This window comes from Acinonyx jubatus, chromosome A1, assembly GCF_027475565.1.
Source record: "Acinonyx jubatus isolate Ajub_Pintada_27869175 chromosome A1, VMU_Ajub_asm_v1.0, whole genome shotgun sequence".
In the NCBI taxonomy this organism is placed as follows: domain Eukaryota; kingdom Metazoa; phylum Chordata; class Mammalia; order Carnivora; family Felidae; genus Acinonyx; species Acinonyx jubatus.
Window position 1 is genome coordinate 175,875,746 of NC_069380.1, and position 574,882 is coordinate 176,450,627.

General features: G+C 46.3%; 5 protein-coding genes and 3 long non-coding RNA genes across 14 annotated transcripts; 3 read left to right on the forward strand and 5 right to left on the reverse strand.

Annotated features, from left to right (window-relative positions):
* Positions 1-29,706: 29,706 nt before the first annotated feature.
* Positions 29,707-51,413, reverse strand: GABRP (gamma-aminobutyric acid type A receptor subunit pi). Its single transcript, XM_015070499.3, has 10 exons — positions 51,213-51,413; positions 46,843-46,939; positions 46,052-46,170; positions 41,954-42,021; positions 40,700-40,917; positions 38,600-38,682; positions 35,042-35,179; positions 34,182-34,334; positions 33,472-33,659; positions 29,707-31,785 (listed from the first exon to the last, which is right to left on the reverse strand). Exons 2-10 carry the CDS (start codon positions 46,893-46,895, stop codon positions 31,483-31,485), a joined length of 1,323 nt encoding a protein of 440 aa, XP_014925985.1. The 5' UTR covers positions 46,896-46,939; positions 51,213-51,413; the 3' UTR covers positions 29,707-31,482.
* Positions 51,414-110,909: 59,496 nt separating this feature from the next.
* Positions 110,910-452,768, reverse strand: KCNIP1 (potassium voltage-gated channel interacting protein 1). 4 transcript variants are annotated; one of them, XM_027034196.2, is made up of 9 exons: positions 321,282-322,205; positions 129,927-129,959; positions 124,903-125,027; positions 124,026-124,095; positions 122,471-122,541; positions 121,644-121,751; positions 116,402-116,506; positions 115,440-115,502; positions 110,910-111,769 (listed from the first exon to the last, which is right to left on the reverse strand). In XM_027034196.2, exons 1-9 carry the CDS (start codon positions 321,340-321,342, stop codon positions 111,722-111,724), a joined length of 684 nt encoding a protein of 227 aa, XP_026889997.1. In that variant the 5' UTR covers positions 321,343-322,205; the 3' UTR covers positions 110,910-111,721. The 4 variants fall into 4 exon arrangements, with proteins under 4 accessions (XP_026889997.1, XP_014925990.1, XP_053082559.1 ...); XM_015070504.3 differs by lacking the exons at positions 129,927-129,959; positions 321,282-322,205 and adding an exon at positions 452,467-452,768; XM_053226584.1 differs by lacking the exons at positions 129,927-129,959; positions 321,282-322,205 and adding an exon at positions 452,610-452,754.
* On the forward strand, positions 139,861-149,354 carry LOC113592651 (uncharacterized). Its single transcript, XR_003412573.2, has 3 exons — positions 139,861-140,440; positions 141,766-141,884; positions 147,849-149,354. It is a non-coding gene; the product is annotated as an uncharacterized LOC113592651 (long non-coding RNA).
* On the reverse strand, positions 393,837-402,216 carry LOC128316461 (uncharacterized). Its single transcript, XR_008300403.1, has 2 exons — positions 401,596-402,216; positions 393,837-396,263 (listed from the first exon to the last, which is right to left on the reverse strand). It is a non-coding gene; the product is annotated as an uncharacterized LOC128316461 (long non-coding RNA).
* KCNMB1 (potassium calcium-activated channel subfamily M regulatory beta subunit 1) lies at positions 419,511-429,789 on the forward strand. Of its 2 annotated transcripts, none has more exons than XM_015070509.3 (4): positions 419,511-419,666; positions 422,060-422,217; positions 423,627-423,798; positions 428,704-429,789. In XM_015070509.3, exons 2-4 carry the CDS (start codon positions 422,084-422,086, stop codon positions 428,971-428,973), a joined length of 576 nt encoding a protein of 191 aa, XP_014925995.2. In that variant the 5' UTR covers positions 419,511-419,666; positions 422,060-422,083; the 3' UTR covers positions 428,974-429,789. The 2 variants fall into 2 exon arrangements, with proteins under 2 accessions (XP_014925995.2, XP_014925994.2); XM_015070508.3 differs by lacking the exon at positions 419,511-419,666 and adding an exon at positions 419,735-419,888.
* A 46,980-nt stretch (positions 452,769-499,748) lies between the features above and the next one.
* On the forward strand, positions 499,749-545,627 carry LCP2 (lymphocyte cytosolic protein 2). Its single transcript, XM_053226607.1, has 20 exons — positions 499,749-500,060; positions 504,651-504,713; positions 510,537-510,583; positions 519,537-519,602; positions 520,059-520,090; positions 520,697-520,734; positions 523,592-523,793; positions 526,093-526,190; positions 527,680-527,746; positions 527,852-527,935; positions 531,350-531,375; positions 531,490-531,509; positions 531,606-531,713; positions 533,559-533,602; positions 536,504-536,633; positions 537,414-537,463; positions 540,920-541,014; positions 541,623-541,700; positions 543,203-543,358; positions 544,890-545,627. The coding sequence occupies exons 1-20, from the start codon at positions 499,983-499,985 to the stop codon at positions 545,010-545,012; spliced, it is 1,605 nt and encodes a 534-aa protein (XP_053082582.1). The 5' UTR covers positions 499,749-499,982; the 3' UTR covers positions 545,013-545,627.
* On the reverse strand, positions 523,324-524,642 carry LOC128316468 (uncharacterized). Its single transcript, XR_008300411.1, has 3 exons — positions 524,457-524,642; positions 523,864-523,918; positions 523,324-523,579 (listed from the first exon to the last, which is right to left on the reverse strand). It is a non-coding gene; the product is annotated as an uncharacterized LOC128316468 (long non-coding RNA).
* A 1,399-nt stretch (positions 545,628-547,026) lies between the features above and the next one.
* CA1H5orf58 (chromosome A1 C5orf58 homolog) lies at positions 547,027-555,538 on the reverse strand. 3 transcript variants are annotated; one of them, XM_027034180.2, is made up of 3 exons: positions 555,484-555,538; positions 553,171-553,264; positions 547,027-547,304 (listed from the first exon to the last, which is right to left on the reverse strand). In XM_027034180.2, the coding sequence occupies exons 2-3, from the start codon at positions 553,262-553,264 to the stop codon at positions 547,153-547,155; spliced, it is 246 nt and encodes an 81-aa protein (XP_026889981.1). In that variant the 5' UTR covers positions 555,484-555,538; the 3' UTR covers positions 547,027-547,152. The 3 variants fall into 3 exon arrangements, with proteins under 3 accessions (XP_026889981.1, XP_053082591.1, XP_053082594.1); XM_053226616.1 differs by lacking the exon at positions 555,484-555,538 and adding an exon at positions 553,914-554,041; XM_053226619.1 differs by lacking the exon at positions 555,484-555,538 and adding an exon at positions 553,999-554,020.
* Positions 555,539-574,882: the final 19,344 nt, after the last annotated feature.

Consider the following 574,882-nt stretch of genomic DNA (forward strand, 5'->3'; position numbering starts at 1 on the left):
TGTTTCTAGGAATTTAGCCTTTAATCTTTAAAGATTATCTAACTTATTGACATACAGTTATTCACAGTAGTTTCTTATGATCCTTTTTATTTCTATGCTATCAGTTGAAAGGTCTTCTCTTTTATTTCTGATTTTAATTATTTGGTCTTCTCTCTCTCTCTCTCTCTCTCTCTCTTTCTTAGCTAGTCTAGCTAAATATTTGTTAACTTTGCTTATCTTTTCAAAAAAACTACCTCTCAGTTTCATTGATATTTTCTATTGTTTTTTTAGTCTCTATTTCTCGTCTTTATTATTTCCTTCTTTATACTAACTTTGGGCATAGTTTGTTCTTTTTTTTTAGTTCCTTGAAGTGTAAGATTAGTTTGTTTATTGAGATATTTCTTTTTTCCATAATGTAGGCATTTATTGCTATAAACTTCCATCTTAGAACTCCTTTTGCTACCTGTAAATTTGGGTATGTTGTGTTTCCATTTTCATTTGTCTCAAGATGTTTTTAAATTGTTTTTTCATTTCTTCTTTGACCCATTGGTTGTTCAGGAGTGTGTTATTTAATCTCCATGTATTTGTGAAATTTCCAGTTTTCTTCTTATAATTAATTTCTAGTTTCATAGCATTGTGGTCAGAAAAGATGCCTGATATGATTTCAGTCTTCTCAAATTTATTAAGATGTGTTTTGTGACCTAATGTATAGTATATCCTGGAGAATGTTCCATACGTGCTTAAGAAGAATGTGTATTCTGCTGCTGTTGGATGGAATGTTCTGTATGCGTTGGTTAGGTCCATCCAGTCTAACGTGTAGTTTAAGTCCAATATTTCCTTATTGATTTTCTGTCTGGATGATCTATTCATTATTGAAAGTGGGGTATCCAAGTCCCCTACTATTATTGTATTGCTGCCTTTTTCTTCCAGAATAATTCTTTACAAATTCCAGTCTACAAACATAGAATGAATGCTAGAATTAGAACATCACTATTGTGTAACCCCTAACAAAGAATTGATTCAGGCACTAATCTTCAGTTGGTTGAGATTATTAGTTGAAAGATGATGGAGAGCTTTATCACAGTGGGATCAGGCTTTTGCCTCCTGAAACAATTGACCAGTATTAGCTTTATTGACTATAGGGTGACCAGACCTGGTGTGCCTTCTACTGTGATGCGAGAAGCTGTCCACAGCACCACTCTGGAGGGCTCTTGCCCAAAATGTCGAACCTGAATCTAAATAAGTCTCCAGAGAAAACATCCTCTTATATGAAATACAGAAGAACAGGAAAAAGTTAAATGTCCACCCCCACTCCCAGGGAAGCCCATAGACAAATCCATACACGTAGTATTTTATATAAACAAATCACCTGGTTTCTGCAATAAGCCAATGACATAAAAAATAAGGATGGGTGAGAGTACTTTTCTAGATTAGAGAGATTTGAGAGACCAAATAACCAACTGTAATGTGTAGACTGTGTTTGGAGCCTCATTTTTATTTTTATTTATTTAATTTTTTGGAGCCTAATTTTTAGCAACTAATTATAAAAGGACATTTTTGAAGACATTTGGGGAAATGTGGCTATGGACTGGATGGTAGATGATACCAAAGAAATATCATTAACTTTTTTAGGTATGATAAAGGCACTGTGATTATGTATGAAAGTGTCATATATTCTATAGATTCATACTGGGGTGAAATGACACGAAAGCTGGGATAGCTTTTAGATATTTCAGCAAAGAAAGAAGAAAAATAAAAAAGAGATGGACAAGTCAATGTGGTGAAATGTTGGTAATTATTGAATCTGGGTAATGTGTATATACAGCTTTATTATACTATTCTCCCTACTTTTGATGATGCTAGAAAATTCTTACAATAAAAATCAGTAACCCTTCAATGACTTCATGGCTTATTGTGAGAAATCTCAACACTGTACTCTGAATTTAGGGTCCTTTTATCTAGCCCAATCCTTCTCTTCCAGATTTACCTATTACTACTCCCACTCACTCCCTCTGCACTGTTATAGTGAGTGATTTGCATAACATGATTGTCCCCCCCTGCTTTGCATACAGTGTTTTTTCCACTTAAATGCTCTCTCCACCCATTATTCTGAGAAGAATGCCCTAGAGGTATGGTTTAAAAAGTGATAACTACTATTTATTGACTGCCTACTCTGGGCATGGCAATGCACTAGGTGATTGACATGCATTCATTATTAAACAGTCCTGAGATGTTCCTGAGAAGGTGAGACAACAGGGTCAAAGAGGTGAAGTAATTTGCTCACAGTCTTTTTCATTCTGAAACGTATTATGCTATTTATTTATTTATTTGCTTGTTTAACTATATCAGTGGCTGTCAAACTCTAGGGTAAATTGGGGTCATCTTGAACAATTGTTTTAAAAGGCAGATTTGTGAGGCACACTGCTTATATCCTGGATCCTTTTTGGTTACAGTTGGGTCCTCCAGTTGGTCATTTCACCAGGGTGTCAAGATGATCCTGTGACTGTGATCTCTGAGCCACACTTTGAGAAACACTACATTACCCCTTGCATCGTTTTTCTCTATCACCATGTGCAGACTTCTAAGTCGTATTGATGAGATTATACATGTGAAATGATTTTGTAAATCTAATACCTTGAATATGCAAATTTTTATGTTACCTAACATAACAGTGGAAACATTTTAATATTTCAAACTTAAATTATAAAATGTGATCTGGAAGAAAGAATTCATTAGCACTGTCAACAAATATATTGACTGTGTGGACTGTGCAAATAACTCCCATACCTGCACTGAAATATGCCTATCGCCATCAGGAAGGAACAGTTGTCTCCCTTTTTCTTCCACTATCAATATGGTATTGGATAGGCTGAAACTTTACAACCAAAAGTGTCATTATTTTGAGTGAAGTTCTCTGTATTTTGAGGAGGCAAAGCAAAAACAGAAGCCATAAGAAAAAAATTAAGTGAGAAATTTGTGTCAAAAAATGGCTCCGGTGTGTAAAGAAATTTTTTTTTGTAAATAATTTGTGCATGTATAAATTCAATTGGCACTAATAATTGAGGGCTTTTTTTTTCCTACTCAAATAGTCAGGAGACTTTTACCCAAAATTGCCACAAAATATGCATAGTATTTAAGCAGCATGAAAGGGGAATCCTAGTGACAAAGAAACCTTGCATTATAAACTTATTCAGAGGTGTCTGTCACCTAATTGAATATATGGATTATTTAGGATGGGAAAACATTTTGTTAGAAATTCTAAGAGACTTAGTAAGAATAAAGCTGTGAAGATGCTGTACTAAGTTGGGGGAGAATGCTGAGGTGAAAAAAAAAGGAACCACGTATGTGATAAGGGGCTTGCATCTAGAATATATAAAGAACTATTATGATTCAGTAAGAAAAAGACAAATGACTCAGCTAACAATGGACAAAAGATCTGAGTCGACATTCCCAGGAAGAAGATATACAGATGGCCAGTAAGCACATGAAAAGAGACTCAACATCATGAACCATTAGGAAAGGCAAATGAAAAACATACTGAGACACCATGTCACACACGCTAGGAAAACTATAATTTAAAAAAAAGAAACAGAGCAAAAGATATAACAGAAGTTGGCAATAGTGTAGAGAACTGGAACCATAATACACTGCTGGTGGAGATGTAAAATGGCGCAGATGCGTTGGAAAGTTTAGCAAATGGTTAAACAGAGAGTTACTACATAATACAGCAGTTCTACCTGTAGGCATATACCCAAGAGAAATGAAAACCTGTCTGCACAAAAACTTGTACATACATGTTCATGGTAACATCATTCCTAAAAACCAAAAAGTGGAAACAACCCAAATATCCATCAACTGAAGAATGATAAATAAAACATGGCATATACACACAATGGAATATTATTCCAATAAAAAAGAATAATAAGGAACATACTGGCACATTTTACAGCATTCATGAACTTTGAAAACCTCATGTTAACGGAAGAAGTCAGTCACAATTGACCACATAATGTATGATTCCACTTATAGGAAACATTCAGTATAGGAAAGTCTATAGAGACAGAAAGTAGATTAGTGATTGTCTAGGGCTGGACAACATGGGAGGATTGGAGGGTGATGACTAAGGAGAGTGAGGTTTCTTGTTTAGACTAATGAAAATATAAAATTGATTGTGGTGAATAAAATTGATTGTGGCCATGAATTGTTGCGCAGTTCTGTGAATATATTAAAAACCATTACATTGTATACTTTAAGTGGGTGAATTGTATGGTATGTGAAATAGATCTCAATAAAACTGTTAACCAAAAAATGGACCGGATCAAAAAATATAAAAGCTGTTCCTTGTGACATAAAATAAGGGATAATAATAATAGTCCTTACTCTAGGATCTGATTTTCTCTCGCGGATGGGAGAAAAGGAAACATCTTTGAACGTATGTGTACCAAGCTTTGTTCAATTCTTATTTAATACTACCAAGTGGCAAGGTAGGCATTTTCTTATTTCACAGGTGACTTTAATGAAGTTAAGCACCTTACCCAAGGTCAGTCACATCATTAAGTGGCAGAGCCAAGATTTAAATAAGGTGTGTCTGTCTATGAAGTGAATATTTTCCCCATTACATTTCTGATAATGTTTTCCCATACATCTCATTTTTCCCAATGCACCATAACTAGCTTTATAATTTTATTTCAATAATGGAGCTAAATCTAAAACAGACCCTTTTCCTAGAAATGAAATAGCAACTAAGAATATGGTAAATTCTATTTCAGTGTTATTTTTGCTTAAAAAAAAAACATTAATAAAAAATATCCTAAACTCCTACAAGTTGCTACAGAGGACACTTTTACCTGTTAGAGGATAAAATTCAAACTATATGCATATACACATATTTAATTAATATTTAATTATGTTTACTAAAAGTTCTTTCTGAGAAACAACAGCAGTATCATTGTTGCATAGCTCAGTTTTATCTTAAGTGATACAACATCTCAGAAATTGACTTTGTTATGGCCCAGAGTAAAAAATAAATAAATAAGTAAAGCTACCTTTAAATCTAGCTATCAGAATTTTCTTCCCCACTTATTTAACTCTTTGTTGCAGCCTACATAGCAATTGGTATCAGCTGATATTGTACAATTATTTAATTGTTGATATGGCCCTATAAAGGCAGATAGCATTTATAAAGTTTATATTCCATAGCTTCTATTTCTTAATATTAAGTATTTTTTCATTAGTAGTAATCTCAGGAAATCAGAGTGGGCCATCAGTCAACTTAACATTAAAGTAATTTTTCTTTTTTGTCCCAAGAAAGCAGGAATGCCAATGCCAAGGGCACCAAATAAAAAAGCTAGCAATCACATAAATCCCCCTTTTCTAGGGCAAAGCTACTCTGTGTGGCCCTTGGAAGTATTAAGTTGTGAACATCCAATCAAAAATAAATGGGATAAGAAATAAAACAAAAAGTGGACTGGTGTTAAATTGTTGCTTCTCAACATTAGGGAGTACGTTTTATATCAAGAAACTCATAAAGAATGGATGGTTTAGCTTAGGTCTCCTAACCACCAAATTTTTTTGTCCTATCTTGTGTTAAAAGCTCCTAATATTTGGCAATACTTTTCTTTTTTGTTTTTCCTCTTTGGGGAGTACTTTTTGATTGCTAACAACAGTAACCTTTTCTTGGACTTAAATGAATCAAACCCATTTAGTTTTAACTCTGAATTGCCCACAAATCAATTACTTTATGCTTGACTACAGAAAACTCTGGTATGACTTCATTGTTCACCTAATGTCACATATTAATCGGCAAAGCTGGCACTTTAATTTTCTTGTGTTTTACAAACTTAATATACTCACAATAACCTGTGCTAATATAACTGATGATAAATCTACCTGTCTTCTCTGCAAAAGGTCTCACAGACTTCTGTAGCCCTAGCATGATCAACGTTCAAACTCAATCTATCATATTACCTGCCAAAACCCCAAAGAAAATCATACCCAATGGACTGTTAAACCACATTAGGTTTGTATTATTTAGCATAAGAACATTGAGTCAGAGTTATGTAAAATGCAGCCTTGAAAACATTTTAAAGGATTTTAGCCTGTTGCTGATGTGTATACATCACTATGTTAAAATAACTGCAAATTGTTTCTTACGAATGTAGAAAAATCATAATTATGTTGGCAAATTGGTCATTTTGCAAAGCACATGAATTCAAACCATCATAGGAATGTATTAACATAAATTAACAGAAAAATGGTTAAATATGTTTTTGTAAATGCAGTGAATTTTTAGAGGCTTGTTACAAGATTCTGAAAGAATTCTCCTCTCTGAATTCATTTTCTTACACTTTAACTTAAATGTTTAGTTATTTTTGAGAGAGAGAGGGAGAGTGTGAGCAGGGGAGGGGCAGAGAGAGAGGGAGACAGAATATCCAAAGTAGGCTCTGTGATGACAGCAGAGAGCATGATGTGGGGCTCAAACTCACAAACCATGAGATCAGGACCTAAGCCAAAGTCAGACGTTTAACCGACTAAACCACCCAGGTGCCCCACCTTATACTTTAACTTCAAGTAGCATTATTATCCATGTAGAAATTAGAAATTAGAGTATGGAGGGGGTAGCCAAATAAAAAATGGTAGGATTTTGTATTCCCAAATTGTTGACATCACCAGCTCTTTTATACTTACCTTCTCAGCTCTAGGAACTCACAAATTTCACTGAGAAGTTGTGACTCAATGATACAAATGATTTTGAAGATTTCTGACACTAGTTTTGGTGGCCCTAAAAGTGATTCTAGAAAAGCTACTCTCATTTAAAAATTAAAAACAAAAATAAAAGCAAAAAAAACCCCAGAAGATGGACAATGGAAAGCTTAGTCTTAGAATATTCGTGATAAATATGATAATGATATCAGGATCACTAGACTTTACCTGTCACCATCTTTCTATCACTCTGGAGAAAATGACTGTTGTCCCTCATTTACAACAGAATATATTCACAATAATAGGTTATTACTGATTGGAGAGATTATTTTGAACACACGGGATCTTAGGCAAAAATGTCTTTGCTAAACTATGTAATTCTCCAGGGTTTTGACTTTCAGAACATCCAGTACTGCAATGCTCTGCGAACTGTGTATCTGTATTTGCAATTCTAATACTGTATTAGAATGGGTTGACATTATTAGAGTGGGGACATTGCTGGTGAAGCCTTATTTCATTCTGGGAATCTGCTTCTTGAGATCTTATATTTTTACTTGTTAGAAACAAATGTAGTAGGGTAAATTGCACCTATGGACATTTGAAAACTAAGTGGAATGATCATATTCTGAAACACATGTGTTTAGAATGTGAGCATGTGATAACACACAGTAGGTTCTAGATACGGATATAACTGTTGAACTTGCCCTGTTCTATTAATGGCTATCTCCAGATACTATATTTTGAAGTGTTTAATGAACAATATAGAACTCTAGAGAGCATGCATTAAGGCATTTGAAAATCTATAAGAAATTAGAATGACTCATTTTTGAAGAATGAATTACATTAATATGGGGCTGTAAAACTATCTCTGTGAAAGTTGCTTTATTTTTCTTCATCTTTGCCAATGAGTATAGTAGTTTTATGTTTACATTGGCTTCTTTATCCTGTCAAGAAAAATGCAGCCTTATAAGAACTTTATTTTATCTTGTTATAGCTCTTAAGTGCCCCCAAATAAATGCAAATGACATAGGAAGTCTTTTCTACTTACTTATTAAGTAATGTAGATTTACAATCTATTTCATGTGGTTCTTTCAAATGATTTAAGTTTTGACTCTCACACCAAAATGAAATTTCATACAATTGGTTATGTGCCATATCCACACTTTTAAAAAGGTATTAGTTCCCATACAGATATAATTCATATTTATCAATGTATTGCTTCTTATTATTTTTAATTCCATCTAGATATCACTAAATTAAAATGTAGTTGATTTTACATGATAACTGTAGAAGAGATAAACAGAATTCTGTTAATGTTATGAAATGTAAAAAACATTTACTCAATAACGTTTCCTATTATTCAATAAAATCAGAGTTGAGCCCTAGTACAGTTAATTTTTTTTTTCTTGTATAATTTTATCTATGGAGCACTAAATCAAGTGCTAGACAACAAATTCCTTATACCTGAATTTTTTAGGACTGCTGGAGATCAGATAACCTGGAAATTAAGTCAGATTGTAACCACAAAAAAATATCAGGCTCTTTCATCATTTCAGCACACACAGTCAATGTTAGAAATAGATAACATACAGAGAGACATATATTCTTTATTCTTTTTTAAAAAAAAAGTTTATTGTTGAGAGACAGAGAGCACAAGTGGGGGAGGGCAGAGAGAGTGAGGAGACAGAAGATCCAAAGGGGACTCTATGCTGACAGCAGAAAGCCAACTCATGAACCATGAAATAATGACCTGAGCCAAAGTTGGATGTTTAAATGACTGAGCCACCCAGGTGCTCCCCTATATTTTTATTCTTTAAAATTTCAAGGGAATGGGGGGGGGTGCCTGGGTGGCTCAGTCGGTTAAGTGTCTGACTCTTGATTTCCTCTCAGGTCATGATCTCGTGGTTTGTGGGATCCAGCCTTGCATCAGGCTCCATGCTGACAGCTAGGAGCCTACTTGGGATTCTCTCTTTCTCTCTCTCTCTCTCTCTGCCCCACCCTCACTCGCATGTGCACACACTCTCTCTCTCTCTCAAAATAAATAAATAAACTTAAAAATCAAGTGAATGGTATAGGGATTCTGTATTACCTGATTCATGAGATCTTTTGTGCTTCCTGCTAATATTGGTGCTCTTCTGAGAGTTTAGCGACCTGAACTGGCAGACATTTTTATAGGTCTTTCCTTCAGGCCCATAGACACTTTCTTGGTTCACATAGATGCCTCATGGCTCAGGGGGTTTACCATCCATCAGCTCCTCTGCATCCAGGACACATATCAGGTGGTGCCCACACTGACCACAGAAGTGACTTTTCTGTCCACGTCACAGAGCTTACCTTCCACGTTCCCACATCCTAAGCAGTGGCCATATTGATCTGACACAGTCCCAGACAGGCAGTTTGCAGTCTGGAAGCAGAGTTTTAAATCACATTTTCCTTTGTCATCTCTTCCCCTGAATAATCTCAGCCAGCCCCCATGATGCGAACTGGGGGACTACAAACCATGTTGCAGGGCTGCAAAGATCACTACACTTACCAGAGGCTTCATTCATTCAAAGGCAGTGAACATGAGCCTTGAATATCTGGTTTTGAGCCAAGAATAAAACCAAAGTTACTCATTTCTTCCTTTTATTCTTTTACTCTTTTCCTCCAAAATAGAAACAAAAACAAATCACAAATCTGCCACAAATGATTTCAAGCCAATATTGACATCACATTCCAAGTCTACAGAAGATATACAGGATATTTTAAAATCCACAAATCCTCTTCTGGGCTGCAATTTTATAGGGACAGCTTTTGAGTTTAAAACAAACTATGCTCTTGGCAATAAAAGTATACTTTTTGCCTCCTGTTAGTTCAGGAAGCCAAATCTCAAGGCAATTATTGTATGAGAATAAAATTGTTTTATATCACCTAATAGTGAAGCCCAAGAAATATTAATGAAGAAAACTTATGTAAAGTGTAAAGTTTATTTACTATCATGTATGATTTTTAAACATTTAGCGACTCTCCATTATTTCTTTTTTTTCCTCTTCTTCCTTCCTCTCTCCCTCTTTTTCTTCCTTCTGTTCTAGTCATAAAAGTTAGACTAACAAGGAGGCGCCTGGGCGGCTCAGTCTGTTAAGGGTCCGACTCTTGGTTTCAGCTCAGGTCAGGATCTCACATTTCATGAGGTCGAGCCCTGTGTTGGGCTCTGCACTGGCAGCATGGATCCTGCTTGGGATTCTCTCTCTCCTTCTCTCTCTGCTCCAACTCTGCTCTCTCTCTCTCTCTCTCTCTCTCTCTCTCTCAAAATAAAAAACTTAAATAAAATAAAAAAAAGTTATACTAACATGCTCAGTACACCTAGGTTACTATTTTATGAAATAATAGAATATATCTATGGTGCAACCTAATTGTCCTGTGTTTATTTGAGAGTCAAGTGAGGTTTTAGGCCATTATTTAATACGCTGTGATTCTAAAATCACTGCTAAACAAGAATAAAGCATTGGACTTCTGGTTAAACATGGTAAATGAGTTCTCATGTATATTTCTGTCCCCTCCTCACATCTCGCTAAAATGGTAGTGAGGAGTTTGAACAACACACATTAATGAAGACAAAGAACAGGAGAGAGTATCATAGCAAATGGGGAAATCAACACAATGTTGGAAACTGGAAGCAAATAAGTAGGCAGTTACTGATTTAGCACGGCAGAGAGAGTAGCAACCTAGACACCTGCAGTAGGAGCAGGAGAAGGTGACAGGAAGCCAGCCACATCACACTGCAGAACCCCACAATGTCAAGATATGACAGCAACAGGAACCTCTGGAGACAAAGTTTTGGAGTGGGGCTGAAAAACAGGTTTTGAAAGTTAGCGTATAGAACAGTAAGATCCATTCTCTGGTAGCTGGTTGAAAAACAACAACAACTTGGAGTTCAATTTCTTGCAAGGTTTGCTCAACTGTGGCCAAGGGTAAAGGGCTGGACTAGGAGATTTAGTGAAGTCAGCTTACTGACCTGCTAGACTACATGCCCATTTTCTCTCTGGGCTCCAGGGATGCTGGCAGCCAGGTTTATATCTTCCAGGAAAGAAATTGATGTCCTTGGGAAATATAGTCACTTTGGATAACAGTGAACAAGCTGACCCACCACCTCATCACCCTTTTATCACTCTCTTAAAAGTTCACTAGTTGGATGCTGTGTCCATGAAGAGCTTCCTGTGTTATATTTAAGAGTACCTCAGAGTGATACAGGCAAGAGGAGAGCCTCTAATATGAAAGATGAGAGACAAATAAGCACGTAGAAAAAATCTACTGGAAGAAATAGGAGGATCAGGGAGAAGAAAACTTAAAAAAATAACTATAATTTGACAAATCAAAACCACAATGAGATACCACCTCACACCTGTCAGAATGGCTAAAAACAACAACACAAGAAAAAACAAGTATCAATGAGGATGGGGAGGAAGGGGAACCTTCTTGCACACTGTTGGTGGGAATGCAAACTGGTGCATTCCACTCTGGAAAACAGTATGGAGGTTCTTCAAAAAGTTAAAAATAGAACTGCCTGGGGGTGCCTGGGTGGCTCAGTCAGCAAAGTGTTTGACTCTTGATTTCGGCTCAGGTCATGATCTCGTGGTTCATGAGATCAAGCTCTATGTCGAGCTCTGCACTGACAGCATGGAGGGATTGGGATTCTCTCTCTCTCTCTCTCTCTCTCTCTCTCTCTCTCTCTCTCTCTCCCTCCCTCCATCCCCCACTTGGTCAGTCTCTCTGTCTCTTAAAATAAATAAATAAGCATTCAAAAAAAGAAAAAAAAAAAAAGAACTACCCTATGATCCAGCAATGCACTACCAGGTATTTATCCAAAGGATACAAAAATACAGGTTTGAAGGGGTACATGTACCCCGATATTTATAGCACCATTGTCAACAATAGCCAAAGTATGGAAAGAGCCCAAATTTCCATCAACTGATGAATGGATAAAGAAGATGTGATGTGATGTGTGTGTGTGTGTGTGTATGATGGATGGATATATATATATATATATGATGGAATATTGCTCAGCCATCAAAAGGAATGAAATCTTGCCATTTGCAATGACATGGATGGAGCAAGAGTGTATTATGCTAAGCAAAATAAGTCAGAGAAAGGCAAATGCCATATGATTTCACTCGTATGTGGAGTTTAAGAAACAAAACATGAACATATGGGAAATGGAAAAAAAAGAGAGGGAAACAAACCATAAGAGACTCTTAACTACAGAGAATAAACTGAGGGTTGATGGAGGGAGGTGGGTGGAGGATGGGCTAAATAGGTGATGGGTATTAAGGAGGGCACTTGTCCTGTTGAGCACCAGGTGTTATATGTAAGGGATGAATCACTAAATTCTACTTCTGAAAACAATATTACACTGTATGTTAACTAACTAGAATTTAAAAACAAATTTTGAAGGAAACAAACATACAACCAAAATTATAACTTAAAAAAACCTATAATTAATATCCATATCCTTAGAGAAAAGAAAATATTGCATTCCTGGAACAAGCACAGGATACCATAATAAAGAAACATTCAGAGAAGAGGAAATGACCTTGGAAGCGAAAAATAAAATACTGAATAAATAAACCATTAGTTGGAAGGAAAAGTTGAAGAAATCACCTGAAATCTACACTAAATAGCCAAAAAAGATAGGCAAGAAAAGAAGAAACAGAGGATCTTTTTTAGAAGTCAAACATCTGACTAGTAGGACTTCAGATACAGAGAACAGAGATACTATCAAAAGGAGGGAAATTATCAAAGAAACCACACAGGAAACATGAACGATGTGTATCTATAGGTGGAAAGAGCCAAATAAGAGCCCAACACAATGAATAAAGCAAACTTTGAGCATTCAGTGTGGACTGGTAGTTTAGGGCTGTAGGATGAGTGTTCGGGAAAAACAAAACAAAACATGCACACACTGGAAAACCATAAATCACTTGGTGCATTTGACCATACTGAGAGTTTTATGGTTCTCGTTCTGGCAAAGAGCGGGGGATGAATTAGTAACAGAAACAGAAAATACTAAAGAAGTGGAGTGGTGACACAATTATTAATTCCAAGAAAAACTGTCACATAAGAAAAGTTATCAAACAGTACTACTACTGTTGTTCAGCCGTGAATAACATTTCTATGTCCAAATCAATATAGGCGTTGACTATTGAGTTAAAAATAATTCTTACTCTTTTAGGAGGAGAGAGAAGGGGAATTGTTGGGGGACATGGTGGTTGAGAGTTAAATTTTCATCATTCATAGTAGTAAGTCAATTATAACTCAGAAGTTGAAAAATTAAGAAATAGCAACTAATCATACTTTAAAAGAAATATAAAAGTAGGGGTGCATGGGTGGCTCAGTCAGTTAACCATCCGACTATTGATTTCAGCTCAGGTCATGATTTCATGGTTCGGTTTGTAGGTCTCACTGCACTGACAGTGCAGAGCCTGCTTGGATTCTCTCTACCTCTCTTCTGCCTCTCCCCTGTTCACTTTCCCCTCCTCTCTCTCTCAAAATAAATAAATAAACATTAAAAAAAAGAATAAAAGTAAATAGCAGAAAAAGTTGTCAAAAGAGGTTTCCTCTGGGGAATGGAATGGGAATTACAGGTGGGGAGGGACTGCTGTTATTTGCTCTAAGTCTGGTGGAACTCTATTGTTATATACACATATTTCCTGGGGCTAAACATAAATTTTAAATTAAAACATAACACAATCAGTTAATCACTTATGAGTTGGTTGAATCTTGGCTCTGCCTACCAAGCTGGTCCAGCTTGTGAGTTGGACCAACTTGATCTTAAACTTTTCCTAAAATTGGAAAACCTTTTGCAGAGTCATGATGAGGACAAAATGAGATACACATGTACGTGTTTCTAGGGAATACAGAGGCACTTAATAAATAGCAGCTTTTTTTTTCATTAGTTCATGGCGATCAATAATTATAGTAAAAGTAGGTCCTTTTAGAATAATTAACCTACTCTGGCACAGTAACCTTTGACCGAATATCACTCTAGGCAGAATATTATATTGGCTCGCTTTAGACTCTTGCTAAATAGCCTGGCTGTTGCCTGAGAAACAGTGATTTAAACTAGACATATGGATTTCTAAGTATGATAGATGAGGTAAGATAACAGCTGGAAAGGAGGGAACCTCAAGGAAAGGAGGGGAGGGAATTGATTTTGGTTTCTTTCAAAAGGCTGGTGTCATTTTTCTTAGATTTGTCATCATGTCTTGTTTGATCACTTGAAATCTAGGTGTCAAATACGAGCTACATGCCTCACAAAAGCAGCAGCAGGTTTTATGGAGGAAGCGTGAAAGGTTTGGAGAGAAAAGGAGCAGATACTGTCTCATGCCAGTTGCCATCCTGGAGGACAGCCATGCAGGACAGAGGACATTGAGAGCTGCCTAAACAGGAAGTAGGATTAGAGGGGCAGCTGGATATGAGTTTGAAAGGGACGCACATGAAGTATCCCCTGTGTTCCAAGTCTTGGCTAGTCAGGTTCCTTTGAAACCACACCACCCCAACCTTAACCCAAATAACTAGTTCACGATACAGCTATTTACACCCTCCCCTTTGACAAATGAGAAAATTTAAGCAAAGAGGTTAAAAATTTTGCCCAAGATTGAATATTTACAGAACCAGGATTTGTACCCAGGTGAATCTCCAAAGTCCATCTACTTTTTTCACTTTATCATTCTCTCTCTCCCCAGACGTGAACTTATTTTTATGAAATAAGTGCACGCAAGCCCTTTGTAAGGCATAAAGTATTATATAAATCCAAGACATTTTAGATGTTATTTAACATCTGAAAGGCAAAAGGCATCTGAAAACCAGAGAGGTAGTTATGCTCATGTAATGCTCAACATATTTTAGTTTGTGGAGCTGGTTGAAAAAAGAGAAAGGAATATGAGACTGAAATGGAGATGAAGTGGAGACAGAGATGAAAGGTAGTGAGTTTTAGTGTTTCAAAGAAAAATAAGAATAAACTTATTTCTGAGTAGAAGAAATTTTGATGTTTAAACATTTGTCTCTTACATGAAAAAAATACATAATATGAATGTTCTGGTATAAAATTAAAGAGGTATTATTACAAGGCTGATCCACAGTTTCGGTCTTCGCTACTCAAAGTGTTGGTTGGGACCAACAGCTCACCTGCTTCCCCTGGGAATTTGTAGGAAATGCAGAATCTGAGCCTCACTGAGTCCTGGGCTCCATTTGACCATGACCCCAGGTGATGGGTCTGCACATTGCAGTCTCAGAAGCATTGCTTTCGGCCAAAAGCTAAAGACTGTGAATGAAGAGAAAGGGCATAAATTTGGGCAAGGAGTTTATGCATTATATCTTCTGATGAGAAAAATGAATTTCAGAGAGTATCCTGAGTATTTTGTATAACCAATCTGTATGAACAAATCACTCCAGTGGCCACAGAAGTGATTTGACTGTGGCTGGGGAGTGGGGTGTGGAGGGAAGTTATGTCGTAAATAAGGGTCAATAAACAAACAAAAGGTTTAGGGATTAAAAGGGGTAGGAAAATTTAATTCAGCCTACCTTAATCAATTACATTTTAATTAGCCAAGGAGGACATAAGTGAAATCTTGAAAATTTAGTTTAAGATCTTTCCTCAAATAACATTATATGTTGCATGAAACAAAGGCAAAACTTGGTGGATTTCTCACTTGTCAGAGCAATTCAATATTTTATAAAGAAGTTGAGTTTACTCCTTTAGTGTGCTGAGGTGGAGGGAAAGGATATCTGGGGTATCTGGCACCTTATGAAGAACCAGCAGTGGAGCAGGGAATGGTACCTTTAGGTCTCCTGAGTCCCTGCTAGGGGCTAGGTCAAATCTCCTGTCAGCTTGTCATTACCATTTATGACTGAACTCTCAGTAGAGCATTATACTGGAAGAGATTGGTGAAAGCGTGAGGCAGGGATACAGAGATTCATGGATTCACAACTAAAGCTGTGGGTCTCTGATGTAAAGGAAATTATAATCCCTCCAGTCCTTAAGATTTATACTCTTTCAGATCAATTCATCAATAGATATTTAGTGAGCACATACTTTGTGAACAACTCCGTGCAGTAATACAAAGTGTAAGCTGTAGTTCTTTCTTTTCCAGAATATTTAATCTCCATGCCAGAATTGGCAGAATAATTCATGGAGGAGGGGGTGATGCACATCTGGGTTGGAGGGGTCATTAAAATAATACACTGATTGTATTTAGGACTTGACAGTGACAAAGCGCATTCAGAGTCAGTTTTCACATCTTAGAACTATGCAAACAGGTTTGAAGAGGTCTCATGACCCCCTCAAGGTCATCCCCACTGGTAAACTGGCAGAGCTGAAAATAAAAATCCAGATCTTCCATTGCTTAATTCCATGAGGAAGAAGAATCCAGGTGATGGTGGTGATGATGATGGTGGTTATGATGATAATGGTCATCATGGTGGTGGTGCTGGTGGTAAGAATGGATGTAAGTTCAGAAAGGCAGCACCGCGGACTCCCTCCTTAAGCAAATTACATTCCTGCTACTTCTTCCACCAATGTTATTTGCTCTGGATGAAGGAGAAAAATGAGTGGCTTCAAGACAATGTAGCTGAGGACAAAAAGAGGGACTTGGGCAACCCAGTGTGCTCTTAGTACATATGGAGCTTCCCAGAGTGCCACGGAATAGGTGTAAGCAAATAATCCTCATTGTGACCTACAACTGAGGTTAAAAAAAATCAGAAGCTTCACTAAATGTATCTGGCAAGCATTTCGTCTTCCCTTAAATAAAATAAATTCCCTTAATAAAGCCAATGGAGGCAGGGTTGGTAGCGGGGGTGGGGGTGGGGAGGAGGGTGTGTATGATTTATTATGGAGTAAGGAGAGGGCCTTGATGGCTCTGAACTATCTATTTAGAACTGCTGGCTCTAAAACCAAGTTGTACATGGGTTTCTCTTTTTGTGCCAATCTTACATTTTTTAAAAAATATAACTTTTATGAATATCATCATTAGTGCTATAAGCACAGGGAAGTATAAGTTAATTCTACAGTAAAGTGATTATTAAATCCATTAGTCATATACAGGGAATCCATAATTAACTTATTCTCCAGCATCAAGTAAATGATTCTACTGTGTGCTTTAAGAAAGCAATTGTTCACTAATATGCAAAATACAGCAGAACTATTAGATCATAAAGCTATGCAATCTTATAATTAAATTATAAATTTTACATATTTTAATAATGTGCTTTATATACTTTAATTGTTTTCTACGCAAGATTAAAAGGAGGTGCCACGGTTTTTCTCAGACATATTATATCTTGACCTGAACCGTGCAATACTTAATAATAATTGATGAGTATCTACCAGGGATGACAGCAGTCTTTCAGTAGCATCAGATATTTCTTTGGGTTATTGCTGAGGACAAAAATAAAGATATACATTCGTCTTAAGTGAAGTCGTAGCTCTACCCTTGGGCTTTCTTTTGTTTTCCCCCCTTTTGCTGTTATAACAACCATAGGCATCCATGTTCTCTCTTTCCAGGCCACAAGAATGGGCTGGCCCCCATTCCCACTGCCTTGGCTGTATATGTGGGTAAAGGCAACACACACATTAAATTCTCTGCAGGGGACTTGTGCGCCTACATGAGCAATCTATTGTTGTTATTGTATTTTGGATTAAATAATGATGCCATTCTTTTCCATGTGCACAATTAAATGTGTTTGAAAGACCTGGGAAATACCACGGATCTGTGCCTCAGGGGTTGCCTCTGTAACCTTCTGTTTTTCCAAATCCTGATTGCTGCAGTGGGAACTGTAGTGCTGGTTCCCTTTATTCTGAGAGGGAGCCAACCTTTCTCTCTGATGATTACACTATTCCAGACTGCTCTCCAGTGTTCAGAAGTAATGCTGCATTGATATGCCCTCCACATAAGTGAAATAAGCGGTTCATTCATTCCTTCACTCACTCAGCAAACACTAACTGAGAGGTTACCACATGTCCAGCCCTGAGGTCAACACTGGGGGGGGTGAAAGTTTAAAAAGATGAGGTTTTTTTTGACTTAGGTCCACGAAGCAGGTGTATCACTATGGTTTAGACAGGATGCTAAGTTTGTTGGTTTGCTAGAGCTGCCATAACAAATTTCCATAGACTGGATGGCTTAAACAAGAGAAACTTATTTTCTTGTGGTTCTGGAGACTAGCAGTCCAAGATGGAGGTGACCACAGGCTTGGTTACCTCGAGGAGAGAGAGACCTGTCTCCTTGGCTTGCAGATGGCCACCTTCTCCCTGCGTCTTCACATAGTCTTCTCTGTGTGTATATCTATGTCCCAATCTCCTCTGCTTATAAGGACACCAGCTCTATTGGACTAGGGCCCATGCAAAAGACCTCATTTTAACTTAATTACCTCTTTAAAGACTCCCATACCCAAACACCATCCCATTTTGAAGTACTAGGAGTTTCAACATATAAATTGGGGGTGGAGGACACAATGCAACCTGGAACACTAAAGGATCCCCAAGGGGCAGTACTAAGCCCAGCTTTGGGTGGAGAGGGCTTATTGAAAGGTAACTCTAGTCTGAGTGTTGAAAGATAAATAGGGGCTCTTCAGGTGAAGTGTGGGGAAGGGGGATAGGCAACCTAGGTATATAGGGCGTTATGTGATTATTAGTCTTGAGTATGGTAGAAGTTAAATGTGAAAGGGGTGGGGAAGGGACTAACATGATGTTGAGTCTGGAAGGTGGGCAGAAGGCTAACCTGGGAGGGCATGTGAATCATACCGAGGGTTTGAATTTTATATCCTGAAGGCTGAGAAGAACCACTAAAAGATTCTAGGCTGGAGGATGGTGGAGATAGTTTCTTTTTTTTTTTTTTTTTTTTTTTTACTAAGAAGTTGATATATTTAAGGGCCCAATAGAAAGGCCACCAGTATCCCAAAATATGTGATTTCCTTTGTGATTTGTCATAGCATCTGAAATTCTCATCACCAAAGAAGCATTTCTTTGGGTCATTATCCCATTAGATGCAATCATTTTTATTTTCTTAAGGGCACTAATCAAGATTTATAATTATTGTATTTGTTTACATGTCTATTTCTTTGATGGTACATTCACTGTAAATCCTTTGTATGCACCTAGTGCAGTGCCTAGCACATAGTGAGTGCTCAATATATATTTGTTGAAAGAATAATGAGTCATCTTGGCATGACTTATGACATAGTAAGCTACTACAATCAGTAAATTGACCCAGGGCCCTGGGGAATAAGAAAAGGTCAATTAAGTTTTGATCATGGTAAGCAAGGAAGTGTAGGCCATACCTAGTGAAGTTAGGTAAGACAGGCCAGCAGGAGAAGCCAGCACACTGGCCACTGCCTTACTGGGAGGCTGGGTGGATGGGAAGTAAGGACTACTTGAGACAATTCATATAGAAGTGATTTGCATGCTGAACTTGGAAGCTAGATGGCCTGTTGAAATCATACCTATGCCACTAATTGACTATGTCACTCTGGGTAAGCACCTTACTCTCTGTGGATCTCCATTTCTGGGTCTTCAAATGAGGATAATGATAGTCCCTACCTATTAGGTTGTTATGAGAATTTAACGAGTTAATTTAAGAAAAGCTTTTATGATAGGGTCTGGTATATCGTAAGAATTATGTCAATGTTGGTTATTATTATTATACCATTATTATAATGTGTTCTTTAATTTTAATGAGAGGAGGCACAATTGGTCCCCTTAACTCTGATCTCTGTTTTCTTTTCTCCAGCTTCTAAGCTCCTCCTATTTACTCTCTAAAACCTAAATCATGTTACTTCCCTACTTAAAAATCTTAGACTCAAAGAAATCTTAGGCTAGAAAAAAAGAATCTTGGCTTCAGTTTAGATTACCACATGTATATTATGTGACTGCCATGTTCTAGGCCCTGGAACAGAAGATGTGAAAAGGTTAATGCAGAAGTACATTCTATTGATGGCTTCTTATTGTTTTGAGCAGTGTTTCTCAAAGCTTGGTCCACAGACCTTCCATTAGCATTTCTGGTGCTGATCAAGACTGCGGTAAACTAGATAAATAGGTGCTCAAAGCAGAGTGAGGGCAGAAGTCTAAGGTTAACTGTGTCACAAAGGTATGGAGAAAGTTGTAGAAAAGAAGAGTTAACAAGTGGGACACTGGTAGCTACAGTGTTCTTTCTAAAAAATCAGTCACATCTTTTCTACTACCCAGCAGACAGCTCCTAAGCCTGAGGGTGGTCCAAGCTCTTGGCAAAAGAGAAAGAAGAATTCAGACCTTCCAGACCTCCTTTCTTGGACTACATGGTGACTACCCAAACCACACTTGGCTTCCTAGAATTGGCTGACAGAGCAAGAGCCTGTTTAATTTGTGATATCTGGACACAAAATCATTCTTTGTGGCAGCTCTGATATTGGCAGATGGGAGATTTAGCTCTGTCCTGTTTATATAACAGCAGTTGATAGATAGTGACTTCATAGTTGGATATTTATGAGAGGTTTCATTTCAAATAATATAGTTTTGGCCTGTGGCAATGCTAAGGCTCTTACCCATTATTACTGAGAAGCTAAATCTTTAGGATATTGTAACTATAACTGCAGGCTCTGTTTGATCTACCCGGAAGAACTGGAAAAGTTAATATTTTTCAAAGCAATGAAAGCTTTATTATAAAAAGTCTCATTAGGAAGTTTGTCCCTAAAACATATAGGCTATCAGAAGGTCATATATTAAAGAAATCAGCTTTCCATACTTTTCTTTTACCTTATGACTTCTATCACATAACAGGGTAATTAAAACGAAAAAAAAAAAAAAGTCTGCCTTCCATTACAGAAACCCAACACTTTGCCATCCCCTCCAGCCAGGTCCCAGCTCTGAGGTGAACTGGTGAAGTCCATTCTTCACTATTACAGGACAATGGTCTTTCCTGTGTTAGGTATTGAGCCCTCTGCTGACTTAGTACTCTTCCCAGACCTGCAAACTGTCAACAAATCAACAAATCATGAGTGTTTTCCCTGGTGGGAAAGAATGCTACCTTCATTTTAACACCACCGAGGCATCTCTTCCAGAGTCTGTGGGTTTTAAATTTTTGTGATGTGATTGGAGATCCTTGGCAGCTGAGGAAGCTATCAGGTCTGGCAAAGATGAGTGGGTAGGGTGGTACAAAAACTCTTTAAGGGTGGGCTCTGGGGATCAGCCAGTTAACAGCATGTCTTTACAGCTCTATTCAAAGGGACACTGGAGGGTACAAAAGGGCCCGAGTCACAGAGGCTCTCTTGGCTCGAGGGAGACAGAGTAAGCTAAAATAGTTGGAGAAAAATTGAGTAAGAAACAGGAGTGATAGATAATTTAGCAGAGAGCTTAAACAGTTTTCTTTTTTGTATTTGTACTGCAGGAAATTGAGCAGGGCACATAGTAACCCAGCATCCATCTTTAAAGAGTCTTTAAGGGGCCAGTGAGAGGAGTTATGCCTGTGTTATGGGATGAATTGTGTCTCTGCCCTAAATTCATATGTTGAGGTCCTAATCCCCAGTACCTCAGAGTGGATACAGTTACTTTAAAGAGATGATGAAGTTAAAATGAGGGCATCTGGGTGGCCCCCAATCCAATATGGCTGGTGTCCTTACAAGAAGAGGAGATGAACACAGACACATACAGAGGGAAGACCACATGGGGACTCAGGGAGAAGACACCACCTAAAAGCTGAGAAGACAGGCCTCAGAAGAAGCCAACCCTGAGATCACCTCAATCTTGGGCTTCTAACCTCCAGAACTGTGAGAAAAGAAATGTTGTTTTGTAAGCTATCCAGTCTGTGGCACTTTGTTATGGCAGCCCTAAGCAAACGAATACATCTCCTGAAGTCTCTGGGTGGGGGTGGGGGTAGGGCGGGTAGAGGAGGGGTAGAGGAGAAAAGGGGTAGAGTCTGGTTCCTAACTGCATATCACCATACACACTGTTCTTCTTTTCAAAGCACAAAACTTTAAGTGTGAAGGTCTACCTTTTCCTGTACCTGAACTCTTCTTCAAGATGCATCTGGCAACAGCTGCAGACTCCGTTCTCAGATGCTCCCGGTATCTCTTTTCCTGGTCCAGGTACAATGTTGGGATCTAAAAGTTTAAGGCTACATCTTTTTTCCATGTATGTCTCACTAACCACATTTTAATAAAGAGTTACTTTCTTGTTATCATCAGTATTTATTCAATACCTATAATATTGAAAAATATCCAGTCCCAATTTTGTTTCTTGCTATTTTGCTACTAAGGAGTCTAATTCAGCATTTCCCAAAGTGTGTTCCACAGAGTATCCATGAGATACTCTAATATATTTTACTCACAAAAAGGATTCTGGGTAAATGTTTCAAGGTGTTACCTTTCCAGAGGGACATCTACATTTTTGGTTAGATTAAAGCCATAAGCGAAAAGACTAAGATCTAATAGAAAAGGTTTCCTTGGACAAGAGACCTATCAAGAGATGGTCCTCATTTCAGCTCTGCATGTAACCAGGCTGCTACTTTATTTTCAGGAATCCCTATGTATAACTTTATTATTTTTTTAAGTAAGAGTTTGGGAATGGTGGGAATGAGAACCAAAACTTACATAAGAAATAAGAAAGGATAGGATGTGCATGTCAGGGACTGACATATTAATTACAAATTCTAAAGACTCAAATTTCACACTCTGAGCAGCATCAATTTCCTACTTACACCGGCAGGAGAAATCAAATGGGTGTATTTGGGGCTGCCGACTAGACTTCAGTGTTAGCTGAGCCCAAACAAGAGCATCTGTTCTTGACAGTAGAAACATCCATTGACATCCATTCTTTGTTTTTTAGCCTCTCTTAAATCAAGATGTGTAAAGCTATTAGGTGCCAACAGAAACCAGTTAAACCAGAAACTGTGAGTTGTTGTTTTTTTAAACTAATAATGTGCCTTTATATTTTATACAGCAACCTAACAGCAAAAGTTCCAATAAAAAATAGATAGCATTTATGGAGCATGTAACAATCTGCTAGGTGCTGTGTTAAGTATATCATACATTTCATATTATTCAAGCCTAAGAGGATGTTTTTCCTGTTTTACATAGAGGGAAATAAGACTCAAGGAGGTTAAACGGGGTCAAACAACTAACTAGGAACAGGCAGAGCCAGGGCTCAAACCCAAGCTGACTCAGGTCAAGGCCATAGCTGCTAACCTCTCCTGGGTACTGCTTGGATTTTCCACAGAGTCTGTTTGCTTCTTCCCATCACTCTTGTGAGTTACTGCCTTTGGAGATGGAAAGTTCCGTGGATATTTCTAAAGTAGGAAGGTGAAGGAGAAATGTTCTCATTATCATTTTCATTTGTTTCATCCCTTTTATAGTCTAACTCATATCCAGATCCTAGAGATTTCTAACAACTTGCTATAAGAGGAAGGAAATATAGTTTAGTGGATGAAGCATGGGTCTTGAGACCAAATAGAGCTGGGTTCAAACCTTAGGTCTGCCACTGACCAACTGTAGAACCTTGAGCCAGCCAGTCAATCTCATTAATCATTGTTTTTCTTACCTGCAAAATGGGTTAATAGGATTTATCTTACAGGATTATTGGCAGGATGAGAGCCAGAGTAGGGTTAAATGCTTAGTAAATGATTGACACAATAAATTATACCTATTGACTTGCATTTACACACCATGGACTCCTATCCTTTTATGGGACTCGTAATGGCAAGTCTATCTAAAATACCTGGGAGGAAGCAAAATGAGAAAACCCCTGATGGATTACATTGTGATGATTATTCTTAATATTCCCCCCCAGAAGACTGAATAAAAGTTATTTTATGCCTATGTTCTATTTGGAAAACATTATAAAACTTTGAACAGACAACAGGGCTGCGATAGCACAGTGCTTACCAAAGCACTGTATGCTTTTCTGATAAAGATATAACTTTATTGCCCTTTATGTACTCTCTTGGTTAATACAGTAAGCAAATGGTAGATAATTTGAAATACCTTTACTACCATTTATAGTGTCAGAACATACACCGTACCTTTAAAAATGCAAAAGATTCATTGTAATGGCAGGCATTGCTTATACATACAAATGCGTTTGTAAAACAATTCACAGTGCAGAGAGGATTCATGATCCGAGATCTTTCACCTTTACAGAAATGAAACAGGATTTTCTTGCTAACTGCATTCCAGGAGCAGCTAGCCAGGTCAGCAGTGCATCTTGTGGGCAGGATGTCAGTTTTTGTGATCTCTTCTGCAGGGGCTTTTAGAAGGAAGGGGTGAAAGCTGGGTCCTGTAGGCTAAAAACATTATTTCCAAAGTCCTTCTTGGGGAAAAAATGATCTGACTGGGCAGCAAAGATTCTAGAGATACCTCTGCCTCAAATTTCTGGGGGTGGAACAGTCCTGGGAAGTTGAAGGAGATCTTCAAGACTTCGGCCACAGATAATGCCATTAAATCTTGATGAGGTTTTGTAACTTTTTGTTAGAGATGTTGTAATCTTTCAGTGCTGCTTCTGCACAGACAGAGCATGAAACTGTGTGCACAGAATCATTTGAGAAGATTTTTTTTATTTAAAAATTTTTAAAAATTGTTTTAGTGTTTATTTATTTTTGAGGGAGAGAGAGAGAGCATGAGCAGGAGAGAGGCAGAGAGAGAGACACACACAGAATCCAAAGCTGGCTCCAGGCTCTGAAATCTCAGCACAGAGGCCGACGTGGGGCTCCAACTCACGAGCATGAAATCATGAAGAGTCAAAGTCAGACACTCAACTGACTGAGCCACCCAGGTACCTCGAGAAGATAATGGAATCAGCAAAAAGCAGGCTGCACTTACAAGACACGGCTTCTAGTTCTGGCCATGTCCCATGTTTGATCTCAGATGCACCCTGTCATGCCCTTGACCCTTATCCACTAATATGTCATGTAAGCTGTTTGGACATCATGATGTTCCAGCTACATCCCAGTTCTAATTTTCTAGGGATAGATAGTATGTGTGCAATCATGTATCAAATTAATTAGGACCTGCTTCTATTACACATTTCCAAAATACTTTTACATTTATAATCTCATGTTTCACCCTATCACAAACCTGTGAAGTAGAAAGGACAAATATTTTTGTTTCATTTAACATATTGGTAACTTAGGCAAATAGAGATTAAGTTAATAATGATAGAGCCCAGATCTCTTGACTCTCATTCCTGGGCTCCTACGCTAAATTAAACTGGATTAGTCTTTTGGGATATGTGTGAAAGGGTATGCAGTTGGATTCTTTGTGGAAAAAGATAACTGAATAAGTTATTTAAAGTACTAACAGAGTAGATAAGGCACAGTTCTATTTCCCTTGTTGAGAATTTGCTTTTGATTCCCTCTGTGAAACAGATTAGAATGTTTTGTTATGATTTAAGAAATACACAGACCCAGAAAAGGTACATCTCATATTCTTTTAAATGGATAATTTCTCCTGAGATTACTTTACATTCTGAAAATTCACTTTATTATTACATTCTAAGGTTTGTGGCTTTAAATGCCACGGCATCTTAGTCTAACTTTTATTAGTGATATTTGTAGTTATCACTTTCCACTGTCATCCTCTCCCATTTCCTTTGGTTCCATAGATACAGTTTGATTTATGAATGAAAGCATTTTGATTCTTCAAGATATATCTTGGTGAATTGGTTCAATAACTTGTTATTGAAAAGCAAATCCATCAGGGATGTATTTGCCTACTCCCCCTAAAAAGAAATCTCTTGTTGAGATCAACCATTTATTCATCAGTCATGCCCCACTTCTGTATATTATGAGGAAATATCCCCATTTTTTTCATTTGCTAAATATGCCCATAAAAGTATTCAACCTGAAGATCCAGCTTCAAGACTGCTTCTAAAATTTGGAAATTAAACAAGTATCTTCATCCATGAGATAATCACAATGTAATTCAGATTCTGGCTACACTCGGAAGGCCTTTGGTGTAGATGAAGAATAAGATGGCGGGCCAGACTGAAAGAGACCCAAGAATGAGAAAGGAAATTGAGTTTGCAGATGCTGTTTTATGTCACAGCTTTGATGATCTCCTGCTTCTTAGTCAAGTCCTCTCCCTTTGTCACTCTGAGAGTTCTTAGTGAAAATTTGGGGTAACACCCCTAACCTCCCTGATAGCTACCTACAGGGTGTCATTCAAGCCAGCTGCCCCTGCCTGCTTATTGCAGAAGCCAGGGTGTTTGGTTGCATGTAGTCTAAGTTTTTACTTTCCTATGAAGAGTTTTAGTTCATTTGCATGAGTGTTAAGGTTTACTGTCTTGAAAAGTGCGAGTTGCAGTGAAGAAATGCTGTATCCCCACCCACCTTCAACCACATACTTATCATTGGGTGCCTCGTTGCCGTGTTGTGGCCATGTCAAAAATGGAAGGTCCTGTTCCTTCTTGGCTCTAACAAAGAAGTGTCATGGAAAAATTTTGCTCTCTATCTGCTGTGTAGAATATTCATTTACAGTCATCATAGTGAGTTGAACTCTCCTTCCATGTGGCAGGCACACTGTATTACTTCTTTTTTTTCCTAGAAAATATAGCTTTCATGCAGCTGTGGTATTTTCCACCAAGGCATTTGGCATCTGTCTTCCCTTCTGATTTCATATCAAAAACATCTGGAGAGCTTTGAAAAATACAGATCTTGAGTCAATAGGTCTGGGGCGATTCTGAAATCTGTCGTCTATAAAGTTCCACTGTGAATCTTATACTCAGCCAGGTTCCAAAGCATGTGTGTCAGGAGTCCCCCCAAGACCAAACACAGATTCACTGATTCTCTAGGACTTATGGGACTACTCATAGCTGGGATTTATTATAATCAGCAAAGGGAAAATGTGCATGGGGCAAAATCTGAGAAAAATCAGGCATGAGCTTCTAAGAAACTTCTCCCTATGTAGTCACCCAGGATGTACCCAATTCCTCTGGCATGGAATTGTGGCAAATGTATGGAATGTTCTCTACCAAAAAGCTCATTAGAGACTCAGTGTCCAAGATTTTTATTGGGTACATTGGCAACCTCTGCTTAGCATGATACAAAATTCCAAACTTCCAGAAGGGAAGCAGGGGTTCAGCATAAACCACATGGTTTGTACAGTTTAGGCACAGTGAGCCACCATTACCAATCAGAGAAAAATGGGAACTCTTCCCAAATCCAAATTCCCATATGCCAGCTAAGGACCAACCTTGCAAAAAGACCTTTTTAAAGATAACAGTCTCAGCTCTGGTATGTTAACCTTTCCTATACAATATGTTAGCCAAGTTTCTTTCTTTCTTTCTTTTTTTAAGTTCATTTATTTATTTTGAGAGAGAGCACAAGTGGGGGGAGGGGCAGAGAGAAGGAGAGACAGAATCCCAAGCAAGCTCAGTGCCATCAGTGCAGATGCTAGATGTGGGGCTCGAACTCACAAACTGTGAGACCGTGACCTGAGCTGAGATCAAGAGTCAGATGCTTAACAAACCGTGCCACCCAGGTGCCCCTGTTAGCCAAGTTTCTGTATTGAGTAGGAGGAGTAACTTCCAGATGAAAATGGAGATCCAGGTGATGACGTATGAAATCCTATTCCTTAAGGATTTTAATAAAATTCATGCCATGGGAAGCAGGCCATACATGCAGGATATGAACCACTGGACTCTCCAAGTCCACTTGGCTCTTGGCTCTAGTCTGGCTTAGAGAAGAAGAGATAGAACACAGAGACAATGGGTCAACATGCACCTAGGCACTCACTCACCTTTTCTGTTCTTCCCCCCTTTCCACTTTTCCAAATGGGACTGTTTCTTTAATTTTTGGAAAGATACAATATAAATAATGAGACTGGATAATCAAAAAGCCGTTTTCACATCCAAGTCACCGAAAGCTGTGAGTCATATGCTCCCCCCCTGCCCCCCGCAGATCTCCAAAAAGAAACTGTAATTTTGGAACTCAGCCCCGTGGGCCACCAGGAATATTTGTGGGTCACCCAGGAATATTCTTAGGCATACGTTCTTTGTTAGTAATACGTGATATGACATTTTAATTTTCTGTGGCCAGAGGCATCTCCCTGCATCTACAACCTCCTAAGATTACCTGGCAGAATAGAGCCGTCTGCTTTCAGACCCATTGATGGCAAAATTCAAAGAAAGGAGATGATTGTTTATTCTCATGGGAAACTTCCAGATGGAGACTAGAAGTTTACCTGAGCATTTCATTATTTAACTTGCACACTTTCTTCCTTCTACACAATTAGACTTTCTTTTAAGTTCATTTCTATTTACTTTTTATTCAGTTCTCTTATTAAGGTGAATAGTAGAACAGCATGTACCTTGTACAAAGCCCCTTTTGAACCTAATAATGACAATCATTATTCAGCATTGCTTTTCTTTAAAAAAAAAATTTTTTTTAATTTATTTATTTTTGAGAGACAGAGAGAGATAGAGAGTGAGTGGGGGAGGGGTGGAGAGAGAAGGAGACACAGAATCCAAAGCAGACTTCGGGCTCTTAGCAAGTTGTCAGCACAGAGCCCAAAGCTTGAACCCACGAGCTGTGAGATCATGACTTGAGCCAAAGTCGGACGCTTAACCAACTGAGCCATCCAGGTGCCCCCAGCATTGCTTTTCAAGATGCAAAAGCTCTTTCTTCTTGGACCTGTTTTTTTGTGATTTTAATCACTTCTGCCATTTTTCTTTGACTTTTTCCATTTCTCTACAACCTTTGTAAAGGTATGATGGCCAAATTTTGGCCATCATATACATACACATGTACATGTACGTATATGTACATATACATATATATACACATACACATAAATTTTCTACAAAAGTTATTGGAAATTATACTATATATTTCTAAATTATTCAAAAAAACATGAAACATGTTTTCAAATGTTCTCTCCTTCTTTAAAGTCATTGGTACCACACATAAAGTACAGTGACCATATAATGGCATATAATTCCCTGTATGACTCAACTTAAAAAATGTATACTAAGAAGCAAGGATCGTTGGCAGTAATAAATTATGGACTGATCAAAATTAGCTGTGGGCCAGCAGCTGAGAAGAATGCTCTGTAAGAACATTAATATAATGTAAAGCATGGAGGAAGGACCACATCTCAATCCTGGTTGTCTAACTGTCCCTAACTATAGGTTGTCCCTAAACATTCCTGGCACCAAAAGCCCTACTATACTTTTTCTCCTAATGGTACCCCCCCTGTATTGTCTAATCGTTGTCAGCTTGTACTCTGTTGTAATCTTCAGCTCTTTTGTGCTATGCTCATTTCTCCATCTCTCCTTGTCTTTCATTGGAAATTAACCTTCTGTCATTTGCTATTGAATACCATATACTAACATATATATATTTTATATATTGAGAATATTGATATTCCCCACATCAAGGTAATTAAAAACCATATTTCCATGACTTAGAATTTTCTCATCCTTACATAGTTTCATGTATTTGAAAGTTTGGTATGGTTAGTCTTGGTATTTTCACCCAAGAAATATTTTGAATAAAGTGGGTCTTGGGAGTGATCTGGGTAGGTAGGATACATGGAGCAGATCTAAAATTTTAGGAGTTTTTTTTTTTATGAGAACTCTGATGCTGTAGCCTACATAAGTTTCAGAGTGGTACACAATTCAAGAATTTTCCCCCAAATATATTCTCAAACTTTAAAGATACTATTCAACAGAAAAGGAAAAGTGAATTCCAAAGCCATGAAGAAGGCTTGGAAGGGAATCTGGCATTTTCTGAGAATTGAATCTTTCAGTATCACCAGGCTCAGCTATTTAACTATAAGGCAAGTGTTGTGGTGGAGCGATCTCAAAGAAATATCCACTGTGCCCCCACTGTTTATCTTCCTTGGTAGGAAGTAGTAGGGGTATGTGTATGTGTGTGTGTATACGCACGTGTGAATGTATCTGTGTGCTGTCTGCAGTGGGAGGAACATGAAGATGTTAAGAGTGTGAGCCCACTGAATTTGCACTATGATGTATACCTTTTCCAAAGGGGATTTTACAATACTTATTCTACAGATGACCACTTGATTTGGTGGGTAGCTAATATGGTATGTTTATTTCACAGTTGCACACTTTACAGCTTTTTAAAAATATATATAATGCCTGAACAGGGTTTCAGAGCAGATATTTCCTTTTAAACTTTTTTTTTTTTAAATCACAAATATGATTGGGCCATGCAACCACGTTCCACCTCGTTTAATTCCTTTGCATTAGAACATTATGTTAAAAGCTCACTAGACACTGAATTGTGAGAATTATCAAAAAGAGAAAAAAATGAGAGCCTATGGTACAGGAGGTTATAGAAGAGAGAAGCCATGGTTTCTTTCTGAAAGAAAAGGTAAAGGCATACATTTTCTGAAAGAAAAGGTAAAGGCAAAACAAAAGAAGTTAGAGAATTAAAGATGGCAGGATTCTTTTTATGCAGCTTGAGGCTGAACTCACATCTCAGGGGTGAGCAATGCAAAAAAAACTTTCCATGCTGTTCCACCATCTTGGCGCCTCCCTCATGGCACGATGACAAGTCTCCACTTATAATGCTGTTGGCTGAGCTTGACTAAGGAGCAAGGATGCACATAATGTGCTTCTTGTGTCAGAGTGAGAGTGGCTGGACTGGGGAAAGATAGCTCATCTGCAGCCTGCACGTATATTCTGGAACAAGTCCCATTGTTACTCAGAAAGTTCAGGACTCTAGGCCAACATTCTCCTACTCATGCAGGAAAAGCTACTCAGAGTAGTCCAGCTAGAAGAATTGGGGTTCTGAGCAAGACCAAGCTTGTTGTAAGCCACTTGTTTCTTGGTAATGCAGCTCATTATCTGATAAGCATCCCTCCTAGTCATTAGAGTATAGGGTTAAGAGCTCCTCTTGGAAGGATGCAGGAGATCTGCTGCTTGGAACGTGGTGCTCAGTGTCAGAGTAGCAGATAGAAATGGACTCAATTCTGCATGTATTGTTGGCCGCAGCTCTTAGTAAGACTCCTTAGAGTAAGTTTTTTAAACAATCTTCCATTTCTATCCCTGATGTGGGGAAAGGGCTTCAGCATTGTTGAGGACTGGTGTATGTATAATAGTAAAATGATAAGACATATCAAATGGGAGAATAAAGCCCCAGAGCCCTTTCAGTTTGGATTCAGGGGAATCCATTATATCTTAGAAACAAATTTGCATTTGAGATTGTTGATCTATTAATGTTTTCTTCATTTACATGTGATTTTTTAGTCATAGAACTTATTGGAGTTTGGGGACCGTTCTGCTGTAGTATGAAATCCTGTATTAAAGACTCATCTTGGTATTGAGTTAGTGCAGTGACTTTCAGTGAATTGACTTAGGCCCACATTTCATTTTAATCAAAAACAAAAACTAGAAAGTGTTACTCCCTAAATAGGTAACAATACATTTTATAAACACTGCAGAGATTTAGTAAATAGCACATATGATTAATTTAGAAACAACCCCTGGCACTTGAGGGTTACTCAATACATATAATAGTTTCCTTCTCATTTTTTTATATGAGGTAAATGCAGACCAGGGAGTCACTGAGCAAATAGTCAACCCTGAGTAGGTTTGTAATCTTAGGCTCCATGGGGATGTCTTTGGTAAAGATAAAAAAGGAATGACTTGTTATTTCTATTATAAGACTCTAATGCTAGGACTTCTACACAGCTTAAATAACGGGTAGGGGAATATTCTTTGAGGAGAAATGCTCAGATGCTATCTACTCACTTGTTTAGCACGCACACTTGGCTTCGAAAACTGCTTGCATCATTACTTTGTTCTTTTGAAGAACCATAGCATGCAAACAATTCAGCATACTCTCAAAAATACATGTAGTATGCCCAGTAAAATACATTGGCTAGCATAAAAATCAAAGGAAATAGTAATTTGGAATAGCGATCAACATTACTGGGGTTTTGAATTGTGAAATAATCAACAATCCTGCCCATCTTATCTCGGAAGACAAACTTGAACTTGTCACTGGTTTTCATGGTCAGGTCACTATAGTCAACATTATCACCGGAAATTTCAATGCTGGCAAAGCTGATCTTCCGTTTAAAGCTGGAGATGGAGCTGTTGATAATGTTAGTAATATTGACTTCTTCCACTTCCTTCGCCGTCCCCTAGATCATAGACAACGCGGTCAGCTTGAAAGATTCGACTTAGCAAAATAAATAAGCAGGTATTTATATAATTAGAAGCCTAAGTATTGAATAATTAGGTTTAATAGAAAGTGGCATTGAGTGCCTCAGTAATTGGCTAGTGAGCCGGACTTGGCAGTGCTGTTATCCTGCTTATAGGCACCTCTCCCTAGGTCTTCAGCTTGTATAAGGGGAAGAATAACCATTGCCTTCTAGTGATATGCAGAGCTGTGTGCTGAATGCTCAGCCTTTGAAGTTAGCTGATCTGGGTTCAAATTCCATTCTGCCTCTTGCTACTATGAAATTTCAGTCACCTTAATCCCTTTAAAACTCAGTTTCCTTGCCTACAAAATGGTGATGATATTAATATTAATATTTACCTCATGAGACGGATGGGAAGATGGTATAAATTATGTAAAGCATTTAGTAGGTGTTTGATGAGTCCCATTCTGTCTCAGTGAGGAGGGATTAATTATGAGAGATGACAGAAATCAGCAGTGTCTAAAAGTCTCTGCCACACAAACAGAAATAGTGATGCTGCCTACAATTCCAGGGAATTGTCATTCTCCAACATGCCTGGAACGGCAGAGAGAGTGGAGTTTGGATCCTTGGCCAGGCTACTGACTAGCTGTGAGGTCTTAGATCTCACTTCTCTGAGCAGCAGATTCCTCAACAGTAAATTTGGAATAACAGTGGTGGCCATCTGATAGGCTGTTGGGTGGACTAAATGAGATGTTCAGCACATAGCCACTACTTTGTAGTGAAGCTATTCTTATACACACAGCCAAATAAGGGCTTTCTGGTGTCTTCCATGAAGGATCTTAGTAATTCTCCATATCCCTTTTTGCCAATCTACCAAATTCAGATTTTTGTTGTTTTTGTTGTTATTAACCATTGTTGCCTTAAGGAAGCCTATAGAGAGCAAAATGAGTGAAATCCATATTCTTCTTTGGCTGGCACATAGAATCATTTGCCTTTGGTACTTGGGTAATACGACTGTGTGAAACGTTGCTCACGAGTCAAACATAAGGGAGCAGGCAACTGGGTCTTTGGGCTGTTAGGATTCCTTTCTGATACCCTCCCTGGGTTGTTAGGAGTATTTTAAATGATCTAATATTTGCAAAGGGCTTATGACTGTCTGGCACATGTAAATGTTCAATTGATAATAATGATTGTTATTATTCTGAGAGCTGGACCACAGTGTTTCACTGCTAATTCAGATAATGGCAGTCTTTCCCTGTTAGCAGAAATATAGGCTAATCGAGAAATTTGCCACAATTTAATTTTTTTCATACATTTTCAGTAAACCATTACTTGTATAATTTAAGAAAACAAAAATGTAACAAAATAATTAAATAGTAATTGCATATTAATATGAAACTTGTAAGCAGCTGATCACATTTGGTTTGATATTGGGTTTTTCATGGATGCTTGTGATTTCATGTTGCATACAGATAACAGTGATTTGCTGCTAGAAAATTAAACATGTTAATATCCCATTGTACTTGACAAAAAGAGCAGTCTTTTTCAAAAGGTGTCATGACTTCCAGATGCCTCCACCTGAACAGGGATGAGAATCACTGGGGATAGGAACCAGTCGGGGTCCTCTCTACAGACCAGCACATGGCAAGTGATGAATCATATATACAGAGCCCTCAAAATTCTTACCCTGTCTTTGGCTGCCATCTGCTGTAAAGAGCTGTAGTGGGCAACTGCGTATTCCAATAGGGCCCCAAACACGAAGCTAAAGCAGATTCCCAGGTACACATCGATGGCCTTTATGAAACAGTTGGTGTTAGGAAGAGAAGTGCGGGACCCGATCATCAGTGTTGTCATTGACAGTACGGTGGTCACTCCTGGGAAAACAGGTAGGCAATGTTCCCACATCAGTGGCCAGTGAACCTTTCACCTTTACCTGGCAGACCATCACCATTCAGAACTTGGCAAGGGGGACAGGACTCAGAAATGGAACAGCTCATTTTGAAAAATCTGCAGTCTTCTAGAGCAGGGTTGATTTGTCCATTTTGAATGGATATGAGTGATATGGTTTTCTAAGTGTTGCATCTTCTGTCTTCCCATTAGAGGGGGGTGTTCAGTATGTAAGATAACTGGCAATAGACATCCAATCACAATTCTCCCTTATCACTGTAAAACATGTTTAAAAATGTAGTACCTCACTCTCTGTCTCTGTCTCTGTTTCTGTCTCTGTCTCTCTGTCTCTCTCTTTCTCTCTGTGAAAGAATCTTTCAAGAAACCAACTCCTGGAACTGCCCTGTGAATATCAGTGAAAAAAAAAACCAAACCTGGTAGAAGGTGAAAAGAAACCAAAAAGGACCTGTTAGGCCAGTTCTTAGAAATCTCCTGTTGGAGCTGCTTACCAATACAGGTTCTTGCAGGAACTGAATCAAGGGAAATCCAAAATGAAACCCAGGATAACACCACCAGGAAAGTGGAAGGAACATAGGTTTCCAAAATAAAATACAGCACATTCCTCCGAAGCTCAAATTGCAAGACCAGTCGTGTATAATTTCCTGATAGGGTAAATAAGAGATAGGAAATAATGTCTGCTCACATAGCAGAGTGGTTTCCCTTCGGGATGTTTAACTTAGCTATATTCACATTAAGCTATCTGTTATACACCAAAACCTAATTAAGCATGAACTGTCATTACAGTTTCAATGAAAGAAATTGCTGTTGTATAGAATGGGATTTATAGGGGTACTGGTACTCCCACCCGTGATCCTTTTCTTGTGCCTTTCTCCATCATAGTATTCCTGTAGCATTATACCTGCTGGCTTCTTTGACATCTACCTCACTAGACTGGGAGCCCTTTGGGGGCCATGTCAATACTGGGCATGAAGCAGGTATTAGTGTCCGGCCCAAACCCTATGGCCCTACCACACTGCGGAGGCGTTCCTGGCCACAAAGAGATAATCTAGGGGCGCCTGGGTGGCTCAGTCGGTTAAGCGTCCGACTTCAGCTCAGGTCACGATCTCGCGGTCCGTGAGTTCGAGCCCCGCGTCGGGCTCTGGGCTGATGGCTCAGAGCCTGGAGCCTGCTTCTGATTCTGTGTCTCCCTCTCTCTCTGCCCCTCCCCGTTCATGCTCTGTCTCTCTTTGTCTCAAAAATAATAAATAAACGTTAAAAAAAAAAGAGATAAACTAGAGAAGAAATCGTATTTTTGACTCAAAATGCAACGCAGTTATTTTGCTTTTGTACAAAGTGTCTCCCAAGTTACCTGTTTCCTGCTGTGATCTGGTGACTAAGGTGAAATACCGTTGTATGGTGTACTGAGCAAGACGCAGGTTTTCCAGCCCACGCACCGAGTCGTTCCCTCTCAGCCAGCTGAACTCCACATCGTTCCCATCGTAACCCCCTGGTAAGTCAAACAGTGCAAGTCAATGCAGGGAGGCAGCAGACTGAACTCGTCTGGAAAATGCTACAATATGGGGGCAACAGGAGATCTGCCTCGATGGTGCTAAGTCCAAGGATGATCCCATGCAAAACTTGGCATGATTTCTCATGTGCAGTTGCTGCATCTGCTTAGAATAGGGTGAGCTGCTAGGCTATTTGCCATCAATTGAAAACCGGTTCTATGCTAAGCATTATTTAGACTTGGTGGATGATAGGCCTCTGGAAGTGGCCATCCTCATTATTGAAATGATATTTACTGAGCTCCTGTCTGTGCACACACACAGCTCTATGTTACATGGTGCCCTTCAGGACAATCTAGCAGCTCTGAAAATGTTCTCAGAGACTTCACAATCGGTCTGTTCTTATTTCCATATTGGCTAAAATGCAAAAACAGAAGACAAGAAACCTACCACTAGCCACTTTATTGATGTCTGTTAACATAGGCATTTGGTAAATCTCAAAGCAGTTTTACTAATATAGTCCATAATAGTAATAATAGCTACCTTTTATCAAACATTTATGGTGAGTCTTTTACACCTTTTATCTCTAATATGCTCACAGACTTGCAAGGTAGACATTTATATATTTCTTCAGTAAAAAATTTTTTTTACATTTTTTGAAATTAGGATGGATCTTAGAGTTGATACATACATACATATATATAAAGTAGAGCTTACATTTTTTCCTAAAATGTTATTCAATAAATGCTGTACCTTAGAATCGAGGAATTGTAATGTCTTGCCCATTTTATACATGAAAATTCTCAGATTCAGAGAGATTGCTCAACTTTCTCAGGATAGCAGGGCAAGTTAATAACAAAGCCAGGATTGTACCTCAGGAAAGTCTAAACCCAAAACCCATGGACAATGATGGTGATGATAATATCTATCATTTAGTAAGCAATGGCATTTCTAAGTGCTTTACAATATTATCATCTCATTTAATCCTCAGAATAGCTCTTTGAGAAGACAGATGAGTGGTTAATAAGCACATGAAAAGATGCTCGACATCATTAACCATTAGGGGAAAGCAAATCAAAATCACAGGAAGATACCACTTCACACCCGTAAGAATGGCTGTCATGAAAAAGACAGACAATAACCAATGATGAGAACGCGGAGAAACTGGAACATCCCTGGTGGGACCGTAAAATGGTGCAACCATTTTGGAAAACAGTTTGGCAGCTTCTTGAAAGGTTGAACATAAATTTACTGTTTGATCCAGCATTCCACTCCTAAGCATCTGCCCAAGAGAAATCAAATCATGTCCACAAAAAGCATGTACACAAATGTTCACAGTGGCATTATTCTTAATAACTGCAGGGTGGAACCAAGCCAAAAGGACTTGTATTACTTGTACTCTTTCATATGGAATAACGAGAAATAAAGCAATAGAAAGGAACGACGTACTGATCCATGCTCCAACATGTATGAGCCTCAAAAACACGCTAAGTGAAGGAAGCCAGATGCAAAAGACCACATGGTGCATTGATTCCATTTATATGAAATATCCAGAAAAAGCAAATCCATAGAGACAGAAAGTAGATTAGTGGTTAACTGGGCGTGGGGGTGGGGTGGCGGCAATGGGAGAGACTGCAAATGTGCACAAGGGATCTTTTTGGTTGATGGAAATGTTCTAACAATGAAATGTGTCAGTGGTTGCATAACGGGGCAGATTTGCCCAAAATCTTTGAACTTCACACTTAAAAGGGCTGAATTTTGTGGTATGTACATTTTACCTCAATAAAGCTGTTAAAAAATAACTCTCTAAGTCAGACAGTATTATTTTTCCTTCTTCACAAGTGAGGAAACTGGGGTCAGGAGAGGTTAGTTCTACTCACCCAGAGTCACAGCTAGTGACAGGAAAAACCCAGTGATTTTGGTACCTGCGATCTTAACCATGGAAGTGTATTGCCTTCATTTTCCCAGGCTACTGGGAAGAGGGATGCCAGTGTTGGGACTAACATTTTGTTAAGTCTTAGCTTGTAGTATCCACTGTTGAACAGTGGTTGTCTTCCCTCCATAGGGCAGAGAAGTGGTCATGGGTTCTTAGAGGATTTCCAGGTAAAAATTGTCTGTGGGTTTTCTCTCAGAACCACCCCCAAATGTACTGATGTTAGCTGTGCAAATATGCCTAGAAGCCCAGAGAAATACAAAAATAGCTAAAAAATGTGAGTCATATAAGCTTCTACCTAGACACCGTACTTTTACAAGTATTAAAATGCTCACAATCATGGCATTATCATTGCTCTGGTGGGATGGTAGCAATTCTTTTCTAGGGATGGTGTTCAGGAAAAAACACCCTCAGTGAGGTTTCTGTACCCAAATAACTGCTAAGAAACACTCAGTGAATGCTTCCCCTGTTCACTGGGGATGGTATTTGTGCAAGCAGAGTGCTGGAGTTTCCAGGAGAATCTCACTCCTGGGATTTGAGATGAGCATAGCCATACATGGAGGGCAATTACTTTTTCCATGTGGGGTTGAAAATGAGTTCTCTTTTTGATATCCTCAAGTTTTATTCTGCCCCCAAATAGCTGTATTGCTTTAAGTAGGATTTTCATGTATTTAATCAATAAGGTAATTAATCTGCCTGTCTGAGTCTTTAATTAAATGTCTACTTCTGAAAAATGACTAGTGCCTCATAATGGTTGTGCTTCTTGGATGTTGACCATGTGTGTCCTCATGTAAGACGTGCCTACTGATGTCCAGTGCTTGACTATGGTTTTTCCTCCTGACACAAGCCATCCCTTGATGCCTTGATAACTCCTCTCTGAGCCATTGTTTTCCTAGGACACCGGTCACAGGTACACTTTCCCAAGTTTGGTGGGCATTTCAGAACAATGGATATTACTCAACAATGCCATTTGACACACATCAACTTAGAATAAATGCTCATTCTTCATCATAAATCCCCAGACTGCAGTTTGAATTCCCATTACTGGCATCACTGTATTAAAGTACACACACACACACACTCCAAACAACTTCTCTTCAAAGTTAGAAGCAGATGCAATGAATGCCAATGATTGCTTTGCACGTTACCATTTTTAACCCCTGCTGTGTTCTTTCTGGCTTCTGGTGCCTTCTCAGATTCTGAGTCCCACTCCTCATCCAATTGACCCCCATTTCCTTCACTGTCCTGTCTACTCTTAGGTGGAAATATTTAGTGTTGGTGCACAGCGGCCTTCCCCAAAAGATGTCATATTGGAAGGTTTGTTGCTGAGAGGTCTCTAAATCTCTCTGCCTAAACACTCAGAAGGGCTGAATCAATTGGAATCAACACCGAGAAAAGAAAGGCCATTGTGTATAGGTCTCTCTCCATGAATACACTGATCTAAGTCACCCGGGAAAATCATCTCAGGGGCTGCAGGATATATACTCACAGCTTTCCAGTTGCAACTTGCATGTCTGTGTGTCCATGGGGTATTTAGACAGGTCCATGTTACATGCAACAGTCGTTGTGATTCTAAGAAAGGAAAAAGGGGTTCAAAAGGAGTGTTGTGGGGGAAAGTACACATTCCCTGTTAAGGGCAACTCCAAGAAGACTTTCACCTTGGCCCTTACAGTGAACGTGTGACTTGGAGCCTACACGCAAAACATTCCTGAGCTTTTCTGTGCTAAGTGACATCTTTGAGATGTGGTAAAAGCTGGGGCCCAGGATGGAGGAAGCAAGAATGTTGGCAATGAAGAGGCAAATGTGCAACACATTGCAGAACAGAATCACTCATTGGCTTGAGATGCGTTTGCATCCAGTTTTAAAATGTAATCTTCATGACAAATGCACGAGGAGCTAGAACAGAGATCCCAACACTGCTGTCACCATTTGACAACAGATTCCGGCTTGCCGTGGCTCACACAGCTCTTAGTGGCAGAGCTGGGGCTGGATCCCAGGTCTGCTGGCTGTGCAGTTCTCCAGGACCCTGCCTCCTGGAGGGGATCAGCATTCGCAGAGGAAGTGGAGGATGTTGGAGGGTCCCAGGCACTGTGGCTCTTAGGGACCAACATTCAGGGACATTCAATTAAACCTCAGTAAAGCCCTCACAGTGGAGATTTCAACTGGCCCACCTTTATCTCCCTTTTCCTTCAGTGTCATACATTTTTATTAAGTGCCGTCATTAAGCACTGTGCTGGGTTCTTGGGGAAAGTGAAATGTTGTGTTCATGGTGCCCACCTTGAGGAAGCTCCCTTAAGGGAGACAGAGTAACAACAGTTACTATTTACTGAGCGCTTACCCTGAGCCAATCCCCAGGGAAAGTGCTTCACATGCATTATCCCTTTGAATTTATACAACAGCTTTGCGAGGTAGGAAAAATCATTCTGCTTTTGCTGCTGAGGAAACCGAGGTTCAGAGAGTCTAGCAACTTGCCTAAGGTCACAGAGTAGGGACAGAACAGGGACTCACCCCCAAATATGTCTAATTCTAGAGCGAGGCTGTTAAATGTCATCTATAATTTGTAATCCTTGTACAAAAGAGATTATGTTATGTGCAAAATACAGACAGACACATCCATGCACACACACGTACACACATGGGAAGAGTTAGTGTTGATTGGAGCTGGGTGTCATGGGAGAGGTCTAGTTTAGCTTCTTGAAAGAAGGGTTGGGGTTTGGGCTGGTTTTTGCATAATTCAGTGTGGCTGAGGAATGTCAGATGAGCAATCCAAAAATTCAGTTTATTGGTTAGCTCAGTCTTTGTTTCCTAACAGCAGCCTCTTACTTGGGATTTAAGAGTATTAGGTTCTCAGCCTTCTACCTAAGGACTGTGGGAGCATATGGTTTGCCCGGTCCTTGCACATCCCTTGTGCAAACAGCCCTGAGCCTCTGCCTGTGGGTTGCCTCTTGCAGCACCTAGGGAACACCTTCCCTATTCTAGCCAACCAGCCTCTTGATAAACTTCCACTGGGTGGAAGGAACTTTTGGCCTCAGGGATTTGGAGAAGAGACAAAGGGAGGCCATGGTTGCAGATGACAGAGGCCTTGGGGCACTGCGCTTTGATTCTCTGTACAAAAATGGCTCAGACGAGTAGAGATGCATTCTGCAGCAACTCTAGCTCCACTAAGTCCCATGAAAGGAAAAATTTTTACATTTCCTCCTGCTGTTCCCCGTCTTCTCTTGCTAACTTCCTTTTACTCTTTAAGACTCAGCTCAGAGTTCTGTCTCTAACGTACTCCCCAACTCCCTAGGATTCTGAACTTCCTTTTGTTATTCATCTGTGTCAGGACAATGTCTCACTCAGCTCTGTATTCTCGGTGTCCAGAGTGGGGCCTGGCCCAGAGCAGGCATTCAGTAGCTGCTTATTGAGCCAAACTGAACTGAGGAAGGGCCCTTCAATTGTAGGGACAAGAATCTAAGAAGGTAGGGGCATGACAAGGGTGGGACGTTGGGGTGCTTATCTGACAGCTGGTCAGAACTATCCAGGATTTATTTATGCCTTTTCTCCAGCCATCTCCACTCCAGCCCTGTGGTTGCAGCCACCCAGTCACCTGAGAGCATACAGGACTGTGCCATTGGAGAAGAGGCGGATGAGCCTGTTGCCCACAGTGACTTCATGGAGGAAGGACTTCTTGGACTCCACAATGTAAGTGTCCGGCACCCAGAGGAACTCCACAAGGCGCGCATCCAGAGTGAAGCTCTTGTTGCCTTCAAATACCAGCCGCTGGTCCGTCCAGCGCTGTCTGAGGTATATGGTGGCTGTATAGTCCTGAGGGGGAAGCCAAGTAGTGGAAATGGATTGGGGGGAGAAAGACTTTGAAAACGGAAGGGAAGGGGTCAAGTCTTATTCCCTTCCCCACCTCCACTTAGGTCAAGAGTACGTACTATAATAGACACTGGTGAACAAAGTCTTATTCTTGGGGGAGCAGCCTGTTAGCAATAAGAGAAGAAAGCACCTTATCTGTTCTAGAGAGTAACTCTCACTGCCAAAAGGGAGCCCTGTAGGAGCATGTTTAGCGCCTTAACTTACTTACCTTCTATCACAAAAGCCTCTCCAAACCGTTGAAGGTTTTGGTGAGCTAAGTTCTTAGGTTGTCCAGGATTGTACCCAGACTGCACAGTGGGCCCCTTGGCAACCTGCTTTTTGTGTCAGCTTATCTGTACTGGGTGTTCTTTTTTTTTTTTTTTTTAATTTTTTTAACGTTTATTTATTTTTGAGACAGAGAGAGACAGAGCATGAACAGGGGAGGGTCAGAGAGAGGGAGACACAGAATCTGAAACAGGCTCCAGGCTCTGAGCTGTCAGCACAGAGCCCGATGCGGGGCTTGAACCCACTGACCGCGAGATCATGACCTGAGCCGAAGTCGGCCGCTTAACCGACTGAGCCACCCAGGCGCCCCTGTACTGGGTGTTCTTAAGTGAGAGGATGGTGGAAAGAAGTCATGCGAGTATTGGTTTTCATTAGCTTAGCTTAGCTTCCACCCTGGGAGGGTCCATGTGATATTCAGTCTTCCCCGCTGCCCTTTGAGTCTCTCCCCGGTTTTCATCCCTTACCAAATGCACCCGCTCCCCTCCCTCATTTCTTCCCTCCTGGACTTTGAATCCACTTTCCTTCCTTTTCAGAAGATCTGTTTTATAAGAATCTTCCACTCTCTTGAGTTTTGGGATAGGTTTCCAGCCTCTGCCATTCCAAGAGCATGGGGGCTGTGAGTCTCTGTTCTGTTTTTTGAGTAGCTAGAAGGTGTATCCCCATAAAACACGAGGAGAAGGTCTCCTCAGGTGGAAGATGAAGGGGCCACACTTACCATGTTACTCTCTGAAATACTAGAAATACTTGCAATGTCCAGAGTCAGTGCTATCTGAACTGGTTCTCCTAAGAATGAAGAAAAAACCGGAAGGACTTACATAGAAACACAAACACACTACATTAGCACAATGTTTTAAAAATTATAAAATTACGAAAGCAACATTCACCTATTGGAAAATTTTAACCACTCTAGAAGTATATAAAGCAAAAGGTGGATTTCTACCCACCCCTGTCAGGAGGAACCATTGTGTAGAATGGGAAAAAATGTATGAAAAATGTTTGTATAAAAAATGCACAAATATGTAAAAAGCTTAATGTGTAAGAGAGACCACACTACATTCATTAGTGCAGATTTTAAAGGATGTAGTTGTATTTGCTATTTCTTACTTGGAGGATTTTTCCTGTGGTGCTTTGCAACGGACAGATTATTTAGAAACGTAGTAGGGGATTTGGGATTTTGCACAGAGATCTTCATTTTTTTCCCCCCTCAACTAAGTAAATTTACCACAAGATGGCATTCAAGACTGCTCATGGTTGAGCTGCTCACCTCCTGATGCTTTGCTACTCTTCCTTTACTCTCCCAAAAGCCTAAACTATTTAGAATTCCAGAACCTTCCCCATGAGATCTGGTATATAGATACTGGGCCTCAAGCTGAACTTCTGAGAGCGCCCACCTCAGCTCTGGAGACAGAGGCCTTGGGGCCACCATTCTCAGAAGCCAGGCCAGAGCAGTGTATTCCTCCTCAGACTGGAGATGCAGAAGAAAAGCCCAGGAGTGAGAAAGACGTTGGCTTACAACTGGGAAGAGTTACCGAGTCTTTCGGAACTGCAGACTTCTCACCTACAAGTGGGGATAATGCTAATGACACCATAGGGTCATGGAGAGGGCTAAAGGAGATTCGGCATGTGGCAGCTGCTCTGCAGGATGGTGGCAAGAGGGATACATGTGAAGTGCCTGCCCAGCCAGACGTGTAGGAGGTGCTCACGAATAGTTATCTGTACAAAGCTCCCAGGATTGTGTCTGTCACATAATAACAGAGGCTCAGTAAGTGGCACTTGCCTACCCCTCTTCTCCTCCTTAATCCTAGCTCATTCTGGAAAAAGAACAACTTTACTCACCAGGTTAATAGCTGCAACAACATTCTCTTGTAATAAAGAACTAGGGGTGTGTCAGGGGACTGTGACACTGCATTAACCAGGAAGAGGGGAGGTGAAATTCAAAGGAAGCTTAAAACCATCTAACTGGTAGGAATCAGACAAAGCGACCTACTTATTCACAGAAGGAAACTAAGCCATAGAATATAGGTGGGAATTTGGAAGTGAAGTTTTAGAACCAATGCAATTAAAAGTAACGAAGTAAATGCTTGGTGTTAATACTTGTTGGAAAAGTGGGAGATCTTTGAGGACAGACTGTGGAAGGTGCTGAAGGAGTATGGTGCTAGGTGGCTTTCTGCCCCTCAAGGCAGAAATTGAGAAAAGGAGCTTGGAGCCAGAGTGTTTGAATCCTATGCCCACCACTTCATAGCTGTGTGACCTTGAGCAAATTGCTAAGCTACAATTTCTCACCTATAAAATAGAGCTACTAGTGCCTGGTATTATGGGTTGGGTTGGGAAAGTTACAAGATCTATTTTAAGTGCCTGGAGCAGAGTGGGCAGTGGCTGAGTGTTATTTGCTCTCCCTGAGGAACATGGAGAACAGAAAACACACAAAAGTTCCATCCCACTGTGCTTTCTGTTTACTTTGTATCTAATTAGTCCAGTCTGGGCCTTGCTTCAGTTGGCTTCTTTAGGGACCAGAACTTGCTTTCTTCCCCTTGAGTTATCAAAGTAAGCTGTGCCACCAGAGGGCAGCTTCCTCCTAGGAAAGAGGTCAAAGCCAGTTCCTGGACAGTGTTCTTAGGGCTTGTTTATAAATCTGTGCTCTGTGTACCTTGTTCCCTGAAAAACCCTATGGAGGTCTTTTCTCTTAAGGACCCCAGGGACCTAAAACCTGGGTGGACAGGCAGTACAGAAAACATGACTGCTCCACGGAACTCCCGGCCGCCACGTAAATGTAGTTCCTTTAGGAGACAGATTGCCAAGGTGTTGGGGCTCACCTTCTTTTTGACTAAGGACCGCTTACCCCCTTCTCACCCCAGGTGGATCTGGGCCTCACCCTCCTTGGGTCCACCTCAGGTTCATTGCCCAAGAATCTTGCCTCTTGTTAACCTATGAACAGGCAACAAGAAGGGCAGTATCCTGGCCTATTGTTTGGGGTTTGGGAGGCAGAGGAATTGGATCTAACCAGGGTGTACAGACTCACATGCTTGTCATTAGTGTCCTGCTGGGCCTGGGAAGACTAGGGGAGGTTGAAGCCTTCCTAGGTTTGTTAACCTAAGGACCTCAAATCTTAATTGTGTGGCCATGAAAATGGTCTCTCAGATCTCCAACTGAGGTGGGTGTAATTGGCCCAGCTGCTGTGCTCTGAAATCTATTTGTGCACTTGCTCTGAGGCCATGCTTCCCGAAGGCTGCACCCCACCAGTGACTGAGTGTGGCGGGGATATGAAGGCACACTGTTCCTGGGAGGCAGAGATAGGAGATTCCTCTGATGGCAAATTTGGCTCCAGGATTCTCTGGGCCCCTTCCACACACACATAGAACTGTAGTGTAGTCTATGACACCTCTGCCCAACCTTCCTTCCCTCCCTCTCTGCTTCCCCCGGGGTCAGCTTCCCTCTCTTCCCACCCCACATTCTGTCATAGATATTGCCCCAGTGAATATCTTGCATGGATAATTCCCTTTTGTGTTGGCTCTCCAGTGGACTAACCCACTAATCCTAGATTTGACCAGAGAATTTTGTCATGTGAGGGGAGGAGCAGGAAGGAAAGGGGATTAGAATAGACTGCATCCTGATGATATGGCAGGTGCCATGGTTCTTATTCACACACTTCATTTCAATCAGTCCTCTCTGTGAGGCAGAAGATATATCCCCACTTTATAGAGAGGTGACTTAGAAAGCTAAGGTGCTGGGCAAGCAGTAGAGCCAGGAGCCAAATGGAGGTTTGTTCAACTCCAAACCTCTTTCGACCACTTTATGCTCTGCGTAAGGAGACATTAGAGACACAGAGAGACTGAGACTCTGTGAGGAGGTATATTATTGGTTTCATCCCTCCCTCTTTCCCTCATGCCATCAATAAATACTAATTGACCACTTGCTGTATGCCAAGCACTGAGCTGCTGCTAGGGTTAGTGAGGTAACTTTACTGAGGTAAATAAAGCAAGACTCCCCCAAGAGACTGTAGCCTAAAGCGAGACAGATGTAAAACCAGTGGCAACGATGGTATTGCCAGGTAGTGGCTAGGATTTGGAAGTATGTTCAAAGTAAAGTGTGAAGAATGGGGATAGGGCCAAGAGGAATCGGGGCTGGCTTCTCACAGGAGGAAGCCTTCGATTAGAGCCGTGAAGAAAAATTGGCATTTTGCCAGGGAGGGAATTTGAAAGAAGCTGTTCTCAGCAGATAAACAGTCTCAGCAAAGGCAGGAGACCAGGTAAGCCAAGGAGGTCAGGGAGTGTTTGGGGCACACTCCTGGCAGGGTGTAGCGGGAGGAGTTGGGGCAGACGAGACTGGCAGAGATAGAGGCTGGCCTAGGAAGGCCCTGGTGTGCCATGCAAAGGGCTCTGGACTCTATGCTGAGGATGCTGGGACATAGGCAGGTATTTTGAGCAGGAAAAGGACCCAGGCAGGTCATCTAGGTGGCACCGTTGGGGGTTAGCCTTGAGTGACCAGGCTGGAGGCAGGAAGACTAGGTGGCATGGTCCTTAAATAATGACACTGGAAGTGGGGGTAGAAGGAAGACAGTGTGTAGGAGGTTGTTAGAGGCTCTAGTCACCTCCTCAGCTGGGAAGAGGATTTTTTCATCCCGCAGGTTGAGAAGCAAAGCACGTTCTTCAAAATAGTGTGAAAATCACTTGCTGTCCTCATCCATTATTGCTAATCCTTAACAGGTTGTAGATCAGAAAAAGGAGTCAACTGAAATCTCCTGAAACCCTCCTCTGCATATTGTCTCTGTTCTCCTTCTTTTGAATTGTCGTACTGGACAGAAAGGATGACCTACCACCAAAATTGGGCCTGAGAAATTTATTATATCCTGCTGTGAGATTCTCAAAGCCAGGCAGGGAGAGCTTGTCACTTCTGCTGACCTCAATGTTGAACTGATTCCCCTGGATGCACATCCTGGAAAAGAAGATGAGTGTTGCTTATCTGTGAATAAGCATGTACACACACAAACTTGAGCTTGTGTTTGCATGTATGTCTGTGTGTTGTGCCCATATACCAGTGGTGACTTTCCCAGAGAGAAATCTCTAATTTTAAGCTGCTGAATTAATATGTCATTATCCCATTCCATTTTATTACCCATTTGCCATACCTCAGAATGCTGAGGTAATTTGGGAACCCCTCCAAGTGTCTTTAGAAAAAACACAAGTGGGGGCGCCTGGGTGGGTTAGTTGGTTAAGTGCCCAACTCTTGATGTTGGCTTAGGTCATGATCTCACAGTTCATGGAATCAAGCCCCCACAGTGGGCTCTGCACTAACATCGCAGCACCTGCTTTGGATTCTCTCTCTCTCTTCCTCCTCCATCTCTCATGAGCACATGCTCGCTCTCTCTCTCTCTCTCTCTCAAAGTAAATAAACATTTAAAAAAACCCACCATGGTTCACCCATGTATGACCATTTTGGAAGCTTGAATAAATGTCAGGGAGTTGTGTTGTCTGGGTGTTTCAAGGAGGTGGACAGACTAGGCTTTGTCTTGCCATTAGTTTCTTACTAATGACCTGCCACCCTTCCTACTTCAACCACATACTCAAAGCAATTCAGACCAAGGTCATTATAGGACAGCAAACTCACCTTGGAGTCAAGAGACTCAGACACACAAAGGTCAAATGGAGAATGTATTTCATGTTGACAAGGCGCTCACGCAGAGAGGGGCCAAAGTAGCAATCACCTGGGAAAACAGATGGGCAAGGCAGGAGAGGTGACCCAAAGGGCTCACCTCTGCCAAGCCCAGCTCCGTCCTGTGGGTCATCAGCCGCAGCAGTTTTTCAACATGTGTGGAGAGCAGCCTCTTTCTATACCATTTGGTTATCCCTCCCATTCCCTGCATGCCATCCAGGAATGACTCCATTTTGGAGGATCATCATGTTAAATCCAACCCAACTAAAGGCTGACACCTTGTTTAGAGAGTAGTTCACCAGCCCCAGAAATGCAGCCAGTCCATCCTGGACTGTGTATTTTGGAAACCCCAGGACTGTTCTTACCCTCTCCTTATCTTGACTTTGCCAGGAAGGACATCCCCAACTAGGCACTCACCCCGACCATGCCATTTATCCAAGGGTCTAAGTCTATTAAGCAGGTCATGTAGACAGGAAATGAAAACTTCCCAATAATAAACAAACACACAAGTAGACTTTCCAAGAACCATCCATGTGCAAGGAATACATTAGATACTTTCCCACGAATCTTCTCACTCCATGTCCCAGTGCCGTTGTGAGGTGGGTAGGTTAATCCCAAACTGGGATGAGCAAACAGAGGCTCACAGAAAGGTCACTGTGCTAGTGAATGTCAGAGGAGACTTTGAGTCCAGGGCTGGCAGCCTCACACCAGTGATATCGTCTGCTCTCCCAACCTCCCAGATCTGCTCCCTGGGCACTCTAAAGCCGTTCAGCTGGTTAGGTGAGCATGAGGACCGTCAGGGAAGGCATGGCCCCGGGGCCTGGCCTCCTCAGGCTTGGGAGCTACTGTCAGATGTTCCTCTGAGAGAGTAGCCAGCAGCCAGGCAGGTGAGCCTGTGACCTGTCATGATGGTGACAGCAGAGTGGGGATTCTCGGGTGCGGCTCCGGCCTTGTACCTAGGCAGGCAGTCCCAGAGTGGCTCGTCCCCTTCCTCTGTGGCAACCTGTGGCAACCAGGCTACTTTCAAGAGGCTAACCATTCTGGGGCTTAGGATATGATTCAACAATTAATTAACTAATATAATTTTACCTACAAAATGGATACATGCTCATTGTGGAAGTGAAAAAGAAGACAGAAATGTACAAAGTTGAAAGTAGAAGTCCCAATGATGTGTCCTGTAGGTTCATCAGCTTAACAAATGTACCACTCTGGTGGGGGATGTGATAGTGGGGAAGGTTGTGTGTGGGGTGGGTGGGGGGCACAATTTTATTATGAACCCAAAATTTCTCTAAAAAATAAAGGCTCTTCCTCACTTCCCTCTAGTCTTGTACCTCAGAGACAATCAACTGTCAACAGTTGTTTTATCTATGCATATATACATGTATATAAATATGAAGAAAGCAATTAAAAAGTAAAATTGGTGTTATAGCATGCATTTTTTTGCTACTTACTTGTTTTGCTTAATAATGATAGCAAACATTTATTATATATTTAATGCATGTTTGCACTCTGCTAAGAATCTTGGAAATCCTTGTGACTCATTAAAGTCATGACTACCATTCTCCTCATTTTCCCAAATGAAACAGCTGAGGCTTAGAGAGAATAAGAAGCAGTCCCAAGGTTGTATGGCAAGTGAGGAGCAGACTGAATCCAGGCAAGCTGACCCAATCACTTTTAACCACTACACCATGACACAATGCTCTTTTCCAATGTCAGAGACCTCTCCATATCAGTTCCTACAGATCTGCTTCATTCCTCCTAATGGTTCAAAGTATGTCGTAAGATCAGCATACCAACATTTATATAACACATGTCCTGCTTATGGTACTAAGTTATTTCCACATGTTTTACTGTTACAAAATCAGTAATGAACATCTTTGCATGTGTGTAAGGTTCTAGAACTCTGCACTTCTTCATATTCCTCTACCTCAGCCCTTTCCTTCTCACTCATCTTTTGATAAATCAACATTATCAGTCCACCAATGATCATATTCAAACTTTCTTCCTTTAGTTCATCTTCCCAGTCTCTGTCCATTCACCCGTCCCCAGCATCATTCCCTCCATTCCTTCATTCAATTTTCCAAAGGCTTTACAAGCTCCTTCTGGGAATCAGACATGTATGAGGTATCCACCAGAGCTCCCATCTAGTGAGAGAGAGGGAGTGTAAGCAGTGAAGTGACACAGTGTTCCTGTGGCTGTCCTGTAACAGGGGCTGAGGCAAAGGATTCATGGTGTGCAAAGGAAGTGAGTGATCAGTTCCATTGGTGGAGGGTGGGACAGTACCAGATTGGAAGTCATAGAGAAGGTCATTAGATTCTTGAAGAATGTGTTTGCATTTTTTCCAGGTGAACAAAGAAAGGTGGAGCCCTCCAGATGCTGGGCAAAGATATGGAGGCTTGCCCACCAACACTCTCCTACCCACTTATGCTCAGTCTCTGCCTTCTAGCCCATGGCCATCTGTAACTTCTCCCTAGTCTGGTCTGAATTAGCTTCTTTCTCATTTTGGGATATTCCTAAATTCTTTCTCTTCCTATGTGAAATTGAACTTTATCAGGCAAGTTGGGGAACAATCTAGCTTCAGCTCTAAGACCCCTATTGAATCGTGTTTTCCCCGTGCCCAGCCCTATGTTAGGAAGTGAGAATGTTTGGGCCTTGGGCCTCTGAATCTGCCCCAAGGAATCTCATGTCCTAAAAAGCTTTGCCCACACCAGACCTGGAAATGTGATCCCATTTGTCCCTGCTTATCTTGTCAGGTTGCTGAGCATGTCTCATTTTATTAAGGAGGAAAAGAGAGGGAGAGAAAGCCCTCTAGATGCTCTCAGGTGCTATAGGTGCTATGTTTGGTGCTTAATCGCATTTAATTCTCATGAACATCTGGCCTAGTAGGTGTTAATTTCTGGAGTTGGATCTCAGATTGGTGAAGGGATTTGGCCAAGGCCACGAGTTAAGTGCCATGATTTGAATCTAGGTCTTCTTCCAAAACCCTGTTCTTTGTGCTGCATTTGGGAAGACGACCCCAGCTCCCAAAGTGAACTAGATTACACTTGACTCTGGTCCTTCTTTCACCAAATCCATCTCTGGGGTAGAGTGCTGTATCTCCAGTATGTCCCAAATGGCAACTGCACTGGTGTGTTTTCCTCTCATGTGGCGATAGAGCCAACCATCAAGTGACGATTTGTGTATCCACCCGCCTGAATGAAGGCTCCAGCCACCAGTGCTGATACAGATGATGGGAATGGCATTTAGCAGAGTCACCCACTGAGCCACCAGAGGGCAGTGCCCTGAGGGTTGTCGCCACAGCTACAGGGGACCTGGAGAGTCCAGCTGCATCTACCCTGCGCACCTGCGGGGAACATGGGACTCACGATGTTCCTGGAGGCTCCTGAGTAGGGGCGGCCTATGAACTCTTCCCCTGCTCTGAGGAGCTTTCTGCCAGGATCTCTCCTCTGCTTCTAGAAGAGAGCTTGAGCTTTGGGTTGATACACCTGAGTCATTAAACCTTTCAGAGTCTGGGCTTTCCTATCCGACAAACGGGAAGAGAAAACACTCAATAAATATTAATTTTCATTCTCCTCTCCTTTCTGCCTCTGTGGGGACTTCATTGATCCCACCATGACCATGAGAACCAAAGCTCAATCTCTTTCTATACCCCATGCTGCCACCCACAGTATGAGCTGACTACCGCATCCTCTTGAGGGCACTCATTTTGGCATCACCTCCAGAAGGACGGGGTCACACACAGGACTTCAGGGTCACCTATGTGGCAGATGGCAGCTTTCTCTGGATTGGCTCTGAGAAGCAGAGGTAATTGCAGTACATGCAGGTTTCTGCTCCCATTCCCAGAATCCCCATCACATAGACAGTGAGCCCCAAAAGCGTCATGCCCAGCCTCCTTCTCACACAGGCACAGCTCCCCTGACTTCTGTCACTTCAGCACAGACAGAATCATTTGTTGGGAAGCAGGAGTGGAGCCCAAATTAGGTTGAGGTGAGGAAAGGGATTATTGCCTTGGGCCCTCCCTAAGAAAATCACAGCAGGTGAAGTTGTGTGGTGGGGGCCTGGTCTGCAGCACAGAAAGGAAGGTCAGGGAAGAGGAGCTGTCATCTCGGCTCTGCCACTGACTCGGAGACTATATTACTTCTCCCTGAGGTTTAGTTTCCTCCACTATGAAATGGGAGAGTAATCAATAGTTCTTCAGACAGCAGTGGATAGGTGCTTAGCAAATTCTAGGCGAGGGCCCCTCCCCTCACTCCCAGCACAGCTTGTATCTGAATCTCCTTCCCTCTCCTCCCTCCAAGTACCAGAGGGGCCAGCAATTCTCTTACCAGGCAGCTACTGAGGCCCTGTTAGGGCAGGCCCTTCAGGCTTTCAGGCTGGGCATTCAGGCAGGACATGATCTTCTGGGTCCCCAAGAGTCTCCTCATCCTCAGCCCTGACTCCTTGGATGCAGGCACAGGCCACTCTCTGATGGAGTGGCTCTCTCCATGGGGTAGACAGAGCTGCAGGACCGGCTAGGCAGGCTAGTGGGCGGGGCTTCCCGCAGCTCCTCCCCTGGGTGGAGCTCTGACCTGGTCCTGGGTGTCTGTGGGAATCACTCAGCTCCTGCTATGGCTATTGGCTGCCAGGAGTTTGATTCTGAGTTGGTGTCTCAGCTGAGCTCCTGGACCACAGCCAGCAAAGATCAAAGACCCATGGAAGTCAAATACAGTGGGTGACCGCACCCACCACGCCTGGAAGAGGAGTCCCTTTCAGAGGGAGGTTCTAAATTTTGACGACACCTCTATCCTGGTATCACAGAGCAGGAGTTAGCAGCACATATGACCTTGGACAAGCCACTTTACCTCCTTAGTTCTCAGCCTCCCATTCTGAAGATAGAACTTAATCATTTCTAAAATTCTGATTCCTTGTTGTGCATTTTAAGAGCACCTTTGAAACCATCAGAAAGCCTAGTCTATGTAAAAGGACACTTGCAGATCTAAGAACATCCTGCTTTCCAGGCTGGAAAGTTTCAAAAAGAGATATCGGGGCCAAGGGAATGGAGGACAGAGGCTGAGCTAGCCAACGCAGGAAGAGGTGGGAGGGACTGGCAAGATTTGTCCCTGTCTCCTCTTTCACCATCTCTGTCCCTCACACAGAGGATTCTTCAACTCGCTGTGAAGTCCCTCTAGGAGCATCCGTCCTCCATACTCCATCGAACCTCCTAACAGAATTTCTTCAACAGTGTGCATGCACTCCTGAATTCTCCCTGTCACCATAACCAGTGGCCCCGAAACTCACTCCTGGCTCCAGCCCCATAGGAAGGCACAAGTGATTTCCCGGAGGCTTGGCTTTGCACCCTGAGGGAGCCAGGAGCCAGGAGTCTGTCTGATGGACAGAGCATAGGCTGTGGCAGGAAGCCCTGAGGCCCTCCTGCCCTCCTGACATGGTGGCCAAGCTCCTGCCCTGCCCCAGCTGGTCTTGGAGGTGAGAAGGGGGTGAGACAGGAGAGAGGTAGGAGAGGGAGCAAATGAAGCTGCTAGGAGTAAAAGGAGGTAGGACTGAACGGGTGGGCATCGGCGTGCGGTGCCCCATAGAAGCCTCTGGCTCCAAGTCAGTTTCTTTAGTGCGCCCCAGAGCCTGGCCTGCCTTGTGAACATTTCTGTGCACCTGAAGAGAAAGCTCTTTGGTTTCTCCGGAGAGGCCTTGCTTTCACCTGGGAACCTTGAAGGCGGCTGAAACAGGCCTGGTTGAGGAGGTGGTTTTCAGGTTCTCCTTGAATGGAAAGTGGTTTGTGGCTTTTCTCAGAGTTTCCAAGATGTTCTCACATAAAACAAAGGCTCACAAGTAACAAAGACAATTCAGAGCTGGGGCTGGGGTGGGAGTGGGGTGTCCTATGACTCAGAAACAGTGAGACTTAGATGAAAGAACACGGGCCGGCTGGGTGGCTTTTGGCAGGTTACTTAAGCCTCTTTGGACCTCGGTTTCCTTTTCTGACAAACAGAGATGATGATTTCTTGCAGTGTTGCTGAAGAATTCAGCAATGACAGGGGCTGCTGGGTGGCTCAGTCAGTTGAGTGTCTGACTTCGGCTCAGGTCATGATCTCACGGTTTGCGGGTTTAAGCCCCACGTTGGGCTCTGTGCTGACAGCTCAGAGCCTGGAGTCTGCTTTGGATTCTGTGTCTCCCTCTCTCTCTCTCTGCCCCTCCTGCACTCACACTCTGTCTCTCAAAAATAAATAAATGTTAAAAAAATTAAAAAAAAAAAAAGAATTCAAGGACAGCTGTAGGGCATATCTGAAGCTACCTGGCATGTCACATCTGGCACATTGTAGGTACTCCCTAAATTGTTCTTTTTATTCTGATGTTAGTATCGTTTCATGTTTATACTTCTCTGTCCAATCCTCCATCCAGTATCTGTCTATATCCATCATGAATTTATCATATTTCTCATCACTATCATTAATTTGTCATCTATTATCTATCTATTATCCATTTATCCCGTATTCAATCTTCCCAATCAGATTGTAGTGCTCTCATTGTGTGGGTCTGTACTATCCTTCTGTGTGGGCATCCGGTAAATATGTTAATAGACTGACTATACCTGGGGTCAGGGCAAGGCAAAACTCAAATTACCAAAGTAGGTACGATAGGGGGTTTTATCTCCCAGTTTCAAACAATGCTTGAATCTCGTGCTAGCTTCTTAGATTTCTTTCACAACAACTGAAGGAATAAATGCCCAGAGTAGGGAGTTTCCATGGAAGCCAAGTCCTGCTTCCAGTGGTCTTGGCCTTGCTCCTTGGCTCCAGAACCCCCAGCAGCCTCCATACCATCCAAGCCACCTAGCTTCCAAGTGTGACCTCTAGTCTCAGGATGCCTGAGGTCAGTGGTATTTTAGGATGTTCAGCTATGCAGACACACTGCCCATGGGTTACTCATGCCGGTGGCTGCCTCCTACACCACATAGCTGCACACCCTCCTAGAATGTGTCCCAGAAAAACAAAAGCCGGAGCGAGGGAGTATGCCTTGCCTGGTGCATCAATCACCATGCACACAAGATACTATTAAATCATAATAATGCCCTCCGTTTATATGGTGCTTTGTAGTTTTCAGAGCCTTCACACATGCCTGTGCCTTGTCTTACTTGAGCCGCATTAAAATCCTGTGAAGCAAGCAGGGTTTGTTCCTTCATTTTCATTTTGTGGATGACAAAGCTGTGCCCAGAGTCACACAGCTACTAAGTATGGACTGGAACCCAGGTCTTAGGATTTTGGGTCCGCTGCTTGCCTCACATGTCCATTCAGTGATTTGGGGTGGGGGCTGGGGAGAACAGAGGAATAGAGTTCAAGTGAAGCAGGGGACAGAGCCAGCCTTTGGATCTTCCTCTGGCCTGGGAGGCCATGCTGGAACAAGGCCACCAAGCACCTGTGATCCCAGGAAATGCTGTCTGTCAGAATGAACACCCCACAACCCTGCCAACCCCGCTGGAAACTCTAGACATCCTGGATCTCCTTATTCCCTGCCCCCCCATCAACTGATCCCCACTCCAGATACTGTCTCGTTTATCTCATCTGTATCTCCTCACCTTGGAGACTGAGGTCTCCTAAAAGAGACCTGCAGGCACCAGGCCCTGTGCAAGATGAGCCTCTGAAGTGTGGGCAGAAAATATTAGAATTTCTAGAACTTCAAACAATGGGAAGGACCTTGCATTTTCTAGTATTTACTATGTGATGGGTACTGGCCACTCACTGCTCTGTCAGTCAGGCCATCCGAGGTCATATGCCAAAGTAACATACCAATCAGCCTGGAAACACTGGCCTGGGATAGAGCAGGGGCTCTAAACTTGGAGGGCTTGGCACCCACTCCTTTGCTTTCTGTGTAAGTTGACCTTCTGCAGGGCAGGTGGGCCAAGTTAAATGAATTTATGATTTGTTTTCACTAAATAAACCCTGAAGAAATAGATACATGCTTAAAAATGAGTCCCGCCAGAGGAAACTACTTCGAGAAGATAGCATTAATAATGCAAACAGAGACAAACAGCAAGAAATTGGTAGTGTTGATGTTTGGCCTACCTAATGCCCAGCTTAATTAAACATCTTCCATATGAAGAGTTCGGGTGGTTTTCAAACCTTCTGGTTAAAAATATAAAATACACAAGAACAACTGATGGACATCAAGAAAAAATGGAAATTTGCCAGCTGGATTTAAACAAAAGCCTTTGTATAATTGGTGAGGAAGACTGAAACATTAATATTTTAGTAAGCATAGCCAATGAAGCACTTTTTTCATTTGGATGTCTGTACCTTACTGTGGTATCTTTTTTCAATTCTGAAAGCTATAAGAATCAAGCACCAAAGTAATTTGCACTTAAAACCGGATCTTCTAAATACTGAACTGCAAAATGTTAATATGAAGATGCACAAACATAATAAAACATATCAACCACATAGCACTCACTAAAAACATCAGCATTCGTAATAATTCCTTTCAGTGAAAAGGTTTTTTTTTGTATTATTAACAAAATAAAAGCCTTAAAAGAAGTGTTATTTTATCCTTAGCTCATTCATTTAAATTCTTCTTTCTATGACTTAACTATGGTATTGTGATTTATAATATGAAATACATATTTGGTCTTTGTCCTGCTTACTGGCCTGGAGGTAAAATTCTTGTGATTTTTCCCGGTGATGAGAGTAATAACTATGTCTTTTGTTATGTTAATGCGGTCACTTTTGGAATGCCCCTGGGTCACCTAAGGGTGGGGGCTGGTTGCCAGAGGAGGCCACCAGGTGATTTGAGGATTGGAACTTATAGTCCCACCCGCTATTTCCAGGGAGGGCAGAGGGGGCTGGAGGTTGAATCAACCACCATAGGCTAATGACTCGATCAATTATGTTTAAGTATTGAAGCCTCCATAAAATCTCAACAAGACAGGGTTCAGAAAGCTTCTGCCTTGGTGAACACATGGAGGTACCAGGAAAGTGGTGGGCACGGAGAGGGCATGGGAGCTCTGTGCCCTTCCCCGTATCTTGCCTTGTGCATCACTTGTATCCGGCTGTTCCTGAGCTATATCCCTCATAATAAACCGGTAATCTAGTAAGTAAAATATTTCTGAGTTTTGTGAGCAAATTAATCGAACCCAAGGTCGTTAGAACCAAGGTCACTAGAGCCTCTGATCTACATGCTGGTTGGTCAGAAGCACAGGTGACGGGCCACCTGCACTTGTGATTGGCATCTGAAGTTGAGGGTGGAGCAGTCTGGTGGGACTGAGCCCTTAACCTGTTGGATCTAATGCTTTCTCTGTGTAGATAGTCTCAGAATTGAGTTGGATTATAGGACATCCAGCTGATGTTGGAGAATTGCTTGTTGGTGTGGGGAAAAAACCCACACGTTGGAGGTGGGTACAGAATCATTACTTGCACCCATACTGTATTAGGACATGAGACACGTATGTGATTTCTATGTATATTGAGGGTACAGAGTCAAGAAAATATGGGGAAAGTTGGGCCAGGCCATTGAGGAAGTTCCTGGCTGTTCTTTCTTCTTCCAATTATATTTTGTCTACCACATATCACCAGACTGATTTTCATAAAACCGCACAGGGGACCACATTCCTACTCTGATTTCTGCTTTCTGTTGAACCCCCTCTCCTAGAAAGAGTGGCAGCCCTAAGTGCCTTCTGGGGCTGGGCCGCTGACTTGATGTAAGAAGAGGGTTGAATGTAAGGCATGGTGAAAGCAGCAGCAAGCAGGAACATTCTTTGCCTTAAAATATTCCAATTTAAAAATTCTAAACCTTGGACAGACACGAGAAAACCCTGCCCTGGCCTGGATGGAATTTGTGGGCTGGCTTCTGAAAACCCCTGAGGAGGTCAAGGCTGACCTTGGAAAATGCTCTCCATCTCTTCAGACAGATCTCTCTCTGCTTGCTCCCAAATGGAGTCTACACTGTGGTCATTGCTAATTGGTGCTGATCTTGGCCCTATACTAGTCCGTCTTCCTGGCCAAGTAAGCCCCAGCTGAACAAGTCTGGTTCTAATGCATCCTCCTCTGTGGAGCAACTTGACTTCCCCTTCCCAGAGCTGCCCGAACATGTTGCTCTTACTCTTAGTGGGTTTTACTGTTCTCAACACATCACTGATCTGCCTGCCTCCACTACCAAGCTGGATGCTCCCTGAGGTCAGGGGCCTAGGTCACTGGTGGGTGAGTCTGCTGAGCTAATGAAAGCATGTAAACAATGGCTACCTGTATGCTGGGTAACAGCAGTACATTATTAACTCTAGTGTTTGCTTCTAATTTCTAATAATAATAATAAGCACATGCCTTCTCCTTTCACCCCTCCGCCCTCTCTCTGCAGCTCCCTCAGCTCCAGTGCATGCACTTTTGGACTTTATGTGCTTAACAGACAGGAAGTAAAAGAAATGGCAAGTGGTGAAAGTTTCTTTCTCAGCCATGTCTCTGCAGTGGAGACAAAACCATGCAGCGGGTCTGCCTAGATGTGCCCGTGTCAGCTTCACCAGGAGTACCTATTAAAGATGCACATTCCTGGGGCTCCTGGGTGGCTCAGTTGTTTGAGTGTCCAACTCTTGATTTCGGTTCAGGTCATGATCCCAGGGTTGTGGGATCAAGCCCTGTGTTGGGCTCTGCGCTGCATGTGGAGCCTGCTTGGGATTCTCTCTCTCTCCCTCTCCCTCTGCTCCTCCCCCAATTTGTGCTCTCTATCTCTCTCTAGAAGAAAATTTTTAAAAAATGCACATTCCTGGGCCCCTCTCCTGACCTACTGAATTGGAATCTTAAGAAGTATGGCCTGGGAATCTGAATTTTAATAAGATCCCCAGGTAATTCTTCCTGGTTCTAAAATGTGAGGACTGCTGCTGTAAGGCAGAGCTCGCATTTCATTCACTCAGTGACGCAGTGAATCCGCAGTACTGAATACCTAGCCCTTCCATGCCGGGCACAGTGCTAAGTGCTGGAGGAACACGGCTGGTTCACACCTGGTCCTTCCTTTTTTTTTGAAGCTCTTAGTTTAGAAGTGCAGACAGACAATAAATAAGAAACATATTTAAGTACAACTTGTGATAAGAGCTCTTGGGGCAGCTGGGTAGCTCAGTCGGTTAAGTGTCTGACTTCGGTTCGGGTCATGATCTCATGCATGGTTCATGAGTTAGAGCTGGGGCTCTCTGCTGTCAGCTTGGAGCCTGCTTCAGATCCTCTGTCCCCACCTCTCTCTGTCCCTCAAAACCGTCCCTCTCTCTGCCTCCCCCCCACCCCCCTCAAAAAGAAATAAGTATTTTAAAAAGAGCTCTTAAGGAAACGAACAGACTATCACAACAGGGATTATGGGGAGGGCTGGGCAACTTAGAGTGACCGTAGAATGTCCCTTTGAAACGGGAAATTGAAGCCTATCCCCAGAGGATGAGAGGGAGTTGGCCATGTGTCAGGAAGGCAAGGGAGGTAGGAGGGGGCTGGGGGACACCTGTGGGTGAGCCACCCGGTTTAGGAAAAGGAGTCCTGATGGGGAGAAGAAGCTGAGGGCTGGACTTGTGCCTCTCCAGGAGCTTTCCCCTCTCAAACACGGAGAAACTGTAATGTCTACAGTAACATAAACCCTGGCTTAGGGTTAGTAAGCCAGTAACATAAACCCTGGCTTAGACTTTGACCCTTCACGTCTCCTGGGGTTCAGCCAGACTCCCACAGTCTGTGATCCAAAAGCCAGGGTTCTTTTTCTCTCAACCTCTTCTTTTGAGCTGCTGTCACTGGTACCTTTAGAAGACTGCGAGAGCTGTATTGAAGCATTCAAGACCTCAGAACTCACTCCCAAGCCATAAACACAATCACTGGCACTGTTGGTCATCGGGCAGGTGGAGAAAGGTGGGCTGGACTACAGGGAAGCAATGTTTTATGAGGGCAGACCATTCACACCCCTTCTGTGTACCCTGTGCACCCGTTCTCAGGAAGGTGGCTGTAGGAAAAGATTTGTTGCCATGTCCTATGCCAGCGACAGAGCTTCAGCAAAGCCAGGAGAGGGCAAGCGTCTCACCAAACCTCTGCCATCACTTTCCTATGAAAGATCGTGCTGGGCACATCCAGCCTTACCATACTCCCTGTACTCAAAACACAGAACCCAACCTAAAACAAACCCTTATGTCACTGCCACAGAGTAAGGCTATAGACATTACCTTAATTTGCCAAAATGTTTCACTGGTTAGTTTCCAGGGGTCCTTGAAGGTGGCCTATGCTTCTGAGCCCAGCGTGACCTCTCACTGCTTCAAAGAGGTCCAGCGGAATAAAAATTATTGTGAAGGGAAGGCAACTGAGCTCCTGAAACCTCTTATCTGCCTGAAAGCATTGCTTCATAAGGAATTCAAAATTGTCACGAAGCCCTTCCCCCAGAACAGCTAGGAAATATTGATTCTTACCACCCCAGATAAGCACTTCATACCTAAACAAGCATGGTCACAAAACTGTCATATCTCCCATCTGTTCTCCTCAGGCCTCATTTATGTTTCCTAAAAGTCATTTGTTTTTCTGGTAAGTGTTCTCTCTCCCCTCCCTGCACTTCTAAGGGGCCACTTTTTTTTCTGTAAGTGTCCTTCTCCTCACTCCTTCCCTTATTAAGATGGCATATAAGCCCCAATTCTAACTGCCTCTTTTAGTCACATTTCTTTGTGAACCCCCATATATATGTAAATAAAAACCTGTCTTTTCTCTTGCTAATCTGTCTTTTGTCTGTTTAATTCCCTGGCCCCAAACACCTTCAGAAGAGGATACAGGAAAAGTTATTTCTCCCCAGCAGCTCCTTTTCATTTACCAAGTTGTCCCTGCCCACCTGGGATTCCTGGCATCTTCCTCAGAAGTCAAGAGGAGTTTCTCTGGATGAGAGGGGCTGAGGGTCTGTTTAGCACAGGGAGACACGAGAAGACGCTGGTGAGGCCATCGGAGCCCAGGGTGCTGGGGCTGGTTTGGGATCAGCAATTTCAGTTTACATGCCTGAGCAGAACACAGCAGAAGCATTGGAGTCAAAACTGGGATCTGATACCTTGGCTTTGATAATTCCTACTCTGTGATCTTGGTAAATCACCTAATCATCTTAAACTTCAGCTTTTCATCTGTATAATGGGGATAATAATACCTACTCTGTGGCATCAGCATAGGGAGTATACCTTGCATTATGCCTGACACACAAGTGGTGCTCAATAAATATTTTTTATCTGTGATTTCACACCCAGGGCCTTCAGTGGCTAGTTGCACGCTCCCTGGCATTGTTTTGTGTTATAAGCTGCTGACATGACACCCCGGCGCCAGAAAGCTGCCAGCCCCTAGGCCTCAGGGACAGCTGACACAAAGGGATCTTTGCAGTACCTGGCTGTCAGGGTCTGCAGAGCCATTAGCCTGCCAGGGGAGCTCCAGAGCCCTGGAATACAGACTAGCACAGGTGTGGGTTCACTTCACTGACCTTCAAAGTGGCTCATCATCACTTCAGGGCGAACCCAAGTGTGAGCTGCCTACTGTCACAGCTAAGTTTTCTATTTCGTAGAAAGTTCACAGAGGGGCACCTGGGTGGTTAAGCGTCCGACTCTTGGTTTCGGCTCAGGTCATGATTTCACGGTTTGGGGGTTTGAACCCTGCATCAAGCCCTGCATGGCTGGTGCAGGGCCTGCTTGGGATTCTCTCTCTCTCCGTCTCTCTCTGCCCCTCCCCTGCTCTCTCTGTCTCTCAAAAATAAGTAAACGTAAAAAAAAGTTAGGATAGAATTTGAGAGCCTACCATGTGTCAGGTGCTTTTCTGGGTGTTGGGGACACAGCTGTGAACAAAACAGGCAGAGTTTCTGCTTTCCAGAAATATACATTCTAGTGAGGAGAGACAAACAAAATAAATAAATGCATATCACATAGGTGCTGAGTCAGGTAGAGATAAGCATTATGAAGAACTATAAAGCTAAAGGCATGGGGAATGGTAGGGGTTCTATTTCAGATGGGGTGGTCATGGGAGGCCTGTCTGAGGAGGTGACATTAGAGGGAGGGCCAAAGGAAGGGATATGCTGTCCCATCCTGGCTTCTCTCCTCTAGCCCCATTCCCTGTCAATAGTCGTTCTGAAATTCTCCTCCCATCAGGTGACTTCCCTGCTTAAAGATCCTTCAGTGGCTTTTTTCCTAAGTAAAGCCCTTTGGACATGGCATTCAAAACCTTCAGGGTCTGGCCACAAAGATACTCACCTTCCACCTCTGCTTCACTCTGCAATTATCAATCCACACAGAACCACTTACAGTTCTCCAAGTCTCTCTCTGTCTCTCCCTTTCTCTCTTCTCTACCTCCTCCTCCTCTCTCACCCAGCTTTGCACATGCTGTTCCATGCCAGGAACATCCTTTGTCCTCTTCTTAGTATCCATCGGGCCAGTCTCAACAGGTCCCTTGGAGTCCATCTTGCCCCCACCAGGTTTCCCCACTTCCTCTATGCTGACCGCTACACCATAGCACCTCCAGTCCCAGGGTCCAGTCCACCAGAGACCACAGAGGACGTGGTCTGTATCCTCCCTGCCCCTACACCATGTGATAAGCTCCTAGATAAATTAGTTGCATCCATTTTTAGCACCCAGCATAGAACTGGACACTTTGTAGGCACTGAAGGAATTAATGAATAAGGAAAAGAATCCATTCTATTCATTCTCCACCATTTCAGTGAGCCCTTTCCAGCATGGCATGTTTCATGTAGCATGAAAACTACATCCAGTCTCTTTATCCCAAGAAATGTCCTTTTTCTCCCCACTATCTGCTCAGGAGTCCTTTCCACTGTTGTCCCCGTGTTTTCCTGTTTCATGCTGTCTCCTTTCTTGACTCACCTTTGCAGGCCGGTGTCTCCAGTTGTGGGTCTGGGGCCCAGACCTGCACGTCTGTAGCCATGCTCCACCTCCTCCCAGCTGACCCAGACCTTTTTCCTGATGACCCAGATCTCCTCTGGGATCCCCAGTTTGAGATGGGTTGTGGATCCTGGTTGTCTAGAACCAAGGCCATTTTAAACTAGGAGGCATTTGCTGAACCAGGTGGAGCTGGCCTAGAGGCCACCCCAGGCCTGAAGACAGAGGCAGGCAGTGGAACTGTCCATATCACTATGACCCCAGATCCCCAAAAGTCATCTGCATTGACCACACTGACTAAAGACCATACGTGGCTTTGGGGATTCCTTGGCCACCATCTTAAAAACGTGGCCCTGTTTTACCTTCTAGTAGCTTGAACTTTAGGAACTTAAATACTCTGACCTGATGTTTGCTTAAGTCACTACTTTGCCTTGAACATGGTGATCAGACTGCCTGGTTATTCTCTCAATGAGAGACCATGTACTCATGCACACTTTCAGCCATTTGACACATATTTATTGGGTTGGGCCCTTTGCTAGGCTCTAGATCAGAGTCGGCAAATGTGTTGGTAAAGGGCCAGATGGTGTGTGTTTAAGGCTCTCTGGCCACACTGCAACTACTCGGTCCTGATGGTGTAGAGCAGAGGCAGCCACAGGGAATATGTACCTGAATGGATGAGGCGATGTCTTAATGAAACCTTATTTACAAAGACAGGCATTGGTCAGGATTGGCCCACGGCCTGGAGTTTGCTGACCTCTGCTTTATACTGTTGATGACTCATGAACTAGAGCATGTGTCAAGAGCACTGCCCTTGTGTGGAGATTGGGCCCCTTTGAAATGAAACGTTTGGAAAACTGAACTCATTTCTGTAACTTCCCCCACCAAATCAGCACCTGTTCCCTCATTCTAACTTTTTCTTTAATATAAATTTCCAGGGTTCCTGGGTGGCTCAGTCAGTTAAGTGACAGACTTCAGCTCAGGTCATGGTCTCGTGGTTCTTGAGTTTGAGACCCGGGTCGCGCTCTGTGCTGACAGCTCAGAGCCTGGAGCCTTCTTCGGATTCTGTGTCTCCCTCTCTCTCTGCCCCTCCCCTACTTGCACTCTCTCTTGCTGTCTCTCTCTCTCAAAAAAATTTAAGTTTATTTATTTTTGAGAGAGAGAGAGAGAGAGAGAGAGAGAGAGAGAGAGAGAACAAGTGGGGGAGGGACAGAGAAAGAGGGAGAGAGAGAGAATCCCAAGCAGGCTCTGCACTGACAGTGCAGAGCCCGATGTGGGCCTCAAACTCATTAACCCTGAGATCATGTCCTGAGCTGAAGTCGGACCCTTAACCAACTGAGCCACCCAGGCGCCCTAAAAAAATTTTTTTTAATAAAAAATGAAAATTTCCATTAGACCTGTTCCCTGAGATCTTCCAATCAACCTTCCTTATTTCTTTCCTTTACCATCTGCCTGCCTCCTTGAGGAGGCAGAATGTCAGGTTGTCACTGCCCTATTCCGCGGACAACTCCTTGCAAGGGCCCTCAGGACTTCCTGCTGGAGTTACTGCAGCAGTGGGGTCCTAACCGGGGGCAGCTGGAGCTCACCTCTGGGTTCTCTCAAAGCTGGCCTGCCCAAGGTCCACTGCAAACCCAAACTGGTTTGGGTGGGAGGGAGTTCCCATTCTTCACAGGCCTCAGATTCCAGTGCCTTTCTGAGGCCAGGCAACCACTCTTCACTCAAGAGAGAGGCAGGAGATAGCCCTGGGTTAATCCACGGCCCCCGCCTCCCACAGTAGGTGCCTCCAAATCCTCCTTCCTGAAAACCCACACCCTGTGGCTCCCTTGCTCCACTTGTGTTATGGGACATGTGCACTGTTCATCTGTCAGCACTCATCACTCACCACCGATTCGAAAGTATTTACCAGGCGCCTCTCATGTTCCAGGGAGACTCGGTCCTTGCCCTTACGAGTTTCCAGGCCAGTGAATGCCTTCTGAAAAGGGACACGTAGTAAACATTTCTACCTGTGCGGGCCTCATGGTCTCTCACAACTACTCAACTCTGCTATTGTAATTCAAAGAAGTCTCGGACAATACATAAACACATGCTCCAATAAAACTATTTATAAAAAGGAGGCAGCGGGCAGGATTAGGCCCATAAGACATGGTTTGCCAGCTGTGATTGTTCTACATTTTAGCACTGCTTTATTGCTGTGCTGTCTAAAAACTGCGATTCTGTCAAACACCAGCGCATGAGAACTGAGAAGTACCTAAATCCTTAACAAAACAGTAACACGAGGAGCACCTGGGTGGCTCAGTCGGTTAAGCTTCTGACTTTGGCTCAGGTCATGATCTTGTGGTCTGTGGGTTCGAGCCCCGCGTCGGGCTCTGTGCTGACAGCCCAGCTGCTTTGGGTTCTGTGCCTCCCTCTCTCTGCCCTTCCCCCTGCTCTTGCTCTGTCTCTCAAAAACAAACAAACAAAAAACCCCCAAACCCCACACAGTAACTTGAAACCTTAGGAAAGTATATTTGATGAACAAAACCAAAAATGGTACCCAGTCCAGCCAAAATGGAGATTGGAGTTTGAGTGGTAGAAATGAAGGTAATGGGACATGGGAAAAGTGCTGCTAGATTCCGAGATATGAGGAGTGGGCTTCAGCGAGGGTTATAGAAGAGGTGATACCCCAGCTGAATCTTGAAGGTGAGTGGGTATCAGTGGCAGGAAGGACATTCCGAGTGGAGGGAACAGTGTGAGTGCAAGCAGGGGGGCTGACACAAGGGCTCAGTGTGGCACGGGCAGGGGGGGGACGTAGGCAGGGCACCTTGTGGCCATCCTGGCATGCCATACTCCGGAGTTTGGGCTTCATTTTATGGGAACGGTGAAGCGACATGAGCAAATCTGTATTGTAGAAAAATCACTCTGGCAGCTGTTTGGTGGAAAGGTTGCGGTTGGAGAAACGAAAGGCAATGGGCTCGGCTCAGGAACCAGAGCAGTGGTGCAGGCGAGCACTGATGCAGGCCTCAACTAAAGAGTTTGGCCTGGGCCTGTCTCTTCCCTTCAGATGTAAAAGGATGGGGGTTAAATTAAATGATCTCTAAGGCTTGTTTGCTTTGCCCAGGGTCCCGGGGAGGATTCCTCTTCCCTGGGATGGGGACGGGGGGCTCAAGACACTATGGAGGACAAAAGTGCAGGCCAGCCAGGTTAGAGGAGCACCATGATTCTGGTGGGTAGTACAGAGAAATAAAAATGCCTGGGACAACAGTCAGTCTCCAGGAGGGTTACAGGGTGGCCGGAAGACACTGAACACTTTCCAGAGGGTAGAATGAGGCCCGTGAGACCCACCTCCCATCGCTGAGACACTGAGACAGGCTGGGAGCCTGGTCACCATTCTGAAGGATTGAGAAGCCTCTGAGTGGCAGGCACAGCCATCTCCTGGCGTCATCAGACCCCCACTCCAGCTCTCAGCCACACTGTCTCCTGCTTGGTGCATGCCAAGTTCTGCCTAACTTCTTCCCCCTGGCAGCTGTATTTCATATCATGGTGTTCATCTCCCCAGCCTCTCCATTCCCCCTGCCCTGCTCCTCTCTCTTCTCTATATATTATCTCCTTCTACCACCCTCCATTACCCAGTCGTTTACTATGCTTATTGCTTATTTTCTATTGGTCTCTTCACTACAGAAAGAAAGCTCCCCTAGGCAGGGGCCTTCATCTGTTTTGTTCCCTGGTGGAGTCCAGTGCCTGGCACATTAGCAGAAAGACAGATTTGCTGAATGAGCCCCAGTAACTCAATACTGTTGTCCCTTTAGGATTCCTGTCTTAGGAAACTCAGAGCCAAAGAGTTGGAATGCCTTGCTCAAGGACATGGCCAGCGAGTGGCTGACTGCCAAGTCTGTGTCCCCTCCACCAGGCCTGGCTGAGCCCCAAACTGAAGTGGGCTGTGTGAGATGGTCTCACCTCTGGGCTCACACTGCCCCTTCCTCAACTGGGCTTCCTCAGCCCCATGGACAACTCTCAGGGTCCCGTTCAACATCCCCCTTCTCCTGACTGAAGAAAGATACCTTTTTGCTAAGGAGATCAGCTCTAGTTAAAGCCTGGAACAAGTAGATGCTTTGGGGCCGTGGTAGTGGGTTGTGCTGAATTTTCTCATGCTCAAGGATGTAGATGTTAGAGACACTTGCCTTAGGGTCGTGGGGAGAGTAGAGGCAGGTGGAAGGCAGGGGGTGCAATTTAGCAGAGAGGCTTACAAGGAGCAGCTAATTCTGGAGGTGCCTCAGAGACCAGTCCTCTGAGGTTAGAGGAATCAATCCAGCCCATTTTTGCCACAGGCTCCAGCTTGCTCCCACCCTCTTTCCTTGAATATTTTATATGTGTCACTCCAAGCTCAGCCTGAGAACACAATGTGTTTTTTTAATCCCTCCAACATGTGTTTGTTTTGTAAACACTCATGCAGCCAGTTCAGGTGTGGCCTTGTCAGACCTCTTCCTGGGCCACCCAAGAAATACTACCCTCTTGCTACTGCCATTCCACCAAAAGACTGGGCACCAACCTAGAATGCTAACGAGGTGCCAAGGTGTCCAGGAAGGACCCTCTACTGTGGTACCAAACTGACTCCATCTTTTCCCCTTCTTCCCTTCTCTGTTCTGCTGTCACCATGCCCCAAACATACCACGTTCATTCACGCCTCCCTGTTGTCACACACATTCCCTCTTCCTGGATCACCTGCCCTGCTCTCCCACCCACTGAACTGCTCCTCATTCTTCCAGAGTCAGTGCTGGCCTCTCCGGGAGGTCTTCCTGCTCGCTGACCCTCTACACACACACACACACACACACACATACACACTCTCTCTCAATCTCTCTCTCTCTCTCTTTACGCAGATGCATACATACACACCTTCTGTATACACACACATGCACACACAAAGATACACATGCATACACACCACACACCCTATTCACACATAGACACACACATCTATACCCTTAATAGATACATAGATATCCATAATCTCCTTCCCCTATGTACATACACACCCATATTGTCTTCCAAATACCCCCACTCACGTACACAAACGTACGCCACCTTCCCCACACACATTCACACACTCACAGTGCCCTCTGTGCCATCTCGACACACACAGCAGCCAGCCACTCCTTCTCCATGCTCTGTAGCATGCTGGGCATGGCTCTGTTAGCAGGGCCTGTCCTGAGCTGTGGCTGTTCATTTCCTGTTCCTCACTTCTCAACCAAGAGCCCTGTCTGGCCAGTGGGAAGGTCACTTCAGAAGATACTTTAAGGCAAAAACAGAAGTGCTCAGGCAAAATGATTTACCAGAAATATTCTGGCTCAGCCTTTCCTTAGGCAAAAGGAACACTAAATGAATTTGGATCAATGGGTGAAAACATCTCTTATCCTGAACGGTCATCTTTACAAGGTTGCCAACATGCTCACTAATTCAAATCCCTTCTTCTCTTCCTGTTGGAGTCTTTCAAGAGCTTCCCCCAATTCTCTTGCCTCCGTTTTCTCCCATCTACTACACACTGCCACAGCCCTCTTTCTAAAATGCAATTCTGGTCATGTCACTCTCTGCCTCAAAAACTATCAATGGCTCCCTATTACCTCTAGTAAGTTTCTAAATTTCGTATTAATCCATTTCAGGCCCTCCATGGTCTCTCCCACATGACTTCCCTAGCCTTACTCCCACTACAAGTTCACTTTCAACATGCTGTACCCTGTGTCCCAGCCACACCAAACATGTTCTGCCTTTTCTGCATACCACGTTCTGCTTTTGCTGCCACCTTCACCTGGGATACCCTTCCTTGCCCGTCTCCCCCTCTTGAAAGCTAACTTATCCTTTAAGACCTCAAATGCCTCTTCTTTCCAAGAACCTCCAAGTTGGAGTGAATCTCTCTGTCCCCTAGCACTTGGCCCCTATAAGGTAGCAAAGTGCAAGAGTTGATTGGATGCATGTTTATCTATTGAAAGCTCTTTGAAGTCAGGAACTGTGTGTTATTAGTTGTTGTGGCTCTGTTTTCTACAAGCTCTTTTAGGAACTACTGATGCTGACAGACGAAAGCAGGGCTCTGTGATGGCTGGAAATCCTCTGCAGCCACACGCATGGGGCATGGCAGAGTGGTCAGCAGGGAGAAGACCCAGGGACGACACTGAGGTTTTTGGAGAGCAGCTTCCAATGGCTGGGGAAGCCCATTCCAGCTGAGGCCATTTTATTTTCCCCTTTGTGAGATCCAGGCAGCCTCTTTCCTTCCTAAGCCTCTTCCTCTTCTGTCTGGCTTCCCTCTCTGGCTGTTCTCCAGGGGAAATTTGTATCTGTAATGGTGGAATAATTAGCTCCCAATCCTGGCATGCATTAACCTTGAATTGATGGTGTCAGCTAATGAGAGAGAGGGGGCAGGAGGGCTCAGGCATTAGGGCGCCTGTAACCGAACTCCTTTCTCTAGGGCCTGGCTTGAGCTGAGCCACGGCTAAGTGGCACATGTTTTCACTCCCAAGTAACAGAGATCATTATAGGTTTGCCCACGCTCTTGTGTCCAAAATCGATGTTCTCCATTTCCGTCAAATCTCCCCACCCCCAAACAAGCAAACAGCAAATTAATTAAACAGTGTATTTCTTCCCACAAAGATACCTTTACCTGTGGACTTCGGGTTGTCCTGGCAACAGGGAAACACGAGTCATAACCCTTGCTTAGTGACCGTGTGAACCTGGACAAGTTGCTTGGCTCATTTTGAGTCTGTTATCTATAAAATGGAGATAATTATAGTATCTACGTCATAGGATTGTTGTATGGATTAAATGACCTAATATATGTAGGTGCTCAATTATAGGGCTGCATTCAACAATGTGAGCTGTTATTATTATTTGGTGCAGGTGAGCCCTGTGACCCTGTACCCTCTCTGCACCCCAGATTCCCTTTTTCTATAATAGGGGCTGAGACTTGGTCATCGGTAACTCTCAGGTGGAATGCTAAGACGCGATAGGTCTTAGGTTTCCCCTGCAACCCTGACTATTTATATGCCCGATCCTGCTGCCGTTTCTATCACTTAGAGTCTGCCTTGTTCCCATGTTTCACCGACGTGGAAGATTTCTCTAATAGTTGTCAGAATAGTCCTGGTGACATGATGATGGAGAGAAGTGATTTTCTTAAGAGCTCCAATTAGAGCTGCCTTCTGCAGTTGGGAGAAGTCACCACACTTCACCAGTTGCTTCCTCAAATGGCAGCCAACTGTATCAGTCCGCATAGCAACCCTTAAGTCAGGACAGCATTTTACAGTCTGTGGAGCTTTTCCATCACTGTCACCTCAGTTCTCCCTCCCAATAACCTTCTGGGATAGCTGGACTAAATATTATCAATCCCATTTTATAGATGGCATGTTCACTCATTCGTTTGCTCATTCATTCGATGAACATTGAGGGAGCACATTTTGTGCAAGTGGCCCCAGGTCTGGTGTGTGTGGCTGAGGTGTCAATGCTCTAAGTAGAGTCTCTGAGACAGCATTCCAGGCCATCCTGTGCTGGGTCCAGTGTGCCCTGTATCTCCCCACATCCCTCTCCTGGGCCCACATCCCTCTCTTGGGGTCGGCCCCTGGCCCTACCCCATTTCTGGCACTGAGGCCCTCACTGACAATCACTTCTAAGACAGTGTGTCCACCCAGGCATCCCCCTTGGGTTTGTCTGCTCCACCCTAACCCACCTGATGAATTGTTACCCTCTACACTCCGGCTGCCCTTCTGTGGAAGCTCCCCCTACTCTACCTTTATGGTACTTTGTGGGGTTTTTTTTGTTAATGTTTATTTACTTTGAGACAGAGAGAGAGAGAGAGCAAGTCAGGGAGAGGCAGAGAGAAGAGTGAGACACAGAATATGAAGCAGACTCCAGGCTCCAAGTATCAGCATAGAGCCTGACGCAGGGCTTGAACTCATGAACTGTGAGATCATGATCCGAGCTGAAGTCCGAAGCTTAATTGAGGGAGCCACCCAAGCACCCCTCTTTGTGGTACTTTGCATGCATCCCCATGACCACATTCACCACGTTGCATGTAACAATTTACATACAGTCGGACACTCGGACACGTCTTTCCTGCACCTCCATCCCCTCCACATACATCCCAACCCATGCACAAAGCCACTCATTGGGAAATTTGGGAGATCAGGGGACCCTCCTGTCATCTCTAAATCTCCAGAGTCAAGCCCAACGTCTGGCACAGTTTGTTGAGTGGATGCAGTATTTCTGAGTCATTCCCCTCCCAGAGGAATGTTGGTATCTCACACCCTCTGGGTGTAGTTGAGTGAGGAAGGGGTTAAGAAGCAGAGGTGGAGAGTGCTATTAAAGACTGAAGCAGGATACTGGGCCTGGGCCGAGCACCTCCCTGCTTCCCGGGGGTAGATTGTTTTAATACAAGACACCTCTCGTTGACAGACAAGTCTTTAAAGGCATGTGTGCCCTTCCCCATCTGCTCCTATACTCTTTCCTCCCACGGATCCTGGGTCAGGAAATTAGAAAGACAAAAGCAGCTAGGCTGCTTGCTTACAGAAGATGGAAGGGGATTTGCGCTGAAGGTCTCCCAAGTGCCAGGCTTCCTCATTACTAAGTGATATTGTCCCCACTTCATAGGTGAGTTCACAGTCCCAGTGTTCAAGGAACTTACCCAAGCCGACACAGCAGTTCCCAGGCCAAGGTGAGATTTGACATGAGAATGCCCCAGCCCTCCTCGAAGCCTGGGCTTTTCCCTACCCCATGCTGAGAGAACTTGGAGAAAGATCCAGAGGGAAATGGTCCTGTCAGGTGGTGGGTGGAGTGAGGTAGCTGAAGGTTGTAAATATAGCCAAGAACCCTGTAAATGGCTCCAGGCTCCATCGGGTACCAGGCAGATGGGTCTTGGATAGAAAATAGACAAGTCACGGCACCGGGGTGGCTCAGCTGGTTGAGTGTCCAATTTGGGCTCAGGTCATGATCCCACAGTTTGTGAGTTCAAGCCCCACATTGCAGAGCCTGCCCCAGATCCTCTGTCCCCCTCTCTCTGCTCCTCCTCTGCTAGTGCTCTCTCAAAATAAAGAAAACATTAAAAAAAAATAGACATGTCAGTTGGGAATGGGAAAGGTTTGGAGAAGGTTATGTTGACTCTGGGAAAGGGCTGATGTATCCATAGGTGAACTCTGCTTAGTGTCTATCTGGTATTATTTTACCTGTAAATAGTTACTGAGCTCATGAAAGTAGCCAGGAGGTAGGGACAGTTAGGGTCACTTATCCTAAAGGGACCACCACAGAGGGGCAGATGGGAGCTGGTGGCAATCATCTGGAAGGACTCTGAAGTGAAAGCCCCAAAGCTTCTGTGAAGGAGAGGACTGCTGTGCTGGTGTATGTGTGTGTGTGTGTGTGTGTGTGTGTGTGTGTGTGTGTGTGTATTTTCTCAGGAGTACAGTCTGAGTCTTGTTCAGTGTGGTTCTCTGGGCTGTCATTCCTGCCATCACTAACTGTGTCAGCTGGCTCCATGTGACCATTTGGGGCACATCTGCCTACCCCTCAGGGGCCCTTGTTTGACCAGCTCTTGGGAAAGGCAACTAACTCCATTTTCCATTTACTCAAAAGACATGTTGCCTGGAGTGGCATCTCTGGGTTTTGGGAAAGTGACTGAACTAAGGACTGGCCAAAGGCCATGTGGTAGGGACAGCCACCTGAACGCACACAATGCTGGCACCCTCCCTTACCTTCTCTGCTCAGAAGCCAGGTTGAGGCTCAGGTAGAGCTTAAGGCAATCAAATAACCTCCTGGTCTAGTCCCCTTTCCTGTGCTTCCACTAGGATTGACTCCAACACCATGGATTCTGTAACCAAGACTCTGAGGCTGGGGCTCTGGGAATGAGCCCAGAATTGAAGCAGGTTCCCTGCCCCCACAGAGGTAGTGTTGACATCATCCTACACTTGAACTCTGCCATGACTCTCTTGTCTCTTCTAGCTACTAAGATAATAGTGTGTGTAGGGCTCTTCATAGATTATGAATTGCCTTATCCAGCAGTTAACTGATAGGCTAGGAAAGATGCTATTTGAGTTATATCTGGTTTCTTCATTCTCTGATTCAGCCAATAATTATTAACACCTACTCTGGGCCAAACCCCCTGTTAAGTGCTGAGAAGATAAAGATGTATATGACATGGTCTGTCCCTTCAAGGATTCATACTCAGCTGGAGGAAAGAAAGTTATAAGCAACCTCTGTGCAGGGTGGGAAGTATCATCATAGAGAAAGATGCCCAATGTGCTGGAAGAAGGGAAGATAATGGGTGGAACTATCTGGGAACTCTAGGAAGACTTCACCATGGAGGTAACAGCTGAACTGGTTCTTGAAGGATGGCTAGCAAAGGCCCTTCTGGATGGAGGGAACAGTGGGTACAAGAGGCCAGAGGTTGTGAAGGGGAGAGTGTGTCCCAGGAAAACACCCAGGTGGGGGACAAGAGGAATGTCACATGGTGGGCCTGGTACTTATTTAGAGAAGCTAAGAAGTTTGGACTTTATCAGATGGACAACTGGGAGCCAACAAAGGATTCATCAGAGAGCCATCCACTTGGTGTATATAGCATGGGAATGTGGTCCATGCATTAGAGAAGAGCTCCAGGTCTGGGGTCTCATGGTTGGTTCCAAGCAGCAGTAAGGTTTAGGTGAGGAAACTCTCATTGCTGGGGCTGCAGACTAATCGTGGTTGCCCACCACACTCATCAACTCTGCAGGTCTGGTAAGAAAGTATAAATGACTCAACCAGCTTCCATCCCTATAACTGAAATATAAGGCAGCACTGAACGTACATCTTGTCTCGCGAAGGACAGCATGTAATAACCAACAAGAATAGAGCCTACATTTTCTAGCCAATACAAAAATGCAGACATATATCCATAGAAGTTTGGAGCAGGAGGGTCCTAATACACGTTTTCATTAAATTTTATTTTTCTTGTGGGTTTCAAGACTAAAGATCCCCTCCTTTCCTCCTAGTTTTCTAATGATCAAAGATCATCTTTTGTTTTAAAGGTGGGAAAACTGAGACCCTGAAAATGTAAGTGAATTGCCCCAGATCCCATTTGTGGTCAATGGCAGAGTGAGTGTGGGAACTCTTGAGGACAGGGGTAGGGGAGGAGGCTGGGATTCCTATAGATGAGGATGCGCTGATGCAATTGCTTAGGGAATTTTCTTTTCTGAAACAAGCAACCCCTCCCCCCACCTCCCGCGCCAAGTAACACTATCTTCTACTTGACTTACCTGATTCCCAGGGCCAGAGGCTACTATTTGCCACCCATGTTTTCCCAGCTTCTTCAAGATCAGCCTTCAAGAACCCAGGAAGGAACAGCAGGACGGTGGGAGGAGGGAAGAAAGTATCTTCCTTCTTGTATTGTTGCCCTCGCCACCCAAGGTTCCCAGGCGGGACCCCAAAGGCAGGCTTCTTCATGGAGCATCTTAGCAGGGGTTTCATTGGAGGGCAACATAACAAATAACACTGCCCCTCTCTCTGCTGTCCTTTCATGTCAGAGACGTTTGCAAAACAGGGAGGCAACCATTCTTGCCCCCCATAGCTGGGATTCCCTACTCTGTTGCCTCAGTGCGGAGCATTTGCTACTATTGTGGGGGCATCTCTGCAGCTGTGTTTAATATGTAATTCACTAAGAAGGATGAATGAAAACTTTTCTCTTTTGCTCCTATATAGCATTCCCAGCTTTGGCAAATGAAAATATGGGACATCCATTAAATGTGAATTTCAGCTAAGCAATGAATACTTTTTTGGCATAAGCATGCCCCCAATATTGCATCCGTTGATGCTTTTTCAAAATTTAAATCTAACCTGGTGTCCTGTATTTTATGCGGCAACTCTACTCCCACCATAAGGAAAATGGCCCCATGGTCATTTTCTCTGACCAGAGAGCAATTGCTTACACTTGTTTTTGCCATGATGATCTGTTTTGAACTTGTTAAAATAATTGGTCAAAATGGATGTGTGCCTAGGGAGTTCAGATGTCTGCATTTCCAGAAGAGGGTGGGAAATCGAATCCAAATATTGCTATTTCTGATGATTAATCATTAATGGCGTTTGTGCCTGATGCCAGCTCCCTCTTTCGACTGAACTGCTAGATCAGATTAGTGGGGAAAAGCCAGCCACTCGCATCTACCCGAGCCCAGGTAGCATCTGCGCTTTTCAATGGGTGGTTCTGGTGTTTGGAACTATTGTGGTTATATGTAAGTAGGCCATGGAAAATACCTACTTGAGGCCAAAACAGGTCTCACTCTGTAAACGCTATCTTTATTGATTGAGCAGATAAACTCTCCGTACCTGACAGAGGGGATGCTCCCCTGCCCCTCCCCCCCTCCCCCAGTAATTTAGAAATAAAGTAGCCCCTTGAGAGTTACAGAGCACATTTCACGGAAAATGAATGAAGGAAATCATCTATAGACTTATCCAAGAGGTTGACAGAGTGTTTTTTGAAACCTCGCACTCCAATAGAAGGGACCTGGGCAATGTCTCCTGGAACAGGTCCCACAGTGGAGTTGTAACTGAGGAAGCTGATAGGGTAGCAGTAGGATCACGAGTCTCTGAAGAATATGAGAGTTACCCAGAGGGGAGGGTCAGCCTGGAGCCTTGAAAAAGGGAGCTCACAGACAAAGAGCCTGGCAGTGTTCATCCAGGACCTGCCAAGGGAAAGAGGCTGGAATCTGCCAGAAGTGTTTTCAGGTCACTGGAAAGATTTGTCTCTTGCTGGATAAAGGATAGTTCATGAGGCCTCAGCACAGTGCTGGGTGCCCCTGGTGCCCCCCACACCACCGCCTCATTTCTCGTGGCTTTTCACCAAGAAGTGATGTTCTGTTTATAATTTGGCTTTCCTTTTGAATGTGTTTGCAGAGATACCAGCACTGACCTTGTAGCATAACTATTCTGGCTTCCTCCCCACCCTCCCTCCTTTTCTTCCTTCCTTCTTTTCCTTCTCTCTGTTCCTTCTTCTTCCTCTCCCTGTCCTTCCTCCCCCACTCTCTGTCTTCTTCTTCTTCTTCTTCTTCTTCTTCTTCTTCTTCTTCTTTTCTTGTAACTCTATTTCTCAAAATGGATTCATAAAGTGAAGTGAATTCTAGTTTGTCCCTGAGCCTCTTGTAAGAGTGGGTAGTATAAGCTAGTTCCCTCAGGGTCTCTCAGAGCATTGGCATAGTCAAGTTGCTGGACTGGTAATGATAGGGCCGGGCCCTGGAACCTGGCTGCCCCACCACAGCTACCACATCACGGCCACCACACCATGGCCTCCGCCCCTGGGCCCGGCTCAGCAGCTCACCTGGCAACGTCTCTGAGCTTTTTTGAACTGCAACATCCTTGGGCAAACATGCAGTCGGTTTTGTGCCTTATCACCAATCCTGGTTCTATTTTATTTCTGTAAATACTGCCTGTATTTTTTCCAGAGGCCTTTATCTTATTGTACGAATTCTTAAAAAAATTTTTAATGTTTATTTATTTTTGACAGAGAGAGAGGGAGGCAGATAGAGGGGATTCAGAACATCTGAAGCGGGCTCTGTGCTGAGAGCAGAGAGCCTGATGTGGGGCTAGAACTCAGGAACCGTGAAATCACGACCTGAGCCGAAGTAGGACGTCTGACTGAGCCGCCCAGGCGCCCCTTATTGTATGAATTCTTATAGACAGACACAGGTCTCTTTTGGAGTGAAGGGAGTATAAAGAAATGCACGGTTTAACTGCTAGGGATGTAACAGAAAATATTTAATTAAATACCATTCTTAAAAAAAGGCTAGGGGCACCTGCGCAGCTCAGTCAGTCGAACCTCCGACTTTGGCTCAGGTCATTGATCTCACGGTTGGTGAGTTCGAGCCCCGTATTGGGCTCACTGCTGTCAGTGCGGGGCCTGCTTCTGATCTTCTGTCCCTCACCCCCAGCCCCATTCTGCCCTTCCCCCAATTGTGCGTTCTCTCTCAAAAATAAATAAAAGATTTAAAAAAAAGACTAGTCTTCTTCAGGTGACTTGAGGTGGGGGGAACTGATCAGTATAAAATGCAATGTTCCTGTGTCTAAAGAATCCAAGACCCCTTGAAAAATGGGCCCCAAACCCTTCATTTTAAGTACCTATTCACTGCTGCTTCCTTTGGCAAGACGCCAACTGGCTAACCCTTCTGCCTCGCTGTAGAAAAGGTGAGCAGCTGTTTGCAATTTCAAGTGCAGGTAGAGAAGGTCACTTTCATAATCATCTCTTCCACATCATATATAGTGTGTGATGAAGCTATACACAGAGGCTGGGGCTCTTATGGCAGGTGGGGACTGGGTGTCATGTTAAATGCCATTGTCCTCCTTCCTGGAGATGTGTTTGCCATGTTGACACTGAGCCAAAAGGAATGTCCAGAGTGACATTTCAGGTTCCTCTCCTTTTGGTTATATTTTCGAGTTTTGTTGCTCAGGAGGGTGACTTAAACAATGTAAGAAGGAGGCAATTAATTTAGTTTGAAGGAAGGTTCATGCGTTCATTACATAAATATTAGCAGAGCACCTGCTATGTGCCCAGTGCTATAATCCCCTTTCAGCCTAACAGGAATGAACCTGAGAAACAAGCAGCTTGTTTGCTGGTTCAGTGGTGACAGGCATTGTGTGGTTTGGTGGCCTGGGCCTATGTCTTGTGCATAGAACTACAGGTCATCACTAGGTCATGGAAATGGGAATAGAGCTGAACATAGGACAAATATGCGGGGGGGGAGGGCAGGGAGGGCAGTGCTGATCTGAGAGATAGCTAGACCTGGGCGAGGATCCAGGCTCCCCCCAACATTCAGATCCCAGGCCCTAAGACAGAGTATTTGCATTTTATTATCCGCATTATACGGTTTTATCCAGGCTGGCAAGGTAAGTGGATGAAATGCTGGGTATGGTGTCAGGAGCTAGGAAAGCCATGGGAATGCGAAGGGCAGGGTCTAGTAAGACCATCGGGATGATAGAAGAGAAAAATCTCTCCATCCCTCCACTTACTCATTCATTCACTCATTAATTCATTCAGCACACCTTTATCAGTACCTGTTATCTGAAACACAAAGATATATAAAACATGCCACATACCCTCAAAATTCTTAGGACCTCAGGGGGGAGAAAGCAAGTCAGTCATAATGATTAGAAGTACCAACTGGGGCTTGCTATGTGCAATACATTTTCGTGCCCACCCCTACTTTCCTCAGGGCGACAGAAAGAGGGCCAGGTGTCACTTGCACACACCATGGGTTGCATTATAGGAGAGAAAACCTGAGCTTGGGGAACCTGAATCTTTTATAGCAGACAGTAAGCTTATCTGCCCTTAGCTTTGGAGGGGGACCGTATCTATCCCATGAGGTCATTTGCTTTACAAACATGCTTGAAAAGATTCTCCATAACTAAGACGATGTGCCTGCTCACAAGATGTGCAGAAACATGAGAGACTCTTGGAAAACTGCGTCCCAACAATGATCAGTTTTATGTCTTTGGGATGACAGTTTTTGTGGAAACAGAGAAGGGGATACTGAGGGAGGTCCGTAGCTTTGGTAACAAGGCAGGCTTTCACCCTCCTCTGGCAGGACTCAGTCGTGGGGTGTGGCCACGGTGGAACAGGTCAAAGAGGTTACCAGCAGGAGTGGGGAGGAGGTGGTGGAATCGGGCACCCTCTCCACTGGACAATGATAAAGGCTTTGCTTTGTGGAAAACATGGGGAGTCATCCTATTACCATCTCAGAGCAGGTATCTAAGAAGAAAGGCAACCTTCCCTGGGTCGGCATGAGGGAGCGTGTTGTGTACAATTCCATGTGATGATCTGAAGGAAGGAAATTAAAATCTGCTCAGGACCTACTACGTACCAGGTTCTGTGATCAACATTTCATTTCATTTAATCTCGTACTAAGCTATTTTTTTCTTTTTTCTTGTGGTAACATACACATCACATAAAATTTACCATTGTAACCAGGTAAAAGTATACAATTCAGTGGCATTAAGTTCATTCACAGGGTTCTGCCACCGTCACCACTACCTAGTTCCAGAACATTTTCATCACCCCAACGGAAACCCCTGATCCATGAAAGCAGTCACTCCCCGTTCCTCCCTCCCGCCCCCTGCAGCCACTAATCTGCTTTCTGCCTCTATGGATTTGCCTATTCTATATATTCCTAACAACCATTTGCTATAAGTATTGTTTTCCCCATTTTATAGATGAGGAAGCCATAGCTCAGAGAAGTTCACATCTTGTCCAAGGTCATAGAACTGGTAGGGGATGGATGTGATGGGTTCTCCACTGAGCTCCCCAGGTAGAGAAGAAAGGTCAGTCACTCACATGACCCTCAGGAGCACACCCCTGTCTAGCATGTCCGGAGTGTGGAGCAGGGCAGAGGAGGGCGAGCAAGAGTCCAACGCACCAGGCCTGAATCTGGAGGGAGGCAGGAAGGAGAGGTGCTCCAGGTTGAGGAAGGTCCGAGGTGTTGACGTGGGGCAGCCGGTCAGCCAGTAGAGCCAAGGCCCCCGCAGTGGGAGGCACTGTGTTGCAAAGGTGGTGCCCGGAGCAGGGGCAGCCCCCCTGATTCTGAGGGGACTTGCAGCATAGCAGGCTGTGGCCCCCATACTTCAGACCTAACTGCTTTGTTCATCCGGGTGAGGCCACCAAGAGAACACCCCAGGAAGCCAGCTGACTCAAGTTTCTTTTTCTCCAGGGAAACCCAGACCTGTCTTTGGGTGAAAGTCTCTCTGTGAGCTGCCAACACCCCCAGGCTGTCTGGGGGGCTGAGAGACTGCGCAGAATTCATGAATGGCCTTTAGTCAGAGACAGCTGCCAACTGACGCCTCCTGGGTCACTGTGTGGGCCTTTTGTTCATTTCCTGGGAACCCATGAGAAGCTGGGTGGGGGTGCTGCACACCCACGGCAGCCGGGCCCCTGCGGCTTTTTCCTCCTCCTTCAGCTCTATGGGGTCACTTTTTGGGCCTTCACCCAAGCCTTTGGGACTCAGGAGCCCCTTTTCTTTGGGGTATATGGTAGATGTTTGGGTGTTCCTTCCTTAATTCCTAAAACCTGAGAGGAACATGGTCTCTCCCTTTGGGGAATGTTGGCCTCTCGTCTTCCCCGTACTGCCCACCGCACCCTGTCTTCCTGGGAAGCAGAAGGGCATGGGGGAAAGGGGGGGTTCCTCCAGGGTACACTGACTCATCCTTAGTGGAGGGGACCCTCTTCTCTTAAATATCTCTCTCACGGGGGTATGGCATCCCTTGGCCCTGAGGGTCCTCAGAAGGGTTAAGTGTTCAGCAAAGAGAGCCCTTCCAGATGGGCTGTGCTGTAGCAGCTGTCGTTAGGGCCCCCGAGGGCCTTTGGGATACCATCGTGACGGCATCTGGCTGTGTCTGAGGCCAGTCAGATGAGCTGGGAGGTAAGGCATGTGGCTTCCTCCTGGCAATGATCTGTCTGTCTGTGAATGTGACCCCACAGATGTCTGTCTGTCTGCCTGCCTCACACCGCGCCTCTCTACGAGGAATTTCCAATGGCAGCCCGGGTCCGTGGGTGAGGCTGCTCCTTGCAGTTGGTTAGGGTGATGACCGTACAGTGCCTGGCTGGGGCGAGTGGGAATGAGGGGGACAGGGTAGGCACAGGAGACATGTGGCTGCCAGGAAAGATGGATCCTGGAGCGGGTACCCTATTCCCGCTTGGCAGAGCCGGCATGGAGGCAGAACTGACTGGGTTCACCCAGTGCCACCACGTGTGGCCCTGTGAACTTGCATAAATCCCTCTGCCTCAGGGAACCTTTGCTTCCTCATTTGTGAAAGGGGATAATACCTACCTTATTGAGTTGTTGTGAGGCTTAATGAGAGAGTGCATGAGAGTGTTGCCCAGTGGATGGGCAACAAATGTAAGGTTATTCAAGTCTAGTTATTTGACTTTGCCCCTTTCTGTTAGCACTAATACATTCTAAAAGAAAGATGCATTTGCTCAGGGCCCCCTGTCTCTGGGAGAGCCCTTGACCTGCCCCAGCCTTTTTTAGGATGTTTATGTGATCAGGGCCTCTGGTTTGGGCCTCTGACTCAGGAGGGGACCTGAGGCTTTGACTTTCTGTCCTTTTGGTAGGAGGTAAGGCCCTCCTGCTGTGTGACTCTCCCCTAAAGCCAGCTGCACTTCTCTTCTGTAAGGGAGGAGAGCCAGCTTCCACTCTCCTACTATCTCTTAGGCTCCCACCTTCTCTGCTTACCTGCTTTGCCGGGCATCCGTCAAGCTTGAAGAGGGTCAGCGGTGGACCCTCGGCACAGTTGTCTGGAGGAAGCTGTTCCTGTGAGTAAGGAATCCATGTTTGGGGAGCAGGGGGATTCAGAGGAAGGAGGAGACCGGGGCCCCTCTCCTGGGGAGCCCCTGTGGGGAACACTGATGTCAGGGAATGCCACTGGAAAGAAAACTTCTGGGTTCGGTCCCACATGATCACCCCCAGATTAGGGGGGCTTATTCTGGAGGAGAGAAGGGGAATAGGTGGGACGACCTTCTGTGGAAATGGGGAAGTTTTCCCAGTACCTACTGTATAAATTACAAGGCCACAGTGAGTGGAAGTCGCTTGCCTTATCCGCTCTTTCTGGCCCTCACTCCTCTGTCCGTTGGCTGTTGTCTCCATATGACAAAAAGGGTAGCTGGGCCCAGTGCTGACTGGCCTGGGGGCCTTCACACACTCCCAGGAGACACCTCTCTCAGAACAGAGTGGGTGACAAGAAAAGACATGGCTGATGTCAGGGACTGTGTCTGTGGTGGCATGGGCAGACAGATGTTCTCACTCTAGAACGCTTTGGTTGGTTGGGACCACAGAGATCACCTACACCAATCCTCATTGCCCAAGTTCCAAGAGGGAGAATGGTCAGCCTTAGGTTGGGTTGTCCAACTTGTCGATTCAGCAGTAGGGCCAATGTCTCTTTGGTCAAAAGTGTGAGCTAGTCCTTGAATAAATTCCTACTGACTCCCTGCATATATGTGCGTCTGAGGGAGGTGATTCTGGTAGCCTGGCTGAAACTGGCTTAAGAGGAATGAGAAAGACCATCTTGGACTAAGATTCCATTATTTTCTTCAGGTCTGTAAGGGAACACCACAGCAATCTCTGCATGGAACAGATCTGTGAGTGCATGTCATTTGTAGCAACGGTAATAGCTAACACTTGAGGTGTGCTCACTGTCCTGAACAGTTTGCATGAAGTAATGCATTGCCTCCTCACAGCTCTGTGAGACAGGCACTGTTATTACTGTTTGCGCTACTTCCAGTCCTTCAAGAAGCGTAGGCCAAGATGCGGTTAGCTGAGCCAGAGACTTAGAGGACAGGATACCTGTGAAGCATAGAAGGGGCGGGTTGCTATAGGTCTGAGAGCTGCAAAAAGGAGAGAGGACAGGAGAGGCTGGGCAGCAAGAGACTTAGACAGGAGTGCAGCTCCGAGAAGTGCACAGCAAGGCTGATGGGAGTCTCTGTGCAAAAGTTGCTCCTTAGAAGCATTAGGTGTCCTGCAGGAATGGGCTGGAACTAACATGCCCTCCATGCTCAGACACTGGCTGAGCACAGCCTAGACCAACAGCAGCCATCCCCAGGGCCTCTCTCTCTGGGGGTGGAGTGGGATGGTCACATTAACACTGTTACCTGACTCTCAACCCTTATGCATGAGGTGGTCAAGCAAGTTCTCCTGAAGGAAGTCTGACCAGCACATCTCCAGGGCCACCATACCTCCATTCTACAGGTGAGGAAACTGAGGCACAGAGAGGTTAAGTTTCTTGTCCACGGTCCCATGGCTAATAAGTGGCAGAGCTGGCACCAAAGTTGGCTTGGTTCCAAATGCACCCTCTTAACCACCAGGTCATGCTGTGGGCTGTTAGATTATTTGATGATGTTTAGGGGAAAGTACCGTTGTGTAAACTTTGGAATCAGGCAGACCTGCTTGTAGCTTCTCCCTCTGGCATGCACTAGCTGTGGGAAAATTGGGATTGGAGTGTGTGAAGTACCTGGTACAGTGGCTAGCACATAGTAGCTATTCAGTAAATACCAGTTCTTGTCCTCATTCCACAGGGGAGGCCACCAGATGTCACACAACATAAACAGGGACAGAAAGAAGATGTCCAAAAACAGGGTGGTGGTGTTCTCAGTTGTTTTCTAGAACTGCCCAGAGAATCTGAGAAACAGCTCCCCAGGCTGTCCCCATCATTTTGACCAACACCTTCAGGTCAGGGCTGCTCCGTGCACAAGGGCTAGTTATAAATCAAGCCCCTCCTTGCCTCCTCCCTGATTACCATTTGCATGATCTCAGCCTAGGGCTTTATTTTCATGCAAGAGGTGGGGGTGTCAAGATCCAGCTTTCTGGATTGTTACCAGTAGTCCAAGAGTCCCATAAAGAACCAAGCCTGGGACCTGGGACCATGTCCAGCAGGAAGTGGAAGCAGTCCGGGGTGGTTTAAAAGACCTGCCTCCTGCTGTCCCCCATGTACATGAACTGAAGCCTGGGGGCAGCCTGGCTCTAAGGAAAACCCAGTGGAGGAAGAAAAGGTGTCAGTTCCTGGCCATTCATGTGAACTCAGTAGTAACGTCCAAGGTAGTGCACTTCTCCAAGTTATTAAAACCTCCGTGGTGCTGGCGAGAGATGCGTTCACTTAGCAAAGAATTCCCGAGTGCTTGCTATGTGTAGGCGCTGAAGGAGGCCCTGGATATGTGTGATGTAGACCTTCTCCTCAAGGAGCTTGCAGTCCTGGGGGACGGGGACACGGCAACATGGAGCAGGTGCTCGGATGTGGAATGTGCAGTGAAGGAGAGGTCGGCCACGCTCAGGGCTGGGAAGCCTTCTTGGAAGAGGTGACAGTTACATGGGGCCTTGCAGGATGAGGTGAGGTTTGCCCATGGGCAGGGCGGAAAGGGCATTCTGAGAAGAGGGGCAGTGGGCACAATGGCGTGGACGTAGCAAACGCTGCAAATGAAGCTGCCTATAGCTTGGTCTGGCTGAGTATAAACTCCTGGGAAAGAAGTGTCTGCAGATAGGGGTGGGCAGGAAGAGGGGGCAGGCCGTGAATGGCCTTACAGGCCTTGCTAAGTAGGTGGGATTTTATTAGATACACCGTGTGGCCGCCTTCTTATGGAGCACAACTGAATAGAATCAACAATAAGGATAATTACTGTTACACAGATATAATAATTATTATGATTATTATTCTATTTTTTATAACTGAGTCCTTACTATGTGCCAGATGTTTTTCTAAGGGCTCTCCCCGAGTTAATGTGTTCATTCTTAAATTTAACACCGTGATAGGTGTCATCATCAGCCCCGCTTTACAGGTGAGGAAACTCAGGCATAGGCAGACAGGAAGTGGTTGGATTGAACCCAGGCTATGTGACTCCAGGGTACAAATTTGCTACCCTTTTTGCCTAGTGAAGAAAAGCAGTTGCATGAAGCCCAGAAATGTGACAGAGGCCCTGTTCGTTTCGGCAATCCATAATTCCCATCCTCGCCTCGCTTCTGAGATTTTGTTTTTACTCAGGGTTTGGTGTCAGACCGTTGTGAGAAGGAGTAAGTGAGCATTTCAAAGGTTCTTAGATCTTGAGATATGAGGTTTCGTCTCTCAGATCCAGGTTACAAATAACTCACGGTTTGTCCATTGTTGATGTCGCCTGGTTAATGTCCCACTCTCTCTGAATGTCAACTATTATTCCCAAAAGACGACCTGCTGACAGCGGGAATATTTCTGAGCTGACTATGCTGTGGGCACCAGATTTGCCCGGGGCTCAGGGTGGATGGGTACCGGGGCAGGCGCCAGGCCTGGTCCTGGGGTGTCCTCCCTACTGAAATACAGCAGCAGCTACCCCCAGCCTCCCCTCCTTGTGTCCTGGGGTGATTAACATTATTGACTTGACTATAGGCCAGGCAAGGTGTCTACAGCTTTGTGTCATTTAAGTTCTAAGACCTGAGGTAGGAGGTCTCAACATCTTCCTCTTTCAGATGAGGAAACTGAGGTTGATGGAGGTGAAGGTTCTTGCCCAAGATCACATAGCTAATAAATAGCAGAGCTGGAATCTGAACCCAGTCTGACCTCCTATAAAACCCACTCACTTTCCCCCACACCATGCTAATCTTGTGAGGTAAGTTATTATCATCTTTGCTTTATAAAATGAGGAAACAGAGGCTCAGAGAGGTGGGGTCACTTACCTGAGGTTACACAGCAAGCACATGGCAGCAGTGGGGTTGGAGCCCAAGCCTGTCTGACTCCACAGGCTCCGGGACAACCTCTTATTCTGGTTTAGCCGGGACCTTGAGGAGGGCACAGGCCCTGGACTCAGGAGAATCTTCTGTTCTCCAGCGCCCAATCTCCAACCATAGCACCCACTCCTAGCTTTGTGGGTCTGGCAGATGGAGAAACGAGAGGGTCGTTCTGCCTTTTCTGCTGCATCGTCCCATGGCCTGGGGGCCCTGGTGCTGCGGTACCAGTGTGAACATTGAATCAAAACCCAGAAGGCTGGGCCAAGCCTCTGCGCCACTCTCCTGACAGTGGGCAAGTGTCACTCATTATAAAGTGGGGGTGATGAGTGCCCTCTTGGCTTCTCAGGGAGCTGGGAGGAGAACCCAGCAACGTGAAGGGCCAGAAAAGACTTTAAAACCAGCCTAGGATTGTATGACCACCTGGGCAGCATAAGTATTATCATTTTGTTGTTTTCTTCCTGCCCTCTGCCCTCCTGAAGCCTCCACCAGCAGGGAAGACACTGTGCAGGCCTCTTTCTAGACTCACAGTTGGTCAACTCCCCTCCGGTGCCTGGTCTGGCACGTCAGACTGCATTTCTCACAGTTCTCCCGCCCTCTGCCCTCCAGCCCTCCAAACCTGGGCCTCCCATCCGTCAGAGTATTCCCTAAGGGGGAGATTCCAGAGCGGATAACCCAGCTGCCTTTGTGACAAAAACCAAAAGCAAACAGAAGAATATTTACTGAGTACCTGCAACTTGAAGTATTTAATCCTCCAGCAACCCTGAGAATTTTCTCCTGTTTACTTTTGATGAAAGCAAGGCTCAGAGGGGCCACCTGCTTAGGGCCATGCAGCTGGAGAGAGGGGGAGCCAGGATTCCAGCTCTGGGCTGTCTCATTCACTGGCAAGACAGACCCCTTCCTTCCTGTCATTGTGCGCACACAGCATGCTGATGGGCACGTCCTTCTGATGGCCCAAGGACCATGTCTGTGGCTGTCTTTGCAGGAGGCAGACACCAGGGTTAAACATTTGGACCGGGAGGGCTGACTCTTCCTCCAGGCTGCCCAGGATTTCTCAATCACCAGAAGAAATGGAGACTCTGGGGACAGTTCTGCAAAACCACCCTTAGTCCAGGCCGGTCTCAGCCTCGGAGCACCGAGTAGGCCTGAAGGAGGCTGCCTGGGGAGCAGTGCGCAGAGGACTTTGTCTGGTCTTCTGGCCCAAGCAGGGCCCTGACTGCCCTGGGCAGCTTCCAATGTGGGCAGGAAAGGACGCTGCACTTGGGGGTCACACAAGCCGCTTCCAGCGGGCTCATCAACAACCAGTATGTGATCTTGGACGGGTCTCATCACCTCTCTGAGCCTCAGTTTCTAGGTCTATAAAATGGAACCATATCCTCACCTCCCTGCGGCGTGGGACCGATACATGAGTCAGGATGTGAAAGTGTTGTACGCAGAAAGTTCTGGGTAGGACCTGCTGCATAATATGTTTGCAGGGCCTGGGGCAAAAATGAAAACGCGGCTGCACTTGTTCACACACATTATGAAAGATTTCAAGGTTGTGGTAACAGAACATGACACCAGGCGTTGGGTGGGCCCTTGGAAGCGTGGGGCCCTGGGCCCGCGCAGGTGGCACTTCCCGACGCCGGCCGCGGTTGGGGGTTAGGAGAAGAAGGGTGAGTCCTTCCCCCTCACCCCTGTGGCCCACCTGGGCAAGACGCTTGGCCAAGCGGAGGGTCCCGCGTCACGTTCGGCGGGGCGCCTGCGCCATCTAGCGGCACCACGGCGAGCAGCACCCGCCGCTCGCACCCAGCCCGCACGCCTCGGAGGCCAGGTCGCCCTGCCCAGCGAAGACATGCGGGTGCTTAGGGCCCCACGTGCGGCCAGCGTCTCCATCCCTCAGCTTCAACCCTCCACCGCGTCCTTTACGTCGTGCTCCGGGTCTCTCACATTGCCCCACTCACTCCCCGTGTTTGTTTTTTTCCATGAGTTTCCCCGAGGTCCTCAACCCTCCCTCCCAGAGCTGATCCCCTCAGGCCTCTCTGGAGCCCCTCCCCCCCCCCCCCCCCCCCCGTCCCTCCCTCCATTCCAGCCTGCAGGTCTGTCTTCCCTCCGCATCTCCTCGGAGCCCCGCCGAGGTCTCTGCCACCTCCAGAGAAAGCCCATTTCCTTAGCCTGGCATCGAGGTCGTCCACCCTGGGGCCTGGGCCTGATTCTTCAGTTTCCCTGGCCTGGCCTGCTCCTTGTCCTTCAGACGCACCTGGCTTCCTGACACCCATGCCCGACTTGTCCCCTCCTCCTGCCTGTCTTTCTAGGTCCCACCTCTGAATGAAAGCCTCCCAGGACTACTGAATCCTAATGGCGCCCACACCCACGGCAGTGCAACAGGTGTTGTCAGCGTGAGAGGCAGCCAGGTCAGGGGTGTGCATAGAGTGATTTTTTTTTTTATGAAGATTAAATGAAATGACTTATAGTAGACATTCAGAACGGTAGTGTCTGGTTCATTATAAGCACTGAGTAAATGTTACAATCATTATTATTATAAGTTCTGTATCCCTTAATTATTAATGACCTTGGTCACGTGATTTCACCTCATTGCGCTCTTCCCATCTGCAAAATGGGGTTATTATTTATATTCCTATCTTTTCTGAATAAATGTAATTTCACGACAGCAGCACTTTCTGTTTCGTGGGGGGGGGGGAACTATTAATTATAAGGGAAAGGGAATATATGGAGTTAAACGATTATAGTAAACATAAAGAGGGAAAGAAGTATAGAGAAGAACAAAGAACGGTTAATACATCAAATCAGGTACTCACAGGGTGTCTGAGTGGGTCAGTCCATTAAGTGTCTGACTCTTGGTTTTGGCTCAGGTTATGATCTTGGCTTTATGAGTTCTAGCCCTGTGTCAGGCTCTGTGCTGACAGCACAAAGCCTGCTTGAGATTTTCTCTCTCTCCCTGTCTCTCTGCCCCTTCCCTGTTTGTGCTCTCTCTCTCTCAAATAAAATAAATAAACTTAAAAAAAAAGATTTACCGTACATACTTACAAGGTACAAATAAACAAAAGACCTGATGGAAAAGAGGCAAGGAAACAACAACAACAAAATCGGGTACTCACAACATCCAACCTCCTAGCTGGAGAAGCCCCATGGTGAAGAGCCTGGTTGGAGTCCCAACTAAGGGTCCTGGGTGGAGCATCCAGCACAATCTTAGGAGCCTGGGTGTCTGCAAATTTCTCTTCTCTCCCTCATCCACTCCAGGGGCCAGCCTGGTCTGGCTCAAGGAGGTGAGGCAAGTTAAGCCCTCTTGGTGTCAGGAACTGAAGGGCCAATTCTTTTTTTTTTTTTTTTTAACTTTTAAAAAAATGTTTATTTATTCTTGAGAGAGATAGAGAGACAGAGTGAGAGCAGGGGAGGGGCAGAGAGAAGGAGATACAGAGTCTGAAGCAAGCTCCAGGCTCTGAGCTGTCAGCATAGAGCCCGATGTGGGGCTCAAACTCACAAACCAAGAGATCATGACCCAAGCCGAAGTCAGATGCTTAACTGACTGAGCCACCCAGGTGCCCCCAGAAGGGCCAATTCTGATCCCGAGGCCGGATGTAGAGCACAAGCCAACTTAGCCGCTCACTCCCTGCCATGATTGTGTATGTGTGGCTCTGGGCAGAAACGCATGACAAGTGACACAAGTTCAACATAGAACATTTGGTCCCTGACTTGTCAAGCGTTATATGATCCCAGGCGAACATGTAGAGTCGCTATGAACATGTAGGATGTCTTTGATGAAACCTCCCCAATGTGGACACCAAGTAATATTCCAGGAGAAGTGGTGATTTTGTCAATTTCATGCTGCATATCATCAATGAGATCATTAATAGTTTTGGAATCATCAGTAATATTAAAACAACACATTCAAGGAAATCTCTGACATCCGAAATGGTGCAATTATAACAAATAATCTACGGTTGCCCTATTTTGTTAAGTTTTTTTTTTTGTGGATTATTTCCCTTATGCAGACAGAAGGAGCTCATGTTCAATACATTAGTTGCTAAATGTAACCACAAATTATTTTCCTTTAGAGGGGTTGTGGGGTTGTTATGCACGGTTACTAGAATAGATTCCTGTTTAAATTCAGTGGAGTCCCTTTTCTGCAGTTTAGAACATATGTATTCATCATCATTAGCTAGAGTTGAATCCCTGAGACAAATGGTGAAATTATTGTTGTTGCATTTGGTCTGTCACATTCTGAAAGCATCCAGCATGTTTCTGTGAGAAGGCTTCCAGTCCATTGTGGTACCAGTGTCCTGGTCCTATGGCCAGGGAGCAGTAGGCCCAGCAAGACAAGGTTAATTAATGACTGTCCCGCTGGAATAGAGATTGTCTTGGGCTGTACTTGAAGTACACAGTTAGGGCACATGGTGTAATTTTTCATCACCAGGATACATGACTATTACCGTTGTATCTCCTCCCCGTGCCACAACTTCTGCAGGGGTATGGATTCTGTCTGGGGGTTTAGTTACCCAAACTTTGACTTTCTAAGAGTCCGTAGGTTTAAGTCCTTTGTCTCCTCTCCCTGTCAGTCGAGAGGGAGGTGTTCCGTCTCAGCTCAAGCTGTGATTGTAGGCAATAGGAGTAATTGTCCAATCTGGTCAATGACAATCAGGGTCAATGACTCCCCCTAACACTTGTGTTCCTTTTGAGGCTAACCCTGATCTTCACATGAAGTGTCTGGTGGGCAGCCTGTGGGTATGGTTTGTTGACTTAGTATTTAGTTATATTTATTTTATTTTTAAAATAATTTTTTATTTTATTAAGAATTTTTTCCAATGTTTGTTTGTTTATTTATTTATTTATTTACATTTATTTTTGAGACAGAGAGAGACAGAGCATGAACGAGATAGGGTCAGAAAGAGGGAGACACAGAATCTGAAACAGGCTCCAGGCTCTGAGCTGTCAGCACAGAGCCCAACGCGGGGCTCGAACTCACGGACCGCGAGATCATGACCTGAGCCAAAGTCGGCCGCTTAACCGACTGAGCCACCCAGGTGCCCCAATGTTTATTTATTTTTGAGAGACAGAGAGTGAGTAGGGAAGGGGCAGAGAGAGAGGGAGACACAGAATCCGAAGCTGTCAGCACAGAGCCCGATGTGGGGCTCGAACCCATGAACTGTGAGATCGTGACCTGGCTGAAGTCGGACACCCAACCGACTGAGCCACCCAGGCGCCCCAAAGTAATTTTTTAAATTTTATTTATTTTAGAGAGAGAGAAAGATTGAGAGAAAGGGGAACAGAGGATCCGAAGCAAGCTACGCGCTGACAGCGCAGAGCCTGAGTGGCCGGTGAACTCATGAACGGTGAGATCATGACGAGCAAAGTGGGAGATTTAACAGACTCAGCCACTCAGGCAGCCCTTAGTCTTATTTCTATTAATGAATGCAAGCCTGCACCGACTGATTCAGGTGTGGCCCCTATAGGGGAGTTTGGCTTCATTTGATATTTTCAGCAAAGGGATTCTGGGCCATGGCACTTGTTTACACTGGTCACTAGTAAATTAGGGGTTTTCATTCATCCAATTGGAGTTTTATTTCCACCAATGAGTTGATTGTTTACACTTTTTAATGCTTCTATGAAGTGTTGCTTCCAATTTGTTAAAGAGCCATTACCCAGACTTTTTAGCTGTTGTTTTAACATATCATTCATTTATTCTACTAGTCCAGCCGCTTGTAGATAGTAGGGAATGTGATAAATCCATTCAATGTTACAAGAAGCAGCAAAAACCTTTACCAACCTACCTGTAACATGGGGGCCATTATCACTCTGGATCTGTATTGGGGTGCTGTAATATAATAAAATTATTTCTAATGTTTTGGTAGTATTTTGTTGAGTTGCATGTGCAAAAGGACGTGCCACCATATACCCGGAATAGGTACCAACAGCAATGCAAATATATTGACCTGATTGGGACCATGGTAAAGGCCCATATAATCAATTTGTCAAATTTGCGCTAGGAATTTTCCTCACCGGATTTGTCCTTTATAGTGCTGGGGCACCTCCCGTTTATGCCAAACCTGCCATATGGGACGTTTTGATATAGTTTCTTTAATTGCATCCTGAGTGATAGGAATCCCACGGTCCTCGGCCCATCTGTAAGTAGCCTGCTCTCCCAAATGTCCACATTTTTCATGAGCCCATAATGCCAGTCTGTAGTCAGAGGATGGTTCCAGAATTGTCACTGCAATGTGTGCTAGAGAGTCTGCTACTTTCTTGAAGTTTCATTCTGCAGAAGTAAGCATACTGTGAGGATCTACATGGAAAACAGTGATTTTGGCATTTTGTCCCATTGCAAAATATCTTCCCAGAGAGGGCTTTTCCTACATTTCCTTTCTGGTAGCTGTCCATCTGTGTTTTTTCAAATGGGCCATCCATACTTTCAGCCCATTGGCAACAGACCAAGAGTCAGTAAATAACATTGCCCTCCTTGTTCATATTTTATGGCTTAATAAACAGCCAACTATTCATTCCTTCTCCCTGAGTCTGAAGGTCTTTTTCTGACATGGGTTAATATAGTTATTAGCAAGATTTAGCCCCTTTAACATTGAGAAGTTTTAACTTTAACTAATCAAAGACTAGATAAAGACCAAACATAGAAACTGGTTTTCCGGGACGGATAAAATTTCCTTCCCAAGAGCAAACCAGCAATCCAAGAAACCTTGTCTTTTTAACAGAGAACAAAGCAGAATTTTAATCTTATACCAGTGTACTTTTAAAATCTATTTATTTTAACCTTTGTCTGTCCTGAACATACATAAAATTCCTTTCCAAAAGTTCCCTTCACAAGTCTTCTACAGCTTTTCGTGGCATTCAGATTTTGTCCCAAGCCATTTCTCTCCAACCAGTCCCATTTAAGGACAAAATTACTTTCTTTTACCTTCAACAAAAGTGTATTTTTATTCTTTACAACTTTCTTACCTATCTCCCACTTTTCTATGTACAGAGTTACTTTTCTTCTTCCTGTCAGTCTTAGAAACCTTAGTCTCCAGTGAAAACTAGCTAGTCACCAATTGTGAACGATTACACCAGAATTCTTTGGACAGCAAATGCATGAAAGCACAAAGCATGTTTTTTCCAACAGATTTAAATATCCTTAGTTTTTCTTTGCAATAAGAAGTCAAAAGCACAAACCTATGTTCAGCAATCAATGCTTTAGTATTTTATCCTATCTGGAAAAGACCTAGATGTTCAATGAATTCAATCCCATTTATCATGCAAGCAAAACTTTAAAGTTTCAGGTTACCAGTGACTTTGAAAGCTATCTTAACAATTACCCATGACAACTTGGAGATAGAATTAATTATTACTTTAAGTCATCTTTTTGCTAACAAATTGCAGAGATAACGCGAGCTTATTTGAGCTTCAGCAAACCTAGACAGAATAGAAGTTATATATTTAATGCATAACTCTAAAGACAGGTCCATCTTAATTAAACCAATGAACTTAAATTAGTCTAAATACCAAATTATGTTCCACCTGGGTTCTTTTAAAAGTCAACCAACTTCAAGGCACTGAGGAAGGTATTATAACCAGTCATGCAGGCCACACCCTAACGCCCTTGCAGAAACAGGAGGAGGAGAAGGGGAAGGCAGAGAGGTCAGGTGCCCCCAGGAAGGCTGGAGGCAGATAAAAATCCAGAGGGCAGAGAAAGAGGTCTTCCGGTCCTAAAGCCTGTCATCTCAGACAGATGAGCAGACACAGTGGTTTGGGTTTTTGTCTGCCCCCCCCCCACCGCCCGCCCCGCCCAACAAGTGGAATTAGACAGTCTGAGTCAGTCCAGAGAAGACAGGGAGCTTCCTGAAACAAAGGGAGTTTTGGCAGCTACTTGGGAAGGTTCCTTAAAGTCCCGTAGACTAATCACAGTTAGTTCCAATTATTATAACCATTATCCCAGAGAATGAATGAGAGAGAGGCCCCCACATCTATTAGGAGCAAGAACAGTGTGAGAGAGAGGGTCAGCATTCCCTTCATCAGGAATGGCCTGTTTCCTCCTATAACCTGGGTTGCATCCGGAGGGGAGATTAGACTCTACTCCCTTCCTGATTGTCTTCCTGCCGCTCTAGGCAGCAGCACCGAGAGAATAGGTTTGAGCGGGTGAGTCTGTTTCTCATGTTTATGCTCATTGCTCCAGTCCATTCCTGTTTTATCATCATCCCTGGTATCACCAGGCATCAGGGTCCCAACCCGGTCCAAACGTTGCCAGGGCTAAGTGAACTTTTCTGGTATTAACCTTTCTCTTTCTCCTTCTTTTTAAATATTTACATTTAAATACCTGCATGGCAGCCTTTCTGGCCCCATGGTGATATGTGTGGACTTCGTCCGCCAATATGAATGTTGGGCATTGCAGCATAGCCATTCTGGACTGCAAATCTGCAATCTCCTTCTCTAGTCTTACTTCTTCCTGACACTCAGCCCTACTCCCTGGGGCACAGCGACAGGCTGTCAAGAAGCACCATCCCCCACGCTCCAGGAAAGCCACATGGTCCTTACCAGCAACAGACTGGAGTGCCGCCGTAACCTGCGGAGGTTTAAATGAGTTTAGTTTCGTTCCCCCATTGTTCACATAACCCTGCTCTCTCTAACCATTCTTTCGCTAGAGAACAAAACCGTGGGTCTTCCCAGCTGAGAATTTCCATGTGCCGGTTTGAGTTTCCTTGTGGAAACAGAAATGGCGTCTCGTGCATCCTGCCAACTTTGCCAATTTTGTTCTGAATAAATGTAGTTCCTGATCACTGCAGTTTCTGTTTCATAGAGGAAGGCTTTATTAATTATAAGAGGGAATATAAGGAATTAAGTGATTATAGTAAACACAGAGAAGGAGAGAAGTAGAGAGACGAACAAAGAAGGGTTAATACTGTCGCAGGATTCTTTACCTCAAAACCTGGGGTTCATGTCTCCGCACTTCCAAGAATGAGGAGGTGGACACAGAAAAGAATGAGCAGCAGACAAAAGTTTATTAGAGTAGAAGATCAGAAAGTAAGAATAGTATTGATGGGGTTTTGGAGTGGTGGGGGATCAGAGCTGATGGCCAAGAAAGAATTCTTGAAGACATCTTTGGTGCACAAAAGGTGACTTTATTAAAGCATGGGGACAGGACCAGTGGGCAGAAAGAGCTGCATTAGGGTTGTGAAGAGTGACTGGTTTTATACTATGGAGTTGGGGGAGGTAACGTCAAGAGGAAGTTTCTTAAAGGAATTTCCATATGCTAAAGACTCACAGATTACTGGAGGCCTAGCTATTGTCAAGCTAAGGTTGTTATTCCTGTCTAGCAAAGCATTAACATTAAGACAGTAGGGAGTTCCTGGACATCAGGCTATTGATAAGATTGTCTTTTTCTTGTAATTGTACTAAGATATTTGTAAACTGATGGAGACTCTATCAGTTTAATCACTCGTTTTCTGTCCTTTCTTTTGTTCTTGGGCAGCCAGGAGTGCCTGAGGAATAGCACACATCCCCCCTTGAGTGGGGGGTGTGCCAGCTTGGGCCTGGCCCTCAGCTTGCCTTGTGTTCCCTCATCAGTATGAAAGCTCTCTTTGCTGAGAGGGGGCATTCGAAGGTGAATGCCTGAGACAATAGACAAGGGTCTTGTTTTATAAAGTTCTGCTCGACCCGCTTTGTTCCTTCTCAAGTTCTAGCCTTACTGGCCGGATAACTCTAGGTGCTGGGTTGTCCGTTCCTGATTGGCTCCACTCCATTGTGTGAGGAGTCAGACTATGGTCACATTGTCCCTCTTATGATGTAAGTTTTATGGTTTACTTATTTTAGTTAGGCATTTTGATGGTCAAATTCCTGAGAGGAACCTGAGGGGAGTAGGTGGTGTTTTACATTCTTAAGAGGAGCCCTATGCCTGGGAGGATTTGCCGTGGTCAGAGCTCCCAGCATTGTTCCAAAATATGTGTTTTTCCCACCCAGGGGCCTCAGGTTCTAACTTTTCCCTCCCTGCCTATTTTAACCTATCTTTTCCCTATCATAGTCCCCCTCTGAACACGTGACTCCTAACTGCCATTAGGAACTGGGACGACGACCAATCTTAACTGCTTCCTGCTGAAGGGGGGCGATGACAGGGGAAGGGCAGTCAGGGCAGGTTCAGAGGTCAATCCAGATGTCTAAAATAATGGGAGGGTGTTTGGAACCTCTGGGCTAGCAAAATTTCTTGGATGTCTTATTTTTCTGGCATATGCGACAGCATCTACAAATGACATATAAAAAGACTATCAGACCAACAAGCATCAATATTCCAAATGCAATGCCTCCCAGGGAAGAAGCCACACCATAGGAAAGAAAGATGCATTGTAGCCACCCAAAATATCTCTGGCATGTCTGGTCATATTGTTTTATGAATTTATCAATAGTTTTTCCTCCCTCTTCCATATTTGTTTCGATCTTGTGATATTGTTGATTAGAATAATTAAGCACCCGAATTAGTTCATGGCCCTCAATCCTCAATTCCTCCTTTGGCCATCCAGTTTCCATAGGAACAACTCCATGAGGCATATTTAATTCTATTTCAAGGAAAGATTGATCTTTGATATCCAGATTACTGTAAGTCTTGTTACTCTTTTGTAAATGTATTCGACCAACGGTTCCAGTGTTGCACCATACTCCAGTATGATTTAGTACATGATACATATGCTCACAGGTAAAACTCTCTGTGTCAGTTATTTCCCCTTGTTTACCTTCCCAGCAAAACTTCCCTCTACCCATGTACCAAATGCTATTGGTTATTGGGGTAGAGACGAGGGGCCAGACCTGAGTGAAATCAGGGTTCCATTTTTGTTGAGGGCACAGCCAGATTTTATTTCTCTCTTCACAGTTTGAAAGAGATATGGCAGCCCAAGCTGACTCATTTGGCATTACAGCCCATCGACTCCCCACTGGCAAAATCCTTGTCTGATTTAATATAGTCCCTATGCCTGCAAGCTGAACTATTGGATATGAATTAGCATGGTCCATCCGGGGCACATGTGCCTTTAAAAAGCAACGCCTCAAGTTACAGCTCCCATTAATTATCTTCCATAACTTGGGGCTTCCATACATAGGCCATAATTTTTGAGTTTCCACTTCAGCATTCATTAGAGTAGGCCATCGTCTCATAGCCACCTCAGATTCCATCTGCTTTAACATGGTGAGCAATCCTTTCTGGGTTAGAATACATGCCCTTTCCCAGGTTTGAGTTTGGAAATGTCTTTGTAGGGTTTCTCTGGTCTTATTTATCCACCTTACTATGGCCTCATTTTCTTTTAAAAGAACTTCCCATCCTTTACCTTCTTCTTGAAACAAAGTTCCTTCAACACGCCCTATTTTTGATAAGGAATCCTTTTCTAAATTGTGTTGTTCTTCATTGGCAGCAAATTCCGCCTGCCCCAATATATGTAATCCTGTTCCTAGCCCTCCTATAAGGTCTTTTTTCGTTATCTTTTTGTTTTCTGGCCAGTGTCGTTGTATCCACCATAGGTGTTGTTTCCGTTGTAAATCTAAGGAGTGGGAACAATTGGGATAGTAAGTATCAACCCAAAACCTCTGGGTGTCCCAAGTTAGACTTAACAAAATCCAGGAGACTCCCAGGTAGGCTGAGGTTTGGGTTTGCCACAAAGGTTCCCAAAGCCTTCTGGGTCTAACTGTGATGTTTTCCGTAGGCACTTGGGTCCACCATTGGACCTTTAAGAATAATGTGTTATTAGCCTTCCAGCCGCATTGGCAGGGCAGGAGACTATCGGGACAAGCAGTACTATGGCATGTCACACATCCAGCCGCAATATCTCGGTCTTCATAACCTGGGACCTTTTTAATTTCTTTATCATTTATATCTATGGCAATACAATGTATCTTTTTATTTGAGTTATATAATTCCCTTCCAGTTTCATTATTGGGCAAAATTTCAGCCCAATATTTATGACTTTGGTTTAATTTTATAAATAAGTAACCTGAAAAAGGTTGGCCCTTAGGTAAATTAAGGGTATGGCTATTATCCCAATGCCAAATTGTAAAATTGCCATATTCCAAGTCATATTTTAAAACACGGTCTCCCTCTATAAAAGTTAGGTTAGCTGCCTCAACCAAAGGGGTCCCGTCGTTCAACCCTAATAGTGGTGGGGTCGGTGGAATACAAACAGGATGTGTTTCTGAACCCCATAGGCATATTATTATTATTTTCCAATATATTGCATTACTTATCTTCATTCTGTGGTGTCCTTTTTTTTGAAGATCAATATAAGGCTTTCTCCTGCTTCACAAGTCTACTCGGGCTCTGTGTTGTCCTGTTCTGATGGAAGAAACCACAGCTTAACTCCAGAGTGAAGAATCCAGGATAGCAGTAGGAGTTGCCAAGATTACCATATGTGGCCCCTTCCACACTGGTTCTAGAGATGGGGACAAAGAAAGAAGGGTTTTCATGAATACTTGATTTCCTGGATTATATAGAGGAGACTGGTCATCCTGGAGTTGACATGCAGATAATTCCTGAAGAATCTGTTGGAATTTAGCCAAAGGAATTATATAGTTCCTCAAATCAAATACTTCTTTATCGGCCAGCAAGTCATTAACAAGAAAAGGTCTTCCATAAAGAACTTCAAAAAGGCTTAGGCTTTTTTGTAGGGGTATTTCTAATCTGAAGCAAAGCAATAGGAAATAGAATATCCAGTTCTTAATTGTTTCTTGGGCCAGTTTTCTAAGATGCTTTCATTGGTCTTTTCTACCTTCCCCAAGAACTGTGGCCTCCAGGCACAGTGCAGATGATAATCGATACCCAGAGCCCTAGATACCCCCTCAGTTAGCAAGGATTTAAGGAGGGACCATTATGGCTTTGAAGGGATCTAGGGAGTCCAAACAGGAATAATTTCATTTATTAGTGCCTGAACCACCTCTGAGGCTTTTTCAGTCCTGCAAGGAAAGGCTTTGACCCAATGTGTATGTGTGAAGGTATCTACCCATACCAAAAGATATTTATATCCTTGTGTTTTTGGCATATGTGTGAAATCTATTTGCCAATCCTCCCCGGGATCATTTCCAATTCTTAGAAACCCTATTGGAGCCTGTGGGAGAAAGGGGGTTATTTCTTTGGCAGATTTTGCAGGTTTAATAATATATTCAATAGTCTTATCTAAATTCCTTCCTGTAAAAACTTTTTGAGCCATTTGTAGGGTTTCATCCCTACCTAGATGGAAGGTATAGTGTAGAGTTTCTAAAACCTTCCACTGGTTGGTGGCCGGTAAATGAAGTCTGCCGTCATCTGCCTGTAACCACCCTGTAGGCTGGGGAGTGTAACCCTGTTCTGATGCCTGCTGTTTTCCTTCCGTCAAGTAGTGGGGCTTTTCTTGAGTTGTAGAACCATCCCAGACAAGGGAGGCAACAGTGGGGATAACTTGAGATCTGGCTGCCAATTTTGCTGCGTCATCAGCCAGCGTGTTTCCCCCTGATAGCTCATCCATTCCTTTTTGGTGTCCTTTACAATGTATTACTGCTACCTCTAAGGGCTGGTGAACAGCCTATAAAAGTCTGGTAATTTCCTCATGATACTTGATAGGAGGCCCTGAAGCTGTTAAAAAATGTCTTTCCTTCCTTGACATACCAATGGCATGTAAGACTAAGGAGGCATACTTAGAGTCAGTATAAATGTTAACTCTCTTACCTTTGCTCAACTCTAGGGCTGTAATAAGAGCAACTAAGTTGGCCAGCTGAGCACTCGTTTCTGATGGCAGGGCATCACTTACCAGAGTTTTATGAAGAGTCACCACTACATACCCAGCTTTTCTGGAGCCTTGCGCAACAAAAGAACTCCCATCTGTGTATAGGGTCCATTCTGGGTTTTCTATAGGAGTTTCCCTTCAGTTTTTTCAGGCAGCATAAGTTTGGGGTATGATTTGTTGTATTAGCTCCATACCTTCCTCTGGCAGGAAGGCTGCTGGGTTCAGAGAGGAGCAGGTCTTTATATGCACAGCAGGCCCCTCCAGCAGGAGTGCCTGATACCATAGAAGGCAGCTATCTATGAACTGATGGCTGCTGTCCACCTATTATCCATCCCTGGATATTATGTGGGGCATAGACAGTAAGGTCTTGCCCAAGGGTTAGTTTTGTAGTTTCAGGAATGAAGAGGACAACAGCCACGGCGGCTCTGAGACATACAGACCAGCCACAAGCTACCAGATCAAGTTCTTTGCTAAGATACCCCACTGGTTGCTGTACTGGGCCTCCTTTCTGGGTCAAAATGCCCAAGGTTACCCCCTTTCTCTCTGTAACATATAAATTATAAGAATTTCCAATGGGAAGGCTCAAGGTTGGGGGTGCCCAACAAAGCCAGCTTAAGTTTTCTAACTAAAAGCTTGTTTTGATTCACCTATACCAGCAAGTGAATATTTGCTGCCTGTGTGTTCTTGATTAGTTGGTAAGGAGTGAGCTATCTCTCCATATCCTGATATCCATAAGCGGCAATAACTGGTAATACTTAAAACCCTCTCAGTTGTCTAAGAGTTTTCAGAAGGGAGTATGAGACAATAGACTGAATTCTGTCTTAACCTAGTCTTCTCGTGCTTTCCAAAAGGATTAATCCTAGATATTTAACAGAGGTCTCATACAGTTGGGGCTTTTGTTGGGAGACTTTATAGCCTCTTTCTGCTAGAAAATTTAAGAGGGCCTTGGTACCGGTCTGTATACTTGGTTCAGAAAGGGCACAAAGCAAGAGATCATTCACATATTGCAGCGAAGTGTAATAATCAGATGAAAATTCCAAAAGATCACATGTTAAGGCCTGTCCAAATAGACGTGGACTATTTAGAAAGCCCTGAGGCAACACTGTCCAAGTTAATCGTGAAGCCGGATTGATAGGATCCTCGAAGGCAAGCAAGAATTGAGAATCAGGATGTATTGGACTACAGAAGAAAGCATCTTTTAAATCTAAGACTGTAAACCATTTCATAGCTGGTGGAATCTGGGCCAACAAGGTATAGGGGTTTGGAACCATGCAGACGGGGGGCTGATGGGGACCACTGCTTCATTAATGAAGGGTAGATCTTGCATTAGCCTCCATTCCCCATTAGGCTGTTCCCAATATTGGAGTATTACAGGGGCTGTTACATTTCTTTAAAAGTCTCTGTTTGTTTAGGGTTTCTATAATTTTTATTAGCCCCCTTTCAGCATCTGTTTGAGAAGATACTGCTTCCTGCATGGAAAAGAAGTGGGATCCTTAAGGTGTGTTTGGACAGGTATTGTGGTTAAGGCTTGGCCTGCTTCTCCTTGTATAGCCCATACTCATGAGTCAATATCAACTTCCATCAGCTGTTTATCTCGCCTGGATCCAGTAGCAGTATAGTCCCTAATTCAGTCATAATGTCACTTCCTAGCAAGGGAGGGGGCTCTCTGGCATTATCAAAAAAGAATGTGAAAAAATCAAGTCTCCCCAGAGTGGCTAAAATGAACAGCTCAGGAGACTACAGATGGTGGCGAGGATGTGGAGAAACGGGAACCCTCTTGCACTGTTGGTGGGAATGCAAACTGGTGCAGCTGCTCTGGAAAACAGTGTGGAGGTTCCTCAAAAAACTAAAAATAGAGCTACCCCATGACCCAGCAATAGCACTACTAGGAATTTGCCCAAGGGATACGGGAGTGCTGATGCACAGGAGCACATGTACCCCAATGTTTATAGCAGCACTTCCAACAATAGCCAAATTATGGAAAGAGCCTAAATGTCCATCAACTGACGAATGGATAAAGATGTGGTTTATATACACAATGGAATACTACTTGGCAATGGGAAAGAATGAAATCATGCCATTTGTAGCAACGTGGATGGAACTGGAGAGTGTTATGCTAAGTGAAATAAGTCAGTCAGAGAAGGACAGATATCATATGTTTTCACTCCTATGTGGATCTTGAGAAACTTAACAGAAGACCATGGGGGAGGGGAAGAGGGAAAAATAGTCACAAACAGAGAGGGAGGAAGGCAAACCACAGGGGACTCTTAAATACAGAGAACTGAGGGTAGATGGGGGGTGGGGAAGAGGGGAAAGTGGGTGATGGGCATTGAGGAGGGCACTAGTTGGGATGAGCACTGGGTGTTGATGTAAGTCAATTTGACAATAAATTATATTAAAAAAAATCAAGTCTCCCCATATGCGCCCCAGTGGCTGAGAGAAAAATTTAGTCATAAGGTTTCCAGAGACATCTCTAATCATTACACTGTGTTTGGATAGTTGGCCGGTTTTGGAAAGAAGGACAGAAAAGGTGGCTCCAGTGTCAAGAAAGAAAGAAAACTGGTTTCCCTTCTTTTTCCAGAGTTATCCAAGGCTCTGGGTTTCTGATAGGTAGCTGGTTTGGGGGGAGCCACCCTAATGAGCCCCCACTCCCTCAGTCCCTTTCAGGGACATTGGTTATCTGAGCCCTCACGGTTTGAGGTCCCTGGGGGCATTCAGATCTCCAGTGATTGTCTCCATACAAGGGGCAGAGCTGACAGGGATTCAACTTCGGTTGTCCAGAGCCCTGAAGGGCCACATGAATGGCACTTGGTGCCAGGACCTTGGGAAGTCTGGTCTGACATAGTACCTAAGGCTGCAACTAAGGCCTCAGATTTTTTCTTAAGCCTCCTTTCCTGTTCCATATTCTCCTCTTGATCTTGGTTGTAATATATCCAATTGGCAGTTCTTAAGAGCTCCTCCAGGGTCCCTTCTGGGCCAACAGCCAATTTTTGCATCTTCCTTCAAATATCGGGGACTGATCGAGTGACAAATTTGTCCTTTAGAATCATCTCAGCCTCAGAGGTATTAGGGGAGATAGCCATCTATTTAATGAGAGCTTTTCTTAACCTTTCCAGGGAGGCTACCAGGTTTTAATCCTGTGTAGAATAGTGGCTAATTTAGGGTAATTTAAGGGGCTACCCTTTGTTCTTTTTAATCCTTCGCAAATGCAGGCTTAGAAATGGCAGTGACACCATTCCCCAATGGGATTATCATAGTCCCAATCAGGATCTTGGGATGAGACTGCCTGAACTCCATAGGGGACTGGAAGTTCCCTGTTAGGACCTCCAGTTCCATGATAATTAATGAGTTGCTCATCCCCATATCTCTCAGCTGCTGCCAGAAACCCATGTTTCTCTCTTTCATTATGAGTCTGATTCCACAGAAGCGTTATATCTTTCCAGGTTTATTCAGAAACATACATAATATTCTGAAAAGCCTCTATATACTTACCTGGATCATCAGAAAACTTATGTAGTATCCCCTTTTATCTGTCTTAAATTTTGTAATGAAAAAGGTACTTGTATCTTATCATAGTGGTGCCTCCCTGAGTCCCTCCTTCTGGCACTCCAGCTTCTTGTAGAGGAAACATGCCTGTTACATTACGGGGACGGCCTGGGTAAAGTGGGCAGCAGGGAGCAGAAGTGCATGTTTTTAAGTCTGGATGTATAGATAGAGGACCTGAGGAGGAGGAGGTGGGGGTGGAAGGCTTCCCTTCCTCCATCTGTAGGTCTGCTTTGGGTACTGGCAAGGTGCCCTTGATTATTTCCCCTCCTGATTGCTGGACTTTGGAAAGGGTTGCCAGTAAGTCAGGATTAACCTTACATTGCTTGCACATATCTCTATTTTTTCTTAAGGCACAAAAACACTGAACATAGAATTCTCCCTATTTCCCCTCACGTTTGCACAACAAGTCCAATTGTAAGATAGTATTATATTGATATTTCCCTCTGGTGGCCAGGTTTCCACCTCCAATTTGTATTGGGGCCGAGCCCCAGTGCAAAAGAAGATGAGTCGCTTTTTCTTCGGGATTTGTGGATCAAAATCATTCTAATTTTTCAGAATGCATCCCAAAGGAGTATTGACCTTGGTTGGAGAATTACCCATCTATAGGAAAAAGAGGAAAAGGCATCCCTTATGTCAGTTTCCTACAGCTGGCCAGGAGAAACCTTATCTCCTGACCCCAGATGGCCAAGAGAAACCTCATCTCCTGGCCCTGCATTTTGGCTGGCTATGCGACTGGCAGCCAAAAGCCCTGTCAGTCTCACAAGGTGCTGGGATTGGTCGCTCTTACTCAGGCTTGACCCTACCTCCGAGCGCTGACCTTGTCTTCCCCACTTTCTCCTACCCCTCTGTTTCTGGCCTGTGGGACTTTGGGGGTATCGACTGAGACCAAGTAAGACCCCCCTGGTTGTAAAAGGTAGCACTAATTTTATTTTGGCCCAATGGTAATTTACGTTTTGATCATAATAAAACTGTTCCTCTTTATATTTCAAAAGGCTGGCAAAAACTATTTTTTGTAAGGATAAAATCAGCCATTGAGGGGAGCTAGAAGAGCCAAAGTTGGGGGCTGGTCTCCTGCCTTTTTCAGCAATGCCCACATAAATATGTTCCAGCCATGTGGGTATCCATTTTAAAGTATCTAGGTTGAGGGCATCTGGGTAGCTCAGTTGGTTAAGCACCTGACTCTTGATTTCAGCTCAGGTCATGATCTCACAGTTTGTGACTTTAAGCCCCACATTGGGCTCCATGTTGACAGTGCAGAGCCTGCTTGGGATTCTCTCTCTCTCCCTTTCTCTCTCTGCCCCTCCCCCACACACTTTCTTTCTCTGACTAAATAAATAAAAAAGTTAAAAAAAAATATCTAGATTGGTACAAGTCACATACACTGGGCTAAGTGTAGCACAATGGCTCCCGTGTACCCAGTAAAAGCCCTTCAGATGCCATAGTCCTCTGTCCTTCATATGGCACAGACACCCGTTCCTCCCACCTGGCAGAAACAACACAAATGTGGAGCATCTGGAGGTCAGCAGCGAGGACATCACTGTTGTTTTCCTAGGCTTTGGATCAAAGGAGGGGCAATTTCAACCAGGGCTTGAGCAAAACAACTCAAAAGGGAGTGCTCTCCTGCCCTGTTGGTTAAAATCACAGTTCTTCCCATTTTTCTTTTCCAAGACCATGAAGAACAAGAAGGGGTACTGTATATTCTCTTCTATATTTCCATCAAACACACAGTGAATCCAGGATCCCGCAATTGATGCTAAAACACAAATTAGAGCCAGAAAGAGGAGAATGCCTCCGATTACCCAAATGGGTGGTCAGGGATCAGGTTCTACCGACAGCCTTCAGGCATCCATCGGAGAGTAGACTTGGTCAGGACCCTTCAGTTGCTGTTTGGCCTCCCCTGAGTCTGTGCATCTGGGGTCATTCTTGAAAGAAATAACCATACGTTCCCAACTATGCTGGGGGATCAGCTGGGAGGAGACCCAAGGAGCCCGTCACCTGAGATTTGAGAATGGCAGCCATACTATTTGCTTTTATCTGGCTGACAGGTGCCCATTGTTTGGTTTGAGAGTTGTATTTAGGATAGAAAGAAAAGAGGGGGTGTGGCTGTTCTCTACTTACAGTTAGAAGACGTTGATATCCCTGATGAGCCCCCAAAGTAATGTTGCAGGATTCTTTACCTCAATACCCAGGGTTCGTTGTCTCACTGCTTTGAAGAATGAAGAGGTGGGCACAAAATGAGCAGCAGGCAAAAGTTTAGTAGAGTATAAGCTTAGAAAGTAAGAACAGTATGAAAGCTCTCTTTGCAGAGAGGGGGCATTGAAGGTGAATGACCGAGACAATAGTCAAGGTCTTTGTTTTAGAAGGTTCTGGTCAGCCCCCCTTCCCTTCCTGCTCTTCCTTCTCAGGTCCTACTCTTACTGGCTTGATCACTCCAGGGGCTGGGTTGTCCATTCCTGATAGGCTGGACTCCATTGCGTGAGGATCCTGACTAAGGTCATACTGTGCCTTGTATAACGTAAATTTTTATTGTTTACTTATTTTAGTTAGGTATTTTGATTGTCAAATTCCTGAGGGGAACCTAGAGGGAGTAGGTGGTGTCTGTTACATTCTTAAGAGGAACCTTATGTCTGAGGGGTGGTTTGCTGTGATCAGAGCTCCCAGCATTGTTCCAAAATATGTGTTTTTCCCCACCCAGGGACCTTGGGTTCTAACCTTTCCCTCTGCCTATTTAAACCTTTCTTTCCTCTATCATAATACATCAAATCGGGTACTCACAACATCCAGCCTCCTAGCTGGGGAAGCTCCGCAGTGAAGAGCCTGGTTGGAGTCCCGATTGAGGGTCCTGGGTGAAGCATCCTCCCCTCAGGTGAGGCTTCCAACTAACTATACCCACCAGGGCAATATATACACTACCCATGTGTGATCTATGGTTAGTCATTAAGTTTGCCCCAGTGCAGTCTTGAGCAAGCTGGTTGTTTCTCTGTTTCTCTTACTATATTGCACAATCTTAGGAGCCTGGGTGTCTGCATATTTCTCTTCTCTCCCTGATCCACTCCAGGGGCCAGCCTGGTCTGGCTCAAGGAGGTGAGGCAAATTATTCCCTCTTGGCATCAGGAACAGAGGGGCCAATTCTGATCCCGAGACCAGATGTGAAGCACAAGCCAAGTAAGCACCACCCTGCCCCATGATTGTCTGTGTGCAGCTCTGGGCAGAAATGCATGACAAGTCACACAGACAAGTTCTACACAGAACACTATCCCAGAGGATTGTTACAATACTAAATGAGGCACTGCCCAGAAGATGCTACGCATGTAGGAAGTGATTGAGAGAGGTGGTCCTCTCCTTTCACAGCATGCTCTGGATGCTCATTGGATAGTCCCCTTTCATAGCTCCTTCTTAATTATCCAAAATGATTTAATTCTGATATGCTCTGGAGGCCAAATTCCTTCTTCCCAGGACACTTTAGTCTTTTCCCTTAAGGCCTTCAACTAATTGGATAAGGCCCACCACATAATGGAAAATTATCTGCTTTACCCAAAGTTTACTGAATTAAATGTTAATCACATATAGCAAATACTTTCACAACAACAACTAGAATGGAATTTTACCATGGTACCATGGTCTAGCCAAGTTAACACATAAAATTAATCATCACAGTGAGCTAATATTTATCATGTAAGGACTTCTCTCCTTCATAGAGTCCATGATAATCGTCTTTCTCCAACTCTCCTCAGTCATATACCTATTCTGTGTTGGCATTACCAGTGAGAGGCTTTGGCCTCTTAGCCAGGGAAAGGAGTGGGGGGTTAGGAGATAAGATTGGATACTCTTAGTTCCTAGTCCCCTGCCACAAAATCCTTGCCCCTTGTCAGGCATTCTAGTCTGGATAAGGGGCCTTGACTGGGCTTTGGAGGAGTGCAGAAGGGATGGGACTGGACTTAGCAGCCTTCCTGGTATGAATGGGAGTGATGTGATGTAGCTGAAGAAACTTGGCTGGGAATGAACTGGCCAGAAGAAACACCAGGGAAGGCAGGATGATGAGGCTTATTAATGCGAAGTACTTCTTGTGGGGGTCGGGGGTCTCAGAGTGGTAGATAGCCCATGAAAGGTGTTGGTGGCCCTGGGATACCAGACCAAAAAATTTTTAACAGTTTTAAGTTGACATGGAATCAACTACACACATTTAAAGATTATAATTCTATATATTGGATACATGTATGTACTCATGAAACCATCACACAATCAAGAAAGTAAACACATCCACCACTACCCAAAGTCTCTTCTTTGGTAATCTCTCTTATCCCTTGTCTCTGCACTGACCCTCCCCATCCCCAGGCAACCACTGATCTCCTTCCTGTCCCTGTAGATTTGTTTGCATTTCCCAGAACTTTATATTAACGGAAACATACAGTATGGACCCTTTTTTTTTTTTTTTTTTTTTTTGTCTAGCTTCTGTCATCATCATTATTGGGATTCATTCATGTTGTTCTATGTGTGTCAAGAATTCATTCTTCTTCTTCTTTTTAAAAAATTTTTAAATGTTTACTTATTTTTGAGAGAGAGAGAGAGAGAGAGTGCACGAGTGGAGGAAGGCAGAGAGAGAGGGAGACACAGAATCCCAAGCCGGATCCAGGCTCCGAGCTGTCAGCACAGAGCCTGACGTGGGGCTCCAACTCACAAACCATGAGATCGTGACCTGAGCCAAAGTTGGACACTTAACTGACTGAGCCACCCAGGCGCACCAAGAATTCATTCTTCTTTACAGCTGTATTGTATTGCGTTGTATGGATATACCACAGTTTGTTTATCCATTTACTTGTTGATGGACAGTCGACTAGCCTGATATATTACCACCACTTGCTAGTGGGGAAATGTGATAATAGGGTTTAGTGCGGAGGTTGCAAATTGGTGACCCCTGTGCCAAATGCAGCTCCTACACTTGTTTGGTTTGGTCTGTCTGCTGTCTTTTAAATATTGAACTAATTAATACAAAAGTTGGGGGATTTTACATGCAAATCCAGATTTTCAACTTGGAGAATTGTCAGGTCTAATAACTGGGCCCCCATTCCAGCAATATGACAGCAATCTCTGGAGCTATGACAGATGGCCTCCTTTATACTGGGCATGTATTCTTTGGGTTGCCACTAAATTCTTTAATTCTCTTGGCTCCATAATCTCACTGAACCTGGCAGTTCCTGGCTTGCAGTTAAGTGCAACAGTCAGAAAGTCTTGGGTTCAAATTGCTCTGTCACTTATTAGCTATTTGATCATGGCCAAGTTAACCTCTCTGAGCTCCAGTTTCCTCATCAGTAAATGAGATTAATAACAGAACCAACCTCAGGGTAGTGAGACTTGAATACATGTGAATTATTTAGCATGCAATAAGTGCTCAGTAAATGATATTTAATATTCTTGTCATATTATGGTTGCAAAGTAGATGGCAGGGCAGTATAGTGGATATGACACCAGACTAGATTTCTGGTCCGAGCTCTGCTACCACCCAGCTGTGTAGCTGTGGGCTTTGGTTGCCCCATCTGTTATATAAAGCAGTGGGGGCTCAGTTAGCATGTGCCAAGTCACAAGTTTCGGAAAGTGACTGCTTTCCGAACTGCTTTAAATTCCAAACTGCTTTAAATAATAAAAAATGAATTTATCGATGTATGCAACACAAACCGCTAGAGGTACATGTAGCTTCAGGTGAAGTTTGATCCAGCAGTTCCAAAAAATCATTTGTTTCATCTCTCTGCCTTGATTTCTGTGGTATGATGTTTATCTGTAGATTGGTTTCCCTGTAGGTTGCAAAATGATTGCCTGTATGTGCTAGGGCTATGTGCTTATTCTTTCATGTCCAACAGGGAAGAGTGACTTTGTTTCATTCTTTTCAGCAATAACTCTAAAAGTCATGCAGTTTGCATTGGCTGAGGTCTTAAGCTACCCCTGGACAAGTTGCTATGGCCAGGGGCATGGGAGAAAATGATTGGCTTAGTATAGGTCAAGTGTTCCATTTCTAGAACTGAGAGTGCAGTCAGCTCCGAGGGTTTCATGGGTCCTTGAAAGTCCACTCAGTGGGGCTGGCTGCCCTAAGGTTTCTCCCTGATCTTCAAGATCTGGATTTTTTTGGTCTCCAGGCAGTCACTGGACTTGAGTACAGAGCTTGTGGAGGTCTGGGACCTAGATTGGGCTTTATTTTGATGTGGAGGGACATGCTAATTTCAGCTCTTCTGAGAAACCATATGGGCATCTTTGCACATGTCCTTGGCATTATTCCCTATAGAGGAAGAGTAATTTGGCTTGAATTCATGGACTTGTTTTCATTGCTTTTTACTAATGGATTCATGGCAGCTGCTTTCCAACACCTTCTGGTGTTTGTGTATCATTAGAGCTAGTTTTAGGAATAGGTGGGGAATGGTCTTCATGCTTTCTGAGAAATGGAGCTGGGCATACATTTTGGAGCATGGAATTCTTTAAGCCCATTTTCAGCCATGTAGAGAGGTCCCTCTGTGTCTTGGGCATCATTTCTTCATCTGAAAAGCAGGTGCCTAGAATACCTATCTCACAGAGTTGTTGTGAGATTCAAGTAAGATATCATCCATAGACAACCTGGCACCAAACAGTGGCCATCAGTCTCATCTACACTTCCTCCTAGGAGCCTCTCCAAGTGGCCTCACTGGCCTCTGCTCAGAGGATTTGCTCAGAAATATGATGTTAGAGAACCATAGGGCGGGTTGTGGTGAGATTCTATATTTCCAGACATGATTTCCTTATTGGAACAAGGGATATCCTCTTGAATGCCTGAACAAGAAAAGATAGCAAGCTTAGGCCCAGATTTTCTGTAACTGCTTGGTGATCCTTCCCACCCCTGGTCCACCCAAGACCACATCAAACTCCACTCAGAGGAGCCTTCCCTCCCCACCCTGTCTGGAATAGCCTCCCTTGCCACCCCAGTCACTCTCTACCGTGTCATACTTGTATTCTCTTCATGTCACTTTACTGAAAACATATGATCTATTGTCTATTTACTCCTGCGAGATACAAGATTCATAAGAGCAGGTCACTTATCTGTCCTGTTCATCACTTTAGGTTAGCTTTATTCATCATTTTAGGTTAGAAGCCAACACTGACACATGGATGAGGGGTTCAGTAGTTGATCTGGGAGGGGATCCAAGGAAGCAATGGTAGGGAAGTATAGGGAATGAGAGAGGGGACGGAAGGAGGTTCAGTAAGGGGTCCACTGTTGAGCATATTATTGCTGTGGGCTATTAGGGCTCAATGCTACTGGGGAAGTCTGGGAGACAGTATAGAAGTCACCCTGGAGTACTTCCTATGGAAAGGAGATGGGTCTGGGGTATTTATACACCAACTCTTGTCAGCCATTGGTTAAGGGCTGCTCCAGGGAGGTGTTAACTACCTGGTTCTTCTGGCCTGCCCTGCTCATAGGCAGAGTGCAGACATCCTGGTCAGGGTCTATTTGTGACAGTCACAGTTATAAACAAAAGTCACAAGCATTTCCAGGTGGCACATTTGAATCCAACTGTGAGGTAATGGTGAGTGTCAAGGGTGTCTGGGTAAGACAGCCACGGTACCCGCCACAGGCACAATTGCTGGCAAATGGTGGCAATTTGTTAGACGATTCAGGAGGAGTAGGATCCCTCCAGAAGGACAAGTTGGAGCTGGGTGTTCCAAGCAGAGAACTTTGTTTCTCCAATAGCCCGTTTTGTTTCTGAATATCTCCAGATGCTGATTTTCCTCTTAGAGTTTGGTGCTTAGGACTGAATTGTGTTTCTTGTGCTCTGGCCAGCACAGGGAGAAGAGCACCAGCCCTTCCACTCTTTATTGCATGGGCTCTTGGCCCTAGGTATGCACTGGAATCACCTGGAGAGCTTTTAAAGCAGAGTGATGCTCAGGGCTCTACCTGTAGAGGTTCTTATTCAGTTAATCTGGGACAAGGCCCCCTGCCTTAGCACTTTAAAAACTTCTCCTTCTCTGCTCCCCAAGTGATTCTGATATGCAGCCAGAGTAAAGATAAACTGGCTTGGATATTATATAGGCATCAAACACAGGCATCTGAAAAGATCAGAGGTGTTTCTAGCTTCAGGTCCAGCTTGATCCAGCAGCTCAGTGATCTAATCAAGGTTTCAGTTTCTGGTGTGTTTTGCTTTGTTTAAACATCTCTGCCTTGCTTTCTGTGATTCTGGTTTATCTGCTCCTTGGTTATTGGATAATCCCTCAGAACTCCTAAATCACTACCAAAATGTCCTAAGAGTGCATGCTATCTCATGTATGCCCAGTAGAAGAGAGACCATCTTTGCCCCTTGTTCCCAGCACAAATCTTGTGATTCATGCTGTTTTGGGCTGGCTTAGGTATCAAGCCAATCCCTGCACCAATCATTATGGCTAGGGAGATGGCTCAGATCATGTGCTCCATTCTTAGCACTGAATTTGGTCAGTTCCCCATCTTAGCTCTGGATACACATTGCAATCACCTGAGCAGATTCTAAAGAATCCCGATGCCTAGGCCTCACCTGTAGAGATTCTACTTTAATTGGTCTGAGGTGGTGCCTGGCCCCTGGCATTTTTCAAAGTTCCCCAGGTGATTGTGATATTTAGCCAAAGTGGAGAACCAGGGCCTAGACATTGTATAGCCTCATGATGCAGGTTCAGACCCCTCATGGGTAGGGCCAACAAGTACAGGTCCTCTGCTTGGGCCTAAGTGTATGTATGCCTGGCTAGGGGCTGGCTACATGTCTAGCAGCCCTCGATGACCCCATAGCAGCACCCAGGAAGCCTGGAGAAACAGAGCTGCATCTTCTACAATTTCCAGCCATGAGTGGCAGGAGCCAGTGGCAATCATATTGGGAGTATGTCATGCACGTATGACATGTGGTGGCCTGCTCTCGCTGGTGATCCATGGGCACCTAAAGGCTTTCTCCCCTTTACGGTATCCGTTTCTTCATCTGCTATTTGGATTCAAAGAATACCCATGCCTCTTTGAATGGACTCCAGATGAAAGAGGCATTTGTGTGGTACTTCAGTTCCTTGCAGGGAGCCAGTTTCCCTAGCAGGAAGGCTCTATTACAGAGTGGGAAGAGTTTAATCTCTATGGAGCTGTGCTACCCTAGGTAGGTCCCTTTACCTCTGAGTTTCAGTGTCCAAACCAGTAAAATGAAGACTCTATCTCCCAGAATGCTCTACATGAGCATGAAATGAGGTAACGTATGTGAGCCCCTAGTCAGCACCTGGCACATACTAGGGGTTCAGCAAATTGCCTTCCTTCCAAGAATGCCATGGTTAGCTCTAAATCTTTTTAAAGTGATGTCAAATGGGGAATCTAAGACATGGTGTCCAACATAAGTAATAATTTGTTGCTGATAGGCTGAAGCCACTTCATCAACCCTTGGACTCCGAGCCCCTCAGCAGGCAGTTCCGGCCACCTCTTCACCTCTGTATCCCCCACCGTACCACATGAGATGCCAGACTTTCTACACCAGAGGGTCTTGAGAGTGACAATCTTGTTGGAAGGAAGGTGTTGTGAAGCATGTCATCTCAAAGAGGTATTTGCTTCTAGTCACAGTATTTGCTTTTAAGTGGGATATTTGCTTGGGGTCAGGGGAGGATGGCGCCCTGAGTGGCACTGGGCCTGGCACAAAGCAAGTACTAATACCTGGATGCCAATGAATGGACTAGCCTTCCCTTCTCACAGGTTACCTCTCCTGTCCAATGGAGTCATGAAAGAAATGAAGATTAAGAGTGTAAGAAATAGTTCTGTTTATTGATTAGAACATGGTATAAAATTACAGCAATTTTCAGGCATTCTGGGCTTTCTGGGAGGGGCATGCAGTGCTGGGCTCTAGCAGGAGATGGAGTGAGGGCATGGACCACTGGGCATTGGCTCTCTTCCTGGGCACATTAAGGGACTTGCATTACCAGCACAGATGCCAATGTGAGAGAGAATTATTGGTTCTTTCCTCTGGAAACAAAGGATGTGGGCAATTTGTGTCACCAGACAATGCCATGCTTAAGAATTCAGTTCTAGCCTACATATGTTAGGTGCTGGCTCTCCCAATCTAGTCATATACGGATTCATACTGTTCTGTGTAATGCTCATTCTTCCCACCAAAAGAAGGGAAACAGGCACGTTGGTTTGGGAGGCCATCAGAGGATGGTGTGCATTTGGCTCAGGTCATCTTGCTTCCAGACGCATCAAGGTCTGCTGGAGGCAGTGGGCTGGGGCACGCAAGCAAAAAAGTGTGCACTACTGTAAGCTCAAGCAGAGGGACCTTCCATAGGGCAGCAGTGTGAAGAAATGAGCATGCTTCCAAAACAAACCCAATTTCATCTTGTCTCTCTCAAGAAGACGGAGAAGGAAGAGCTGGCCATCAGAGACTGAGCCATATGATGCTGGGTTCCATAGAAAGTCTCCAGTGGAGAATTCTTTCAAAATGCAAAAGGTGTTTCTGTCCCAAGAGTCGGTGTGTAAAATCAGAACGAGGGCAGAGCAAGGTGTTAAGAAGTGGTTGTTCAGTACAACGTCTCTGAGAGCCAGATGGCTGGGTTCACAGTTACATGACATTTTGGAATAGCTGGAGGGACCTCATGATGTTGTCATCCTGGGAAGGGAGGAAGGGGAAAAGAGAGGACAGTTAGAACTCTCCGAGGATTTTCCCTGAGAAGTTCTGTTACGGTGAGCAAGTCTCCAGCATGGGTTTCTCGTGCAGAAAGAACTCTGCAAGGGAATGAGAAACGGGGGTGGGGGCCCAGAAAGTAAGCAACTCAAGGCAAGAAGCACCTTCTCTGGCCTTAAGAAATTTGTAAGAAATAAATTATCCAGTGAAACAGTGAGTATTGCTTCTTTTTAGAAGCTCTGGGCAACTGCATTTTATCAAATGATTTTTCTCCATCTACTGAGGTGATTGCATTTTAAAAATTCTATTATGTCATTAATTATATTGATGAATTCTTGAATGTTAAACCAATCTAGCATTCCTGTAATAAACCCTATTTATTCTTTTTTTTTTTTAACATATTACAGGATTTGATTTTTTGTACCTGTGTCTAGAGGGAATATATTAGCCTGAAAATTTTCTCACTTTGTAACAGCTTTGTCATGTTTTCTTATTAGGGTTATGATAGCCTCATAAATCAAGTTGAGAATTTTTTCTTCTTCCTCTATTCTCTGAATTTGTATGACATTAACATCCTTTCTTCCTTAGAAAGAGTTTGAAAGAATTTACCAGGTAAGACATCTGTGTTTGCCATTTTCTTTATGGGAAAGTTTTATTTATTTTTTTAAAGCATTTTTTAATGTTTATTTAATTTTGAGAGAAAGAGAGAGAGAGAGAGGGAGAGAGAGAGAGAGAGAGAGAGAGAGAGAGAGAGGAGGAAGAGCAGAGAGAGAGGGAGACACAGAATCTGAATCAGGCTCTAGGCTCTGAGCTGTCAGCAGAGAGCCTGACATGGGACTCGAACTCACAAACCGTGAGATCATGACCTGAGCCTAAGTCAGTTGCTTAACTGACTAAGCCGCTCAGGCGCCCCTATGGGAAGGTTTTAAATTAAGGATTCAATTTCTTTGACACACATAGGACTATTCAGATTTTCTATTTCTTTTGGTGTTAGTTTTGGTAAATTATATTTGTAAGGAGTTTGTAGACTTCGTATGTTGCCAAATGTATTGAATAACTGACTTTTATCTTTACGATGTCTGTAAAACCTGTAGTGTTGTTACCCTTTCCATTCCTGATATTGATAGCTTGAGTGTTCTTTCTTTTTTGTTTGAATCAATCTTGCTAAGCATTTATCAGTTTTATTTATTTTTTCAAAGAGGCAAATTTTGGTTTTATTGATTTTCTTTTTGCATGTCTCTATTATATGTTCTCTATTTTACATTTACATTTTTCTATTGTATATTCCCTAGGAAATAAGTATTGAATGTAGAACATGTTTGGCTATTAAACAACATACTTCTAAGTCCGTGGGTCAGAGAAGAAAATATTTTGAATTAAAATATAATGAAAATATGACATATTATAATCTATGGGATCTAGAGCAGTAGTTAAAAGAAATTTTATCCCTCTGTATGCATGTATTAGAAAAGAATGGTTGAAAATAAATGATCTAAATCTCCATCTCAAAAAGCTAGAAAGAAAACCTAAAAATTAAATTAAAATGAAACAGAAGGAAGAAAATAATTTACAGCACAAATGATAAAGTAGAAAGCATACCTATAATAGAAAAAAAATCAACAAAGAGAAAAGTTGATTCTGGGTGTCTGAAATCTTTTAAAAGTTGCTAGACCTTTTTTTTTTTTAAGTTTATTTATTTATTTTGAGAGAGAGAGCATGAGCAGGGAAGGGGCAGAGAGAGAAGGAGAAAGAATCCCTTTCTCTGCACTGTCAGTACAGAGCCTAATGTGAGACTCAAACTCATAAATGGAGAGATCATGACTTGAGCCAAAATCAAAAGCTGGACGCTTAACTCACCGAACCACTCAGGTGCCCCTAAAAGTTTCTAGAACTTTTAAAAGAAGTCTATGGAGTCAGGCTGTCTAAATTCAAATCGTGGATCTGTCATTTACTAGCTGGGTGACCTTACTCCCTTTGTGCCTCAGTTTCTTTATGTTAGAGTAGCATCATCACCATATATATCTATGGGTGGGTTGTGAGCAAGAAATGAGTGAATTAATGGAGAGCAATAGAGGTTGCTAATGTGAGAAACTAAACAAATTTGAAAATTTCACTCACCTGTTAAGCAAAGTCAAAAAAGCACACTTAAATAGGGCATAGGATTTAAAATTAGAATGAAGTTCAAGGGGATCCTGGGTGGCTCAGTCGGTTAAGCATCTGACTTTGGCTCAGGTCATGACCTCAGAGTTCATGGGTTTGAGCCCCACCGGGGGCCCTGCGCCGACAGCTCAGAGCCTGGAGCCTGCTTTGGATTCTGTGTCTCCCTCTCTCTCTCTGCCCCTCCCCTGCTCGCACTCTGTCTCTCTCTCCCTCTCAAAATAATAAATAAACATTAACGAAAAAAAAAAACAAACCAGAATGATGGAGTTCAAGTTCCATCTCTGTCACCTACTGGGCCTTAGCCACATCTCTCAACTTTGCAATGTCTCAGTTTTCTCTTCTTTAAAATGTGTATGATCAATACTACCGTGCACCCAGTTCATGATGATTAACATGTTGAAATATTTCTAGCCTTGTTGGTAAGTGAGCCTTCCATCCAGCATCTGTGCCTCTGGCTATCTGGTAACTGGCACAGGACCGCTGGAGCACCCAAAGATCCATCAGCTAGTGGGTCGGCAAGCTTAGAAGGATCCCTCTAGGGCACAGCTCCTTGAGCATGAGGTCAAGGTCAGTTAAGAGTGGTTAGTTCTCAGTCCACTCTCATTATAAAACATTTTGAATATCACGACCAAGGCTAAGCTCATACAGTGGCACCACCTCTCAGGATGGTTGTGAGGTTTATGCAAAATACCTGAAATACCTGCTCAGTATGTATTGATAACTTCTCCTCTGCTTTGTGTATCTGCAGTTCTTACTGGGTGAGCTCAGAGTAACTGTACTTTTCTGAAATAAATGGGGGATAGAAATGCATTTTTCTAAAGTAGATAAAAGCAACTGTTTCTAGTTCAATTGCTGGCAGAGGCTCTGGGCTAGTCTATCCTTTTGCAGAATGAAAATGTCTTCCAAGGACCCGCAGGATCAGGATCATCTGAGTGAGTGTTAGAAAAGCAGTGCCTCAAGCCCTGCTCCAGACCTACTGAATTAGAATCTGCATTTTAAGGAGATCCTCAAGGAGGTTGGTTTGCACAGTAAAGTTTTAGCAGCGTTGATCCCCAGGACATTTGTGTTAAAAAAAAGATTTCTAGAGCCTCGCCCCCAATCTAGTGTTCATTTTCAGAATCATCTGGGCAATTTTGGGGAACACCATGGCTTGAGAATTACAGCTTTAGATTTTTTTCCCAGCTACCCCCTCGTAGTCTGAGGAGTGGGTCACTGAGCTGGAAACCTGTTGAAAAAGCAGAGTGTTGTCCATTTGAGAAGCCTATGGTTTCACAGAGACCCCCTTGGCCTTTCACATCCCCCCACAATCCTTCTCAGGCTGTCTGGCTCAGCCTGTGTTTAGCCAAGACCAACCACAGCCCAGCTCTAGGAGGGGATGGAATGGAATTCTACCTGAGGTAGAGAGGGTATCTCAGCTCTCCCTTCTGCAGGGCCCCAGGCCTCAGATTTTCTTTCCTGGATCTAGTATGTTTTGTGCTCTGAGGTCTCTCCTTACCTCCTGACAGGATTCAAGAAATTCATCTAAAGTCACGATGCCATCTTTATTTTTGTCCATTTTCTGGAAGACACAACAGGAAGCACTTTAACGAACCTGGTAATCTGCATTCCAAAACTTGCTCTTTGTTAACCACCTTTGCCCCAAGAATTCAGGTGGTCTTTCACTGGCCAGACAATCCCACCCAACTCCCTGGTTACAGCATTTTGAGCCCCATAAGCTTCCTTAAAATTGAGAGACTTGCTCCAGACTCTCATTGCCTCATCACCAGATTATTCTGCTGATACCCTAACATGTCTTCCCCAGACTCTCCCCCAGCCTGTCCACCTGGCAGAGAGAACACTGCATGTGAGAGGTTCGACTTCTGTCTCTGTCACTTACTGTGTGACCTCGAGTGAGTCTTTAAGCCTCTCTGAGTCTCTGCTTTTCCCATCTGCGAAGTGAGAGGATTAGACTAGAATGAGCTGGGACATTCTTCAATACTCTACCACTCGCTTACTTTCTTACAAAAACACCACTGTGGTCATGCTACTCTTCCACTCATGGAATAACTATAGTCACCCAAGCAAGACTGAACTCTTCAATGCAAGACCTCACACTCCAGCCCCTCCTTGTTTCCAATCTTCTCTCCTACTACTCCCCAGACATAAATGCTTAACACTTACACGAATGTGTTTAATGACGTCTTCTCTGGTTACTCTGCTCCACCAAGGATTTGTATGGAATGTAGAAGCTGTACTGTAGCATTTCTATTTCATAATACACTTCCCTGTTCCATTGTCTAGTATATACTTGCTTGCTTAATGAGATCATCTATTACTTGAGGATGACGCATTTTGTAATTCTTTTCTGTTTTCTACAATGCATAGGACAGAGTTGGACACACACCACTTGCTCAGAGGCTTGTGGGTTGGCTGGTCTAAGTTGGGCTTAAAGCTCGCGCACGACGTGTGTGCACTTACTTGGAAGAAGACATCCACGTGCTGCCTTGGAGTGTCTTCTCTGAGCACGGGATATGTGTATTTCCCCATCATGTCATAGATGGCTTTGACAATGTCCATCATCTCCTGGAGGATATGGAAGCACAGTGTGAGAACATGAGGTCAGTCTCTTTTTATGTGACAGTTTGGGGCTCCTTGTCCCCCTTGTGATTGAAAGTGATTAAAAGGACTCTCTTCAGCTGATGAGAAGGGCTGAAGGGCTATATTCTGAGAGGAGGCAGTGGGACATTCTCTTTGCCTTCAGAAGCTCTTGGATAGGTTACCTTTTCTTAAGCATTATCCTCAGTGAGGGGTTATATGGGGGGTTGGGGTGAACATGTTTGTGTACTGATGGGCCCACACTCCATTTTTGGAAGACCCTCTCCCTACTCCACAATTCCCTTGAATGGTTGGCCTGGGTGGCTGTGTTTGTACTGGGTGACCTGTCTCTGTGACCACTGCTAATTTGGAACAAAGGTGGACGTCTGACTAAAGCTGGGCTACTCTGTTTTTCTCCCTGGAGAAGTTTAGGTGATGAGGCACAGAAACTGTAATCAGGAGTGATAGAACCCTGGGACTCAAAAGTCAAGTGGCGTTGGGGCCAGAGTCAGTGCCACAGGCAAGCCATTTCCAGGTTTTAGCTGAGGTTGAGTGAAAACAGACATCAAAAACTTGTGCAGAAGAGTAGAAGTTCTGTGAAGAGAAGGGAGCAAATACACAGAAAGTAGAGAAGAAGAGAAAAATGCAGGGAGAAAGAGAGGAGAGGAGAGAAAGGAGTAGAGGAAGGAGAAGGGAGGTGGGGGTGGGGGGAGAAACAGACACCTGTTCCCATGAGCACATACATGCATACCTGCACACACACACACACACACACACACACGCACACACTCACACTCTCACTCACATATACTCACACATACATACTGTATACTCACATACACTCAGGCTCTCTGAGAAAAACAGTTGAAGAAGACAGAAACAGTAACAAGGACTCAAGAAGCTGCAGAGAGGCAGTGTCTCAGAACCCTTACTCTATAAACTAAAACCTCCTCTTGCACCTCCCCACCCCTCTGTTGCTAGCAACTTGAACCTGTCATTCTTGCAGAGGAGTGTGGCCATCTTGATCTCAGCAATGCTGGAGGAGGGTGAGGAAACAGAGGGGACAAAAGGGGGTGGAGAGAGAGAGAGGAGACTAACAACCTTCTAGTTTCAATAGAGTTTACACAAGTTCCATCAGACTAACTGTATCTTTATAGGAAATCTCTCAGCTTAAGCTAATTTATTTTGATGATTTTTTAAAAAGCTTATTTCTTTATTTTGAGAGAGAACATGAAAGAGTGGGGGAGGGGCAGAGAGAGAGGGAGAGAGAATCCCAAGCAGGCTCCACACTGTCAGTACAGAGCCGATGTAGGGTTTGAACTCACAAACCGTGAGATCGTGACCTGACCTGAAACCAAGAGTTGGATGCTTAACTGACTGAGCCACCCAGGTGCCCCTATTTTGATGATTTTTTATATTTGTAACCAAAAGACCTCTTTCTACAAACTCATTCTTGTTTGATGAGGCCTGAAAGATGTTACAAATGCTATCATGTTTTCTTTCTAATCTTGCAATGCTTCTGGATACAGAATAAGTGATCATTAAATATTTATTAAAATAGTTAAATTGTTCTTATTATTAGTTTATAGATCTGTTTCCTCAAGACCATGAACTCGTGAGGACATGCTTGCTCCTTCATTGCTAAGGTCTCTGCATGGGCTAGGAGCCCAGTAACTGTTGAGTGGGTCTGTGATGTTCTGATCACACTGACCAGGCGTGGTATTCCATGGCCCCTCCTCCAAATGCAGGAAATAGGGTGCAGGAAGGCAGCCTTGTCTTTGAGATATTTGAAATAGTGTCTACGGAGACCCAGGGGACAGCCTCTATCTTGGGGTCCTTGTCTGCTACTCTTCATTCCAGGTGCTTATTTTATTTGTATGTGTTTTTAACCTATTAATACTTTTAGACTTATAAAAAGCTGTAGGAATAGAACAGAGCATGCACCTATACCTTTGACCCAGGTTCTCCTAATTTTAACTTGCAAAACCACAGCACAAGGAAACTGACAGGAAACTGACCCAGGAAACTGACATTTCTACAACAATGCTACAGTGCTATTAAGGAAACTATCAAGCTTATTCACCTCTCAACAGATTTTCCCCTAGTGTCTTTTTTATGGTTAAGGATCTCTCATCCATCTAACTGTTGTGTCCCCTTAGTCTCCTCTAACCTGTGACCGTTTCTGTTTGTCTTTCAAGAGCAAGGCACTTCTGATATGAAGTGTCAGTTATTATGCTGATCAGTTATTTTGTAGAATGTCTCTGCTCGTGTTAGTTCCAGGTTTTCTGATGATTAGGTTGAAGTTATGCATTTTTGACAAGAATACCAAATCAGTGATATTATATCCTTCTTGGTGCATCCTATCAAAGTGGTTCTTGATATATCGTGTTAATGGTGATGTTAACCTTGATCATTTGATTAAAGGGGGTGCCTATCAAGTTCCTCCCCTGATCTTAGTTTCTTTCAGTGGATCTTGCCTGCAAAAATGATTACTGTGGTGTTTGCCTAATGCTGACTTTGTATTTCCTTTATTCCTTTTTTATTTATTAATTAGAATTCTTCTTTAAGGAAGAATTGTCCCTTATCCCCTATTTATCTATGAATTCAATTATTTATTTGAGTACATATTTATTATTTATTTGAACACATATTATTTGAATACATATAATCTATAATTATATATATAATTTAGTAGGGACTCATGGATGTGTTCTTTATTTTATACCTTATAATCTAATACTAACTTTTTTTTTTTTTTTTTTTTAGAGATAGAGTGTATGTGCAAGCAGAGGAGAGGGGCAGAGAGAGAGGGGCAGAGAGAGAGAGAGAGAGAGAGAGAGAGAGAATCTGAAACAGGCTCCATGCTCAGTGAAGAGCCTGATGCAGGGCTTGATCCCACAACTCTGGGATCGTGACCTGAGCCGACCAGAGTTGGGACTCTCAACTGACTGAGCCACTCTGGCACCCCTAACACTAGCATTATTAGATATATTGCTCAAATTGTTCTGGTTTTGGTGATTAGGAACTCTTTCAGACTTATTCCTGCAGCTTTTTGACATGTCCCAGCCTTCCTCTCTCCCCCGCTCACTACTTCATTCATCCTTCCTTCCTTCCTTCCTTCCTTCCTTCCTTCCTTCCTTCCTCTCTTTTTCTTTTTTCTTTCTTTCTTTCTTTCTTTCTTTCTTTCTTTCTTTTCCTCTTCTTTCTCTTTTTTCAAGCACCCCAGTACTTTCCAGCACTACAAGATACTCCAGGCCCATCTTGCATTTTCTCTGTCCCAGTCCTGGAATCACCCACTTCTTGAAGGAGACTGGTTCCTTTAGCTGGATAATGATATTCAGACACCAAGGTCTGGGTGCGAGGTGTCCTCATTGCTGGAGGGGTGTCATTGTCTTAGACCCTCCCAAGAAACAGAAATAGGAAATAAACGTCTCTACCCATGGGCTTATTTTAAAATGTAGGCTTTGTAAGTCCTTCATATCTGCATTGTTATAGGTTTCTTTCCTGAGTACCTTTTATAAGAGAAAGGATTTAAGACCAATTTTGATTGCTGTCTCAGGATTCTCATTGCCTATAATTTGGATGAGATTATCTCCAAATGATTGTCAGGGGGAAGATCCAGCTATCTTTTCTAGGAAGCTGCTTATCCACACTTTCTTTTTCTTTTAAGGGGTTCTTTATTAATTCTGCCATCAAGAGAGGTCTGATGGGTATAAATGGGAACAATATTGTCTGGTCTACAAACAAGGAAGAGGGAGCTGGAGATAGTGAGATTATTCAAGTGATGGAATTATGGCTGAACCAAGGTTGACAACCGTGTTATAAGTCCCATTTTAGGGTCTTTTCTTTATCTATTTTGTAAAGTAGTATTTGAATATTTTGTCATAGCACATATTTGAGTATGTACAGAAGCATTACATTCTTTGAAAAATTGAGATAATATTATACATACGATTTTAAAAGATGAATTTTTACATCTTAATACTTTTGTATGATCTTAAACGGCCATCTGTTATCCCATTACATGTATTTCTTGGAATCCACTGAACATATCTGTTATTAGTAGATATTAGGGTTTCACATGTGGGGGATCATTCATCACTTGATTTTCAGCACCTACAACACCTAATAAGCCCTCAAATATATGTTGAGCAAATGCACGACTGAATGAATGAAGACTGAATGTCAGAGGGAAATTTGCAGGGCTGGGGTGAGACCTGGAGATGCTATTACTCTAGGCACTGGGCTTGGCACTCAGAAGCTCAGGGAATGGGATGTTACAGGATGCTATGTCCAAGCTTCAGCTGAGATACCAAAATACAGTAGATACCAAAGTGAGTTTTGAGACAGACCTGTGGGTATTTCACTGGCTAGACACCACAGGTGGCTCTAAAAGTGTCAGGCAGTGAAGACTCAGACATTATTTGTGATTTGTTAAGAGATGGCTGCACTTGCCATCGTCCCCTTCTGTGGTTTTATTAGTAGGCAAAATAGATTGTGGCCAGTGTGATCCTATTGCAATCTCCCTTCTCTCTTCTGGATGATGTCTGCAATTCTACCATTCCAACTTTTAGCTTTTTTTTTTTTTTTTAGTGTTTATTTATTTTTGAGACAGAGCGCGAGCTGGGGAGGGGCAGAGAGAAAGGGAAACACAGAATCCGAAACAGGCTCTAGGATCCAAGCTGCCAGCACAGAGCCCGATGTGGGGCTCAATCCCACAAACCATGAGATCATGACCCGAGCCGAAGTCGGACGCTCAACCGACTGAGCCACCCAGGCGCCCCTCCAACTTTTAGCTTTAATTTGTGACTATTAACCTATGAAATGTGAGTTCTCCTAGGAAGAGTAACTCTACACAAAAATCATTTGCATTCCCTTTGGAATGTACACTGAATACATGTGACCCAGTGACAATAAATTAATCTGCTTAATCCTTTCTTGAGTACTTGGGGGCAGGGCAGGGTGGGGCAATGGGGTAGGTCAAAGGTGACCAGGAATCTCTCTGTTAGCCCCAAGGCAGATCCCTCCTCATTCAGACAGTTTCATTCTCCAGACGGGGCTGTTTACTGCTTAATTGGATGCCTTCATTGTGCCTCCTTCGTGACCCTGGCCTCAGCTCACTTACCTCTTTGTTTATGTATCCATCTTTATTGATGTCATACAAATTAAATGTCCACCTTAGCTTCTCATGGACGGTTCCTCTCAGTAAAATCGACAGAGCAGTTACAAAGTCCTGACAAATGAAAGAGGCATTAATGACATTAACCACCAAGCCTTGGGGTGGGAGGAAGCTCTGTCTTTGGGTCAGACTCTATGACTGCTTTTATATAGTGGTATCTCCCATGTCCTCTGTCCCCTGAAGGACATGGCCAAGCTCAGCGAAAGTGCCCCCCTTCCATTCCCTACCCTGCCCCATTTTGGGGGGACAGAGCGTCCTTGAGGAAGAAAGTATGTGCTGACATCTCCAGACACAGGTAAACACAGCCTCCTGTGGCACTGCCCTATCCCACAGCGCAGTTAGCCTCAGAAAGGCAGTATAGTCTACTACCGGAGTTCAAATCCCTCTGTTACCTCTTCCTAGCTATTTGACCTTGGAAAAAACACTCAATCTCTCTTTGCCTCACCGTCCTCTTCTGTAAACTGGTAATAAATAATAGAACACTACCTTGTGGGTTACTATGAGGATTAAATGAGTTAATACATGCAAAGCACTAGTACAGAGTCTGTCTCGTGGTAAGCTCGGTGTGAACGTGAGCTGTTACACTCTTTTCTTTAGTCCCTCTGAGGCCCTGAGTTCCCAGAGGGGTGGGGCAGCTGCTGTTTCTCTATCTTCAGGAAATGTTTGTTAAATGGATGACGGACTGAAGCATCTGAGGACCCGACTGTCCCATCAATAGCACACAGTTTAGAAGAGGAGATGGTGAGGACCCCGGGACTCTGAGACAAGCATACCTCGAACTTCACGGAGCCTGTCTGGGTGGTGTCGAAGGCGTGGAAGAGGTAATGGGCATACATGCTGGCATCTGAAAGGCACAGAAGGAAAGGCAGGTGACGGGAGCCGGGGCTTCACAGAGGGAAGGGAGAATGCTTGGAAACAATAAGGAAGAGAAGAGGGTGCTGCTGGGGTGATGGAAAGGAGGAAAGGCAGTGTGGGCAAGCCCACTGTGTAAACAGGGACCCATGTGGCTGTCCTGGATTTTAGGTGGAAAGTTCTTAGGACAAAGACAAGCCCTTACCCCTACATCTAGCCATCCCCGGAGGAAGACCCTCCTGCTGGTTCACATGGGTAATTCTTGGTGGGTGAGTGACGTGGCAACTGTGGGAAGAAGGCGCCCTTCTGAGTGATGTGCAATGCCATGTAGTGAGTACTCACTAGGGAGCAGACAGACCTGGGCTTGGCTAGCAGCTCTCTCCCTATGTAGCTGTGTGAACAGGCATCTAGCAGAACCTCTCTGAGCTCCTCTTTCCTGTCTCTGTACAAAGGGATGTAGCAAAACCTATCTCTTGGAATTTTTGAAAAAGTATGTTAAACTTTTCACATAGTCACATCATCTTAACCATCACCATTCCTGCCAAATGGTCAAAACTCAATAAACTGTGGCTCAACAGAATTCAACAGCAGTGGTTCTGGGGTCTTCATGGGGTGAAGCTGCTCCCCAACTTGCAGAGGGGCCCTGTACAGGGTCCCACACTTAGGAGGGCCCCATCTGTGCCAAAGAGGCCCATGAGAGACAGAGCTCAAGAAATGTTTGGGACACTTGGATCTCCATTTCCTCAGGACCCAGGGAAGGGATCCTGCAGGAGATAGCTCCTGGGGGCAGGAAGTGAAATGGCACGTGACTCATAGAAGCCTTGGGAAAGAGCCATTGATGTCTTAGGCCCATGGAGGCACAGCAACTTCCTTCAGGAGTCAGGCATGGCAACAGAGTGTCTGTGGGCCTGGCACACTCACTAACCTGGACTTCTATGCACAGCTTTATGTTCCCTACATCTTTTTGGATTCATTTATTTCTACAGTCTCTGGTATTAAAATTATTTTTCAAAGTTTCACCTTGCCCTCAGCTGTTGTAAGGAAAAGAATGGAGAGTGTAGCAAAATGGTGGAACCAACATGGCGGAGCTTTACATCAGACACTTATGGGCTAGAATCCTGCTCTGCTACTTACTGGCTGCATTATCTTGATCTTGATCTTGAGTGAATTGCTAACTTCTCTGAGACGTTGTTGTCCATCTCGGATATGATACAGTACCTGCTTTCTAGAGCTGATATGAGACTTTATGATATTGCTTTATTAATCTCTTCTTCTCTCTTGGAGAGAATCCATTTCAGAGCTCTTTTCTGCTAAAACTTTAGCTAATTCCATATCTTGTAATAAGGGAGGGGAATCTTACTCTGAGTTGTCCCTGCTGTTGAGGAGGAGACACATAACAAGAAACATGAACCTGGAGGAAGAAAGGCTGCTCACCAGAGAAGGAGTTGGGAAGGATCTTTTCAAGATCAGACTCACCTCCATGAGGGAAAAACTGAGCATAGATCTGCTTGAATGTTTCTTCATTGACCACACCGCTGGGACACTCCTGCGTGAAGGGGAGAGAGTCAGTGGGAGGGAGGGCTGCCTGGCCCCGAAGGAGGAGACTGGGTCCAGCCTTGGGGTTTAGGATTCCTCATCATCCCTGATGAACAGGGACTGGGCAAACGCCTGCACACTTCTGTGCCTCCAGGTGAGTGGCCGGGAGATAGCCCTGCCTTAAGAATGAAGCTGCCTTGCAAAATGATGAGACATCATCAGAGAATTGGCACTCTGAGGTAGAAACAGCTTGGGATTTGGGCCTAGGAAGGTCTGGGTTTGGATCCTGGCTCAGCCTCTTCTAGGCTTTGCAACTTTGGGTGAATTAGTGTCTGATCCTCAATGTCCTAACCTGTAAAATGGGGCTAACAGTACCTTCTGACAAGGTTGTCATGAGGTTTAATATATGAAATAATACAGCAAATTAATACATGGGCATTCAGGCTTACACTTCAGTCTTTATGAGCTCAGCACAGACCTAAATCTCGTCAGTTCTGGGGCACCGACAATATTGACAGTGTGAATGGGTCACACTAAGGCTAGAAGCTGGGCCAAGGTGAATTCTCCAAGGATGTGCCTACCATGTTGTGAAGTTCCTGGGCTATTGGCCAGTTTCCCATCTATGGAGATTGCCTCATTCTTGCCTGAAGTCTTTCTTTCTAGCCAGGTGATCTTGCTCTCATGTCTTTATAGAATTGGCCTTCCTTTTACAACCACACACATGGAAAACTCTCTGATGGGCCCTGTTGACATTTGGAAGAGCTTTGCTCCAGATGGGAAATCCTGCCTGGGCCTTCAGGTGCCCTGTGGGCCTTACATTTTTGAAGCCTCGATAAAGAACTTGCAGCTCCCTCTTGGTGAAATTGGTCTGGGCCTCCAGCTGCTCCAGTCCCTCAGGCCGATGGCAAACCATGGTCATCTCCAGCTCATCTTCAATCTTATCTGGAACCAGAGGAGATGGCATTGGAGTGGCTGACCTTAGTGGCCACTTGTCAGACCACAGTCTGGGCTGTCAAAAGAGTAGTGTTATGACCTGGGATAAGGGATTCGGGGCTGGGGTCACACTGCAGATGATTCTTCTGCCTTGACCACCCCCCCACCCCCAACCCAGTCACTTCTGTCTCACACTCAGTCCAGTCATTACCCGAGGGGTGTCAGGCACTACTCAGGGAGGGAGCTTCAGGCTGGAGATGAACACGTTCCAAGTGGAGATGAAGGCAGGAGTGCTAAAAATAAGTCCATGATGAAAACTTTCCCTTTCTTTCAAAATAACTTCTTTGCACATTCAATTTGCTGCCCACTGAACCATGTGAATATTCTAGAGACACAGGTAAGTGAGTGGAATGATTAACAGCTTTCAAACAGCAAAGGGAAACAACTCTATTAAAAATGTAGAGCAAACTCTTACCATTTGGTACGAATAGATGAAGGCTAACCCAATTTGGCAAAAAGTTCCAATTATGGCATGTTAAATATTAATTTAAGAGTACAAGTGTATTTTACAGTGTTGTTTTGTAATGTCTACTAGACATTCTTAAATAATAGGCAAGTGACTTAAATGGGAACTACTTGATATAAATCAAAGCTTCTGAAGCGTTTGAGGGGTTTCAAAAACAGTTGTCTGAAGTAGCAGTTTGTTCCTCCAATAAGAATGACAATGTAATATAATTTTTCACCAGTTATTGAGAAAGGGTCAGTCAAAGCAAGAAATCTGCCCATCTCCTACTGAAGGACCACAAACTGAATAAGCGGAGGTTTCCACACTTTACCATCACAGCAGGATAAATGAGTGTTTTCCTCTGGGTCCTGCCAGACGCTTTCTATAAATTTATTCCAATCAAGAATCAATTGTCGACTAACCTTCGCTGCCCATTGTTGTCGTGCAGACATAAGCAAATCCATATACTGAACGACTGTACATCTGGGCCGGCAAGAATAGTGATGAGATGGGCAAGCTGCTGGGAACGCCACACTCCACATCACATCCCATGACCACGGAGGGTGGGGGGCAGGCTGTGTTTCTGAGAGAACAGGGTGAGCAAGTGCTTTCCACTGAGTATATCTGTCTAGTCAATGCCAAGCTCTTGCTATCAGATTTTCTCTTCAATTGTCACTTTTCCTTTTGAGACTGTGATCTTAATACAAAAGGAAACTCTCCAAGTGAGTTTGCGTCTTGGACATCTTCCCTAAGGAAATGGATGTTTGGGAAGGTGCTAGGGAGAGGCAGAAGAACTTGGTAATAATTCCCAGTGGTTGTCTTTCTTGTGTGCTGGGCAACTGGTATCACCTTATCCTCTTGGGAGTAGGGCAGATTATTTAATATAAATAAGATACTCTGTTTATACAACATAGCTGCAAGTGACTGATTTCTTTTTAATTCTTACAGAGCCTTTAATTATTGTTTTGTTTGTAGCTAACAAGTGGCAATTACCTTAACATTGCAGCATTTCTATGTAAATCAAAGGGCTGATCCACCCCTCCAACGCCCCCCCACCACGTAAATTTAATTCAGAATACTTGCCTATATTTTTAGCTCATTTTAAAATAGAAATAAAATTATTGGTTTGAATCTCCCAGTGTTAGATTTAATAGCAATTTTATTTTGAAAAACACAGATATTTAAAAGTGTGAAGAGAGGTGAACTATTAAAATGGAAACAAGGAAGGCAGAAATGTATTTTTTGGAAGAAATGATGTATTTTTGCATGCATATAGTATACCATTCTCACTTTAACTTATCCGGAAGCTGAAAAGACTTCTTTTGAAAGATTGTCTTGTTTCTATTAATCTTCCTGTGACTGAATTCTTCACAAGATCAGGGAAGTCTGTTTGCAGAAGTCTGTGAGAATCTCTCTGATTCATAAGCTGCACTTACTTACCATCTCCTCTATTATAAATGCACTAAGTAGTTACTGAAATATCAAATATTAAGCCCACTTCATTAAGGGAGAACTAGACTTTATCAATAAATGATTTGTTTGCTGTCTGGGCAGAGGGATCAATTTCCGTATTAGATTCCGTAATATCTGAATATTGGGATGATGATTGCCAAGCTTTGGCTTGGTTTTGCTTCTCATCACCCTCTAATTGTCAGGCTGTGGTAACATCAGTCACTGAAGGAAATTCATGTCTTTGGGGCTCAAGATGCTGGGAAGTAGCCTGCGTGTCTTCAACCAGTGGTTCTCAATTTTTTGTTTTAATGTATTTCATAGTAAGAGCTACAATTAACAGCACATTCCAGGATGCATATACATATAAACAAAGATTTTATGACATATTTTGAAGCAAAAATTCCTTAAACACTTTTCCCTATTGATGTGAGATGTACTCTGTTCTCAATTTTAATCTATTTCTTTGTAAAATTGTGTTAACCTTCATGTGTCATGACCTGTGAATGGAAAACACTGAGTTGTCTACACTTGTGGCAACCTTCTAGAAGGGCCCACATCTCAGCATTCCTCTCCCTCATACCTGCTCTCCCTTCCCCTCCTTCATCTAGTTCCAGCCACTATAAATATATTCTGAAGAAATTTCTGAAGGGGCTGCTGAGGTTTTCACATTCCTCCTGTTGCACTGACCCCCCTCTCTCAGGGAGTCCCTGGGTGCTGCCCAGGTGGTCCCAGTAAAGGAAGGAGGGAGGCCCAGCTCTCGGGTTGGAGGAGGAGGAAACAGAGCTAACAGGTGGGGAGCCTCTTTGACAGTTTCTTCTGTTAAGAGTCTGCAAGGTGAAATGTTGCTTGATATTATTTTTGTTATTAAAAGTAATGGTGAGTCAGTTACTAAGTCAGATTGAGTTTGGATGATAGACATTAAAATTAACCTAGAAATTTAGTACTATGGTGGTAACTACATAACAAGAATTAGAATACCTTCTGTTGGTAAAATACTGTTAATCTGTAAAATGTTTTCATGCCTGTTGTCCCACTACAACCTTGTGTGTGGTGGGGAGCGAGTATTGGAAAGATGGGTGTCTTAACAGACAAGGAGATTGTCTAACCATGAGTATCTTAAACACTGATGAATTGCCTATTACTGTGGGTAAAGCAAGATAGAAAAAATCAACGGGAGGGGATTTACAGCAGGAAATTCCCAGACTGAAGGAGAAGTTGGAGAAGATGATTCAGATTAAGTGGTCTTTATTGTTTTGAGGTCACGGACTCTTCTGAGTGTGGGATAAAAGCTTTAGACTCTCAGAAAAAGAAAATGCACCTAATTATGGCATTTTTCTGTACTTTCAGTTAGGTCTTGGATATTTTAAACACATGGAGACATGTTAAGTGCTTCTAGCACAGGAGATCTCTTCCAAGCTCTATCACTAGATGTTTTTGCCTAAGACAGAATGGGACCTAGAATCGAGCCAGTCCCAGGTCTCTTTTATAGATCTGGCTTCCATGTGCCCCTACAATGGCTTCCCTTTCCCTTAAGCACAAACTGCAAATTGGTTTGTGACCAATGTGACAAAGTTTGCAATATTAGGAGCTATGCTCCTAACAAGCTCTGTACAGGTCATACCCTTAGGTTATGAGTTGTAAGAGGACCCAAGCCTTTAGTCTCCTCCCTGGTGAATCTCCTCTGTTAGTTCTGTGACCATGACCACAGCCAAGGCCAAAAACCATGGCCATGATGACTTCCTTCTCCCTGCACTAGAAAATAGTCTCTTCATCGTGGGGTCTCTGGGTTGGACTTAATAATCACCTATCTGTTTTCAAGGTTACAAAATGGTGTCCCTTGACATAGAATGCAGCCCCCAAATAGGTCTTGTTTCGTTTATAAAATGTGATGGGTTTTGTTTTTGTTTTTGTTTTTGGAATTAACTGCCGCTATTGAAAGATGACAGATCAACAAATTCGGATATTTTATTTCTCTTAGAAAATGGGATTATCTAACAACTTTTAGTCTCAAATTCTCACAAGGAAATAGTTTATGAAAGCTGAGCGGTGGCTGTTCCCTCTGAGCAGCCAGAGCCTCTAGCGCTCCACCTGTACGCCTGTGGCTCACTTCATTCATTTATGCTACCTTCCTGGCCCCACAGGCATTTGACTTTTCCCTTCCTGATCTCTGCCCGCTTACCTCCCACCTAACTACCTTTTTTCTTACCTCACTCACCACCCAGTCAACCACCTTTTCTCTCCTTACTACTTATTTAAACACATTCCACTTTGTTTCACAAAGGGCTTAAAATTGATTATAGGAAATAAATATAATAAATTTAAAAGAGATAAAGTAACAAAAAAAACTGCCTCAGAAAATGTTGATTTGATTAAGAGGTCAAGGCCAAGGGGAAAAAGACAACTTAGAAATACAGGTCATTTATTCCAAGCAGTGACCAAGCTTGAGTCACAGACTGGCTCTGAGCTTTTACATATTATCTTGTTACCCATTAGAGAAAAACATATCCGTTTCTTATTAGGAGCAAACCTCTTCCTATAACTTGTCTCTAAAAGAAAGTTTCCAGCTGTTTCTATGTAGGTGGTGTTTGCTAACAAGGGGCAAAGAAAGTTGGTGAATAAGTAGACTAATTACAAAATCTATTTGATTAAGAAACTTCTTCTTTCGGAGGCACCTGGGTGGCTTAGTCGGTTGGGCGTCCGACTTTGGTTCAGGTCATGATCTCATGGTTCATGGGTTCAAGCCCCTGCGTTGGGCTCTGGGCTGCTGGCTTGGAGCCTGGAGCCTGCTTCGGATTCTGTGTCTCCTTCTTTCTCTGCCCCTCCCCTGCTCACACTGTCTCTCTCTGTCTCTCAAAAAAAAAAAAAAATAATAATAATAAACGTTAAAAAAAGAAGCTCTTCTTTTGAAAGTAATATGACCAAAGTAGTCAAGTTAGTTTAAACTTTTTTACCTCTCTGATACTGGTAATACCACCAGGCGATGTCTAGGAAAAAGTAAGAAAACATTTTACCAAATCCATTCATCGAAAAGACAAAGCATACTTTTATTTTCCATGGAGATTCCACTCGGAGGGTGTCCAGGTCACCATCCAGCTCGACATACGCAAAGAGATCTTGTAGCAGAGCTGGTGCTGACCTTTTCCTTATCCTTTTCCCCAGGTGGGAGCAGGCAAGAGTTAACGGGTCACCTCGCAGTGCCCACGGCTCCCAGCAGGGGGCTCACTGAGCATGCCCGCAGCCATGCAGCCATGCAGCCCGAAGAGAGATGGGATGGCATGGGGCAGAGGATGCACGGATGTGGATGGGTCCTTGAAAATACCTGCATGTTTGGTTGTGAAGTGGCTTATATGATACCCTTCACAACAGAGGCCCCATGGTCCCCCTCTGCTACCTTGTCATTGGAAGCTGCACATTTTGTAGGATTCTATATTCGCTCACTCAACAATCATCAGTGACATACCTACATATTTCAGTGAATGAAACGACTCTGTTCCCTGCTCTCCTGGAGCTTACAGTCTACAAGCCTATGCTTCTCTTTTCCCTTTAGGAGCTTGATAAGTAACACCGATGCAGGGGAAAACAAGGTGGTGGTGGTGGTGGGCTGTGGAAAAAACTAATTAGCACATTAGAACTTGTGAGCAGAGTGGAGGCAGGTGAAGTCCCCTGTTGTGCTGAATACGAAACATAAGACGGATTATCAGACCTGGAAACTCCTTCATGGCACCATAGAGTTGGCTGGGTCCAGGTCCCAGAGAGTAGAAAATGGGGGTCTTGTTGCTCTCCTGCAGGCCTTTGGGGTTGATTTGGGGGGTCAACTTGGTTTACCTCTGTAGGCTATTATTTGAACTTCCTCCTGTCCTTCCATCACTCCTGACCAAGAGTGTGTGAGCCAGTCCAGCTATCACTTTAAGTGTGTTTTGGTCACTCCCCACCCATAACCCCAGACAGCAGGGGCTCATTTTCTGCTGTCCCTAAAAGTGGTGGTATAGGGGCACCTAGGTGGCTCAGTCAGTTAAGCATCCAACTTCAGCTCAGGTCATGATCTCACGGTTCGTGAGTTCGAGCCCTGCATTGGGCTCTGTGCTGACAGCTCGGAGCCTAGAGCCTGCTTTGGCTTCTGTGCCTCCTTCTCTCTCTACCCCTTCCCTGTTCTCTCTCTCTCTCTCTCTCTGTCCCCCTCAGTGCTCTCTCTCTCAAAAATAAAATAAAACATTAAAAAAAATTTAAGTGGTGGTATAGATGGATATCCATCCTCTGGTAAATATTTCTGCTCTTGACCTGGTCCTGATCTGAATCCCATGGGAGAAACTTACTTTGCCAGATTTAGTTGCCCTTTTATCACTCTGATTAATAGCATTTGCACTTATTTACCATTTCTAATAGACTTTATTTTTAAGGCAGTTTTAGGTTGACAGAAAAATTACGTAGAAAATACAGAGTTCACATGCACATCACCTCACGGCTTCCCCTATCATTAACATCTTGCACTAGTATGGTATATATGTTACAACTGATGAACCAAGATTAAAATATTTTTAGCTAAAGTCCATAGTTTACATTAGAGTGCATTCTTTGTGTGGTGCAGTTCTGTGGGTTTTGACAAATGTATAATGTCACGTATCTGCCACTACAGAATCCTCCAGAATAGTTTCACAGCCTTAAAAATACTTACATAGCATTTTTGTAGTGGTATGTCTACAAATAAGGGTTCACCGTCTCTGCCATGCCAGGGATGGGATTGGGAGAGAGACGAAAAGACAGACTGTTCATATGGAGCTCTCCGACTAGTGGTGAGACATGCACAGAGACCAGGATTACAAACTCAAATGCCAGTAGTAGTTGGTAAGTAATTTAAATGAGTCAGGTGCTGGGTGTACAACCTGAGTGGCAGGGACTGAGAACTGGTGAGTCATTACCCCATGAAAGGGAAACAGCTCTTACACAGCTAGTCATTGTTATATAGAATTTAGGTTCACAGAGCCCAGATTTTTAGTTTTTCTTAAGAGCTGCTACAGTTAAGATTGTTTGTGTCCTGACTCTTAGCTGTTATCAATGACTTTAACATTGGAAACATACAGCATGGGCCAAATATGATATTCCCATTTGTAGGATGCTATGGATTGCTGGCCTGGAACTCTTCGCTGGCAAATCATGCCAAGGCCAAGTAGTGGCATGGCAGTGTGGACATGGCTGAGGCATTGGGAGCCAAGAGGAGGAAGCTCTTCATGAATAACCCCTGGATGGCAGGAAATTGAAAGGGGTGGCAGGGATGGCTCCAAGGGGAGCTGGTAATTTATTTGAGTCTTCAAGAAGGAAGGGAAAAAGGGAATATCTATCATATGCAATGATACAGAAGCAAAAAGGCCAGGGTGAGCTCTCCTCTAGTACAGCTGACTTCTTACTGAGAACAACTGGAAAAGGAGTATTAAAGAAATAAACCAATTAAAAAATTTTTAAAAATTACCATGGTAACAGCAACAAAAAGACACCTAAAGACTGGGCAGGGGGTGGGGGAACAGGAAAAATTACCTTAACACATGTGTTTGAAGGCACTGGAGAGCTACCAATTTATCCTATCTTTAGAAGCAATGATTCTGGAGGGAAGAAAAACTCATTAAGGGGAGCCTGACAGTCAGTGCTGCTTTTCATCTCACAGGGTATGCTGATTTATAAGTGGCATGGGTTCTGAGCTTGAGAAACTGAGCAAAAGGGTCTGCTAAGGGAAAAGAATATAAGCAGAACTTTCAGCAATCTGGGAAGACAAAAATGGGATCAGTCCTACGAAGACATTCAGGGCTCGAGGGGCCAAGACCGGAGGGGCCACAGAGGAGGGGAGCACAGACATAATGTTATCAACCTGAGCTATCGTAAGTGACTGAGGTCAATGGAAACTAAGCAAAAACCACAGCCCAAAGGTTGCAGAGCTAAATGGAGCTCTTGGCAGGCTCACAGGGTTATGGGTTAGCGGTTAGATTCAGGGTCTTCTAGGAGGTGGGTTCCTGGTGAACATTCAGGCTTTCAGTTTGACCCCTAAAGGACTGTGTTCTAGGAGCAAGGCATATTAGAAGTAGATCAGGCCTCTCAAAGATTGAAATCCAGCCTCGAAACAACTCAATCCCTATTTGGATTAAGTTTATTTGCTCCTGCTCAGTTACCTTGCAGAAGTTGAAGGTTCAGCCAGATAGTGTTCACATTTTGTATTCTAATGTTCACCACTCATTGCAAATTTGCCAGGCATATTAAGATAGGACCAAGAGAAAAAGACAGAATACAGTAATAGATTCATAGTGATCTAAATATTGGCTTTATCAACTGTGGGCCTTAAAATAATGGTGAATATGCTCCAGAAAATAAATAAAAAGATGGAGATTCCACCAGAGACTTAGAGAACTGGGATATATATATATATATAGTCCTAGAATTAAAAAATATATTATCCAAGATTAACAACTAAATAGATCAATTTAACGGCTGGTTGGGCACAGATGAAGAGAGAATGATTTGGTGGATAGGTCAATAGAAAAATATAAAGACTTATGCAGAGAGAGAGAGAGAAATACGAAAAATACAGAGAAGACCATAAGAGACATATCGGACTTGAAGAAAAGTTCTTTTATATGTATATATATACACGTATATATATATACACATATATATATTTTTTTTTTGAGAGAGAGAGAGGCAGAGTGTGTGCAGAGGAGGGGCAAAGAGAGAGGGAAACACAGAATCCTAAGCAGGCTCGAGGCTCTGAGCTGTTAGCACAGAGCCCGAAGCGGGGCTCAAACTCATGAACCATGAGATATGACCTGGGCTGAAGTCAGATGCTTAACTGACTGAGCCACCCAGGCACCCTTCATAAAAGTTCTAACATATGTGTAACTGGAGTCCCCAATGGGGAGGAGATAAAAAATACTGTTGAGGCAATATCTGAAGTGACAATTGATCATTTAAAAAAACCAATTAAATATATCAAGCCACAGATGTCAAGCCACAGATTCTGGAAGCATAAACCCAAGCAGAGAAACTCATAGGAAACCACACCAAGGCACATCACAATAAAACTGTTGAAATGCAAACCTAAACAGAAAAATTTTAATACAAGAAAGCCATCTTCAGATAAAAACCAAGCCCTAGCTCGATGCTTATTAATTAGGACACAGAAAAAGTAGAAATGAAAGTACAACATGCAAACATGTCAAGAAAAACTGGCTTGGCTATTTTAACACTAGAGGAAGTAGACTTTAAGGCAAGAAGCTTTGCTAGAGAGAAAGGGAGTTTGCATAATGAAGGTGCCATCCACTAGGAAGATAGAACAATTCCAAATTAGTATGCACAAATAATATAGTTTCCAAATACAAAGCAAAGGCTGACAGAGAAAAGAAGAACTAGCAAATTCACAGTCATAATTGGAGATTTCAAAACCCTTCTCTCAGCAACTGATAAAAAAAAATCGATGAGGGTATAGAGGATATGAGCAATGCAATTAACAAATGTGTCTCCATTGATAGGAGTGGAGCTCTTTATCCAACCGCCATAGATACCGCACATTCCTTTCAAGGGCTCAGAGAACATTTACCAAAATTGACCACTTCCTGAGTAATAAAGCCAATCTCAACAAAGTTTGAAGAAATGAAATTGTTCAGAATGTTTTCTATCCATGTGGAATTAAACAAGAAATCAAGAGAAGAAGAAAAAAAGAGGAAATCTCCAAATGTTTGGAAACCAAGCAACATGGTTCGAATTCGTGATAACCCAGTATGGAGGAAGAAACCTCATGGAAATTAGAAAGCATTTGGAATCAAATGATAATGAAAATATAACATATCAAAACTGTGGGACGCTGTGAAAACTGAACCCAGAGGGAAATTTAAAGAGCATGACATACTTGAGCTGCAAATAATTTAGGTGACAGTGTGCATAAAATTGAATGCCTAAAATTGAATGCTGTGCTGCCTCTTGAAATCATATTTCTAGTGCTTCTAGTGGTTCATTTTCAGCGTTGCCTAAACTATGTTGGTTACATTAAAGACTACATTAGAGATGGCATGCTGGCATTTGAAACTGTGATCTTTTCTCTCCCCTTAAACATGGTCGATTGATTTATTCTGGGTGAGATTAACACCATTTTTTTTTGATTGGCAATTTACCCCATTATTATCAACGATGAAGATCCTTGTTGGTGCCTGTATGGACCGGGGTGGGACGCGCAGGGGGCTGGCGGGGGGGACAAGTTCTATCTGGTCCTGAAGTGTAATCCTGGAGGCTGAGGGCTGAGATTCTTACAGCAGGGGCTTGGAGGTGAGTCATAAGCTCACTCAGACACACACAGCACACACAACTCGTCAGCTCTGAATTTTATAAACTTAACGATGAGTCCCAGGAGTGCTGAGCTGAGCTTTGATAAAGATTTTCTGAGTGTTCCAGACATTTTTTTCAGTCTTCTTGCTTCAATAAAACTCAAATCATGTTTTGCTCCAAGCGTTTGTTCTCTTAATCTTGAAACCCTCCTGCCCCTTTTAAGCGAAATTGAATTTATACATTTCTCATTCATTTACACCTTAGTCCTGAAAATCTTCTGAAAAAAAAAAAAAAAAGAGTCCCTCAAAGAAAATCTTTGAGTATTGCTTGTTCCATTTGATGGGAGATTTTCCAGGTCAAATGACTTGAAAATTCTTCCGCATATAGCATATTTCGGTTCTCTGACCTTTCTCCCAAAAGGAGGGTGTTTTTGAACATGGCCTTCAGATCAGCACATTGGGTGGGTGGGTGGGTGTGTGGGAAGGTGAGTGTCAGATGTACCTCGGAAGCTGGTGGTAGTGGAGATTAGGTGTCAGAAATATAATGTAATTATTAAAAGTCCACAAAGCCATTATGCAGACATAAATCACAATTCTGTTGGTTGTGTGACAGCATAACATTTGCACATTTTCCACTGAGACTGAAAAAAACAAAGAAACTTCTGGGAAATAAGTGGGTCATTTAGATCCCAGAGTTGGCAGAAAAGAGCCCTAAGTGGTATTTCAGGACAGGGAGCAAGGCCACATACGTTAGGGACTCTTGTGTCTCCTCGCCTCCAAAGCAACATTTCATTCCAGCTAAGGCTGTGGCCAGGCTGCAGAGTAGAAATGTCAGGGTCACTGCAGTGTCTCAGCTGCAGGTGGAAATCTCTCGATGATGTTTTAAGTGGACCTCTGTGTCTGTAAAAAGTGTCCCAGGATGAAACTGGATGGTGTACTTAGGTGGCACCAGCAGTCCTCACAGCTCTAGGAGCAATTAGTCACACAAGGCCCAAATCCTGCCACCAGCTAGCAGTCAGGAGGCAGTGGGGAACCTCCCGCCATTTCTCCTTTGGTCTCGGGGGACCCTGCCCTGAAGTTCCAGCACGTGGAGATGGCCAGTTCATGAGTGGTGGCTGCCCTGAGTTGGGGGGTGGGGGGCATGTTGCCCAGGATAAGTGAGTCTCGAATATTTCTGCACGAGATAAGAAGAGCACGTTGGTGGGATTTTGTTACTGCTCTTTTCCACGGGGAAAGGGCACTGCTAGTTTTAAGTTGGAAATACGAAGGTGCAGAGAGGGGTCAAAAAAATTACTCAGAGGAAAAGTAAGATTGCTGTGTGACTAGGACTTCTGTTAGGTTGGGCATAGAATCTTCTCATCAGTGGAAATTCCCTGGATCAAGGTCAGGCTAAGGTGTGAAAATCTTGTCTTTCAGCCTGCGTTTTGAAGGGTAGTTCATTGCTATCCAGCTAACTTGACACCTTACCAGGTGATGGTTTCCAGGCAGAGGGCTTGCTCTGGTGGGCTGGTAAGTGTTTAACAACTGGCATTTGGGGATGGGAGAAAAGCCTGATTGATACCATTTTCCAATTTCTTTGGTGTAAATATTCCCATCAGGCTGTCAACCGAAGTCACAGGATGTGGATTTGGGAAGTGCAGTGCACAATCCGTGGGTATGAGCCAGCTCCATCATATTACTGCTGCTATGCTGGCATATGTTTAACTATCCCAAATTAGTGTGCTAAGGGCCTGAAAAACAATGCATAAAGCAGGCTCAGCTCCAGTAGTCTAACCAAATAAACCTTTTCTTTGTTATCGTGAAAATAAGGTTCTGTACCTCATATAGAATAATCACAAGCAGGGAAATAATGGAGATTGGCCTGGTAAGCTTTTGCTGGAATTCAGTATTAATGTATCCTCCTATTAAGTGCTTGTCTTGGTGAGCTCAGAGAGCATGGTAATAGTTTTAGGATTGATCTAATCATCTCACTGTCCCTAGGAGGCATATGGTTATTAGGCTAATTCCAGCTATAATCATACCCACCTTGTAGTTGTGAATCTAAAGGAGATAAGATATGTAAAGGGCTCTATGCACACAGTAGGTCCTCAAAAAATGTTTTTCTCATCTAATAGTGTGTTATGTCTGTGATTTTAAGGATGATTCTCAAAGGCAGAATCCAGTAATCAAGTCTGTAGATACTCTGTAGGCCACAATTGCGCCTTTTCTGATGGATCTAGTTAATTAAGTGTGCTTTTCTTTAATACAGGAAGATTTGTTTGTTCTGTGATTGACTCTGTCAGAAAGGCACTCAGTTGCCAGCTCAGGTTGGACATTTACTGATTAAAGTGAATATTATCATTCTATATTAACCGCAATGGACAGAAGCAAACACAAGACGCTGGCTGAAAGAGCATCGAGCACCTCGGGCTGCAGATTGTCAGGGAACAGGGCAGAGCATCAGTGGGCGGTGGACACCAGAAACACAGGGCCCAGAGTGTAAAGTCTATGGATACAATAACTGACCGTCACGGAGAAGATTTCCTGCCTCTTCTCCCCTAGAGTTACTGCGTGACTCCATGTCCTCTGCCCTTAATAATCCAGACGGTCAAAATGTGTATTGTTTTGGTCCATTTCTTAGCTGGAGAAGGCTATTGGACATTACCCTCGCACATCCACTGCCAGATGCAGGGAGTGCAGCCAGTTCATCGGAGCGCGGATGTCTGCCTGCCCAGAGGCAGGGAGAAGATGGCAAGGTGTCATCTGTGGGACTCAGCTCAGAAGCCTCTTAACTGTGCACTTAATAAATGAAGCCTTGGCAGACATACCTTGAATTATTAATGGTGTTATTCAGCTTTGATTGTTTCCTTCTTTTGGGGAAAGGTTATTCACTCAAATGCCTTTGATTAGACTATACAATACATCACAATTGGGCATATTTTATGTGCGACTTTATGGTGATAATAGTTCTGTCTCATTTAGAAGCAAATCAGACATTATGAACTTCGTGATTTATTAATGTATTGATTTCTATAAATGTCAGCGCATCTCACATCCCGTCAGAGAGCCCGAGAGCAATCAGTGGAGAGCCAATAAAAATGTAAAATGAAACCATCATAAAAAAAAAAAAAAAAGGAAATACGGCCTGTTTCAAAGCCCTGCTGCCTCTCTGAATTGTTTCAGGATCCAGATCATTACCATGAAGGCATCTCCCCCACCCCTGAGGAAACAGCCTACACGAAGCTGTCAGGGGAAGCTGTGGCCTGTTTGTCTGTTCTGTATTGTGTCAAATAAGAAAACAAAAGGCAAAGAGTCGGACCTAGAGGGGCCTCTGGACTCAGTGCCCAGGCTCTTCATCCTGGAGGATGCAGGAGGATAATGGGGTCCCTTTCCATCAGCTTTGCCCCATTACAACCTACCAGCTTCCTCCTGAGGGATCTTCAGGGTAAAGTCTAGATTCCCCAGCACAATTCTGCACAACCACCCTGCATGGGTCTTCTGCAACAGGCGCAGTCCCCTGTCTCTGCCAGAGTGTGTCATCAGCTGATCTCGATCTCAGCCACCCTTTAAACCTGCCTCGAGAGCCATCTCCTCTGGGCAGCTCTCGCAGACCACCGCAGGGAAAGCTCTCTCTGTCCAAACTCCTGAAGCGCCTGCTGTCTCTAACCGTCCTCCAGCAGGTATCAGAATCTACCTTTGGGTGTCGCAGAGGTCAGTTACGGGAGTGAGGTGGGGTAGGATAGGGTAGGGGTGGAGAGACTGTGTCTTGTGCCTGTTTTTGTTCTGTTTTTATTTTTGGTACCTCACTTTTACGATGTCTAGAGCCACTCTGCACATAGTAGGTGCTAAGCGCTCATTATTTGCTCTAAGTGTGTAGCATTACGAGAAACTAAATAGGATATAATGTTGAATCCTGAGAAAGCTGCCAAGAGAGTATCTGGAAAGTATTTGGCTAATTTAGTGGCTAATTCTGTCGTCTGACAGTTTAGTTTAGAAATCCCAATCTGGCAGCCCACGGGGTACAGTTGTTGTTTCACTTCTTTTAAATGTGAGTTTTGACAACATTTATTGCACATAAAATATGGGGTTTTGGCTTCTCTTTAGAAATTGGAATTTATGTCTGTGTGGGCCTGCATTACCACATTATCACATGGCAACAATTGGCTGGAGCTGAGGAGCGGCTGCTTGCTTCAGATACGGCACATGCTCGCTAGTAAACCACAGTCCCCACTAGTCCCTATTACATACCCAGAACTAAGACCGAAGGGCAGTCCTCCATTATCACTCATTCACATTACCTGCCTCTATGAGCCCAGTTTAACCACCCCTTTCCCCTACCCCATATCATATTTTTCCAAGTGACTGTTGTGTATTTTGTGATAATCTAGAAACATGACAATTTCATTTTTTTGGGTCCCAAGCAGCATGGAGCAAAAAGGGATGCCCTGTGATTAGAGAGGACCTCTGTACAGATTCAGGCTGTGTGAACTTCTGGCTCAGTGCATTTCAGCCTTCGATTCTAATAAGCCACTTTTCACATCACACAGCTCCTATGAAGTAAGAGTTATATTGTTCCCATTTTACAGAGGAGAAAACTGAGGTGCAGAGAGGAAAGAGAACATATTAATTTTCCCATTTGAAGAAATGGAATCAAGAGATCTTATGAGACCTCCCTGAAATCACAAAGATGGTGGGCAGAAGAGCAAACACTGATCTCATCATCTGATTAACACTCAGATGCTTTCTGGCCTAAGGGACCATCCCATGGGTCTCCCCTGGCCTCACTCCTGTTTCTTTGTGGTTGTTGCTCTGTCTCAGCAAGACAGGGACCAAATTCCTCTGCCCAAGCTTCTCGCGCTTGTCCGCTTGAGAATTTGCGGAGGCCAGTCCGAGCGAGCGGGCAGGAGGGCAGACACCAAATGGTTTCAAGGGTCCCTCCCCCAGCTCCTCCCTTGCCTCAAGCTCTTTGTCATCCTTTTAGCATTTCCAATCTTGTTTCCCCTTTCTGAGGACGAAAGCAACCTTTGCTCTGGGTGACAGGCTGTGTAAGTCACAGGGCATATAAGTTACAAAGAGATGCTCTTATCCTGCCCTCTGACTTCACAGATATGGCTGCTGGGGCCCAGAGAGCAAAGTGGACTTATCCAAGGTCACACACCGGATTCCTGACAGAGCAGGATTAAACTCAGGTCGGTCTTCTTTTCATAGCACCATTCACTCATTCAACAAATAATCACAGAGCACCTACTGAGGGCGAGCCACTCTTGTAGGCACTGGGGGTCGGTGCATAGAGCAGTGAACAGAGGTGGTGATGTGTCTCCTGTCAATGAAAACAAAGCAGGGTTCCAGGACTAGAGAGAAATGGGTCACGGGGGTCATCATTTTATACACGATGGTTGGGGAAGGTGGCAGCCGAATTCAGCATCAGCGAGGGGAATGATGATGGTGAGCTTTGCAGTCAGAACAGTCAGACTTGAATCCCAGCTCTGCAGCTCAGCAGCTGGTGAGTGTGACCAAGTCATTTCCAGCCTACAGGACTCAGTGCTCTCAGTGGTACAGTGTGCTCAGCAGCACCCACCTCCCCACCTGTTAGGATCAAGGAACCACTTCAGAGTGGGTGCCTGTCATGTTGAAGGCATTCAATAAAGTCCCTCCTCACTCGTTGGGGAGAGCTGGGGCTCAGTTTCCTAATGGGTGTCTCTGTTCAGCCGAGCAGCTTGCAACCTATGGAGAGCCCACAAAATACTCTTAGCAGTCAGGGTGGCCGGCTGGAAGACTTGTATAGTTTTAAGAGGATGAATGAGCCAGGATTAATTATCTGAGTTAGTTTGTGAATGTTAGTGGGTCACAGGGCTCTGAAGCTTTTTAATCTGAGGAGTAGTGGGTGGCAACCACTAAGCCTAGAGTGATGCTTTGCTGGAATTTTCCGGATTGGAGCTCTGGCTTGGAATTCCTAGCTCTTCTAAATTCTTTGCCGAGAGACAGCAGTATTTCTCCTCACATGAATTTCAAAGTGCCTTACCAGAAAGCTTCAGTTGGATCATAGGAATCTTTGAAAATTAAATCTCACATTTAAGAAACCCAAATAGCTTCCAGTCATGCCTCTCTGTGAAGCCTTCCCCGACCTCCCTACCTGCATCTCAAATCCTGAAACACCTTGTCTATAATGATCACTTCTGTAGGATTATGGGATGAGGGAACTGGGCAAGGAGGCATACTTTCCTTTTCACCTTATCGCTCATTACTGCTTGAAATATTTTTAAAGCTGTGTGTACGGATTGTTTTGATAATTTTAATGTTACAATTGAAATCATGATATTTCAGGTGGGATAATGTAAGTAGATGCTATTTGTTTCATTGTGAAGATGGTCCTAGCAAGTCTGGTCTAGTGCATTTGGTGTTCAGTTGTGTGTGTTGTGATTTTTGTGGAATAACACCTTTTTTTCAAACAAAACATAATCATTTGGTGATGACTAGTGCTGTCACCAACTATTTCTGGTTCTCTTCCTTACAGGCACATGTTGGGATGCACTTCCAGCCCCTTTGAAGTTAGGCACGATCATGTGGCTAGTGCTGGCCAATCAGATGAGAACAGGAGTGCTGCTTGTGTCCTTGCCTGTGGGCAGATATCAAGTAAGTACTTTCTGAATTACAGTTGAGGGAAGTGCTATGGAGGGATGCCTTGTGGACTTAAACAGGTAACCACGGGGTTCCTCTGTGGCAGTCCAGATGCTGAGCCAAGAACAAGAAGGGGATGGCCAGGTGCAGTGAGGGAGGGAGCGGTCTCTCCAAGGACTCCCAGATGGGAAGGAGTGAGCCTGCTCCAGGGCAAGAGAGAGGGTGCGGTTGTGTCTGGAGGCAGGGACTCCATGAGCAAGGGACAGGGGAATGAGAGGCGGACATGGACCGTATGGTGCTGGGTCCTGGGGTCACGTTAACAGTTTTAGTGGTGTCAAACAGCAAAGCAAGTAGAGTACAGAAGGCTTTCCTTTTTGAGAAGCCAGTGGAGAGTTACGAGTTATAGCATTAATCACCCAATGAGAGCTGATATTAATCATAAGAGAATAGAGATGTCTTTGGCCCCTCCCGACTTGTGGGGACTTCACAGAGAATGGCTTTGCAGGGTCAGTTCTCTGCCTGATGGCTTTGCGTCCTTCCTCTCCTTGCTGGCTCATTGCAATGGAGAGCCTCCATTAATCACATAGGCCCAAGACCTTAGGCTCGGTCCCAGCTTTCTGCAAATGAGTGACAGAGAAGAAAGCCTGTTTCTCCCTATGGGTTAATAAAATCCACAATGTGAGATATTTGAAGTTTCTGTTGGAATGCCAAGCAACCTGGTAATTGCTGTTTAGAACGCCAAAGGTGAGTCAGGCTTGGCTGGAGACCTGACTCCAGGGCATCAGGAATATTATAAAGCTGGAGAAAATCTCCCAGGACTAAAACTTCTTCTAGCTAATCTGCAACTTACTCCTTTATTCTTACTTCAGTTAGCCCATACCTTGTGGAGGGGGGGGTTGGGGAGGACAGGTTCAGTTGTCATTGAAAGGGAGAGATTAAATATGCAAAAAAGGGGGCAGCTTGGGTGGCTCAGTCACTTGAGCCTCCGACTCTTGGTTATGGCTCAGGTCATGATCTCATGGCTCATGGGTTTGAGCCCTGTGTTGGGCTCTCCACTGATGGTGCGAAGCCTGCTTGGGGTTCTCTCTGGCCCTCCCCTGCTAGCTCTCTCTCTAAAACTAAATAAATAAACTTAAAACAATATTTAAAAATATGCAAAAAAGGTATAATAATAATTAAAGAAAAAGACGAGGGAGATAGGAAACAATAGGGGCCAGGATTAAGGATATAGGTAATTCCATACGCATTTCAAATTATTTCTCAGAAATATTCCCAGAAGTGGAAAAAAACAGGTTTTGTAAAACAGGAAATTATCTATCAATCTATCATCTATCAATCTATCATCTATCTATCTATCTATCTATCTATCTATCTATCTATCTCTAAGCTATCATACATAAAAACTTTTAGCAGTTATCACTGAGGGTTGGGGCTATGGATGGCTGTTATATTCTTTGTGCTCATGTGTATTTTCTAAACTTTCTGCAACGAGTAGGTACAGATCTCTAATAAGAAGAAATCCAAAAGGTTATTTTTTAAATCGACTTAAAGAGCAGATGGGGAGTGCCTCAGAAGCCCTGGGACTGGGGGGTGGGTGGGGCTCAGAGCCCAGAGCCCAGGGCCTTTTCCCTGAGGAGAAGCCCAGGCAGCCAGGCGGGTGAGGGTGGAGTGCCTCCGGCTTGCAGCCTTGGCAACAGGTCAAGTTTACCAACCCAGTTTCAACACTGGAAAATGGTGGGGACGATGCTTAGTTGGCAGGGCTCTTGTGAGACTCAAATGAGGTAGTGAGAGTGGAAGTGCAGCTGGCAGGGAGTCTACGGTATTAAAGGGGTTGGACAGGATGCCCTCCATTCTGGTAGAGGCACTTCTGAGACACTGGGGGGCAAGGGTAGGGTTGCGGGGGACAGGGAGGGGGAGGGGCCAGTCTTCCACGGATCAGAACGGTAGCGGACATTTTAGAAGCATTTCCTGGGTACTGGGCCTGCATCTAGTGCGTCTTGTACATTATCTCGCAGAACCTCCCCAAACCCCGTGAGCTCCATCCACCCTGCTTCCCCCTTGAAGAAGCTGGGAGACTTAGAGATGTGCGGTGTCCTGCCCAAGGCCACAAGTGAGTAAATGGCAGACACGAGGCTCAAATCCAAGTCTGCTTGGTAGTAAAACCCACGTTCTTGGCTGCTGTGTTATATCATATCAGCTTATAACCACAGCGAACTGGATTAAAATGCCAATTCTGCCAGTCGGATGTGATCCTACCCATGTCTCCTGGTCCTCATGAGGACCCAGTGTGAAAAACACATGTGTCAGACCTGTGCCTGGCGCCCAGCACTCCTTGTCACTGGGGGTCCCCTCGTTCCCTCATTTGGGTCCCCAAGAGGACATTCCCACAGCACTTGGGTCTTTTGAGGAAGCGTCTCAAAACGACGCTGCTGAAAAAGCAATTTTTTTGCTGTAGCTGTGTGGATAGATTTTTAATATTTAATTAGGAAGACCTTCTGCTTGGAGAGAGGGCAGGACTTGTTATTAAATCCCCGCTGCTTGGTCTCCCTCACTTGCCCGTGGGATTATTCATTCATTTCCAGTCACACAATTTAATATTGCAACAGCTAATGGGGAGATGTTGATAATTTGTAAAACTGGTTGGTCCCAAGGCCACTGGAGAAGCTCCTCGCCTGGGCCTGATTCCGGGGGCTACGGCAGATTCTCGGGCGATGAGGGGGCCGCCGAGCTTCCTGTTCATTATCTGCAACATTCATGAGTGTCTTCTGAGATACCATGTGGGGGGCCACGAGGATTAGAAAGACCTCCACCACACAGTTTTGTCTTTGAGGAGTTACGACCCTGGGACACCTGAACGCATCACAGGGTTTTGTGTTAAAATGTGTACTTGGGATTTGTTTTAATCAGGTACAGTAAGACATGCAGAAAGGGACCGTCACAAGGGAAGAAGTTTACACTCAGATCCCTACAAACAGGAGGCATGGCATGCGAGGCCACACAGGGAAGCACCAGGGGCAGTCAGGAGGCAGAGAGGGATGAGGGGACATCATGGCCCAGAGCCTCGATTGGCGTATTCGTGGGAAAGAATGGGTGAGGCAGGGTAGGTATGCTGAGTAAGTTTAGGACTGGAAAGTTGGAATGATCTTGGCCATCTCTAGGCGGTAGGGGTGTCCCTAGCTGTCTGGTACCCGACTCTGTGGTGGTTTAGAGCAGAGGGAACACTGCCTAGGTGTGTGAGAGCTAGAGAAGAGAGATGGTTGGGTATGGGCTCCGGATTGCTGGGTTTGTGTACCCAAGGTCCACTTGCAGGGGAGTCATTGCTATCCCTAGGAATTAGCCAGCCTGGGGAAGAGCGGTCTCTCCAAGATCAAAGCCCAGATGCCAGAGTATCAAGAAAACGGAAAATAAAAAAAATACAGCCGGTAGAGTTTGGTTTTGCAGTTAGGTGTTGAGTTCCAAACGCCTACTTTGAGGGGCGACTGTGTGGCTCAGTCAGTTAAGTGTCTGCCTTCGGCTCAGGTCATGATCTTGCAGTTTGTGTGTTTGAGCTCTGCTTTGGGCTCTGCACGGACAGCTCAGAGCCTGGAGCCTGCTTCAGATTCTGTGTCTCTCTCTCTGCCCCTCCCCCACTTGTGTTGTCTCTCTCTCTCTCTCTCTCTCTCTCTCTCTTAAAAATAAATAAACTTAAAAAAAAATTAAAACAAACCAAAACCAAAATGCCTACTTTGAGATTTCTTAGCTGGGGCATGGGGCATGAACATCCCTTGGGCCCAGTGCTATGCACCGAGCATCTCTCCCCAGGACTATTGGAAAACTCCAGCCTCCAGCCTGTGGCCTCACTCTACCAATGGGTTCTTTGCACGAACAGGCAGAAGGCTCTTTGTAAAGCAGTCATTCACAGAGCACTTAACTGTGGGTTATCCAATATGTGCCAGACAGTTTGACAGTGTGACTACAATGGTGGGCAAAGACAGGTATGGTTCTTGTCCCCAGTGACATCACAGTTCGGTGCATGAGGGACTTCACCTAAGAATCAGACACACATATAAGGTTGTGACTGTGAGATGTACTGCAAGAGGGGAGCTGTTTGGTACTACAGATGGAGTGGCAGGGGCTCCGGTGCAGGGGAGGTAGTTAGGGGAGTCTTCCTTGAGGGAGTGAAGGTGGGCCTGAAATCTGAAGGAGTGGGAACTTACTAGATAAAGGAAAGTGTGTGTGTGTGTGCGTGTGTGTGTGCATGTGTGTGCGTGTGTGTGACATTCTAAGTGCAGAGGGAAGACAGAGGGAGCTTTTCAGGAACCTGTTGTGTGGAAGCTCTGGGGAAGGAGAAAACAAGATGTTCAAAGGAAATGCATCTGAATATGTCCCTTGCTTTAAAGCCTTCAAAGGCTCCCCACTGCCTGCAGGAGGAAGGCCAGCCTCCTTAATAAGGCCTGGAAGGTCTTTCATTATCTGCTCCTTGCTTAGCTTTCAGGGTGTGTCTGTTGCTTCCCTCCTCTGCATTACCCAGCACCACACGTACTCACTCTCTAGAAGTACTTGCTGTTTCCCCAACCCGACTTCCTGGGTGACACTTTCATACCTTTGCTCCTGCTCCTCTTACCTCATGAGGAGCATACCTCATGCTCCTGCTCCATCTAGCACCTGATTTCCTTCCCTTTGCTGGGTTATTTCTTGGGTTTCCTTCAAATCTGTCCCATTACACTGCACTCCTCCAGGGGACACTATTTAGACTATAGTGTGAATGACTCCTGCTGGAGTTGTATGGGTCCTCTACAAAATGTCACCTCAAGGGCTACTTCCTCTAAAATGGAAGTTTTTCTTTCTTTCCCAGACAGCATCTTTACGGCAAGATCTCTCTCCTGCAGCACCCACTACATTGCATGATAGATACAGAGGCCTTTCTGTCTCTCTTGACCATGGGCTCCTTGAGGGGATGGCGAGTTCCTTCACTCACTTAACAAAGGTATATTGAGCTTCTATTCTGTGCCAGGTACTGTTCCAGGTGCCAGCAACATGGTCACAAAGAAGTCAGGCAAGTCCTCTGTTGAGCGTGACTGACACATTAACTCAATAATCACACGCACGGATATGCAATTATGCATTGTCTTGAGTACTCAGATGAAAAGAGTGGGGGCAGGGTGAGGAAGAAAAACCAGAAGGAACCTGGTGTGAGTTAGAGGGAGGGAGAGTCTGCAGACCTGGGAGCAGAAGTGTAAAGATGAGAAAATGTGGTAGGAAGGGTCTCAGAAAGCAGGGACAGCATGTGCAAGGGCCAGGAGAGGAGAACGAATTTGGTCTTTTGAGGAACCAAGTAGAGGCCACGTGGTGGAGCAGAATGACCAACGTGTCAGGTAAGATGGTAATTGGTCAGAGCAGTCAACTTAGGAGTTTTCTCTTTATTTTTTTTTTTTTAATGCTTATTTGTTTATTTTTGAGGACGAGAATCTCAAGCAAGCTCCACTCTCATAATGGAGCCCAACACGGGGCTCAATCCCATGACCATGGGATCATGACCTGAGCTGAAATCAAGAGTCAGATAAATATTGAGCCACCCAGGCATCCCAGGATTCTTATCTTTAAAGCAAAGGGAAGGAGAGTTACCAAGTTTATAATTCCCCCAAGCCAGAAACTCACCCAAGTGTAATTAACATTAAAATAAACAACAAATTGTTAGCATGTTGACACAATGAAATGTTGCACAGCAATTCGAATGAGTTAACTACCCCAGCGTCCAACAATATGGATGAACATAGACTGCAAAATGCATGTGCGCTGTTACAAGTCAGGAGAGCCGTTATCTTGGGGGACAGGTGACTGGGTTGGAGTGAATAGGGACTTCTGGGATGCTGTAATGGTCCTCCTCTTCTTTTTTTTTTTTTTTTAAATCTTGGTATTTGTTACACGGGTTCTGGTGCATATTATGGTTCAATGAGAGGTTTTTGTTGCTGTTTGTTCTGTTGTGTTTGTTTTTAGTAGATGCAGAAAGACCTGCCAGGAGACAGTTGCAACTGGCTGAAAAACGTTAACTTTGAAGGAGACCAATGAGGGGCAGATTTCCAGTCTCTCCAGCAGATAGAGTCCACCAGACCTGCTGATGTAGGGGAGGGGAGCGTGAGCGAAAGGGATCGAGAGGTGATGAGGAAGCTCTTCCAGGCTTGAGCAATTGGGTGGGTGTGTTGGAACTGGGGTGTGCAGTGGGGAGGGCTGGAAGGGGGCTTGTCACACCTCCCTCTGTCTCCTGGTGGGAGCAATGGGCTGTTCCAGGGATGGGTTTGGTTAGTGCTGATGTACCTTTGGCTCAATTGTAAGTCAATAACCTGATGATCAGTGCTGGAAAAAGAGCTGGTTACCACCCTTGCTTTCTACACATCTCACCTTCTTAGAATAGTTCAGACTTATTCTCCAAACTCAACAGCTTTTTGTGGCAGGGTTCCTGGACGCTTGTCAAAGGGACAGAACGTATTTGGTCTCTTGTAGGTACTATGCCAGGTACTTGGGCACATGGGGGTAATAGCTTCAGATGTTTCTCCTGATTCTAGATGTTAGGAGGAGAGGAAGGGACATTTAAAGAGAGCCTCTCAGTGCAAGTTGCTGTGTCCGGTGGATTTCATACCCTGCATTATATACTCCTTAAATAACCTCACCAGGATTACTCGATAAATACCCATCATTACGGCTTGGTTATTAGTCATCAAGTAACAAAGCTGGAATTTGAACTATGTCTGTTTTTTATTTTGCCGTGCTGATTCTGTCTGATCAAAGATGAAGGTCAGGGGATCAATGGTGTCTCACAGGGTAAGGGAGGCCACCCTCATGTCTCAGTCTCCATGATGTCAGCAGGGAACCCCAACGCTTAGGAAGTGCTTGGAGATCTCCAAAAGAGGGCAGCTCTGAGATTGTGTTTTGCCATTTTTAAAAAACATTTACCCATAATGTCTCTTTATAGGATAATAAAAATGAACCATCTGTGGTTCATTGGGAAACATGTCTCAGGCTTATTAAAAATATATGAATTTTTATTTTAAGATGGGATGGCCATATTATTCAAAATTGTAAGCCAAAATGTATTATCTATTATTAATTTATTTTTAATAGACATCTTTCTTATAGATTAGCATTCTAATTACTTCTGAAAAAGTGGGCAGCAGCGAGGCGAGGTTTCCAATTAAAATTGTCCTGAAGATAAATGGAGGGCTTGGGCTGAGAGACGTCACCCTTTCCCCGTCTGGGAGCAATCACATCTGTCACCCACAGAGGGGCCAGGCCAGGCTGTCCGTTTGTGCTAGATCGGCCCCAAGAGTTTGAGGTTCTCCTCAGGAGTGAATGGGGGTGCTTCCAATGGTGCTTTCTGGAAAGGGCTGCACAGGTGAAGGTGAAGGCCAGGGGGAGAGCCGCCTCCAGTTCTGTTGCTTTCCCTCCTTTCAGCTGCTTGCCCTTCCTAAGGCCCCTACACTGCCTGCCTGCTCGTCCCTCTCCAGGCAAAACCCCATGTGCCTGCTGCAGTTGCTAAAGCTCACGTTATATGACAGGAGAGTGTGTGGGCTCTTTCAAACCCTTATGTAATTGAAACATCTCTGCATTTATAGGTTTAAAAAAATTTTTAATGTTTATTTACTTTTGGGGGGTAAGGGGCAGAGAGAGAGACGCAGAATCTGAAGCAGGCTCCAGGCTCTGAGCTGTCAGCACAGAGCCCAACGTGGGGCTTGAACTTACGAACTGTGAGATCATGACCTGAGCCGAAGCCGGGCGCTCAGCTGACTGAGCCACCCAGGCACCCCCACATTTATAGTTTGATTGAAGCTCAGTCACATCACTTCCAATCAGGTCACGTTGATGGCAAGCCTTCTGCTGTCAGATATTTGAATCTGTCAACTGGAGACGTGGAAAGGGTTGGATGCTGTGCAGAGGGAGTGTGGCTTGAATCCCATGCCTGTCACACACTTGTGTGGCTTCCACAATTTCATTGCCTGCCCAATGGCATTTCCTCATATGTGAAGGACACTCACTACTTAGGGTCTTCCCAAGGATTAGGTGGATACCCAGAAGTGTGCATTTAGTCGGTGTGCAACAGGTGTGGTTCCTGCCTTTTCCCCTCCTGTCCGTGTGTGGACTGGGTCACTCTGCTGGGTGTCGGTCTGGCACCACTTTTATGGGACAATGTGTAGGAGGTCTGGCCCCTTCCAAGAAAGACCAGCATAGGGCAAAGCATGCTGAACAACATCCCTCAATCCCCTGGTTCAGTGTTCTTTGCTGGGCTGGACATTTCCATTCTCTGGGCTTCAGTTCCTTCTGTAGTAAAAGGGGTGGGGTGGACAGGGACCCTGCCTTTCTACTTTGTAGCCTTACCAGTACTCTGTATTTTTAGTTTACTAATCAGTTATGGATCTAGTCTTCAGAAACATCTCCAAAGTCACCTTGAACCTATGCTATTTTCCGTTTATATTAATTTTCTCTCAAGATACTGAGTTTTATTAAGTTTATTACTTTTGGGGGAGTCAGAGTTCTTTTCATCAGTCTAGTTTACTTCTTTTAACCTTCTGATTTTACTATATTTTAGATTTTCTCAACATTCTTGTACTTGTTTAACAAGCACGTAAATATGTCCATGCTCTCTGTATTCAGATTTTAGGAAAAAGATGTGTAGAAAAGAAGTTTAATGAATTCCTACTATGTGAAGATATGCCGAGTGCTTTCACTATTTGTGAAATCTCCTTTTATCTTTCCAGAAATCTGGGGAGGTGATGTAGGGATCCTCAGTTTGCCATTGGACAAGCTAAGACTCAGAAAGCTTGTGTGACTCTCCCAGGGTCCCACAGGGAGCAAGTGCTTGTTCCGGGATCTGGAGCCAGATCTTTTTGTAATGAACGTTGTAATGCTGTAGTGTTGTGCCTGGCTTCTTTCCGCTTTCCTTCTCTTCTTTATACATTGGAGAGATGCAAGTTATTATTCCCCAGAGTTCCTCAGGACCGATTCTTCACATCTTCAGACCTGGAAGATTTTTTAAAAGCCTCCCTATCTCGTCTAAAGTGCAGACTCGATAGGAAGGGGTCTCCAGGGCTCCCATCCAGCAGCTTGCTTCTTTCCTGTTGCACTTGACCGAGGAGGGATCTTAGGATAAGTGCTGTGATTGCCTCAACTTAATTCAGACCCGGCCGAGTAGCAGCCCGCACATTTAACACCATGCATGTTTAATTGCATCTGGCCGATGAGTGCGTTGCATGTTTGGGTATCTTAGGTGGTTCTTGGGGAAAACTGAGGGCATGTATATCAAGCAATTTTTGAATTATGTCTCTATTAGCATCTGTGAATGTCTCCCCGGGGGAAGCCAGGAAAGCTCAATTAGCAGAGCAGTTTAAAACAGGATTGGAGGAAGCAGTAGGGGAATATCCCGTAGGGAACAATAATTATAAACAGTACTTCCATGTAAACAGGTCTTAATGTGTTTTCTATATTGAATTCCTGAGAGTGAGACTCTTGGGTGGTGTCTCAGCGCCCCCTCCAGGGAACTTAAGTAGAAGGCTTAGTGGACCCCTTTGCCTCCCTGGGCACCAGAATCTTCTCAAACCATGGCAATGCTGAGTTGTAGGCAACATGATCATAAAGCCATTGTTGTGTGACCTTGGGCAAGTCACTTCCTCCCTCTGGGCCCTTGTAGAGTTATTTATAAAGTGTTAGCACTAAGCCAAATGCTCTCATACAATTCATGTCAATTAATTCTCCCAACATCCTACAAGGTGGGTTATAGTACCCCATTTTACAGATTAGGAGAGTAAGTCTCATGGGAGTTAAGAACCTTGTGCAAAGTCATTAGTCAGCAAATGGCAGAAGTGGGGTTTGAATTCTGGCTTCTGACTCCAATTCCAGGGTTACTTCCAAGACTCCAGATCATTTCCATGACTTTTAGGGTCTTGTCCAGCTAAACATTCTATGAAATATACCTTTTTGGTAGCAGAAGTTTGGTGATCTCATCTTGACTTTTGCAACCCTCCCTCAACTTACTTAGGCTCTGGCAGCCATGGGGACAGATATATTTCTCATTAGTTCTATGTTTTATGGCTGCTGCTGGCTTCAGTGTTCTAGGTGTATGGCTCGGGCCAGTGTACCCATTTGACATCCTAACTGAGGGTTGGTTGTCACGGTGATGGTGGTATAGAGAAATGTGGCCCTGGCTGGGTCATATCCCTTCTGTCTACCTCGAAAGCTAGTATATCACGTGTCTTCCTGTGAAATCATGAGATCATGATTCAAGTTTGGATGGATCTTGGATGTTATCAATGGTTTTCAAACTCCTATTAAGGCAAGGAATTCTTTAATGAAAAGCAATTTTGCATGGAGGCTAAGTAAAATAGACGAAAGCAATTAGATGCTGGGGTTAAAGAGGGAGAGCAGGAGAATGTTTTGTTTTGTTTTGTTTTTTTTCCTTCCCCAAATCCCGTATGGTCCTCCTTCTGGAAATTTTATAGATCAGCATTTGGAAACCACCGATCTAATTCAACCTGCTCATTTTATGGTTGGCTAAGGTAAACCCAGAGAGGAATGTGGATGTTGCTGAGGGACAAGGCTGAGGCTTGAGTTGAGGGCTATGGACATGCTGCCTGGGGCTCTTTCAAAAACAAAGAAGTACCAATGAGGTGTCCAGGGTTGGGCTTGAAAGCATGCCCAAGCATGAGCAGGGATGGCCATTAATTTGTGCATTAATCCATTCATTCACCAGCTTTCACTGAGTATCTAGTTGTCAAGTAGGAGAGCTTGCTCTATTCTTGGAATGTTCTCTGAAATATCAAGGGATTACTCCCAGGGCAGCCCAGAGGGGGGAAAAGAAAGCTTGTCAATAATTAGGATGTGTATTAAGAAGGGAATGTAGAGGTCTGGAGAAGGAGCCAAGCTGTGGAGGAAAACGAAGGCCCAGTGGAGGGGAGCGAAAAATAACTCTGTGTATGGTGTGGGATGTGGAGTCTTTGCTGGAAGGCTTGGTCTTAGTCCCCCAAATGTATCCCAAGGTGTGAGGAAGCTTTGCAGGTAAACCTCGTTATTTGTTCATCCATTGAACACTTCTTGAGCATCTAGAACATGTTGGGCACCATGCTGGGCAGAAGGAGTGTGTGTTGAACAGGGCAGACGTACTCTCTTCACAGACAGCCCCTCCTCAAGTCTCCTCTTTGTCGTCAGGATAAAGGCATTTGTTCATTCATTCAACAAATGTTTGTTCTTGGTGCCAGAAGTAACTCTTCTCTCAAAGCTGATTCCCTCGGGGGGTGCAGCTTAGAGTGTCTTGTGAGGGGGAAAGGTCACCCCAACCATGTTCTCTCTAGTTTTTAAAATAAGCAAATGTGAAAGCAGGTAATAGCCTAAAGCCAGTATACTATGTTAGTACCATAATTTAAAAACAATTTTTTTTTACTCAGGCTCTTCACACACAGATTCACGGACAGGATGATTGCCTAAGTGGGGATCTGCTTTTCAGGGGTAGTTGGAGCTCAGTCAGTGTGCAGAAGGGTATGCTTTGATGGAGGTGGATTAAAAGCCAGGAAGTCAGGAGAGGATGCACAGAAAGACCAGCCCAAGTGGGCGTCCCAGTGGAAGGGCCTAAGTCACTTGAGAGAGGTTGAGAGCCTGGGGCTGGAGAGAGAGAAGATGGGGTGGTGGGGTAGAGGGGTAAGCACGGAGAGGGAGGGTGAAGGCAGAGAGGAGGAACCTATGAAGAGCTTTGACTTTTTCACCTTTGAATATTGCCTGGAGGGAAATAAAGGAACAATACTGCAGTGCTCACTTATTTCAAGGGCATGGGATCAGTGGCGTGCCTTGCTGAATAGACTACACAAGTGACTACGTGTGTGCCATTGAACTCTGACTTCAGAAAGCCTCAGATGCCCAGTTGGAGAGATGCCTGAGGAGGAAGTAATGAGACAGACTGCCCTTTCCAACCAGGTGTGTGGCATCGGAGACAAAAGCAGGGTTCCTCCCTGGGGCTGGTTTGGCTGGGGAAGGCAGGGGGGTGGAGGGTGGTGGAGTTCTGGCTACAGCTCAGGTGCGAAGTCAGCTCCTAGAACTTTCTTTTGCAGTATACGGTCTCTAGAGACTGGAGTACAAAGAGCAGTTGGTAAGTGTTAATAAGCTAAGCGGACTCCTAAAAGCTGATGATTGTAGGCTGGAACTCACTGGACCCCCAGGTGAAGGCTGGAGGGTCCAGAGAGCTGAGAATGCACTGAATCCACTTCCTGTGGCTGCCTCCCGCCCTTTCTCACTCCTGCCTCTTCACCCTTTCCCCAGTTCTGACCATTTCTCTCTTCCTCCCTCTTTCCTTCTGCCCCTCACCTTCCTATCTTGTCTCTCCCATTCTCCTTTCTCTCCAGGTTCTTCTGTAGTTGAAAATATGATAGACTTTCTCAGCAGGTTCAGTTTATTCCTTAAGCACATGCTATATTTACTTTTCTTAATATAAAATCAGGTGGTGATCCTTCTATGTCCATAGCAGGAATCTGAGCACTGGTGTCACAGCAGTACTTGGCCCTGGGGACAATGTGGGACTGGGATGGTAGGCCAACTATCACTTTGTTTGTATGGTAGGGGATTGTTTCTTTTTTTTTTAAGTTTATTTATTTATTTTGAGAGAGAGCGAGCATGAGCATACATACACCTCCCGCGTGCCCATAAGCGGGGAGGGTCAGAGAGAGAGGGAGAGAGAGAGAATCCCAAGCAGGCGCTGCACTGTCAGGGTGGAGCCCAGCTCGGGGTTCGAACTCATGAACCGTGAGATCATGACCTGAGCTGAAGTCAGACGCTTAACCGACTGAGCCACCCGGGCCTCCCTGGAATGGTTTCTGAGCACAGAATGCATCCTCCTGATGCAGAATGCATTTCTGTCCTCTTGGTGGTCATACAAGTAGAAAGTTCTAGACACAGAACTGGGAGCCCATTCAGAGCAGGAGACAGGATTGTCCTCGTGGGAGATGAGAGGCCTGAGGAAGACCCTCCTAGTTACCTTGAAAGATGTTTTCAGGACATCATAAGCCTCGGCAATGTAAAAATGATAATATAATTAACAGATTTGGTAGGTAGAGGGAGACAGGAAGAACAGAGGAAGTAAAAGTGTCCTCGTCTTCTGATATTAAAGAGAAGGTGGGCAGTAGATATTGTTCAAAGCCAATATTGAAGGAGTCGAGAATTAAGGACACCATTGAAAGTATAACAATATCGACAGAAGCATTAAAAATAATGAGACCTGGAGGTAGAAAGAGGAAAAAGAGAAGAGAGGTTTGAGGCTACGTCTGTAGAGGAGTAATCTACTTGGGTTCTTTTGTTTACTCAGTGGTGGGAGGGCATATGAACCCTGGGTATATATCTATAGGTGTCAGCAAGGCCATGCTCCTTTAAAATTTTTTTAATGTTTATTTATTTTTGAGAGAGAGAGAGAGACAGAATGCGAGCATGGGAGGGGCAGAGAGAGAGAGAGAGAGAGAGAGAGACAGAATCTGAAGCAGGCTCCAGGCTCTGAGCTGTCAGCACAGAGCCTGACGTGGGGCTTGAACTCACAGTCAGCGAGATCACGACCTGAGCTGAAGTTGGATGCTTACCCTACTGAGCCACCCAGGCGCCCCTGCCATGCTCCTTTTAAAGTCTCTGGGGGAGAATCCACTCCTGACCTCTCCCAGCTTCTCATGGCTGGCAGTGCTCCTTGCCTTGTGGCTGTCACTCCAACCCCTGCTTCTAGCTTCACATCACCACCTTCCCTTCTTTCTATGTCCGGTCCCTGCCTGCCCCTCTTTTATGACAACATATAAGACTTATGATGACATATGCAACCCACCCGGGTAATTCAGGATACTTTCCTCATCTCAAGATCCTTAACTTAATCACATCTGCAGAGAACATTTTTCCTTATAAGGTGACATTCATACGTTCTAGGATTAGGACAGGATGTCTTTGGGCGGCCATGATTCAGCTCACTACAATCTAACTGCATTAGGTGATGAATACTTTGCCAAGAGGAGGGTTACAAATATTCAATGGGTAGAAATAGTGATATCATCAATGCTCCAGGCATGGTTTAATTACAAATTTTCCTGCATTTGGACAACAGAAAGTGCTTGTAGTGGGACCAGAAGACTTGACTTGAGTCCTGAAATTGTTACTTTATAACCGTGTGGCCTCGAAGTCAAAGCCTCAGAACTTCAGTTTTTTTAAAAACTATGAAATTAGTTCAATAGCACTATAGGATCTTCATATCTCACAAGATTTCTCTGCTGTCCATGTTAAACACTTGATGGATGATGGGTGCCTACGCTATAAAGTACTACACAGGCACTAAGTCCATAAGAAATCACTAAAGCTGGCTATATGTGCGTAGCTGGCTTCACATGAACCACATTTCAAATCTTTTGCCATCAAGTAGACCCAGCCAACCTCTGGAGTAATAATTCATGTTTCATACAATTTAGAGTGCATAGAAAGACAACTGTTTCTAAAGACTCCAATAGACACACTTGGATTCTCGTGGTTTCCCTGAGTTTGTGAAGTTATTACTATTACTGCTATTTTTGGGGGTGGTTTTCAAAGCCTCTGACATTCCTGATTCTATAAACAAGCTATGGTTAGAGACACAGCGAAATTACCTTACGTTTAGATAGGTGTAAGATATGGCAGCAAGAGAACCCACTTTGAGAAACACCGATGTATGCCTCACTGTTACAGTTATGCCTGGACCTGTAACAGTAGGTTGCTTCCGCAGTTGCTGTAGCAGTGCCAGGAGACATGATGCTTTGGGGAAAGGGGACTCCCATCTGGCAGGGTGAAGTTGCCTCAGGCTGGCCCAGTGAGCAGCAGGTGAGACAGAGACAGAGAATTAACTGGTAATGGTCTCTGAACTTTCGGGGGGGGGTGGGCATTACTTGTCTGTCACCCCGCACCCCTGCCTGATCTCCTCTCTGCAGTCCCTGCTGCCCTCACTTTGGCGGAATGGGTGAGGAGTCGGATTGATCTGCAGGCCATGGCAGTGAGGGCTGGGTGTGCACGGTGACACTGCATACAAGGGGAAAGTCACCCCAGTCTGGTTTCTACTCTGGAAGTCTCACTGGCAACTTCCAGATCCCAAGGGAAGGACTGTACTGCCCAATAGGCCTGATGGACTTGGGTTTTGTCTTTTTTTTCTCTTATGAGCAGTGTATTCATTTGATTGGCATGATCTAAGGCTGAAAAATAATTGAGCTTTTAGGAAGTACCTGCTATGAGGCAGATAATAAGCTTGCTACTTTCCCATGTGCCACTTCATTCAATCCTTACAACAACAATCTGCAGCATTTACTACTACTGTTATGAGTTGAGTTGTGTCACCCAAAAAGAGATGTTGAAGTCATGAACCCTAGTACCTGTGAATGTGACCTTGTTGGAAATAGGATCTTTGCAGTTAAGGTGAGGTCAAGGTGGCCCTAATACAATACGGCTGCTGTCTTGTAGGAAGAGGGAAGTACTGAGTGAAGAAGAGACACACAGGGAGAAGATGGCCATGTGCAGATGGAGACAGATTGCAGTGACAGTGTCAAAAGCTCGGAAACACCTGGGGTTACCAGAAACTGGAAGAAGCCAGGGGAATTCTCCTCTAGAGGCTTAGAGGGAACACAGCCCTGCCAACTCCTTGCTTCTGGATTTCTAGCCTTCAGGACTGTGAAAGAATACGTTTCTGTTGTTTTGAGCCACCTGCTTTGTATAATTTGTTACACTAGCCCTAGAGAATTAATACAACCATCATCCTCATGTCTCCCTTTTTACAAGTGAGGAAAGTGAAAGCTGGGGAAGAAAAGGGCCTTGCCCACGGTCACACCACTGATAAATGGCACATCCAGGATTGGAACACAGCTCTTTTGACTCTAGGCCCAGTATCTATACTCTTCTAAAATCACTAGTGGAAAATAAAATGAGAATAAGATGAGGCCCTAGGAAAGACTACCGACAGGTTCTTCAGAATTGTTCCCCTGCTCTCTTTAGAATGGCTTCATCCCATTGGTCCTGGTGTACTCAACAGGAGGTGGTATTCTCCTCTTGGTACTCGAATGTGTGAGCAGAATTTCCCATGTCACATGCACAATAAAAATGGCATTTTGGACCATATGGGGAAGGCTCTAGTATAACAGGCTGTGTGGTGTAGACTTAATGACAGACCACAGACGCCATCTTACTTGTTGAGCCACTTGGAATACAGGATGGAGGGCAAAATTTTAGAGACAAACATCTCCACCTTATTATTGCTGTATTTTTGGAAATTTTATCTAATTTCTCTAAACCTGTATTCTTTTTCCTTATATAAAAGGAACAATGATATCTACTTTCCAGTGTTATTTAGTTTTTTCCTTAGAGTGTTATTTTGAGGATTACATTAGCTCATGTACATAGAAGTACCTGGCACTATACCCAGGACACTGCAGGTGCTGAATAAATGTTAATTTCTTCCTTCACCTAAGGTTCCTGGAGGCAGTCTTAAACATATGCTTTCTACATTTCACCTTAATCCCCTCATTACTATAACATTAGATGAGTAATTGATATATTCCGTGGTAATAAAACCAAAAGCTGTAATATTGAGAAGCTAAAGCAGGGGAAGGGAGATGGTTATGTCTGGATATGGAAAGGAAGAGCAAGGCACTATTTTCCAGGGCACCTTTAGCCTGAGAAGGAAGTTTCTCTGGAAATTTCTCTTATGTTAATTTGTAATCTCAGTGGGTGTCTGCTTTGAAGCTTGGAACAGGGATGAAACACGTTTTTGGGATCTGGTGGTGAACAGGGGCTTTGCTCAATTTGTTATGGACTGGCAGGCTGAGTTGGGAGCTCTAGAGAAGCACATATCAGGGGCCGAGCCTGGGAGAGTTCCTATGTGCACACAGAACTGTTCTACCAGATTGTTCGATTTCAGGTGGTTTTCAAGAAAGAAGGAATTTTTTGAATGTGCTTCAGCTTCCAACATCTCAGGGAAACACAATCAATTTTAGCTGAAGCCTAGCATACAGGCCTGGCATATAGGGCAGATAAAGTGAAGGTGGTTTTGTTGAAGCAGGGACATAGGGCGCAGGATCTGCCTTACTGCGCCCAGCACCAAACTGAAAACAAGGAAACGTTTGGGTCGCTTCAGAATGCCATGAAGCAGAGATTGAAAATCATCAATATTCTCATAAGGAAATTTAGACCCAGATAAAAAATGACTTGACCAAATTTAAATAGAGAGTGATCATTGATAGGAACCAGGTCTCCTGATTCCTAATCCAGAGCTCATCCAACCACATTATCCTGCATTCAGTCTCTGGTCTACCTCAGCTTTGGTTGGTACTTCAGCTGGTCCTTTGTCTGCAAATGTATCTCATTATTATGTATAGTTAAGGCATATGATGCTTCTTGGAAGAGAAATTCTGTCTACACAACCCGATCCAGTTATGGAAGAACATACATCAAATGCACGTTGTATATACATTGAATATAAATTACTGGAGGTTGGTTTTGTTTAATGCATTGCTCACCAAAATTGGAATCTTTCCAGAAGTCTAATTTTACGTGATAAAAATTATATAAACACATGGTGTCCTATTGGGGACAAAATTTCGTAAGGGGGAAGAAAATACTCTTCATTTCTTGAGCTTCTTTAACTTTGGAAACCAAACTACTAACTTTGTAGTCATAAACAGCATGGTTAACCTGAATTTTTGACTACAGTCTCACTAAGGAATGGAAGCTAAAGTCACAGCTAATGAGGTGATTTTAGGGTAAGGATTCTTGTGAGGGTTGAGGGTGAAGGGGTGAAGGAGGGGAAGGAATTGGCATTTGCTAATGATTAGCATTTCACAAAAGTTTTTAGCACCACAGTCTTCCCACCTGCTTCTTAACGTTCATCAACATAATGACTTCTAAAAGTCATTGACTTCTACCAACAACAGAGCTATCAGACACTCTGAGAGAGGACTGTGATGTTATGTGCTATTCTCACACAGCTAGTAATCGAGCAAGACTCACACGCACACGGGGCAGAAAGAGAATATTTAACCCCTTCCAGTTCCCCAACTCTCCAGGCACCACATTTCTGCACCATGGACAGCGCATCATCCCTGGGTCAGCCTGAGCTCCGCGGCGGGGGGCTAGGGTCAAAATGGCTGGAATTTAGCAGGGCTTTTGCAAAGCTCTCGGGTCTACGCGCTACTTTGCCGGGCGTTTTCTAAACTACTCATGACAACTTAAGCTGAAAAACATTCTTATAAAATAGGGAAGCTCAAGAGCTCGCTTACCGTCTGACAAGTCAATCAGCCCGAGGTAGTGCAAAAGTTTCAGAGAGGAGCACAGGACCACCACTATTCCCAGTGTTTGGAGTCCCTCGGACTCGCCCTCCGCCCACATCCTGCCAGAGCCCTGGCGCCACCAGCAAGAAGCCAGGCAGGCATTTAAAGCCCGTCTTCCAAGCCGTTCTTTCCGCTGTGCTGATTTTCACCACTCTCTTGGCATTCCCTCCCTCCCTCCCTCCACTCCTCCCCACTCCCTCCACCTTCCTCCTCCTCCTTGCCAGCAACCTCTACGTTCATAGCAGTCTTCGCTTTTGCTTTTACTGTCTCTTCTCCTAAAGCAATTCCCCCAAAGGCTTAACCAACCCCTGCACATCTAGTACCCGAGTGTAGCCCTAACCGGCAGCGTCTCATGGCTATCCTCTTTGCGACTGGGAGGGCACGTGTGTGAATGTAGACTATTTCAGACATAAAGGAAAACACTTCACAGCTTTCTCTCTGCCATAGGCTTAGAGGGGAAGGCTATTTTTCAAAAGGACAACAATTTGCCTGTAGTTCTCCAGTAAAAACCTATCAAGCTTGTTCTGGGGTACAAGCGGTCCCTGTTCTGACATCATCAAGTACCCCTGGAAACTGTATCACCAAGAAAGTATTTGTAAACTGGACTGAGTCTACAGTTCTATTTGTGTTTAGGTTTTACATCAGTAGAAGAAATTACTAAAAGCAAACCTGATTGAGCAAAACTAGAAAGAAAGTAAAAGATGGGGAAGGAAAGGAGTAGGGTTATTGGTGTGTCCAAGCTTCTGGGCTCTGTGGGGGCATCACACTCTGCCTACACTGGATTGTTCCCAGTGAGCCTGGTGGAGAAGGGCAGCCAGCATGGAGAAGAGGGAGGACTGAGACTTCAATCACAGACACCTGCCCTTGGGAAAGTTCCTTGATCTCCACAAGGCCCTTTCCTCTTCTGCGAATAAACCTGCCTCAAATAAGGGAGTCCTCATCAAGTGTGATGAGCTTGCAGTTAGCAAATGCTGGCCTGAGATTTGGAGAATACAGCATGCGGGCAACAATGCAGGGGAAAGACATTCTCATGACTTCTTGGTAGGGATGTAAATACATACAACCTCTCAGGAGGGAAAATCTATCAGAAATAGAAAGTGTATATACCCTTTGATCCTGGAATTTCACTTATAGGGATGCCTACATGTGTGCACATGTGTGTGTGTGTGTGTGTGTGCGCGTGTGTGTGAAAGGATATTCATTGTATCATTTGTTTGTAACAGAAGACAGAAAAAACTTATATGCCTATTACTGAGGAAAGTGGTTAAATAAATTATAGAGCATATGTAAAAGGAATACTATAAAGCCATTAAAAATATACAACACAGGAGTGCCTGGGTGGCTCAGTTGGTTAAGCACCCAACTTTGGCTTAGGTCATGATCTCACAGTTCATGGGTTCGAGCTGTGCTGACAGCTCAGAGTCTGGAGACTGCTTCTGATTCTGTGTCTTCCTCTGTCTCTGTCCCTCCCCCACTCATGCTCTCTCTCTCTCTCTCTCTCTCTCTCTCAACAATAAAAAGTAAACCATTAAAAACTGTAAAAAATACACAACATATTTATGTATCTTTTCTTGGAAGAACACGGAAAATATATCATTAAGGAAAAAAGTAAGTTGTTTAGTAGATTATCATTTTAATTTTGAAAAGGGACACACACACACGCACACACAAACACACCATCTGCAGGCCTATACGTAATATAGTTTCAGAAGGATACACTGTAATTGACAATTGACAATTGTAATTGACAATTTTAGTTGCCTCTGGGGAAGAGCACTGAAGGTGTGGTGTCAGAGGGAGGCCCATTGTTGAAATTTTCTCCTGTGTATACAATCTGTTTTAAACCACAATAACTGAATGTGAATGCTCATGTCTCCTTCTTTTCTTTCTTTGTGAAAGGGGAAGATATTCTACATATCAGACAGACTCGTGTCTCTGTTCTGCACTTTCCTTCTTGGTTCTGTATATCAATCTCCAATCTCATTTGCACCTGGGCAGTGGTGTCCTGAATCAGCCCATTCCAGCTAAAAGTTAAGTTTTTAGGAAATTAACAAGGCGGTTGTTAAATCTTTGGTGGTTTGAGCAGCCACAGTAGGAATATTTACACTATGGAGATTGGCAAACAGTACATGAGTGCTTCCTCTCCCTCCCTTTATGGCAGGAACACCACTTTGCCTTTCCAGACCCCACCTGCCCAGAAGGAAACCTGACAAATGCACCTGCCCAGAGGTGTTCCTGACTTTCTGGGTTTCCTCTCTTCTGGAGCCCTAGCAAGTGTAATAGTTAACCCAATGGGCTTAGAGGGATTTTAGGCATCAGCATAGCCAGACATGAGGAACTAAAGTAAGAATGGAGAGTCTTCAGTTTCTGGTAAATCAATACTTTGTTCTCTTGGCTTCTCTAGCCTACACCTCTCCTGGTTTCTGCCTGCTTCTTCCCCTCTCTTTCCTGCTTCCTTGCCAACAACTCCCTGCCTTATAAGACTGGTGCTGTCCCTGACTCTGTTCTGCCTCTGCATGCTCCCCTTTTGCAAGCTTATGCCTGCTAACTGCTCTAGATGTCAGCTCAGGACTGACTGGCACTGACTGCAGCCATGATGTGTCCAACGGGTTTCACCTTTTGCCCTCTTTCACGTCATGCACAGCACTCCCAGCTCAGTTCCACCGACATGTATTACTGAGCGCCTGTTAGATGGAAGGCCGGGTGCCAGGAGTGAGATTTCATCTCTTGTGGCATTCTGGAATTTCTGGGAATGAAAGGCATGAGAAAGAGGAGTAGTGGCTCCCATGTTCTGCTTGCTGTCACCATGTAAGGACTTGAATTTTTCCAAGAGCTCTGGTCTCAAAGCCTGTTCCCCTCCTGATTATCTCTGAACCCTGAGTTTAGGGACATGTGCCTCCCAGGTGACTTAGCTCAATGGCAAGCAGACAGACCGAACTATTTTCTAGCAATTGTGGGGTGCTTTACACAACCGTCTCCCCGGATTCTCACAACAGATCTTTGGGCGGTGTTGCCATTTTCATCTCTAAGAACATCAGAAGGATATTCAAGTCTCATAGGTAGTGGGCGTCTGAGCATCAGGCACAGATCTACCTGCTTCGGAAGTCCATACTCTCCCACATGTCCAGCTGATCAAGGTTGAATCTTTGGTTTGGTATTTGTGAGAGATACATGAATTGTTATTCGAGAGCCTGCCTTGTTCTCATATCCCATTTCCATTCAGCATCACGTGGTGTCTACACAGCTCTTCCCTCTACATGTAGCCTCCTTTTAAATTTTTATTGGAGTTCCATCTTTCACTTGATGAGAATTTTTTCCCTTAACCGAAGCAATCATGGAATCCATTTGACAAATTGCTTTTTCTTGTTTCCACACAGATTGTAAGGTGAATGTGTCTGCATTGTGGGTATGGGCCTGCACAGAATTGGGCACTTCTCTCACCAATTTGTCTCAATTAACTAGTTTTCGGCCAAGAATCTTCACTTTGGTGGCCCTCTTCAATTTTTTGTCAGCACTGGCAGGCTTTATTCCTCACCCCCCACTCTGGGCTGTTTGCCATAAAGAAACAAAGGTTTGATCATTCATGGGACATTCTCTTTGGGTAAGATTATAGCAGGAAGGGCTAGAGGTGAGGTGCTGAGGGGGAAGTGGGTGGTGAATCAACCTCATGTACCTGATACCTGATTTTGTTCTGACCCAGACACCACAGAAGGCTGGATTCCAATTCAGATTGTCACATACTGACACATGAATACTGGCCATGGACTTCAAGGTCCCTTAGGAATCTTGGGGACCACTCTGGTCACACTCACAAATGCCTAGTGTCTTCACTCAGGCTACTGTAACGAGATACCATAGACTGGATGGCTTGAACAACAGACATTTATTTCTCACCATTCTAGAAGCTGGGAGGTACTGACATAGGGATCTGGTAAGAAGCCTCTTTCTGGCTTGTAGATGGTTCCTTTCTTCCTGTGTCCTCACATGGTAGAGAGAGAGCTGTAATCTTTTTCTCTTCTTATAAAGTCACTGATTGTATCATGAAGGCTCAATCCTCATGACCTCATTTAAACCTAATTATCTCCCTAATTACCACTTCCAAATACCATCAGATTTAGAATTAGGGTATCAACATATGAATTTTGGGGAAACACAAGACATTCAGTCCATAGCACCTAATTCTGCCAAACAATCACATGTTCACCAAATCACTGGGTTTGAATTTAGATCTTCCAGCTACTAACTATGTGACCAGGGACAAATAATTAAACTTATGGAGTCAGTTTCCTCATCTGTAAAATGGGGATAACATTTTGGTACCCATATCCTAGGATTGTTGCAATGATGAAATGAGCTAACACTATAAACTCTTAGCATGGTCTCTGACACCCAGTGAATGGGGCTGCAACACAGAGGTTCAGAGCACAGCCTCCAAGACCAGACTGCCTGCATGGACTCTTAACTCTACTTCTTACTTAGCTCTGTGACTACTGGTGAGTTACTTAACTTCTCTGTGCCCAAGTTTTCTCATCTGTAAAACAGAGATAATCATAGTACCTACTTAAGGGTTGTTGTAAAAATTGAAATGAATTAGTAATTAAGCATAGAAAGAACCATATTAGTACCATTATCATTATTGCTCAAGGGGATAATATATTAGCTGGGGCTGATGGAGAAGTTATAGATTAAGTTGTTATGTTCTGGAGGTTTGGGTCTGGGGAAAGGAAGGAATACTGTTTCAGGTAGGGGAATCAGACCTACTCTGGAGATTTCTGGGTGTTATGAACTTCAGTTCTCCAGCCACAAATCTTCCTTCCAGACAAATGGTTTCAGGCAAGTATTTGTTGCTGCTTAAATTTCACTTGCGTGTGGGCCCCTAGCAGTCAGCAAATAAAACTCTCTTTTAGCTAGCTACTTCTGCTGCTCTCAGCTTGCTCACTGATGTGTAACCTGAAGTAAACAGAGGTGTCCTGTGGTGTAGCCTCCCACAAGATTGGAGCAGTTGGCTTAGCTAACCAAAACCACATGTGCAAAGCCACGTCCACATTCATTGGACTCAGTAGGGCTTGCTGGTAGTATGTGGGTTTCTGAGTGGTCTCCTGGTAAGGTACTGTCTAAATCTCATTTGGAAAAACTAATTGGGTAGGAGCCTCATCTTCCGGAATGTTCTGCTGCAGTTGGCATAAAAATAATGCCAATAATTGCATTTGGAGTTTTCTTTTCTTTAAAAGGTGTAAAGAAATGAAAGAATTCCTCAGAGCACCATCTTTGAGCTCTTGATTCTACCAGGAAGCAAATTATTTAACTGCAAGATGGTTATGGTTCAGAGAGAAAATCATTACTACTCCCATCACTGGTCAAAATGGGAAAATTATTTCTGTGTTCTTTTCCTAGCCCTTATCTTGCAGCCCTTTTGGGGACACTGGCTGGGTTTGTTTAAATTAGTTTTATAGGGGTGCCTGGCTGGCTCAGTCAGAAAAGCGTGCAATTCTTGATCTTGGGGTCATGAGTTTGAGCCCCACGTCGAAGGTAAAGATTACTAATAAATAAATAAATAAATAAAACTTAAAAAATAAATTAGTTTTATAATGATGATGATAACTGTACAATAGGAAAGTAATGACATCTTCCTTTTTTCTTTCCTTCTTCCCTTTCCTCTCTTCTCTTTCTCTGTTACCACGCTTGTGCGAACACAAAAATAAAGGCCTTTCCCATCAGGAAGTTCACAATATCTAAAAAGTCCTTTAGGATTTTTCCTTTGCAAGTTCTGTTTCACCTTTTCAATCATTTTGCGTTATTGTAGTTTCTCAACAGATATTTGGTGAAAAAATACTATGCCCTAACTTTAAGTTAGGGTGCAGAATTATTTCCATTTTGCAGATAAGAAAACAGGAGCAAAGAGACAGAAATAAATGCTATTAACATTTTCCTTGGATCAGGCATTGTGCTGGACTTTCACACGGGTCTTCTCCTTTATCTTAATTGTCATAACAACCAATTAGATGCTCACTGGTGGCCAGCTTCCAGAAGAAGCTCAGAAAGGGTGAAGTGTCTCCCAGGAGGTGACACAGCTGGTTGGTGGCAGAGGCCAGACTGAGTTCAGATCTCTGTATCCTTTTATTCGGGATTTCTCTGGTTACCCTGGTCAGGAGTGGTGGGTGGTTAGGGATGGGGTTTGGAGTTGGTCCTGATCCCCAACTTTCCTGTTTCTGCTCAGTTCTTTCCCTTGGGCCCTTTGCTTCTCTCTCTAGGAACAACTATGGTACCAATAGCCACCCCCACCCCACTGGGTTAGATATTCTACACATTTTATCTCATTTGGTCCCAGCAATGATTTGACTTCTTTTCTAGTCGTTAATGCCCCTGATGGGATATTTATGGATTTATGGGATGGGGCAGATGCCGAAATGTAAAAAAAAAACAAAACAAAACAACAAAAAAACCTCAGTGCATCTAGCTGGAAACCTATCTCTCATATGCACATTGGGAAGAGATGTCCAGCTCCAAGCAGCTTCCCGCAGAATCCAACTGGGCTGGTTCTCCATCCCAGGCTTCAGCACCTGAGTAGTCAATTCTCAAAGCCACATCTGTTTGTTTGATTTTGATTTATCACCACCCCATGGAGCCCGGGGGCAAGGAAGACTATGGTAGGATTGCTTTCTGGTTTTTCCTCTGCGATTTTAGAAAACCCTTAGGAAGGACCATTCCAAATACCTTAGGAGATCAATTTGGGGAGGATCCTGAGCTCTGCTGCAACAATTCCATATCCGTTAGGATGAACTTCAGGACCCCCTCTCTCCGCACCACCCCAAACGTTCAGCCTGCAGACTCCTTCAACATTCTGCCCTTCCCTACCAGGGTCCTAGGCTGAGGAAGGAGAGATGTAGGTCTCTTTGCTTAAAGCAGGTCAGAACACAGGAGTTCACATTGCCCAGCAGGGAAGAGTAATGAGCACATTTATTAATGAGGCACAATGTTTGTGTCAATTGTCAGCGCGAATCATTTGTTGGTTAGAGCAAAACCTAACTGCCATTGGTGGAAATTCATTTGCAAATGAAGTCAGTGAGATATGGCATTTAGATATCCACTGACACGTTTCCATGTTTACCTCCTTTGCTTTCTCAGGAGGGATCCAGGCTCTGCTAGAATTTCAACAGAAATTCCCATTCCATACACACACTGTTTCCATCCTTTCTATCCTTGCCTCCTCTCTTCACTGCTTTCTTCCTTCCTGCCATCCTACCTTCCCCTCTTGTCCCTCCAATATCATATTTCCTGTGTACTATGCCCCAGGCACTGGGGATACACCACTGACTAAGATCTATCTCAGCCACCAAGGAGACTCCAGTCCAGTGACTGTCCTTACAAACAGAACTACAGATGGGGCACCAGTTCTAACCAGCTATGTTCCCAACAGAATGCATTTGACATTGCCTTCCTGACCTGCAGAACTTGAGTTGCACTGCCCGTTCTCTTGTCTATTTCCCCATATGGAATGCTTGCTCTTCTTTTCTATGCCAAATAAAGCCAATTCAGCCATCTGCTCTCTTTTCTCTGAATGCAGAACATGTATTTGTCAGTCATGTGTTTTTTGGGAGAAATCTCTTGCTTTAGTTTCTTGCATTACTAATTAACTCTCAATTACAATGGTAAGAGTTATTACTGCTGTAGGAAGGCAGCATGACAGGGACATGAGATCTGAAGGCAGATTTGGGTCTATTCATGTCTCTGACATTTACTAGCTGGATGACTTTCAAATAACTTGACTTTGCTGAGTCTTCATTTTCTCACCTGTCAAATGAAGACAGGTGGTACTTCCTGGGTCTCAGGACACCTCTGTTGGCCATGAATACAAGGATGGTTTCAAACGCTCTGGCAGAAGCATCCACTTTCCTTCAAGGAAAGTGTTTTCCTCCTACCCCCAAGGGATCTGTCTTCAAGGTTCTGTCCAGGGCCCAACGTGAACAGTCCATGGGCTGAGCTTTGAAAACTGGAAGGAGGTATGTTTGCTTATATATATGTTTATCCACACATATAAGATGTCCCAACCCATTTATTTTATGGGATCATAGACTATTAGAGGGGCAGAGTAAGTCTGAGGACATACCCTCAAGAATTCTCCAAGTGACCACTGATTCTCAACCCTATAACACCTGAGGGGAAGACACACTTTATTGGGAACACTGGCCAAAGCATTGACTCTTGTTTGATGATATGGGGAGTGAACTGGATAGAAGATTTCAGAATCTCTAAGAGGCAGATGTGTGTAATCAAGGAAAGTTCCCTAAATGATTCTTCTATGTGCCCTTCCCCCATTAGAACCACTCAGACTCCTTTAAAAATATTATGAAATATTTCAGACATAGGAAGAGGCAGGAAAATAATATGATGATACTCATATACCTATTTTGGGAGACAGCTATCTCTATCTATCTATCTATCAATCCGTAGAACTGAAGCCCATATACCCTGCTCAGATTGCACTCATGTCCCCCCCGCCCCAGGAACCATATACTGAATTTGGTTATTTTTACTTCCATACATTTCTTTTTAGTTTTACTACACACACACATGTATGTGTATATTCCTTAAATAGTATACAGCATCATTTTATATGTCATTACATTTTATATAGGTAGAATCATACCACACGGAAACTTCTGCAACTTGCTTTTTATTGCTTTGCTCAATCAAGCCTGTGTTTATGAAATTCACCCACGTTGACACGGGCAGCTGTGGTTAATTTTCATGTTGTATTATATTCCAGTTGGTGACTATGCTGTGCTAAATACACTATTCAACTGTTGGTAGATAGTTAGGCTATCACTTTTAGGCTATTGCAAACGAGGTGGCTCTGCTCATTATTGAACATGCTCCTGTAGCCCATTTGCAAGAGTTCCTTTAGGGCAGTGGTTTCAATGGGGATTTTGCCCCCCAGGAGGCACTTGGCAACAATATCTGGAGACCTTTTTGGTTGTCAGAACTGGGGGATGCTAGTGGCATCTGGTGGATAGAGGCCGGGCATGCTGCTAAATATCCTACAATGCACAGAATATCACAACAAAGAAATCCCTGTCCCCAGTGTCAACAGTGCGGAGGCAGAGAAACCCTGCTTTAGGGTGACGGTAGCACTGCTGCATCACAGACTCTTGACTAAGCATCGTCACGCTGTTTTCCAAAATGGTTGTAGTAAACTTACACCCAAACCAGTGGCCTGTGTAAGGACTCCCACACACCTCCATTTTATAGATTGGAAACCTGAGGTGCTGAGTGACAGGGACAAGGGTATGGAATGACATTCAAAAAACTTTGACAAAGACACAGATGTTGTTGTATTTTTCCAGAGAGGACACATCAAAGGAAGATAAATCTAGTCCTTCAATGCAAGAGACATTTACACAGTGTCTACTATGTTCCAGGAGCCATACTTTACACACTTTGTCTCTCGTCTTCTTCAACTGCAGAGCTTGGTACATGAGGATCACACAGCACACGTCACGGCATGGACTTTGAGGTCAGAGGACCTGGTGTTGGGTTCCTGAGCAGTTATTTGCCAGCCCTGTGCCTCGTGAAAGTTACTCAGCTGCTCTAAACTTCAGTTTCCTCACCTGTAAGACAGGGCTCGTACCCAGTACCTACATCACAGTGGTGTTGTGCCGGAGGAAATGCAGTGGTGGCCCATGAATATTAGCAATCATCAACATCGTCATCACTCATTTATAGATAAGGAATGGAGCCTCAGAGTTTGACTGTGTTGCAAAAGTGGTAAGTTGTAAGTGGTAGAAATAGAATTTGAACTCAGGTCTGTCTGACTCCAAAGTCCATCTCATTTCAATTGTGTCATGTTGCTCCCCAAGAGGGGAGCACTCCTAGTCCCATCCCACTAATCTGGACTTTGGGGCAGAGGGTGTAGCCCATATGAATTACTAAAAGTCAGCCTTCATCAAATACTTTTAAATAACACATTTTAATAGTTTCATGAATATTTAGTAACTCAACTAAGTAAAACAAATGCTGCCAAGGCTTAAGTGCCCTGGGGACCTGCTGGAGTAGATCGACAAGGATGATCCGTAATTATAACACGGACTTGCGTGCAAACGGTGATGCTGCAGAGTATGAAAACACCTCACTCTCTTACAAATTATGACTCTCTCCTTTACTATGTTACTGCTATTAACCTGCTCCATCTTTGAAGACAAACCAACTGAAACCTATCGCATCTGCAAAGGATCACAAATTTCGGATTAGTGGTGTCAGAATGAACGATGCTTGCCTTCCTACACCCTATTTGCAATCATGTCCTCCAATTTCTCCTCCACTCCCCACCCCACCCCCTTTCCTCCTGGGAAGACATTTGTCTTTAGAGACTGGCAATGAGGCATTTGCCATTGTACACATTATGACATATTTTACATATGCTCCAAGAAGCTGGGGCTAAATTACACTGGTGAGTTATTAAAAACAGCTCTCAATGCTATTATTATTTATTGCATTTCCAACTCTCTGCAGCAGCTGATTACACTGCTTAATCTTGTATTTTTTTTAATTCCCCCTTCCCTGAAATTAATTCTCCCTGCAATGAATAAGCAGGGTCAGCTGCACTGAGTGCCCATCGGGAAAGAAAGTTTGGATTCTAGAGAAGAATTTGATTGACAGCTCTGGGACCAAGCCTCTCTTTCTTCAGGGGAGGAAGTCTCTCACTTGAAATATGAGCACCTTTTCCCCAAAGTACTTCCAGAGTTTTCCAAATCACAGGTCTCTCCATGCTGGTCCCCTCCATACAGTGTCTGTTGCCATCTCTGACTGTCATCGAAGGTCTTCAGTGCCATGGCCGCTGCTCACCTCCCAGCCTCACCTCCCACAGCCCTGCCTCTCCACCCAGGATGCAGTCATCCGCGGGACTTACAGTTCCTCCAGGGCCAGGCTTTGACTTGTGAGCCTTCTTACCTAAGGGCCATTTCACTTGAAATCCTACCTCCACCCTTATTTCCTTGGCCAACACCTTTTCCTTTCAGGCTCAGCTTAGGAAATAACTCATTTGGAAAGCCTCCCCAGTGTGGAACCCGAGTGTTTCTCCCCTGCTTCCATGAAACCATGCACTTAATGTGGATTGTAGCTCTTGACACACTGTATTGTCATTGTATGTTTACGTATCTGTTTCTTGTCACACTGAACTACATGAGAGCAAGTTGTTCAAGTTCCCAGTATGAGGCCTACTGCAAGTTAGTGCTTTAGAAACTAAGAAATCCCAAACTCGGAAGTAGTTAGTGGAGTAGAAAGAGCCAAAGCTCTTGAATTAGGCATTTATGCTTTCATTCATTCATTCATTCATTCACTCAACAAATGTTTATTGAGCATCTGTTATGAACCAGGCACTATACTAAGCCCTAGAGATACAATGATTAGAAATCAATGGTTATAGTGTTAATGGCCTAATAAGGGAGAGGTATAATACTCAAATTAGCAGCATAAGCATATAATTATAAACTGTGATAAGTGCTATAAGAGAAAAATACTCAGTTATGACAACATAAACACAGAGCCCAACCCACACCAAAATTGGTGTAGGGAGTATCATCAGTGATGCCTTTCTTGAGGAAGTGATGCTTGACCTAAGAGCTGCAGGATGAATAGTTGTAAACATGGGTAAGAGCACTTAAGGAATAAGTGAAAGCATATGCAAAGGTCCTGAGGTGAGTGGCAGCCTGAGTGCTCAAGAGGTGCCTGGGAACTGACTGAAGGCCAGTGTAGGGGCCCAGGGAATGGGCATGGATGGAGGGGATATGATGGAAGATAAGACTGGGAGGCACTCAGGGGGTAGGCCATGCAGAGTCTTGTAGACCATGTTATGGATTTGTCTAGCCTGGGCACAATGTGTTTTAAACAAAGGAATAACATCATGAGTGAGAGAGAAAGAGAGAGAGCAAGCATGTGTGTGTGTGTTGTATGTTTTAAAATGCCTGTGATGGAGAGAACAGAATGGAAGGTGACAAAGTACACAGATATTGTGGGGTATACACCTGTAAACTGCCTCAGATGACACGATGGCAAGATGGACTTAATGACTGAAGCACCACTTGGAGGTGGGAAGTCTTCCAGAAGTCCTCATAGAGACACCTGGATCATATGTCAGGGTCACAGACCTGCTCCAGGATGTGCCTCTTCCAACGCAGAAACTCATACTGGGGTTAGCTGGTTTGGGGGCCTCTGCTTTAGAGTTAACCTCCCAGGGCCTGTCCTACCTGAACTGAGGATCATTTATAGTTTATGCATCTAAGGTAAAGAGGTCAGAGAACTGAACTTCACCTCTAAATTCTGCCTTTGACTTCTAGGTCTTGACAATATTAATTCAACTCCAGACTGGACTTAATTTTCTACCTTGGGAAGAATGGGACCTGGGATGTCATATGATTCATCTTTCCATTCTATCCATCCATCAATTTCTATCTCCCATTCATCTATCCATCCATCCACCCATTCAACAAATATTCGCTGGGACAGCACTGGAGAAGTGTCTAGAACCTGGCCTCTTGATCCTTAATACAAGAGCAAGATCCCTTGCTCTTCCCTGGTCCACATCTGTCATGATGAGTTAGCATCTCTCAGCTATAGCCACGGGGATGGAGTCTGACCCAGACACTTCACAGAATTTTGTTCTTTCAGTTCTTTGGTTGCTGAATTGGAGCCACAGGCAAACCCTGCATTCTTTTCTCCTGATTTAATTGGCCTATTATTTTAAACTTTTGTAGATAAGGGAATAAAAAAGTCAGTGGAATATTGTATTCATCACATTCAAATTAATATGCTTCATTACCATAAGACAAGAAGTGTAGTTGCAATATTTTCTCAAAACTTTTAATTGAACAGAGCATGGGAGGGAGTAAAGCAAAAATGGAAACCACCAAGCTCAGATGTTGTTTTTCACTTTCTCAGAATGTGTGCTGTTTGTGATCCACTCATCTCATTAGTGTTAATTATGAACAAAAATAAAATGGCATTTAACACTGTGCTGAGACTTTAATTAAAGACAAACCTTCATACCCAGGAAATCTCTGAAGTCCAAGGTAGTTATTCTAAAATGGTATAAACATCTGCTGAGCCAGTGGTACCCCTATACCCACTCCATCCCCTACTGTTGGAAGGCCACTTCTAGATGGAAGCCATCCATCCATCCATCCATCCACCCATCCCTTCAACAGATAAGCTTTAACTTGCTCATTTAAACTCTAATGTAGTTCTGGGGCAAGAAAACAAATATTTGTTAAGTACCACTGTATTTATCATTTTAAATACATTATCTGAAGGCTAATAGAGCAGAAGGAATACAAGGAACATTCAAGTAAGGATAGTTAGTAGTACTCTACACATTATCCCATTTAATCATCAAATGGTTCCATGAGGTGGGGGCAAATTATTATTGCATGTAATTTATAGGAACTAAAACCAAAGTCCATAGAAATTAGGTCACTTGTTGAAGGTCATATGACTCCATATTTTCCTGCTTTACAATGCTAAGCTAGAAAGAGTATTCTGAATTATCTAAATACAGTTATTCATTAATTCAACACAGATCATTTATTGTGTGCCAAGGTCTGTGCTAGCTGCTGGAGAGAGCGCAGTCCCATTGCTTATAGGTTCAGTGGGGCAGGTAGACAATTGGATGGTGATGACAAGTCAGTCAGTGATGGGTGCTAAGATTAGCAGAGGGACTGAGAGCATGATGCAGGGACACCGGGCCCAGCCTGGGAATCCGGGAAGGGTCCTCCAAGGAGGTAAGACTAGTGGAACAGTTTCATCGGAGATTCCTAAGAAGGACCTAGTGAGAAAGGAGCCTTCTTCTCTTCTTCTCTTCCAGAGATGGGCAACCTTGAGTCCAAGTGGACTTCCAGGAAATACCTGGGAACCGTTCCCACACAGCATGCCAATGAGTGACCGACCACATTCATCTGGGCTACCGTGCACGAGGCTCCATGGATAGTGATGAAGCATCAGTGTCTGGCACAGACTAGGCACTGAGATATATTTGCATTCCCTCCTCCCCGTCATCGTTCCCCAACTCTGTCTGGTTTCTGAGTTCTGATATCCTAACTGGGTTCCTCCCCTGCAGGCCCAGAGTTTCTTTATTTGGAGGAAAAATCAACACAAGAGAGCAATCACTGATATGGTCAGGGATTCAGGGATTTCTAGGGCTGACATAGTGTTAGGACAATCAACTCACCTCTCATTGACAAGGGAGGAGGTGGTGGTCCAGACCAGGGCAAGCCATCTCACCCATGTCAAACAGCAGAAGCAGGACTTGGACTCAAGACTCAAGGCTCTTGACTTCAGTTTGATGTTATTTCCCTTATTCCAGCCCTGCCCAGTGGAGAACATTTTAGGAGAGCCTAGTATAGGATACTAGGTGGAAGGCCAGGGTGCTGTAGAAAGTGATTCTTGACCAAAGAGTATCTTCCTGTTTATCCACCTATGCTTTACCTCCTCCCCTCCCCCATCATCACCCAGAGCCTCACTGCACAGGGACTCTGGCTCTCTGTGACTTGCCCTGTCGGCTAAGTAGCAGCTCGAGGGTTTCCCCTCTTAAGCTCCATCTTCAGGGAAAAGGAAAACAGTTTCAAAGAAAGGCACATATTGCTATGGGCCTTCCCACATCCGTTCCCTGAGATTTCCTTTAGGAGTGAAACCTGTGGCTCAAAGTGGCCACCCCAGGCCTAGGATCTCCTCGGTCACAGTGACTGGTTCAGAGATGGGCACATGACTCGATCAGAGCCAATGAGATTCTGAGAAACTCCGACATTCACTTATAGGGGTCAATAAATACTCTTTGGCTTAAAACAATAGTGGTTGATTTTGTCACTTGCAACCTAAAGAATCCTGAGTGACAAAATAATAAACATAGTAAATAATAAGAATTGAGTGCTTACTCTGTCCAGGTACTGTTCTGAGTTCTTAATTTTGCCAACTTACTTGGTATTCACAACAACCTGATAGACAAGCAATATGGTTATCCTTACATTAGACTTGGTGAGGTTAAATAACTTACTGAGTGAGAGTCACCTCACAGGTAAGTGATGGAACCAGTGTTTGCCCTGCAGGAGCCCAGCTCTTGAGTTCTTGTTCTTGACAACAGTGCAATACTGCCACTACGTATGTATTCTTTTCAGTTAAGACCCCAGAGTCCTCTTTTGCATTGCTGGTCCTCTCGTGAGACGGTTCCTCACCCAGTCTGCCCAAATTCTCGGGAAGGACCAGATCAATTTCATGAGGTCCCCTGCATGGAAGTAGTTTGCTTGTGCAAATATGTCCCTCCCAGGGGCCTGCTTACCACCCTAGGCCATGCTTCTATCATTGGGGGTGTGTTTCTTTGGATTATTAATAATTGTAATTACAGCAATCACAGCTTTTACTTGTTTAACACCTGCTACATGCCAAGCCCTCTTTTAAGTACTATGTACACATTATCTCGTTTCATCCTTAGAAAAGAGAAAAGGTGAAGTTGACTATCATGTCCCAGGCCCTAGAAGCAGGAAGTATTCTCACCATCAGAGTCTGCTGGAAGAACCTTGACTCCTGGGTTTCTTGGGTCTGTGAGCCTCCAGAAAGAGGAGTGGGCAGGGACCCAATGCACAGACAACACAAGAAAGGCCAGAATGGTTCATCCGCTCCAACCATAGCTGTGGGACAGAAGGCAAACCAGTTCTCCACCCCCCAGGTATCCTTGGTCTGATGGATAAGATCAAGAGTGAAAATACAGAAAGGACTTCTCAACAGCCAGCAACTAGAAAAAAGGCCAGGAGGAAATACCCAAAATATCAACTGTGGCTCTTTTTGCTGTTGGGTTATTAGGGATACTTATATTTTCCCTATCACAGAGTTGCTAAATTTTCCACAACAAGCATGACTTACTTTTATGCTCATACAAAAATGAAACAAAACAGCAGCCCATTATGAAAACTAATATAAAAAAAATCAGGGTTCCTTGGAGAAATTGCTGGTTCCAGGGCTAAGTCAGGAAATACACAAAATGAACATAGACCATCTTGTAGTTCCAGAGAGTAAGGAAGTGCTTGAAAACAAACAACTCCCCCCACCCAGTATTGATGGGGATATGTCAGAGACATAGCAGCCAACTGACAGAACTTCCAATGGCCAAGGAAGGAATAATTTGAGCAAAAAAAAAAAAAAAAAAGTAAAACAATATTGGATTATAGCCCAAAGTGTAAACATAAATATTCATGAGTCCGTACTAATTTAAACAAATTTCTTGTGCAGAAGAATTCCAAATAATTTATATAGATACTCCACCCTGAAGGAGGTGGAACATAACTCCCTGCTCTTTAAGTGTGGTTTGTGCAGTGACTTCCTTCCAAAGAGAACAGTGTGGAAAGCGGGAGGGAGAGAAACTTTACAGAGGAGAAACCTGACAAGAACTACCTCAGCCAGGTGGTCAAGGTCAACATCACAGTAATAAGCTACGTGATTATAAGTATCCTTGACACGATGTGATGTGGATGGCCCTTCACCCTGTCCTCCTCCTAGAACCCATAACTTCAGTCTAAGCATGAGAAAAACTTCAGAGTAAACCCAAATGAGGGATATACTGCAAAACACTTTCACAGTAAACTCATCAAAACTGTCATGGCCATCAATAGGAAGAGAAATATGAGAAACTGTCACAGCTAGGAGGAGCCTCAGGAGACATGATGACTAAGTAACGTGATATCTTGGATGGGATCCTAAAACAGAAAGGGCACATTAAGTAGAAACTAAGGAAATCTGAATTAAGAATGGACTTTAGTTAATAATAATGCAGCAGTATTGGTTCATTAGTGGTGAAAATGCTAAGGTAAGATATTAATAAGGAGGAAGCTGGATGAGGGGCATATGGGAACTTTCTATACTGTTTTTGCAGCTTTTCTGTAAACTTAAAACTATGCTAAAATGAAAAGTTTATTTTAAGAAGTGAGATGGAAACGGGATGCCAGCAATAGCAGATGCATATTATAGAGGCTAGGGATGATCACTCAGTTCTGGCAGCAGCTGAGCTGGAAGAGATACTGTTCAACTCCCAGTGAGTCTTACTTTGCTTTTGTTCCCTTAGAAAAATCTGGAGCTCTGTAAATAAGTCTGTTTTCTGGACTGGAAAGGAGCAAGGTTATTGTATCTAACTGGCCTTCCCCAAGTCCCACAGGGGTTTCATGGCAGTTAGATTCATTAACTTGGTATTTTCTAATCATTAACGCTGATCAATAATCCACTGGGTCTGGTCCTTAAATCAATTGCCCCATTAATGAGAATGAAAGCACCATTTTATTATCAAGCCCTGGACCTTTTGCAGAAAAGGCTTCTGGGGTTTTCAGCTGCCCTACTTGCTACTGCATATTGGGTTAATTAAACTCCCACTCATGTCCCTCAAGCCTCATGCTTGTGACTTGGAACAAAATTAGCCAGAGGGTAAAACTTCTAGGAGCATGGATTAGAGTCTTCATTCAGGATGACAGTGAGCCAGCTAAGTTTTTCTGAGGACCTACTAAGTACCCAAGTCTCTGCTCAAATGTCATCTCCTCAGAGAGACGCCTCCCACCTTTTACCACCGTATCTAAAACATCAATGCTCATATACTCAGGGGCCACTGCTTTAGTTTCCTTCAGAGTATTCATCACTGCTTGATATCATATTTAATATGTCTGTTTATTGTTGTTTTTGTTTTGCCTCCCACTAAACAGAAAGCCCCATGAGGGGCTTGGTCCTGAAGGTGATGGCAGGCCACAGAAAGGAGTGGCATGGCCAGACTTGTGTTCTGGAAAGCTGACTCTGCCTGGAGTGTGAGGACAAGGCTGGAGGAGGCTGTAGACAGGATTCGAGGGAGGTGAAACAGGACTGGAGAAAACTGGAGACAGAATTACAGGAGAGAGCTAGATTGGGGGAGGGTATGGACGGGACTGGAGTCTCATTGCAGGGCGGGTGAATGCACACAGGGAGCTGGGGGGCAGTTCCGGGATCTAGTGAGACACAGTGCTGATGGGGTGGAGAGGACAATTGCCCCAGGTTCTTAGGAGGTGGAAAGGACAGGGGAGATCAGATGACCGGCTCCGGGTGAAAAGGGAAGATGTCAAGGGTGACCCCGGGTCTCTGCCTTGGGCACCAGTCCCTGAGGCTGGGAACACTGGAGAAGCACAGACATAAGACATGACCTATGATCAGGTGTTATCATATGTCGTAGGAAAGGGGCATTTGATGTGGAATCCAGATAGTTTTCTTTCTGTTCTGGTAACCCTGACAGTGCCCCCCACTCCCTGTCTTCCATAGCAGAAACGCTGGAGGCTGAAGCTAACATCCCCAGGAACTGACCCAGGAGAGAGTGTGTGGGAAGGAGGGGCTGGTGGGGTGAGACATGAAGCCTCAGGCCACCTCCCTCCTGGTTCCTACAGAAATGTGAGGTGTGCACAACGTTAGTCGGACCCCTCAGGGTGGTGCAGTGGGAATGAACAAGTGGGTAGCCGTGCAATATATAATATTACATTATATATACTCTATTATTATGTTGAATTGCAAAGACATGAGAAGGGCTTCTCATTACAGAAAAATCAGAAGTGTTAGACTCTGAACCCCAGGTGGCACTGCCCTGTGATGTACTTTAAGCAGACAAATTACTGCTTTGTATTAAAAACATTCTCCTTTAAATATTAAGGGGGGGAAAGTTTTCCAGTTTTGTTTTTTTTTTTAGCATGGCTTTTATTATCTCTTGAGGGCAAAGACTTCCAATTTCAAAGTGGAAATCAATGTGAAACATGATTGAATTTTGGGAACCTGGTTTTACCACCAACAGTTTTGGACTTTGTCAGAAGTTCTAAAGGCTATAAATAGAATATATAATTCATACTAACAGTCTGGGGATTTAAAAGGCAACTTTCCTATGTCACTTTCCCATGAAGCTAGCTTAGAATCCAGCGTCACTTTATGCCTGTAATGTCCTACGTTCTTTTGGTGCTAGTGACATATTGAGATAACCTTATTTCTTTGTACCTTTCTCCACACTCTGCCCATCTCGGTGAGACAAGATAAGGATTTAATAGACTAGTGAGCATCAAGAAATAGGCAATACAGAGCAGGTCTTATAAACATTCTAATCTTGGAAGCCCAAAGGGGCCAAGAAAAAAATCTGGGGTGTTATCAGTAGATGAATAGCAGAGTCATCATGAAATAGGAGTAATAATTCCTATAGTAAAAGCTCGTCTCTCAGGATTAAATTTCTGCAAGTGCATGAAAACACAACAAAAAGGCAAGGAGTCTGGTTCAGGGACTGGTTTAAGACAAAAACATGGAACGTTCCGTATACCGTGTGTGTTAGTTCTTCTCTACCCTTCACATATTTTTGGAACACGCAAGAGATTTTCAGACCTGCAGGATGCTGTGTGAGGCTTCAGGAAAGAACTCTCTAGAGAAATAAGGAGAAAGGGAGAAGGGAATTCTCCACAAAGTGTCAACAATACTTCTGGCTGGTGACAGTAGTTCAGGTGACTTGTTTTGTCTTCTTGCCAGTCCTGTTTTCCAAGTTCTCCATAATGAACATATATTGCATTTATAATAAAGTCCCAGGTTCCTGTACTCTTACAGTGCTTCTCCTATATCCTGCCATACTTCTGTCATTTGTCCTTTGGAAATATACTAATTTGAGGGTCCATCTGTTTTGTTGGGATCCTGACATACACTTGCTCTGCACAGAAGGCCATTGGAACCGTAAAGAGAGTAAAGTGAATCAACGCCACGAAATTCTATAAGAGGTTGTTGCTTGCCAAAGACTCTAAGATCCCCACCTGCCTTCTTTTGGTTTCTAAAAAAAAAAAAGTGGATGGGGAAGACTGGCTTATCTTTGAGAAATGCTAAAGGCATGTGCCCAAGAAATACAACTTTGTCTTTGAAGTATATGGAATGGAAAAGAGGAGAGAAAACAAGTAACCTTCTTATCACCTGTCCCAATGTTTTTGTTCCAGGGCCAGTGTACCAAAGGCCCCGTGCTTCTGGAAACATTGTCTTACTTGACTGCTCATGCTCTGTCCGCCGGGAGAGTGCAAGAATTTCTAGGCCCCCAAGGCCAGACAAGAACCTGAGCACTGTTACATGCCCAGACCCTTCGTGGAAGACATGGTCGAATAGGAAATTTGGGACTCATGCAGTCTATAGAATGACCTGTTTCAAATGCAAATCTGACTGTGTCACTTGGCTCCATTTGCTTCTTCCTGCATTCACTTACTCAGTAAATAACATCCTATGTTTCCGCAGAGGCCAGGGCATTGGGCTAGACTCTGTGGCCTCGGTGGGCCACAAGAGACTCCTCCCTGGCTCTTCCTATAAAGAAGTGTTTGTACATGTGGGAGTTCCTCCATGACCTGCCTCTCTGCCTTTGCTTTTAAAATGCATCTCCTGCCATTTCTAAGAAAAGTGATTGCTGGTATGACACCCCAGTTTTGATTCAGTAGACTCCCCCATGCTAAATGCTTTTTTGGTGTCTGTGCTTTTGCGTGCACTGATCCCTCTCCCTGAAATGCCATTCCTTGAGGCCCAGCTCAGCTGTTACTTCTTCCATAACGCAATGGCCTTCTTAGAGACGGCTTCCATAGCCCCTGTGGGACTCCTATCTCAGTGGTTATTGCATCTGAGGCCTTGTCTATGTCCGTCTTGGGGTGTGAACACCTTGAGGCCAGGGTCTGGGTCTCGTTCACTTCTCAGTATGTCTGGGATTCGGTACAGAGTCTGGCACGCACTTGACATATAGTAAAGGTCTGCTGGGTGAGTGAGTGACAGAGGAAATCCAGAGATGCTGCGTGGCCTGGAGATAAAGGCACCCAATTTCCACCAGTCCGCAGGTATGCACATGTTCTCCCAGAGTGCTTGTGTTGCATTAGTACTGAAGTCTCTCTCTGTTTTTAACTCTAATCTACCACCAGTAATCAGGAACCATAGGTGATGGGACAGGTTGTTTCTGGAGAGCTGAGGAAGCATGAGGGGCTCAGAATAATGTGGGGCAAGTTGTCTGCTTTTAGGAAGTGGTCCATCTCGGGTGTCAAGGGCATTTGACATGGAGTCACAGACCTGGAGGCCCGGAAAGACCCACAAATCTAACACTCTAGCATCCATATGGAAAACCGTGGCCTGGATGAGGGGTGGGGTTGGCCCTAAGGATGGGCAGCAGAACTGGGACTTCAATCCAAGCCTCTCCCCTCCTACCCTCACCTCCACTTTCTATGACTCAGGAGCATTATCCTTGGGACCTCTACTCTCCTTTGAACCTAAAAATAAAAATATGGTTGGGGGGTCCTTTGGGAGAGACATTTGAGTCTATTTTTCCAGGTGTCGTGTGCCTGGCACGTGAACTGGCAGAAGGCTCGAACTGGTTGTGTCCATCATGTGGGAACAAGGACATGGGTGAGCACGTGTGGGGGCTACAGTGGGAACGAGTACACGTGTATCATGTGAGTGACCTTCTATGGGTCCCTCCTGTTGTGGGTTTTTAAAAGGACAGAAAGAGACATCCTGAAGTTGTTATGGTGATGCTCCCCAAGTCTTACTTGAACCATAAAGGTTACACAACGTAGGAGAGGGAGGAAGATATATTTGAGAGAGTAACCACACTGCATAGTTTCCTGGGCCCCTGCATACCCACCCTACCTCTGCCCCCAGATGGCCAGAGGCCAGAGCTCTGAGCCTTGTGGAGGAAGGCACAGAGAGTCAGTGCCAGGCCTATTTTGTACTCTTTTCCCCTCACCCTTGCCCACCCACACCAGCTCTTTGGGGCCCCAAGGCCTTTCTAAGATCCTTGTTCCAACCACCCCCAAGCTTTCTCCCAAATGCAGACCTTTTCTAATTTCCTGCCCTAAGAACTATCAGTCAATGAACAGGATGACTGATTGGTCTGAGATGGACTTGCTTCCAGAATAGAATTTTCCCCCACAGCAGGAACATGGTAATTAAACTTTGTCTTAGTTGAGAGAACAAAATTTCCCCAAGCAGAACGTCAATTCTCAGAGCACAATGCAAATCAGAAATGGAGTGGAAATTGGGTCGGGATTCCAGCCATGGAATGTGCCTGTTCTTACCATGCTGAAAGCCAACCAAGTTTGCACCACTCCGATACACCAAGGGACCCGGGTGGGCAAAGCTAGTCTGGACCGCCTGATGCTGGGGGAAGAAATTAGCTCTGTAGATCTCTCCATATTCCAAATGGCCCTTGGCACATCCAGGACCTGTCTTAGTGAAGGTGGGCACGGTGCTTGCAGCTGGCCTGTGTAGGAAGTCACTTCAGACTCTGGTTTTAGCTAGATGCATGCAAATTAAACCAGGTAGAGGTGAACCCTTTGGTTATACTTGAGGGAGGGAGAGAGGGAGGGAGCAGGGTGGGAGGGAGCTAAGGACAGGAAGAGAGGTAAAATGGAAGTGGAGGAGAAACTCAGTGTTGCCATCTGAAGCCAAGCCTCACAGTGAGCCATAAAGTCTCCTGGCCTTGGTTTCCCAGCAGTGCCTCTCCTAGAGAGCATCACATTGGGCTCAGTGTGCCCCATATATTAGCATGACTAACATGAACATACATCACACAGGTGTTTTTGTACAACGTAGCCCCAGATATGCACCCACTTCTTCCTCTGATGCTCAACTAAGGAAAGAGAGATTTATCCTGATGTTGGAGGAAAAAACAGGTTTTGTTGGAGGCATTTTAAATTAATATATTTTTACATATTGTATTTAAGGATGATTTAGAGAACTTCAAGGACAATTTTGACTACATCCAATTGTTATCTTTTAACTCCAGAGCCACTGAAGTCATTATTTTGCAATCTTCTTTACCTAGTTAACTTCCCAATCCTTATATGTATAAGTCATAATGACACAAATTTGATCCCGGCTCATTTTTGAATGGTTCCAAATTTCATATTAGCATGCTCCAAAATAATGGTTTTATAATACACATTATAACTAGAGTTCAGAACCAGACAGTGTTAATATCATCTTACTATCTTCCAAAAATCCATAAAAAAAATTACTGTTTGTTCGATTAACCAGATAATGTTAATGCAAGTCATGTACCTAGATGTGAAACTGCTGGCACCAAGAATACTCTGGAAATGAGTTAACATTGTAATTTTCACCAACAAATGGCTAACCTAATTTAGCCACAGGTAGACTTGAGCTGTATCCAGATGCTTGATATGCAGGTAAATCATGGATAATATCCATATAGGAAAGAGTAATGAGCAAATTCAATCGTAGCTGGAATGAACACTTTGTTTTAAATATGTTTTACTCTCATTAAATGCATTAATATTCATGAGTAAATAATCATATATATGAATTTCCTTTGGTAATTTTCCAGATTCAGCCAATCATGGATACTCAGCATCCAAGTACAGCACGATATGTAGGCTGTATGCATAAAAGGCATATGCAATTTTATGAATTTATTACCTATTTGTGGACATGACTGGAATGTGAGTTCATTCAAGGTTTCAGTGGCGATTTACCCTTTGGGGCATCCCCATAGCACTGAGGTGTGGAGCCTGGCACATGGTGGGCACTTGGCAACATCTGACAGATGGAAAATACAGGCACCCAGGCTTGTGGCATAAATACTTTGCGGCAAAAGAGCACAGAGAAAGTCAGGTCCCAGGGGCTGCAGGGACCAGGGCAGCCTTCTGGGGATGGTAGGAGGGAGGGACAGAGCTGAAACCCAGAGGAAGGGGAAGGCTGGCAGCTGCTGAAAAGTTGTGCAGAGGACATTTCTGAATGAGAAGAGGGAAAGACAGAGGCAATGGTGCAGGAAAAATGAAACATTGCAGGAAAGCAATAAGGACTGTGTAACTTTGTGGAAGATGAATTACGGGGGCATGGGGTCACCTGTGGGCTGGTCAGACCAGCACCCTCTTTCCTGGGAAATGTCCTCTCCAAGTTCAAATGTTTTTAGTGAGAACTGCCATATTCCTACCATATGAGCTGGCTGCTTGGCTGCTAGCTGTTTGATGGGTGGGATCTGCCAGTCTTCTTCAGGGGATGTGGGAGCTAAGGATATTAATTCACTCTCTGGGGGACCAAACCTTTGACAGGAAAGAGCAAGGGAAGCAGAGATGACAGTGAGAGCAAGTGGGGCTGGGGAGAGGGGAGCACGCTGCTGGGGGAACCTGTGCACACCAGGCCATGGTCCTCCCCCACCCCCAGTCCCAACAGCTACCTCCATCAGCACGCCTCTGAGAAGTCTTCCCTTTGGCCTGAGATAAGAAGAGTTGGTTTCTGTTACTTAGCACCAAATTAGAGATTTTCATGTGCCTCTGTAGCATGAGTTTGGATTGGGCAGTGAAGGCCCCACAAGTCACGGCACAAAACCCCACCTCCAACCTAGAGGTGGTCTCACAGATCCATTCATGGCCATGAAGAAGAGTGAGGAGATTCATGACCATGAGGAAGAGTGAGGAGATTCATGACCATGAGGAAGAGTGAGGAGATTCATGGCCATGAAGAAGAGTGAGGAGATTCATGGCCATGAAGAAGAGTGAAGAGATTCATGACCATGAGGAAGAGTGAGGAGATTCATGACCATGAGGAAGAGTGAGGAGGAGGATGCCAGGGGGGAAATGCATATGCATGACACCACTTCCTGCTCTTTGCCAAGGTCATTGGGCCAATCACATCTGGGCAGCAAGAGCACTTCTCCCACTCCCCATGTGCACACAAGATGCAGAATTCTAGAAAACTCTGACAGACGCCAGCCCCATGGCCAGTACTGAAAGAAAAGCCATCTGTCCTCCTCTTGATCCATGCCAGGTCTTCTGTCTGCCTCCTAGTCCTGCCTGCCTGGGACTCCCACCTGTGACACCCAGCAGTCAGACCTCTCCCTGCAGATGGGAAGGGGGTGCTTCATACTCTGGATGCAGGCCTAGACCTTCACCCCTTCACCCCTGTCTGGGTGTGTTTTCTGTCATCCCAAAACAAGCATGGAAGAAATGAAAGAATGAAAATCTGGGTATGATAATGTCCAGAACCAACATTAATTGCTGTAAGCTTCTGGAAGGCAAACACTGTGCTTTAGCTTTTTGGTGTTTTGTTTTGTTTTGTTTTGTTTTGTTTTGTTTTGTTTTGTTTTCTTCCAGAGTGGGGAGGGGGAAATGCACTGTGGTGTCAGGAAAAGCATTTGGGTCTTTGTGCTTTGCTTAACCACTCTCAGTTCCAGCTTCTTCATCTGTAAAATGGGAGATCAGTGACCATCTTTCTACAGGGATGTTTTAATGATAAAGAAAGAGGTGATGCACTAGCACATGCCTGGCATGTTGTAGGTATATAAACAAATGGTGGTCCCTCCCTGCCCACCAGGAACCTTGAGAGTCTGACATCTAATGTCACTCAGACAGGTACACGTGAAAACCTGAAGCCTTCTCCCATCCAGCCCTCTGCTTTTTATCTTAGGAGGGCAATGCCTGTGTCCTCTGTGTCTGGCTACCCCAGAGGAGACATAGTAACTTCAGGCCTTCTCTTCCTGGCCCCAGAAGCTCCCTCTGCACCCTGCCCCCCCAAACACCTGGCAGCAGGTATCACAGCTCTTTTCTGCTCTTCATCTCCCACGCTCTCTCCTTCTCCCCCACAGCCAGCCAGCTCCCCCATCGCTCACCCCGACAGCCACAAACGCCTATTTATTTGCCAACTAACTTCCTGGTGGTTTAATATCCCCTTGAATTACTTTACAATCTCTTTCAAGTTATATTTGATTATTTTTCACATTTAAAAACATGAACACAATTACCCAACAATGGCACGTGCTGTTACAGTCAGGAATAAAATAGTATTGCAATACTGTCTATGCATCTTAGACAAGTAGTCCGTCCCTGGAAATTATGTCTCCAGCATGAGCGAGATCTGCAGTGATAGGTACCATATAAATGTATATGAGACAATAAATAGTTACAAAGGGGGAGGATGCTGAATAATTAATCCACCCGCCTCTCCAGGAACATTCTTTATAAATCTGTTCCAGACATTCATTTGTTTTTGTTTTTTTCTTTTTTTGTTTTTGTTTTTAGAGAAGCAGATATTTAAAAGTAAAGAATAAGTAATGTCCAGGAAGGAGAGACATAAAAGGGAAAAAATCAGTGGGAGGGAGACAGAAGATTATAGACGGCGAGGCTTCTAAGACTGCTGTAACATCGACTGGATGGCACTTGTAAGGAGATGGACGAGGTGAGGACAGAATGGAGTTGCTCCGTGGGGAGACAGGATTGGCCTGGGGTCAGAGCTAAGCATTAGATATTCATGCTGGAATAAGCAGTGAGGGGGGTGCCTGGGTGGCTCAGTCAGCTAAGCATCCGACTTCAGCTCAGGTCATGATCTCGCAGTTCGTGGGTTCGAGACCTGTGTTGGGCTCTGTGCTGACAGCTCAGAGCCTGGAGCCTATTTCAGATTCTGTCTCCCTCTCTCTGACCCTCCCCCGTTCATGCTTTGTCTCTCTCTTTCTCAAAAATAAATAAACGTTAAAAAAAATTTAAAAACAATGCCGTGGGCTTCTTACCTGGGCCCAAGCCTATGTGTAGTTGGAGAAGGAAAAACTCATATGGACACATTTTGAAAGTTCTAGAACTCTCTTCCCTTCCCTGGATCCAATCCAAACTTGGCTTTGATTTGCATCCCTCTGCTGAAGGGTACTTACTACCTATCAAGGTGACTTGTCTTATCTCTGCAGACCCTGACTGTTAGAAAGTTCATCTTCTGGCCTCTAGAGGTGTTTTACTGACCCAGCTTTCCCCAATTGTCCCCACAAGAGCCAAGAAGAGCCCAAGCCCTTCTGCCCTCCAGATGTATTCCAAGAGATCAAGTCCCACCCGCCCTTTCTCCTGGGCCTAAAATTCCCCTGATTGTAGATGCCTTTGGATTCACAAGTTCCATTTTAAAATGTGCTCCTTGTACCAGTCATTCATTCCTTAGTGGGAAATATGATTGTCATTCCATCTGTAATTTCAGATCTACATTAAAAAAAATTTTTTTTAAGGTTTATTTATTTTTGAGAGACAGAGCATGACCATGGGAGGGGCAGAGAAACAGGGAGACACAGAATCTGAAGCAGGCTCCAGGCTCTGAGCTGTCAGCACAGAGCCTGACGCAGGGCTCAAACCCGCAAAACGTGAGATCATGACCTGAGCCAAAATCAGATGCTCAACTGACTGAGCCACCCAGGCACCCCTCAGATCTACAGTCTTCATCAGTTATATGCTTTGCAACTATTTTCTCTCACCCTGTGGCTTGTTTTTTCCTTTTCTTAAAAATAATTTTTTTTAATGTTTGTGTATTTTTGATGGGAGTCGGGGCAGAGAGAGGGAGACAGAATCCGAAGCAGGCTCCAGGCTCTAAGCGCTCAGCACAGAGCTTGATGCGGGGCTCGAACCCACGAACCGTGAGATCATGACCTGAGCTGAAGTTGGATGCTTAACCTACTGAGCCAACCAGGCACCCCTGCCTATTCCTTTTCTTAACAATGTCTCTCGGAACAGAAGTTATAAACTGTAATGAAATCCAATTTGCTAACAGAATGATGCTAAAATGTAAAATGGTACAACTACTTTGGAAAATCCTATGCTGGCAATTTCTTAAAAAGTTACCCATTCACCTATCATATGATCCAATAATTCCAGTCCTAGGTATTTACTCAAGAAAAATGAAAGCATATGTCCATATAAAGACTTGTACATGGGTGCACCTGGGTGGCTCAGTCAGTTAAGTGCCTGGATCTTGGTTTTGGCTCAGGTCATGATCTCACGGTTTATGAGTTCAAGTCCCACTGTTGGGCTCTGGGCTAAGTGTGGAGCCTGCTTGGGATTCTCTCTCTCTCCTTCTTTCTGCCTCTCCTCCACTTGCATTGTCTCTGTCTCTCTTTAAGTAAATAAATAAACTTAAAAAAATATTAAAGACTTGTACATGAATACCATAGTAGCTTCATTTGTAATAGCCCCAAACTGGAAACAACCTAATTTTCCATCAACAGGTGGATGGATGAACAAACTGTGGCATATCCATACACTGGAATACTATGATACTACTTAGCAATACAAAGGAATGAAGGAACAAATGTATACAACAATATGAATGGATCTCAGAATAATCATGTTGGGTGAAAGAAGCCAGATAAGAAAGAATACATATTGTACGATTCAAAAATGCAACTAGTGACAGGAAGTGGATCAGTGTTTGCCTTAAGGTGGAGGATGGCAGGATGGGCACGATGGAAGGGGGGATTAAAAGGGGCATTGGGGAAATTTTGGGGCATGATGGCTAAATTCATATCTTGATTGTGGTGGCTTCATAAGTGTCGCCATATATCAAAAACTAATAACATTTTATCCCTTGAACGTGTATAATTTCTTGTATTTCAACTATATATCAATATATATTTTTTTAAAAAATAGATTTGAACCTTTACATGAAAGTATTTCCAATTTATAACCCTTGGCAATGCTTCTTAAAATTCCCTTTTCTTTCCTGTCTGATTTTCTTCCTTCTTTCAAATGCTTGGAACTCTCACTCTGTAAAGCAGAAAGCTCTCCAGGGCATGAATCCTCTGTGACTCTTCTGGCTCTTTCCCTTACTCACCCCTAGCTCCTCTTAATATGATCACTTGTGCCTCTCTGGCTTTTCCAGTATTCTTTCCTTCCATGGGTCCCTTCCCTGAATCTTCATGACAAAGGCAGGACAAAGGATTGCCTCACCTTCCTCCCATTTCCCTGGTTTCATTACACAAGCCCATGTATCTGCCCAGTTAGGACAGGATTGTGCTGGAATGGAGGCATTGGGTGGAAAACAGGGCAGGGCTCCTACAAACCTAAAAAAATACCTTTGTGTGAATTAGAAAATGATGCTCCCTCTGGGTGGATGAATGAAAAACATGTCCCCTACTGAGTAGGGCCAGACTTGTAGGCACCGGGTTTGGGGAACAGATGGCACCACTGTGTGAAGTAAAAGGTGCCCCCTTTCTCTGGATAGACATTGCCCTATACCAGGGCACATGGCTTAGGGAGCAGAGCAAAGCTGGATTTCAGATGCCACTCACCCTCTCAAGACCTTTTGTTTGGTGCACCCTCTAAGCAACAGACCATGGCAGCCCTGGAAGAGAAGAGACTTTGCTAGCTGGCAAAGCCAAATATACTCAACAGGAGGGAAGTTGAGGATACCACTTGATAATAAATCTTGTCCCTGCATGTATTTGTATTTGTATTTTCCATAAAATGAATGTATTCACTCAACTCTTAAGGAACATTTAAGTGGTATCCAGTTTTTTCTGTTGTAAATGGTCCAGCAACAAGCAGAATCACAGGTGTCTTGAGGAACTTGTTCAAGAGTTTCTCTAGGGTGAATACTTCATTGTGGCAACTAGCAGTTGTGAAAATGTACCTCTCTGTGTCATAGTCTACACTTTTTTGACTACTAATGACGTTTAGCAACTTTGCATAAATTGTGGGCCTTTGAATAATTTCTCTTCCTTGAAATTCCTTTTTACATCTTTTGCCCATTTTTTATGTTGGGATGTTTGTCTTTTCAACGTAGTTCATAGGCCATGTTTATAGGAAACTAGTCTTCTGTTGATTTTATGTGCGGGGAATATTTTCTCCCCTGCCATGGTTTGTCCTTTTACCCTCTTTTTAAAAGTGTCTTGGTGCACAGAGCTTTTAATTTTAATGAGGTCAATGTACTCATCTTTTCCTTTTTGGTTGATACTTATCGTATCTCATTGAAGAAATTATTCTCTAATCCGAGGCCATAAATGTATTTTCCTATATTGTCTTCTGAAAGTATTATCATTTTTCTTTTCACATTTAGGTATTTAATCCCCCTGGAATTGACTTTTACGTGGGGTGGGAAGGAGGAGTTCGATTTCATTTTTTTCCATCATAGATGACCACTAGTCCCAGCACAGTCAAGTCCATCACCCTCTCCACTGCTCAGCAGGCCACCCCTGCCACACGCAAGCATCTCTACTCCTGTGAGTCTTCTGAGCTCTCCACCGGTTGACTTGCTTACTCTTGCACAGCCACACTGTCCTCACTGCTCCTGCTTTATCCTGAGTCTTAGGAGTAGGTTCAATTGGTCCTCCCGTCTTGTTCCTCTCCTTCAAAAGTGTCCACATTCTTGGTCATTTGCATTTCCATAAACATTTAAGGAGCAGCTCTTAAAGTTCCCCAAATGTTGGAATCTGATCAGAAATGAATCACATTCGTAGTTCATTTTGGGACAAATGGACATCTTTACCATGCTGGGTTTTCCAATCCAGGACTACGGCATACTATCTCCATCTATATAGGTCTTCTTTGATGCCTTCGATCAAGGTTTGGAAATTCCTCCACAAATGTCTTGCACCACTTTGGTGAGATTATTCCTACATATTTTATACGTTTAATATTATTTTAAGTGGTACAGTAAAACCTTGGATTGCTAGTAACTTGTTCTGCCAGTGTTCCACAAGACGAGCAAACATTTCTAATAAATTTTAACTTGATAAATGAGCGATGTCTTGCAATATGAATAGTAGATGATGCTGAATGTCGCATGATCACAACAGAGCCAATGGTTCTTGAAATTCACTTTGATATAAAAGTGCTTTGAAGTACAAGCATGTTCTTGTTGAACGAATTATGCTCACAAACCAAGGTTTTACTGTATATTAAAAATTGTTTTCTATCTTTTTGTTTCTGGTGTTTGTTTTTTCATTGATTTTTATCCAGAAACCTACTGAATATTGAAATTCTATTAACGTATCTTAGATTATTTGAATTTAGGCAAACATATCTTCCATAACCAAGGTTTTTTTTTTGAATGATAATCCATTATATTTATTTTTGTCACTTTCCTGTGCTAGCTTGGATTTCTAAAACCATGCTTTAAAGGGAGTGATGTCAATGTCCCCAAACCTGAAGGGAATACTTCCAATAATTCTTCCCTAAGTGTGATGTTTGCTGTAGGCTCGTTGTAGATATCCTTTATCAGGCTAAAGAATTTCTTTCTATTCCTGGTTTGCTATGTTTAAAAATATAATAGATGGATGGCAGATTTTATCAAATGCTTTCACTTCATCTGTTGATGAGAGTATGATTTTTGTCCTTTGTTAATGTAAATATCTTGAAGTGAATTTCTAATATTAAACCAACCCTGCATTTCTGAGACTCAACTTTTTTATGTTGCTGGATTCAGTTTGCTAGTATTTTGTTGAAGATTTCAAAAAATTCTGTATCTCTACATGAGTGATATGAGCTTTTAACTTTCCTCTCTCTGTCAGGATTTGATGTTAGGGTTATATTAGGTTCATAATGAGTTGGGGAGTGTTCCTTCTTAAAATTTTCCTTGAATATTCATTACAGTCTACTGGTAAAAGTGTCTGGACCTGAAGTTTTTTGTTGAGAAAAGGTGTGTTTCAGCTGATAATATCTTTAAATTTTCAGTTTCTTTTAAAAAACAAATTTTTTTTAATGTTTATTTATTTTTGAGACAGAGAGAGACAGAGCATGAACGGGGGAGGGTCAGAGAGAGGGAGACACAGAATCCGAAGCAGGCTCCAGGCTCTGAGCTGTCAGCACAGAGCCCAACGCGGGGCTTGAAATCACGGACCGCGAGATCATGACCTGAGCCGAAGTCGGCCACTCAACCGACTGAGCCACCCAGGCGCCCCAAATTTTCAGTTTCTATAAGGTTTCAATTTCTTCTTTATTCAGTTTTGGCAAGTGTTTATTTAAAAAAATTTTTTTAACTTTTTTTTGACATAAATTTTTTTAAGGTTTATTCATTTTTGAGCATGAGTGGGAGGGGCAGAGGGAGAGGGAGACACAGAATCTGAAGCAGGCTCCAGGCTCTGAGCTGTCAGCACAGAGCCTGATGCAGGGCTTGAACCCACGAACTGCTAGATCAAGACCTGAGCCGAAGTTGAAGACTTAATGGACTGAGCCACCCAGGCGCCCCTGGCAAGTGTTTATTTTTATAAAAAATTTTGTAGTTTCTACTGGTTTTCTAATTAATTTATTTCAAGGAGGTTGTTCAGAATATCCTCTTAAATCTTTGAAGGTCTTCATCATCTGCAGATAATACTTCTTTCTCTTTCCTGATATTTATTTATGTCTTCTCTGTTTTTCTTGATAAATCTTGACAAACAAGTTTATTATTTACAAAAATTAATTTCTGCTCTTATCTTTATTAGTTCCTTTTATCTACTTTCTTTAGATTTATTCTGTTCTTTTTCCAATATGTCATGTTGCATACTTCATTCATTAATTTTCAGCCTTCATTTCTTGTACAAGCATTTAAGTCTTCCAGGCCAAGCTACACCGGGCTTGCAGACTGTCCTGAGGCCTAAGGGGTGCCCTGCCTCATCTCTGGGCCCCTGATTCACCACGCTCACTGCAGCAGAGGCTTCGGCTGAACTGCTGGTGACCTGAACAGGGTGGCAATGGAGGCCGTAGAGTCAGCTGGACCTCAGATTCTAGCTGGCACCCTCACTGAGGGACCCAAGTCTTTCGAGGCCCCTCCACTCTCAGTCACCTTGAATTCTTCTCCACCTCTCTTGTTCCCAACTGCTGTTGGGACACCCATCATTTCCCCCTGGGCATTTACTCTGGGACCTGCCTGGGTGCTGGGGATGTGGACACAAATCAGAAACGGGTTTTGGGGAGACAGGCAGGCAATCATGCTCAATCAGAGTTCTCTTTGGAAGGAAGTAACTCTGTGTAGCCCACACTTAAAGAGTAGTGCTCCCCGTTTGTGAAGGCAGATTATCTACATACATTATGTGGAATGCTACTGCAAAGAGTTTATCTCTTGTTCCTCATTTATTTATTCCATTATTTATCTAAGAGTCTGAACTTATGGATATTTATTTTATAATTTGAGTTATAATTCAATAAATACTTTTTTCTTATTTTATATCAACTTCTTTCAGATTTGGCTTTGGTGTCTCTTTCAGTTGGTCTTTGTCTCCTTTTGATATGTTTAATCAATTCAGTGTAGGTTTTTGGAGGTTTGGTTTTGAGTATGTCCTTTCTTCTAGGCCTCTCAGCAGACAGATCAAAGATATATCTAGCAACAGATAGTGCTTATGTGCAGTGCTTTTTACCTTCAGTCTACAGATTCTACTCATTTCCAAAGTTACTTGGGATAGCATATCATCACTCAGCTCAGTCCCTTCTCCCCACATCCCTGAACTGACCCAATAGTCTTGACTCTGCCTCTGGCCCCTCTGTTCTGCTGCACTCACCTAGAGAAGTCAAACTGATGCTCACAGATGTCAACATATTCAATCCCTGTTCAAAAGTCTACTGTGGTTTGATGGCTGACTACCATGGGCACTTGTCTGGCCACTCCATGATGGCAAGGACCTTGTCCCTTGTGGACACCATTAAATCAGAGTCTGGCATTGGGTAGGTATGTGGTAAATACTTGTAGAAAGAATGGGAGAAAGGTGCCATTTAAGGTCCTTCATAATCTGGCCTCACTTTACTCTTCTTAAGACTTTTTACCTGTCCTGCACCCAGACTTCTCCATGGGGACAGAGAGATAACAACTCTGCTCTGGGTTAGCCCTGCCAGGCAGACGTCAGCATGGATGAGAAGGGTAATGCTCAGAGAAGTTCAGCAATCCATCCAGTGAGGGCTGGTGAGTAAAAGCCTGAACACGCATAACTCTCTTGTATGCATCACCTCGCTTTATCCCCAGAACAACTCTGAGAGGGGCCGCTAATGTCCCATTCCAGATGAAGGCATTAGGTCCAGGTGGCTGAAGGCCTGGCCCACAGCTTCCCAGCTGGCTGGGATCTGAGCCCAAAATCTGACTGCAATTCCTCTGCCTCCTACCTGACCACCTTTTCCTACTACGGGGTGGGAGGTGAAAAAGCCACAAAAGCCACACAAGCCACACAAGCCACACACGGGAGATAGTTAAATAGGCAGGCCCCTGTCCTAGAAAGAATGGGATCTCAGGGAAAACTCACCGTGGCCATGAATAGTGTGTTTTGTTCTTAATCGGGGGAAAGTGAGTCCCACTTCCTGGGCATCAGTTACACATCAGACCCCGGGGATACAGTGATGGCACACCATGGTCCCGACTTTAGGAGTCTCTGAGTCCAGGGGAGTGACGGTGTCAGACCAGACAACTCCCCCCCCCAAGCAGCAGAGCCACCGGGACCCAGCACATGGCAGAGCAGTGAGGAAATGCCAAGTCAGAAGACTTGGGATTGGAACTTCCTATAGCCGTTGTAACAAATGACCACCATCTTGACAGCTTAAAAAAACACAAATTATTCTCTTATGGTTCTGGAGCCAGAAGTCTGAAATCAGTTTTCCTGGGTGGAAGTCCTGGCTCCCTGGAGGTCTGGGGAGAACTGGTTTCCTTGCCACTTCTAGCTGCTAGCTTCCTTGGCTGTGACCCCATCCTGGCCCCGTGCCAACCTCTGTTCCCGTGGTCATGTCTCCCTCTCTCTCTTCCTTCTGCCTTCCTCTTCCAAGGACACTTGTGACTGGACCCACCCAGCTAACCCAATACCCTCTCCCCATCTCAAGATCCTGAACTTAATGACACCGGCAAGGTCCCTTTTGTTGTATCAGGGAACATCCACAGCTTTCATTCTGGGCATCATTATTCAGCCCACCAAGCTTAGATCATTCGCTTTTTAGCTGGTTGGTCCTGGGTAGGTCACTTGGTCTCTCAGAGACTCAGTTTCCCCCCATATCAGTGCGGATGATAATTCCAACTGCAAGGAGGTTGTGGGTTTATAGTTTAAGTGGAATGATGTGAGCAAGTCACATTGCATTTCATGGGGTGCTGATTTTAATCGCTGCGCTAGAATGCCCTTTGCTCAGATCTGCCTGCAGCCTGTGGCCCTGCCCTGGCTAGGTTTGATGCAGACACGGGAAAACAAGTTCTAAAACAAAATAGGGGAGGGGGGACTTGAAGTACGTTCCCTTTGGAATTTCCCCTCATCCAACCTTTACACCTGGCCGTGGGGCAGGGGAGCACTGTGGGGCCCGACGCTTCACTTTGATGGCCATACGTGGAAAGCAGGATTGGAGGCTGCTGTCCCATGTTTATTCAGTGTGTGAGGACCCTCTAATGACAGGGTGCACACTGGGAGAGGGGCAAGTGGAGCATTCCATCTGCTTCCAGAAGCTTTGAAGGTCTGTGACTCCAGAGATGAGTGTCAAGTTCCTGGCACTGTGTGCACACAGTCGGTGCTCAATACATGCAGGCTCCCTCTCCTTTGTGTTTTAGGTGCCCCACAGTTCTTGAGGGCATCTCTGGGGCTCTTAACACCCTTTCTCTTTGGTCTAGAAAGCCATGAGGGGTGGCAAAGGCGTTAGCTAGGGCTCCCCTGAAGCACTGCTGCCTCCTGACCGGTGGTCCAGGGCAGTGGCTGAGCTGCCCGGTGCTCGGTTCCAACCTGCTTCCGCAGGAGAGAGGCTTCAGACACCCCCAGGCCACGGCAATAAATGCTGGCAGCTAATCTGGGAGTCTTGCCCCTTTACCCTTCTCAGGGGTATTTGCAGTCTCCGGGGTGGGGGAAGGGGTGAAGACTCTGCCAGAGGGAGGACAGTCTGGGAGGGACTCTTCAGGCACAGGGGAAGGTGGAGACATCTGGGGCATTGGGGGCTGTGGAACTCAGTGGCATGCCCTAAGGACCTGGGAGTCGCCTCTTATATGGGCGCCCTTGCCTGATATGATGGGGACAAATAATCATTCATCCCCACTTTCCAGACAGGAGAGGTTCGGGCAGGTTGGAGTGGGGGGGGGGGGTGGTGGCAGATGTGGCTTGGAGGAGGAGGGTCTGTGCATCGGGTGGGGACTGGGACCTGCAAGAGGTGACACTTGGGTGCCTTCTCTCTGCCTCTCACAGTGTTTTGTCCCCCCGGCCTCCATTAAGAGCTTTTCGTCTTGGTCCTAACAATCACCAGACCCACGGATCACCTTACAATTATTTTAAAAGAGACCTTTAAAGTGTTTAAAAATGAACTACCCTTATGCTCACAGGGCTTTTGTGGGCATCAGACCAGAGAACGTATGAGAGCCCTGAGGCATCGCCTCCCCCCCACCACCCCCGGCCTCTGGTAGAATATGTTGGGCACTTCAGTTACCTCCTCCCTCCCTCTCTGCAGGACCCTGGGCTTCTGAGCCCTTTCTCCAAAGGCCTCATTTATGCCAGAAGGATTCTGTGCTGGGGAGAATGGAATGGTTGATGAGCAGCAACATTTCATCAATTTGATTTTGGGAAAACAAAACCAATTGGAAGGCTAAAACATCCCCAAGAAATGATGTTGCTTTGGGGGCCCAAGACTAGGCTGCAGCCCAGGGGAGCAGGACTCCCTCACCCCAGCCACAGGAGGATCCAGGGTCTGGGATGAGGGGGTACGGGCATGGGGTATGTCCTGGGGAGAGACCCGTGGATGTCCCCGATCTCAGGGACATTTCACTTGTCAGAGAGGGCAGCCTCGTGCCAAACCCTGCATTTCCTGCCTCAGACTCACTTTCTTAAAGCTGGGGGTATGAAGGCAGTTCTCTGTCCCTTCATCCCATATTCCCATGGATACAGGGTCCGGGAGCAGCCGCCCCAAAGCACCTCAGGAAAAATCATTTGCAAGCCCTTTAGCGCCTATTCTTAAAGCACCCTGGGGACAGTAATTTGTATATCCCTGCCATATCCTATTCCCTTAAACTCCAGAGGAAAATAATTTGCATAGCACTTGGGGGAAAATGTCCTGAACGTCTTTCCAGGCGAGAGAATGTCCTGTCCAGATGACCCTGTCCACAATAGGGTCCTGAAACCACAGAGAAGGTAAAGAGGGTCAGGAGGAAGAGTAGCTCCCAGCTCCTGGGGCTACACACACAGACACATGCTCCCTGTGCTGCCCTCACAGGTGCCTCCATGAGCCATTGACGTTTAGGTGCCATAAATCAATTGTCGCTTCAGAAACCTGGCCCTATGGAGACCTTACAATCCAACCTTCTCACACACACACAGGTTACTGGAGTATAGAACTCTTTCCCACGGGCTAGAACCTTGATGTGAGGTGATGGGTGAGAGACAGTGATGGGAAGAGACATAGAACCGGGGGTGGGTGACATGTCTCGTGGGATGCCATGAGTTTGGAAAAATGGCCGAGGCTGCATGCCACCAAGGACGAGGGTCTTCTGGAGCATCCACGCGGGACTGATGAGATCCCAGAGAGCTACCTGCACCCCTCCGTTCCATGCCAGTAGATCTCAGCCGTTTGAAGCTGCCAGAGGAAGCTCTTCAGAGCCGATGTCTTAGGTCACAGGGAGACGCCCCCCTTGGAGCAAGCAGCCCAGTGCAAGCCGCATGCACAGACAACTGGGCCAGATCCTGGCCCGACGGTACCTGAAAGCCACCGTCACCTCTGTCACCCCCAATCAAGGCTAAGCAGTCAAGGCTGAGGGCCCTCAGTGGGACCCCGAAGTCTGGCATCCTCTTTTCCAGACCCAGAGACGTCTCCCTTGGGACAGGAGAGGTCTGCACACTGAAGGCTACTCCAGCTGAGAACTGAGATGCAATGAATCAATCATGTCTTACTGTGGCCGCTTTTGCTCCCAAACTGCCAACTGTGTCATCACAATGCCCTCCCGGCCGCTCGAGCCTGACTTACCTGTAAGAAAGAACACAGATGGGGATAACAGACACCTTCCCTGGGGACCGGCACGGCCTCCAGGACTGGGCAACTGCAGCCCCTTGCACCAAAGGAGAGCTGGCTCTGAAAGGGCCACCCTAGCAGGGCAGAGCCGTTGGGGTAACCCGCACTCTTCTCTTGATATCTTGACCTTGACCAAGTCAACAGCTTGAGAGAAATGTGACCACACATAGAGGTGGGGGCTGGAAAGAGGCTCTTCCCCAGAATCCAGCGTGATGGGGAGGCTGTGATGAACACGAATGCACTTCTGGAGGCAATCAGGGATTTGCCTTCTGGGCTGAGAGGTGAGTAATGCCTCTGGGTGTATCTTTTCCTCGGGGAAATGAACAATAGGGCCAAGAGATACTCTTTTTATTTCACAACCAGAGTCTTTGTGGTTCACTGAATGCTTTACCCTCTTTACAACTGCAAGCCAAAAGGAATCTGCTACTGTGGGGTGGAGTTCAGATTCTCCTTTAAAGATGACACTCCCCCTGCCTGTTTCCTGTGTGTCCAAAGGAAGCAAAGAGTCCATTCTGTTCATCCCATGTCAAGCTACCTTTTTATTGTGTTTTCCTTGTAGGATATTCCCAAGCTCCATAGTTCTCCAGACCATGAGGTGCGTTGGGGTCTCAGGCAATGGCAAGATAGGGCTGAGAGTTATAAATACCAAGTCTTCTCCTCAAATATATATAAACATGACTAACACACATGAGGAAATTTTAGTAAACATGGTTTATCCCCTCAGGTTATGCTCCATTTCTGATTGAGTTGATATCCTTGGTGTGTATGTGGAGTAAAGAACACTCTTTTATGGTCAAAAGCTTGAAGTGCTAAACACTTTCACTATCAACTTTCCCTTAACAAGATTAATTTTAACCCAGCTTTGAATACTGACCTCAAGTTTGGGAGCACCACCATCCAGGGGCACATAGCACAAACAATAAAGTAAATGTTCATCTGAAATTCAAGACGGCAGCTCTGGGCTCAAGTTCACCTAGATTTAATTGACTTTTTCACAGCCTGCTAATGGTTTTCTAGCACCAGGTTGGGTTAGACAGGTTTCTGCCCTGCATGCTTCCTCATGGTGTTGATATGCTGATGCAGATCGTGACCCTCTAGAGCCCACCACTTTCTGGCCAGTGGGTCACTGTCTTTGTCTCAGGAGATGGGAACAATATCTAATCTGGCCTCACATCAGCCACTCACAAGTCACCCTTTGAACCTCGCTGGTCCTCATTTCCACAGTGAATTCATCACCAAGTTCTGTTGGTTCTACTCTCTAAAGCTCTCCGGAATCCACTGCCACCATATTAGACCAGGCCACCACCATCTATGGAACCAATGGCGAGTGCTCAAGCAGCCATAGACTGGTCTTGGCAGAACAGGTAGATAGAAGGAGCCTGAATTCCTCAGGATTCCCTGAAGCTGCCATATCAGCTCCGTACCAACCATCTCTTGCCATCTTTTATGTGTGAGAGAAATAAGCCTCTTCATGGTCTAACACAATGCTATTTTGGAGTTTGATCACACGCAGATGAACCCCATCCAACTGAATCTACCTCAGTTAGGTAGAGAGACGGGAATCTGACTTGTGAACATATGTACACCAGGTGGATCTGGCATGACTCTCAAATTAGAAAGGCTTGGGGGTGGGGAGAGAGGAAGAGAGGAAGGTTCCACAGGTGACAGCAGACCAAGGCACACGTGAAGGAAGTTATCACTGCAATCACAGGCGGTTGTGCAGTTACACGAGTGTGGGCATTATGTGCCCCCCTGTGTTAAACTCAGCCACGCCTCACAGCGCACAATCCTGAGTCTGGCTCCGTTACGATTTCCATTTTACAGAATATAAAAGTGAGTTTAGGGTGGCGGAGTAATAAAGGCCACACAGTTAGTGTTGGAGGCAGGATTCAAGCCCGGGAAATCTGGCTCCAGGGCCTAGCCCCCAACCACCGACTTCCAGAGGTGTGTTTGCTTTCCTGAACTATCCAACCGATAGGTGTTTTGTATGGGATATTTTTGTGTTGTTGAACTACAAACTGAACTGTCCGTCTGGAAGGAAACTATAAGGTACTTTAGAGGGCTTTCAGTTTATTATTATTATTATTAATCAGTAGTGGTAGGAGCAGCTGGAGAGGATTTGGTCAAGCAAAATCTCATGTGGCACCTCGTGAAGAAATAAAAGGTAGCCTGCTGCAGGTGAAGCAGGGTGTTTGGCTCTACAGAAACCTTGCTTACCCTCCAATTCTGTCTCTCTTCCTCCCCCAACGCGGATACACCAGGGCTCTCCTCCCTGCAGCCTGGCTCTGGGCCTTCCCCAGGCTGCTGCTGCCCTCTGCTGGGCACATCTGGGATTGGCGGACCTCTAGCTCCAGACGCAGGTGAGAGGGTCCTCCTGAGGTTTCCTCTGGGGCCACTGCTCCCGCTGCCCTGTCCCTGTTGTGTGGGGGATGGCCACACGACCTGTCAGGAGCTGAAGGAAGAGACGGCTTTATATGTACCTGGCCGCCCGCGGGAACTACCCACAGGGTTGCTCTGGGCGCCCGAACCAGGATGCAAGGGAAGAGGACTCAGTTGGCCTGGAGTGAGTTAGGGGTCAGGAGGAGCAGAGGAGGAAGGTCTGCTGGAGGAGCTGGGGCAACCTCCCTATGGCCGTTAAGTGACAGGACTGCCTCCAGAATACAATTGTCACTTTCATTTTCAGGAAGGGCCAGAGTGGTGAGATGGTATGCATTCCACAGCTGCCGAGATCTTAGGCTAAGGGCTTTGTCTGCATTCCAGTCTCAGACACTAGATGTGCAACCTCCGCAAGGTACTGCCTCTCCTCTGGGCCCTCTGTTCCCATTGGGAACCGGGGGTGCTGCAGGCCACGGAGAGGCGATGGCACAGGCACCCGTGAGCTGGTGCAGGAGAGTGCGAGCACAGGCCTGGCGTGGGGGAAAGAGCAAAGCCGTGGAGCAAATGTGATTTCTGTCCAAAACACACTTAGCAGATGGCCACAGGGCAGACAGCTGTGAACGAGGCTACGAGCAAGGGCCAGGGTAACAGGTGGTGCTGTCCTGTGAAATGCCGGCTCTACACCTGGGAGCATCTGGGCCCTCCTGCTGCCACCTCAATTCTGGCCTACAGTCTACATCTTGGAGATCTCTGAGCACTTCCTCCGCCACCAGGAGCCACTCTCCTTCATCCTTTGGACACCTCTCCCTTCCCGCTTTGAGCTGAACGGAGAGGGTAGAGAACAGACAAATCTTTCTTCTGGGGTCCCTGCACCACTTTATTCGACATTCATTTATATTATTCAGCAAATATGTGCTGAACACCTTTTCTGGGCCCACCACAGTTCCAATCAGCGGTGAACAAAACAGACAATCAACCTTCCCTCATTTAAGGGAGATAGGAAATCAACATGTAAACAAGTATGATATATAGTATGATAAATGAAAATACCAGGGAGAAATACAGAACCAGGGCAGGGGAGGGGTTGTTGTTATCTGAAATAGGGGATCAGGGAAGTCTCCCTAAAGGGACCTTTAGGGAAAGAGCGCTCCAGGCAGAGGGCACGGCATGAACAAAGGCCCTGAGATAGAAATGTGGGCGCCATGTTTATGGAACAGCAAGGCTGCTCCTTGTGGCTGGAGCAGAGTGAGTGGTGGGTGGAGGGAGGGGGTAGAGGAGCTGGGGCGGGTGGGGGAGGGAGGTTAGGATCTCGTAGAGCCTTTACTTTGGGTGGGTTGGAAAGCACTGGAGGGGTTCTGAGCAGAAAAGACGTATGGTCTGACATTTTGTAGACTATCCCTTTGTCTACTGGCTGCAAAATGGACTGTACACAACAGTAAGGGGCAATGGCAGCAGTGGGGAGGCCAGTGATGAGGCTCCTGCAAGAATCCAGACCAGAGAGGTGGGGGTGGTAGTTTCCCAACGAGCAGCCCTGCCAGACATTTAGGGTCTGAGAAGAGAACAGGGGTAGGAGAGGGAGGGCTGGGCCAGTGGTTCCTGGCTAGTAGGTCTCTGAGGGTGCTGGGGAGTATCTGGAAAGGACAGATGAATCCATATTCTCACTAAGTACACATATGCAGAATACGCCTGAGATACATGTATATACCCTTATTCTAATATACGTAGATGTTGTTGTCATAAAAAGAATGCTAATTTTTAAATGTTGCTGATTTACCGTATGCTTTGAAGGTATTCATGTTTTCATTCAGTGGGTCCTACCCATTATTCTGTTGGTGGTACGCATGGATTGGAGGTGCTGGAGCACTGGGGTGTGAGGGCACCGCTCCCTTCGCCCCTTCCCCGCAGACACAGAAGTGGACTCTGGATTCAGACAGAGTTTGTAGGCCTGGCTCTGCCACTCACAAGTCGTGACCTCGGGCAGGTCATTGCACTTCACGTCTCTAAACCTCTGTTTATCCATTTGTGAAGTGAGACTTATGGGACCTACCTCATAGGGTGGCCAGTACTCTGGGTAAGGCACTCGGTATGCAGAAATCATGCACATGCACAGATGGTTTCAGACTGCGATGGTTCTTTCTTTCTTTCTTTCTTTCCTTTTTTTAAATTTTTTAACATTTATTTATTTTTGAGAGAGAAAAAGAGCATAAGCAGGGGAGGGGAAGAGAGAGAGGGGGACAGAGGATCTAAAGCAGGCTCTGCGCTGACAGCAGAGAGCCTGATGTGGGGCTTGAACTCATGAACTGTGAGATCGTGACCTGAGCTAAAGCTGGACACTTAACCAACTGAGCCACTGAGGCACCCCCAGACTGTGATGGTTCTATGAAGACCCTGCTGACTTGGGTGGGAGATTACCTTGTCCAGGGGTTCTGTGAGGCCTCTGAAGAGGTAATATGTAAGATGTCAAAGAGCTGAAAGGGACTCCTGAGACATCTATTTTCAGTCTTCCTGCCCCATTTATATATGGAGGAAAAAGAAGCCCAGAGAAGTAAAGTGACTTGCTCATGGCCACACAGCACAGTACTTACAGGACTGGACTTCCAAGCAGGCCTCCTGACAGCCTGGTCCATGGCTTATGATTGCTGGACTAGAGCTACAATTCCTAACAGTGATGTCTGGGAAGGCTATGAGATATTAAGCTCCTCTTAAAACATATATATATAAAGGGCACCTGGGTGGCTCAGTCGGTTAAGCGTCCGACTTCGGCTCAGGTCATGATCTCACAGTTCATGAGTTCGAGCCCCACATCAGGCTCTGACAGCCCAGAGCCTGGAACCTGCTTCGGATTCTGTGTCTCCCTCTCTCTCTGCTCCTCTCCCCTGCTTGCACTCTGTCTCTCTCAACAATAAATAAACGTTAAAACAAAAACAAAAAAACCCCAAACATATATATAGATATTATATTTTATTGTTAATTTATATATAGTTTATCTGTTATTATATTTATTCATATTAGTTTTTAACATCTCTATATTATTTAAATAATATATATTATTTAATACAAATATATTTAACATAGTTCTATATTGTTTAAATAATATATGTTATATATTATGTAATACATATATATTTACATTGATGATATATATAAAATAAAAGGAGATCTATAATATGTAATGTAGGTTATATATAATATATAATTATAACATATGACATAACTGTACTATATAGTTGTAATGTATAATTATAATGTATTATGTAGAGAATATATGTAATATAACATAATATATATCCTTTATTTTTCAATACAAAAGAATCACAAAATCAAAATAAGTTATATTAACTATGAGGCCATATGACTCAATGCATCCGCACGCTTGATCTTAGCCAAAGGCCGAGAAGCGATGACTAACTCAATGCATCTGAATTAGTGATGCTGGACACCACCGATCACCCCTCCTTTCTGAAGCCCTTTCTCCTTGGCCCCCAGAGCATCACATCTGCCTGGTTTTCCTCGCATTTCCCTGGTGTTTCCATCCCAGTCTCCAAAGCTGATCCTTCCTCCTCTCCCAGTCTCTTACCCCTGCAGGGCCAGGGCTCCGGACTCAACCCTTTTTTCTTCTCCCTTGACACACACATCCCTTGGCGACATCCTCCAGTATCATGGTGTTTATGCACCAAAGACTCCAAAATTCTATCTCCTGCTAAGGTCTCTTTCCAGAACATCAGAGTCACATACCTAGTCACCTACTTCAGCGCTACTCGGAGTGGTCTGCAGTCTGGCAGCATTGGGCACCACTTGGGAACTTGTTAGAAATGCAGCATCTTGGGCCCTGGCTCAGACCTAGTGAACCAGCACCTCGGGTAGGGGAAGGCCAGGAGAGTGTCCAGCATCTGGCTAACAAACTCTCTAGAAGACCTGCCATTGTGAAGCTTGGGAAGCACCTCACTCCCTGACCTTTCCACTTGGATGTCTAATAGGCGTCTCACACGTATCATGTCCAAACCTGAGCTCCTGAAATTTCCTCCCAGTGGGCTCCTCTACCAGCATTCTCCTCTGCCCTTTGCTCAGGCCAAAACCCTGTAGTCACCTTGGACTTCTGTCTCTGTCTCACGCCCACATTCAGTCTGTCAGCAAGCCCAGTGGCTCTGTATTCAAAATACGTCCAGAGTCCCAGCCCTGTCCCCACCTTCACTGTTACTCCCCGGCTGGACCCACCATCACCTGCCAGTGCTCCCGCTTCTGCCTGGGACCGGACAACCCGGCACAGCAGCCAGAAGGACTCTGTTGCAATGCAGTCAGATCTTGTCTCTCTTGTGGTTCAAACCCTGTGCTGGCTCCCTTTCTCATGCCGAGTAAAAGCCATAGCCCTTACGAAGACACTGTAGGTGACACACTTTTGTCCTCTTGTTACGTCCCTGGCTGCATTGCTCTGCTCTCCTCCCGGTTCCCCTCTGACCCTGGCACACTCCTGGCCCTGCACTGGCTGTTCATTCTGTCTGAAGAGCTCCCCTCCCAGACACCTGCACATTAGGCCCTGGCATCCTTCAGGTGGTACCCAAAGTCATTGTCAGTCAGACTCCCCCGATCACGACCTAGCTGAAATTTGAATTTGTTTCTTACTTAATTTTTTTATTTTGCTCTTTATTTTATGCAACGCTAGCTGCCCTACCTATTTTTCTTATCCTGTTTGTTGCCTACATATTCAGTAGGGCATACACTTCCCTGGGCATCGCGCTCAGGGTACCCGCCTCCATCAATTATGCCTGGTTCCCGGTACCACTCAGCACAGACTCCCACTTAGCCTTGTATTGCTCACTTTGAACACCAGGTGGAGCCCCACACTGCTCCAAGCTTCCGGCTTCCTCTGCTCTCCTCTTGTAGGAGTCAGAGAGGCTGAGAAATCTGCCCAGGGAAGAAGGCTGGTGGCCTGATCCCTCCCATTTCCCCCCACCTCCCAGCGACCTCCCCTTGAAAGAAGGATATGCTTTTTCTGACCTCACAGTGAGGATGGCTCCTCCTTGAGGTGGGAATTCAAAACTCATCCCCATGGAGGCGGTAGAGGAATGGCCTCTTCCAGGTTCAGTCTAAGCTCAAGTCCTCCCACCCCGTCCCATAGCAGCCCACACCAAGGAACACTGAGGAGGGTCTGCTGGGTGCTAGCTGCTGTGCTCAGTGCTTTTTCCCAGCTGTCCTACGAATCCTTGCCGTAGCTCTGTTCCCATTTATAGACTTTTTGGATGTGGAAACTAAAGTTTAGAGAGGCCAGGTTGTTTGCCTGAGGTTACGCAGCTGGTAAGTGCCATCCTGGGAGTCCAGCCTGGGCCCATTTGACTCGAAAGGTTCTTCCGCTGTGTCAAATGTGTTCCCCCTCTCCCCCCAATTCACTGAGCAGAGAATGGCCTGGGGAAGAGGCAAATCCGGTCCATCCTTGGGTTATCACAGTTCAGAAATCATTTCACATTTCAAGAGAAATGACACTTGTTTGTGTGGCCACCTCCTTCCATTTACTCATTGCTCACATCCCTGATGATAAGGATGTGCCAGCTGAGCCCAGAGAGCCTACGGGCCCTGGCCAGAGGTGAGGCAGAAGAACTGTGTTCTTTCTCCTGACCTCCCTGCCTTTGGGGCCTGCACGGGAATGGGGGGGGGCGGGGAGAGGGTTGAGAGGCAGAGCTCTCTGCAGCCTACACCAAGGGAGGTCAGGTGCAGAGAGCGATGGGTAGTTTCTCTGCAAAGCATTCTCCAAAGCCTTGCAAGGAAACACTAGGGGGTGGGCTGAAGCCTAGGAGGGACCTCCGGTGTCGGAAAGAGATACAGGATTGGAGGACAGAATCCTAATTACAGCAGAATTAATGATTCGGCCATCCAGGTGGCTTTGGTTGGACAGGGCCTGATTTTGGGGTTTTTCTAGTGTTTTCTGAGTCTCTTCCATGCACTGTCACTCTGGGGTATTTTCTTCCTGTAATCACTTTAAGCCTCCCTAGATGCAGGTGAGTCTGGGCTGGGAAATGGGCAGAAGGACAGAAGAAAAGGGACGAAGGGCCTCTGCTGCAGGGGAGGGCTCAGAACTGAGTGTGAAGGAGAGGCACACCCTGGAATGCGAGGTCGTGGGTGTGACCAGCTGGCCCACTGCTGCCACCGAGGTGGCTGCCATCATGGAGCTGTGTGCGCTGTGCAACACCGCCCTCTCCCTCGTTGGGACTTGAGCTATGGGCCGGCGGGCCTGACCCTGGCCCCCAACTGGTCAGTGGTGGCGCTGGGATACCTCCCGGTTCTGTGGCCTTGCTGGCTAACCGCAGGAGGTTAAAGCCTTTTCTTCTGCTCTTCATGAATCAGGAAAAATAAATAAATCAGGAGTCTGGGGACTGGAAGCTCCGTGCTAGGGAACACAGATCTCCTTCTGTGCAAGGAGATAATTCTGTGTTGTTGTTTTTTAAAAAATTCCATCTGGGAAAGTTCCTCTTTGGGTCTCCAGCTGCTTTTGAAAAGCCTTTGATATGGAGAATGGCAGAGACTAATCAAGGAGGCTCAGACTTGCCCTTGATTCCTGAAGCCCATGCCTGGGTCCTGGGGCCATGCTTGTAGACAGCAGCAACATGCTCCGTGTTTCCTGAGCACCTACTATGTACCAGGCACAGTGCTCATGCTCTCACAGACAATCTTTGCCTTCATCCTCACAGCTGCCCTGGGAGGTAGGAATCATTATGCCCCTTTCCTAGAGGAGGCAACTATGTGTCCAGTGAGCTACAGACAGGAGGTGCCCTCTCCTGTACAAGGCAGTTCCACAGCCATCATCTCCCAGACCGCCCCTGTTCACAGAAGAGGGAACAGAAGCTGTGTGGCTTTCTTTTCTCAGGTTCCAGTTTCATTCATTTTGCAAATATGTTTGGGTGTGCATTTGGTGCCTCCAGTGGGTGTGACTGTGCTGGGGATACGGTGGGGCGGCGTGGGGTGGGGGAATGGAGGTGGCAGCCCTGAATGCTGGAACAGTCCTGCAGGGGGAGGGCCAGCCAAGGCCCGAAGAGGGGTTGAGTCAGACACAGTTGGGCAATGGCTAGGAGGCCAGGGTGGCTGGAGTGACAGAGGGAGAGTGCGGTGGGACCCAGATATCCCAACTACCACCTCTGGGCTGTAGTGGCTTTGCAGCTCTGCAGGGCCTCCCCTTGGCTGCCTGAGACCTCTCATCACTCCCCCTGCAGGGAGATGGGTCTCCGACTGAGGTGGTGGGGGGGGGGGGGTAGGGGGTTGGCTGTCTAGGCCTCCTCTAAGGGTAGGTAGGACACATTCCCAGAGAGCAGCTCCTTAGCCTATCACCCATCTGATCTACCTCTTTTCTTCTGGCCCTGACCTAGGATCCCAGCCAGGAGGTCCCTGCATGGACAAGTGCTCCCCCCGACCCCGTGACTCCCCGGGTCAGACTCTCCAGGCCTGCCTGCACTCTGTCACTCTGAGCTCCCAGACCTGTGCAGGGTCAGGAATGAGTGTCTGTTTCCCAGGCAGGGAGTTTAAGCAGCTAGGCTAGCATGAGATCGATGCATATGTCAGGGGTGAAGGAGGGAACAGATGTTTTCTGAACAGCAAATCCATAGATGCGGGAGGTGGGAGGGGAGGGAAGGAGGGATGAAATGATTTTGCATTCTGGAGTCGGCCCGGGGGCATGATGGATGGAAGTGTTCCTTGAGACTGGGTATGAGGGGGAGCCTGTGGAAGCACTGGGTGGGCTCCAATCCAGAGCTGTTCCCAGCGCCAGGCTGCAGGCCTGGAGGGAGGGGAGGGGTGGTCAAGGGCAGATTTTCTCCCCCTGGGGGCTGGGGGCCAAACCTGCACTGCACGCCAAACATGAATCCTGCAAATTAACCTTGAACTCCCCTGTAAGAGAAACTCCGTTCCCAGAAATGTATACACTGTAGCAACGTGTGTGTGTGTGTGTGTGTGTGTGTGTGTAAATATGCATGTAATGATGGGCGTCTTAGTGGGACAACCAGGCCTGGAGTGAGAGTATTAAATCATGGCTTTAGTTCTCAGATCCTGGGCATGGAATATACCCCATGTTGCTTTTTATGACACTTATGAGGAAATAAGTGCCTCCTTCTTTACTACATATTTTATTATTTTCCCCAAACTGTATTCCTAGCAGTTTCCTCATAGGGTCTGGGGGCGGGGGAGGGATTATAACCGAGGAGAAAAAAAAAACACCAAAACCTTTGGAGTCAGAATGGCTGCAGTTGAAATTCTTGCTCTAATGCCTATTCTTATGCAATTTTGAGAATCTCCACCTCTTTGAGCCTCAGTTGCCCCACTTGTAAGAATGGGGATATTTTGTGAAGGTGCTGTTATGCGGATGGAATGCCATGGCTTATATAAGGGGAGTCAACCTCACAGTGGCCCTCCAGGATGGTTTGTCTGACCTTTCAGTGATGAAGGAGGAAGTGTGTGTGTTTGAGAGGAGGGTGAGGGGGGTGGCTGGCCAGAGGGTGTGACTAACAGGCTGCCTGGGAAGTCACTGGGCCCAATACTTCCTCCAGTGGGGCAAATGCCACCACAGAGACCCTCTGGGCTGCATTTTCATTTCCTAACGCCATCTCTGTGGTAGAGGTGGTCTCAAAGGCAGAAAATCCCCACACGCTTCTCTGCAAGTGGGGAGAGGAAGGAAGGGTGGGCCAGGCCAGAACCCTCAACACCTGTGAGATTAGATCAGGCGTGTTATCTGGGATGGAGACTTTTTAATGAAAAGCTCTTACATTTACTGGAGAGAGAGGCCGTCTGGCATTCCCATGCTGCTGAGACTTCTCCTCAGCTCTGGAGTCAAGGGGGAGCCTCCAAGTCCTTCTCCTCTCCAGCCCCATCCCTCAAAGCATGAACAACTCTCCAGCCTGGGCCTCTGTGCTTAGTGGAGCTGAGAGGGCAGGGGGCAGGCAGGGAGCTTCCCCCTTGGGCAAGCCTCAGACTTCTTGTGTGTCACCCAGGGGGTGCTAAACACCACAGGCTGATTCAAAACAGACGCCCTAAGTCTTCAAGTCAAACCAAGGTACTGTAGGCTTTGGCAGATGGCTGCTTGAGGCCCTTGAGCTTGCCCACGGTGTCACCCAGGCCCTTGGGCAGTGGCAGGGGGACCTGGAGCTTTGTCGCCTTTCTGGGATTTGCAGTGACCTCAGCCCCTTCCCAGCACAGCTTGTCATCGTGTGAAGCAATGCCAACTTTTCGGGCATAGGCAGTGGCAATCTGGAACATTCTCATCCTAAACTGGTGTGGGTCAGACAATCTGATGCTCATTCTGATGGAGGAACGCAGGAGATTTGCTACTGGCAGAGGAAATCTGCTTATAGGGGCTCAAGAACCAAGGGACCTCCCAGTTCAGGAGGAGTGTGACCTTGTGGGCTGCCCCATGAGGGTTCCATCCCAGGTGGGGCAAGTGATCTCAGCCTGGGCCTCAGGCTGCTGAAGACGAAGGGGGATTAATGATCCAGAAGGCCAGAGAACCAGGCCTGCAGATACACATATTCTCTCTTCATTATAAAATAATTTTTTCTTATGTTGTTCAGGGCCATTAACAGCTCTGTCACAGTAGCATTCTTTGAGAGCCGCTGAACAAATGGTGAGTGAGCTATGGGAAAATGCTGGAGAACCGTTCCCATTCCTGTCTTCCCTGTGAAATCCACATGTATACACACACACAAACCAAAGTCAGGGCACAGCCGGGGCCACAGTCCACAACAGCTCCCTGGGAGGACACAGGCCGCAGCTCCTGCTATGGCCACCAGTTACCTTCTTCCTGGTTAAGTCACCTGCAGCTCTGTCTCTGGTTCCCAAGTTCCCTGGGCCATGAACATGGGCTCATGTGCTAGCTGCAAGGGAGTCTGGGAAAGTGAGTATCTGGCCTTCCAGGCTTCTTAGTTGGGAAGCCGACCCTGTCTCCCACTGAACACAAAAATGGAAGAATTTCTCAAACCAAGGAAGTGTTTTCAAAGGCTGAAGTAGCCATCGTAAACCCAACCCTCAAAAGCTAAATGTCACTACATGCATCTTGTGTAACAACCCCCCTGCAATGTGCCACCCAGGCTTCTTGGGCCGCAGCCCTGTTGAGTCCAGCTTCTGACCCCGGTCTGGGCACCAGGAGGGCAGGGAGGCCCAGGGGAACATTCCTTGGGTCCACAGAGTCAGGGACAGCAGCAGCAACCCCTTCCCAGGCTTGCCCTTCCCTATGTGAGTGTCCTGCCCCCATCCTACCACAGTTAACTGGACGTGGGGCTGATAGAGCCTCCCTCCCAGCAGCATCCACTCCTCCTTGGTGGGTTTCCAGGCTCATAGGCTGGGGAAGTGACACCTCCTCAGGGTGGTGTGAGAGCAAGTGGCATTCCCGAGCCCCAGTTTCCCTATTTCCTGAGTACAGGTGCTCAGACCTAGCTGACAGGGTTATTCTAAAGATTAAAGGAAGTAAAGGCTTTAATATGCTGAGCATAGCACCAGCACTCACACAGTCCATTCTCCACAACAGCTTCAAGTGGCCACACCTCCCCTCAGTTTCAAACTTTCCAGGGACACCCAAACTCCTTCCCATGCACTGCAAGACCCTGCAGGCCTAGGCCAGCCTCCTCTCTGACCTTACCCCGTGCCATTTACCCCAGCATGCACTACACTTGGGGCCTCTTGTTCTGTTCCATCCAGAGAGGCAGTTCCCATGGTGGGGAGGGGTGGGGGGACTTTGCCTCACCCTCCAAGGTCTGTCTGCATGGTCTGGATGCTTGCAGCCTGGCCGTGGCTCCGGGGCTCCAAGCGGCCTCCTAGCAGTGCGGCCCAGTTCCCCTCCCACCTCGGCTCCTGCGCAGTAGGTATTTCGAATGCTTTGCCCTCCCTGAAATCACTGTGACAGAAGGCGGAACGAGACCTCCTGCTGTCCAGGATTCTGGCGAAAGCTTAAAATCCGGGACAATGGCTGGGAAGCAGCTCTGTATACATAAATAGAACTGAGCTTGTTGGATGCACGTTAGACTTGCTGAGAGAAAGTGGGATGGGTTTTGTGACCATCTCCCTCCCAGATGCACAAGCAAAGGCCAGGCATTCCCAAGCGGATAGAAGGAGCTTTGCAGCGGTAGAGAGTGCTTTGGACTTTCTCCTTCCCCTCCAGGCAGGGGTGCTCCCCAGGCCACAGCTCAGTAGTGGGCAGCGAGGAGAGCCCCTCCCAGAGATGAGAGTGTGCATGTGAGGGGAGCCCTGAGTTGGACATGCAGGCCTGAAGCGTGGTGACAGAGCCCGTGAGAGAGCTTCCGGTGTCCCTGGGGACTGGAGTGTCTGTGGACATAGAGCCTGGAGGCTGAACCCCCGCTGGAGAATTCAGGAGGCTGGGACACATGGATGCAGCCTAAAGAGAGAGGCCGGCTAGGCGGGCTGCACGCCTGCCATCTGGTAAGGCAAGGTTAGGAGCTTCCTGTGGCCAGGGGCACTCTGAGGAAGGTGGACAGGCTGGAAGGGTCTATGTGAGCACCCCAGCTGCTGCCAGGCGAGAGGGGCCAAGCAGGGGCGAGGGGGGCCAGAAGTGGGGGGCATGGGGAGCTGACAGGGCCATCTATCCACAAAAGCCCGGCAAAGAGCCCTCCACCCAGGAGCCCAATGCCTGTAAGTGCACCGGGTCACAGAGTGTCGCAGACAGCCCGTGTTGGCCCAGAGAAAGTCGCCAACAGCCCCAGCCAAGTCTGAAGACCTTTCCTGGTCTCTCTTTGCCAGGCGTCCTCCTGCCAGGGCCAGAAGCAGGAAGGCAAGGAAGCAGAGGGAAGTGTGGAAGCTCCTTTCCAGGTCTGAGTCTGTGGCCCTATCTTGCTTCTCCCAGCTTCCTGCCACTGGTTTCCTGTGTATCCAGGAGATGGACACCTCTGTCCTACAGCAGAGTCCCTCAGCTAGGGACGGAAGCACAAGGTCCCAGGAAGCAGGGTGTACAGGCTGTTGGCCAAGAGGATTCCTGGGCCCATGAGGAGAATCCCTGTACTGCTCTCAGTTTCAGACCACTTAAGAAAGAGCAGAAACCATTCCCTGGAAAGCCAATTAATGTGGGTGAATCTGCATATCTAAATGGGTTTATGAAAATTGCGACAAGCTCCCTGTAGACTCGGGGGTGGGTTCAGGCATGGTGAGTACGTGAAGGTTTTTTATTAGTTAGGATGCTTCTTGTTTTATTTCTCCCCAAATTTAACTTTATCTGGTTTAAGTAATAGAGGGCATTCACTAGCTCCTGGATCTAAGGTGTCCAAATACAGATTTCAGGTATGGTTTGATCAGCCCTCAGCATCATTTTCTGTAATGCTTGCTTCATCCTCATGTTAGTTCTATTAGGGACTCATGGCGAGTCCCTCCAAGGTAGTAAAAAGGCTGTAATAGCCCCAGCCCTCATTTTTGCACTAAACTCCTTCCAGAGAATGCTTCTGTCTTCCTAATCAACAAACTAGATTTCTGAGCTCAAATCTTATTGAACCAGTTAGGTCTTGGACCTTCCCTACACCAGTGGTTAAGGCCAAGGGAACCAATGGGATTAAACTGCTGGGTGCACACCCATCGGAGCCCCCTTCCAGAGCTGGAGGTGGGTGATGTCATCTCAGCTGGGACAGCACAAGGCAAGGGCGGATGGATGTTGAGAAGACACCCCAATGTCCACCATAAAGTGCTCCTGGGGGAAAGAACATGGAACGATGTTCTTTGGGCATGTGCTGTGAACAAAGCCCTATGTTCGTTTTTACAACACGCTGCACGGTATGTGTTTTTATTTCCGTTTTTGAAATGAGTAAACTGAGACTCAGAGGTTTGTAGTTCGTAACACTCTTGAGGTTAGCAAGGGGTAGGCTCTGGGTCAGGGCCTTGGGTCACTTGCCCCGGCTCCTGCCATCTGCTGAGGGGGTTCCGGCTCTGTTGCTTCCCTACCTCCATCTCCTTCTTTAGACCTTTCACCCTTCCTCTCATCTGGAGGTCTGTGATGGGGGATGCCGGCACAGTTAGGTCTGAAGATCCCTAGCTCAGAATCCAGTGTTAACTGTGGCAGGAACTTGCAGAATCCTCTAGTTTTCCCTAGCACCATGAACTATCATTCCCGTTACAGGCTGTTAGGTAAAGGCACAGAGAGGGCAAGAGGTTTTATTAAGGTCACACAGCAACTAATTAAGGGGCAAGAACAGCAAAAGCCAGGAGGCCTGAGTTCTGATCATGACTTCTCTCAACTGCTTTCGGTTGTCTCTGGTGTTTGGGGCTGACACAGCACAGGAACCTAGTGTTTCTGTCCTGGATGCTGATGGACACTGCCAGTACCTTCAGTCCAGCTTCACACATGGGAATCACTTTGTCCAAGTCCGTGTCACCCTGGGTCTGACTGTGAGCTTCTCAGGGCCTGCCAAGAACTCCGATCCAACAGACCTCCCGGTATGCCTCCTGCCCAAAGTCTCCCAGCAAGGCTCTGTTTGGGCCCATTAGGCCCTGACCCCTCAATGAATGCCCTGCAAGAGGCAGGGCTCACTCTTCCTGGGTTACAGATGAGTAAGCCAAGGCTCAGAGAGTTCAATCACTTGCCCTGAGTCAGGAGGCAGGCTACGAACTTGGATCACACACTGGTGCCTGACTCTGAAAAACTTTGGCTGAGGCACTGGGGAAGGGTTTAACGAGAAGGCGGCATTACATCCGTTGGGAAGGGAGAGGAGAACGTTAACCAATCAAAGGGTCCCCTTCTCATTGGTATGGCGCTTTTCAGATTAGATCTCTTGCCCAGAGAGTCACTCACTCATTCATTCAACCATCCATCCCTTCAATAACTATTTATTGAGCGTCTACTGTGTACCAGGCACCATTCAGGTTCTAAGGCTACAGTGATAGACAAGACAGGGTCTCTGTCCTTAAGAAGTTTCTGGTTAGGTGATGTTTCAACAACAGTGTGAGGCAGCCCAGATGTCAAATTGTCATCCCCATTTGACAGCCTAGGAAATTGAGGCTTAGTCAAATGATGTGACTGGTCTAAGGTCACACACATAAGTGGGGTACCATTACTAGGCTTGAATTTCAGTTCTCCAGTCCCGTCAGTTACACTGGCCTGACCACCAATGAGATGGCAAAGGGGAAAATGTCAGTTTTCTTTTTCTTCTTCCCTCCCTCTCCTTCCTTCCTTCCTTTCCTTTCCTTTCCTTCCTTCCTTTTTTGGCACAAAAATACAGAGAAGATTGTGTATCTTTACTAGGCTCTATGTGGAGAGTTGCAGCCACAGGGGACATTCCCTAGGCCTGGGGACCCTCCCTGAAGGTTCCAGAACTTTGCAACCAAGGTCCTTGTAGAGAAACCGTTAACACACATGTAAGTCATTGCAGCCAACCCGGGGTTTTTAATCAGGCAGCATTTAAACTGTCCCATTTTGTCTGTGATTGCGCCGGATGTTTACATCATTTGTAATGAGACAAATTGGGACAAATTGCCAAGGACACTTATGTAAATGAAACCAACAGAAATGTTCCCATCTCCAGTGGTCCGTTGGAGGCCTTCTTTCACTCTCTCTTTCCTTTCTCCCCAGGGATGTTTAGGGGGAAAAACTGGTGCTTTATATTCTGAAAACCTTCTCCCTGGGCAAACAGAACATTCCCTATAGGACAACTGCTTCACATCTCTGGTTGTAATTCTCTCCTTCGTCTTATTTACTTTCTCCTCCACCTCAAAGGAAAAGTAAGCGCACAATAAATGCTTTAACTTGCTCGTCTTTGTCTTTCCTGCACAGAGGGTGGGTAAGACCTGCATTTCCTGGAGTCTGTCTGCAGAACCTTTGGCGGGCCATAAAAAAAGAAGGGTAATTCCATTGAGTTTAGGGAACAGGGCTACTGAAATTAACCCAGTCTTTCCCGCAGGAGAGCCTTTGCTGTGCATGAGCAATGGGACTTTCCAAGAGCGGATGTGGTTTATAGGATCCAGAGTTCCCTTTGTAGGAGACCTCTTATGGAATTGGTCATGAGCAAAACCAGCTTTGGAAAAAGTCAAGGGACATTAAAATATAGAGAAGGCATGCTAAAACACGTCATCTCCGGGCACGTGGGTGGCTCAAGTCGGTTGAGTGTCTGACTCTAGATTTCGGCTCAGGTCATGATCTCATGGTTCCTGAGATCCTTTGTGACAATGCAGAGTCTGTTTGGGGTTCCCTCTCTCTCCCTCTCCCTCTGCCCCTCCCCTGCATGTGCTCGCTCTCTTTCTCTCTCTCAAAATAAATAAATAAACCCCACCCCCAAAAATGAAAGAACAGTTATAAGCACTAGGTGCTTCCACACGTGTTCTCCAATTCTCAAAACTACGTTTTGCAACTCAAAATATCATCGTCACTTTTTGGGGAGGCTTGGTGGGAAAAGGGTCCCATAGTCAGCCATTGGTGGAGCCAGGATATGAATCCGAATTTGCAGATTTCTGCTACTCCAAAGGCTGAAATTATATTTCTTCAAAGGCTGCTGCCACTACTAAAGTAACCTGCTCCCACACATCCCCATTCTGCCTCTTCTGAGGTGACACAGCTCTCTGAGCTTTCTGGAGAAGAGATAGTAGAACCACCACCAAAATGAAATAAAGAATAGACACTGTTTATTAAGCGCTTACTATGTGCCAGACAGGATTTAACCTGCATCAATTCAATTAATCCTCACAGCACCCATACGAGGTAAGTATTATTATCACCCCACTTGACAGATAAAGAAACCAAGGCAGTTCAAGTAGCTCAAGGCCCCAGCAGCACATGGTGAGATCTGGATTCAAGTGCCAGACTCAGCTGGCATTCCTCTGATCCCACGGCTGTGTAGGGTGCCAGGCGGTAGAGAATTCGTTTTGCCCTTCCTGCAACTTTAATCTGGGGGAGAACCTCACACTGCTGGGATTCTCTCTGCAAGAAACGAGGGAGATCATGATTGTAATGGGGATGGTTTTTTTTTTTTTTTAGGACAGACAATTAATCAGGAGTATTAATGAAAATGCCAACTCTATTATTGCAGAAACTTAAGTAATTTATTGGGAATTGAACTCAGGCCATTAAAATGTTATTATGGGCTTGTCAGTCGGTGCTGGCGTGCTTCTGTTACGGAACCACTGCCTTAATGAAATTGTTTGGTGTTCCTGATTGAGAGCTGATGATGTCTGGGTGTGCTGTACCGGGGCGGGGGGGGTGACTTCCCACAAATGCATGTGGCGCTGGATCTCCAGGCTGGGGCAAAACAGCCACCACGTTCTGTCTTGCTTTAACCACCTGTGAGGCTCCTACTATGCACCAGGCACTGACAAGGGGAAGTACACAATGTAGACACAGGCCCATCCCTCAAGGAGCTTGTAAACCTATGTGGGAAATCCATGCACAAAGATGGTGGCACGGATGTCAGGACAACAGCAAATGCAGCGATGTGAGGAAACTCAGTTCTGGCTCACGGTGGATGGGAGGCTTCCTGTAAGAGACGTCTCCATGCAAAACACATTTCTGTCCTGCTGAGTTGTTTTTCTCCCCTAAAATCCGATGGGACTGATTACAAAAATTTGTCATATGAAGGCTCTAGTACACAGCACACACCTCAGTGGGGATAACAGCATCTCCACGGGGGTGAAAATTGGTTCTTCCCAGGGATGCGGGTGTGTGTGAAAAAAAAAATCTTACTATGTTTAAAGCACAGCTATCCATGTAGTACATAAACGGGAATAGAGTATATTTCTGCTATCAAAATTGCATTATGATCACCACTAATTTGGTGAAAGGGCAGGTTAGAAAAAGAGACAAGCCTCAGCAGAGGAAGGGAGATTGAAGCTGGCATTTTAGGGCAAAGCAGGTGTTTGCCAGGTGGAGACAGGTGATTTGAGGACAAAGATCTGACACGATAGTCACTGAAATGTGAGAGGTGGACACGGCTCTGGGTCGGGGGTCTTTAGCAGGAGACAGTCATGATCAGCTGTGAATTCTGGAAAAACCTCTTTGCTGGGTGAAGAGCGGATGGTTCCAGAACTCAGTCCAGGACCTGAAGGGGCTGTTGCAACAATTCAGGGAGAGGCAGAAAGACTTAGGGGGAGGAACCAGCAGAGCCCACGAACTGATTAGCCCTTGGGGGTAGATGGGGAGTCAGCCCTAGGTTTCTGGCACACCCAAAAAGAGCAGAGCAGGACACAGAGCCATTGTCTGAAAGAGGGTAGACCATGGGTCAAACTGAGTTCCCTGAATTATGCTGGCCACATTCGCTAAAAGCTAAACCTAACCTCGTTAGTCCGGGGCAGGACCATCAGTCTGTTCTCCTGCCGCCCTGACAACGACACTCCACACCATTAAATGAATTTGCTCCTTCTCCCTAGACTCAGGAAAATGGGAGCAATCTCTGGGGAGGGCTGTCTGATCCCTGACCTCCGGTTCACCCCAAGGAAGCAGTGCCTTTTCAGTTCTGCAGGCAGAGGGCCTGTTTGCTGTCATTTGCTGTCACTGAGGTTCCCAGGCTGTGTGAACCTTCTCTCCAGTCACCCCCGTTAGTCTCAGAAGGGGGGAGCGAGTGCTTCTTCCTCCTGATGGCTTAGTTCGCTAATTGCGCTTAATTCCTCCGCACTGTGCCCAGCAGGGACCGGCTGTGAGCTGCCAGCATTCTGGGAAGCTGGCTGGCCCAGGCCCTTGGAAGCCAGGCCTGTGGCTGGGCAGGAGATCTGGGAGAGGCAAGTGGGGGGCAGAGGCTCAGAGCGGGAGTGTGCTTTCTGCCAGGTGTTTTCTGGAGCTGATGCCTGCCTTTGGCCTCCTGCCCCTTCTGAGTGGTAACTGGGTGTCTGTATGTCCAGTTCCCCGTGGACCATAAGCTTGCTGAGGACAGGGATTCTGCCGTGGACATCTTTGTCTTCAGGATCTGTCCAAACCTGCCACAGGGTGAACAGCTAGTAAATGTCTGTGCATAAATCAAGGATTCACTAGAATGTAAGCTCCATGCGGGCAGAGATTTGTGCCTATTATGTGTGCTGCTGCCTCTCAGCACCCAGTGCAGTGCCAGGCAAGTATTTAATAAATACACACGGAATAAGTGAATGAGCACATCCTCCCTCTCAACCACCCTGTAAGGTGGATGTGGCAGATCGCATCGTTTATCGTAATGTTTCACTCCCTCCCTTTCCAGCCCCACTGACTCGGGGTTTGGCTCTGTGACTTGCTTTGACCAATACAGTGACTGGGAACCCCGGCCTGACTCCAAAGTCCCTGCCTTTCCTGTGTGAGCTGCTAGGTCAGGAAGGGTTTACATTGGGAGGGGGCAGGGTGGGCTTTGGAGGTGGGTGTGCTGGCTTCCTGGAAGGTAGCCGTGGTCGTGGACTCTAGGAAAGAAAGGAGGCTGCACAGATACATGTCTCTGTGGCCCTGACCCCGAGTGGGTTTGGTACCTCCCAACAAGGGCTATATGGATGGTTCCACATCATCTGACCTTTTCTTGCTCTGAGCAACTGGCCCTAACTCTCTGCCCTTGGACTCTTGCTACACTCTTTCGTGGCCTGCTTTTTATGGGAATTAACTTCACTTTTCAGAGATGCTGTGCGGTATGGGGTAGAGAACTGAGCACCAGGTGTGGACAGCTGGAGTACTGGATCTGCTGAGGTCTCTCTAGGGACCCCAGACAAGCAAAGCCCCTCTCAGCACCTGGGCTTTCATAACTGTGAACCAGGGGTTTGAACCACATGAGCTCAAATGCCTGGCCCTGCTCGGATGCTGAAAGCTGCCTTCCTTCCCCACGTGCACTGGGGCTGAGAGCCATCTCTCCTCGAATCCAGGGAGCCTGAGAGAGCAAGTCTGAGATCCTCAGGAAACAAGTGGTAAATCAGAGTCAAACTGCTAAGCCAGAGACCTGGAATCAAGTCCTACTTTTGGGGCTTCTTCCCTGTGTGACTTTTGAAAAGTCAGCTCATTTGGGGGACCTCAGTTTCCTGGTGCAGAATATGGGCAATCATAGCTAGAGTGCAGAGTTGTTGAAGAGGCAAAAAGAGATGATTTATGTGAAAGAACCCGGCCCATACTAGGAGCTCATGAAGTTTGAAATAGGCATCTCTAGAATAGTCCTCCACGGAGAATGGGGGGCATCCCACTGTTGATGGTGGCAGGAGACACGGATACAGGCTCCGGCTTGCATGATTCACTGGGCCATCATTGGGCCATTTGTTAAGTATATTAGTGGCCATTTAAACACACTGCCCATCAGCCCACTGAATTTTTAGAACAACTCCACAGAATAGGTAGAATATTCTCTCATTTTCTACACGAAGAAACTGAAACACAGGGAGGGAGGGAATTTTGGAAACTGGCCAAAGCCACTCAGTTAATGAAAGGCGTAGCCGGGATTCAAATCTGGGTCAGCCTGGCTCCGAAGTCCTGGCTTCTACCAGCTATGCAAGGATGCTCGCCGGGCTTCTCAGTCTCAGGGCTGTGCAGGAGCATGAAGCCAGGCCATCGTACTGTGTGTCCAGAGACACTGCTTGGGCCCTCTGGAGCTGCTTTCACTGAACTGTGCCTTCCTAAGTCTCCATGGGTCGACACTGAGGGGAAACTTATGGAACCAGCCCTTGCACGTTCACGATGGTGTTTACAATAGGGATTTGGTTAGAATAATCGCAAAAGGCTTGCAAGAAATCTTTCCTAGACATCCACGTCAGGAAATAGTGTGTTCTCATTCTAAGGAAAGTGGTTCACAGATTGGAATGGGTTATCACCATCACCTGGAGAGCTTGTTAAAACACAGATGGCTGGACCTCACCCCCAATTCTGGGCTGGAGCATGAGAATTTGTACATCTCACAAGTGCTCAGGCGATGCTGAGGCTACCGGCCTGGGGACCATATGTTGAGAACCACTCCTGTGGAGATTTGCATAACAGACCTTGCTTCCTTCTTTGCAGGGGCAGCAAGGAAGCTCACAGCCAAGTGGCCAAGTCAGGAGCCACTCCAGGAGCGTTTTCCATTCTAACTTTATGCCTGGCTTCCCTTTATTTTTCCTATTTGCATTTGCTCATTTGTCACAATTTCCTCCCTCACAAAAACGAGCAAACCTGCATTTAAAAAAATTTTGTTCAACTGTATGTCTGTACACATCACCAAAAACCTTGTGCAATGCATGAAAAAATAGGCTATCGAAAGTTTCAGTGAAGGGGCTAAGAGCTTAGATTGCAGCGTTAGGCTGACAAGGGATTCAAATTCAACCCCTTTACGCATCAGTTTCCTCATCTGTAAAATAATAACTTCTGCCTCATAAGCCCTTTGCAGAGACTGCATGCGGTAACACACGCAGTGAAGTGCTTAGCACGGTGCCTGACATAGCTCGATAAATGTAAGTGATTATTATAATTATGATCGGGGAAAAAAATAGCCTCATGGCTGTCATTGATCTCTGTTGACTCTCCCATGTGACTGGAAGGAAGAAAGGAAGCGCTTTCTCATTGTGTGCGATAAGAAGTCGCCGTGGGGAAACAGCTTTCTCTTTTCTGGTCTTTGCTGTCCACGGTTCTGCAGGAGACACCGTGAACAACACACACCGCGGTGATCAGCTTCTCCTGCCCAGAGCAAGACGCTGTGGGGAGCACTGGGAGACCCCATTATACTGCTACCACACTGGGAGGAAGCAGACATCTCCCTGTGGGAAAGTGATGAAAGGTAATGATGAAAGCACAGAACCCAGGCCGACAGAGCCCTGACTCCGAGCCAGAGAAGCTTCCCTGCCTCCACCCAGGAACATGCTTCCGACGAGGGCCTTAATCCTGGGTTTTAAACTTTTCCTCCAGCAGAGAAGCCTTTCCTCCTGCAGAAGGAGCCATATGGCCTTGTGGCTGTCATTTCCCTGAACAAAGTGCGGTCGCCGAATTTCACCTTCATGCTAATTTCATTATGAGTCTGTCAGGTAGACAGAGTTCTCCCCCTTTTATGGGTGAGTAAACGGAGGCTCAGGGAAGCAGAGGTCACACACGATGCCATCTGACTTCAGCAACCATCTTCACGCGACTATAATGTGTAATCCAACAAATCTGCTGCCTCTGGGTCCAGAGCTCGTCCAGCTGGATGCATGCCCCTTCCCCTTCACCACACTTTATTCTTCTCTCGGGTTTGCTTATCAACAACAATGATGGCTGGATGAAAGGGGTCTTATCTGGAATGAGGTTAGCTGTGTCCTCATTCTCAGGAGAGTCTGGGTCCTGGGCAACAGCTGTGGGAGGCTGGGGAAGGGGGCAGGATATGGGGTGTGTGTCAGACAGAACTCTGTATAGGTTTGGTCCCCACTCTTTCCCTGTCCCCCCCTCTGCTAGCCATAGCATAGGCCGTCAGGTGCAAACCTTCCAGATAGCATCCAGGTGACCCAGACAGGCCCTAACTTAAGGGATGTGACCGTGGAAGACCTAGTGGTACAACAGGTGGGAACCACGTGCTGAATTGTAGTGGAGAGAACACTGGACCTGGGCTCAGAAAACCCAGTTCTAGCCCTAGTGCTCCCGTTTGCTAAAGGTAGTGTGATCCTGCGTATGACCTGAGTGTGAAGCAGCCACTCCAGACAGCCCAGTTTCCAGCTTCACACCCATCTTGAGGCCATATCCTTCATTCCATCCTTCCTACAACAGGCTGAATAATGGCCCCCAAGATGTCTTTATCATAATCCCTTAAAGCTGTGGATGTTCCCTGATACGGCAAAGACTTTGCAAATGCAACAAAAATAAGGGTATTGAGATGGGACAACACCGAGGATTATCCAGGAGGGCCCTAAATGAAATCCCATGTGTCTTTATAGGAGGAAGTCAGAGAGAGGTTTGACACATTCAGAAGAGGAGGAGGCAATGTGGCCAAGGAGGCACACGTTGGAGGGATGCGGCCACAAGCCAAGGAAGAGTGATCGCCACCAGAAGCTGGGACCAGCAAGGAACAGATCTCCCCTATAGACGTTGGAGGGCATGAGGCCATGACAACACTTTGATTTCTTGATTTCAGCCCAGATATACTGATTTCAGATTTCTGACCTCCAGAATGGTGAGAGAATTCATTTCTGTTTCTTGCAGCCCATCTACTTTGTGGCTATTTATTATAGCAGCCACAGGAAACATATACTCCCCACACACAGATTCAATTCTAAAAGCACTGGCAAATCAGGAGGATTTTACTGAGTTTTATGGGGAGTGCGAAAAATAATTCACATCAAATCTGATAGAGCTGGAAATTAACCAGACTCTGCATTAGAGATCTCTGTCCTAATCACTCAGCTATGACCTTCACCTTGTCTCTATACAACCCTTCTGTGACCCTGGAGTGTCCTGGACGGTTCATCTACTGCCATCTTCAGGCAAACAAAAGGGACCTCCTTGAAACAGAGCACTCAGGAGGTGGGGATTGACTGCACGTAAGAAGACACTGCATATTTTTGGCCATGAGTGAAACGAACATGGACTTTAGAGGCAGACAGATCCAGAGTCGTCCTCCAGGCTCTGTCCTTCACTGCTGGGTGCCTCATGACCTCGTCCGCTAAGCGGGGGTTGGGATACCTACCTCTTAGGGTCATTGCAAAAACAGGAGAGGGCCCTAGCCCTGGGTTTGGTATATATTCATCACTCAGTAAATGATTGTTTATATTAGATAGTGATGTTTAGGTTAAATGCGCACTTGCTGTGCATCAGGCATTATTCTAAGCATTTTGCAAGGATTCACTCATTCATTCTTCACCTCTGCTCTATGAATTAGGAGTTGTCGCCACGATTCCACTTCATCCATGAGAAAATGGAGCCACAGGAGGCTAAAGACAGGAATTGAAAGTGACTATGGCTCATAAGTGGATCCAAACCACGGCGGTTCAACTACACGGCCATACCCTTTGCCTTTCAGGACTCGGAGGAGAGCCAGATGGGGTCGTCCTGTTGAGAACACAAGCCAGGAATCGACCGTGTCTGGGCACATGGCTGAACCGGGCGTAGTCCCTCCATGGGCCTCGGCAAGGGGACCCGAAGCATTTCCTCTAACAGGACACACCCCAGGGGAAGGGAGCATGTAGGAGGAGCAGGGCAGCGAGAGGGAAGCATTGTGGCATCTGGCCCCAGCCAAGGGCACTGCCTCGTGGGAGGGAGCCATTTCTCGGACAAAGCAGTGCTTCAGGGGAGAGGAACGAGAGCAGCAGGAGAAAGAAACAGCTGATGCCGCATTCGTAGCTGACGTGGAAATACAAGCCGGGGGCATTTAAATTATGATTGTGGCTATGGCCCCACTGACACAGGCTGGTGAGGCAACGGTTATGAATTTTAATAAGGGTTGTTCTAAGGACTAAATGAGGTCGTGCACGTGTATAGATGTGTCACATGGCCTGCCATGCCCGGTCCCCAAACTGCCAAACCCACAGGAAAGGAGTCCGAGATGGCCAAATTCAGGCCATGGGACTCCAGGCCCCTCCCACCCTCCTGTTCCTCAGCAAACTGACTGGCAAGCAAACACGGTCAGCATTTCACAGGCTGTGGACAGAGACTGGTGCCCGCTGAGGTTAAAAAAAAAAATGTGCTGCACACACATGAGGGCGCCTGTAATTTTTTACAACGGAGGACAGAAAGTCTCGGCAGGGATGTGGCGATGTTAGGACCCCTGTCCGTTGCTGGCGGGAACGTAGAGTGGTGCAGCCGCTGTGGGAAGCGTTGGCACTGCCTCAGTAAGTGAAACTCAGAGCCATGACTGGCAACTCCACTCTCAGGCACACACCCGAGAGAAGTGGAAACAGGTGCGCAAACAATAACGGGCACATGAACGTTCATAGCAGCACTATGCGCGAGAGCTAAAAGGCGGAAAGATCCCAAGTGTCCATGAATCAATGAATGGATAAATGAAGGGATAAACTGTGGTCTGTCCATGTTACGGGATATTACCCTGCTGTAAAAAGGAATGGAACACTGATGAATGTATACTATGGATGACCTTCTGAAAAAAATTTTTTTAACATTTATTTATTTGAGAGAGAGAGAGAGAGAATGAGCAGGGGAGAGGCAGACACAGAATCCAAAGCGGGTCCAAGCTGTCAGCAAAGAGCCAATGCGGGGCTCAAACTCACGAACTGTGAGATCATGACCTGAGCTGAAGTCGGACACTTAACCGACTGAGCCACCCAGGTGTCCCTACCACGGATGACTCTTAAAAACAGGTACCAAGTGAAAGAAGGGAGACACACAAGGCCACGTGTGGGATTATTCCACTAATGTGAAATACTGTAATAGGCAGTTCCACAAAGACAGAAAGCAGACGGCTGGTTGCCAGGGGCTGGGGGAAGGGTTGCTTCATGGGTACTGGGTTTCCATTTGGGGGTGATGACACAGTTTGGGAACTAGACTGTGGTGACAGTTGCACAACATTGCGAACATACTTAATGCCACTGAAGTATACACTTTAAAATGGTGAAAACAGCCATTATGCATATTTTGCCACAATGAAAAAAAAATAAAGATGGGTTGGGTCTATCTCGTTCTCCCCCTATCTGCCACAGAAATTGTTAACTGAGAAATGACAAGAAAATAGAGAAATAGGAGTACAGGCTTGATGATCTTGAGGAAGAGTGGGGCCAGAAGGGCTCAAGGACCTGCTATAGTCATAAGGACGCGGGGATTGGGATGCGCGGAGACAAGATGGAGAAGAGGGGGCAGGCAGCTGGCGCCAGGGGCATGGCAGAACATCTGGAAAGACCCACGAGCTCCCACTGCTGAGGTGGTTCACCTCATTCTACAAGGGCAGAACTGGGGTTCAGAGAGGCGAGCCCATCCTATGCTACCCACTGACTCAGAGCTGAGAGTCAAACCCAGGTGGTTAACCTCTGTGCCACACTGCACCCCAGGTTGGGTCGACCTGCTGCCTGGGTCACTTCCTGAGCTGGAGAAGGGAGCCGGGGAGACTCAGTGGCCCAGAGAACTGGATCTGCTAGGGAGAGAGGCACTGCAGGCCGCCAGTGCAAATGGCCCTTTGTTTCTCTGCCAAGAGGCTGTTTGCAGAGACCTTCCTGGCCTCTGGGATATACGTGCACGCGTGCATTAGCTGGTCCTCTCCTGGGGGGCCAAACCTGTCTTGATGCAGTTCTCAGTCATTGCAGCTGGGTGACAGACTAAGTCAGGGAAGCGCAGATCTGGGATATGCCTGAGCCGCCCTGCGTCAAGGGCTCCCAAAGGTAGCTCCTGAAGGAGGGTCTCCAACTTCCATTAGGTACTGGAATGAGCAGAGAACATTATTTTTCTGTGGCTTACACTTCCTCGTGCTGGCTCCTCCTCCCTTCTTGGGGACAACACAGCCCACGTTTGCACAAAGGCTTGCCATTCCCAACTGCCCTTTGACATCTCTCCCTGCAGTGTGACATGAGCCACAGTGAAGGTCAAGATGGGCTCTGGGCCAAGGATCCTAATATCCTGCTCAGCTCAGTGTGGTGGCTGTGGTTTCCTTCTGCTGCTCTGCTCCAGACCCCCTCCACTGCTCTGTGTCCAATATGGTGCTGCCCCATGGACCTTTTAGGCAGGGCTACTGCGGCTCCGTTACACCCCACCCTATTTTTCCTAAAGGTCATGAATCAGTATGTTCCCCAATCTCATTCCAGCTGACTTTCCATCACTGGCAACCAAAACAATCCTGATGGATAGGACCTGAGGAAATTTCCCTGAAAGCAGACGCACCCTTCATCCCAGCCCCCCAGCTCTAGCAAGTGGCACCACCTGTTGATCACGTCAGACGCCTTCGAGGTCCCTACTGTCCATCATTCCCTCCTGGGCTGATTTGACTTCCTCCAGTCTCTTGAATTTGTCCTTTTGTCTCCTCCTTAGTTCAAGACTCATGAGTTCTTGCCTTTAGCAATGTCCCAATTGGCTTCCATACCCCCAGTCTCCTCCCTTCCACCTCTTGTTTCTCCCCCAGTCTACCCTCCAATAGTAAAAGTAAAGCCAGAGTGAGTGGTTTTTCTGAAACACAGATTTTGTGCCCTGTCCTCCCTGTCAATAACACCCATGGGCTGGGATACCAAAGTTCAGGTGCTTTTGCTTGGCATTCAGGACTCTGTCTGACCTGGGCTCTGCGTGCGTATCCTGCAGCCTCAGCAGGAGCCTTTTTCCTACCACATGGAATTCCCAAGTATGCCAGGCTCTCTCCCCGCCCACCCTCACTCATGCTGGCTCCTCACTGGGAAACTTGCCGTCCCCCTGTGGCTAACTGGTCACCTCCATGAGCCCTGCCCTCACTTGCCCATATTTGTATCCCTTGCCCTCCCTGGGGCTCCTACCCAAATCGCCATGCATCTCCTATTGTGTCACATGTGTTGTGACCCTCTGTTCACTTGTCTGCCTCTGTGAGTTCTGTGCATCTAGAGATGGCATCTGTCTCATCTGTCACTGTGCGCCTGGCTCCCAGCACAGGGCCTGCCACACAGTAGGGGCTCAATGTCGAATCAGTAAATAAGTTAAGAGAAAATGGTCAATGCACCTGAGTTCAAGGCCCTCGACTACGAGGTAAGGAGAGTGGAAGCTTTTTCTTCTGCCCCTCCTTCCCTCCAAAGGTGGGATTTGGATCATCACGGCTCCTCTTTGCACCAATTCGGCTCAGCAGAACCTCTAGCGACACTTTGAATTCCTGTAAATTACTTCTCTGCTATGACTTGTAAGCGGGGTTGCCAAGCAACGGGAAGGGATTTGGTCCTTATCAAGGGGCCTCATCCACACATTATCCACTTGAAAGATATCCTGGAACAGGTCGGGGGCAGGCAGAACCCCACTCCCTCAGCCCTCCACCTGCCTGGGTACCCCAGCTACTGCGGGAGTCTCACCTGGCCCTGAAAGGAGCTAGCCTTTCTCAGATGGGGACATCTGAGATATCTCTTGCTGAGATGCCATCTCGACTCGCTGACTCTGGGGGCAGAGAGGAGAGAGAGCTCACTAGCCGAGAGACCGGGTGCAGAACGCCGAGACTACGTGCGTTGGAATCAGGAAGCTTGGGGTTTGCAGCCCAGAACTGGCACTCAGTGATGTGCCCCTGGGAGAGTCCTCCTCCCTGGGTCCGGTTTGCTCGTCAGATCCCTGTAAATATTAAGACCCAGCTGCCTGTGCTGGGGGCAGCTTAAATGGGATAATATGGGAAAAGCCTGCTGCGGTGGCTGGCACTGAGAGGCAGCACAAGAATGGCCGCTGTGCTGCTCCTGGAGGGCTGACACTGTCCGAGGTTCCTGGCAACCACGGCACTGGGTGGTCAGCCTCCAGCGAGAACCCTTACTTGTGCTCTCCACTGAACGAGGGGGCCACCGGAGGGACGCTCAAGAGAAACTGAGGTCACTGTTGCAGCCCTTTGGGAACGTTTTGTCACCCCAGACATCGCAGCCCATGTGGCAGATGGTGGCTGCCCAGCCCTCCAAATTTCCCTCCAATACTGAGGGCTTTTGCAGCTGCCATCTTCTAGCCTCTGCTAGAGCCAGGAAGTGAGCCAGGAGCCCCTCTCGGCATCCCAAACAGACAGTGATGAGGCTGTTAGTGTCTCCCTTAGCACCAGGGCTTGGCTATGGGGTCTGAGTGCAGCCGTGCCAGGGCATGGGGACCCGTGATAAGGATTTGTTGACAGGCTGGCCTTAAAAGCAAAGGACACCCAGGCTTTGTGCGGGATCTGATCTTAAACGGTCAGAGTTCTAGAACTTCAAGGCACCACAGAAATGTTCGCGTGTGGTGCAAGGTGAGCACCTGGGCTTCCAGGCACACACAGAGGTAGCCGCCTGCCTCATCTAAGTGGTGACAGTCCTGGGGGAGGTCATTTGACGCTGACCTCCGCGTGGTCCTCCCAGAGCCAGCTCAGTTGGCTGGCAGCTTCTGTCCCTTTACTGCCTGTGTCACTGCTCTCTCTACCAGGCTCAAGGCCCAGATTGGATGCCAGACAGACTCCACCTCTTCGAGGATATTGTCCCCCATATCTGAAAGCTGCACTGATGATCCCTTACGTGCTGTGATGCCTCCTTTACAGTGCAAAGCACACGTTCCAACACCTTCTCCCCGTCTGAGCACAGGAGTCAGGGCCTGTCTATCTTGGTCCACAGCACCCAGCACAGGGCTGGGGACAGACAGCAGGTGACTACTGGAATGTCATGATGGAATTTCTTCTTGCTTTGTCCATTGCTAATGTCCTTATTGTTTCTGCCCTTACTTGCCTCCTGATTTCATTCCATTTCCTCCTTTCATCTCGCGTGACTTTTTAAAACAACTTACATCCTGTTAGGATTAAGAACTCAGAGGATCCCTGCACAGACAAGCTGCCTTATTGTAAGAGAAGGTGTGCCGCTTGAGGGCAGGGCTGAGGCCAGCCTGACGTCCCACGGGGGGGTTCTAATCCAGCTCCAGGCAAGGCCCCACCCTCAGCCTCTGTCTCCAGTTCTGTCTCCGGGGATGGCTGGCAGCTGACTGTGGTTCTGATCCATTGCTCCCATAATTACTTCCAAATGTTATTTTCATGAAGCCATATTCTCCTCCACAACGCTGTGACTCCCAGCTGTCCCCAACACGTGCCCCATTAGCTCCAAACCTGGAGCTGGTGTATTTAAAAGGCACTGCTGCCCAGCCCACAGCCCTGGCGTAGGAACTGGTACAGGACTTCTCTGGAGACAGGGCACAGGAACAGACACTTGTTGAACACCTACCTATAAGGTGTCTCAAACGTGGCAACGGCAGCCACGCTCTCTGCAATGATGTTGCAATGGCATTGGTACTGCATTTATAATCCTGTTTTAAAGTCTGAGGGCACACAACCTGCCAAGACCACACAGAGGGTCCATGGCAGAACTTAAGCCTATGCTAGGGCTATCTGGTTCCCAGTCTGTGCTCTATCCCTTGCCCACACCTCCTCCCAGAGATGCCACAGGTGACCTGGGATCACCTCTTGAGAAAGGCAGATCTATAAAAGCAAGAGAGGCCCCTTCTTGTCCAGGCAGTTCGGTGCCCTCCCTCCATCCTCCCAGAGCCCTCTTTCCCTTGAATGCTTGTAGCTGGGAGTCTGACCCCGCAGTCTCACTCTGGGTTGGCCCAGGCCAGCCTCCCATGTGAGATTTCGTGTCATTAAGTGCCATTGCCGAGCCCATGGCAGGCCTAATTCAACAAACACGCACTTACATAATGGAGGGAATACCGACTGAGCGCTCGCTGTGTGCTAGGCACAAAAGTCTGCTGAACTGAGCCCTAAGAGTAAGCCTGCTTGCTAGATGGGGAAACACACTCAAAGTGAGTGACTTGTCCAAGGTCACAGAGATGGTTAAGTGGTGAAGCTGGGATTCAGAACTAAGTCTGTCTGATTCCAGCCCAATTCTGAGGTGCAGTATTTCCAAACATTGATTGGCCATCTGCTCACTGCATGCCAAGCACTGTGCTAATCAATTTATATGAGCGATCTCAACGAATCAGCACAAGGACATTGCAGGTGCATCTATTTACTATTAAATCAAGTTTATAGAAGAGGAAACAGAGGCTCCAAACAGCTGGCTGACTTGCTCAGGGTCACATAGCTCACAAATGGCAGAATGGACATTTGAATCAGGCCCTTTTGGTTCTAGAGCTTAAGCTCTAACCATTTGCTGTCCTGCCCTTGCAAATAGTACATGTCCACTGGATGCAAGACATCAAGCTGGGCGCTTGGGAGACAGCAACAAAGGAGACATGTTCTAGAAGAAGATGACAAGGAAATCCTCAGCTTCGAGGTGTTGGACTGGGGATGGGGGAGGTGGAGTGGGGAGGGGCATGGGTGCACAGAGCTCAAAAATGGCTCCCAAGAGTAGGGGGACCTTACACTGGATCTTAAAGAACAAGTAGGACTTGGGAGAAACAGTGGGAAGAAGGGCATTTGGGAGAGGGAACAGCCTGTGCAAAATACAGCATGATGTACTCAGGGAAATGTAGGTCAATCCATGTGGCACTGGCCAAGAGTTCCAAGTGGTGAGCAAGTTAAGGTGAGGCTGGAAAGGCAGGCCAAGGCCATGCTGAATAAAGTATGGGTTAAGAATAGCAGTGCAAGGACTAGTTAGCCCGAATTCAAGTCCAAGCTCTATCACTAACTAGCTGTGTGACCCTGAGAAAGTTAATTGACCTCTCTGGGCTTCGGTTCCTTTATCTGGAGTGGTGACAATAGGGGAACCCACCCCACAGGGTTGTTTTTATAAAGATTAAATGAGCTGGTGCCTGTAATAGTGTCTGTCACACACACACTCAATAAATATTAGCTCAGGATTGACGCGGATCTTGAGTACCAAGTTAAAGAGCCCTAGTTTTCTCCTGAAGGGTGTAGGTGGTGGAAAGTGAATGGTTTTAAAAGCAGGGAAGTGCTGTTCTATTTCCATTCAATAAGGACTCTTTGATTAAGCCCTCTGTCTGTCCTCATTCAAATAACTCAGGTCAGTGCTGGAGCAAGGAAGAAAAGAAGGAAAATATATTTAGGTTAAAATCATCATTTTGGCTTCCTGGGTTCTCTAGTCTCTTCTCCTTTCCCATTCACGGTGTTCTGACTTTTAGCTCCCTGCTCCCAGACCCATCATATGCTCATGTCCATCTCACAGTCCTGAGCATCATGGAATCTTGGGAGTGAAAGGGCACCTCTGAGCTTCCCTTGGCAACTGCCTCCTCCTCCACCTATAACCAGAAAGGCTCCGCTTGATTGCCTCTGGTGATGGGAGACTCATTTTCTGAGATACAGGGGCTGTAACTCTGAAGAACTGGGCAGTGGTAAGACATTATCTGCCCTGATCTCATTTGAGAGGTCAGAAAACTAAGCACATGCCACCACTACATGGCTCGAGGCTCGAAATTCCAGGGGCCAGGAAAGCCTGCTGGGCCGTGTCTGGATGAGAGGCATGGTGTGGTGTGACAACTTCTCTCTCTAGTGTAACCATAATAGCTAGCATTTACTGAGCATTTACATTATGCCTGGGACTAGATGAGGTCATTTTAATGGCCGTTTCGGCCTTCACTCACAAACTGATGGCAAATTTTTAGAGGCAAAATTTGCTGGAGGAAGGAGTGAGTCCCTTCTGTCTGGCACGTGGTCTAGTGCTCTCCAAGCCTCTGGTTCTAAGAGAACATCAGTGGGCCTTGACCCTAAAGCAGCCATTTGGGTCTGTGTAGGCCTATAGGTCTAGAAACAGCCTTACTTATGGTCTGGGACCTCAGCCTTATGTTCCCTGTCCTGTCTTCCCCTCCCACCACCCTCTTCTACCGTGCACATGCGCAGGGAGGGGTACCGGAGGGGGCACATCGGATGTGCTTCGGGGCCTGTTTGCACTCTCAGTATCTGGTTTCGATTTTGGCATCTGAAATGGCCCAAAGGCCCTCCCCCTGCACAGCCTCTGCTGACTTCTGTCCACTGGTCCCATGCAGAGCAGGACAGCCCCTGTTCTTGTGGAGGGCCCTTCAGAAGTGTGAAGGATCCCCTCAGGCACCTCCCAGGCCTCCCCTGTCTGTGCAAGACAGAGATCTCTTCTTCTGCAACCTCCCAAGCCTCTCCTTTCTCAACTGTGGGTGTCCCTGGAAACAGGCCCTGCCCCAGGCCTGAGTGTGTGCAGTTTGAGCCAGATGAGCTCACTGGTTCCAAGGGCATGGGTGTTTGTACAAAGTTCCTAATGCTTAAATAACACCTCTGCCATTCTCTTGTAAGACTCTGAGTGTGTTCACCTCTCTTGCTCTTTTGATCCTTACAAAACCCTGTGAGAGAGGCCAAGTAGGTATTACTGTCTCTATTCTAAACATAAGTATTATTGTCCCCATTTAACAGGTTAGAAAAATAAGGCTCAGAGAAGGGACTTGCTTCCCGAGAGCTGGAGTGAGAAATCAAACCAGGTCTATCCGAATCTTGATTCTCTGCTTCTTCTAGTCATTGATTCTGTGGGTTTGCTTCTCTACTCACAGGACTAGGTCATGTGTCTGGGGTCATATGGCTGAAAAAACAGCAGTGATAGAATTTGAACCTGGAGGCCATACAGGTGTCTGGCAAAGGGCAGGTGTTCAACAAATGTGGATTCAGATGACCCCCCCTCCAGCACCCCCCTGGTTGATTGCCTCCTCTCCTGCCTGTTCCTGCGGGTCTGGGCTCCCTCTGGTCATGGAGCAGACAGAGGAAGGCTGGAAATCTCTCCCTTTCTCCCAGCTTCCCTGGCTGCCAGAGAAGCAGGTGGTTTTCCCCTCATCTCCCATTCAAAGGGTGTTGAGCTTGCAGAAGGCAGATGAATGAGCTTCTCAGCCAGGGAAGATTTTGTTGCTAAAATACACGGTCTGATTACGAGTGATTGAGGGGCTGGAGAGAGAGTGAAGTTGGCTGTGATTTGTTCTGATTTGAAGTACTTCTAAACAAGTCACTGGGAGGCAGGATGGGGGCTGCAGAGTTCAGAGGCACAGGGCTTGGCAATGATACATTTCCCGTGGACGCCAGGGCTGTTTCTGACAATTCCGGACAGGGTTTTCAAACAGTTTTTGAAATCAGATTCAGAACATTTATCTTGTCTCCTTTCCATTTGGCATGAAAGCTTCCCCATTTTGTCTTCCTCTCTTCTCTCTCTCTCTCTCTCTCTGTCTCTCTCTGTCTCTCTCTCTCTCTCTCACACACACACACACACACACTCATGTACACACACATATAATTTTACTTTTATTTCTCTGCAACATCGGAAGTGAGCCACAAATTAAGTGGAGGCGGCTTGGGAAACTGCAACCAGCCTGGTGTGGAATAATGATGTTATCCGTGGCCTAAGATTCGTAGTGGCACTGCCTCCCGTGTCTGTCTGACAAGGAGAATCTGCTTGAGGGAATTCATCCTGTCAGGACTGAAGGCAGTAATTGGGGCCAGTGATTCATGACCCCTTTATGGGCTCATGAATACATTCATCTTCCAGATTTATCTCATTTCTAAAACCCATGATTGTCCATTCCAGCAGGAGGTGGGGTGGAGCAGGGTGTGTGGCGGGGGAGGGAAACGGGGGAGAGGCCTCTTCGCAAACAAAGATAAAGGAGGGACATGGGGCAGCTCCTCCGCGTGATGGGAAGTGGGGCTCAGTGGCGAGGTTTCAATTAGATGGTTTCGAGACGGCTGACTCAACCATGCAACGAGCCTGACAGCTCTTCTCTCACTAGGAGGAAAGGAGGAGAGTCAGGCCCCTCCATTTGTCACTTCTGCCTTGGTTTAGTCAGAGGACTGCCAGAGCTGCGAGTGCCTGTCCTGCTCCTGTCCTTTAAACTGGACTGAGCCAGCCTCCCACCGCTGATGAGTGCTCTGGGGGCCAAATGCTTGTTCTGGGTGATGGCTCTGGACCTATCACAATGGAGACAAGAAAACCAGCAGTGACGAGTGAGGGCCACAGATGCCGGAGCCAAGGCAGCTGAGTCCAAACCCTGGCTCTTCCCTCCAGCGGTTGACATGTCGCTAAAGTTCTGTGTGCCTCATTTTCTCTGTAAAAGTCACCTACAGCCTGATCGTGTGGCAGAGGAGTGAATCTATATTACACACCGAGCATTGCCTGGTCCACAGCAAGTGCTCACTTAGCGTTGGCTAACACCATCCACTCTCCTTTGCTCGGCCTGCCTACTTCCCAGAAGCTCGGGCGCACATCTGCTTCCAGTTCCATTGGTTGGGGACCTTGGATGTACCTTCCTTTGGTCTCCAGAATCCCCATTTCCTGCACACATTTGGCCTTGGTCACAGCTCCAGAGCAGGCCCACCAGAATCCCGTGGACTAAGCAGGTCCAGAGCTGGAGGGGTGTGTAGGCAGCTTTGAAGCTGCTGTCCAGTACAACCTGTCTGCAGATGGCTGAGGCCCAGGGGAAGGAAGGTACTCGCCGGGGGTCACTAGCTGGCACCCTGGCACCCTGGCTCCTAGTCCAGTGCTCTCTCCAACGTTCCATGCTGTTTCAGATGGTATTTTCTCTGTGATGCCATTTATTTTCTCCTTGACTGTGGCTCAGCCTGGAGTCCTGGTTTCCGCATAGCATCCTGCATGAGACCTCCAGAACATGTGAGTTTCTTAAGTGACACTGTAGTCTGTCATAGGTCTCTATGGCAGGACTTTCTCCCTTAGCTCTTGGTCTAAGAAGCAGCTGTGAAAAATGTGATAGGATTTCCACGTAGCAGCCATGGCCTCACAGCCTGGGCGCATGGGCAGGCATGGCGCAGGGCATCCGTGTTCGCACAGCGAAACGTGCTGATTTACAAATGGACACAGGAGCCTGCCTGTATACGGGTGGAGGCTGGGGGATTCTAATCTTCTAGAGTAAACTGGATGACTGGCTCTTTCTTGAGTATATGAGAATAAACAGACCCTTTGCGTGCTGCTTCCTTTCTCTGCTTTCAGACCCCTGCTCTCAAAACCCTGTAGCTTCAGCAACAGCTTTTTGGGTCCCTGCATCTTACTGCTGAGAAGGCACCTCAAGCAGTTTGGTATTTGGAACCCTGACAGCCCTGTTCGGAATGAACTTAGATGAGGCCCGCTACCCTACCACTCACCCAATCCCCCCCCAGCACACTTCCCTGGACACATGCCTTCCTTGAGACTGGGGGAGAAGACTGCATGTCTCTTCCCATGATGCAAACCCAAGCAATGTAAAGGGATGACTGATAGACTGTAAAGAGCCTGGCTCTTTGGAGTCACAGACCTGGCTTCAAATCCAGCCATTTGCTAACAGTGTGACCTTGGCAAGATTATCCTTGGTATCTAAGTCTCTGGTCCCCCTCCTGTCAAATGGAATAAAAAGACTTATCTGGCAGAGTTCTCATGGAGACCGAATGAGCTAGCATAGGTGTTCAGTAGGTGCTAGCTCCTTCTCCTCTCCCCTTCCTTCCACGTTCTAAAACCTGAGCACACTGGCTGTCAGACTGCATCCTGGAGAGTCAGTCCTGCTGAAGCGCAAGGTATCAGCTCTGAGAGGCCTGCAGGGGAAGATGCAGAAGTCCCTCCTTCTCATCATCTTGGGCCTCTCTCTCAAGCACTTCTAGGCAAAGTGCTCAGTGCAAATACAGTGCTCCCTTGCTCAGGAGATCCCAGAGCCTTTCCCTAGGAGAGAGCACCTCTTCTCAGATGGCTCAGGGGTGGGGGACCTGGGGAGTGTGGGCAGCGTGCAGGGTTATCTGCCTCTTTGGCTAATCACATTTGCATGTGAGTTATTTTCATGGATTCCCCTACTGATGAAACTGGACGCAGTCTTCTCAGACCTAGCTCCCAAGCCATGGGCCGTCCTTCAGAGCAGACACACAACTGAGTGCCCACAACAGTCCCATACTCCGTCCCCACCCCTACCTCCACTCCTCACCCCTCCAATCCCTAGCCCCAGCTAAGCCCCATGAAAACCAGTGAACACCTGTCCCTCAGGACTCTTGGAAGGGGCCAGGCCTGGGGAGCTGGATTTTATCTGACAGAATTTTGGTGGCCTTGAAGTGGACCTTTATATGTGCTGTGAAGGAGGTAGCCTGGGGGGGTCCTTCTGAAGAAGGGGTGGCTCAACTAGGTTGACCTGATGTTCCCCCCTTCCGGCTACGCACAGAGCACTTAAAACCATATGTGGACCCTGGGCCAGGTCCTGCCTTTCATAAGTCCTTGAGAGAAGACTACAGTTGTTTCCAATTTATAGGTAAGGAAACTGCATTGAAATAGAGTCTATAGCATGTCCAACCCCGTGGTGGGAGAGGCTGTCTTTGAACCCCGGTGTTCTGACTACAAAGCACTATGCTCTTAACCACACAGCTATACCGCTTTCCTGGAGACGGAAGAGCCAAATGCCGTCTCTTTCTACCCAAGGCAGGGGTGATCCGGGGCACTTCCCAAGGTGTTCTGCACCCTGGGGCTGGCTCTGTGCACCCTACACCATCTCAATGGATGTCATTTATTAGGAAGGAGGAAGAGCCAACAAAAATCAGGAAAGACAGGAACGTTTGTGAAGCTCCTACCGTGTGCCTCATACCGTGCTGGGTATCACTGAGTATTTAAAGACCCTGGTCCTGCCCGTGTCTAGGTGTCATGTAGGGGAAGTCACCTTTTTTGGAGCCTTGTGTCCTTCATCTGTAAAATGAGAAGGCCTTCGAACAATGTCAGGTGACTCCTTGTTGAGCATGAATTATATCCTAACTCCATCTCTTATGGGTAATCTTGTTTTCTGTTATACAACAGAGGTCCGGAAAGGCTAATTGGTATTTCCTAGCTCAGATCCCTCCTGAACCTCGAGCCTGTATTCTTCCTGCAATCTCCCACCTCTCCTCCCTTTTCCACAGTAATGGCTGGGAAGGGAAGTCCCCTAACACACATTCCCAAAATCCAGACCTCTCGGAGGCCCACGGTGAGGCAGCGCCCCGCCCACCCACCCCCACCTCCCTCTACTCTGGGAAAGAGTTGCTGAGAGCACTGGGAAGAAGGACCCCAGCCAGGGATGATGTCTTGCTTAACGAGGGATTGTGGGAGGGTGGAAAATGCACCCAATTTATCTTTGTTGCCTAAATACCTCTTAAATTCTCCCTTGAATACTTCTAATTCAGCAGAATGTGAACAATTATGGCAGGAAGCTATTCATAGGTGGAAGGGGGCTGATGGAATTATTTATCAAACTGACATTTTAATTATAGTGAAGAATGAGTTTGTTGTCACTGAGATGGAAGGCGGTGTTACCAGGCCTCCACACACCCCTCCAGAGTAAATTAAAAATGCTCCCTCTTCATGATAACTCCATTAGGTGCTGGAGATGCAGGAAGCAAATGGCAGGTTCTTTCTGGGAAAACATTCCGGGGAGTTGGTGAGGTGAATCCCTGTGAGGGGTTCTGCTTTATGCTGGGATGTGTGGGGTCTCAGAGACACAGGAGGTTGGTAGGTACAAGCTGGATGGATTCAGGACAGTCTTTTCTGCTCTCAGGGCTCCCTTCTTCCACCCCCACCCCCGTGGACCAAGCCACTTGCCCACACTTTCCTAGTACACACACCCTATTCTAAAGGGTAGTGTAAGCTGGCGGTAAATTCCAACTATACAGACATGTACACAGCAAAATTTAAGTCTCTTGGAAAAAGTGAGCCAATTTCCTTCACCTCCTGACCTCTGGCTCTCCTCATCTGAGGCATCCAGCGTCCAGATTCTCCTCAACTTGTCCGGAGATAACCTGCACATATTCAAGCACACTGGCAGTCTGTGCTAGTTTCGATTCCCTTCTTTAGTTGGAACAGGGTTCTTTTATCTCCCCAACTAGGAGGGAAGCCTGCAGAAGGCAGGCATTATGTTCCAGGCTTCTTCTCTCATGTTCGCCCCAGCTCATAGCACAGCCGTGTTAATGAAGTCCGCCATTCACTCAGCACCTACACCACGCCAGGTGCCGTGCTCAGCACTCCGCAGAGGTGCTAGTTAAAATCTGCCAGACAGGCACGGAGGACTGAATTTCTCTCCCCATTTTGTGGATGAGAAAACCCAGGTGCAGAGCAACAACGGCAAGCATTCTGTTGTGCCATGTGGTGCTTTCGGGTGCAGCACGGGTTGCATCCAATCCTTCAAATTTGACACATTCTTACCCACGCCTACGACTGTGTCAAAGGTGATGAAGAGCGTCTCTGATCTCCAGGTACTACTTGCAATCTACGTGTGGTGGTGGGGGGTGGGCAGGGAGGAGGGCAGGTAAGTATATCCATGTGATATCATGTTGTGATGCTAGTTTAATAGAATGTGCTTAGTATTTGGAAAGAGGAAGGTGGGCTGGGGAAAAATCGACTATTGTTGTGTTCAGCCACTGAAACTCTGGGGCTATTTGTTACAGCAGTTGTACTGTTATGACTAATACATCGGGCAGAGGACCCAATCATTTCAAATAGAGACAGTTTCAGGAATAGTCAACATACTAATAATTCCCTCCCAGCTGGGTTGGTGATAGCTGTGGGGGCGGGGGGTGAGGTAGGCATGGGCAGTTCAGTGTAAGACTAGAAACTTCCCATCCCTCCTGTCACCCTGTAAGCCAGTGCCCCCCCCCCCCCCCGCCAACACTGACCGTCACCAAACCATAAACCAGAGCCCAGCTTCTAAGCCCTGACTAACTCGATAGACATGGTTCAATGAAAGCCAGCCAGCTACCTCCTCAACGGGGGGCTCATTTCTGACTCCAGACTTGCTTGCTCACACTTGCTTTGTCTGCCTCCTAGCCCTGAGGTTCAATCAGCAGGGTGTGAATCTCTGGTCCCCAGGCTTTCCCTGTGAGCACCTGTGTCTGGTAACAATCCCAGTTGATGCCCTGGCTGGGAGTGACTTTGGCCAAAACCAGATATTAGGGTTTTCTGGGATGACAGCTCCTGGGTCTTCCCCAGGCAAGGCCAGGGAAGCATAGAAGTTTCCAGCTGCCTTCCATTCACATTCAAGGTCATCCCTACTTGCTCTGAGTTGCCAAACTCCCATCCAATAACACGAATACCAGCACATCCCAATTACAAAGTGTGCGCTTTGTACCAGGGCCTCTGCTCACACTTCCCGTGTTTTCTCTTCTGAGCCCCATGCCCTTCCGGGCAGTTCTGAGCCATCCCCATATCCATGAGGCAGAGGAGGAAAGGGGCATTCAAAGAGGTAAAGCCACCCACTCTAAGCCATGCATCTCAAGAGTGGCAGAGCTGAGGTTAGACCCTCGACTGTGTGACTGCAACGTCCGCTGCTCTAGCCAGATTTCAGATCCTGAAGGCCAGGGGGCTCCCAGGCCAGAATCAGCCCAGAAAAAGAATAATTTAAGCAAATCATGAAGCATCTTCCTATACTCTTCTCATTCAAGTCTGGGAGCCCATATCACCTTCTCTGAGAAGCCTTCCCTGGACACCCAGTCTAAAATAAACATGCCCACAGGCACTCTCCACCCCTTAGCCTGCTTAGTGTTCCTTCAGAGCACTTGTATCTCTGAATTGACATGTTTATTTCTGTATTGGGTGTCTCTACCACACCAGTATGCAAGCTCAATGAAGACGGGGACGTTGTGATTTCCTGCTGTACTCCTAGCGTCAAACAGTGCCTGGCACAGAGTAGGTGCTCAATAAATATGTGAATTAATTGATTTGAGACTCTGAATACCTGATTAAATTGGGTAACAACAAACGGTACTTATTGGTACTTTTTAGGTGTTCGGAATCATGCTAACGCTAATATGAAGTATTGTCTCATTTTATTGAAAAGGTAAACACCGTTACTATTATCATTATTTTAATGTTTATTTTTGAGAGAGAGACAAAGAGAGAGAGTGAGAGAGGAAGCAGGGGAGGGGCAGAGAGAGATGGAGCCACAGAATCTGAAGCAGGCTCCAGGCTCTGAGCTGTCAGCCCAGAGCCTGACACGGGGCTCAAACCCACAAACCATGAGATCGTGACCTGAGCCAAAGTCAGACGCTAACCGACTGAGCCACCCAGGCTCCCCTAGGTAAACACCATTATTTTACCCATTTTATCAGATGAGGAAACAGGGTCAGAGGAGAAGGGACATGCCCAAGGCCATCAGTGAGAAGCAGAGGAGCACGAAGAACCCTGGTCTAATTCCCAAGTCTGGATGCTGAGCCTCTGCACAACACACTCTTTCTCCCTTTGGGCTGAACTTGGAGCTCAACCTGTGGCCATGTGCGGTCACACGGAGTCATGGGAAGCAGCCTCGGTATGTGAGCAGGGAACGGTCTGCTCTGCAAAGCTACCAGGCCCTCCTGGCAGAGTCTTGTACTTCCCCAGGGGAGCTGTGCAGAGCAGCCGCAATCCAGGGAGCTGAAGGGTTTGGGGAGGAAGGTGGGAGCTCTCCCTTGGTCCTGCCTTTCCCCCAACTCCACCTTGTTAAATGACAGGGCATGCCCACAGGCACGAATGAGTGACAAGCACAGCCAGAAGCTGATGCGTGCTTTTTAAAATCTTGCAAGACTGCAAAATCATACATATAATCCAGCAGGGAAATAGGACGTTCCCTTGAGGATAACGCTGGGCAGCCCCAGGAGTGGGTTTATTAAATGTGCAGGAGAGAAATAAGAGTGCTGGCTCGACTGTCAGGTAGTTAGTATCAAGTCTCACTGGCCCTGCCGTCCTCTAGCTGTGTGGCCTCAGGTGAGCGACGGCACCTCTCTGTGCCTTCGTCCCTCTCTGAGAAATGGAGACAACAGTGGATGTTGGAACAGAGGGCTGTGGATTAGATAAAGCATCCTGCATGGGGGGGCCAGTACATGGTTGGTTCCATAGGTCCCTCCCTGACTTTCAGCTCTAGGGCACAATGAGGTTGCAAGGTTTAACTTTCTGGCAGTTTTGACCTTTGATGCTTGAGGGCACATCTGTAACAAAGCAACAGGTTCTCAGGGGACCCATGGCAGCTCATTGCAAGTCTGGACTGTTTGGGCCAGCCTAGCCTTGTCACTTTCCCTCTCTTTCTCTGCTGTTTGTTCATTCGTTCGTTTGTTCGTTCATTCATTCATTCATTCATTCATTCATTCATTCATTCATGGCTTCTGCTGTACCAAGCACTGAGAGCCTAGTGATGGCAAGCACAGAGCCTACCTAAAGTAGATAGCCCCTGTGAGGTTGAAAATGGCCCCTGAAGGATGCCCATGTCCTAATCCCTGGAACCTATGAATATGTTACTTCACATGGTAAAAGGGACTTTGCAAATGTAACTGTATCAAGGATTTTTGAGATGGAGAGATTATCTGGAATTATCCAGGTGGGCCCACTGTAATTGCAAGGGTCCTTATTGGAGGCTGGTGGACGAGAGGCAGAGAAAGGCGGTATGAAGACAGAAGCAGAGCTTGAAGGTGGAGGAAGGAGCCACAGGACAAGGAATGCAGGTAGCATCCAGAAGCAGGAAAAGGGGAGGAGACACATTCTCCCCAAGGAACACAGCCCTGCAACCCCTTGGTTTTAGCCCCTTGGAACCTACTTCTGATTTCTGACCTCTGGAACTATATATAAAATAATACATTCGTTTTGTTTTAGCTACTAAATTTGTGATAATTGGCCACCACAGCGATGAGAAACTAATATCCCTCACCCATCCCACATTATTCTGTATCGTGCAACTTGTTGGCTTTCTTCAGAGCATTTACCTCCACTTGCAATGATAAACCGGTAGCTCATCTGTCCTTCAAGGCCCACATACAAAGCAGTACACAACCCCGCTCTCAAGGGGAGTGCTAATCCGTGGGTGGGGAGCCCAGAAATGTACTGGCAAGAATAACAGCAATGCCTGCTATAAATTGAATGTGTGCTAGGCCAAGAACTGTGCTAAGCACTTTAGGAGCATGGCTTCATTTACTCCTGCCAACAGCCTTATAGAAAATGAGGGACGGAGGCCCAGACTAGGAGCGATGAAGTAACTTCTCCTGGTCACACAGAGTGATAATAAATTGCAGCACAACTGTCTTAACTGTCTGGTTCCAAAGTTCATTCAATTTCCATTGTGACAAACTGCTGCCCTGTGATTTCTAAGATCCATTAGGACTTTTAAATCTTCGCCTCTTCTCCTCCTTCCCACCATTATCATTACAGTATCAGTATCATCACTATTTTAATCACAACATCTTATTATAGCACCTAATATGTGCAAGATACTGTGAAGGCTACACAGAAGTAAACTTTACTACTATTGTTATTATTATTGTTGCTGCTGCTGCTGCCACTGTTTGTTGGACACCTACTATATACCAGGGACAGATTCAAACACCTCGATACATGAACACCTTTCATTCATGTGGCCATCCCATGGCATATGTAGCAATTATTCCCATTTTACACACAAGGGCACTGAGACTCAGGGAGGTTGACCAGCTTGCCCGGCATGAGGGGCAAAGTTGGAACTTGAAAGCATATTCATTCAACATAAGAGCCTGTGCAATCAACCGCTATATCCCCCAGTCTCCTTACCTGCAGGGTCAAGGCTGTGTACTTGTGAAGTGCTATAGGAGGCATGCAGACACACAAGCTCCTTCCAGGCAGGACTCAGGAGGGCCAGGGTCTAGGGATGGAGAGCTCTCTGAAGTGTGACCAGAGTGGGAGACAGCCCTGCTCCTCAGAGGTGTCAAGGTGGCCCTGCAAGTGGGTTCCATGTGAACATCTGCCATGGGCCACTCAGAGAAGGGCTCCATCTAACGTGGAGGAATTTTCGCCACGAATGCATTCAGCTCTAATTTTCTCCATTCACTATGCCATTATGAGCCGAGTTCTAGAGGCCACTGGGTGCACTGATTGCTCTAAGTAATAACACAGTCATCTCTGCCATGGAGATGAGAGGTGGGAGCTGATATGCTCACAGGTATTGTGAGTCTGGTAATGGGCAGAAATGATGTGCCTGGGAAACTTGTAGGTGCAGCTGAACATCTATCTCTAAGCAAGGGGGATGGGGAGTCACAGGGCTGAGCGAACAGGGAGATGTTGTGAATTCAGTCCTTGTTAAGGCCTTGTTGAGAAGTTAGTTGTCAGGATGGCATCCAACAGGGGGTAAAATGGTGGACCGTGCAAGAGGAGGTCAACAAGCAATACACAGTAAGTTCTGTGGATTCATGCTTTCTTCTACTAGTTCAAGTCCCAGCTCATCCTGTAAGTCGCTGGTAACCTTGGACAAAACATATCCCTTTGTGGCCTCAGATTTTCCCTCTGGAAAGTGAGGGAGCTGTTGGGATTAGAAATTCTCTAAATTCACTTCTACTAGAGAAAATGTTATCGCTTAATTAAGCCAGAGGCATACGGTTAAGAGAGCAAGTTTTGGACTTAGAATTTATTTATTTATTTATTATTTTTTTAGATTTGAGGTTTTTTTTTAAGTTTATATATTTATTTTGAGAAAGAGAGAAAGCATGAATGGGCGAGGGGCAGACAGAAGGGGAGGGAGAAAGAGAATCCCAAGCAGGCTCGGGCATTGTCAACACACAGCCCGATGTGGGGCTCGAACTCAAGAACCATGAGATCCTGACCTGAGCTGAAATCAAGAGTCAAATGCTTAACTGAGCCACCCAGGCACCCCTTAGATTTAAAACCAATTTTTTTAACGTTTATTTATTTTTGAGAGACTGAGACAGAACACAAGCAGGGGAGGGGCAGAGAGACAGGAAGACACAGAATCCAAAGCAGGCTCCAGGCTCTGAGCTGTCAGCACAAAGCCCGAACGCGGGGCTCGAACCCATGGACTGTGAGACCATGACCTGAGCCAAAGTCGGATGCTTAACTGACTGAGCCACCCAGGCGCCCCTTAGATTTTATTTTTAAAAATGATTTTTGTTTCTAGATCTGCCACTTCTTAGCTGTGTGACTTTAGGCAAGTTACTTTGCGTTTCTGAATCTCAGTTTTCTCACCTGTAAAATATAGATACTAGTAGTTCCTACCTCCTAGGGCTGTTGGGGGTTAAAGGGAATACTGTCTGTGCAGGGCGACCCTGGGCTGGACACCGAGAGCACTCATAAAATGGGGGCCACCGTGATGCTGGCCATGATGCCACAGGCCCCTCTCTGCTCTGGGCTGCCAGTTCCTTGTCTTTGGGAGAATGGGGGAGTCTTAGACTCCGGGACACTGCAGAGGGGAATGTGGAACAAGGGAAAGAAAGCACCTGGATTTCTCTATTACCACTGATTGGAGCTGAAAATAAAACTGAAATTCAGCTAGAAGGAAGGAGCATGTGAGTCACTGGGGAAAAGAGCCCTCTGCCAGCCACCGAGTCCTATGAGCTGTCCCTCCACATCTTCTTGTCTTTGTCACTGTGACCTTCCTCTCCTGTGGGCTGGTCACCTCCCCCACACCTCACAGTGATTATAATGCTCTCCAAGCTGCTCTTTCAGTCCCCTCAACTCCTTGCTGCCAGATCCTGGTGTTAAATGTGGGTTTCCTTACATTACTCCCCTGGGCCCAAACCTTTTGCGACTCACAGGCTCTGAGTTCGGCATTCCAGGCTTTTCTCTGGTCCCAGTCTCCATGGTCATTCTTATCTCTAGCTTCCCAGCCTGGCCTCTGAAGACCCCTGTGAACAGGCCAGGAGCAACCGCTCTCGCTTCCTACCTCAAACCCCTTCTCTAAACCTGGCATTAATGAAGTCGTCCATGTCTCCGTTAATTTATCCAGCCAATAGATTGGCATCAGAATTTCTAACAAGCAGACTCTAAGGAGCATGGCATGGCACTGGTGGCCCAGGGGCGACCTCTGCCCAGTCCAACGGCCATGGCAGACATTCCTAATAAGTCTCAGCACGTTTTAGCTCACCAAGCTCAGATTCAGCCTCAGAATTCTCAAAGCAATACCTCAGCCAGCCTCTACTCATCAAATGAGTTGGCAAAATCCATACTCCATCTTTAGGTCACACAGTCAGACAGATGGGGGAGCCAGTCCCATCCCGGGCTACCATTTAACCCTTAACCGGGCATGACCTCAGGCAAGGCCCACGTCCATTCTGGGCATCTATAGCCACACTTAAATAAGGCCAATTATTTTGACCTCACAGGGCTACTGGAGGATTGGAGCTCACGCACACTGCAGGATACTATTCTGGGGTTTTCTTGCTACCTTTCTCCCATTTGCTCAGCAGCGTTCATTGCCTCAGGGGTGGGGGGATGCGATGGGAAAGCTGAGAAAAGATTTTCAGTTTATAGAGTCACAAGAGCCTAAGCCCTCCATTATCATCTTGTGTCCCACACACAAATAGATTTCAAAGAGCAGAGGAAGAAGCAGGCTATTCTGCCCTTAGACTAGACAAAGCTTCTCTAGACCAGGGCAAGGAGGGGAGAGAAGGGCACTAAGATGCTGGCGGTCACTGAGAAGGGCGGGCAGTAAAGCGAACCCCTAAATCAGTTTGGAGATGAGGATGCACCTGAAAAGCCCGCTGGGCACCGAGGTCTCTGCGTACAGCAGGGCACGAGGGCAACAGTGACGTCTAGAAGACAGGCAGAGGCAGCCTCCCAACGTGGGCCCAGAATGACAGGAGGTTCCTCCCAGTTCCCAGGAGGTGGTCTGGGCAACGGGAGGCCCTGATGAGGTCTCGAGTGGGACAGAGGGGAGGCAGTGTGGACTGCCCAGGATGGGATGGGGATGAGGGGGTCTCTGCATTCACCGAGGCAGATGAGGACAACTGAGAGAGAGCTGGGTGTCCCCAGCCTCCAGGGCACCTTCCTCCACCTGCAGCTCCTGCCCCATGCTTGGATGAAGTGGCTGGCAGAGAAGTTGGGAGGGATCCGAAAGGGCGAGGACTACGGTCCTCCTACCCAAAAGGCTGGGGGCTCAAGATGGACACGAAACTCAGTGACAGCAAAGCAAATTCACATTTCTCTGTCTCCTGATTTTGAGGACCGCAAATTATCACCACGTGCATCTATACAAAGTACCTGGTAGTTATTAGTATGGCAAGTTTCAGCCATTTCACTGCTAATTATTACTGTTAAATGGAAGTATTATAAGTGTCATTGTTATGAAGATTAAGTGGAATAATGTTACGTAAGCCATCTGACACATGGTACCACCAAGTACTGAGTACTGACACTCATAAGGTCAGTAAGCTAAAATAAGGTATTAGCTTCCTTATTTTTTCTTCCCCATTTGCAGAGCTAAAACCCACAGATTCTGAGAACCTTCATTTCTATCATGTAGGTAACTTGTCAGGGGCTGTAAGACTTATGATCTGACTGGCCACTAGCTCTGTTTTCAAGTACATTTGATCCCGTTCATTTTAAAAAAATGCCTTGGACTTTGATAAATGTGGAAATAACAGGCTTGGGAGGCAGACTGCTCCCGTGTAATTCAAGGCAATGTGCAATCCTTCAACATCAAGCCCCCAGTAAACGTCACATTCATTGTCTCTGGCTCTTCCCCAACATTTAGGATGATGGTATGGACTTTGAGAATCCCCATGAAGGAGAACTGGAGGGTGAAAGGTGTTATGGAATTAAGAACTTTTCCGGCCTCCCTTCTCCCACCCCGGCTCTCCCCTTCTCTGTCAGCTGGAATGCTGGTCCTCGGATCTCTTTGAGAACAAGGGACTCCAAAACTCTGCCCCAAACCAACAGCCTGGAGTTGGGGACCTGTGTCCGCTGGCAATCTGTTTCTGGGTGGCCAGTGCTACAAACCCTTTAACAACACAGAGAGATGCTGACAACAGAGAAAGGAGTAGATACAATATTATAATGGTAGCAAGTACTAAGAGAATGCTTAGCAAATGCTAAGCCTTACATTGTGCAAATGGTGAGCATTACATTGTGCTGAGTACTTGACTCACATTTTTCTCGATTTCTCGTGGCAACCTTGTGAGGAAGGACTTAGCCTTCATTTTACCAAGTAGCAAAAAGATCTCAAAGAAGTACCAGCTTATGACCATCCACCAAGTAAAGGGTATGGCCAGCCATGTGCTACCCAGAGCAAAGCACCTGAGTAAAGGTGAACTAGAAATTGTCAGTCCAAACCATCTTTGTGTCACCTGTCATCTGCTCTCCATTGTTGCAGTTTAAGGCTACTGTGTCTTTTTCTTTCCATAGGTTGGCTGAATCATCATAAAAAGATCCTTGATTCATTTTAATAAATAAGGGGGGCAAGGCCTTATCTCACCTTGCAATCTTCTGCAATATTCATATCACTTCCAGAGAGCTCACTGTGCACACATCCAGAAAGTCAACGTGATGCATTAGCTCAATGATGCCAAGTCCTTGGCATACAGGTTGTCACTTCCCCACCTGTGCCAGAGGCAGCCATCATAAATGATTTACAGATCTAATTTCCACTGAACCCAGATGTGGCCCCAGATTCCTTCTGAAACAGCTCTTCAGGAGACCATGCTGGGTTCATTAAAAGCTGGCACAGGAAGTGAATCCTATGTACCACCTCTGCTTGAGATGACTGTGAAGTATCCTTTGTGCTATGATGCGCCACAAGACCACAGGGTGTGGGAAGTGAACTGGCAGCAAGCTCAGGATCTGGGAGCCCGAGTCGAGCCCGACTCAGCTACTTGCCAGCTCTGTGACCTGGAACAAGTTTGTCCCCGTCTTCAGGCCTCAGTTCCTTTATCTGTATCATTCAGCTCTGTGGTCCCATCTAGTTCCAACAACCTGTGATTCATGACAGATCACCTGGTGGGGATTGGATGGGGAGTGATCCCATAGAAGGTGCATCCTAGGCCAACAAAACGTCATCTGGGAGCGATAATACCTACCTGTAGGCTTGTTAAGAAGGTATCTGTGCTGGGCGATTTGAATGACAACATAAAGTGGTGTTTGAGATGGGGGGCTGATGAATCATAATAGAATCACATTTACTTAGGATCATAAGTGCCTCAAAAACTATTTGAGTCATGTGTCATGTGTATCTTACATTTAAGACTCCTTTATACCATGCCCAATGAGATACTGCTAAGTAAGCTTGTATGCCTCCCATGACAAGGTGATTCCTACTTCCCAAGGCAGCACAGCCCTTTTATTGGACACTTCTGAGTATTTGAAAGCTTTCCCTAACTTGCTGCCATAACTTTACCTCCCTGGACATTACAACTCTTGGGCTCACACAGGGCCATCTAATCCTTTTTCCTCTTCTGGCTTCTGAAGTTAGCTTTCATGTTCAAGTTGGTCCTTATTTTCCCGTTCAGTCCTGCCATGAGACTACCTTATCTTCATGCTAAAACATCCTCAAGTCCTGTCACCACTCTTTATGTGATGTGGGTCTGAGTAACCGTGCCCTGGATATGCCTAGGGCTGTCTACACAACATCCAATGTGAATGTAGCCACGCGGGCATGGTCTGCTCAATGCAACATGAAGAGGCAGGTGGTGAGGAGGTTGAGATTCTGGGTCCTAGGATCAGAACACTTGGATGTGGACCTCCACTCTGTGTGACCTTGCATAAAGGACTTCTCAGAACCTCAACTGTTTTATCAGGAAATGACAGTGATAACAGTACTTGCCTCATGGGGTCAATACAAGGATTGCATTGGTTAATACATGCAAAATACACACAGGAAGTGCTCAGTTAATACTAGCTATCACCACCCCATAGTTCTAGAGGTGATATTTCTGTTAGCATAAACCAAAGAAATAACTTTATCACAGTGTTTCTAAGAAAGTACCGAGCCCGGGGAGCAATCTGGTCATTTTGACATGGGCATGGTCCAGTGCCTGGTGGTGGAGGGGTCTGGAGAAAGTTAGGCCATCCAAGCAGTTAATGGCCAAGGAACCAGTAGCCAACTCTCCTTAAAGATGCAGAAAATCAAATTGAGAGCAGAGAAGGTTAAATCCTGGCCTGACAGAAAGAAAGCTTATCTATGAACTTGCAAGAAACTCATTAGTTTCTTTTTTTTTCTTTCCCGATTAGGGCTGTTCATTCTAGAGTGTTTAAGAGCTGGATCAGGGCAAAGTACGTGAGCTGGTAATGAGCTTTCGGAATGCTTCCCCCACTCAGGCAGGGATCAGAGGAGATGTACGCAGGGCTGTCACAGAAAGGCGGAGAACACTCGCTTTGATTCCTTGTGAGCCACTCTAAGTCCTGGCCAGCAGGTCTTCCCGCCTCCAAGCTAGGAGCCAAATCCGGCTCTGAGCAGGGGATGAGGAGCCTCAGAATCCCAGGAAACCTCTTGGGGCTGTTTGAAGAACCTCTGACTTCCCTTTGAAATGCCAGAAGATCCAGCAGAGCTCAGTGGGGTGCAGAGCTCTAGGGGATGTGTGCTATAGTCAGGAAATGCCATTAACTCCTGGCTTCCCTTGGCTGGGCCAGCCACACAGCCTGGCAGGGAAGAGAAGCACTTGCTAAAAATGCCCAGGTGTGCTTTGTGACCTTGGCAACTGGTGGGGTCAAGGCCAGCTTCTGCTTCACCCTGAGGATAAATAGGCAGAACATTTTTTCTGGCCTGCCTGTAGCCATCTTTGGTGAATTTACCACCATTAATTCTCCAAGTATGGTTCATGGGCCTCCTTCCTCAAAATTACTTGGAATGATTTTTTAAAATGCAGATTCCAGGCCTTTCCCAGGCCTGGGTGAGGTCTAGGATGTTATATACTCAACCAGTTTAATATGTGTTTCTCATGCCCATTGAAGTTTGAGAGTTGCTGCATCTAGAATGAGTTCTTATATACTCAACACGTTCTGAGTCTGCTGTAGCTTTCAGAGCAGATAGGTTGTATACAGGGAGGTAGTGAATATGGATGGAAAGAGAATAGAGTTTGGAGAGACTCATAGTCCCAGCTAGTTGTTTTATGCTCCTGAGTTCTGGGGTGGTTTGTTACACAGCATGATAGTGACACTTGCTGACTGATACACTGACTCCCGCCATTTTCAGAGGAGCTCACTAGGCTCTAGTCACATCTGCCTCTGTTCCTCAACATAACAAGCTTATTCTAATCTCAGGGCTTTGCTGTTGCTGGTCCTTCTGTCTGGAATCTCATTCTCCCAGTGTGCTCACAACTATCCCTTTCTCAATATTCACATTTTAGCTCAAACATCCTCTCCTCACAGAGATTCTCCTTGACCAGTCTAAGTAGAACTCTTCCCTCCTCAATCCCCTTTATCTTTTCCATGACATTTATCACTTTGTGAAATTTGTTTGTTTGTTGTCCATCTCTTCTACTTTTTTTAAAAATTGTTTTAATGTGTATTTATTCTTGAGAGAGAGAGAGTGCAAGTGGGGGAGGGGCAGAGAGAGAGGGAAACACAGAATCTGAAGCAAGCTCCAGGCTCTGAGCTGTCAGCACAGAGCCCGATACAGGGGCTTAAGCTCATGAACCGTGAGATCATGACCTGAGCCGAAGTCAGACACTTAACCGACTGAGCCACCCAGGCACCCAATCTTCTTCTGCTTTAAGATACCTTATCGGTTATGTTCATTGCTGGGTCCTCACTGCCTAGAACATAGCCTGGCATACAGTAGGCATTCAACAAACATTTGGTGAATGAGTACATGCACCGCTTTCCCCAGTATCATGTGTCCAAGGTAACCAGCACTAGCTCTGGGATGGTTCTTTCAATGTCCTCTCATCTGTGGCACTCATGACCCCTGTCTAGCTTTCCGCCATTCTCAGCCCGACCCCCCTCACTACTCACTGCTGTCTGTGAGGTTCCTCTAGCTGTCTTTCCTCCCTTCTCCTTCTGTTGGTTCCATGGAGGTGGGAACCTTTTGGTCCACCAATGGGTCCCCCGGTGTGTGGAGCAGTTCCCGCCTAGCACATAATGGGCACTCAAGACATACTTGCTGGGGTGCTTGGGTGGCTCAGTCGGTTAAGCATCCAATTTTGGTTTAGGTCATAACCTCAAGGTTTGTGGGTTCAAGCCCCACCTGCGTTGGGCTCTGTGCTAACAGCTCAGATCCTCGACCCTGCTTCGGATTCTGTGTCTCTCTCTCTGTCCCTCCTCTGCTCATGTTTTCTGTCCCTCACTCAAAAATAAATAAACATTTTAAAAAATGTAAAAAAAAAAAAAACCACCCTTGCTGACTGAGTGGATAATACAATACACACTTTATCCTAACCATTCCACATCTAGCAGTCTGTCCCAAAGAGGTAATCAAACCTGTACAAAATTGTTCACTGAAACATTTTTTAGGATAGCAAAAAATTGTAAACAATTTAAAGTTTGCTGAGAAGGGACTGACTACATAAGTTGTGATGTAGAATAATATGGGATTTGCAGCGAGTATAAATGAAGCCATTGATTTCTGTGCATTTAGGTGACTTCCAGCTCTTTTTTGCTGCTGTAAGTAACACTGCATTGGACATCCTTGTTCTCAAATACATTTGTTCATCTCTGATGTCCTTGGGATAAATCTCTAGAATTTAAATTATTGGGTCATTTGGTATGAACTCTTTAAAAAGTCTTACCAAATACACCATGCTGCCCCCAAAATTAATCAACAAAGTTACTTACAGCACCTGAGAGAACACTGTTTTTTTATTTCTTTAACCCTTTTAAATCAAATGAAAACAGTATTGGCCCAGAGCATAATTAACAAGCAAGACATTTTCTATGAAAAGATTCAGTTAGAATGAAGACAAAGGCATCATATGAGCTCTGACATTCACATGCAACAGACACATAAATGGATTTCTCATAGGCTCCAGCTTTTGACTCAATGTATCCAGGCAACAGAAGTCTGGATTTAATAACAGATGTTCGCTGCATAGCAATCACTATATAATGCCAGGGTAGACTAAAACAGCATTTTATCAACCAATAAATGTGCTGTTTGCTTTATTTTACCATGTTGTTCTTCAGTTGCCTTCAAAACCGAGAGGACAGATTGAGTCACTCGGCATCTGCTGGGAGCAATATGCTTGGCTTCATTTAAAATGAAAAATCAGGTCTGTGTTTACATTTTTCACCAAAGCTTGGGATCTGATGTGCTAACACTCCCAACTGGGCTAGCCGGAAGGGCTTTCAGGAAAATCTCAGGGAAATGGGACCAAAGTGGGGAGTCAGTTACCCTTCTGGGAAAGACATATGGTGGCCCATCCACTTTAATCAGCCCCACCAGAGGGAGGTCCAGGTTTCCCCCACCGATAGACCAGTGTGGGCAAAAGGACCCCTGCTGGGCTCCTTCCCACAGCCAGCAGCTTTGATAACCAGACTCTACTTTCAAAAGGCCAATCACCCTGCAGCATTTGAATAACAATCTATGTGTAACCTGTAAATTGACGGAATAAACACATATAATTTTCTGAGGGAAAATGCTGCCAAGGTGGTAGCAAAGAAGAATGCCATTTGAGTCTGTCCCCAGTTGATGAGATGAAGCTGGGGAAAAGAATATGAAGCTAACATGTGTCAGGCGAGGTGCTACGTGCCAACTATCAGGCTAACTTTTTATATGTAATCTTATCTAATGATCACCGCATTACCTTGTGGTAATACTATTTGTCCTCACACTAGTGGAGGAGACAGAAGCTTGAAGACTTAAACTCACTGGCCCAAGCAGCTAATGCATGATGTGGAATGGTGGCAGGCAGGTTAGATGGCTCTGGGTGACTTCTGAGACTAGATCACGAAAGGCAATACAGCTGCTACCTTTGTTGCTGGAATTCTTGTTTGTGAAGCCTTTAGACTGTTCTTGAAGCAATCCAGCTGCCTTGAAACCACCATCTACTGTGAGGCCCAAACCAGAAGCCTATGGAAGAGCTTACGTAAAGAAGAAACAAGCTTCTTGTCGGTAGCTCTCAATCAACAGCCAGCCCCAATTTACCAATCACATGAGTGAGCCAGCTTGAAAGTGGATCCTCCAGACCCCAACTGAATTACCCCAGCTGACTGCACATGGAACAGAGACAAAGTATCCCTACCAAGGCCTGCACAAATTACAGGCTTGTGAAAAAAACAAATTATTTTTATTGTTGCAAGGTATTACATTTGGAATGATTTGTTACACAGCAATAGCTCACTGGTACACTGGGGAGTTCAGAAGATGATTTAAAGAGCTCCATGTACTCTCTAATTTTCAGTGCCTGGGTAAAACTTTTCAGCAAAGAAAAAAGATGTTTTCTACGTAACAGTTGTAATAAAGTGAATTGTTAAGAAGAATGACCACTTGTCGTTAGTTGTCTCTCTCACTTCATTGTCCAACCCCACACATATGCTTCTAAATGCATATTGAGAAAAACTGCAGGCTCTCTTTGTCCAAAAGGGTAGAGGATGAAGGGAAAGTAGGCTGAGTGGGTGTAAAGGAAGCAGGCAGAAGGACTAAGTGAAAGGAAACTTTGAGCCACTCTGTGTAGCAGAGCCTAAGGGATGGACAGTGGAAATCAGCACACTCAAATACAGGGTAGATGGGGCATGTGGGTGGCTAAGTTGGTTGAGCGTCTGACTTCGGCTCAGGTGATGATCTCATGGTTCATGGGTCAGAGCCCTGCATTGGGCTCTGTGCTGACAGCTCAGAGTCTGGAGCCTACTTGGGATTCTGTCTCCCTTTCTCTCTGACCCTCTTCTGCTTGTGTTCTGTCTCGTTCTCTTCAAAAAACAAACATTAAAACAATTTTTTTAAAATAATAATAATACTAAAGCAAATACAGGGTAGACACAGGAACAATGTTAAAAAATATTTAACCACCACCCTAAAATGAGAACCTGGTTCCAGCTTAAGCTTAGGGTTCTTATTTGATAATCCCCTCTCCCCTCAGACTGATGTGGAGACCTTCCCAAATACCTAAGATAGAATTTTCTAGCAGGGTGGCAGGTGGCAATTTAGAACAGATTACACTGATTTAAAGATACAATGTAATTGATATTTCTTACATCCACTTTTTCCTGCTTAAACTTGAGTAACATATGCCCTATTAAAGGGGAAAGATTTTAATGTGTTGATTTAACTTATTTTTATCATAAAGTTACTTAATATAGACACACATAAAGCTAGGTATAAAATCCTTATGCTTATAGCTCTTATTGAGCTATAAAACGGAAACAAATTTCCAAATTAAACACAAATAAGACTGCAAAACCAATAAACTTCAAATTAACAACATTAGTTGAATGCAAGGTAGTTTGGTTGAAAGTGAATTGCTGTTTGCAGTGCGATTGTGGTGTGGAGTTGACATTTTCTTACATTGTGCTTCAGCCTGCCTGTCTCTCTTATGCTATGAGGGCTCTCACAGCGCCTCTCTCCCGGAACTGCTAGAAAATTGTTTTTGTTCACAGACAGGTGCTTTAGGTACCTAAATCTTTTGCTATTTCTCCTTCCTTATTCTCTCATGACAGTAAAAGTAAAAACAAACAAACAAAACCTCCCGAATAAATAGGGTACCCAGCTCAGTTGGAAGCAAATGTCAATATGGATTGTAAAATCACACTGCATAGACGAAGCGTTGGTAAACTTGTTCCGTCAAGGGCCAAAGAGTCAATGTTTTCTGCTTTGCGGGCTGTATGGTTTCTCTTCCAACTACTCAACTCTGCTGTCTTATTGCAAAAACAGCCATAGATAACTTGCAGGCAAATGAGTGTTGCTGTGTCTCAATAAAACTTTACTTACAGACATTGAAATTGGAATTTCATACAATTTTCAAGTATCATGAAATATTCTTCTTTTGATTTTCTCCCTAATGATTTAAAACTGTAAAAACCATTCTTAGCTCCCAGGGCCTACAGAAACAAGTTGGGCATTGATTTGCTCCACAGGCTGTATAGTTTGTGGACTCCAGGCACAGATTGTTACAGGTGGTCATGACACATAATCGAGAATATTAAAGTGATGTTTAAATTATTCTTATTTAAATGCAAATTTTTATTTTATTTTATTTTTTAATTTTTTTTTTTTTTTTTTTTGAGAGAGACAGAGGATGAATGGGGGAAGGACAGAGAGAGAGGGAGACACAGAATCTGAAGCAGGCTCCAGGCTCTGAGCTGTCAGCACAGAGCCTGACGCGGGGCTTGAACTCACGAACTGTGAGATCGTGACCTGAGCCGAAGTTGGACACCCAACCTACTGAGGCACCCACGCACCCCTAACTGCAAAAATTTAAATAAAAATCAGTTATTGCTTCTCGGCCTTTTGGCTAAGACAAGTGTAAAAATCAGTTTTCTTGGAGAATTCACAGACCTGGGGAGTATTTCCAAGGATTTGAGTTTGAGAGGCACAGCCGTAGAGCATCCACAGAAAGCAAGCTCCAGGTATATTCAACAGAAATGTAAGAGCTGGTGGAGTAAATCTCCTCAGCCCTCCGCAGCATCTTCCTCCCCAACCCCCAGCACAGGTGACATATTAGGGGCGTAACAAAAGTCCCAGCAGCACCCTAGACCACCCACAGAAGTATTGTAGTAACTAGAGTTTCTAAAAAAAAAAAAAAAAAAACCCACCTGTTCCTTCCCAGACGGCTTGAAAAAGACTGTGTGGTCCATGCTGCAGCTGGACGTATGAAAACAATGCCTGAGCTGAGGTAGGAGCCGTGAACACCGAGCTGGCCTCTGCTCTACCGCTTGTTAGTTGTGTGCCCTTGGGCTTAACCTCTCTCTGCCTCATTTATTTTGTGTGCAAAATACTCATGCCGCTGTCCGGGCTCCTTATCCTCCCCCTCCCCAAATACATTATGAGGTGTTATAAAGCTTAAATAAGAAAGGAAGTGTGATGTGCCTGGCATAATACCTGGAACATAGTAAGCATTCCATAGATAGTGGCCATTAATTGTCATAGTAATGCCTTTGTCCGATAGTTATTTGAGTTTCCCTGAGTCCATTGGTAAATGGGGGTATGGGGTAGTCTCAGTCTCAGGGGTTAAATGAGGCAACATAAAACACTGGGCAGCACGCACATGCCTAAAGCAATCATCAGCTCATCCCTTGGACTTGCATTTGTTCCAGAGGCCAAGTCTCGAAATGAACACTTCTGTTCCAGTCAATAACATTGTACAACTTGTGGTGAAAACAGAGAGGTGATTAATCATTGAAACCGGAAGCACTTGATCCTATAGCAGAGAGGAAGCGAGAACAATATGAGTGATTTGGGCGCTCCTCATTCGCCTTGATCTTTTTAAGCACTGCCTGGTTGGGTTATAAATATTTTTCCTTTGGTGTGGGGTTTCTGAAGCTTCAAGAAAGCACCGTGAACATAAGAAGGGAGTGTTTCGGTGTGCACAACCCTAAGCATTGCTTGGATTTGGGTGTTGGGGTCCCACTTGAGTCCATCTGCAAGGCGATTTTCTCTACTCAGCAGGAAAACGTATGCAGGAGTTGCAATCTAAGAACCCAAACCTCTCAGCAGATGTTTTATTTGGCTTGTTTATTTTGTTTTGCTTGCGCGTATGCGTGTGTGTATGTAATTGAGACAACTCTTAAAAATTGGGATATTATACATGCGGTCTATTTCTAGCTTTGTTTGAAAAGGCAGGAGATGTGGTCACATTCCCCAGGGCAACAGCAGACTGGGGGTGAGAAACATCTGTCCCTTTAGATGGGACCTGTGCACCTCCATTCACCACAGCGCCCCCCAACTTCCTGTCATCTTTCCAACAAGTAGACTGCCTGGGTCATCATTTATTACTGTGCGTGGGGTGCTATTCGTCTTACAGTAGAGACACAGTTCTCTGTATTCACATCTCTATTAAACGTGGGGAAATGAAAGATAGATCAAGAGGGATGCATTTTTCAAGGAAAATGATGGAATACATATTTTCTTGTGATATTGAAGAATATGCCTCTAGATTTTGTATGCAAATGGCCAACTCTGTTCACTTGCATGCCTCGTCTGGCCCAGAGCTACAGATTCTGCCTGATTCCCTAAACCTCCAGTCTCATTATTTCTATAACTCACTCAGCTACTGTCTACCGAGTCCCTGCTCTGCACTGGGCACCATGCTTGGTCCTCGACTACAGTGGGGAATCAGGCAGTCGTGCCTTCTGTCCCTTTGCAGCCTGGCCAGCCAAAGGAATCCCAACAACGCAAACAGGCCATCCCAACAAAGAGCTGGCTGCTGTAACAGGAGGAAAGCCATAGCTGTATCTGTTGGGGGGAAAACACCTAATTAGGAGTCAGCAATCTTTCCAGGAAGAACTGATGTTTCAGCTGAGACCTGGAAGGTGAGACAGAGTGAGATGGTCCAGGCCTGGGGAAAGCATGTGCAAAGGCAGGAAGGCATATGAGAGCTGGAGGAAGCTGAGTCTTGTTGGAGTATGCAGCACGGAGCTGAGTGGGTGGCAGTACTGTCCAAAAAGGATTCTGGGGAGGTGAGCAGCAGCCGGGAGGTGATGCACAGACTATTGGAGAGTGTTAGGGGTTCCCTGGTGGGGTGGGGTATGAAAAGCATGGATAAATCCCAGTAGCCACAGGAGAACAGGAGTCAGCCGGAGCCCATAAAATAACCCTGCAGGGGAGGAGAGGGAGGGGAGCAGGCCGGGCAGACAGTGCGGGCTTGGTAAAGGGAGGCAGGGCACCTAGGGCAGCAGCGGTTCCCTGCACAGAGGCGTGATCGAGAGACAGAGGACACAGTGCAGGTTTCAGAGCTGGTCAGGTCTGGCCGTGTCACTTTCTGATGGGCCTTGCATTTTGTAGCCTCAGTATTTGTAAATGCCTCCCTGACTTGCTGTGAGGGCTGAATGGGACTAAAAGTACCCAGCACTTAAGGAGAACATAGTAAAAAAGCCGATTTTCAATTGATTTTGGTGCGCAGTTTAAAACCCGATGCCTAACCTGGGGTGACTTAGCTTTCTGTCTTCCCACAAGGCATCTCCTGCTCGGTGCCCCCACCTGGGAGGAGCCCTCCCCAGTGCCTGCCATCTGTCGCTGGTGCTCCAGTGCTGACCTGGAGCCTGGCACAGGGCTGCAAAGATAATTACCACTTCTGAATCGATTCCTTCGAGCCCTTGTGAGCAGGCTGAAAAATGCTGTGATTAAAATGATTAAAAACCTGCCTCCTATTTCACAGCTTTTAATATTTGATAAGATTTTGGAGAGAGGAATAAGAACAAGGCATGAGATCTGGCAGTTTACAATCCCAGCTTCCAGCCCTCTCAGGAACCTATCGGGGCACTGAAAAGGGGAGAGAGAGAATGACAGCCAGAGAGAGACAGAGACAGAGAGACAGAGAGAGACACAGAGAGAGAAACAGAGAGACAGAGAGAGAATGAGTGGATATGAGGAAGGATAAACTGGTGTGCATTCTCCAAGGGAGAAAAGCATAGAAAGAAAAGGAGATGAGATCTTCATTCTTCCAGGTTGTTCATGGTCTTGAATGCCAGTAATAATTAACATTATTATTATGAAAATAATGAGGAGAAGAAGACTATAGCTTCCATTTGTCAGGTATACATGCAAAGCATGTATATAAGGAATATATGTCCTTGGATTTTCCCAATGATTGTTTTCCCCTAATTGTATAGAAAACAGAGGGTCAGAGAGATGAAGTGACTTTTCTGGTATCACTCAGACAGTTACTGGGAAGAGCTGAAATCCATATTGGATCAGCTGGACCCAGCACCCTACCACGTACAGCATTGTGGGACATAAAGCAGAAATGAGAAAATGCTACAGAAAGTAGGGGACCTTCGATTGCTTTCTGTCCCCATCCGTGACAGCTGTCTTTGGAGAGAACAGCTCCAGTGGTCAGATATCAAATGCCTGCTTTTACTCTTTCTGTGACAGCAGCTCATTCTAAGCCTTTCTTCATATTACTTTCCTTCCTTTCATCAAATCTTGATTACTCTGCTGGAGTGTAAGTTCACTGAGGACAGCTTCTCTGTCTTGGTTAAAATAATAAGCCTAACAAAGCTAACCCTGGGCTTGAGGCTTCCCAAAGTGAGGTCTAGGAGGACACAGAATGTCTGCCAAGAGTGTCATGAAGAGGTCAGGGTTAGAAAACCCAGTCAGTGAAAGTCCCTCTCCTGCTGTGCCTTGGGGACAGATTTCGGGGAGCTCAATCAACTGGGTCAGAATGGGCTCCTTAGAGAGAGCCAGAGAAGTTGATTTGTTCTCTGAATTTTGGGAATGTTCCAGGTTACCTCGAAAGAGCTCTATCTCTATCTTTCTGAGGTCACCCCAGGCTGCAGGGAGGTGTTGGTGAAAGGGTCACTGTTGGTGAAAGGGTCACAGGGTTGCAGCAATTGGCTGCTTTCCACCTTTAGAGGGAAGGGATACACTGGAGCCCATTCTGAGAAGGGTCACTCAATAGTGCACAGAGTCGAAAAACCATCCTGATCTAGAGAAGGAGGCTGAGTGGGTTAGCCACTGAGAATTCCAAATGGGATGCAATGTGGGAGAGGAAATAAACAAGTCTGGGCAGTGTCAGAGAAAGAGCCCAAACCAGGAAGATATTAGCTCAACACAGGTAGGAATGTTCTAGCTACAGCGGTCTGTGAAAGGAGTCACATACCTCTGGAGGTGGTGAGCTGGCCACCATTAGAAGTGTGTGAGCTAAGGCCACTTATTGGGGATGTTGTATAGGGTACTTAAGCCTAAGGAGGGCATTTATGAACTTTAAGATCCCTTTCAAATCTCAGTAGTGTAGTAAACACAGAACAGAAATCAATCTCTGTTCCTCCACATAATTTCAGCATGCAGCACGTGTCTGAGACATACCAACTGCCAGGAAATGTGTGTTGAGTGAATGAATGATTCTCTGCAACAGATATGCACCAAAGTGTTCAGAAACACCAGAATCATGTTCCAATGATCCAACTGGATCCAGTGATCCAACACGATCCAATGATCATGTTCTATAAAAGATTATTGGAATTGTCTTCCAATAATAAAAGCCACAAAGGCTATAGTTCGGGTAATCCACCATGGTAACCTCCTTTACTGCTCCCATTTTATAGATGAAGGAACTGAGGTTCAGAGAGAGGCAGTAACCTACCAGAGGTTACACATGTAGAAGGTGGCAGAGCAGGGATTAGGACCTACCTGGGTCTGACTTCATAGCCCATGCTCTACACACCAGGGTTGCCCTGACCCTGGATGCAAACCTCACCTTAGGCCCAGGGCAGCTCTTCAGTGAGACTCTGCCTGGTGCCTGTAGTAAGGAGTGTTTCTGTGGTCAAAACAGGAGGTGTGGCATGAGCAGCTGCCCCCACAGTCAGTTTTTCTGGATGGTTTGCATGTTCCTGCTTGCAAATTCTTGGCTAGGTTTTTGCTTTCCTAGAGAACTCTCTCTCTGGTGGCCTCTTCCTCCTTCTCAGGGCTCTCCCCTCTACCCCTGCTTTCAGCCATTGCAGATCACGTCCAACCAGCAGCCCGCCCTTGACTTTTAGGGCTCAGGATGGAATTTTAGATCTCACAGTCCGTTGATGGCCCCTGGCAGTGAAGCACTCAGGCCTCTTGGCTTTATTCAAACTTCTGTCCAGAATGGCATTGCCTTGACCCATAGCCAACACGCTCACTTCCCATCCAAACTTGGACCAAGTCTGGCTCCTTGTCGACAGCCTTTCTTCCTGGCTCTGGCTTCAACTGCCCTTCCTCATTGCTTCTTGATCTTTGCTTCTTTGATGATTAGATCCCAACCTTCTGTCTGAGCTGAGAAATTCCTTTACACCTTCTGACTTCTTGCCTGACCTCCTGTATGATCTCCTAATCTGACTGATCACTTACCCTCCTATGTCCTCTTAACTCAATCTCTAGTCTGACCTCTTTTCCTCCTGACTTCCCATCTGATATTTGGTCTGGCCTCTAACTCTCTCATCTCCTGTATCCCGCTTCTTACTCATCCTTTAGACCAAGGTTTCCCTCCTTTGGGCTTTTGGGACCAGATAATTCTTTGTGGTAGAAGGAGGTCCTGTCATTGTAGAATATTTAGCAGTACATGTGGTCTCTACTTTCTAAATACCAGTAGCACCCCCACCCCAGTTGTGATAGTCAAACACACTTCCAAATAGTCTCCAGAATTCTCAGGGGTAAAATCCCTCTATGTTGAGAACCAGTGCCTCTCACCTGAGTGCCTGCCCCTGCACCTTAGGCACTGACCTGTATTTCATTGTCTACAACAATTGGGACTTGTGCACTTCTGTTTCCAGCTCTTCTAGGTGACAAGTATTCCCAGTGCCCAAGCTACAAACCCCTGCCTTCCAGAATCAGATTATGCTTCTGAATATCCAGCTGCTTATCATAGATTTTGTGTTCTCCATACTCCATGCCAAAGCTTCCTGCTTCCTGATTCTTTGTGCTTGTTTTCCTCCTTTTCCTGGTTTATGGTTTTGGATTTTAATAACCAGTTCTGTTTCTTAGGTGCTTTGGGTGGGTCATTAATTTCATGGTGCTCCACTCTTGTTAATAGCACTGCCTCTGACAATCAGGGACCCATTTAACCTCCATCCTTACCCTCCTCTGCCTTGTTTTTTTGCTTCAGCCCAAACCTTCTTCACTGGTCCAGTCTCCAAGAGAGAAATTAACAGTGGTCCATGCACCAATGTAGACTATGAGGTCTCTGAACGATTGCAGATCTGTTTCCCAGGAGGAGTGAGACAGCATGGTGTTGGGGGGAGAGCATGGGTATTGGAAACATACACTTCTAAGCCCTGTCCTGGTCCCTCCAGTCTTTGTATGACTTTGGGCCAGTCATTGAATCTCTTGGAGGCTCAGTTTAATGCAATCATCCCCTTTTCCTTGAAAAAATTAAATGTAAATATATAAGGGCACAGATAGCTCAGAATTAGAAGACAAGTCTCCTTCCATAATTGTTTTCTTCCAGAATCCATACTGATAATATACTATTGTTAATATATGTTCTGTACTTGCCTCATTTTTGTCATCTTCTTACATAGTAGGCATCTTAACATTGTACTGTGTCGTGTGGAGACAAGACACTTGGATTTAAATGCAGTATCTAATTATTCCTCCCAACAATCCTGGAAGACAGGTATTATTTCTTCCCATTTTTCAGATGAGGAATTTGAGGCCACCAGGTCTCATAGGCAGAAAGTGGCAGGGCCAGGGTTATAATCTTAATTCTCCCTACTTAAAACACATGCTTTGAAACAAAGAGCATATTGCTTCCCACATAAAGCAGATATGCACCAAAGCATTCAGAAACACCAGAATCATGTTCCAAATTAATGGATTTGAATGAGATAATGTATGTAAAGTGCCTAACAGTGCCTGGCACACAATACTTAACAAATGTCAATTCTTCTCCTTACCTATTTTTTGGGTGGGGGGAGGGTAATAAATGGAAACTGTGAGTTTTTTAAAGACAGCAGAAGACCTTTGTAAGTTCTTCCCCCTCCCCAACCACACTCCCCACTGAGCTCTTGGTTCTTTTAGGCAGAGGTGGTATGTGTCCCTATGCTTCCTGCAGCACCTCAGAGATGGTTTAATAAATACTTATCGATTTGACCATTGATTAAAGCAGCACTGGGGGTGCCAAGTCACCTCTGTGGTGGCTCTGTGGGGAGCAGTGGGGCTAGTGTGCTGGTCCATGGCTGCTCTCAGACAAGGGCGTTTGCATAACTGGAACGTGCTGTCCCCATCTTTAATAAAGATCCGAGCGTCACTAATTGGCAGGCAGAGGCTGTGTTCTCTCCATGGGAATCAGAAGGGAGCAGAATGTGTCCTGAATGTTAATTTTCTCTGCAGCCTGCACTTGAAGGTGGGGGATGAGAAGGGGAGAGGAAGAAGGGCCGAGGGGCACAATGCACTCTACACACGGAACTCCTGTCTGGTGGCCATCTCATTAAAATGTCCTGAAGTAAAATTCAAGAGACATAGAATTTGGAGCCAGGTAACTTGTTTTAAATTTCTGAATGTATTTCTTACAAGCTAAGTCAGAAACAAATCTCTCTTGGCCTCAGTTTCTGTATCTGTCAAATGAAAGTAAAATGATAATAAGTGTAGCCAGAAAAACATGTATTGAATGAATGAAAACTGATAGATATTGCAAAGGGATGAGGCATCAGCAATAAAAACGGCCTATTCTGAAAGAGTGTAAGCAGGAAAAAGTCTCACAAAAATACAAATAAAAAATAATGACAAACCACATGCAGGCTTCCGGGTGAGGCTGGACAAGGGTCTGTTGCCTCCCGTGGTAAAGAGCAACATCATGTCCTAGCCCTGTGGTGCCCGGGGTTGAACAATTACGGGAGGTGCTTTTAAAGATATGGACTTATAGTCTGCAGCTCTGAAGAGAGTGTTGTTCAATCAGCCAGGGAGGGCAGGAAGAATCCAGGAATCTGAATTTTTATCTGTGCCTCCTGCAATTCACCCTGTAGGCAATGCTTATTCAACACCACCTCACGGCACTTTCTCTGCTACCAAATACGACCAAATGGAAAGATACAGGGAAGATGCTGTTCAATTAAATGTTGTTCTCAATTTATCCTCCAGGACCCTTAGGGACATTTAAGAATATCTGAGCAGGGGTGAGATAATCAGATAAGAAGAAAAGTATGGTGCTATGATTTTTAAACACCTGAACAGGAGCACAGTTTTTAATATGCTAATAGCATCAGCTACTGAGTTAATATACACTGTGCCTTATCAAACATGCATAACTATAGCAATTAAAAGTGAGGAAATATAAAATTATCAATAGAAGGCCAATGGTTTTTTCTGTATCTGTGATAACCATTTGTGTACCCTTGGGGTACGGGCTCCTCATTTTAATAATGACCGCTGTTGAAGATTCAGCAGACTTTAATGTGCATCTAATCCTTGATGTGTTGTTCACTGTGTGCTATGACAGCAATGAAGTAAGGAGGACGTGGGGTAGTTGGGGACTATGCGTACGTGTGTGTGTGTGTGTGTGTGTGTGTGTGTAAGAACAGTGTTTGGAGGCAAGGATGTATTGAGATAAGAAACTTCTTAAATATATACAGAATCATAAAATGTCCTCTTCTAAATTGTGTGCATATTCCTTTGCATTCTTCCACAAGTAAGGTAAAGGAAAGAGGGAGACTAAGGAAGACTTTAACTGTCTCTTTTATGCCAAATACTTGCGTAGATCCCCCACCTTAGAAATCCCAGGCCAGACTGTGAGGTGCCTGGGGAAGAACAGGAGAGGAAGCTCAGTGCATGGGCAGGTGGTGTCAGGGTTATAAAAATTGAATGCAGGACTGCGAGCCTGTATCCAGCAGGCTCTGAGTACCCCGTCATGCAGTTCCATCGATAGCAGCCACTGGGATGTAATTCCAGTAAACTGAGCAACTGATTGATCCGCAGTCAGAACACTCACTACACTCATTCCTTCCCCCGCTGTGCCTACGTGGTTGGGCAGTGCAAACTGTACCCCAGCCAAGGCGGAGAGCAGCAGCACCTGCTAAATCAACAGGCAAGAGTCACTTCCACTCCGGGAGAGGCTTCTGACCAAGAACAGGGATGAGTAAATGACAGATTGGTGGATGCAAGACAGGGAAGCTCTGGGTTTCTTGGGCTCTCCTAGCAAGTCTCCAGCACTTCCCAAGACTGGAAGGGCATATTATGAGGGAACCAGATCTGTGTGTGGAGGGGTGTGGGCAGGGTGAGAAATGCCTCTGGAAACCAAACCAAAAGGCTAAAACTTTGGAGCCCTGGGCTCCCCTTCCAGAATGGAGGAGAAGATGGACACTGCCTTGGGGCCAGGACTGCAGGAAGCCACAGCACTACACCTGGCCTCATGTGTGACTCCTGAACCCCATTCTGGGCAGATGTCCCATTTGCTATGTTTCATTCTCTACCTGCAGCGTGGAGCCCTGGGCTCAGGAAGACATGTTCCTCCGTACTACAATTCCAGGGAAGTTTAAAAGGAAATTTGCCCCATGTTGAAAGGACTCTTGAGAAAATGGAGCATGCTGTTTTCAGACTCAGTGGCTCCTGGGCTGAGAGACAGCATGCAAGGGAGGAGGGAGTGAGGTACCTGTAGGATTCTGAGCTTTGAAAAGTGTTCTTGCAAAATAAATGTACTTGCAGGGACCCACTGGACTTTGGAACTGGACAAGGGGAGGGAAGCTGGAGAAGACATCCACCAAATGTTTACCAAGTGTCTGTTATGTGTCAAGGATGCTTCCCACCACTGGGAACACAGTAGTGAATAAGACAGATGAGGTCCCTGCTCTCACAGGGCCCATGTGCCGGTGGCAGAACCCCAAACAGTCGTGTGGTCCCTGTGTGATCCCTGGACACAGATTTCACAGTGAAGCTGTTATGTCCATGTCACTGACCACTCATTTATTCCTTGTCCCTAAGTACTCCTAGGCTCACCCCTAGCTTCACACTAGTGTTGGGCCCTCTGCCTAGAACTCTGTCTGCCTCTGATCTGCCTTGCAAATGCATGTTTGTTCTTTCTCTCTGCCTTTATTTGAGGTCCCCTGGGAGCTCCCCCTGTCATCCTTGCTGGGCCAGCTGCCTGTGCACCCATCTACCTTAGCATTTGCCTTTTCTATTTGTCTTTGAAAACAGAATGCATTCCTTGGGGCCGGGTCTGAGTCCTCATCATTTTGTAGCCTTGGTTCCTAGGGTAAGGTGTCCCACCCAGTGGGAACTCAATTAATAAGTACTGCATTGAACTGAATAGACTATCCTAGTGTACGCACTGCATGCCAAACACTGTGCATGCCAAGCATGATGGGTGGTAGGGAGATGAATCAAACACGTGCCCCCTGCTTCAAGAAGCTCCCAGTCCAGTGAAGGGTGATCAGCAGAGACTTTGCACCTAAGAGATAAGTGCAAGATGAGCTTCAAGCAATGTCCCGAAGGGGCAGGCGTAAGAGCAGAAGAAGGCCAACGCTGCCTCTGATCTTGCCTCCCACAAGTCCCCTTCATACACCTGCTCCGGTCCACCTTGTGCAAGGCCTTGCTCCTGGCCTGGCGCCATCCCCCTCCCTGACTCTTTTCATGAGGTCCTCCAAGCCTGCGTGCTCTCACAGCCACCTCAGCCCACTCAGAGTCTGCCCACCCCTAATGTCACGGTCACTGTGGCTGCCGTGTCATCTGCATGCCGATAGCCCTCAGTGGGGCTGGCAGTGCAGGCAGGAGGGCAACGCTTATCTGAGGATCTAGGGGCCGGCCAAGCAGAACAGGGACTTTTTAATTGACATTTAAATGTCAATGCACCACATTAAATGTTACGGGTGTTTCATTGCAGCCTGAGAGGAGCATAAACACATCTCCAGCTCCTTAATCACTGCCCACATTAATTACAGATGCCCTTTGGTAAGTGGAAACAAACCACTGCAGATGCTACACTCCAGCCAGGAGGCTGGGCTCCTGTCTGCTGGACATCAGGAAAGTCTATGTTGTATAGAGTGCTTGGCCTGGCCACTGGGACCCAGAGGGGATCTTTTCTAATGAGGAGGATGGACAGTTAGAGACAGAAGTACAGAGAGACCAGCAGAGAGGGAGAAGCAGGGGAGAAGGAGTAGGAGAGGTAAAGGGAGAAACAGAGAGACGGATGGGGAGGAAGAGAGGGAGCTGAAGCAGGTGGAGAGAGAGAAGCAGAGTGAAAACCACTGAAAGGAAGAGCATTAGGGACCAAAGGAAACAAGGTGAAGGCAAGAGACAGCTTAGATAGAAAAAGGCAGACAAAGACAGAGCAAGGCAGACGGAGACAGAAAAAAGACACAAGCATACACAGAGAGGGACAGAGAAAAACTAATAGAAAGAAGAGAAAGAGACAATGTCCAAGAAGAATTAGTCTCTAAATGAAATGTTTCTTACTAGACAGTCCTGAAAATTCTGGAAATCTCTGAGACACACACAAGCTGCCCACCCCCTGCTGCCAAGATTGGATCACCCTGATCCCTGGGGGTAGGGGAGTGGGGAGACAGAACTACTGGCTAACGTAAGGTGGTCCTGGGAGGGAGAAGGCCAGCAAACTCACAACACTGTACTGTGTGCCAGGGAAGTCCCACTGTCCTCATGAGGCCCAAGGTCATAGGGTGAGATGCCTAGGTCACAGGCAGTGTTGAGCATAAAACCCAAGGTTTGTCTTTTCCAAGGCTTTTGCCACAAGCCGGTGTACCTGTCCAGACATTCTGGTTCTCCCCTTTGATCAGATCTGAACACTGACCCCATGTTTTTATGCTTTCAACCAAGATCCAGGCTGGGGTAACAAGTGCTGGGGCACACACAGCCTGCTGGGTCCAGTCGTTGAGAAGAGAACGGATAATTCTCTTAAGAAGCTTTCTGCTGCAGGGTCTGGAGACTGAGAGGTGAAACTGGAATATGGGTGATGGGTTGGCTTACTGAGCTCTGCCTGCCCCCTACAGCCCAGACTACCCTAAAAGACTTGGCTCTTCCTGATAGTTCCCTGGCTGTTGCTCCACAGAAAGAGTTTCCTAAACTTCTAGAACGTGTTTTACTCTGACCACCAGCATTATTTATCAACTGTAAATTTTGTCTCATAATTTTTTTTTTGCAAAGCAGTTGAATTACACAAAATGAATCTATGTAATATATGTCTATGTTGCCAAGCATACCATGGAACATCATCTATGAACTACCTCTGTCCCCAGTTTTGGAAACAGAACAGTGACAAAGTAGCTGAATGTTCCCTGGGAGACACTGTTGGCCTTATTTATATGGATAAGAGATAAGCAGTAGGGAACAGGGGGTGTGAAAAGATGGTCAGAGGGGTTAGAATGGCAATGAAGACACTGTCTGGGGCTCAGGATGAGATGTCTACCACTTTGAGGTCTTGCTTAGTTGTGGGCATCTGTCCATGCTGAAGTGGTTTTATACAGACCCCTGATACACCTGTCTAATGGCTTTACCATTGTCAGGCAACTAAGTTCATTTACCCTAACTTGCACTAAAGCCCTCTTGGATCCTGCCCAAGAACATGGGGGATGCAGAGGTAAGATGCCTAGGGACCTTTCTTTGAAGGCCCTCAGCCTAGAGGGAAGGACTGACAATAAACAGGCTTTGATAGCACACAATTTCCAGGATAGTAGAAGGGGTATGGGTCTGAAAGACCCCAAAGTAAGACTTTGCCTGGAGAAGACAGAGTTTAACAGAGGAAGGGATATGGGGGTTGGACTTTGAAGGATGAACAGGAGTCTGCCTACTGGCCAAGGATATGGTAGGGCCAGCCTAAGCAGTAGACAGAAAAGGTGTGGAGTTATGAAGTTTGAGGAACTATGGCACGTTGGCCTACAGTTCCTATGCTAAGTACTGGGGAGGAAGCCATTGTATGTGCTCTGGTTTCGTAGGTAATTTGACCTATATGCACATAACTGTGGGTATATTGTGATAGCTTAAATAAGAATGATTATAAACAATGCTTTGGGACTACAGAATTTTGAAAATAACGCATTTAGCTTTACCTCTAACAAATCTGTAAAGGAGTTTATGTGGTCAGAGAGAGGAATTAATTCTGTCTATAGTGATCGTGGCTGCTACCTTGAGGAATGATATTTAACCTGGGATTGGGAAGAGAATTCTCAAGAGCAGATAAGACAAGGTGCCAAATAAAGATACTAGGTATCCCAGGGTAGATCTGCACTAGGAAATATTCAGAATCAAAGCCTGTCTGAAATGGAAGGCAGGATCATCATCTTTTTTAATCCTTGTATTTTACAGATGGAGAAACTGAGGCTCTGGCAGGAGAGAAGACTTGCTTAAGGCCATACAGCTTATTAGGGGCTAACAAGATACAGCCCCATATGTCAATCTGCAATTTATGGGTTAGATTTATAAGCACTTTGTTTTATTTTATTAGATTTGTGTGTCACAGCCGATACCCTTAAGGATTTCTGTTTGTGCTTTTCCAGCTCATTAAAACATAATAATAGACTTGGGGACCATTAGGGTTTCCCTGAATCAGCACTCAGCTGCCTCTTTCTGGAAAATGCACAGGTGGGCTAGATGGCAGCCCCAGGGTCATTCCCAGCTGGTCCCAGGGGCTACACAAGCTGCTACATTGGCAGCTTCTCTGACAGCACAGTCGAGGTCACACTGAGAGGCCTCCTGAGACCTTGGTTGGAGGCACTCTGTCCACTCCCCACCTGCTCTGACCTTTTTCTATAGGTGAGCTCAGTGTCCAGTGATGCAGCAGGAAGGGATGTTTCCCTGAGGCCCCAGTCAGCTTGCACCTTCTGATTTAGATGCCAAGAGCAGTTTGAATAATGAGCATATTTGACCGTAGTTCTTTACTTCCAAGTTCATGGTCACAACCACCTGGAAGATGATGCAGCCATTTTATAAAAGCCCAGGGAAGAAAGAGGGCTTGGCTAGGGCACACAACCAGGGAGGAGCAGAAATGAGACTTGTTGCCCAAGTCCACGTAACTTTAAGTACAGTGTTCTTTCTAAGCCAGAATGTCTATAATATGCTTGTAGACAAGAGACAGCATGGGTACTAAGTGTGGAAAGACGAAGAGTAGCCGTAATAAAGGCTAGCAATTATTTAAGGCACCAATATGCTAGAAGCTGTTCCAAGTACTTTCTTTACCTTTCTCCTCTCACTTAACCTTCCTAACAACTTTATGCTAGAAAATCCAGACAAAGCCCAAACTTCTCACTGTGATTGCAGAGCCCTCTATTATATGATCCCTGGCTATTCTCCAATTTCATTTGTACATTTTTCTCCCTCAGCCAGTCCAGCTACTCTTGCCTCCCTCTTGTTCCTCAAACATGCTCCTACCTCAGGGCCTTTGTACGAACTGCTCCCCCTGCCTGGAAATGCTGCTATTTCTAATGGCTATATGCCTCAGATACCACATTCACAAAGAAGCCTTCCCTGATCCCTACCAGCACTATTTCACAATCTTGGAATTGTTTGTCCCTAAGAGGACAGGGGCCACAGTGTTCATTGTTGAGTGCCTAACTTCAAGCACAAAGTTGGGCACACAACAGGGGCCTCAGTAAATGCTTGTTGCATGAGCTGCATGAAGAATGCCAGGGGGCGGCAAGAGAGGAAGAGGTAAGGGAAAGAAGACATGAGGTACCGGAACCACCCACCTGTCGCCACTCTTCCTGGCCACACTTCTTTGAGATGCCTTCACAACGGACGTATCTTTGGGAGAGAAAACTGTTGACCGAAGTTTATCCATATTCATTCCAGAAAATACTTGCCATGCCCTAATAGTGGCTAATAAGAGCACTTAATATGTGCCATATGTCCTTTCAATGCATGAGTTTGCTTTGTCTTTTTAAAAAATTTTTTAATGTTTATTTATATTTGAAAAAGAGAGACAGACAGAGTGAGAGCAGGGGAGGGGCAGAGAGAGGGAGATACAGAATCGGAAGCAGGCTCCAGGCTCTGAACTGTCAGCACAGAGCCTGATGCAGGGCTTGAACTCATGAACTGTGAGATCATGACCTGAGCCAAAGTTGTACGCTCAACTGACTGAGCCACCTAGGTGTCCCCCCCTTTAATTTGCTTTGTCTTTTTGACAACCCCACCAGGTGGATACCTGTGGAATCCTATTTTGCAGCTCAAGAGCGAGGCCCAGGGGTGCTGAGATACTTGGCCAAGGTCACACCACTAGCAAGGGGATTGCACACTAGAGCTGGAATTGGAGCTTTGGCAGCTTTGACTCTGGAGTCTATGCACTTAACCTCTACGCTCCACGGCCTCTCAAGGAGGTAGAGGGACCTGCTCAAAGTCACACAGCTAGTATATGGAAACCCTGGGATGTAAACCCAGGTCTGTCCAACTCTTGAGGCCAGATGACCCAGGATGTTTTTAACAGGCAACCTCAGTAATTGGGATCCAGGCTGCAGATCAGATTAATTCCCCTATATGGCAGCTGGACTAAGATGATCTAGAAACCTTCTGCTGCAGTGAGGGGGGGGGGGTCCCCCAAGTGTCTTTGCTAATCGCAGCTCAGATTCTGGAACAAATGCCCAGGACCTCTCTCACCAAATGAGTCATCCACAGATGGGTCTGGATGGAGACAGTGAGAAAAGATCCTTCAGACTGGCAGCACTGGGCAGCTGGCTCCAGCCTGCTGACACCAGTCTTCAGGAGAAGGCTCAGTGTGTAGGAGGCGGGGCCTCTGATCAGTGAGAGGAGGGGAAGTGTAGACAGCGCCTGAAGGTGCTCCTGAGGGTGGGACCACCAGGCAGCGAAGCCAGGGCCTGGACGGCACACGTGGAGACTCCAGGACCCACCTGAGATTGGCAGCTTAGAGGTGTTCCTCCCCACAGTCACCTCTGAAACCATTCCTTAAAGCTCCTCCAAGAAAAGCTCTGGAGGCTGGGAGCCCTCAGAACGTAACCGATATGGAAAGGGATTTTACAACACGATGGTTCAGACAAACCATCAGGCCTACCTAAGCCTCACCCCTCATCTGCTGTTCGACCTGAGGGAAGCAGCTTGGTGAGTCTCATTTTGCTCGTCCATTAAATGGGGACAGGAGCATTTGCTTCATAGGGTCTTGCCAATTAAGTGTACTGATGTGTTTCACATACCTAATGCTGTGCCCCGTAAATATTTTGTGCTTGGTAACAGTCAACTTGTTGCTACGGTCATTGCTGGAATGGGTCAAAGGTTCCTAGCAGGCTGGTGGCCCAGCCTTGTCTGGCACTGCGACAAGAGGCCAGGTCACAGGGCACCTGGAAGCCAGGCTGAGCTTGGGTAGTGTTTTCAAACCATCAGCCTTTCCTCAGCAACACCCTTCCCTTGCCTTGTCTTCCTGGTCCCCCTGAATTACGCACAGTCTCAGTAAGTTGGTTCTTCATAGTTCCTAAGCCCTTCTCAATTTTCCCAAGACTTTCAAAGATGCCATCCAAGTTCGTTTCATGAGAACTCTGAGCCCACTTGCCAGATGAGTTCAACCTCACTATAGAACCCCTGGGCAGCATGGCTCAGGAGGAAGAATTTGCTCCTGACTTGGCTAGAACTTTCCAGCAGCTACCCAATAGCAGAGCCTGGGGGTGGGGGTGGGGTGGGTGGCATCCCCAGAACACAATGCCATAAAGCAGAAACAGCAGAAGCAGTGGGGTCAGCTGGTCCTGGTTAGAGTCCTGATGCCACCTTAGCCAACTTTTCCTCTCAGAGCCTCAGTTTCCCATGGATAATATAGGATGATAATGCTGACCTGGCAGTAGACAGGTACAGAGTAGGTGCTTCATACATGGTGGCTTCTGGAAGGGTAACCTCTGTCCTTTTGGAGGCCTTGGTCCTCACCTCAATTCTTCTGTCCTAAAAGGTCTTTCTTGGGAGCAGTTTCCCTAGTGCATGAAGCAGGTGCTCTGAAGTCCCCCTCGCCCCACGCTGCTGCTGATAATCAGGCTGAGTGGCATGTCTGCATTAACCTGAATCATGGCTGAGCTCAATCTCGGCCTCACTGGTGAACCTAGGCACGCAGGCTGTTTATTGGTGGAGCAACGGAGCAGCCTGAGTACTCTTGTTCTAAGAAGATGGGGCTGAGAAGGAAAGTGATTCTGCCTCCGCCTGCCAGCGACGAGGGATAATTACAGTGCTTGTCAAAATAAGATGTGGAGATAGAGCCCATTGCCCGCCAGCCGGCTTCTCAAATCCCCTGGGAATCCCTGGTTTAATTAAATACCTGCAAATGCACAGCGCTGGGTGTCGGCAACACGCCTGGATTAAAAGTCCACCCCAAATGGAGCCAGGATGAGCACGCTGCCCACCCCCCCCGCCCCTTCCCTGCACAGGCTCTGGGTGGTGCAGAGGAAGTGGGAGGGGGAAAAGGAAGAGAAGAGAAAAACACATGAAAGAAACAGACAGACAGTGTCGAAGAAAGCTCTGGCTGCAGCTGAAGAGATTAAATGGAACATGAAAAGAATTTCCCAACTGGGAAGAGTGCCTGCAAGAAATTTTCTCTCTTGATTAAGAAAATAAAACTCACATCTTTGAGTTTGGCCATGGGTGGTGAATCTCCATTTGGGAAGGGTTGCTGAGCTGTCAGCCCTGAACCTGGCCTCTAAGATACTACAGCTCTTGGAGATTCATTCTCTCATGAGGCCGGCTTCCACCATCCCTCTTGGCCTCCTTCTCCCACCTCGGCCTAGTTTTGGACACAAGATCCATCCTGTAATCCCGCTGCAGAATGGCCACACTTGGCTACAACATTAGACAAGATAGAACTAAAATCCTGGGATGACAACCGGAAAATAAACACCAATCGTATCTTGAATCTGGCTAAGCCAGCATGCAAAATGCAACTTCCTCTCAGAGGCTCCCGGGACCTTCTCATCTTTCTTCTCATCAACCAGAGTCCATTCTGGCCCATCTCCTGCTGATTCTGGACTGGAGGCCTCAAACCAATGGCCCAAGGGCTTGATCAGGCCAACCCTTAGATATATTTTCTCTGGGATACAGCCTTTTAAAGATCAGTTAGCTTTGTATGACATCTGTATATTCAGGTTCTCATGAAAAAATCTGAATCTCCTGAAGACCTGGCCACATTGGCCACATTCCTACAGGCTTGAATGACCAGCTGGAGCCAAGGAGCACCTGCTCCCTTTATTTATTTTTATTTGTTTTAATTTTATTTAAATCCGAGTTAGTTAACATACACTGTAATAATGCTTTCAGGAGTAGAACTCAGTGATATTCATCACTTCCATATAGCACCCAGTGCCCATCCCAACAAGTGTCCTCCATTTTAATGCCCATCACCCATTTAGCCCATCCCCCCACCCAATGCCCCTCCAGCAACACTCAGTTTCTTCTCTGTATTTAAGAGTCCCTTAGGGTTTGCCTCCCTCTCTGCTTTTACCTTATTTTTCCTTCCCTTTCCCTATGCTTATCTGTTTTGTTTCTTAAATTCCACATATGAATGAAATCATACGAAATTTATCTTTCTCTGACTGACTTATTTCGCTTAGCATAATACATTCTAGTTCCATCCACGTTGTTGCAAATGCTAAGACTTCATTCTTTTTTGGTTGCCAAGCAGGATTCCATTGTATGCATAGACCACATCTTCTTTGTCCGTTCGTCAGTTGATGGACATTTGGGCTCTATCTTATAATTTGACAGTGCTGCTATATCAGCATTTTTGGATGCTTTGGATAAATACCTAGTAGTGCAATTGCCGGGTCGACCCAGCAGCTGCTCCCTTTAGATAGAACATGCCCTTGCAAATCTTTGACAGTGTCACACTGGCACGGACCCCAGAATGTGAGGGCAAGAACCAGAGGCTGCCCTCCTGCCTTGCCCGCCTGTATTGTACTAGGTATTGAGTCAGCTGTAAAAAATGTCCTCACAGACTTTCTCATGGGAAGCATAAGCCTGTGTTCAAGCACTCGTGCACCCATCCACGCGTCAAGCATTACTGAGCACTTCCTCTTTTCTGGGTACCGTGTGAAGCTTGAAGATAGAAGTTTAAACCAGACAGACATCTTAGATCTACCTTCTCACTCAAGCTTCTTGTCCGAGGTCTTCCCCTTACTTGGGAATAAGAACTGGGAGCCACGTCCCCTTCCAGACAGGCCAGCCTGCTATGAGGTGTCCTTACCCGCACAGACCCCAAGATGGTAGCTGTGCCACTAACCAACTCTGCAACACCATCACATGTATAAGACATGTGTTAGCCTGCTGGGGGCAGAAGGTGGTAGGGGAAGATCTTTCTATTGTTCTCGCTCATGAACAGTAGAGGCGAGGTGGCATCATGCAGGGTTAAAAAGAATGTGGATTCTGGGACAGACTGCCTGGGTTTAAAGCCTGGTGCAGTCAGTGCTACCTTAGACAAGTTAGCCTCTCTGGGTCTCAGTTTTCCTCACCTGGCAAATGGGGATAATGATGGTTCTTATCTCATGAAGTGGTTATGAGAATTAATAGTTGTCAAGTGATCGGAATGTAGCAAGAGTTTTATTTAAGGATATAATTAATAACTAATGAGAGCCAGGGATACACACAGGTTGTGAGATAGGAGTGTGATCACATGATTTGCAGGCATCCTTCCCTGTTCGGGATTTTAGGATTCATCTGCATTACAGAGGTGTTCCTCATGGGACTGGTTGTGGGTGTTATCCAGAAAGTGCCTGTGGTGCTGTACCCAGTGTCTGGGCTGCAGGAGGTGTTCCCTGGGGTTGTTTCCTCCTTCCTCTCTCCCTCAGGCACTCGGCTGACAGCTTGATGCTGGTGTGTAGCCTCACCCTTGGGAGGAGTTCCCTGCGCAGAGCTGAGGATGATGTCATTCGCTGCAACCTTCCCCTGCTGCCAGGGTTTCCAAGGAAGAGAAGGCGGTGCTGGCCCCCTGCTCCACACCAGCACCAGCCCCGGCCTGGACAGCTCCGACAGTCTCTGGTCCACACTATCCCCTCCGCAATTCCTTCTCCACTCCAAAGTTTGAAAAGCATCAATGGGAGCTCGTCATTCCTGCTTAAAACCTGCTAGAGGCCTCTCCTTGCACTTAGAATAAAACCTCACCTCCTTAGCATGGCCCACAAGGGCTTGCATGGCCTTGCCCTTGTTCACCTCTTAACTGCTTCAACCACCCTCCCCCTCATTTACTGTGGTCCAGACATGGCTGCCTTTGTTCTCTTCTTTCTGCCTGGCCCGAGGGGCCTTCCTTCTTCCCCCAGACGTTTACCTATCTGGTCCCTTCCTGTTTCTGAGGCCTGAGCACAAACGCCACCTCCTCAGGGAGTCCTCCAGGATCTCCACATTGAAAGCAGCTCTCGACTCCCCCTGCGTTACTCCTCTCATGTCCCCTGTTTATTTCCTTTGTGGCCCTTATCACTCCCCCCAATTACCTTATTGGTTTGTTTCCTTGATTGTTGTCTGCCTCCACCCCAATTCATAGAGCAAAAGATCATAAATCCCATGAAAACAAGCAATTGGTTCTGCCCTTTTTTTGTTTAGCTTTATATCCTGCCCCCAGCATGGTGCCTGGGACAGAGCAGACTCTCAATAAATATTTGTAGAGTCAATGTGGGAATGAATGGGTTCATTCCTTTCAGAGGCCAAGAGACGTGCCCTGGTCCCTCCCAGGGCCTGATGCTGCACTGAGACCTCCTGTGACAAATGGGTCTAATTTTAATAACTTCCTAAAGACTGGGAGAACGCAGTGTCCTTGATCTATAGAGTGGAGGACTGGTTCTTCCTCCAGCCCATCCCTGACTTCACCACGGACATGCACACACAACCACCACACACACATAACAACATGGCTCTAGTGAGGCCACACAGATAAATGCAGAAATCATGCAGGAGACTAGGCAAAGGCACACAACAGTCCATTTTAGAGCGGAGACCAGTCAAAGCCCCAGCTCAGACTGTTGAGTTGGACCCTGAAGGATGAGTATAAGTTTTGCTAAAAGACAAGACAAAGAAACGACAAGTAAGGTGATGAGGATGAGAAAGGCATGCAAGTGTCAACATACATGGTGTCCTGGGGTACAGTGGGTTGGGTGTGGCTGAGCAGGGATATGTGTGAGAGGGGAAGAGATAAGGCTAGAAGGGAGACTGTGCAGCTTCTGGAATCCCTGCTAAAACACCCGGGCAGCTTTGGTACAGGCCCTGGGGAAACCCTGGAGGCTGTCTGGTAAGGGGCTGTCATGGTCAGACTGAAGCTTCAGGATGATTACACTGGTGTGGAGTTGGGCACGATTGGAAGACAGGAAGTTAGAGAGAGGGAAGGGAGAAAAGGCAGTTGTTGAGAAAAGACCAAGGCCTGTTCTGAGGTAATGGAATTTCAGAGAGAAATGAGAGGGTGTATTCAAGAGTTATTTGGGAAGTAGACTCATGGGTGGCTCAGTCAATTGAGCGTGTGACTCTTGATTTGGGCTCAGGTCATGACCTCCCAGCTCGTGATACGGAGCCCATGTCAGGCTCTGCACTGACAGCGCAGAGCCTGCTTGGACTTCTCTCTCTCTCTCCTTCTGCCTCTTTCTCTCTCTCTCTCTCTCTCTCAAAATAAATAAATAAACATTAACAGAAAGAAGTAGACTCACAGTTCAGCTCTTGGTGGCCAAGTGAACACAGTATTAAGTGAAAGGACAAAGTTAAAGATTACTACTGCTATCATCATCATCATCACGGTCATTGTCATCTTCACCATCACTGCCATCATCATCATCATCACCATCACCATCTTCGTCATTCCAGCTAACATTTACTTGACTTGAACTCTGAATCAGACACTGTTACAAAGCTTATTTTGGGAAGACTCCTCAGATCTACTGGGATTCTGTAAGCCTTAAAAACCACCTACTTTGCTTACCTGTCTTCTCTGAACTTCCTCTCCTGGATAAATGCTTTCTTCTGTTCCAGAACCAAGTGTGTTCGTGCTTACTGTTCCTTACAGTTCTCGTGAGGGGTACAATTCGGTCAGTAAGTTCTCAAGCTTCTAGTGTAGACATGATGGCCAACTTCCCAGCTAACTGCCCAGATCATGGGGCCTGTTCCATGGCTACGGTCCAATAGCTTAAGGAACAACTGGGTTCTAACCACTTGATATTTCTTTCTTAATGCTTCCCATGACAGTTTAATGCTCTTATAAACTCCACAAAACACAAACAACGTCTGTTTTATTCACTAATGTATACCGATAGTGGTAGGCATAGTGGGCATTTAACATGCATTTGTTGAATAAATGTTATTTATATCTCCACAACCCACTTTTCAATGTTCGTTGATGGCATACATATCTTGTGACAGAAGTGAAATCTATCCAAAAAATGAATTATCACTGTTCCAAGTTCCTTATATTTTTGTGGTCCAATATTCTCAAATATGATGAAAACATCAAATCGAACAGGCTTTTCATGTGTAGGATTTCTCAAAGCCTTTAGTGTTCTAATGCATGTTGTGAATCTCCAAGTGAAGTTTCAAGTATATAACACTTCTTAAGCTTATTTAAACACAGAGGCCCTCTATGTGGTTTACAGTTTCCAGGAACACACTTTAAGAAATGCTGGAGCTAAGTTCAGTGCTCAGTGATTTCAGCAGCAATAGACCAGCCATCATTATCCCAGGTTTCTTTATTTACACTGTCAACATAGTTAAGAGACAGCAAATCCAATTTATCAATTAGTTGCATGAATGTCCGTTCCTTAAATCAGAGTAGGTTTGCTTAGCCAAGAACATTATCATGGGCTAAGGTTGGGACTAAAAGTTTTTCTTTTAAAAATTTAGAACCCAGGACCATCTATGTTGAGGGTATTATGCTAAGTGAAGTAAGTCAGAGAAAGGCAAATGCAAGATAATCTCACTTCTGTGTAGAATCTAAAAAACAAGACAAGCAAACAAATAAACTCACGAACACAGAGAAGAGTGGTGGTTGCCAGGGAGGAAGGGATGGGTGACATGGCAGAAGGGGGTCGGGAGGCACAGGCTTCCAGGTGTGAAATGAATAGTTCATAGGGGTGGCTTGTATAGCATGGTGACGATCGTCAGTGGCAATGCAGTGCATATTTGAAGATTGCTGGGAGAGTGAATCTTCAAAGTCCTCATACAAGAAAAAGAGTTCCTTTTTATATCTTTTTATAGTGACTGGACTTCTGGTGTTGATCGTCTACAGTGTAAACAGGTGCCAAATCATTACATAGTACACCTGAAATTAATATAATGCTGTATGTAAATTATACATCCAATTAATTAATAAATTAATTTTTAAAAAGAAACCAAGAATTCCATATTTGAAACTGTGGATGAAAGTATAGGTTAACCAAGGCTGATATAAGGCATATACTCTTTTTTTTTTTAGCACAGGTGAGATTTGTTTTCACTACAATGAATACAGCTTCTGACGACAAGATAACTGTCTCTGTCAGACCTGGAGTGGAGAGAGAGGGGCTCACCTTGGGCTGTGCAGAAGCCAAGTAGGGACCCTATCCCTCACAGTGACCATGAGCACCTCCCAGCACTAGAGCCTGGAGCACTCCCCAGATTCTCCAGCCTGTCTCTATCTTAGAGGTCCCAGCAATAGGACTCTCTCATCTAAAAAGAGACAGGTAGTTCAGCCTAGAGCGACTCTGAAAGAGGTAACTCTGAAAGCAGGGCTAATGCACTTAAATAATGAAGGAAACAATCAGCAAAACTAAAAAGCAACCGATAGAATGGGAGAAGATATTTGCAAATGACATATCAGACAAAGGGTTAGTATCCAAAATCTAAAAAGAACTTATCAAACTCAACACCCAAAAAACAAATCATCTAGTGAAGAAATGGGCAAAAGACATGAATAGACACTTCTCCAAAGAAGACATCCAGGTGGCCAACCGACATATGAAAAAATGCTCAACATCACTCATCATCAGGGAAATACAAATCAAAACCACAATGAGATACCACTTCACACCTGTCAGAATGGCTAACATGAACAACTCAGGCAATGACAGATGTTGGCAAGGATGCGGAGAAAGAGGATCTCTCTTGCATTGCTGGTGGGAATGCAAGCTGGTGCAGCCACTCTGGAAAACAGTATGGGGGTTCCTCAAAAAATTAAAAATAGAACTATCCTATGACCCAGCAATTGCACTGCTAGGTATTTTATCCTATGACCCAGCAATTGCACTGCTAGGTATTTATCCAAGGGATACAGGTGTGGTGTTTCGAAGGGGCACATACATCCCAATGTTTATAGCAGTACTATCAACAATAGCTAAAGTACGGAAAGAGCCCAAATGTCCATCGATGGATGAATGGATAAAGAAGATGTGGTGTATATATATATATATACACACACACACACACACACACACACACACACACCATGGAGTATTACTCCACAATCAAAAAGAAGGAAATCCTGCCATTTGCAACTACATGGATGGAACTAGAGGGTATTATGCTAAGTGAAATTAGTCAGAGAAAGACAAATATCATACGATTTCACTCATATGAGGCCTTTAAGAGACAAAACAGATTAACATGAGGGAAGAGAAACAAAAATAATACAAAAACAGGGAGGGGGACAAAACATAAGAGACTCTTAAATATGGAGAACAAATAGAGGGCTACTGGAGGGGTTGTGGGAGGGGAGATGAACTAAATGGGTAAGGGGCATTAAGGAATCTACTCCTGAAATCATTGTTGCACTATATGCTAACTAATTTGGATGTAAATTAAAAATAAATAAATAAATAAATAAATAAATAAATAAATAATGAGCTGTAAGAGTTATGCACTCATGGGCTACTCCCAACTCCTGAGGTTAACTACAACCTTGCTTAGAAACCAGGATGTAAACTTAGTGGTGTCCACATAAAACTTGAACCTCAAAGGACTAGATCTTTAATATAATGGGAGTGAGAAATCATATCTTTACTATAAAAGTGAGTAAGAAATGAATTAACACAGAAAATCTGCCTGTCCTGACTTTGATGCTGGGGTTAGGTGGGGAAGGAATGGGACCCATTTTTCTGGGAATCTGTAACCATATGCTAGCCCTCACTTGGGTTTGTGGTCTGAAAATCTCAAGTAGAAAATTTTATTTAAAATTATTGTGGAGTAGTAGTTTTCCCAGGTAAGTGGGAGAAGCATATAGTCCTTTCTGGAGAAGTGAAAATTTAACTCAGTCCTCAAATAATTCTCAAAGATAAGGTTCCAAGGAACATTCACCCTCAAACATTATAAAACATACAAGGAAACAGGGCACTATGAGAGACAGCCAGCAGGAATAATAGACAGCAAAATCAGATCTGTAAAAATTCAGATATCAGAATTTCTCTCAGAATACAAGATGAGAATGTTTATATGTTTAAAAAAATAAGGGAGAGATGTGAAAATACGAGCAAGTAACAAGATACTATAAAAATGTCTTACCAGATTTGAAAAAGAATCACATAGAACATAGAAATGAAAAATACCTTAGTTGAAATGTTTAAAAGTCTCAATGAATGGATACATATAGTTTAAAGCACAAAGTGGACCTAATTAAAGACAAAATTAGTAAATAGATAAATACAAATAAAAATTTTCTCGAATGCAGGCTAGAAAAGACAAAGATGGGAAATGAAATATGATTAAAAGATATGGAGGATAGTGAGAAGACCTAACTTGGGGCCACCGCTTGTGATCACTGAGGTAGGATACAGCAAAATTCTAGAAGGTGTACGTTACATCACAACAGACGACAGAGAAATATTAAAAGTAGTCAAAGAGAAGAGGTAGATCATTGACAAACAGCAATTAGGGTAGCAGCTGTCTTTTTGACAATAACAATGGAAGCCAGTATATAACGGGATGGTATTTTCAGTGTGTCAAGAGAAAGTAATTCACCACCTGCAAATGTATGCCCAAGAGAGATTATATTTCAGGAATGAGGGCAAACTAAAGACATTTTGGACAAAAACAGAGTTTATCACCAACAGATCCTTACCAAAGAAATTCTGAAAGACATAGCTTAGCCAGAAGGAAAACTGACCCAGATAGAAGGTCTCAGATTCACAAAGGAATACTAAGCAAATATGTGATTAATATGAAGGTAAATCTAAACTAATATTACTGTATAAGTTAATAATCATGTTTAATTTGTTGGCTTGAAAACAACAAGATAGAGTACTATTTTCAGGTAAGATATAGTAGATCATGGCAAAGAACTCTCCCGGTGTAACAACTACAAAAAAAAAGCTGCAAAAATAAAAATTTTTAACATATAAAAGAGTACGGAAATGAAGATTAAATGTATCAAAACTGCAGAAAGAGAACAGCCCTTCCTAGGTAAGCTGATGAGTATGACAGCTTCCTTCCCTGGGCACATTTGTGAGTCTGGACATGGGTTGAGGCCTGCCTCGCCCCAAGCAGAGGTAGTCTACTGAAGGAAATGGAAACTAGAAGAGCTTTGGACTGTTGTGCAGAACTGGCATGATGGATTGAATGTTAGAAGAGCCAGAAATATACGGACAATTTTCCCCTAGAACATTGCTGAGTGCTGAAGGAGCACAGGGAGTATGGAAGCTGGGATGGAAGGTTGGAAAAAAGTCTCATAATCTCAGGATACTTAAGAGACAGAGTTCCATGAGGGAGGGAGAGCCTGACGTAAATGCTTGACCGTTTTGCCCTTTGTAGGGATGAGGGGACACAGACCACCTAGGCTGTCATTCAACAGCACTGGAGGGCAACACTCAAGGAACAGGGACAAGCCAGAGGTGATAGATTCAGTGTGCTATGAACTGCAACCCCTCCATGATGCAGTTCAACTCCTGAGTGGACTGAGATCATCAGCCTTTCATCCTGTCCCCCGATAGAAGAAAGGGGAAATCTCTCTGGTAGAATGTATCTGCTGAAGCTTCCACAGTACTTTACTACACAACATCCAGCAAACACTCAAAAGTATGAGGACTGTGAAGAGGCAGGAAGAGTAGGAAAAAAGGAATCAAACAACAAAAACAGATCCACAGAAGGTCCACATATCATGGTCATGAGCCAATGATGTTAACTATGGTTACTCTGTTAAAGAAAACAGAGGAGGGGCGCCTGGGTGGCTCAGTCACTTGAGTGTCCGACTTCGGCTCAGGTCATGATCTCACAGTCCCATGAGTTCAAGCCCTGTGTCAGGCTCTGTGCTGTCAGCTCAGAGCCTGGAGCCTGCTTCAGATTCTGTGTCTCCCTCTCTCTCTGCCCCTCCCCCACTCATGCTCTGTCTCTCTCTGTCTCAAAAATAAACATTAAAAGAATTTTTTAAATAAAGAAAACAGAGGAAGTTAAGGACAAAATGGATGAAAATATGTAGCCTCCAAAGTCTGCTACCTTTCAAGAGTTACTTGGAATCAATAATAAAAAAAAAAAGGTACAAACTTACTGGATGGGTTTAACAGCAGGTCAGACATAATAGACTGTAACATCAGTAATTTGAAGACAGAACAATGGATAAAAGCTAAACTAAAATCAGAGGGGAAAAAGTAACATTAAAAAAACAATAGAGTAGAAGTATGATGTGTGTCATCATAGAAGGTCTAACATACACTTAATTGGAGTCCCAAAAGCAAGGAGAAACACTGGGCAGAAGCAATATTTGGAAATATAATAGTCAAGAGCTTCCCAAACTGCTAAAAGACAATTCAAGAACCCCGTGAAATCCCAAAAAGAATAAACACATAGAAAATCACACTCACACACTTTACAGTCAAACTGTTGAAAACCAAAGACAAAAGAAAAATTCTCAAGAGCAGTCACAAAGAAAAAAAGGACAAATTATATTCAAAGAAACATTAATAAGTCTATTACCTGACTTTTCAACAAAAGCAAATGAACTCTAGAAAATGTCTTTAAAATGCTGTAATAAAAAAATAACAAAACTGTCACTCTCATATTTTATACATAGCAAAAGAAATCCTGTAGAAAATAAAACAGGGAAAGTTTTAGATAAATGGAAACTAAAAATCAACAAAAACCTAAAGCCATCAGACCAGCACAAGAAGATATACCAAAGAAAGTTCTTCAGACTGAAGTAAAATTATTTCAGCCAGAAACACAAAATTGTAAGAAGAATAGAGAACAGTACAAAGGAAATAATCTGAGTAAGCATGCAAGAATATTGAGATTTAAAATGACAGTATTAAACATGTCTTGTGGGATTTAAAACATATGTAGATGTCAAATGTTTAACAACAATAGCACAAAAAGCAAACAGAAAGCAATGGAATTCATTCGTTATAAAGTTCTTGTGTTGTTCAGGAAGTAGTAAAAGTCCAAACTTAAAAATAAACTAGGATGTCTAAGCCTTATACAGGCTAAAGATTTATATCGAAACTTGTGGGGTCATCACTGAAAAATAATTCTGAAATATGAAGAAAAAATATATTAAAAAAACCTAGAATAATGGAAACATTTGTTTAATTTCCAAAAAAATACAGCAAAGAAAAGAATGAACAAAGAAATGACAAGTAGAAAACATATAGCAAAGTGGCAGAATTAAACCCCACTGTATCAGTTAGTATGGTAAATGTAAATGGATTAAAAATAACATGATAGAACTAGAATAACGAACCGTGGCATTTAAGTTGGGAAGAAGGTAATCAGAGTCCAAACATTGTAAAACTATCATTACTGAAAAGAAGGGTAAAGATATCAGTGAGATTTAGATTTTGTTAAGTGTGCATGTTAAAATATCTAGGATACACAATTAAAAAGAATCAACCTAGTAAGCTCTCTATTCTGAGTTCCTTTAGAAATTGTTATCAGTTACTCTAAATTTGACAAATAATTATTCAAGTCTGTACAGTTACAAGGTTTGGTAGAGAAATAAGTCTTCCTAACATGAAAATATTTACTAAGGAGCTGGCTACTTAAATATTTAGTTTATACTCAAGTAGTACTCCCCATTGACAGTGTTTCCTAACCTTATTCATCTCACCTATATGTTTGTTGGTTTTCTTCAGCTTGTTGGTTGTTGTAAATGCCTGGAAAAGCAATGGAAATTCAAAGGAAATTGATGAGAAGAAAAATGCAAATCTTGAAACAAATCAGAATTTCATGAAATTAGCAAAAGTGCTGTTGGAAAACTGCTCCACTGACATTTAAACTACAATGAAGAATTGGCAGAGTTAAACTAGTTAAGAATTGAAGAAGAGAAAATCGACAAAGATGCCAGGTGTTTCAAAAGAGAATAATTTTATCATGTAATGACTAGAAGATGCCCTTGGGAAACTGACAAACCTCTGAAATATTGGCTCAAAACGAGCCAATCTTTATAACGAGCCACTCTATATAATCGTGCTGGGAGAGTCAAACACGAAATGAAGAATGTTACGTTGCATTAAGCTATAACTCCATCTTAAAAATTTCACCCTCCCTCAAAATAAACCCTAATCAACACTCGATAATTCCTATTTTTCATTGAAAAAATGAGCCCATTTGACATTAGAACCTACATTTTGTTAAGAGAAGATAAAAAAAAGAAATGCTTTCCTGCTTTCAGTTTCAGTTTCTCAAGGTATGACCCCATTCAAACTTTTTTTCCCTCAGCGATTACAATGAATACTTGTTATTTTGAGAAGCTTCTCTTTCAGTGGTATTTCACTGGTAGCAATTTTTCTTAGAAAAATGAGGACTGTCTGTGTCTTCTTTCTTTTACCCAATAAGCCTCTTTTTGTGTATGTAGGTACGTGCCTCTTATTTTCTTTTCCATGCAAGACTGAGTCTTGGCACTTCCTGGGTTTTGACAGTTACCATGAACCAGACACTTTGCTGAGTGCATACCTATGAGACATTTAGACTTAGAAGCTGAGGTCTATAGAGTTTAAGCGATTAACTTGCCCAGTGCCACATAGGGAGTTTATGAGTCAGTCCCAAACCAAGCTTTTGATTTGGATGCTACACTTTTCCTATTAATTTTTCTCTCCCCTATTTCTCTTCCTCTCCATCACAGAGTCTGCCCCATAGTAGGTGCTTAGTAAATGTTGGCGGGTCCACATCATACCTTAACTAAGGTCCTCCGGTCAGTGTGATATGGCCAAATAACTATCACTACCATTGTTCAGTTTCACTTTTGGGGGTATGGCTAGGAGCCCAGGTGCTATCAATCTATAGATGGGGCTACCTCTTTAGGACAGGAACTGCCAGTAGAGAATCTTTTTCCTAACTTACTTTATACATATCACTGGTATCACTGGGATGGGAGAGCTGGAAGGGAACCAGCAGGTCCTGAGTTTCTATATGTGCCAGGCACTCAGTGTCTGAGGTGTTTCAAATCTATTACCTGCATCTCCTAAGAACTGTGCAGTAGGTATTATAATCTCCTTATTGTAGGTGCACAAACTGGACCTCAGAGAGGTGAAGGCACTTGCTAAGGCTGTACAGCCCACAAGCGGCAGAGACAGGATTCAAGCTGATTGACCGCAAACCCCTTCCCGCTTTGTAACACTACTTTATTGACTATGGTTTGGATCCTCCAGACTGGGTCCGAAAGTGCTTCATGGTTCTGTCCCTGCTGAGAAGGACTCCAAAGTACTCCGTCATCTGGTGTGGGGGGTGGAGGGGGATGGAGGGTGAGGTTTCAGGAAGAGAGCTTGCTGGTGACAAGTATTGACTCATCTAGCCCTAGTTTCTGGGGCACGGCTGAGAGTGTCATTCACGCAGCTGAGAAAGGTGAATCCTTCCCAGTGGGATGCATGGAGCTGGTAGCACTTGCCCTCACAGACTGGCTAAAAGTTTGTTCTGAGTTCAGACAGAAGCCTCGCAGTTGGGGGACTTGAGGGACAACATAGTAGACTCAAGGTCAGGGAGAGAACTGACCTATCCAAGAGGGATGCCTCAGGCCTGGCACTTGGGACAGAGAGGTCATGGGGACTTGAGGAACATCAGGTCACTTGCAGCGTAGAAACATGTAACGGTAAGAAGGGGCCTCAGAGGTCATCCTTCCGTCACCTGCCACCTTCAGCCCATTTTATAGACAGGGAAAACAGGTCCAGAAAGGGGAAGGGACTTGTCCCAAGTCATATAGCCAGTGGACATCCAGCCCATTATTTTGATAGTGTGATTCCATTTATTTAAACTTCAAATTAAATGCAATATTTTAAAATGTATTGCTTAGGGATATGTCCATTAGTGGTAAATTTAAGAAGAAAAACTAAGAGAAAGGTAGAGGCAAAGGGGACTGGAAGGAGGATTGGTACTTCCAAGGCACTGGACTATTTTGTTTTCAGCAAGGGGCAGTATACACAGTGTGTTTTGTTTTTAAGGCTCTCCAAGCCCACGTTTCATAGTTGGAGAAGCAAGTTCAGAAAGGAGAAGTTGTTTGCCTACGGTCACCCTATGAGATCATCTAACCCTACACCTCCATTCTATAGATGGGACCACTGAGGTAGAGAGGACACATTTCAGGCCTGACCCAGAAAGGCACAGGGAGCAGCACCAGATCTGCCGGTTTCCGCACACCTTTCAGTGCAGCCACAAAGACCTCCACGAGCGCCAGCGAGAAACGCTTGGGGTTCTCGTGCCACTCACCACACACTTCCACTGTGTGGCCCACCCATCCAGCTGTGGCCTTTCTGGGGCCTCAGCTTCCGCAGCTGAAGGAAGGTCAGTCTGAACAAAGAGCTGGTGTCACGCAACCCTTAGGGCGGACATGGGAGCAAGGTAACCCCCTCAGTGCTTCTGATTTGTCAGTTGCCTCAGGGCCCTGCTGGGGGTGGGTCCCCATCAATATCTTATTACTGAGAAGGGGGACTGCTCGATTGTCTCAATCTCTAGTCGGACTTTACTAAGGGAAGGGTCAGTCTTCATCACATGGGCCTTGGGCATGCCCCACCTGTTATGTGAGAAGCACATGGTAGCCCGCGTAATCGTGGGTAAGTCGTAGTCTCCGTGACAGGAGCAGCGGAACCAGGCAACAGGACGTGGGGACAAAAGCTCACTGTGGAGGTGCTTTGTGAGGAAGGTGGATTCATTGTCTATTTGCCAAACCCAGGGCCAGAAGTCTCTCTGGGCTCCAGCCAGCAGCGTCCTCACTATGCCTCAATATACCTTTTGAGACTCTTGCAGGGTGGAGGGAGGATTGGCTCTGGGGCAGGTGCTCCATCCACCGAGCACAGCTGGTCTCTCTGCAGGGCGTGGGCTGTAGGAGCCATGGCGCAAGAAAGCTCTTGGGTCGATTTCCACGCCTAGAAATCTTGGAGGTCTCCCCTTCGAGTCTTCCCGGTGTGTAGTGAGAAGAGATTTCCCTGGGATCCAGAAGGGAAGCGGTGTGTACCAGACCCTCATTTGACCCAGGAAGAACTCAGGCTCTGAGAGCAGAAGTGAACAGGTCAGATGCACACAGCTAGCTGGTGGAGCCACTGAGGCCAGGATATGGCTTGAGGGATGACTCCCTTATTATCACTATTATTTTAAAAATCAAATCTCCTCTTAGTTCAGCTTGAGTGTAAAGTCACTGGGGAGGATACATTTTTATTCACCCTGAGATCTTCACAGGCAAGGTACTCGAGGAGCCCTGAGAGCGGAGAGAGCTGGGGTTGGAAGATACACTTAAACTTGGAGCTACGTGCTTGGCGTGCACTCCCTTAAAGATAACTTGCTTAGTTGGGGTGCCCGGGTGGCTCAGTCGGTTAAGCGTCCGACTTCGGCTCAGGTCATGATCTCACGGTTCGTGGGTTCGAGCCCTGCATCGGGCTCTGTGCTGACAGATCAGAGCCTGGAGCCTGCTTTGGATTCTGTGTCTTCCTCTCTCTCTGCCCCTCTCCGGCTCGCTCTCTCTCTCTCTCTCTCTCTCTCAAAAATAAATAAACATTAAAAAATTTTTTTTAAAAAAGATAACTTGCTTAGCACTTATGCTGTTCCAGGTCCTGTTGTGGGTGTTGGAGAGAACCCAGGGAACAGGCTGACACAGTCCCTGCCTCAAGTCTAGCAGGGGTGACAGGCACTAGGGCATACAAATTCCCAAGATACGTTTAGGCTGGGATAAGTCTATTGGGAAAATAAAGTGGGGGTGAGGTGAGACACCTATGTGAGCAGGGCCTACTTCAGCTATAGCAGTCCAAAATATGAGGAGGGGGCATTTTTACTGAGGCCTGAATGCTGAGAAGGAGCTGCCAGCATGGGAAGGTCTGGCAGCCAAAGGCAGGAATGAGCCTGTTTACAAAAGCACGAGGAATCCACAGCGAGTGTGGAAGATGAGTTCTGGGAGGTCAGGGGTCAGGACAGGGGGTGTCTTGAGGGCTATAGTCAGGAGTATGGATTCTATCCCAGGTGCCAAAGGAAACCCCTGAAAGGTTTATGCCAGGGAGTGATAGCCTGACATGTGAAATGATTTGCAAGAGGCAAGTTGGGTAGCAAAGAGACCAGTATGGAAACTACTGCAATAGTCCAGGCTAGAGGTGAGGTTGGCTTGGACCAGGGGGTAGTGGACAAGGTGAGGAGAAGTTGAACAGTCAGGATGCATTTTGTAGGTCATGACCACAGGAACTGCGAATTGTATGTGATGATGTTTAAGGCTAGCAGAATGGATGAAACCACAGAGGGGTGAGCCCTGGGGCCTAGAGCCCTGGGACTGGCCACAGTTTGATAGGTAGCTGTGGAGGAGAAGCCAATGAGGACCGAGAAGACGTGGCCAGAAACTGATTCGCTGAATATTGATTAAATGAATGAATGCTTGAGGGGACATGGCCAAGTCTCTGCTTCAGAGGAACTTGTGGTGAAGGGCCCCTAGGAAGAACGATGCCCCCAGTTGGAGTTGAGAGCATGGAGCACTGAACTTCCTTGGTCATTTGCTTCAAGATCACCCCCATGGACTGAGCGCTTTTGAGGGCAGGACCTGGGCGTCATTTACATATCTCTTGGGCCCAGGACATGGAGTGGTGTTAAGAGGGTTTCTGGAATGAGGACTGGAGGACACAACCATGCATGTCATGGGATATGAGAAATGCTCAGGGCCATCTATCCTAAAATAGTGCCCCCACTCCCCTACTCCCTCAACTCCCCTCACACCCAGTGGCAAGGCGGTCTGAAATTCCAGCATTAAACCTACTCCGGGCCTGAGTCTTCCGCTCTGAGTGAAGTCCTGTCTCTAATTAGATTTTACAGCTCAGAGGGGATGCATGTTTTCTCCCACTTCCCTAGGCTCCATGCAGGGGAGGGGAGGAGCAGGAGGGGACAGCAGGCTTGAAGGCAGGCTGGGAAGGGGGAGGAAGAGAGGTGAGAGTGAAAGAGGAGACCCCCACCCCGTGAAGTCCAAAGCCGTGGCAACCTGCTGGGGTGTTGAAAACAGGAGTTGCCAAGGCTAAGAGGCAGGGGCTGGCCTCAGGGGACCCTACTATACAAGGGTTTTGTATTAATAATACAAACAGAAATGTAGCAAACAGAATGTTTACTGTGTACTGTGTGTCTGCCTTATCAGGCCATGTGGGGCCAATCAAATCACCCGTTTAATTATCAGCCCAGATTCCAGGCTGGCATGTTCCTCAGAGTGGGTGTAGGGATGATATGTCTACTGAGAACATGCCTTGGAGGTTTGAGCCACACACACTTAGAGGCCCCTCTGCTCATACCAGGGAGGGAATCCAAGATAGTCTTTAAGGGCTCGAGACCTAGCCCTGGCTGAAAGCAATTCTCAGTGCCCCCATTTCTTCATGTGCAAAATGGGAAGAACCACAGCGGCTTCCTCCCAAGGCTAGTCGGCTAGTTGGCTAGTTGGCTAGTTGAAAGGTTAGGTGAGATTTCATTTGTAACCGGCTTGGCACGGAGCTAAACTCAGCTTGTGTTCATTATTCTTGCTCTAAATGCCTGAAAGGAAATAGTGCAACGTCTGTGGCTACAGGGACAGCTGCTTCATGGTCCCAGTAGGACACAATGGCCCACTCAAATTGGGTGACTTGAAGACAGTGTATAACAGGGGGACTATTTACAGTGCTGTAGCCAGGGTGTGGGAAAGCACATGGACAGGGCAGGACCCTACACAAGGAACAGTGGCAGCCTCTCGCACCCAATCTGAAGAGTGGAGGGTGGCTATGAGCACCCAGGGGCAGAAAGATCTGTGTGGGGAGGGCCGCCTGTGTGGGGAGGGAGACTTGTCCTTTTCTCGATTGCCTAGGAAGCCCACTACCACCCTACAGGGAGGAGCCTGTGAGTAGATACCTTGATATCATTCTTCCTCTGCCTTTAAGACTCCTGCTGGTGCCTCCATTTGGAACAGCCAGAAGCCAGAGGCAGGGGTCTCACTGATAGGGTCCCCCCAGGTTGGCCGTCCCAGCCCACAGGGAAGAGGAGGCAGAAATAGAGACAAACAAGCACAAGGGTTCATACAAGGAGAAGGGGTAGAAAGCAGACACTTGCTCATGCCCATGTTACAGATGGAGAAATTGAGGCTCAGAAGGGTGACATCACTTGGCCAGAATTATAAAATTTGGACCACCTGACTCCCAAGTCCATGTCCTTTTCTTCTCTTAATTTTTTTAACCTTTATTTATTTTAGAGAGGGGAGGGGCAGGGAGAGATGGGGACACAGATCTGAAGCTGTCAGCACAGAGCCCAACATGGGACTCAAACCCACGAACTGCGAGATCATGACCTGAGCCGACATTGGATGCTCAACGAACTGAGCCACCTAGGCGCTCCCCAAGTCCATGTTCCTAACCATTATCTCACATGGCTCCACTCATCAATATTCTGAGCTGGGTGTTATTTTCCTCAAATACAGTTAAGGGAACATATGCTCAGACTGGTAAAGTGACCAGTGTAAGGTCACACAGCAGAATCAAGATGGTAGAAATGAGGCCTGGGGGTCCCTTTTTCTCGGTTGCTTTTATCACTCAGCACAATCCTGCCTTGGCAGGAGGAGAGAAGCTTCTGGAAGCTGTTTAGCTCAGAGCCACTACCTCTCTGAGCCACCACCCAAAGTGAGGTGGCCTATGTCAAAGAATGGCTGTGAGGGTGGGGGTCCAGGGAGAGTGGGCTCTTCCCCCTTCTCACTTTGAGAAGCCCTGTTCCAGTGAAGCTGTGAGGCATAATCTCTCCTCAGCAATGATTTTTCCCGAGCAGAGCTTCATAGGTTTGACTCTCTTCTCCTTAATCCATCTTGCCTAATGCCCCGGAGACATTTCCTACTATCCTGCCTCCCTTCTTTCCTGTCCTTTACCTTCCCTTCCCCCTTCCTCCCCCAGCAGCTCTCCAGGCTTCTGAATGGGTTTTCTTTGACTCTGTTCTCTGCACTAGACAGATAATACATAAGGCTGTTTGCCAAGGTCATTTTTAACTCCAGTGCACTGCAGGTGAGGGAAGGAGGGAGAGTTAAGTCACAGAGAACCAGCCCAAAGCAGCTCCCCTCTCCCTAAGTTCTCAGCAGGTATGTGGAGGGGGAGGGGACATTCTGGTCTCTCCCCCCTCCCTCTAGCTTGACAGTTGGGACTGGGCTGGCAACAGGGAAATGTTTGCCTTCCTTATTTTATCCTTGGGGAGGGTGGAGTGAGAAAAGAAGGGTCAGAGGAGGAGAGGGGCATATTGATGATGGTAGAGGAAAGGTTCGGGCCAGTCCGGACAGCAAATGGTCATCTCTTGGGAGAAAGTGAGAGAAGGCTCTGCCTTTTCCTAAAGTGGAGGTCTGGCCCTCTCTCTAATAATATAACCATTCTGCTGATGGGAAAACTGAGTTCCAAGGAAAGTAAGGTGGTACCCAAGGACAGACAGTAATTTGGTGGAATGAGACAGCAAACTACACCTCCCCTGGGCCAGTGAAAGGAGCTCTCAGGTCAGGACTAGGAGTTCTCAGTTTGAATCTAGACTCTGCTCTGATGTGCTGTGTGTGCCTGGACAAGCCACTTCCACTCTCTGGGTTTTGGAGTTTGATGGTTTTGTTTTTACTAAGCACCATGTATGAGGCACTGGGATACTGCAAAGAACAAACAAAATCTTCCTTTTATGGAGTTTATATTCTGAAAGAGAGTCTCATCTGGGCCCTCGGCTGGCATCACTTGTAATCCCTGGCACCCCCATCTAAGAGAGGGGTTACTAGTGCCACTTCACAGGTGATGAGTCCGAGCCCCATTTCTGCCCTGGGGGGGCCAGAGGAGGAGATTCTTTAGACAATTCTCTCCCACCCTGATGCTCTGGCAGAGAGAAGCAGAACCCAGCTCAGGTGATGCTGCAGATCTCAGAGACCTGAAATTTTATTTATTTGGTCTAGAGATGAACGATGAGATTTTTTTTGTTCAAAAGTAGATTTACCTTCTTAATTATGTTTGAGTTAGATTTGCAGTGATATTAATTTCCACTCCCTGAATGCACATGGGAGGCAAGTGTTTATTTAGGGAAAGGCCTCTACGAGTGTGAGAGGCAAGGGATGGGGCTGGCGATTTCAGAACTTCCTGCAGGTTTCCAGAGGTGATCATTCACATGGTAGAATAACAGGGGTGGGGTGGTTCCGGAGTTACAAAGAGTTTGGGATTAAATAGGAGGGAGCCTCTGAAAGCATTCCCTCCCATCTTTCCTCTAGTCCTTTATCAACATGAGCAGGGTGCTCATTATGTACCTACTAGATGTTGCTGGGGAAGCAAAGTAATGTGCAACACCCAGGGCTCTGTTGCTTGGTCTGAATGTTTATATCCACCCCCCCTCCCCAAATTCATATGTTGAAACCTAATCACCAATGAGCTGATATTAGAATGTGGGGCTTTTGGGAGATGCTTGGGTCATGAGGGTGGGGCCCTCCTGAATGGGATTAGTGCCCTGTAAAAGAGGCCCCAGGGAGCTCTCTCACCCCCTCCACTGTGTGAAGACACAGCGAGCAGGTGTCCTTCTATGACCTAGGAAGTGGGCTCTCTCCACACAGAAACCTGGCAAAGCCTTGATCTTAGACTTCACAGCTTCCAGAACTGTGAGAAATGACTGTTGTTGTTTACAAAGACACCCAGGCTATAGCATTTTGTTACAGCAGCCAGAACAGACTCAGACACCTGTCTTCTGGCTTCTTCTATCCCACAAAAGCTGCTGGCCTTTCCTCGTGGCCTCTAGCTCAGAGTAACCGTGTCAAAGAAAGCTCATGCCTTCCCTTCTCTTCCTTCATCCATGGGCACTGAGCTGTGAGGCCAGAGGTCAAAGCTGGGGAGTGGGGGACAACGGCACCCCCTCCTAAAGTCTCCAGGGACAGGAGCTAACCTAGTCTGTGCCCTCTGAGACTGAGCCTGGCAGGCACCACTGCTCCTGGTCCCCTTCTGGGTTGCTGGAGTGGCCCTGGGACTGTAGGCCTTGCAGCCCCTGCAGCCCTCACTGGCTGAGTCAGCCACCATAGGGTCTGCTGCCATAGGGACAATTTAGCAGCTAATGAGAAATGGAAACTTTGAGAACAAATAAATGAAGCAGCTACTGCTGTGGGGGAAACACATTCATCAGACTCTCACCGAGAAACCGAGGCAGGCAGCAAGGGCCACTGCACACAGGAGGAGGCTTCTGCTCAAAACAGTGTCCTAGGCTGGGAGGCGGCTGCCCTGGCCCCACTCCCAAGAGGCCCCGTGCATCACCCCATAGGCTCACGTCTCCTGGGCCTCAGCCCTGGGCCATGTAGCCGGTCTTGCCTGGAGCTGGTATGGGTCAGAGACTGCCTGGAGGCTGGGGCTAGATGCATTCTGGGGCCATACCAAACCAATGACCCAACAATGACCCAGGAAAACATTTGGGGGCATGACCCCATAGCCTACCTCGTCAAGTCCGTCACCCTCCTGCCCTACTCTCTGCCAGAACTGACATTTGTTTACAATGTCATCGGAGACATCGGGTGTGCCCAGTTTGTAGATCAGGAGACTGATATTTGGAGAGGGGCTATGACTTCCCAAGGGTTGTGATCTAAGAGATGAAATTTAAACTTTGTGCACACAAGTCTTAGGATGCAAAGTCTGAGCTCATTTGGTCAAACTTTAACCGGAGTCACTTACGTCTGCAGCGGCCCTTGGCTGAAGAGCCGATTACCCACATCGTAAAGATGACCAAAGTGAGGCCTAGAGGTGTTGAGCCACTGATCTGATGCCACGTCACTAGGAGATTACAGAGCAGAGGTCCATCTGCTGGGCCCTACCACATACCAGCCACTGGGCCACGTGCCATAGAGCCCAGTGGGTAAGGCTCCTGAGGCTTAGACTGTTAGCAGGGCTGTGGGCTCTGGCAGCGTGACCTCAGGCAAGTGAGCCAACCCTGTCTGCATTAGTTTCCTTGGGTGAAGAATCAGGATAAAAATAGTACGTGCCGCATACAATTGTGAGGTAGCATGAGGAAAGGAATGCCTGGCTCACCAGTGAGGCCCCATAAGTGTTGGCTCAAATGAACCCTCCCCACACGATGCCCCAAATGTAGAGATGAGGGAGACGCCTCCTTTCCCCTCTCTGAGCCCTCTGATCCATGTGTTCCCCTTTCCTGGTATTCTCAATGCCCAGAGACCCTTCCCCAATTTGGGGTGCAAGCAGTGTTCCACACCAACCATTTCCGGGAAGCGGATGACAAAGAAGGCATTGCTTGACTTCTGAGCCTCTAAACAGACTCGGACAACTGTGGGCAAGGACTTACAGACATGAGAGAAAAGCTTTTTGATCTCTTGGGCTCTCTGAATTCCAAAAGCCCAGAGCTTTGAAGGACGCACGCAAAAACAACAGACATGGAAGACCAACAAGCCTGGTCAGAGAAACCTGAACCTCGCCTTTCCATTCCCTGCCCTGTACATAAAATGTGCCTGGACCAGGGTGAGGAGGAGGAGGAGAATCAAAAGGGAAGGAAGATGAGGCACTTATTGGTGGTCATCTGAAAGGGACTGTCACCCTGCCCCTTAACCCAGTCTCCTGGGCAGGGGAAGGCAGATACTCCCTACATAGCTGGAAGAGAGCAGAGGGTAGCCAGGCAGCTTTGTGGCCCATGATCTAGGCACCAAGATGGTTTTCCAGGGTGTCCAGGGCAGTGGGTCTGAGGTAGTGTCAGAGGACCTCATTCCACAAAGCTCAATATCTCTTCGTGCCCAAGGGGGAAGGAAGAATGAACTGGACTCAAGAGCCCTTGAAGTTAAGATGAGGAGAATACCCCAGGGATCAGTACCGACCTGTGATCTGAGGCAAGATGGCTCAAGGACATCTGGGTAGATGCCAACACAGACAGAAGACAGAGGACCAAATGCCCTCAACCCTGCTCTGTACTTTAGCACCCCTGCCTGAGATGGAATCTGCCAGACATGGAAATGCAACTCCAGGGAAGAGGGTGGAAAACCCAAGTTGACTAGGATTTTGTGTCTTTCACTTGGCATAATGGGAGCTTGAAGCTGGAATTAAGTTGGGTTCCTGAAAAATAAAGGAAACAACAGTTCTTACAGGCCCAAGTCTGTGGTCTGAGTTTGCTGCAGGCTCTAAGCCAAGAAAAAGTCTTAAAATGAGGTACTGATCTCCAGGATTTAGGTCAGCCTAAGGACTAAAAAAAGGAAGGGTCATGGATGGCTTCTTAGAGGAGGTGACTCAGGAACTGGAGTTGCAGGTCACGGAGGATACCGTTGGTAGCAATGAGGGTATCCCAGGCTTGGGAACTGCCTATGGAAAGGTTTGGCAGATAGAGGGTAGTTCTCTTCAGGTAGTTGAGAGTGGCCTAAGACCAGGTATCAGTGGAAAATAGTATGAATTCGTTTGGAAAGAGACAAGGTCAGGACTTGGATGTTTGTAAGTGACAAAGATTTCAGTGAAGATTTCAGAGGCTTTGCTGTCTCAAGGAGCTGCTTCCCATGGGCAGGGGACTGGGGTTCCTGCAGTGCCTCACACACTGTTGGCACACTGTGGCACTCTCTGGGCTGAGTCAGAGGTAAAAATAGCACGCCACATTCCTATCATACTGCCCCGTGGGGCAAAGGAACCAATCCTGTTTATTCAACAAAGCAAATTACTCCTCATTAGGAGCAGGAGTGGCATAGCAAAGCACGCTAGTTATGAGATTTGAAGCTCTCCGTACCTTAGGACCGATATTACCAAAGATTGGAATGATTGTTAGTAGTGGACTTGCCAGGGAAGGATTTGAGCTCATTATTTCATGAAACTGTAGTCAGCACTTATGTAATGTGTAACGTTTTGTCTGAGGCCTAAGGGTCACAGGAACCTCACCACCTTTCTAGTAGTCCTTAGACTACCAGCATCAGCAAAACCCGAGTGGGGGGAGAGCTGGAAATGTAAGATCCCAGTTCCTAGTCCTGACCTCTTATATCAGAATTTGCACATTAGCACAACAGATCCCCAGGTGATGTGTGTGCACAAAAGTTTGAAAGTGCTGATGTAGAAGACAAAAGCTTCCAAAGACCTACTGATGTAACAATTCCCCTCTCTGATTCCCTGTTTGTTGCCACATCCTCACCTGCTTCTATGGACAGTCCAGAGCTCACGCTGCCTTCCCACAGGACCATGTATGAGGATGATGATGGGTCTATCATCAGGGATCTTGGTGGCAAACTATGGTATCCCCTCCAGTTGGTTTATCCAGGGAAGGAATTTATTAAAGGATATTTGGTAATTCAGAGAGTTTCCAAGAGGGTCCAGGTGTTAGATTTGGAGGCCAACTTACCTGGGGTAAGTTTCAAGCACTATCATGGAGGCCTCTCCAGGAAAGACCCCATCTGCTATCCCCACTGCTCAACATAGGTGCCATGGACACAATAGAAGGAGACCCCAGAACTTCCCCACCATGACATCCAGAGAGCTGCTGGCCTCTGCTGCCACCTTCATCACAAATTGACTCCATAATTGATCCATTCCCTCAGGTATACCTCTTCCAAATAAAGCCTCACCTGGGTCACTATGCTATCTTAGCCTTAGATGCAAGGGTGGTAGGAAGTCTGAGTGTAAGCTCCCACCTTAAGGAGGGGGAATTTCTGATGTTGGGAATTCTCCAAACATAGAAAAAATGTTCAATAGATCATGGAAAGCCACAAACTGCCCAGCTAAGGGGCCAGTCTTGTGGGTATCTCCCTGGGTATGTGAGGCAGGGGGTGAGAGGGAGTAGGGCAGTCCATCCTTGTCCTTGAAATCCAGCTACGTGATATGCTAGACTTTGGGCAGATCATCTCACCTCTTTGAGTTCAAGTTTCCTCATCTACAAAATGAGAAGAGGAATAACATCATTAGGATGATTAAACGGAGCAGTTCGCAAAGCCCCTAGTATAGTACCTGACACATTGGCGGCCATTAACATAATACTCAATAGCTATGAGGTCATCACCAACATAATACTCCCATCCTGAAGTCCCAGCAACCTGCTGTGCTTTGATTGTATCTGTGTTGCTATCTAAACAATCAGACATTTGATGAACATGCAAGGGGGAGCTGGAGTAGTAGATGAGAGAAATAGTCTCTGCCCACCAAGGGCTGGCCATCTAGGAGAAACAAACACCCCTCCCCCACCAGTTCTGTAATGAGCTGAGCTGGCGACCATGGTGGTGCAGAAAAGCAGCTCTCCTGGTATTAATCCTGGAGGAAACTATTCAGAGGAGAGAGCATTCAAGGACAAGTTTTGCAAGTGAGCAAGGAGTGGAAAGAAGGGTACCTAAAGTCTACAGACCAGCAAGAACAAAAGCATGGAGGGGGGAAGTTGTGAGGCACCTTTTGGGGAAGAGTATATGACTAAGAGTCTACACTCTGAAGTCAGACTGTTTAATGCGGGTTCAAATCCAAACTCTGCCATGTATAAGCTCTAACTCTGGGCCACTCTGTTCCTTTACATTGTAAGTGTACAGTTTGCCATCTATCAAGTGGGAATATTGGTAACAGAACCAATCTCAGAGGTCCACAAGAAGAGGCGTGTTCAACAACAAGCACAGCACCTAACACAAAGCAGGTGCCCAGCACACATAAGAAAGAATGATATGATTATTCAGACTGGAGGGGAGGGTGAGCAGGGTCTCTGCATGAGGTTAGGTTTTACCAAAACCTTGCATCCTTTTACAAGGCAGTAACATCTGTTGTTTATGCTGGCCCAGCAACCATTCCTCTTCTAGGAAGAGCTCCTTGGTTTTCCTACTCTCCAATTATAGTCCATTTGGTTGATGAGACAGAATTCTCCTTGTCCCAGATGCTGGCCAATCAGAGCATAGCACAAGATCAATCTAGGCCAATGAGAGCCAGCCCTGAGACTTTTCCTGTGACTGGTGAGGAGAAGCTTTCCCATGGAGGTTGCTGACCTGGCAGGGTATAAGTCTGGGACTGCTGGTGACTACTCTTGGCACCCCAAGGTTAGAGCTCTCCTGAGAACAAAGCCCAACAAGAGGAGAACAGATCTGAGAGAAATGGAAATCAACAGACTCTTGTTGACATTTTCTTTGAGCACCTGGATGCAGGTGTGACTGAAGTTAACTCTATCCTGGCCTTCCTATTACATAAACCAGCAAATCCTCTTTTCTTCCTAAACAGTAAGAGTTGGCTCTCTGCGGCTTAAAACCGAAAAGGTCCTGGCTAACACAGATGAAATGCTCACTCACCCTTCATCCCACAAAGGGTCCACAAGCCCATCTTTGAGGTTAGTGGGCATCTCCTCTTTAATAAGACCTTCAGCTCTGTTGAATAGTTTAATGGAGCCCACTGGGCTCCAATCTCAAAATCAGAGCATTACCTTATCTGGAATGAAATTTCCACTTGCATTTAGAGACAGTATTATTTCAAATCCCTGAGAGAAGTTTCCTCCTTCCCAAATGAAAAACTGCCTAAAGTCCTTCTAGACCCTTCCTTGGATTTCTCTGACTGGGTGTCAGTGATCCTGTGACATCTTTGGTCCCAGAATGGGTCCCATATTTCTTGCCTAAGGCAGAGAGTATGGAGTGGGAGGTAATGGGCCCTATTTACTCTAACATCCCACAAAGCCCTCATCTTTCCAAATAAGCCTGGGACTCGTCCCATATCAGCTACATCGTGTTCTGGGGCATTTGTTTCCAATCATCTTCCAGACATCTTAAGAGAGTGAACTAACTTTTCTGGAGCTCCTGCTGTGCCCCAGGCACTAGGCACAACACTTCTCATTTACTGTCCATGCCAGCCATGCAGGGTGGCCCATTATAGACAAGGAAGGTTGTCCTGCTAGCAAAGATCACAGCAAAATGAAGTCTGGCTGGCAGTCCTTTGCACTAGTCCACATAGTGATGAGAGGGTCTGAGGCCTTCAAAACAGCTCTCCAGATACCAGAGACCATTCACCTGCAGCTCAATCCTGCAAAAAGGGCCTGCTGACTGGATCAGGATGAGGTGGGGGTGGGGGGTAAGGGGGTAGGGCGGTAGGGGCCAGGGAGCTGCAGCAGCCTCAGGCTCCAGAACAGCTGGGATGCTGAGCCAGACCAGCTTGGGTGGAACTGGCTGCTGAGATGCAGGTTTCCTCCAGGGCAGGCCCCGGGCAGAAATCATCCAGTTCCTACTGCAGCCAATCCTTGGCTCTCAGGGAAGCTCCAGAGGCCTTCCCAGATCTTCCAGCTCACAAATGCCACTGCGGCCTCCCATCTCCCCCAAACAAGCAGTAAAGGAGAACTGAAAAGGAAATGACCCCTTCAGAACTGCTGTGTTTCTATAAATACAGAACAATATTGTTTTTGAAACTATTGAAATAAAACTCTGACCCCAAATAAATGCTATGTAACATCAGATTACATCATTAGTCTTCAAGGTGTTTTTTTGTTGTTGTTGTTTTTTAAGTACTTTGGCTATCACTGAGTGCTCAAGGGCAGATACAGGAAAATGCAATCGCTTTGAGACGTGTGTGCTAGGGGTGGGTGTGTGAGTGTGCAAGCACATGTGCAAATTTCTAAGCCCACTGACCCTCCCACACCTCCAGGCCTCCAAAGAGCACCATCCAAGTTTGCACCTTTGCAAAATAATCAATGACCACCTGCCACGCTGTCTTCCAATCATTCGTGAATATTCTAAAAGGCCAATGTCAAAGTCCTCTGCTTGGTTCTGCCACAGCTCTGAGCTGCTGACCTCAGCATATGGCCTCACACTGGGTCTTTACAACATTCAGAACCCCATTTAATGGGAGAGCTAACTTAAGCTGTAGGAGATAAAAGGACTTCTCTGAAGTTCTACAGAAGCAATAGCATCAGGTTCAGAATTCTCGCCTTGATCTTCCTGATGTCAGGCCCACATAGTTTCTCCCGGGTCAGCACCCCACCTCAGTCTAATTCAGCTCTGCAAACATTCATTCATTCAGTTGTCTCAACTCTTTTTTTGGAATGAGGCAGAATACTGGCAAATAAGTAGGTAAATATATAGCTTTATTTAACTCCTGCCATGTGTCGGGCACTGTAAATGGTAGGCTTGCTCTCTGACCTTAAAGTTTCATGGCCTGGAGCTCCGTGCTGGGCTCCTATGAGCAGCAGTGTCTTGAAGCATAGAGAAGGCTCACCTAAGCCAGTCTTGGGATGGAGGAAAGACAAGGGATGGCTTCCCCGGGGAGGTGATACCTGTTCTAAGTCCCAGTGGACACAGAATGGCTCGTCAGAGGGAGGTGTGAGGTGTAGCTGTGAGGCTGGGCAGAGAAGCTCCGACACTGGGGACAGGATGGATGTGGCCAACAATATCTCAGTTTTTCCCTCCCAAACATTATGACCTGCATTCCACTGGTGACTCTCCAGTTCCAGCAAATCTTCAAGGCCCAGAAGGACAGATCTTCACTTAAAAAGAGGCACGGTCTGGTGCAGTACATATCTGATATGCTGGAGGATGAATGAACCTCTCCAGTGACAGATCCAACACAGCTCAGAAAGAGCAGCAAAGCCCAGGATTTGAAACTTGATGGGCCTGGGTTCGATTGCCCCCAAGCACGTCCCTTGACTTCATGGACCTCTCCCTCATCAGCAGAAATGGGCTCCCATGTCAGGTTGATGATTTTGAGCATGTACTACTGGCCAAGCACTGTTCTAAGCTCTGCAGACTTAGCTCTGACTTGAGAGTCACAACATACAAACTGGCCTTTACAAGTGAGGAAACTAGGTCCCCAGGAAGGTGACATGAGCCTGGCAAGTTCACACAGCTGGAAGGTGGAGGAGCCAGGTTTTGAACACAGCCATAGATGAAAGTGCCTAACAGTCCGGGCATAGAGTGGGAGCCTCAAACGTGGGACTCAGCAGGGCTGAGCACGGGCCTGGCACCTGGGAGAGACTCCAAGGTGGTTGTAAGACGGAATTGCACGGAGTGAATGTTGCCCCAGGAGAGCAGCCTGGCTGGCTCTGGCTTTCTCAGCAGCCCCGTTTCCTGGTGACTCTGACGCAGAGCCCTGTGCAGAGAGGAGGCTTCTGGGCACGGGACACCAGGTAGGAGGCACTGTCAGCACGCCCCTTGCTGACGGGGACAGCAGAAAGACAGTTACTTGCATCACTCCCTTCAACCAAACTCCCTTCAACTCCTTGGGGAGTCAGACGGCGCCTCCATCCCACTCCAGGAGATGCTTTCAGAACACCCCTGCCTCTCCTCAGTTGTCTGAGAAAGGGGCTGGCTTTTCACCACATTATGCTGTCACTGCAAAACTTCGGTCTGAGTCAGAGACCCATGTGGCAGGAAAGGTCAAGGCTTCCTAATTAACTTGAGGAAAAACTCTGCAAAGATCTATGTAGGGTGTTCACAGAGGTCTTCCTTCCTGTGCATTCCAAGGAAGAAATACTCACTGATCATGCGCAGGGATGGATGCCCTACAGATACTGGGCACTCTTTATTCCCGGTGTTATCTCACTATTAGGTGTGTGTGGAGCCTTTGCTAAGTGTCAGGCATGACCTAGCGGCTTTTACACGGATGATGTCCTTTATGCCCACAAAACCCTATGAAGCAGGTGCTATTATGAAACCCCCATTTTATAGAAAAACAAACAGAGGCTTAGAGAGGTTAAGTCACTTGTCTGAGATCACCCAAATGGTAAGCACTAGAGTCAGGGTTAGGACCCAGGCACCTGGCAGAGTACAAGCCCAGCCCCTCTGGGACAGGCCCTTCGGACACCAAAGACAGGGACCTACCTAGAGACAGGGAGCTATCTGGCTCCTACACTAGGTGGGCAGGGCAGCAGAACAGAGAGCTCCAGACTGGCGTTCAGGGGTCAGCCTCCAAGGGTGGCCAGGGTGAAGCCCTTCCCCTCTCAGAACCTCAGTTTCTTTCTCTGTACAATGAAGATGTGAACTCTTTGGAATCTTTTTTCTTTTTGGATTTGACATTTTGTGAGTATCCACCTTGGGACATGCAGAAAACTAGATAAAATAGCTACTGTGCACTAATTATGTTCTGAGTGCTTTACATGAATTATTTCGCTGAATCCTCCCAAGAACCCCATGGGATAGGTTCTATTGTAACTATCATTGCTATGTTATAGATGCGAAGAGAGAAGAGCAGAGGGGTCAAGTCGTTTGTTCAAAGTCACACAGCTAGCAGGGGACGGAGCCAAGATTCAAACCCAGAGAGGCTGGCTCCAGAGCCTGGATCATTCATCTTACATTCTCCCATTCCACACATATTTTCAGGCACGACAAAGCCACTTTTGAGGAGCCAGAAGTGCACAGCGACATCCAATAGGCTTGGTTGTCATGAGAATGGCAGGAGATGCAGTGTGGGAGCAAGGCCAGATTAGGAAGGGCCTTAGGCAGCCTGAAGGGGTAAAGCTGATGCTGAGGGTGATGGGAAAACATTGGAGGCACTAAGAATGGGAAGATGCAACCAAATTTACACTGAAAGAGAGAGATCTGAGGCAGTGGGAGGATGGTCTCAAGGGGTTGAGGGTGGAGGTAAGGAGGCCAGTGAGGAGGCCACTACAAGAAAGCTGGAGATGACCAGGGAGCCTGGTCCTGGGCCGTGCAAGTGGGGTGGGAGGAGAGGCAGAGTGAAACGACGTGATGTGGCTTCACATGACGTGAGGACGGTGGAGGAGGAGATCAGGATTCAGGTTTCTACCTGGGGGTCTGGTCTGGGACAATGAGGTGTTGCTGGCTGAAAGGAGAATACTGGCAGAGGGGCAGATTGGGGTAAAGGGAGCTGAGCTGAGGTTGGGGTGTGATGAGCTGCTTCTGAAGGAGATGCCCAGCATGCATTTGGGGATGTGTGGCTAAAGCTCAGAGGGCAACGTGCTGGGGTGCTTGGCACCATCAGCATGCAGGTGCTAGTGGGAGGGGATGGGCTCTCCCAGGGAGGCGAGGCCTGGAGGGAGTGCACAAGGGGGCTTGGGCTAGAACTCTGGGGGCTCCTGCCCTGAAGAGGGTGGGTAGAAGAAGACAGAACGCATCAGCTTCCCACCTCTCTTGGCTTTATGTCTGCCAAGTCCTGGCCCTGCCACGTAGGATTCTTAGGAAGCGAATGGTTCCCCTCTTTCTTTCAGACTCAGCTTTGAGAAGCAGTAACCGGCCGCAGTCCCAGAACCCTGCCTTTCTGTTCTGGCATCAGCCCAGGATTCTCCAGCAGGCTCTGAATCGTGTAATTATCCATGCAATAATTATGCCTGGCAGAAGCTGCAGCTTTGCTGGGGGAGGGCTTCCCAGAGCATCACCTAACAGTCGGATCACCATCAGTCTGCTCTGAGGACACCCCCTGTAGCCCAAGCAAGCCCTGCCCATGATCAGAGCCTGTCCCTGGCCTGAGGGAGTGGAGACATCCTGTGCAGGAGCAGGCGGGCACCTGTTAAGTCAGTCTCTCCAGGAAACCTGTCAGCACCATTCGGTTTGGCTTCCTGGATGTACACAGCCCCATCTCAGACTGCTCCCACCCAGAGAGTTTTCATCTCCCACGGCCCTGTTTATGACCCAGAGGGAAAAAAAATCTATCAACTCGGAGCAAGCCGCTAATCAGTTTACTTGGTTGCCTCAGGTCTTCCAATGTAATTATAATTCCTACTAAGGCACTGGTGAGTGTCAGACTCATTTCAACAACTGCTGCAGACACAATAATCAAAGCACCAGGATTCCTTTGTTCCAAATCCTGTACAGACGAGGCTCACAAGGTATGCTTTGGAGGGGAAACTAAGCACGAGATTGTTTTTTTCTCACCTCCTCTCCTTCCTGCTTCCTTCCTTCCAGAGATCAGGGAGAAGCTGCTAGAATGTCCCACAGGCTGCTGGAGACAGACCCGGACCTATAGGGCTATGAATGTGGCTCCCACATGCTCACGGACCAGCCAGAGAAGTCTCGTGATGAGGCAGGGGAGGGTGCTGGCTGCTTCCCAGACACCTCACAAGGTGGCATTTACCTTGGCACATTCCCCAGCCTCTGGCCCCTAGCCTTGGAGGTTCAGAAACCTGATTTTGCTGGCACGCCCGGAAGGGACTCATCTGTCAGGAGAACACTCTCATTAACCCAGATCATGAAATCAAAATATAAACCACACTGAGAGAAATGGAACTGCCATGCAAACCAGGGCTGCTGAAGTTGTCACGAGCAGCACTGTGTTTTCTTTCCCCGAAGACAGGGCTGCCTGGGGAAGCACATTCTAACAATGTTTCCCGGTGAACCTAGAATTGGCCGGGGTGTTGCCGGACCACTGGATGTCTTGGGCTCTGACTGCTGCGTCTTTTCCCCCGGAGGGAGACGGCTGACACCATGATCACACAGGCATGTCCCTGGTTAGGGTAGGACTTCCCTAGACAGGTTCCGTGTGAACCCTGCCAGGTGACCTCTGGTTCTTGAGCTTCCCTCCTCCATGCCCAAGGTGACCCAGCGGCATCTGAACTCAGACTCCTTCCCCAGGCAGGACCCACCCTGCTGACTTGTTGACCGTCCCTAACTGTTTCCTGCTTGTGCTTTCTCAAGGGTGTGGGGTTGTTACTGGGTCAGCCAGAGACCACATTCTCTGACTTCCCCATCCCCCCCCCCCCCCCGCCAGCTGCCCTTCTGTCTGGGGGGAGCTATGGAGCAAGCTGTCCCCAGGGAACTCTGAGCATAGTGATGTCTGTCACTGCCAGGTCACAGTCATTAAGAGGCTGGGTGCCATCTGTAGTTCCTTCACCTAAAGGTAAAGGGGGCCATAGGATTGGTAGAGTGACACGATGGGAGGAGGCTGGGTCCCTGAGTGACCACACAGAAGAAAGCTACTTGCTCATTAGGAACACCCATGCTGAATAGTTCAGAGTGACAGGAAAAATTCTATGTAGTAAGCCACTGAAATGCTGGGTCTACTTGTTACAACAGCTAGCATTGCCCTAATGAATAAATTGTTCGATTCTCAGCCTACTTCCCTGAGTCATCCAATGGAGTGTGAAACCTCCTGAGACTTCAAACTCATATTCAGTCACCGTCTCCCGTGTCCCTCCTAAAGGTGGCTGACGGTGAGTTCTGCCCACTGATTCTGCTTTCCCAAGTTCTAACTTGATTCCCAGCCACCTCCTTCCCAGATACGAGCTGATCTTTCTTGCAGATCTCAAGGCACAGGCATCACATGGCAAGTAGAATTCTAAAAACTCAGAGATACATACAAACAAACCAACAGCAAAGGACTGGAATGTTCTTTCAGCCTGGAAGCACAGTTCAAACATACACACACAGTCACACCCACACACAAACTCACAAAAGAAGACTGGAGCCAGATAGCCTGGGCTGTAGAGAGGGAGAAACAAATATGAACTTCATCAGAACTAGGACGCAAATAAATTTCAGCTATCTCCCATGCCATCTGTAATCAATTGATAGTGGCTGTCTGGAGTGCTGTGTTAAGAAGGATTCTGAGGCCGCCATTATAGCTCTGAAGGAAAAAGTGCTGTGATGGGTGATCAGCATGTGCCATGGGTAATGGACAAGGAGTGATGGCACATGCCAGGAATTTTCACACTTGTGCTTGAGACTAGGATGTGGTCGCAGAGGAGCTTACAGTCATCAAGGCTATAGCCTGAGACTCGCTGGGCCAAACCATAAAACTCTTGTTAACCCCCAAATGAGTGTCTACCCTAGAACAGGTATTTTATATACACTTTTCTAACTAATCATCACAGGAGAGAGGAGATAGTAGGGGAGAGCTATTAGCCCTATTTTACACATGAAGGTCCTGAGGCTCAGAGAGAACAGGTGAATTACCCAAGATCACAAAGCTCAAGAAAGGCAGAGCTGAGTTCCAGACCAGGGCTGCCTGATTTCTAAGCCTCACCATTATGTGGGGCATCTCTGAATTAAGGAGGGGGGGTCTGGATTGAGAGGAGCAATGTATGTCAGTCTTTTGGTCTGGCTGTTGCCCGCTGACCTATTAGGGCAAGGTGAGGGGGCGGGGAAAGGGGTTTGTCTCCCAGGCAACTCACTTGGAAGTCATTAAAGGACCAAATGGGTTTGGGGTCTGAGCTTCCTACAGCCTTTCCCTGCCTCTTGAGTTGGTTTATTGTTCCTCCAAAGTCCTGGAAGAAGGCCAAGAAAGGCAGGAAGAGAAGGAGAAGGAATGGGATATTCTTGCACTGTCAGTTCCAATGATGTGTGAGCGACCAGGGTGAGAGGGTGGGGCTGCAGTCAGGAGACCTGGGGACGAGTCCCGCGTTGCTGCAAGCTGGTTGTGCAGCTGTGAAGCCTCAAATCCCCCAAATGTCAAATGGAGCTATCCTAGGTAGTAGGTGTAGAGTCTCTAAGTGACAGCGCTACAGAGAGTAAGGGACAGAGAGGTCGGGGTTCAATATTGTCCCTACACTTACCAGCTGGTTGACCTTGGGTAAGTCACTTCTCCTCTCTGAGCTTCAGTTTCATCACTGCTAAAATACATACAATAACAGTATCTCCCTCATAAGATTGCGTGACGATTAAATGAGATGATTTAGAGGATGTGCCCGGCACGGTGTCTCACATTCCATACGTTAGCGTGCTTTCCTTCTACTCACAAAGGCACACACACCAAGCACCCTTTAAAGAGCTCTTCCTAGCTCTTCCTGTTCAACACACAGAGTCAGTGGGTGGGATTACAAGTTGTAGGGGGGCGGATGGGAAACAGCCTGTCTCAGTGTCCACGCTTTGTGGATCGCACATGGTGCTTTGTAACTTAGACCAAATTCAGCCTAGGATCAGCCTGTGTTTGCTTGAGTTCTCCTTTCTACCTGAATTCCTTTCCACATGTTTAACAATAATAGCAATCAGAACAATAAGTGAATCCTCTGTCGACTGCTTGCTATGGGCATGTAGCCTGCTACCTGCACTCCACGTGTTTACATTTCCATCCATACTCTTGTTACCCCTCTTCCTTCCTTCACCCCCTCCTTGACTTTGTTCCAGGGTTTGGGGGAACAACACATCAACTCCAGAGACTGATAAAGGCTGCAGGCAGCTCTAATCCCAAAAGCACTTCAGTCTTTCCATTACCTGCAGTCCTGAGCTGCCTGGAAAACAAATCTCCACCCTTGCTCCATTTACACTTTATTTTCCATATTCTTCCCAAGGAACAGATGTGGTCAGTATTATTAACCTCACCGGACACACAAAGAAACCAAGGTTCACCTCGTAACTTACCTAGGGTCACGCAGCGAGTGAGAAGCAAGTCTGAAATTTAAATCTAAGACTGTTTGGTCTCCAACTCGTATTCCTCGTTCAACAGAACAGCACCTAAACCCAGTTGCCTACAGGTCATCCCCGTCTTTCTCAACAACCCCCCCCCCCCAACAACATATGATCTATTCAGGGGACATGGTGGGCTCAGTTTCCAGATCAGGATATCCAAAATGAATCCAAGCCACATGTGTTCCATGCAAAAGAGATATGCAAAGTCTATGGTCTATCAGTATTCACCATTTTTATGTTAATCTCTCCACTAATGATAGAAATAATAAATGCTACTGTTGTTAAGAATTACTACCATTTAGGCACCTGGGTGGCTCAGTCAGTTAAGTGTCCACCTTCAGCTTGGGTCATGATCTTGCAGTTCGTGAGTTTGAGCCCCGCATCCAGCTCTGTGCTGACAGCTCAGTGCCTGGAGCCTGCTTCAGATTCTGTGTCTTCCTCTCTCTCTGCCCCTCCCCCACTCATAGTCTGTCTGTCTGTCTCTCTGTCAAAAATAAGTATTAAAAAAATTACAAAAAACGAATTACTACCATTTATTGAGCCCTTACTGTAGGCCACATACCTAAAAGCCACAAGAACACTACAATGTCGACATGTGATTATTCCTTTTTTCCAAGGAATAGAAGGATAGAAGGGTAGAATATGGGTTACAGAGACACTAGATTTGAAACTCCTTCTGTAATCCCTCCCAGCTGCCAAGAAGAATGTCTCCAGGGGCAAAACATGCCTCTCATTCCTGATGCATCAGAAAAGAGGTTAAGGAGAGAGGCATGGACACTCCAGAATTTGCTGGTGGGACGTGCCATTTTCTCCACTGTTTGTTGTGCTCAGTCAGTGCAGAATCAGGGCAGAAATGGATCAGGCCAGGATGACATCCAGGAGACTCCCAGGAAGTCTTCCCAGCCTGTTAGAATAGAAGGGCAGCTCCATTGCCAATGCTGGTCATGGTGTGAGAGCAGGTGCATTCCGATGGGATAGACAGCTACCTGATGACCTTGTGTACCTCTGGAGGTGGGACGTTTAAATCCGATGAGTTCATCCAAGAGTATAACCTGCGTCCTCGTGCAAGTTTACTCTTTCACTCCACAAATTTTTACTGAAGACTGACTATGTAGCAGGCGTGGCACTATGCTATGTCCTGGGAATGCAAGTGTCAAGAAGACAGCTTGTACGCAAATGATTCTGAAAAGTGCCAACCATGGATAAATCGAGAGGCATGAACTAATGTGTCTTATTCTTTCCTACTACTGAAAGATACATCTAGGGGAATTCAAAGTCTCAGGGTTAGAAATCCTTCTGCATAGACTAGTCAAAGAAGATAGACTGAACAAAGGGAAAGACAGCCTCCAATCCACTGCTGCCACTACCACCACTACCCCTATTACTACCACCATCATCCCACCAACAATACTACCACTACCACCACTATTTCACCACCACCATTAGCGCCAATGTCACCATATCGTTATCACCATCATTACTAATACCACTTCTCATCACACTACCACCATCGTGCCCCCATCGCCACTGGCGCCATCCCATCACTGTTGTCCCTACCAGAATCATCACAATTACCACTAACATTATCATGCTCCAGCAACACCATGACTCGCCATCACCACCATTAGTACTCTAATACAACTACTGTCACTGTCGCCAATATCTCTGGTATCGCCAACGTTATCCCTACGGTAACCATCAACACCCCTAATGCTATCTGCTACCACCTGTCACTACCATCATTGCTACCGCCAACACAACCGTCACCGTCACATGCACCATCCTTGCCATCAAAAAAAGTATTACTATACCTGTGATCACTATCATCACCTACGTACTAATACTCACCACTTACGCATTGCCTTACAGTTTATAAACACTTGCATTCACCTGATCTCATTTAATCACCATGACAATCCAATGAGTTGATATCATGACTGCTGTTAATAGATGACAAACCAGACACGCAGAGAGGAGTCAAACAATTGGCTTCAACCACATAGCTTGTAAAGGGTAAGCTAGGACTGGCCTTTAGTTCTATTTCACCCAACATGCCATACCTTTTCTATGAACTCTAAGCTGTTATGAAATAACCTCCAATGTTCTATTTTTTTTTAAACACTAAACCACTGTCTTTGATGTTCTGGATCCTGTGAATATGCTGAGGGGAGCCTCAAAGCTGTGCCCAGTCTTCTTTGCTACATTAATCCCAATTAGGGAATTACAAGTCCTCATGCATCTCAGTATAATGTCAATTCAAGCCACCAAGTACCAATCATGTGCCCAGAACTGTGTCGGACTCCTTGGAGAAGCTCAGAAGGGCAGGAAGGAAGGTTCCAGCCTTTGAGGAAAGTGTACTCCTACTGAAGGGCCAGACCATGTTTACAGGGAGCGATTATAGAGCAATTCAAGGCAATCAATTGCTAAATCATGCAGGACAGTGAGTGCATTGGTTGGGGGGGGGAAGGGGGAGCAGCTGTGGGCTGAAGTGATCACTGGGAGACTTCTGGGAAGACAGGGTGAGGATGAGAGGGGACAGCCCTGGTCCCCAATTACTTTGTCCTTTCCTCATCCTTCCTCTCGGCTACCTTTCAGGACTTTCCCCCGACCTTCCTGAATGTGGACACCTGACTCTGGTCACTGCCTCCAATCTGTTCCCTCACATTTCTTTCTTTCTTTCTTTCTTTCTTTCTTTCTTTCTTTCTTTCTTTCTTTCTTTCTTTCTTTCAAAATGTTTTTTAACATTTTATTTTTGAGAGAGAGAGAGAGAGAGAGAGAGATAGCGAGCCAGGAAGGGCAGAGAGAAAGGGAGACACAGAATCTGAAGCAGGCTCCAGACTCTATGAGCTGTCAGCACAGAGCACGACGTGGGGCTCGAACTCACGAACCGTGACATCACAGCCTGAGCTGAAGTCGGACGCTTATCCAACTGAGCCACCCAGGTGCCCCGACTTCTCTCACATTTCTAATAACAACCTTTCTATTGACTTCCTCCAAGTCACAAAAGTGCATCACTGCCATTTTTATTCCTTCTCCTTTCTTCTCATCTACTTCAATGATGTTGCTCATACCATTCCTTTTACCTAGAACTCTACTAACCTACATTCTTGCATGGGTCAAGCCCTTGCTCTTTAATCAATCTGAAATGCCATCTTTTTCAGTCATCCTCTCTGATTCTTCAGCCCTGTGCCTCTGGTAGAGATGGTCTCTCCCTCCCATGAACCCCCACAGGGTAACACAATCTGCAATGTGGTATAGGTAGACACTCAGATACAGTCTAGCTTAGTTGATTCACCAGGCAGGTACAGGTGTTGGAGTCAAATCAGCTGGGTTCAAATCCTGGCTTGGCCACTTCCAAGAGGTGAGACATTGGTGAGACATTGGACATTTCCCTATGCTCTCTGTTCTTCAGTTTCCTTATCTGTAAAGAGTCCAGTAACAATGCCGACTTCCTGGTGATGCTGTAAGGCCTAAATAAAACCAAGCCGCTAAAGTGTCTGGCACATAGTTGGAGCTCTATAGATTTGTTGTTAATATTATTATTACGGTCACCAGAGTGAAGCACCTTGAGGGCAAAGATAGTATCCTCCATAACTAATCTCCTTCTGGCAGCTTCTTTCCTCAGGGGGCAGATGGGAACCTGACTTAGCTCCTATACAGCTTATATGATGTGGACCAATGCACAGAGTGGTTGCTCTGGAAGGTCAGGAAGATCCAGGGATGGCGGGAGAGTAGCACAAGATGAGGGCAGATGTAATAGGCAATGGGAGGACTAAAGGGGACCCCTGAAAAAGTCAGGACAGGATTCTATACTCAGTCTTTACTCCAGGCCTTCCTACCCCTCCTTATAACACACACTAGGAATGTATCTGCATTTGGAGATGGTCAGAGTTGGTGAGAATCCTGGCTCCTCCACCAGCCATCTGGGGGATGCTTGGCCAAGTCACTTCCTCCAAAGCCTCAGTTTCCTTATCTATAAAGTGGGGAGTTGAATGTTACTTCTCATAGCATGAGATTTCATGTGTTATATGGGGATAATCATAGTATTGGGTTATTGTAAGGATTAAATTTGTTTAATGTATCAAAAGAACTTAGAATAGTACTTGGCAAAAAGTGCTATATAAATCTCATTTCTTTTTCCTATTCTTTTTCTTATTATAAGAGCTTTAAATTGTATTTGTGTTGTTGTTATATTTGTCAATAACTTGCATGGTCCCTGGCACAAAGCAGGTCCTCAATACAGATTGGTTTTTGCTTTTTGTTTTTTGTTTTTTTCTTTTTCCTGTCTGGTTCCAACTCCGACGCAGAAATACCAATAGGCACATTCAAGAGATGTCTACAGCACCAGCAAAGTAGAAGCATCAAAATTGTGAGCAAACATGTTTTGAAAATGTATTATCTTTTTTTTTTTAAATCATCAAAGTAGTCATCATGAAAAAAAGTCCAAATTTCATTCCATTTCCTTAGACTTATTTTCCTGTTTCAGTTGTGAATTGTCTAAGTAGCAGTTGCTAGGGTCAGGGGCGGGGGATAGGAGTGTGGCAGATATAATCATTTTAGCCCTAGGACCTTTAGGGCTTGGAGTCCTAATCTAGCCCAGTGCTGGCAGGTGCAAAGGAGAAAGGAAAAGGAGTGAGCCCCCTGCTGTCCCCACTAGGTGAGCAGGGAAACCTCTGGAAGGGCCCCTGCTGAGTGTGCAGTTTGGCCATCTGGGAGAGTGGCACATGGGTGAGTGCCAGGGATGGAGGGAAAACGCGACCTCAGCCCCACACGGATGCCAGTGCACTGACTTCCCCGCAGCAGCTGGGTGCTGCACAGCCTCCAGAAGTCTCCCCCAGCTGCCAGCCCTCCTCTCTCTTGGGGCCCAGGGTGGGCATGGGTGAGGAGCTGACAGGGCCAATGGGGGAGGCTGGTGGCTGTCATGTTCGGTTCCCAGGGGCTCAGAAGCTAGAAGAGGTTGTTCCAGGCCTTCCTGGGCGTCAGAGGCCTGCTTGTGGCCTGGATGTGGCTTGGGTTGGAGGAGGAGACCATGTGGTGGGATGCCTTTGTCTCAGGCACACTTCAAATCCTTGCTCTTTAGTCACTAGACAATCATAGCAGCTCCATGAACCTCAGTTTCCCGATTTGCAGAGCGAGATGAACAACACAACCATCACAGAGCTACTGTAAAAGTGAAAGGAGATTAGGTATGCAGACGGGTCTGGGACACGCAGGCCCTTAAAAAATCCAAATGTCTTCTCAAGCAATGCTGCCCTATCCCTCCAGTTTCTACCCCAAACAAGCCTAGTGACCCTGGATGAGTCCTGCTTAACTGTTTAGTGCAGAAAGCTTTCTACAACAGCCAGTAGGATTGCTTGTTTTCCAACAGAGAGGTCGTACTATGCCCCATGGAAAAGGCATTTAACTTCCATCCTTCAGGCTCTTCCTTTGTCTATTAGACTTCTACTAACTCTGCCATACCTGGCTTCAAATGCCACACAAACGCTTTGTAAGGAAACCCGGCTGCCGGCCTGCCCTACAATTCTGAACGTTATCAGTGAAATCCCTTGTGGAGAGAGGTCTTTGGTCCTGCGCTCTGTCCTGGCCCATGTCTGAGATGCAACTGGTTGAAGACTCAGAATCCCTCCTTGTCATACTGTCTGGTAACACAGAACTTGGAGGTACAGCTAAGGTGAGGGCTGGCAGAATCAAGATTCAGGATCTCACTTGGCTGGAATAACATTTCAAATGAGTAAATTAAAACTTAATGAGCATACGTAGCCCAGCACTTCTGTTTTATTTAAAAAAGAAAAAAAGAAAAGCTCAACGGAAACCATGTGAATCTGGGGAGATCTGACTTCAGGGCAACTTATGTGCAGACAAGCAGGGCTGGGGGAGGCCTAGGGTTCAGGCCCCAGACTGGACGCTCCAACTGCGTGACTGTGGGCAAACCACCCACCTCTCTGGACTCCATTTTGTTATCTTAAGTGACACTTGAACCAGGAGCCTTCAAAGGCCCCTTCCAGCTCGATATGTAAACTTATAAATAAACACATAAAGACATATATATGTACTATAATCTGTGCTCTAGGTCGTGGGCACACGAGCCACCTGGCGATCTTAGCAAAATGCAGGTTACGATCCAGGACCTGAGGCTGAATTTCTAACAATCTCCCAGGTGGCATCAAGGCTACTGGTCTGAGGACCACATTGAGAACAGCACAGCTCCAGATGGTCATAACTCACCGCTACTGCCTTCTTGCTATCCTTTGACCACTGGGGTCTTACGTGCATTCTGCATTTAATCCTCATAACGACCCTGGAGGGAATTGCTATCAATATCCCAATTGTCTGGATGTAGAAAGGCAGATTCACAGAGTTGAAGGGCCTGCCTGAGGCCGCATGGTTAACAATCTGCAGGGCCAGACTTTGTATCCAGGTTAGGTATATGCCCATAATAGCCACACCACATGCATACGTGTAATACAGATTTAGGCCAACATGTGGCCAAGGGCAAAAAGGAATTAGTGAGACAGCAGAAAGCAAACACACCAGCGAGGTCCTGTGTTTGTTTCCTCTGCAATGATGACCACTCATCAACTGGCTGACCCCTCTCTGCCTCTCTGGACCATGTGAAAACACTGACTGATTCTGGTCCCTGATTTGGAAGGTTTGGAAATCTAACATACTTGAAGACCGGTGTGCTCGATCCTTCACTGACAGGCAATGATGGCTGCAACAAAGGGAAAAGAATGTAGTTCACATAAATGATTAGAGCAGAGGAGCGATGTTTAATCCTATTAATGAATTTGCTAATTGGCCTTATGCCCCCAATCATTTCATATTTAGGCTTTTGCAGTGTCAGATTAAATAGAAACGGATCCAGGGGTGGTTTGAGATGAGGCTAAAAGCATTTCGCTCAAGGCCTACAGATGGCTTGGTGGTGTGGTATGGCTAATGAGGGCTGTATCTGAATGCCTTCTCTCCACATTCCCCACTGGGGCTGCTCTTTCTTGAGGCAAGGCCAGCAGGGGAGGGGGAGGGTGTGGTGCCTAAGAGCTCACACTCAAGGATCAGCCAGAACTGGGCACTGCTATCCAAGGGCTGTGTGACCCTGGGAAAGGAACTTCGCTTCTCAGAACCTCAGTTCCTCATCTGCAAAATGGGAACTGTAAAAGGGTCTGCCCTCCAGGGCTGGGAAGAGGTTAATAAAGTACCAGGGAAAAGGGCAGAGTAAGGTGCCTGGCAAAGAACAGCGGTCAACATCAGCTATTATTGTTATTAACCTTGGCAGATGATCCACATTCTCCTATCTCACCACTGGGAAGTTTTCATCATCTAAAACTGCCAGCTGCCCTTAGGAGTTACCAGAGAAACTTCTCGGGATGCTAGGGGCCAGGGCTGTGATGGCTCTGGGTCCCAGAGGGATGGAATCAGAGGCCACAGTTTGAAGGGACACAGATCACCAAGGAATGCCCAGTCATAGTGCAGAGGAAGCAACAGAGGAGGAAGGGACCTGCTCCAAGATGGGTAAAGGCAGCAGCAAAGCCAGTACAATCCGAGTTGCTAAAATCATCTTATCGTATGTGAAGCACAATGCTCACTACCTCTTTGGCCCCATACGCATCCCTGCAAGGTAGATGCTGTCATTGTCCCCATTTTACAGAGGGGGAAACTGAGGCCTGGAAAGGCTCAGCTGAGGAGTCACAGAGCCAGAGTTTAAACCCAGGTCTTACTTTCACTCAGGGGTCCTAACCATTCTGCAACCCTGTTCCTAGCCCCCTGATTTGAGTGGAATGCAGTTCCCATTTCCCCCCACTGCCCCAGTGAGGATTCCTGCCTGGATTGGAATAATAAGAATTAATCCAAAATTCTGCTCCCCTGGCTAGTGTATGGGAAGCCAGCGATATCCCAGCGGATTACAGCTACTCCCCAAAGGTGACCCATTTAAAACACTCCCTGGAGGGAGGGGAAGCATTTAAAGATAAGTCAAGTTTGTCTGAAGGTCCCAAGACTCTCAGTCACAGTCTCTCTCTCCCTCCCTCCCTCCCTCCTTCCCTCCCTGCCTCCTTCCCGCCCCGCCCCACCTTTCCCCCTCTCTCTCCTAAACACTGCTCATTCCTTGCCTGATGAATGGGAACATCAACTCCAGGGCCATTATGCAGAACTTTGCAGTGTTCCCCGCCACAAGCAGACCTGGATTTCTCATCTGTGCTGCCGCATTCTTGCACTACTTGGAGCCATCAAGAACACGCCCTGCTCCATCCATCCTTACCTCCACACGGCCAACATCCATCAGGTCTGGGCCCAATATCAGGCCTGACAGAAACGCTGGAATATAACTCATTCCTTTAGAGCTAGTCAGAGAGATAAATGTATAAACCCATAATCACGTAATGTTCATAATTGTAGCGTGCAGAAGCAGCAACAGCTGCAGAGGTAACAGGGGAGGGAGAGATGTGCTCTACCTCCAGGAGCCTGGGAGTGGGTGATATTGAATGAGGTCTTGAAGGATGTGTAGGAGTTTGCCAGGTGAATGGGGAGGTAGAGGTGAAGGGTGAGTGGAAGTCAGAGTGGACCTCGGGCAGAGGTAATATCAGGAAGCAATGCTTTAAGGATACTTCAGATGTTGCTTAGTGAATCAATAAATGGGCAGACAAATACACAGGTTCTTGGTCTCACCCGAGACAAGGTAAAAGTGAACCCAATATACAAGGGAGGTCATTCTGGATCAGTCCTTGCTTTAGATTTTTTTTTTTTTATCAATCAACAAAAGAGCGAAAGCTTAAGAGATACCTTCCCATCTTCTTGCCTTCCCCCAAAACACTACACACCTACTGATACACAAAAAACTACCGGGCTTTTCTTGACTGAATTTATAATTTTTAGCTTTCTAAGAAGTACATGCTATGTTTATTATTATCTGTACCATGGCTTCCTGTCCCATGGACTCCTTCCAGTTTTCATGGGGGATAGCTTAGATCCAGGGTTGGGGTAGCATGACAATCAATGCTCTTCATGAAAGACAGTCTTTCACTTAATAGCCTTCCGAGGACTTCATTACTCATTCATTAATTTATGGATACATTCATTCATGCATGTACCCATATCTTCAATCATTCCCTCTGGCATTCATTTGATATTTCATTTGCTCCCTTTCATTCATGTATTTACTTATTCCTCCATTCATTCAATCATTCATTCTTTCACTCACATGTCAACATATGCACTCACTGTTCATTTTCACATTTACTAAACGTTCATTGAGCAAAGCCCTTCCAGGTATACAAAGAGGTCCAGACTGTGTCCCTTGCCAGGGACAAACCTCCTCATTTTAGGCAGTAGTCCCTCACTTCGATCTTTCAAACTTTCCATTTCCCTCTTTCTGTTCACCTTGATCTCCACTGAGTTTCTTCTGGGATTGAGATCCCAGAACTGTGCCTGGCACTGGGTGTGGGCTCCTCAAGCTTTTGTGACTCTCAGGAGCTGGGGAGTAGGAACACTGTTCTCAGCATCTCCCCGCTAAATAGTAAACAGATTCACTACGTTTCATGGACAAAGCCAATTCAAAGCCAGCAGACCAAATAAGAGAATTCATTCAAGGTAAAGGGCTGGTAACCGAAATTCCAGCGGGAAGCTAACTTTTCCTGCAGGGTCTGCAATTCTAGAAAATAACAGAGAGCGGCCAACCATTCCATTATTTATAATTTCCTCCAGAAAAGATTTATTGAGTACCTACTACGTGCAGGAAACCAGGCTGAGGACTTTGAGGAATGATTCAGACAAGTTCCCTGCAAGAAGCTGACACTCCGGAGTCAGGGGTTGGGTGGGGGGTTGGGGAGGTGTGGTTAACACCTCCATCCAGTGCCTACTTGAATGCATGACTTGAAAGTCATGAAAATGCATACTTTAAACTATTTGGGAATGTAGATGAGAGAAATCACTGCCTCCCAGGGCCCAGGGAAGCCTTCTTGACTGTGGAAATAGCTGAGTGAGGTCTTGGGTTATGGGTGGAATGATAATTATCGGACCAGGAGATGGCAGAAGGGTAACAGAGTTAGAAGGGTAACAGAGTTAAAAGGATGGACAAAGATGCAGAAGCCGGGGAGACCCAGCCCAAATGCCTCCGTAAATTAGTATGCCTCTCTTAGACATAAGGAAACTGGCATCTCCAAGGTGAAATGATTTGCCAAAGGTCCCCTGATACAAGGGCTGTGTGACAGCAGGGTTTCTGCTTCTCCACGCCTCACTGCCTCTCCTTGGTCTCCCAGATCTTCTGGGTTGAGCATGCTGCCCGATTAAAAAACTACAAACCCAGCTTCATCAGGAACCCTCCGGTTCCACAAATTCTCCAAGGTGTTCACTGATCTAGGAATCAGGAAACCAATTCCATATTTGTCCCTAACTTGCCACGGGGACTTAGAAAAAGCATCTCATAGGTGTGGGCTTTAGTTTGCTTATCTAGTCAGTGAGCACTCTGGAGATCCCAAGCTCAGACCTTCCTGAGGGTTCTGAATGTTTTCTTCTGGCAGTGGAGGACTGATAACCCATTTGCTTACAGGCATACGTCCACTGAGATGGCCTTGGTCTAGTGATGTTCTGCCTAAATTCTGCCCCCCACAGGCTCCGCAGCTGCACCTGCATCAGCCTTCTCTGTTCACCCCACACCCCAACCCTTCGCGCTTACTTGTTAAAGCCCAGAGCAGTGTCCCGAGCAGTGTCCTTGGTATAAGCACATGCAAAACTCCTGGAGCCAGAAATTCTACCTAGGACCGGGCTGCAGAAGCTGAATCCCCAAAAGCAGGGTGGCCTTTCCTCATTTTTAATTAAAGAGAAACAAAGATCCCAAACAGAGAAGGAAAATGAATTTGAATGTTTTTATTCAGTGACCCTGCTCTTAAACGAATTCAGATTTCGGCTGCCTTCAGGAAGCTCTCCCTGAACACTCAGCTTGGGCTATGTGTGTCTCTCTCTCAGCACTAGTCACATGGGGTTTTGCCCTACTTAAAAAAAATGTATACGTGCTACCAGATTATATTTTGGCAAACATGCAGGGATTTGTTCAGCAAGCTATGTTGTTTTCAGGACCAGCCACGGAGCAGAGGTCAGTGGAGGCTCAGTAACAGGACCAGCCTCGGTGTATCTAAAGTTTTGGGTCCTAGTTATCTGGACAGTGCTGGAAGACGGCTCCAGAAACAAGGAGGTAGGACTCCCAGAGGCACTGCCTACTTCCAGGATGGCCTCACTCGAGGCATTTGGAAGCCACAAACAGTTTAGAGCCATAAATTGAACAGAAGCTAAAATGTGCTGACCACTTACTACATAGCAGAGCTCGTGCTGAGCATTTGACTTGCATTATCCCTGAAATTCACACAACCCAACAGCTATTTTAAAATGGTAACTACCACTACTGTCTCTGTTTTACACTTGAGGCAAACACGGCAAGTGAGTGGTAGGCTTGGATTTGAATCCAGCAGGAATTGAAAATCCCCACCATCCTCTTCTTACTGCTTCTAATTAGATCCGAGCCTGATGTCTCAGAGATCATAGTAGCAGTCCCAGCAAGAGCATCAGCAATAAAAACCTCCAAGTTTGAGAGCAGGATGGAACCTGAGGAGAAACTGAGGTCCCAAGGTGGGGGGAAGGGAACTGGCCAGGAAGTGATCCCTGACCACTAGCCTCCCCAGCCAGTTTCTAAGTCACTTCTCTCTGCAGGAAAGGTCTTCTGCTGATTAGCATTCCACAGAGGAAGATGGTAAGATAAGACTCTGCTCGGGGGCAAATGCCAGGAGAAATATACACAGCTGGAGCCCTGGACAATTCAGCCAACGTGGTGGAACTCTGTGCAAGAGGGGCCGACCACTCAGGGCTGGGGCTTGCCGTGGCGGCCTGCCCAATAGCCTTGACCCGCTCGTGAGCTTCAAACACGCGTTGTTGTGACAGTTAAATAAGAAGGTGCAGAAGAAGCACCCAGAACTGTGCCAGGCACACAGCAAGGGCTCACCGAATGCTGGTGCCCTTCTTCTCTTTCTTAGGATCCTGGGAGAGAGCAAAGAGCTCTGGTCTCTGGGACTCCAATGGGAATTCACTGGGGTGACCCAGAATTTTGTGCAGGAGAAGGGAATGGTAGACAGTAATGTTTGAGCTTTTAATCTTTGCCTGACCCTGTGCAAGGAACTTCATATCCATCCTTATTATTATTTTTTTTTTTTCACGTGCTTACAAGTCTCCTTTGGGTCCTTGGTGGCTCAGCCAACACTGTATATGTAGCATGGTCCTCCCTCCCTGTACTTCCCACACACCCAGTTTCCTGCCTGGACATAGTATTGTCACCCATGTTATGGATGAGAAAACTGAGGCTAAGAGGGGTGAGGCTGGCCTGAGATCTCAGAAGGAGGCGCTGATGAAGCTGGGATGCACACCCAGACCCCACTGGACTCCAGAGCTCAAGATCTTTCTGTGACTCCTAGCTGCCTCCCAGAAGTGCCACAGGCATTGAAAATATTTTAAAACAAACCCCTGGGTTTCTTGTACCCACAGTCCCCTGGCCTCTGGGGCCTCATAGTGGTCAGACAGATGATGGGGGTTTGGTGCTGAATTGTGTTCCCACACAAGTAGTATCTGAGGATCTGTGAGAAACAGGGCTCTGTATGTCAAGGTCCTGGACCAAGGCTTGCAGACCTGTCCTGCCCAAGACTGGTAAAAAGGCAACCAGACCCTTCCCTGCCAAAAGGATGTGTAACTCACGTGGCCTTAGACTCGTGTTCTAAGATGTAAACACCAATCCAGCTTCATCACCTAAGATCTACCTCCGGAGATCTCATTGCTCAGTGCTCAACCAGCCCAATGTCTCTGGGAGCTAGGCCAGATGCCTGGACCCCTTGAAGGCAGGTTACGCATGAGGAACTCTGGGACACAGACCTGCCTAACGAGTCAGGGGAGACCAACCAAGTCCTAAGAGCAGATCATTGAGCACCCTGGGGTCAGCCTTACCTTAATACAATTCGAATCACTAACCAGCATTAAGGATTGGGAGCTATGACCCCCACCTATAGCCAGAACCTGAGCTCCAATGGTAGAGCTTGAAGGTTTAAGTGTCAGTTTACTTGAAACCCTTCTGCCACTCACAAGAGGATTTGAGCATTAAATGAAAGAACACAAAACCCATCATTTTCTTTCTTCCTAACTGCATCCTGTCTCTTCATTCCAACAACCAACTTTCTAACTGCTGGATAGGAGGCCTGCGTAGTCTCCCGTGGTGCAAGATATGTTTGCCCCAACTTCACATGAACCCATTCGACTCCTGTCCCACCGGCGGGGGAGACTGGGCATGTCTCAGCTGGGGAAAGGCAGCTATGGAACAGGGTCCAGGAAGGAGGGACTGCAGGGACTCACAGTTTCTAATCCCTGACATAGGCTCACTGCTCCATCACACCTCATCGGTGCCTTCAGCCCCCCCGGTGGTTCCCAGAGCATGGCAGCACCCTTGCGTGACACCCTGGCTCCTAGTGACTCCCCCAGTCACCAGGACATGAGCCCTGGGAGTTTCACCACCTGGCAGCAGCTGATTCCTTTTGGCTTGCAGAGGTTTATTGGGGTGGGCGCACAGAGCACTGTCTCCCGGATGAGGGACTCCTAGGTCTGCACCAGCACTACTACCAGGAGGAGTGTGTGCATGTGTGAGCACCCCTGCTGGGTGCCCACAGTTGCACAATTGCCAGCAGTCATGGGAACGGGAAGGGCTTCCCAACATTCCAACCAGACAATCCAGTCACCCCCCACCTGTGAATCTGACTCTTCCTTCTGTTCCCAGAGATTTCCAGGAGGAGTGTCCTGGCACCCAGTGCCCTACAGGGGATCTCCCCCGCCCCTGGGGCCAGTGCCCACTCTGGCTCCTTGTGCGTGTTCACGATATTCACACCAAACCTCCCGCCAGGTTTCTGACTCCTTCGGATACAAGAACCTGCCCTCGCTCGTGATGGAGAGGAGGGCCCAGGCCAAGGAAGGCAGGGGGCACACCCCAGCTCAGCACGGAGCACCCCCAAACCCAGCCAGGGGAACAAAAGGAAGAAGGAGGTGGCTTACCTTTAGAAGGTCGCCTTTGTTTGGTTTGCAGAGACGAGAAGGTGCCCATGACGGCCCCCATGGCAGCGAAGACTTGTGTGCGACTTGGGACCCCTTGCCCGGCCCCTCCCCTCCCCTGCAAAGAAATCAGTGTGGCTCCTCTACTCTGAATTGGAGGAGGAAAAAAAAAAAAAAAAAAGGCACCCGGCAGCTCGCCTGCAGCTTGGTATTCAGCGAGCGTGGGGCTGGGGCGCTGGGAGCCTTTTCTTTCCTTCTTCAGCCCCGCACATGCACTGACTCACCGGGCCAGCGGCTCCCCGCGAGCCTTCGGAACCGGGCCGGGCCGCTTCGCGCGCCACCGGCCGAGGACGCTGCCCCGCAGCCTGCTCGGTGCCGGACACGGGGCGGCGCGCCCGCCGGCCGAGGCTCCCGAGCCAGCGGCGCGTGCGGTGCGGGAGCCGCGCTCGCCCGCCCCTGCTGCCGCACGCTCCGCTCCCCTCCCGGCTCGAGCTGGCTCTCGGGGGGCCGGGTACCAATCATGAATGAACAGAGCCAGGGACCGCGCGAAGCGGAGCCGCGCGCCCGCCCGCCCGCCTGCCCGCGCTCCGGGCGAGTCTGAGGCGCGCGGAGTGGCCGGCGGGTAACCCCGGAGGGGCGGGGCGGGGGGCCGGGCCCACGAGGGGTGCCCGCTGCCCGCGTCGCTGCCCACCGCCCTGCGCGCCCGCACCTGCGGGGCCGTGCGCCCCTCCGGGGCTGCACCCCTGGGCGCACAGACCGAGGTAGGCACCTGGCTGATGGGTGGGGTTCAGGGGGCGGCCGCAGATTGCTCCCCGAGAGAACGTGTGCCTGTGTGTGTGTGTGTGTGTGTGTGCGCGCGCGTGTGTGTGTTCCTGCGTGTGATCCGCTATTTCATTTGACTTCAAGGGAAATCTTATTTAACCCACCACCTGAATTCACGGGATGGGGAGAAAGTCTGCCCCACCCAGGGAGAAATGAAAAACATACATCCAATTGGGTTGTCATGCGAGGAAGGGACCCTCCTGCTCCTGGCCAGGGCCACCCTCTACTGATGGAAAATTGGGGGAGAGGGGAGAGGAGCCCCTGTGGGCCTTGCCTTTTCTTTTTCATTTCTCCCCTCTTTCTGTCCCTCCTTCATCCTTCTACCTCCTCCTGCGTCCCCCTCCCCCAATAATTTCTTAGCCATCAGCTACAGGGCAGGCTGAGAGTTAGTGCTGTGGGGGTAAAGGCTGAATTTAAGAAACAGCCTCCCTGCTGTGAGTTTTCCCTCCAGACCACGCAGAACTCCAACGGCTATCTGTGTCTCATGCAAAAGGGCAAAGTGTGGGTTCACTCTTGTGGGTTCTCCTCAGCTCTCTGTGGTGCTGAAATGCAGTCTGCTCCCTGGAAGCCTGAGGAGGAGGCACCCTCGTTCCATGCAGGAGCCGCCTCAGTTTCCACCACACAATATGCTTGCACATCACAGTGTCCCGCAACACATGGCCTCACCAAAACACACATACTTACACAAAACTATGGGCACAGTCCCACAAATCCCACTTTGACATTACTGTGTTATACACACAGACGCACTCAGCCCATAATACCCTCAGGTGCATCCTCAGGACCCCACACAAGATCCAGACACACGACCACAGAGGCACAGAGACGTGCACACAGCAATGCAAAATGGCATCACGATTACCCACATTTATGCAGGCTCAAAGCTGCACGGGCATATAGTCATACCTCAAGGATAGAGGGCGCCTCAGGAGCTATTTCCTGTCACTCCAGCCCATTAGCTGCCCCTTCAGGGACAAAGGTGGCCTGAGTCTTGGCCAGGGACCCTGAGTAATTTTCTTTACCTATTCAGCGCTTAATTCTTTCTCAGATCCAAACACATGTCATATTCTGTGCAACAGGGAAGGTGTACTTAATAACATCTGTCCCTGTCATTTGCAGTCCCCTGTGCTGTGTATAACACACACCATCCCATGCCCCGTGAAGTTAGACAGGTCATGTCTAATCATTACTGTAGTGAGAAACTGAGGTTTACCAAGGGTAAAGGATTTGCCTGAAGTGACTTAGCCAGAATATGGGATTAGAACTTGGAGTGCAGGGCTCTGTCACCACCTCTTGTTGGCAGGTGGGGACGCTGGGGGCCCCTGAGCTGGGGAGATCTCTTCTGGGTCCCACCAGATTCAAAGCTTCAGCTCTTGTAAGTGCCAGGGTTTATCTGTCTGTGTCCATGAGGCCTAGAGTCCTGGCTGATGAATAGGATTGGTAGAGGCTGGCCCCCTGCCTCCTGCCTGTGCTCCCTGCTGGAAAGAAGGGTGGGGGTGGGGGTGGGGTTGAAGCCACGGGTCAGGAGAGGACCCATCAGGATGGCCAGGACTCAAGGAACAGAGGAGAGAGCTCTGCCAGGGAGAGGGTGGTGCAGCCTTCTAGTGCCCCTGGACCCTCAGGCACCTGCTCATCTCTACACTACCTGCAGACGAGAACCAGCACTTGAGAGTTTACAGAAGACTAGGATGCTACTCTTGCATTTCTTCTTCTTCCCTGTGACTGTATGAAGAGGCAGAGTGGAGATGAATTGCTCCATTTTACAGATCAGAGATAGTAAAGTACCCCTGGAGGAGTTTCCGACTGGCTGCCTCTGAGCCGTGAGAATAAAGTCAAGCCACCAAGATAAACTCCAAACTGAGGAGCATGCATTATGAGGCCCTTTTGTGACCTGACTTCATCTCCCAATCACCTTGCTCTCTGGTGCTCCCTGCAGGGCCCCAGCCACACAGAACCTCACTGGTGCCCTCTAGGGTTGTGCTTCAGGGCCTTTGCACGTGCTGTTCCTGCTGCCTAGGATGTCCCTCACCCCTTTCACCCCTCACATCCTGGACCATCTAATTCAAGTATCACTTGCTCCAGGAATACCTTCCTGGCCCTGAACTGGTGCTTGCCTCAGGGGTTCCTGCGGCACTCGGGCCTTTGTGCCCATCAGAAAACTCATTTCCTTGGTTCTCATTGTGCCTTTCCTGTCTGTGTCTCCCTCTGCACGGAGAGTACCTTGGGAGCAGGGACCACTACTGATTTAGCTCCTCACTGTCTACTTAACCCCTCATTTCTAACAGGGGTGCAGTCAATCTGTGCTGAGTGAATGAATGAATGAATGAATGTTCTTTGCTCAGCGAACCAATTATTAAGTAAAAACTGGTGATTACCAGATCGTCCTAGCTCTTCAAAGGAAGAAGCACACTCCTCTAAGTAAAGATTCATTTATTCAACAAATATTTATTCATTCATATGTCAACCATGTACCAGATATTTACACTCACAATAGCTCACTTATTCCTGGTGATGCCCTGTGTGGTAGGCATTATCTATAGATAAATGGACACGCACATGCACTGTATGATGCAACAGACATTGCCCAGGAAAGGCTCACAAAGAATGCGTCTAGGGAAGAATGCACGTCAAGTGTGAGGGAGAAGAGAGAGAAGACAGCAGACCCGCTCCTGCTTCTTGGAGACTCGCCACAGAGAGCAGAGTACCACGTGGGCAGTTTGTCCTGCTGTCCCCAACATGTACTCACCGAGGCCATCTTGCCAGCCCTGTCCAGCTGGGGCTTCACTGGCTGTGGCTCCTTCTACTCTTGAAGGTGACCTGATTCATGCCCTATGTCCAGGTCTTACCCCTCCCTCATCCACGTTCTTATGGGCTGAATGTCTGTGTCTCCTCAAAATGCATATGTTGAAGCCCTAACCCTGAGTGTGGTTGTATTTGGAGATGGGACCTAATTAAGGCTAAATGAGGTCACAAGGATGGGGTCTTGATCCTAGGGGATTAGTGTCCATAATGTCTTATAAGAACAGACATCAGAGAGTTCCCCCAACCCCTGCACACATGACTAAGGAAAGGCCTTGTGAGCACACAGGGAGCAGAAGGCAGCCATCTGTAACCCAAGGGGAGAGCTCTCACCAGACACCCACCCTGCTGGCACCTTGATCTTGGACTTCCAGTCTCCAGAACTGTGAAAAGATACATTTCTGTTGTTTAAGCCTCCCAGTCTGTGCCATTGTGTAATAGCAGCCCGAGCTGAGTAATACACACCCACGGCGCCTGTCCATGCCCTCAGAAAGCTCTGGAGGCAAGACCTTCCCTTTCCTCTGACATAAGCACCCGTGTAGCACTCCTTAGGGTATTCCTGGAAGGCTGTTCAGGGAAGAAGGGGTGAAATGGTCAGAGACTTGCAGGGATCCTTTTGAAAGCATGCCCCTGCTTGTCTGTGTAACACACAAGCCATGTTCCCTCCCCCTACTGTCATGTGCTCACTCACCCCTGTTTCTTTCCATCCTTGCCGTCTGGGAAATTCAGTAAGTTCCCACCACCCGTGGAAGCAGCAGTGTCAGATTAAGAGCATGGATCTGGTGGTGCTGCTAGATGGGGGTTCAAGTCTTGATTTTGCTGCTTTTTAACTGTGTGACCTGGAGCCTGAGGAGTACCTTCTCTGCACCCTACTTTCATCTTCTGTGGATTACATTAGTACCTACCTTATAGTGCTGCTGTGAGGGCTTGGAGGTGATGTAAGGCCCTTGGTAGGTGCCCAGCACACAGTGTGGCCAGTTACGGAGGGCAGACTGCCACTGTCACTGTTGCTGTGGGCCAGGTATCGTGCTGGGTTAGAGGGGTATAGAAATGAGTCAGCCACAGCCCTTCCCCTTGGCTTCCATCTTTGCTCTTCATCTGTTTCATAGGAAGTCTATTCTCAGGGTCCCCATCTGGTATTAAAAGACTCAGATTAGTTAAGGAAGGGAATGTGGTTGGCACCTGATTATGTGCAATTCAGCACTATGCTAGCTGCTGTCTTGTACCATTTCCCAAATGTTCTGCATGCATAAGTCTGGCCTCCTCAAATAGATCCTGAGTTTTTAGAAAGCAAAGCAGGCACCCCTCTACCCTGCCCCCATCCACCATGGCTCGCCCAGACCCAGGACATCCCAAGTGTTCTGCAAACACTCACGCTGAGATCAGCGGGATAGGGGAAAGGGTACCATCATTTAGCCCTGGGATCAAGTCCCACTTCTCTTACCAAATGTACCTCTGGGCCTGGGCTACTTCTCTCTGAAACACGAACAAAGTCCTTTCAAGGGTGGTGTGAGGATTGGGTCAGATAAAGTAAAGGGAAAATACTTTGTTCCCCTGCAAAGCAGTCACAAATGTCCTTTATTATTATTTGCTCTGGGCCTTATTTAATTATTCATTCAATCAACAAATACTTATTAAGCATGATCCACTTGCTAGGCACCATTCTAAATAATGAACAAAAAGAGGCAGGAGTCTCTGCCTTCAGGGAGTTGGCAGGCTAGGACCAAAGGCTATCAGATCCTCTTACCATTACAAACTGTGACCAGACTGGCCAGGAGGAGGGGACAGATGAGTTTGGGATGAGGTAGGGTGGGGAGGGGATGCTCAAAGCCAGTAGGATGAACCTTTTGCAAACTACAAAGTTATGTCACAACTGAGTATAGAACCTCAGAAGGCAGGGAGTTAGATACAGCTTTCAAGTCAAGGAGATCAGGTTGCAAATGCTGGGTTTGTTGGGTGACCTCAAGCAAGTTATTTGACCTGGGAGAGCTTCAGTTTCAGCAATCTGCAAGCAGAATAATTCTGCCAGCCTCAGCTGCAGGGTGAGGCTGAGAGTGATCATGATTACAAACGTGCCTGGCAGGGGTCTCTCGCCTAGAACAGTCCTGGCCCAGAAAATGCTAACTCCATTCCTCAGTTTCCCCTTCTAGCCTTTTTCGTAAACAACTTCTTCACCCCCTTCCCAGGAGGAAGAAAAGATCTTGGAATAGGACCTGGGCTGGGGAATTGTCTCTCTGAGGCCACATCCTTAATGCATCGACAATGACCTTATCTGTCAAGGTTGAGTGTGACCTTTCAGGGAGCAAAACTCATTCTTGAAAGCCAGGTCACAGGCTCTGTCTTTGATGTCCTGATGGCTGCACTGCCCCAAGGGTTCCCCCTTCATGCTCCAGTGCTGGAACAGTCTCTCTACCAGGGGCTGAAATGAGTTCAGACAGAGTGCAGCCACCCACGCAGCCCAGACACTGGCAGCAAAGCACTTCCAAGTTACCCAGATCCAACGAGGGGGGAGGACATTCCAGAGCATGTTGGCTTTCAATTATCTAAAGCAACATACATAATGTGTCCTGAGAAGTCATGGGTGCCCTCCTTAGGCCAGGCGCAAGGTAAGTACTTCGTGAAATTGATCAGAAGGCTTTCTGCGGGTGTATGGAAGGCTGGGTAGAAGGAGGAAGGGTGGAGAGGGAGGTAGATTTAAATATGTTCAAATAAACATTTAAATATCCAATGAAACCTGTGAACCTTCTCCCCCAAAGTAGCCATGCATGGGTACACATACACTCACACCTTGCATAAAATTTTATGGAGTTTACAACTCTCCCACATGAAGCACATCCGTGGACGCCTAGTTAAGAAACTCCGTACTACAGGGGGAAAGATTCTAAGGGATTTTATACAGTCATTTCTTAGCTGCCTGACTTAAACTTGTCTGAACTTCAGTGTCAACATCTGTAAAATGGGTGTAAATAATTGCACCTATTTCTTAGGGCTGTTGTAAGGATTAAATGAGTGCTGGTCTTTGTTAACCTCCTCACTAAACTGCATTCACTCACTCACTTGTTCATTCAGTCACAAGTTAGTGAGTGCCTCCTGTTCCATCACACCCTGAGCTGATCTCTGGGGCTGCAGAAGTTTATGCTCACTTGCTTGGGGGACTCACAGTCTAAGAGGGCAAAGGGCAGATAAGCGACTCACGATAACACCCCAGACTTCACCAAGAATGAGTGGGAATGACTGACTACTCTAGCTCTGCTGCTGAGAAAAACAGCCTATGACTCTGGCCAGGATGGCTCCCACCAAAAGTCCTGGGAGAAGCAAGTGTTTGGACTCAGCAAGGTCAGGGGCCTAGATCAGGCTATGAGGGCACAGGTCAGAGTGGAAGCAGGGTGGAGAAAGGCACAGGGCTGGAGGTAGTGGAGGGTAGAGTCAGGGGCAGAGTAGGACTGAGATGGGGCAGGGTGACCCTGGACAGTTGCCATTGCCAGAGTTGTGTGACACTGAAATGGCTGGGGCAATGAGGACAGAAATCAGGGCAGAATTTCTAAAGTATGTGCAGAATATGGACCCATAATCTCCTTGGGTAAATGTGCAGGAGATTGTCATGTTCACTCCCCTCCTTTAGTCTCCTTAGATTATATAACCATTGCCTTAACAATGGTAGCCACTGTCCGTGGATTTTTTACTATGTGCCGGTTTGTTCCTGGTCCCACTACTCATTTCAGTAAGATAGGTATCCTCATTATCCCCCATTTTATAGAGGATGCAACCAAAGCACAGAGAGGTTAAGTGACCTGCCCAAAGTCACACAGCAAGAAGTGGTAGAGCTGGCTTTGAACTTGATGGTCTGACTCCAGATCCCACACTCCCTTTCTGGCTCCAAACCCTCCTGCTCTACTGTAACTTATTTTTTCTACTACTGTTTCTCTGGGAGGCTACAATTCACTGGGGACTCACAGGTATGGTCTAACTTCTTAGAACCAAGGGACAAATGCGAAGGGGAGGTCCCGTGGGTCCTGGCCCTCTGGCCGGTGCTTGTGGTGGTTGCAGCTTCCATCCAAACCCTTACTGCCTGGGGGCTACAGCCATACCCACCTGCCTATGGGAATGCAGAAAAGCACACAGGGTCTGTTTTCCCTCTGTAGCTTCGACAAACTGAAGACCCCAGAGGAAATGAGCAGGGGAGGAGGGAAGGAGCAGCAGCCATGCTGTATGATGATTAGTAATAATGCCAACGATGAGCGCCCCTGGCCCTACACGGCCCACTGAACCTGTCAGCGCTGGCTCCCAGCTTCCCAGCTAGGCGGCTGCGGCCACAATTGGAGCCTGAGGAAGAAAAGAAAAAAAAAAAAAAACAACCCAGGAGCAGGGAGAGAGGGAGGAAGGAAGCGGGGAGAAAAGTCATGGTCGCCTCCATGCTGAGGACTGACTCTGGGACAGAGTTGCAGAAAGGAGGCAACATAAAACTACAAGATAACAGTGGAAGTTTCTTCTGTTGTTTCCTGTGACCACAGACCCTGCCCCACACTTGAGACCTGTGGCACTCACTGCCTGGGGCAATATGACACAGAAACAATGGGGCCACCTTCTTAGATTTTGACTTACAAAGGCTCTGGTCTGATAGAAGGCCTAGAAGAATGGGGCTTGGAGATTGGGTTTGTCCTTGACCCACCTCAGGCAAAGCACCATTCAGCAATGAAGCCCCCAGACTCCAGTGGAATCTGGGGGCCAGGGAGGCCCTTCCCCTTTCCCAAGTGGAGTCTGGGAGAGTGGACATGACCCCAAGTGGCCCTCCCAGCCCTGCCCGTCCTCTGTGCAGCACAGTGCCCACTCCATTAGTCTGTGTGACTTTGCTGCGAGAAGGATCCTGACTTGTTTCTCCTAGCTGAGCCTGGCAAGGAAAGGAATCTTTCCCCCACACTCAACAGAGGCATGGCCCACCATGCCCCAAAGAGTGGGCAAACCTTAGGTGCAGGCCAGGCGCCCCAGCAATGACCTGGATGGCAGAGGGACCACAGAATGCTCAGGAACCAGGACGTCTCAGAGGCCACATGCCTGGAAAGGCTACAGAGCAAAGGCCGAGTATACCCCACCACTCAAGGCTTCATAAGCCCCCAGAAGAATATTCGGGCAATGCCGAGGAGACAGGAGTATTGTGAGTTTCTTGAGATTTCATTTCTGCCCCCAAGAAGAGTGGGGCTTTGGAATAGAAATTAAGTTTGGCACTTTAAGAAATAAGCCAAGTAGCACTTGAGGCACACCAGGGGAAGTCTCCTGAAATCCTTAGCTACCCATAAAACAGTGCTCAAAATACCTCTGTCTCTGCTCTCTCCTCCATTTTAGGCATTAGCAAATTGGAGGTCAGAGAGGTGAAGTGATTTGCCCATGGCCACAAAACTGGAGATAGCTGGAGAGTCAGAGTTTGAACCCAGTTCTGTCTGTCTTCAAAGCCCATGCTATTACCCACGAAGGAAAGAAAGGGGAGGGAAGAGAAAGAAGTGGGGGGAGGGGGAAGCAGAGCAGTGTCAGGAAGAACAGGAGGGGTGAGGGGGTGCTTTCCACTCACGGTCCTCCCTGAGGATGCCCTGGGTCAGAAGAGAGGGGCTGCAAGGAAGCTTTGTTTTGGCTTAGAGGACCACGATGGGTCATGGGTCATGTGCACTGACACTGGCACCCAGGTAGCCTGGCTTGCAGCTGGCAGGGTGGAGGGAAGGGTAATGCAGTACCTCCAAAAGCAGGAACACCATCCCTCCTCCCGAACGCCCCTAGGAGCCCCCTTCTTGAGAGGCCGCGCTGGCCTCCTCCTCCACTGCCTCTGTATAGAGGCTCCCTTCCCGGGAGGCCGCAAGGCATTGCTTTAACCACAGTGGCACTTCAAGATGACTTCTGTGTCCGTTGTTCCTTCTTGCCCCGGCTGGCCCCTAGTGAGCGAGGGGATTGGGAGCTCTAGCAGGTGCTTGGGGGAACTAATTGACAGTCCAGGGCTCTCTTTCCCTGAGCTGGCATTTGCATGCTGCATTAGTATTCTTGCCCACAGCTCAGGGTTGTTCTGGATGGAGGATGCTATGCAGATGAGCATCGAGCCTGGTGTGTGATGGGGACCTGATGCAATCTGCTAGGAATCAAGGCTACCGAGGAAGAGGAGGCCGAGGGAGGCTGCAGAAGAGACCGGGGCTCTTCTCCTGGTTCCCACATTGCCAGTCCCTGAAATCTGTCATCTGTGAAGTATGAGCTCCCAACCAGTCCCTGCAATGATTTGACAGCACTGCTGAGCCCTTGCTCTGCCCCACCTGTGCTGGGGTGGTAGCAGAGATGCAGAGAGAGGTGAGGTGGGCTCGGTCCTGGCCCTTAAGAAGCTCCTGTCCTGTGGGGACACAGTGACGTACAGAGTCCATCTGAGGACTAGGGGATGGGCCTATTGCAGTCAGCTGAGAAGCCACACCAGCTCCGAGAAGAGAAGTCTAACTCAACCTGCAGGAAGAAGACTGGGGGGCCCCACGGGGCAGTCAAGCAAGCCTTTTCAAAACAGGAGATGCTGGAACTGGGTCTTAAAAGACAAATACGAATTTAGCAGCCACACATCACTGTACACACGTGACTTGGTTCAGGGACCATCTCCTAAGCAGCTCCATGAGAGCCACAGTCTATTTTGCTCCCATGGGAGTGTCTCACGGGCCAGGGCAGCAATGCACCGTTGGTCCCATTTATCGGGACCTATAGTTGGATGGACTTTGGGGAATGCTGGCCCAGGCACCACGTGTCCCCATGTGACAGATGATTAAAGTGAGCAACTGAGTCATCCCGAAACATCTCCAGGGATGGGAGCTTCCTGGCTTCTGTATGCAACCTGCTTTGGGGTTTTATCATGCCCAGAGCTAGGAAGTGACTTCTAATGTCTTACCGGTCTGCTAAACTGAAGGACACTTACTCTTTATATTCCAGAAAGCAGGGAATGGAATGCCTTGTTCACGAGCCCTTTGTGCAAACTACCAGAGCCACACAAAGCTCTGATCACCCCAAGCCAAGCCCTCAGGTAGGAGGGGAAGCTCAGGTAGGTGGGAGAGACAGCTATTTTCTACAGTGGAAACTGAATGACTGGGGAAGGGGGTGGCTAAGGGACTTGGGCTGTATCCCAGGCTCTAAATCTGGATGTGCCCTCATCTCAAAAACTCTGATTCTCTCCAGAGTTGTACCCTCTTTTAGGGTTATGTTACTCAAAGCTAAAAAGGACTTCATATGCCACTTTACAGAAGGCCAGGGGAGGGAAAGAGATTTGCTCAGGGAAACGTATGGAGGGAACAATAGAATTGGGACTAGAACTCCAGGCTCTGGAAAGGGTCTTGCATATTTTAAAGTACCAAAAGTTGTCCTCAGAACCAGATTCAAATTTGCTCTTGACTCTCTAAGAGGCATGACATTATGGGCATAGGAAATGTGCCCAAAATGGACCTCACTCCTCTTTACTGAAATTCCCTCCAGATGAAGTGGTATCAAATAAAGTTTATAGTACAAATCTCTGGAGGAAGTTGGTACCGACCTGGAATTCAAACTAAAGTTTAAATGAGATGTTATGCTATAGGCCAGATTTGCTGGCAATTAGGAAGCTTAGCAATGAAGAAGTAAGGGCACTGGAGATTTGAACTGTATGGAGGGGTGGGGGACCAGGAGAGCACTCTGGGCCTATAGTAATCAGGAAGGTGATATGTATGTGTTTAAATAACAGCGTGAGTCCTGGTGGAGAACCTCTGCACGAAGTAACTTTTTTTTTCTTTACCTACGGCTCAAATGCAGTCTTGTGTGGTGTATCCAGACAGCCAGCCATCTACCATTAATAAATATTCACTAGCGATCTGCAGTACCTATCCCCGTTGTAGGCATGGGGATCCACCAGTGACTAAGATGGACATTTTTCCTGCTCTCTGTAGCTTCCGTTCTCATAGAAGAGAGGTCAGGATACAGTGAACAGCAGTTAAGCAAACAAATAAGGTCATGTCTGCTGATGGTTGGCACTGTAAGGACACCAGGAAGGTCCCTGTGGGAGAGATGAAGGGGTCAACCTGAGACAGAAGGCCTCACTGACAAAGAGGGTTGCTTCTGAAACGTGATTGACAGGCAGGAGTTACTCACGCCTAAGTTTTAGGGTGAGAGAACATGAGGTGAAGGCCCGAGGCCCCGTGGAGGGCGTTTGCTGGGAGCACAGAGAGAAGGGCAGTGGGGTTAGGCTGTGCAGAACAACGGAGGAGGTTCTAGGGAGGCCAGCTCGCACAGGGTCTGTTGCCCTTGGCATAGTTTGGATTTATGCTAAGGCAAGGAGAGGCCGTAGCAGAATATTTTTTCACTTTTTATTTAAAAAAAAAAAAGTGTAGACTCACAAGAAACTGAAAAAATAGTACAGAAAGGTACTCTGTCCCCTTCATCTGGTGTTTCCACCCCCCCTGCCCCCGCCTCGTGTTAGCTTCTTACATAACTATGGTGTAATATCAAAGTCAAGAGACGAACGTCGAATCCAGAGACCTTGTTCAGATCGCCCCAGGGTGACACGTGCTCATCTGTGTGTGTGTGTTCCTGGGCCATTCTATCCCAAGTGTAGACTGCTGTAACTACCACCACAGTCAGGATGGATACCAAACTACTCCATCTCCACAAAACAACTTCCTTGTGCTCCCCCTTTATCATCACCCCATCCCCCTGCACCCCGTCACCATGAAAGAATGTTAAGCAGGGAGCCGGAGAGGGAAGATGTGGACCTGTCCGCTGGGGCAGGGACATAGCCTATGCATCTTCAGAGGCCCCGGAGGCCTCTCAACTGTGAACACAGATTGTTTTGGCTGGCTTTGCTTTGCAGCTGAACAGCAAGAACAGAAAGACTAAGCAACTCACACAAAGTCACACGGTACAGCTCATGGCTCACTGGATGTCTCCTAATTTAGATGATTCTGACAACTCTCTGCTGAGCTTGGTGTGCTGGTCACTAGGGGATCGTGGGTTGCGGAGAAGAGAGGCCTGGCCTGAGGCCACCACTGCAAGGCCTCATCCCTCAGTCTCTTGTACTTCTCTACCCCCTCTGTCACCCACTTCAAACAGTCCCAGTGAGGAATTGATTAGAAGACACTTGCAAAGTGCCAAGCCTAAGGGAAAATCCCTTCTGCAGTCAGCATGCCAACATTGACCCTAAAGTGTTTGAGAGAAACAGCGGTGCTTCCTCGGGCCTCCCCTCCAGCTTCAGTGGGGAGGGTGGAGATGGGTCCCCTGGGAGATGGGTGACCAGCCCTCCGATCCTGTAGCTCAGCCTCTTCCTCCAGACGCCTGGCTTACGAGTGTCAGCTCGTGCCCCCTGCATGTGGCAGACGGCCCAGGCCATCCGTGCATGCAGGAGGCCCTTCCAGTGCTCCTGTTGCTCTGGGTGGGACCCAGTGGCCAAGTTCACTTCCTGAGGCTACACGTTCTGCCCCACCCTCCAGTGTAGCTCCCAGCAGTAACATAGGAGGGGCCTTCACTGCACCCAAGCTCTCCATCTATTTCTCAAGTGGTCCGGGGAAAAGAGTGGGATTGATGGGACCAACAATTGATGGGACCAACTCCAAAGCCAACAACCCAGGCCCCCTTGGTCACTCAGTCAGTTAAGTGTCTGACTCTTGATCTCAGCTCAGGTCTTGATCTCAGGATCATGAGTTCAGCCCTGCATTGGGCTCTACCCCGGGCATGAAGTCTACTTAAAAAACCAAACCAAACCAAAATAAAACAAACCCCAAAACAAGCACGGCTCTGTGCACAGAGCCGCTGCTCCAAAAAACACCACACTTTCCTTTAGAGTGGTCTGCTCAGAACTGCCCAGGGATGCAGTGGGGGGGTGGTGGGGGTGGGATGAAGAGACGGGGTTGAGGAAGATGGGAGATGGGAAGAACTGGGGTGGCTCTGGGGCCTTCACAGGGCACTGAGGGAGACTAGAAAAGTCAGTGTCCCCCACCCCCACCAGTCATCACACCACCATTCGGCCCTGGCCCGAGTTATGTTGGCCCCCGACAGACTCCTTCCTTCTCTGCTCACAGGGGTGCAATCAGCACTTCCTATAGCATGGCTTCTCCTTTCTCGAGGAGACGTTCTCTCAGTTTCTGGCAGCTGTCTTCCATCTTGCAGGGTAAGCGCTGAGGTAACAGATGGGTCCTGCTCTCCCCCCTCCTTTAGTGCCAGTAGCTCCCAGGCTGCTCAATCACCATTAGGGGCCATGGGGTCACCCTCCCTGCCTGGCCAGCCTCCTGCCCTCAGGCCTCAGCAGGAGCAGACACATCCGTCCTCTGTCCGACACTAATGAAATCTTCCTTCTGCTCAGTGCCCGGCCAGACTCAGGGTCAGTATTTTTACCCATTCAGCTCTGCCCTGTGCTCCGGCTCAGTAATGACACTCACACCTCATTACAGACAGGCTGCAGCAGCACACCGGGCAGGCTTCTCTGCACCATCACCCCCTTGGAGCCTTAAAAAGTCCTCCCTGGGCTGCAGGGACTAGTGATCCAGCCCTTGCCTGGCATCTGCTCACACGAATGCCCTTTCCATCACACAGCCTCAGGAGACCCTTCCCAGGCCCCTGTTCTGTTCATCTGAATACTATTCCTCACTCCAGACTTCGCTCATATTGCCCCTCCTCCAGGAAGCCTTCCCTGATTGGTTCTACCATCTCCTTCCACATTCAGAGACCTTTGATTCTCTCAGGGACTGCTTGCTACTCTGAGCACCAAACACCAGGCATTGGGCTTGGTTCCTTGCAGGTGCATAAAATAAATGGGGAGTGGATGAATGCATGAATGGATGAATGCGTACATGCTTGTACATCTATCCTCCTCCTCTGACACTTAGCCATATGTTATTTGGTTTTGCTTTTTAACTGCCTCACAGAGAACGATGAAGGAAAACCCTTGAACGAAGTGACCTTTTCCGAAATGTGATTTCTTCATCACCCATGCACGTTTAGTAAACCTCCTAGTCTGCACCAGGCACGAGGCCTAGAGAAACTAGTGAGCTCGTCTCCGCCCTTGAGAAGTTCTGCCTCATGTCATGGCTTCTGACTTCATGGGACCCTTCTGAAAATCCGATGCATTTGCAAACCTCCACCTCAGAAACACACACAAACACACCCACACCCACAGCTAAACCCACCCACAAATGGGTAAAATGTGGGGTCTAATTCAAAAACTCCTGAAATCCACAGCCACAGCTGAAGGTTCCCCGGTGTGGTGAGAAAGAGAAACAAGTTAGCATCTTTTGTCTTGGGCCCTGCCAGGAGGCACAGAGAGCGTATACTGGCCATCACAGAAGACAGAATGGTTAACTCGCTTTGAGTGGGATGGAGTCTCTCATGGAGGCTGGAGTCAAGGAAGAGATTTCAGAACGGCTGGCTTTCGAGCAATGAGTAGAAATTTGCAGGGTGGGCAAAGGGAGAGGAGGAGGAGGAGGGTGAATAAGCATGTGCAAAATACAGAAGGTTTCCAGGAGCTGGGAGAGGGAGGATGGAGGGGTGAATGAAGGGCTGGGGTTTCTTACCGAAGTGATACCATGGTCTGTGATTGGATAGCAGTGATGGTTTCATGGCTTTGTGAATATGCTAAAACTCCTCAGTTGTACATTTTAAATGGGTTGATTTTATAGCATGTGAATTTTGATGGTTAATTTTAGGTACCAACCTGGCTAGGCCACGGTACCTAGTTGCTTCATCAAACATCAGTCTGGATGTTGCTGTGAAGGCATTTTAGAATGAAATTAACATTTAATTCAGTAGACTTTGAGTAAAGCCAATTAACTTCCATAATGCAGGTGGGCCTCATCTAATCAGGTGAAGGGCTTAAGAGAGACTGAGGATCCCCTGGGGAGGAGAGAATTCTGTCTCCCCACTTGAGCTGCAACATCAACCCTTCCTTAGGTGTCCAACCTGCTGGCCTGCCCTGCAGATTTCTGGCTTGCCAGCCTCCATAGTTATGTGACTCAATTCTTGAAATAAATCTCTCTCTCTATGGAGTCTTATTTATTATACATATGATATATATAATACTGTTACATATAATAACCAGCACATTTATACTATTGGCCCCGTTTCTCTTGAGAACCCTGACTAATAAGCGAATTCTATCTCAATTTTAAAATCCTTGCTGTGGGGCAAGGGGTGAGGGGCCTGGCTCAATATATGATGGTACAACCATAGAAAACAAGTGGGCAGGCATGATACGGGGCAGCACACTTGGAGTATAGCAGGCACAGGTAGGAAGAAGCTGGTTGGGGCAGGCTGGGAGGCCTGACCATAAGCAGCCTTGATTACCACACTATGGTTCTCTATTGACCGAAGGATAGTGATATATTAGAGTTATTTTTGGTTGCAAGCAACAGAAAATGACTCTAGCCAACTTCAGCTGAAGGAAGAAATTATGAGGAGAGTATGAGGACCCACACACCCAGAAGATGCTTAACAACTAAACTGCCAGGAACTGCCAGGAACCTGGCCGGTTCCAGAAGTCTTGGCAACGGGAACTTGTGAGCAGGGTATCTTCAGGGTAAATCCATTGCCACCACTTTTTGTTCCAGGTTACTCCACTCTAAATGCACAATTTCAGAAAGGTAAATTCAATGACCACTCTTGAGTCCATATGCCCAATCCTCAAACTGGGAGGGAGAGGCAAGATCCCATATTTGACCTTCCCGCCAGTTGGGTGGTAACTGGGATGCATAGTCTGGGTGCTGCTGCTGGACAGATGGAGGGTAGGTGCCGGCAGGTGCATCAGCAGAAGTGCATGGTGAGGACGCTGCTGGGGTCCTTGCCCCGCCAATGGGCATGAGCTGGGGCCTGATGTTCTGAATTAAATTTCTGGGTCTGCATTACAGCAGTGACGCTGCCCTATACCCAGTTGTGTCAGGGCCACAGAACCCCTGTTGCCAGGGAACAGAGTTATTTAGTGGGAAGACCGGAGCTGGACAGGCCTTGATACTTCTAGCTGTGTGGGCTTGCTCAAGTCACTTAGCCTCTCTGAAACTCAACATCCTCATCCATTTGGGTCAGGCCCAAACCTTCTTAGGAAGGGTAAATGAGAAGACAAATGGGACGAAGCCTGGCCCAGGGTCTGATAATTCCAAGGGCTCTGTTCTTCATTCCAGGGATGGTCTTCAGTCTTAACAATGATGTTGAGTCTAGAAGAATGATACCAGGGATCTTGTCCAGTCATTTTGCAGTTAAACTGAGACCACTGGGCCTGGGGTCACCAAGGTGAGTCCGGGGGCCAGGCTCAGCTGTTCTCTCCTTGGGCTCCTTGCTCCCTCTCCCTTCATGTACCAGGCCCAGTGGCAGCCTAGAGGCTGCCTACCTTCCTCTGAGACCGTCTCCTCAGCAGCTCCCCCTCCCCAGCCCCTTCAGGAAGGGAACAGAGGCTCAGCCCCTGAGAGGCGGGGGGTGGGTCCTATGGAGACTCAGACCTGCCCCAGCTCCTTTGCAGATTCCTGGAGGTGGTTCCCAGAATAGTCCTTGCAAATCTACATGACCCTGAAGGTGGGGTGTGTGAGTGTGTGTATGTGTGTGTGGGTGGGGGGAGGAGGATCAGCCACCTTCTTGGTCCAGACCCTGGGCCCAGAGCTGGGCTCTGTGGGCTTGGGTTTGGGATACGGGGGAAGAGTTGGTGAGGGAGGGAACATTGCCAACAGCTAGAAGGAAGATGGGATTCTACTCTAAGCCCAAGGCCAGAGACCCAGGCCAAGAGTTCTGAGAGGAGCGAAGAAGCAGCTCTCACTCCTGCTGGGTATGGCTGGAAATGGGGTCGCGACTTGCAAATGGAGGAAGATATGGAGGAAACAGGAAAGGGAGAAGAGCCAGAGAGATGGAGTGAAGGACAGAGAGACAGAGGGAGGGGGAAACAACAAGGAGACAGAGAGAGAGAGAGAGAGAGAGAGAGAGAGAGAGAATGAGTACTCTGGCCTTGGAGGAAGAGGGAGGGCTGAGCAAGGCTCTGTGACCCAGGTTCATGCCAACCTCTCTAAGACTTGTGTGTGGCAGAGGGTGTGCTGGTGGGGAGTCACCAGCTGGGGCTCAAGGAGGGGCCACATGCCTGGTTAGCTTGTTGGCTTGTTTTCGCTCTCTGATATATGACATGCTCTAAATGATCTATTAAAGCAGAGTGAATTCTACAAATGCTTCCACCCACCGCCGCCCCCTAGGGAAACGTACTATATTTGTGAGGTGACTCATCTTGCTGCCACAACCCCTGGGGATCTGATGCAGAATGCTTGTCAGGAGTTCACCTTGAAAAGGCTACAGGGACAGCGGGGATGGCCTTAGAGGGGGTGAGTGTTTGTGGAAGAGAGACTCAGATGAGTGAGTTTGTCAGTCCCGTTGGGGTCCATGTTAATCCAAATGACCAGCAGGGCAGGGGAGTGATGGCAGAATGTTGCAGATACTGTCTAGGGATGGCTTGAAGTGACTGCTCTCCTGCTGCCCCTATTAGGCTAAATCCCACTGAGGAACCAGAGAACTTGCCTAAGAATGTCCTGTTTCTCTTGGAAGCAAAGCGATGAGGTGGAAAATGGTTGCTCTCCCTTCTGCTTGCAGGTCAACCCCCATTTCATGCTGTCTTAGTACCACCTACCTCTATCTCATTGTATTTCCCAGAGGCATAATGTTACACTTTTTGGTGAGGTATTCTCACTGTCATTACCATCTGTCATGCCTGGTAGACTGAAATGAGAGAGCAGATAGGGGCTTGGCTCAGGATTGTGTCTTCAGCATCATGTACCCTCTCGAGAGACATTTACAGAACGAATGAACAAACATTAATGCACCTATTTGGGAATCCAGCAATGCTGATATTGTATACAACAGAGGTATCTTTTATAATCCTTTTGCAAATGAGGAGAATGAAGCTCAGAGACATATGTTTACTGACCTGAGGGGCCAAAGCTAAGAAGGGGAAGAATGGGGGTTTATCCCACCCAGAACTGTCCAATTCCAGACACATCCTAACCATCACTCCGGAACCTTGCAGCCCCACACAAATCGTCATTGACAGATCTTTTCCAGAGTTTTGCAGTTATTTGTACTTTTCTGTTGCATGCTAACTCCAAAAAATAACTTTGATATCTTTAAATAAAGAGAAGCAAGGGGGACCATAGCATACAGGAGAGACAGTGTTACAATGGACTCCAAAGCTTACCTTAGGCAGATCTGATCAATAGCCCAATGATGGTCACAAGAGAGCACAAAAGTTACATTTCCTCCTGGAGTGGCTTTTGGCTTTCACCCTTTCAGTCAAAAGGTCCCCAGCCTTTGGGTCACCCTAGGTTATTTCCCCCACAACCCAGCTGGCTCCCACCTCACAGTCGCCTGTAAATTTGGGGTGGGTCGGTGGGCACAGGTAAGTGTAGCTCTAAATAAACACCCGTCTCAACAGCCTGCAAATGAACATTCTCATTGTCCAGATTTTCAGGCACAAGACTCACTTTTGACCCCATTCATCCTTGGAAACAAGACTGAACAAAAGTGAAGAAAAGCTATTTCCCCCATCTGATATTTTCAACTTAGAATTTAGGCTTAAGACTTCCAAGGGTCATGTGGAGTCTGGTTATTGCTTCCTCGAAATACTGTTAAGACTAAATAAAACCTTTCAGGAAAAAGAGACTGGGACAGCAGTAGCAAAATGCTTCTCCTGATAAGTATCCCAAATACACGGCCGTGAATGTCACCACGGCTGTATCGGTGGAGAGAGGAATTGGTGAGAGAGGGCTTTGGAAGTTATTACAATTTTGGAGTTAATAAATCGCTCTCTCTCTCTTGCCTTCTCCTCCCTCTCCCTCTCTCTCTCTCTCTCTCTCTCTCTCTCTCTCTGACAGCCTTGGCCTTGGACATTGCTTGACTCCCATAGCATACTAGATAAAATCTTCCATAATTCTGTCAGGATTCTGTGGACTTTTATTTTATTTTATTTTTTTTTCTTTTCCAACGTTTTTATTTATTTTTGGGACAAAGAGAGACAGAGCATGAACAAGGGAGGGGCAGAGAGAGAGGGAGACACAGAATTGGAAACAGGCTCCAGGCTCCGAGCCATCAGCCCAGAGCCCGACGCGGGGCTCGAACTCACGGACCGCGAGATCGTGACCTGGCTGAAGTCGGACGCTCAACCGACTGCGCCACCCAGGCGCCCCGTCTGTGGACTTTTAAAATATAAATGCTCAAGCCCCAGCAAAGACAAATTACGTCAGAATCTCTGGGGGCTATGGCTTTTGGCAGGAGGCATGGTTCCTCAAAACACCAACATCACATATGCCCGGTTCTGAGCTCTGCCATTAATCAGCTGTGAGTCCTTGAGAAATCACTTCAGTTACCTGATCCTTGGTTTCTTCAAAGGTAAAATGAAGCAAATAATTGTAAAAATTTCATGGGACTATTACGAGGATTTAACGATATAATAACTGGAAAGAGCCTCGTGCTGTGCTTGACACACAGCAGAGATTCAAGTTGGCCATTGTTGTCATTATTGTTGTTATTCCCGCTAATAAATATCGACTAATCCTTGGCTGAAAGTCGACACTTCCTTGGCCTCCGGGGAAAGGACATAAACTGGACTTGAAACATCCAGAGTTATGGCAGGTCTATGGAGCAATGTCGGAGGAAGCTTAATGGCGTTACTCAGGAAGTATCTTGTGCAGTCTACATGGTAGATTTCTTCCCAGAGTGGATTCCAAGCAGACAGTGTCTTTTCCTGCTAACAACTCTTTTAAAAGCATTAGCATCTTCTATATTCTCAATTGGCCTCACACACCACTGCTAGAGGGAATGTCAATACATCATGCTTGGTGGAAGATATAGATTGCACCGTACCTTGTCACCGCAGCCAACATTCTGTTAGCCATGTCACCGGGAAGCAAAATGCCTTAGCAGTGGATAAAAGACCGAGATTCAGAAATTCACTTTACTATATCCATAAACCAAGAATAAGACTTAGAAAGAAGGGCTTAGAAGCAAGCAATGGCAGTTGCATTTCACATGTGACCGTGTGGGTCACTCAGAAAAAAACCCTGGCATGGACTGGGCCTTTTTGCTATGAAATAAACTATAAATAGCCATCATTATGGAATATGGGTGGGGCTATTCTTAACAACATTTCCTTCTGTCATGGTAATAAATTCCAAATAAATAAGCCCATTTATTATAGAGTTTATTTATTTATTTGTTTGTTTATTGAGAGAGAGACAGAGCATGTGTGCATGTGAGCACAAGTGGGGCAGAGAGAGAGGGAGAGAGAATCCCAAGCAGACTCCATACTGTCAGTGCAGAGCCCAATGTGGGGCTCAATCTCACGAACCTTGAGATCATGACCTGAGCCGAAATCAAGAGTCGGGTGCTTAACAGACAAAGCCACCCAGGCGCCCCAATAAGCCCCTTTAGGTATAAGCCCCTTTAGGTGTGGTTAGATATAAACCCTTCACTAAAATGGACTCTACCTTACTTCTACATTCTCTAATCACCTGACTACGGATTAGTGAAAAATATTAAGCATTTTATATGTATTTATTTTATAATATGAAACAAAAGACAAGTGAGGTACAATTTACAGTTTGGATGAGAGTTTATACTGGCATGTCACTGAGAAACTATATTAGTAACTTTTACATCAAACAACATACCAGAGCTATGCTGCAGTTAAATTGGAAACGCTAACGTGAACTCCTCAACTTTAAACGCTTTCCCATCTCTGTGGCTAAAAGTGGCCACAGCCGCAGCATCTGTATCCAACCACCAACTCTCATGTGCCCCCTAATGCTCAAATTTTGTCTCTAATACTTCTCTCCACTGAAAGAAATGGGGCTCTTGAAGGGTAGCCTTAGGTAGGAAGGAAGTTCCTTTTTGCAGAGAAAGCAAAATGTCACAGAGTAGTTCTGAAAGGACCAAAAAAGCTAGAGTAGAGACTGCCATTCGTCAGGCTCTGACAATTTGAGTATCAAATGAGATTGATAACTATAATTAATTTAAGCACATGGAATCTGTGAAGGGCCATAAGTTCCTAATGAAGCTCCAAGGAGAAAAAGTTGATATAAATTGTACAAAAAAATGGTGAACATGATCCAGTTCCATTTTATATTAAATAGCTGCCTATCTGAGTGATATTATTTCTTCTATTAAATACATGTTGGTTTATTAAGCACACAGGTACTTTTTTCTATCCTTGCAAGGAAGAAAGAGTGGCTTTTGAATATATCTAATAGTCATGGAGAAGAAATAGAAATGAGTAGTCATGTACAATAACAGGAGGGAAACAATAATGTGGTAGGAGATGCTGAGTTGGCTACATGTCTTCATGAAGACAGCAAACTTCTGACTTTCGATCCCTGGTTTCGTGGTAGATGAAACATCACTTTGAGAAAAACTTCTGGTCACAGAAAAGATGTCTTTGTGAAAGGCTTGGACTTTCATATCCTTAGTGAGGCCATTTTTAATAATGCATTAATAGTAAGTATAATAATGTTGGGAGACCCTTTACTGGGGTCCCAAATAAGAAACAGTAACCCCTAAACAGCTGGCCTGAGATAACATTACTTTTCTTTTGGTTCTGGAATAAATCTGTAATCCTCGCAGAAAATAAATTTTGTTTGCCCTAATTCTAGAAGCTATCATATTAATTCTAAGACAGTAGCTCTGAGTTGGGGCGCCTGGGTGGCTCAGTCAGTTGAGCGACCAACCTCGGCTCAGGTCATGATCTCACCATTCGGTTCGCGAGGTCGAGCCCCGTGTCGGGCTCTGTGTTAACAGCTCAGAGCCTGGAGTCTGCTTTGGATTCTGTGTCTCCCTCGCTCTCTGCCCCTCCCCCACTCATACTCTGTCTCTCTCTGTATCAGAAATAAATAAACCTTAACAAATTAAAAAAAAAAAGGAAAGTAGCTCTGAGAAAGTGGTAAGTATAAAAATAATGAAAAAATCAATATATGTCCCTAATCTTTATACTTTGTAACCAGTTTAAGAGTAATGGTAAGTATACATTTTTCAGTCATGGTGATGTTCTGTGTACATTTTGGCGGACTTTTTAGGCATTTGAAGCATTTAGGAGGGTCTGACACATTAAACTTATGGTTTTAATGAAACATTTTGGAAAATGTGGGTAAATAATGTAGTAACCAATATTTATAAGCTTGAGAAATTCTAATTGTTTCAGTTTTTAAGAAGTTTTGATCCATCCATTAGGTAAACAGTGTTTGAATGTCAAGGAAAAATTGCTTAATAGATTCCCAGTCTCATGATTGGGAAGTTGAATAGAAAACAAAGTGCAAATAGGTGTGCGGGTCGCTCCCTCCTGATGACAGATGTCCCACAGGCATAAAGGACCTATCAGCCAAAATTCCAGAGCCCTGAGTGGGCCAAAAAAAGAGATATTATCTTCAGGAAACGGCAGTAAGACAGGAAAGACTGAAGATTATTTTTGCCCTTGGGTATGCCATGCTGTGCTTGAGTTTTCATGTGAAGATTCCTAAAAGTGGAGAAATCTTCAAGTCTCAAAGGAATTGATCAACTGAAGCTTTTCCAGGTCCTATGCAGAAAGTGAGAGGGGTCTTTGGGGCAGGCATCCTGACCTCTCACCCAATTGTCTTCAGCCCCTCCCCTGAGGTTGCCATTATGATGGTGATACTATATTATATATTATAATATATATTATTACCTGGTATTATTATTATCACTGTTGTTGTTTTATTTAGAAAAGCAGCCTTTTATCATATGACAAACAATAGGTCATTTCCTGTTCAGTACCTTCAGCTGGCAACTTCTTCAAAAACGCCCCCAAGGCAAAAAGTCCTAGTTTTCTAAGCAACCACTGGTGGGGGGGGGGGGGGGGGCGGCGCTCTTTGAAGGCCTGCCCCTGGATAGCAACACCATGCAATTTGGATTCCTCTGGTTTGATGTTTCCTTGACAGGTAACTTGCAATCCCACTTTTCAAAGTCCAAAGGAAACAGGATTGAAACATCTGGGGGCAAATGCCCTGAAAATACTGCTGACCCTTTTCTTTCCTTTCCTTTCCATTGACCACCTCGAGAGTCATGCATGGAGCTCAGATCCATATTGCTGTTTCATTGCAGGAAGTGTTCAGCTGTCTGTGTCATTTTTATTCACCCAAAGCACCTTGAAAATCCTGCTGAACCGTAATCTTGAAAGCTAACACCTCACAAGAACCTTTTCCTTTTTTACTTTAGAGCTTACAAGTGTGTCCTATTTAAAAGGAACCCAAGATGGCAAAATTCTCACCTAGAAACCCAGACATGCTGGAATTGTTCTGACAATGGAAAACTCCGCTCGACAGGAAGATGTTCTCCCGGGAAGGTGAGCATGGAAAATTGACCTTGGAGTCTCATGGTCTTGCATAAACCCCCAGGCATGGGCTGAGTTTGGGGTCTCCAGGGTCATCATGAGTGCCCAGGGGGTAAGACACCCTTGTGGGAATAGCAGAGGAAGCATCCTAGAGATCTGAGGGATCCATACCCTCATAAGGACCTACATCGGCAGCAGGTGCCCTCCCAGCACTGGAAGGCCAGGAAGCCTTGTCCTCTGACCTGGAGTGCTGTTGCTTTTCCTTGTCCACTGAAAAAGCCAAACTAAAGGAACTTCTATCCTTTGCCTGTGTCTAACCATCATGCCACCAAACTATAGGGCAATTACGTAATAACTAAGCAAGGAACTCGCAAAAGATATCAAGAGAACATGACTCTGAGAAAGTCTATTTGAATAAAGCTCCAATTGTTACCTCCAGGGTTCCATCATTCAACCCCTCCCACCCTTCTGGCTGCATCTTGAGCAGCTCCCCTGACTCGCCCTCTGCATTGAAGTATGTAGACTTCCTGGATTCAACCTGTTACTCCAAGCCTGCAGGAGGCACTGAGATCCAAGATCCAGCTCAATGACGCTTCTTCTCTGAAGCCCTCCCTTCCCCTCCCACCACAAGTTGACTTGCTTCCATCCTCCTTGAGTGTATGACTACTGGGGTTTTTGTCATACCGGATGGCAAACGTTAATTTACAAATCTCTGAAGAGTGAACTCCGAGGACAGGGCCCTGTTGAATTCATCTCTGGCTCATCAGTGGCCTGCAAGAGGGCCCACACAGCAGCATTCAAACACGTTTATTCAATGATTGAACAATGACAATAGCCACTAATGACTCTAAACCAGGCTATGAGGTAAATAGCTAAGAGCCTACCCAAGAAATAAACAGATGGTTGTCTTAGACTTGTAAAAAGAAATATTTACTTTCCAATAGGTATAAAATCCCAGAGGGAAGTTATAGGTCCAAGTAACATATAGGAAATGTCCTGTCTGTGGGCCCAAGGGAAGGCCGTTTATAGTAAAATATTTTGCAGTTCAAAGCTGTCTTCGTGCTTCGTAATTTATGTTGAGCATTACTGGTAGGACGTGGTCAGAATATTTTCGTTCTTCTTGAATCTGAGGAATTTGAGGCTCTTTGCTACATAGTAGGGAGTGATGTGTTAGCATGTGGGATAACAATGCTTTTCTCTGAGAACAGCTCTCCAAAGCAGAAGTCAGCAGAAAAACAGGTAATTTTATTTACCAAAATTTTCTTTAAAATCAAAGTTTCAGGCTATTAACCATGTCAGTGAGTCATATCATACCACTGTCCCAAAACGGTAATTTAGAAACAAGCCGTTATTTGAAAGGTCAAAAGTCAAGACAAATGACAACATGTCTATTTTAAAAGACTGAACCAGAATCTTTTCTTTTCATTCTGTTATCAACAGTATGCCTTTCTGGTCAGCCATGAAGAGGGAAATAAAAAATCCAGATTGGAACGGAGACAAGTCTGTCATCTAAGGTGGGACGATAAGGCAGTGAAGTCAAACTGTGGAGAAACAGAACGTATTGGCTCCTGCAGGAAGTGGCGGGGGGAAGCTCTGTGCTTTGACATTTCATCATCCCCTGCTGTAATTAATCGGAGAATGAGCACCTAATAATTTGGAACTGCAAATTGGAAACAAATTTAAACCCAAACCAATCCAATAATCCTGAGCTCATCTCCCTGACCCCCTACAGCATGGGCCATAGCCACCCCTAAGCCCATCATTAGAAAAGAGGGGATACCCGGTCATCTGGGATTTCACCTTGAGCTGAGCGTAGGCTCAGCTTCCTTGGGGGATGGATTTGTGAACGAGATTGAGTCTGTTAGCAGGGAAGTAAAGAGGAAAGGAGGGAGGAAATGCAAGTTGAGCAGATGACCAGTGTCTGGTCCAGCATTCTTTAAGGGCCCTCGAAACTGCAGATCAAAACTTCCCAAAGGGGCCCTTACCCCAGTTGTGTTAGGAGTTGTATCCAGAACAGAAAGATATTTTGAGAGTTCTTGTAACTTTGTGCCTTTCTCTTTTTGTTTTGTTATTTTTATCCCCTCTGTTTCCTTGTTTTACCAGAAGAGAGAATCCTTAACTTAGAACAATCTAAGAAAAGCTGCCTGCTTGCTCCTGGGACAGCAGCGTGGGAGACCGCTTCCCTGGGTCTGAGGTGGGAGCCAGGGAAGCTCCTCCCCCCAGAGACCCTCCCCTTCCTGGGCCGAAGCGAGCAGGCCAGGTAATGATGGCAGGTTCACGCACGCCGCACACAGTAGGTGCTCAGGGTGAGGCTGGAATGAATGCGTGGAGGTGGATAGGATACAGAGGGAAGCAGGGCAGCAGAGGAGAAACGCTTTGAGGTCGGTAAGAGCTGGGTTTGACTCCCAGCATTGCTATTAGCTTGGCTGTGTGACCTGGGGCAGGCCACTTAGGCTCTCTGGGCCTGTTTCTTCATCAGCAAAATGGAAGTAATGCCGATGACCCCAGAGGAGTCTTGCGAGAATCAGAAATCATTGTATGTACAGCTTATGGCAGGATGGGGCCTGGCACTTCATAGGTCCTCAGTAAATGAAAGCTGATTTCACTCCTTCTGGACCCATGCACTGTAATTATTTTCAAAATTAATATGCCATGTCCTAGCCCTGTGTGAGCTATACCAACACCACCTGTCTCTTTGCTCACCTCCTAATGTGAGTGGGGGAGCAGAGAATCAGCAAAGTTGCCAGGGATTTGTGGATGAGATGGCAAGAGTGGAATCTGTCTCATTTGTAAGCACGACAGGTGTGCCCATCGCCTCCCTATGAAGCTGCCCGGGACCCTGGTGCTCAGCTAACCTCTGCATTCCCCTCAACTTTAGGGTGAAGTCACCCTGATTATAAAAGTTTCTGGTCTCTCCCTGATTCCTCCCAAGGCATTGACCTCAAATCTGGCTTCACCACCAACTAGCTCCGTAACTTTGCCTCTCTTTGCCTCGGTTTTCTCATCTGTAAAATAGGGATGCTACTAGTCCCAACCTTGTCACACTAGTAACAACCAGCGCTGTTGTGAGAATTTTGGGATTTGGTGCACCTAAAGCCCTCAGCACAGGGCCTGGAATAGACGGAGCCCTAAGTAAAGGTCAACTGTGTCTGTCTCTGGATGAGCTGCAATTTTACCCCGTCCCTTACCCAGGTAAGCTGATTCATAGGCCAGTGGGACAAGTGCCATCATGTCCAGCTTGCACACCTGCGGGGTTGCCTCCACTGGCCTGTGGGAGGGGCCTCTCACTCCAGGATCTTGCTTCTGACCCTCAAGATGGCTTTGTCAGGTTTGGACCCAAACTATTTTCATTTTGCAGGTAAGTTGAGGCCCAGGGGGACTATATACAGGTACCCCCCACATTGGGAAAGTTTGTGTTATGTTACTTCACTTTTACAGAAGACCCACATTAGTACCTACTTCCCCTAACTGAAAGAAATCTGAAGAAGAGTTTTTGCCTTTGCAAACAAAGGTGAAAGTGAAAATAGCCTGCAGTGTTGGCTTCGCAGAGGCCCAGCACACACCAAGAGCAGCGAGAGCGGCCTCACCAGCTCCTTCCCCGGGAACCACACTCAGCATCTCAGCATCAAGCCACCACAGCTTTGAACCGTGTCTGTGAGCATCTGTGCTTTATCTCCATTTATTTTGTGCATCCATTGGCAAGGTGCAGCCTAGGATATCAAAAAAGCCTAGGAGAGGTGATTTTTGGGGGTCTGGGAATGCTCAAAATTTCTTCCGTATAAGTAACTGCTTCTTCACTTTATGCCATTTGGCCTTGGGAGACGTGTCATAGAAGCTCTCTACTTTCTTTCTTTTCTTTTCTTTTTTTAAAATTTTAACATTTATTTATTATTGAGAGACAGAGAGAGACAGAGCATGAGCAGGGGAGGGGCAGAGAGAGAGGGAGACACAGAATCTGAAGCAGGCTCCAGGCTCTGAGTTGTCAGCACAGAGCCCAACTTGGGGCTCGAACCCACGGACCATGAGATCATGACACTTAACTGACTGAGCCACCCAGGCGCCCCTAGAAGCTCTCTACTTTCATACAGTGGGGAGACCTGTACCTTCCCTGCCTGGCAGTCTGTGGCACAAGCAGGACCTAATCCTAGGCCTCCTGACTCCACGAGGGGTGCTCTTCTGCCCGATGCCTCCAGTATGAAGAGTAAAGGCTGAAGGCTGGGGGAGAGAGGGTCAGGGACTTGCCCCCTCACCTCAGCTCCTGCAGGGCCAGACAGGGCTCTGACACTGCCTTCCCTGCAGCCTCCACTCCTCCCACCTGGCTGCCAGGAGGCCTCTAGCAGAGAAGTGAAAAATGAGCCACTAAATGTATTATGACTTGTGAGGCTGTCTTAATAATTAAGTTTTATTAAAACGAACACCGAGAAATTTCCTCACACGGCTTGCCTGGCAGAGCTCATCAAAAGGTGATAAATGGGTTCTGAGGAAAGAGAGATGTAGAGGAGGGGAGAAGGGACACAGGGAGGGCCTCAGGGCAGGGCAGCTGGAGGAAGGAGGCCTGAGCCCCCTTCCCCCAGCAGCACACAGGGCCAGGCCTGCTGCCTTCCGGCTTCTGCTGGGATTACTGCCTGGGGCCGGGGACTTGTGGGGTGGCATGGTGGGTGCAGCTTCTTTGTCAGAACAGACTTCAGAGCCCGGCTGGGCCACTGCTGGCTGTGACAGCTGGCCTCTCTGAGCCTTCCTGAGCTTTAAAAGAGGGATGAGAATTTTCTTTGTCTAAACAGTGAGCAGCCATCCCTTGTAGGCAAGTTGGCCGCTGCTTCCACAGACGGTTGCCAAGCTATTCACCAAACCAACGGTGGCTTCTTCCGGAAAAGGCTCTGGGACTGGCGGATGAGGTTACTTAAAGCAATTCCGTTATCTGGATCTTCTCTTCTACAATAGTCATGTATTGGTTTCGTACAGGAAACCAACGGATACCTCTGCCCCACGCACGTCCTAGAGTGCTGGGCTGAGGGTCAGGGCAAGGTGGAGGGCACAAGTCAAACCAGACCCGGGTCCTGCCCAGGGAAAACCCACGGTCTGGGCAGAGAGCCGTGGGGCAAGAAGGGATGTTACCCATGGTGTGCATGTGCTAGAGGCTGCGGCAGAGGTGAACCCAGGCCAGCAGGTCAGAGAGGAGCCTCAGGAGAGCTTTACTGGACAAGAGAACACGTGAGCTGAGTTTTGCAGATTTGGACTGTTTAATAGAAGAAAGGAGGAAGTGGGGGAGGGAGGGACGCAAGGGAGAGCCCAGAGGCATGAACAAGTGCTAGGGATTCAAAGACTTCCAGCTTCTTCTGTACGGATGGAGTAGAATCTCTGATGGGCTCTTCAGTTTCTGCACAGGGGTATCAATTCTAGCATTTGCGGATAGTTCTGCCCTCAATCAATAGCCCAGAGTAATACATTCTGGACCTCCCCAGAAAAGAGTCTTGGGCCTCTCTTATCCCCACATCTTATTAAGAAAGAAGGAGAAAATTCTGTGGAGGGAATTGTTATTTATGGAGGATTGAATGAAGGGCATTCATGCTCTGGAAGAGTCTAGGTTTTATCCTTGAATCAAGTCAGATCATCAGAAAAGTCGCACCCAAGGAAAGAGAGATCAATGGTACCAAATGGAAAGGCCAGAAATAAGCCTTAATGCCAATGGGAATTCAGGGCCAGATAAAGGTGGCTTTGCAATTCAGAGAGGAAAACATGACTCAGCCCGGAGGCTGGAGGAGGGCTGACCCGGCATCAGGAAGAAAACAAAGCTAAAGGCTCATGCCTCACCCCCAAACACTCATCAAACATTTGCATGCCAAACAAGAAAGAAAAAGAAAGAGAATACACAACATAGGAAGGAACATGGATAATACTTTTATAATATTGGAGTAGGAAAAAACTCATTCTGAGAAAAACAATGAATCTCAAAAGCCACAAAAGACTGACATATTTGATCACAAAAACATAAAAATGTCTATATGTTGACAAAAGTCAGAAGAAAAATGATTGTGTGGCAAAGAGCCTTTCAGTGGGAAGGCGCTAAAGGGTTTTAAAGCAAAGGCTTGTGGGGAAGTGGATGGAGTGGGGGACGAGTCGTCATAGTTAGGTTTGCATTTGGAAAAAGTAAACAAAGAAACCCTCTCTGGCCATTGTAGGGATGGTGGAGTGATGTGGAGAGAGAGAGGTATGGGGATCAAGACAGGGTTGGTGCCATCGGGTTGAGAGGAGATGATGGCAGCTTGGGACAGGCCGCAGGGGGCCCAGTCAGCTGCGGGAGCAGAAACCTTCTGGGGGCATGATAATGCAGCGGATAGAGGGATGGATGCTAGCACTGCCATCCACTACAAAGGACAGATTTGGTGGTACGGTGGGAGGTGTGTGCTTCTTCCTGGGCTTGAACTTGATGTGCCTTTGAGCAGGGCCGGCCTCATGGGTGCGAGGCCTGTACAGTCACATCAAGCCCCACACATGGTTTAATATTCTTCTGTTGCCATCTTGAAACCCTTAGTACATTTTTAGCAAGGGAACCTGCATTTTCATTTCGTACTGCGCCCAACAAATTCTGTAGCCAGTGCTACCTTTGAGCCAAAGGGGAACAGGTGCTTCTTGAGTAGTTGTCCAGATCTGTCGAGAGCCTGGAGGGGGCTCCTGGGTTGGAGAGGTACAAATATATGCGTCCACTGTTCATAGGTGGGGAGGGAAGCCGTGGGCAGGGACGCACTCACTTCAGGAAAAGGTTTAGGATGACACGAAGACACTTAAGGACCGGATTTTGAGGTACTTATAGATGTAATGTCTAGGTAGGAGAGCATGTGAGGATAGAAGAGGGTGGAGGGCCGTAGAAGGCAGAAGACCATGGGAAACCCAGTGAGTGAGTAGAAGGAGAGAGCCAAGCGTCAAACCCACAGATCAAGGAAAAGAACTGAGGCCTATCTGGTGGATTTGGTGCTGTGGAAGCCATTGGTGCCTGGGTATGTGCCGTTCTGGGCACCGAGGGGGTTTGTGGAGTGGGTGGGAGGGAAGTGGAGACACCTGGGCGTGGGGCACCAGTTCTGGGGACAAGTGTGGCCCTGACTTGGAGGAAAGAGGTGAAGACCTATCCCAAGAGAGAGAAGGGGGAGGGGGGAGGGGAGCAACTCTTACCTTTATTTTTATGAGCTACATGGATATGTTTCCAAATTACATCATTAAGCAAAAAAGCAGTACAAAGCATTAGACAGACTAGATCTCTTTGTATACAGAATGGTGGAATGGGGGAGGGTGGGCTATCTGTGTATGTGAAGAGAATTTCTGGGAGGATCCCCAAGGTACTAGCAGCGATGGTGACCTAGAGGGAAAGGGCCTAGGAGTTCACCTTTTCCCTGCCATGTTGTTGAATTGTTTATTATAACCATATGTTTTTTAATAATAAAAAACTATTAATTTGATGCCCTCAGGAAAGCTCTTGGACCCTAAAAATATTATTCAAAGGTTTTTTAAAATTAATGTTCAATTTATTAAAGTTACAAATTCATACAGACCCAGGTTCTTCCACAAGCTTTAAAGTTTAGTTTACAAATCCTATTATTTATTTATAAGTCCAGCAAATTTTAACAATCATTTTTAAGAGCACCTTTGAGAAATGTTTCTTCTCATTTATAAATGGGTTTAATTAAATTGCTATAAACATTGTAAACTGCATTTATACATTTAATATATTTGAATCTCTTTTTAAGTACTTCAGTTGTCTAACAAACCTTTTTAAGTATTAAGTAACTAGTATAAATCTAATTCATTAAACTTACAAATACAGCAAATCTTATATTCTTTTACAGGCTCCAATACTTATTTAAATTTAGTCAGATTTCAACTTAAAATCTGAAGTCAATTAATTGCTCAATTAATTATTTTACATTAGAATGGAAAATTTAATCTATAACTCTAAAAGGCCACGTATTCTTAAACATTACAAATACATAAACACAGCTTATTTCAAAGCACAAATATTTTATTGCAAAGGGTATGATTCTCTTCTACACTTCTATTCTTAATTCCAAATCTTTCCAGGGCTAGTATGTGCTCACCTACTGTGGGCTGAAGCTCCTAGCTGACCATAAAACTCATCTTCCAGAGTGTAGGTACAGTTAGGTATGGCCATGTGACCAAGTTCTAAGCAATCTGAATATAAGAAGAAGTGACAGAAACACAAGTCTGGCCCACAAAAACCTCCTGTGTGCATTCCTGCCTAAACAGAGACATCCCCCCAGGAGCACACATTAGCTAAGTCTTTTGTCTTATGATGGCTCCCTTGTTAACAAGACTAAGAAAACTTACACTTAAGATCAATTCATCAGAGAACCTGAGTTATCATTCTAAAATTTAAAAAGGGAAACTGAGAACAGCCCATACTAAGCATGTCTAGGATAACCTCTCTTGGGTGTGGTGACTTTCCCTAACTTTATACCTTTCTGAACTTTGAAAAAATACATATTAATTATGAGCCTGAATTACTCTTTTTGTTTGTTTGTTTAAAGCTAGTTTTTGTTTAAAGTTTTTGTTTATTTGTTTGTTTGTTTTGTTTGTTTGTTTGTTTGTTTGTTTACTTTGAGAGGGGCAGAAAGCGGGAGAGAGAGAATCCCAAGCAGGTCAGAACTGTCAGTGCAGCGCCTGACGTGGGACTCGATCCCATGAACTGTGAGCCAAGATCAAGAGTCAGACGCTTCACCGATTGAGCCACCCAGGTGCCCTATGAATCATTTTTATGAGAACAACTGTACAGCTTTAACATGTATTCCAATCTGAACCCTGCCATAGTAGCACTCACCGAACTGTGCTTGAGGCACATGCAACTGACCATTTCATGAGCCTGTCATTGCGTTTGTCCCTGGATGTCTTTCATCCCTCCCTGTCTCCCCAACATCTCCTCCTCCCTTTCTATAATTGCTGCTCCAAGATCCTAATTTCCTCTTATTCTCAGCATTGTCTCATATGCCTTGTCTCCATTCCCATGCCTTAAATGACTCCATCTTGGCTCCTCAGTGACCACTTCCACCATGGCTCAAACCTATGGCCCGGCCACTGTAGCCTCCCTCATCCTGAGAGGATGCCCTCCTAACCTGGACCATGGGTGGGGTCTCACTATGCTTCCTGCCACTGCACCTGCCCACTTCCGTACACCTGTACCTGCCTCTCCTTTCTTCCCACTGGAGTAGAGAGCTGTCCCTCCTCCCAGCTAAGGCCCAGACTCCCACCCTTGTCTTGCTCTGATCCCTGCACTTTCTTACATGCCTGACATCCATCATTTTTCTCCCTCCTATACTATTTCACAGTTCCCTCTCAGTTGGATACTTCTCATTAGCATTTTAAGCATGCTTAAGTCCATCTAAAAAAAAAAAAATGGATTAAGAGAAAGTACTGCAACTCCCACGCCCTGTGAGCCATCTTCCCCTTTATCTCCTCCAGGTCGCGGCCAAACTGCTTTCGAGCTGTCTACTCTGGGTGTCTTCCTGTCTCTACCTTTGTCTTTCCCTTAGCACACTGCAGTCTAGCTCTGTGTCATCGCTCCACCAAAACTTCTTTCCCTAGGGCTGCCAATGATAACCACATCACCGCATCCAGTGGTCAGTTTCCAGTCTTGCTTTACTGGACTTCTCCGTAAAGTTCGACTTAAGATCTTCTGCATGTGAGACATTATATTCCCCTCTCTTCCCGAATTCATCCTTGTTTCATTTTCCTCTGTCCTGCCCGGCCGCCCCTCTCCCTCCTATGCTGTAAGACTTGGCTGCGGATGATTTGTTCTTCTCACTTTTCACTCTTTCCTTGGGGGATTTCATCCATTCTTTTGACTTCAATCACCATCTCTTTGCAGGTGAGGTTTGTATCTTTCCTCTAGACCTGTCCTCTGAGCTCCAGCCCCACATAGCCGCTTGCCGACTGGACATACCCACCTGGGCATATACTGCAGCTTGAACGCATGCCCTATCCCCAGCCACCCACATCTTCCTCTTGGGTGTCCTCTCTCAGTGAATGACTCCACCATTCATCCAGTTATGCGATGCAGATTGGGGTGTCAGGCTTGACTCTGCCTTTCCTCTCCTGCCTCACACCTCATCTGTCGCCATGTACTGTCCATTCTTAACTCATAAATATCCCTTAACCTTCCCACTTGTCCTCATCTCAATTTGAAACACCCTAGTGCCAGCCAGGCACTGTTTCTTTCCTGCACCATTGCAAGAGCCCGCTCACTGTCCCCGCATCTGTCCTGCAAACTCCCTCACTTGTCCTTCAAACCACTGTTCATAAATGCAAGGCTTATCACTCTACCCACCCCTTCTAAGGCCCCTCAGTTGGTTAAATGTGACTCTTAAGGTAAAACTTTAAGTTCTCAGTGTGTCATTCCTACCCTCCCCTGCCCAATTGCCCTGCTGCTCCCCCTACTCCCTGTGTCCCAGAGAAACTGGTCTTTCAATGGCAGGGATGGATGATCTCCTTCCCTCTTGGGACCTTGCTTATGTTCTAGAATGCTCTCCTGGTGTGCTCTCATTCCTGTCTGACCAGCAATTCCTACTCATTTCTCAGATCCTAGTTCAGAAAGCTTTCTCTGCCTTCCGGTTCAGATGACATTCAGAGTAGTAGAGCCATATCTAATTATGTATGCATTAGTGTGTTGATTTGATCAAAGTCTGTCTTTCCCAGTGAACTATAAGTCCCTGAATGTCAGAGGCCCTGGACAAGTGACTGAAGTCTCTAAGCCTCCGCTGTCTCATCTGTACAATGGGAATAATGACACATGCTAGGGAGGAGAATTCCAGGCAGAGGGAGTAAGTAACACAGCTGAGACCCAGAGTTTGGGAATGCAGAGAACGGTAGGAAAGCCAGATGTAGCCAAAGTGAAGGAGGTCAGGTAAATCATGCAGAGGAGCATGTGAGGTTGGGTTTTATCGTGAGATTAAGGAGAAGTAGGGCCGTTACACGGTCAGATATAGTCCAACAAATCGGATGTTAATTGAGCATCTACTATGTGCCAATATTTGCGATACATCAGTGAACAAAATAGATACAAAAAATTCCTTGTCCTGTGGAGGTTATATTCTAGTAGAAGGAAATAGACAATAAGTAGACTCAATAAACAAATTAATTAAATAGAATGTTGAAGGAGATAAATACTATGGTAAAAATATAAATAGAGCAAGAAAAGGGAAATTGGGAGCTCCAGGGGAGGTGTGGGGAAGGTGGGCACAAGTTATAATTTAAAATTTTTTATGCTTATTTATTTTTTTTGAGAGAGAGGGAGACACAGAATCCGAAGCAGGCTCCAGGCTCCGAGCTGTCAGCACAGAGCCCGACGGGGGGCTCGAGATCAGGACTTGAGCCAAAGTCGATGCTTAACCAACTGAGCCACCCAGGTGCCCCACAAGTTATAATTTTATACAGTGTCCTCAGGGTGAGGCCTTGTTGAGAAGTTGACTTTTGAGCAAAAACTTTAAAAGAGTAAGGGAGTGAAACACATAGTTATTTGAGGAAGACATAGTCCAAGCAGAGGGAAGAGTTAATGCAACTGTCTTGAGGAAGGAATATACCAGATGTGTTGGAGGAAGAGGAAGGAGCTCAGTGTGGCTGGAATGAAGCACCTGAAGAAGAGAGTGGAAAGAGATGACCTCAGAGCTAAGAGGGTCAGATCAGCTTGGCTATTATAGTGAATTAACTTTGGGGTGACATGGGAGGGGTTGGAGGATCTACTTTATGTATGTTTTAATTGTGCTGGCGAGGCCACAGAGAAGATTGAAGGTGGGCAGTTGGAGGCAGGGTAATCACTGGGGATCTTAGGGATAGCTAATTCATGTTTTTATGTAACAGAGTTACTGAGACATCATTTACATACTACATAATTCACCTATTTAGAGTGTATAATTCAACGCTTTCTGGTAGATTCACAGAGTTCTGTGACCATTAACACAATCGCTTTTAGAACATTTTTATCACTTCCAAAAGAAGTTTGTTCCCACTAGTAGTCACTGCTCATTTTCTCCCAAGCCCCATCTGCAGTCCTCGGTAACCACTAAATATACTTTCTGTCACTACAGATTTCCCTATTCTAGGCGTTTCATAGAAATGGAATTATATAAGAGGCAGTCTTGTCGAAAAAGTCTGCAGCCTTTTTTTCACTTAGCTTAATATTTGCAGGGTTCATCCATGCTGTAGCACGTGTCAGTACCTCGTCTGTTTTTTTCTTTTCGTGGAGGAATGATATTCCGTGCGTGGACTTACAGCACTCGTTTTTTCCTTTCAGCATTTGATGGAGGTCTGAACAGTTCACCCCCATTGGCTGTAGTGCATAGGGTTGCTGTGCATATTCAGGTATAAGTTTTGGTTTGAACACTTGTTTTCCAGCCTTTGGGGGAGACACCCAGGAGTGGAATTACTGGGTCATGTGGAAAATTCCGTATCTCACTCACTGAGGGAGCACCCAACTGTTTTCCACAGTGGCTGCACCATTGTATATTCCCGGCAACGGTGCATGAAGGCTCCGTTTTCTCCACATCCAATCCAGCAGCAGATCTCTGGGGCAGCAGATATTTATTAAATGAGATGTCGGGCACTATTTGAAGTGCTTTTCATAACTGTCTCATTTAACCCTCATAATCACTTGATGAGGATGTACTGTTATAACGCTGTTTTAAAAATGAGAAAACTGAGGCTCAGAGAGCTGCAGAGACTTGCCCAAGGCCACACAGCAGGTGAGTGGTAGAGGGGAGAGAGATGAGGGTGGTGTAGACTAAGGTAAAACAGATGCACATAGGGGTGCCTGGGTGGCTCAGTTGGTTAAGCATCCGACATCGGCTCAGGTCATGATCTTACAGTCGGTGAGTTCAAGCCCCGAGTCAGGCTCTGTGCTGGCAGCTCGGAGCCTGGAGCCTGCTTCGGATTCTGTGTCTCCCTCTCTCTGACCCTCCCCCATTCATGCTCTGTCTCTCTCTGTCTCAAAAATAAATAAACATAGAATAAAATAAAATAAAATAAACAGATGCACATGACTTAACAGAACTTATTCCACAGTGGGACCCCCCCCCATCTCCCTCTTCTAGTCATCACCCCTAAAATTCGCAGCTTTAAACAATACCATTTCTTGTCTCTCACCATCTCAGTGGGTGTCTCTCACCTTCTCAGCAATTCAGGAAAGACTTGTTTGGGTGTTGCCGCAGTTTCTCATACAATTGCAGCCGGAGGGTGACTAGAGCTGGGCCCTCGTTGGACATCCATCTCTCTTCATTCAGGTAGCCTTAGGGTGTCTTTACATTGTCCATGTGCACAGACAGGTTTGGACCTCCTCACAGCCTGGTGGCCTCAGGCAGACTGCTTACAGACCAGCTGAAGGCCTCAAGAGAGAGCATTCCAGTGAGCAGGGTGGAAGCTGAGTTGCCTTGGATGACCTAGACTTAGTGGGGTCATTTCTGCTGAACTCTATTGGCCAAACAGTCGCGTGCCATGCAGATTTCAAGGGAAGGTACACAAACCCCAGTTTCAGTGAGAGGGTTGTCCAGATGACACTACAGATGATAATGTGGGATGCAGTCATCCTGGGAAATAGTCAGCCATGCCCACCCTTGGAGGAGGATGGCTCCAGGCCCAGCTCCTAACGGGTGAGTGCACTGTGACCCTGCACTCTAGGGGTTCCTCTGTTTACCTCCTGCCTCTCCCCTTCCCTCCCAGCCTAAAGTGTGAGGCCCTGAAACAGGACTCTCCCTGAAGGTCAAGGTCTAGCTTTGACTTAAGATGCTTTGCATGGGATGGTATTTTCACAGGGATTTTTAGCTCAGCTCTAACCTGGGACTGGACTCAGGGCCAAGAGACATTAAATGGAGCTGAAGGTGTTGGCCAAATAGAATTCCACTGGCTAATGAGCACTGGGGGAGAAAATTGACAGACATGATCCTCTTGGTGAAACAGATTTCCAGAGTGAGGTCCAGGCTGGACTAGACAGTGGCTATAGAGGGTGAGGAGGGCAGCAGAGGGAAGTACACTTATCGGACAGCATCTCTGCACCAGGCACAGCCAAGGCACGTCTCAGGCATTCACCTCATGTCACCATCCCAGCAACCCTATGGGGGCGGGTAGTATGTACTTCTAGAAATGAGAACACAGAGGCTCAGAGAGGTGAAGTAATATGCCCAGAGTCACACAGCTGATAGGAGGTGGAGCCAGGACTGCAAGGAAATTCTTCCAACTTCAACTTCTGTTAGAGTGCTCTTCAAGAGATATGGCCCAAAGTTACCCTCAAAAGTGAACTGGCCCCGTAGGTGCGATCCCATTCCTTCCATCCACCGGAGTGCACGGAAGTGTACCTGCAATCAGCGGGCAGCATGGCGGCCATGGATGTGTGCAGACTGCCTTCCCCAGGCCTCAGCCCTGGTCCAGCACACTGAGGGACGCAACAAAGACCATTATACCGAGATGGGGGCTACTTCCCCTAATACAGTAACTTTCCTTTAAAGTTAAATTGAGAAACTGAGTGGCTGGGTGCTACCCTTTTAATAGCCGCGGAGCGTAAATGCAGTTCGAGGGCAAATGGTCCTTCAGAAAAGAGCATTTCTAATGTTCTTTCAAATTGTCAATTTGGAGGGTGAAAGGAAATGTGATTAGGAGACCAAAATAACACAAGTTTTGAGACCAGCAAAAACGTTGACTGCACGAATGTGTAATTTAAACCACCAAAGTGCTAGCACATTCTTGATGCCAAATATACTTAATCAGTAATAATCCTATCCCTCATGAAGGCTCCTAATTTGCTTTATTGCCTTTTTAGATTTGTCCCCTTTCATTTTCTAAAATATAATCATAGTTCAGCGACTCCATCTGTGAGTGCTCCGGCGACGAATTCTGGGTGGTAATGATGTACAGCCAGCGAGTAACAATTCCTTAATCACGGCTTTTCCTCTATTGTCGCCTCATTTGAATTCATGGTTTTCAGAAAATTCAATTATATTTGCAATTTCATCAAGAAATTACTCAGATAAATAACTGACAGAGTAACAGTTCATTTATTTGTCAGGAACGGAGCGAAAGGGAGGGGCGAGAGAGAAGAAACGGCAGAAGACAAATTTGATAAAAAGCGTCATGAAGAAGTTTTGCTTTGTCAAGGGGTGAGGGGAAGGGTGACAATTTTACACCTGCCCGTGTGAGCCCGGCCTGAGGATGGGATGTGACGGGAGCCCCTGAATGAGGCTTTCTCGTAGATCAGGCCTAGTCTAATGTCCCTCTCTGGAGCCATCGCTGGCCTTTGCTGACATTTGTGATGCCCTGGCCCTCATTCCAGGTAGAAATTTATGATGGGACATTTGTGACCCCCCACTGGCCATCTTTATCACCTGAGTTTCATATTGGATTTCTGCTGCCATACCCACCAGGTGCTTTCTGGCTGCTGAGGAGAGGCATTATTTGGACTTTTATCTTGCCCATTAAGAGTCTCTGAGTTTCTACAAAGAAAATTAATCATCTTCCATAAGGCAGACTGACCTCTGTTAGCCTCCTGACTCTTTTAAAGAGATTCGGCCCATTATGCATCCACCGTCAGAGAAGATCCAGTCACCACATAATACGTCTGTGCTGGGCCCTCAGCACCCAGAAATCTGTTCTGTTCTCAGTCCCAGGTGCTATCAACTAGACTTCCTCCTGGATGTTTGCATGGGAATCAGGATTGCGGGGGGGTGGGGGTGGGGTAGGAATAGAGCCACAGAGGTGTCCGCTGGATGGTAGTGATATCACCAGGCATTTTTGAGGCTGGCCTTGCAGACAGTTACCAACCTATGACAACGGCCACCGGCTCAGACTTTACACAGGGACGCTCCTGAGACAGACGACATCTGCCCTATGTTTCCCAGAAAGCAGATGCAATTATCTGATGATGACACTCATGTTTTCCAAGAATGTTAGCTGATGTTCTTTCAGATGAGACGTAGCCAGTCACAAGCAACGGGGACGTCCAGCTGAGGCAACTCTCTGGGAACCAGTGGGATACCCAAGGTTCTCTGCTTTGGCACAAGCTCTCTATCGGAAATATATTCCTCACCATTAATTAGTGTGCCGAGGTTTTCAAATTGAGATTTCTTTTAACAAATTCAGGGTGACAAGAGCTAAATGATATGAGTGCGCTTTAACCAAAGACCTCCGGGGACACGCAGTAGCTGAACTGAGTTGGGTTTATTGACACTGCAGTGAGAGGGAATGTGCATCGTGGGGGACAGTGACGTGCCTGAGCAAGAGGGTGTGAGGAAAGACTCACCAGAGGACTTAGGCTTGTGCTAGGTGAGTTCACGAGGAAGCTTTCTCATGAAGATGCTATCACAATGTCAACAACACAGGGAGACTCAAGCAAGTGGGGCTCTGCTCTGGATTGGATGTTGTCAGGCTGCAAGGGTGATTCTGTCATGAGGGATCTTTGGAAAATGTATCAGGAAGGCAGACGGAATGATACTGTCATTGATAAACAAGCAGCCGCTACGTGGATGAAGCTAGGAAAGGGGGAAGCTGGTCCTGTTTATGGTTTGGACAATATTCCCTTTTTGTCTCTGCTCAGGCATGACTACAAAGTGGTCTTAGTTGTGTCTTGCTCCATCCTGGTCAGTGTAGCCTCACCTGATGTCTCTGTTCTGTGAAATCATTTACATTCAACAAGTAGACGCTAGGGCCCAGCTGTGAGTGCCAGGCCAGCACCCACCTGCGATAAGCTTCTTCAAGGTCACGGATACCTTCTTCGTGTTTATATTCTTAGTAAATCCACGCAGTTTTCAAAATACTTTCAAGCACCTCCTCCTCTATTGCCAGGACACAGCTCAGCCCTCCCTGGTCCTGCAGAAGCAACGATTGCAGTGGAGGGCGGTGAATAACCGGCTTGAGATACACAAAGGTGTTATCAGCTACCAAATGGAAGGCACTCTGCATGGCCAGGGGTTTAGCCTTAAAAAGAAATAGGAGTGGGCCAGGGAAAGGGAGAAAAAAAGTGTTTCTAGTCGGGGGAACAGTGGGTCAAAGCTTAGATCCTCAAGATCTGAGTGCTACAAGTGGTTTCGTGAGGTGAAGCTGGACAGCCGGGAGGGGCTAGACCAGGGGAGGCCTCACAAATTTTTCAGGGGGGCCTGGGTGGAATTGAGCCTTACAGAGAGCCATGGACGGGTATTCAGGTGGGAGAGACATGATCCCATTTTACACGAGGAGATGCTCACAGAAGGGGGAGAAAGGGAAGATAGCCATCGATGGCCAAACTGGGCATCTCGATTCGTGACTGGAGACCCCAGGGCCATACAACTGTGAAAGCAGAGAAGAAACTGCTTGGGGAGGTGGGCCCAGAGGTGAAGTTGAGAGTGCTGGCCCATTACCGAGAACCGGGCTGCGTCAACCGGGCAATCACCAAATTCGGCTGATGCTGTTCAAAGCTCCATACACATTTTATTTTATCCTCACAATGATCCTATGGAGAAGGTGCTTTTTCCTAGCTCTGAGCTACAGGTCAGGAAACTGAAACACAGAGACTTTCAGCAATTTGCTCAAGACCATCTAGCTGGTGGGGCTGGAGTTCAACGCTAAGGAGCCATCTCGGGATCTGGGTCACTTTCCTCTGGGCTTCCCCCAGCCCTCCGGCTGCCAGGCTCCGCTCTGGGCTCTACATGCTGCAGCCCTTATGGACTTCACAAAACTGAGTGTGGAGCTTTCGGGGGCAAAGTCGGGGATAAAGGGCAGTTTGGAAAGGAAAGGCCACTTTCAGGAGTGGACAAGAGGCCTGGAAGGTCAGCAGTACGGAGAAGCCTTTTTACCTTAGCGAGCGTACCAAGTGCCCCAGCACAAAGATTGCTGGTTTTGCGCTGAGAGTCTGAAATCGTTATGTAGGTCTGAATCAATAAATGAAGCAATGGAGTGCCTATCTTTGAAACAGATGACATTAGAACATGGTGCCGATAAGACACGAGGAAGCTTTCTCATGAAGATGCTATCACAATGTCAACAACACAGGGAGAAGTTGCTGCCTTGAACCAAGTGTAAGCCTAAATGCTGCCCCTGCACTTCCCAGCTGTGCAATCCTAGACAGGTCATGCATACTCTAGGAGCCTCAGTGTCCTCATCTGTATGACGGGAATAATGACACTTTATATACAGTCGTTTCCAGAATTAGAAAATAGGTCTTAAATGTCTGTTGAGGTATGTGGCACATAACAGGTGCTGGGTAAATAGATGGTAAGTATTAAAAACTGTGGTTTTATACCATTGCTATAGATCACTGAAAAGTAGAGCGTTCTTGCTCTTCAATGGGAGTGGAGGAGGAGTGAGGAACAGGCCTTGAACTGGGTCCAGACCAGCTCATGCACTATTATTTGTTTGCAATGTCTTTTCACTTGTGGCTTTATGTCTTGCCCAGTCTTGAAAATGGTGAAATAAATGGCTGCTTCTTTGGTAATTGTTCCCTTTGGTGGTCAGTGTTTTTCAAGCAACTCTCTCTATTACAGAGTCACCATGGCAACTTCCCACTTACGAGGCTTGCAGCTGGCCCATGCTTCTTCCAGGGAGCAAACGACCACTCCTCCAGCTGCCCAGGGCCTCCCCGACTGGGCTGATGGAGGAGGACAGTGGCGATGCAGGCACTTCTCCCTGAAGGATCTTCAATGTGGATGAAAGAGGGAAGGGAGAGGTGTGGCACCCAGTAGATACATACATAAGAAGTGCCGGTGGAAGTGGCATGAGGCAGCACCATGGCAGGGAGGTATTCTAGAACAGGGCAATTGTCCTGAATCCAAAAACGTATGACGCCTTAGTCTGCCAGGGACAGGGCAATTGTCCTGAATCCAAAAACCCAAGATGCCTTATTCTGCCAGGGAGTGATGGTGGGGGCCTCTACTGGGAATTGTTGTGGCTTGGGATAGTTTCATCGTTCATTTATTTGTTCATTCAACAATATTAATAGGCCAGGCACTAGTATATGATGGACTTGATACAGTTTCTATCCTCATATAACTCACAGAGTAGTGAGGCAGACACAGAAATAAACAGACAAGATCCAGAGGGGCAAGTGTTATCAGGAGGGACACACAGAGTGCAGCAGGAGCCCAGACTTGGGGCAATATGGGAGGTTTCTAAGAGGAAGAGCCATCAACCCCGACACTCGGCTGGATAAGTGTGAGTCACCCAGAAGAGCAGGGGGTGTGGATGACTGCTCCAAATGCAAGAAATGGCATGTGTAGATGACTCCACTTGGAAGCTCAAGACCATCTGTTTCGTTCAGGGTCTTATTTGTAAGTGACAAATAGTAAGCTTGGCTTATCTGAGCAGAAAGAGGATTGATTAAGTAACATTATCTGGCTCACTGAATCTCTGAGAGACCAAAATCAACTTGAGGCCAGGAGCCAGGAGCAACCCCTGAAATGACATTGAAGAACAGGCCCTGTGAAGACTCCTCAGCCAGGCAGCTGGCCCTGAGGCTAAATTCTGGATGCTGCTCCTGGAAGCTAGATATGGTGGCTTCCCTGACACTCCCTTCACAAATAGGTTCTGTGTGGTTCCTCGTTCTTCAAGTCACAGCTTCTAGTTCAAACTTTGGGATCAGGGGACTTGGTTGATTTGGCCTAGGACACTCATGTTCAGCATAGCTGCAAGGGAAGCTGGGACAGAGGGTATTTGGCATTCCCAGATTTATGGTGGGAAGTGAGATCTGCCTCATTAGAGGAAGGCTTTTCCAAATATAGTGTGGAGGGATAAGCAACAGCAGTGAACTGACAAGGAGAGCATCATCATGGAAGACATTGGGCCCACAGAGGTGAACAAGACATAATTGACTTCAACCTAATGGAAGTGACAGTACTCTCCATCAGTAACACAAGAGGATAGAGAAAGTGCAGGGAGGGGATCAGTGCTATCGAAGATGGGCAAGAAATAGGAGGAGTCAATGTCAAGGCTCCAAGTTGGAATCCTAGGATTTTGATGCAGTAGGAACCACTTTCATACTGTATATGAGTAATGCTGACCTTGCGCCATGCTGCCTATGAAGTCTGTCTGAGTCAGTGGGACCAGAAGAACCTAATGGTCCTACAAAGATAGGGTCATCCTCCAAACATCTGGTTACCCTTCATCGGTCATTAGTCTAACCCTTCCAGAAACAAATTTCTATTTCATATCTGTAATATACATTATTGGATACTTGAACTCTCAGAACTGTAATTTCACACCCAAGTTCCCCAAAAACATCCCCTCCAATAGTTTGGGCTGTTGCCTAATGAATATGGTATAACTCCTTCAAAGTCCTGGTGGATTTGGGTGGTCTTCAGACTTCTGAGAACAGGAGAAAGTGCTGGGGGAGTCTGAGAAAGCAAACATAAATACCTCAATAGATTTGGAAGCTATAATGGAGGCCCAGCTAAAGGAGGGAGAATTTGGATTCTTATCTCTTTGGACAGGATCTCTGCTTTCCAGGATATACGTACCAAATCCCTTAAAGCCCTTTATCTCTTAAATAGGACCACTGGGAGACATCTGTATTTCTTTTTGTCCTAGAATGTTTCTGTTTCACCTTTCAGATTTTCTTACTATGTTTTTATGTAATTCTGCTGTTCGTCTAACTTGCTAATGCTGGACAGACATTGAGAAAGTCCATAGTCACCTAGAATTCTCAGTGCTTGTGGTTGGTGGGATAATGGACACCTCAAATATATCCATGTCCTAATCCGTGGAACCAGTAAACGTATTATGTTACATGGCAAGGGAGAAGTAAGGTTGCTGATGCAAATAAGGTTGCTAATCAGCCGACTTTAAAAGGAGGAAACCACTCTGGATTAATCAGGTGGACCTGATGTAATCACAAGAGTCCTTTAAATGTGGAAGAAGGGGCCAGAAAACAGACTCAAGAAGAGATTTGACTATTCTGTGCTGACTTTGAACATGGAGGAAGGCAGCCACAGCCAAGGAATGCAGGTAAACTGTAGAAGATGAAAAATGCAAGGGAGTGGATTCTTCCTTAGAGCTTCCAGAAGGAACCCAGCCCTGCTGAAACATTCATGGTAGCCTGATGAAGCCCATTTTGGACTTCTGACCTCCAGAACCCCAAGATGATAAATTTGTGTATCAAGCAACCAAATGAACATTAATTTGTTATAGCAGCAAAGGCAACAGATACAGTGCTCATTGTCAGGGCTTCACTATCAGGTAAGAAGCTACAAGAAGAAGGAAGGTCCAAGACCCTTGAGGCTGTAGAGTTCTGAATAGAGAATGAATGCCCTTATGTACACAGTTGCTCCTGATAAATGACGGGCCCAATTTCCTATTAGGGGAGATTCGATCATGGTGATGGGAAGAAGGTAGTCTGAACTGAAAGGAACTATTTATATTATGGGGCATATAAAGGGCTTAACCTTAAAAATATATATTCCCTTGAACTGGTCCTGAGATGCCTTCATGAAATCAAACATTCCTGAGATTTTGTCAGACAGACAGGTTTTGGTTTTCTGTTCTCAAAGGGTCAGATCTACTGGTGGTGGTAACAGACTTGATGAGCTCAGAAAATAGTGTTGAGTTGATGGGGGGCGGGGAGGACTTCTCAAATCCTAACGGAATACTGGGGTGATCTGCAGCCAGTGGGGGGGGGGGGTTGGTGTGGGCTCCTGCTACTACAGGGGTGACTCCCAGCTTGGTCCCGTAGGCCGGGAACAGAAGAGAATGGAACTCAAGAGGTTAAAATAGATCGTAAGTGAATTTGCAGTACAATTTCAAATAAGGAACCCATTTCTAGGTGTTTGATGAGAACTGAATTGATGGTAATGTGAAACCAATGAGACCGGGGCAGATTTTAGGGAAAATATCCGTTATTCCCCTTCTGCAAAGCAATATTTCCCCCCTTTCCCTTTGAGAAACCACCCACCTCCTACTCAGTCTTTTTGGCTGAAACGGGGTTGCATACATCAGCTAACTCGAGGATGCGCAAAACCTAGAACTGGCCAATCACAGGCTTCCATTCCTCTGGCCACAGTGATTGGTTCAGGGTTGGGCACGTGGCCCACGCTGGCCAATGAAAGCCCCCCTCATGACCGTTGGGATTGCTAAATGGATGGGAGGGGGGTTGGGTGCTGCTGAGGACCATCTTGTTACCAGAGGGGAGAGCCTCAGGGGCGGTGAGGACGGCTTAGTGGGAAGCAGCCGTAGGGAAGGGAAGGACTCCGGAAGATGTCCAAACATGCAGGTCCAGCCGTGCCTGAAGCCCCTCTGCTCAGTCGTCTGTGCCGATAAATGCACCCCCGCGCCAGTGCAGCAGGAGCTGGGGTCACCTCGCTGGCGGTGGGAAGCGCCCCCAGCTTGGAGCCCAGGCGGAGACGCAGCACCAACTCCCACTGTACGTGTGGGGGCACTGAGCCGGGCACTGATGGAGCATCATGAGGACCCCGCGGGGTGAAACAAACAATGAGAGACACGGACATCTGGAGAATAAAACTACATTTAAATGACACCACCGGTTAAGGCAGGAACACCTATTATGACTTGGGCACGGGAGAAGGGAGACCGAGTTCAGTCAGGACCTGGAGGGGGTTCCCGTGTTCCCCCCCGGAGGGGGATCCCAGGCGAGGGATGTGAAGGCCCAGGTAGACGCTTGGTGGAGTGCTTGAGGACAAGAAACGGAGATGACGGCGTGCCGCAGGTTCTGCCTGACTTTACAATAGGGCTAGGGTGGAAATGGGAGAAGTGGGGCGTCAGGTGCTGCACCCCCAGACCTGCTGTGGTTTCTTGGCCGTCAGGGCGACGCAACGAGACTCGAGCTCAGAGAGAAGATGTAATTTCGAGTTCACACACCCCATGCAGAGTTGACGAGCTCCAAACCCAGTGCTCTGTGCACTGCTCCACCGGAAATGGATTATTCCGGTCAGAGCTTTCTAAGCCTCAGCAAGTGAAACAAGGGCAGAAAATCCCCAGCTCTCCATCCCCTCGCTGCTTGACTGATGCCAGCCTTGCTATAGGGACGCTTTCTTGGGCTTAGTGTAACGGCTGTTCTCACTCAGAGCCTGTTCAAGGGTAGTAAAGGCAGGAGCTGCTCAATGTATTTTCAACTGTCAGTGTCTCTAGGTTGCACGGCACACTTAGGAAGGATTGAACAGAACAGATGGAGGGTGGCAGTTTCCCTGGTCTTGGCGCGGACTTCCTGGAAGCTGCACACACCAAGCACTTCTATCGTTGCTCAGGGAAGGTAGCAGAGAGTGATCAAGGGAACTGAGGAGTAAAGGACTTAAGTATTGCCCCCAACCCAGCCCTTTAACATTCTTCAGCCCCCTTCAGCATAGCCTGGCTTGAGGTCCCAGTGATTCAGATGCAATGAGATCTCTAGAAAAGGGAAGGCAGCAGGGCGTAGGGGGAAGGAGAGGGTAATATAGCTGCTGTCCTTGTTCAGGTTCAAACCCCAGCTCTGACTCTTACTAGCTGTGTAGTCTTAAGCAAGTTTCTCCTTGGTAAGTCCGCCTCTTCATTTGTAAAGCAGGAATGATAATAGGAGTCAACTCATAAGGTGGCTGTGTGGATTGATACAATCTAGCAAATGCTCTTGCCAGCAGCAGTGGGAATCCACCCCAGAACTTCTTCACCACCTCCCTCTTCCCATGTCCTCTCCTCCAGCCATGGTAACACGTCTCCGCCAGCACTCCTCTTGCCCTGCTCACTGCTTTTTCCGCTGACTTGATACAGTCATTAACTGTCAGATCAGGAAGAGCTATTCTTTCAACAAACATTTACTAAGCGTCTACTATGTGTTCAAGGCTTAGGGAGAGACAACCGTGAGTGAGAGAGGCGAGGGCCCTGCCTTCATAATGGGTCTCTTTACTGCTCATGAGATTGATAAGAAAACTGAGGCCCAGAGGGAGGAAGGTTCCTGCCCCCAGTGACTGAGCTAACCAATGAGGTTAGGACCCATGTAGTTACCACCTCTGTATCTCCAACTACAAGCATTAGGCCTGGCAAGAGTAGATGCTACATCAATATTTGCTGAACTGGTGAGTACATAAATCATTAACTCCCAGTCTAGTGCCCTTTCTGCGGCCTGTTCTGAAATCATTGGGGAGAGAGCATGTGTATGGAGGGGTAAGGGTTAGTACTTTCCATTGTGTGGCCCCAATTGCCTTCCTCCTTTGCAAAGGGTAGGCTGAGAGAGTTGGAGGGGCTTTCTATCTCTACTCTGAGGACATTGCCAAAGTAACAGAATCATGCCGTTCAGAAACGTGGAGCTCATGCCCAGGCCTGCCAATTGTGTCCGGTACATAGCCCTGAGGTCTACAAGAAATCAGACTCTAAGGAGAATTGTATTTTTTAAAAGTAATTGTCAGGCACTAATACTGTTCTTTCAGCACTCAACAAATCATACTCCAAACTTCTGTAGGGCTTGGGACGAGAATACAAACGGAGGCTGTGGTAGGCACAATAATAGCCCTCCAAAGATGTCCACGTCATTTTTTTTGATACAATTTATTGTCAGATTGGTTTCCCTACAACACCAGTGCTCATCCCAACAAGTGTCCTTCTCCATGCCCGTCACCCACTTTCCCCTCTCCCCCACCCCCCCATCAACCCTCAGTTTGTTCTCAGCAAAGATGTCCACATCCTAATCCCTGCAGCCTGCAGATATGCTGTGTGGCAAAGTTTGCAGATAGAATTCAGGTGGCTAATCACCTGATGGGGAGATTATCTGGGGTTATCTTGGTGTGCTCATGTAATCCTAGGGGTCTTTATAAGTGGAGGGTGAGGCAGGAGAGAGAGAGAAACAGAGAGATGGCAGTGTGAGAAAGACTTGGCTGGGCATTGCTGGCTTTGAAGAGGGAGAAAGGGGCTTCGGGCCAGGGAATGCAGGGATCTTCTAGAAGCTAGAAAAGGGAAGGAAACGGATTCCCACTAGAGCCTCCAGAAGGAAGGTAGCCCTGCTGACACCAGGATTTTAGCCCAGTGAGGCCCAGTTCTAACCTCCAGAACTGTAAGATGAGACACTTCTGTTGTTTTAAGCTTCTTAGTTCGTGGTAATTTGTTGTAATACCAATAGGAAACAAATGTAGAAGCCCACTTAACCCTCTGTCTAAATGTAAAGTTATAAATCAAGTCAGTTACTTGCTGAGTAAAATGTGTTCTACCTTCCTATGTTAACAAAGATAGCTTCTTAGCTGCTCGAGTTTGCAGATTTTTAGTCTCCTTGGGGTTGCTCAGGAGAACATGGTCGTGCAGGGAAAGCAGGTCCTACTTCCTACTCCCAGCCCATGGCCTGACTCCTTTCTCTTCTTCCACGGCTCACCCCTATTGGAAGAGGCCTTCTGCACATGCATGTTGTCACCCAGGCTTCTGTCCAAGCCTGTCCACAGCTCCTGCAAACAGCTGCTTTTCAGGAAGGCCAACCCAGAAAGCAGGCCTGTGCAGATTCTAGAAGCAGTTTCAGGGCTATTAGGACAGGGAATTCTGGGGTCTTGGCATCCAGAGTATGGTTTAGATAGAAGGAAGGTATGAGTTCCTGGTGCACAAAACCCCCGTGGCCCTTTCTGTCTCCTTGCCTGTGGGGAGGGCATAGCAGGAGGGGAACCAGATGGGGTCACCTGAGCAGGGGTTCTGTCTAGGAAGATCTCTAGTCCTTCCTCCTGTCTCCTTTACTTTCTTGTTTCTTTTTATTATTTTAAAAATATTTTATTTATTTTTGATAGAGACAGAGCACAAGTGGGGGAGGGGCAGTGAGAGAAGGAGACACAGAATCTGAAGCAGGCTCCGGACTCTGAGCTGTCAGCACAGAGTCCGACTCGGGGCTCGAACCCACAAATTGTGAAATCATGACCTGAGCTGACGTCGGACGCTCAACCGGCTGAGCCACCCAGGCACCCCTCCTTTACTTTCACACAGAACACCTCATCAAACATGTAGGGGTCTCCCCACACCAAAGAATTCTCCGTGACACCGGCTGGATGTCCTACATCTCAATATAATTCTGATGCTGCCTACACGGAGATAGTGTCAGATCCCATAAACGAAGACCTCAGTCCCACCAGACTGATGCTACCCCACTTCAGATGCCACCCTCCAAGTCTAGGTTGTCCTGTATTTCTGACCAATCAGCTATAAATCTGGGGTTCTCACGACTCCCTCTTTGGGTTCAATTAATTTGCTAGAGTGGCTCACAGAACCCAGAAAGACACGTTTACCAGATGAAGAGATCTATATGGTGAGGTCTAGGGGGATCCTGAATGTAGGAGCCTCTGTCCCTGTGGAGCTGGGATACATTACCCTCCCAGTACATGGATGGGTTTACCAACCTAGCTCCTTGAACCCTGAACTATTGGGACTTTTATGGAGGCTTCATCACGTAGGCACAATCGATCATTAGCTCCATTTCTAGTGCTTCTCCTCTCTCAAGAGAAAAGGGATGGGCTGAAAATTCCAAGTTTCTAATCATGGCTTGGTCTTTCTGGCCACCACTTCCCTTCTGGAGCCATCCAGGAGCTCACCCGGAAGAACCTTATTAGAACCAGAGCTACACCTATCACCTAGGAGATCACAAGGGTTTCAGAGCCCTGTGTCAGGAACCTGGGGTTCAAAGACCAAATAGTAAAACAAAAGATGCTCCCGGTGCTCTTATAACTCAGGAATTATATGCATAAGGGTTTTGGTGGCTCTCTGTGCAGGAACTGGGGGCAGAGGCCAACATATGTATTTTCTAGTATCTCACATGTTCCAAGCCCAGAGAAAGTTGAATAAGTTGACAGGCAGCTGGGGTTTGTTGCCACAGGAAAGTACCTCAATTTTTCCCCCATTTCCTTTACTGATGGAGTAAATCTTGCTGCACCTGTTATTTCACATTAAGGCAAATAGCTATAGTTCAAATCCATGATGAGGCCTCAAAACCCAAATGTGTCATGGGATAGAGAACTTCAAAGTCCAAGGTCAGGACCAATCCAGAAAAGTGGGAAGAAAGCAGGATTGGCCTCAACTTTTCACTATTCAAGAGATTGCCCAGTAAAGTAGTGAACCTCCCATGGAAGGGAGTATTCAAGAGCAGGTCAAATGCCTATTTCTCTGGGTTTTGTAGAAGGGACTCCTACACACAAAGGCATGGGATTCTGTGTCTCCTAGAACATATTCACATCAGAAAACCTATTCTAACAGACTGAAGCCCTGCTTCTACTCTCCTCCTGTGTTCTGGGTTCTTGTCTGTTATGAAACATGCCTGGGCTGGCAACGTTATTCTAGATGTGCCCCCCACCCTCACCCTGAGGCAGAAAGATCTTTACCCCAGAGGGGTTGTGGAAGACATCAAGTTACTCAAACGTGGTGACGTCGTCTCCAGATTCACTTGGCAGAAATAAGACACTGTCCTGAGTATAGAGACAGGGTGCTTTGAGAGTCACATGTAGTTCCTGCAGCCAGACTCAGCAAGGCTGGCGGGATGGGTTTCCCTTGAAGACACTGATCCTGTATATTAAGTGAGGACCCATCTCCAGTTAACCCAGGGCAGACACCCAAGATCGGACTGGATCCTAGGTCAGGTCCAGAGCCCTTGCAGACGAGCACACACTGAGCTGAGACTGGGGGAGGGACCCGATCATGGCACATATCTAATTAGTGCCAAAGCCCTTAGTAGGGCTCCAGGGACCCTGTGGATCTGGCCCTGTCACCCTCTCCTGCTTCACAGAGGCTTTCAGCCACAGGCCTCCTTTCTGTCCCTAAAAGGACCGTGCTTACTCAGCCCCCAGAGACTTTGCAATGTTGTCTCGTCCACAAGGAACTGCCAAAAGGGAAAATGACTTACCAAAGGTCACAGAACTCATCAGGGGCCAACCTAGGATGTGACTCAAGCGTCTAACCCACTGCACAGGCCTGCAAGGGGGCAGCGCTCAATAAGGTTTTGGGGAATGGATGAATGCTGAGAACAAGCCTGGCCCCAGCTCTGATTGGTTGCTGCCTCTGCTAAAGCAGCCACTGTGCTTGGCGGTAGTGAACAGTGTCAGCACCTGCTCATTCATTAAAGAGCTTCTCCTGTTCTCCCAAGAGCCAAGCGCTGCGATGGGTCCCAGGGACCCCAGGCCAGAGCAGAGAGGTGCAAAGTGCATGCGGAGCTGTGCACAAAGCCATGCACATGGGCACAAGGCACCAGGTGCTCACAGACAGGGACCCGGGTTCCAGTACAGGAGGTGCGAGTGCAGGCTCTGAGGTGTCCCTCCTCATGGGGCACTCCTTTGTTCCAGGTTCCCTGGAGCTAGCCCTGTTACCTGAATCACAAGGTCTCACTAAAATGGCCCCACAATCCCTCTACTTTCTACCAGACAGATTTCCAGGCAGGGCCACTGCATATAATTGGCTACGGATAAACAAAAGGGGCTTCGAGGTCTGATCACTGCAAACGTCCTGCAGTCCTCCAGCAGGACCTCTGCAGGCCCCGGATGGTGCCCAGAGGAGCCAACAACTCTCATGCGAACCAAAAATAAAGTTTACTTACAAGATACACAAGAAGTCACATCCTTGCACACCCGAGGCTTCAGACTTTAAATACATCCTGGTCACACAGGCTCAGACTGATTGCTGACGAGGAGGGATAAGGCAGGTGGAGAGAGGGATATAAGAGCAAAGGTACGGAAAGGACAGACATGGACAGATGCCAGGCCGGGACACGGATTTAGCACTGGGGCGGGAGGGAGAGAATATGCAAAGCCAGCAGCCCTGCCTGCCAGTGAGGGGTCGGACCTCTGCCCGGCAGACAAGGATCCTCAGCTGTGACTGCCTTCCTGCTCCGGTTGTCTCCATGGCCACCATGCTTTCTCAAACCACCAGCTGTTCTTTGGCCAAAATTCCTAGGCAGCCCCATCTCTGCCCCAGACTCAGGAGGCAAAGCCATTGCTGCACCTACCAGAGACCCCACTGAGCTCCCACACCTAGGAGAGACAGGGTTAGCTAGAGGTTAGCCAGAGGTGAGACCCTGGCTGACGCAAGGGAAAGAGAAACCAGGAACTCCACCCCGAATGTCTAAGCCCCAGGGGACTGACCCTTGGGTCCTCCGTACCGTCCTGGGCAGGGGCTTCGTCAAGGTTAAGTCTTTCTCTTGTCCTTCATCTTTTAGAGTTGACAGAGGTTTGCATGTCATGGTGTCACCCAGTTGTGCTAACTCTCCTGTGAGGTAGGTGTGGTTAATTTCTCCACTTTGGACTTGAACCAGATGAGACCCAAGGTCACATCACAGATCTGTGGTCACAGCTAATTTGAACTGCAGACCTCCATATTCTTCTTTTACTACTGCCACCGAGTGGATTACACATCCTATTCCCGTCTTGCTTCTGCCCCCATCACCCAAAAAAATCAACTCTTTCTGAAGTCATGGCCGACGTCTGTGGTGCTGAATACAACATACTAACATTCTCCTCTTCGGCTTCCATGATACACTTGGGTTGGTTTTTCTCCACCTCCTCCTCTCTGATCCATGTTCTACCCTTTCCTGTCCTGCTCTGTCTGCCTGGTCTGTCTCACCCTGGCTTCCTTTTTCTCTGACTCTGGCTGCGTTTGGCCAACGAGAGAGGCACCAGCAGACTGGAGAGTGAGAAGAGGAGACATTGCTCCAACCCCATCCCGTCCATCTGCAGAGCCGTGTCCCTTCGGCCATAGCCCCACTGGGCACTGTATCCCTGCTGCCTCAGGCCCAGGGTTGCTAGTCCCTGGGTATACTGCCATCCTGGGGTTTCCTCAATGCTGCCTGTACCTCTATACAAAATCCCCTCCTTAAAGTCTCTTCCTTTAGACCTACTGAAAATGCTACTGTCTCCTGAGGGGACCCTGAATGGTACAAGGCTCTCCCACTTTTCCTTCTAGTTCTCTGGCCATTCCTGTTTTGCCTTCTTGTAAGGCTCAATATCTTTTATCTGTCTATCAAACACTGATGATCCTGCAGGATTGGTCCAAGATGCTCTTTTTTTGTCATTTCAGTACCATCACGCTGGGTGATCTCCTATGACCCCAGAGCTGCAATTGCCACCCACCCAGATGACTCATCAAGGTCTCTTTCCAGTCCAGCCTTGTCTACTTGTCTATGTCTTCCAGAGCCTTCCCTTTCCTCCTTCCTTCCTTCCTTCCTTCCTTCCTTCCTTCCTTCCTTCCTCCTTCTTCCTTCCTTCATTTCCTAAATGTTTATTTATTTTTGAGAGAGAGAGAAACAGAGTGTGACTGGGGGAAGGGCAGAGAGAGAGGGAGACACAGAATCCAAAGCAGGCTCCAGGCTCTGAGCCATCAGCACAGAGCCCGACGCAAGGCTCGAACCCATGAATCATGAGATCATGATCTGAGCCGAAGTTGGATGCTTAAACCAACTGAGCCACCCAGGTGCCCCAAGAGCCTTCCCTTTCTTAAGGAATGATGCCGCCATCAACCTACATATGCAAGGCGGCAGCCCAGAGGTCATCCTCGACCCTCCCTAATGCTCCCCTCCCACACCCAATCTGTCGCCATGTTCCACGATTTCTCTTTGCACCTCCAAAACACACCTGGCCCTGGCTACCCTCAAATTTCATCTTGGTGCTTGGCCTGCCCACACTCTTGTTGCCCCTCCCAGCTCTCTGCAGCTGCTCTTTCCTATGTAGTCAGAGCGATCTTTTCACAATACACAATTGATCACACCACCCCGAGGCTTAAAACCTCCAGTGGCCCCTGGTTGCCGTTGGTACTTGCCTCTCTGCCAGTCTCTCCAGTGTGCCATGGCTCACTTGTTTTTCACACGGTGGTTCCCGAGGGTCTCTCCTTCCAGATGGCAAGCTGGCCTCTCAGCTCCAGCCTCACTGGCCCTCAGGCCTGGGTCCCACGGGAAAGAGCCAGAGGACCCGTTGCTCCTGATCACCAGGTAGCTTTCCTCTGAGGTGGTGTCTTCACATGCTGTTCCTCACCCCTGCCCCCTTGAGCTCTTCACTTCTGCATTTCTACTCATCCTGAAGCTCTCAGCTTGCTGGTCACAGCCTCAAACAGCTTCTCTGGTCCCCCTGCCCAGGCCAAACTCCTACTGTACTGGGTACCTCACCTGGGACGCTTTTTACAGTTTGTTTTACACGTATTTGTATGTTTCATAAATACCTACCCACCTACTGTGTGAGGACAGGGGCCATCTGCCCATGCATGTCATTTATTCATCTCTGTATCGTCATCACCCAGCCCAGTGCCTGGCACAAATATTGTTGAATGAGTGAATGAAAGCACAGTTCTATCGGGGCTTCCCAGAAGGGGTGTTGTTGGCACCGGATTGGACTTTAAAGGGTTTATGGGAGTTTTCCATCTGGAGCAGAAGGAAAGGACATTTCGTGGAGAGAGAGCCTAAGTCATCAGTTGTGAAAGGAAACTTGGTCCGGATTGCTTTAGGCAGTGGAATGTGTGAGTTGGTCACAAAAGACACTTAAATGCACTCTCTTTGTAGAGCTTCCGATGGTGAGAGCCCGGCTCCTCTCAAATACCTCCTTCCCAAGACCCGGGTCATAGAATGCAGCCCCATTTTCAGGGTCCTCTGGCCTTAGCCCTGAGCCATAGAGGAAGGCTCTGCATTGATACCTCTGGGCCATCTACGCATGTTTGCCACCCGGTATCCATCCCTACCTCTTACTGCGGCAGCCCTCAGTGTGTGTGTGTCTTCTCTCCCCCATGTCTGTTGGCCGGGGGTGGCCGCATGGCCCAGGCCCAAAGCCAGTTGCGGGTCTCATTTCCCCGGCTTCAGTAATGAGTTCAGGGCCGGACATACGACATAAGCTATTCGATCGGCAAGCATGCCAAGAGGTTTTCAGGAGCCACAGCCAAAGACTCTGGCTCTTTCCCGTGGGACCCAGACCTGAGGGCCAGTGAGGCTGGAGCCGGGAGGCCAGCTTGCCACCTGGAAGGAGAGACCCTTGGGAACCACCGTGTGAAAAAGAAGCCCACACAGAAAAGCAGGGCCAAGAAATGGAGGGAAACCAGTGCTGTTCACACCTCAGGGCTCAGCTGCGCCTGAACTCCTCCTACCCCTGAACTTGTCAATTATGTGAACCATGAAATCTCTACATTGCTTATGCCAGTTTGGGCTGCGGTTTTTGCCGCTTAAACAAGACAGAGTCCTCACTGAGACAACCTCTCTCTGTCCTCTCCACATCCTGATGCCCCCAGGACCTTCCCAAGGTCTCAGCGGAAAGTGTCAGGCAAGGCTCTCACCTGGAATCTGTTTGCTTTGGCTCCACTTTGACTCTAACTTGCTGTGTGAGCAGGAACGTCTTTTTCCTTAAGGCCCTCAGTTTTCTGATCTGTGAGATAACACCCTCTGCTCTGGAATCCAAGGCACCCCATGCTTTTTCTGCCATGGCCTTATCATCATTTTCTGTTTAATTATCTGAGTCCCCCTTGCATCCTGTGGGTGGCTTGGCAAAGCCCTGGAAAGCAAGGATGGACCACTCCTTTGGGCTCCTGAGTCTTCTAAGGTCAGTAGGCCCATCTGCTCTCAGGAGGTCCTAAGCTGTCTGCCCCCAGTGAGCAAAATGGCCACACACATGCCATCCCATGACCAATGGGATGGGGGTGGGGGCCGATAAGGCCTGGGGAAGGAATGTCTCCAGTGTCTTAAAGGCTCACCAGACCCCAAACTGCTGTCTCAGCCTGGAAATAGTGAGGTGGAAGCTTCCCCAGGCTAAACCTTCTTAACCAAGAAACTCAGAAGGGCCCTGCAAAGTGCGGGAACCCCGCCCACCCCTCTCCTTCCCTGAGCAAGCATCAAGTCTTCTTACTGAGACGCAGTGGAAAGCAACAGGGGGACAGATGCCAAGATCGCCCCCCTCCCTCCCATCATGCTCGGCTCTCCTGACACATTTCAGGAACGAGCTGCAGCGGCAGGTGGCGGGGGGGGACTTCCTGGAAGGCAGCCCGGGGCCCTGGCACTCGGCCGAGCCTGCATGCTTACTCCTCACCTGTGCCTGACTGCCAGTTAGCCTGACGAGCTTTAGAAGTGCTATAATCTGTGGAATTAAAATGTTCTTCCTATTTTCATCTGGCAGCATGGTGGCTGGGAGCAGAGGAAGGGGTAGGTGGGGCTAAAGGCCTCTCGTTTTTTCCTGGGCCTATAGTGGAGGTGCTAAATGACAGGGACCCCCTCCTGCCCACCCACCTGTAGGGACAGGGAGCATCCATGGTCCAGGAGGCTCCTCCAAGGGACAGAGGCAGGGGACGGACACGGGTGAGAGAAGGGGACTAAGGGGCACAGGCTGCAGTGGCTGGGGTGCCAGCGGGAGGAGGCCCAGCATGACAGAATGACTGCGAGCCCCTCCTCATTGCTTCCAGGCTGGTTTCCCCATCATCCTCACAAGGCAGGCCAGAGGCAGATCCTGCCACGACACTGCCTTCGTCCTAGGTCAGGTTCCTGGAAGCGGACCCTGAGACCAGAAGTCGCGTGCATGAGATTGATCAAGGAATTGCTTTCAGGAGAAACCAGTGAGGGTGAGGAAGAAGAAACTAAGGAAGGCAAGATGCCAAGGAAGGAGGTGATCTCAGATGTGATCCTGTGGGACCTCAGGAAGGCCACCTGCATTGGAGTCTGTCCTGCCTCCAGGCAAGGGGGAAGGGCTTTCCCACTCCCAACTTTGGCCAAGGTCCTGCGTGAGACACAAACTCCCAGGCCCTTCAGGCTCTGGGCAGCTGAAAAAGCAACTGGAGCAGCCTGGGGACAGATTTCAGAAGGGGGTGGCAGTCATGGGCTTGATGGGACTTGTGCCCACCCAGAATGGCAGGAGGGCAGCCTTGGTTTCCTGCCATAAAGTAGACCCAGAATGTGAACACAGGAATCTTGACCCCTGTGACCAAAGGGTCTGGAGGGCAAAGTTGAATACTGCTGAGGGAGGAGGTGAGGGAGTGGTGGGGGGTGGGGGGGGGTAGCTAAAGGTCGGAGCAGCTGGCCAGCCTAAGGCTGGGGGGGAGCTGAAGGGCCTGAGCAACACCCAGAGGAGCCAGGAGAGTCACGTGCCTCTGGGGTGTCCCTTGAGCCCGCTGGGGACCTGTTGGTGGAGCCAGCACCCCAAATGTTGAGTCCCCCTGAGTTTCTGGAAACACTAAGGCTGGTGCCAAGAAGGACAGCAGAGACCTCATGGAAGGACCATGAATGGCCAGGAATGACAAAATGTATGAAGCCAGGACATCAGCCTCAGAGCAAACTCTGGGAAAAGGCTTCTTTCACTGGCCCAAGCTTGGCTTGGTCATGCGCTGACAGCACAGGCCTGAGGGACCAGGAAACCCACTGCAGTGTGGTTCTGAAGACTGCGAAGGCCCAGGGTTGAGGAACAGCTTGAAGGTTTTTAGGTCTTCCCATAGTTCCATCTAAGAGTGTGAAGAGGTGAGAAGAGAGAAATGATGTGGCAGTGGTGGGGGGACCGCCTTCCTGCCGCGGGCCCTGCCCAGAGTGGCGGCTCAGGATCTGGGGACGGGGATGGAGCCCAGCTTTGAAGGAGAGATTCTGGTTCTACTTGTTCCTTGGTGAGCTCTCTGTGCCCTTGCTAATACATTCGCCCTGTGACGGGCTCCAAGTGTCTTTTCTGGGCCAGATGCCCTGGTTTGAATCTTGGCTCACTTCCTTGGGCAGTTTGCTTCACCTCTCTGAGGCGGGCACGTGTGGGTTTGTAGGTTTGTTTTGAGGACTGGCTGGCATACAGGCAGCACATAGGTACTTAGTAACCAGCCTAGGAGGGCTGCTGCAGACAAATGCCTGGACAGGGTTTGTGGATCCTAAGGGGCTGGGTCGCAGTTGCTGTTTCTGTTCTTGTCTTGTTCTCTGTGGCTGAGAACGGGGTCTACAAGCTGGTTCCCAACCAGGAGTCTGAGCTGAAACACCGCAGAAAACAAAACACAGGAGAAAACACACACACACACACACACACACACACACACACACACACACGCACACACCCCTGGGAATTGATCAGAAATGCAAATTTTCAGGCCCCAGCCCAGACCTCCTGAATCAAAAGCTGGGGGTGGGCCCAGCCCCCTGGGTTTCACTGGGCCCCCCTGGCCCTCCCCAGGGTGAGCCTGGTATGTCCTCAAAAACATTTTTTTTAATATAATTTATTGTCAAATTGGTCTCCATCGTATGTCCTCAAATTGAGAACTGCTGAGCAGGGACAGGCCCACCTTACCGGTTCTGGCCTCTGGCCCAGAGGCTGTTCCCTGTCACCCAGCATGCAGCCTGTCCCCCTCTGATGTGGTTGCTGAGACCTTTTTGTTCATCAAACAGAGCAGGAATTGGCCCTATGGGGAGCAACCTGACTCAGCCTATATTTCAGGCTATCTTTACCTGGATCCACATTCTCTCCCAGAAATGAATAGGCTTGAAGGGCTGCATATTTGCATAATGGTTCTCTTGTCCCTGTCTCTTGCCTTAATTGTTTTGGTTACTGCTTCCCTAGTCTGGTTGCCTAGAGCAGTGGTATTTTGACCTTGCAGGCCTCAAAGTCACCTGGGCAGCCTGTGAAATGGCAGATACCCACCCCCACCCCTTCCTCATTCCAGAAGGAGGTGTAGCTGCAGTGTAGCTGGAAGCTGCATTGACACTGGATGTAAAATCGTAAAATCGAGATGAGGCCATGGTCTTGGCCAGTGAAGGGTGTGAGAATGTTGGTCTCATTGAGATCCCCACGGCTGCCCTCCAGAAGACTTCCAGGAGCCTGAGGGCTCTGGGGCCCCTCAGGTGGTGGTAGGCTCCCTGGAGGTGGAACAGGAAGGTGATGGGAGGAAGGGAAAGACATGGGGTACCGGTCCTTGAAGGAGCAGACTCCTGGTGGGCTCCGAGGGGTGTGCCCTAAGGAGCAGTGGTGTTGCTCCCTAAGCACGGTGCCGGGCACTGCGCATGTGGTTTCTCATTTAATGCTCCTGCAACCCCACAGGGTAGGGGTTTTATCTCCAACTTCACAGAGGTTAAGTGGCTCGTCCAGAATCACATCACTGGTCAGGAGCAACCATAGTCCTGCCCTGTTTTGGAGCCCGTGCCTTCAGCACCGTCTTGTACTTCCTCCTCCTGGGAGAGAAAGTCAAGGACATAGCTCAGTGTCTGGCGCAGAGTGAGCTTACAACAAAGACAGCTCCACAAACAGCCCCTTCCAACCCCACTTTATAGATGAGGAAGCCGAAACCCTAAGGGCTGCCTGGACCTGCAGATGCTGGGACGCTCGACTCTGGAGCAAGAATGTAAGGGCTTATTCCCTGTTTGCAGTGAAACTTCTAAGCAGCCTAAGAGATTCCTGAAGACCTCCTACTTGGGGTGAATGGGAGAAGAGAGGCAGGTGCCTCCAGCCTTTGGGAAAGAGGAGGGAGACACTGAACCCAGGAGACTGGGCTTGGTACTAAAACCTTGCTAGAAAAAAGCTGGACTGGGGAGCAGGAGAGGCCAGCCTGTGGCCTGTGCCGCCCTCTGCTGGTCATGGGTGGTACTGGTCACAGCCGGCAGGGGACAGCTCTTGGGACTTTATGGGACTCAGGCCAGGTCACCAGGGGAAATTGTCTGAGACCTGACTCTGGCCACTTTCACTTCAGCTCAGACAGTCTCACATCAGCGTCATCCAAGACCATGTGTTGGCAGCTGGCTGGAGCCACGCACTCCCTTCTATTCTGTTCTTGGAGAAGGTATGACAGTCACATTACCCTCTCGGTCAACCCAGGTCCCTGGTGCTGTTCTTCTGGTTCACAGGGATCGGCCAAAGTAACAGTTTCCTGCTGGAGCTTCCATGGTGCCCATCCTGCCTGGGCCAGAATTCCTGGCTCTCCTAAAATTGTCCATTCTGGCTTCCAAGGAGGGGCTTGATAGGATGCCCCCTGATTTGGGGGTTGTTGGAAAGTAAAAGTCTCAGGGTCCCTCTCACTCCAGCTCCTGGAATAATATGAACAGTGTCTGACATTAACTGAACACTGACTATATTCCAGTGGCTTTTCTTTTTATTTATATTATTTTATTTTATTTATTTTATTTTTGAGAGAGAGAGAGTCAGAATGAGAGTGGGGAGGTGCAGAGAGAGAGGGAAACACAGAATCTAAAGCAGGCTCCAGGCTCTGGCTGTCAGCACAGAATCCAACCAGGGCTCGAACTCATGGATGGTGAGATCATGACCTGAGCCGAAGTCGGACGCCCAACCGACTGAGCCACCCAGGTGCCCCCAATCACTTTTCTAAATATAATGAATACGTAGTAAGTATATGCATACAGAGTTGTCACAACAAACTTAGGAGGGAGGTACTGATACTATCCCTGTACTGTAGAAGACAAAAACTGAGATTCAAAGAAATCTCACCAACAGTTTGAGATCCCACAGCCATTAAACAGCAGAGCAGGATTTGAACCCAGGATTTGGTTCCTCCGCCCTTGCTTTCTAGCCATGACACTGTCCTGCTGAAGGCGGGCATGATCCACAGACCTCCCTCCGTGGCAAGCCCAAAGCAGTGGCATCCGGGCCGGGAAATGGTGCTGAGGCAAGCAGGAGGCACCTCTGGATGGATGGAGATACAGAAGTTAGGAGAAGGAATTCAGTCTCTCAGCCAGGTGGGCCTGGGACAGGATCCCAGGACTGCCCCTGGTGAGCTGGCGGACTCTGGCAAATTGTACCCTGCTCTGAGCCTCAGTGTCCTTATCTGTGAAATCATACTAATAATAACATTCCTTTCTCTGAGGGTTTTGGTAAATGTTAAATGGGACAAGTAATGTGACACTCAGTAAGCCCTCAACAGAGGTGGGTTTCTTTCCTTCCTTTGAAATTGGGCTTAAGCCACCAAGCCATCTGGGGGAGGCACAGGTAGTGATGATGGTGGAGATGTTGAACATCCCAGCTGCTTATAATTATTGAACATCTACTATGTTTAACCGGATAGCTACGAATGGCTATTGTCTGCGAGTGCATTAGCTTTGGACTTACTTTTTGTTCCATTTCAGTGGTTCATCCATGAAGATTTAAAGACACTGGTACCCAGGTCCTACTGATTTAGTTGGACTGGACAATACAGGATCATGGCTTCCCAAGGGGTTCATATGGTGCAGCTAGGATTGAGAGCCACTGAGAATATTCCCATTTAATATTTACTTATCATTCAGATCTCAGCTCAGATGTCACCGCTTTAAAGAAACATTCCCTGACCACCTAGACCAGGCCCATTGTCCTTGTTTCATACCACTGTATATTCCTTTCCCTCAGAGAGAATTTATCCCATTTACATTTATTCGTGTGGCCATTTCAATGTCTGTCTCTTTCACTAGACAGTTTTCTCATCTGTAAAATGGGGAGATAAGTTCCTACCTCAGAGCTCTTGTGAGGATCTAATAACAGACTGCAGGTAAAGAGTTTGGTGATCTTCTAGATGGTCCCTGTGAGTGGTGACTCACTGCCTGTCACCCAGGGGGCCTTTGGACTAACTCACTGCTGTCTTCTAATTTCTTAATTAGCAATGTCACTCATGGACCTGGCATTAGTCTCTCTGCATTTAGGCTGTGAGGCGATCCTCAGGTCATCTGAACTTCCCTGTTAGTGTGACCTCATATCATAGCCCCTAAGCTATGGAATCTGAGCCCTCAAGTGCCAGCTCTGAGCTGGTATTCTTATTCTGTGTGCCCAGCTGGTCTGTCCTTTTAATAATCAGATTACTCACTCAAAAAATATTTAACTAAGGCCCAGTTAGGTGCCAGGCATTGCCCCAAATGCTGTATACATATTATCTCATTTAAGAACTTTTGCTGTTTCAATAAAGCCTGTCCTCTTATTTCTCGTTAAAACCTAGGGATGACGGTTGATATAAATGAGTTCCGGGAGAGTTTGAGTTGGGGGGGGGTGGTGGTGGTGGGAGGAGTGGTCCCTTACCTGCTGGGATCTCAGGCCTCATGGAAAGACTCTGCTCTTTAGCATCATCTAATTGTTTCTGCACAAGCCCAGGCCTGCCAGATTGCCCTACTTTTAAAGAGAAACCAGCAGCCTACATTTCTATATGGAAATCTCAGCTTTTAGAAAATGGCTCAATTGGGGAAAAAAAAAAAAAAAAAGAGACATAACACCATGTCTAACCCAAACTCAACTATATGATGGGATTTACTCTTGAACAGCCTTAAGCCTTTGAAGAGAGAGGGTAGGATGTCCTCGAACCAGGCAGGGACAGGAGCAGGAGGAAGCCTGGGAGGAAAGATGGAAAAAAGAGAGACTCATCTCCTTAAATCCAGAAAGAAGCTGAGAATGTGCGTGGGTGGTAGAGCCTTGGTGGGAGTGATGGTTAATTCCATGTGCCAGCTTGTCTGGGCTAAGGGATGCCTAGATTGCTGATAAACATTATTTCTGGATGTGTGTGTGTGTGTGTGTGTGTGTGTGTGTGTGTGTGTGTGAGGGTGTTCCCAGAAGAGTTTAGACTGAGTACTTTGCCAGTGCAAGTGGGTATCATCCAATCCCCTGATGTCCTGAATTGAACAAAAGCCAGAGGACTGGCAGATTTCCTCTCTTTGCTTGGACCAGGATGTCCATCTTCTTCTGCCCTCTTCTGACCTCACATTGGGCGCCCCTGGTTCATGGGCCTTCAGACTCCAACTGAGACTAACACCACTAGCCCCTGATTCTCAGACTTTCAGAGACAGCCTGGGTTTCCTGGTTGTCCAGGCTGCAGATGGCAGACCGTGGGACGTCTTGACCTTCACAAGCACGTAAGCCAGTTCCTATAATGAACGTCCTCTTATGTACATCTACACGGATCCTATTGACTTTTTTTCTCTGGAGCACCCCGAGGAATCCAGTGGTGTGCCTGGCTCCCTATGTACCAGTCTGGAAAGCCCAGTTTCAGCAGAGGCTCGGTGCCCCAGAGACCCCAAATAGCAGAGCCTTGGACTTGTAGGACCCTGGGGGCTTGGAGATACAATTATATATATATATATATATATATATATATATATATATATAATCTAAACTCTCCCAGATTCTTGCATGAAGCTAGAGAGGGGGGAGTGCAAATCATGAGACAGGAGACGCCACCCCCGGCCCAGGGTCCCATACTTGGTTTCAAGAACAAATGACAGACAAATGGATGGACATTCCTTCCACTGCTGGACACAGGGAGCATGACTCCGGAACACCCCTCATGCCCTCCACAGAGAGCTGTCCAGTCCGTGGAGGAGAAGCCTGCACCGTGACAGGCAGCAGGTCAGCCTGGGAAGGCCACCAGTCAGGCCGGCTGGTTTCTGCGGAGCCTGTAAACTGTAGGGCTCGCTTCGATTCACAACCCAATTGTCTGTAAAATGAGGCACTTTGGGCAGGTCCCTTAATTAGAATCCGTTTCTCTAACTCAGAGGCAAGAGGCTGAGGCTGCTCTGCCAGCGTCTATTGATGGAAGGAGATGGGTGAGTCTTCCCTGCAGGAGCAGAGGGGCCGGGAGGGACAGGGTGGCAGGGGAGCCTGCTTGGGGTGTCCAGCTGTGTGAGGGGGACAGTGAGCAAATTTTGGGATCTGGGAAGCAGTTGCCCTTCTTCCTTTTGGAGCTAGTGAAGATGTCACTTAAAGAACGGAGATCCAGTAATAACACCTGCAGGGCAAATAGTGACAGCCGTGGCTACCACTTCTGGGTCACTTCTTATGAACCAGGAAAGTGCACACCGTCTCACATAGTCCCCATGGCAATTCTTTTCCAGTTCCATCCTTCCCTGGTTCCGAACAGGGGGCCAGGGGCCCCAAGGTGAGCCTCCGGTTTAGGCAAGCATTTACTGAGTGCTTTCTTTGAGCACAGGGCTACAAAGGTTCCTGATAGGACTTTCCAGTCCTTAGGTAGAAATGAGTACTTAGGAAAGTCACCAAGTACCAAAAAATACTAAGTTCTGCATTAACCATACAAGGTATGATAGAGCCAAGAAAACAACAATGTGATCTCCTTCGGGTGGAATAGTTGCCTGAGCAGGGTTGGGGGTATGAATGATGGGCTTTGAAGGGTGTGTAGGAGTTTGCCAACTGGAGAAGGTAGAAGGAAATGCCAGGCCAATAGAACACGTTGCACAGAAGCATGGGAGTACTGGGGGGAGTAACACACACTGCAGTGTGCTATTACGCTGGGGTATAAGAATATATGTGTTGGGGGGATAATAATAAGAAAGAGACACCAGGCTGGAGTTGGTGACGAGTGTGACAAGTCTCATGCCATGCCATGAAGCTAGATTTTATTCCCTAGATACTGGGGACTCACGGAGGGGTTTTAGCAAGGAGAACGATTTATCTAGTCTAGCTCTGTGGTGTAAGATGTCCCCTCTGGCGGCTGATTGGACATGGGCGCTGAAGGAAGATGCATGTGGTGGGACCAGGGCAAAGGAAAATTCCTGGGAAGTCACCTTGGGCTCATGGAAGGAACTACCTGACACATCAAGCTGTCATGTGATAGGAAAGGGTGGTGCCCGGAAGTAACAAGTTCCCCATCAGTGGAGGAATCCAAGCGGAGGGGAGGCCTCCTTCGGTTCGTTTTCATCTTGAGACTTGGAAACTGAGTGGATGCGAGAAGGACATTTGTAGCTGGGGCACAGTAGAGAAGGCCTCTCCAGGCTCACTCCCCCCACCCCTGCCGGCTGAGCAGGGGTGCCCGAGCCCCCTTGGGCCCCTCTGCTGTAGCTTGCTAACTCAACTGCCACCTCTGCCCCCTCGGTGGCAGGGTACAGCTCTCACGACAGAGCTGGTAAACCCCAGATCCTCTGCCACACTCCCAGCAGAGGAGCAGGGGCATTGGGTCAAAATCGGATCTAGGGGGCATTAGGAAGAGGAATATAAAGGCCGGAAGTGAAAGACATACACACCTTTCTTCCTTTCTGACACTGGATGGGGTAGGTCATACAAGACTGTGGTGCCTGTGACCACTGACAGCACAGCAGAGAGTCACAGAAGCCACCCCAAGGCTTGGCTGAATCACAACCCTAAAATTGTCTACACCCTGACTGTTGATCTGTAAGGCAATAAATAGCAGGGTTTAAGCTATTTTGAAGTCAGATATTATGTCTCTTGCTGCTAAATTCAGTCAGGAATATTGCCATAATAAAAAAACAAGATAAAATTAAACACAGGTCCAGCTCCCAAAACACCGGTAAACAGTGTAGACTTTGACTTAAGTTGTGGGGAGACTGCAGGAGGCATTATGTCCGACATTTTGCCTTTTGGGAAACCCCCTTCACCCTTTCTGCCCTATCTGTCAAGTTCAGGTGCTTGCCACATCATTTTCCCCAGCCTCCTCCCATCTCTCAATCTCCTTTCCATCCTTTTTTCTTATGTGGAACGAGTTAGGTTTTCCTCAACTTCTTTGCTAAGGAAAACAGAGGTTCTCTCTAGGACACATTCACACCAGAAGGCGGGCATGGGAGGAACAGGGGGGAGGGGAAACTTGAGCATGGCTTTGAAGCACTAAGAAGAGTTCACCGAGTCGGAGAGGGAAGAAGGAAATAGGGAACTGCACTTGTAAATCTAGCAAAACTGTTTTATTTCTATCATGCACTGAAATTGCTACCTTTGAGGCTAACCCTCTCATCTAGGAGGGTCTGGGAAGCTCGCTGACTCTGGGGTTGGGGATCGGACCCAGACGCTGTAGGGAGTGTGAGCGGAAGAGGTGTCCCTGGGTCTTGGCAGCCTGGCCTGCACACTGTCCCTTGGGAGGGAGGAGAGGGGTGGGGAGCCGACTCTCAGGAGCAAGATGAAAGTGTCAGACCCCTGTGGTCTGAGAGTAGCCCTGGTGCCTTCCGCAGGCTGGCACACTGGGTGTGGCTCACATCCCTGCCTGCGCTGGCTGGGGACTCGGGGGCTTGGGTGCAAAGGCTCCCGGGGAGGAGGTCCCTTCCACGGCCCTCGTGCTAAGCTGTGCTGGTCGGGGCCGGGTCGTACTATTCACTGACTGTGCGAGCCTGGGAAATCACTTCCCCTCTCTGTGCCTTACCCCGAACGGGAAATAAGAACGCCCGCGAAGGCAGGATGAAATGAAGTGGTTGTAGCTAGAGTATTCTTGGCCACACTCGAGAAGAGTGGCCATGAAGGATGCAGGCCTGGCTCAGAGTCTCGTACCCTGTACAGTGTCTTTGTGTTGGCACCTAGCAGGAGGCACAGCAAGAGAAGACCAGGCTTCCAGATTGAGCTGGGAAATGAAACACATAGGACATGTGGGCTAGTAACAGGTTATCAACATGTGGGTTATTATTAACAGCTGCTTCATTGAGCTAATGGGCCTGATAATGTTGCAATAGGGTGTGTATGTGTCCATGCGTGTCTGTAAAGCCCTTTCAATCACAAACACCTAAACGAGCACCTCCCCAGGTGTGACAGGCCCTGAGGATACAGAGACCAGAGGTGGACAAGAATGGTCCCTTCCCTGGAAGGGCTCTGCATCAGAGTCAGTGCAAAAAAGAGGGACCACCTGGATGCTGTAATGAGGAAGGGACTTACTGAGGGAAATGGGGGGCCTATGAAGTCACTGGAAGGGCCAGAGAAATAGCCTCCAGAGGTGACCCTGGAGCACTGCCTCTGAGGTGGCTGCTGGCATTGCTGAGCTCAGGGCACGCTGCTGGGGCTGCAGTTCGGGAAACAGGAAGCTGCCTCTACTGTGCCGGCACAGCAACTTCCTCTAGTCACCAGGAAGCTGTAGGACGGATCGTGGGACAGGGCCACAGACAACCTGTCCCCCCACTTGACCTGCCAGCAGAGAGCTGCCCCAGGAGCGGGAAGATGGCTTCCACCTTCCAAATCTCGCTCAGGCATGTGTGACTGGTGTTCAGGGTCTGGGCTTCAAGAGGTCTGGGGTTAGCTATCTGGCCTCCATTGCAGAGCAAGGGACACTTGTAGGAGGGAGGCTGGGGTTGGAGCCAAGTCAGGGACAGTGGCTGAGTCTCTGGCAGTCACCACCGGCTGTCTAAGGCCTGGCCAGAACCAGCAACCTGCTCCCCGTTCTATTTCCCACTTAGACTCAACTTTGCAGAGATGGGGGCACTGGTTGGCCTTCCTTCCTGTGGATACAGGGAACCCCAGAGGGTCTCCTGGATTTCCTTCACCAGCTCTCTGCCTTACGCCATGACTGACATCACCTACAAGGCTGGGATACATGCAGGAAGCTTGGGCCTGGAAGTGACAAATGGTTTTCAGATTCAAATTCCCTCTTTCTGGGGGCCAGGCTAGGTTTACCCTCGTGTGGGTGCAGGGGAAATGGATGTGGCAAGTTAATTCATTTATTCAACTAATATTTACCAGGTACCTTCTATGTTTCAGACATTACTCTAGGGCTGGGGAAATAGAGGCGAATAGCTCAGACACCTCTTGTGGAGCCTACTTTCTAGTGAGCCAGAATATAATAACCAAGTCAAGAACTGAGAAAAGAATAAGCCCTTCAAATAAATGACACAGAGCTATGTAATGAAGAGAGCCCAGGGGAGGGCAGCTTTTAATGGAGGGTGCAGCTGAGGGCCTTTTTGGGGAGGTGACTTTGAACCAAGATTTGATTGATAGGTTGGAGTCAGCCATGGGAAGATCTGGAGCATGAGCAAAGAGTTCAGCATGTGCAAAGGCCCTGAGGCATGCTTGTTCTTAGTGCATCTGAGGACCAGAAAGAAGCCAGGATGTCTGGACACAGGAGAGTGGTAAGGAAGAACAAGCAAATGTCAGCATATGTCATTTCACTCAAGACCTTGAGGGTCATGGCGGAAGGTTGGGATTTATTCTGAGAGTGGTGGGAAGCCATTGGAGGCTTCTAAATAGGAGAATGGCATGGTCTGATTTACATTTTAAGGAAATGACTGAGGCAAATAGGTGAATGATGGATTGAGGTGGGCGAGAACGAGGGCAGGGAGGCTGGTAGGGGGCTGGCATGGTGAACAGGTGAGAGATGGCAGAAACTTGGACTCGGGTGCTGGCTCAGGAAATGGCGTTCAGATCGGAACTGTTCCACTCCCAACCCCCCAGCCCCAGCTCAAAGGAGTCCCTAGATCTTTGAGCCCTGCTTTGGCCTTTGTCAATCTCATCATTGCCAAAAGGCATAAGGTGTGTGGAGTCTGGTGGGTGGGGTGACGTGCCCTTTGTTCTCAGACACACTGTGTCAAGGCCCGGGCAGACCTGGGTTCAAATACAGGCCCTATTACTTACTGTGGGACCTTGAGCAGGTTACTTCATTGCCATAGGCCTCACTCAGTGTCCACATCTATAAAATAGGAACAATAATGCCTTCTTTTGGTGAGGATGAATCGTGAGAAAGCCAGCCCAATGGTACACACCCAGTACAGGGTCTCTGTAAATGTCCGCTTCACGCCTGTCTCGCAGTCCACATCCTTTTACTCACACTCCTGCTACCCAGCACGTGGGTAGGGAGGAGGGGGGCCCAGATGGTCTGTCTTAAAAGTCCCCCAGTAATGAAAATGTCAGCAGCAGAAGAAAAGGAGCCAGGCTCTGCTCTGACGGTGGTGATGGCAATGAATGATTTATGTCCAGCATAATGGTTACATAAGCAGCTGTTACATTTTAAAAGCATCATGCAAACAATATGAAACATTTATTTAAGTGGTTCTGCACTATGGGGAATTTGATTTAATCAGCCTTTATTTCTGTTCTCATTAGAATGAAGTCTGGCAACTCTAGTAGACAGCCCTACCTCCATTTGGTAGCTTCCAGCTACTGAAAGCAAATATTTTTACTGTGCCACAATTAAACATTTATACAGCACCCGGCTCCCCATCTGGCCTGTGGATGGGAGGGGAGGTACAGTGAATTCGTGCCACAAAAGTCTCACATACAATGAAGGAAGAAGCACCCCCACATCTAGCAGAATTAATAAAGCACACAAATAGCCCATTTGAGAGTAAAAAAGTTCACTGATTGATAACATTTTGGATGCGCTGGGAGGTGTAGGTAGGTAATCTGAGAATCCTTTAGGTGGGCTTTTTATCTTTGTTATTCTGGCCTGAGTGAGATATTTTGTTTTTGTTTTTAAATTCTAAGACCCATCACAATTTATAAATCACGGACGATGCTAAGAGGAGCCTGTGAAGATGATGGGATTTACTTGAAATTCCACCAAGATTTTCATGAATTATGTTACCAAATTCAGGATAGGGGTTCCCTTGTGGAGAGTCTTGGGGGGGGGTGGTTACACAAGCGGTTTTTACTGACTTGGCAATGCTTTATTTACTTTTTAATTTTATTTATTTTAATTTTTTTAATGTTTATTTTTGAGAAAGAAGGAGAGACAGTGTGAGCGGGGGAGAGGCAGAGAGAGAGGGAGACACAGAATCCGAAACAGGCTCCAGGCTCTGAGCTGTCAGCACAGAGCCGGACGTGGGACTCGAACTCATGAACCGTGAGATCATGACCTGAGCCGAAGTCGGACGCTTAACCAACTGAGTCACCCAGGCTCTTATTTATTTTTTTTAAAGTTTTTATTTATTTATTTTGAGAGAAAGAGAGAGCAAGTGCAGGCAGGGGAGGGGCAGAGGGTGAGATAGTCCCAAGAGGCTCCATGCTCCGTGAGGAGCCCGACGTGGGGCTCTGTCTCAGAACCGTGAGATCATGACCTGAGCCAGTATGAGGAGTTGGGCCCTTAATCGACTGAGCTCCCTGGGTGCCTTGGCAATGTTTTATTTCTTAAGAGGGTGGTGGCAACATGGATAATTCTGTAGATCTTTTGCATGTGTCAAATAGTGTGTTCTATTGGTAATAGAAAAAAAGGGGAAAGAATTTACTGGGTATTGGGGTAAAAAAACTGAAATTCCAGTCTTGTCTCTGCCACTGTCTCTGTGAATCTTAGACTCCCCTCCTGCCTTTTCTGGGCCTCAGTTTCCTTATCTATGAAAAGGCAGAATTGGGCTGGAGCAGTGTTTCTCAAAGTTTGTTCCCTGAATCACTTCTCAAGTGATGGCCCTTAAAAAAAAAAAAAAAAACTCGATAGTTAAATAAGTCTGGGAAATACTGTGTACTGTCTGCCCCCTGGGAAGATCATAGAATGTTAGAGGTTCTGAGAAGTCCTGTGGCAAAGAGGTGTCTTTTGTTAAATACCTATTTAACCATCATGAGGTACCAGCATTCTGTAAAATAGCCTTTGAGATTTGTTATTCTGGATTAGTTCAAAGATCCTTTTAAGTCTACACTCTTTAATAATTTAAGCCAGCTTCCTGCCCCTGAGTAGGATAATCGCTAACTATCCCTGGAATAGAGAATGAGGACATCCCAGCCCATCACTTTTCTCTAGGTGAGCCAGCTGATATCCTTCCTTCCTGCAGTCCTTCCTCTTTCGGCACCTGGGCTCATGCCCTCCCAGTGCTGGGAACCTCTTCCTCAGCCACTCATTGAAATTCCTAGGTGTCTATCTTTCCTTTCTCCTTGGCTCCCCACCCTGTAAGTATACATTTTCCAGATTGTCTGTGGCTTAGTATGAGATGATAAAACTGAGGCTCAGAGAGGTTGTGCGGCTGAGACATGGCCACACGGCCAGGGAGTGTCAGGGCTGAGACCAGAACCAAGTTCCCTTCTCATTCTCTTCAAATGCTCAAATGCTTGCTTTACATCCAGTTTACAGCCTGCCCTGTGCTGCGATTGAAGGACAGTTTAAGTCCTTGCATACTAACCTGATGCTGTCTTTTCTTGTTACTGTTTTTCTATGATGTTTGTTTGCTTTTTGTTTTGGTATGGCTCCCCTGGGAAGATTAATAGTCTCCTTAAAGGTGAATGTCATGTCTGTGTCTGTACGAAACCCAGCACTGTCCCAAGGATAGCAAGGTGCTGATGACCCTGTCAATGCCCAGTCAGTGAACGTCCCACCTGCTTCTTAATCTGCCTGCCAAGCCATCTTGGTGCCAAGTACTCCTCTCTTGAGCGATGCAGTTACATGATTTTCTTCACACAAAGTCACGGTTAAGGCTCCCCCTCCACTGTGGGGTACTTCAGAAGGCGAGAATCACGTCAGCTCTCCTCATAGGTTCTTAGTCAATTATTCATGTTGGAAAAAACCTTGATTAACTGGAATCCTTGAGCAACCACACCCCATTTGAGAGAGAAAGAGACAACTTGGGGGAAACCAGGTTTTTACCGTGGATTAAAAGAGAGCTATGTCATTTCTAAGGGAGAAGCCCTTTATACAATCATACAGTGAAATTAGGTGTGAAAGTGAAAAAAAGGAAGTCTGCCTTTTTGAAGGATGGTTTTAAACACATCCTGAAAAACAGTATCATTTTCTGCGAAATCCTTGTGACTGGGAAACAGAAATGAACCATGGCTGAGGGTCCCTGATAGCGTGTTGATTTGAATTTGCTCCGTGGCTGCCTATCTGCCCTGGGGGCCAACTCAGAAATGACACTCCCCCTTCAAATTCTTTTGGGGGAGCTACTCCTGAGGTGGGTTGTTCTGGATGCAGTTTTTCGTTGGAGACGGTTTTCCAGGAGAGGAGCACACCCACTAGATGGCAGTGTGCCTGCGGCCGGATCTCACAGGGCCTGTCACGCTGGGCTGCACCCACGGACCCCCACCACATGTGTCTATTGAGCCCTTGAAAGGTGGCTGGTCTAAGTTGAGCTATGCTGTATGTGGGGGGGCAGGGGAGGGGTAATGTACAACATTTTATGAATAATTGTTTTCTATTGATTGCATCGATATATGGAGTTAAAGAAAACACAATATTAAAACTGATTTCACCTGTTTTCACTTGCTTTTTAATGTGGCTACTAGAAAATGTAAAATTACATATATGGCCTCATTATATTTTCGTTGGCAGAGAAGAGAGAAGAGAGCGGGTGGGGAAGGTGGCGATAGGACAACTGGGCAGAGCCAGCATAAGGTCCTGTGCAAAATGCAAGCCTGTGGGGTTTGGCAAATGATCAGCTGGGCTTGGGTTGTGGCTCCTCGTCTGTTCTGGACTCATGGCTCAATCATCTTAGGCATTGTTTCCTCCATCTGTAAATGGGCAACAAGTGTTACTTCGTCATATGTATGTTGAAAGGCTTAGCTGTAGGATAGCCATGAGCTGTGGTCCTCTCAAGCCTGCATCCCAACACGATAGTAACAGCACCCCCTTCAGTCCCAGAATCGTCTCAGTTAAAACAATAAATTGCATGGTCTCCCTCGTTAAGTGAGGTTACGAATATTGAGCACCAGGCACATTATAAGCACACGGCTTTATATACAATAGATCCCACAACTCAGATATGAAAGATGCTGACTTCTGTAACTCCGTGCAATTCTAACTTGGAGCCCTGTTTCTGCTTGAAGCACAAAACTCAGCTTTGGCATTTTCAGGTAAATTCAGTTATTTCAGAATTACATTCAAATCCAGAGCTCTGTTTCCTTTCTTCCAATGTTGCATCTAAGTTGCATCTAAGCACCCAAGTTGAGGGGTGGTCATGCAGGTGGATGGCATTGGGCAGGGAGGGGATTTTGGCCATTTACTTGTTTTCTCCAATGGACTGAGTTCCTCCACCTCTCTGGTCACTGTCCCTGTGTCTGATGAAGTCACAGCCCACAGCACCTCATCTGCTGTGGCACCCTCAGCCCCTCCTCAGGTCTCTGCACCCTCCTGGAGACTGGCTGTGGTTTGCAGAGGTCGGCACCAGAGGCTGACTCTGTAGTCCCCTCTTGGGTAAGCTCCCTCCTTCCTCACTCAGACGATGGCTTTACATTGTAGAGCAAGAAGGTCCATTCGTTCAGTAACCACAGAGACTTTGCACCTACTTAGACCAAGACCTTTGGCTGAGCCCATGGGATCCAGAGACAAATAATAAGTGTCACCAGCCTCACCAACCATCTTAACCAAGACACTCACCCAAATACCAAGTGGAAAATAACCACTTCCTAGAAAGAAGTGCAACTAAATTAGGACTTTGGGATGGGTTACTCATGGGAAAGAAAACCAGGGTTGGGATTGTGTGCATAAGCTTTGTTGAATAGCTTCTGAGGACACTTGGAAAGGCGGAGGAATGGTGATCCAGCAGAAGACCCAGCATGGGCAAAGCCTTGGGGATGTAAAGACCCAGTGTTTCCGTGTGTTTGAAGGTCTTTATGGAAGAGATAAACTGAGGTGCGTAGGTTTGGCTGAGTTGGCCTTGGGTTTTTGAGTGGAGTAGGGAGGACCAGAACTGTGTTTCAAGGACCCTTTGCCAGAAGTCACACATAACACAGACTCAAGAGAGGAGGTGTGGAGAGACTGGAGGCAAGGGGAGCCCACAGGAGACCTGGATGAGGGAGGGAACTGGAGAAATGGCATGAATGGGGCTGTTTGAAAAAGACATTGCTGAGGTAGACTTCACAGGCTTTGGGCACTGAAAGGATATGACAAATTAAAGAGGTGCAGATAACGATGATTCGAGGTTTGGAGTGGGTGGGTGGGGGGGGGGTAAAAGGGAAAAGAAGAGAGAATTCGGTTTGGGAATCAAAGTCAAAGTCCTGTTATGGGCATGGGTGTTATGAGTTTCCCGGTTGTCCAAATGAAGATGTCTTGTGGGCAAGACCAGATGTCCGGAGAGAAAGTCAACTTGGACAAGTCAACGGGAGAGTCATTTTATTTTAGGGATTAGGACCGAGGAGAAGAAGAAAAAGCAGATAGGATAAGTGTATCGGTCAGAGTCTGAACCGGAAACAGATGCCGTACTCAATTCTGGTGATGTGAGGAGAGTTTTTTTAAAAAAGGACTAGTGGCAAAGCTGTCAGTGGAGTACAGAGACAGCACTGGGAGAGCTGGGGAACCTCGCTTTCTCTCTCTCCTCTCCTGGACGGGAAGGTCACCAGCTCCCAGCAAACAGGAGGGTGTATAGACTCAGACACCTTGAAAGTGGCCATCTCTCCACGTGACCTCACAAAGAGGGAGCCCAGTGAATGCACATCCTGGCCTCATGCTCCCTCTCCTCCCCTGATCACCTGCATCGTCTCCCCGTTGGCTGAGAGCAGATCCTGAGAGATAGATGGAAGGTTCCAGCAAAGCCACTGTAGCCCTTGTCGTCAGACAAGATGCTAATTCCTCAGGAGAGAATGATTTCCAGCTGTTTATTCTTTTATCCAATAAATTTTATTGGGTTTCTTGCTTATTACAAAGGTAGTACATGTTCGTTGTAGGAAAACTAGAGACTGTAGGCCAGCCAAAAGAAGAAATTAAAAATCATTAGCAATCCCATTGTTCAAACCAAATCGCTGTTTATAAAAATGCAATTTCTTGGACTTTTCTATTAAAAATGTAGTGTAGATGTCTTTCCATGTTGGTACATATGGATAATGTCATTCTGAACAGCTCTTTTTATACGCAGGAACCACAACCTATTTAAATAACCCCTCTTCATGGAGATGCCGGTTGTGTTCTACATTTCAAATAATAATGCATCTCTGCCACTGAATGCTTATACCTCCTTAGGCTCAGTTCCTAGGGTGGAATTGCTGAAGCAAATGGCTTATTCATTTTAAAAGATAATGTGACATATTCTGGCATTAGTTTAAAAAAGAGAATATAATGTAAGGGTTAGAGTGTGGACTTCTTGACCAAACCTGATTTAGAATCCTTAGTGAATCTAGGGAAATTAATTCACCTCTCTGGGCCTCAGTTTCCTAATCTGTAAAATGGGGATAGTGATAGCATGGTCTTTACAGGTTTGCTGTGAGGATTCAGTGAACTATTATACATGATATGCTTAGAATAGAGCCTAGAACATGGTAAATATTCAATACAAAGTGTGCTATCTCTCTTTCTCTCTACCCCTCCCCTGCTCTCGCTCTCTCCCTCTCTCTCTCAAAAATAAATAAACATTAAAAAAAAAATTAAAACAAAAACAAAACCAAAAACAAAACAAAGTAGCTGTTATCATTACCCAAAGTCTTCTTATGCCGGAGATACTGAATAGACTATAAAGTTCTTCATATCAAATGCAAAAACTCAGTTTTATTCTTCAAGACCTTCAATACCAGCCCAGCCATAGCACTGCAGCCCAGAATGAGGAAAGCGGCTCTGATAGGGTGGGGTTAACCTGACCCAAGGGCTCCCAGATGGTTTCACTGCACATAATGAGTCTCTTTGATACTCTTTCCTACGTATCACTTCTTTAAGCTGATTTCTGTGAGGAGCTGCAAGCAGAGAGTCCAGGCCTTCCTTGCCAGGGCTTGGATTTGTGGTTTCCTGTGTAGCATAAGGGCAGGTCCATGCCGGTGCGAAAAGTGGCTAGCTTTTGCTGAGAGAGGAAATGCCTGAGCAGCTTTGCCTCCTGGATGCAAGGACCCTCTCCCACCCCGAGATGTGGCTTGGGGACCGCATCAGCTCTTGCTTTAGACTCAAGAGTTCAGACCAGATTTAGAAATCCTCCCCACCTGCCCATGGTGAGGCTGGAGACCAGGGAGAGAGAAGAAAGAGACCGGAGGCCAGGAGCAGAATTTGTAGGCATCTAGGGGGTCTCCAAAGGGCTTTCTGTCACTCTTAGAATAGGGTCTGCACTCCTCAGCTTGGCCTTCCAGACTTCCCAGTCAGGCTACTTTTTGGCTCTTGGCCCTGCTCCTCCTATCTCCCCCTCGCCCCCTGACAGCAACCTTCACATGCCAAGCCCATCCCTGCCTACGGGCTTTGCAATGGCTGTATCCTCTTCCTGGAATGCTCTTCCTCAAACTTCCCATGGCTGGCAACTTCATATCCTGGAGATATCACCTCCAAAGAGAGCCTTCCCTGAACACTTCCTCCTTGCCTTCATCCATTCAACCGCATTTATTGAGAAGCTACTAGGTGTTGGGCACTTCTAGGACCTAGGATAGAAAGATAATCAAGATAGAAAGGCCCCTCATGGAACTCACATTCCAGCATAGAGAGGCAGACAACACACAACAAATTATCAGAGAGAGATAGGTGCTCTGCAGGGAAATAAAGCACCATGACAGGATGGTGAGTTCTGAGACTGGTTTGAACCTAGTGGTCACAAGGCTCTCTCAGGAGGTGCCTTAATGCTGAAATCTCTCAGAAGGAAGAAACCAGCCATGTTCCCGGGGAAGGTGGTGGCTGGGGCGCAGCACCATAGCAGTAGTCCTCAGTCTGGGAATTTTGCTCCCTGGGGGTCATTCGGCAAAGTCTGGGGACATTTTTGGTTGTCACGACTTGGAGTAGTGGGTTGCTATGGGTATCTAGAGAGTAGAGGTGAGCGATACTCCCAAATGTCACACAAATGCACAGGACAGTCCTCTGTGGCAAAGAATTATTCTATACCAAATGCTAGTAGAACTGAGGTTGGGGAGCCAGAGCTTTGGGTTAGGGGTCCAAGGATGGGGAACATATGAGGGGAAATACGAGGGACAGACAGACAGCAAACAAGCAAATACAAAAGTGAGAATAATTGGCAGGAAAATCCCTCCCTCTTTCTTCCGTCCAGCTCATCCCCTCACTGAGAAAAACAACCAATGTCCACCTGGCTTATCCCAATTAACAACCATAATGTTTGCTCACAGGGAGAACAATTTGACAGGAGATGGCATATTACATTCAAATTCAGCTTACGTGACAATATTCATGAATCACCAAAAAATACACAGAAACTGAGCTCATACTTCAAAATTCATTCCATGGATATTTGCCAAGTACCTACTATGTGTCAGACATTAGAAACCTTACCAAGTACATCAAAGAAACTCCACCCTGCTTCTACCTGTCTCTTTTCTTGCTACGCACAGAAACAAGAAGCAGCCAGAGTGGGAAAGCCTGAATAGATTTTAAACATTTAGTTATACTCGAAAGAATACTCTTCAGATTTCTGGTTGAAGAGCTCAAGCAGGTTTTGATAGAGAAAGGATAGCAAATAATGATTCCCTTCTTACACACACACACACACACATTTTATAAGTTTGAAACCTGGATCCATACGATAATCAACATCGACATTTAATCATTTAATATTTAATATAGACCTTTTCCAGAAAAGTTGTCATTAGGTTGATTGCATGTCTCAAAATAGATTTGGCTAGATATAAGAGGGGATTATTATATATGACATTTACAGGTCGGTTCCCCCTCCCTTGCCTGGGGCAGACCTTGCTAACTGATGGCAGCACTCTTGACGGGATATACAGAGCTATGGACCCAGCTCTTCTTAATGTAGCATGCCAGGCACTCAGTGCTGGTAAATCTAAGTTACCACAAGGACGGAACATTTTTGCCTTCTATGCTGACTGTTTTTTTTGCATTATGTCATTTCTTCCCCATACTCAACTTGTGCAGCTGTTTTGTTTTGTTTTGTTTTGGTTTTTCACCTTAGCTCAGGAATGGTCACAGATACAGTTAGACAAGATTAGGGAAACATTCAGGATGCATAAATGGCTGGGGTTTGTTGATTTCTCTACAGGAAAGAAAGATGATGGGTTCTGAGTTAGTTGATGGCTTTTGCTCCTCCTCACCGTGACGGCAGGTCCCAGGGGCAGGCGGGACCAGTGAACGGGGGAGCAGAGTCCATGATGAAACAGAGATCATTTTTATATTTTTATATACACGTCAGGAGATCATTTTTATATTTTTATATACACGTCACGTCCAAAGCGCTGGGCAAGCAGAACTGGGAGTCCCCGGGTTGAGGGCAGATCAGACGTGAGTTATGAGTTGAACACTGTCCGTAGACACGGGATGATATGGAGTCTCCCCCTTCCCAGATTCAGGGCCAGCTCCTGGCTCCTGCATGGGACGGTTCTGTTCTGGCAGCCTAAAGCCATCAAGTAGGGCTGGAAACTCTCTTGCATAGACCAGTCCTCTGCCCCTTCCCCATCCCTTGCCAATCACAAATTGTCACTGTCCTTGAGCTCCAGAGAAATTACTCCCTTTAATGGAGTGCAGGACCTGAGCCAAATCTCCTCCCTCTGCCTCTTTCCTCACCATTTCCCAGGCACAAGCACAGAACAAAATAAATGCAAACCAAACATGGAATAGGTTTTACTCCCCCAGGAAATTCTGGAACAGTTCAGATCTCTGCTTGCACTCAGACCCGGCGGACAAGGAAAATGAGCTCCAAGTACCGCTACGCGGCACTTACATTAGGATTCTGGGCTGGGAAGAACTCAGAAGGTGTCCCCCTCCTTCTGTGCCCGTGCACCACCTTCCCTTCCTTTTCCCTGGTGCCAAATATGCCTTCATTCATAAATGAAGCATGGGAACACCTGCCCTCGTTCATTCGAGAATCACATAATGTTGGGTTATCTTTGTGATGCCTTTCAATTGATAAAAATCAACTACAAAAATGGTTTGATCTTCACAACACCCTGTGACATAGCTACTGTTACTATTCCCATCTCACAGACAAGAAAACTGAGGCTCAGAGAAGCGAAGGGTCTTTCCCAAGAGAGAGAAATGGATAGATACTTGGGATGTGAGTCCACGTCTTCTGACTCACGGCCCAGAGTCCTTCCCGGTACAACACAGCTGCCGTGTAAGTGCTGTGACCTTTGAATCGAGTGCGGCTATGCTGAGAGGGGTTTCATTATGATAGGAAATGAGCCCACCGAGGGCCAAGGCCAGGCGTAATTAATTTGAAAGTGTCCACTGCACTTTGGACACCTGTCGGTAGGGCACCGAGGAGCTCAGGCCAGCATCCATCTGCCGAGACCCTGAGGGCCTGCAGCAGCAAGGCACCCCCCTGGCCTGTTCCCTAGTGCTCATCGCGCGTGAGCCACACACTTAGAGATCCACTTACCTGTCATTCATTCATTCATTCATTCACGCACTCGTTCGACAAATCTTCACTGGGGGCTCCCTGTGTGCCAGGTGCTGCCCTAGCCCCGGGGATCCGACAGCGTGCGGAACGGACAACGATCCCTGCCGGTGTGCGGTTCGTGTGCCAGTGCGCATGTGGTTAGGGGACAGTGGAGACAGGTACACAAGACAGGTAGACTGTGGAGTACGTCAGGTGGCACCAGGTGATAAAAGTAAAACAGGGGGCATGGGGCGGCAGGGGTTTGGTTAACCGGGGGAAGGAAGGAAATTTCACAGGGTGGTCAGGGAAGGTGTCGCGGAGAAGGGGGCATTTAAGCAGAGCTGGGAAGGAGTGAGTCATATAACTGGGCAGAGGAAAAGCACTCCAGGCAGAGGGAACAGCTGGTGCACAGACCCTGAGGTGAGGGGCAGGAGGGGAAAAACGGGGAGCCGGGCTGCTGGAGCAGCTGGCCTGCTCTATGCTGTACCCCCAGAGGCAGCTGTGTCCCAGTGCGCTCTGTCTTAGACTACACTGCAAGGATCTCCAGAGATTGTTCTTTTCTCTGTGTGTCCAGTGATCTCCTTGGGCAAATGTCCAGAAATAAAATTTCTAGATCAAAGAGTTTGCACATTTTCAACGGTAGGAGCCACTTCTGGAAACTTTCTCCAAAGACATTTTTCTTCTTTCCTCCTGCATCCCCCCCTGCCCCATGCTCGGTACATTTTTCTTAGAGACCCACATTAATCTTCCCCCAAACTGTTTACCTCCTGCTATTTGAATGTTCAGAGATCCCAATGGCCACGACTTGCCCAGAGGAAAAGGCTAAACTTTTTGGCCTGGAACTCAAGGCTTCCTCCGTCTGCTCCTAGCAGATTTCTCCCACGTTTCCTCCGGCTGCTCCCTTACACCGTCTACTCACTGCTCCAGCAGATGTTTCCCAGGATGTGTTTGGTCCTGGAAAAAATGGAAAGCTGAAAACTGAAGAATGTCAGTCTGGTTGGTGGGGTCACAGTCAACTGAACTGCACTTGGTGGGCTGTTAGAGGCTCAGTGGCCAGCCACCCCCATACTCCACAGTCCCTCAGCCACACCTTGCCTCTCAGCCATGTGTCCTCTATTTTCATTGGATCCAACATTTATTCACTCCGCAAGCACATATCATCCCCTGCTAGAGGCAGGCTCTCTGCTAAGCATGGGGGCCCCTAAATGGGTATGATTAGGGCCCAGCTCTAGTGCCTTTCCCATTTCTCTCTGAAATCTTCCAACCCTACTGGGATTCCACCTACCCTAGGAATCTCCTTGACCACCTGGGAGCCCAGTCAGCTCTCTCCTCCCTCCTCCCACTTCCCACAGCACCTGACTTCGATTTGGCACTTGGCATGAGTTTATCCACAGTCACTAATATTTTTATTTTTTTAATGTTTATTTTTTAGAGAGAGAGAGACAGAGACAGAGTGCAAGTGGGGGAGGGGCAGAGAGAGAGAGAGGGAGACACAGAATCCGAAGCAGGCTCCAGGCTCTGAGCTGTCAGCATAGAGTCTGATGTGGGGCTCGAACTCATGAACTGTGAGATCACGTCCTGAGCCTGAGTCAGATGCTTAACCGACTGAGCCACCCAGGTGCCCCAACACTAATTATTTTTTGATAGTTGTGTGTTTCATTGCTCCAACTAGACCGGAGCTAGGAGAGGACAGGGACTACAGCTTATTTTACATCTTTGTAATGGTCTCTGTGCCAATAGATTATCTGGCACATTGTGCTTTCTTACCAAATATTAGTTTGTTGAGGATCTGGTTATGCTTCATCTCTGCTCAAAAACACTTGATAAAATCCAAATTCCTTAGCCTGTCACTTAAGACCTTCTCTTTAGGACTTGACTGAACATCACTTCCTCTAGGAAGTCTTCCAGGAAGGATTATCTTAGGTTGAAGCTCACCTATGCCCCACCCCCCCACACACACATACGCGCACACACACACACACACTCCTCTGTTGTCCTCTATTACAACAGCTGTCTGCAAGGTGGATGAGAACTTGGTCTTCAAACTCACAAGCCCCTGAGTTCTTTCTTTTTTCTTTTTTAATGTTTATTTATTTTTTTTGGAGAGAGAGGCAGACTGCAACTGGGGGAGGGGCACAGAGAGAGGGAGACAGAATCTGAAGCAGGCTCCAGGCTCTGGGCTGTCAGCACAGAGTCCAACGTGGGGCTTAAACCCACGAACTGTGAGTTCATGAGCTGAGCTGAAGTCAGACGCTTAACCGACTGAGCCACCCAGGTGCCCCACAAGCCCCCAGAGTTCTAACCTTGGCTCTGCCACATAATGGCCGTGTGGCAGTTCCTTCAGCTCTTAGACTCTCAGCTTTCTCGTCTGTTGAATAGGCATCATAATCACATTTGCCTCCTGGCAGGGATAGAGGGCCATGCTGTGAGAAATAGTAAGCAAAGGTGTCCACGGGCTCCAGCACCACGCGTGGAAAGCCACAGTAAATTAGCATCATCTTCTTACTGGCCACGTCAGGTGTCTGTGTGCTCCTTTAGGACCGTCCAGAGCCGGCTTAGCTCCCCTCTGAATGGCTGGTGCCTGTTGGGGTCTGGGACAGGGAAGATGCTTAACCAATGCTTGTTGGGTGAGCGACCAGACACATTTACCTGTCATCCCAGGAAAACAGAGCTAAAAGCCCACTGATAGGGCATTGGGAACAGAGCTAAGGCCTAACGGGATTGAACTCGCCTCTCCTTGGGCGTGTTCTCCTATTTCATGACCCTGCCAGGCTTCCATGGGCAGCTGTGCTGAGCCAACCTCAATATCTTTCTGACAGATTCACTCAGATTCATCTAGACTCCACTGAGTTCTTCCTTTTTTATCTTGATTCGAATGTATATTTTCCCACTATAATCTAATTTTCTCCCTTCCTCCCAAACCAGAGCACTTTGCCCATAGAGATATGGGCCACTGTTTGCATTTATAGCATCCTTATTAATCCTACCCTGACCTCTGGGCTCAGTGCTCAGCCTGGGGAACAACTTTAGTTCCCTTTCCACAGGGCCTATTAAAATCCCTTTATTTTAATTGGTCCAAAATGGAAGATGAGCTAAAAAAAATATGCCAGCTTTCCTTTTCCATTTCAGAGTGCAGGAAGGACACACGGTGTGCCTGCGTTGTGTCGCAATGCCCTGTGTTGAAGGACTCAGGGGAACCGCGTGAGGCAGGCTGATGAGGTGGCTGGTTGGCTCAGGGATCCTCTGAGGGCTTTTCTGGGTTTCTGGCAGTGACCCTGGGGCTTAGAATGAAAAAGATGTAAAATTGCATAATACTGTGAATTCAAATTTGGCCATCAGCAAAATTGTCCTTTAAAAATGCTGGTCAGGTACTATGGCTAATATAGATACTTATTACATGCTTTGAGCACTTACTGTGCTTTAGGCTCTGCTCTAAATGCTTTCTGGGTGTTCATCCCTCAAACCCTCATACATTGGAGAAATATTTTTTTTCCATTTTCGGGTGAAGACATTGAGGCACAATGAAGGTATAAACTCAACCAAACAACCTAGCTCTAAACAGCAGGGAGCTATGGCTAGCTCATATGGATCCTTTCTAGAAATGGTGTAGGACGTCCTGTTCTCTTGGTGGTGGCCCAGCCTCCACAGCTTGGCGATAGGAGCACCGGGTACCAGCCCTCCTTGCCATCTTGGACAGAAGCCCTTGCACAAGGTATAAACTATCCAACCTCCCATGGTAGCCCTCGTGGCAGAAGTAGGATCTGAACCCAGACTAGCTCTGGAGTCTGTATGCAAAAGTCCTGTACACCCCAGCCCTTGCTGAGCTGGCTCACTTGGGGGGGGGGGGGGGCTCTTCTGTGCCTGAGTTACCGGAGCTGAGAGCAGAGCTGGGGATGGAGAAGTAGCTCAGGCTTGTTGGTTTGCTAAGATCAATGGGTCAGGAGGGTTCATGAACATGTCAAGACCCAAGGATTTAGCCCCGAAGGCAAAACTTTAGGGTCTGAAGATCCTGAAGGCAGGTCCTAGGCAAGTCTCTGGATGGATTTGTATAGGTTAGGAACCCACGCTCAGATAAGGCGGAGTACAGAATGACACTGTCAAGTTTGAGATTTTGATTTCAGGAGATGACATGGTAGAGAAGGAGAGGCACGGCATTGAGCATCAGACAGAGCAGGGTTTCTGTCCCAGACCCACCTCTCACCGCCTGCGTGACTTTGGGTGCATTAGTAACCAGCCACGCTCAGTCTGAAGAGGAACCGAGTTGTCCTTGTTGGGTGCCTAAAACAGAGTCTCCCCGCTCTGCTCCTCATCTCTTCAGCTGTGAGGGTATCTCATGCCCCCAAACCTCCCCTGCCACATCAGCCCCCTCTCCTGCCCCTCCCAGCCCCTCAGCTGGAAAAATAAACAGAGTTCCTGCTTGTGTGGGCCCAGGGGAGTTGGTGCCATCAGTGAGGAGAAGCTCATGGCCTTTAGGAACTCAGAAGCTCCGGGGGTAAAATGTCTTCAGAACCCTCCCTGTCACCTTCCTTTTTATGCAAAACACTCACGCAGAGACCCACAGGCTGAATCTTCATTCTGTTTCTCTTTTTCTGTGCTTATTTTTCTTTTCCACTGAGACTTTTGATCAGGGCTATGGCAACAGCCAAGAAAACATTCTTCAAGAAGCCAGAGAATATTTAAAATATAAATATTTGCCCTCATAAGAATGACCAAAAATAAACCGAAACACTGGCCTGGACCATTTCCTCCTGGTCTGGCACACACATTTCAGGGTCCAGGGGGAGCAGCTAGGGACAAATGTGGTTCTGACAGGGTGTTCTCAACCCTCCAAGTTCAGGATGCAGGATAATTCCGCTCACATCCTCGCTCCTATTGAGTTACATCACAAAGAACTCACTCACTCAGCACTTGGCCGAGCAGATTATGGACCAGCAGATCTCCTGGCCAAGCCCAGGAGATGATTCGAGGAATAACAAATGCGCTCACGCCCAAGTAGCGCCTCTCCCTCTGGTGGGCCTGGCCTGTTTCGTGAAGGCCCCAACAGGCCAAGTACTCTTCTGCAAACACTTCTGCTCCAGCCAACAGTCATAATCTCCTTCCATCATCCAGTGTCCTCCTCCAGTTAATCCTGTGCACCATTGACTATTGGCCGGATTTCAAAATGACAGTAAGGACAAAATGAGAGCAGCTGGCATTTCCTTTCTCAGGAGTTGTTCTACGTGCTCTACTCATATGATCTTCCTTCATCTACCTCAGAAGCTAGGAGCTGTAATTCTCCCAGTTTACAGACGGGAAAATGGAGGCTCAGAATGATTAAGCAACTTGCCTTAGGTCACACAGCTGAACAAGTTGTGGTTCAACAGAACTCACACCTTTGAAGGGATGCCAACCTAGACAAGATGCCACCGGTGGGGGTCACTGGGCTCACTCACGGGGAGTGCTTTCCAAGTGCATTTTGTAGGCATGTGTTTCCCTAAAGCGTTAATACATCTTCTAAAAAAGATTCAGGGGTCAGATTTCATTTGTGAAGCAGTGGGCTAAGCATTGCCAGTTTTGTTTCCCTACCTCAGGATGTCTTAGGACTTTTACTCTCCTAATCTGCAGGAGGCTCCCCACGCTGCATTTCCTTAATCACAAAGGTGCCATCAATCTAAGGTGCATCATTTATGCAACAACTACTTTCGTAGGAAATAAACATGTTCGCATAGACGAACATCAAGTGTAAGACACGTGCTGATTTCCAAAGCGTTCATATGTGGCAATCAAAGAAACGTGTTATTAGGCAGGGTTTTCCCAGGACTTTGGGCCAAGGAACTCATCTTATTCAGGACTGGTGCTCCTCAGAAAAGTCTTTGGCCACCACGGGATGCAGGAGAGAGCTGTCTCAGAGCTGGGTGGCCAAGGAGACATCAGGGAGGCAGCCTGGAAATACGTCTTGAGATCTGGGCAAGAGGGGAAAAGAGAGGCTGGAGTGGGCTGGGTGCTGGAGCACATACAAGGAAGGGCTGCCTCCTTCCCTCAGGACTGTGTCCTGCCTGGCACCCCATTACGAAGGCGGACTTCAGGGAAGAGGAGGAGGATGTTCTTGGGACATGTTTCCCCACCACCACTCAGCCAAACGCTAAATAGAGAGAACAAGCAGCCATGGCTCCTGCCCTTGGGACCTCACGGCCTATTATGGAGACCTTGAAACCAGCAGTTTCGGCACCAACCAGGCATTGCTATGGCAGGGGAAATGTGCGTGCTATGAGAGCTTAGCGGGTACTCTTCCTACCTGGGAAGTGGTCAGGGAGTGCTTCCTGGAGAAAGTAGCTTTTAAGCCAAGGCCTGATGGATAGGGGGTTGCTGAACAAAATTAATAATAGTTAGGGTAGCCGAGATGTTGGGGTAGAGAAATGGGACATTGAAAAGGCCCGGGTCATGCAGGGTCTTGATGATCATGGGAGGATATACGGATCTCACCTTGCAGACCGTGGAGATCTGGTGTGGGGGTTAGACCAAGGGACTTAAACACACTAAGTCGGAATCCCTGCTACAATCTTGTCCAGCCTAGGGCAAGTTCGTCTGCAGAGCTAAACCTCAGCTCTGTCATCTGTATAATGGGGATAACGACAGTACCTACTGCAGAGTTGTTGTGAAGGTTGTATAGGAAAGTGTATGCAAAGTGCCCAGCATGGAGCGAAGTATTATTATGGAAGAGCCCTGGCCCCAGATTTGGACAGCGCAGATTCAGGTCTGGCTCTGTCACATGTTAGCTGCAGGCCTTATCAACGCACTGGACCTCTCTTTCCCACCTGTTCAAAGGAGATGGTACCTGTCCAAACTTCTAATGTGGCATTTTTTTTTTTAAATAAGTTTTTGGTTACACTCATTAGTAAAAGGAAAATAGAGGTATCGGTCAATGCAAGCATTCTCCTTTCTCTTTCTTTCTAAAGTCCTGCCCTTTTTTTAGATTTATAAATGTTCCTCCCATTCACATTGACTGACTGTCAGACATGTCCTGAGACCCCAGGCTGCCCCCCAGCTTCAGCCCCTCAGATTAATCTCCAGGCTCCATATTTCTCTGAGAATTCCATCAACTGATTCTTTCTTAGGCCAGATATCGCCTGAGCAAAAGGAGAGCACCAAGGGCTGTTTTGTCTTGGAAAGCTAACGAATTATTTAAAACTGTGCTGGGCTCAGGTGAGTGAGCTAATGGCCCCGCAGCACTTGGAGGTTTTACTTGGGGTCTCCAGCCCTGAGACCTTCTGCTGTCACTTTCTTCAGAGAATCATGGCACCGACTTAGGCACATGGCTTTCCCTCCTTTCTGGCTTTGGGTCTCACCAATGCAGAAGGTCTGGTGTTATCAAGCTCTAGGCAGGGAGGAGGGTCATTTCTGTGTCAGGATGCTTCTGCCTACAGGGTTGCCCAGTCTTCAAAAGGAGGAAGGAGCCTAAAGGGGAGAGTGGATGAATGAACCCTCTGTCTTTCCCAAGCTGGGGCTTGGGAACAGGAAATAGGGAAAGATACTGTGGAGGAGACAGAGGAGGCTTCTTTGGATAGGAGACCACCTTGCTGGTTCTGGTCCCGCTGAACAAGTCCCAGGCAAGGCTGCTTTGGACAAGCCACTTTCCTCTTTGTGTCCGAGTCACTTTTTAAAAACTCAAGAGGTGCAATTATTACTACCTGCCGTTTATTGCCCAGATCCTCGCACTCACTCCTATGGATGATTACGTCTATTTTACAGATGGGAAAACTGTGGCACAGAGAGGTGAAAAAACTTGGCCATATTCCCAGGACTAGTAATGGGTGGAGTGGAGATTGGAACTGGGGTGTGTGAACTCTAACTCTGTGAGCTCACACACAGTACACACAGCCCCTCTCCAACCTACCCCTCCTAGGGCCAGTCCCTTCAAGCTCCAGAGAGCTCTTTCAACATCTAGACCCATGTATCTGTGATTTCCCATGAAAACACCCCAGATATCTCTTCCACCATCTCACTAATCATGCTATCCACTATTCCCCCCAGATTATGCCATGTGTTTCAGAGGGTTTCCACACAGCTGCAAGTCTGTTATCTTAGAGGAAAGCATAGTAACTACAAACACAAGCATTTATCTGACCAATTGGTGTTTTAAAATCACAGGAACTGAGGAAATAGCAGAAGAAGCAAATAAGTTTTGAGGAAGTGGAAGAAGGTGTCCCCACTGGGAGGTTGAGCCCAGGGGAAATATGGATGAGCCCTGAGTCTCCATCCGGAGGTGGGACCAACCTCAGTGTTGCCAGTCTCGTGGGTTTCCAGGAGGATCACCTGGAATCATGGCTGAGCAGGGGCTCTACACACAGCCATGGGAGGGGTTGCCACACCCAGCCTGACACCAGAGCTCGTCTGGGGTCCCACCTGCTCCCCAGCTCGGATGCAGGTGGTACAGGTGGTTAGAATCACTGGTCCCGGAGTTATATTATCTACGCTTTGACAGACAGGAGATAGGAGATTGCAGAGACCTCAGTCAGTTGCTGTCCACCACAAAGCTGACCTGTAGGCATGGACCCCAGATGCTAACGTGGCCCAAGGAAGGGTCTGCCCAGCCTGGGCTTTATTCCAGTTTCCTGACCTGGTGTACCAGCAAGCAAGAGGATCCCAGGGAAGCCAGGTGGCCCACAGGGAGACTTGCATACAGGCTGGTGTTGAGAATCTCTCTTCTTCTTGGGGTTGGAGAAAAAGCAGCACATATTTGCAATGCAGCTGGACAGCATGTATCAAGGACATTAAAACAATTTATCCTTTTTGACTCTATCTGGGAGCCTATTCCAAGGCAACAATCAAAATGACCGAAATACCTACCTGCATAAAGATGTTCTGTGCAGCCTTATTTATAACTGGAAGTAATCCTTATGTCCAACAGTTGGGAGACAATTGAGTAAACCGTAGTCTATCTACCTTCTCACCCTTATGCAGGCAGTAAAAATAATGTCATGAAGACTTTGTATTAGCAAGAGAAAATGATGATAATACGATAATAAATGAAAAGGCAGAAGAATAAAAACCTTGCAGTGGTAGATTGCAAAAATGGCCACAGTGTTTTGTAGATTTCCCTATCAGGAGGCCATCTTTCCTTCCCCTCTCGAATCTGGGCCAGCCTTGGGATTGGTGTGATGTGGTGTGATGTGATGTGGTAATAGGATGTGGTTTCTGCTCTTGGAACCAGCACCATAAGAGCAGGCTCATCTAGTCTGCTAGGAAACCCCTTGTCACCTGAGTCACCTGGTCACTCCAGCTGATAGCCAGCCACCCGTGGGACGTGAGTGAGGCCTTCCAGAGCCAAGTGAGTACATGAGTGGGCCCAGCTGAGGTCAGCCAAGTTCGGATCAGACCAGAAGGACCACACAGCAGAATTATGAGCCTCTGTTGCTCAATTTGGGGGTAGTTTGTTACACAGGAGTGGATAACTGACACACAAGCCTATGAGTATCACCAGGTACAGAAAAAGTACTTATGGGGGGGGGGGGAGGGGAATAAAATCCTGGAGGACAAGATTCCAAAATGCAAGGACTAGGTTTATTAAATGGTGGTGGGATTACAGATCATTTTTAAAAGATCATTTGTTTCAAAATGTTAAGACTGTGTTTAAGCTATTTGCAAAGAAAAATAAATGCACATTTTAAAAAGCGAAAATGGGAGCCGAATTTTCTTCTCTGTAGAGTTCTAATTCAAATCCCTCTGACACGGTTGCTTTTTGAGTTGGGACCTCATCAGTCTGCCTACCATGGATACAGGGGGAGACTTGAGCTCTGCCCTCCAGACAGGGCCAGGACGTTGGGCTCTGGAGGGCTATCCCTGGGACACTTGGCCTCTTTCCCACAGGCTCTGAAGCAGGAAGCTTGGGAACTGTTTTCTGGTGTTTTCAGCCACCGTCTGTAGCTCCCGCCACCCCCCAACCCCTATGGCATTCACAGTCCACACAGGGCAGGCAGTCCCACACCCTTGTTACTTTTTAATTGTTCCACTGTGTTTAGAGAGCTCCAGAACCAAAGCTGACATAGAAGGAGGAGCCTGAAATTTGGCGTGTAAAAGCCTGGACTCAAATCGCAGCTCGGCCCTTCCTGGCTCCCGCATTCCACCCTCGGCACAGACTGTGCTTCAGGGCCGGAGCTAGGCCTGGACATTAAAAAAATTTTTTTTAACGTTTATTTAATTTTGAGAGAGACAGAAAGAGTGTGAGCAAGGAAGGGGCAGAGAGAGAGGGAGACACAGAATCCGAGGCAGGCTCCAGGCTCTGAGCTGTCAGCACAGAGCCCGACGCGGGGCTCGAACCCACAGACCACGAGATCATGACCCGAGCCGAAGTCGGACGCTCAACCGACTGAGCCACCCAGGTGCCCCAGGCCTGGACATTTAGAGATGAATTGTGGGGGGACCTATACTCTCAAACACCAAACTTACGGTTTGAGTAATTTACTCATAGTTTACACATAATTTACTGTTGAAGCTGGGTTGGTTTTGAGAGTGAAGGGGGCTGACTGGAGTAAACGGGCTGTGCAAACTGCTGGGGCCCTCCGGTCATGCTGCCCGGAGCCCATTCTCTCCAAACGGAGCTGCAGTCTAGAAGAGCAGTCCCGCAAACAAAGGGAATTTAAACAAATTACAAAGAAAATCACTGCTTTCCTTTAAATGCATGAAAGTAGGTAATACTCATAATTCACAGTTACACTGTTCCTATTTTTCCTTTGTTCCTGAATTTTTCCTAATTGAAGCTGTTCCAAAACCCCTCACATGTCAAACCAGAGAAGATTTTCTAGGACACTTGGCCCACGTGGGTTTTCTCTCTTTCAGCCACCCCCTCCCTTTCCAGCTCTCAGCTCTATGTTACCTCTCTGCCTTCTGCCTCTCTAAAGCCAGCTCTCTCCCCCCATTCTCCAGAGGGACCGGAAGGAGGAGGGAAGGAGAATCTGACAGTCGAGGACAAAGAACTGACTGCTTGGAGTGGGGAACCAACAGGGAGGCCCATGTAGAGCAATCTGATCAATGTTATTCTTGGTACACACACAGATAACACAGTGTGCAAAGTTCAAAGATAGAGCGGGCCTACCTGAGGGAGGGGCACCTAATTCAGATGACCCTTAATAAACATTGATTGAATTTTGATTTAAATGCTCTGTGACTTTAGTCAAATCACTTAACCCTTCTTTTTATTATTTTTAAAATTTTTTTAATGTTTATTTATTTTTGAGAGAGAGGGAAAAACAGAATGTGACTGGGGGAGGAGCCGAAAGAGAGGGAGACACAGAATCCGAAGCAGGCTCCAGGCTCTGAGCTGTCAGCACAGAGCCCGACACAGAGTGGGAAGTCACAGACAGCGAGATTGTGACCTGAGACGAGGCTGAACACTTAACCAACTGAGCCACCCAGGCGTCCCAAATCACTTAAGCCCCAAATTCCTCTTCTGGGTGAAAGAGTGAATTATATGAATGAGAAGTACATGAATGAATGATACTATGACAATCACAGCCAGCTGACCAGGAAATTTTGATGTCCTACCCAGCTCCAATAATGTTATATTCATACTGAGAATCTAGGACTACATTTCCCAGGCTCCCTTGCACCTGGGTGGGACCATGTGACTAGTCCTCACAAATGGAAGGTGAAGATAAACGGTGCGTGTCACTTGTAGGCCGAGGTGGTTAAGTACCAATCACCCTCATTTTCTCTCTGCACCCATTCCCTCCTTCCAGTCTATTGGCTAGATAATTCTGGGTTCACCTCAAGGCCACAAAACAGTGGAGCCGTAAGATGAAGGAGCCTGATTCCACGAACAACCACCTAGAGGGGAGCCGCCCAACCAGAAGCATATATTCTGGACTCCCCGCAAATGGAAATGCACTGTTGTTGGGAAAAGCCAATAAAATCTTGGGATTGTCACAGCAGTTAATCCATCCTTGATAATTCTCCTGCCTCTCAGGGTTGTTACACAGATTAAAGACGATGGGCGTAGTGGCTTCAAGGGTGCCCCAACACCCACCCCCCTCCTGCCAGCCCTGGAAAAAAGATTTGTCCGTGTCCAAATCCTTGGACCATGTGAATGTGGTCTTATTAGAAGAAAAAGGTCTTTGCAGACGTAATTAAGGATTTTGAGATCATCCTGGATTACCTGGGTGTGTTCAAAAACCAACGACGACTGTCTTTGTAAGACAGAAGAGGAGAAGGTCCAGTGAAGATAGTTGCAGAGATTGGAGTGACACGGCCACAAGCCAAGGAATGCCTGGGACCTCCAAAAGCTGTGAGAGACAAGGAAGGACCCTCCCCTAGAGCTGTGTAGGCAGCCTCTTGATTTCAGACTTGTGGCCTCCAGAACTATGAGACAATACATTTCTATTGCTTGAAGCAGCCCAGTATGTAGCAATTTGTTACAGCAACACTAGGAAACTAACATAATGAGGTATGTACAGAGCCTAGCAAGCAGGCACTCAGTAACTTGTGAATTGTAAAAAAGTAGCCCCAGAGGCCGTTACAGTTTGCTCCTTGGAGACAGGGTCTTCTGGGAGATAGTGTCCCCTGAGAGCAGGCACAGTTCAAATCTATCTGGTCAACCCCTTGAGCTTTGTGCGAGCAATCTTATTGTTTGTGGATGACAAACATACATATTTATTAACGTGCCACAAGGGAAATTAAAAAGCCCTTTTCTGCAGTGTCTCTTTTCAAATGCCTGAAAATGGGACGCCTGGGTGGCTCAGTTGGTTGAGCGTCCAACTTCAGCTCAGGTGATGATCTCATGGTTCATGGGTTCGAACCCCGTGTCGGGCTCTGAGCTGACAGCTCAGAGCCTGGAGCCTGCTTCCGATTCTGTGTCTCCCTCTCTCTCCACCCCTCCCCTGCTCGGCTCTGTCTCTCAAAAATAAATAAATCTTTAAAAAAAAATTTTTTTTTTTTTTTAATTTTAAAGGAAGCAGCTGCTGCGGCCAGCGCCCTGGGCTGGCAGACCAAGAGCCAGCCTCAAGAGCAAGCGGTGGCTTCCTCCCATGGTCCTGGCTCAGACTGAGTCATTGGCTGAGGCGTGGCCTGGAACTTCAAGAAGGCTATGCCTGGCTCCTCCCCAGGCGGAGGAGAGGCCATAGGGAGACTTCCCGGGGGCCCCCTGAAGGAGGCTGTGGAGTATGGAAAAGAAAGTCGGGGGAGTGGCCAGCAGGCCAGCACCTGCTCTGCTTTAGTGCGCCCATCTATAAAATGAGGGCAATCATAGTACTTATTTCATAGATCACAGGATCAAATGAGATGCTGTGTTCCAAGTACTTAGCAGAGTGCCTGTCACATGTTAGTGCTTAGGAATTGAGAACCCTAGTTATGGGTAGAGAAATAATCTTCAGAAGGAGTATGGTAAGAACACTGCGTGGGAGTCAGTGGACATGGGCTCCAGACTACGTTCTGATACTCATGAGAGGCTGTAGAGAAATGTCTGAATCCCAATCCCTGCACCATCAAAGCTGTGTGGCTTTGGGTAAGTCACTTCACCTCTCTGAGCTCAGACAGCTCACCGGCAGAAGGGAAGTTCACATGTTATTGGATCCTATACTTCTGGGCAAAGTGAATCCTATGATTCCAGGAAAAGAGAAGGGGTTAAAGCCTTTAAAAGGCTCATAATCTTTGACTGTGATCCCTGCTTTTAGAAATCTATTGGAAGAAAAGAATCGGAGAGGTGAACAAAGACTGATGTTCGAAGGTTGTCACTGGAGGAGAGCTAATAATAACAAAACCTTGAAAATAGTCTAAATGTCTCCTAATTGGAAAGTACACATGTTACGGCACATCAGTAAAATGAACTATCAGAGACATGAAGCATTATGTTGCAAAATAATATCACCTTAATGGGAATGTGTTTCTATTTAAAATAAGAAGGACATACTTAAAATCATACAGAACATTCCTAAATTTATTTTTAAAAAGCATTTGCATTTGTCTTTAGAATATAATCTAAACATCAATACTTTGACAGTGGTTTCCTTGGGATGTTGGACTTGATTTCTTCTTTTCTGTGCTTCTCAGATTCTCTACCACTTCCCTCTGTTAATTTGTGAATAGAAAGCCTTACACACAGGAAGCTGTTGACCTACATGATCTCTATGGGCCCTTGGAGGGACGTTCTATGACTCAGCAAAAGGGTGGGAATATTCTCTTTGTAGCTTCGAAGCCCCCACCATGCAGGGAGTCGGAAGGGGACGGGAGAGGGAATATCGTTCAGTCCTTGGATCCCATTCTGACAGGCACCACTAAGAATAGTTAATGCATTTGGGGCCCTGAATCTTGCCAGAGTCAAACATGTCCAGGGTGGGGACGTCTTGTTCACTCCTGATCACATGCCGTTGACTTGCCACAAACACGCACTTAGGAGGGGGCTACTGCCCAGGACCACAGCATCACTGGGAGCCCTTGGTTCTCATCACCCCAGAGTCCGAGTCCCGTGGACTATGGTATGAAAAGAGCTCCATCAGCCTGCATCTACTTCCCCTACCTTGTCTCTCCCCACCACCCCCAGTGCTCAAATCAGGTCTGGCCTGGGCTAGGAAATTGAAACCCGCTGCCGTCTTCCACTTCTATGGCTCTCTCATCTTTATGCCCAGGTTCTGGTCCCCATATTGTGTTCTAATAGATCCAAACTCTCCCAGACCTGTCAGTTCCAGAACAATGACGGGTGCAAGTGAGGGTAGGGGTGGGTGGAGCAGGTCCACCTACCAGCAGAGTGTGACCTGAGCTGCACTAAACTAACAAGCCAACAAGCACCATTCCTCAATATCCAACAACATGGCGTCCATGGAATATACTATGCTCACCCATATAAAATGTGTACTGTACAAGCTTTTAAAAAATGTTTTCTGGAATGGGAAAACAAGTACAATATTCTGTTACGTTAAGGAGCAAGAGTTTCTTTTCTGGTCAAATGCTACAACACGGGTGAACCTTGAGTACATTATGTGAAGTGAAATAGCCTGACACAAAGGGGCAACTTTGGTAGGATTCTATTTATACGAGGAATCTAAAGTAGTTAGACTCAGAGGAACACAAAGTAGATAGCGGTTGCCAAGGAGGAGGGAGAAATGGGGAGTCGTTGTGTAATGGGTTATAGAGTTTCAGTTTTGCAAGACGACCAAATTCTGGAGACCTGGGGCACAACAATGTCAATATCGTTAGCACTTCCAAATTGTACACTTAAACTGGTTAAGATGGTGAACGTTTTTTGAAAAAGCAAAAGATTTTCTTCTGACGAAACCACAAACAGCAGCAAAACCCCGATTCTCTGTTTATCTAGTGATGAGACAGTGGTAAGAACAGCTCTGGCCCCGGATCTCAGGGAGCTTATACACTCCAGCGGGAAGACCAGTGAATGGGGAATAGGCACAAGAAGAAACAGAGCATCACAAGGACAGGGAGGGAAGGAGCTGCATACATGTGCTCGGAGCATGTTTAAACCACAGCCCCGACCTGGCCCAGGAGTCGAGGAGAGTGGCTAAGGGAACAGAAGTGAGGGGAGGACCCGGAGGACTGAATCCCAGGGAAGGGGAAGAGCTCACTAGCAGGTGGGGACCCAGGAATGTGCCCTCTGGAGGCAGAGAATGCATGAATCCTGTTAGGAGTGTCTGGAAGGACACGCGTGCGCCCTGACCAACAAATTCTCTCCAGGTGGTGGGGTCATCATTGTGCTCTATCCTCCTCCTGCACATCTCTATCCTACAGCTTTTCCACGGTGAGCTTGGATGATTTTGCAGTAAGGAAAAAGCATGAGGAAACGACCTTACTGCGCAGATGGATAGCAGTGCTTTTTATTTATTTATGCCCTTCCTTGTTTCAAAGAGGATTTCAAGCTGCTTACAATTATGTTAACAATATAGCAGGCTAAAATACCTTGTCACTAAGTAAGAAACATGAGGGGAAGGAAAAGTGCGGCTGAAAGAGTGAAACGAGAAAGGTGGGAGGCTTCCCTTCGCTCGGAGGGAGTAGCCCTGTCCTGCTCCTCCTCAGGTCCAGTCTTGCCATTTAATTCAAATATGGACATTTAATTGTCCTGTTTTTATCCATTGTCTTCTCAACTCCAGTGAAAAATCGTTCACCGTGATTTCCTCTGTCTTTTATTACTCTCTCCCCGAAAATATGTCATTTTGTTTTTCCATTGTGACTTTTTGCAGTTTTAAAAATCCATCTTCCCTTCCCCACGGGGACCCACCACAGTAGAGTGACATATTCGGAGTCTCCGCACGGTAGGTCCTCAAGTGTGTGAGCGAATGGCTCAGCGAGGACTGAGGGCCACTCATTCCCACTGCCAGCGGCACGGGCTCAGCACGGGCTCAGGACATGGTTGCCAATTTGATTTATGGGACTTATTATCCCAAGTGGTGGCGGAGAATAGATATTGATTCAAAAGGGTTTAAATAAATAAATGGATGCACAATCCAGAAAGGGCTATAGACTGAAGGGGGGGCTTGTAAAGCAGCTGAGGCAGACGTTGTAAAGGAACATTGGTCCTCTTGAAAACCGTGCCTAAGGGAGTCATGGAGGAGCAGGCATGAGCTGTGGGGTCAGCAAGCACAGGTTCACATCAGGCTCCATCACATCATGTGACAGGGGAGTGACCTTGGGCAAAGCATAGAAACGAGGCCTTTTGTGAGGACTGCTGAGAGGAATGTATATATATTTGTGTATGCATATGCATGTATATGTGTATGTATATGCATGTGTGTGTATGTATACGTTCATGGACATGTTCATATGTGTATGTGTGTATGTGTGTGCATATGCACATTGTGTGCACATGCACATGTACATTTGTACACGTGCATATGCATATACATCTGTAAACATGTGCATGCATGTATATGTATATGTGTGCATATATGTGTATATGTATGTGAAAGTATGTACACATGTATATGTGTGTGTGCAAATATGTACATGCATGTATGCAGTGTGTGTCTACACATATGTATACATGCATCTGTATATGTATATGTATTTGCATTTGGATGTGGCTCATGCCCTGGCCCATAGTAACTGCTCAATAAATGAAAATCCCACTTATAACTCTATACTTCTATTCCATTTGTGCACCGGTGAGCAACCTTATATAAGAATATAGAGGGCGTTTCTAAAGCTCCCCTATACCACTCCATATAGTCATTTCAGGCTTTTTCATCCCCACTGGTTCAGTTCTACCACAATCACTAGCAACACTAAGTTTCCCTTTTAAATCACTTACAATATATTCTAGTTACTGGGACTGCATAACAAAGTCCCTCAAAATATAGTGGCATAAAACAACTATTTAATTTGCTCGTGGGTTTTGTGGATGGGGAATTCAGAGAGTGCACAGAGTGGGTGGCTGGTCTCTGCTCCATGATGTCTGTGGCCACAGCTGGGGGACTTGAAGGCTGGGGCTGGCGTCATCGGCAGGCTCCTTCACTCATGTCGGTGGGGGATGCTGGTTGTTGGCTGAGAAGCGAACTGGGGCTGTCGGCTGGAACACCTCCATGTGACCTCTTGGCTTCCCCATGATGCAGTGGCTGGCTCCAAGGGAGGTGTCCCGGGAGAGGGTGCTCAGTGAAAGCTGTATCGCTGTTTATGACTTAGCTTTGGAAATCACACAGTGTCACTTCTACCACATTCTATTGGCAAGGTGGTTACAGAGCTCTGCCAGTGTTGAAGGACACAGATGCCCCTCTTGATGGAGGAACGTTGATGTCACATTGTAGGAAGAGCATGTGAGATAGGATGCATATTGGTGTGGCCATCTTTGGAAAACACAGTCTGCCGGTCAGAAAGCTTAGGTGATCTCTTATTTTTCAAGAGGCACCGAAGGTTTAGGTATAGTTATCTCCATTCTAGAAATGGACAAACTGAGACAAAGATGCAAAGCAATTTGCCTTGGGCACTCTATTTAACCTCTCTGAACCTCAGTTACTTCATTTATAAAATGGGTAGAAAAACCTCTACCTGAATAGATTAGTATGAGCCCACAGTGCTTATTACATTAGAGTGTTGGAGGTTTGAAGTTGGGAAGGCGTTTTGTGATTTCTAACAGCCCAGGTGAATGCAGAGCACTAATCTTTATTGTTGTAGTATCGTTATTTCCTTGCCCTTCACCTACAGCCCCACAGCCAGCTAAGGAGCGGAGTCTTTCTCTACATACCTTCGAGAGCAGAGCTTGTCCCAGCATTTCAGAGGGGGGCTCACTTTCCTGCAGCAGAAGAGCTCACAGGCCCCATTTCTTGCCTGTTTCCCTCTTCCAAAAGGACAAGTACCTTGGGAAGAGGCTACCTGGCTGAGCAGGCTGCCCCTGGACCTGGCTGGCTGGGACAGCAGTGGGACTGTCACTGCTTTCAGCTTCTGCTTGGCTGGGCTTTAAAAGGTGGATTTCTCTTCCTCTGCCTCAACTCTCCATTATTCCTAACCTTCCTCATTACTCTGAACGAAGTAAGTTTTAAAAAAATCCCAATAATGTAGTTGAGAAAACTGAAGCTCAGAGAGGTGCCGTGACCTGCGCAGGGTCACACAGCATGCAAGTGTCGAAGGCTCTGGAGGGTTTGGAGGCTCCTGTGGGGAAATGCCAGCCCCCTAGTGGCTGATAAGCCCAACCCTTTGGAGCTCTAACTCCTCCTCCTTCCCTCATGTCAACAAAAGGAAAATCATTTCCCGTTCCTGACTTCTGTGCCAGACCAGAGAGACTGAGTGATGAAGAAATGTCTCTAAATGCACCGGGATGGTCTTTCCTGGCTTCTCAGTTTTGCCGTCTTTTGTTGTTCAAAATCTGTTTTCTACAGACCCTGGAAATTGCAGGTGTGGGGGCCTGGTAACGGCTGCTGTTGTCTCCTGGGTTGGTACCTACTCCCTTGAGTTTGTGTCCCGGGGCTGTGTGCTCAGACTTGACCATGTTTGGGCATGGAGGCTTGTCCCAGATGGGGACCAAAGCCCGCTTTCCCAGAGATGGGCTGGGAGCCCAAGCTTCTCGCTGCAGCTCAGGCAGCCTCTTTTGGGGTGGGGGCAGGGGCCAGGCAAGAAGTATCTGCCTGCTGAAGACTCCAGGGCACGGGAGACTGTGAGTAGTGCGTCCAGAGCCCTTGGGGAGTGGTTTCTCCAACGATTGACGACTGACCGGGGTTAGTGGGGAGATCGTGGCGGGAGGGAGGCTGGCCGCGGAACTTCCTTCCTTAAGGGAGGTCCATCGGGATTCTGGGCTCCAGAGGGGCTGACAGTGGTGTCAGCAGAGAGACGAGAACGGCTGGTGTCTGGGTCCATGGTCTGGTGGCCTACTGGGGGATCACTCCATGGCTGGATCACTCTAGTACCTCAGTGTCCTAGCACTCAGGTCCCAGCTCCCAGAGCACCAGAGTGTAGCCACCCGGGGAGCAGGGCTGGTCCTGGCATTTGTCCCCGGGGGAGGAGTGGGACCAAAAATAGGCTCAGCAAGAGCACTGGGGGCTTCTGCTCCAAACCTTCAGGATTCCCTTTGTTATACTGGTAACTAATGTTTAGTGACAGCCTGCATCGGGCCAGACCCTGTGATCAATATGTGATATTTGGCATGTGACCTGATCTTTGTCAGAACTCTCTGAAGCAGGTACTATTATTCTTGTTTTATAGTCATATGGTTGCTAAGTGGCAAAGTCAGGATTTGATCCTGGATCTGCTGACCTCAGAGTCCTCCCTGCCCCACCCCCCACCAAACCCTTAAACACCATACTCTACAATCTGTCCTTAAGGAAGAGAATGTCAACCAAAATACCAGGTCTAGAAGACCCTCCAAAATCCTACCTTCTCCTTCATTCTCCATCTTTCCGAAATTCACCCCAGACTTTGAGTGACTTTTCCAAGTGAAAGATATATCCAAAAAGTCCAGATATCTAGCAACTCTCAAAAGTGAGAATTTCTTCTTGGAGTCTAACTGAAATCCCTCCTCTTATAGCGGCAATCCATTTCTTCCTATCCAGGCCTCAGGGGATATCAGCAGTTCCTACTCTTCTTCCTGTCTGAAGGCCCTCCCTGTGGTTGTTAAATCCCATCCATACCGATAACCGTATCCATATCCATATCCTCACCCCATTCTTTTGTCCTGCGTGGTTTTATCACCACTCTGCAAATCTTCTCTCTCAGTGTAGGTAAACAGTATCACCAGAGCATTACAGACAGGTGAGACCTGAATAGACAGCACGTTCCAAACTTCTCTGTTATGGGGGGAACCCCTCCCCTCCCCTCTCCTTCCCTCCCCTCCCCTCCCCTGTCCTCTCTCGTCTCCTCTCCTCTCCTCTCCTCTCCTCTCCTCTCCTCTCCTCTCCTCTCCTCTCCTCTCTTCCTGAGTTCCCAGACCTGGTCACCCAACACCCCTGCCTTCCCAGTGTCAGGAGTGCCCAGGGGCTGGGAGGACACAAGAAGGCATGCAGCAGAGGAGGCAGTGCCCCTGGGAGGACTGAGTAGCCTGGAAGGTAGGGGACTCACCAATGGCAGCTTCTGGAGTGCATTCCCACTCTCCAGTAAAGAGCCCGTTGTGTTCGGGGTACTCAGCCTACCTGGCTGCCTGCTGGGGGCCCTGCTGCCCCTACTCTGCTTGCTGCCCCCAGCCCGGCCAACCTTGCCTGGGGATTGTTTGGTAAACTGTGAAGTGTCCTAGGAGAAAGTGCTTGGGTGTTCCACACTTGCTGCCTACTGTTTTCCGTTTATGTCACTGTATTACTTTTCTATTGCTGCCATAATAATTACTACATGCTTGGTGGCCCCAAACAACAGAAATCTCCTCTCACATAGTTCCGGAAGCCAGAAGTCCAAAGTCTCCTCTGGCTTCTTACCTTCTCCTCTTGTCAAAGGACACTTGTGATTACATTTAGGGTCTACATGGATAATCCAGGATAATCTCCCCATCTCAGCATCCCTAAAGTCTTTGCCATGTAAAGTACCAGTCGCAGATTCCAGGGCTGAGAATATGGACCTCCTCTTAGGAGCCAATAGTGAGCCTATCATACATGCGAACTTGGACTAGTCACTCTACCTCTCTGGGCCCCGGATCCTTCAACGGTGGAAAGGGGATGATACTTGCCTCTCAGAGCAGATGGGAGGCTTACATTGGGGTCAAAAAAGCCCTCTGAAGTTGCAACACTCCACATAAAACTAGAGGTGGTGTTGATCTTTGAGTACCCTCCCCTCTTACCTGTCCCCGCTGTGGGGATTACCTGCTGCCTGTGCTCATCCCGTGTCTGTTTGCCTCTGTGGCTCCAGAAATGACCGCTGCCTGCAGTGGACATGGGGAAGAAGCTGGTGATGGCCCAGAAGCGGGGAGAGACTCGAGCCCTTTGCCTGGGTGTGGCCATGGTGGTGTGTGCTGTCATTGCCTACTATATCCTGGGCACGACCATGCTGCCCCTCTACCAGAAAAGGTACTGCACTCTCCTGGCTGCCCCACCCTCCAGCCATTCTCCCAAGGGTCTGTTCTGCCAGGAACCCCAGCCTCTTCCTACCCCTCCCCTTGACTTCACATCAGGCAGGAAGGTCTGGACAATCCTCAGTCTTAGGGTTCACGGTTCAAGTGCAGGGAGGGTAGGCCTGACCGGACCCTGCTCATCCGGGGTTCTGGGACCTGGGGGTGGCAGACATAGGAGGCCCTTCTCACAAGAAACGGTGAAGGATCAGAGCAAATGCTCCAGCGTGAGTTTAACCCCGGAGAAATCAGAGTTCTAGATTTTCATAGCTCATTTGCACAGTTTGACTCCCCTTCGGAAACCTCCTAGTCAGGTGGGCATCTAGCCTCCTGTTGAATACCTCAAGTGACAGGGAGCTCAGTACTTCATTGTACATACCATTTCATTTTGGGGCTTTTCTGAGTAGGAAATGTCACACTGAGCCAAAGCCTGCTCCCCTGGAGCTCTGTTCTGGAAGCTCACAGATGTTCCATGCCCTTGCTCCCTGACATGTCAACCACTCGAGCTTTTAAAGGAAATGGTGTGAAGTTCCTGATCCATTCTCTCCACTTGTGTTTTGAGGATAAGTCTCAGACCCTCGCCTCTGGACATTTCCAGCTGCTGATAGTCCCTCCATCTGGCAATGCGTGTCTTGCCTGATAAACGGGAGATGAATCACAGGTGATCCCCTGATGGGTTGATGAGCCTGTTAGCCTCTCCTGGGCCTGCTTCTTCCCCATGTTTTATAACCCTGGAGCGATTCCAGGTTGGAATCTTACCCGAGAGAGGCATTGTACAGGACTGCTGTGTGCCTATGACACGTTATCTCCAGGTTGACCGCCATCCCCACCAACCTCCCTACCCTGGCACAAATCAAGTCCCTTCTACATCCACTCATTTTAGGGGAAAAGGCACAGGTCCGGTGTGGCCTCAGAAAAGTCATTCGACTTTTCTGAGCCCTTCTTCCCACCGCCTGCAAGATGAGGATGGTGTGGCTAAGGGCTAAGGGGTCTCAGGTCTGGCTGCTCAGAGGAATCAAGGCGGGGGCTTTTAAAAACATATCAGGGCCTGGGCCCCGCCCACCTTAGGAATTCTGATTCCCTTGTTCTGGGGCATGGCTTGGACATGGAAATCTTTTCAAAAGCTCCCCAGGGCTTTGGGTCAGCAGCCCGGGGGAGAATCATTTATCTAGATGATCTCTAAGAGGCTTAAAAGCATTGATATTCTGATTCTATGCTTCTTGTGAGTGGGGTCACACTCCTTTAGTGCTAGATGATTATGGCAAGATGGGGAAGTCCCAGGCCTAGTCTCTCCAAAGGGGTTTAAACCTGGTGCTCTGTGCCACCCAGGTTCTGAGATATGTATGTATGTGCACATGGTCTCCCCAGCGTGTGGACCCAGGAATCCATGTGCCACCTGATTGAGACCAACATCAGGGACCAAGAGGAGCTGGAGGGCAAAAAGGTGCCCCAGTACCCATGCCTGTGGGTCAATGTGTCAGCTGTGGGCCGGTGGGCTGTGCTGTACCACACGGAGGACACTCGTGACCAGAACCAGCAGGTACTGACTGGGGGAGGGGAGGGGATGGGCACATATCCCCCTTGCCCCTGGCAGGTGCATGGGCCTCTTCCTAACTGGATCCACATCTCCACTCTAGAGCATGGAGCCTGAGCCTACGTGATGAGGGTCCACAGCTGATATGAGGTCCAGCCAGACTTAGCTCTTCTGGGTTGGAGTTAGACAGACCTGGGTTGGAATCCCCACTCTGCCACTAAGTGCTGTATGACTTGGGGCAGGCAGCGAGCCCCTCTAAGCTCAGCTGCCACCTTTGCTGGAGTGCTGTTAATGAAGACAGAGGCTGTGTAGTGTGCTGAGTTCAATGTCAGGTGGATAGCCGGCACTTGTATAAGGTGAGTCAAATGAGAGACCAGACCCAGAGCTGACCCCATGGGAGGGAACTCCTGAGATACCCCTCGCTTCCCCCAGGAAAGCAGAGGCTGGAGAAATCTCTGGAAACCAGTGCTTGGGAGATTTTTCCCATCACTACCTCCTGCACCCCCAACCCATCATCCTAGTCTTTCCTATAGAAAATACAAGTTGGCCTTATCCATTCACTCATTCATTCAATAGTCACTGAGCACTTCCTGTGGCAGGAGCTTTGGACTCAGGAGGAGAGAGCTTACATGGGAAATAATATCTAATGGGGAGGGATCAGTGCCATAGAGAGGAAAAGAGAAAATTATGGGGTCAAGGGCAGGAGTGACTTTTTCTAGCCAACAGCGAGGTGAGGGTGTCAGGAAAGTATTTGTGTTAGGCTTTAAAAATCAGCAGGGGTGAGATACACAGAAACATGGAGGGCAGCATGCATGGCAAATGGAGGGCATAGAATACAAGGTACTGGAAGGTGTGCTGCAGAAACCAACTCAGAGCTCAGTGGGACAGGAAGATGTTGCAGAGATGGGCTCCACATGACCCACCTATGGAATCAGAAAGTTTTTTGTTTATGAAAGGTTTTTATATGTTTTTTTGAGAGAAGCAAAACTTTAGTGAAAACACTATAAGTTATGGATAATAATTAGTTCCTATATTTAAAAAAAAAGATTATAGAAAACACTTTACTGATTTTTTTTTTTTTGATAAAAAGATCGTCTTTAAGGATATCCAGGTGAAACAGCGAACACAACACAGTAGGAAAGGAGAAGTAAGTGTTGAATTCCAGTGCAAGACACAACACAGCACCATTAGCAAAGTGGGTAGAAGAAGCTATCCTACAACGCATGGAGTTAGACTTTTATATCCAGTAGAGATTTTTTCCAAGCTTTAGAAGTCCAGCGTAAGGAAGCGAATTGGGGGAAGGGCTAAGCTTATTTACCATCACCATTTTACCAAAAAACACAATGATTCAACCTCATGAGAAATAGAGGTTGGTCTGCCTGAATAGCAAATAGAGCAAATGCCAAGGCGGTCCAATCTCTCCGATTCCATTGGGACAGGTAGAGACCTGTCTCATCAACCTGGGCCCGGGACAGGTCAAGTTCCTTTGCATTTGTACCAGAAAGCCGGAGCTTTATCTGGAACAAGTTCACTCCAAATAATGCTCCATGGTGCTGATTTTAGCAGGAGGTGGGGTCATAAATGCCTACCATTTCCTAGGGAAAGGCTCTACTGGTTACCGGGAACTTAAATCCAAGTAGACCATAAAGAAGGGAAATGCTAATGATATTCTGGCACAGTACAAGCTGTGTGCCTGTCATCTCTGCCAAGGACTATGCAAGTATGGAATTGAAATGTGATCAGGCAATCTGGCACTGGTCGACTCTGGCCATGCATGGAACCACCTGGGGACTTAACAAAACTGGGTTCCTACACCAGACCAACTGATGCAGAATTTTAGGGCTCTCCAGGTGATTCTAAGGCTTAGAATTACCTCTGTGAGCAAACAGGAGTCTTTAAAGGGTCTGTGGTCCTGGGAGCATGATCAGAGTGGTACAGAGGAGTGTGAAGTTCAACGACTGGGCAGAGAGCCTGGGGCCATGACAAGCAGCCAGGATGGAGGTAGGGCCTGCAGTGAGGATGGATGCTGACAGTCAGAGTTTGGTAGCTGCTGGGATGGGATGGGAAGGGCAGAGTGTTGATGGTGCACAGTGGGATTACTGACAGTGTCGGGGGGTCATAGAGAAATGGGTCTGGACAGTGCAAGGTGACCAGACCTGTTTTGTCAGCACTAACATGACTCAGCCCCACCAGATGGGGATAGAGCCCCTACGTCCTCCTGAATCAGCACCTACCTGACTCCTGCTTCTTCTTTGGCATTCAGTGGCTGCTGATTTATCCCAAGGAGCAAGAAGCAAATTCCCAAAGACAACCAGAAGGGATCACTGGTGTGATAGGAATTGCGAGCAGGCTGGCTTGCAGGCTGCCTGCCTGACTCTGAGGTTGCCAGTTCAGAGGAGCAAGGGGCCAGATCTGCCCCTGTAGTGAGCTGTCTGCAGCATGTGAGACATGTGAGAGCGTGTGGGCATGCTCTGCCTGCACCTGTAAGGACAGTGCAGGCTGGTAGCCACAGACTCTTCTGTCTTCTTTCTCCTAGCACCCAGGCATCACCAGGAGAGGTGCTAAAGAGGCTGTTGCTCTGGTGGGACAGTGGAAGCGCCCTTTGTGGTTTTGTCAAGCAGCTGGGTTGGTGCGCCAGCTACCCCATCTACTTTCATTCAGCTCTGGAGTACAGGGAGCCAGTGCTCTGGGCCAGCTGGGTGTGCTCGGGATTCACGTGTGAAAGGCCAGTCAAGGCTACCGCCCCCCAGCCTCACTCTGAGGAAGGAGGCTACTGATCAGCTACTGGTTCTCCCATGAGCCTTAGCGCAGGAGATTCTAAGCCCCTTCCCATGCTCTGTGCTGAGAATGTGCTGTCACAGGACTTGGGGAAAGGTTGGACCATTTCAGATCCTTCATATAACTCAGAGGTAGCTGGATCCCAGACAGGGGACAGAGGATGCAGATAGGCCCCAGGCCTCTGAGGTCGGTCCTGCAAAGTGAACTCCTGTCCAGTGTCTTGTCAAAAAGTCCCACCAAAGGATCCAGCATGACCACATGCTGGCAAAAGACACTGAGGGGCCCAGGATGGGCACAAGCCCTCACCTGAGAGCTTATCCACCAGTCCCTCTTTAAGAATGGAAAGAAAGAGCTGTTGTTGCATTTCATAGTTAAGTCACATTATTTTTGTTATTACTTTTGATAGCATCTTCCATTTACTGAGCACTTAGCATGTGCTGGGCTCTGTGCTTGGGCTTTATATGTATGATCTCTTCTAATGTCCTCACAAACCCATTTTGCAAGACTCAGAGAGGTTGTACAACTTGGAACTGGTGGCTGAATCCAGGTCTGTCTGGTTCCACAGCCACACCATTGCTCAATGGGGTAGGTTACCAAGGTCATAGTGAGAGGCACTGGGGAGACAGGCTAGGTCCTCTCAGCTCAGAATTCTGAATTTACCTGCTATGGGACCCTGCAGTGTCCAACAACTTTGGCAGATTCCCTGGAGGCAGTGTTTCCCAGCCTTAGTTGCTCCCTGGCTGGCTGGGAACCTAATTGGGTGGCAGTTCCCCCACATCCCAGGCTGTCAGAACGTGAATGCAACCATCCTTTTTACTGCTGGATGAGTGCTGTGTGGGCCAGCAGCTTTGGGGACGGAGTCTCATTCACATCCAGGAAGTGACTGAGGCCTGGGGAGAGGCTGGCTCAACAGTATACATGTTGATCTTGGACATGATTATACTAGGCCAGTGGTCTCAAACCACTGTAGGAAGGGATCACTTGTTTTCTGGACCCTGCCCTCAGTAATTCAGAGTGAGCGGGAAGCTGCGCTCTGGCCAGGTGGTCTGCTGCAGATTCTGTGACGGAGGGACCACCTTTGCAGAATATCTCCCAGAGCCTCACATACATAACATTCAGACCTCCCGGCACAGAACGGAGATAAAAGCAGGGTCTCCATTCTGTGCCTCCTCTGCAGAACTTTCCAGATGGACCTCACCTGACCAGGCCAGAGGCTCCTAACAACCAGTGTCAGAATTAAGTGTGTGCCGTGCTTTGCCTGCACAAGCTCTTTCAAATGTAATGTCTTTTTCCTTTGAATCCCAGTATCAAATACTGGCTTGCCAATATCTTTTTTTGGCTCACAAAGGGCTAGAACCACGGAGGGTTTTTGATTCAAATTTTTGCCAATGTTTTAAAACTGTGGGAGTTCACATTAAAATTTGGGGTTCTGGCCTTTCTTGAAATTTTGGAGGCCTGGCTACAACAGGTCTTCTGGATCACGTGGCATGCATCGTCCGGATGGCGTGAGGACTGCCAGTCTGGAAGCTTCTGGCTCTCTTCATTTCATCAGCACCCCCCCCCCCCCGACAATTGTCCCTGGCACCAGGGGAAGTGTCAGGTGGCACCCGTCATCTCTTCCCTCCCCCACTTCACATGTGGATGCTGCAGTGTGAGCCCCGTGGGCGACTGAGCGTATGACCTCTGCCCTCGATCCAAACGCAGAGCCTACTCGGTCTGTGTCACTCATTGGCCAGTTAAGTTTGAAGCCCGTCTTTAATAACATCCTTTGAAGGAGATATTGCTATTAACCCATTTAAGAGATAAGATATCAAGGTTGAGAAAGGCGAGCAATTTGCCTAAGGTTCTACAGCCAGTGGAGGCAGAACTAGGACTCCAGTTGGGCCCCCCCTCCAGGTGTGGGCATGTACCCCGAGCAGCTCCTGGGCCACTGTCCTCACAAATGACACTGTACTGTGAAGGTGCCCTCTGGAACCAAGCAGTGCACAGCCTTCCAAGCTTCAACCAGTCCCAACTCCCAGCCGGGGGCCCAACGCCAAAGCCAACACTTTCCCTTACTTCATGCCAGCCCCTCATCTTGCCCAAAGCGACGGGAATTTCCGACTTCATGGGTGCTCTTGCTTCCCCTCACAGTGCTCCTACATCCCACGCAGCCTGGAAAACTACCAGGTGGCCCGGGCCGATGTGGAGAAGGTCAGAATGAACTTCCACGAGCATCGGATTTTCTACTGCTTCTCAACGACTCGGGAGAATGAGACCACTGTCCTGTACCAGCGCCTCTATGGACCCCAGACCCTGCTCTTCTCTCTCTTCTGGCCCACCTTCCTGCTGACCGGTGGCCTCCTCATTATCGCCATGGTGAAGATCAACCAGTCCCTTTCCATCCTGGCGGCTCAGAAGTAGACCTATCCATGCCACAGCATGCTCGGCCGGAGGGGACTGGGTGGGCCCCCGGGCCTCTCCCTACTCATGTATCCATGTCTCCTCCCCCTGCCTTCTCACTATTAGGGCTCTTATCCATCCCACCTTCTGCTACGTGGGTGGGCCTTGGGAAATCCCTTTGTTAACTCATTCCTGGTACGATGGGATATGGAATGTGCAACAGCCCCCTGGTGCTTCAGAGAGCTCCAGGCCAGCTGGTAACAGCTTCCCATTGCCTGTCCCCACTCAACTGGCTCAAACCCACTTTCTACTGCGCCACGGACCCCGCCCCACAGACAACAATGATGCTTATCTCTGTGCCTGTGTTTTCTCGGTTGGCTCAAAGGCCCACCTTTGCCGTCCCTGGCAAACCTCAGTTCCTTCTTTGAATTCCATAATGAAATTATGGGACAGCAGGTCCCACGTATACAGAACATTTAGAATATTGCTTTTAGGACACTCAGTGCTATATGCATTTTTATTCCAAAATTAACAAATATAGGCACAAACTTCTGGTTCTAAAATACTTAAGTCATGGGGATGTCATGTACAGCATGGTGACTATAGTTAACAATTCTGTATTACATATTAGAAAGTTGCTAAGAGAGTAAATCTTAAAAGTGCTCATCACAAGAAAACAAATTTGTAGCTATGTATGGTGACAGATGTTAACTAGATTTAGTGCGGTGATCATTTTGCAATATACGCAATATTATGTTGTACACCTGAAACGGATGTAATGTTATATCTCAATTATACCTCAATAAAATATACGTATATACATCAAGAAGCTATAAGGAAATATACTAAAATACATCAAAATATTAACAGAGGGATTGGGATGGTGGTTAATTTTCATTTTCTTCCTCATCCCTCTTTTTATTTTTCATACTTTTCTAAGTTTTCAGCAGTAGGAAGGTGTGGTTTCATTGGTTTTGTTTTTAATGAGAAAAGCAACGGTAGGTATTATTTTAAGAAGATTTGGAAGGGTGAGCCTCACGTCGCCAAACAGGTGGAAGTAGGCTGGGGAGGGGTTGGGCTCCAATAAGAGGCAGGCTTTTGAGAACATACAATTTTAAGAGCCCTCTATGGAAGGAAGGTAACCACATAGATGCGGATGCATAATTTACAATGCAGGTAAGTATAAGGCACTGGCCCTGCAAGGGAAGCCTGTCTCACACATGAAAAGGGCATAAGTGGAGGATGCCATCGTCTCTACTGTTACTACTCCAAGAAGTTTCCCTAGAGAGGTGGTTCTCAAAGTACAGTCCCTGATCCAGCAACATCAGCATTCTGGGGAGCCTTGGGAGAAATGCACGTTCTCAGGCCCTGGCTCCAGCCCAAGGGAGTGTGGTGGAGTGGGGTGGGGTGGCGGATGGAGGAGGGCGACAGCATTCTGTATGTTAACAATGGCTGAAGGGGCTTCTGTGGTACCCCCAAGCGTGAGAACCACTGGTGTAGAGAAGCAGTGCCCTGTCACCGGGCTTTTCGGAATGGATGCATGACTGTTTGACAGTGCAGTTCCTGAGCTGGATGTGAAGTTAGGCTGGCATCTCTGAAGTTCCTTCTGGAGCTGTGATTCTAGCCCCAGGGTATAAATCTTGTCTCTGCCTCTGCCAGATTTCATCTCTCAGATTCACAGTTGTTTCATCTTGAAAAAGTGACTCCTCCTTTTGGGTGGTTGGGAGGGCGGAATGAAGTTTTGGCACATGGTAGGTGGCCAGAACGGAAGCAATTATTAATTACCATAATAAGAAATAAATACTCAGAAGCTCCCAGAAGCAATTATACCAAAGATAATGTTAGCTAGCATTTATTGGTGCTTATGTATTACATGCTGGGCACTGTGCTAAGCAGTTTGCCTTGTAGAAATTCAGCAAGGTACTACTCAGCCTACCTCAGAGAGGAGAGAACAGCACAGGACAGTGGTTAAGTATGTGAACTTGTGATGTGGACTGCCTGGCTTCAAATACCCAACCCTGCCATTCACTAGCTGGGTGACCTTGGACAAATACCTCAATTTCCTCATTTGCAAAATAGGAACTAATAATATCTCCCTTTTAGGATTGTTGGTATTAAATTAGTTATTCTACAAGCTTCTTAGACTAGTGACTGTCATATGGCAAGTGCTCTATAAGATACTATGAAAAACTGAAGCTCTAAGATGTCATTGGCCAAGGTCATTCATATAGCAGGTGAGGAGCTAGGAATCAAGCCCTGGGCTGTGTGTGTCATTCCAGAGAGGACTGTCAACCACAGTACTTGAGCAGACGCAGCTGAAAGGCTGAGGGCCCCAGTCCCCCAAAGCCCCAGGGACCAGGTAAGGACTAGTGCTATGTTCCTGGAACCCAATGGTGCTCTCATACAAGTCAGGTATGTGAGGGGAGAGCATCTGTAATCTGCATGAACATCTCTTACTTCTAACCAGAGAGCCCTGATATACCCCATACCCTCCAGGCTCTTATCTGGGGACATTCCTTCCAAGGGGACTGCACCATTCCCCAGAGGTTCTCCCTTCTGGGGTCAGGGAAGTCTTAAGTCCTCCGAGTCTTTTAAGAAAGCCTCAGAGGTGACATTGTACTATGGTAATGGTACTAATGGTAAGACATTACCATTGGAGGAAATTAGACAAAGCATACAATGGGATGTCTCTGTATTATGTCTTCTAACGGTATGGGAATCTGCAAGTATCTCAAAAATTTAAGTTTGATATAAATAATAATAAGAAAAAGTCCCCACCATAAGTCTCGCTTAAAGGGACTCCTTCACACATGGTTTTCATGCATCTGCATTTGGGGCTAAGATACATAGAAACTCAAACAGCCCCTGCGAGGGGAAAGGCCATGTACCTCTAGAAAAATGCCCAGCCCTCAGTGCTCCATGCATCATTAATGGTGACCTTCATTGGCTTGGGACACATGCCCTCCTCCTGTCGATAAGACTGGATTATATCTGCCTGCTGCTCACAGAACTCCATGTACAGGATGAGCGTGAAATAGTGGGCATTTGAGCATGATAAGTAAGACACTGAGGAAAAATGTTTTTTGGGATAATAGCTGCCTAGGAGCAGAAAGCCCTCATCAGTTCTTAATAAATCACTGCTAATGAGCATCTTGTGTTTCCACCGTTTTTTGCTTTTCATCTCACGGGCCAGTGACTCACACCTGGAGAGGTGCACCTGGCTTGCTCCCCTATGCCCCTCCCCTGGGAATCAGCCCATGTGGTAGGGATCAGAGACAGGGGATGGGGAGGCCAGAGATCAATCAGACCCACTGCCTGCCTTCAAGGAGCTTTTCCATCCTTGCCAGTCTTCCCCACCATTACCAAGGTCTTCCTTTTTCACAGTGAAGAAAAAGGAAGGAACCTAACTTACGCAAATTCAAAACAGTGCAATCTCAAATATTGATAAAATCTTTCTGTGAATTATTGAAATGATTCCAGACCCACTCCATCAACAATGTATCCAGAATTTCTCCTAATTTTAAAGCTCGTTTTTCAAGTGAGTGGATTGTAAACTGCAGTCATTCTATTGCTAATTGACAGTACAGGCTGGTGCGTAAATGTTATCTCCTGTCTTTTGGAGTAGAGTTGCATTTAGGGAATTTTGAATTATATGAAATATTTGGGAGTATACTGTTTGAACAAAGTGTAACTATCCTGTACCTCACCAGTGGCTGCCTTTTCACATGGAGGGACAAGAGGAAGATCAAAGCAAGATCAGAAAGACGGAGAAATTCACCCCAGTGTAGTGTAGTGTTTTTCACAGAGGAGGCTTGCAAGGTCAAAAATGTTTGCAATAATATTAAGATGTTCAGCTCCTTCCATGACTCTCCCTTCCCACTCACATAAAACAGATGATCCTCAGCCAACTTCCTTAAAGGATTTAGGAGATGGGGAAGGGATGAATATGGATGCAAAGCCAACAACTTCCAGCTGATGGGTGGACAGAGTTGCGGATTTATCCAAAGGCTGCATCTTCTCCCTCAGTTGCAGTCTTTAATCTCTTATAATCTGCATCACCCCTTACCAAGCTCCCTCTTTCCTGATACACACAAACTAAAAACAGGGCCTTGCTACCTAGCTTTTACATGTATAGCTCATTTAATCCTAGCAATATTCTTTAGTTTACTATTGCTATCTTCACATCCTAAATGAGGCAACCGAGGCACAGAGGAGGAATTTAGCCTATCACAGATCAGAAGTTAGCAAAATGCAGAGCTGGGATTCAAACCTGGACAGTATGGCTTCAGAACTTACTCTCAAAGTTCTGTGATTCCTGCCCTGCAGCCTGTGCTCCTTATAACAAACGGAGAATGCCGAGCAGAGCACAGTCAGTACTGGGAATCTGTTGGATGCTTCCATATACCTTCTCACAGAGCCCAGGCTTTCAGCTGGCTCCCTGGAGTCACATCCCTCAAGGATGAACAGATGTAGGTTGAGTATGTGTCCAAAAAGGCCCTGCAAAGCTTCTGATGTGGGCATTACTGAGACAGACAGGGGCCATGCAGTCAGCTACAATCTGTCTGACTCCACCGCCACCAGCCCGCAGCCCATTAAACACTAGATGGGAACCCAGGGACACTGGGGCTACAACAATCCCACAGCTCACTCTACTAAGCAGAATGGGGGGCACCGGGGTGGGTCAGTCGGTTAAGCATCTGACTCTTGGTTTCGGCTCGGGTCATGATCTCACAGTTTCATGGGTTCAAGCCCGGCTTTGGGCTCCATGCTGACAGTGCAGAACCCGCTTGGGATACTCTCCCCCCGACCCCCGCCCTGTCTCTGCATCTCCCCCCACTAGCACAGTCTCTGTCTCTCTCAAAAATAAACAAACTTAAAAAAAAAGCAGAATGGAAGAGAGGCTGGTCTCACATGACTCTCTCAAGACCCCACACTTCTCTCAGTGATCCTTGTTTTCTTTCCCAATTGTTCCCAAACCATTGGCTTAATAGTCCACTCAGCCACTCTAGAATTTTTCCAGGAGTTGACAGCATGCTTATTTATACAGAGCTTTGGAGTCCTCTCTTGCTATTAGTAATAAAAATCAGGCCATACCAAGAATCATGTGACTCTTCTTGGTATTTAAGTAATTTTTCCCATGACTCTATTGACAACTCAAGTAGTCATATTCTTAGAAACCTCTTATACATACGTGTCTTTAAACACTGTTTTATACACCCTCCATTGAAATTCCCTGAGCCACAAGCCAGAACTTCATTGATTTTGAGTAGCCAGAGCTTTCTGAGCTCCTGACCTTGTGTGAGCCTCTTCAGCATCTTGGATCATCACTCCCAGTTCTCAGACCTCACTCCTTGTGGGGAAGATGGGAATAAACCCAAACAGAGGTGGGTGTTGTTTGGCTCTCCATCAGATTATTTCCCCAAGTAGACTCAGCTATCAGTAATTTTTACTCTTTCTCTCGGGCCACGTTCGAAAAGCTTTTTTCTCATTTTTACATTTTTGGGAGGTAAGTTTCAGCTGAGTGTGACCTTCTCCTTATGGCTCTGAATTATGTGTTTTATTTGTCTTTGGAGAGGGAACCTGTAGGGAAGAAAGCTCACAAAAGTGAGAGTTTGAATCTGGATTGCCCGGGACCTTGGGCAGTTTATTGAATCTTGCTGGGTCTCAATGTTCTCAATTGGAAAACGAGCATAACATAGTTTGTTTTATAGATGGCTTGTGATGATTCGGTGCAGTATTGAATGGGGAGCGCTCAGCACTGTCCCCGGCGCAGAGAAAATGCTCCTCAAATGTTCATTCTCTCTTGGAACAAACATGTCTCTTTCCTCTGATTATACAGGTTCTTCTCTGTTTGAGCCCAGAGAACTTCCTACTACCCCCTTTCCTTAGTAGCAAATTCCCACTTCTCTTTCTTGTGAGTACCACTGAGGACCAACTTGCCTCTCTGTCCCTCTCAACCCGTTTCTATCTGTACTCCATCTTAAAAATTTCTGCCACAAACAGACTGCCTGTCTTTACGTTGAACTTTCTTGAATCTACTTGCATAAACTTAGCTCCTGAGGAAAAGTGTTACCTGCACACAGAGGCCACATCCCTGACTGGTTGAACCACTCAATGGCCGATGGGCCAGTGTCCACGAAAGCCTACTTCCTGGGAGTACTATCACCATTGACAACAATAGATCTGGCTGGAATAATCCTCCAAGTGTGAGGCAGGCAAATACTTTGGCCTAGAAATCAGGCTTAATTGGAAACAAAATTGTATTTCCATGCCAACTGCAGGACGCCTATATCCACAGCTAATTTATCAAGGTAATGCCTCATCTCCTGGAAGGCTCCTGGGAGTAGAATGGCTGCATCAGCAAAATTACCAGCTTGTATATGATGAGAAGAACTTTCTTTAAAGCACAACCTGAGCCCTTCAAGTCCCTCATTTGGGGTTTTGTGTACTTCTTGGCTTCCTCCTCTCCTCTGGGCCAGACACTGTGCCAAGACCTGGAGGTACGGATGCCAGTGGGAACTGTACTGCTCTCTGGCTGCCCCAGGCCAGAGGCAAGAAGAAAATCATGCTAGCAAAAGATTTCCGAGCCACAGAACTTCCCTTCGTTATCCGAGGGTTGAGTTGCTCAGGGAGGTAGACAGTATCATGGGTCACATCATCGTTCAAAATCTGATTTCTATATTTAACACTGGTACTAATAGGTCACGATGCTCGAGGGTGTGTCAGACTCTTCACCCAGCCCTTTGTGCACACTTATTCCATCCTCCAAGCAATCGTAGGGCATAAATACACTATGATATTTGTTACCCTCATTTTACCGACAAAGAACCCGAGGCCTAGGAAGTAAGTAGCTTGCTTCAGGTCACTGCTGCCCACTTAGCTTTTTTCATAGCAAAGCTTATACCTTGAAGCACATTATAATGCTCCTTCATGTCCCCCCCCCCCCACTTTTAATTTTAAAAATCTCCAACTATAAAAGAGTTGCAAAATTAGTACTAGGAGCATGTACTTAGTTCACAAATTGTTTTCAATATTTTGCCATATTTGCATTCTTTCTCTTTGTTTGTCTGTGTGTGTGTGTGTGTGTGTGTGTGTGTGTGTTTCTGAATCATTTGAGAGTAGGTTCAGGGCCAGGGCATAAAGCACAAGTCTGGTTTGGAAACCATGAGGGGACCAGTCTGGCTGGAGAAGAATGTGCTAGTAGACGGGGAGCCATGATCAAAAGTGGGCTGAGGCCAGGGGCTGTGGGAGCCAGGCCTAGAAGTTCAGGGTGTGCTCCAGCGTGGACAGGAAGGCCGTGGTGTAGTGCCAGGGAAGGCACAACTTTCATTGAAGGTCTTGAGAAGAATCGAAAACCTGAAGATGTTTATTCAGCAAATGATTTCTTTATGGTCTGATTAAATATACATGCTTATTGAAGACAACGTAGGTGATACAGATAAGTATCAGGAGGAACTTCAAAAAATAACCCTTAAGTCCAACAAAAACCCATGCCAAGATTTCAGTTTATTTCTTTTCTATTTCCCTTTTCTGTGCACATATCTATTCACAGATTGGAACCTCATTGTACATACAGTTTGGTACCCCCCTTTTTTTTTTACCTAATAGAATTTCTGCTTGTTTTTAAGTAGTCCTCAAAATAATTTTTCAAAGATGTAAGATTACTCCATCAGGTAGATGAACCAAAATGTTGGTAACCCACTCTTTTTTAAACTGAAGTTTAGATTATCTCCAATTGTTCACTATTAAAATGTAATACCATGATGAACACTCTTGTGTGATGGTCTCTGTGCACATGTCTGATGATCTGCTTAGAACGGATTTCTAGATGTAGGGCTCCAGGGTCAAAGAGTTGGGTGGACTATCTCTCTGTCTGGTTTGGAGGGGACAGGAGAGGGAGAAATGGGAAGAAATGCAGTTGGCAGGCAGCTGCAGCTAAGACATGAAGAGGGTTTAGACTTCAGGGACGGTGCTGAGGATGGAAAGAGAATGACAGGAGAAAGAAATGACACTGGAAAGAAATGATAATAGGATTTAGTCGGCAAGATAACTTCAGGGTGCAAGACTGGGGACATATTGAGGGAAACAGAGAGAAATCAGGAGACAGAGGTCCACTTTATTTTTACAAGGGTTGAGCAGAGGCCACAGGAAGAAGGCATTTAAATAAAAGGGTTTATGATCTATCCTCCCTCCCTCCCTCCCTTCCTCTTTCCTTCCTTTCTTCATTCACCCATCTTTTGAGCCCCTACTCTGTACCAGGCCTTGGGGTGAGTGTTGAACATTCTTAAAATAACTAAGATATGGCCCCTGTCTCCCATGAGCTCACAGTTCAGCTGGGGAGTCTCCTGCAGGCCTGGAACTTAAGAGACAAGACAGAGCAAGGAAGAGAGATTTGGGAGGCCTTGCTAGAGAAGAAGGCACAAGGTCAAGAGTGCAGGGTCACAGCTAAAGAGACAAGGGCCCTTGCTCTGTCTCAGCCTAAGTCACTGTGTGGACTTGTAGAGCCCATCTGCTGGGTGGCCACACCTCTTCATCCCTGTGTCCCTAGCTGCCAGCACCCAGACTCTGCCTCAAGGTACCTAAGTCAAGGGTGTTCCTTGCTCTGGCCTCAGTTTTCCCACCTGTACACCAAAGAGGTTGAGGGGTGGAGTGTTAGGGGAGCCTCATGCTGGTCACTTGCCCGAGTGGCCTCATCTTCCCTTCACATGCTGGCCACCACCAGGCTCTCGGCAGCTTGCTGAGGAGGACCTCAGAGTCCAAAGTACAAAGCACAGGCACTGGTTAGTGCTGGGGAGCCACATGCCAGCTTCCGTTCTACATCACAGGGCCCAGTGAGACAGGCTGGCAAGCAGTGGCAGGTCCTGTTTAGTTTCCGGCCTTCAGTTCACCTCATTTGCTAAATGTCCTGCCAGAGCCCTTGAAGCTTTGAGATTTGGGGCCCAACTTCCTGCCTCCAGGGTGGAGGTGTCCTTAGGGGAGTCTGACCCAGGCCATAAGAGATGAACATTGAACATTCAGGTGTTAGGCTTCTGAAGCATATAGGGCTCGGGTTTCACTGCCGCCCGTCTATCTTTCACCCGGGGGAGAGTGCTCACTCTTGAATGGGCAGGGCCAGGGGAGGGACTGGACTGAATGAGTTTTGAAGACTGGATGTTAAGCAGTCCATTCATTCTCTGAATGGAATGCTGGCCCTCCTGTCCCAACTGCCTAGAGTAAAACTCTGGCGCTGGCTCTCAGATTCTAGATAGGGAATGGGAAGGCAAAGAGAATGTTGGAGAAGTCTCTGACTCTCTTCTGGCCCACATGGGTGATTTCAGTCAACCAGCCATTTTCTGAGACCCAAGAGGTTTGACTAGGCAACTGATGAGAGGAGACATAACCTCAGTCCTTATAAACAGCAATAACACATAAAAGCAAAAGCAGGTGATCATTTGTGAGCTCTTTATCCAACACAGCATTGCATGAAACACTTATGTGCATGACCTCAATAAACCTGCAAGACTAATATTATTGTGTCCACTTTCCGGCAGAAAGCAAGACTCAAAGAGGTATGGAACTTCCGAAGGTCAAATGGCTTCCAAAGGTAATAGTTGGCTTTAGAGTCCGATGAACCCCCAAAATCATGTTCCCAGAAAATCCTGGATCCCCAAGGGCTACAGCACTGGGGCGGCTGGAGCCAGCCCTGTCTGTAGCCTCCAGTGGCCTTTGCGGGTGACTGGTCACTTCACATACCCACAGAGGAGCCTCTTAGCCGAATGGAGCAGAGGGCAGACTGGAAAATAAAAATAGTGCCAGTCCTTTCCCTGTGGCAACACTACCCTCTTTCCGTGGGAAGAATAAATCAAAGATTAGCTAAATGGCCCATAGCTGCAGTGACAGGAAGGGACAGTTTTCAGGATGGGGGTGCTAAGGAGTCACACAAATGGCTCAAACCCTCATGCCCTATTGCAGGATTACTGGTGGGCTTACCAAAGGGTAAGTGTGGATGGACAGACAGACATGGGAAGGTGGAATACAGAACCAGGCTCTTTAACAGGAAGGCAGGGCAGAGCCTCTGGGGAAAAAAAAGATTCGGAGGCTCAGATTCAAGGCCAGTTTTGCTGCCCACTTTCTAGGTGGTTTTCTCCTGGGCTTCTCACCTGCCTTGTCAACCCCTCAGCTTCCACTGAGTCCTGCTATGTGTCAGGCCCTGCCTCAACTGCTGGGAAAGTGGTGATGGCCAGAACAGTCCCTGCCCTCACGTTCCCACTCTTAGTGGGCAAGCCAGACCGGAAGCAGGTGAATCAATGTGTAATGTCATTGCATGAGCAGTGAATGTTATGCGGAAAAACAAGGTGGTGTCAGCGGACAGAAAGTGCCTGATCTGTGTGTGTGTGTGTGTGTGTGTGTGTGTGTGCGCGCGTGCTGGTGGGGGAGATGAGAAAGGGGTGCTGCCCAGGAGGGGATGTGCTAGACAGAGCCAGGTGAGCTCCAGTGTCCAGTGGAGGTGACAGGAGCTGTGTGGGTCCAGAGGCTGACAGTGCTGGTGTGACTGGGGTGCAATGCAGGGAGAAGACCAAGCAAAGCCTGTCAGCCCCAGAGAAAAGTCTGCACTTGACCCCAGATGTGTCAAGAAACCACTGGAGGCAGAGTTGTGAGCAAGAGGATAATGGGATCTCTTTTGTATTTTAAAAATATGGGAGTGGATGGATAGCAATGACGAATGGATAAAAGAAATTATGGTATATCCATACACGGAACATTATTCAGCCTGTAAAAGGAATGGAATTCTGATGCTACATGGGTGAACCTTAAAAACATTGTTAAATGAAATAAGACAGACACAAAAGGACAAATATGCAGTACCTAGAATAGGTTGATTTATACAGAAAGAAAGTGGCATGGTGGTTGCCAGCCCTGGGGGAGGGGGAACGCAGAGTTGGTGTTTAATGAGGACACAGTTTCAGTGTGGGATGCTGAAGTTCCGGAGATGGATGGCGATGATGGTTGCACAACAGTGTGAATGTACTTAATGACACTGAATTGTACACCTAAAAATGGCAAAAATGGTAAATGTTATGTTGTGTATATTTACTACAAGAAAAAATATGGGAAAGGGTGCTATGCAGAGAATTGTCTCTGAGCGTAGGTTACTTTTTTTTCTAGGGTTGCCATAACATGATACTACAGACTGGGTGACTTCATAGAAATTTTTTTCTCATAGTTCTGGAGGCTGGAAGTCCAAGATCAAAGTCCTGACGGGGTTGAGACCTCTCTGGTGAGAACTCTGTCCTTTGCAGAAAACCACTGTGTTCTTGCTGAGTCCTCAGGTGGCCTTTGCTCTATGTATGTTTTTCTTTCTTTTTTTTTTTCTATTTACACACGTATTTAATGAGGATGATTTTCTAATTCAATACATTTTTTAACTTTTTTTTAAAAATTTACATGTAAGTTACTTAGCAGATAGTATAATAATGATTTCAGGAGTAGATTTCAGTGATTCATCCCCTACATATAGCACCCAGTGCTCATCCCAGCAAGTGTCCTCCTTAATGCCCCTTGTCTATTTAGCCCATCCCCCCACCCACAACCCCTCCGGCAACCCCCAGTTTATTCTCTGTATTTAAGAGTCTCTTATGTTTTGCCCCCTCCCTGTTTTTATATTATTTTTGCTTCCCTTCTCTTAAGTTCATGTTTTGTATCTTAAATTCCACATACGAGTGAAATCATATGATATTTGTCTTTCTCTGACTGATTTCACTTAACATAATACCATCTAGTTCCAGCCACGTTGTTGCAAATGGCAAGATTTTATTCTTTTTGGTTGCCAAGTAATACTCCATTGTGTGTGTGTGTGTGTGTGTGTGTGTGTGTGTGTGTGTGCATACCACTGCTTCTTTATCCATTCGTCAGTCGATGGACATTTGGGCTCTTTCCATACTTGGGCTTTGTCAATAGAGCGGCTATAAAAATTGGGGTGCATGTGCCCCTTCAAAATGGCACACCTGTATCCTTTGGATAAAAACCTAGTAGTGCAATTGTTGGGTCGTAGGGTAGTTCTATTTTAAATTTTTTGAGGAACCTCCATACTGTTTTCCAAAGTGGCTGCACCAGTTTGCATTCCCACCAGCAGTGCAAAAGGGGTCCTCTTTCTCTGCATCCTGGCCAACATCTGTCGTTGCTGGAGTTGTTAGCCATTCTGACAGCGATATCTCATTGTGGTTTAGATCTGTATTTCCTTGATGGTGAGTGATGTTGAGCATTTTTTCATGTGTTTGTTGGCTGTCTGGATGTCTTCTTTGGAAAAATGTCTATTCATGTCTTTTGCTCATTTCTTCACTGGGTTATTTGTTTTTTGCGTGTTGAGTTTGATAAGTTCTTTATAGATTTTGGATACTAACCCTTTATCTGATATGTCATTTTCAAATATCTTCTCCCATTCCGTTGGCAGCCTTTTAGTTTTGCTGATTGTTCTTTTCACCATGCTAAAGTTTTTATCTTGATGAGGTCCCAATAGTTCATTTTTGCTTTTGTTTCCCTTGCCTCAGATGTGTTGAGTAAGACGTGTTGAGTAAGAAGTTGCTGTGGCCGAGGTCAAAGAGGTTTTTCCTGCTTTCTCCTCTAGGGTTTTGATGGTTTCCTGCCTTACATTTAAGTCTTTCATCTATTTTGACTTTAATTTTGTGTCTGGTGTAAGAAAGTGGTTCAGGTTCATTCTTCTGCATGTTGCTGTCCAGTTTTCCCAACACCATTTGCTAAAGAGACTGTCTTTTTTCCATTGGATATTCTTTCCTGCCTTTTCAAAGGCTAGTTGGCCATATATTTGTGGGTCCATTTCTGGGTTCTCTATTCTGTTCCATTGATCTGCGTGTCTGTTTTTGTGCCAATACCATACTGTCTTGATGATTACAGCTTTGTAATACATCTTGAAGTCTGGAATTGTCTGGAACTTTCTAATACATTTTGAAGTCCGGAATTTTCCTAGTTCTGTACAAATTTTAGGATTGTTTTTTCTAGCTCTGTGAAGAATGCTGGTTTTATTTTGATAGGGGTTGCACTGAATATGTAGACTGCTTTGGGTAATATTTACATTTTAACAATATTTGTTCTTCCAATTCATGAGCATGGAATTTTTCCATTTTTTTGTGTCTTCAATTTGTTTCTTGAGCTTTCTATAGTTTTCATTGTGTAGGTTCTCACCTCTTTGGTTAGGTTTATTCTTAGGTATTTTATGGGTTTTGGTGTAATTGTAAATGGAATTGATTCCTTGATTTTTCTTTCTGCTGATTCATTATTTGTGTATAGAAATGCAACCGATTTCTGCACATTGATTTTATAACCCTGCAGCTTTGCTGTATTCATGGATGAGTTCTAGCAGTTTTTTGGTGGAATCTTTTGGGTTTTCCATATAGAGTATCATGTTGTCTGCTAAGAGTGAAAGTTTGACTTCTTCCTTGCCAATTTGGATACCTTTTGTTTCTTTGTGTTGTCTGATTGCTAAGCCTAAGACTTCCAATACTATGTTGAATAACAGTGGCAAGAGTGGACATCTCTGTGATGTTCCTGACCTTAGGGGGAAAGGTCTCAGTTTTTCCCCATTGAGGATGATATTAGTGGTGGGTCTTTTGTATGTGGCTTTTATGACCTTGGGGTATGATCCTTCTATCCTTCCTTTCTTGAGGGTTTTTATCAAGAAAGGATGCTGTATTTTGTCAAATGCTTTCTCTACATCTATTGAGAGGATCATATGGTTCTTATTCTTTCTTTTATTAATGTGATGTATCACATTGATTGTTTTGCAGATATTGAACCAACCCTGCATCCCAGGTATAAATCCCACTTGTTTGTGGTAAATAATTCTTTCAGTGTATTGTTGGATCCAGTTGGCTAGTATCTTGTTGAGAATTTTTGCATCCATGTTTGTCAGGGAAATTGGTCTGAAGTTCTCCTTTTTAGTGGGGTCTTTGTCTGGTTTGGAATCAAGGTAATGCTGGCCTCGTAGAATGAGTTTGGAAGTTTTCCTTCCATTTCTATATTTTGGGACAGTTTCAAAAGAATAGGTGTTAACTCTTCCTTAAATGTTTGGTAGAATTCCCCTGGAAAGCCATCTGGCCCTGGACTCCTGTTTTTTGGGAGATTTCTGATTACTAATTCAATTTCTTTACTGGTTATGGGTCTGTTCAAATTTTCTATTTCTTCCTCTTTCAGTTTTAGTAGTTTATGTTTCTAGGAATTTGTCCATTTCTTCTAGATTGCCCAATTTATTGGCATATAATTGCTCAGAATATTCTCTTATTATCGCTTGTATTTCTGCAGTGTTGGTTATAATCTGTCCTCTTTCATTTTGTGTGTGCCTTTCTTCTTAAAGGACACCAGTCCTATCTGTTCAGGACCCCACCCTGTGACCTCATTTAATCTTAATTACCTCTTTTAAGGTGTTACCTCCAAGTACAGTTACATTGGGGGTTAGGGCTCCAACAAATAAATTGGGGGAAGTGGCACAGTTCAGTCCACAACAGGGGGTGACAGTGCTGAGAGATTTGACCTAGAGAGTGTTCCTTTAGCACTGCTTGGAATCTTCAGTCACAGTCTTGGCTCTGTGACCTTGGGAAGTGATTCAACCTCTCCCACCCTCTCCTATCCTGGGAACAGTGAGCTTAGGTAACTTACAGCTAAGATTGGACTGAAGGTAGGGATCCTCAGAAAGCCCCAGCAAATAAATAACCCTCAAGGGATTATGGCAATTATTATTTTTTACATGATTCCTGTTGAGTGTGGAATGACAGGCTGCTGTTTCTGGGCTTGCAATGATGCATGGGCAGGGTTAACCAGCACAAGGATGCCAGTGCGTCCTGTGGCCCAGCGTGTCTCCTGTTGTCTCAGGCTCCGAATGACAGCTGGTTCCAAGCTGATGTTTGCAGATAGTGAGCAGCAAGCCTGGGCTTGGCTCTGCCTGCCAAGCAAAGATGTTTGAATGATGCCACCCAAACTGGTCCAGGGTTAATCAAAAGATTACGGAAAGAAAATTAGGGCAGGCTAACCCCGGCCTTCCAGACACAAGCATCAGAATCACATCTCTCTGCCTGACTCCTGCCCAGTTCTCTGCCTCTGCTTCCAACCCACCTCCTTCCAGCAAGAAGTGGAAATTGGCCAGACTGGCATTGGAACAGGAAGGCTTGCAGGGTGGTGCTATTTTGTTTTGTTTTGTTTTGTTTTGTTTTTTTCCTTCCTGTGCTTGTAGTGTGAGCTGTCTGTCCAGGTCTCCCATAGTTTCTGTTGTTTGCCTGGAAAAGTTGGCCCCCAATGTTGGTTTGCAGTATAGACAGGGGACTAGGGTGTCAGGGGAATTGTCCATAATTGTGTTGCTTCAGTCAGAACAGAAGTCTTAACACCTTGATTTCTGAAAGAAATCTTGACCAAACTGGGAAGGCATCAGCTTTGTCTTCATTGCTTTCCTATCCCGGATCTGAGTTTTAGAAATGGAGGGCATGAAATGAGGGGGGCAAAGCCGGAACTTGGAGACAGACAGCCTGACTTCCACTTACAGCTCTGTCCCATGCTGGGTGTATGACTCAGAGCCTGGCCTTCCCTTTCTGGGGCTCCAAATTTCTCATCTGTAAATGGGCCTAACTGGAACTCCCGCCTTCACACATTCTGGTGCATGCACAGTGCTTAGAGTGGTGTCAGGCCCAGAGCGGGAACCGTGATGGGAATTTTGATTATTGGTATCGAATCTTAAAACTTTAAAACTGGATGGGAACTTCAAAGTCAGAAACTCCCTCATTTTAGAGATGAAGAAACTGAGGCCCAGAGAAGATAGCCACCTGTTCAGTGAGCAAATGTGAAGATTTGAATTTGAACTCAGGCTTGGCTCCAAAGCTGTTATTCACTGTAGGTCCAAGAACATGGATTGGACATATGGTGGCTTTAACCAGAGACAACCAGGGTTGGCTTTGTGTTCATGGCCTTCCTGCCCTGACCCCAACAGGTGGCAGGCTTTCTTCTGCTTCCAGACTGGGGATCTGTGAGGAATACAGGGAGGGCAGACACTGGTGGTGGTAAACACCTTCCCTCACATCTTTTCCTGGCCTCCCTTCTATCCAGCTGGTCTGGGGAGCCTGTGTTATCTCATCTCTGCTTCCTTTCCTCTCCCCAACCCTCTGCCCTTCCATGGGGTCCTCAGAGCCTGGGTCCTCCTCCCTGCCCTCCTGGTTGTGGTGCAGATGGACACTGAGGGGACACTAGTCAGCTGTGGTGGACAGGCAGTGTGGGCCTGCTGCCGAGGGGCCAATCTCACAGAGCACATGAGAACTGGGATGGAGGGGAGTCAAAGCCTTGGATTTGGTCTGGATTGCACTGATCCAACATGTCATCAAGGTCATTCTGATTGATCGCATCTGTCACACTCCAGCACAGAATTCAGAACAGCAAGATGAGACCAGGCCTCCAAAAGGAACTCCAGCTACATGGCCCGATGCTGTTGGGCAGGGAAAGCTTTCAGTCACTGTGTATTCAACATGCATTGGACACTCAAAAAATGGAAGCCAAGCCCAACACATGAGCCTTTGTAGGGCTCATGTCCTCATGGGGCTTGGGTAGGAAACACATAAACCACTAAATGAAAAGGATCATTTCAGCTGTTGACAAGTTTTTGATTACAGAAGTTGTAATCAAGAGTGATGGGGTCAGGGTGAGGGGGTGGCTTTGGAGGAGCAGCACATCTGGAAAAGAGCTGGAAGAGGACTTGACGCGTAGCTCGCTCCTTTCAGCAATGCCTCCTTTCTCCTGGCTACCAGTGCAAGGTCTCATAACACGAGAAGAAGACAGGGCAGAACCTGGCCTCTACCAGGCAGCTGCTATGTGCTAGGTACTGTGTGTGTCACATGCGCCATCTCGTTCAGTCTTCTGGTAGCATCGTGTGCTAGGAATTACTGACCCCACTTTCCAGAGGAGGACATAGACTCAAAATGGGAAATACCTCGTCCAAGGCTATCCTGTGAGGCAGTGGCAGGATTTGAACCCAGGGCTGGCTGGCTCCAGAGTCATTCTTTGGCTTTCCCTGCATCTTGCTGCCTTCTTTCCTGGCTACATCACATGACCACCTCCACACTTGGGAATCAACAGCTCTCAAGGATTCTGTGCCTGGAAGATTCTGTAACCCTGTGAGGACTGGGGAAGGTGAAGGTCACACTGGCATGGTAAGTGACCTCCAGGTCTCCAAAGACCAGTTAAGACCTGACTTGATCCACTCCACCCTTGTCTTACTATCATAGCCCACAGTGTCCCTCCCCCCTGCCAGAGGGGCCCATTTCTAGCTACTTTTAATTTGGAACAAACTAGCCACTCCCCCGTGGTCCTGAAATTAATAGGATGTCTGTGCAGCAGTGCCAGGTAAGCAGCCCTGAACAAATTATTCCTGCCTACTGTCAGGGTTATCTGGAAGAGAGGCCTGGTGGCCCTAAAGAGGAACAGCCTGGGCTGGCAGGGGGAGGCCCCACCTTCCTCTGCTATGGGACTTAGGGAACCCCAGAGAGCGCATGGCCAGCCAAATGGGTGAGGGAGTGATGGGCATGGCGTAGGGGGGCAAGGATGAGAAGACAGGCAGGCTTATTCCCCACACTGGCAGGGGCTGACTGTGACTGAAGGGGCAGGCATGGACCAGAACCCCCAGCAACTGAACTCTCTGCCTATGACAAGGCACAAACAGCACTCAGAGGTTCCTGGAAGGAACCTGGGAGTAGAGCTGTCCTAACATGACCCAGTGCTGGCCTGTACTGCCAGGACAGGAGCTAGCTGTGACCTGGGATGGTGGGGACTCTCTCCTGCCCCAGCAAAGGGAAGTGCACACAAGCTGAGCTTCTCATGGGACAGGTGGTATCCTCCTTTTCACAGAGGGCTCTGTAACATCTCACAGGCCCCAAGGTTCCCAGGGTCAGGGCCGTTGCTTTCCCAGAGAATTCTAGTAAACGGTGAGTCTCTTAATTCCACAGTGTCTGGTGCCTAAAACCCTGTGTATTTCCACACTGACATGACCACTCCTCACACTTGCATGTGAGGAGCATGGTGGAGAGGGTCCCTCATGGACTTGGAGCCCATTCAACATGGGTGCCCTGGCCCCAGTGTAACTGCCTGAGAGGTGACAGTGATGCTGGAAGAGTGTGTATGTAGACGTCTTGCTGACCTTGGCCTGCAGAGTGTTCTCTTCTCCATAAAGCTTATTTCTTAACCCAGGCCACGCCACATTAAGGAATTTGTCACAAGCCTTTGGAAGACGGGTGGCTTCCTTAAAAGGCCCCAGCTGGTATGACAGTCCTTGGCAAACCCCTCTACAAAATTGGTGGGAAGCTGGGGGCACTCTTTGCCAGTGATAGATCCCCTCTGGGGTGTCTTCTCCAGCTCCGTGGCATGGAGCACCTGGTCTTGGCCCCAGGGGGACCTGGGTTTCAACGCCAACTCTGCCACTTACTTCCAGCTAGGCCATCTGGCTTAATTAAAGGTCAATTTCCTTATGTGCTAAAATGGTGATTGCAATACCTATTCCGAGGGTCAGGACTGGGGCAGAAAAGAGAGGTGCCTAGGGCCCAAAGGTTAAGGAGGGACTCACCCTCAGCTCCCTGCAAGTTCAGGGTCACCATTTGCCCTGCCATCTGCATCATCCTCACTGAATTAGAAAACAACCTTGTGCTGTTGGTACTGTTATTATCTCCAATTAAAAGTGAGGAACCTTGGCTTAGGGAGGCTGTGTACCTCACCCAAGCTCACACAGCTGGTAGATGACAGAGCTGGGACTCAAGCTGGGCCTGCCTGAAGGCAGAGCCAAGTTCAAGGTTAGTTTCTTGAGGGGAAGAGGCAAGAGGAACAATATGTCTCTGACAGGTCCGAAGCACAGAGAGAAACAACTGACTGACTGACTGCGTGGGAGAGGGGAGTCGGGGCTCCGGGGCATTGTCCTTGAGATAAATCATACAAGGTCAGCCTTCCCACCCCCACCCCCCCCCACCCTGCAGCCGTGCGGGTGGCCTGGACAACTAGAAGCTCTCCTGGATTGGATTCTTCCCTCCTGCTGGCTTTGGCTTCACCATCTGTGCCTGGGGTGACGGATGAGTTCCCAAAGTACAGAAGGAGATAGGTTTTTAAACCTCCCCAACCAGAGTGGAGCCTGAACAACTTCTGTTCCCACCCGTGGCTTAACTAGGCATTCAAGCCGGGTGTCTGCTCAAAGAGCAGGGGAGGGCCCGGCTCTGGGAGTCATGCTATTAACATCTAATCTAATAAGCTAATCGGGTGTGGGAAATGTCTCAAAGGTCAGTCTTAGCACAATCACTAGGTGGGGCCTTAGGAAAGCAAGTTCTGGAGAGGGGAATCGAATGTTCTAGAGAGGCCACTCTGAGAGTCTGTGCCAGCACTGAAGAAACAAGCAGTTAGTGAGATGGAGTCCCTGCCCTGAGGCGCTCACAGTCCTGAGTATCAGCTAATAACTGCAGTCACATCAACAAACATTTCCTGAGTGCTTAATATGCAGAGAGCTTTATATACACAATCTTGTTTAATCCTATAAGGAGGACATTGTGATTCCATTTTATAGATTAGGTAGCTGAGGCCAGAGAGGTGAAGGACCCTGCAGGAGACTTCCTTGCCAGTGTGCGGGGCGGGGGGGGGGACACAAGGATGCCCCAGTCTGGCAACCAATTGTCCTTTACTCTGCATAATTGGTTTACAAACTTTTTTTTTAAAGCAAGAGAAACTCGTTCTTTAAATTTCAAAGAAATTCAGTATGTGAAACAAATCAAAGTAGAGCTGAAGGGGCAAGGATGGGTGTGCCAGATCTTCCCCTGCACAGCCTCCCCTCGTGGGGACAATTAAATGCCCTTCCTGAGATACCGAGAAAGCTCAGGCATGGTTCTGAATGATTTGTCTGGCTGGAGGCTCACCTTCTGGCCACAGATTCAGGTCCTGCAGCTGGACAGAGTACAGAGAGCCTTTACTGAGCGCCTCTGGGACAGGAGCTTGAACGGTGAATTCTAAAAAGCTCCCACTCTAAAATCTTCTGGGGACCCTCAACCAGTGTCTGTGCCCTGAGTTGCTGCTTCGTCCATTTAATGCTATTGGTGAAGCAGTCACTGCGGGCCAGGCACATGACAAGTAGCTCTGGGCACCGAGTCCTCTGTGATCCCTGCCCTCAGAGGGCTGAAGTCCAGCAGGGAAGACAGCCTTTAGCAAACATGTTTTTAAAAGGAACGGGGATCGCAGATTGTGATCAGAGCTATAAAAGGAAAAGCTCAAGGTCAAGGAGATGTGTGAGCAAGAGGACCTGATCAGTTCATCTCTGAAAAGGGCACCTGTGAAAAGTCTGGGCCACCTTTAGCTTAGACCAGTGGGAAAGGGGTACTAAAATCAGGGGCAGGTGGCTGTGATCCAGGAATGGAAGGACAGGGAGGGATGGTCATGGGCTCTCCCTGTTCTCCAGGTATTTCCAAGGCAGGTAAGAAATAACGAGTTGCCCCCACGACCAGCAGCAGGTACCTGGTCCTATCGAATCTTTACATTCCTCAGTTCTTCTTCTTCTTTTTTTAATTTTATCTATTTATTTCGAGAGAGAGAGAGAGAGAGCAGGGGAGGGGCAGACAGAGAAGGAGGAAAAGAATCCCAAGCAGGCTCTGCATGGAGCCCGATGCAGGGCTGGACCTGAGCCGAAATCAAGAGCCGGACACTTAACTGACTGAGCCACGCAGGCACCTCTACATTCCTCAGTTCTGGAAGGGAGAAAGAAAAATCTTCCTAAGCGTTGGATTATTGTGAAGTGAGGGCTCAGTGCAATGAGTAAGGAGTAAGGGAAATCACAAACCCAACAATCATTAAACTAATGTCATGTGTCCACCAGGGTCTAATCTAGTCACCCAGGGCTGGCCTATGCATAAGAAAGACCTCTCTTTGCTCTCCCTGCTCCAGTCCTGGCTCTGCTCCCACGGTCATTTATTTAACAAATATTTAGCAAACACCTGGGTTGGGCAGAACAGCAGTTTCCCAGCGCGTGCCTGGCACAGAGCCAGGGCTGTGTAAACAGTCGGTGCTCGCTGCAGACTGCAGAAACACAATCCTGCCCTGGTACCCTCTGGGGGCCGCCTCCCTGAGCCCTGGCTATAGGAAACTCAGTAAGGAGGCGGGTCGGAGAAAGGCCAGGTGGCCACTAGGTTCCCAGTGTGGGTCCCGTGGAGCCCTTTCTGTGTCCCACAGATCTTAGTCTCTGGGATTCTGAGGGGAGGGAGGGGGCCATCCTGCCTGGTTTCTCTGCAGAGGACGGCACTCCATGCCACTCTCTGCTAGTGCCAACCTGCTTCTACCTGCCTGGTTCTGCCCTCCTCGTCTCAGCTGAGGTCTGTGCATTCAGCCTGTGCTCCCACAGCATGCACATTGCTGGATGGAGGACTTGTGTCATCTTCTCTGTGTGTCCAGTGTCCAGCAATTAGCGTGGCACAGGGTAGGTGCTCAGTCAATAAATGTTAAGCGAATGATTGTAGGCAAATATGCAGAAGACAGTATCTTCCTGCTCACTTATTCAAATTCAAATAGCCATCTATCCACTTTCTCTCTCTCTCTCCCTCTCCCTCCCACCCCCCACACTTTTGCAGGTGCTCTCTCCCTTATTGACTCACTTTCTCACACTGACCCTTATTGCTGTGATCTCTCTCTCCCTCTGGTGCTGCCTGGAGTGCAGACTCACCTGTGGTCAGCTACATTAAAGGCCCTTTGACCCTGGTCCTGCAGAAGGCATGGCCTGGGTCACCCTCTCCAGACCCACGTCCATCTCAGTCCCTGACGGGCTCCCTCCCCTCTGCTCATTGCAATGCCATCTGCAGAGGGATCCCATGTCTCAGCTTCCCTGGATCCTTTCGACAGGGCTGGGAGGTAAACAGATGGCAGGTAATGGACTCATTTTGCAGATGAGGAAACTGAGGCTCAGAGAGGCTGCGGCTTGCATGGGGAGTAAAGCCAGAGTTGAGACCTAGGTTTCCTGAGTCCGGGTCAAAGCTCTTTTTGCTAAACCTCTAGGAATCAGAGGCTGCCCCTCATCCCTTGTACCCTGAGATCCTGGAATCCATGACATCAGAGGCTGCCCCTCATCCCTTGTACCCTGAGATCCTGGAATCCATGACGTGAGGAGAAAATCCCATTTGTCTGGAAGGATTGAATTTCGGTGAGGACTCTGTGCCATCCTCTAAGCCTGGCTCTCTCCTCCTCACCTCCGTCCATCCTACAGGGGCCCTAGTAAATCTGCCCACAGCCTGACCCTCAGCATTGGGCCGTCGGTCTCCCTGAGGGTCCTGGGGGGCAGCGCCCTCTTTCAGAAGTGTAGTGGGGACAGAGCAGGGGTGCCGATGGGCGAGAAAGGAGACAGGCAAACCTCACCACGTCCCTCCCTCCCACACCCGCCTGCCCAGAGCACCTGCCCCAGGTCATCAGAGCTGGCCACAGGCAGCCTTTATCTTCTCTTCTTGTCATTTAAAACAAATCCGTCAAGGGTTTGTGTCCCTCCCTCATTCCCTGAATACCCTCCCTGCTGCTTCCGATGCATCTCCCCCAAAGACTCTTTCCTCCTGAAAGAGGGCATGAATATTTAAAGACTTTTTTTCAGCCAGTGAAACCACGTCATGCTGCTGCTCTCTCTTTAAATGTTATCTCCAGAAAGTTTGCCAGAGTCTCTCTGAGCGCCTCGCCTTCCCTGGCACAGTGTAATAGGGGGCTCCAGAGATAGGAACGGCCCTGAGAAGTCAGCCTTCCCTCCTCAGCCTCTGGGGCTGACTTGTGTACACAGGGTCCCAGGGCCCCTTCACAACTACCCTTTCTGGGCCGCCTAGGGAGTGGAACCTGCCAACCCCCTGCCACCCCAGTTCTTGGAGAAGTAGAGAAGGCAGACATTGACGTAGGCAGGGTCCGCAGAGGGACAGGGGTCCCGGAAAGCAGAATGATGAACAAAGCCCCAGAAACGCAGGACCCTGGGACTCAGTGAGAGAAAGCTCTTGGCACACCAGACCCAGAGCTGATGGGAATCCGAATCCTGTGTTCACCAGGGCATGGTGGATCCCACTCCTGCTGCCATCTCCTGCTGGCCTCCTCAAACGTCTCTGTTCTGCAGAATTACTCCCAGCCCACCGCATCAAATCTCTCCTTTATCAACAAGACACAACGCTCCCTGGATAACTTCTTGAAACTCTAGTCACGCTAAGCAGCTTCCAGTGCTCTGGGAAGGGCTCTGTCCCTCTGCTCGCCTGTAACCAATCAGTCACACACCACCAAATCCATTTCCAAAGTTCCAGGCAATTACGGCCGGCTGAGCTCCCTGGCACGGTGCCTGCCTGCTCAGAGCCGGAGCCCAGGTTGCCAGCGACCCCGAATCCCAGCCACCCATTTCCCCCCACCCTCCTCTGAGACCCCGGCACACCAGAACGGCCACAGTCGCCACACCAAGGCACTTGCCACTTTGGCCAGCCAGACCACATTAAGACACAAGACGAGGGTCAAGGCCAGGCTTCCTACCTTTGCTGAGGGTCCCAGTGATGAGCTTAAAGATGGTCTGGGCAAATTTCACGAACCCAAGCTTGCATCTTTTGGAACAGCCGCTCATGGTGGCAGAGGGAAGGTAGGCTCTGCTGTGAGCGCCCAGAAGGGAAGGCACCCACCTTGTGCGATCCTGGAACTTGGAGCCCGCCTAGGCAACCCCTGAGAGCCGGATGTACCCCAGAAGCTCTGGGAACAGAACAGCTGCCTCTGCAGTGAGTCTGGCTTCTGCATCCAGAAAGCCTGCAGGGCACGATGTTTGCTCCCTTCCTCCCTCCCTCCCTCCACCCCCTCCTGCTGTCCACTCAAGTCCTCACCAGGCGAGGACCTCGGGATGCCAGGGCTGGGAGCGGGACACACTGCCAGGGCACAGGGTGCTCCGAAGGCACCAAGGAGGAGTGAGGCTGAGCAGAGCAAGGAGGGAGGAGCTGGAGCTCTCCCAGGCTTTGCTGTCTTCTTACATGGCAGTGGTAATGTAGCAATTAATACTCGAGTCAGAAGGGAGGGGACAGCTACGCAAAAACACTCCGCTCAGCAGCTCCTGCTTGCTCTCCCGCTCTTTCCTTCCTGGTTAATCTAATAGATCAATTCTCCCTGCCTTGATCGCGATGTGGGTGAACTCCCCACAGAGCCGAAAGCCGCGGCTCAGCACTCAGTGGAAAGTTTACAGGCAGCAGCCCAGCAGCCTGGTTTGCATCATGAAGTCAGGCTGAGCCGGAGCCCCGGCGAGCTGGCCTGTGAGGTTCCTTGGGCACCTGCAGCAGGGGTGGCTGCCTCCGTGACTTGGAAGGCCAATGCCTCGACTGCCTCCGGCTCGAGGCGCACTGCCCCCCCACCCGCCCCGTCTCAAAGTCGGCTGCGTGGCAAGAGTCTGCGCTCTCATTAGGATAGGAGTGCAATTAGGACTTGCCTGGATGATGAGAGTGTTCCTCAGAAATGCCACAGGGGAATTTGATTTGATTACAGTAAAATACTCTTAGAAGTAAAACTGCAAGGTGATATGCAAATATCAAGTCCAGGGTGCAAATATGTTTAATAAAAAGTCTGGTTGCTGTTCAGTCCCACAGACTGTACAGGTCAGAAGGGACCTCGCAGGATGTCTCATCCCACCCCCACCACCCCCACCCCATCCCCCCGCACAGGGCCTGAACCTCTCCCATGACGTTCACCCTTTACTTTCCTTGGTGATTCAAAAGGTCCTCCTGGGCCATCAGCATGGGCACTGTCTGTGCATGGTGGCCACATGAACAGCAGGTATGAAATCTACTTTCAGCTGAACTACGCTATGCCCTGGGAAAGTCTTTCTCTTCCTCTCTTGTCTCCCTGTTATCTGCTTCGCTGGGATGTTGGAGAAGAGCAGATTGCTTAAGGGCCGGAGGATGGACTGACTGCCAGTTGACAAAATGCCAGATAAGTGAACTCATGCTCCCTGTCTGGTTTCTTCCCCATCTTACATGACTCACGTGGAAGTGAATCTTGAAGCAAACCTCAGCCCTTGGGGGGGAGGTCACCATCAAAGCTCAGCTCCAAGACCAGACCCTGAAGACAGCCAATAAGCACAGAGCCCCAAAGTGGCCTGCATGCTCTGACTCAACGGCATGGTAAAAGTCACGGCATGTACAGAGAAAGACATTGTGACAGAAAATATCCCATCATGCTTGATGTCTTAGGGCTTGAAATTGACACACTGTTCACTCTTTGCCTTAAGGCATCAAAGGTGCCAGTTAAAATGCACATAGTATCTGGGAATGTTAATGTCTTTTGTTCACTTATTCACATATCCAATATTAACCAAGCTCCCAGGATGTAGAAAACACCAAGCCAGGCCAACTGGACACACAAGGTCAGTGCCTTCCCAACCTTACGGTGGAGTGGATTCATCATCAGGCACGGGACCTTGTTAAGAATCCATTGGTCTGATGAACTTTCTTCACTTTGCAGAATCTTAGTGGACTGGAGACACAGGGCAGGTAAGTGTGAAGAAAGAGAAGGAGGGGAGCCTGGGTGGCTCAGTCGGTTAAGCATCCCACTTCAGCTCAGGTCATGAACTCAAGGCTTGTGAGTTTGAGCCCCTCGTCGGGCTCTGTGCTCACAGCTCAGAGCCTGGAGCCTGCTTCAGAATGTGTCTCCCTCTCTCTCTGCCCCTCCCCCACTGTGCTCTGTCTCTGTCCTCTCAAAAATAAATAAAAACGTTTAAAAATTTTTTTAAGAAGGAGGAAGAAAGAACTAGGTCACGGAACACACCTGGTGGGCAAGGAGCAGGCAAAGAGCAGCGCTACCTGGCAGCAGGGAGGAGGAGAGAGTTTAGAGAAAGATGGAGGGAGGCTGTGGTATCTACCTGTCCATTTGCCGAAGAGAGTGCTACCCTCTAAGCTTTGTAGGACAGAACTCTCAGCTAGACCCTGTTGCTTCTCTCTCCCATCCCACATGCGGCAGGGACACTGAAGACTGAGAAGCCAGAAGAAACAGTGACTGTGACTTTAGTGGCATTAGCTGTGGCCAGGAATCTGCAGGAGGAGGGACTCTCAGAAGGCTGTAGGCTGCATCTGTTTCTGGATGACAGGAGATGGCCGGCTGTTGGGGTCGGGGTGGGGATTGCATTTGGGCTCCAGCTTCAAAATCTGGAATCCTAGCATTTGAAATGTAGGGGGGAATAAAACAACAGTATTGTTTGTCTGAGGGAGCTGGAAAATCCCGAGAACCAGTATCTCATCCCCCCTCCAGGCAAGACAGGTAATGGTTAAGAGCACCACCCTTTGCCCCAGGCATTGAAACACCTGCTCGTTCACTCTGCGCAAATGCAAACGCAAACGCAAACGCAAACGCGAGCTGAAGACATACCACCTTGGCCTCTGCTCCAGGCGCTGAGCACACAGTGAGGTAGGAAACAAAGTCCCTGGGCTTACTGGGGTCACATTCCTGAGGCCGAAGGACATTGTGTCTGCATACAGGACTGTGCTGTGAAGGAAAAGAGAGCTTATTGAGTGGGTGGAGAGGGACAGGAGTTTCTAGGTTATAGAGTCACTGAGAAAAGTTTTGTCCCGTTAAATGACATTTAAGCAGAGACCCCGAACCAGCCACAAAGCTCTGCGGGGTAATAACTGTTCCAGCTGGAAGAACAGCAAGTCCAAAGGCCAATGACGGGCCTGAGATTCTAGGGTCTGCAATCTAGCGGGGGTTGAGCAAGCAGTAGAGCCTCAGTTATTCCTTCTGGAAAATGGGAATAATAACCCTTATCTCATTCGGAGGCTACAATGAAATCAATGTGCTCAATAGAGTATCTGGCATGGTAAGCCAGTCTGCAGTGCAGAGGTCATTGTTACTGCTCCTACTGCTGCCACTCTTGTGGTGGTGGTGCCCCCACGCCTGCCCCTAGCCCCTAAAACAGCTCCATAGGTATAGATAAGTAAAGCTTTGTGATTACCGAAAATCCTAGAGCCAGGCTCCAATTTTCAATCTCCCCTCGTAGTAACTCAAGCACTAAGCATTTCAGATTCTCCTCTGATCTCAACAAGGATCAAGCATTTGAACTCTCAGTATGAGAGAAACGACTCAGGCCCAGAGAGGGTCAGCGGCATCCAAACTATCACACGGCAGAACCCCCAGAAACGTGGGCAAGGTGTTTAGTGTGCCAAGAACATTCCCCGCAAAGAAAGGCCAGTTGCATCAGTATTAAATTCGTGATAGCAGAGTATAGGGAAGAATCGTTCTGTGCCTGAGGAACACCCTCTTCTGCAAATAAGGAACAGAAAAGGCCACACGGTAACGGAGCATTCAGATGGCAGCAGGGAAATTAGATCATCAGCAGGTTTGTAATTAGTCAGCCTCCCTGTCACAGATGTGCATTAGCGGAAGGAGCTTGGGAAGACAGAGTCATTGCTCTGCCTGATACTGTTTACAGGAATCTTCACACGGCATTTCCAGAGGGAAGGAGGAGAGGCAGATGGGGGCTCCAGATGTCGTCTGTGCCCACAAGAGTGTGCTGACCCCTCTGACAGCAAGGCTAAGAGGACAGACATGCTGTCCGTTCACCGAGTCTTACATGTGGAGGTAACTACTCTCAGTACTTTTCCTCACATATGTAATCCTTACAGCACGGTGAGCAAAGTATTATTATTCTACCCCTTCTATAGATGAGGAAACAGGCCCAGAGAGGGAAAGTAACTTGCTAATGGCCACACAGCTAAGGCAGAATTTGAATCTAAGTCCATTTGGCATTTGACTCTAAAATTCATGGAAATTTAGGGGCACCTGGGTGGCTCAGTCAGTTAAGCGTCTGACTTCGGGTCAGTTGGAAATGTTTCCTGGGTTCAAGCCCCACCTCGGGCTCTGTGCTGATAGCCCAGAGCCTGGAACCTGCTTCGGATTCTGTCTCTCCCTCTCTCTCTGCCCCTCCCCCACTCACGCTCTGCCTCTCTCTCAAAAATAAACATTAAAAATGTTTAAAATTCATAGAAATTGACTTCCTATCCTCACTAGGGCTCAAAATTAAAGCAACTGGCAGTTTGAGGAAGACATATTTTGCCTTGATTTGAAAGAAACAAGCAGCTATTATAATCATAAACTCCCTGTTCCTGGAAGCATGATGGAGTGAGTTGAGACAAACGTCCTGGGAGGAATCTTGTCGACAGCCATGGCTGTGGGGGCGGGCGGCCAGGTGGTGAGGGGCATGGCTCGGCAGAGATTCAGTCACACGGCAGCCAGGAGACACAGCCACACGAGCTATTTGGAGAGCAAGAATGTTATATGGGTATTGGGGGACTGATAAGGCAGAAGGGGACACTGAGGAATCACAGAGGTGGTAACTATGGGAAGCAGCTGCCAGCTTTCTCCCTAGACAGGGGAAGGGGACAAAGAACTGGGATCCCAGAACCTAGAAGCCTGGAGGAGGGGCTCCATGAGGCACAGACCCGTTCTTCCGAGGATGGGGGGCTGGCTGGCTGGTGCTGGTGTGTCTGAAGCGGAACTATGAGGTCGATTCTGGGAGTTCAGAAGATATGTATCAGAAATGAACCCATTGCTGCCACCGGAACCTGATGTCACTGCTAGTTACACTGGGGACACAAGGCGGGAATAGGAAGTCTCCTGGAAGGAACATGGCCCTCTCCTCCAGCCTGCAGCCTCCTTGTCCCCCTGCTGGCAGAGCCTACCTTGGGGCTGCTGGCAAAGCAGAAATGTGGCTTGCAGAGTCCCAACCAAGCATCACGGAGCAGGACCAAGAAGGGAGCCCTTGAAGCTGAAGGCCAGCAACTCAATGGGCAGTCAATCTAGCTGTCTTCCTTCCAAAACTGTAGAATCCCACCTTGTGCCAGGTATTGAGGGCACACCAGTAAATGAGACAACATCCCTTCCCCTGTGGAAATTGCATTTTAGGGGTGGAGTGGGATAGGGGCGCTCAGACTATAAACAAGCAAGCAGATGTATAAGGTAAAGGATTTCAGAGCATGCAAATATCTGAAGCAGATGGTGACTAGTCTGTATTTTCTAATCAGCGGGAGGGAGTCCTCTCAGAGCTCGCTGAACAGTTCATGATAGAATAACCATTAAGATGAAGAGGGCAGGTTCCATGGGGGTAATGGCCACTATAAAAATAATCATCATGATTTGCTAGTCTGTTACCAGACGCTGTGCTAGGTGTCATATTTGGATTATCTGGGTCTTACAACAAGCACCTGGGGTCAATATTATTCATGACACCCATTTTACAGATGAGGAAGTAGAGGCTCAGTCAGATTTGGTGATTTGCCCCAAGAGTTTGAATCAATGGGACTGGTGACTGATTAGAGGAAAGTCTGGGGAACAGGAGGGGATCAAAGCCATCAATAGTTCTAGAAACAGAACTAGGAAAGGTATAAATAAAAAGATCAGGTCTGGAGAGGGAGATGATTTCAGATTTCACATGTCTTGGGGAGAGACACATCCAGCTGGTAGGTGGAAATGAAAGTGAGGAACTCAGGAGACAGGGTGGGGATTCTAGAATTCTCATAAATAAATGATTTTTTTGTTGTTGCTCGGGAAAAAAAATAATAAATGTGTTATCCCAGCAGGCCAAACATATTAGCATTTAAATACAGGCTTACACAGGTGGGTAAAAAGGCAATTTCCCAAGAATTAAATCAGATTTTATTTGTCCTCTAATTCTCAGGAAAAAAAATTCCCTTCTGCTTACGTGGATCCTCAGAGAGGGATTCGCCTTGTTCTAGGGGCATGCCAGCTCCGTGTTCTCAGTGGACCCTGCTGTAATTATGAGAAAATGATGCCTGAAGGCTGATGGAAATTCATCAGCACTGTTGGCTGGACGGCCTCAGGCTCATTTACGTGGAGGGCAGGGCAGCTCGTGTCCGGGTCCGATGTCCTCAGCACTCACTGTGTCAGCAGATCCACAGGGCCCGGCTGTGGGCCAGAGGAGCCACAGTTATCTACAGAACCGGCAAGAAGGAGGGGTGTGTGGCTGCTGTTGCTTCCAGACAAAAACTGAGAAGAGGCCAGTTTGGTCCCCGAAGCCACCCCTTCTCCCTCTGTGTCCCCAGTGGCTGCCCTATTGCTGCCCATTGGCATGTCCTGCCCATTGCTGTCTTCTGACCCCGCAGCACACTATGCTCACAACCGACTCGCTCCTGGAATACCATGGGGACCCCTTTATTTTGTAATCATGGAAAGAGAAGAATCAGTTGTAACTGGACACCAAAGGCCACAGGTGCGGGCAGTGTTGGCTCCCGGCTGACCAACAGAGAGCCCTCGAAGACAGGCCAATTTAAGTCTCAGGGCTGCTTCCCACCCTGCCTCCCAGAGTCACTGAAAGCAGCCCCTCAGAGATTAAGGCTTGGGGCCCAATTCCTAGCTGGGTTCTGGATGCTTCTGTTCTGCTGCTTTCTCATGAACATATGTATACCTGTCCTGTGTCCCCAGTCAGGGTCCTGCTCTTTGCAAATAGCCCACATGGCTTCTCCATCATTCTCCAGCTCAACAAACCATATCATCAGCCTCTGGGACAGCCAGGCAGTGACACGGGGAATCCTTCTCGACTCTCCTTCATCCTCTTCCTCTCTGTATCGGTTCATTGTGACAGCTGTAACAAGTCATCTCTTCCTAAGAAGCTTAAAACAGCAGGAATTTCACTTCTCACAGTTCTGGAGGCCAGAAGTCTGAGATTAAGTATTGGCTTTGGGGAGAAACTGTCCCTTTGTGGCACTGAGGTGAGGTGTCAATAATAACAAAGGGGAAATCAGTCATGGTGCCTAGTCCCTTTTGTTTTTGTGATTCTTTCCCCCTCCCCCCACAAGTCAGGGTCCTATCTGGCCAGGTCCTCTGCAGAATAGGGTAGCGGGCCTTAATGTTCACAGCCAGGCCAGAATGACTGGTCCCCTCTACCTTTAAGCCCCACACCTAGACAGTGGGGAGAATGGTCACATGACCACTCACAAGGCCAAACCACAGGCAGCTCCGGGTCAAAGTCAGAACAATGTTTCTAGAATCCATCCAGAGACAGTGATGGAGGGAATTGGAGAGGAAGCATTTGCCAGTTAAGTAAGAGTCCCTTTAAATATTCATCCTCTTATTGGTAATTACATCAGTGTCCAGAGGGGCTGGCAGAGTCCTGGGTGGCTAATGGACAGGCAGGAGACAGGGAGGCATTTGCATAGGGCACGTAGTGGGGTGCTGAGGAGGGGCTGTTTCCCATACTCTCGTATGATGCTCACTGCGGATCAGAGATCACCGCCCCTTGTCACCGTGCCCAGTGCCTCAGACAGCAAAACCAACTCAACTCTTAGAGGAATTCAAGCCAGTGCCAAGCTGGTGTGTTCTGGGAAGGGCAAGAGGCGTTAGGCTGCCGGAGGTGACTCTAAGCCTCCTTGGGTGGTTTGTGTCACTTTTCTCCATCTAGCCTGTAAGTTTGCTCGTGGTAGAGAAGGCGTCCGTCACTCCTTTTACAAGTACCCCCAGCCACCGCTGTCCTCAAGTGATCTCCCTGATGCATAATCAAGACCCCTTACTTTTGCACCACCTTCATGCTCCTATAAGCAAAAGAAAGGCGGACAGACCCCTGTGTCTATTTAAGCCTCAGTTTCTTATCTGTGATATGGTTGTAAAATAGCTTTCAGGTTGGGTGTATCCAGATGAGGATTAACGAAATAATACATGAGAATTACATTTCTAAATTGCAAATTGTACATAAGCATTAAATGGCCTAGTGCTTAAGAGACAGTGCCCAGCTCCTATACCTCCAACTTATGTGACTTTAGACAAAGGAATTCATTTAAGCCTCAACTTCCCCATCTATAAAATGAGGGTAATAACTACTGACATCAAATGATTATTGTATCCAGTGAAAAATGCGTGTAGTATCTGGCACATAGTAAGTGCTCAAATAATGGCAGCTATTATTATCTGCAGTCACTGTTGTTATTGTTGTAATGCTAACCAGAGAGCACACTATACAGGTGAAGAATCTGAGACCCATAACTGGCCTGTCTGGAGTGTTCTGATCCCACATGAAATTATCTGAAATCTCGAATTACTGGGAGTCTTGCCTCCTTACTACTCACAGCTCTTGTCTGCCTCCTTACTACTCACAGCTCTTGTCTCTCTCTCTCTGGCCAGGAGTCTGAGAGCTAGGTGTCCTTGGGTTTCAGAGGTTCCAGAGCAAAAGCACAAAGGACTGGATGTAAGGTGAGTTTCCTGGGCCCCCCTTCCTTACGTGGCTTCAACTTAGCTTGGAAAGGGTGTGGGTCCTGCGTCCCTAACAGTGAACTCTGTCCTCACAGGACATACCTTTAATAAGATGCTGCCATGTAGATGGAAAAATGCTTGAGTTTGATTCTCCAACTTCCAGATGGGGAGCAGAGACCCCTTGAAAGTAACTGTGCAGTGGAACAAGGAGAGGCATTGGAGCCCCTCTCTGGGCCCTTCCACATCTCCCCCTGCTCTAGTGTCCCTTCAGCCTTCACTCTCTTCTATCTCTGGTCCACATGAATGGGGAGCCCGGAGAGAAATAAAAGTGTAGTGAAGAGAAAGATGTTATTATCCCATTGGCTGTCACCTAAATTCCTTTCAGGGAAGGACTTGTCTTTGTTGGGGTCTCGGTCCTGAATGTCGCCTTGATAAACAAAAGTTGACAGAAGACACGGAAAGAAATATTTAAACTTCTCTGTTATAGGAACAAACAGGAATTGGGATGGGAGAGAACTGATGAGGACTTAGGAACGAGGAGAGGGAGGTTGACCTGAAGGTACCAGAAGTAGCCAGAGGATGTCTCGGAGGATGCACGTCTGACACAGACAGTCATCTGTGTGGTAAACTTCCTCTGTCTCTTATGAAGATGGCTACACACAAGGGCTTGTCAGATTTTTTTTTTTTAATGAAAATTAGGACAAGGGGCCATATTACAAATTCAGATAGATTTGATGTACAACAGGTCCAGGGTACATAGGAAACCAAGCGGGTCCCTAAACTGGCTTAATTCAGTGGAAGCAGGTGCTCAGAGGTCCAGATGACTGGGAAAAACTCTACCCTACCCATAACCCCCCACCTCTGCATAATAGCAGAGAGGTTCAGAGGGGAAGGGGTCTACTACTTGGTGGGGGGACATTCAGGTAAAAGCCATTTGAGTCTTACAGGATAAGGCATCTGAGCTGACTTCTCTGTTTCAGACATAATAGAAATATCAACAACAGCTTGTGTATGATACTTCCCAGAGTGCTTTCCCATATTTTGTCCGTTTTAACCTCAGTCGTTTCAATTTTTAGACAAGGAGACTGCAGCCCTGAGAGGTCATGTGACTTGTTCCCAGGTACACTGGCCAGGGTCTGCTCCTCATTGCTGTTGGGACCTCTGCTGACTCAGCAGAGCCTAGGCATCTGGTTGCAATAGTTTGCTAATCATTAGGATGCTAAGTGGCTCCAAAAATACTGGGTGGTGTTTCCAGGAGGCAAAGCTGAGCCTGGAAATGGGAGTCAGGACCAATCTTTGTCATGATCTACACACCCCTGCCTCTAGCCCAGGGGTGGTGGTGGTGGTGGTGGGCAGGCTGGGGTCCAGGGCAAGCCCAACAGGCCCAGAAGAAAAAGAAGTATGTGCCTGGTGTGGCAAAAAGGAAGGTGAGGAGGCCACCTCCAGCGGAGGCCTGGGGGTTGAGCTACATGGGGCTAGACCCAGGGATCTGTACGTGCACAGCTGGGGAAGTTCAGGTTAGAGGCAAGTACCACAAAAGAGTGAGCATTCCAGACAGCTCTGCTGCGGAGTTGTTGCTGTCCTTGGTAGCCACAGGAGGTGCCATTTTTGACCAGGACTCACTCAACCCCATCATCTTCTTGACGGGAAGGAAGTTCTTTCGAGGTTGCTTTGTGCCTAAGATGCTGGTGTTTTCTGCACTGCTCCACCGCCTCACTAGAGGGAGCCCAAGTTCCCGCTCCCCACCTGCCACCCACTTGGCTAGGTGTAGCCTCCCTGCTACCCCAGAGAGGATGTGGGTCTGGGCAGCCCTCCGTCCTAGCATTGGGGAGGTCTCAGCCGACTCTAGAAAATATTTTCAGGAATCACAGGCAGCAAAGGCTAGATTTGACCACAAAATGAACGCTGTTTCTCCTCACAGTTTGCAAGAACTTAGGACACCCACACTGAACCTTCTGGTCTCTATTCTACCCTAAGCCTGTTCCCCCACCCCCGGATGAGAGGTCTTCTTAGCAAGTCCCACCAAGCACAGAGTCCCAGAAACCCTGACACAGGATGGGGGATGGGAGAGGCTCCAGCTGTGTGCTTGCAACAATAAGACCTATCACCTGTCAAGGAGGCAATTTGATGGTCAGACCCATGGGCTCTGGAGTCAGATGGTTTCATTTCCAAATTTCCCCCAATTAGATTTGATTGCCAAGAGACTAGGAACATTGTCTATCTCGTGTACCACAAAATCCCCGATGCCTGGAATAGAGTCTGGCACACAGAAAGCAGTCGATATTTTATGAATAAACCAGTGGCTGTGACCTTCCTGCTTCTTTAACCTTGCACCAGCTACCTCATCTCTTTGAGCCTCAGTTTCCCCTTCGGTAAAGCGGGACAAAAGCATACTTACCAGACAGGAGGTGGTGAGGACTCGTGAGTATGCGTGCAGTATCCAGTAAGTCTCTGACAACAAATAGTGGTGACTAGCAGTTCATGTGGGCCGGCCACTCTCTGAGGTCCTGTGTGGCATTCATGCGTGTACACGTGCTTGTGTGTATGCACATAATCCCATGTTGTCCTCCCAGGAGGACGGTTCTATTATGATCTTACTTTTACAGTTAAGGAAGCTGAGGCACAGAGAGGGGCTGCGTGTGTCCAAAGTTGTTCTGCTTGGTAAGTGGTGGCAGAAGCGGATTTCTAAGCCGAGTGAGTCTGACTCCACAGCTTTGCTCTCAGGCTTAGAAATTGCTTGCTTAGAGTCCTTCTGGATCTGGTGTTCTGCAAACGACAACGTACTGTTTGGGGTCATTTTGTGCAGAGGACAAGGCAAGTCTCCAGCCATCCTTTTCTGCACCTGACACTTCTAAAGCCAATGACCACAGGCACCCAAGAGCTGATGAACTGAGTTGCCCAAGGACGTGACGATCAATTGCTAAGTGTCAGACATGGGGCCCCGACTTGCATCTTGCTGCTAGGTGGAAATAGGATGGGCTCAGGAGTTTATTGGCTTTCAACCTTGGGCCTCCATCAGAATCTCCCAGGCTTCTAGTCAACTGTAGATGCCAATGCCTATGCCCAGCTGGCAGATGCTGATTCTGTAGGTAGACTTTGGGGCCTAGAATCTTTGACAAGCACCCTGGGTAATTCTGAGCAAGTGTTCTTGGGAAACTTTGGGAAATTTGAAAAAAGAAAAAAAAAGAGATCTACTAAATGGGTATGTACTCGGGAGGGAAGGAATGAACAGGCTTGTTTTGGCTTTTCAAGAAAGAGAGAAATGCCAAAGAGATGTTAGTCTATGGGTAGTTCCCCCTGCCCCCGCCACTGCCAGCCCCCATCCCCCCCCACCCCCCAGGCACCATTCCCAAGGCCCACCCTCCAAGGGAAGTGCTGAGTCGCCTCCAAGGCAGCACCCAGCCCTACCAATGGACAGAGAACATTAAGCCCAGATAAAGGGACAGAGTAGGGAATCTGAGCTCCGCCCTTCGTCCTGTTCTTCCACCTCCCTTTGCTTCCATTGGAAAAAAGAAAATTGCCAAGTAATTGCTCCTCAACAACCCCCGCTGGTCCTTGGTCTTCTTTCTTGCTGAGATTATAATTAGGGAATCAGTAAATTTAAATAGAAAGTCCATGAGCAGCACAGAACTTTCATTTTTCAAACACTGTTTCTTATACCTTGTAAGTGCCATTTGCACTTGGTTGTGGGCATCAGTGGCAGGGCGAGGCCCCGGATCAGGTGGGGACAGGAAGCTAGAGAGCCCCTCGGCTCTTTGCAAAGATACAGGAGCAGCACCAGCAGCATGGGGAAGAATTTGCTGTGTGTAGGAGGCTCGGCCAAGTGTTTTCCAAGCTTTGTTATATCCATCCTTTGAGGTATCGCTAATTTTCCCATTTTACAGGTGAAGAAACTAAGGCTTGGAGAGATAATGACTTGCCCAAGGTCACACAACTCTTAAGGGACAGAACAAGGACTTGAAGTCCTATGCATCTGAGCCCTTAGCCTATGCATCTACCCTGAAATTTGACTGCTTTTCCAATGTAGTGTTGGGCTAAATTCCAGATTCTAGTAAATTTCAATTCCAGATTGCATGGTCCCTCTTTTTCCCCCACCAAAGCCTGGATGCAGCCACAGCCTGGCTTCTCCTTTATGTCCCTGGGGTCCACAGGTCAAAGCCAGGCTCCTGGAAGGGCTGAGACAGAGGAAAGGAATTTTGTCTATCCAGTGAGTTGTAGTTTCTCCCTGGACTAGTAACACTTCCTCCCTACCCTGGGTCCTCGAAACAGCCTCTCTGGGCAGGAGGACCCATCCTACCACCTCCATCTCTATTTTAGATATGAGGGAGTCAGAGACTGCAATGAAGTGACTTTGCCCAAGATGCCTTAACCATTAGCTACTGGCTGATGGAGTTGGGATTGGGTGCTGCCCGGCCCCTGCCAGGGCCGAGCTGCTTCTCCACGGCTCTGTAGCTGTGCAGGCCCTGGGCTCTGGTGGCAGGCAATGGGCCGGTCCAAACAGAAACCCAAACAGGTGACAGGCTAGGCAAGGAAAGGAAGCTCACATTTCCTAGTCATGTGCCAGCTGCTAATGGGAAGGGATTAGGGAGCCACCCTGTCAACAGTAGCTTTTGGCTGTGACTTTCTGTATGTTGTGTAGAAATTGAGGGTGTTTTGTGGTCCTCACCTGGAGGGAATGATGTGAGGACCAACTGGGATGATGGATGTACAGCACAGACTCAGGGCAGTGCTGAATACATGGCAGTTGGGTGCAGAAACCATTAACTATTTCTTTGTTTACTATTATTAACAATTCTTATAATAAGGCTGTGAGATATTAGTGTCTGCATTTTCCAGATGGGGAAGCCAAGGCTCTGAAAGATTAGGTGATTTGCTTCAGACACACATCTCATCAACAGCAGATCCTGGGTTCCTACTGGGAGCTGTACGATCCCAGGACCCTGTTCCCCTTCCATGATATCATCTCCAGCTTGGGGACAACAGTAGGACAGGGATATGCAGGGGACAAGGGGACGTGAGGTGCCCCAGAAAAATCAACTTATGACCTGGGCCTCCAGGGCAAGCTCCTGTGTCTTGTCTACTATACTTCTCAACCACCCTGCACCCCAGAAAAATGTAGGAGGTATAAGTCGTCCTATAGGATAGGAACAAAGGCCCTGGGGACCTTGCTGCTTCTTAACTGACCTTGGTTCCTATGGTACTTTCCTGGGTCACCAGTCACCTGCTGTGGGAGGTTTCTATTTAGTAGTAAATAAGGACAAATCCCCCTTTAAACCCTTTCTGCTCCCTTCAAATCTTCCTTATGATTAAAAAAATATATATTTAAGAACTATGTCACTTTTTCCTTTCCTTTTACGGTTTTGATTTTTAGTTTTTCTCTCTCTGTCTCTTTGTATTATACTCTGCCTCCCACTTCCCCTCTTTGCTTCTCTCTGTTTCTTGGCTTGAGAACATTGAGTTAATTCCCAAAATCAGAAAGAGCATCAGACCACCTCCTTTCTGACACTCCCCTCCCCAGGCCCCACAGCCTCCTGGGCCCAGCACTAGCTCAGCACCTTGGTGAAGGCAAACCCTTTATGCATGGCTCTAATTTTCCCTGGCCTCAGAAACTCACAGCTAAGCCTCTCTCCTTATATTCCTAAATGTAAATAAACATTGTTCCCAGCTGGGAAGGGCAGGGTCATAAATTGGCTATGCTTCTGCAAAGCAGGACTTCTTAACCAGAAAAAGGCAGACTCTGGTCTTCCTGCCTGGAGGGGGCAGAGAGGAGAGAGGCCAGGGGACCCAGAGAATGGGAGGAAAAAAGAAAGAACAAGCTAAGGCAGGGGAGAAGGAGAGAGGGCAATGGAGGGGTGGGGGAGGCTGCCGAAAGGCCCATGAGGGTTATCCCTATCTCTCTCACATCATAAATAAAGAATTTGAAATTAGGTTTTCCATCTCACTGACAAGGAAACTGAGGCCGCAGGAGCCTCAGTGTAATACCAGGAGTAGGCACAGTTTTCTCCACAATAGCAGCGGTGCAGCAAGGCAGGGAGAGAGGGAGTTTCAGAGCTCCTGAGGCCCCAGGAACTGAAAAACCACATTCTGCATCCTCTCTCTTCCAGCGGAACGGAACTGGCTCTTCTAGTCTGAACCTGCTGTTCTGCTGATTTAGCTTTGCATGCCAAATGCATCTGGGGCTTCCGCAGTCTTCCAGAGAAACAGCACATTTCCTAGGGAGCAAACACTGCCGCTTGATTCTTGTTCTTTTCAGTTTTGGGGTCCACCTAGTGAACAACACCCAAACCCTACTTTGCTAAGAGAGGGCAGGTTGCGAAAGGATGCAGTCATCTTAGCAGGAAACGGCGGCCAGGCAGGATCTAACTGGGGGCAAGGGTGTTGATTAAGCCTTCAGGAGAGGCCTCACCATATAAGGGACGGAGGGAAACCCCAGGTGAGAGGCTCCAGCCCCCTGTACATTCCTGTGCTTCTCGAGGCACAGCCTGCAGCATGCTCAAAGCAGTAGCATTGTGAGGCCAGCCGAGGACTCAGGAGCTAATCTGGCGTGCAGCTTGTGACTCCTGGAGAAAGGCCACATTTTGGCCAAAGAGCGTGTCCTGTAGCTGTGGACTGGGGGGGGGGGGGGGGGGGGGGAGGCAGGAGAAGAGAGCAGTGCTGTTCTGCCCTCTGCCGGAGTAAGCACAATCAAATCTCCATTAAGCCCCAGCCCCGGGAGAAGGATCTCACATTTCTTGGGTTTCAGATTGTCTGAGCAGAAACCCTTGTGAACCCCACACGTTGGGAGTGGAGGAACCTTTGAGACGTTGCCTGGCTGGTAGAACGGAGGCCATCGTGGAGTCTTGGCACTGGGCTTGGCGAAGACAATAACCAGAACGCAGAACGGCCTTGTCCCCTCCCCAGGCTCTTGTGCTGTAAGACGTTTTCTTTTCTGATAGACCTTCACTAACAATATCTGTTGTCATGTTCCCTTTTCTCCTAAAAGTCACACGTAGCGATCTACCCCATCTCTGGGTTCAGTGAAGTGTCTTCTGTTTCCTGAATGACTCTGAATTTCTCTCCTTCCTGTGGTTTGTCTGGCCAGTGCCGTTTTGCACTGACCTCTTGTCTAGGATGAAAGAATGCCAGGGCGCTCACCCACCTTCGGCCTCAAAAGCCCTCTGTGACCTGAGGCAAGTGCTGATTTGGGTCACCAGAATGGCCCTGTGGCAGCCTCCGAGTGACCTGGATTGGAAGGGCTGTAGGCAGAGCTGGTCCCCAGGGCAGTGCTCACAATCAGATCTATGGTCGTTTTCAAAGTCTGTTGGCTTTGCTTGGTTTGTCTCTCTCCTCTCTATCCCTTTCAAGGACGATGGGTAGCCTGCAGGTGGATCACAAGAACAGGGGGTCATCATTTTCACCAGAGAAAAGAAAAGAACCAAAGATGCCTGATCCAAATCTTCCTGAAGACTCATTCTCCTCATCTTCAAGGAGTTGTGGAAACATCCCTCATGGATTCTGGGGGTCCCCTCCCCAGCAGACCCCTTCCCCTCCTACCACCATGATACCTTATGAAGAGAGGGCCCCTGCCCCTCTTCTTTGATTAGTCCCAGCTGAGCTGAGGGGAGAGAACTCTGTGGTTGCAACAGACCTGACCACGTTCCCTCACACACTGAGGGTTGGGGAGAGGGCTAGGTGGAGGGGGGTGGCAGGCCGGGCTGGGAGCATGTCATGGTGTTCTCATTTATTGTCTCCCTGAAGGCAGCAGCTCCTGAAGGAAAGTTTGAAAGCACCAGTAACCAGCTATGGTGCCAGATATGCACGGCCTGAGTTTCCATTCCCGTGCCTTCCCTCTGCACTTAAATGTGAGCACATACATGCACATACCTCCCTTGCCACCCATGGTGGAGTTTATATTAGCCCCTTTTCGCCCGCTCTGCCCACCGCCCCCATGCCACACCAGCAGCACCAACCCCAGACCTAAGCCTCATCCTGGGAACACGGACCTTTACTAGGAACAAGGGCATCCTTACCCCTTGAGAGAGATGAGCAAAAGGACCAAGGTGTTTCTAAGTCACGGTGCAGAGGTGGGAATTTCCCTGTGGGTCAGAACCTCCTCTCCTCAGCAACTCCTTTGGCCCCAAGAGTGAGAGGGCAGTCTTATGCCCCCAAACAAAATGGAATTGCCTGTGACTCATACCAGCCCTTGCTGGTTGAGAAACCTACTTCCTGGGGTTGGAGGATGGGGGAGCGGTGAGGAACTGGGACCAGGGTGTGTGTATGTGGGAGGTGGGTGTGGGTGTGGGTGTGTTCACAGTTGGCCTCCTAGGAAAATGGTCTGATGAGGCCCAAAGTCTGTTGGGACATGTTTGCGAGAAGAAAACAAGAACTGAATGACAACAAAAACGACTTCAGCCTCTTGAAGCCGAATTATCTGCTCCCATTCTGTTGGGAAGGGAAGGTACTTTAGAAGGCAGGTTCCGGGGGCCCTTGGAGGCTCTGTGGGATGTCATGCAGGGAGCTCCCACGCCCCACCTCCTCCTGGGCTTCTAAAGCCTTGGAGAGGCCACATTGCCTTCCTTCCTCTGCCACTTGTTTTGACAGGCTGATCTGCTTCGGGAGCAGTGGGGACTGTCATCTGGATCTTGAGGGAACAAGAAGTGAAGCTCTTGTGGTTTTTGCTTGCATTTCTTTTGTTATTGTCAAAAATTGGAAATATCAATCAACTTGGATATGAACAAAATGGGGAACTGAAACACACAGTATGATTTTTGCCATTTTCCTACTTTTGTAGAACAGGAGTGAAGAACGAAGGTGCTTTCTAACGGTACAACTTTTAGGCAACAAGGTCATTGGTTAAAAGCAAGAAAAGGAGAACAAATGATGTTTGTTAAAACCTCTTATTTTACCACAATATCTTATTTAATGTTTCCCCCAGACCCAATGACATAGGTGCTTATGTCCCCATGTCGTGGGGGGGGGGGGGGGAGACAGTGAAGCTGAGAGGTGAAGTGACTTGTCCAAGGTCATACATGTAGAGATAAATGCCAGAGAAAGGATTCAAAATCTGAACCGACTATTGCCAAACTTCTGTGTTTCCCAAGTTCTCACATCATCCCTGGCTCTCTTCCCCTCATCCCTGCTCCTTGCCTTCTCCTAGGATCCTGAGGAATTGCAAGAGAAACAGTCCTGGAGCGGGAGGTAAGGGCTAGCCTTGGACTATTTCTAGACAAGGCTGCTCTCTGTCCCTCTGTTCTGGTTCTGAGACAGGGCCAAAAGTTTGTCCGACAGCAACCTGAGTGGAGTGCAGGACAAAGGTGGTCTCACCTGATACCAGGTGGTCAGAGGAGAAGACCAGGTAAAGGTGGCAGTGACAGCTCAATGCAGAGACAAGCCACAGACAGACTAAATTCAAAACAATGCACCTGTGCCATGTTTATGTATTCACTTATTCCTTCATTCACTGAGAAGTTACCTATGCCCCTAACTCAGAATGAAATCCAAACTCCTTTCCATGGCCTGCAAGATGCTACATGATCCTGTCCCTGCGAACCTCTTCAAACTCACCTCCCACCCCTCCACCTGCTTACTCTGCTCTTTTCTGTTCCTCAGACACACAAAGCTCACTCCCATATCAAGACTCTCTGCCACTCTTTGCTTGGCTGCTTCTTCACTACCATTTGGGTCTCATTACAAATAACACCTTCTTAGAAGGTGACCTGACCATTCCTTATAAAGCAACACCCTCTGTGACACCACTCTGGTTAATTTACTTTCTAGTAAGCCTCACTCACCTATCTGGCTTATTTGCTTCCCTTATTTCCGTATTCTTTGACCCGTCCCCACTAGAGTGTAGGGCTAGTGAGAGCAGGGCCTTCATCTATCTTATTCTTCTCTATATCCACAGAGCCTAGGAAAAAAGCTGATACCTGGAGGATATTCAGAAATATTTGTTGGATGGATGGATGGGTGAATTGATGGATAGGTGTATGGATGGACACAAAGGTTGACAGATGGGTATATGGATGGAGGAATAAATGAACTGATGAATAGATAGATAAATGGATTGATAAATGATATCTACTAGGCACCAGGTCCCAGCAGGGATATAGAGATGAATAAAATTCTGTTTCTCCAGTCAAAGAGTTGACTGTGAAGTAAGGGAGATCTTCTCGTGGTCAGGTAGATGAAAGAAGCATATCTGGGGTAGAAAGGAGGAAGGGATATATTCTTGTTGGTGGATGATAGGGAGGTGACACTTCAAGCCATGAAGGATAAAATGGTGATTAGCCAGGTGATCAGTGAATTTAAGAGTATTTTCTATATACCAGGAAACGGTAAAGAGGCTGAACGCAGTCTTACGTAGCCTAGCAACTGCAAGGTGTTTGGTGTGGTGAAACATGGGGTGTGAAAGATCTTGCATTGTTCACTGCTGCAACTGCAGTGTTTAGCATCTAGTTAGTCTATTATTAGCACTTGATAACAGTACTCAAGAATACTTGAGTACTTAAAAATTATTTGTTGAAGACAGGAACAAAAGGAGAGCACAGTGAGAAGTAAGCCTGGCAAGGTTGACCAGACTAAGGAATTTAGACCTTTGCTGGAGGACAATGGGAAGTCACATAAATATTGATAAGATGTAGGTTTTTGATAGCCACCCACCCCACTGCAGCACAGGAAATGTGCTGGGGAAAGCCCATGCTGAAGCAGGAAGGAGGTACACTATGGTAGTGGTCCAAGTGAGAGATGAGAGGTGGTCCAGTAGAGATGAGAGGTGGACCAGGAGAGAGGCTGAGGAACCGAGCTATGAGAAGATGGTTTATATGAGGAGGTAGAGAGATGCCCCAGAGATGTGAGGAAGAGGGACTTTGCATCCTTGATTCCTTACGGATGAAGAAGGGAAGGGGGTGACAATGGAAGGAGAGGAAGGTTCCCAGTCTCCAGCCAGAATGACTACATTCTGGTCATTGAAATATACAATGTATTCGGGGAGGGGTGTTAATTATGAAGCTAATGAAAGTTATGTGTTAGGATCCCTCAATTTCATGGGCCACTTTCAAGACCCTGAACCTGATTTGGTATTCACTGTTTTAGTTTTCTCAAAGAGACTTTCTGCATCCAATTATAGAAACTCCAGGCCTCACCAAGCCTGGATCCTCTTCTGGAAAAATAATGGAGGTAATTTTGGGGAAAAGATTATAAGTTCCATTTGGAGCATGTTGAGTTTGAGATGAATAGAAGGCCTCTAGGTGGAGATGTTCTGCAAGCATAATGTGGTGGTTAGAGCATAGGTCAGGATTCAGATCCTGGCTTCAAGCTGTGTGAATTTGTGCAAGGTGTTTGGGAATCTGTCTGTGCTCAGTAAAATGGGACAATAATATCAGTAGCACCTTCCTGAGGTTGTTGCAAAGATCAGATGAGATAATGTATATAAAATGCTTAAATAGTGCCTAGGGTGGGGTAGGTCCTCACTACAAGCTATATGTCGGCTCTTGGTATTATGTGGGGAAGTGCAGATCTGAGGGGCATCAGAGTGATGGAAGCCTTGGAAGGATCATGCAGGAAGAGTGTGTAAGGGCATGATAAGAAGACCAAAAACAGAGCTCTGATGTTAATCAGGGTGACCAGAGGAAGAGGAACCAGCAAGAAAGGCTGACAAGGATCAGCCAAAGGGGTGAAGGGGGGAGAGTGGGTCCTGGAAGCCTGAGGAGGAGAGACTGTCTAGCAGACACTTGGTCATGAGTGTCACCTGCTGCTGAGAGTCAAGGCTCTGGCATGGGCTTTGGGGGAAGTCATCGTTGAGTTCATCAGAGGGATTCAGAGTGGCCTTGGACACTGAGAAGTGAACGTGTGTGCAGATGGCAAGTGTGGACCATCCTCCAGAGGACTCTGGCCATGGGAAAAAGAGAACAGAGAAGAAAGAGAGAGAGACAGAGAGAGAGAGAACTTTGGGGTGGTTGGTTGGTTTTGTTTTTGGAGGACACAAATTATTTGAAGATGAAACTCACAGGCTTTGGGAGGCTGTGAAGAAGAATTGGGGCAGAAGATTTGAAATCTGGGAAAACAATGAAATAATTGATGAGAAATGTGAATGATCCTGGAAGGATCAAAGACAGGGTGAAGGCTGAACCCTGAATGGCTCTCTGAGTCTAGAAGGAAGAGGGTGAATGGGGAAGTTATAAATAAGTGTGTATGTAGGAGGACAGGAAGTGGGGGTTATGCCTGTTGGCCCAGTTTTATTCTCTGAAGTGGGATAATAGGTTATCTGCGGAAACAGGCAAATACATAGCATCTCTCCAACTGCGGGGCATTTAGGAGAAATTGTGATTAAGAAACTTGAAATCTCAAGGGGGAAACCAGGGCTGCAGGAACCAAAGCTGATGATGAAGCTATTAATAATGTCCTTATAAATTATTTCATATCAAGTAACACAAAGCAGTGAACACAGCATACCAAGAGAAGACAACTTTAGAGGCAATTTGCACATCTTTATTAGTACTGTGTGGTTCACTGTAATTTACAATCCTTTGTTTGCTTGCTGGCTGCTTGAAGCTTTTAAGGCTCTTCCTACCCTGCAGTTTAAACAAAATGCTTACAAATTTATCTTTTAATTATGAATAATTTCAAACACACACCAAAGTTGAAAGAATTTTATAGTGCACACCAATGCTTCCATCATTAACATTTTACTAAGCTTGTTTATTTAAATAAGCTTTTCATTTAAGGATAGTGTTGGAGCTACAGAAAAATTGTGAAGAATAGTGCAGGGTTCCCAACATCCCACGTACCGCTCTCCTCCATTATTGACATCATACAATAATATAGTACATTTGTCACAATTAATGAACTAATAGTGATGCATTATTATTAGCTGAAGTCCACAGTTTTTTTTTCAGATTCCCTTAGTTTTTGCCTAACATCCGTTTTTTATTCCAGGATCCCATCCAGGACTCCACCTTACATTCTATTATCTTTTTCCTTAGGTTTCTTTCAGCTGTGACATTTAGGTTTTCCCTGCTTTTTAATGACCTCGACAGAGATAATGGTCAGGTATTTTGCAGAATTGTCCCTCAACTGGGATTTGTCTGATGAATTTCATTTTTTAAAAAATTAATTCATAATTTATTTTTCCATCTTTATTGAGATATAATTGACATATAACATTGTGTGTATTTAAGGCATACAGCGTGTTGAGTTGATACACTTACACACTGTGTGACTACAGTGCACTTAGTTAACACCCCATCATCTCATATAATTAGCATTTCTTTTTTATGGTTAGAGCATTTAAGATCTACTTCCTTAGTAACTTTCAAGTATATAATACAGTATCGTCAACTATTACCATCAAGCTATGACTGACATTTCCCTCATTTTCCCCCATCCTCCAGCTTCTGGCAACCACCACTCTACTCTGTTTCTCAGAATTCAACTTTTTTAGATTCCACCTACAAGTGAGATCGTACAGTATGTGGCTTTCTCCGCCTGACTTATCTGTCTTACCATAATGCCCTGCATGTTATCACAAATGGCAGGAATTCTTTATTTCTGTATTTTTTAAAAGTGTATTTATTTATTTTGAGAGAAAAAGAGAGACAGAGAGGCAGAGAGAGAAGGAGGGAGAGGAGGAGGGAGAGCCCAGGCAGGCTCCACATTGAAGTGCAGAGCCTGATGCAGGGCTTGATCTCAGGAACCCTAACATCATGATCTGAGCCAAAATCAAGAGTCAGACACAACTGACTGAGCCACTCACGTGCCCCAGAAATCCCTTCTTTTCTCATGGCTAATAATTTCTAGTGTGCGTGTGTGTGTGTGTGTGTGTGTGTGTGTGTATACACCACATTTTCTTTATTTATTTGTCTCTCTATGGACCCTTAGCTTGTTTTCGTACCTCACCTGATATGATGATTTTCTCATGATTACAATGGGATTATGGGTTTGGGGAAGAAAGATCACAGAGGTAAAATGCCATTCACATCACATCATATCAAGGGCACATACTGTCAACATGGCTTATCACTGTGGATGTTGGTCTTGATCAACTGGCTGAGTTAGTATTTACCAGGTTTCTCTACTGTAAAATCACCCTTTTCCTCTCTTTTCATGTGCTCCCATTGGAAGGAAGTCACTATGTGCAGCCCGCATAGGAAAATCTGGGAGCTGGCTCCACCTCATTGAGGACTCATTTGTTTTTCTCGCTCACCAGTTAGTCAACCCTCCATCCATCATTCCACATTCTCTTTTAAAAAATATACCTGAAAATAAATTTGCAAAGTTATTTTATTTTGTTTCAGGCGATGCACATGTGAAGGGATATTGTTTCTGTGCCTTATCTAGTCCTTATCCTAAGTTTCAACTGTATGCACCTTCTGGGTTCTGCCTTCTGGGTCCCACTGGGATCCCTACATCACAAAATACTGTCAGTCATGAAAAGGAAATAAGCACGAAATGTATTTGTTTGCATCCCAAATAGATATTTCTCAAGGCAATTGCCAGTCTCTGAGATTATAGGTCTTGGCTCTGCCATGGCACCACCTTGCCCAGCATGCATGGGCAGTGCCCCACACACTGGCTTTCTATGGCCTGTTCTTTCATTGCTTGTAGGACTTCAGTGAAATGAATAAATAGAAACAAGTAAAAGGAATAAAGAAGCCTCTGCTGACCTTCTGGTTTCATTCTCATGTCCTAATTCCCTCTTTTGCTAATGATCCCCATTGAGAGGGACACTAGATTCACACACTGAAACTGAAACTCTCCAATTCCCAATACATATGCATACAGTAGATTTGCATCTCATGTAAAGTGAACTTGGAGTTGAAGACAGATATGTTGTGTTTAATAAGGTATATACAACATAACATAACTACCACACATTTTTCAAATATGCCAAATTAGATATTTTGTGCCGATGTGCAAATAGTTGCATGGAGATAGCGCCATGGGAAGAATAATGGAAGGCTGTTGGACTTGATATGAACTTGGCCAAATTCTCATTTAAGTAGAAACTACTTCAGAAACTGTTCTTTTAGCCATGAATGTACTTCTTTGTTGACACTCACCACACTTTGTCCTGTTTTCCATATCTTCCATCTACTCCATTTTGGATATTCCATGAGCACTGGACATGTGCTGGTCAGAACAACCCCAGATGATTTGTTGGTTGGATGGATAAATGTAATTTATAAATATTTTCTAAGAAATGCCTGATTTTTTGCTTACACTGTTCAGTCTTCCTTCCTCAATTCAGAACTATTAGTAATGATGGCTGGCAACCTTCAAAGTGTATGGTTGCTTCCAGGATTTAAAAAAAAATTACAGGGGCGCCTGGGTGGTGCAGTCGGTTAAGCGTCCGACTTCAGCCAGGTCACAATCTCGCGGTCCGTGAGTTCGAGCCCCGCGTCAGGCTCTGGGCTGATGGCTCAGAGCCTGGAGCCTGTTTCCGATTCTGTGTCTCCCTCTCTCTCTGCCCCTTCCCCGTTCATGCTCTGTCTCTCTCTGTCCCAAAAATAAATTAAAAAAATAATAATAATTTAAAAAATTACATTTTAATTAACTCATATTAATACTGACATTTATATGTGTGTAGTTCTATGAATTTTAGTATCTAGGTGTGTGACAACCACAACAATCAGGACACACAACAGGTTTTAACACCCCAGAAAGTGCCCTACTTCTACCCCTTTGTAACCTTAGCCTCACCCCCACCCCCACATCCCTAGAGCCTGGCAATCACTGATAGTTCTCCATCACTATGTTATGTCTTTTTGAGAATGTCATATGTATGGAATCTCATAGTATGTAATCTTTTGGGACTGACTTCTTTCATTCAGAATAATACCTTTGAGATGTGTGTATCCAGAATAGTTCATTTGTTTTACTGCAGACTAGCATCCCCTGGTGTAGACGTGCCATCATTTGTCTACCCATTCACCAGTTGAAAGACATCTGGGTTGTTTACATTTCTTGACAGGTATGAATAGAACTGCTATAAACATTAATGTGTAGGGTTGTGTGAACGTAAGTTTTCATTTCTCTAGGGCAAATACCTAAGAATGGGAACGCTAGTCATATGGTAAGTGAATATTTAGCTGTATCAGTAACCGCCAAACTATTTTCCAGAGTGGCTGTACCATTTTGTATTCTCACCAACAGTATGAGAGTTCCAATTGCCTTGTATCCAGTCTCTGATAACGGAGCAGGCTTTGGATCTGGGACTTCATCTTACTCCTTACTAGACCAGCGGTGCAGGCCCCCTGATCGACGCCAGCCTAAGCAGTGTGCATCTGAGCCCCTGAGAGCTCGTAGTGACCTGGCCCTAGTTTCCTTCCCCAGCCTCATGGATGTGTGCGCTCTTCCAGAAGCACAGCACACTCCCTCTTGCTTCAGGACTTCTTCTGGACTTCTGCAAGTGCTTTGAGTTTTGATTTGTATTTGCATTATTGTATTATTTGACTGCTACTCTTTGAAACCTTCTTTATGGTAAGCACTTTGCTGAGCACTGTCTTGTTCTTTATTATTGTTAAATATTTCGAACACAATACATGATGATACATCCCAATGTATCCTTCGCTCCAATTTGACTAATTAATATTTTGCCCATTTTGCTTCAGATCCTTTTGTTTTAAAAATTAAAACGTAACAAATACATTGGAGTCTCCCTTCCCCAATCCCATTTCTCTCTCCCTTCCTAAAAACAGCTACTTGCCAAAAATTAGTAGGCAGCCTCCTCCCATGTTTTTATACACTTACTACTAATGTAAATATTCATAAAGAATGTATGGTATTGTTTGCTTAAGTCTTTTCCCTTTAAAAAAAACCTTTTAAATGTTATTTATTTCTAAGAGAGACACAGAAACATAGTGAGAGCGGGATTGGGGCACAGAGAGAGGGAGACACAGGATCCAAAGCAGCCTCCAGGCTCTGTCAGCACAGAGCTCCATGTGGGACTCGAGCCCACGAACCGAGAGATCATGACCTAAGCTGAAGGTCTTAATCAACTGAGCCACCCAGGCACCCCAGCTCTTTTCCTTTAAAAATTTTTTTGTTTAATGTTTACTCACTTTTGAAAGAGAGTGACAGACAGAAACAGAGACAGAGGCCCGAGTGGGGGAGGGGCAGAGAGAGGGAGACACAGAATCCGAAGCAGGCTCCAGGCTCCGAGCTGTCAGCACAGAGCCCGACGGGGTACTTGAACTCACGGACTGCGAGATCATGACCGGAGCTGAAGTCAGACACTGAACCGACTGAGCCACCAGGCACCCCAACCCTTTCCCTTTTTTATTGTGATACGAAACATAACACGAAATATATTAACAAAGGTTTATGCATACTATACAGTAGTGTCATCTATAGGCACTTTGCTGTGCAGGAGTCTCTGGAGCTTTTCCATCTTGCAGGACTGAAACTGCAGACCCATTGAACAGCGACTTCCACTGCCCCTCCCAGACCTGGCAACCACCATTCTACTTTCTTCTGCTGCTAAGTAGTACTCGACTACTTTACACACCTCGTGTAAGTGGAATAATGCAATTTATCCTTCTGCAGCTGGCTTGTTTCGTTCAGCATAATGTCCTCAAGGGTCATCCTTGTTGTGACAGGATTTCCTTCTTTTTTAAGGGTGTATCGTGTGCACCCTCATGTTCACTCTGGCATTACTTAAAATATGGGGCGCCTGGATGGCTCAATCTGTTAAGCGTCTGACCTCAGCTCAGGTCATGATCTCAAGGCTTGTGAGTTCGAGCCCTGCGTCGGGCTCTGGGCTGGCAGCTCAGAGCCTGGAGCCTGCTTCGGATTCTGTGTCTCCCCCTCTCTCTGCCCCTCCCCAGCTGGTGCTCTATCTCTATCTCTCAAAAATAAATTAACATGTTAAAAAATTAAAAAAAAAAACAATAACCAAAAATGTGGAAGCAACCTAAATGTCCCTCAGTGGATGAATGGCTAATGAAAATGTGGTATGGCCATATGATTGAGTATTATCAAGCCTTTTAACACATTCCCTAATTTAATCTCTTTGCATATTATTACTCCCATTTTACAGATGAGGAGACAAAGGCCCAGTTAAATTAAATGATTCGTCCAAAGATCAACAGTAAATAGAGGAGACTTGCGAATACCTGCTTGACTTAATCATGGCCTCCCTCACCCCTCTTTCCCTCCGCTGTCACACTCCCCCACAACACAGAGGAAGCTCGGCACTCCTTAATTCCTTTGGCCCTATGCTAACCAGTGCCACTGCACCAACACCAGGGAGCCAAAAGGATTACCTGTCTGTCTTACTCAGAGGATAGGGACTCGGGGCTAGGCCAGCACAGTGTCTGGCACCTGAGAAGCGGGCAAAAAGTTGTCAGCGAACGTTGGAAGAGAACAATGAACAAGCAGAAGCGGCTCAGCTCCGAACTCCAACGTGAGGGCGAGCTTCATCCATGACCCTGGGTTAACACCAGCAGGACTTCCCAGAACTTCCTCTTATATAACCAGTAAAACCCCAACTTGCTTCTATCATTTGCTTGTTAGAGCTGGACAGAAAAGCCTATCTCCCTGGCCCAGCTTTGGTTTTGATGGTACTTCCAGGTAAAGGCTAGATGACCAATAGTTAGTGGAAGCTTAAAGATCATCCATCACAAGTGAAGATTCACATCCTGGACCAGAATCTGGCCTTAGACTCTTTCCCTAGGTTCTTCCCACGCGACTGGAGTCTCAAATTTCAGACCCTCATGTCTCACGATCATCGTTTTTGTTTTCTCTATGATTAAGCACGGTTACTTCTATTTGTTTATGATTTTATTTTGATACAATTAATTTTTTTAACTTTAAAAAATCTTTTCCTTTTTCTGAACAGCATCCATGAAATCATGAGTTAGATGAGCTCATTATATTTTTCTAACACGTGGCCGTACGTGTGTGAGCACTGTGCACAATACTTACATCTGTCAAACATGTGTGTTCATCTGTGTCCTGAGTCACGGTGCTTCGTATGCCACGCCATTAGATCCTTGCACAATACCAAGCTGCCATTCTGGCAGTGCCCGGATTTGGCCACCCTGATTGCACAACTCAGGAAATAATCTGGTGTGTAGGCCTCAATAAGGAAATCGAACCAAAGAGTCACAGTCTTTTTAGGTACCAGGGCTCAAGATCCAGCCTAGCCCAGGCTGTACTAGCTATTTCTTCATATGAGTTGTCTAGAAGGGGAGTTTTTGTTAAAGAGCTATAGCACAGAGCTACATTTCCTTATCTGTAAACTGGGGTCAAAAAAATTCAGAATTTAAAAAAAATTTTTTCTTCTTTTTTTAATGTTTATTTATTGTTGAGAGAGACAGAGACAGAGCATGAGCAGGGGAGGGGCAGAGAGAGAAGGAGACACAGAATCCGAAGCAGGCTCCAGGCTCCGAGCTGTCAGCACAGAGCCTGATGCAAGGCTCGAACCCATGAACCGTGAGATCATGACCTGAGCCAAAGTCATATGCTTAACAGACTGAGCTACTGAAGGCCCCCCAAAATCCAGACTCTTAAATACAGAGAACAAACTGATGTTTGCCAGAGGGGAGGTGGGTGGGGGGTTGGAGAAAATAGATAAGGTGGATTCAGAGTACACTTAAGGTGATGAGCACTGAGTAATGTATAGAATTGTTGAATTACTATATTATACACCAGAAACTAATATAACACTGAGTGTTGATTATACTTCAATAAAAAAACTTATAAAAAAACTTCATACAAAAAAATCTCTGGAGATCAGATTAGCTTTTTAGTTATAAGCAGCAGATACCGACTCTGCATGAAACAACAAATGACTTGCCTTGAACAGCCTGGGGGGCTGGGGGCTCAAAGAACTGGAGGGAATGGGAACAGGCGGGAAGTGGGCAGCAGCCGTGGGATCTCAGAGGCCCAGGCGATGCGAGCCAGGCCAGGCGATGCACGCATGGAGCTCTAGATGTTCAAGCTGGACCTAGGTCTCTCTTCATGCCTCAAGCTCAGAGCTCAGCATCCTGGGACACGGTGTCTGATGGGCCACATCACTAGGGGAAGGGATAGGGAAAATTGCCCCTTTAGATTCTGCAGCATAATACATACCCCTTCCACTGTGACCGCCCTGATGGGAGCGTTCCCTGAGGGATGTGCTGAGCATGAATTAGAAGCAGGAAGGGGACCCTGGACAGTCAAAAGTGGCAACCAACAGACATTGACCAGTTCAAATTGTTCCGAGAATTTGAAATAATTTGTATAAAGTGACTGACAGAGTGCTTAGTACCTAAATAATTAATTCTATGGCCTGGGAAGATATATGGAAACCTGTAAGGAAAGGTAAAGATAGGAACTCTAACAATAGAATAGAATGGAATAGAATAGAATAGAATAGAACAGAATAGGAGTAGAGTAGAATAGAATAATAAAGTATAAAATAAAATAAAGTAAAATTAAATTAAATTAATCAGTAGTTATCTTCCTGGGAGGACTTGAAAGAACCAGTGTAGTACTGCACTTAAAAACTCCCTCTTTTCCAGGGGCGCCTGGTGGTTTAGTCAGTTAAGTGTCCGACTCCAGCTCAGGTTACAATCTTGCAGTCCGTGGGTTTGAAAGCTGCGTTGGGCTCTATGCTGACAGCTCAGAGGCTGGAGCCTGCTTAAAATTCTGTATCTCCCTCTCACTCTGCCTCTTCCCTGTTCGTGCTCTGTGCCTCTCCCCTCTCAAAAATAAATAAACACTAAAAAAACCTCTCCCTCTTTTCTAGACCAAGCCACCAGTTTTGAACACAGCGGTTTCTAACACAAGGCTTCTGCAGACAGAGCCAGTTGGAAGCAGCACTTATATTGCCAAAGGATAAATGGAAAACAGCACACCCTCCAGAATGACTGCATCCTCAGGGATGGAAGGGGAGCCCTGGGCTATGCAGCTCAGCCAGCACTCTGAACCAGAAGGCACACTTCACAGGCCCCCTGAGAGACTGGTCTAGGATGGAAAGAAAAATATAACATCACAAGAGAAGGCTTAAAATTAAGGGCTGACTGGGGCACCTGGGTGGCTTAGTCTGTTGGACATCCAACTCTTGATCTTGGCTCAGGTCATGATCTCACAGTTCCTGGGTTCAAGCCCCATGTCAGGCTCCACACTGACAGTACAGAGCCTGCTTGGGATTCTCTCTCCCTCTCTCTACCCCTCCCTTGCTATGTTCTCTCTAAACAAACAAACAACTAACAGCTGACCTTGTTAAAAGACCCAAGACCATGTTTTCTTCTGGATATAGTAGAAATGACACTTTGCTAAGTGTTTTTTGCCAGAATGAAACAAAAATGGCATTTTTTTTTACAAGTTTCCAAACATCCAGTTTATGGATGCCTTCTGGCATTTCCTAATGCCAATTTGCAGTCTGGGGCTCAGCTAGCTATAAGAATTACCTGGAAGTTTGCTAATGAGATCTCTGGCGCCCACCTTGAGACCTGAGCCAGGGTGTCCACTGAGACCACAGGATCTGTGTTTCCCCAAGTATACCTGCAAAGGAGACTTTGGCCTGGTGGCCAAGCCTGAGTTAGCTTTAGCTAGGGCAAGCTTTATGAAAATACAGTCTGTTAAGCCAAATAACATTTCATAGGGCATATTAAGGAACACTGAATTACAAAACAGAATATAGTAAATATCCAAGGAAATTAACTCATCTCCTCCCATGAGAATAGTTGCTACATTAGTTAGAAATCATTCTTAACAGTTTAACAGCTCTCTTAAGGGCCTCAACTAAACAATTTATTATATTAGTTCAAATTATTGTGCCTATTTAATAGTAGTTCCAGCTACTATGTGCTGAAGCCTCACTTGGTACTCTGTGGTATAGGTTTTACACACCTGATTACATTTAATTCCTGACCAAACACAACATATCACTTAATGTGCTATGATTCCATTTCACAGCTGAGAAAACTGAGGCTCAGTACCGTTTTGCCTCAAGTCAAGATTCAAACCCCAGAATCTCTGAACCTCTATGTTTTGTCTGATAGGATCACCATGGCATTTTAAAAATCATTGTTCCAAGCGTGATGCTGATATTCTCACCAGCCATCCTTGGTATAAACCAGATTATTGATGTTTCTCTGGGGCTTTTCCCAGGTGGGCACTGGGGCCAACCGCATGGCCCACCATCCACCATCCCACTGAAAACAGGTTGAGTGAACACCAAAGGCAGCCTTGGCCAGAGGAAATGGCATAAAATGACGATACATACCTCTCTGCCCTGCTGCCAGGAGCCAAAATTAAAGCTTTCCAGGTAGAGAGCAGTGGGCGAGCTGTAGTAAAATTATAAAAGTTCATATACTCCAACTAAGCACGTGTAATCCAGCAATCTATCCTAAAGAAATAATTATGGCTGTGTGCAGCAGTTTAGTTGAAAGAATGTCTGTTTCTGAGTTGGTTATAATAGTGAAATTTGGAACCCACCTAAGTATCCAACCATGAGAAATTAATGAAATAAATTCTAGTACCTGCATATTGCAGGACATGCTGCAGCCACTTAAAAAGCTGCTTTGGGATGATATTCAACCACAAGGAAAGTTGCTCACAGTATGTTGCATATATTAAAAAAAAAAAAAGAAGTTATAAAGAATTGTATGAAGGGGTGCCTGGGTGGCTCAGTCAGTTGAGCATCCGACTTCAGCTCAGGTCATGATCTCACGGTCTGTGAGTTCAAGCCCCGCGTCGGGCTCTGTGCTGACAGCTCAGAGCCTGGAGCCTGCTTTGGATTCTGTGACTCCTTCTCTCTCCGCCCCTCCGCCTCTCACGTTCTGTCTCTCTCTGTCTCTCTCTCAAAAATAAATAAACATTAAAAAAACATTAAAAAGAAAGAATTGTATGAAGAGTGTGATCCCATTTGTGTGTATGATTTTTTTAAAAAAGGAAATGATAAAATTCTAAATGCTTAATTTTTATTATTCTTATTTCTTGCTTGTATTTTGTTGTCTCCATAATGACTGTGTTTTACCTTTGTAGATAGAAAAAAGTCATAACTTTGTTCAAACAAAACAAAACACGAGGGTAACAGACAACTTGAAGGGATTTGGGTGGTACATGTGTATAAAGCCACTGGCCCCCTTACGGGCCCCTCTGCCTTCTGACTGGCTCAGCATGCTGGACAGTGCCAGGGATTCACAACACTCTAAACAGGGGTGGCTTGGAGTATTTCTGGAAATGCAAAAAGCCCCATAGACCATGTTGGTTATGTCATAGGAAGTCTGGCTTCTGTGCTTACAGTCACACGGTGCTCGTGACACATGTGATTCTGACCCTTCAACCCTGGCTAAGCCTACAGATCCCCCAGTTTTTTCGTGTTTAGGAGAAACCAAAGAGGAAGCAAGCTGAAAAGCCATCTTCTGGAGGGATTCTCAGACCTTGGATACTCAGAAACGGAAATGAACATGCACTCTGGTTTTCTATGGTCCTGGTGATAGGCTGGCGGCAGCCTCATACTTGGGCCAGCTGGACTTCATAAGGCTCATTCACTTATGTGTGCCAGGCACCCTGCCACTCCTAAAGATACCATGTTGACCTGCCTTCTCAGAGACCTCCTTCTAGTGGGAGAGAGTCAGAAGACCACTCCTGGTTGGTGCTACATGAGGGGTAGGTGCAGCACCCCCTGGAAGCATTTAGGAGAGAACCCCACCCCACATTTGGAGGTTCAAGGAAGTTTTCCAAAGGAGGTGATGCTCAGCATTGACAGGGAAGAGACTTAGGAAGGGGACCCTTTAGACATTCTCATAGAAGGGACAGGATAATGTTCTTAATTTGCACTGAGTCATCTAAAGTGATTCTGGTATCTTCCAGATAAGTGGATTCTGGGGGCTCTAAGTCTGGCCATGGGGCCCTAGAACCCTGGCCAGGTGATTAGAGAAGAGCTGAGAAGAACCAGGAAGGGTCCATAAGCCTGGGGGTGGGGGAGCAAGGGAAGGGCAACCAAACTCAAATCCAGGCATCAGGACCTACCAAGCTGGGGTCTGAAGGGGGCTGGGCAGAGAGGGAGAATAGAGGTGTTTGAGGCCTGGACAGAGAGGGAGGGGGCAGCAGAGGCTGAAAGGCAAGTAGCTTGGAGAAAGGCCCCCAGGGGGAGCTCGAGGGAGCTCTTGCTGTCAGCTCTCTCCAACTGTGACTGTTGCTTTAAGCTTCCTCAGCCTCTGGTGCCAGTAGGAGAAAAATCTGTTAACGGGAACCCAACCAGAGAAAAGAGGGACAAGGATAGAAGAAGAGCTGATTGACATTAAGCCTAATGGTGGAGATGGAATATACTGCTTGATGAAGAAGGGCTGGCACTGAGAGGCAAAAATGCCCCTACATAGTTAGTGGTTAACAAGCCCCACAACACCCTGTGATTTCCCCAAGGTCAGCCATGCACCTCCCCGCCCTCCGGATGGCCTGACTCAACCCATGGCCACTTCCCAACCTGGCCCCGCCTCCCAGAGACGTGCTTCCTCCCTGCTGGATCTGGCACCCACCAGCATAAGGTAACCTTTCCCAACTGCCCAGTGGAGAAGATGGCTCCACTGTGCTTTCTCACACACTGACCTGTCTCCATGGGTCCACAGCAGTCATCCCTCCTGAAAACGTTCTGGCTGTGTTCATTGTTTTCTCTCCCACTGTTCTCTGTGGGCAGGGCCCTGTCTGTCTTGTTCATCACCATCTCGTGCTTAGAACAGTGCCTGGTACATACTATGGCTTGATACAGAATTGCTGAATGAATGAATGAATGAATGATAAATGAATGAACGGTGATTGTGTCTGGGAGAAAGAAAACTAGCTTCAGAATCAGACATGGACAGGCCCAGGATTGAACTCAACTCCATCACCGACCCCTGGGGGTAATCTTGAAGCCCAGCGTTCCAGTTTGTAAAATTGGCTGTGCAAGGATTGTGGACTTGCAAAGTGCCTAATATAGAATAAGTGTCCTAGAAGGTAACTGTTTAATTTTACTACTACGATGAAGAATAAGGAGGAGAATTTTGCTCCCAGAGGAGGGATGGGTAAGAGTCCAGAATGGCCAGCTGGTGAGCTGGGGAAGCAGACTCCCTGCAGGGGTCAGGAAGGGGAGGTGGGAAGGGGAAGATGCTTGACCAGCTCTAAGGCCCTCTAGGCCATCACGTAGTGGGAAGGAAAGGCTGAGCTTCCAGGTGTCTCAGCTCTCAAGAGCAGATTGAATGTGGTTTCTCAAGGGCAATCCCTAGGCAGGTACCAGAGCAAACTCACAACCCACCATTATTGCTGAGAAGCATGAATATTTCAAGGAAGGATGCTGAGCCAGCTTAGCTCCCCCACCACACTCCCTCATCGGGCCCCAGCCACGGGGCCATATCTGTGCACCTTACTGTATAGGCTGCCACAATGGAGAAACCAAATTGGACATCTTGGCGTCTTGTTCCCTTTCTTTCCACATGATGCATCTGACTGTTCAGATGTTGCCATTGAGCCATGACTGTAGAAGAAGGAAAGTTTAGCCAAACAGAAGAATACAGCCTGGAAAAAATGGGGAAGTGAGGAAAGACACGGTTGGGTCATTGGGAAAAGTGACAACTAAGCACAGAGAGAAAAAAATGCTCATCACTCATGGAGAGCTCCAGCTCGGAGAAAAAAGGGGAACTTGCCTCAGGTGGTGGGAGCAGGGGAGAGTACAGGGACAGGGGTGGGAGGTCTGGGGCTCCAATACGGGCTCTGCCCTTAACTGCTGTGTGGGTTTAGGACAGTGGCTTCCCTTCTCTGTGCTTGAGTTTTCTCAATTATCGCCTGTTTCTCGCTCCTTACCTATACCATTCATTCATTGATTCAAAAATACTTCCCAAGGACCTAGTTTGTGCTGGGACTGCTTTAAGCACTGGGGATTCAATAATGAGCAAAGCTGACACAAATCCCCAACCTCACACTCCCCCCAGTAAACAAAACCAGGAAAATATGCTGTATCTTAGTTTAGGGTAAGTGCTAAGAGGGAAAAAGTAGGGAAGGGTGACAGGGAGCCTTTTCTGAAAGAGCGACTTCAGTCAAGGGTGAGTCAAGACCTCAGGAAATAAAGGAGTGAGCCAGGATGGCATCTGGGCAAAGCGGGTACCAGGCAGAGGGGACAGCCAGTGGGCAGGACTGCCTTGAAGGTGAAACTTTCTCATCTCCATTCCTTTCACTGTTACCAGTTGGCTTGTTGTCTACAGCAGCCTCCTACGGGGCCTCCTTGCCTCCGCCCATGACTAGGGTGACCCTTCAAACAGTAAGTCAGACCCCATCACTTCTCTGCTCAAAACTGGCCAGGTGCTCCTACCACACTCAGAACAGATGATGGTCCTTCACTATCTCCTGAGCCTGGCTCTCTCCTCTTTCCTTGGTTCACTCCTTCCCAGCTACTCTAGCTATGTTTCTGGAACACTCCAAGCAACTACAGCCTTAGGGACTTGGTCCATAGCCTCTGTCCAGATGTCCTTCCGTGGTTACCTGAGTCTGGCTTCCTGACTTCATGCAGATGCCACCTCCTTCAGAGAGCCACCTTCACCAACCTGTCCACACAGGCAGCTGTCATCATCTATTCCCTCACTGTGTTTTATCTGTTTGTATAGCATTCATCACTCCTATCATTTTATATATTCATAGTCATAGCTGTAATGGATTGGATGGTCACTGACAGCTGGACACTGTTCTAAACATCCAAGAGTTAATTTAACTTCTCCCTGAAGATGGCATTATTATTAACTACATTTTCTAGATCAATAACCTGAGATACAGAAAGGCTAAGAAATTTGCTCAAGGCTCCCAGCTGGAGAGTGTTAGGGAAAATTCAAATCCTGGAGCTTCCATTATGAACCATGACATGCTAGACCAGCACTTCCCGAAATAACTGTGTCCATAATGGTAGCCACTGGCTCCAAGTGCCTGTTGAGTGCTTGAAATGTGTGTGACCAAGGAATTTAAATTTTAATTTTATTTCATTTTAATTATTTTTAATTTAAATAGCCACATGTGGCTGGTGGCTACTATATTGGACAGTGGAATCCTAGAGCCTCTTATGTGTTCTTTTGTTAATGTCGGTCTTCCCCATAAGGAGGGAACTTCTCTGTGCCTCAGTTTCCTTATTTTATAGTGGCAAAAATACTTTATAAGACTGTTGTGAGCCTGTTATGAATATATATCTTATATAATTTTATTACATTTTTTGCCTATCTATCTATCTATCTAGTATGTAAAGGGCTTAGAACATAGTCTGGCACCAAAGTTTGTACTCAATGCTTGTTATTCATCGTAATCACTGCAATTCTTATTGTCATTACGAGGCTCCATAAGTCCAAGGACTTTGTTCACTGGTGAATCCCATTAACTAGAACATCCTTAGCACATAGTAGGTGCTCAATAAATATTTTTTGAACAAATAAGTGAATTGAATTATGTGGAACTTGGACAAAAATCAATTGCCACAAAGTCAAGCTCTTTGGGGGCCTTGACAGGGAATGTAAATGAGTGAAGAGGAACGGTCTAAGATAGTGAGGTGGGGAGGACTGGGGACCATGGCGAACTGAAAAGAACATGCTCCAGGTAAAGACTTTCAAGATCATTTTCTGGGAGGGGGGAAAGCAGGGAGCACTGTGGTCCCAACAGGACACCCATAGCTAAAAGGCACACATGAGCTACCACTTTGGGGGACTTCGCTGCTCTGTAATTACAAGTGTACAGTTCTCTTTCCCAGTGATTCAACTCTAGACATTCCAGTCCTGAAGCATCCTTTCTTTGTATGTAAAGGAATCCCAGACCCAGGGCTCAGAAAACCAATGCCAGAGATGGTGCTGAATGAAGACATATTTGCTCATGAAGGGTGCCTTGGAAATTACCTGTGGTAGGAAAGAAGGAAGGAAGGAAGGAAGGAAGGAAGGAAGGAAGGAAGGAAATAAAGGAAGGAGGGAGGGAGGAAAGAAGGAAGAAAAGAAAGAAAGAAAGAAAGAAAGAAAGAAAGAAAGAAAGAGAAGGAGAGAGGGATGGATGGATGGAGGGAGGAATGAATGAATGAAGGAAAGAAGGAAAGAAGGGAGGGAGGGAAGGAGGGAGGAAGGGAGGAAGTAATAAAAAGAAAGAAAGAAAGAGGGAGGGAGGGAAGGAGAGAGGGAGGAAGGAAGGAAGGAAGGAAAGAAAGAAAGGAGGAAGTGAGAGAGAGAGGGAAGGAGAGAGGGAGGGAGGGGAGAAGAAAGAAAGAAAGAAAGAAAGAAAGAAAGAAAGAAAGAAAGAAAGAAAAGGAGAGAGGGATGGAGGGAGGGAGGGAGGAATGAAGGAAGGAAGGAAGGAAAGAAGGGAGGGAAGGAGGGAGGAAGGGAGGAAGTAATAAAAAGAAAGAAAGAAAGAAAGAGAAGGAGAGAGGGAGGGAGGGAGGAAGGAAAGAAGGAAAGAAAGAAAGGAGGGAGTGAGAGAGGGAGGGAAGGAGAGAGGGAGGGAGGGGAGAAGGAAGAAAGAAAGAAAGAAAGAAAGAAAGAAAAAGAAAGAAAGGGAAGGAGAGAGAGATGGAGGGAGGGAGGGAGGAATGGATGAAGGAAGGAAGGAAGGAAAGAAGGGAGGGAAGGAGGGAGGAAGGGAGGAAGTAATAAAAAGAAAGAAAGAAAGAAAGAGAAGGAGAGAGGGAGGGAGGGAGGAAGGAAAGAAGGAAAGAAAGAAAGGAGGGAGTGAGAGAGGGAGGGAAGGAGAGAGGGAGGGAGGGAGGGAGGGAGGGAGGAAGGAAGGAAGGAAGGAAGGGAGGGAAGGAGGGAGGAAGGGAGGAAGTAATAAAAAGAAAGAAAGAAAGAAAGAAAGAAAGAAAGAAAGAGAGAAGGAGAGAGGGAGGGAGGGAGGAAGAAAGGAAGGAAAGAAAGAAAGGAGGGAGTGAGAGAGAGAGGGAAGGAGAGAGGGAGGGAGGGGAGAAGGAAGAAGAAAGAAAGAAAGAAAGAAAGAAAGAAAGAAAGAAAGGGAAAGAAAGAAAGAAAGAAAGAAAGAAAGAAAGAAAGAAAGAAAGGGAAGCAGAGAGGGATGGAGGGAGGGAGGGAAGGAGGAAGGAAGGAAGAAATGTGAATGGCTTGCGAAACAGGAACATCAGTCTGGCAAGTGGCAGCTAAGTTGACAGCAATGACAAGGAAAGGATCCAGCACAATTCCCTGTGTCTAGAAAGAGGTCTTTTTTGGGACAGAATTTGAGGTCTGGAAACAGTGCCCGTAATGGGCCTTCTTGAACTCATGGGGGGCAGTCATTTTGTTGTCGTTGAAAAGAACAGTTGGCAAAACGGCCTCCACCCTTTGAATCGCCATTTCTTTCTCTCTACCAGCCATGTGTAGCTGTGTTTCTGGAAGGCATAAGCACATATGACGCACTTGAATGCTATTCTAAGAATCAGCATCCCTAGTGTGAGTCACTACTATGTGATCTTGGGCACCTCTCAGACATGGATTAGGTCATCAGGCACTTCCAACATGAAAAGTAAGATATCATTCAGATTCTCAATCAGAAGTGGCTTGTAGGTACTCTACAGTCAGCATGTGTGGTTTGTTTGGCCCACGTGGTTTTTTAAAAGTTAATTGATATATTAGTTTTCTACTGCTGCTATGACAAAGTATCACAAATTTAGTGACTCAAAACAATAGAAATTCATTATCTCACACTTCTGGAAATAAAAACTCTGACAGAGGTCTTACTAGGCTAAAAAGAGGGCTGCATTCCTTCCCGAAGGGTGTAGAAGAGAATCTCTTTCCCTGCCTTTCCCTGCCATCACTCACATCCCCTGGCTTGTGGCCTCCTTCCTCCATTTTCAAAACCAGAACATCACATCTCTCGGTGCCTTTCTTCCACAGTCACATCTCCCTGGACTCTTTCTTCTGCCTCCCTGTGCCATTTTTAAGGACTCTTGTGAGTACATTGGGCCCACCCAGATATTGTGGGATAATCTCCCTATTTAAAGGTCAGCTGATTAGCAATCTGAATGAATTCCTCTTTGCCATGTAACTGAACTTATTCACAGATTCCAAGATTAGGACATTGACTGAATTCCCCCCCCCCTTAATTTTTAATCTTTATTTATTTTTGAGAGAGAGATAGAGAAACAGAGCACAAGTGGGGGGGGGGGGACAGAAAGAGAGGGAGACACAGAATCCGAGGCAGGCTCCAGGCTCTGAGCTGTCAGCACAGAGTGCAACGCAGGACTTGAACTCATGAACCACAAAATCATGACCTGAGCCAAAGTCGGACGGAGTCACCCAGGCGCCACCAAACTGCATCTCCTTTTTACATAAAATCAAGTTTTCTAGCTTTCCTTAAGTAAATATCTGGTGACTGATGACACTGGGCCCTAATCACCAGCCCTGCACCAGCAGGCCCTCATAATAATGTGGCAACAATTAGCTTGAACCGGGCTGCTCCACCTTTGCCCCAGACATCCCCCCTCCTTATCATCTTTCTGACTAATATCCAGAGTAAGTTGCCGTTTGTTATTTCCCTGGGCTCCTGTTTTTCCTACCAAGATTTCTTTACTCACTCACATGTCCCCCTGGCCACATCAGCCTGTGAACCTGCAGAATCTCTTCTTAATTATTAGGAAAGTTCAGCTCCGTCACTCTTGCTATCTATCTCCATCAGAAATATTACAGAGTAATGTATGCAGCTGATGCCTACCGACATGTGATGCGGGGAGCTTGGTGTTGCGTGCAACCTGGGGAGCTCATGGCTCCCTGGGAAGGGATGAGTGAGACAAGTTCCCAACGGTGGACAGTGCCAGCAAGGGTCAGCATCCACAGTGTGCCAGGGACTGTACTCTGAGCTTGGGATTTTCTTTGGCTCAATCCCCCCAACTGCTCACTGATGTGGATGTTATTATTTAGCTTTCCCCATCCCCTTGTGAAAACCGTGGCACAGAGAAGTTAAGTAAGTTGCCTCACGTTGCACAGTGGGAGAATAAGGGTTGGGGTTCAAACACGTTATTCTGACTCCAGAATCTGAGTCTTGACTCCTATAGCTTCTGTTGGTAGAGAGAGAATTGCATGTGGCTTCAAGCTGTTGAGGGGCTACACTTGGGAAGAGAGGCTGGACCACAGGAATCATGCTGGCAGGTCTCCAGAATGGACTTGAGTCCATCTGAGTCCCTGGGTTCATGCAGGAAACCACTGAAACAGGAACAGAAATCCTCGGTCAGAGGATGCTGCAGATTGGGGAGATTTTAGCCTGAAGTTGCCTTGGCGAGACTTCCTAAATCATAAGCCTGGCAGTATGGGAGTGCGAGAGGCTTGTGAGAGGGCATGAACTCCATAACAGATTAACAAGGGACAGTGGTAGGGTCGGGGAGGGAGGAGGGAAGCTTGTGAGAATCTAGCACTTTGGTTAGTTTTTCACCACATTAAATTAAGAGCTGTGAGCCTGTGTAGTTTCCTGGGTTTAAAAATAGAGTGGCCCCTCTAGGTCAAGACAGTGCTCTGAGGAGGCCCACTGAATAGCTGGGCAGTAACAGTCACTAGGCTCATGGCCATGGGCTTGAACATACCTCTACCTAGTTACATTTGAGGCTTCTGCCTGTGGCACATGGGATTCTGACTTCTTGCTAAATGCAAACACAGTCCCCATTTGCCGGGACAAGTAAGGCATAGAGGATTCTGTCTGATGAGGGCAGATGACATCCTGTAGAAGACTTGCCAAGGAAGAAGTATAACTGTGCGATAACTGAATATAGGGTGCCCGTTTGCAGGATGGCCCCCAACGATGCCTCCTGTCCTGCAGTAGTTGTTGTTTTTTTTTTTAACGTTTATTTATTTTTGAGAGACAGAGAGAGCGCGAGTGGGGGAGGGGCAGAGAGAGAGGGAGACACAGAATCCGAAGCAGGCTCCACGCTCCCATCTGTCAGCCCAGAGCCTGACGCGGGGCTCGAACTCACGAACCGCGAGATCGTGACCTGAGCGGAAGTCAGACGCTTACCTACTGAGCCACCCAGGCGCCCCTGGAATAGTTTCATGGTGTCCCTTCCACTTTCAAAAAGTCCCAGGTTAGCTGATACTTTAGATGATCATCCTCTGATGACCCTCCGTGAAAGCTTTTCAAAATAAATCCTCTGTGTCAGGTTATTGGTGTCTTTTTTGCTTCTGTTCCCAAAGAGAAAATGGATAGAAAATTAATCAGCTGCTGAGAAGTATCATAGAAAATTAGAGCTGCAAAGAAACTCTAGAAATTGTCTGGGGACACGAAACAAGCGTATGGCATCTCTATTACAGGCCAGACACAGTTCAGGCACGTAACACGAGCAACTTCATTTCTCACAAAAGTGCCAAGAGGAATGTTAAGTATTATTAGCTTCTTTTAAAGATGAGGAAGCTGTAAAAAGGACTCAAGGTCAGACACCTGGTTGATTCTACCCTGATTAGAATCCAAGCCTGGGACCTCCCCACCACAAAGCCCACAGCTCTCATCCTTACCCCAGGCCACCTTGACATTTTTTGGACAAATTAAAGAGGAATGGTGCCTGTATCCTGAGACAATTATGGATTTTTTTTACTGTGCTATGACCTGAATGCTTGTGTCAAATGCATATGTTGACATCCTAACGTCCAATGTGATGGTATTAGAAGTCAAGGCCTTTTGCTTAGGTCGTGTGGGTGGAGCCCTCCTGAATGGGAATAGCGCCCTTGTGAAAGAGATTCCACAGAGCTCTCCAGCCTGTTCTATCGCAGGAGGACACAGGGAGGAGGTGCTGACTATGACCAGGAAGAGGGCTTTCACCTGAATATGACCATGCTGGCACCTTGATTTTGGATGTCCAGCTTCCAGAACTGTGGGAAACAAATTTATGTTGTTTATAAACCACCCAGTCTGCGATATTTTGTTATAGCAGCCTGAACCGGATTAAGACAGGTTGTAAGCAACAGAACCCAATTCTGTGCATCCTGTGCAACAAGGTAAATGATTAGAAGGATACAGGGTATTCACATATTTGTAAGGATGGTTTTAAGAAACCAGCTCGAACATGAACAAGCCAGAAAACTCTAGGGGGTCTCCACACCAGGGCGCTGCAGGCTTTCTAAGGGTCCCAGCCCAAGTGGATGTGGGCTGTCAGTCTCCTCCCTTGCTCTCCTCTTCTCCTCTAGTGCTCCCTTCCCTTGCCCCACTCAGCCCCTCCCAGCTGAGCTGTTGCCCCACGTCATGTCTCCCTACTTGAAAGGTGTGTTTAAGGGATTCAGTGACCCTGTGGCATCTACCCAGCATTAGAATTGCCAAGGCTGTATTTTTTTTTAATAGAGAAAAACATATACATATCAAGATCCATTATTTTAGGAGAACTCAAATAGAGAAAAATCTCTCTTTCATAGCCTAACACATATAGTTGGCATGACCTGTTCTGCGTAAATATTAATTATTCACCTAATAAAATTTCCATCCTTGGAAACTGCATCTTTCAAAGGAAAGAATCTTAGTATCAGACAGGTCTGCTTTCAAATCCAAGACTCCACTTCTGATTATCTGTGAGGCCACAGGGAATCTGTTCTCCACGAGCCTTTCTCTGCAATCTGTAAAAGGGGTATATATCCTCTGGCTCCCTTTCCCAAAGAGCACTCAAAAGGATTGCTTTTGATTCTCGCATTCCTTTCCCCAAACCCTTGAGATCTCATGGAAGAGTTGATAGACATGGTGTGTGTTTTCTAGGTCTTCTTCTCCCCAAACCCCTAACCCACTCTTTCTAAGGGGCCCACTGTCTATTCCCATGCTCATGGGAAGGCTCTGACACTCACGTGAAGTAGGGTGCACAGGACTGACAAGGACCACAGGGTGACTCTCCTGGGACAGTGTATTGAAAGATGCATTCTGACTGAGTCAAAAATCTGGAAGGTCAGATAGAAGCTGGTGGTCAGGGCCCTGATATTTCCAAGGCAGGTAATGCAGCCAACATCAGCAGCTCTGGAGCCACAAGCACCAAGGCCACAGGTGAAGCAGGAAAATCCAGACCGAAAGTCAATAGCTAAGTGACTTGCTGAGACTGAAGGGACAAGTCAAAAAAGTAGAAGAATGAAAGGAAATCCACCTAGTCCTGAATTGGCATTCCTGATCCACTGTGAATGTGAGAAAGTGAGTTTTGGTCTCTCAACATCTGTAAAATGGGAGCATTGCCGTCTACTCATAGGACTTTTGTGAGGATCAAAAGGGCTGCCTTTCCCCCAACTCTGCCCGTGGAGGGGGGCAACACCTTTTCTCTTTTATCGAGATGAGAAACCTGCCTTCCCCTCTCCTGCCCCTGCCCACATCCCACCCACCCTTGTGGGCACTCGGGGAGTTTCCCTTGGTGGCAGAACTATCTGGGGATAGGCTGCTGAAGTCAAAAAATAGGGCAGACAAAGAAGGGAGGCCTGACAGGAAGTCCAAATAAGCACTTCCTCCCACCCACTTTCAAATTTCTGAGGCACCTCAGTGAAAACAGCAGAGAAAGAGATAGAAAAGATGAAAAAAAAATACATGTGTTCTTTTTGAAAAGAATGAAATCGTCAGCTCTGAGGAAATGGAAAAATATTGCTTCTCATTGTCTCACATGCAGCAGCTGATTCCTGCTTTCCTCACGCATCTCCCGGAACGGGGGAGGTGACAACAGTGTCCAGTGTGGGGTGGGAGGGAGGGAGGAGTCTGGAGGCTGTCAGGACAGAGCACAGCAGGACCTGGAGGAGGGCTGCTGTGGGCTGGCGCCTGTCTCTCCCCACCTTTCCCACCTGGCAGCCTGCAGGAGCCCTGGGGAGCACGGCCTCTGTGCATCCCGGGCAGCTGCATGGCAGGCCCATGCCTCCTGGGGCAGGATTCCATGTCGTCGTGTGAGGTCACTGGGTGTGTGGAGCTGCCCTGCCCAGGGAAGCGGTCAGGGCCCCTTCCTGGCTTTCCTGCTCCACCCGCACAGGGCCCTGAGAATGCAGGGGGAAAGTGTCCCCTCCCCATGAAGGTGACAGCTGTAGTCTTGTTCCCCTTATGGGCAAACCCACCCAGGCTCTTAAGAAACTTCAATAGCAGTTCATTTTAGCCGTACCTCTCGTCAGGTGGTACTTGGAGCCATAAAACTTTGGTGGAGGTGAAGCCACGTGAGGGCGTTGTCTCCATTGCCCACCGTGCTTCGTGTGGTCACCCTCTCTGGGCCACGTGCTGCTACCCTTTTCTCTGTCCCCCAGCTGAGACCCTCTGCACAAATCGAATCCAAATAAGCACGTCCTCCTAGCCACCTTCTAATGTCTCAGGGGCCTCTCCCAGTCTCCTAGGGCCTCTCCCACACTTCGCTCCGAAGTCCCTACTTTCCATTCTCTCCTGGTCTCCAATGACAGCTCCAGACCCCTGCCCCTGCTCTACATGCGGTGGCTGTGGCTCCCGAGTCTCTTCTAGAGAGTTTTCTGATCTTTCTCACCTCTAAAACTAGCTGTGAAGAAGACAGTTATCTCCTCACCTGATCCTGCTGTGGGTTAGTGGGAGAGAGCGGGGGCTTCAAGTCCAGATGGGGTGGGGTGGGGCAGGGGGGATACTGGGGAGAACCCCCACTCCGGGTTGTGGTGTGACATTCATACATCCGCTTTTTGTCTCTAAGGTCAGAAATCTGACACATCGCTCCCTACAAGTATTGCTTTCTCGTCCACAAGCTCATTGATCACACGTTTGAAATTCCTACCCCGTGAGCCCCTGTTCCTCTGTACCAGCATGTCATCCTTTTTGTGCTGTGAGACCGTGTCCCCCCTTCCTGGTCTGGAGATAATATCGTAAAGCTTAAAAAGGCCTCTGCTAAACTTTCCATTTGTTCCTTCGTGAGTCCTGAGTTTCTCCACCTGGTTGAGGGAGAGGGTGAGAGAGGGAAGAGAGCATTCCCACCCAGGTCATGGCTTTAATCCCTGCACCTTATCTGCCCCTCTCTGCTCTGCTTCATGGTTGAAGCCAGGACTGATGTCCGTTAGAGGATCGGCATGAGCTGGCCTGGTCTTCACCAAACTGTCCCCTCTGCCATGAGCTATCCCCAGAGGCTGCTATGATGCCTGCCCATTTTACAGGCAAGGAGCCTGAGGCTGGGCCATGTGAGCCAGGCTGTACAGGATCACTGTGGTCTTCCTGGCATCCTGAGCCTCTCTCAGGCACTAACTGGCCCTGCCCCCCGAGCTTCTGGATACTTCACCAGAGACAGGAGATGTGAAATTCGTGATTGTTGGGAAATCACCGAGGACTGAGAAAGAGGAAAGTCTTCAGGCCCGAGGCAAACTGCTTCCCCTCACGTCACCTGCTCTGGTCATGACCCAGCTGTCCTTGTGAGGAATGGGCTGTGGTCCTATACAGAGGGGTCACCAAAGGCCTACCTCCAAAAGGCAGTGGCTGGATCCTCTTTGTAACTTGTCCAGATTGGCAACCTCCTTGCCCTCCTTCATGGAAAGGAGACTGATAGAGTAGGAAGGAGCACAGGCTCTGGAGACAGAGCTGAGTTTCAATCCCTACTCCACCTGGGCAGTCTGTGTAACATGTCAGAGCTTGGAGGTGGCAGAGAGGTGAAGACAGGGACTCTGGGCCCAGAGAGGGTCCAGGTGAGACCTGGCTGCACAGCCTACTTGCTGGGTGAAAGGCAGCAAGTAGCTTTACCTCTCTGAGCCTCAGTTTTCCCTTCTGTAAAATGGAAGAGATAATAGTGCCGGGACACCCGGGTGGCATCTGATTCTTGATCTCGGCTCAGGTCATAATCTCCCAGTTCATGAGATCAAGCCCCTTGTCAGATTCCCTCAGGATTCTTTCTCTCCCTCTCTCTCTCTGCCCCTCTGCTGCTCATGCTCTCTCTCTCTCAAAATAAATAAATAAGCATTAAAAAAAATAGTGCCAACATTTAAACAAGACAGTGACAAGTCCTTAGCCTACTCCCTGGCACACGAGAAGGACTCCACCTGCTTCACCTGTGATGATTCTTATCGTCGTCATCCCTGTCGTCCATGTTTCTTACCTGCTATGGCTCTCTTCTAAGTGGGCTCCATGGATTGTCCATCTTGACCACATTTAGTGGATAGCTCTTTCAAAGGAGCCTAATGTTTAGCTATACCTAATTCAATTTCTGTGTTTCTGTAGATATTTATTCTCCTGAGCGGAGTGAACTTTTTTTGAAAACACTTCTACTTGTAAGGATGATTTTAGAAATTCCTTTCCACAGGTGCTGTGTGTTCTGTTTGCTCATGAAACATTGCTCCCTCTTCCAAGGCCCCGCTTAAATTCCAGCTAATTCCACAACATTCTTTAACTACCCTACCTGAAAGTGATTTCTCTCTCTGTCTCTGTCTCTGTCTGTCTCTCTCTCTTCAAATAGTTTTTTGTCATTTGCCACTATTCCGGTGATTTGAAACACCAAGTGATCTCTCCCACCAACACAAAACTTTTGAACAGCAGGGCTGTGCCCTGTAGAGCACAGTTCGTTGTTGAGAACTCTTAGATACCAGGCCCTGATGATTGATGCCCCCAGCACCCCTGGCACCACGTGTTATGGACCGCTTCCGCCTGGAATGAAATGTGGATCTCCTCTAAGCTCACAATGACCCGGAGAGGCTGGTGCTCCTTGATTGTGTATAAGATGGGAACTGTACACGGCCAAAGCTACCCTCAAAAAGGCTTCAAGAAGTTACCTCCTCAGGGACCAACACAGTGTCACCCAGTAAGTGAAACAGAGCTTGATCCTGTCCTCAAACATCAGAACTGATTGGCTGTAGGTGTGTGTGTGTGTGTGTGCATGTGTGCATGGAGCATTAGCTGAAGTGGAGAACCTGTATTTAGAGACTAAATACAGAAATCTAAATGCAGAAATCTATTTGTTTTTATACACCAGATTCACCCCCTGCCAATGACGTACACATACTATGAGAAGAGCACAGGGTCTGAGACCTGCTAAGAAAGCAGCAGATTCCCATGTCCTGTCACAGGGCCACTCCAGGGAATGTACTCTTTGGGTAGAAGATATGGAGGAATCAATAGTGACTACAATCTGTGGTGGAAACAGTAGAGAATAAAATCTCTGGAAGCATCAGCAGCTATCATTATCTTTTTGCTCTTAATTTTTTTTTCCTTAGTTACCCTTAATTAACCTTAGTTACCTGCATCTAAGGTTTATGTGTATAGGAAACACTTTCTCTGTTTTCCTATTTTATGGATATGGAAGGCTGACGTTCCTAGATTGTTAAGTCCTAGTGTGAGTTGCACAGCATGGGAACAATCACATCAGAAGTTAAGCCTGGTTGCCCGACTCACTCACCGAGAGTCCTCTAGTAACTGTAAGGAGGCGGCTGAAGGGATGTCAATGTTATCCTTTTCTCAGAGGCTCAGGGATGGTCGGAAAGCATTAAAAAGCCATGCTCCTTCCCTAGGCAGTTTGCCTTTGTGGGAGATTATCTACATTTTAGGCCAACCGTCAAAATAGATTTTCATCTGCAAAGACCCAGCCACGCAGGACTGTGGTATAAACATCTGAGGGCCAGGAGTTTTAATGGAAACACGCTTGGACTCACAGGAGTCTAAGAGCCTTTCACCATCCCTCCCACAGGGCTGGAGTGGCCAGGACCAGGGCGAGATGACCAACCTTGTCGCTCTCTACCTCTCCAGCCACCAGAGCTAGGCTTCCTTGTTTACTTATTTAGAGCCTAGCAGAGGAAGTGGTAAAGGAAACTTGCTGAGTCGTTTTCTGAGAAGAGACCATATTTGTTCGCAGAGGAAGCCGTTGCTCTCTGGGATCTGGTTACAGCAGAAAAGACGTCTGTTCCAACAAGGGTGTTCCAGACAGTAACTGGAAGTTGGAAGAGCCAAGGACACCTCCATGCTCTAGATTTGGGATTCTCTGTCCATGGGTGCAGCACTCGTGCTCAGCTTGTGACTTTTGTCCTGGGAGAGCAGCCATGGCATTGAGGAATGTGCCCTTTCGCTCAGACGTCCTGGCCTGGGACCCCGACAACCTTGCAGACTACTTCAGGAAGGTGAGTCTTGCCGTTTTGTTGGTGGTGAGGCTGGCTGCCCTTGGCAGGCTGGGCAGAGCTTGAAAAAGGAGCTAGAACATGAGAGGGACAAAATATAGCAGAAGAACTTGCAACCCCGCGGCAGCCTTCCAAGTTGAGCAGGTGCTATGTAGATGCACACACACCACTGAGTGTTCCTGGCAATGAGTTCTGGGGAGAAGGGGGGCCCTCAGATGGAAGTGTACTTACTAAGCACCAGCACTCATGTTTGTGCTCTGTAGGCACTGTCCCATTTAACACTCCCCAGTACTGCTATCCTCTTTTCTCAGCTGCAAAATAGGCTCTGGGAGGTTAGATAACCCAAAGCCCCAGGGACTGCATGTGACAGGTAGCATTCCAGTCACACCTGCCTGGCTTCAGCATCCATGTTCGATACTCAGAACGGCTGTAACCACTAATGAGATCAAGGCTGCTTACTAGAAAGGGGTGAATGGAGGGGCGCCTGGGTGGCTCAGTTGGTTAAGCGTCTGACTTCAGCTCAGGTCACTATCTCATGGTCTGTGAGTTCCAGCCCCACATCAGGCTCTGTGCTGATGGCTTGAAGCCTGGATCTTGCTTTGGATTCTGTGTCTCCCTCTCTCTCTGCCCTTCTCCCACTTGTGTTCTGTCTCTCTGTCCGTCTCTCTCTCTCTCTCTCAAAAATAAAACAAAAACATTTAAAAAATCTTTAAAGAAAAAAGAAAAAGAAAAAGAAAAAGAAAGGGGTGAGTGGAGCCCCGAGCCTGGGAGAAAGAAACAGCAGGGCAGGAGGAATGGATGAGACAAGGATGTGCAATGCCAGAGAGGGCGTCTGGACAGTCATTGCTCATGACCTGAAAGAGGGCTCCTCACACCCTTACAGAGAACAGAGTCCCTTTGGAGCTTTAGGAGGGTCTTGTGAAGCAGGTGGAAAACCTGCTATGAGCTCCAGGTTGTGATTGCTTGAGACAGCTGGGGAAACTGAAGCCCCTGAGAGGGAGAGTTTTGCCAGCAGGGTCAAAGGCCAAGCTTGCGGCAGACCTGGGACTTGAGTGTTGCTGTCCTGCCTTCCAGCCCTGGACCCCTGTGCTTGGTCATCTGCGGGGGGGCTAACGGTTCAGACATCTGCTGGCGCAGACCCTAAGCCACACGACTCGGGGACTCTCTACCCCTGTTCAAGGGATAAGAAGTCTTGTAAGGGACGTCTGAGCTTCTAATACCCCTGTCCCTGGAGGCTGGGATGGAGTTCAGTTGACCCTCCAGATGGTCGTAAAGATAAGACTTTAAAGTCAAGACTTTAGAGGTCATATAAGCCAACCTCTCTTTTTCCTGAGGGATGGAATGGAGCTCCCAGGACCCACAGACACATGGAGCTTATATAGTAGCTAACTGTTCTTCCTCAACCTAAAGAATAAATATATGAAGATACCAGGCATGGTCAGATAGATCCTGTTATTTGCTGTTTTGTTCTTTTCTCCAAAAGGTCACAGTAAACTTAGGTGTTCAGCACTGTGGGTGCAAAGATGATTGGGACAACTGACTTTTGAAGGATTTTTCTAAATGTCTTTCTTAAACGTAGAACAAATACATTGGGGCAAGCAGATAAAATCTGCCAAGATGCTATAAAGTCACGTGTTAGCCCAGTCGAAGACAGGAGACAATAATTGAGAATTAGTGAGAGGATCCTGGAAACAGAACGAGATGCATGGACAGGCCCCGTCTTCAGTGTGAGGAGAAATATAGAACCCGGTTGGGCAACAGCAGAATCCATGGGCAAATCTTCCCTTAGGGCAGGGAGATGGATTACAGGTCAGGGGAGATTTGGGAAGATGGCCGTCTGCCTGAGCTAGGGCACAAGAGAGGCTGTTTCTTGGAGACCCCAGACCTGGGATGTGTCTGCAGCACTGGGACAGGTTCCTTCTCCTGACATAAAACAAAAAGCAAAAACTGATGGTGGGAATCTGTGATCCAGGAAGTCCCAGCCCCCCACGGACTCAGATGGACACCCTTCAAATCCTGAGCATCTCAGTTCCCCCCAGAGAGAAAATATTGAGTGAACTGACCATGGAGTCATTTGGGGAAGGGTCTTCGTCATCAGATATCCTGTTCAAAGGATTGATGAGCAGTGCAATTTCTAATGAAGCAGGGGGGCTAGGACTCCATTGGAGACACCTCCCAGCCAGCTTTGGAGTCAGACAGTTTGGTTTGAATCCTGGTTCTACCACCTGCTAGCTTGGTGACCTTCCTTTAGTAACTTCACCTGTCTGTGTCTCAGCTTTCTCATCAGTAAAATAGAGATACTAACAATAACTACCCTCATGGGATTGTTGAAAGAATGAAAGGAAATGCAGCGTGTGAAGCACTCAACTGTGCTTGATTGAGGGGTCAATTCATGTTTGATATTCCCTTTTTTCCTGCTCTGTTTACTGGACCCTAGCTGGGGAGGCCCATGCAGATTGGCAGACCTTTGTGTCTTACTGTCTTAGCTATGTGTAGCTCATCCTTTGTCTGGAATATAGGCTCCTGAGGACAGAGGTCATGTTTTGGATTTCCTGAACCCCTCCAATTTTTTTTGAATTGGCAGGAAAGCACCCCTTGGGAATGCAGTGGAGAGACACTGGCTCAGAGCCGTGAGTTCTAATCCCAGCTGAGTCCCCAACCCACTGTGGGACCTTAGGCCAATCCCTTCCCCTCTCTGGGCCTCAGTTGTCCCATCTACAACACGAGGTACCTGCTCTAGACCACTGCCTACCGAAGCTAGGTGCTCATAAGAATCCTCTGAGTGCCTGCTAACCATACAGATCCTAGCTCCCAAGCCCAGATATTAACAGATCAGAATCAAACTTCTAGGGAGGCCTAGTCTTCAGAGCTGTCTGTCTACATACAGCCAAAGTCAGCAGACTGCAAAATCAGAGCTTATCTGGTAATAACGACAGCAAAAATGATAAAATAAAGGCAGTCAAATACTATAAGAACTACTCCTTCCCCTCTGTGTGAAAATCAAAAGGATGCTCAGGATGCCTCAGATGCTGCCTGTGTTCCACATTGACCTCTAAATCAGCTTTTTCTGAGCTTTCTAACATTTACCCCACCCTTTCAAGCCAAGAGGCTACAAAAATTATATTCACTTTTTAGATTGGTTGACCATAAAAAAAAAAGACCATGATTTGCCCCCAAAAGAAGGCTGCCACAAATTGTGAGTCTCACACTTGTGTTGAGAACAGAAGATTCTCCAGGGCAAACATTTAACCTTAAATACTCCAGACCGAAATGTCACATTTGGAGATACTTCAAATGCAAATTCTTATGCTGTCGAAGACAAGGTGAAACAGAAAACTGATAAGATTGTCAATTAATGTGACTTTTGGGGAAAGCAACCAAGATAATTCCTGTTGATCTTAGAGCTCTATTCTGAGAATCCAGCTTAATCTATCTTAAACAGAGGTGTGCAAAATGATGTCCATGATCGTCTACAGTTTGATCTGGATGGTGTTTTAAGATACACTTAAATGTATTCACTGGCTATAAGTTATACTGTTACTAACAAAGAGGAGAACATTCCTAACAGAGACATTAAAGCCTTGTTCTGAAGCCCAATTGTCCCCTCTGCCATCTGCTACCCATGGATCTCATGCAAGTTACTTAAGTGTCTTCACCTTTGACTCTCCATCTGGAAGATGTGAGGGTTAAAGACTTAAGACTGGTTTAAATACATAGAAGAGTGCCTGCCCTATAGCAAACATTCAATAATTATCAGCAGTTTCTAGTACCATTATTGGAACAGCAGTCTGGTAAGCAACCTAAATGATCAGCAATACGGTAGCAATTTAATAAAATAATTGTTTAAAAGAAGTTTGCAAGAACATGAAGCAGGGCCTATATTATCACTTTAAGGTAATTTTAAGAGAAAAAAACAGGGTAATAAGATTAAGTATGAATTATAACCTCAGTTATATTTAGAAATATGCTTAGAATTAAGCATTGTGGGGTGCCTGGGGAGCTCAGTGGGTTAAGCTTCTGACTCTTGATTTAGGCTCAGGTCATGATCTCACGGTTCATGAGCTCAAGCCCTGCATCAGGCTCTGCGCTGCTAGTGTGGAGCCTGCTTGGGATTCTCTCTCTCTCTCTCTCTCTCTCTCTCTCTCTCTCTCTCTCTCTCAAAATTAAATAAATAAATAAACATTTTAAAACAGAACAAAGCATAGTAGGAAGCACATTGCAACATTTGCCAAGGTTGCCTTTGGGTGGCAAGACAATGGATGCTATTTATGCACTTTCTAACCTCTTCTCTACCTGCCTGAGGGACATGTGGCCACAGCCCGTATAGGCTTGAGGTCACTCCTTTTCTGTAGGGATTGGCCCCTAAACCTTAGACTGAGGCAATTTCTCCATTTCAGAGACTCCCAAGGGGCAAGTGAAAGCAGGGTTGAGGTAAGGATGGGGCCCCTCTGTTCGATCATGGGGGGAAGGGTGGGAAGGGGGTCTGGCTAGCCACAAGTACCACAAATTGCAAGCTTCAGGGGCAGGCAAACAAGGGGAACCAATGGCATACGCCTGCCTGCTGCTGATAGCACTCTCTTCTCCTCTTTGCAGCTGAACTACAAGGACTGTGAAAAGGCAGTGAAAAAGCACCACATCGACGGGCAGCGGTTTTTGGTAAGTGCTGACCGGTTTGACACATTGGGACCAAAGCTGTTCCACACTTTAACCAATTATGGCAGGGCCAGCCGGTCTACCCTGTTCCTGGGGATGCCCAGAGTCAATGCCTGTCTTCAGGACCCCTACACAGCCCTTTGCCTTCTTCTGAGGTTTTATATGACCCTTGCTGTCATCACCTCTTGGGATCCTATTATTCAGGATACCTCCCAGTCTTTCACTGATACCAAGGTACATTCTATAGTCAAAGTAGAAGGAGGAATCCAAGTATAGCCCCCCTCCCCCCAATCTTGAAAATCTATTCAAATGCCGTCCATACTTAGACAAGTCTAAGGGGAAAAAAGACCACATGGGAGAACAGAAGATTCTTTTTTCCCGTCTCTCATTCCGGAGTATATACTTACTGAGTGGAATAAAGTGTGGAATCACCCTCATTATTTCATTCCATCCCTCTTTCTCTCTACCAAATGCACATAGTTGGGTTTTTGCCAATTAAACACACATGTGATACGGCTCTCTCTACTCCACTGTGTTGCAAAGAGCTTTAAGGGTAAGACTAAGATGCAGCTCTACACGAGCAACGAAGCCATTAAATAGAAAGGGATGCACCTCTGACAAGTAGCGAGTTGCCGGAAGGTGGTCTGAGCATTTCTCTTGAAATAGCACCTTTGTCTATAGGCAAGATAGACCCGACTGTACCAATCCAGCCCTTCCCATCTCATGTTTCCTCACCCTTCAAAAAGAAGCGGGAACGAGACTTCAAAGGTCTCATGGGTAGATGTTCCCAATTTGGATTTGGAGTGAGGGGGGCAAGGTAAGTTGTGTTTCCTCACAAGGCGTGGTCAGTAGCAGTGAGGGGACTGGGCCATGAGACTTCAGGGTTAGAAGGGGCCAGAGAGGTCATGTGCTCTGGCTTTCCACTCAGCACTCCAATCCGTTTCCTATATTGCCTCCCTGCCACTAACATCTGCTTGAATTCTTTTAGTGATGGTGAGCTCACTACTATGCATGGTCATCTGCCCTTTCTAGGCAGCTCTTAAGTTTCATGCAGAGACCAAACTGTGCCCTGTTGGTCTGAGTTTTGCTTTCATGTGCCATGTAAGACTTGTTTACGCACTGCTTCACCTAAATCATGCATGCATTCACCCACTCATTCACTTCACAAGCATTTTCTTCGGTTCCCTTTACATACTGGACCATGCCACGTTCTGAGAATATAGAGGTGGCTAAGATGTGATTTCTGCTTTCCAGAAGCTGGTTTTACAGCAAAAAAGTATCTTTTGGAAGGCTCTAACCACCCCCTTTGCAACTGAGGAAACATGTACAGAGGTGTGATGTGAATTTTCTAAGTCACGTACCTAGTAATTGGACTAAAGTACACATTTAATTTACTCTAACATTACATGAGGGTTTTTAAAAAAATTTTTAATGTTTATTTATTTTTGAGAGACAGAGTGCGAGCCAGGGAGGGGCAGAGAGAGAGGGAGACACAGAATCTGAATCAGGCTCCAGGCTCCGAGCTGTCAGCACAGAGCCTGACTTGGGGCTTGAACCCACAAACTGTGAGATCATGACCTGAGCCAAGGTCGGATGCTTCAACAACTGAGCCACCCAGGCACCCCAATACTGTATGAGTTTTCAACAATGTTATTTCTTCATACTGAGCTTTGAACCATGGAATACCTGGGGTTCTGTTGTCACTTTTGCACACTAGTACTATATGTAAGTATTTCCTTCTGGTGCCTTCAGCACTGAGAACTGAGATTGAGACTTATCAGTGTGAGTGGAAGGGAGTAACACATCTTTGAGGATGGTCCTGCTTACAGCCCTGATGCTCTGGGTCACCTTGAGCAAGCACTTGACTTTTCTGAGCCTCTCTCCTCTCAAGCATGAGCATGAGCATGAGCATGAGCACGTTGGACTGGGTAACAGTGGGTGACAGTCCCTTCCAGTCCCTGCAACACTCCCTGTGTTAACTGCAGGCCTACTAGGACAGGGTTGTTTCCGTGGCTGAGAGAGAGTGTCTGAGCATTTCTGTCGCCTCTGCTTTCATATCCAGGACCTGTCAGTCCCTGGAGACTGCTGTTCTGTTTATTGTGGGAGCAGGAGGAAGTGGAAAGAAGGGGACTAGGAATCAGCAGAGCAAGGAGCAGAAGCTGGTTCCTGGTCCCATAACTGGGGTATTTAGAGACAGTTTCTGCTGATACCCACCCTCTACCCCAGGTGCTCTGGGTACAGTGTGAGCTCTGATCGGAGTCCTAATTTCTCATATATCTTTCCTGGTTTTATAATATCCAGGACCATTCTGCTACTGAAGGCAAAAGTGGAAGGCCATAGTCTCTCTGTCTCTCTGTCTCTCTCTTCACTGTTGGAGCTAGTAGGTCCCTTGAATCTGTTTTGCTGCCATTTTGGTTTCCCAGTGAGAAGAGTAGGACCTTGTCTGGTGGGGAAAGGGGTGCCATGTTTTCAGAAGGTAGAGGAAGAGGATGAAATGTGTTAGGAACCCATGTCAGTTGGGAAGGCGGTGGCTGCCTGTAACAGAAACCTGACCACAGTGGCTTAACCAAACAGGGCTTTATCTTTCTCAAGTGATAAAGAATCTAGAGTAGGCTCTCGGGGCCGGTGAGTTGCTGAAAGAAGTCACCCAGAACACAGGCCCCTTCTAGTCATGGAAAAAGCTTGTGGCTTCTGTCCTACTGGTTGTAATGCCATGTAATGCTATGCCACCTCTAGACCTCTAGACCTCTAGACCTGACATCCACACTCCAGGCAGGATGGAGTGGGGGAGGGCAAAGAGTAGAAGGCACAGAAGTGTGTGGGGAACGCCTCCCCTTGCTTTCAGGAAACTAGTAACTTTTCTGGAAGTTCCACCCCCTAGACTTCGGGTTATATCTCACGGGCCACAACTGAGTCCTGTGACTTCCGCCACTTCCAAAGAAGTGTAGGATGTTAAATATTTTGGACTCGGCACATTTACTGCCCCTAACAAAATCCAGGTCCAGTCAGTAAGGGAGCAAGAGAGAGGGGATACTGGGCAGGCGGGCAGGAGTGTCCACACGTCGCCTCCCCAGGCAGGGGCCATGGTGAGGACACACTCACCGCATAATCACACTCCTGCAAGACCATAAGTGATCATACAGGTAACCCAGAGTTGCTGGAAGCTTCAAAAGGAGGTAGAGGAGGGGTTACATCATGCAGCAGAACTCTCTGAAAATCCTGTTTAAATATCTCTCATCTTTCTGCCCAGTTTCTGTCCTTGTTCTAAAGGCCTTTCTCTTTCCTGATATCCTGTTCCTCTGTGTCTCCAGCCATGCTCACATCCACCTACTCCTTCACATTCTTCCTCAGATCCCCTCAGCTTACATCCTCACGTTGGCCAGTCAGTGGTCAGCCCCCAGCTCTCTGGTGACCCCCAGTAAGTCCTGTATTCTGCGTGCTGCTCTGAACATGTGTCTTGGTACATCCCTGAGAGGGAGGAGAAGCCAATGCACAGGGGATGTTAAAATTTAAATTAAAAAAAAAATTAACATTCATTCATTTTTGAGAGACAGAGCACAGGGGAGGGAGGGGCAGAGAGAGAGGTAGACACAGAATCCGAAGCAGGCTCTGGGCCCTGAGCTGTCAGCACAGAGCCCAATGCGGGGCTCAAACCCACACACCGTGACATCATGACCTGAGCCAAAGTCGAGGCTTAACCAACTGAGCCACCCAGGCGCCTATGGGATGTTAAAATTAAAAAAGAGAGAGAAGTTAAGAAGCTTGACCAAAAGCCTCTGGTGCAACCACTCTGGAAAGCAGTATGGAATTTCCTCAAAAAGATGTTTATAGTAGCATTATCAACAATAGCCAAACTATGGAAAGAGCCCAAATGTCCACTGAGTGATGAATCGATAAAGAATTTGTGGTATATATATGCAATGGAATATTACTCAGCCATGAGAAGGAATGAAATATTGCCCTTTACAACTATGTGGATGAGAGCTAGAGTGTATTATGCTAAGCAAAGTAAGTCAGAGAAAGACAAATATCATACAATTTCACTCATATGTGGAATTTAAGAAACAAAACAGATGAACATAAGGGAAAGGACCAAAGAAAGAGGGAAGCAAACCATAAGAGGCTCTTAATGATAGAGAACAAACTGAGGGTTGATGGAGGGAGGCGGGTGGGGGATGGGCTAACTAGGTGATGGGTATTAAGGAGGGCACTTGTCCTGTTGAGCACCAGGTGTTATATGTAAGGGATGAATCACTAAATTCTACTTCTGAATTTACGTATTACACTGCATGTTAACTAACTAGAATTTAAATAAAAACTTGCAAAGAAAAAAAAAAAGCCTGATTGTCTCAGGACTCTGGGCAAACTCCGGCCCCAACCCTACTGCCAGGTCTACTGAGGGGCCTGGGTCTGAGAGCTGGAGCAGATGAGCCCAATAAACACATTGCTAAGATGCCCCAGGCCCTGTGCCACTGGGCTCAAAGGGGAGCGTGCCCAATGCTTACCCATAGGCGGCAAACAACCTGCCAGGCTCCCAGCCCAGAGCAGAAGAAGCAAAAACCTCAAGAGCCAGCCAGACCCCAGCTAATTATTATTTATTTTCACACAAATTATTCACATTAGGTTTATTATTCATATAGGGCGTGTCAAGCACTGAGCCAAGCACCTGACACGCATCATCTCATTCAGTGCTCACCACCCCTGAAAGGTGGCTCTTATTAGTATAATGATTCCTATTTTACAGAGAAGGAAACTGAGGCTCAGTGAGCCTAAGTGTGTGCCCCAAATCAGACAGCTGTTAAGTGGATGAACCAAGATGCAAATCCAGCCTGACTCAGAGCCTCCACCGTAACCACCCGGTTCTCTAGCCTCAGTTAGAATGCCAGTGGATGCCCTTCTCTGCCTCAGCATTCATCCCATGGAAAGTGTGCTCACCTCTTTTCTGTTTCCAGTATCGGCACCCTGCCTCTTCTCCTCCCTCCAGGGCACCTTCTTCTCTTACCCTTCCCCCCCTCCTCCCCTCCAGCATGGGCCAGCGGGTCCCTCAAAGGGATCAGATGTGGGAAGAGAGAAATTTGCAGGGAGAAAATCGATCACAGATATCACAGGGCAAGGTTCCAGTCTCAGCTCCATCACCCACAAGCTAAAATTCCCTCAACATCCCAGGGCCTCGGCTTTCTCACCTATAAAATGGGGATGCTGATACTTCCTAAATCACAGGACTGATGTGAAGATTAATCGAGGTGCTAGCAAGGCAGAGGCCCAGAGTCAGTTCTTCACAAATATGAGTTCCTTTCTCCTTTCCCTTCTCTGTTCCCTCAGGAAAGCCTCTTTATTGAATCCTACCACTAACCCTGATGAGAGAGGCTTTTGCTGGTATCAGGGCACAGATTCCTTCTCCAGGCTGGCTTCTCACAGCTCCTGCACATGGAAACTGAGAGGGACCCTGAAGTCTGGGGTAAGAGCCTAGGCAAGAGGTCACAGGGTGGCCAAATTCGGCTCACGAGACGAGTGGTTTGGCTTCACAGTTTAGCTCTCACGGTGCGTGGTTGTTTGTTTGCTTCATTTAAAGTTATTTGTCAATATTTCGAACTCAGGAAATTTCACCTAAAATCCAGAGTTGGGGATTCCCTTTGAAAACGTAGATGCAGCAACACCAGGCCCACAGGTTTTTACGCAACATCTGGAAGCTGGGCTTTGGGTAGGTGGGGGAGGTGTACCCTTCACTCAGCTGAAGGCCCACAACTCCCTGTTTCACATCTCCCTCTCCTCACCTGGCCCAAGGCCCCTCCTGTGGGTTGTAACCTGCCCGTGTCTTCATTTCAGAACCTGACAGAAAATGACATCCAGAAGTTCCCTAAGCTCCGGGTGCCGTAAGTACTCCCCCCGATTCCTTGAGTGTTTTGGGGAACCGAGGCTGGAATGGAATGTAGCCCAGGGATAGCTGAGTCAGTTAATCTGTCACGGTTGGTTTGAACTAGGAAAGTGAACAGGAAGGCTATAGAGGCAAGTGCGGGGCACAGGAGAGAGAAGTGATACGTGATAAGTTGAAAGAAAAAAGAAAGTAACAGATCCAGCCCAGTTGGTGTGTTGGCAGCTCTTGCCAAAGCCAAGCCTGACTGTGAGCCACGTCTTCATTTCCTCTCTCCCTGTGGGGTGGCTTGGGCACTGGCGTCACGAGATCCGTTCCACGAGGGCGTCATCATCAGATCAGTGATTGCTTAAGTTCTCTGGACCACAGTCCCCAGCTCTTGGCCATGAGAGAGTTGGACCCGATGAAGAGCGGCAACGGGCATCATTCTGTCCGTCGCTACCTGTTGCTTGGGAATGGCTGCCGGGGCCACTGTACTGAGAAGAATCCTGAGGAAGGGAGAGCGTGACGCGTTACTGAGGTCTGGGGTGGGTGCAGACGGGAGAAGATGCATCACGCGCTTTGCGTCGTGTGTTTTCATCCCTCTAGCAAGGGTCTTCCGGACTCAAAGGCTTACCCGAGCCAGGCAGGTGATATAAATATGTAAAATGGGCCGTCTTGAGCCATACAAAGTCCTATCAATTTCTCCTTCATTTTACCACCTTTGAATAGAATATGGGTATGAAGAAATATTTCTCCACTATCACAAACATAATAGCACAATTATGGTGTCAAAAGAGGTCATCAGCACTAAGCCGCGTTGTCGGTGAAGAATTAGGGAGTGGTGGAGATTGTGGAAAATAGGAATATTTTCCCTCCCGAGAGAGCTGCAGTCACTCCGTGCCAGTCCGTATGGACCTGATGATGTCCCATCTTTGAACTTATCAAAAGGCACTAGAAATCTCCGTTTTATGTAATATATTCTTAGTATACATAATAAACATATGTAATAAAATATATTTATGCAATATATTTATATAATATATATAGTATATATTTATACAATATATAGTATATATTTATACAATATGTATTTTGTATATATTTATACAATATGTATTTTGTGCAATATATATATATATATACATATATATATATATATATATATATGTATATATATATACCTGGTCCTTGAGAGCAGTTGGGTTTGCATCTCCTGGTCCCCATGCAACACTAATACTTCACTCATTTAATGAACTGCTACTAGACGCCGATTTAACGTCAGACCCTTGTTAATTACTCAGGCTATAGATACATAAGGGACAAAATCCCCACTGCAGGACACTCACATTCTAGTGGGAGGGTCAGATATACAAAGCAATCATACCATGATTGATTAACGGTGCTGGGGCACATGCATGGGCACGTTCACTGGGAGTAGGAAGGCAGGAGTCGTTTTCCCCTTGGCATTCGGGGAAGACTTTGGGAAGGCAGGAAAGCTAAGTTGGGTCTTGACATATACCAGGAATGGTCAGATAAAGAATGGGTTGAAGGACGTTCTAGGAATGGGGACTATATTGCAAAGGCACAGGCACCAGGGAGTTTAATGAATCTACAAGTGGGCCAGAGCAACTGGGGCATGCACATGGGGCACACAAAACAAAGAGGCTGCCAGTGACTAGTCACAGTTTAGAAGGGTCCTGTGAGCTATCCTAAGGAGCCTAGAAGGGGTGTGGAGGCGAGTGCAACAGGGAGAACGCGAAGGTAAGGCTGGTCTCTTGGCTTTCTCTAGCCAGTGTGAAAGATGGAGGGCCCAGCCTGTGGCATGACAGCCAGCTAGGGGGTGATGGACATGACCCTGCTAACGAGATAGGAGCCTCAGTGAGGGCTGTGGCCCCTGAAGACTCAGGGATCAGGCCAGAGGGGATTTAATCAGAGCGGTGGAAGGAAAGAGATAAGGAAGTCCCTTTCAGCTTGGAAGATCCTTTTTTATCTTAAGGCTGAGCTCAGTGGATGTCTGGAGCTATGCCTGAGTGCCTGGAGAGGAGGCGGGGTGAGAAGTGGTTTTCGGTTAGTGTGCAAGGGGGGTTGTAAACACTCACACGCTGCGGGTGCGGTAGGGCTGGGGTATTTCTTTAGCTATTTGAAAACTGGAACAAAATCCCTCTCCAACGTGTGCATGTGTGCCCCAGACAAGCTATGGACCTGCCTGTGGAACACGAAGGTGAATGGGGAGTAGTGAAGGAGGCATCTAGGGAAGGTCCCTGCTGCCCTGATGTGGTGATTCTAAGCGTGACTGTCCCTCTTGGCACACGTGTATAAGAAGCACCAATCCCAGTTCTACTTCTAATGAGCTCTGTGCCTGGGACGAGTCCCTAGTCTACTGTCACTTTCCCAGTCTCTAAAATAAAGGAATGTGACCGTGCGACTCACTCTTTTAAAGGTTATAATTTTAGGTACGAACAGGCAGACAGAAGAGCTTAGTGAGTAAACGTACAGGCTCTGAGGTCTTACTACTTGAGACCCAATTCTTCCATTCACCAGCTGTGAGTCTGTGGACAAGTTATCTGAGTTCCCTGAGCCTCAGCTTCCTCATCTGTAAAATGGGGATAATAATAAAGCCTACCTCAAAGAGTTAGTGGGAAGGTTAGAGGAAATGATAATATGCCCTGAAGAAATGTTAGCTATTCCTGTTATTTTATGGAAAATCCCAATGAGTACCATTCTGTTTTTACTAATCATTCTATCCTGCGAAAGGGGGGAGGATTAGAGACTAGAAAGGCATGGACTTTGGAGCAAGGGAGAGCCACGTTCCAAAGTGGGCTCTGCCTCCCACCAGCCATAGGACCTGGGGGAAATCCCGTCAACCCTCTGTGCCTGTCTCATCTGTAGAAGGGAAACGAACTAACTCTCAGGCACTGCTGGGTTATAAAGGAGGCAGCCCATGTAAGCTGCCTGGTGGTGCCCTGGATGCATATAGATATTCAATGCTGATTTGTTTCATTCCCTTGTACATAGGTTCATTTGCCATAATCATTACCCTGAAGGGCTAGGGGAAAGAAATTGTGTTTATGTACAGCAGACCAAAACAAGATTATGCTCCTCTGAATATCTTGATTTTCTTCTCCCATGCTTAAAAAAAAAGAAAAAAGAAAACTCTATTAAATGGATTTGTAAGAAGGCAGATTCTGGTGAGGAAGGCTTTGTCTGCAAATACAGTATCAGCTACTCTCTTGGACAGTTTCTCCCAGAGACACCCTGGATGCTGTAATGGAGGAGAGATTTTAAATAAAACAACAAAGCTTCCCTTATAGGGATGGGCTTAAGACCCATGGCATAGCTGAGCATTATCTGGTTAAATCAGTAGAAGACGGGTTAAAATCTGATGATGCCTGTTTGGAGTTTATTTTTAAAATTTTATGAATTTTATATTTAAATCCATAGTATAAACTAAAAGATAAGGAGAAGGGAGTGATGGGGTCACGGTGTATGCAACAGATAGGTGTTGGATGAGTCTCTTTATATCATGAGTTTCCACTGTACCCATTACCGATAGTGGAATTAGGCTGGGAAAGAGCTGAGATCCCATCTGAGGGGTGATGCGGTAATACCTGTTTATTCGTCCACCCTCCTGATGAAGCTGTCGGTCTCCTCATTGCAGAGACAGCATACCTAAGATACAGTGGACAGGGAAAGAGGACGGAGGCAGGCCGGAGGGAGGGACCCAGCGGTAAATAGGCCTTCTTGTGCTCCTTAAAGAATGTGACCAAGCCTCAGCAGAATTGCCAGGATGACAGGCTGTCTGCCCTTCTCCTTCCCTCTCACATTCATTGGCTCCTCCCTGACCAGGTAGCCAGTCCTCCCCACATGAGAAGGGCCTCCTCTCAACTGACGTCACTCCTTCTCCCCGAAAGCAAGTACAGAAACTTGACTTCCTAGATCAGCCCCACAGTAAAACTGCTCACGTAGCCCTTGACAAGTGCCTCTCTCAGCGCCTCACTTTCTTGGGTGGTAAAAATGGGAATAATTTAATTTGCCTACCACAAAATAATTGTGAAGCCCAAGTAAAATACTACATGTAAAATTATCGGGGGGGCCAAGGCTGAGAAGCGGGGAGACCACGCCAGGCCCTCCAACTTTTGCTTCCTACCCACACGTGATTCTCTCCTGAGGCCCGAGATGGTGGCAAAAGGCACCTTCCTGAGTCCCAGGACCCACACCTGGCTTTTCAAGTTACGAGGACAGACCTTCCAGGGGTTTGGCTCTTGGTTCAAGGAGGAAGACCCTTAGAAGCGGGACATCCTTTAAAGAAGGATGAAAAGCAGGGGTGCCTGGGTGGCTCAGTCGGTTAAGCACCAGCTTCAGCTCAGGTCATGATCTCGCGGTCCATGAGTTCAAGCCCCACATCGGGCTCTGCGCTGACAGCTCAGAGCCTGGAGCCTGCTTTGGATTCTGTGTCTCCCTCTCTCTCTGCCCCTCCCCCACTCACACTCTGTCTCTCTCTCAAAAAATAAATAAACATTAAAAAAAAGTTTAAAAAGAAGGATGAAAAGCAGAGCAAGAGCCAGAGGGAGAGTGTGAATGTGCGCTGGGTGCCCTGGGGGAGGGGCTGACACGGGGACAGAAGACAGGCAGGCAGTGACATAGGCGGAGAGCTGGAGATGAGGCCGTAGGAGAGGACAGAGCTGAGCAAAAAGGCTTCTCCTGTTCTGGGCCTGGGAATGTGTTCTGCTGGGAGGCACCAGTGTGCCCTCTGGAATCAGAGTCGAGGGAGCAAGGCTTCCATTGTGGGAGGGCCTGGAAGAGAGAGAGAAAGCTCTCTCAAGTTCTTCCTGGGGGAGCTGAGGCAAACAAATGCATTTGTATTATAAGCCTGTGAATGCCACAGGAGCACCTGCCACAATATAGGACACACAGAGGGACTGTTCCTGGACGGACATCTCCTCTTCCTGTGTTCCATGGGATCTGGTACTTTTTATCCTACTCCGCTTCCTCCCTCCCTGCCCTTTCTGCCTGCCTTTCTTTTTATACTGTCCTTCTTACTTCTCTGTGACCAGCAAAGTTGATTTCAAAACCCGGAGTGGGCCTCCACTTACCCTTGATAAAGCACAAGGGACCATTGAAAGGGAGCCCATCTCCTCCCTCACCTCCTCCTCCTCCCCCACCTCCTCCTTCTCCCCCACCTCCTCCTCCACATTCTCCACCTTCTCCTCCTCTTCCGTCTCTTCCTCTATCTCCTCCTTATCTAGCTTCTCCTCCACCTTCTCCTCCTCCACATCCTCCTCTCTCATCTCTTCTCCTCCCATGGCCTCCTCCTCCTCATTCACCTCCCCCTTCCCCATCTTCCCCTCCCCCACCTCCCCCTTCCCCATCTTCTCGTCACCCATCTCCTCCTCCCCTGTCTCCTCTCCCTCCATCTCCTCCTCCTCATCCTCCACCTTCTCCTCCCCCTTCCCCTCTCTCTCCATCTCCTCCCCCTCCTTCTCCCCCATCTCCTCCTCCTCCAGCTCCTCTCCCTCCTCCCCCTTCCTCTCTCCCTCCATCTCCTCCTCCCCCATCTCCTCCTCCTCTATCTCCTCCTCCATGTCCTCCTCTTCCTTCTCCTCCTCCAGCTCCTCCTTTCCCTCCTCCTTTCTTCCTTCTCCTCATCCTTCTCCTCCTCCTCCTTAAAATTAAAAACAAAGTTCCAAGAATACAAAGAATAACAAGATTGATTTCACAACCTTTTGAGACTATAGGAGTCACCCAGGAAACTCATTGGTATCGCTGCTCCCAGGCCTCCCCCATGTAGGCTCTGATAGGCTAAGTCTACAGTGAGCTGGTAATCTGTGTTTATAGCAGGTGCACCCATGTAATTCTGGCAGTCAAGCTGGTCGGGATTCCCTAACCAGGGCTATCCCTCTTATTTTGCTGCTGAGGAACTGGAGCCTAGGGAGGACAAATGCCTTGCCGTGGTCATCTAGTAGGCACTGCTTATGGGGCAGGACGTTGCAGTCAGACTCGGGACAAAGACCCGCACTCTGTCTTCTAACATCACCAGGAAAGGCCTGTGGCTGAGAAGTCAAAGACTGGCCCCTATCACACAGCAACCTAGGGCTGTGACTGTGCTGGAAACACCTTGCTACAAGGCTTGACTTCCTGTCAGACGGTTCAGCCCCAATTTAGCAGCCAGTTTATCCCTAAAACAAGGCAAAGCAGAGAGAAACATGTCTACCCGCCACCCAGCCCTGCTGCTGAGTGAGGCCTGGCATTTGTGGGGAGGAGGAATGAGTCACCTCCGGCCACTCACTGTCACGTGGTTCTCCGAGGGTGTGAGAGTGGGGGACAACTTTGAAGGTTCACACACAGCTTCCACGCACCTGCCCTGTCCGTCAGCACTGCCACCTGCCCACCCGCCCCTCAGTAGTGGTCCCGGCTGGCTTGGAAGGTGCCCTTTGATGCCTGTCAAAATAGGAGGACCCTGGGAGCCCATGTTTTGCTGCAAGCCGGCCGGGCGGGCCCTGCTCTGCTCTCTGTCACCTCTTCGCAGTTCTGTCAGGGCCTGCGGTTTGACATTTCCTTCCTTAGCCAGTTAGAGCCCCAGAAGCCTCTAGCCTGGCTGTTAAAGATACTGGTGAGAAGAGACACCGCAGAGAGCAGGTCTTTTCAGGACCAAAGCAGCTGTGTGGGCTGGTCAGAGCCTACCAAGTGCTGCTGGACGGGCACTTTGAGGGGCGGCCTAGTCCCCCCTTCTTCAGATCATTGCTGAAATGTCACCTCTGTGGGGAGGCCTGCTCATTTTCAATTGCAACCCCACCCTACCCATGTATTCCTGCCCCCTCACCCAGCCCCCACCTCCCTTGCATGTATCTATACACAATACTTAGAATTTCACTTCCTTAAATGTTCGTTGTTTATCCGTCCCTCTCCACTAGCACGCAAGCTCCGTGAGATCATGGGCCTTTGCTTTATTCAGTGAGGCTTCTTGAGCTCTCAGCAGAGGTGCTGGCACTCTGAAGGCCCTCAATGCGTATTATTGAATGAAGGCGTGCCTGCGTGGGAGTGGCTGCTGTGGCCACCACTGCCGGACCCGGCCAGGATGCAGGGTACCAGCAAGCCTCCCCCTGTGGCTATGTGGGAGCCGTCCATCCCACCTGTCCGACGAGGGTGGAGAGGGACTCCCATCAGCTTCTCAAAATAATCGGGTAGAGGAAACAAAAGAAGAGTGTCACAAGTGCTCCGGTGGCGTGGCATAATCAGGAGGCCACTGTGAAGTCCCCGCCCCTGCTTTAAAGCATCTCCCCAGTCCGGGCAGTGTGAAATCCCAACAGTGACATTACAGTGGAGGACGGAACATTGCCCTCTCTCCTTCTCCATCCTCTTAAGTCCCCAGTGTGTTTATAAAATTTATCCTGTCATTCTAATGAGGGAGAAGGGCTGAGAGCAGCAGTGTCCTGGGACCACAGAGAAGCGGGGGTTGGGGAGACTGGGGGCGTGATGAGGGAAGCAGATGGTAGTGGATGCTAAGGACCACCTTTGCCAACTTAGCTATTTTGTTTTAGGCCAAACTAGTTACCTTGAGATGGTCACTTAACAGAAGGAATGTAGATACTGGCTCATTCTCGGATGGGCCACAGGCTCAATCGTGTCGGCTCCTGGGAAGCTTGTAGCATAATGAAAATTAACACAGGTTGTGGGATGTTAAAAATATGCTGCCCTGGTAATTAGGGAGCCTGGCTTCTGGGGCAGATGTGTTTTCTGGGAGGGGATGGCTTTATCTCTAACCCACTCCTTTGGCCAATCCCTTCCTTTGTCTGAAACTCTGTGGCCTCATCTATAAATTTATTTATTTATTTTTGAGAGAGAGAGAGACAGAGCATGAGCAGGGGAGGGGCAGAGAGAGAAGGAGATACAGAATCTGAAGCAGGCTCCAGGCTCTGGGCTGTCAGCACAGAGCCCGACGCGGGGCTCAAACTCACAGGCCACGAGATCATGACCTGAGTCAAAGTCAGACGCTCAACTGACTGAGCCACCCAGGTGCCCCTGTGGCCTCATCTAAAAAATGACATGAATTAGATCATCTCTGAGGCTCCTCCCAGTTGTCCCCAAATCTCTCAGAAATACTGAGCCTGTTTACTAATGAGGGCTTTCTTGGTCTCAGTGGTGGGTGCAAAGGGAGGCTGGAGTCTCCTGTACTGGAGATTTGAGAGACCCCCACGGACTGGACACTTACTGCTAGGGTGTGCTGGAGGTGCAGTCCTGTTCGTGAAAGCCCTCTCTGTTCTGGAGTTTGAGGATTTGCTAGCTCCCAACCCCCAAGGACTAAGATTATCTCCAAGGTTCCTGGCCGAGGTTGGTCTCGGGACATGGATGAATCAAGCAGTCTCCCACTTTGCAAGATGTGCCCTGACTGGAAATGCTTCTCCAAATTTTATGAAAATCCATGTCACTGAGGAGTCAGAGAGGGGAGAATAAAAGGAGATACAGGCCAAAGAACAGCTCACCAGGGCTCCCGTCAAGCTCTGTGACAAGCAGCTGGTTTCTCCAGGTATCAGATGGTTCGAGGGTTCCTGGAGGCCTGCCATCACCACAAGGACATTAAGCCAAGTGTCAGGGGACCTCAGCCCCAGGAGCAGTAAGACAAGAAAGGACACAGTAGTCATGTCCAGGTGGCAAGGCTACAGGATTTCAGAGAAGGGGAGCCAGGTGAGAGCTGACTAGTCTTCACAGAGGGTCTTTGAGCCTCACTGAGGAGGTGAGCCAGCACAGAGGGCCTCGGGCACAGGAGCAGCGACTGCAAGGGGATGAAGTTGGCAAGTTCTGGGAGGAAGTGAGGAGCAGAGGCCCCTGCAAAGGGGACTGGCTGGAGGCCAGAGGAGGCTGGTCATGCTTGGCCAGGATGTCCGAGATTATGCAGATAAGGGAAGACTCATGGGAAGGTTTGGCTGGAGGGACAGAGGATGATTTAGTCACCTTATTTGTCATTCATCTCCTAGGATTCTCAGTAAGTTAAGTCAAGAAATCAACAAGAATGAAGAAAGAAGGAGCATTTTCACACGCAAGTGAGTAGGGAAGCCAAGGGCCCAGTGTCACTGTGACGAAACCCAAAGAATTTCCAAACCCAAGCTGAACCTTAAATGGAAGGCACAGGACTGTTTTTGCCCGAATTTTTGATATGTGACACTCCTTCAGTCCCAGGGGCTTGAAGCTGGTGCCCAGGAAGGGATGGAGAGTTTCCCTTCTCTGACTTACATCCTGCCCCTGGGTCTGGGACTTCAGGGAAACTTCCCCTGGAAAGTCAGACAGTCACAAGCCCCCAGTTACACCACCAATGTGACTTTGATCGTTTCCAGAATTTTCGGGCAGCCTGGCCCAGGTAGCTAAGCAACAAGGACACCAGTCTTGGGTGGGGAGACATACCCCCTGCTGGGAGCTGCTCTTGTAGGGCTGGACTGAGGGAAGAGGGAAATGCCCCTACATCAGCAGCACCATTAACGCAATGCCATTTGCCTTTGCAGACCCCAAGTCCAGCGGTTTCCTGAAGAGACAGGTAAAGGTGTCAGGGCTAAGAGTGATGCATTGGGAGGTGACAGATACTTCCCTTCTGTCTGCTGGTCTTACTCATTTGCCTGCCAGGCAGTTCTCACTCAGAGAGAGGTTTGGGTCCAAATGGAGAGCAGGAGAGATCTTACTATGCCAGGGACCTGGGTTTTGGCCCCTGCTGAGCTGGGACCCTCTGCAGATCTAAAATGAAGAACTCTGTGGCGAGGCATAGGAGGACCCAGGTTCTGACTGAGCACCTGAGCGAAGCCAGTGCCCCTGCTTCTGGGTCTTTAAAGCAGTTTTCAACTGTTAAATTGTACCGTGTTACAGGGCAGATCCCTGGGCCCCACCCAGTCCTGCTGAATCAGAGGCTTTAGGGATGGGTCCCCAGTGACTGTTACATAGTGAAAGGTTGAGAACAACTTCTTCCCTCTGGTAGAATGAACTGCTCAGGTAGAAACTCTAGAGCTGATGCTAAACTAACCCCCAGGTAGATCGAAGGTAGGATGGAAGCCTGGGATGGACAGGGGGGTGAGAACACATCAGATGGGGTTCTGACTTTTTTGCTAAAGGCTTCCTTTGGTACTGATGATGGTGTTATCTCCTTTCACAGAAAGCCATGAAGAAGACAACGGGGGCTGGTCATCCTTTGTGAGTACAGTGTGGGCTCGTCTCCCACCCTTACAGAAATTTCCAGAGCACCTTTGTAATAAGGAACTAACACAATGCCAAAACGAGCAAGGCCTCTAACAAGATGCCAGTATCCCCGCTGGTGGCAGCAGGGGGAGGGCACATAAGATATGTTCTATGAAGGTCAGATAGTAAATATTTCCAACTTTGCCATCCACATGACCTCCAGCGCATCCACTCACCTCTGCTCTTGTAGCACAAAAAAAGCCATAGATGATATCGGAACAGTTGTGCTTGGCTGTGTGCCAATAAACCTTTATTTGCAAAAACAGATGGTGGGCCGGACTTGGCCCATGGACTGCAGTTCACAGATCATACCGTTATTAACTATTATCACCCCCACAGCAGGGCCTTCACCCAACTCCCTCCCCTAAGCGGTCTACACTAAAGTAGCTTTAAAATAGCTTTTATTATAGGGGCACCTGGATGGCTCCGTTAAGTGTCTGACTCTTGATTTTGGCTTAGGTCCTGATCTCACGGTTTGTGGGTCCGAGCCCCACATTGAGCTCTGCGTATCAGTGCAGAGCCTGCTTGGGATCCTCTGTCTCCCTCTCTCTGCCCCTCCCCTGCTCACTCTCTCTGTCTTTCTCTGTCTCTCTCTCCCTCAGAATAAATAAACATTAAGACATTTTTAAAAAAATAGCTTTTCTTACAGACTTAAGTCCCCACTGGTGAAACAGAAGGAAAGAGATTTCAGAATCAATTATTAGCCCGAAAAAGGCCTCAGGGAAGGTCCAAACCAATTGGGTTTTATGTTTGAGGGGTCACGGTGACCCCTTGGAGAGTCTGAAGAACTCTGGATGTCCTCTCCCCAGAACACTGCATCCACTGTCACCGCATGAAGCTGGGCTCTGGCTAAGAATGCTATTATGGCCCATAGCCCACTGTGTTCATTCTACAGAGGGAGTGGCTGGGCCCAGTGGAGAATAGGACTTATGTAGAGCCACACAGCTAATTACAGGCAGGCCTGGGACTCAGGTGGCCTGACCCTCAGTCTAGTGGTCTTTCTGGTAAGCAGCTGCCTCAGTGCCTTCAGGAAGCAGATAAAACATTCCTTGTCCTGTTGCAAGTCTGGCAAAAGGAAGCACAGAATTTGAAAAATGCTAGCTAAGTCTGTGCTTTCTACAAGAAGACAAAGGAATTGGACAGATTTATTTTGTACAAAAGGGAAAATAGACCAGAGATTCACCTAAACCATTTACAGTTTTGCACAGAAGCTGCATCTTGGCCACTGCTTGCCATTTTGTCCCTTCTGGGTGGGAGCCCAGCCTGCGGCTAGTGTCCTTCACTCTCTCTGTGAACAGAGGCTTTCCATGAGTGCTGCCTCAACACTCATGCGTTCCAATACATACTCAGGCCTGCACAGGGCATGGGGCGGGTGGGGTAGAGATAAAGAACCCACTTCTGTGAGCACTTCACAGCATAGATCACACATACACACGGCAGAATATGATTAGGATATGCACATTTAGGAGACAAATCATGGGGGAAACCCACTGTTCTCAAAGTGAGAGGAAAAGTCTGCTGTTGAGAAAGACCTCCAGGGTAAAGGCTGGTCCAAAGCAGGAGCAATGAGGCTGAGGTGTGCAGGCTGAGACAATCTAGGGATTCCTCTGTCAGTCAAGGGCAGTCGGTAGGGCCCGGATAGAGGTGGAGGCCACTGTTCCCAAGTTCCCTGACTCAGGGGTTCCATCCTCTGCTCTCAAGTTACAGGAACACAAAAGATGGCATGAAGACTTTCTCAGAGTTCAGGAAGATACTCAACCTCACTTTCCCTTCCCATATTTAAAAAAAATATTCCTCGATCAAACATGAACACAGCAGTCTTTCAATAGAACAATGGAGACAGTCTTTCTTAAGTCACTTAGCAAAGCTGTGAGGATTTCTAGGATATTGGTACACACCTTTCCTCATCAACATGCAACTTCCTGTTGCTTCTTTCCATGCTGCCCTTGACTTCAGAGAACTGCCCTGGGCTCGTTTATTACCCACCTGACTTTGGCATGAGAGTGATAAGGCATGTGTCGCTCGGCGGCTGATGGTGCCACCTCTGCTTGGGAAACCATTACGGTGACTGTCCGCTTTCATGAGCTACCTCAAAGGCAACCACTCAGTCCCCAGGGCTCACTCTCCCTGAGGCCCACAAAGAAGCACACATAAAATACAACAGAAAGTTTAAAATTTAGAAAGAGAGTCTCTTCCAAAAAAGCAGCTTTAAACTCAGTGTCAGATGTCATGAATAATAGGCTGGTATTTCCATACGTTCAGCTCTCAGCAAAGAGAATAGCACAGCCCTGACTCTCCCCTTTCAGACACAGTTTATCTGCCTTCTAATTAACAGGCTTTGGTTATCTGGTTTCCCCATTAGCATGGCCTTCAACACTGCACTAGATTATAATGAGAAGAAATGTTTGGAGCACGGGCACACTAAGACAGAACTGACAATTAACCAGCGGCATCACAAATGCTCCAGGCGTTTAGACTTCCTCTTGGTGATGCCTGGAATAAAAAACTTGTTTACTCCACACAGAGCCAGCTTCTCTCACCCCTCTCTTCCAGTGTCCTCCTCATTTCTTTTGCTTCTGTCTCTTGTGCAAAAAGGTGCAGAGGAAAATGCACTCGCCTCGTGGTCTAAGGGCCTTGACAGAGACCCCAAATCCACGACTTGCTAGCCCTATGGTTTGTACGCCCAACCTCAGTGTCCTTACCTGTAAAATGGGAGTGACTGTCCTAGTACTGGCAGAGAGAGAGTTGATGCAGGCACATGGGTGTCACGGAGCCTGTACAAACTGGGCCGTCCCTGTCACTGTGTTGGTAGGAAGAAGATGACTATGAAAGCCCCAATGACGATGAGGAGGGGGAGGATGAGGGTGACTACGAGTCCCCCAACGAGGAGGAGGAAGGGGCGCCCGTGGAAGACGATGCGGATTATGAGCCACCGCCCTCCAATGATGAGGAGGCTTTGCAGAACTCCATCCTGCCTGCCAAGCCTTTCTCCAACTCCAACTCCATGTACATTGGTAAGGCCCTGGCAGCCCGCCGCGCCCGTGCAGCTCAAAAGTGCCCGCCAACGCCAGCTCGGCTCCTTACCGGCTGTGTGGCTTCGGGCAAGTGACTCCACCTCTCTGGGCCTCAATTTCCTCATCTGTGAAATAGGATAATAACCATACACAGACCCCAGAGCTTTGCTGTCAAGATTTTATTTTTTTTTTAATATGAAATCTATTGCCAAATTGGTTTCCATACAACACCCAGTGCTCATCCCAAAAGGTGCCCTTCTCAATGATTTTAAATATTACAGACAAATTGTTGCCTGTGGGGGCTGATACGGGCACTGAACTGCCACCGAAAGGTATTTGGCAGTAACAATTCATTTTGTGTACTACTTAGGTACCCAAGAACACCTCCCCGTTGCCCATCTTTTGAGCAACTCCTAGATACACGGCACTTCCATCCACAAACAGCCACAGTAAACAGAACGATACTGAGAGGGCTGGATCCTGACTCAAAAATTTGTGAACAGTATTTAAGATTTTTCTTGTCGGTCTGTTCCTATCAGCCTGTTTCTCCCTCATTCATTCATTTTTCCATTCAACAAAAATGACTGATCTCCCATTGCGAGCCAGGCATCATTCTAAATGCTGACATTTGAAATCGTCAGGAAAGAAGACTATAGCCCTTACCTCGTGGGGCTTACACTCCAGGCGCGGTGGTGACAGAAAATAAGTCTGCGCCCTCTTGCAGAGCCGAGGCTCAAAGGGTCAGCTAGAAAGTTGATGACCTGTATCACAACAAGATTGGTACCTCTTATCCGTTATGCCATACAACACTTTCGCCATTTTCAAGCCCTCTCACAAACACTTTGTCATTTCATTTTGTGTTTTGAAGCACACTGTGTGATATGGGGAAAAATTATCAAGCCTGTTTCATATACAGGGAAACTGAGGCCCAGAGAAGAAATGGATAATTAAGTTGTTGAGTGCCTCATATGTGCTGGTAATGGAGACACAGAGTGAAGAAGACAGTCCTCACCCAAAAGAACTCACCGTCCGGTGGGTGAGGTAACATCAAACCAATGGGGCACAAATGACTTAATTAAACCACGATATGATATATACTGATATACACGCAGGGAGGCAAGTGCGGGAGATAAGGCTGGGGCACTTGCCTCGGCTGGGCTTGCTGCCCTTAGGGTATGGGATTTAAGCTGAGATTTAGCAGCTGAATGGAGTGGGGGTGGGTAGGAAAAGTGAGGGTGGATGTTTTCAACAGTAGGAACAGCCTTGCAGAGGCTCTGAGCTGGAAGGAGCCATGTCAGAGGAGTGAGAGCTGGCCAACAAGTGTAGAGGCGTGAGGTTAGACCAGGCATGTCCTAGTTCGGAGCCCCACTCTCTGTGGAAGAGCAATACCTCTCCAAGGCTGGGACTGTGGTGTGGCAACGGAGGCCCCGGGGGGCACAAAGTGTAAGGAGGCCCTCAGTTACAGTCCTGGCCTGGCCTTTCCTCCGCCAAAAGGGAGGGACATAGCCAGCCTATCAACTGGGCCCTGGGATACTTCAGTGGGATCCGAATACTGTGAGCTTCTGTCCAGAGCAAGTCCAAGTAACCAGTCCAGAGTCTGAGATTAGGGGGCACCTGGCTGGCTCAGTCGGTGGTGCCTGTGATTCCTGATCTCGGGTTATAAATTGGAGCCCCATGTTGAGTGTAGAGATTAATTAAAAATAAAATCTTACCAAAAAAAAAAAAAGTCTGTGATTCCGTAAAAGGAGTTGGTGACCGGCCCCTCCCTTTAAGGGAAGAGATGAGCAAAAGGAGGAAGTGACAGGGGAGGTCAGCCCAGAGCATTTGTGAGGGGAAGGAGGGGACCCACAATCCCCATGAACCATGAGAGCCCACTTAACCCTGTCCTGGAGGCTGTGTGTGTGTGTATGTGTGTGTGAGAGTGACCCAGGCAGGCCGGCGTTGGCACTGGTGGGGGTCTGCGGGATAGGGCGCCCCTGGGTGTGTGTGTGTGTGTGTGTGTGTGTGTGTGTGTGTGTGTGAGTGACCCAAGCAGGCTGGTGTTGATACTGGTGGGGGTCTGCAGGATGGGGCGCCCCTGGGTGTGTGTGTGTGTGTGTGCGCGCGCGCGCGCGTGTCTGTGAGAGTGACCCAGGCAGGCCGGCGTTGGCACCGGTGAGGGTCTGCGGGATGGGGCCTCCAGAGCCCACAGGTGCTCAGAGCCGGGCACAGGGTCAGCTGCTCCGGGAGAATCCACACTTATCTCAGTGTGGCATTTCCGCTCTCATCTCACTGCCCTACTGCCCTTGCCTTTCCACAGACCGGCCCCCCTCCAGCAAAGTCCCGCAGCAGCCTCCAGTGCCCCCGCAGAGACCAATGGCCGTGCTCCCTCCTCCGCCTGCAGGCCGGAGCCACGCGGTAGGCCTCCTCGCTTTCTTCCCTGGTGCTGTGTCCACTCTGATCCCTCCTTTGCCAGAAAGAAGGGAAGAGTATATGTATCTTCACCCAGTGCTGACCAGTATGAGAGGGTTATATATAGGCGGGGAACATGCAAACCCCAGCACTCACAGAGATTTTCATTCTCGTCATAGTGCATATCATCGGCATTTTCTTTTTACCACAAACAATTTAAACTACTTGTATAATAAAAGGTCTCCTTCTACTATTCAGTGTGCTATTATTTCCTACCTTTGAAATAAACATAAACTGAAATAAACTCTGAAGGACCTAGGCTAAGTCTACGGCCCCTACTGCTATTGCCTGGGTCCCTGGCTCCATCTCTCGCCTGCGAGACGTGCGCCACCTGCTGGCAGAAGGCGGAAATTCCACCGGTTTACAATGCAGTGAACCCAGGAGTAAAGAGAGAGGCAGCAAACCCCCTTTCCTCTTTCTTCAAGCTTACAGTCCCAGGTCCTTTAGGTCCAATTAAGAGACACCCAGAGAATTTCAGGCTAATGTGTCAATATCTGGAAATGTGTTCTCTTCATAAGGGATCTGAGCACTTTAACAGCGGTGGCAAATGTCAAAGTGTCAGGGCTAGTAGGAGGAAGACAATGTATTTCCCCAAAAGCTCAAAAGGCAGACCACACCACCTTTGGGACCTTTCATCCAAGCATAGATGGCTTCTTCTTGCTCGTGCAGTTTTCTTGCAAAGGGGGCTCAGAGCTACATTGATCTACAAATGCATTTTGCTTTGAAATCTGAAGGCATCCACCTTCACTATTGGGATGAAGAATTCACTCATTCAGTCAAAAGATTAGCCACTAGTCTCTGCCAGGCAGTGTTCTAGCTGCTGGGAATAGAGCATGAACAAGGCAAATAAGGTCCCTGCTTTTAGAAAGGTTCAATTCTGGTAGGGGGAGGCAGATACTAAACAAGTAAACAGATGTATACGCAAGACAATTTGAGTAGTAACATGTGGTTAGGAGAGACAGAAAACCCAATAACTTGATGATGGGTGGGGAGGTAACACTGAGCTGGACAGAATGAGTCGGTGGTAACAGGAGCTGGGGAAAGAGAATTCTAGGCAGAGGAAAACACAAATACCAAGATGAGAAAGAGGGCATGAACTTGAGATTTTGCAGGAACTACAAGAAGATGTTTAGAGTGGGAGCCCAGTGTGCACCGGAGAGAGGAGTCTAAGAGGGTTGGAAGTGAGGGCACACTGCCAGTTGCTACTGTGTTCCCAGTATGATAGGGGCCACTCGAGAGCTTGGCAGGGGAGTGACATGCTCAGTACCCCAGATGGAAGAGTGTGGGATGGAGAGCTCAGGTAACAGGCTACTATCCAGGTGAGAAACAGAGATAAAGAAAGTGAGCAGAGTGAGATTTGGGGGGATAAGACCACCAGGACTTGTGGATGTGTCGTCATGAGATACTGCCTAACATGTGGCTCTTTTTTAAACAGCCACTCCCCCCACCCCAGCCCAACCACGAAGAGCCTAGCAGAAGTAGAAACCATAAACCAGCAAAGCGTAAGTACGGGGGCCTTTCCTCTCTTGCCCACCAGAGTACCCATTCCCTCACCCCCAGCCAACTTCCTTCTTCTTTTAATTGACTTCAGTCTTTTTCCCTTCCAGTCCCTGCTCCTTCCATAGACAGAAGCACGAAACCTCCCCTCGATCGTTCGTTAGCCCCATTTGACAGAGAGCCCTTCACACTAGGTTGGTATCACTCTATTCGATGCGTTGTAACAGAGGCCAATATGTATAGAGTGCTTACGGTGTGATTTACACATGTCTGCCCGCAATCATAAGGGTACTGTAAAGCGGGACTATTAGAATCGTCCTCATTTCACAGATGGGGCAACTGAGGCACAAAGAGTTAACTTTCCCAAATCACTCACCCACCAAGTGATGGGGGTAGAGACCCAAGTGGAGATCAGACTGACTTCAGAGCTCCTGCTGTCAGCCCTGTGCTAGGCCTGCTTCTTCATGGGTGTGATGTGTACACATACCTCATTGTCCTCCTGACAGATGGTGCAGGGGGCTTCGTAGCGCAGGGGGAGGAACTGGGCAGAGACAGGAGGTCCGGGAGAGCTGTTGTCAGCTGCCTTGGCTGCTACCTAGCAGCTTACTGACCACAGGGACCGTAGGTTTTCAGAGTTGTCCCCTTCTTTGTCAGGTGGCTATTCTGTAAGGAGGAACTGCTTTATAAAACTCTAAGGTGCTATTCAAACATAAGGATTATTTATTGTTGTACACGTGCAATTGATCCAACTGTGGGTATCCGACAGTCCTTTTCCTCCAGAATTGACCTAGAGTGTTCTTGGATCACAGCTACCTCTAAATAAAGCTATTTTCAATTCAATTCTAAAACTTAGCTACCATTTATTGAGCACCTACTATGGGCCAAGTGTTTTACCTACCAAAAATAATTTACCTACATTATCCTCACACCAACCCAACAAAGGAGGTGTATTATGACCCCCGCTTTGTAGATGATGAGAGGTTGAATAATTTTTCCAAATTTACGTAACTAGGTTCAGGATTTGAACTTATGTCTTTCTGACTTCAATGCAGGGTGCTCTTTTCTACCGCATCATGCTGTAGTTGGAGACCCTGGATTTCCCTTGATATGGGTAGGGGGTCCTGGGGAAGGAGCTACAAGCCTTGAGGGACAAGGAGCCCCAAATCCCAGACCCACTCAACCTTCCTGACCTGCACTCTGAGCAAGGCATTTAGGCTTTTGTAACCTAAGGTTCCTCTCTGTCCGCAAATGAATTTCAGTTCTTGGATATGAGGCTCCTGCTTGCTGCTTTTCCCTGAACTGCACCACAGCTCTGATGACTCATGCGAAACTGTGTGGGTTACTTGAGTTTACAGCGGTATGCTGCACAGGGCTATTCAAATTATGTGAAAAGGAAGAGAGATTCAACTTCAGTCTCTAGGTGTGCTTACGACCGTAAGTCAAAGCGTCAGGAGAGTGGAATACTGACATCAAATCCTTCAGAGTCACCTCCTGAACAAAGGTTATCTTTTAAAAAGATTCTTTTTTTTTAATTTTTTTTAAAAAATCTTTATTTATTGGGGCGCCTCGGTGGCTCAGTCGGTTGAGCATCCGACTTCGTCTCAGGTCATGATCTCGTAGTCTGTGAATTTGAGCCCTGCGTTGGGCTCTGTGCTGACAGCTCAGAGCCTGGAGCCTGTTTCGGATTCTGTGTCTCCCCCTCTCTCTGCCCTTCCCCCATTCATGCTCTGTCTCTCTCTGTCTCAAAAATAAATAAATGTTAAAAAAAATTTTTTTTTAAATCTTTATTTTTGAGAGAGAGAGAGAGAGAGACAGAGTGCAAGCAGGGGAGGAACAGAGAGGGAGAGGGAGACGCAGAATCTAAAGCAGGCTCCAGGATCTGAACTGTCAGCACAGAGCCCGATGCGGGGCTCAAACTCTCAAACCAAGAGGTCATGACCTGAGCCGAAGTCGGATGCTTAACAGACTAAGCTACCCAGGCGCCCCTTAAAAAGGTTCTTTTAAAAAAAATTAAATACACCCTTTCTTGACCATACCTACTCTTGAATTATTTCCTTGTTCATGATGTTTTGAGAGAACTAACCTCTTACAGTGCTCTGAGTCTTAACAGAGAGAGAGACTCTTAACAGAGACGGTGCCCAGAGAATCTGTACAAATCAGAAGATATTTTTTTTTTAAAAAGAAAATCTACTTAAGCCTAAAAATATAAATATAGGTTTTCTGGGTAACCCTGTAAAGTTGAGTTTTCATCCTAAGGCAAAGTTTCATGAATAATACACATTTCTTATACCACCAAAACAGCCTACCCCTGGGCAGTGAGTTCCTCATAGTAGGACAAGATTCTTAAGACTTCTTCATGGCTTGGGCTGTACCTCAAGTTGTGAAAATCATATCATCATTCACCATAGGGTGTTAACTGTGCAGAGGTATAGGAGGGAGGGAAAGAAAGAACTATCTAGCAGTTGTCAGCATCCATGTGTCATGTGCCTGACCCTGCATATAAATTGTCACCCGCTCCTAACAACAAACCTATACATTTTAGATCTATAATCCTGATTTTACAGATGAGGAAATTGAGACTCAAAGACCTTAAGTAACTTGTTCAGTGCATACAGAATTTGCTGGTAGATCTGGTTGAATACAGTTAAATGGAACTTTTATTGCACTGAAGACATAGGACATAATCTACTCGAAGGGATTTCAGACAGAAAAAAATAAATTGCTTTGAATAACTTTGCAATGCAGAGTTCTCAGATTCACGTAGAATTTCTTCAGCCTGCATGCCATCTTTTCCAAGAGAAAAGTAAAAGGAAGAAAGAAACAAAACCCAACAAAATTAAAACAAAATGATTTACACTCTACCAGGAGACTCTCCTGAAATGCTCTTCTCCAAACTAAACGTTTTTCCAGAAAGTAAGTAAGTTAATACTTTATATAATGTCAAATGTACCACAGGATTGGAGGAAAATTAACCCCTCCATGGCAAATAGGTTTATTTCAGATACAGAAATAAACGTAGGCTATACAAAAAAACAAAAAACAAAAAACCAAAAAACCCATTTAGTCAGTGAAAGAAGCATAAAATCGCCGAGACATTAATCCTTCTTATCATCGGTTACATAAAATAAAATGTTGAAAAGAATCACAGAATCCAAAATACTGTTTGTATGTACACAACTCTGTGTGATCTTGGGCAAGTCCCTTAATTTCTCTGAGCCTGTAAAATTAGCTGTTCTATATCGGGATCTTCCAGGTTGTAAGTCTACGATTCTTCAATGCTTAAACCCAATCAACCCCCTCAGGCGCTCGGATTTATGGTTTCAGCAAACTGTGTTTTAATGTTTATTTCTGAGAGAGAGAGATAGCGTGAGTGAGGGAGGGGCAGAGAGAGGGACACAGAGAATCTGAAGCAGGCTCTGTGCTGTCAGTGCAAAGCCCAATGTGGGGCTCAAAGCCACACACAGTGAGATCACGGCCTGAGCTGAAGTTGGACGCTCAACTGACTGAGCCATCCCAGAGCCCCCGCCCCCGCCGCCCAGACTATGTTTTAATACTTCATGCTTAGCTGATAAAGTATTCAAGGCCTGCCTGCTATTTGTTACTTACAGGAAAGAAGCCGGCGTTTCCTGACAAGGTAAGCTGTTTCCCTATTTTGTTTTGTTTGTCTTCATTTTTGTTTTATTTTGTATCTTGTCTTTGTTCTGAGAAGTGCTGAGGACACTCACATGTCTTCCCTCCTGTTTTACAGCCCTCGGCTCCAGTGGGAAGGTAAGGTGCCTTGTTGCATCCATGTGAGGGTACACGGTATGTGCTGTAGAAACAGTGTAGTTTCTTACCCACACCTCCTTTCTCTCAACTCTGCAGGCCTCTCGGGGAGCACTTACCCAAGGTGCAAAAGCCTCCTTTACCGCCAGCCACCGAAAGGCATGACAGAAGTAGCCCCCTGCCAGGGAAGAAGCCACCTGTGCCAAGGTACTTGTCTTCTGTTGCTTGAGTTTGTCGTTCAGACTGGTGATGCCAGTAATTTGCCTGGTATTAGCCTATAACAGAACTGGACATCACAGGTGTTCCTGGCGAGGAGGGGACTGTTGGCTGCTATGGCTTGAGGCATTCTGGCTTTTCAGGTTGGATGTAAAGTTCCGGGTCCCTCTGAAGACAAATGATAGTGATCTAGCAAAGAAAGGAGTGGAGAGATGGTCCATGAGGAGGACGGGAATGACTGCTGTTTGTGGAGAACTTCTCCTCAACCAGCCGAAACCATGCTCGTGTTTTCCTTCCATCTCAGTATGTGGGAACTGAACCTTCCACTTTATTTTTCAAGACAGTAGCAAACAGGAAATAATTGGGAGAAGTTTTTAAGTCACTGTGTCTTCCCCACTGTTCAACCACATTTTATAATGTTAGAATACTGAAGTCGGCTCTAATGTTTCTAAATTTACTATAAAGTCTTTTGGGACCTATGTACCAAATGGCATAAATGTATCTGGGGTCAGGCCTAACCTTACCACTTACCAAGGGCATAGCCAAGGCTTCTGTTTTTCCCATCAGGATTCAAACTTGGTGTTGCTTGGCTAGTGTGATGATTAAATCAGAGTCAGGGCTAGAGGGTAGTAAAAAAAAAAAAAAACCTCAGGGGCGCCTGGGTGGCTCAGTCGTTTGAGCGTACGACTTCGGCTCAGGTCATGATCTCACAGCTCGTGAGTTCGAGCCCCGCGTCGGGCTCTGTGCTGACCCTCAGAGCCTGGAGCCTGTTTCAGATTCTGTGTCTCCCTCTCTCTCTGACCCTCCCCCGTTCATGCTCTGTCTCTCTCTATCTCGAAAACAAATAAACGTTAAAAAAAAAATTAAAAAAAAAATACAAAAAAACCCTCAGTCATCAAGTTAATATTTTAATGGAATATTTTTTGAGTTTCTTTATTTTGAGAGAGAAAGAGAGAGAGGGAGAGAGAGCAAGCGCAAGTGGGGGAGGGGCAGAGAGAGAGAGAATCCAGAGCAGACTCCGTACTATCAGCACAGAGCCCAGCGTGGGGCTGATCTCACAAAAGGTGAGATCATGACCTGAGTTGAAATCAAGTCAGACGCTTAAACAACTGAGCCACCCAGGTGCCCCTAATGAAATATTTTTAAAAATTGCAATGTATGTAAAAAATATCAATCATGAACGAAATATCAAAATTTTAAATAAATGCTTTATGGGATGACGACATATGAAGCATCTGACAGATGGGAGATGATCAACATATATATTCCTTCTCTCATCCCTCTCTCTGAGGCGAACATGATGTGGGCCCAGGCATACAGCTGCCTGCCATAGCTCTAAGGCAGCGGTCACCAAATCTGTCTGACTAGCTCATGCATCTGGGAAAAGTCCCAAAGCACTAGCATTTTCCAGCTGTTTTCCCTTCACCGAAGGGTGAGCCCTGAGATGGCTGTTTTAAAACATCAGCAAAGGAGAATATTACCTAAGATGTTTTCATTTGCTTTTGGAGAAACATCTACTCGGTGAAATTTAATAGCTGCTAAAGAGTTAGTTTGCTGACTAAACCTTTTTTATATATATGTAATTATTTGCTGCGGTAGCTAAAGAATAAAGGTTTGCCTAGCTCAGCTCGCAATAGTGACAGAACATTGAGTCACCAAACCTTCCTCCACTTCTGCTCCCCTGCTCTTCTGCTGGGGGTTTGTCTTCTCATTTTATCACAGCTCAGTGGGTTTGATTTCTCATTATTAGAGTAAGTGAAACCATCTATATTCTGAGGCTGGCTCGCTGAAACTTCTTCATGCTCAGTCCTTTTTCTTTGCCCTAATTCATTTCAGGCATGGATGGGGACCCGACAGAAGAGAGAATGTAAGTACAAAATGTTATCTGGTGAATGCTTGGCACAGGGAAAATCAGTGCAGGCTCTGTGGGGTGTGGGGGCCATGCCCATCTCAGACTTCATTGAAGCCCAGCACAGGGAGCAAGGCCTGCGCACAGTAGGCCCTTAAATACTGGTGCCTGTGGGGTCTCCATCTTTTCCACCTGCCCACAGTGCTGCACTGCTTAGCTCTTGTTCCTTTAAGAGCTCCTGGGGTGGCTGGGTTCGTTGCAGCCCCATCATCAGGTGGTAATTCACAAGTTAAAGTAACAGTGATTGGAAGGAAGGATGAAAGGAGGGGTGCCCAAGAGTCTGGGCCGTACAGCAAAGTTGACAAGGCCTCTGTTTTCCCTTTTAATAAGTCCATGACCTGAACAAGTGAGGTAATACCAATTATTTAATTCCTGCTAAGTGCACGTTGGCAAGCTAGTGACTTTTAGGTGATGAGCTGTTTGCCTGGGAAATAGCAATGGAAGTTTTATGTCCAGTTTTAGCAATGAAAATCTCATGTCCCAGAAACCCCATCGGTCTCAGGCGGGGCAGAGGGACTGGGACAGTTGGTCATCCCAGCTTCACACATGTTTTGCCTTTAACGACCCTATGAAGAATCATTATTTCTTTTTTACTATGAGGAAATTGAAGCTCAGAAGGGGTGAGATATTCATCACAAGTTGCACAGCTAGTAAGTAGTCAGGATTGGAATCCAGGTCTGTCTGATTTCCTCTATGCTATAAGCGCTCTGAAGGTGATTACATCCTTGCCACTATTCAAGGGCTCAGCCCACAAGTGCCTGCTATCTTGCAGTTCTGTGCTAGATACTCTGCTGGTTGGGATAAAGTGCTAAGCTATGAGAGACATGCAGACCCACACACAACACACAACAGACCCCCACACAATAGCATGTGATCATGGGATGAGCTCCAGAGTTGGAGAGAAGAAAGTGATCCATGGGGCTTGAGGAGTAGAAGTGACTTGTTAGAGGTGAGATTTATGGTGTCATTGGATGATGGGGAGAGCACAGAATAGAATCATCCTAAGAGAAAGCCAAGATGCATTGCAGCCTCAGGAATGTCCTGAGCAAAGGCAGGTGGGTGATCCTATGGGGACAGCAAGGACAACAGCTTGGTTGCAGAGCCAAGGGACAAAGGGACAAAAAGGGGACAAGATTGTAAGTGAAGGTAACTTTATATTCCTGAGGGTCCCAGGGTTGGGAAGGGTGGATGCTCATGCCATGAGAATCTGAGAGTTGCAGAAAGAAACAAGATATGGTTGCCATGGTGTTAAAGAGGGATTTCATCATTCCCTGAGCCCATGTGGGTTTAATTATGCAGCCCTTTGCTGGGACTCCCAGTTGGCCAAATGGGATGAGTGATTCTGGCTGTGATCCTTCTTGTCTTGTCTCAATGGTAGGAGTCATGACAGCAAACTTTTACTGACCACTCCACATATACCAGGAACATGTAATAACCAACTTAATACTTGCAACAACACTTTGAATAAGGTGGTCTTTCTTTTCCAGTGTGCTGGCCTAGCAAAACAAGTCCAGGTTGACAGGTGTGGCCTGCTAGTCAATGGCAAAATCGTTTCACCTCTCCAAACATCATTTCTCATCTGAAGAGTCTAGCAAATAGCTCCTCTCTTGCCTGTTTCGCAGGTTGCCTGGAGATAAATGCTGAGCAATGTAGACACGCCTTGTAAGCCACATGATATGCAAGGTGGAGTTGCTTTTAAGGGGAGTGGCTGAAAGAAGGCTGAGCCTTGGGTTAGACATATCAGGTGTCCAATCCATTTCTGTAACCCTTGGCAAGTTAGGACTCCTTCCTGAGCACCATGTTTCCATTTGTACAAAGAGGATGTTGAATTTTTAAAGGGTTGCTAGGAGAATTGGATGAGATATCGTGTGTAAATCTTTGAGGTACATCGTAGATACTGCCATCCTTACTGTGTCTTTAGGCCCTCTCGGGCACCTCAGAACCTATTTTGTGTTAAGTGTGTAAGGAGAGTCTCAGATTAGAGTGTCCTTAATGATTGTTTGTATTAAGAAATTATGAACCACTTAGCAAATTCTACTGTTCTCCACAATATATTATGGAGACATACAACTACTAAAGAAAGAAACAGAGACATTTATGTGATTGAGAAATGCAGTTCTTTTAGGAATTGTGTTTTGATGATAGGTTAATACCTTTTTTTTTTTTTCCCCTTTACCAGGATGACGATGACGGTATGTTCAGAAAAGCTTTCTTATAACTCATTCCTTCATTTTTCTGCCCAGAATTCACATGGAATTATTTAGTACAGAAGCCCCATAGACATAATTATAATTGTTAAATTAGTGTTAAGTAGACATAGGTCAGTTGGTATACAGCATAACTATAATAAAATGGAATCGTCTGGGTTCCCAAAGAGAACTGTTACTTTCATAAGTAATGGTGCAAATGACTTAATAGGACAGCAAAATTAAAAATTGCATATATGGCTTGATAGAAAAATTGCTAATATTTATGCCTTCTAACACAGGAGACGATCACTAACTGCAGATAAATGAGATAGCATAAAATTTGGCTTACATAAAACAAAACTTGTGAATCATTTCTGAAATTCATATGGTTTCCAACTGACAGTTTTCTGCCAAGGTAGTGTTTCACAAATGAAAAAATAAAATAAATGCATATTATAGAGAATGATATAGAAGGGCAACATTTTAATGCATTCTAAGGTAGTAAGTCATCTAGAAAAGTCCTGGGGTTGGGATTCCATTGTACCACTTCCTAATTATGTTGGATCTTTTGGATTTTTCTATCTCTCTGTGGACTAGTGGTTTCTAACTTGGGAGCAGTTCTGGAATGTTCCTGTGACACCTGGATGCTGACAAGCTGTTTAATTTTTCCTTTTCCCCCACAGTGCATCAAAGACCTTTGCCTCAGCCCACAATGCTCTCCATGAGCTCCAATACTTTTCCTTCCAGATCTGCCAAGCTATCACCCAAGCACACCCTCCCATCACCTCACATGCCTGGAGCATTCTCTGAAAGGTCTGTGGTAACGTCATTCAGTGCTAACTTAACATCACCCCCAGGTCCACTCAAAAGAACTAATGTCTGGTGGGTTGGGAAAGAAAGAAATGAGCCAGTGGTAGTCAGGCCAGAACATTTTGGGTCTTCAGGAACAAAATCAAACTGAGCATAAGGACCCACACATGTTAATCCACTGCTGTTCTTGGAGTCTCTGAGCTTGGGGTTGGAGGCATACAGAATTGACTGCCTCATGGTCACCAAGGCAGAATGGACCCTTGGGCAGGGTTTCAAGGGAATGTTTTCACTTGGTGAATTAAAATGAACACTCGAGAAACCCAATTAATTTAGGTGCTTGGAGTTCATCCAGATAGTGGATGCAAGGACCTAGCTGATGTGCGAATTCACTGCACAGGCTCTGTCCCCACAGGCCCACTTTCTCAATAGCAAGTGTTTCTCAGGGCCCACGAACTGTGAGATCATGACCTGAGCTGAAATCGGACACTCAACCGGCTGAGCCACCCAGGCGCCCAACTTTAAAAACAATAGCCAAGTTTAAAAACAACCTTCCAATACCCTTTACAGGTTATGTTGTTTTGGCTGGTGGAGTCTGTTAGAATTTGGGGTAGTAGTGAGATGTGCCCCACCAGCCCCTCCTCTTTGCTCAGCTGCCGCAGCTACAGGGAGAACTGGCCGTAGTCATGAAGGAAGCAGCATTGTCGGCGGGTTTCTCTAACCCACCTTCCCCATCAGCCTTTTCAGCCCAGCGCAACTCAATTCAGTTCTTTTCTGTCTCCGCAGTAACAGTGGTTTTCCGCAGAGTGCCTCCCTGCCGCCATACTTCTCCCAAGGTTTGTACTCTGGGCTCTAGTGACCTACTCCAGGCAACATGCCTCTATGACTGGATTCCTAACCTGTCCCAAAGCCTTGGGGCAAAGGTTCGGTTATTTCCTAAAAGCTGGAAAATCTGTTTTCTCACTCAGTACTTAATTCAGTTTCTGTGGTGTGCCAATGGCTGTTGGAATGCGAGGATGCTACACACACACACACACCCAACCTCAGAAAGGCAGCCTTGGCCTTCATCTTCCCACATAGAGTTTTTCCTCCCTGCTCTTTTTACATGGTGCTCAGGGTAGTGCTTGGCTTGCTCGGTAGTTTTAGGTTTCTATAATGAGTCCACCCTTGAGTTGTGTTGAGGACGTTGTTTAAAATGCAGATTACGAAAATGAAACTCCCCCAAGATTCTGATTCAGTAAGTCTGGATGAGGACCTGCATTGTGAATAATACCTTCTCTGGTGTCCATGACAAGTTTTGCTGACAGTGTTCTGAAACTTCAGTATGAATACAGATGACTTGAGAATCATGTTAAAATGTAGATTCTAATTCAGTGGGTCTGGGGTAGGGTAGGAGATTCTGCATTTCTAGCAAGTTCTCGTGATGCTGATGCTGTTGGTCCACGAACCACTGTGAGTAGCAGCAAAGGCCTACAAGGTAGGACTAGACTGTGTTTCTGTTTTAGCCTTAGGGACTTGCAAGTGATTGGCACATGCTAGGGACTTTTAAAAATGTTTCTTGAATGACCGAGTGTCAAATGACTGTGGAAAGTTACCCAGCTCTAGTAAATAGATTTTCTTCATTCCAGGAAACTTGCCTAGCGTTGCCAGATTTTCTCATTATTTTTTCAAGAAATACTGGAAGTGTGGCTTTTAATATGAAATTACCTGATTTTTAAAGGTTGACTTAAAAAAATTATGTTTATTTTTGAAAGAGAGAGAGAGAGAAAAGGAGGGAGGGAGGGGCAGAGAGAGATGGGAGACACAGGGTCCAAAGCAGGCTCCAGGCTTTGAGCCGTCAGCACCGAGCCTGGCATGGGGCTTGAACTCATGACCTGTGAGATCATGAGCTGGAGCTGAAGTCTGATGCTTAAGTGACTGAGCCACCCAGGTGCCCCCATAAAGGTTGACTTGAAAATTTTTTAAATGCTGTGAGGAACAACCCTCTCCCCCTTTTTTGGTCATAGTACACATACAAGAACACCGGTGTGTGTTATAAATAGAAAAGCATATTAGTACTTGAATCATTGCTCAAGAGTGAAGACTTTTTTTAGGAGCACATCTATTACATTCAGTTGAATACATTATCCCATGTATGTGTGAGATCCTATTGCTGACACCAATGAAATCCATTATGTTTTTAATGCTTCCTAAGCATTTGAGGGTATAGTGACTACTATGTGGTTTCTGCCGTTGCCCTCACGTCTCTCACTTTTCCATAGTGTCCACGACTCACTGTGTTTTGTGAACTCACATTGTGTCACTTGCCTGGTTTCTGCAGGCATCTAAGCTTCAGACACTTCACTTATAGCCGTGTGTCTCAAAGTAAGTTCCACAGACACCCAGTTTTAGGGTTGGTGTTGGGGATTCTTGATAAAATAATATAGTAATATGATCTGGAGAGGAATGCTTACCTTAATCAAAATTGATCCTTTTTCCCCTAAGACCGGTAGGACACCTGGTCCTCAGTCTTCTCCATTGGTTGCTCCAGTGTTAGAAAGATAAAGAATGGTCTGTGTATTACCCAAAAACCCACTCCAGCTCCCTTGAAGATCTCAATAATAAGGGCAGTGTGTGGATGCAATAAAAAGTAGTATATTGTCTGCTGCAAATATGACTTTATGGTGCTGACCTGCAAATGCAGAAGTAGAAAGACAATAATTCCATGCAGGATAGGCTTTGGTTATATTTGTTAACTATTGCATTCATCCAATACACAATATAAAAGCCCCTGCCATGTTGGACTGCGAAGGTGGGGATAGGGAAAATCTGTTTAGGCCGTGGGAGACTTAAGAAGGAAGATCAACAGTTCAGGGCCATCTGATCTGCTTATTTAGAAGGAGGCAATGAATGCCATGGTAAACGATTATGCCAGCATGGCTCAGGGCACTTCAGCCCTTCCCATGTAATTCTCCTCACTCAGCAACCCGGGCAGGCATATTGTGGATGGCAGAACAACCCCACTGCAGAACCACTTGGAGTGCTTGTCAAATGCAGACTGGGTGGTTCAAATTCTCCCTGGGATTCTTATGCCCAGTAATGTTTGGGAATCACGGGTTGAAGTCCTGACTGCCGCTAGGAGCACACGATTCATTCAGACTCTCTGTTTCCTCATACTCAAAAAGAAGGGAATACCCGTCTTGCAGTGTTGCTGTGAAGATTAAAGGAAGGGTCCACGGGTGCCTTACTCAAGGCCTGGGCAGCATAGTGTTGAAAAAATATTTGTTGAATAAATGAATGAATGACACATGAATAATTCAGAGAACATTCGGCTCACACAATTTTTCAGTTCTTAACAGCCGTCCTGGCATATAGAAAACAGCCTTGGCAATTACAAATCAACACAATCAAACCTTTCCTGAGTTTAGGAAACACCCTCAGAAAGTTTCGGGGAACCATAAACGAGAAAATACCATGTTAGGGAAGTTTACAGGTGCCTAACAAAGACTTCCTCATTGATCAGGTAGTTGGTAAGGGCTTCTGTGAGAGCTGAACACTTCTACCTCTTTAGAAAATTCAGGAAAGAACAGTAGGTAGCAAACTGGTTCTAGAAACTGACAGTATTTTCAACGTAATTTCACTTTGTCTTAGGTAATTTACATTTCTTTTTGTGTAAACAATGAGAACATAATCATCTTTATTACTGCATTATCATCCTATCAGTGGTTGGGAAACCCTTCTGGATTGCTGGAGTCTGTAAAATCTGAAAAATGTGATGATTATATTTAAACTACGGTGACTTTTTCATTAATGGACTAGTTATTTTATATTATGTAACATTCCCGTGTAAGAAATCACTCACATTTGTGGAACTATTCTCAAAGTTTCACTGGTATGTCTACAGAACAATGCCTCCACAGCCAACAGCCCTTGTGTGTGTGTGTTTTTAAGGTTTATTTATTATTTTTGAGAGAGTGCGAGCGGGGGAAAGGGCTGAGAGAGAGGGAGACACAGAATCCGAAGCAGGCTCCAGGCTCTGAGCTGTCAGCACAGAGCCCAATGTGGGGCTGGAACTCACGAACTGTGAGATCATGACCTGAGCTGAAGTGGGACGCTTAACCGACTGAGCCACCCAGGCCCCCTGCCCTTGTGGTTTTGAACAGGTGAAAATTATTTTTGAAGCTATGGCTTTTTAAAATGTTTCTAAAGTGCTGGGAACAATTGCAAGGGCATTTTAGGGGGGAAATGTGTGATGACAGAAAATGAAAAATAGCTTACAGCAAATTAACTTTCAAAATGTTATACTTTTGAAGGCCTTGGCAATAGACCACCTCCCAGAAATGAAAGCAGAAACTTTTCCTTACCAGTTCCAAACAAACCTCGACCACGGTCTCCTGGGGAAGAAGAGGTAATAAAGCACATGTTTTCGTGTTATTTTATTTTTTCCCCAGCAAATAACCAAAGCTCCCATTGTATACTCCTTTGTATTTTTATTATTATTTAAATTACTTTTAATTTTTTTTTAGTGAAAAAAAAAAATTAAAGGGGAGGATCCAAATGAAAAATATGTTCTTTTTCCTTGGTATTTTTCCAGGCTCTTCCAATAGCAAATGTGTGCTTTATATTTAACGAGAAAAATAATCCTATTCTTCATTTGTCTTCTAGTTTATGACCTTGAGTAAGTCACTTAACTGCTCATTAACCCCAATTTTTTATTAAATATACTATAGTAAACTGAAGAAATTATATATCTCTATCTTTCCTGATTAAAGGTTCCATTATATACGGAATGCTTATTCACAACTACCTTTACAACCATGATAAAAAGCAGTTCATGCAAAATATCTTCTATTTAGCCCCACCTAAGTGATTATATATTCAAATTAAGAAAGCAAATGTTTCAAAGCTCATGGAATTGAGGTGGTGATTTATGAAAATGATTACTTGGAGGCTTTTCTTTTCGCTTACACATATAACTGCAAAATTTATTCAGTTTTTAAAAATTTACATTTTCAGAACTCATTAAATGAAGAGTGGTACGTTTCTTATATTACCCGACCAGAGGCGGAAGCTGCTCTTAGAAAGATAAACCAGGTACTGTGCCAAAGTTTATTTTTAAGTAGTTATAAATATTAATGGGAGGAGAAAAAAGGAGCTGTCTTTTATTGAGCACCAATTATGGGCTAGGAATTCTGCTAGGTGATATTCATGCTGTTATACCAAGGGGACCCATTAGTAGCAGATTTACACCCACCAGCATCCATAGCAATGATTCCCAGGATCTGGGAAAAATCTAAATTAAGGCAGTCATTCGGCTGGCAGAATCCAAGGAGCTTCTATTAACAAAAAGCATCTGTCTTGTCACAGGAAGCACACCTTATCAAAAGGAGGCCCTTTCCCCCAAACTTCTAACATCTTACCGTTAGCATCTTCATTTTTAATATACAACTGCCATCTACATTGATGTGAAGGGATCCATTATGGAGACAGGCAGCAGCAAGTTTTTGCCCTTTCCCCTAGAAATTTCTAGCTGTTCTTAACCAGATTTCCTGTGATCTGGCACCGAATCTTAACCTTAAATCTATTTATCAGAGAAAGAAGAGCAAAGATCCTTCATCTCTCACATCTTGAGTCTGTAAGAATAGTTCTCAATCTTCGCTGCACATTTAAGTCACCTGAGAAACTTTAAACATTCTGATTCCTGGATTTCACCTGGAGAGATTCTGATTTATTTAGTCAGGCATTTTGTGTGGGTTCTGGGTCTCCAAAACTCTAAATTCTAAATTCTAGGCTGTGAATCACTGGTCCACAGGTGTATTTGTTGAACAGAAGATATTCTGAATGGAATTTACTCAACTGGAATAAGAAGAACAAAGGAAAGCCATTATTGCAGATTGAAGGCTCTTTAAAGCCATCATGATTCAGTATACAAAGCAGGGAGTGGTTTAAACACTGCCTTACTAATTAATCCTATTTTAATATTAGATCTTTACAGTATTAGTATTATGTACAATAATTTATGGAATGACATTTTAAAGTACAGGACAAATCACACTTTCAGTAAATAGGAAAAAAAGGTGATAAGAACACAAGACAGTTCACATTTGTTTATGTTCAGATATTTAATGATGAACATTTTATGTGGAGATCACGAGGTTTTAAAATGGATGAATGTCATAGGCATTTGGGTGTTTTCTGACTTTGGCTGTGGAAAGTAAGGGTTAGGGAATTAGTTCCCAGGAGTAGGAAGATAAATCTTTAGTTAACCAATAAAGTCCTTATTTTGTCTGGCCCTTTGTCCACTCAACCACCTATAATTTGTTTTATAACTGAAAAAAAAAAAGCGACTTCTTTTTTATCAAGAGACTTCAAAAAGTCTCTTTGGAATTTGGAAATTTCTCTGATACAATCTTTGCTGCCTCTTGACAACCAAGAAATCTGTGACACATGGGGCTGTAACGGTTCAGGGCACTAAATGTTCACTGTCTTGGCAACTGGTAAGTTTCCAGATCTCTCAAGGCTTGTCTACTGCTCTTACAGGCAACAGAAGTATTGCCATTTATTGCTCACGTAATAATAAGAATTTATTCTTTTAGGATGGCACTTTTCTCGTTAGAGACAGCTCTAAAAAAACAATAACCAATCCGTATGTCCTCATGGTGTTGTACAAAGATAAAGTTTACAACATCCAGATCCGTTACCAAGAGGAAAGCCAAGTTTACTTGTTGGGAACTGGACTCCGAGGTAAAGAGGTAAGGAATTTCAGTTGTAAAATGTACCCAAATCCTTGTTTATGCTATTCTGCATACCTACCTCTATGGAAACTTGCTGTAACATTCTTTGGGGGTTCATACTCTCCCGCAACTTTACAGAGTTAAATCACATTGGTGAAGCCCTTCCTTTACTGGAAGGAAATAAAACAAAGTAACAATAGCTACCTCTACCATGGAGTCTTTCTTATATCTTCTATTCCAACTAGTCTAAAATCACATGTGTAAGTTTTAAAATTAAAAAAATTAACATTTAAATTAAAAAAAATATACAGTTAGGTGGTATCAGAGATAAGCCCCCTCTTTCATTCACCTCTGTAACATAATTTTAATGTAAGATTGCAGCGTATTTACAAGGCTGCATTTTAAAATTGACATCTGGAAAAGAGTAAAAAAAATGGAATTCTTGTTGTGGTGATTATTTCAATACTTGGGTCATTTCTCACTTGAAAGAAATTTTCCTCTGTTTGGTCAATGTTTATGCTAATTACTTTTTGGATGGTAATCAAAAAAACCGCTTCTGCAAGGAAGCTAACAGCTAAACTTAAGCCCCAAACATGTTCTTTAAGTTCAAAGGTCCAAGAGGAGGATCAGTCGAATCAAACATTTCCAGGATGAAAAACAGCTAGCCCTTAGACTCTACTCCAAAGTTATGATCATGTAAATGAGTGGAAAAAAACATGTGATTCTGGTCAAATGTTTCAATCACTAGTTCAGTGTGGCTAGAGCTGCATCGTTGCTGTAGAAGCAGAGAGATAGATGTCTGCCCTCCAGAATTTGTCGGTCTGGTGTGGAAAAACAGAAGCGCTCACCACAGGCCGCAGCCCTGGAAGGCGGCATCCAGCAGAGTGGTCTTGGAGGAAGCGCATAATCCTGTCTGGGGACCCGATGTGATTCTGACCCATGTCTAGGAGGCTTGATGGGTTTTATTCCAGCCTGGCCATCAGGGATAACGTGATAAAGGCAATGGGTGTGCAGACTTGGCTGCAGAGTCCTGGGGAGTGTAGAGATGACAGTGAAGGCACAGCAGAGATCCTGTAGGAACCATTGTGCAATGCTACAGGTTATCACCTCCAGACACTGGGACACTGTCTGCCCTCCTGATTCCTTATAGCTCCTCCCACTATTAGTGATTAAGAGTGAAGTAGGGATACAGAAACCAAAATCAAAAACACAAACAGAGCAATTCTAAGGCAGAGGTATCACAGTTAGACCTCCTATATATTTATGACCCCCATGAAGTTAAAATACATATATACATACACACAAATATTTACATGGTCTTTTATCCATAATGTGTTAGATGTTGAAAAATTATTTTTTCAAAGTTCTGTAGAGAAATCATGAAAATATTTGCCAAATTTTACATATTTTTCCTCGCCATCCTCATAACTGAAGAGGTAGGATCTTATGCAGATAAAAAAAAAACAAAAACAAACTGAGAGTGAAATTCAAATGCTTGGCTTCTCTACTCATTCCAACGTTGACTTATCTCCTTATTTTGAATTTTTAGGACTTTTTGTCTGTGTCAGATATCATCGACTACTTCAGGAAAATGCCACTTCTGCTCATTGACGGGAAAAACCGAGGCTCCAGATACCAGTGCACGTTAACGCATTCTGCAGGTTATCCCTAGCAAGTTAGCCAAGCCGACGAGGAAGCTTCCTCCTGGCTATGCTGCCATCAGAGGAAGATCAGTCAACCTTGCTGAAGGGACCAACACTTAGGACTGGATCGAACCCCTCAACATGAACACAGCGTTTTGACCTTTCGCATAAAAAAGTGTTTGAAATGAAGGCTGTCAAATATCTCCTAATTTATTTATTCTTCTTCAATGTTTGTGAAGTGCATGATGTTCACACTTGAAGTCTAGTAGGGGCCTGTAATAACTCATTTAAAAAATGTGTATTTTGGAATACCCGTTTCAAAGTACAGTAGTTTACACGGTGACAGAAATAATTTGGAGCAAGTTTGAAAACACCGCAACAAATAGTTTTTGGTATCACATAAAACTGATTTTTTTTATAGCCAAACCTTTGTTAGTCGGAGGCAATCATGGGTTTTATATATATAATTTGAAAATTTCTAAAATTCACTTTCTCGGCAGCAATAACTTAAGAGGCTTCAAACTATTTCATTCTTTCTTATTTGGTGTCTTTTGCTGGGGGGATTTTTGTGTACTTTTTTATGAAAAGGTAAATGCATGATGGGATAACTTCCTAGGATTAAAATGAATTTACCTTTTGCTTTACTTCTGTGTCCCTAAAACTATTAACTCTGTTTAGGCCCTGCTCTTGCATTTTAGTTTTAAAGAAAACTTAAGCTACAAATACCAGAAGAAATCATTTTACATTTAGAGATGAGGCTTGGGTGTCAAATAGATCTGATGTAAGTTCACCATATACCGACACTCACACCCCACCACCCCTGCACCTCCCACAACTCCAAAAGCATTTTCAAGTGATGCGGATTTTACCAAAGTCTTACTGCAAAGATGAAAGAGCAATGCATATACACAGAAAAATGTGATCAGACTTTCCTATTTAGAGGCCTTTCTTCTATCTCTTTTATCCCCTGACAACTCTACCATAAAGCCCTTCTCATCATCCTTCCTAAAAAGGCTTTATAAATCCTTTGAAGCAATTCAGCTCTTGGCTTCAGCTTACATATCTCACTTAACACACAGTAGTAGGTGTTTAGCACAACAAAAACCAGGCACTCGGTTGTTCTTCAAGTTTTCCCCTTTGGGGCCTTGATTATTATTCCACAACTTTTATTAACAACAAAAATTCTTGCCTTCTCTGCTTCATCTACGAGTTTTCGAGTGGCAAAAGGTATCCTGCATGTTCATTTTCATAAGCTAATTAATAGAACATAAGGGGGCTTGGAAGTCACGTGGGTAAAACTGATGGTTTGCTAAGATAACAAGTATGATGATGATAATGTTTCTTCATCAAGTTTCACCCTTACAAACTGGGAGTTCTCAGTTTAGGATCTGCAGCTTGGGAGTTCTAAAGCTGAAAAATCTGCATTCATATACAAGTTTACTCAAGAGGATTTCAACAAGCATTTATTTAGTGCCTATTCTATGTTAAACAAGGAGCTGGGTGGTGAGGATAGCAGACACTGGGAGCTGACCTTGCGTCATGCTTTATGGTACGCTATCCTTTATGCCTGAAAATCTCTACAATGAAGGAGGTAGTAGACTCCAAAGCAACGATTTGGTAGTGAATCATGTCGCCTGCCATGCCTCTACCCTCTTCTCCCTGCCATATGTAGACCAGCCTATAACAGAAGAGGATGAGGTCAATGCATAGAACTAGAACCAAGCTACAGACACGCGGTAAATTAGTAGAGTCCCTGAAATCTATTTCAACCATGTGGACTTCCAAACCACATGACCCAATAAATGCTTCAGTTAGCCTGAGCTGTTTTTGGCATTTGTTACCAGGAGAGATCTGATTAATACAAACTCTGTTTCCATCTGCTTACAATTTGGTTAACTCTCTTTCAAAATGAGCCAAATTCAAGCATAAAATAAAGGATAAGAAATGCCCCATGGCCAATTTCCTATGTTATATTCTTGTCACTAGTGAAATAGTCATTCCTTGAAACATTAAAACAATAAAACAGCCTTCAAGAATATTAAATGATTATTTACAATTCATATTTTTATTTTGTTTTTATCATATTAAATATATTAGTAAACTTAATTCTCCCCGATATGTGTTAATTCCACAATAAATAGTTATAAATTCACAACAAACAAAAAGAAATCAGACAGAAAAGCTGTTAGAAGCAAAGGACACATCTGATATTTTAGATTCATCAAAGAGGGGCGGTTTTCCTTCTGTTTCCTCTAAGTCATCTGTCTTCAGAGGATGATTAAAATGTAAAGTAAGGTCACAAAGCAGCAACTGGGAGAGCTCTGTGTAAAACAAAATAATAGAAGATACTATCTTGGAGCACATACATCAGAGACAACTATTATGACTTTCTTTTTAAAGATTTTGTTTTTAAGTAATCTCTACACCTAACATGGGGCTCAGAACCACAACCCCAAGATCAAGAGTTGCATGGTCTACCGACTGAGCCCGCCAGGGACCCCTATTATTACTTTTAGTAGCTATTTCTCATTCTTGAGTTTTCTCCTAAGTGATTATTGATCGGACCACAATTAACTATGCCCCATTATGACAAAGTCAAATTTATGTACTATAAAATAAGCATGACATAAAAATTAGCTAGCAGGCTCTTTAGTTCAACTTGTACACTATCTTACTAAACTGCAACTTGAGTTATACACATTTGATTTATGCTTTTTTTAAACTTACTATTTTTATGCTATATATGTATACAGAATCAAATAGATCTATAAGGCATGTTACAAAAAATAGTTTGTATCTCCAAGAGGCAACCACTTTTAACTTTTCTTCTCGCTTATATTGCTTTTCTTGCTTTGTTGTTGTGTGTGTCTGTACTTAGTGTCTTCTGGCTTTGTTTGAGGGCAGGTTGGTATTTGCCTCTGTATCTCTAAATGACATGTATATTTTATTTTTTCACTTGTAGGTATTATCTACCTGCTTCTGACTACAGAAGATTAAGATACAGCTCTTTTCACTCACCCCCACTCCCCTAGAGAGTACTTAAGAATACAATTTTTGCTAGCTCAATATTTAAAGGTTAAAAATTTTTGATTATATAAATATGCTTCACAGCTGAACTTTGCAGTACATTTCCCTTCTTGCATGGTACCACCCAATCACGGTTAATTTTTTTTCATTACTTAATTATCATAAATATATTCGAAATATATTTGTGCAGATCTCCTTTTGGTATAGTCAGATGCCTTTAGCTGTCCAACTGTTGAAAAGTCTATCTTCTCCTAGAGCCTTCTGATCTACTCTGGTCTGGACTGACTGTTCTCTTGGACTGCTCAACTCCATTCACCACTATCCCAGAGATTCTTTTCACCCCTCCCATGTGTGGAGTATCCTTTTTCCAGAATTTCGTTTCTTTCTCTTTTTGGTCTGCTACCTTGTTGGATGGAATAAGACCTCAGTAACTTCCTGAAGGCGGAAAACTTATGTGTGAAAATTTCTTTCTCTACACCAATGCTTAATAGTGACTATAGAAATCTAGACTGGAAATCATGTTTCTTCAGATTTTCAAAGGCCTTGCCACATTTTCTTCTAGCTTCCAGTGTTGCTGTGAGAATTTTCATGATTTTAGTTCTTAATCATTGTTTCTCTTTAGAAACTTCAAGGATGTTTTTCCAGAACAAAATTTCATAGTATTGTACCTTGGGGGTCTACTTTCAACCACTGTGTTGGGCTCTTTCATTATAGAAACTCCTCTCCTTCAGCTTTTTACATTTTTCTCAGATTATTTCTTTAATGAATTCCTCCCCATGCACTGTCTGTGTTCTTCCTTTCTAACACTGCTATCCACTGAATGTTGAACTTCCTTGACTGATCTTATCATTTTTTCTCCCTATAACTTTCCATCTATAATTGTTTTGCTCTACACTCTAGGGGATTGTTTTCATTTTATCTTTAAGCCCTTCTACAGAATTTATTTCTACTGTCGCACTTTTAATTTCCAAGAATTCCCTTCTCTAAACTATTTTTCCTAGGATCATGTTCCTGTTTCATGGACATAGCATCTTTTCTTACTTCCCTTTAGCTATTGACAGTTTCTTGGGAGTTTTCATCTCATTTCATGATTTCTGTGTCTTCCTCATTGACTGAATCTATGTATTGACTTTGTCTCTGCTTTTCATATTAGATACTTCCATTAAGTATCTATTCCATCAGAGCTATCTGCTCATATTTAAGACTATGGCACTAAAGACTACTGGAAACTCTGTGCCTATGGTAGGCTATACTGGGAGGTGAGCTGGCTGGGTATTTTGTTGGGGGGAACTTCTGCTATCAGTACCTTTAGTTGTTTTTGTTTGTTTGTTTGTTTGTTTGTTTGCTTCTCTTAGACTGGTCAGATTCCTGAAAGAAAAATCTGCTTGAGGGCATAAATCTGGCTGCCAAGGTTTTGTAGCCAAGTGGGAAAAGAAAGCTAGAGGGTCTTATAATTCAATATGTAAACTTTGTCCTAATACCCTTGTTTTCAGTATAATACTCTTTCCTTCAACTTGTGGCTAGTGGCTCCAGGCCAGAGAGCCTCTTAGGGAATAAGCTTCAAGTTTTTTGTCCTAGAAAAGGAACAGTTGCCTAGTTATGCAGAGAAGGGAAGAGAACTTAGGGGTCTACAACTTCTTAAACATTTAACCAGCCTTCCTGTCCTTAGCTCCACCTCTACCCCTACTTCCAGAGGATTCTGGTGCCACCATGTATTGAGTCTTTGGGGTCATTCATTGGCTTTACCCAGCCAGCTCACAGTTCAAATTTTTGGACATTTGGGTTCAGACTTTTCTGTTTACCTCAACTTGCTTTCTATTTCACTATTAACTTTTTTTGAGAGCTCTTTTCCTTGCTGATTTTTGTCTCTTTAAAATCACTTTAAATTTAAATCTCAAGTTTACTAGTGACTAGTTGTGTGACCTTGGGAAAGTTAGTTAACTTCTCTACCTGTTTCTGTAGCCATAAATGCCAATGGTAGAATTTCCTACCTCACAAGGTTGTAATGACAATTGAATCTGTTTATACAGGGCTCTTGGAAAAGTATCTGGATTATAATAAATGTTATGTGTCAGCTACTGACATTATTATTTAGAGAAGGAAGTGTGGCTGAAAGGAATGTTGTTCATTTAATCTTCCATGTTTACCAGAAGTCCGCCCAAAAGTACTCTAGCTCTGCAAGTCCCCATATCCTAACTGCCTGACCTACCCCACAGCTTCTCAGGAACACAACCATCATATTTACTAGTTCTATTTTACTTCACAAAAGAATAATCCCCAAAGTAGAACAGTTAGATAATCAAGTTGGAGAGAAATCTAAAGATTCTCTGTTTAAAACATTTTTTTAATGTTTATTTATTTTTGAGGGACAGAGAGAGACATGGCACTAGCGGGGGAGGGGCAGAGAGAGAGGGAGACAGATAGTCTGAAACAGGCTCCAGGCTCCGAGCTGTCAGCACAGAGCCCGACGCGGGGCTCAAACTCACGAGCTATGAGATCATGACCTGAGCCGAAGTCGGATGCTCAACCCACTGAGCCACTTAGGTGCCCCTAAAGCTTCTCTGTTTTAAATGAGGGCAAGCATCCAGAAAACAATTATTCATTTAATAAACATTTCCAAGAACTTATTATATCAAGGCACTGTGTTAATTGCCAGGAATACCCTTAAGGAGCTTACTGTTGAGCAGGGACAGGAAAAGTAAGCAAACATGCAATTATAACACAGTGTGACAGGTAATATGAAAAGGTAAGAGATAACACGCTTGCTTAAAAAAGTTTTTCCAATGTAAGTAACCTTGACTAATAAGTAGCAGTTAACCTGGTGGGGTGGAGGTGGGGGTAGAGCAGTGGGCATTTCAGAAGATGCATCTGTTAAGATACAGACACGAAAAAAGAGGAACTGTGTAGATGTGCAAACAGCTCAGTATGGCCGTAGCACAGTGTGCTGGGATAAAAGAATAAGATACTGGAGAGGTAGGCAGGGGCCTGATCTCAAGAGGTCTTATAGTCCATTCTAGAAGGTCTGGACTTTATTGTGGGGCAAGAGTGAGCTAATGAGTCACATTTTAGAAAGAAAATTCTTGCTGTATCATTGAGATTAGTTTCGAGAGATGATGAATGAAGCAAAGACAACCAGATTTCTTTAGATCAGATGCCTCAGAGCCTTTGTACTATGAATTTTGGAAAGAAATATACAGCATAAAGCACTTCTCAAATGTATCTGACCCTAAGAACATGGACTCTGTTCTTACTGCACAACACCTATTAATATGTCTTGAGACAGGAGGGTTCACAGATCGAAGTCTGGGAAATGCTGCCCTAGGAAGAACAAGCAGAAGAAAACATAATAGGCACTCACTATTTGATGCCTGACTAACAACCATTTCCTTCTTCTTGGTGGCACAACTTGATTCCATTTAGGTGATCCTCACCCCACCTCCAACAGTAAGTCCTGACGGGTCCAAACTGGTCTTGGCAGTCCCATTCCCCTTGACAGTGGCCGGTGCTAGCACATGCATCTGACACAAATCCAGCCATGAAAGGAAAGGGAAAACATGCTGAAGGGATCTGGGAAAAGGCTTTTATAGAGACATGGGCAGATACAGTGTCTGTGGATGGCCACACCTGGAGGTAATAACTAGAAGTGATACACAGAGTGAACATAACAGAGCAGGAAAAGGGAAAGAACCTGGTACAGGCAGCAGCCTTTAAAATTCTTTTTTTTTGTTTCCGATTCTGTGTCTCCCTCTCTCTCTGCCCCTCCCCCGTTCATGCTCTGTCTCTCTCTGTCCCAAAAATAAATAAAAATGTCGGAAAAAAAAAAATTAAGGAAAACAAAAAACAAAAAACGGGGCGCCTGGGTGGCGCAGTCGGTTGAGCGTCCGACTTCAGCCAGGTCACGATCTCGAGGTCCGTGAGTTCGAGCCCCGCGTCAGGCTCTGGGCTGATGGCTCGGAGCCTGGAGCCTGGAGCCTGTTTCCGATTCTGTGTCTCCCTCTCTCTCTGCCCCTCCCCCGTTCATGCTCTGTCTCTCTCTGTCCCAAAAATAAATAAAAACGTCGGAAAAAAAAAATTTTAAATTCTTTTTTTGTTTTTTTGTTTTTTATGATCACGGAGTATTTTATTGTTTTCCATAGTATAAGGCACTTATTTTGTTATGTGTTTTTTTTCTTTTAAACAAAAAGCAATCATAAGTGAATGCATTGGTAAATATCTATTATCAGAATGAGACACGCTCATCTACAAAATCATTTTCTATCTTAGCAGCTTTTAAAATTCTGAATTAATTCTGGGGCTACCCTACCTTGGATCCTTTTATTTCCTTACTGTATAAGCCACATTAAAGTGGTGTTTTGTTGTTTGTAGCTGAATTCCTTGTAACTGTCAGTTACAGAGAAGCTATCTTCAAATATCCAAGAGCTATCATAAGAAGAATAACTAAATATTTACTGAAGTTTCCCATTTAGAAATAGGACCAGGGGAAGGTCCCCTTCCAGGGGAAGGAAGAGGGGAACAGATTTCAGCTAGTCCATAAGGAAGAACTGTCTAAACAGGAAGAGGCTGAACTGGTGAGATAGGGGGTTCTCCAACACAGGAAATATTTGGTCAGGGATAGACTGTCCCTAAAAATACTCAATCATGGAAATTCTACATGTCTGGGGTAAAATAGGAGAATGTCTGTGAGGTCAATGAGTAAACATCATGAACTGTAAGGTCTAATCCTACTCTATGAATCTGTTTAAAATGAAGTACCCTTAACTCACAGAATCAAACAAATTCATAATTTTTAATTTGGAAGGAACCTTAGGGGCTTAAAAAGATTAGTGGATGGAGGCAATGAATGTTGCAGAATGTGACACCATCGTGCAATAGTTTACTGAAGAGAAGGAAGAGAAGTAAATTTAGAGAGGTTAGACAAGAGCATAAGCTTGTTAGAGTCAAGGATGGGAATTCAAGTCGGCTAACTCCCAGGAAAATTCTCAAACACAATTTTTCTTTAGAGATCTAGTTCATATTACAATGTAAACATTTCTGAAAATTATAGAAATCCTAATTAGTAGGCAAAATTCAGTTATATCCCTGTAGAAGCACAATTTGGCTCTACTGTTGGTTTTATAACTACGGCATGCAAACATTTTAATTTGGTGGTTTCACACTTACCTTGCATCTTCTTCAACTCCAAAGAAATCATGTTAATGTTTTTAATTATGGCTTCCATGTTTAGCTTATGGTCAGTAACATTATTCTTAAACATCTGATTTTAAAAGAGAAGCAAGATGAATAAATCAGAGGCATTTATGTGCACTTTGAAAACACTCAAATTTTCAAGTATTTCTAAAAGGAAAATCTGTTATTTCAGAACTGAAAGCATTGTGAACAAATATAATGGTGAGAATTCTAACATAGTAATGCATCAACTTGTTCATACTTTCCAAAGATTCATAGGATAAGGTTTCTTCCTTAATGGAACCAGATAACATGATGGGACCCTTACAACCGAAATGCAGATGTCCCCTGTTCAGAAAGCCTCAGCACTTATAAACTATCTTAGAATTAAGTAGTCATATAAAACCTTCTTTAATTTTGTTTATGTAAGACAGTGTATTTTTCTAACTTATTTTTGAAGGATAAAGTCCACAGTAAAACTCAAAGTAAGATTCAATTATAATTCATAAACTAACAAGATGGTAAAATGGCCACTTTTAATTTAATTTTGGGACATAGGGCAATACACTTTTTAAAAAAATCCTGGTTAATTGAAATGTGTAAATCAACAGGTTACAATGTTGCATGTATAGTACATATTTTTAGCCAATGCATCAGATACAAACACATAAACAGGTTTACTAAAAACTAATCTTAGCCACTGAAATGTCTCAAAAAGACTTGAAATAATAACCCACAATTAGCACATGCAACTCCAGCAATGTAAAAGGCAAGTAATTATGGGTCAGGCTGCTTGTCCAAGATAATGAAAATAAACTAAACTTTAAGTCAATTTCTTGTCTCTGCTTTCTCCTGAGTCCAGAAATTCATCCTGTATCACTCACTTCAGAGCCACTACAAAGAAATAAAAATTTTGTTTTCCAAACAACGAATAAAATATACTCTGCACCCACCTACAAGCCCCTACAAACCAAAAAGGGAATGGTAGTTGTCTTACTTGGTTGGGTATAGCAAATCAAAAGATTTATGTTTGAGGGAAAAAGAAAGATGACGGGAAGGGGAGGGGGAGAGGGAGGGAAGGGAAGGGAGGGAAAAGAAGGGAAGAGGAGGGGAAGGGAAGGGGAAGGAAATGAAGGGAAGGAAGGGAAAGGAGGGAAAAGGGAAAGAAAGGAAGGGAAAGGAAGGGGAAGGAAAGCAAGGGAAGGGAGAGATAGGGAAGGGAAGAGGAAGGAAAGGATGAAATAACTTTAAACATGAAGAATAGGGGTGCCTGGGTGGCTCAGTTGGTTAAGCATCCGACCTCGGCTGAAGTCATGACCCCCCCGTCAGTGAGTTAGAGCCTTCATTGGGCTCTGCGCTGTCAGCTCAGAGCCTGGAGCCTGCTTTGGATTCTGTTTCCCTCTCTCTCTCTCTCTGCCTCTCCCCTGTCTGTTGCTCTCTCAAAACTAAACAAACATTAAAATTTTTTTTTCTAATTTAGAATGTTTGTAAAAAAAAAAAAATTAAATTAAAAAACCAAGAGACAAGTAGAAACTAAGTGGATAGAGATATGCCCGAGAAAGTTGACCGCCCCCCGCCCCCGAGCAGGGTCGGGTTTCCCACCGTCCTTGAGTGCCCCTGGATGGGTGGGGTCAGGGGCAGAGCTGGGGCTGGACCCCACTGGACTGGAGAGATGGGTTAGGCCATTGGTCAGAAAAAGGAGAGGCCGGTCAAAGGACATTCCCCAGGAGTGACAAGTGGTGAGCAGGCTCTAGGGACAGAGGAAATGGTGGACTAAGAGGCCAAGATACTGTAGACACTAACGCAACTAAGGCGCTAACCTTCAACCAGGAGCCTGGAAGCACAGTTCGTTCTGGCCCTCAACCTGAGGCGGGATTATCATCCCTAGAGCGTTTGTTCTAAAGGCCACCCCCTCCTCCTCAGCCCAACCTCCGCCCGCGAGGAGTCCCCGGGTGCCGCTGGCCTGCCCAGCCGGCACTTGGTGACTGAAGATAGCCCCCTCGAAGCTTCCACAACCCCTCTGCTCCCAAACCAGACCAGTAGCATGTACAATGCGCCCGGCGTGACCCTGGCCTTGGGACGACCACCCGCACCGCCTGGATCCACCCATCAGTTCCTTCTAGATCCAACCCATGGCAGTGAGGAGCCTCAGGCCCTTAGGGCCTGCCCACTGGGACGCCGCCGACAGAGTCTGAAGCAGCCTGGAAATTTCAACAGCCTCCACCTGCCCCCTCCCCAAACCTGATTAGGATTTTTTGAGACCCAGTAACCTCGTTTTGTCCACAAACCAACCCTGTCTAGACCCACCTGGCCAGCCAACTCTCACAAAAACTCTGACTGCAGGTGGGGCGGGGCCGAAAGTAATGGCGGGGAATGTGCTTCCTGATTGGCCAGTTTCTCCACCTGGTGCATCCTGGGAGTTGTAGTCCCAGGCAAGGCACTGTAGGAGAAAGTTCTGGATGCGAGACTGGAAGTGACTAGCAGTGACCTGTGGGCTGAGAGGGAGAGAGGGAAAGGTGTTGACGTTTTACTTCCTGTGTGCCAGGCGCTGTGCAAGGTGAGTCCCAGCCCTTAATCTGCATTCAGTTTTAACAGTAAAAGAGTGTGATTAAGGCCAGACTCTGGACTGAAACTGCTCAGGTTTGAATCTGACTCCAGCATTACGTTTAGCTAGAGAGGTGCTGGTAAGCACTTTAATCATTTAGAGTCCAAATGTCCTCGTCTATCATGTGGAGGGCATAATAACTACCTTCTAGTTTTCTTTTGAGGGGTAAGTGAGATAATGCATCAAAGGGACTTGGCAGATGATGTGCCCAATAAATGTTTGCTATTGCCATTCTTATAAATCCTTACAGGTGAGTGAAGAGTACAGTAGAGTGGAATACTTGCCGGTGGAGAAACTGGGATTCAAGCCATCTTTGCTAGATTCTCTGGCACTACAGAGGACTCTCTGGGACTACCATCTCTGGGGCTGACTCAAAGACATTTCTTAGTGCCCTTGGGAATGGGGAATGGGCTTAGACTTTCTAAACAAGTCTTTGCCTTCTCTAAGCCTCCCCTAAAATACCCAGCAGCCTCTTGAACCAGTGTTTTCCTGACAACCCGCAGCACATAGTCTGCTGTGTATTTTATACTCAGTTACTTTCAGTTTGACACTAGCGTTTGCTGTCTGATGCAGAGTTAGATGAGGAGGGACATGCAGAACCAACATCAGTCCTAAGGAGAACTACCTATGTAATCTTGGAAACGAGTACCTGCCTTACTCCCAACCTCAGTTTCCTCGTCTGTTTACCTGTTTTATTACCTTAGTATTTTAAATTTATTTTCCTTTAAAATTTAAATCTACTTAAATTTTTTTTATATCATCAATGTAAACAGAAGGTGATAGGCAAAATAAAGACCTGGAAATAAGACAATATCTGTAACCATCAAGACATTCTTGCCTCCTGATGGCTGTGTTCCTGCAGCTGGATCTTCTTTGTGAAGATGGGTTATTATGTGTTACAGAAGTGTTAAACATAGTCTAGCACAAACTGAGGATTTCTTTTTGATGTGAGTGGGATTGAAAGAGTTGCACAGGGAATAACTCTCACTTGTGATTATGTGTTGTTTAATGCCTGTGTGCCATATAAAACCATCTCTCATCCCTCGTAGGATATGTCCCACCCTTTGCTCAACCTAGAATTAGGTGCTGTCCCTTCCTGGGACACCTTCATTCTCAACATGCTATGGGTGCCTTTCAAAACTCACCCCAATCCTGGAAGGAGTCTTCCTGAATTAATCCTACCCAAATCTGCAGTTTCATACCAGTCTCTGCCAAGGCTTCCCTCACTAATTTTAACTGTGGACACTTGCTGGTGTCAGTCCTGCATTTTCTTATTTCTGATATATGCGCTGAGCATTTGTTACCTAATTCTTCGAGTGCTGAGTAAGGGGGGAAAAAAGAGGCACAGAAGGCCAGCTAACAAACATTCATTTAGCACTCACTGTGTATTAAGAATTGTGTTAGAGGCGGGGCACCTGGGTGGCTCAGTTGGTTAACTTTCTGACTTTGGCTCGGGTCATGATCTCACGGTTCATGAGTTCAAGCCCTGCGCCGGGCTCTGTGCTAATAGTTCAGAGCCTGGAGCCTGCTTCAGATTCTGTGTCTCCCTCTCTCTTTGCCCCTCCCCTGCTCACACTCTATCTCTCTCTCTCTCAAAAATAAATAAACACTAAAATAATTTCAAAAAAAGAAAAGAATTATGTTAGAGGGGAACCTGGGTGGTTCAGTCAGTTAAGCGTCCAACTCTTGGCTTCAGCTAGGGTCATGATCTCACAGTTTGTGAGTTCGAGCCCCACATCAGGCTCTGTGCTGACAGCCTAGAGCCTGCTTGGGATTCTCTCTCTCTCTCTCTCTCTCTCTCTCTCTCTCCCCCTCCACCGCCCCCCATCTCTCTGCCCCTCCCCCGTTTCCTCTCTCTCTCTCAAAATAAATAAACTTAAAAAAATTAAAGAATTATGTTAGAAGCTTTCATCTTCTAACAACGCTCTGAGGTAGCTATTATCACCCCAGCTGTGTAGAAAACAAAGCTTAAGATCAGAGTCTAGTGCCTCCTCAGGGGCACAAGACCAGATTCACATTCTGTATTTGCAACTCCAGAGTCTTCTGTTCTTTTCTCTGCACAAAGTGGTCTCCCAGTCCAGGATACCATCTGTTGAAACAAGTACATCATGGCTCCATAACATCCGGGCTTCACAGATCATTGAACTTAAACACGCATGTACTAATGCACATACAAGCATAAAAGTAATCAACATAAGTTGAGCTACATTTATTTTTCAAATTAAGGACATTAGCAAAACAAAAATAACTGCCATCACTGTTTTTGTAAAAGCAGAGATAATTTAACTTAACATCAAAAGAGAAAGGAAGAAAGAAGGAAGCTAATAGTAATTTCAGAGTAAGACCAGCTTAATAAAAATCTTACTGGATGTGTCTCTTTTTTCCCTCCCCCTTACATTTCTGCAGACTACTAAAAACTGGACCTCAGACGTGCATCCAGATGTGTGTTTGGAAACTCCACAGAGGTTATAGCAGGAGGAAATAAAGTGTTTAAGAGAAGTAGGGTGAAAAGCATAGGTGGGTTGAGATAGCATTAAGACCGAGAATCCTGAGCAGCCAGAGATGATGGGGGCGGGGCTTGGTAGGATGTGGTGCCTGTGGGGCTCTACCTTCTCAAACACTCTGACTCCATTCACAGGATGTTTTCACTTGTTACTTCAAACACTTGTTTGAAGTACCTGTCTCAGCTCAGATACCTGTGGTTTAGGACTCTGCTCACAGGAGTTCTGATGGAATCCAAAGAACTCCCACCCATCTTGAATGCTGATGACTTCTTATGAGTAGATTCAAATGCTGTAATTTGGAAAAGATCATCATTAAGCCTTTAAAGAAAAAGAAGAAAAAGAATCAATTTTGTGTTTTTTTTAAATACATGGTATAAGAGGAAAAAAGAGATGCGGACTCAGAAGAAGATAGATTGTAATAATGTATTTTCCTTCATAAATATGTCTTAGAGCAATGATGACTACTTATTGTAGTGCTTTTCCTTCTTAAGTAACTATAGATTCTTTTTTCTTTTCCTGAGAAAACAAAACTTTAAAAGCATGATGTGCTGCTTCTTGAGACTATTATAGATGAGGCCCTAAAAAATCTGTCTTCCTTAATAAGTTTGCCATGCTCTACTAGAACTCAACACAGGTTACTGTTGTTGATTCTAATGTTGATCAAATAAAGAAGATTAAAAAGCTGGTAAATTCTCCCATAAAAAGAAAAGCTGTTACAGAACAACAAGGTGATTAAGCATTTTATGGAGTCGGGTGTGAGTGCCTCAGTTAGTTTTATTGCGAATTCTTGATTTAAAGTCTTTCATTTCCAGGAAATCAAATTGAGTAAAATATCTCACTTCTTGCACTTGCTCTCAGAGTTCCCATTCACAACATTTCCGTGCTCATCATCAATTAGAAGTGCTGGGCTTTGTGCCTGTGGACTGGCTTCCTGCAGGAGAGCCAACTCCCATCTGAATATGGCTTTGTGCAACCTTCTTGCATACAAATTTAGGAGGTGACAAGCACGTGCTTAGATCATAACTTGTGGAGCATGACCACTGTCTGGTAGATCAAGGTAATCCTCATGTGCCAGAACAACCAATGCTCTCCCCCTAGCCAATCATGTAAAAAAAGTGAGAAGGCACATGACTTCCACCACTGTGGTCTGCAGAGAAAGTGGGTTCCTGGGCATTGTCTTCTTCAAACAGCTGATGTTTCATTGGGCAAAATCATTTTCTTTTTCTCCAGAACAAATACTTCTGAGCTATAGAAAGGTGTCGTTAACGAAAACCCACCTGGCTCACTGTGACTGTTTTCACTTCTAATTAAGAAATTACATGAAAGAAGGAAATCCTGCCATTTGTGAAACAGGAATGGACCTTGAGGCCATTATGCGGAGTGAAATACGTCAGACAGAGACTTATATGTAGAATCTAAAAGCATGAAACTCATAGAAACAGATTGTAGAATGGCAGTTACCAGAGTTTAGGGGTGGGGGAAATGTGAAGATGTTAGGTAAAGGGTACAGATTTTCACTTATAAGATGAATAAATCCCAAGGATCCAAACTGGTGACTATTGTTAACAATACTCTATTGTATATTTGAAAGTTGCTGTGAAAGTCGTGCTTTAATGTTTTCGCCATAAAAACAATAAAATGCTTATTATGTGAAGTCAAGAATGTATTAACTAACCTTATTGTGGTAAACATTTCACAATAGATTTGTATATAAAGTCATCCCACTGTACACCTTAAACTTAATGTCATATGTCAATTATATCTCAATAAATCTGAGGAAAAAAGAAATTACAGTCTGTACCAACATTTTCCTCTGAAATAGGAAGCTACCCAAATACAGTTGCCAGGTAAAATACAGCACATCCAGTTAAATTTGAATTTTAAGTAAACAACAATTTCTTTTTTACCGTATTTCCTGAATATTGTGCAGCACATACTTATATTAAAAATTCATTTGTTTATCTAAGAGTCAAATTTAACTGGGAATCCTGTACTTTTATTTGCAAAATTTGGCAACCCTAGGCCCCAAACTCTTCAACCCTAAAAAGAAAAGCAAACAGTCTAAAGGCTTGTAGATTCAGTAGGTATGGAAGCCAAGAGAGAAGATTGAAGTTTTCCAACTTGATGCCAGAAATAATAAAATGCATACACTTACTGTGCCAGAATTTGGCCCTCTTCTTCCTTCAACATTCCTGTGATGCAAGAATGAAGTTAGGTCTTTGAGAAAGCAGATGGGCAAAAGTTGATGCTATTCGACATGGTGCTGTTTTTGACAGTTGCTTGCCTGTTTGTCTGAAAACTCTTTGTGCCTGGCTTTTTAGAAAATGCCTTCATCCAGCAAGGCATATTCATGATACGAGTTGTGTTTATTTCCAGAGATCCACCAATCAGAGAAAACCTTTTCTGTCCCCAAATAAAATATGTTTCCAATTCTATCATGTCAGCCCGGCATCCCCCTGACGATACTTCTCCTGTTTATTAAAGACATAGATCCTGATCAGATGTTTCTCCCCCTAGGCAATACCCTCAACTCCTGACGCCTCACCCACATCAGCCAGCCTTGCACTGAAAAATCAGCATCTTCGTGAAAACAATTATGTTATGTTCACGAAGTTAATTACAATAGAATATAAGTGTGTACTCACCATTTTTTAAACAAAACAACGTGTGTGGGCATAAAAGCAAGTTTGGAAGAATATACACCCAATTGTTAGCAAACATCTCTGGGTAGTAAGATTTACAGGTGATTTCATTTCTCTGTGTTTATTTATTTAGCCCAGCTGTGACTTTAGTTCCAATCCACTTCTCTGTATTTTACACTCTCCAGGGCATTTCTCAACCTGGTACAACATCAATCACTGTAAAGCAGAATTCCTCAAGCTTTATGGTACACAACAGTTACTTATGATGCTTGTGAAAATGCAGATTCCCAGGCTCGCCCTGAAGACTTTGATTTAATATGTCTAAGGTAAGGGTCCCTAAATCTGCATTCTTAACTCCTCCTTCTTCCATTTTAACCTAGTTCAACTGCAGACCATACTGTGAGGAATGGAGACTTAAGGTCTTCACTGGGCATCTTTTGCAAATCCCACATACATGACCATAGTTGAAACTTATTTTGGCCACTGGTGCCAGAATTCATGCACTATGCACAGACACACAGACACACACACAGACACACACACACACACACATATATATATACACACACACACACATATACATATATATAATATACATTATATATAAATATATATATTGCATATATATTAATGCAATATATATAATGTGTATATAATTTTCAGGCATAAAGGCATAGATCAGGTCCATTTAATCTCCCTTTGAGAGAGGAAAGTGTTTGGGTGGAAGCCCCCCCCCCCCCCAGCACGGCAGTGGCACCTCACCACGTCTGCTTGGTTCGCAGAGCGGGGAGGAAGGGGATGCACATTTCAGCTTCCAGTTCTTCCTAATTTAGGTCTTGATTCCTTCTGTCTCCTAGGCTTTTGTTTGTTTCCTTCCAGTTTCACTTGCCACTGTGCCAGAAGGTGTAGTGCTAAGGTCTGAGATTTCATGTGGTTTTTAAAGACATTTATATGTTTAAATGTAACTCTTGGTACTAGAACTCTGCCTACCCCTGGCTCTGGGGCCATCCCCCTGGTGTGGGAAACCACCAGACCCTTCCTGCGCTGCTGGCAATGGCATCCTCCTTGGTTTTGCTGCTGCTGCTCCTGCCTGCTGTCACCTGCCCACGCTACATACTACAGCTGGATGAGCTTTTTAAGATGTAAATTAGATCATGTCGTTCTCTGGCTTAAAAGCCTTCAGTGGTTTCCTATAGCCCTGGGAAGAAACACCCACCTGCTGACCCTGTCTATAAGGCCCTGAGCTCCAGTCTGTCTCCCCCTCAGTCATTCACTCCACGCCCATGCCAACAACTGTTTTGCAGTTGTTTCCTTCTGACATTCCCACACTGGCTCCTTTTCACACTTTGCGGTTCAGGGGGGCCAACCTCTTCTGTCACCGCACTCTCCATCCCAGTGTCTTGTTTCCATAGAACACTCGATATAATTTGTAATTTTAAACTGTATGTTTCTGTTCACTTTTTTGTTTTGTTTGGGTCACACATATATACCTCTTGGAAGGGCAGGGAACTTTTCGTCTTGTTCCCCATCACCCACTCATTGTTACTGTTGTACCCTCTGCCTAGCACAACTCCGGGAATATAGTAAGTGCTCAATACGTCTTTGTGCGGTTCATTTCAGCCGGCGTAAATGAATCGGCCTGCTGCTGTAGTGATATCCTCAAGAGTCAGAGAAACCAAGCTGGGCGTTAGCACCTGCCGCTCCTGCCAGCAAAGCTCTGACAGTGGAAGCCACCCCCCCACCTTCATGACTTCTGAGCCTTCTGAGAGAGGGAGAGTCCCCATGGTGGCTAAGCAGAAAGTGGATGAACCACAGTAAGGTAAACACCAAGCATTCTCCCTTCGTTCCGTCTGCTTTCTCATTCTGATACACAGACCAAAGATCCCAGACAGCCATGAAAAGCAGACTCATGGCTGTTCTAGAAAACAACAACAGGCCTGAAAGCCTCAAAGCAGCCTTGTGTGGGAAGGATCACGAAACCATCAGGGCTGTGGATCATCACTTGAATAAAAATCAAATGACTTAGGATCTGTCCAAAATGAAGGATGTTTTAATACTTTGTGTGTAAAAACACTGATATTTTGCTTCTTTTTTATTAAACGGATTTTATTATTTTTCAGAATCTTGTCAGCATAATCGTTTTATGGGTGGATGAAATACTCAGCCCTGCCGCTGCAGGGGCTCTTTCACAGCAATTACCTTGTGGCACTTTCGCTGTAATTAGGTTTTTGCTGAGGATTTTTCCCCGGGTCTGTGTAATAAATGAAATATGACCAGAATTTAAATTTGTCAATTACAAGCAAGCGTAGTGCATAAACACACCACAGAGCCATGAATTCCAAACCACAGGCTGTTGCTGGGGGGCAGACGCTCTGAAAATTAAAATGGAAATAAAACTACTGACTGGCAAGCAAAAAGTGGCCCCCAAAGAAAGCAAATCTCCCCTAACACTCATGTATGATTCTACCCAATGGTGTGAGCTCTTGATTACAAATTTTTCAGTGTGTACTGACAAGTCAAGGAATAGCATTGGATTTGTGTTAACATAACCTACACAGGCCTCTGATCTCCTACCCTATGAATTCCTATGTTTCTTGAGGCCATATCCAAAAGATCTTGGACATGGTGGGGCAGACCCCCACTGCAGTATGCAGTCTGGTGGTGGTAGTCTCTCTGAGGGGCTCAAGGATGGACAGATTTGGTGACTGGCTCTGCTGTCTACCAGCGGCTGCTATTTCCCCGGACCTGACTTCCATAATTGCTCCTCTGGGGCCCTCTGCCGACCATCTCTTGTACAGGGGGAAATTCTAGGAGTCTGCACTGTTGAGGACTCTGACAAATCATTTATTTCATTAAAACAACCATCAAACAAAAGCAAATTTTTAAAATTTGCATGTATAAAAGCCCTAGGCAAGGAAAAAGGAACTCATATATTTTTTAAAAATGTTTATTTATTTTGAGAGAGAGAGAGAGAGAGAGAGAACATGAACAGGGGAGAAGCAGAGAGAGAGAGAGAGAGAGGGAGGGAGACAGAGACAGAGAGAGAGAGAGAGAGAGAGAGAATCCCAAGAGGCCCTGCGCTGTCAGTGCAGAGCCCAACATGTGGCTTAAACTCATGAAACGTGAGGCCGTGACCTGAGCCAAAACCAAGAGTCAGATGCTTAACTGACTGAGCCACCCAGGCATCCCAGGAACTCACATTTTTATAAACTCACTGAGTATGTGCATTAATGCACGCAGCGAATCTTTCTTGAATATCTCTTCTTGGTGTCTGTGTCAGACACCAGATTTTAGGCATTTAGGAGTTGAGCCCAAACCCAAAAGTGTCTTGCTTGTCTGGAGCCAGACATGGACAGCTCATGTTCTGGAGGAGGAGACAAACTGGGGTCCACAAGTGGCACAAATACATATTAAGTGACAATTTAATTAGGCACTATATAGGAAGAAGACATGTCATGGTGTGTGTCCCTGAGGTAGGAGCATTCAGGCTGAGATCAGAAGGGGAGAAGAACATTCTTGGCAGAGGTAACAACATGTTCATGGGCCCTGTGTCAGAGGACAGCCTAGAGGATATGATGGCTTGAAAACATGTCTGGCAAGGCTGGGGTGCAGAGAGTAAGGGGATGCCTAGGGCAAAAGGAGACTGGAGAAGGAGAGAGGTTGGACTCTGGCAGAGCCATGGAGGTTGTGTGGATTATGGTTTCTCCTGATACCTGTGGGAAGCCACTAAGTGTTCTTACACAGGTGGAGGATGGGAATGGTGGTGGTTGATATAATCACATTTGTGGTTCGGAAAGATGATCCTGGCTTCATGAAGGACAACAGATAGAAAGAGGAAAAGAATAGGCTCAAGAAGTCCAGTTGGGAGTCTAGTGCAGTAGTCCACGTGAAAGATGGCAGTGAGTTGTTTGAAATGGTGGCAGAAGAGATGGAAATGAGATCAGAGAGAGCGTTTAGGGGACAGAATCAGCACTGACTCGGTGATGAGTGATACATGGTGATGGAAGGAAGGGGATGTTAAAAATGGCTTAGGTTGTCTCATTTAATTGTTCCAGCCGTGCAAAATAGCATTACCCCCATTTTACACATGAGGGAGTTGAGCTCAGAGAGGTTTACTGTTGGGCTTGAGATCATTCAGTTGGGAAAGGGCAGGGCCATATGCCTACTACTCCCTCACAGCATCTCTGATGTTGTAGGGGGTGTTTGCTTAGAAACTCCTCTCCCCCACATCCTTTCAATGTATCCCCTACATCTTTTTTTTTTTAATGTTACTTATTTATTTTGAGAGAGACATAGAAACTGTGAACAGTGAAGAGCAGAGAGAGAGGGGGAGAGAAAATCCCAAGTAGGCTCCACGCTGTCAGCACAAGCCCGATGTAAGACTCAGTCCCACAAACTGTGAGATCATGACCTGAGCCAAAATCGAGAGTTGGATGCTTAACCGACTGAGCCACCCAGGCGCCTCCCAACATTCTTAAGAACACTCCAAAAACTTATGCGTTTGTTTCCTTGTCTTTCTTTTTTGCTAGACGGTGAGCTTGTTGAGGCCTGTATTGTCAGGCCTTTATTTGCCCCTGAATTGTCAAAACTTAGTCCAGTGCCTGGCTCAGAGTAGGAGCCAGGGAGTATTTATTGAGTGAATAAGAAAATCTTCACCCATCTCCTAGAGAAGGGAGGTAGTTGGAGGGCAATGTGTGTTTTAAACAACATTCTCACTGGCTTAATTTTCTCTTATACCAGGACCACAGTTTCAGAATTTTTGCTGGAATGCTCAAAAAGGACTGTCAAGAAGAATCTAGAAGTTTCTAGTAGCCTAGTGTGGTTAAAAGAGCACAGGTTTAGAATCCTGTGGCTCTGGTTTTACATCCCATCCCCTCAGTTTATAAGTTATGCATTCTAGAATACTTATCCTCTTTGAGAAGTCAGTGTCCTTATATGTAAAGTGAGGAAATTTCAGTATTTACTTAATAGGGCTATTGTGAAGATTGCATTTGGTCATCTGTGCTAACTGCTTGACACATGAATATATAAATTTCCTATTTTTGTAGAAAAGAAGGGTCATAATTTCATGGCTAGCCAAGAACATGGATGAGGTTGGTACTTTCTCTCCACCTGACCTCAAAGTTCCTGTCATGTACAGACTACTCTTCCTGTGGTTTATTCTGGAATGAGGGAAGAGGAAGTTGGCTCTCTGGGGGTCCATGACAAGCTGACAGATGTCTCCTAAGGCAGCTTTCAACAGAGAGCTCTTTATTATTATTATTATTCTTTGTGATTTACAGTGTGTGCCTACAAGCCTCTGGGCACGATCACGGAGTAGGAATGGAATTAATAAATTGGATCTGGTTCTTGCTTAATTCATGGCTCTGACAAAATTAAAAATGGAGACAGGTAGGAGAGCCTAAACAAACAAAGTGTCCCAAAGCCTGGATTCTGGGACACATAGTGCTGTAGGAGGAACACTCCACAGCCAGAACTGTGGCTAAAGCCAGGCAGACATCCAGATGGAGTAGAGAAGCCTGAGAACACCCTAGAAAGCAACAAATCCTTTCCAAAGGAAATCCAAACCTGTTGGATTTAAGCAACCCACGAGTCTGGGATCATATATGGGTTCAAATTCTGAGTGTACTGCTTATTTGTATAATCTTAACAAATGGCTCAGGGTCACTCAGCTGGTTATTTGCAGAACTGGATTTTGATGCAAATCTGAACCCAAGCTTGTGGTTTTTAGCCATTTTAAGAGAGAAAAAATAATTTCCCCTCTACCCTTCTAAGTTCGTGGTTGAGACCCCCTATAGTAAAAGAATAATAAGAGAAAAACAGACAGAAGTCTATTAACATTGTTAAAAAACAAAAATGCAACTGGGTAAATTTTATTTATTTATTTATTTATTTATTTATTTATTTATTTATTTTGGAGAAAGAGAGCATGTGCACACACAAGCATGCATGGGAGAGGCAGAGGGAGAGGGAGAGAGAGAATCTTAAGCAGGCTCCCTACCTAGTGTGGAGCCCGATGCGGGGCTCAATCCCCTAACTGTGAGATTATGACCTGAGCCAAAATCAAGAGTCAGAGGCTCAACTGACTGAGCCACCCAGGTGCCTCCAACTGAGTAAATTTTAAAGATCTTGCTGACCTCATTCAATGATTCATGAATCTGGCAGCATCCCATCTACTTGATAGAAAGGAGCTCTGAGGAGCTGTACAAACAAACAAAACAACAACAACAACAAAAAACCCCAAACTTATAGACAAAGGGGAGAGGGAACTAGGAAGTTATATTGGGCAAAAAACTATGTTGGTTATTGCAAGGTTATTTTCCTTTAGGGATGGTAGGGGTCTATCACGCAGAGTACCTAATAAGCACTGATCAGGTGATTCCTGATCGACTGGTTTAAGATTCCATTTTGGGGAGAGCTGAAACGGTAATTTAATTAAGTCTGGGTTTGGTGATGTGAGGTTTAATGTAAGTGACTCCATTTTGGGGATGTTGTCTTATTGTTAGCAAAATGTATGTATATGTCATGTAAACATGGGAGAAAAACTGAGTACCTCTCCAAGATATCCCCAGACACCAGCTTAAACACTATCTTCCTCTAGACAAAAGAAAGATGTTGGGAAGGGGAGGAAGATGGCCAATTTGGGGGAGGTTACCAGAAAAAGCATAAGAAGTAAGGATAAGTAAGGATGAAGTCTGTGCCTTCCCCACTAATAAGAGTTTCTTGTGACTTAGAGTCATCCTTCTCTTCTTGGTAGAGAGAGGGAGACACTTACAAATGGAGACTTTCTTTATGAATGTAAATGTCCCTCGCAAAAGGGTAACTTCTACTCTGTTTTATAGCTTCTCCTGTGTCTGCATGTTCTCAAAAATAATCAGCTCAAAATAATCCTTGTGCTGAAGAGGCACATTTTGGGGTGGTGTATTATGCTACCCTTCACCGTTATATTGTTTATGAACATAGTATGGCATACTGTCGTTGCTTAAATATTTACTGCATAACTATGAATTCCTTAAAATGAATGCCTAGTATACAGAAGGGGTTCAATTTATGCATGCTAGAAGTTTTGCTGTCTTAGATTTTTTTCCCCCTGAAATTCCTCACCCCCTCAATACCCCACTCCCACTGCACAAGTACAAGTATATTGATCACTGGAACAAGCGTCTTTGAGGGATACATCCTGAGACCTTCACAAAATACCAAATTCACAATATAAAAATAATATCTGCATAGCATGGGGCTATCTTTCAAATATCATTTCCCCCCTAAGTCATGAGGTCCCTGGGTAAATCCTCACATCACACATTAACTATTGACTTTCCCCCCTATCATCCATCCCGTGGACACACTTCACAAAGAAACATAGTTCTGATCTTGCAAGAATTGCCCCCGTATGTGCTGTAGAGTCAAGGAGTGATGCAAGGGGGCAATGGGCAGTGGTGGGGCTCTCTGCCTCCAGCTCAAGGTCAGCAGGATTCAAATTCACCCCTCAGCAAGATGTCAACCGGCCATGTGTCACTCAGTACCCTTTGGGGTGCTGGCCCATAGTAAAAGCCAGCAAATGCCAGGCCAGAGTCAGTAGTGCTGTGAAGGCCCTGGGGGCCATTCCTTCCCCAAGGCCAGGCCCAACCTTCTTTTGGACCACAAATACCCTCTCCTACTTTGATCGTGAATTTTCTAACATTTCCAGGCTTACATCTTATCCTACTTGATGTATTGTTTTTAATGTAAATTTTTTCCTAGCCACAAAACTAAAACCATCACGGACCACCAGAAAAGCACCCAGAAAGAAAAACAAACAAACAAACAAATCACCGGTCATCTCTCCACGTAGGGAATATAACTGATAACATTTTTGGCAAAGGCTTCCTTTCTGCTCCCCCCACCCCCATCCCACTCCACTGTACAGCTTTTGAAAAGAGGTATTCCCTCAAATGTTCTCATGTTTAAGAAAAGGGGAGAAAAGGGTCCTTATGTTATCCGTTCCAGAAAGAACCCAAGTAATCCCTATTATGTAAACTCTTTCAAAGAAACAGTCTGTTCAAAACTGTCGTGAAGTCGTTTGTTGCTATGGCAATGCTTGGCCCAAGAGTGCAATAAACAACCATCCTGACTCCAGCCTCTAAACAGAAGCTGCCATTATCTCCCTCAGAGCTCTTCAGGGGGGCTCATTTTGCCAAAGTTATTCATTTAAATTAGCAGCTCCTTTCTTAGTCACTTGAATTTCTTTTGCTTCCTAGGAAGCCACACCAGGCGGCTGAGAAAGCAGTTAGGGCAATAAATTGAGAGGCTGAGAACTGGGGACAGCACTCCTTCCGTGGTGGCCTTCTGTGGATCTGCGATAAAGGCAGGTTCTTTTCTCTGCTGGGTACACAGTCTAACATCTTAGATGCATGTTACCCAGGGCAAAGTAAGGTTGGGTGTTGGGCTTAGGAGGACAATTATGGTGAAAGTTCTGACAACAGCGTAATCAACCCAGGTAACTTTTCTGAACTAAAAATACGGAGCAAATCTCACAGAGAGTATTCTGGAAAGCTTTTTGCAATTTTATGTACAGCTGCAGAATATTATGGCTGAAGGGATGAGAGGTGGGAGTGGGGTGGGGGAAGATATTCAACATGCTTAACATGCATGATTTCATTAGATTCTGACGACACTCCTATAGAGGCAGGCAGCATATCTTTTTTTTTTTTTTCTTTCCTGTTTTACAGATAAGGAAGCAGAGACTTGGAGAGATTAAGTGACTTGCCCAAGATCCCTGACCAGAAAGTGGTAGAGCCAGTTTCAAACTCTTGCTCTTTACCTTGGAAACTGCTTTCTTGACCCTCACACTATACTGCCCCAAAGGGCTGGAATAGACATGCATGGAGCTCCTACTCTATGCACAGAGTGCTGGAGATTTTACATATGTTGTTTAAATGTCACAATTGGCCTGTGTAGGTGTTATCATTCCCATTTGTCAGATGGGGAAGCTGAGACCCCAAGATGTGGTTCACTCAGGTTTGTCCAGCCAGCTCTAGTATACAAGGGTTTGAACTCATGGCTGCTAGACTTCAAAGCCTATGCTTGTTCGTCTACACAGCATTGCCTGGTACCTAGAAATCATTAAGCCAACACTGTCTTTTTACCAACAAGGAAACAGAGCCCTGGAAATACTAAGTGGCTTGCCCAATGACATCCTTCAAGGTCTAGAGACTGCCTCCCTCCAGCCTGAGCAGGCAGATGGAAGAGAGTTCATTTGCTCTAAGCTGGCCTGGTGTGCATTAGGTCAAGTCCCAAGGGTGGCTGTCTACAAAAGCTACTGTACTTGAAGAGTGTGTGTTCAGAGTGGGATCACACTGGAGTCTTGGGCCATTTATTCTCTATTCCTGGTCATCTCGTCCCCCTAACCCAACTCCTATGTCCAGGAGAATTCATCCTGGAAGCAAAGCATCAAAGGCCTTCCTCCAAACAACATTTCTGACGTTAGCCCTTATTTATTAGGACTGTTCCCTCCCTGCTGGGTCACTGAGGCTGGTGGTATGGCTTCCAAAGGTCACAGATCCTGTCAATCAGGTTCCCAGATGACCTCCTGTTGCAGGTTCTGGTAACTGCTCTCCCCTCTTCCCCTTCAGGCTAGGGGTAGAAATGGTGCCCGGCTGTTTTTAGCCACAGGGGTACTGACCCAGAACCTTCTGTTTTACCCAATCTTGCCCACACTTTTATAAACTGTCTCTTTAATAATTGTCCAATTTGAGTATTTCCTGCTGGGACCATGACAAATACACTCCCCCAGTTATTCTCTGACTCATCACCCAATTTCTTTCCTGCCCAATACTTACCACATTCAGTAATTGTTACATTTATTTTGTATTTGCTTTCTTAATGTCTTTTTCTCCCCAGAATGCAAACTCAGGAGGACCAGGACTTTATTGATTTATTATAAAACATCGTTCCCTAAAGTCAGGTTGGCCATCTTCACAGCCCCACTGTCAGTGTTGCGGGAGCTTGCAGGAATGATTGGTTGCAATTGGCTATAATGTTGGTGACCATCTCAAATGAAAGGGCTCTTCTAAGACTCTTTTTCAGGGTGCAAGCAAAGGTTGCATGTCCGATTTACACCTGGGCCTGATTGCCATTTGTTTCTCTGGATTTGTCCTGGATACTTTCTACTGTGATGATGCCCTCAGGATCATAATTATCATCATGTCGAGGTCAAATTCATCTTGGCCAGCAAGCCGTGGCCACCAAGTATGTGTGCTAGGTAGTGCTGCGGTGCTGGGGACTGTAGCCAGGAGAAAGGGAAACCCACCTGTGTGGGACCTGACCTGCCTTTGGCTGTGGTTCTCAGATGGGTGTTCGTTGTCTGGCCAGACACGCTCAGAGAAATCCCATGGAATGTACACTTGGGAACAGAAATGAAAACTGCACTCACAAGTCCATCCGGATAATTTATCAAGGGATATTCAGGAAGAGCCGTTCATTTGGTGCCTGAAGGAAGACTCACATTTCAGACCCACAGGGACGAGCACTCTCAAAATCATGGGTCCCAGGGATGCCCCTGGCTGCCTTCGGAGGGTAGTCTCAGCTTCACTTCACTAGCCAAAGCTTTTAGCCTTGCATTAGCTGCAGGGGCAGATAGCACTGAGCTTGAATTTCAGGCTCTGAAGTCTTCTAACTTGGTTCAAATCCTGGCTTTCCCACTTAAGAACTCCAAGACTCTGGGGCGCCTGGGCGGCTCAGTTGGTTGAGCGTCTGACTTCCCCTCAGGTCATGATCTCATGGTTCGTGGGTTTGAGCGCCACGTTGGGCTCTGTACTGACAGCTCAGAGCCTGGGGCCTGCTTCAGATTCTGTGTCTCCCTCTCTCTCTCTCTGCCCCTCCCCCCACTCGTGCTCTGTCTCTCAAAAATAAATACATGTTAAAAAAATAAAAAAAAGAACTCCAAGACTCTGAGCAGCTTACATACAGATTCCCATCTGTATGATGGGAATGCCTACACCTTCTCCTGAGGGTTGTGAAGGTTAGGCTGAATGAGATAATGCAGGAAAGCCACTGAGCGCATACTCAAGGGTAAACTGCAATTTTAGGGAGATGTCAGATTTCCCATCTGCCAGTTCTGCTCGGTAATTTTTAAACAACCCAGTTTCCCAGCCACTTACTCTTGCATCCTTTTCCTTTGAGTTTCAGTGTTTTCTTAAAGTAGTCATTTAGATTGTTTTTTATTTCCACTCCAACCAAAAGCTTAAAAGGTTTAGTTGTCATTCCTTTGAGAACCCTGATGGGCAGGTTACAGAAGATGCTTAGTGATAAGAGGTATTTGGGCTTCCCAGTCCTGCCCCAGGACTCTTTAGCCATCTCTCCTCACCTAGGTTCATTCACCTGGACCCAGGAGTGTTTTTGGAGCCAGGGAGCATGTGAACTAGTGAAGGAAGTGCAGGCTCTGGGCTGGACAGATCTGGGTTAGAATCCTGAATCTGCCACTCTCTTAGATGTGCGAATTCATGTGTCCTGCAGAGTGGCTCTAGCCCCAGTTTCCTGATTTGTGAATACTGTGTGAGTAACATTTGGGCCCAGGGTTCAGAAATGGAAGCTATTTCTATTATGCTGAGGGTTTTATTCTTTACCCTGGAGAAGCTGCTAATATACTTGGGATGACAAAATGAGTATTTCTAAAATGCCTATGTTGGGTCAGATAGTGACTCCTGGTTAAAGTTCTTGAGGGGCTCCCGGGTGGCCCAGTCGGTTAAGCGTCTGACTTCGGCTCAGGTCATGATCTCACAGTTCGTGATCTCACAGTCCTGTATCAAGCCCTGCATCGGACTCTGTGCTGACATCTCAAAGCCTGGAGCCTGCTTCAGATTCTGTGTCTCCCTCTCTCTCTGCTCTTCCCCCACTCGTGCTCTGTCTCTCTCTGTCATAAAAATAAATAAACATTAAAAAAAAAAGTTCTTGAGCCATTGCATTTCTGAGCTTTCTAATCGCATTACAGATGGCTGCCTGGGACTTCAGTATAGATCTGATCAAAGGCTAATTTCTTCACTTTCTTTCTTCCTTTTTGGAGGGAGTATGCTGAAGTTCGCAATTAGATGCTCAAAACAGGACAATTCCTACAGGTAGTACAGCCCCTGTCTGCTCCACATCATTCAAAAGAGAGCAATGACCCTGGCAGGTGCTTTTGAGGTGTGGGGCCTGCCCAGTGTTCAGTTCTTCATCACGGCCGAGAAAGCTGCCCACCGGCCTTGCCACTCGCTCTCCAGCTCTACCCAACCCTCTGCCATTCCCCAGACACACAGGTTGCTCTTTGCGGCTTTGCCTTGACCGCCACGATGCCCTCCCCTCCTGTTTTCTCCTTGTCTGTTACTTCTTCCAGGCACAGATGCTGTGGCACACCAAAGCTCTAAAGCAGTGCTTCTCAAAGCATGGGCTTTGACAGGGGTCCGTTTGCAAATGGGTGCTGGTCTACAAGGGGAAGGGCAAAGACAGCAATTTGACAGAGTAATTTTATGTCTGTTGAATCTAATAACCATAAGTTTGTGGTATTATTTTGTATATCTCTGCTTTTTAATTTTCACTTTTCTTATCGTTTTTTACAGAAACATTGGTGAGGGAACAGAAACAAAAAACAGAACTTGCTCTACCCGCACCTGGTCTGAGAAGCACTGCTCCAGGTTAATGTTACCAGCTTTGCCTTGATTGTCCCTGAGCCCTCCCCAGCCCTACCGTCCTCCCCATCTCTCCTTTCCACCATATTCCTGCTCCTACCTGCTTCCGGCCTTGAACCTGCAGATGTGACCTTCCTCCTGCTGGCGGCTCTTCTGACCTCTCCCCATTTAGCCTCTGCCCCCCAGCCATCTAGAGCAACTCAGATGTGACTTCCTCAGCCAGACCTTCCCAACGCACCCTCAGTCTCAGGGCTCTCCTTGTCCTCTTGTAACATGTGTTGTTCCTCTTTCTTCCGGGCACCTGATCCCCGCTGGAGAGTTTCCTGGGAGCTCCACTGTTTAATGCTAGACCTACCCGATCCCCCCAGCTGCATGAAGGCAGGCACCACCGTACTGGCTTGTCCATCACCATCTCCTGGTTTCCTGTAAGATGCCTAGCACATATGAGGTGCCCAGGGAACATTTTTAGTTTTGGCTCATTAAATGATTGAGGAAATGGATAATCAACGGAACTCAAAGATCACTATAGCCATATTAGTGAACCATCTGTCTGCCTCTGGGAAGAGTTGCTCATTTCATCTTTCTGACCTCTTATGCTTTACTAAGCCTTTTCTAAAAATTGCATTTCTTCCACCATATACTCCCCCAAAAGCAAGGCCTTGGCATCAGGGAGAACTGAGTTTAAATCCCAGTTTCTCTACCACCCAGCTGTACGACCTTAGGCAAGTGATCTGAGCTGAGACTCAGTTTTCCTCATTTATAAAATGGATATAGAAACACCTACTTCATAGGATTCTTAGAAAATTAGATGAGGTAGTAAAATTCAAAACACTGAGCAGACCTGTCCAGAGTAGATGCTCAACCAGTATCAATTCTTTTCTCCTCCCTTTTCTCCTCCATACTCTGTTATGACTTCACAAAGCCACAGGCAGTGCCTTGGTCATCATTGTACCTCTGGAGCTTGAGATACAGCAGGTGCTAAATAGAAGTGTGTTGAGTGAACGGATAAATAAATCATTATTAAATTATTATTATTAAGTTGTTAAATAAAAAGTAATTTTGCCAAGTGATCAATATTTTCTGTTTCTTAATCCACAAAAGGGGAGATAGTAAGCTTTATTGCTAAGAGAATTAAAATAATGTATGTAAGTGCTTAACACAAAAGCGTTCAATAATTGGTAGTTGTTATCATTATAAATAATGAAAACAATACATTAGATGGTATTTCCCAATCCTCAGGACCAAGTTTGGTGGAAGTAAATCAAACAAGCAAGTCAAAAAAAAGAAAAAAGAAAAAAATGCTGTGAACAG

Coding starts and splice junctions, on each gene's coding strand:
- GABRP (XM_015070499.3), bottom strand. CDS start 46,895: ATGAAATACATTCTCCATTTGACCTTTGTGTGTCTGAGTCTCTTGACT. Junction 40,918..41,953: donor GTATTTCAGAGAGTAACATG/GTAAGTGTGGCC, acceptor CTTCCCCCTCAG/GACTATACAGCCACCATATA. Junction 38,683..40,699: donor ACAGTCCTGTATGCTCTCAG/GTGACTGGGTGG, acceptor TTCCTTTCTTAG/AATCACAACGACTGTTGCAT.
- KCNMB1 (XM_015070509.3), top strand. CDS start 422,084: ATGGGGAAGAAGCTGGTGATGGCCCAGAAGCGGGGAGAGACTCGAGCC. Junction 422,218..423,626: donor CTGCCCCTCTACCAGAAAAG/GTACTGCACTCT, acceptor TGGTCTCCCCAG/CGTGTGGACCCAGGAATCCA. Junction 423,799..428,703: donor CTCGTGACCAGAACCAGCAG/GTACTGACTGGG, acceptor TTCCCCTCACAG/TGCTCCTACATCCCACGCAG.
- KCNIP1 (XM_053226584.1), bottom strand. CDS start 452,721: ATGCAGAAGCCAGACTCACTGCAGAGGCAGCTGTTCTGTTCCCAGAGC. Junction 125,028..452,609: donor AAGTTCCAGGATCGCACAAG/GTGGGTGCCTTC, acceptor CTCTGGTTCCAG/ATAAGATTGAAGATGAGCTG. Junction 111,770..115,439: donor TTCTTGAATCCTGTCAGGAG/GTAAGGAGAGAC, acceptor CTCCCTTCCCAG/GATGACAACATCATGAGGTC.
- LCP2 (XM_053226607.1), top strand. CDS start 499,983: ATGGCATTGAGGAATGTGCCCTTTCGCTCAGACGTCCTGGCCTGGGAC. Junction 531,510..531,605: donor CCCTCGGCTCCAGTGGGAAG/GTAAGGTGCCTT, acceptor TCAACTCTGCAG/GCCTCTCGGGGAGCACTTAC. Junction 537,464..540,919: donor GCCGCCATACTTCTCCCAAG/GTTTGTACTCTG, acceptor ATACTTTTGAAG/GCCTTGGCAATAGACCACCT.
- CA1H5orf58 (XM_027034180.2), bottom strand. CDS start 553,264: ATGTTTAAGAATAATGTTACTGACCATAAGCTAAACATGGAAGCCATA. Junction 547,305..553,170: donor GGAGTTGAAGAAGATGCAAG/GTAAGTGTGAAA, acceptor TGTTTTACACAG/AGCTCTCCCAGTTGCTGCTT.